Source organism: Camarhynchus parvulus, chromosome 17, assembly GCF_901933205.1.
Source record: "Camarhynchus parvulus chromosome 17, STF_HiC, whole genome shotgun sequence".
Taxonomy (NCBI): Eukaryota; Metazoa; Chordata; class Aves; order Passeriformes; family Thraupidae; genus Camarhynchus; species Camarhynchus parvulus.
This window is the reverse complement of record NC_044587.1, coordinates 1,096,286-1,605,064: the sequence shown is the minus strand read 5'-3', so window position 1 is coordinate 1,605,064 and position 508,779 is coordinate 1,096,286. Positions and strand designations below refer to the sequence as shown.

The window sequence follows — 508,779 nt, the reverse complement described above, 5'->3', positions numbered from 1 at the left end:
CTCTGCACTCCTTAAATAAACAACTCCCCAAAAGTTAGTTTGTGTGCCACGGGGAGGGGGAGGAGGATGAAGGATTTGCTCTGCTAGGGCCCCACATGTCAACAATTTCTCTGCTTTGTGTATTTTGGCCAAAGCCCTTACCATGATAAATGAATAAAGGAAGATGGTGAGCCCAGGGCGGTTCCACTGCTCGGGAAATTGCTTTCAGCCATTACTGGATTTCTTCTGACATTTATCAACTGGGCTTTTTTTTTGCCATTGTTGCAGCCTCAGCATCCCCACAGCAGCCTGGGCTGGAAGGGTTTCCCTGATACCTGCCCAGGAGCAGCAGCAGCTGGGCTGGGAGCTCCACAGAGCCAGGGCAGGTGGAGATCTGCTGCTGCTGCTGCTGGAGAGCCTCTCCTCCAGCCTCTCCCCTTTCTCCAAGCCCCTGGGGCGGTGGCAGTGGGCTGGTGGAGGCAGGCAGTGGAGCTACAGCAGGCCATGCACATGGGAATTCCCCAAATATTTACCACTACACAAGGAATAAAACCTGTGCTAAAACAGCCCTGGTGCTGGGCTGGGGATGGAGGTGCCTGCATGCTCGGGGAGCCCATTTCCCTGTGTCCCCCTCTCACCCCTGTGCCCTGCATCAGCCAGGAGCAGCCACAGGGCCCACAGAAACTGCTCTCAGCTCTGGTGCCACCAAAGCAGGGCAGACAGGACATGAACCTGGGCAGCTGCGCCCCATCCTGCTCCCTGTGGGACAAGCAGAAAAAAAACCCCACAGCCCCAGCACCTCCCAGTCACACAGAACCCCCCAGGAAAGAGAGGATGGGCACTCACCACTGGCTGGCTCACAGGGTGGCCCTGGAGAGGTCCCACTTTCCCTTTGCAGCACAAATCACCTGCTGCTCCACATCAGGAGCTGCAGCACGAGGTCTGCCTGCTCCAAACACTCCTCCCCTGGCACCAGCAGGAGCCTCTCACTTGGTTCCAGCCTGGATTGCACCCAGAGCTGATAAGAAGCTGCAGCTGATGCTGTTGGCGGGTGGGAAAGGAGCTCCAGCTGTGCCAAAGAACCCAGGAGGGGAAGGGACACGGGCCAGAACGCAGCTGGGCTGCTCCAATGTGGGTCGGTGTCAGTGATGCCGCATCAGCCCCAAATGGTTTGGCCTTGGCAGGGCAGAGGGTGAGGGAGGGCCATGGCTGGACTCCCTGCTGTGCCCTGGGCTGCCCACAGCCTGCTGCCCTGGCAGGGACCCCTCTGCCAACAGACCCTGCCAGCCTGGGGCACTGCTGTGGCCTGGAGGGGTGGGGGTCCCCTGGGGGTCACAGTCCCAACATCCCTGTGCCCATCCCTGTGCCCATCCCTGCTCAGGACACACCTGTGCCCATCCCTGTGCCCTTCCCAGGCTGCCCAAAGCCACTCTCAGCTCCACCAGGATGCTCCAGTGCTCCAGGCTGGACACAGCAGCACAGGCCCCAGGCTCCTGGCAGCTCTGGCCCAGCCCCGCAGCCACAGGGACACGAGCAACTGAGGCACAGGGAAGGAAAAACTCCAAGGAAGCTGGAAGCTCTCGACATAGTTAAAAAACAACATTGCTCTTGAAAATAGAAGTGATTGCGCTCCTTGTGAGTCACGGAGCAGAGACACGGAGATTGCTTTGTGCCAGGGACGTGCGGGCGCTGATTGTGCCGCCCGGATTTGTATCCACAGCCTGGATGGCATGTCAGAGTTTACAGCGAGCATGCATTTTCAACAGTGAGCTTTGCAAAATGTATCAATGTAATCTCTGCCTCCTATATTCCGTGTTGATTAGACACGATTTCTGGCTGGATTTTCAGAAAGCTCAAGTGCTTTTTTAATCACTACAGAAGCTCATTATTGCTTTCCAGTGACTCTTATGTCCTTCACTTCTCCTTTCAGATTAGAGTCTATAGTCAGATGAATATTGGATGATTTCATTACATACAAATGCAATCAACAGTTTTGCATAAATTTCTCCTCTTTTCTTGAGTTTCAATTGACCTCAGCACCCGTGGAGGCAGGCGCAATACACATGTAAATGAGCTGGCGTTGCTGCAAAGACACGGATCCGAGAAACAAGATAAACTGTCAGATAATATTCAGGATTTTTAACAGATCAAAAAATACTTCCTCGTTCAACCCAGCCATAAAAATGGCACCTTCAGCTGCTGGGGAATTTGGTTTTGTTTTGCTCGTGTCTGGCTGTGGACAAAGAGCAGGAGTGGCGAGAGGGGCTGAGCAGAGCCGGGCTGGGAGTGGGGTGTCCGTGGGGTGTCCCTGGGGAGCAGCGGTGGTGGCACAGCTCTCCAGCCACGGAGAAGCCTCTGCTGGAGTCGGTGCCCCCGGCACGCTGGGGAGGTGCCCGTGCAGCCCAGTGCCTGCTGCAGAGCTGGGTTTGGTGCTACATGTGGTGGTGCCAATGGTGATGCTGCCATGCCCATCCCTGCCCTGGTGGGACCATCTCAGCGGGATGCTGAGTTCAGACCCCTCGGAGCAATCCCGAGCAGCAGCCCAGCAGAGGGGGCACACGGGGAGCAGGGCTGGGCCAGGGGCCGCCCTCCTCACCCTGTGCTGCCACACACAGGGGAACCACGCGTTCCAAATATATTTAAGCTAACACTCCACACGAACAATCAGGGCTAATTTTAAAAAAACTGTAATTAAAAATAAAGGACCTCTTGGTAGAGAAGTCGGGGTAAACTGTCAGCAGTCACTTTGGATGTGAAGCCCTTACCTTTAAAAGAATCATTTTTGTGCTAATGCAAGCAATCCAGCACTCCCACACTCGCCTTCGGGGGGCCTGTGGGGAAAGAAACTCGTGGGTTTCTTTTGATACCTTTACGTGCTAATCTTCTTAACAGATTTTTAATTAATGGGAACAGAGCACTTTGCAGCCGTGAAATCTATTGGTGTAATTGCCTGGTGGATTAGTCCCATTAACCACACAAATTACCTGTCTCCAGGCCGCCAGCCCCACCGGGGAGCTCCCTGTGCTGGACACACTGAGCAGCCCCATTCTGAAGCAATTTTGATAAAATAAACTCTCTAATCAGGTAAATAATTCCATAAGGGAAATTGCTGCCTTCCCGCAGCCCCCCTCCAGCGGGACCTGGCTACTTTCAGGGGAATGCAACACGCCTCCAATTACAGACAAATCTCCAGCTCCGAGCCCGTTTGGGAGAAGCCCACGGCACACGGGACCCCCTCAAGCCACAGCGGCTGAGGAATTAGGGCATTTAAGCTGTCAGCTGGAATCTGGCCCGGCCCCTGATTACCTGGGGGGACGTGCAGCGTGTTTAGGTTCGTGTCCGTTGTAATTTCCTGGCCCCCAGCGTTGATCCCGAGTGACTCCTGTCCGTGTCAGGTTCCTGCCCGCAGTCCCTCCGACACGTGGCCCCGGGCTCGGGGACACCGACCTTTGGGCAATTAAGGACATCCAGGCCAGCCCGAGCCTGGAGAATTGGGAACGTGCAGCTGTCCCCAAGAGCCACCTGTGCCCATTTCCCCACCGTGCCTGGCGAGGCTGCGTGGCTGTGCTGGCTGCCATCACCCCTCGGGGTGGGCACCTGGACCCTCCGCAGCCCTGCCCGTGGGTTTCCATGTCCCATTGTGATTTTGGACCTGAATCTGGCAAGACTCCCCAAGCTGTCCTCTGCTCGGGGCCTGAGGTGGGGGTGAGCCGCCCCAGGGATCCCATGGGACGCACACCCGGCAGGCACAGAGGGGTGTGGGGCACCCACGTGCTGTCACAGGCCATGCACAGCGCCAGCTACCCCTGCTTGGTGAGGGCTGCCCAGTGCTCGGGGCTCTGCCAGCCCCTCGGCCAGGACGCCTCCAAACCTGCTGTACCAGCTGGGACCCGGCCGGGGAGCAGCGAGGAGAGTGCCTGTTGTGTGTGGGGACAGCCTGAGAGGGAGTGGCAGCAGTGACAGCTGGTGGGGACAGCCGCATGCTCAGGTGGCCTTCGACCATGCTCTGAAGCGCTGGGACGATCAGTCCCAGTGCCGGGCCCCGATCCGGGATGGAGGAGCCCAAAGCACGGGGCACAGGGCGGTTCTTCCCCTGGGGCAGAAGGCTGGAGCTCTCCCCTCGCTTGTCCCCGTCGCTGCGGGCACTGGCAGCAGAGGGTGACCCGTGGGGCCACCCCGCACGGGAGGGGAGGTGTCCGGGCGGGAGGGCCGGGGCACAGGGGCTGCCCGGGAACCCTACACCGCGCCTAATTGGCATCAGATGCTCCCTGACCTGCCGCATCCACCGGGAAGCTGGAAGCATTTATTTGTCTGAGCCGGCGGCTCTATCTGCGTGCGGGAGGCGTTGGCGGTGGCGGGGCTGGGCTCCGGAGCCTAATGAGCCTGAGCTGAAGATGATGAATATGATTGCTGAAAGCGCTTTCCTGAGTCCTCCTTTCCTGGGGCTCAGGTTACGAGTTCCCAGACAGCCTGTCCAGCCCCGGCTTTTCAATTCTGATTTGTAGCCCCCCAAACTGTCTGTCAGCTCCCCGGGCCGGAGGAAACGCCGGGTCCTCCTCTGCTGTGCCCGGCGGAGCTGGGAAAGGGGCCGCCAGCCCTGTGCAGCCATCGGGGAGGGTTTGGCCCCCCGGGCTGCCCCACTTGGCCCTGTGCCCCCACAGCCCCTGAGGCAGAGGGAAATAGCCCTGAGCACTGTCCCCTGAGGTCTCTCCAGCCACCCGCATCTTCTGTGCCCTTGTTTCTGTGGCTATTGGGGACCTTCCCCACAGGGACTTGCCACTGGTCACCTCTTAACCTCACAGCAGAGAAATGTGGGGTTCAGCTTCTGTGCTCTCTGCCCATCCCCTGCAGCCCACGGCCAATGTTCCCCCACTGAACCACATCCCACAGAGAAGCTGCTCAGGGATGGACAAGGATGGGTCAGCCCGGAGATGCTCCACAGCCATGCAGATCCCCTGGATCAGAGGGACACAGTCCTGACAGGCCTGGGGTGGGGAGCTGTGGGGTGCCCCTGCCTGGCTGCCCCACAGCTCTGCTCCCTGCATGGGGCTCCGAGTGGGTGGTGTCCCTGAGCTGCTCCTTTGCCCCTTGTCTCACGGGGCACAGCACCAGGTGTCCCCATGGCTGGGGTGTCCCCATGGCTCCAGCATCCTCGGGCAAATGGGGAGAAGGATTTTATGAGGGGAAGGATCTTGGGTGCTGACCCGCCACAGGTTCTTGTGTCCTGCTCTCCTGTTCCAGTCACGTTTCGAATTCCGGGGGCAGCACCACCCCAAACACGGGAATGAGGGGCTCAGGGGACCGGAGGGGAGATGCGGGGCGGCCCAAGGCAGAGCAGCAAAGGAGCAACGATGCTTCGCGCCTCCCAGCACCTTCCAGTGCCTCACAGCGGCTCCCGGCCCTGCCGCCGCCGCCGCCGCGCTGCCATCGGCGGTGTTCTGCTGCCTCCCTACGGAGGACGCGCCGGCAGCACCGGGGCCCCGCCGGGACAGACGCGCGGTGCCGTGACCGGGGCGGTGACCGCTCACCGGTGCCTCGGGCGGGGCTCTGGTGCGTCCCAGCATGGCTCCGAACCTGCCTTCTCCGTCCTGTCCTGCACCGCAGCCCGAGGGTCATTCCCGCACCATCCCGGGGCTCTGGGGCCGGCACATCCCCGGGGCAGCCCCGGCAGCCCCGGAGCAGCCGGGGCCCCAGTGGGGTCTGTTCGTCTCCTGCTGTCCCCCAGGACACGGCAGCGAGGCACACGTGGGATTTGGCAGCACTGCACTGGAGATCCCCTCTCTACTCCAGAGTGGTGTCAGGGCATTTGCTGGCCAGCCCCAGCGCCCAGGTTGCCTGTGGCAAATCCCCAGATGTGCCCTCAGTGCCTCAGGTGGCCCTGGCCTTGCTCCAAGGCTATGAGAGCACAGCCTCACACAGCCCCCGAGCAGCACCACCCTCCCCTGCCCTGGCTGGGGACAGGAGCTGCTCTGGGCACCCAGGGCTGGCTGCCACCCTGGGACTCGAGGTCAGCACCGTGGGCCGCAGCTCAGACAGAGCCACGGGAGGTCTGCTGGCAGCCGGGCTGGCACCAGGGAGTGCAGCGGCTGCTGCTTTAGAGCTGAGCACTGGGCGCTGGAGTGAGGGGTCTGCCTGCTCGAGAGACACCAGGAGTGGTGGGGGTCTGCAGGACACCCTGAGCCGGCAGCAGAGCCCCCTCCCTCCCCAGCCGAGCCGGGGCAGCCCCTCCATGGCAGCCCCGGCCAGACAGCGGCCCCGGGCTGTGCAGCCGTTTCCGGCATTGTGCAAGAGAGTGGTTATTGAAAGCCGGTGACAGGGAAAGGAGGGGCAGCGAGAGCGGAGCGCGGCTGGAGCGGGACATCCCCGAGGGCTGCGGGGCTGCCCCGCTGCGGGAGGGGGTCAGGCTGGGCCGGGTCACGCGTGCTGCGGTCACCAGGGTCAGCATCGGGTGCGGGACAGGAGGGGGACCGGCCGGAGCGGGAGCTGGTGGCGCTGCAAGAGGGAATGGAGGTGAAATACACAGCCGCAGCATGAACCACTGCCTTCCTTGGGGCTGTGACACCCTGGGGAGGCTGGCAGGGGGCAGGAGCAGCCGTGACTGCACCGACTGCACACATGCAGCAAAACGCGCCCCAATTCCCGGTGTGAGCTCGCCAGTGGGAGCAGAGGCAGTGTCCCCACCCTGCGTGAGCGCATCCAGAGCCTGCTGAGCTCATGTTTATGTCATGGCTGGTGCATTTGCCTGCTGAAGCTAGATCTGAGGCCCTTGTGCATTTCTGGACACCTGTGAAAGCCACTTGCTCTGTGAGGGCACTACTTCCCTGCTGCTGAAAGCCGCGCAGAGGAATCAAGCGGGATCCAGGCAGGAACCGCGCTCCCCCAGCCTGCCAGGGCTTCCTGCAGCTCAGCAAAACCCGCGATAATCCTCTCACACAGCCGGGCGTCCGCTGGGGTCTCTGCCGCTGAGAGGCTCAGCAGGCTCCGAGCTCTGGGTTCCACCAGTCTGGGGACATCCCAGCCAGGTCTGCGGCCCACCGTGCTCTCGCCCACCCCAGAGCCATGCAGAGCCTCTCCCAGCCCCACTCGATTCCTGTGCGGTGGCTGCTGTCTGCCCGGGCCGGGCTGGCTGAGTTCTGTCCGGCTCCAGCGGCTGGTGCTGGGAACAAAGCATCCGGGAGGAAACACCCAGCGATGGTTTCACCGATAAACTCAGCTTTTCTTGCCGCTGGCGGTTGTGGGCAGCCGGGCTCCGGGCACAGCCGGACAGCGCTGCCAGGGCAGCCTCTTGCTGCCACTCGGAGGAGCTTAGCCAGGCCAAGGAGTTCGGGGGGGACATGGAGTCCTGGGGGACCGGGGATGTGGAATTGGGATGTAGGGAGACGTGGGAACAAGGGCGTGGGCGTGGGCATGCAGCGGGATGTGGGCACCAGGAGCTGGGTACGGAGATGTTCGGGTAGGTGGGGACGGGGAGGGAAACGAGGGAACGTGGGGTTCCTGGGAGAGACACGGACCGGGGCAGGGCTGGGATGCAGGGGTGGCCAAGCGAAGCAGAGGAGGGGAGCGCAGCCGGGGCAGTCCCCCGGCGGGCCGGGCTGTCGGAGGCGGCCCCGTCCCGTCCCGTCCCGTCCCGTCGGGGGCGGGAGGCAGCGCGGCGGGGGCGGGGGCGGCGGGGCCGCGCCGGGTGCGACGCGGGACGCGGCGGAGCTGCCTCTCGCCATGGGCGGTGGGTGCCGGGCCCGGGCCCCGCCGGCCGCGGGGCTTAGGCTGCTGCTCGCCCACGCTGTGCTGCTCTGCGCCGCCGGGAGCGCCGCCGGCACCGGCTCCGGTACGCGGGGCGGGACCGCACCGGGAAGGAGGGAGGGAGACGCGGGGGAGTCGGTACCGCTGGAACGGCGACATCCTGAACAGGGGACATGCGGCACCGGGGGGGCGAGGGGACCTGGTCCCGCAGGGTCCAGTACCGGGAGTCCCGGGGAAGCGGGGAGCGCTGCGGGGCGGGCGCTGCGGGACCGGGCCGCGGTCCGGCGGGTCCCGGAGGGATCGCACTCGCCGCCCCCGGCTCGGCCTCGCCCGCCGGTGCCCTCCGTGTCCGGGGCGGACGGCAGGCAGGGTGGGCAGGGGGCTGGCAGGAGCCCCACGACCACCGCCCGGGTCAGGGGGCCCGCAGGTTCCGGCCCGTCACGCCCGGCTGGGAGCAGAAGCGCCCGGGTGGAACAAACTTCCCCGTCCGCCTCCCGCGGGGACCACACGCAGGGCCCGGGGGAGACATCGCTGGCCCGAGGCGGCCGGGGACGCACGACAGGGCTGGATCCCCGCCAAGAGCGCGGCCACCCCGGGCTGAGGGGCAGTGCCCGGCTGCTTCCTGCAGCCTCCCGGCCGGGACGGGGCTTCTCCAAGGAGAGGGGGACAATGGCCGTGCGTGCCGGCAGCCGGGGCCCCTGCCGCTGTCCCCAAACACACGGCTGGTGACACTGCAGCTGGGAGCCAGGTTGGAGGGCTGGGAGCAGCAGGGGTGGCTCTGGTGGCCTCAGCCATCGTTTCCTTCCCAGCACCACGTGCTGCCCAACCACAGGCACACCAGGAGATGGTGAGAAATAGTGCTGACTATGGCAGGCACCCATGGAGTGTGTGGTTAAATAAAACCCTTTCTCAAACCCATGGCCAGCTTGCAGGGGACTCCAGGAGCTGGGCTGTGACCCAGCAGGGTGGACAGCTCCAGCCACCAGAAACAGTGGGGCTGGGTGACCCCAATGCTCAGTGACACCAGTGTGGCTGGGGAGGTGGCAGGCACCCCACTGCAGGGCACATCAAGCACATCTGCTGAAAGGAGAGCCCCCAGGGGATGGACCTGGCTGTCACTGGCTGGGCTGGACCACAGCTGGTGGGGACAGGCAAGGGACAGCCTCTGCTCTGCTCCTTCTCCACCTTGGCCATCTCTTTACATGTGTTTTATCTTCCTGAAAAGTTCCTCCGGGAGCTGAGGACAGCTGGGCCAGCATCTGTGTGTCCTGCTGACCACAGGACAGGGCCTGGGGACATGCTGAGGACCCACATGCCTGAAGCAGCTGGGACAGATGCAGCGCTGGAATGGTGCAGCCCTGGAGCTGACTGCTGCACAGCACGATCAAAGCAGATTTCATTATGTGGGGGGAAAATAAATACCTGCAATACATGATGTACAGGAAAAGACGGCTTTTTTCCAAGCCTTAATTAGGGAGGGAGATATCTGATTGAGAAATTAGGGAACTGTGCTGTGCCCTGAGGTGCTGTCAGCAGAGTGTCTGGGCTCTGCTACTCCCCAGTGTTGCACCAGGAGGACCACAGCCCTAATCTAGTCCTCGGATCTGCTCTTGAACACCAAATAACAGGATGTTGGGCTGAGGCTGGGATCTCCTGCTCGCTTTATATTTGCTGCTCAGAGCACTTTACTTGACTCCTCACTGGCTGCACCTTGGCTCTCAGCCATGGTGTTTGTTCTCTGTAGACTTTTCCTCTGGCTGTGAGCAGAGCCAGGCTGGTCCCAAGGTGTTTCTCAGTTTTCCCTGCAGATATTGCCCTTGGCTGCTGACTTGCCTTCAGGGGTGTAGTTTTGTTCAAGCGTTCTTGCAAAGTAAACCTGAGAAGCCATTGCACAACTCAGGCTGCCAGGCAGGAGCAGTGGCAGCACCCCAACATCACCGTGTGCCCGAGCCCCAGCCATGGGGCAGGTGGGGCACAGACCCCACTGCGTGGAGGCAGAGGGCGCCTCTGGCAGAGCTGCTTTGCATTCATGGCTGTTTCCATTGCCTGTGGTCTGCATCTCCTCTGAGCACATCCCCTCTGCAGTGGGGCTCACAGAGAGCCAACCTGGGCTGCAGAGTGAAGCCAGAGAGCCCTGGAGCTGTGTCACCCCTCCAGCCCATCCCGGGCAGGCAGCCTGGCTCAGGTGCAGGGGCAGGATCGTGGAGCCCACGTGGAACACAGCTGTGGGCCTGGCACGCTGCTCCTGCTCCTGGTGCTGCCAGAAGTGGTTGCAGATGACAATCTGGCTGTGGTGTGTGTGCTGTGAATAGTTCGTGGGCCCGAGAAACCTTCCAGGATCAGACAAACAAGTGCGTAAGCGTTCCATGGCCTCCAAAGCCTGCGGCAGCGCAGCCACGTCCCATGGAGCGAGCCCGGCTCCGTCCCGGCCATGATTCACCCCAGGTTGCTTTGGCTGCGGTCTGTGGAACGGATGTTGTCCCCAAATCTGGCATTTTTCAGCGGTGATGGAGCGAGCGCACCGGCCCTGCCGGCACGGAGGGGCCGCGCTCCCGCTGCAGCGCCTTTCCCCATACCTGGAGCCGTCCTGGCACGGCCAGCGCAGGATTCCTGGCCGGGGTGGGGAGAGGCACGGAGCTGCTGCAGAGGGAGGGAGGCTCCGTCAGGATGTGATGGGGCTGGTGTCGCGGGCCAGGACACGCTCCAGCCCCTTCCCACCCTTTTGGCTGGAACACGCTGCTCCCACCCCGCCTCGGGGACCCGGCACTGACACTGCAGTGAACCGTGGGAGGCGCGGCCCGGCCCGGCCCGGCACGGCACGGCACGGCACGGCACGCCGCCAAACCCGCCTCGGAGGAGGGCTCGGCACGACTGCACTGCCACCGAGCCCCGCACCGGGGAGGGCCCCGGCCGAGCGAACTTCTGACTCCCCTTATCAGCTGGAGAGACGGGGCAGGACTCGACGTGCTGCACTGGAGCATCCTCCCAGCCCACCAGAGCCCGGCTTCCCCCGGGCTGCAGCGGGCACGGGGCTGCTCGTCGGGGCTTTCACCGGCTCTGCAGCAGAGCCAAGTGTGGAATTACCGGCGTGGGAATAGCCCAGAGGATGCTCCAGCTGCGCTGCAACACCTCCCCCTTCCCAAAAATTCCCATCTTGCAAAAATCTGAACGGGTGGTCTGACCTTAATTTGTCTGAGATAAATAAGATCCTGCCTGCTGCCTCCCGTCTGGAGACATGAAAAGATCCAAGATGAAAGGGAACCTGATGGAAGTGCTGGGAGCTGAGCATGTCTTTGCAAGTCGGGCCCTGTGCTGGGAGGGATTTGGGACCACAGGGCTGAGCACAGCCCAGCAGAGCTGCAGGCAGAGCCCCGGGCTCCCTGCCCTGCCCCGAGCATGTGCCTGCTGGGACACTGAGCAACTTCACAAAATTACATTTATTTTCCAAAGATGTTAATTTTTAGCTGCAATTTCCTATGGAAAAAATGTGGTTTCTGTTCTGCATGCCCATCCCACCACCCCAGCAATGGAACTTGTTCCCAAATTCCAGAAGAACCTGAAGCAGGCCCGGCAGGGATCTGGCGAGCTCACGAGCCACATGGAGCAGCTGATGGGCTCAGGAGACCATCCTCCACCAGCTGTGGCACTGGGCACACTGGCAGTGGCTGTCGGTCTCTTCAGCAGTCGGGGTGTGCTGCCTGTCCCCCATTCCTGCAGCCAGCAGCTCCAGAGCTGGGCACTGTGTTGGTGGCACCTGGTCCATGAGTGCTGTGTGCCCTGGTGGGGCTGGTGGCCTCCAGTGTGCTCTGACAAAGCCAGGTGTGCAGCCCGCTCTGGGCTTTAGGCACTTCCCTCCTGGCACAAAGGCTCTGTCCAGACCTGGCCTGGTGAGTTGAGAATGCCACTGGTGAGGATTTCAGGAGGCAGCAGTGACAGAGAACATCCCAATTTCCAGAGCACTCCTTTGGCTGATGGAAGGCAGAGGAATCTCTGGCCATCCTGGACTGTGTTTCTACATCTCCTGAGGTTTCCGCTCTTGGAGGGGCTGCGGATGGTGGAGTTACAAGGATCTTCCTGCTCCAGGACAGCCCAGAGAGGCTTGGTGGGGATGGAGCTGCTCAGCGTGGGAGCTGCTCTGTGCCAGGGGGTCTCCCTGTCCCACGTCATCCCACCGCCCTGGGAAGGGCTGCAAGGGGCCTTATCTCGGCCCTGCAGGCTGGGCACGAAGGTGGTGGAGGAAGGGGCCGGGCAGGAGCCGGGAGTGAGCCATGAGAGGCCCTTTCCATCCGCTGGGGGCAGCGGGGCCAGGGGGCCCTGCCAAAGCAAACGGCCCTGACAATGGCTGTTGTTATTAACACGGTGGCTGTTGGCACGGCTTTAGCTCGGGCTGGGGCTCCGGGGGCACAGCAGCCCCCCAGGCACGGGGGAGACACCCCAGCAGGGCAGTGCTCGGCTCCTGCAGCACTGCAGCTCCTCTCCTGAGCTGGACCCGCTGGGCTGGGTCCGAGGCACTGTCCCCCCTTGAGGAGCCGGGAGCCAGTGGATGCAGAGATGTGCTGGCTGGATGGTGATGCCTCTCTCTCTCTCTCTCTCCCTGCAGTGAATCCCTGTTGCTATTTCCCCTGCCAGAACCAAGGAGTGTGTGTGAGGGTCGGCCTGAGAGGATACGAGTGCGACTGCACCCGGACCGGCTACTACGGGCTCAACTGCACCTCCCGTGAGTCCCTGCCCCAGGATCTGCCACCCGTGGGTGCCAGGGCAGCACTGTGCCCTCAGCACTCACTGCTCTGGGTGGGCTGGCTCCTCAGCAGGGAGAGTGACTGCTCTGTTTCCCCCAGCTGAGTTCTGGACACGTCTCCACAACTTACTGAAGCCCAGTCCTGCTTTCTACCACTTCATCCTGACCCACTTCAAGTGGGTTTGGGACATTATCAACAGCACCTTCATCAGGGACACGCTCATGAGGCTCGTGCTGACAGGTGAGGGGTCGGGGAGGGTCTTGGGGTTCAGCAGGGCTCGAGGACCCCCTGGCATGCACAGATGTGTGGGTGTGGATAGCAGGGCTGCAGCAATGCTGAGCAGCTCCTCTGAGCAGGGTGGGCATTGGGCTTGAGTCAGCTCAGCAGGAGACCCAGAAGGTTGTCACCCTGCCCTTCCATCACCCTATCACACTGTCACTGTGCCCAGGGCAGCTGCCCAGCCAGGCTGCAGTGGGGTGTAGAGGGTCCCCAGCACTGTGCCAAGCTGCCAGCTGGCTGGAAAACACGAGCAGTCCTTGGCATGCTGCACTCCCCAGGCCAAGGAGCTGCTTCACAGCTGCACAGAAAGCAGCCCATGGAAATATGGCCCTTGTTACTCATGTCCCCATATTCATCACTTTGCATAAATATTTAGGTTCCAGCTCTTGGAGCCGTAGCGACACGCTTGCAAGGCTCCGGCTGTTGGCTTCATCATTTCTAAGGGTTTGTCATCTCATCCATCATCCAAGGATCCACTTAGCACATTAGCACGAGCCCTCCTTTCCTGCAGGGAATTGCAGCCTTTAAAAGGCTCGGAGCAAAGCCCAGGACACCCACATGCCTCCACTGCGGGTACCTTTCTGCTTTTTGGGGTGCCAGGGGCCGTCTGGCAGCTCAGAGCAGGCGGGCAGGGACCAGGGGCAGAGCCTGTGTGTTGCTGCCTCAAGCCCCACAGTGGTGACCCCCCTCTCTCCTTTCAGTTCGTGCCAATCTCATCCCCAGCCCCCCCACTTTCAACTCTGACTATGGCTACATCAGCTGGGAGGCCTATGCCAACGTCAGCTACTACACGCGCGTCCTGCCGCCCGTGCCGGACGACTGCCCCACGCCCATGGGCACCAAAGGTATGTGGCTGCTCCAGGCACGCACACCCTGAGTGCTTCCCACCCAGCCACGGCCAGGCTTTGGCTGCCATGGACACTTCTGCAAAGCACCACTGGCAGTGCCACGTGCTGCCCCTGTCCTGCCCAGACTGGCTCTGCTGCAGGAGGAGATTGATGGCATCTGGATTGCTGTTGGGACAGCTCAGGCTGAGCTGCTGGGACATGTCACAGCCTGTGTGAGAGGGCTGCAAGGTCTCTGTGCAGATGAGTCTGGGCCTGATGCTGCAGCAGACACCACCAGCAGCCCTGCACACAGCAGCAGTACCTGGCTGGGTTGGCACTGGGCATCTTCCCTGAGCCTCCATCCTTTGCAGGGAAGCTGCAGCTCCCTGACCCCCAGCTCCTGGCAGAGAGGTTCCTGCTGCGGCACAAGTTTGAGGCTGATCCCCGAGGCACCAACATGATGTTTGCCTTCTTCGCCCAGCATTTCACCCACCAGTTCTTCAAGACATCTGGGAAGATGGGACGTGGCTTCACCAAGGCTCTGGGACATGGGGTGAGGATGTGAGGGCAGCAGGAGTGAGGGGGTGCTGGGGTCCCTGTGCCTCTCAGGGCAGCCTTGATGCCCTGCTCTCTCCACAGGTGGACCTGGGACATTTGTACGGGGACAACCTTCAGCGGCAGCACCAGCTGCGACTCTTCCGAGATGGGAAGCTGAAATTCCAGGTACCACCCAGCACAACTGAAACATCCCAGCCCTGTGAGCCAGGGCTGTTTGACACCCATGTTCCTCTGGCACCTCCTGGCAGGCCGCAGCCCTGATGCCCTGCGTGGCTGCTGGCCGGGGGACAATCTTTGGGGTGCAGCTGCTCAGATGGCAGCAGGCATTTGGGGCTTTATGAGGGAAGTGTTTCCATTCCACTCACCTCTTGCGGGGGAGCTGATGTGGTGCCCTTAGGGAGGAAGCTTGTGGCTGGGCAGGTTTTACTGGGATGTTTTTGTCCCCTCTGCCCCTTCTGCCCTGTCGCTGCCGTGTCCCCAGGTGGTGGATGGCGAGGTGTACCCGCCCACGGTCAGCGAGGCCCCGGTGCACATGGTGTACCCGTCGGGCGTGCCCCAGGAGCAGCAGCTGGCCGTGGGGCAGGAGGTGTTCGGGCTGCTGCCGGGGCTCTGCGTCTACGCCACGCTCTGGCTGCGCGAGCACAACCGCGTCTGCGACCTGCTCAAGCGGGAGCACCCCACCTGGAGCGACGAGCAGCTCTTCCAGACAGCGCGGCTCATCCTCATCGGTGAGGAACTGCCCCCGCCCTGTCCCACCCCCTGGGCGGCCCCCAAGGACCCCCACGCTGGCCAGCCTCTTCTGGGGGTAATGGCCAAACTGCCTTTGAGGCAGTTCCTCTGGCATCCTTCTGGGAATCGCTTGTTTTGGTCCATATAGCAAAAAAATTGGCTTTGGTCCATCCAGAATGGTCAGGAGGAGGTGGATGGCTGCTGTGGTAGATGTGGGTGACATCTCAGGTGCAGAGCTGGTGGCTCCTGCTGCTGCCAGCTGCTTCTTTTCTGCTGCCCAGGGGAGACCATTAAGATCGTTGTTGAGGACTACGTGCAGCACCTCAGTGGGTACTACCTGAGCCTCAAGTTCGACCCCGAGCTGTTGTTTGGGTCCCAGTTCCAGTACCGGAACCGCATCGCCGTGGAGTTCAACCAGCTCTATCACTGGCACGGGCTGATGCCCGACTCCTTCATCATCCAGGGACAAGAGTACAGCTACAAGCAGTTCCTCTACAACACCTCCATGCTCATGGACTATGGCGTGGAGGCGCTGGTGGAGTCCTTTTCCAAGCAGGTAGCAGGAAGGGTAAGGTCCCGCTCTGCGCTCCCCAGGAGGGACACGCGTGCAGTGGTGCCCATGTCACACCGAGTCTGCCCAGGGCAGCACCCCATGGGCACATCAGGAGCCCTCCCCCCAGCACCGTGGCGAGGCTGGCCCTGGCAGCCCCAGCTGCTTGCCCTCGCTGCTCTGCAGTAAACATTCCACCGATGCCAGAGCCTGTGGAAGCCGGGATGTCCCCGTGGAGCCGCGGGGCCTGGAGCAGCGCCTGGCACTGTTCTCTGCTGCCATCGCATGGATGTTTTCTTCCAAGCGACTGCAGCTCCATTCCTCAGCCTCTTTGTGCCAAGCAGCCCAGCTGAGGCTGAGCCTGAGGCCCTTTGGGCATTTGGGTTCTCCCAGTGAGCCTGAAATCTCTCTCATCTCCTCACTGGGTCACTGTCCATTGGAGACTTCTCCTGCCCTGTGCCCTGCCCTGGGAGCAGGGCTGGCCTGACCAAGCTGCTCCACAGTTGGTTTTTGCACTGCTCACCCTCCTCTTGCTGCTGCAGTGAGGTGCTGGGGTCACAACGCGAGCCCAGGATGCTTTAGTGTGGTGGCCCTCTGGAGCTGGTGCTGGTGCTGCCCTGTGCCTGATGTGTGCTCCTCCTTGTCTCTGCCCTCCAGATCGGTGGGGGACAGACCATCAATGCCAATGTCCTGCACGTGGCCGTTGGGGTCATCAAGGAGTCCCGGCAGCTGAGGCTGCAGCCCTTCAACGAGTACCGGAAAAGGTTTGGCATGAAGCCCTACAAGTCCTTCCAGGAGCTGACAGGTAGGGCTGCAGAGCTGCTCCTGGGGCTTTGCTGGGCCAGGGCAGGGGCTCTGTGCCTGTGGGTGAGTACCAGGCCATGAGCTGCCCCTCTGCCCCTGGGCTTGGAGAGCTGCTCCTGCCCATCCCAGCCCTGCCTGCTCATGGTCCCACAGTGGGGCAGGCTGGGCTGATGCAGGGGTGTCAGGGGATGCAGGGGTCTTTCCTCCTAGGGTCCCTGGCCTGGAAGTCAGGCTTGCCACTGCCTGCGAGGGAGCCACCCTCCCTTTGCTCACTGCCAGGCCAGTCCTTGCCAGGCGTGATTCTCTTGCTAAAGCACTCTGATGTTCACTTGGTGCAGGAGAGGAAGAGAAGGCAGCAGAGCTGGAAGAGCTGTATGGAGACATTGATGCTCTGGAGTTTTACCCAGGCTTGCTGCTGGAGAAACCCCAACCCAATGGCATTTTTGGGGAAAGCATGGTGGAGATCGGAGCTCCATTTTCCCTGAAGGGGCTTTTTGGAAATCCCATCTGCTCCCCAGAGTACTGGAAACCCAGTACATTTGGTGGAGCAACTGGCTTTGAGATCGTGAAGACGGCATCCCTGGAGAAGCTCGTGTGCCTCAACGTGAAGAAGTGCCCGTACGTGGCGTTCCACGTGCCTGACACCGCGGAGCACGGCAGCCCCAGGGCTGCTGGATCCTCTACAGAGCTCTAGCAGGGCTGACCTGCCCAGGTAGGGACTGTCCTTGCCCTGCTGCAGGCTGAGCTGAGCTCCCAGCCTGGTGCTGAGGATGCTGTTCCTTCCTGCAGCGAATGGTGGGGATGCAGGAAGCTGCTGCCCCTGTGCCTGCCCAGCACACGTGCACAGCTGGGACAAGGAACCACAGCAGTCTCTCCTGGAGGAGACCAGAGAGAAGCATGAGGTCAGATCTCCAGACCTCCTGTGTCATGCTGGCTTGGACCCTGACACGTGCCACTGGCTGCCAGCCTGGGGCTGCTCAGAGTGAGATGCTACCTCTGTGCATACAAAGGGATGGAGTCTCTTCCATCCCAAAATCATCAGCCTTCTCTGCACTAACAGCTCAGCAAACACATCCTCTCAGCACACAGAGCCTGCTTCTGTCCTCCTCAAACAGAGCTCAGCCCTTGCCCAGCCCAGCCATGTGGTAGCTGGCAGCCACTGTCACTGGCCTTGATCCCCATCAGATCCTGGTTAAGCTCCAGAAAAAAGGACTTTAAAATAATAAATGATTTTAAAAACTCCTCTATTTGTGGCTGTGCCCACCAGCGCTGTGCTGGGCCATTGCTGACTGTACCTGAAGCAAGAAATGGAGCAACTTCTCCCTTAGAAGCTTCCACGGGGGTCTCTGGGTGTCCTGAGGCAGTTTTGAACTTTGCTCCCCTCTGGCCACTCCCCAGCCCTGTGCTGCTCAAATGCCACAATTCAGTGTTTGGACACTGCTCTCAGGCACAGGGTGGGATTGTTGGGGTTGTCCTGGCCAGGGCCAGGAGTTGGACTGTGATGATGTTTGTGGGTCCCTTCCAGGTCAGGATATTCTGTAATCCCATGGTGACACTGCTTAGACCAACATTGTGTATTTCTCTCACATAAAAACTATCCACACACCAATCTGGCTGCCTGGGTGTTTTGTAGACATGAAATAGCCTCAGTCTGTAAGAGAGCATGCAGCTGCAGCTCCTTCCTCTGCTGTCCTGGAGGAGGGCAGCACTTCTGAGCCTCTGCTCCATCCCAGCAGCATTCCCAGGGAGGTGTTACAGGAATTTTAAACTAGGGAGGTTTAAAGGGCTGGTGCCTTGGCAGGGATGTGGTAGGAGAAGTCATAGCAAGGGAGAACATGTGCAAGCAGAGACTCCCAAGGCATGAGCCTTCTCACTCACTCTCTTTAACCCTTCAGAAATGGGACAGCATTACCGGGATAGCATCTGGATTTTAGTTTCCTAGGGGATGTGGGGAGCCAGAGAGGCCAGCAAGACCCCAGAGGCACAGCAGGCAGCTTCACCTGCCCTGTGCTCCCAGTCGCACTGTGCCGTGCAGAAGTGCTGAGCAGCGACGCGAGAGGAGCACTCGGTCCTTCCCCGGGCACGCCCCCAGCCAGCCGAGCACGAGCAGCTTCCAGCTGTGCTTCCAGCTGTGCTCGTGACCGCCTGCCCCGGCAGGGAGCTGCTCCAGCCCCCAGCATCCTTTCCTTCCATCTGGCGACAGGCACAAGCTCGGCTCGCTTCAGTTAAACCACAAACATCCTGCGTTTGCTCGTGGCTATCGGGGCTGCCAGCGCTGCCTCGGGACAGCTGATAACGGCACGAGAGCCGGCAATGGCCAGGCTGCTCTCTGCCACCAAGGAGGAATGTTCCACTGGGATAGCTCGGCTGAGCCACCACTGGCAAGCCTGGCACCTCTTCCAACCAGTCCAGGACAGCAAAGCATCTCCCTCCTGCTAGCAGGAAAAGCTTTGAAATCGTTTCTTTGAAGGCCCAACATGTACCAGCCCCAGGCACAGCATCCAGCACACAATTGAAACCTCCCCCAGGAGCCCAGGCACCCACGGCCCTGCACACAGAGCTCCCCCCAGCCCAGCACTGCCGAGCTCTTCTGTTGTCTGTGCTGGTTTTCCAGCCATGGCAGTTGCAGAAATCACTCCCACAGTCACCAGTTTGTCCAGCACAAGGTACAGCCACATCCAAGGCAGTGTTTGCACCCACACATGGCGGTGTTTGGTGAGGCCACCAGCACCACCGACCATGGCAGGGGCTCCCTGCTGTGCTCTGGAGAGGAGAGTGCTGCCAGAAGTGCCCTCTGTTTGAGCTCTTGGTAAACACAGCTCGTAGGACAAGCTCTGTGTTTTTAAACAAGCCTCTGGGGAGCCCAGCTGTGGCTTGCCTGCGGTGGGGATGGACAGGGACAGGAGGATGGGGCTGCCTGGGTTCCTGCAGCAACAATGAAAACATGCATCTGGGGTTGTGTGGCCTCAGAGGCAATGATTCACGGAGCAGGAGGAGAAAAGCAATCCCTCCTTGGAGGGAGTCTCCAGACTCTCCCAGCCCTCCCCAGCAGCCCCCCTGCCACAGGATCAGGCCAGTGACTGCACAGGAAACCTTGTTTGAATTTTCAGCAAAGGCATATTTTGAACATTTTACAAAGAAGAGGCAGATGTGTAATCTTTGCTAAATTTTGTTCTGCACTGCCTGGCAGCCATGCTGGCCCCACAATTATATGTCTATGTTGAGCTCATCCTGGGATTTCATTCCTGCCTTGCCAAGCAACCGTCCATGCTTCCTTGTGCCCTCACATTCTGTGCCCAAGCTCTGCTGTTTGTATTGGAACATCATGAACTGTGAGCAAAGCCAGGTGAGGGCCTGCAACACCCACCATTCCTGGCTGCTTCCCTGCACTGCACCGCTCCTTCCAAAACAGAACATTTCCCAGAGGCTGCACACCTACATGACAAGTGCTTTTTCAACTCCTATTTATAGAACTCCTTGAAAATTCAGCTTCAAGAAAGGGCAAAAGCAGCAGCAGCAGCTTTTTCCCAGCCCAGCCTCCTCTCCCTGCTCACAGCTGTGCATGAGGCCTGTGCATGGACGAGCAGCAGGGTTAGGGCACAGCTTCTCTCCTCTCACTCCCCTGTGCTTCTTATATTCTTCCAGATCAATGATTCATTGCATTCACACCTTTTCTCTTCTTTTTGCTACTGGCACTGCAAACAGCCTCTCCCCTACCCGAGCACAGGAGGTTCCTCACCAGGAGTCACCTTGCTCCAGGCCACTGGACACAGAGCAGCAGGGGAGGGTTTGATCCTGTTACAGTTTTGCTGCCATAAGGGGCCAAAAAAATGCACTTTATAAAAATAAAAACTTCAAAGCAACTCAAGCAGACAGCTCTGCCTTGATCCCCTTGCCAAGACAGGTTTTGTGATGATGCTAAAATGCACCCTGTCTGCACAACAGACTTCACTGAATCTCACTCTGGATATGAGTTACAGTTACTTTGATATTTTCCTTAAATGTGCTGATATCCACACTCAGTGATTTAATTCCATATAACTTACACAGGGTTTTTTTCTGCAATTCTCAGATGAAAAGAAATAATCTCTCACCAAATTTGAAAATCTGGATTTCTGCCAGTTTCCTTAAAACAGCTACAATCTGTGCCAACTCAGTCACTTTAAACTACAGATTATTTATTTTTCTGCTCATACTACTTTTTAAAACACAGTTCAAATAGATACAGTTAGAAATTCTTCTTTTTCTAGCCCAAGATCCATTCTTATTAAGATCCTATTAGGATCCACAGACACATTTGCAATTCTTCCTGGTGTTCCAAAGTGCTTTACATAAAAATTGCAATTAAATGTAATCATTAAACATGGCATTACATTGGGTCATGTATTTAGGTAATGATAGTCTACTTCTACTACTGAAGGCAGACAGAAAAGAACTTTACCACTGTTTTAGTAATTTTAGCATGGGATGAAATTCTGAGGTTATTCAAGTCCTAATTCTGCATTTTGCCAACAAGATTCTCCTTGCTGCTGTTCAGCACACACATTGCAACTCTTTGTAGCAGGCAGTTTCTCTCAAGAGGCAGAGCTCATTTTCTGATCAAGTGACTACTAGGAACTCCAAAGATGGGTTTTAGAATCCAAGAATGTATTAAGAGCTGTAACTGCATTTATGTCTCAGGAAAGGTTAAGGGAAGAAGAACTCTCTCCAGCTGAAAAGCAATTTTCAGGATGAAGCTAGGGGTTGTCGTTATTTGTAACTGAGAAAGGAACAAAAATTTAAGGCCATTGTTAGATACTCCCAGGAAGGAGACTGCAAACTGTGGAATGGGACATGGAACCTCACACTTCTAACTGGTGCAGTTCAGCAGCAGATTAGTAAGTCTTGAATGTTAAAAACTCTTTTATTTGCAGTCTCAGTTCTTATCTTAGGGAGTTGGTGGCCACATCTCAATTGAAACATGCAAGGACGCTGAGACATTGCCACAGACAATTTCCTAAACTGACTGAATCATGTTAGAACTTTGTGTTAAGTAAAACACATTTGAATTGCACAGAAATGAGACTGTTTTAGTTGTAGCTATGGAATTAATTTGAGAAAATGTTAGGAATTTGCTGTTATTTTTAATGAGCAAAAGTCAAAGCGCATGAAGGGGAGGAATACATACCCACACGATGGAGGAGAGAGAACAATCCCTAGCACAAGAACATCCCACAGCACAACTACACCTACGGGCCCTTGGCATAAAAGGCTCAGTCTATTTCCAGATCACTGTCTTCACTGTAACATGCAGATGGATTATGTATAGAAGTCAGCAGCAGTAGGTCTTTTTCTGGCAGCAAACCACACTCCTGCAGAAAAGCCTCCAGGTCTACAGCAAAAAAATCTTCTCCCAGCTGGTCGGTGATGCGCACAAAGTTGCCAATGAGCTCCCCTGCCTTGTAGACCAGCAGGGCTGGCAGGGCATTGTTAGTGAAGCGAGTGCTGGCACCAATGAGTGAACTCTTCACTCTGCAGAATTTCACTGTTGGGTACTCAGCAGCCAGGCAGATCATGCAGCCATTCAGGGATTCAGTGCCAGGGATATCATCTTCATAAATATGGATCATGATCAGTGTGCTCTTATGCTCTTTGTCCACGGTGTCCAGAAATGCTTCCCCACTGGCGATCTCAAACACCTGCTTGAATTGCTGCCCACTGTACAACTGCTGCCTCATCTCCTCCATCCGCTGCTTCCTGTAGCGCTGCAAGAATTCCTCATCATCCTCATCATTGTGGATCATGCTGTATTCCTGTAAAGTCATCTAAAAAACACACAGAGATTCCTGAAAAACATCTGCACCACTATATGGGTCACTTACATAATGAGAAGATAAATCAAGAGGATTAATGTGGGTTGTTCATCTTTAATAACAGTAAAGTGCAACCCATGAAGGCTCAAGCACCCTGTGTATTACACTCCATTCTGATCTAATTAGAAACCATGTCCAGGGGGAACAGCGATTTCAGCCCCGGGTATTCCAGTTTCCACAAGCTGCACTAATAACACAAGTGGCTGCTCCATGCTCCCACTTTAATCCAGGTTAATGGTGGCCATGTGCTTTCACTGAGCTGGGAGCGCTGATTTGGAAACTGTGCCTGACCTCAGATGAGCTTCTTTCTCATCAGCTTCTCATTTAGTTTTTCAGTTAACATTTGTGTCACCATTGTGCCTGTAGAATTGAAATTAACAGGATTTTATGTATTTTATACCTGTTCACTTGCCTGCATCACTCAAAATACAGGAGAGCACAGCCAACTTTCACCATCTGAAGCCACAGACATGTCTGCAAATTAGTAACTTCTCTGACTACAACCGAGGGCTAGTTAACAGCCCAGCAGATTAAAACCATTCACTACATCCAATATCTGCAATTTCTGGAGCTCAGAATTCTCAACACCCACTTACTAAATACTAAATTAATAACTAAATTAATAAGGGTTCCTAGTTTCAGGCAGGGGAGGCAGCATTCACAGTTTTGCTGTACGAGTCTTCATATTAATCCCCTGAAGTTGACTTGATCAACAGATAAGAAATCTGGAAAAAGCTTTTGGACTTCCTTGGTATTGCAGCTAAATCACTTACTTGTTATCACAGGCAAACGAAACTGTTTAATACTTAAGTGGCATTTTAATTCCTTTGTGCCATCCTACCTTTCCATTGATTTTTTCCTGAAGCTCTTTCTGCTTCTGCTGCTCAGCCTCGTCATCCAGGTGAGACCTGCAGGTCATGGAGAGCTTCTTGATGAGCCTCTCCATCTCCCTGCGCTGCTCCTGCCGCTGCTCCGTCTCCAGCTGCTTAAACCTCCGCCAGTCATTGATCACTCCCTTGGGACCTGCAATCAGGTGTGGAGCCATTTCGTGTAAAAAAGACAATACAATTTTACCCAGCAGTTAATATCAAGGAATAATTTGTAAATCAGTAAAACGGTGACCTGGTCATAAATGTTTTTGTAACTATGCAAAACATTGAAATAAGTAATTTGCCATTTGCATGTCCTTGAGTTTCTATCTGTTTTTTTAACAAGAAGGCTACAATTTACTTAACTAGGCTACTTTTGTAATTGTCCCAAAGATTAATATCTGTGCTCTTGAAATAGAACCACCAGCCCACAAGAGTTCTCCTGTTGTTAGCATGGCTTTCATCAGAACAAAAATAATGATATATTATTATCTGAATTGTACAAATCAGCCTTGTCTCAGCTTTATAGCCAAAACCTGACTGCTTCAGATATGATGCTGAATTTGAATTCTCTCATAGGAGAAGTCAAACATTAAAAAAAACAGCTATTCAAAATAAAGTTAGACGACAGCCAGAACCGGATCACCCTCTGACTCGAGTATGCATAAACCCAGGAATTTCATTTGAATAAAAGAGTTTTAGAAGAACATACAAAATTTCCAATCAACAAGGGATTTACAAAAGAAGTACACTGATGATGATACCTGTGTTGACAGCGCTGCCATCACTGCTGAGCTCCACCTCGCCCACACTTTCAGGAATGCTGCTCTCCCCTTCTTTATCCTCCTTCTCACTGTCTTCATCCTCACCTTCACTGCTGCTGTAATAATACTGCAGCTTCTCGCCAAGCAGTTTATCATCCGCAGTAGTCATTATGCTCTAAAAATAAAGTAACAAAAGAAAGGATGCATTTCTGATCAAACACGCATCACGATGGTCCTTTATTTCCTCAGGGCAGTTTTTAACCCCGGGAGAACACAGCCCACTCTCAAACAGCCCTCGATGCTGTCAGTCACCTGGGTTAATTCTTAAGCCACAATTTAAAACTCAGTTTAAAACCTCAGAGCCTCACTGGACAGCTCCATCAGGCTGATTCCCAGCTACTGAGTATTACTTGCATTATTTAACAACAATTTATCTGAGCTGAAAAACTATCAATATAATTAAGCAATTTAAAGCGTTCCGACCTGTATTCCTTTCCAGTCTTTCAGAGACAAGCTTCTGCCAAGACCTGGAAGAAGAAATTTTAATCAGATCAGTTGCTGTGGGCTTATGCTCGATGGTGCAGGGGTCTCCCAGCCAGCCCAGGCCGTGTGTGTGTGACACAGCCCGGCTTCCCGGTTCTCCTCCCCATGGAGTCAACCCGGCTCCCGGTTTTCCTGCCGGACGCCGCAGGCTCCGCGGGAGCTAACCCCAGATTCAGCCGATTACAGCGCCAGATGGCCCGGGATTACCGGGACCGCCCCGCAGCGGGGCCGGGCCTGGGGCGGGACCTGGGGTGGGTTGGTTGGGGCCGGGGATGCCCGCGGGCCTCGAGCGAACCGGCTCGGCTCCCCGCGCCCGTCCCGGCCGAGCCCCCGCCCCACGCCCTCCCCGGGGAGCCGCGCCCCGCCCGGGATTCTGCGGGGCCCGGGAGCACCGGCCCGAGCGGCGCTGCCCGAGCGGAGAGAAGCAAAGCGGCCCGACTGCCCCGGCCCGGCTGCCGCCGCCTCACCGCTCCCGCCGCCTTCCGGGGCCGCTGCGCGGGGCACGGCGGGAAGGAGGCGGCCGGGGGAGGAGCCGGGCCCGGCCCCGCTGCCCCCGCCCCGCGACGGGAACGGGAACGGCACCGGCACAGAGGGACCGCCCGCCCAGGGAACGGCACCGGGCCCCCGGCCTCGCTCCCCCCAGCCCGGAGTGGCTCCGGTCCCTCCGCCCCCCGGACCTCCCCAGCCCCCCGCTGACGACACACAGCCCGTTAAGGTGGACAAATAATTTTTATTCGTGCATGCAAATACATGTCAATACTGCAAACTTCTTCCATCGAGTCTCTCAAACACCGAACCGGGATGCTCTATCCGTGCCCAGCCAAAGCTACAACCTCTGCACGTCAGTGCTACAGCGACACACGGGCCCCGCCGGGACCCCCCTACTCTAACACGAAGGGAAACATTACCATTGGGAATCAAAACCGAAATAAACGGAATAGAATTTACTCCCCCATATATCCCCATTTCATTTTACAGATTTTTTTTTTCTTTAAATTATAGTTTTAAATAGAAGCTGAGAATGCGCCATAAAAATGAGCATTAAATCCATCGTAGCGATGGTGCCTGCTTTATACATGATGGGTGTACACCATCTTTTATTTCATTTACATTTCAATCGAACAATAGATTTGCAAAGAAAATGTCTAATACAGACGTAAAAATATTCACACTAGAGCTTCACAATCGGTTGTACAATTGACAAACAGGCCTCTTTTCCCAAACTTTCCAGCTAAGCAAATTTATAAAATGTAATCAATGCAACAAGAAAAAAAAATTTTCTTTAAAACTTCCAGGGAAAAGAATACGCAGTAAACAGTATCAATGCGACAGCAGATGCTGCAAGCTAACCACAATACTTCGGAGTGGCTGTACAGTGGGTATGTGCAGTACAAATCAAAGCCACGTGTGTTGTATCACAACTACTGTATAATGTACTTGTTTGCCCAGCTAAGAAAACGCATGCATTCCCATGCCTTGGGTAACGGAGATCTACTCTGGAGAAATCCATGGGCTATGTGCAAATGACCTTGGCTTTTGGCAGTAAGAAACGCAGCCAGGCTCTGCTTTATTTCAGCTTTTACAGCAGAATCTTGAGTGATTAAAAGCTTCCACAAGCATCCTTAAATAAATGGGGTGTGGAATTATGTTTGGGCATTGGGCACTTAGATTATTCAGATTTGTTTCATTTCACCAGTGACAGTTTTGCGGTTTTTTCCCGCCCTTGTCCTGCTCCCTTGCCAGCAAAGAGATGCAGGGGGATGACTACTGTCAAAGTCAGATGTTCATTTATACTGGGAAATTGGGTCATTTAAAAAAGCACATTTATTGCGTTCTGCTTGCAGAAGAGGTCCCTCAATAAGAGGGAACTTCCTAACAAAGGGATTAAACTACAACATAAAAATGGACTTTTACATCCTATAGATCATCTGATCATTTCTCTTTTGTTACACTCTCAAATTCAACACCTTCCTTTAATACCAGTCTAATAATGAAAAGTCTGTTCACAAATATGATCAAGGAGCTGCTGGCATACAGTGTTTATGTACAGCAACAGGTACAACTTGACAACTTGTGCTTTAAAAAAGCAAACAAAACCAATGTTTGGAACTATTCTGAGTTTAGATTGAGTTATTTTAAGCGTTCTTTCCTCAGCTGTTTCTGACCACTGTGCATTATTTTGTACCTCATCCAGCCTAGTACACTATTATACAAGAACAGCATTCAGCTCTTGAGTACAGGAGAAATTAAAATTTCAATTGAGTTATCAAAGCACTAAAACCTTCCAAATTAGACTTCTACAAAGAGCTTAATTAAGAAGTTATTTAACATAATCAGCTGTGTGCAACTGTTTTCTTTTTCCTAAATCAAATGCCAAACTTTAGTGTCCCTGTACTAGACTACCAAGAACCAACGCCAGTTTGCTTTGCAAAGAGTCTAACCTTGCCTTTGAAGGGTCTAGTATACATTCTACAATGCAAAATCTGCATAAACACTAAGATTCATTTCTTGTCACCTGTTTACAGGAACAAAATATCAGTAGCAGGGCAATCACTCTGCTCTAAGTATATGTTAAGAATGTACAGATAGTTACTTTCTCACACAAGCATTCTCCCAGCACAAGCATTAGTCTCTTTTAAGACCTATGTGGGAAATGAGGCAAACCAAGGAATGAATCCAGGTAGTGAGGCAACACAATTAACTTAGATACTAATAATTCCTGTCTCTCTTGCATGTGAAATCCCTGCTGTACCCCTAATGGGGAAATAAAAAAATTAACCAAATCAAACCAACCCAAAATGCTTGTCCAAGCAAAGCAAAAGAGCCAATCTCTTTCCCCGATCTGCTCCGGGCCTTCTTTTCTGACAGCACAGTAAAATTAGGCCAAAACCTAAATGGGCATCACTGCTATTGACACACAAAGGTAAGTCACTCTCTCAGTGTCAGAAAATAAGCCCTTCCATAGCCCAAAGGCACCTGATTTACAATTAACAAATGAATACATACTCGTTTGTAAAGGGTCACGGGCTGAAATTTCAACAAAGAAGGAAGCCAGAGCCAGGTGCTCCCACCTGCAGCTTCTTCTCCCTGTCAGGGCACTGGAGGGCATCAGTTTGGTGGCAAAAACCACACAGTCAGTGTTAAAACCCTAAGACAAAGCCGACATGCTGTTAAACCCTCAAATAATTCTTTTGCCTGTCATTATAGGTTAAAAATTGAACTAGAAAACTCTAGCCTCAGTTGAGAGCCAACTTTCCACATGAAGTATGGTCATCCTAGAGAACTGCTCTATCACAGGACCTCCTGCTGCAGACAAGAGTCTAGAGATACACTTGTTCTTAAATATGCCAAGACCTTGGCAGGAATATGTCAGGCTTATTTCACTGGACAAACAGGCAAATGTGTGTAAGCAGCTTATCCCAACCCCCTCCAGCAGAGCACAACCAAGTTTTTAAAATTGCCATTTTAAAATTAAAAAGTTAAGGTAAATACACAATCAATTTATGTAGTATATATTCACCCTCAGATCATGCTGAAGATGTTCTGTGGAGTTCTGGTGCACAGAGGGCTCTTTCCCTGAGGGCAAATAAGGACTTCTCAAACCTTTATATTTTCTCTATTTTTGTAACAAAATAGCAATTTAAAATTTAAAAATCTTTTAAAAAAATTACATCACCTTCAACATGGAAGATCTCACTGTTTAAATATCCATGAAAGAGACATACTTGTTTGCATATCTGTTTTGGAATTACATTGTACAGCAAATAATAGTATCTCAGAAGCATTTCAAAAGTAATATAAATTCATATTTACAGAATGGTCTTGGTATAAAATATACAACAATCATATTTATGTCTAACATTCTAAGTTAAAGTTAACATCAATAGGAAATAAGTTAAGGTGACAAAGGTGGTCTGGTTCTTGTATCCATTCACTTCACGTAGCGAGTGAAAGAAGCATCAGTCTAACCCTAGAGTGAGGTGGCACTGGCTGGAGAAGGTACAGCAACAGCCAAAGGAAACTAAGAAAAGACTACTTGACTGTTCTTCTACATACATTCCTTGACATTGGAGTATTAAATAGATGTGTAAGATCTTCCATACTGACACCAGAATATCAAAACTAACCCTTGGATTTGCAGGTATATTTACAACATAATTATTTCATGGACAGGTTCGTTAGGAGAGATATCAAACACCAATATTTACTTAGTCTAATCAGTAACCCTCAGGGAAATGCCAACCCCCACCCCCCAGAAGCGTGCACAAAACAGTTATCAAAATCTTACCCGACCACATAGCTGTGATTTTGTAAAATAACAACTCAGACGACCAGTAACATGATCCTCTTTAAGCATTTTGCTAGCAGGAAAAGCCCTTACATGCAGTACACCTGGTGAAAGATCAGCTTGGCTTAAAATATTCCAGTACAATTTTCAGAGTAAACAACTTCACAGAAGTTAATAAAAACATAAAAAAAAATGTAAAACTTGTCACAAAGAAAAGTAAGAGGACAAACAAGAAGATAGTAATCATCAGGAAGGAGAGTTCTGCTTTCTTAAAAGAAAAAGTGGATTTTTAAGCTTTTAAAAAAAAATATGCCCAGGGCTCTAGTTCATGTGTATTTAAGAAAACCAATTTTCAGTTGACATGTCTAACATGATTCTCAGTCACCTCTTAACAGGGCATAAATTCATACAGTTTTCAGCACTCTGAAGGTCAGATAATGCTATCTCATTGTATTTTCAAGGTCTTTGAAAATAAGTTGCCACTGAATAAACAAAAATTAAACCTGAATACAAGATTATGATTAACAACATTTAACAAAGGTAATTACAACCACCTTAAATTCCCAATATTTAGTTTAAATTAAAACAAAACAGTACAAAAAACAGCAATACCATCTTGTTAGTCAGTGCAAACACTAGATACAGGGTTTTCAAAGGAAAGCCAAGAGCACCTGATACTTTTTGCCAAGTCATCTGGATCCTATAATCTCCAAGTTGAGAACTATTAACGAAAAAAAAAGAAAAATAGGAAAAAAAACCCAAAATTGCTGTTACATTAGTGCATAACCTCTCAAAATCGTTGAAAATTGTTTCATGTGTAACTTGGGGAAACCAATACCTAGTACATTAGCTGGAGGACTTAGGCACTTGATTTACTTCTGATAACTTTACTTGGACAAGTAGCCTGTGTACGTGTATCTACAGTACTAAAGCATAAACTGGGGGAATGGAAACCAAAAGCTGCAGCAAAGCACTGCCCCACTGACCTGCAAATAACACAGCAGTGCAAAGCTAATGGTGTGTTAACCCTGTAAAAGCCTCAAGTCCAAATCTCCACCTCTCAGTCTTCCAACAGGAAACAAGACTCCATGCAAAGTTCCACAACTAAAGAAAAAGCAGCTGCAACAAGACAAAAGTTCTTCTCTTGTGAAACAAAATAGAGACAAATAAGTTAGTCTTCCTTTCACTAGATGTATCATCGTAGGATCCTGCTAGTTTAAATAACTGAGTTGTTAGTTTTCTACAGAAGCCATTTTCAACAAGAATGGCTCAGATACCGCACCGGATTGCTACAAACTCATAAAAAGCTGCTTTAAGCTTAAGTAAAACAATGTCCAAATTCCATTCATTTGTGGAAAGTGAACGCCTTACCCTACTAAAGTAAGTTTTTTTTCTTCAGAATGCTAATGCGAGAGGGGCTTGAAGTATCAAAGAGTCCACAGGAAATGCATGACCCCAATATTATTTTTTTTAAAAAAAATATACATTATATAATATATATTATATATATAAAAAGCTAGTGTAAATGCTTCCATGGTGTGGTCACAAGCTGGAAAGATGAATGCCTTTCAGCTGTTAACCATCCTGCCATTTGCAACAGGCTTTAAAAAGTCATTTTTATCCTCAGACATAATGTGAGCAGTTTTCAAAATGAGGCTGCCAACACTGACTGATGTGCTGATGGGCAGGCAGCTTGCATTGCTAACAGATGTTGTGATCGGCTGACTGAAGCAAGAAGTTACGGGCAGGATTGTTTTCTGCTCCTCCCTGAGGAGAAAAATAAGTTACACAAATATTAAACAAGGACATGCACAAGTATCCGGAACTGAATTGTGTGCATTAAATAAATACTGACAAACTCATTTTTAGCAACAGGCTAAACATCTTCCTCTGGAATGGTACGCTCGAGATGTTAAAGTAGTCTGCCTCATTTTCAAAGGCTGCTTTACTCATTAAAGACTACAGAACACAGAAACCTAAAATAGTGTATTTCAAAATCTACCTCTCCATGGAGATTTGTGCAAACAGTCCGCCATTTAACCTTTTGAAGTTTTTCTTAATTTCTGTTAACTATAAAAATATTCTGCATTTTTTGCTTACTGACTGTGAAAGGTATTTTGAACAGCTGTGACACGTTTCAGTGTGTACAATTACAACGATGCATACGAACAATGGTACCAGCCTGGGACATTCAGCTTTGTGGCCTAATTCTATTTCTTAACAGGTTCTTCTCACTCCACCATGTACAAACAATGCAGATGTCTAATCCAAGTCTGAACAGGTACGTAGTTCATCCTTACACAACCATGCTTCCACTATTCTGATGCTTCTGTTTGTCTAACACTGGCAGACACTGCTGTTCTGTCTAACACTCACAGAATCACAAGGTCTTCACCTAAACTTTGTCTCTTCTGTTCCATAGATTCTTTCTGGTGCTGCTTTAGCAGATGCCCATTCTCTACAGTTGTTCCATTGAGCAGCTGATCCTCTTGGGAGCTAATCCCCAGCTGTATGTCCAGAATCTCCTACAAGAGAGAAAGAGAAATGCCCATCAACCCTGTCCCTACCAGCTTTACATTTTCCTATTAAGTTCCACTATGTTATCCTTATAGAAACAGGAGCCTGGTCATAAAACTCCTTCATTTTATGTCATGCTATTAGAATGTCTACCACATTTCACTAAAGGAAAAGCCAGTTGTTCAAAGATGACTGTGAATGACAAGAGCAGTATAAACTGTGAGCTGTTTTTAACTTCACTAGTATTAACTGCCAGATATAGGAGTGAGAAGTACAAGACCCCAAGTGCTAAATAAGGGAAATTGAATGTCATTACTAGGACTGAAACCAAAAGGCTTTGCTATCAACATCTATAAAGCCTAATGAAAAGACCCAATTGTTACTCACTTCTATCTGTTCCCCTTGTCCATCAGGTTCATCTGTATCGAGGGCTGACAGCTCCAATTCAATGTCTCGGTCTGGCTTTGTGTCTGCACAGTCTTCAGGATAATCAGTCTAAAAAAGAATGAGTATGTTCTCTAAATACCAAGTTGGCTTTTCACTGGCTTCACACAACACTGGAGAATTCAAGTGAAAACAGAAGATGCATTTCTGGCACACAACATTTCTACAGTACAAGAGAGCTAGTCAGATAAAAATGAACTTCAGGCATGGACAATACAGGATACAAGGCTAAATCAAATCACAATAAAGTACTGAAACAGATAAAATGAATATTAAAGAAATTTGAGTCCACTGATAAAATGTTTAGATTTATGACATGTACAAATAGACAAAAAGTAATAATTGCATGAAAATGACTGTCACATTCTTCCCACTCTGTAAATGCATGTTTGGAGCAGCAGCATAGCAGGTGCACCTGCCTAATCTCAGGGAAATAACTGAGTGCAATAACAGCAACTTAGCTTGCAAACTATGTGCTATAAATATTTGGGAGTGTTAAAACCAAGTTTCAACTCTTAGTTAAAATTCATGCAATTCTATATATATATAAACACTCTCCAAGATTTGTTTCATCCCAATTACCCCTTTCTTTACCTCACCATTCCTCAAATCAATTTCCTTGCTTAAAAGGTTTAAGGTAAGACGACTGCCTTCATCTAGAGAATTCCACTTCTGCTGCATGGCAAGTGCATTTGCCTCTCTCTGAAGGAGTAAGGAGTTGCTTTTGGCCTATGGAAAGAAACAGCTCAGTTACCAAACACTACACCTAAACCATGTTCAGTCACACAGTGACACTAAGAAAATTTATTTGAAACACTTCACGAAACAATTTCTTTTAAATTAAAAAACCCTCATTGTATAATAACTGGTCTTACCTGCTGTAATTCAATACTCAGTAGATCTCCAGTGCTGGAATGCTTTCTGTGACCAGATAAATCTGTAACTATGAACCTGTCCCTTTAAAAGAAAGAAGGCAAAACTAGGAATTAAAAGAAGTTCTCTAAATCAAACACCCCATAACTTCAGTAGTGTATCAATGTTAGATTTTTGGACAGAAACTAGATGTGATTTAGATAATGTGTTCTTCATCTTCACTGTGGCTCATAATACTTCAAGGCATTGTATGAAACAAACATCCTTATTTTACACAACTAAGATGTAGCAAGAAAACCTGAAACTATTAAAGATTTTGACATGACAACTTGGCAGTGCCTGACTCCAGTTCTTTGACAGATTTCTCAAGGGATACACTGCTAGTAATGGTGCACTATTAACTGCATTAAGTATTAAAAACTACACAAGCTTTAACCTAGTTTTTTCCAAGGCTTTATGCTGGATAGGTAAAAAAGTATTTTACTTTAAAATTAAGAATGTCTATTAATAGACATTCCAGATTCCCCACACACAGAGAGGACTCTGAAGAAATGCAAGCTAGAGGAAAAGCTGTGAACAGAGCTCGGGAAGGAGTCCATACCGTTCCGCATAACGTGCTGAGGAGGCAGAATCCGAGCCATAGGCACTCCATCTCGAGTCCACAGCATTGACATAAGGGACATAATCTGCAAAAGAATTAAGACAGCATTCACTATCTTCTCTGCTCTTCAGTGGGACATACACGTTCTTTAGCTCTTTGCATTTCATAGCTGCAGCAAGCACAAAGAGGATGAAATGCTCATGGTGTGCATAAATGATGAATTCTTGTCACACAAGCCTGAAGCTGTACCTGACACACTGATGGGCTTAGTAGCACTTCCTTGGGAAGCAGTGGCCTGGATTGGATCTGTTGTGTGATAGCCTGTGCGGGATGACCTGGAGATTGCACCCCACTTGGAGATGATGGGTCCATCGCTGAACGGGATTATAGGATCTTCCTCCTTTGCCCTTCTCTGTGTTTCAAATAAATGCACTCTCCTTTTAACGTCCCCACTGTCCAAATCCTACATATTCAGGAGACAGGAGACACATGAACTCATTTGAGGTTATGCACATTCTTTAGGTGGCCAGTTAACTTCTCATTATAGTTGCCTATTTACAAAACTGGGAAAGGATATTCCAAACAACTTCAAATGAGCAGAACTACTTTAAAATACTACTAATGGAAGCTATGACCTTTTTTTTTTTAAAAAGGCTGGTTTAACCAAAGAGAAGACACTTCAGCATGTAAGGATCATCACACTAATGAGAGAACATGCAGAAAACCCCTACCATTAACACGGCATTGGAATTGGCAATCACATCCTTGGGCTCTGAGTCGATAGCATTTATACAAGAGCCAATAGTGCCACAAGACCACGGTGAATAGTGAGAGAGATGGTCTTCCTCAAATTTAGTTCCACTCAAATCACTGACACTCTCTGAGAACTACAGAAAAGGGAATAAATAAGCAGTGAATAATAAAAACAGGGAATTCAGTTTTAAAATGAGAAGATAATTTAATGAAATAGCAGTAAATGTATCCCGAAAGTCAATCAAAGAGTTCCAGCCATATTCAAGACTTGACTTGGGGACAACATAAGCTGTTTTGTCAAATTTTAAAACAGTGCCCCTGGCAGCTGTCAGAGGGTAAGCTTTGCCATACAAACAACTGCCTGGCCCACCAAGATGAGAGACTGAAATCTGTGTTAGTGTCAGGTTTCTTTAGGCAAACATCTACAGTAACTTAACTGAGAGGAAGCCGTGCATTTTCCTTTAACGTATTAGCCAGTGCTAATGTGAGTTCCCCTTCTTTACAGGACTTACCACAGAAGTACACAATGGCCTACCAATGCTTTCTGCCACTTTTAAAGGAATGCATTCTTTGGGACTTGATAAGCACTTGAAGATTGATTCAGGCTAGTCAAGTCAAGCCATTTGGACTATCAAAGGCAATGTAGTTAATGTACTTTTTAATAGAAAACAGCTGCTGTTCCCTACACAAAAACCTGGAAGTTCAGAGTTCAATAAAATTATATTTCATTTAGTGAAGCTGAATTGAATCACTTCACTTCCTGACCTTTTTTCTGCAGTCATGTTACACATCACCTTAATACCAAATTGAATTGCATCATTATTAGATATCACTTTCCTTTTGCTAGAAAATAACCTTAATTTTATGAACAATAAATGGCAGGTAGAAAATATTTCCTAGAAGTATTAAATGGCATCTTACAGAAACAGGAAGAGAAAATAAAGAGGTTCTTTGGCTTCCCACCTCTGTGCTGAAATCTACACTGAAGAGAGGAGAAGGTGGTGTTGGAGATGGTGTTGCCATAGGAAGGGTTGACGATACCAGAGGAGTTTTCTGTGTGTGGTACTGTGCCCATTGCTCCGGCTTCCGTCTCAGCTGCTCATCATAACCAGTCTTCAAATGACCACAAGGCTCCTAGAAAGAATAAATACAGGATTGGATATCCCATCACACTCTAATCAGAAGGCAAATACTTGCATGGGACACACTTGGGTCCCCAAATTTCCTTGGGTCTGTAACCCTCCACTGATATCACTTGAAGAATTTCACAAGAACTTGTAGGTCCATGTATGGCAAGTCAAATCTTAGATATGCAATTAATTCAAGCAACACACATGGGCATTAAAGAGGCAAAAGGGGCTCTGGTCCTGATGCAGATCGACAGTGGTCTGTTTTGCAAGCCCATTTTAAGGTTAAAAACAAAACAAGAACTTTGTCCAAGTCACGCGTCTCAATCACTGTAATAAACAGGTCTATGCTAATTATTTACCAACTTTCCAGTAATGACCTTCAGAACCAAGTGTGCATAGAGCCTTCCCCTCCTGGCCCTCACTTACCCTTGGTAAAGGCACAGTCCTCTGCTCGCTGGGAGGTTGACAAGCCACAGAGTAATACCCATCCAGAGAGTTGTACCTCTCCCTCAACGATGTCTGATAGACAGATGAGTGCATCACATCCATGGGAGGCAAGGAATTGCTCCTGATGATATCGTCTCGGGGGTACATCTGCGGGCGCCAGATGCGCCGGCTGTCGTAGACTGGAGCGTACATTCCAGAGGGGACAGGAGGGACTGGTCCGTAGGGCTGCGGAGGAGGAGGCTGGTAGGGAGAATTCAGCCGGTCTCGAGGGGGAAATGTGCTGTAATGATCGGCATATGGCACGGAAGCAGGTGGGAGGGAGGATTCTGGAACGTTATTGGACCTCACAAAGCGAGGAACACAGGGAGCCACACCAGCTGGTACTGTTGGAGGTGCTGGATAATACCCTTAAAAATTGGAAAAAGGCATATTTAATGCAACCACAAATGACCCACAAATTTTACACCTTCTAAAACTGTAAATAGCATTGGTAAGTACCTTTAGAGAATGAGGAGTCACGCTTTACAAACCTCTTACTGACCCTACCATGTTTCTGTTAAATATAATTTCATGTATGACAACCACATTTGCAGATGCAGTGCTGGCCCTTCACCAGCTGGACCCAGTTGGGAAAATATTGCTCCTATGTACTGTGGTGTAACTAAGTAACTGAAAACACAGAATCTTCAGCAAGTCTTTATATAGGAAGTTAAAAGAGTTCTCTCTAAAATAAAAATCTGTATTAATAAAAAATAAAATGTCTATAAATAACCATTTCACACTTGATTTATTGCTCTTTCTTTGGAGAGGATTGCCTGAACATCTCTACCTTTTGAGAGCTTGGGAATGACTCAGTGCTAAAAACCACAACTATTTGCCTGACTATAAACATGCATAGTGCAACCTAAAAAGATAACTGGAACCTTTCAAAAACATCCCAGCAAGCACAGAGACGTGTAAGCCTCCCAGCAGAAGCGTGCTATGCCTCTGAATCCTGCCCAGGGATACTCTCATGGATGGGCCATGGCAAGAGCAAGACTAAATAAAAACAATTAAATGCTAACAAAGGAAAAAGTGGATGAAAGACCTTGAGGTTCAAGTTCTTCTGGAGGCTGAAGTATAAGCTGTATAACATACAGCATACAAAGGCAAGAACCACCAACACTGGGAGCAAACCGCAAGTCCCTCACATACTCAGCAATTAACAAGATTGGTATTCCATTAAGAGAACATTCAGCTGACATTAAATAAAAATAAAATAAAATAGACATTGACAAAACAGACATAAAATTTATTTCTCATAAAAGATATTTTTCCAGAGAAAAGTTCAGAGCTATTTTTTAATCAGTGCAGATCTCACTCACCTGTCTGTGGGTACTGTGGAACTTCATACGGCAGCTGAGTCCTGGGGTCTTGGAAATATTGAACATTATCAGAATGTGGAGGGTAGACAGGTACTCTGGGAACAAATGGGCTGGATTTTGGAGGCACAGAATTAACTTCTGTTCCAATATTAGGAGGACCAGCTGAGGTAGCTGCTGCCTGGCTTACAGGAGTCTTGGGTGGAGAACCGATTTTACTGAAAAGGATTACCAAGAAATCGTTAAGCAGATCTTCACTTATTTCAGTCAGTCATCTCTTCATGTACACTCCCACGTAACATGGAAATTTGGGCCTTGACATTTCCTCTGGAATTTTCCCTGAACTGATGATATATTTTAGACTTTCTCCTAGGAGAACTCAAAAGTGGACATAAATGTTTTGATACCCTTTGTAAGTGTATTCTGGTAAAGACAAAGGTTTTGAAAAGCTGTGCTTCCTGCAGAATTATCTAAGATTTTTAAGTGAAAATCCCGGAACTAGAAGGTTTCAAGGAAGTGCACACTCTGTGCACTTCCTGGTTTTAGGAAATGTCAAATTCTGAATACAATTTATCGCAAGTAGTAACATACTTGGATGTAATAACCCAATGGTATGCAATATGTATATAATTTATTTGTTTGCCACAACTTTTTATTTTTATGTAACAACCTAACAGCAATTAAGATACCAGGCTGAGAACAATTGGGTAAGAGATAAAGGGAGAGATTTGCCATTTTGTCTACACTGCACATGAATATTGAACAGCTAAAACAATGCACTGCAGTGCAAGACCTTACACAGCTCTGCAGCCACTGAGCACCAGCAATTACTGCAAGCCAGGACCACACTTCAGTATATGTTGGCCACCCACCAACCCCATTTATTATTTTAGATAATCTAAAAGCAGAATGTTCTGTTGAATTGTCTTGATGTAAAAAAGCCACCTACTTTTCAGGAAGTGATTCTGTGGGGGAGCCAGAAGTGTTCTGGCCATTGGCCCCGGCCTTTCCTCCCTTCTTGGTGTTGTCCAGAGCTCTCAGGGAGGTGTCTGCACAGCGGGGGATCAGCTGGGGAACCCCAGTTTCTAGATTAGCTATTCCATTAGTACTTGGCACCATCTTGCCCGTTGCCTCAGGGCTTCCTATGACAGAGATCACGTTTCCTGTGGTGGTTGAGACGGTGCTGTTTACGCCAACTTTGTTCAGAAGGGGGAACGTTCTCACTGTTGCGCTGATTTTTTTGTTCCTCAAGCGATATCTACAAACAAACGTGCAAAACCACAGAAGACAAGATGGTATAGAAAGTGCTTATTGTGAATTTTAATGGATTTGCAAAACTAGCAAAAAGAAGGGATTGACATGGAACGTGACATCAAAAATTACAAACTTATTTTCAACAACTGGAACCCAAAATCATCTCTCCTCTTATATAACCCATTCTGCAGTTCTTTGAAAATGCATTTGGGTGAAAACAACTTCAAGAATGCAGAGCTGCATATTGTTCAATAATGCAGTTCACTCCTTAAATAATTAAAATGTAATTAACATTCTCTCTTGTATGTAATATAACCAATCCTTGAAAGACACTGAGCTTGCACTCCATTGCAGGAAAGGAAATGTTACCTCATATGAGGTAAAATAAAAAATGAAACTGGAATGAGTCTGTAGACATTGCTCTGCTGTATCTTTAATTTCATATAAAGAATTGTCATGTCAAGAGTCCCTCCAAAAAAATGAATATACGGAAGAGAAGATTTTCTAAAATCTCTGTAGATTGCTTGGATTTAAATTAAAAGGAGGAAAAAAAAGGAAAAAGTCTCCCACACTCACTTTTCAAGCTCTTCCTGAGAATGAGCAAATGTACAGTTTGTTCCTCTTGGACACCCCCCTTGCTGTCGAAGGTCTCGGCACATACTTGTTTTGTACTTGCTATTTGGTTGTGGCTTAAAAAAGAACAACAAACAAAAACCACAAGACATTCCTCTTACCATCTATCAGACATTAACATAAAAGTAGGCTTAAAATACAGAAAATACATCCATGACATGTTTTTACATTTTGCATTTTTAATCAGAAAAACAAGGACACTCCTTGTTGAGAGGCTAAGTTGTCCTTGTATGGATTTCTCTACGGCCAGCTCTGCTGCATTCCATATTCACAAATGTTAGGTTCTCAAAATCTGAATGCAGTAAATAACAGTATCATCAATTATCCCACAAGAAAGGCCATAAATATTTCATATCAACAATAATTCTTCAAAGTTGCATCTCCCAGTAAATGGGAGAGGAAGCTGAAGACATGATGCAATATTCAAGTCTGGTTACCTGTGGAGTTTCATGGCCTTTTCTACTGTAATTCTGAATGAAATCCACCAGCCCATGGACCACAGTCTTCACAGCCACCATGGCATTTTCCAGCTGCTCCCATGTTGGAGATGCTGCATCTAAAATGATGAAAAGCAGGGCTGTCACTTTGTCAGTAATTCCAGTATCATAAATAAGAGGCACACCTTGTATCGCTTTACAACATCAAGTACTAGGACCGAACTCGGAGAGCCCCAAAGAAGAGTTTATTACGCTCATTAATGGGAATTTCAAAACCAGGAATGGAGGTTATCATCTTAATTTACTTCGCTAGAGATGAAGAATACCAAGAAAAGTTTAAAAAGCTTGATTTGCATACCTGGATTTGGATCTATGTTTGCCAGGAGCTCTAAATGAGGCCTCAGCCTGTTTAAGTTTGCAGGATCCCCCGTGCGCTGCAAGACAATTGTCAATTCTTGTACACTCTTAGCAAAAGATTCTGGAGATTGGAGCTGAAAATAAAGGGAGCATTAGTGTGCTGCATCTTACAAATGTCAATTACTGATCTTAAAAAGATATTAATGACGTTAGTTCCTAAATGCAACATATAGTGTCTTCAGATGGCATATAGAGAGGATCAGTGGAGAGAAATTTTATTTCTCAACTCAGAATCTGCCCTATGAAGCTTCATCATAAGACACCAAAAAGTTAATTAAACTACTTCATATGATGAATATGCTACATCAGGGGAAAAAAATTCAATCTAGTTTTAATTAATATTTGATAGGACTATGAACAAAAAGTTAATTCATGGAGTTCTTTGTTTTTTCTTGTAACATTTAGTAGTCAAAACTAATCTTACAAATCATCCCTTTGACAAACCTTGTCAATAATGGATTGCATGTGTGATTTATGTGCGAGGTCTCCATAAAGAAGGGAAGACCACTGTTCTGGTGATATTCTAAGTCCTGCTTCCATGGCAATGTGAACAATTTGGGCATCGTGCTCTCTCCGCAAAGCCTCGTAACTCCGGAACTCTTCTTTCAGTTGCATCAGAGAAGAATCTTCATCCCTTTTAGTGACCTAATAAACAGTAACAGTTAAACATTCCTTCTTTAACCAAAAATCCCCATGTTCATCATAAAAACCAGCTGCACAGCACAAACTACAATGGTGGTGTATTACCTTAAAGCATGATGCTCTATACAGCAGCTGCACAACATGACCAATGCTTGTTTTAGAGGCCTGGGGAAATCTTGGTTCCAGCCTTTGCACAACAAAAAGTACCAGAACTTTTCTTGAGAGTGCAGAGCCATCTTCCAGTGCCAGTAATACAAGTTTCAGTGCCTCCTCTTGCATAGCTTTAACACACAAAAATGAAAGTTAAATATATTCCAGAAAACAGCAAGGCTACTGTATTTGAACAGGTAAGCAGGAACATCTAAATAATCTTGAATGTAATTCCTTATTGCTTTTTATTTTACTAAAAGAAAAAACCAAAACCAAAAAAAACCCCAACCCCCCCCCAAAAAAACCGAACAAAAACCAAAAAACCAAACAAAAACAAACAAAAACCAAACAAACAAAACTAAAAAACCCAAAAAACAAAAAACCAACAAAAAACCAAAACCAAACAAAAAACAAAAAAACAAAAAAACAAAAAAAACCCCAAACAAAACCAAACAAAAAACAAACAAAACTATGAATTTGTTTTCTATCAGAGATATAAACCACTATAAATTTCAGAAGTATGCTGCAGCTGAGGTTAGGCTGATTGTATTGACAGCTATTTAATCCCAATAACAGGCAGCAGTACAGCCAGACTGCTACACTCCATTACAAACTGCACAGTGCGTGCTTATTGACTCCTCTTTGCCAGGATTTTTTAAATACTTCCTCCCAATTTCAAACAACATTTAATGGACCAGTAGGGGAAACAACCAAAAAACTTTATGTCAGAAGATTTTACTATTATTTGGGGCTTTTTTCCCCTTTTCCTTTCTTTCTGGCAGAACATCTTCAACTGAACAGAAGAAATTTCAAAACATTTTTGTAAAGAAAAGGTACAGCTAAAAATATTCTGTTGCAGATGTACAGATCCCTTACCTGGTCCTAGAAACTGGCACCCTCGTGCCCTGACAGCAGCCCAAAGATTGGCAGAAAGCTGCTGAGGATTTTGGTGCTGCAGGATGAGTTCTGTGACAGTTCTCTCTCCCAGTGACCGAGCTGCTCTCATGGCTCTGACCCGACCCTCCTCCTCCACCAGCTGACAATTCACCAGTGTCACAAGCTTCCTCTGCATGGGACGGCTCAGTGCACTCTGATTCAAGCTTGCAACACCTTCAGAGAAAGGGAGAAAAGGCAGGGCAGTGCTCATCATCAAATTCATCTGAGTGAGACAAAAAAAATGTCTAACAGTGTATGTCTCTCTCTAGGACTTGTATACCAGTCACAGGTACCTTCCCTTCTCATAAGCAACTCTGTGTAATTCTTTATCAAAAAGAACTTTAATTAAAATCGTAAACCGACATCAAAGCCATCCTTTGGGTAAAGTTCAGTTTCAGCAGAAAGTTAGCCCCAAGGCAGTATTATTAAACAGAGCATTTTGTAAACTTAAAAATAAGAAAACCACAAACAAGTGTCACAAGTGTGAATAAGCTTTGAAAGACACAAGGCAATTTTATTAGAAAAATGAGAGTATTATCTCACTGACATTTACAATCAGTGCTGAAAACACAACACTGTTAAAAGCAAGCTACGTCAAAATTCCACTGCTCAGCAGAGACTCACCTTTTCCTCCACTTAATGGCTTTAAGTAGAGTGCCAAATCCTCAACACATTTCTTTGCTACTTCATAATGTTTGTTCTCTCCTACATTACTCAACTTTACTGTCTGATGATCAGGTACCTAAAAAAATGCAAGGGGGAGGAAGGGGGAGCAGAATTACATACACCTGGCTGACCTCCCCGATGGTACCCACATCACCATTAATTACATAACACTGCAGATGTGCACTGCTCTGAGAGCAGGGAAACAGGACCCACCCAGGGCATGTACACGGCATAAGGAACAGCAAAAAGGGCCCAAGATGAAGATCAGCATGATGAAAGATGGTTTTTGTTATTATTCAACGCCTTAAAAACAGAAGTAGGGTAGAAAACAATAACCAATGTCAAAAAGATGAAGCACATGAGATCTGAGAAGGTGATCAGTATACCAGATCAGCATGATTTACTACAAAAAAAAGCTACAGGACAAAATGAACTAGCAAGAATACAATAAAGCAAAGCTTAAAAATTATTTAGGCATCATTTGGGCATGCTGAAATCTTCCAAGAGAAGAAGCAGGAAACTTAGCTCGCTGGAAAAAAACTTGAAATAGAATAACAAGGTCAGATAAGGAAAACAGAGGGAGTGTTAGTCATAATAAATTAATTGTTTGGAATACATTGCAAGAAGTTAGGAGACCATGAAAATAAATGTTGTAAGATCACAACAATGATCTGACACATTAAAAAAAAAAGGATCACGTGAACCTGAGAAACAAAAACACTCTGACATAATGTCATTACCAATAGCTGTGGCAAGGCATGTGACAGGACATTAAAAAGCGAAGTAAATAACATCATCTTACTGCCTCACCAAGGTGTTAGAGAGAGAGTAACATGAAAAAGCACATGAATCAGCATAAGGGGAACCGACTTATTTAGTCTCCATAAAGTGCAGTACTGATTATATAATCACTGTTTTGCCACTGCTACGAGACAGCACAGGGAACATTCCTGGCCTGATTAGCCAGTGTCTGTAAACGCAACTGAAAAGCCATCATCAAGCATATTTAAAAAAAAATTATACACACACACTTCTGGAACTTGGTTAAACAGCCACTTCCAAACATGTGGCATTTAGGAACGAGATTTCTCACAAGGCTAAGATGAACGAGTGCAGTCTGCAGGTTCACTCATTCTACTGACAACTGGGACAGACAACTGTCTGCTTCCCAATGGGAATTCTTCTCCAGTCACAGTTCAAGAGCCTTTTAAAATCAGAATTCAGGTTACAATTAGAACACGCTTTCATTTTATGAGAAGATGGCCCTGAAATGGTGAAGCTGCTTTTAGAGTATGTATAGACTCCTAGAGAGTCCAGAGTTAAGCCTTACCATTTATTTGGGCTAAAATAAGGAAGAATGAGCAGCACACATATTGCAGCTGGCACGAGAAGGCAACAACACAAAGGGGCAAAACAAAGAGCTGCTTCAGTCATACCTGGGCTCCAACCAGCTGGAGGAGTGCAAAGTTCACAGGGAGCACGTCGATGTCGGTGTTGATGGCAGTCTGGTCAAAGGGACACGCCTTGCGATGGAGCTTGTTCAGGCAGGTCTTGCACACGGTGTGAGAGCAACCTAAGCTGATGGGTTTGTGCACATTCTCATCAAACTCATTGTAGCAGATTGGGCAGGACAGAAATTCTGTCCACTGAGCTGCCTGCACAGGCATTGTGGAAGCTGGACACTTGTTTAGCAGGCTAGCAGACCATTATTTCACTGTACTATGTTTTGGCAGCTGTAAGTGAATAACAGAGTATTTAAAACATGCTTTCTGGCAATTTAGAATAACTTTTAATTAAAAAACCAGACCACAATTTCAATATTACCAAGAACAAAACCAAATCCTTATGCCGAAGTACTCAAAAACCCCAACTTTGAGTTAGTTTAACAACTGCACCACAAAGGCTCATGAATTAAATTAACGCAGACTACCCTAAGTTTAACACATTCACAATAAATGGCATTAATTTTTTGGGGGGAAGGGGTGTGGTTTAGAATGTTATTTTCATTTGAAATTAAGTAAAACAACACCTTCCTTCTGCAGATTTTATTCAGACTTAATCAGACACCAAACTAAACTGAGCTTTACTTTTTTAAAAACACATTTTCTCTTTCTCTAAAATACAAATCAACTAACAAATATCAAGAGCCATAAGAAAACACTAAAAGAATGAGAGACCAGTTTTTAGTTTTATGATTCTTGTGTTATTTCTACCTTTTCTTGTAAGAACTGGAGCACTCAAGGGTAGAGATTGCTGTGTGCAATCTTGCTTTTCATGTTTCTACCTTACATAAAACTATGTCCATGAACTCACAGCAAGAAAATCTTTGATGTATGTAAAATCCAGCTATTAAGGACCTATGATAAGGCAAGCAATAACTTCAGATGGCTTCCTTGTCTCTTGAAACGTCTCACTCTGTGCAGTAGTACCAAATAAATTGTTTACATAAGCGTATTTCAAAGAAAATATGGCTTTATGGAGATTGTTGCTGTATCTTACATAAGGCACATTCCTGAAAAAGGTACCAGGCCTAAGAAGTTCATTGAAACCCTTCTCATCCAAGCTTCCATCATCAGGATTTACATTCAGAGCTCCACCCCTGTGGGAGCAGCCCCACCCTGGGCTGTGATGTGCACCGTGTTTGCTCTCTAGGCAACCTACAGACCAGTTGGGTCACTTCAAGGCTATGAACAAGCTTGTTACAAATGCAAATACACAAATGTTTTAATTACAAGTTTAGCATTCTATTTTTTTTACTCTGATGACAGAAAAAAGGTAATTGTTCTGAGGAAGCTAAGATCTCCTCTCTGTGTTCAAATTCAGAAACTCCTTACTGCAGTTCCATTGTCGGCTGTGCTATGGTTTAATTAATGCTAAAGTACCCGACCATTGAAAGAATTACTAGAAGACCAAATAGACTCTTATCTGTGGATGCATTTTATGTTAATTATGACCATCTGTTCAGAAATCCTATTTAGTACTATGAACATTCAGTGCCCTTTAAGTAACAGGATACTTGTACAAGATGTCCTTATCTCAGCGAGCTTTTCAATGTTATGCAGCAATTTTTGCCTCAAATGAATTCCCACAGTAAAACACACCAAACTGGAAGTTGAACCTCTCAAAACCAAACTGCTGAGGTTATACTTCCAACATAAGCCAGAAAATTCCCATGTACCGGACAAATCAGATTTTCCTCCAGCTTCTGTGAAAGCACAGTCAAAGCTCTAGCAGGGATGAACAAACCCAGTCATCTTCAACATGCTATTGCCACATGTGTCTTTTAACCAAGGAAATTTAAAAGCAAAACAAATAAGAATAAAGCCAAACACTGAGCCAAAAGGCCCAGAAAGATTTCTGATTCCTCTGTTAAGAATCCCACCATTTCCTTTAGCACATCTGCTTCCCTTCTGAGACAGCCGGACAAGGGATGCACGGAGCAGCAAAGCCAGTCTGTGAACACTTTCCTTAAAACGTTCTGCAGCACCACCAGAAACATTAAAACATCAACATTACTGCTGACCTAGGGCTGATAGTGGTGCTTTTTCACTCAACTGCAAGACAGAGGAACAGCACAAACCAGACCACTCTGGGAAGTGTGTGACTGCCATGACTCGCACGGGGAAAAGTTTAAGAGGCTGGCACACAGAGAGCTCCACTGCCGGTATGTCACTAACGAGCTCCTAATAAACAGTCCCTGTGTCCACACTGCTCATTAATTATCTCAGACACAGGGATCTCTGCTCTGAGACAATACCCACGTTTGGTTTCCACAGGTGCTCCAGAGACTTGCAAGAAACCACCTCTCTGTTTACGAGCTTTTAAAATACAGTTGTTTTCCTGACCAGCATAGAAATGAACACAGCAGATTCCTCAAGTGTGCACCACTGGTTTTTAAAGATCTATCTCTGGGTGTTTAATCATCCCAAATGACAGACTCTACTAAGCATGTGTTGACCTTCAGATTTCTTGACAGGAAAAAAAATCTAATTAAGCCAGCAAACAGCTGGGAAAAGCTCTCAACTCCCAAAACTTCAAGCAGTCATACAGGGAGGAATCTCCATACTTTATTGAGCCTGCCAGCTCTCCTGCCACTCGTACACCCCAGTGTGTAGGAAAACAATCTCACATCTCCTAATTACCATGTCAGCTCCTACAAAAAGCATAAGCCAAATGTTTAATAGATTCTTGCTCCTTGTCAGAAACAATGTATTTCAGGGATGTCCTCTTGAAGAACAAATTGCTCCAGCACTCTAAACTGAGCAAACACAAGGAGAAGAGCAAAAAAAAGAAGGTAAACTAGAAATCCTTTGGATTCTGTTTTTTAACAGGCAGCACACTCCATTAGAACAGCTATCCTTGGTCTGTTCATTCTGGCAGATGTGTTATCTACCTCTACAGTACACAGGGCTCCTCTTCTCTGTCAAAGTAGAAGCACCCTACCAAAAAAAATCCCAAAGAAATGGCTGATACAGAAACTGGCCAGACATACAAGGAAGCAGCCTGAAAAGCCATGGCAGTTGCTATTTAAAAGATCATTACATAGTGAAGTTACAATAGTTTTGTAGTACTACTACCAGAAGCACTACTTCAGATGACAAACTGAGAAACATACAAGCTTAAGTTCAGAAGTTATGTAATAATAAAAACCAGTACAGCTGAGTAATGTTGTGTTTTTAAAACAGTAGTATTTTCCTATTGCAGTAATGGCTGCAATGGATCAGAGTAACAATAACTGACTGATTTTCTCATTTTAGACTAGAATATCTGATTAAGTTGGAATGAGAGATGGAAGGGGAGATAAGTGAAACCTCAAGACCTTCCTCAAACAGCTGTACCACTTACAAATCATGGAAATTGTAATACTTAGATGTCTTTAATAATTTTATATTAACTCTTAGCTACCTAATCCCAAGACATTCTCTACAACCAATCTCTACAAACAAATCATTATGCTTACTCAATAACCTCTGGACATGATAAACAGAATTCAATTCTGATTTCCTGAAGAAACCAAGCTCAGGTGTTCATGCTGTTCTGTTAGCCTGTTCCTCTCCCACACTGCTCAGTCAGGGCATTTGCCAAAATGCAGACAGGCAAGTTTCACCCCTTATCACAGAAAGGGCTGAAGGCTTAACTCAGTTCCCCCACAGCATCAGCTCTGCTGGGCTCAGGCTGCCTCCATCAGGTCCCTTGTGGGCCGTGGCAAAGACAAATAAGCAGAGCTTGGGTGAGAATGGGACATGGAGTAATTCTGTCAGGGCTCAACAAAGGGAAGTCTTCTCCACAGATGAAGGAAACGCTTGGAAAACTTGTGAAATTATATGGCATTTTCACAACTGAGGCTCAATTACAATCTTACTGTGTATTTAAGCCTAAATCTTAGAATTGAATTGATTTTGAATTGCTAAATTAAAGAGTCCTTGATATTGACTTGGTCTTAATGCTGACTGCAGAGATCACAGCATTTTCTTTTCTTTTTTAAAGTGATCTCCATTAAAACTTTTCATTTATGCAGATGAATGGTTGGTTTGCACTACAAGGAGGCAGCTTTTTCCACCTTTCCTTCCTAAGTTATGCAGCTCCTGAAAGCATTCTGACTGAATCAAAAACTCACATATCACAATATAATCATCAGTATTAACGTATTCTCTGGAATACATTATTAATTTCTTTTATTGATTTCTCTTCAACGGCCATCATCCACAGATCTAAAAAACTGGCTTCATTAAAGGCTTAGGAAAGGGCCATCCCCGTAACAGCTTTGCATCATTTAGCTACAATGGCTTGAAATTGAAATAAATCCTCTTTACTGAGGTGCCTTGCTTATTTCTACACTCCGTAATATCTGTCACATGCAAATCTCTTTACATCATGTGAAAATTCTACATGTAAAGTCTTTAATGACCATTAAATATAGTATTTCAATGCAATTATTTCACTGAACAATAATGCTCTTGTGAGTATCTGCAGCCCAATTCAAGTTCCAGAAAAGTCACCAATAGAAATCCTGCTGGGAAGGGACCCATCGTGTCCAACTCTGCTTCTTGCAGGAGTACCTGACACTACAGCACGTGTCCAGGGGCATCATCCACACATTCCCAGAGCTCTGGCACACTTGGTGCCACAACCACTTCCCTGGGGAGCTGTTCCAGTGCCTGGCCACCCTCTGGGGGAAGAGCCTTTTACCTGAACTTTCCTGAGAGCTTCACTCCAATGTCCAACCTGAGCTTCCCTGAGAGCTTCACTCCATTTCCTCGTGCCCCAAATGCAGATCTGCACATCTACACGTACCCAGACTACGTTTAGCCGAAACACCTACGGGATTCTCCTGTTAACAGGTTAAAAAATCAAAGCTTCAATCTCCTCTGCCTCCTTAAAACGTGTGGCTGAAGAGTAGTTCCTATCAACAGGGGTACAATATAAATGTACGCTCGTGGTTGCTCAGTGACTGCCAAAGTTCATTCAATTCAGGGTTAACTGCCCCCAAAGCAACACCAGAGTCAGTGCACCCTCAGCAGCTCTTACCTGCTCCTCCCGGCTCAACCCTTCCACCACAAACCATGTTAGGAGATTTTAAAAGTTTCCTAAACACTTATGCAATGCCACTGTGGGCTTTTCCTTGTGTTTCCTAGGTGTCCCTGAAAGGAGAGCCTGTCCTTGCCACCAGCCTGACACCAACTCAGCTTCTCTAACAGTATTGACTGTTCAGGACTAACTGAAGGGCAGATACATGAAAATTTTTTCTGCCACCCAAATCAGTTGAACTCTCTCTGAATACAGAGAAAGCGAATCCATTTCTAAGCAGATCTACCTTGACACAGTTACTCCAAGAAGAGGTACAGTGTAGAACTCCTAACTTTTTGGTAATATTTTTTTAGTATTTTCAGTGAATAAGAACTCCCATGTATGGTTTAGTTTTCCAAGCTTTTTTTTTTACATGACCTCGATGTTTAAACTATATTTTTTTAGATGAGAAATTCTGTATTTTAGTATTTTTTAAACCATTTCAATGAAATACCATTTCTATTCTGAGATGTAGGCAAGAAAGCACAGGGCTCCAAGGGAGCTGGAAAGCCTTTTTAAAGGCTGTACAGAATGACTTTAGATGCCTTGGACAAATATTTTTTTCCTTTCCTTAGGGTTGTCCAGAATAGTATTTTGATTCGAAAATTTACAGCTGTACTGGTTACTTCTCATTTAAAATTAGATATTTTCTGCCACAATTGCAAATTTACACCCTTGTAATCCAAGGGACTGTTTTTAATTTTAGTTTCATTATTATGATGTACCTATAATGGCCATGAGAGAACAATCGCAAGAGAAGCTACAGGAACTACAATTAAACACAAACAAAATTCTAAGTTTGCATGGAAATTAAAGAGGCCTAGATCAGAAAATCTCCTGGTTGCCTGTCTAAACTTTGTCATTATTTTCTCTCGTTACAGATCCATGCCATTCCCTTCTGAACCCTGGATGAACTGAACACTCATCACCCTCCCACCACTCTGCTGCCCTTGTGTGCTTTGTGCTGACTCCTACACTTAACTGGAAACCCTCCGTGCACCTCGAGCATCAGCAGAACCGGGACACGCTTTTCCTGCTCAGTCGTTGTGTTTTTCTGTTTAAGACACTTCAAACATGACACGGTGGGCGCAGTCCCAGGGCCTGTCTCCCACCACGGCTCTCCTCCACCATTACCCTAACGCACAGCTCCATGAGTGCTCCACACTGGGAATAGTCATGGCTCCGGTGCGACTCTCCCCGGGGCCGGGGGCACCTCAGCGCGGACTGCCCGCTGCTGCGGCTCCCAGGGAGGGCACCGGGAGCTGCTGCCTCCGTTCGCCGGTGCCGGGAACGCCAGGCGGCCCCGCGAGTGCCCCCGCGGCTTGGCCCGGTCCGCAGGCCGCTGTCAGCCGCACCCGAGCCCGGCCCCGCTCCCGCACCAGGCCCGGCTGCCGCTCCAGGGCCCGGGCCCGGCTCCCGCAGCCGGGCCGGCTCCAGCTCCTGGGCCCGGGCCTGGCTTCCCGCTCCCGCACCCGCTGCCCGGCCCTGCTCCCGCCGTCATTTCGGAGCCGCCACCAAATGGCTGCCCGGGTCCCCGGGCCGGCCCCGCGGCCTGGCGGGGCCCGCCGGGCGCCGACACCCCAGCGGCCCCCGACGGGCCGCACCGGCACCGGGCTCAGCCCGACGCCGCTCCCGCCCGGCTCCCGCAGCGCCGGGAGGCAGAGGAAGGGCCGGGGTGGGTGATGGGGGTGGGGGGGCGGGCGGGGCCCCGGCGGGTCAGCGCGTCCCCGCGGCGGCCGCCCCCGCGCAGCTCGGTCCGACCCGTGCGGTGCGGTCCGTACCTGCTGGGCGGGGGCGGCGGCCGGAGCGCGGTCGGGCGGTGCCGGCCTCACGCGCCATGGGGCGGGCGCGCGGCCCGGCGGAGGCAGCGGCGGGAGCCCCGGCGGCGCCGCCTCATCGCGCTGACAGCGGCACCGCCGCCACGCCCCGCGACGCCGCTCTCGCGAGACCTGCGCGCCGCCCGCCGCACGTGACCGCGCGGAGGGCGGGAGGGAGTTACCATAGAGACGGCGGTGCAGATGCGCCCGCCTCACGGGCCCCGCCGCCAGGGGCAAGCGGGGGTCATAGAGACGGTGTGACAGAGCGGCGGCCGGCGCCGCCAGCGCCCCCTGGCGGCGCGCCTCGGGCAGAGCCGCCTCAGCGGTTTCTCGGTGCGCAACGTCCGCCTCTGACGTCGATTATTTATTGTCCTTTTAAAATTTAATCGGTAACTTTCGCCGCTAGCGTCGATTATTAATTGTCGTTCTAAAGTGCAATTGATGACTTTATTATTGCTGGCGCTGAGGAGGAAGAGGAGACCGGAGGCGCCCCCTGACCCACGTCGGTTGTCCCCGAGCCGCCTCAGGCCGGCGGGGCCCGCGGAGCTGCGGGAGCGCTGGCGCTGCTGCCCCAGCACGGCAGCCCCGGAGCCACACCCGGGAGCCGCAGCTGCTTCTCCGGTCACGCAGAGATAACACAGCCTTAGCCAAGGTCACGGCGGTGCAGAGCTGTGACTCCTGAGGGGGAAGAGTTAATGGCACAAGTGGGTCAGACAGACCCCTCTGAAGGACAGAAAAACGTGTTACTAAATGACCGCCACTGGAACACCGTGTTTTGTTTACTACATCTTGTTTACTCAACACAGCAAGCCAAAATACTAACTTAAGGTATGCACAGCATTATTCACTGTGATCAGAAAATCGAGATGTATTTCTGACACAACGCCTTGTTTGCATTTCATTTATTGTGTCATGACAAGACATGGTTACATGTAGGGGCAGGGGAGAGGAAACTCCTCTAACGTGAACATGTGCACAAGACCAGGGTTTGTCCACAAAGCTTACTGAGACACTGCAGCCACTGAACAGAACATGCTGGTGGCCTGTCACACAACACAACTCCCTCTCATGTTTACATGCACGACCAAAATAACTCGGAACCTGCTCCCACAGAAAATACACTTCAAAAGATCAGTCTGTTTCCCCTTTGGCACACAGGGAAGTGCTCATGAGGGAAATACCCACGCATACACCTGACCATGCCTGTAACAAGTAGTAACAGGAAAGTGCACGGTAGACGTTGTACACACCCAACCCCTCACGTAGCTGATCAATAAAACCCAAACAGGCTGGTGCACTCACAGACACAGGGAAGGAAAGTGAACTGACATTAAAAACTATTGTCTTAGATTTTAGAGCCAGCCAGATTCTGAAGCATTTGGGCCAGACTTCTGGACTCTGAGCAAGAACTTGGAACAGCACTTCTGAAACTTGAAGGAAAGCGTGGTACAGACTGGAAAGAGTAAGAACTACTGCTTTTTGCTAGTTGTAAGTACCATTATCTCATATTAACAACTGAAATAACTCTTTATTTATATTACATTAAGTGGAAGAAACATGTACCAGCCAAAGACACAGACTGCATCACAGGGCTCTCAATGCTCATGATGAAACTAAAATAACATTTGGAAAGCACAAACACACTTCTGCAAACACACATCATTACTGTGTTACTGTGTCACAGAATCAGGGTAGTCGAGACCTCTATGGCTAAGCCATTGCTAGTCAGACAGAAATGCCTGTTTTGCAAAATTAGCATTGAAACTATGATTACCCAACAGCACACAGCTGAATTTCACACAAGTGCATATAGCTAAGATCTGTAAAAAAATGAAGGCAGATGTTATGATGCAACAAGCAGGACTAAACTTATCAAATACCGGTGCAAAACACTTGTATGACAGAAAAACCCCCACTATTAGAAGAAATAAGTTTATAAAAATTCAGAACTTGATAAAACTAAAAGCAAGTCCTTTTCATAGGACTGTCCAGTTACAAATAAACTGCAAGGCAATACTGTTTTTTTCTTTCTCTTTTACAAATTCTCTATTTGCAAGAGACAAATTGAAAAGTTCCTTGATTAGTTTTTCTTTGTTGTGTGTCCTTAAACGTCACAGACTTGAGTATGAGAACACACCTTCTTTCTGGAAGATCTACCAAAGTTTGGGCAAGGAAGATGATTGAGATGATTTCACCATGAATGATCCAGGAACTGGATGGGAACAACTGACTTGCTGAATAAATACAAACACCCCCTTCCCTCAGCTGTTCTCACCAACACCATGGCTCAGGCTTCAGCTTATTGCAGTATCAGTAATAGTCTGAAAGTCAGCAGTGCCTGCCCTTTAAACAAGGAATATAAAACATCATTGGGGGACCAAGATATGCTCAGTATAATAGAAGAGAAGCATGAAATAATCTCCCATATTTTGCAGTTTACTTTCAACTAGGAAACACCTTTTTTCACTGACAGCAATAGCAACCTTAATGGAGCAGGCAGGTTTCCTGCTCCAAGGCCTGTCTTGGATCACCAGCCACCTGTTTGTGCTTCTCTCCCTTAGCAGGGGATCTGGAACTGGAATTGCATCTAGAATTTCACTAGCCAGGAGCTTTTTGTGGAGTCTGACTCCACAATTGCCTAGCTATCAATCATAGTCTATTTTAACTTTTGTAATAGTGTTCAGGTTAGGCTTTTCACTGCTGCTCCTGCCATGAACAGAAGTCAAATGCTTTTTAAGAGCAGACTTGTGTTTGAAGTCCATGTCGCAGCAGTGGCACTTGTAGGGCCTGTCCCCGCTGTGGATGTTGAGGTGATCCTGCAGCGTGCTCTTGGCCGTGAAGGTCTTCAAGCACACCATGCACTGGAAGGGCCGGATCCCCATGTGCCCCCGGATGTGCCTGTTGAGATTCTTTTTTTGCGTAAATGTTTTGCCACATTGCAAGCACAGGAAGAGTTTGTGCATTTTCAGATGTCTGAGATAGTTCTCGAGGTGCAGAAAGCCCCTGGGACACTTTGGACACTGGTGCCGCCATGAGCTGCCAGAATCCTCCAGGCTCTGGAACCCATTCGCCCCACTGGAAGTTCCTTCTGGATTGTCACCAACAAAAGCCTGGAAGTGATTTCCTGGCATTTCTGTATTCCTGCTTTCAACTGTGGAGTTTATCAAGGAGTGCTGGGTTTCTGGGAAATACAGATTTGTTTTAGAGGAAGTGCAAGGCTGAGGAAAATGATCATTCTCTGCATTCGCCACACCCATGGAATCCATTCTGAAGATGCAGATTTCATCATCTTTATAGCCGATTTCCACTGTTGATATTTCTGGGGATTTTGTGTCCTTCCTTTCCGACACCAAGCTCTGCGCTGCAGGGTGTGGGCCATCCCCATCCCCATCTCCATCCCCATCCTCCTGTTTCACAGGGTATTCTTTGTTCTCTGGGCTGTCTTCAGAGATCTCGATTATTTCACAATCTTTATCTAAAACCTCATCCCCGCTCCTTAGTTCAGCATCCGAGGAGTGGCACCCCTCAGCAGCCTGGGTACCGCTCTCCATGGAAGCGTCGATCTCCAAGTACTTGGACAAAGCCTCGGTGCACTTCTCCACAATATGAACCATCTGCAGGTAACTCGCGGCCGTCAGGTACTTCAGCAGCTCCTTTCTCTTGACTTCCAGCGCGCCCGTGTAGCAGGACAGCAGCAGCTTCCTGCCCACCTCGGCGCTCTGCAGGATGGTGATCCGCACCTGCCTGGACTGGTTGAGCAGGAACTGATCCCGCATGAAGGTGGAGCAGGCGGCGAAGATCACCTTGTGCCCCTGGAACTCGGTGTCGTTGATGTAGATGGACACGTCGCAGAAGAGATTCTGCTGCCGCAGGAGGTTCATCTTTTGCAGCACGGCATCGCCCTGCTGCTCGAACTGGAAGTGCAGCACCTCCGAGTCCGCCGCCATGGCGGGGCCCGCGGGCACCGCCGGAGCGTCTGGCCGGGCTCAGCCCACCCCCGCCTCGGGCAGGACCCGCTGTCCCGGGGCTCCCGGGCCGCCCGCCGCCGGCCGCGATCCCGCTCCGCCCCGCTCCCCGCCGCTCCCCGCAGCCGGTGCCGCTCCGCCGCCGGTGCCGCAGCGCCCCGGAACAGCTTCCCCGCCCGCCCCTTCCGCCCGCCCGCCCCCGGTGCGCCGTGACCGCGGTGGAAATGAGAGGCGGCGGCAGACAGAGTTAGCAGCACGTTTATTAGAAGACTTGGCACTGCTACAGCGGCTGCCGCTGGGGGAAACCGCACCGGCACCGGGGCGCGCCTCGCCCACCGTTCGGTAGAGGTAGCGACGTGTCCGCCCCCGTAAGGCATCCCGGGGAGCGGCTACCGGGGCTCCTCCTCGCCATCAGCCGGGACGCGCCGGGGGAACGGCGAACCGCCGGCCCGAACGCCGCCGGGACGAGCTGCTGGCTTCTTCACGGCCACGGGACAACGCCCGGCAGCCGCCGACCCGCCTGCTTTGGTTATCATCACACGTAGTGTAAGACTTTTGCCCAGTCAGTGAAGAGGTAGCTAATGCTCAGTCCATCGATTATACAATCTCAAAGGAAAGGCGTCCGTCCTGCCTTCTCACCCCTTACCAAGTCGGGAGGCACGACTATGTCCCCCTCTTTGTTTATAAAAATTAACATTTAACGTGACTTTAGAGTTCTCTCAACAGTTTCAGTTTGTATCACATTTTGATTCTCCCTCCTCACTTTTATTCTTGCCAGTGACTCCAAAACCATAATCAGCCCCACACAATTAATTTCTACGTTATTTCAACAAAAGTTCAGCGGCAGCTAAGTTTTGCCAAAAACCTAGGGGAGAGAAAGACTGACACTTCAAATTCATCAGTTACTAACTTGCAAAACATGTCTTCTAAAAGAAAAATAAATTAAGGAAAGACTCATCCCTGATCTATGCAGGAGGCTGTGCAGTTGCAGCACGTGCTGCAGAAACACATGCTACACAAGCTACCATCACTCAGAGAAGTGGTGAGCCCAAACCTCTGGCAAACCTAAATTCTAAAAATTCCTTCTTCTATATAATATAAATAAATAAAATGCCAACTTAAAAAAAATCCTAATATACTGAGGAGTTATTAAAATACTTTTGTAATAGACTTGAGTTATTTTTAGGATATGCAGGAAGTTGTACAGCACATTAAGTTGTGAGACTATCCACTTACCAGCAAATGGTATTCTACACAGTAACACACAGATTATGATAACTGCCATAGTCCTCATCTGAATATGCAGCATCAGTAGCAACAACCAACAGATCTAATCTTTCACTACTCGGGACATTGCAATGAAGACAACATTTTACATACATGGACAATTAAGTTCATCTTACTCTATAATTGAGCTGCCTCTGCATATTCCATTTATCATAATTCTCACTCCATCTTAATCTGTAATTCAGAGAAGCAGCATTAGCCAGATTTTGCTTTCCTATTACCTCTTCTATACTCTTCACTTGTCTTCCCATATAGGGGCAAATTCTAGATGAACTCTACCACCAGTGCACTTTGCATTGGGGTATTGCCCTCCGAGCTCCAGCGTTTCTGGAGTCACACAGCCATCTCCTGCATAAATCTTTTGGTCTGCACCCTTTTGCCAGGCCAAAAGCAGACATTAGTAAAAGTCACTTTTCATCCAACAGATGTGTCCATTTTCAGTGAAGAAAGTCTTCTGCATTTCTGCTTTTTCCTATTTATTTATGCTGTGCTCTTGCGAAACACCACAGCAGCCTTTAATTGAGCAGCCCAGCAGTCTTGGCCTCCTCAGCCGTCCAAATCACCACAGCACAGGGTGGACTGAATACCTGTGCATCTTGACCAAATGATTTCTTTTGTTTCTTAGGAAACTCCTTGTCTCTTCATATCAGCTTCAAGTCACCCACAGCTACTTCAACAAGCTGTATTCTCCTTACAGTAACATTACATCTTCATAATTTCACAAAAACCAAAACTTTCCAGATAGACAAAACTTTAAATACTGTCCATTTTGCTGCCACGTTTTCTAACACTTGTGCAGTTGTATTCCTTTCTGTGGCAGAAGACCATTTTCTTTTTTGTGTCCATATTCATATTGCCTTGGCTTGTTCACTAGTACCTTACAGCATGCTGACCTGGCTCTCCAAGCTCTTGTTCTCCATGTCTATCTTCATTTTGGCATAGCACTATAACTTATTTCCATTTAGTGAATAATAGATTATCAAAATGTTTGAACAATACAGAAGATTTTGCCTGAAGACAGAATGCAAGTGTCAGACTCAACTGTCACGGACAAATTTAGTTCAAAACAACTCTGAAAGTGGGTGGCTTCAAGAGGAAAACAGTTCTTCCCATGCAAACCTATCTTCTACCCCAGCAACCTGAACAATAATTTAAAAAGTCTCAAATAGTTAGACTTTAGGCCTAAATATATTTGCTACAACTTGAAAGATGAATGCCCTGATGTAATTTCCTTTGCTTACTTCATAGCTGTCCATGTAAGAGTTCGTGTAACAGTCAAGTGCAGTAGTTCAAGAACTCAATTGCAAAAACTGATTCACAGAATCACCTTCTTTTTCTACTTCAAAGTATGTGGATTTCTGAAAACGTTCTGCAACATTCACATGTTTTAACGTCCATCAGTGTAATATCTGCATAAGGAAATCCTGACTTCTACACACACAGAACTGAAGAGCAAGACCAACTTTTGATAATGACATACACAACACTTTTTGCTCTACACACCTTTGGTCATACCTGTTTACATTTTTAACCATACAATAGCAGCCTTTCACCCCCACCCCTCATTCAAACACACCAACAGTACTATGTTTAGGTAGGAAGCATAATCTCAGCCTCACGGCAAACCTTGTGGAAAAGAGCTGCACTGGAAGAAATCCTTATTCCAAACACAAACAGCAGTTCTCTGCCGAGGATCAGCCATTTGATTATTAGTCTATGCTACACTTCAGTACTAACAGTGCTGTACTACTGGGAATGGTGTGCCTCAGATAAATTAAGCTTCTTTCAGCCTGCCTGGGATGCAGATAATTCCACAGCACTTCTGAGAAGCAGTATGGGGTAATCCCAGAATCCCAATTAGCATGCCATTCCCGCTACATTTGATGTTTAAGGCGCTATACAAGAGGTATTGCTGAGTACAGTCAACAGCTGATATATTAACCTATAGAAATTGTGCTACCTATACCTCATCCTAGGATCTGTAAAACACTAATGGTCACTTCAAAAAAGTTCAAGAAATCAAAAAAATTTATGTTAAGTTCTTATAGCAGGTATTTTTGTTTAAAGTTAAGTGACACGTGGCCCTTATTAGACATCAAGGAGAGACATACAAGAACTAAGGAAGGAAAAAAAGCAAAAAAAAAATCGTGGAGTTGTTACACATTGCAGCTTTAAAAAGATTCTTTTCACAGTGTCAAAAAGCAGTATTTCTCCACTCCAGCTTTGCTCTAAACCCAACAGCTGTTGTGGTTCGTGATGCAAAACTTAGGGAAGATGGAGGATAACTTTTAGCTTTGAAGTGTTTAGCTTGTCTCAGTACATGCACTGGCGAGTGCCCTTTAAAAATCCCAGGTATGCCAGCATAAGAACAGGTCACATTTGCACTCCAGGCACCAGCATCTCACATTCCAGAGCTGCAATTTATCCTCAGTTTGAACAGCTCTGTGCAATGATCAGCTAACCCTGCCAAATCATTTAGGGTTTCATCTTTTCATAATGCATGTTGAGGTTAAAAACCCTGAGAGTTTTTAAGAGAGCATTGATTGGCAGCAGAAGTTTCTTGAAATAGGTTTAGAAAGGGCAAAAAAGTGACACAAAAATACTTCATTTCAACTGCAGGAGTCTAGGGGTAAGATCAGAGAAAGGTAATTTTAAGAGGTAAGTTTAAATTTGAGTATATGGAGTGTTTTCAGTTATCCAGTGCCTTTAAAAAAGGGTTATCTCATACACTTGTCCTCTTTGCTTTCCTCCATCTGCCCAGCCACAGAGAGGCCTCTAACTGCATAGCAGATGGTTTACTTGCAGCCCACAGCAACAGTCTTTCAAAAGGTGTTAGTCTTGAGTCTCCTAATCAGAGAGAAATGAAACAATTAACCCCTTAATCCACAGTAGAGACATAGAGAGAAACCTGAAGGAGGATTGCTATTCACAGAAAATATCAAGTAAGACTAAGAGCGATGGCTGAAGACCTGCCAGGTTTCCCAATCCAGCCATCTGTAGCCTTTCAGAGCACACCACTAGTTTAGGGAAGAAGCCAAACCAATGGTTGGCTCCTCTCAGTCACGATCCCTACACAGGGCGAGTTTTAATTGCTTAATTGACGCAGGTACTATCGTTTCTTAAACCGAGCACGGCCTGAGGCAGCTTCCCTGCATCCAGTACCTGGCTGGCATCAGCCTGCTGACAGACCTTACTGTCTGTAGCAGCGCTACACGTGAATGAATCGAAGTCCACTGTTATGTCTTGCACGTTTCTTTCATTGGCATTGTCAAAGCTGTTTTTACCATGCAGCTGTTTGAGGTGTTTCCTCAGAACGGGCTTATGGGCAAAGACCATGTCACAGTAGTTACACTTGTGGGGCTTGTCCCCACTGTGCAGGTTGAGGTGGTCCTGTAAGGAACATTTCTGAGAGAATGTTTTCCCACAGATCTTACATTGGAATGGTTTGATGCCTGCGTGCACTCTCATGTGCCGGTGGAGATTGCCCTTCTGAGTGAACGTCTTGCCACAGAGCAGACACATAAATAGTTTATGCATCTTTAAGTGGTTAGCATAGTTTTCCAGATGCCGAAATACTCTTGTGCACTTTGGACACTGATGGTGCCACTGGAGGCCTTTGTCTATCCCTCGGTTGTTAGGCCCAAACATATCTTTAGAGGCCAGGATGATGTTATCGCTGCCGGCGTACGAAAGGGCGTAGTTGTGGAGGTGGTTTTGCTCTATTTCATTTGCTCTGTTCTCAACAGTGGAGTTGATAAGAAAGTGTTGAGGCTCTGAGGAATGCAGTGCAGTTTGTTCAGAAGAAATAAACTGATTCTGATCCTTCTTATTCCTAACTTCTGTTACCTCCCCAATGGACTCCACCTTGATGATCTGGATATCACTATCCTCCATGTCCATGCTGTCTTCTGAAGGCTGAATACAAGGCGAGTCCTGCTGCAGAGAGTCATCGTCACCCTGATGCTCCTTCAGCTCAGAAGAGTCGCTTTGCTGTTCGCACTCTTTGCTCTCCAGCGGCTGCTTGGGTTTGATGAACTTCCACAGGGCCTGAGTGCACCGTTCCACGATGTGGCTCATCTGCAGAAAGCTCGCAGCAGTCAGGTAGTTCACCAGCTCCATTTCAGGGAACTCCAGAGTGCCACTGTAGCAAGAGAGAAGCAGCTGCCTCCCCACTTCTGAACTCTGCAGGATGGAGATTTTTACATCTCTGGAGTCGTTCAGTAAGAACTGATCTCTTAAAAAAGGAGAGCCAGCGGCAAAGACAATTTTATGCCCGTGAACTTCAACATCATCTATATGGACGACGACATCACAAAACTTGTTTTCTTCCCTCAGTTTGTTCATTTTCTGTAACATTGAATCTCCATAGTTGTCAAACTTGAAATGAAGAATATCTGATCTTTCTGACATTTTGGCACACCTAAGGAAAAGCAGCAGAGAAAAAAACAAACAATGAGTACTTTTTGTTTTCTAAAAGGTAAGTTAGAAAGATTTAAAGTAATAATATAGGTACACACTGAAGTCCATTACAAGTAAGAAAAAATTCAAGTTTACATCTCACATACAATAACTTTTACCTTTTTTAAATGTAATGAAGCCTGAATATGAAGTGGAGGTGCTATGACAAAAATCCTCCTGAAGCAATATCCTAAAGAGTTAGGATATACAGGGAAACTGTATTTTTAGCAAGCTTTGGGTTTTGCAGCACTGGGTTGAACACATTAGATTGTCTTTAGAGTTCTCCTGCAGGATTTGGTTTGTTGTGTGTTGTTTTGGCTTTTCCTAAGATTACAGTAAAAAATCTTCACAATGGCCTCCGCTAGGCTCCCTGTTTTGAATATCTGGGGAGTAAAGGAAGCCTTGTGCCTAATCCTGTTCTTTGGAAGATCACTCCTCTAGGAAGTTTGTTCTTGTTTTGATAGGACTTGGAATGAAGAACAGCAGATCTTCCATAAACCAAATACTGTTCTTTCAACAGTTGCTTTAAGACTTTATAAGACTACACTGATTCTGGATGCAATACTGCTCACACAATCCTGCCAAAGCACTAGGATTGCAGGAAGTGAAGAAATAACAGGAGACTAAATGATGCAAGATTTGGTTAGATAAAATTACAAAACAAAGCAAAACTTACACCTCCCAACTATTACAAACACCACATAAAGCTCGAAAGGAAGCTTTGAAGTTTACAGATAAAAGCAGATAGTGCTCTCTTGGGGCATGAAGTGTCAGCTGAATGTACACACAAGAATGGCACTGTGCCCACATGAGACAACTATTCAAAGAATATTTTTGGAAGCATCTGTCAATAATCAGGGCTTTTTCAGTTTGCAGCTCATACAGCATTTGGAGACATGACCTCCTCATTGATCACACCCATCAAGTGTATGGCATGCAAAAATTAGGGGAGGATTTCAGAAGACTTCAAAAGCCAGGAACCAGGGAAAGTTTGGAAGCAGGGGGGCATCGTTCTGCACTACAACCAGTTCTGCTGAACCTGCAGAACCCAGTCTCTGTCACCTTCAGCGCTGCCTGACTGACTCCGTTTCTAGGGCTGAAAGTTTAATTTTAAGAGGCAACAGCCTTTGGCAAATATAAACGACAGGAACAGATCATCCTGATATATCATCAGTGAATTTTATGCATTATCAAACTGGTTCTTTTTGTGTTTTCTCTGGACAGTGAGGAGGGAATTCCAGTTGTGAGTCTGTTTTTTCCACCTTGGAAATTGATACAATATGAATGCAGTTAAAGCACCCACGCTAAAGTTACACTGTGCTGTTAACCACAGCTATTCCAGCCATTCAGCCAGTCTCTGGCAGACTGCAAGAGCCGCATCGTGAAAAACTATATCGGAAAGTTGTGACTTGCCTTAGCACACCTTCAGTTTCAACTACTACTGATCTCCAAGAGAAAAGAGCATGAAATGAATCCCAAACCCGTTATCTCGGGAGGGTGGCAGACCGAGGCAAGCTCCCGTCGGACGCGCAGGGCTCCCCGTTGGAAGCACGTGCTTCCTCGGCCTTTACCGACCGCGGATCGCCCCGGCCCCCCGCATCTACTTCCCGGGGTCCGGGAAAAGAATATTCCAGCCCAGCTCAGCCGGGAGCCCGCGCAGCATCCCCTAACAATGTGAACACGATGCCCTTTGCGAGAGCGGGGGAAGCCGCTGTCCGCGCCAGGCCCGGCCCGGCGGGAGGAACGGAGGGAACGGGCAGGTACCTGTAGCGTCGGGCCGCGTCCCCGCGCTGGCACCCGCGGCCGCTCCTGCCTCCGGCTACGGACCTAGAGAGGGGAGGAGACCCGCCGTGAGCCGCCGCCCCAGCGCCGGGCCGGGCCCGGCCGCCCGCCGCGCCCCCGGGCGGCCCCGCGCCCCGCCGCGCCCCCGGCCGGGCCGGGCCGCCCTCCGAGCGCGGCCTGCGGGGGCAGCGGGAGCCGCGGGCCGCTCCGCGCCGCGCTCCGGGGCCGCCGCCCGCGCCCCGCCGGCCCGCCGGGACCTACAGGCGCCACCGCAGCCCAGCACCGCGACTCGGAACCGCATTGTCCGCCCGCCGGAAGAGCCGCGCCCGGAAGGACCGGCGGGGCCGCCCCTCCGCCCGGTCACGTGGGGCGGCGGCGGCCCAGGCCCGGCACCGGGGCGGCGGCGGCGGCGGTGGCCGGGGTAGGTGCGGTTCGCGCTGTCCGCCCCGTCCCCGCCGCGCTCCCGCGGCGCTGCCCCTGCCGCCGCTCCTTCCCGGTGTGCGGGAACTGGGGGCTGTCCTGCGCTCCGCTGCCGCCGGGTCCCTCCCTCGCCCCCGGGGCCGTGTCCCCCAGCCGGCGCGGTGCCTCCCCGTCCCCTCTGCCCGCAAGGGCCGCGGCCTCGGCGGCAGCGGGGCCGTGAGACCGCCCCGGGTCCCGCAGGGCCGGGCCGAGTCCTGGGGCAGGCGGGGGGCGCCGGGCCCGGCCCGTCCTCCCCAGCCGCGGGTGTTGGGGACAGGGACCTCCCGCTTCGGAGCGCGTCCCGGGGCCACCGGCTTCCCCCCGCCTCCCATCCCGGGCGGCGCGGGACTGACGCGGAGGGACCGGCCGGGCACCGCTTTCCCTCTCCGTGTCGCGGCGTGTCGGTGTTGCCTGTCGCTTCCAGGTGGATCCTAAAATGTGGCATTTCCTTGCGTGCAGGCATCTTTATTTGGTTGATGTACCATAACTTCTGTGTTTTTTGCGGGTTTTATCCCTCTTGTTGTTAAGGAAGTGTTTCTTTCCGTTAAAATGTCCCCAGTAGATAATTTTTAAGGGCTCGTTGTGTCAGTTAGGAATGAAATTTAAGTATAAACAGATTGTGTGAAGTTGGTTAAAAACACTTATCAGCAAAAATTAAGTGGAAATCGAACTGCTGGAAGTAAAGCGGGTGGTTTATCTCTGTGTAGATTTGCCTGATCATTTTGGGGGAGAGAAGAAGAAGTAGAAAAAGTATTCAGGAGAGGTTTGGAGAGAAGGAAAAAATCATGTGAGAGGTTTGCAGAGGAAAAATATTGTGTTTATTTCTTGAATACAGGCTGGAGAGCAGGTAGGGCATAGAGGTATGGCTTGATCTGCGTTTCAGAATTTGTTTTACTTGCAGGTTCTGTTAAAGCCCAACTCAATAGGATTTCTGAGACTTTTGGCTACTTAGAAAACATGTTATTGCAGGAGCTGCCCACTGCTGTTTGACTTGCAGAAATATTGTATTCTTTTTAAAGGCCTCTACTTAAAAGGTCAAGGACCTGAGCAAACTTATTTTTGTGTACACAGTAAACAAATTAACCAGTGGAGCTTTGCATAGGTGTTTCCTTCCAATTTCCAGCCCTAAGTGCAGGCAGTGTTTAGTAGCACACACCAAATGTAAATCCTTTTTTCTTGGTTCTTCCACAGCGTATTTTTAAAGCGCTCTGGTTGTCTGGTGAGCGTAACTCCCCGTTAGTGTTTGAATCCTAATGAGAGCAGCTCCAGCAGTACATGGAGCATCATCCCCAGAGTTTATTTAGCTGCTGGCTGCGCTGGCTTCCTCCCAGCCTCCAGCCCGTGCTGTGTCCTGGCTGCACAGCTCTGAGACGGGGCTGGTGCTGGGGAGCGTCAGCTGCGGCGCGTGGATGTACCAGCTGCTCACAGTTAATTCATTCCAGCAGCATTCCTGTGCTGGGCTGGCTAAGGCAGTGTCAGCATTTCTTTTATAAACTGCAGTTTCCCAGGACAGGCTGCTTGTTTCTGGGATGGGGAATTTACTGATTACAAGAGCCTAAAATTAGGGTTTTGTTCTCTGGCAGATAGTTCAAATTCGGATTGAAAGCAAAATCATGTTGGCAATAGCTATCAACCTGTTAAAGATTGTTAACAGAGATTGCATTAGTTTAACTCTTGTGTTTTATCTGATGCGTGGTTTTGCATACAGTGTCTAGTGATTGACTCTTCTTCCTGAGATCTGTGAGGAGAGGGGTGGAATTAGAGACACCATTATCTCCAAATAATGATGTATTTTTTCTTTCTGGCTCTTGAAATTAGTGGGAACATCTGTGGCTGTCAGTGTCTTGTAAAATGAAAGGAAAAGTTAGACTTGTAGTTGTTATTTTTTATTAATTACTCTTTAGTCATCCTAAATCTGTATTTTCACATGCAATATTCCTCTGGCTTTCCTGCTTCATTTTGAGTGCCAAGGACTTCTTGTTGCATTTGAGAGTATGTGTTGCACAGGGAAGGTGGGTAAAGATCTGACATGATTAAGCAGACTAATCATGTGATATGTGAGAAGAAAAAAGATTGCTACTCATTGCTTCTATACTGTTTGTTTTTGTCCCCAGAGCTGTGATAAAACACAGGCATTGACCTGGAGTGTTCTCCAGGCTTTTTTCAGGACTTGCAATGTATTTTAAAACAACAGGTGTGCACTAGGTGAATTGTACAGGTAGAAAAACCCACAGCTGTGCAAGGCTGTAGGAGCTCAGAGTCTTACAGAATGCTGGGTTCTCTGTCATAACACAGCTCTGCAAAGTGCATTGTCGAGCTTCTGAACTCTGCCACAAATTCCGCTGTTCACCCACACTAAGATGCTAATGATGAACACTTGCAAAGCAGAACTTTGTATCTTTAAACTGAACCATACTGGATTTGTTGTTAAACTACACATAGAGCCAGAGGAATAGAAACAGAAAATACATTATATTTAGGTATTTCAGCCACCTCAGTATCTTTTCTGCATGTCACCTTCTCATTTTCCATGGTTTTTAACACTATACTTGGTGGTTTCATATTTTGGAGGATAGAGGATATAAATTTGTTTTGCATGCCAAGCTTTCTGGCTTTGTTTTTCAAGGCAAATGAATTACTGTTCTTCAGTAATTTAGTTAATATTGCTGTATTGTTCTTTATCTAGTGCATTCTGCATCAGATATATTGGAACTTTGTGGAATCACTTAAGGAACTGCAGCTGAGGTGCAAAAGCTGAGAAAGATATGAATGGGGAAAAAACCTTTTCCTCTCTGGTTTGCATACCTGTTCTCATGCTTATTCTCTTTTCTGCCCTGGAAACCCAGAACTTATTTTTGTGTTGCATTTCCCTGTAAATTCTGTGCTAAGGATACTACATCTGCTGTTGACTCTCAGGTTGAAGAAGTTCATGCCAGAAATATTGATTTTTCCATTCACCCTCTGTCTTTTTGTGTGGTCATGGATGTTCTAAGCACCAGACATTATTATGGGTATTCCTTGGAAATTCAGTGAGCCCAGCTATAGTTACAGGTGCTGCGATTCACTTGTTGCATGTGTCTCAAGGTGGCATTCAAGCCTCAGCCTCTTCCTGTAATGTAAAATTGAAGGTTTTCTTTTTTTCTATATACTGTTTGCTTTAAGCTCTTTTAAATTCATTCTGGCAGAACTTTGAAGGAAAACTTTGATCACAAATCAAAGTCAGGTGTCAAATATTTGGGAAAGGGAGGGAAAGTAAAGATAAATGTTTTATAAGTGTGTGTAACTAATCTGAACTTTTGATAGGCTTGCTTTCCAGTTGTTTAAGATTTTAATCATGGTGAATGGGGTCTCTGCTGTTCCTCTGCATATTGTCTTGAGTAGAGAGTAAGGTGTAGCAGCAGTGAAGGGGAATTTCACAGAGAACCAGAATTTTAAGTAAAATTGCAAACAGTGACCCAAGAGCCAACTGTGTTGACTTTCTCATTTTGCAACTTTCTCCAATAGTTTGTTGTGTGAGGAGAGGCCAGAACACCCATTTTATTACACAGATGAGCAAGGAAAGAGGTTGGTAGAAGTTTGCCTCTCCGTTCATGTTTTACCCAGACACTCTGTCTCCCGTGGAGCTGTAAAGACACCTTCAGGCAAACTCTACCTTATTGTGGTGTAGTTTTGTGTCAGGAGCTAAACTGTGCTGAATTCAAAAGCTCCTATTTTATTTATGCTTAAACAAACCAAAGTCTCTTTCTGTGATAGGGATGAGACACTGGCTTTCTGAGCGACGTCAAAACTTGAGCTCTGTGCTTGGCTGAGGTCTTTGGTGCTAAGCTGAGAGCAGAAAGCTTTGGGTCTGAGAGCAATTGCAGGTATTGCTAAAGAGCACTGTCACTGCTGCTGTTTGTTCTTGGGGTTTGATTCCTGAGCCAAACATAATTGCTCTGCTGGTCTTTGATGTGTGCCCTTCTAGGCTGGCCCTTATTTTAATGGGCTTGGAGGCTTTCTGGTGGGGGTTCTGCCACCATGAGCTTTCTGATTCATATAAAATGATCCATGTGGGAACCTCTATGGAACAAAGTGATAGCCAGGAATGGAGGAAATGAAATCCATGCAAAGCAAAGTGTGAGGATATAGGAATTTTGGTTAACTTCAGGCAATATTTTAATATTTGAAGACTACTTTTGCACTTTGAGTGTTTGAGCATTAATCCAATGATCCCTGTGGCTGATTCCAGCACAGCTGGGTATCTGAGCTTTGCTTGCTGCTACCTCAAAAGCTTCTCTCAGTTGCCTGCTCCACTGTCCCCTTTCCTGTGCTCTCCCATCTTGTGTAATTTCATGAGACTTCACTGTTAGACTGGCAGAGTTAGGCTGGCTGGGACGTCCTGGTGTTGCAATTGTGTTGTGACACTGCTGTGGGGTTGGCGGGGCTGGCTGTGCCCCAGGATCCACGTGGGGTTTGTTTACACCTCCCTACGCCAGACAGGAGCTGGTAAAGCCCAGGAAGCTTTTTATTGAATTGAAGGTGATGTTGGGGAAAGCTGTCACATTGAAACACTTGGGAAACAGGAGAAATTAGCACTTCAAGATAGACAGACTATACCAAAATAAAGTGCTAAAGTGATCCTTGCCTGGATGATCTTTAGAGCTGGTTATGATCAAAGCCTGCTCCTCTACTCCTGCTGTCAGTGTGGAAGATGAGTTTGCTCTGTTTGAATGAAAACAGTAAAGCCAAAGGGGCATTTAGTGTTTGATGCTTATTTTTAGTCTGTGTTTCAAGATCTTTGATTTAGGTATTTTCAGAGATCTGTGTCTTATATAGATGTGCAATACAGAACTTCTATAGAAATGTTTTAATATGAATTCTTAAAACAAAAGCATCTTTAACAATAAGAACTCTGCCCAACCTTTGAGATTCTTGTGAGTAATACCAGATAGACACACACAGTGTGTAGAACTTCTCAAAATGCCTACATTTCTCAGCCAGTAATTCCAACTGGAAGTCAGTGGATCTTAAAATGGTTTTGAAAAGGATATCTAAGTACCACACATGATTTTGAAAATAAATCAGATAATCACAGGTGTGTTGTCATTCATGAACAAACCACATCCATTCTTCCTCTTACACTCTGCTTCAGTTCTCTGAAACATGTTCCAGGATCACTAAGTGATTAGATTGATAATTGGTTAGAAGTTGTCCTCCTGGCAGACTTTGTGTTGTATTGGTGGTTGTGGGAAGGGCATTGATAGGAATACAAGCAGGCTTTGCTATTTCTGGTGCATTGTTCCTGGTTCAGGCTGGAATGCTGTGGGCTGTGCCAGCTCTCCGTTGTTTGGCTGCACTGTTGGAAGCCAGGTTGGGATGGTGCTTCCAGGTTGGAAGGCAAAACTGGAGGCTGAAAAAGCATTTGAGTTTGGTTAGTTTGGGAGTTTGTAAAGGCCCGAACCTTTGAGATAAGGGTATATTTGGGTTTCTGAGAAATTTAAACACCCATTTTTATCACAGCAGTCTGTTTTGAGCCATGGATTCTGGGAATCTGTGCTGTAGAGTTCAAGGTGTGCAGCTGAACTTCACCTTTTGTTCCTTTCTTCAAATGCCTCTCAGTGCCAGTTTCAGCTTTTTAAAATCCTCTATTGGCTCTGCTTCTCAGTACTGAGCCAGCCTACGCTGTTCTTCCTGATTCTTGGAAATCTTTGCTTTTATTGCTCCTTATAGTACAGAAGATTCAGCATAGATTCATAAGATGCTCTATGTCCCAAGGAGTTAGGTCAAACTCTTGCTTGGGGGAAAAGAATGTGACTGCAGCATACAGTGAGCTCTGATAAATAAAAGTAATTTTTGCATGAGCATAGATGAAGGCAGGTATTAATTGAAGGAAGTAAATGGACTTTATTGTGCTGGCCTTAATTGTCAGCAAGTGGAGTGTATGTTCCAGGGCCTTATTTTGTGTGATGTATAGAAAGTGGTGACTGACATAACCATGAAATACTGCAAAGAGTTTTATTAACTTCCCTTTTGTGAGCAGTGGAAAGCAGTGCTGTAATAGCACGTGCTGCTTAGCAAGATGAGGGCAGGACTTTGAGTGTGTGCTGAGAGAGGAGTTGGAACTTGGTTGTGCTGACAGATGAGTTAGTTTTTATAATTAGTCAGCAGGTTTCTGAAAAGAAACATTTGAGCATTTAGCATGAAATTTTATATAAGTATTTTTATGATTTTTGTTTTTCAGGAGTTTATAACATATTTAATCTCATTCATGAATCGAACTTCCTTTTTAAGTCATGGATGACAAGGCTTCTGTTGGAAAAATCAGTGTCTCTTCAGACTCGGTATCCACTCTTAACAGTGAAGATTTTGTCTTGGTTTCCAGGCAAGGGGATGAAACACCATCTACAAATAATGGTAGTGATGATGAAAAAACAGGACTGAAGGTAAGAACCAATAACCTGAGTTTGTTCCCTGTTCTTCTAAATCAAACTAACCATAGAGAGCTTAAAGAGGGACTTCTTTGTTGTGGAAAACTTGACAGAAGGGAGAACATACTCAAGAACCAGTTTTGTCAGTAATTTCTTCACTGCTGATGTCAGAGGTGGTAATTAGGTTTTGAGTAAGAGCTCTCTCCATCGCTAGCTGTGGGTTTTTTTCCACTTTGCAGAATTCTTCCTAAAGTGCTTGGGATGAAACAGACTGATTGTCAAGAACGTGGAACTGTGATTTTATCACAGCTTCCAGGTGGAAAGCAATATTAGCATACATGGATTTGACTGTATCTGTTAATTCAAGGATACACTGAAGTTTTCCCCAATGTGAAATGTTCTCTTTAAGAAATTTAGAAGAGTAGTTATAACTAACTAACAACTTGGCATGAATCAGAGAACACGAGCTCTCTGTGAAAGGCTTGAGAGAGCTGGAAGGGCACTGGCATCTTCTCACTTGTAAAAGTGCTGTTCTGAAAAGAGACCCTTGTCACCCTCTTTTTTTTTTTTTTTTTTGCTACTTAGAGCAACATTCATCCCAATTTGTGTTTCAGCAGTTTTTAAGAAAAGTGGCACAAGTAAGGTAATCACTCCAAATTCCATCACTTCAATGTGTTGAAAACCGGATCTTCCCTAGAGTGAGTCAAGTTAATGTGTTCTTTTGGGAGATGGAAAGAGATATTCAACCGTTGGAAGAAACTGATATCTGTCTACAGCTGCATCTATGTCTTCAAAGATGATAAGAAATCCTGTGTTCTGCCTGTTGGACTGGTGCTCCTCTTTTCCCTTGCAGTAGTTGTAACAGAGACTTTATCAAACATTTCTTGATGCTTTTGCTCTTCTTGCTTTTACCTCCCAACTGCTTTGTTTGTTTTTCTTGTGTTCCTTTGAGTCCAGGGCAAGACATGCTGTTATAGTGGCTCTTTTCTTTTGCTTAAGACTTCAAATAAATTCTATCAGTTAAGATTCTCAAATCTGATCTTTTGCTTAATCTGGCAAAAAGTTCACGTATGTTTTATGGTGGTTGTAGAAGATGTCACTTCGCATCATAGAATAGTCTAAAACATATGAACATTTCTTAAGCATGGAGCCTGGTGATCTGTGAAACCTGCTGAAAGGCTGTAGCCTCATGCTTGTCTTTCTTAATGCTGCAAATACCAGCGGCATCAAGATCAGGATCCACATCAATACTTAGGAATTCAGAGTAGTCTCATAGTGGTACTTACCTTGAGAATGCTTCTGTGGCAGTGTCTGTAATCAGCTCCTGAAGCATCGTTTGAGAGCCCAGGAGACAGACATGCTCATGTCAACCAGCTTCTCTGTTCCATCCTGTTATCCCCAACAAAAATTTGGAGGCATGAAATGTCATAGTCTGCAACGCTTCTTGCTCCACATGGGAACTATTTGTATCACTGCTTGCCTCCAAAGTGGTTTATGAAGTGCTGGCTGCAGGTGTGCTGCTTCTCTTGATGAGGAAGGAAAAACATGAACTCTGCTGCCTCCTGATCATCAGTTGTAAAATAAAGTTCTCTAGTTTGGCACTGAATGCCACAGAGCTTTGCAGGTCTTAAACTTCTTTATGAATGTGGAGCCTGGACTGAGCATAAACCTTGAACAAAGCAATTCACCTTGAGCTTTTCAGTATTCCAGTGTGGAAAGCATGTGCTGTTGGTTATTGGCTGCAATCTGAGTGATTAATGGCAATTTTCTATCTTAAACAGGAAATACAGTTTGCCTGCTGTCTCTGCTTTCCAGTGTTGTTCCTGTGTCTGCTCGTGCCCACTGGCAGTGGGATTGGGCTGGATTTAGGAAAGCTTTGCTGCTGGAGCCCAGTGTGGAGCAGGAGTTCTGAGCTCCCTGGCACTGCGAGACCTCTCCCAGCAGAGGTGGCAGCACATACGTCAGGAGAGGGGAATAAATCACAGTTCTGATAAATCCCCTGGTGTCCTAAAGGAAGTTTGCTGCCTCCTAGTTAAAGGTTAAGTAAAATCAGTTTTGAGTTTAGTGAGAAGTGGACAAAGCCATGATTAGGGTAGTGGTTTCTTTGCTCAGCCTCAAGCACTGCTCAGGTGCAGCTGTTACTGTTCCCTCCTGCCCTTGGTTCTGCCAGGCTGGCTCTGGTTTTGGGGCTGCAGTTGGGGTTGGGTTTCAGGCACATTTACACCTTCATGTGCCCTGTTCCCGTGATGTGGGGAATCCAAACGGGTGCATAAGAAACTTTGGTTGATGTGAAGTTAACCTTGGTTTGTGTTTTAGGTCTCGGTGTGCAGGCAGCTGGTTTGTTGCACTTGATTTTTGGGGCCATGAGAACAGCAGGGCTTCTCTAGTACAGAAGTGTGGTTACTGTGCCTTTTAAAATTCTTTTTGAGAGTAGTCTGAGAAGGAAAGCTTTCTTGGAGAAATTAGTTAAAATTGCTTTTTAAATGGGGTTTGGATAATGATGTTTTAGAATATATATAAGATGGGTTTGTTTTCTTTTTACATGCCTATTTTCTGTAAACAATTTGAATTTGTGTTTTACCTGTCACTACTATTTTTGGGAAATTTTATTTTCAAGATCATGTTTTATAGATGTAACATCTAGATATGTTATTCATACTGATTATTTTACCAAATAGAGTAGATCACAGTTCAGATTTTTTGGCTTTTAATCTTGATAGAATAGAACATTACCAAAGTCTGTTCACTGTGAGGAAAGGTGTATCAGATGCAGTTTTTTACCAGAATGAATTTTAACTTCAGGTTTCATAGAGAACAGGTTCTGTAAACTAGAAGTTACTCTAGGTTTTTTGATATATAGCCTTTGAAGGGACTGACAGGACACTATAATTAATTAATTCTATTTTGTTGCAAAACATATAAACTCCATACAGTAAAGGAGCATGGTGCATCTTCCATCATCATCATCATCATCCATCATCATCTTTCTGATGATTGCCTACAAAGACCTGAATAATAAACATGATACTTGAAAGCCTTCTGCCTTTGATGACCCCATGCTGGTGCAGGATTTTTCCACAATGTGTCACACAAATTAATACTAAAATTGTTGGGAGGAAAATGGCAATATGTGAATTTCTGTAACTAGTTGCAGGTTACAGATGCCTCCCCCTGTGGGTGTACAGCTGAGTAAGGCAGTTACCCTGTCCTGCTCCTGGCAGGTGATCACAGCACAGGAGTGTATTTTAATCTGTACAAAAAGTGACATTCTGTTTGCGACAATTCCAAGAGCATAAATGTCTCTTGTTGTTATTGTTTGGATTGTGTAGCAAAACAGTCACTAGATTATTACTTTTTGGGCTAGTTGAATAATTTGGTTTCTAGTAGCTGGTCAGTGAGTTTACAGAGAGGTGAGAATACGGAAGCACTCCTAGGGTTGAGTTTTGGTGTCAGCAGGAATAACCAGCAGCTGCAGAAGTGTTAGAAGCAAGTGTCTTTTGCTGATGGCATCTGGTCAATACTCTGCAAACTTGGTTACTTCCCTATTAACTGCAGAGGAATGGACAAAGAGTTTCCTTAGAAGCAGTATCTGAGGGCTTCCTGAAATGAATGCCTTCATTCCTTCTCCACTTCAGGACTTTATTTCACACTGTTGAGGTGGCTTCATGCTTTCATGTTGACTTCAATGAGCTCAAAGTCAGGCTGCAGCTGAGCGTTAGGAAACAAAGCAATGCTGTTGCTTCTCCTCAGCATGATGGCATGATCTTGTTCCAGATGCTTCTCTTCCTGTGAAACCTTTCTGTCTTGCCCATAAAGCGCATAACATATTTACTGATATTTGTCCCAATCTGAGAATTGTTGTAGCCCATACTGTGGGCATCTGTAAGTTTCTCCTTCAAAGGTAGTCTTTGTAGTTAGTGATTAAAGACTGGTTTGAAAGTAATAATCTCCCTGCTTTTTCTAGTGCTAGAAAATTCCTGCTTTGAGCTTGTAGATTTGTTAGAGCGGGGAGGATATAATCCATGCTGGTGAGCACTTGCACCCTGCAGTTTGTGTTTGTGGTTGTAACTGGGTTAAATTTGTTGACTGCTGCTTTGACTGTTAAATAAAAAGCAATATGAATGATCCTGTGCCTGAGGGGTATTTTTTGTTGTTTGAACAGTCTTTTCTTCTTTTTTGTGTCCCAACTCTGTGGCTCTCAGATTGTGGGGAATGGAAGTGAGCAGCAGCTGCAGCGGGAGCTGGAAGACGTGCTGATGGATCCACCCATGGAGGATCAGGGCAGTGACCGGGACCATGGAGAAGTCAGAACTGATGGAGATGGGGAAGAACCTGTTGTCCTTGAAGCGTCAGCATCCTCTACCATTAACCCAGTGTCAGTGGCAGGACTCCAGAAACCAGAAATGAGCTTGCCAGTGAAACCATCTCAAGGAGGTTAGAAAAAAAAAAGGGGAGGAATGCCTGGTAGTATCTTATGAACTTGGTTTCTGTGGGGAAAGTGAAGAGAATTTAGGTACACATGTGGCCAGTAGTCTTTCCCCATCCATCACATTATAATCACTTAGTGCAGTAAGTTCCAGGTTATGTATGTGATGCAAGAGTTAATATCTGCTGAACTGTCCTGTATTCTGAAAACACTGCTATACCAGCCCTGAGATGTGTGCACAAATATTGAGCTTACTTGCCTGGCTGTATAAAATATAAATACAGGGCTTTCCTATAGTGTTTTGACCTGGCCTGGCTTTTCTGTTCTTAGCCTCTCTTGTCTCCTATTCAGTGGGCAGGCAGTGTCTGACACTTCCCGTGCGGGTGCCTTGCCTTGTTTCTGACGTTCCCCCTCGTGTGCTGCCCTAGACTGTGAGGATTTGAGCCCCTTCACGCCGGTGACAGACGAGGACAGCGTGGTGTTCAGCAAGCTGACCTACCTGGGCTGTGCCTCGGTGAACGCCCCGCGCAGCGAGGTGGAGGCGCTGCGCATGATGTCCATCCTGCGGGGCCAGTGCCAGATCTCCCTGGACGTCACCCTGTCCGTGCCCAACGTCTCCGAGGGGACCGTGAGGTACAGGGTTTGCTGTTCTGGGGCTCTGCCTTCATCTGGACTCCTTTGGAAAGCAAATATCTGATGGTTTGCCTGGCAGGAGACTTGAGCAACTTGGATTTTCTTTAGTGGGAGAAGTGGGTTTTACAGACATCTGTGAAAAGGGATCCTTTGAATTTGTTTACCAAACACTCTACCAAAATGTGCTGTGATGATCCAAGCTATCCCCAAAGCCATGGTGGTGTTGGTTATTGATGAGCACTTTGGAAATAGCCTGGAAAGTAGTTTGGAAAATGTCTGATACACGAGGTCTGACAGAGGTGGGTCTGTCCACAGCCAAATACTAGTGTAACTTTTGGAAGACTAATCCCTGACAACCATGGGGAAATTATTGGTGGAAACATTTGTGGCATTGTATTTTTTTGTGGTGTTCAATTTAAACATCATTATGGTGGTCATGCTTTGCAGTAAATGACAGGATCTAGTTTTTGTGGTGTACTTTCTCTAGGAGGTATGAGATTGTTAAAGCTTGCAAGTTATGTCTGGCTGAAATAATTCTTCTAAAGGTGCAAGCTCGCTTTTTTTTCCCCCTCTCTTTATTTTAACAGACTTTTAGATCCTCAGACAAACACAGAAATAGCAAATTATCCAATCTATAAAATCCTTTTCTGTGTACGAGGGCACGATGGGACCCCTGAAAGTGATTGCTTTGCTTTCACTGAAAGCCACTACAATGCAGAACTCTTCAGGATTCATGTCTTCCGATGTGAAATCCAAGAGGCTGTAAGTGCAAGCTTTTTGTCAAATGATAATTACGTACATGTAAATGTTAGTATGAAATTTAAAGGAAGTTTTTCAGGCACTTTAAGTAATGTTACTCATCCATCAACAAACCTTAGTTATGGGATAAGAATGCACAGTTAACAGTTTATCCTAGCAGTTAATTAGATGCTAAAATTGAATTATTTTCATACAATTTGTTGTGAATTAGTGAAAGTGCAGGTCGGTTTCAGCTGATGTTTGTGCACTCTGGCTGCAGGTGAGCCGAATCCTGTACAGCTTTGCCACTGCCTTCCGGCGCTCTGCCAAACAGACCCCGCTCTCAGCCACTGCCACCCCCCAGACTCCTGACAGCGACATCTTCACCTTCTCTGTGTCTCTGGAAATCAAAGAAGATGATGGGAAAGGTTATTTCAGGTAGAGATTCTTCTTCTGTGCAGTATATGGGTCTGTTGGAAAGTGAGTGAATAGAGAGTGTGAGGCTGAGGAGGTCCCTAAATTCCCTTTTTGAGAGTTTCCTATTCTAGTTTAAATGAATCCCAGGTGTAAGGACCTGCACCAGTGTCTGATGTTGGGTTTGGTATATGCAAAGAATGCAGCAAAATTGAGAATTCTTTTTTTCTTTCCTGATGAATAACAGTGCAGTTCCCAAAGACAAGGACAGGCAATGCTTCAAACTCCGCCAAGGGATTGATAAGAAGATTGTGATTTATGTGCAACAGACAACGAATAAAGAACTTGCTATTGAAAGGTAATGTCATCAACTTTTAAAAGATTCTTTATCTGTATGTTGCCTCTGAGGGAGCAGGTTAGTAATTACTCTGATTTAGTGCCACACTTCTCTTGAGGATGAGTGGGACATACCTGTGTGGGCCAAAAGTCCTTGTGAAAAGGCCAAAATGAAATCATAAAAGAGGTCCTTGTGTTTCATCTGATCCTTGTCCCTCCTGAAGGGTAAATTCTATGCAAATATGTCTAAAAAACAAAAAAAACAAAAGCCACCAAAGGAAGGGTAGAAGACTGCAGGCCAAGTGTTGTTGTGGTATAAGGAACCCTTGTTAGCAGTGACTTTATTAGACTGTTCTTTAAAATGAAGGTAATGGAACAATTTTCAGGGCTGTAAACAGGGTAAAACGATCTTGTAAATATGACTCTGAAATCTTACTCGACGTTTTTGATGTTGGCTTGACATTGTTTTGCTAGATGTGCTTGATGCTGCTTTCAAATGTCAAGGTTTGTTGATGTTTGTCAGTGGATTCATGGGCTGTTTGTGATGTATGACAGCAAATACTTAGATAAGAAATGTCAATGGTTTGTTTATGAGCATGTCTAAGTTTTGCAGTTACATTTTTTGCTTGGCTTTGCAGATGTTTTGGCCTTCTCCTTAGCCGTGGGAAAGACGTTCGGAGTGGCGACATGCATCTTCTGGATTTGGTAAGGATCTTTCTTAACAAAACTCAGTAAGAATTTGGGTTATGATTGTGCATGATGTCAGGATGGACAGAGAACATTTCTGCAGTTGTTGATGGAAATTGATGGTGTAGATTCCACTGCTGAGGGTGAGGCTCTGGGCAGTTGAGTTCAATCCCTGCCTCTGCTGCTCAGTTAGAACATGACCTGGTGCTCAGTCAGGGGACTTGCCCAGTTTTACAGTCAATCATGACTGTTCTCATTCAGGGGCCAGAAATAAGAAACATGGAACCCTATTTTTAGGCATGCTGAATATTAAAGAGCCATGCTTTGAACATGGAAAGTTTTACAGCATAATTATCAGTGTGAGAATCGAGGCCTGAGAGGCTTCCAATGTAACACAGAACTAGTGGGTGCTTTGTTCTTATGACTCACTTTTCTCTATAAAGTAATGATAGGGATCATTTGACTTCACAAGGGTGAAGTGACAACAAATTTGCTAGTATTTATGCAGTACATAGTGACTTACTCAAAAGGGTTTAATACTACGTGAATAATTTTGTTTTCTACCAGGCTTTGGATTGCCCAGAAAATAAGGTTGTTGGGAAGACAGACAAGCTGAACATTAGCTAAAATATTGGTTTGGTTCTTAGTGACTGAATAACATGTGTTGTGTTCTCATCCACACTTCTGTAAACTGAAAGTTGCTGCTCGATGGCCACCTCCAAAACAACTGGTCATGCCGTGTACTAATAGAATAATTAGTATTAATTGGCCTTTCTGTATTATCAGCATGGACACCAAGCATTGCAGGGGAGCTCTGATATTTCCTTCAGAGATGATCTCTGCTGCAGACACTCTCATATGGACTTGCCCTTTCCTTGCCAGTGCAGTAGCTCTTTCACAGGGCTGGTGCTACATAGTGTAGAAACCTCTTTAATTTAAAAAAACAAACATAAACTTACCTTGTTTCCAGGAGTCCATGGGTAAAAGTTCTGATGGGAAATCATACGTGATCACTGGGAGCTGGAATCAAAAGTCTCCACACTTCCAATTTGTAAATGAAGAAACACCAAAAGGTATGAATGTTGCCAGGTGTTTTCCCTAGGCAGGGAAATTACTTCCATAGTGGGCATTGGATCAATTATCTTTTCAGAAGAATCCCACAGAAGACTTTCACAGGATAGGATATATTCTCAGAGTGTAGGGTGCTAAATGCCACATGAAATTAAAAAAAAAAAAATAAGTAAAAGCAAGCTATGTTCAGTAATATGTTGTAGGAGCTATGTCCTAGTAGGAGGCTCTGCAGGTTGTGGGGCGGGATGCAGGTGCTCTGTGCACCACTGGAGCTTTTCAAGAATCCCATTGGGAATTGCACTAAATTACTTTTGCAGGCACTTGCTTTGCTCAGTGTCTTGTGGTCAGTTCAATTTTTTCCAAACCCAAGTTTTTAATTAAACAGAAGGATTCCCATACCTGTGAAAATGAAAGCAAACCACTCCAAGTGTCATCCAAAAATAGCTGATGTTGCATTGCTCTCTCGAGTCCTGAAAGAGAATGTCATTACTTCTTTGAAGATGTCAGCTGAATTATCATCTTCTCAATCTCTTGTCACTGTTGTGTGCCAGAGGTTGGGAAGTTAATGGGAATTGACTGGGCAAAGTCATGAAGTCAGCTGCTGGGCACAATCTGGTGCTGGAGTGGATGCCATCCTGCCTGAAGGACACAATTTATCATTCCCTGCCAGAGACATCTCATAGGTCACTGAGCCCTGTTGCCTCCTGTTGGAGCATCAGAGTGTGTAATCAATTTTTGGAACTTCACAGCTGAGGTGGTCTTAAATGCCTTCAATATCATGGTATTAAACACTTAAGTAACTTCTAAAACCAAAAAAGAATTGAAGTGTAATTAGGCTGGATGGCAAGAGGTCTGCACTATGCAGTTAAGTGCACAGATCCTCTATAATGTTTAATGAAGGTTTTGGATACAATTTCAGTGGGATTTGAAAAAGCAGAATTTTTACTCTCTTTAACAAGATCATTTTCTTGGCTTGAAGGCTGCAGTTTCCTTACTCTCTGCTGAATAGTGCATAGTGATCCAGTTTTCCTATTTTGAAACTTGTAGAGTTTTGAGATGTTAAATTAGGGGGAAAATCGATTCTGAAAAGGAAAGTTTCCTTTGTTCTTCCATGTTACTGAGAAAGGGGTTATGGAACATTTTATTTGAAATGTTTCTTTTCACATTGTGGCTTCATTTTCTCTCCCTAGATAAAGTGTTGTTCATGACCACTGCTGTGGATTTGGTCATAACTGAGGTGCAGGAGCCCGTTCGATTCATTCTGGAGACCAAAGTCAGAGTTTGCTCACCTAATGAGAGGCTGTTCTGGCCCTTCAGCAAACGGAGCTCAACTGAAAATTTTTTCTTAAAATTGAAACAGGTAATGTGTTAAAAAATAAAGAAATAAAATTGACAATTAATAGGCTGTTTCTCCCTATGATTGCTAAAACCTTTACTAATATAATGTTCATAATGCAACATTTTCCTCCTGATTCAAAGAGGTAAAATAAATGCACTTCACTTTGAGGAAAGCTACCCTTTATTGTGCTGATTGTTGCTGGCTATCTGCAGTTCCCATAAAGAGCCTGAAATAGCTTTTTTGATAGCTTTGATGAGTCTGCGAGGTTACAGAGAGGCTTATGGATTTTCCAGCCAAACCACAGCCAGAAAAGGAAGAAAGGATTTATCTGCAAACTGGGGCTATGCTGAGACTTGCTGCCATAAGGGTGTGGAGGAATAATCGTGTTAAATTAAGGGTTAAGAGAAAAAAAAAAGTCTTTGCTGTAATCCTGGTGACATGGGATCTGATAGATCACTAAACTTCTTTTATCATGCAAATTGAACAATTATTTTGAAGTGTTTTTAGATGAGCAAACATCCACATGAAATTCCAAAGGAAATTATTTTTTGTCAAAGTCTATTTTCCCCTTCTGCATGGTTGGAAACAGAGATTTCACACATACCCCAAGTTTGCCCTGGGGAAAAAAAATCCAAGCAACCACAAAAAATCCCCAGAACTTGTTAAAAAATTTTACTGTTTTTTCCAACTTACTTTTTTACCCATCTCCTAAAAATGGAAGCATTATTTCTGTCTAGGATATTCCTAATAACAGTACAAGGCAATAATTTAGCCTCAAAATAAGGCTGGTAATTTGAAGGTCCAAGTCACTGAAGAGATCATGTACTTGAAATAGCTGCTATTCTTCTGCTCTAGAAACTATTGTTCTGAAATGAAAGTCTTGTTTAAAGAACTGGAAATATATAAAAGCAAATAATGTGGATATACGTGCTCTCTCAAGGCTTAGCAATTCTGGGTGCAGCCCGAAAAGAAAGCAGTGTTGGCGTCCTAATTTCTTGATAAGTGTTCTTATTTAAAGAGGTTTTGAGTTAAGCAAGAGGCTTTTCTTCATTCTTTTTACACTTGCCTTTAAGTGCTAACAAAGAATGGCATCTGGGTAGTAACAAAGATGAAGTTCACCAAGGATTCTTTTTCTTTGTAAAGAAAAAAAACCCCTTTCCTTCAAAGTTTAAGGTGGAAAAATTCTACATGGATGAGCTCAGCCTTTTTATTTAGAATATTTTTGAGGTGGAGCATGTAGAGGCTGTTGGGCTATAAATATTCTACAGCCTCCAAAGGTGCCTTTTCTGTTTGGCAGTTTAAAGGAAGCTTATCTTACTGAGCTAATTCTGGATCTTTTGTCTTACCAAATTCACAGGCATTGTGACTTATCTTGGCCAATTCTCTTTTTCCACAGACACTGTCAGGTTATCCAACTTGCAGTGTTTACTAATGGAAGATTATCAAAACTCGTAGTGGAAGCAACAAATATAGAATGTACTGCCTGATAAGCCTGGAAGGGAAACCTGTTTCTGTGGAGTCATGATTAGCCTATTAAAAGTACAGCTGTGTAGAATTGGCTTATCTTACTTTGGCAGTGTTTCTTTATTCGGAAATGGTGAAAGCAGAGGGATTTTATTTGCTCCGATTGCATTTAGTGATTTAGTCATTTTTAGTTTTGATGTATTTCTTTTCATTTTTAATGCTCCAAAGAATAAAATTGAACACTGGGAGCTTAGTGTGGAGCATAATTATAAATCTTATTTCACTCTTTTCTTCACCTTCTCTTTTCTGCTTTCTATTTTTATTCATTTAGGAAAAAAAATTCCAAGTCCTTATAATGTATTAAAATTTTAGAACTGCTTCATAAAGAAAAATCCTTCTTTAAAGGAAAGGAAGGTACCAAAGCATTGAAAATTATGGAGTAACAGGGTCACAGGGTAGGCTTTGGAACTCAGTAATTTGTGTTCCTGCAGTAATGTATACTCAGAGTTGGAAGCTTTGCTAAAGACCATTACCGTGGGAAAATCATGGAATCCCAGACTGGTTTGGTTTGGAAGGGACCTTAAAGCTCACCTCATCTTGTTCAAATAAATATGAACAAATGTTTAAGACTACTTTTGCCACCATCAATACCCCCAGAAACCTTTTCTATTTTAACTCATTTTATAAATTCTCTTTGAAGAAGAATTTGACATAATTTTTAAGTTTTTGCTTTCAATTTTTTACCAGTGTTTAAATAAAGGCAAAGTTGCTGCATATTGAGGAACCTTCATCTCTTAGACCACAGATGCATTTATAACTTTAAAAATCAGTGCATCTGTGTCCAGTTCATTGATGGTTGGAAAGATGAGCTCCCTGTGGATGGCAGATTGTGCCTGTGGCAGACACTGTGTGCCTGTGGGTGCAGGATGCTCCCAGCAGGTTTCAGGGAGCACTGACAGCCAGCCCCTGGCATTAAGTGTGTCCCAGGTGTGAACATTCCTCACTGTAGAATGGGATGGAAGTTGTTCCTCAGCTCTCCTGGTCTGGAAAGAGAAGGCAGAGCCTTAGGAAGTGATGTGGCATTCGTGTAGGTTCTTCAGTGAAATGAACCTTGTTTCCTAGATAAAGCAGAAGGACAGGAAGAACAACTCAGACACTCTGTATGAGGTTGTGTGCCTGGAAAGTGAATCTGAGAGGGAGAGGAGGAAAACCACAGCCAGCCCCTCCCTGCGCCTGCCCCAGTCGGGCTCGCAGGGCTCCATGATCCCATCGCCTCCAGAGGATGATGAGGAGGAAGGTAAGAGGCTCCTGTGCTTTGTGGACTTTGAGAAAGGGCAGTTGGTGAATAATGTGGTTATAAAAGATGTAGGATCCTTTCCAGTCAGAATCTGCCTGACTGAGGGGTTTTCTTGCTGGAATACTGCAAGATTCCATAACCAGTGTCCTGGCATTCCTGGTCAGCCTCTCCCTCGTCTGGCACTTCAGTGTCCCTGCTTTTCTCAGCCCAGGCCTCCTGTGGTGTATTTGGGACAATGTGAAAAAGGGCTCCTAAAAACTGGGGATTATCATGTGGCTTCTGCCCCTCCCTGAGCAGCTGTGAGCAGGTTTGGGAGCAGAAGGAGAAGCTGGTGTTATTTGGAAGTGTCAGCAGGCAGTGTTTAGTGGAGAGTCAGACATCTGGGAGAGATGAAACTACCAGGACCTGCCCAGCTTGGAACTTAATGAATTTTCAAGAACTTCTACTTTAAAAAAAAAAAATTAAAGCAAACCACGACCACTTCTGAGTATAGAAAGATCTGGCATTACAAAGATGAAATGGAGATAACTTGGGTTTCTGCTTTTCCACTTTTCCTGCTGGCCTTCCATGTGGCCTTGGCTGAAGTGTCTCTTCTGTTCTCTTGGCAGACAATGATGAACCACTCTTAAGTGGTTCTGGAGATGTTTCCAAAGAGTGTGCAGAAAAAATTCTTGAAACGTGGGGAGAGCTGCTGTCCAAGTGGTAAGTGGCAAAATCACATTCTGAAAATTACAGTTCTGAATATTCTCATTCTGTTGGCTCCTTCTGCTTGGAGTTTTTATTTCCAGAGGCCGTTTGATGTAAGATTAGTTTGGATTTAGTTCTCTGTCTATCCCTACAACACCCTTTATTCTCTGGCTTGATGTTTTCTGATTTCTTTAGAGGGTGTTATAAATATTTTAATTTTTGAGTGCATGCTCAATGTATAGAAATTCACTTATGCTATGTCTTTAGTTGGTTCTGCCTTAAAATTCTACTTATCTTCAGGTTCCTTGGGATTTTGTTAAAGGAAAATCTAAACTAAGTAGTGTAGAGAAAATGCAGCTCTTGCTTTGTCTATTCTGCACAGATCACTTCCATTCCTCTTTGTAATTCTGACTGGGTTCACAGCCAATTTTTCCTGCAGCTGTCATATCTTAGTGAATGTAGCTTAAGAAATGGGAGATTTGGACTTGGATAGAGAAGATGTTTTTCCTCCCTTATCTAAAGGAAGGCTCCAGAGCCTGCCAAGAAGGAAGTACATGAGCTCTGCTGTTTTTCCCTGGAAAATGTCAGTGTACAAGAAGAGTGTTTCTTGACAGTCCAATTGCTAATGCAACACAATCCTCCTTTGGTGAGGGATTGTTTTAGTCATCTTGAAGTAGCCTGAGCAGTTCCAAAGTAATGCTGACTGTTGTAAAATTCAGGGGTTTTGTTAGGTTTTATTTTTTCCCCATAAAGGGGGTGATGGGCAGCATGAGACTGAGCTCAAACAGGCTTCATTTTGACTCTGGCTTTAATTGTGGCCTTTTGCTTCCTGAAATCAATGAGAGCAGGGCAAGGGCTGGACAGCAAGTCAAAGGTTGAGTGGGTATTGGATCTAAGGAGTAGGACAGCAGAGATTGGAGTCAGTCATGCAGCTTAGATGAGAAAAAGTATTGATGTGACCACTTAAACCGGAATCTCTTTAAATTAAGATTATAACTGTTTAGTATTTTCTGCAGTTATTGCTTATTTGAATGAGTCGTTTTCCTTCCACTTTGGTTTTGCACTAAGTGGACACATTTGTAAGAGGGGAAGGCTGTGGTAAAATGATACATGATCCATTTCCCTCTCCTAGATTTGGAGAAACATCTTTCCCAGATGAGCTCTCTGCATCTGCTGCTGTGAGAAAGTTTCAACTTGCATTTTTTTTGTAATTCTTCCAAGGGCTCGGAGATAATTAAGCCACCTGACTCCCATTGGAAATGTTTTGGCAGCTCTAAGAGGATATGAAATGCTTCTGTGCTAATGCTGGCAATAGCTTTAATATGTGTTAAAGGGCTTTCCTTCTTAACTAAAAACGTGTATTTGGAAGCAATGATCCCCCAGCTTTTAGCATAAGAGGATTGCAAACCATAAAAATCAGACTTCAGGTGGTTTCATGCTAGTTTTTTAGAATTGTGTAATTAGATTTATATAGTAATTAAATATTTGGTATTTTGTGATACGAAAGAGTATTTGGCTGATGTTTCACAACTGCTGAGTCACACAATTTTCTCATTTCAAACATAGTTGGGAAGAATCCAGTAGTGTGTAGCCTTTAGTCTACAGCCTTCATGACTGTATTGATTGGAACTACTATTGTACTTCCTCTGATGTGAGATTGAGGCAAAGCAGTTTTATAGGCCTTTACAGAAATACTGAGTGTTTTGTATGTAGGAAGTATTTTATGTAAATATAATTACATATTATAAAAGCATAATAAATACTCTATAAAGATATGTCTATAGTGACATTGATATAAATGTAACTACTTTATAAATATTATTTTTATTTTAGTTGATTTCTTTTAGAGAAAGCACAGTGAAGGAGGACATGATGGTCCTGGGTTCTGCACAATAAATACTGATTTAAATGTCTGCCTTGTTAGTCTCTAGATTATTGTGTCAGAACACTGTAGACTTCTAGACAAAGGCTATAGGGAATCCCAGTCTGTGTGAAATTATTATCCACATATCTGTTAGACTGTCACAAACATTAATAAATGCCACTTTATTAAGAACATAATGCAGTTGATGTGACACGAGTTCATCTTTCTGCCTGGCTTTGTCTGTCAGCTCTCTTGATCATTTTATCCAGAAGTTTTTTTTTTAGTAACTGCTGAAAAATAGTAATTTCTATGATTTAAGACGTGTGTCTTTTGGGGATTTTTATATGTAAGCCACAAATGAGCTGTTCAGCTTAACGTGCTGTAAGTGCATAAATTATATGTAGGTTTAGTTTTTACAGTGTGCAGTGCTGGAATTTATGAGCTGTCAGTGGTCTCGCTGGAAGGAGCTGTTCAGCTGGGGCTGGCTGGTGCAGTGAGGCTGCCCTAATGCAGGGCTGCAGTTAGAGAACCATGAGAGGTGATTCTCAGAGCTCTGACTCCTCTGTCCCTCCTTCCCTGAGAAGGTCATCTCCTGCTAGGAGGCTTCTGCAAACTGCTCATTTTGGGGTAGTTTGAACTTGGAATTTACAGGTGACCTCTGTCCTCTAGCATTTAATGGAGTGTTTTGGCTTGTTGGGTGTTATATATATATAAATTTAATGGGAGTCAAGAAAATAGTTTGGGAAGTAGTTCTCCAAATTGTATTTATTTTACACAACTTGAATTTCACGTAGAGATCTGGAGTGCCTGGCAGGGGCGCTGTGTGTGCTGTTCCAGCCGGGTTTCTGTGCTGGTTGGGGCAGTAACTGAGCCCTCCCTGCAGGCACCTGAACCTGAGCGTGCGGCCCAAGACGCTGTCGGCGCTGGTGCGGAGCGGCGTCCCCGAGGCGCTGCCGGGCGAGGTGTGGCAGCTGCTGGCAGGGTGTCACAACAACGACCACCTGGTGGAGAAGTACAGGATCCTCATCACAAAGGTACTGTGGCTTTTTTCAGCTCTTTTCCCCCCATTTTTGAAAGAGCGGGAACGCAGTGGCTTCAGGCATACTCCTGCCTGAGGGTCCCTGAGTGTACCTGGATCTATCAACGAGTGACTGTGATTCAATCTTCCAACAAAAACCCTACAGAGCTGCTGGTGGCATTACACTGCTTTCCTTTTATAGTCCTGTTTCACTCAGCTGAGCTCTGAGTTTGTAAAAAATAAATATCCTATTTATTGCTTTCATAATGGACAGATTAATTTTCTTTGCCTGTTTGGCTTTTCTGAATGGAAGCTGAGTTTTGTTGTGTTGTCTCAGTGTTTATGCTAAAAATCCAACACTAGTAGAAATTGCAGCCTTTTTTGGTAGAAAGAAAACAGAACAATGTGGATGTTTTTGCATTGGACAGCAGTTTTGTGATTTCTCATCTTGAATGCTGACCCCAGTAAGGTAGGAAAAGGATATAAGAATTGTATGTACAGACATCATTCAGTGGTTCTCAAAGTTCAAGTAACAAATGGGTCACAAAATGAAATGTCACCTTCTTATCCAGAAAACTGATGTGTTAATTTGGATTTGACCATTATCTGTATAGCTACATTGGATTTTATTGCTTTCATCAAACATGCAAGTCTAGAAGGACTGTATTAGAAATTATTAATGATACAGCTTTAGTACAAATATTACAGAAATTAATTATTCACCAGTTAAAAAGCAACACAAGTGAATCAGCCTTTGTATCTCTATATTTTGATGGCACGGATTCACAAGGAGCAATTAAAGACCTTAGTCCGAGGGCAGCAGGGCTTCTGAAATTAAACTCAGTTTCTGCTGGAGTCATGCAGGAAGGATCCTACATAATGTGAATGAATCATGTTAAATCAGCTAAAAGTGTTCTGTATATGAAAATAAGTATTTTCATATAATTGATGAATATAGAAAAAACTTGATCCAAATTCCTTAATGCTGGTTTATGCATTGTAGAGCTGTAACATGGATTTTATGGTGAATAAATCATATAAGTAATGTGGAGGTTGAGTGCTCTGGCAAGGAGTGATCACAGCTATCCTGTTGTGTTATTTTAATTGCCTGGTGAGTAGTTGTCAGCCTCACTTGTTTCTCTGTTTCAGTGTTTTGGTATCAGAATGCAAAAGATGATGTCTTTGTGGCACAGTTGGTGACACGTTCTGCTACTATCTTTGTCAGCTGGAAGGGGATAGTGTAACATTTCATTTTTAAACCTGTGAAACCTTTCCACTTCTTGTCATTTGGCTGAGACAAAGAAAGTAACCTGCATCTCTTGTTTGAAGCATCTCTGGAGTGCAAGTGTAAGGGAGAGTGGGCTGGCCCTGCCCTGTGTTCTTCTGAAAAGCACTGGCTATGCCTGCAGTGCTCGTTCAGCACAGAAACTAATTAAGGAATTAGAGAGAATGGGTCCTGGGTGACTGTTTTCAGGCCCTGCTGTAGTCTCATGAGGTCTGTGGTATATCAGCAGCACACCAGCTCCAGCGAATGAAAATTATGTTGACCTCCCTAATCTGGAGGTGCCATATTAGCCCAGTGCCATCCATGGCTGTTTGTTTTGTTGTGACTTAAATACGGAAACAGGCTGGGACTGTTCCTGTAGGAGGGACAGAGGTTGGTGTTTGAGCACAGAAATGTGTGCTTGGTTCACAGGGGAATTGGGATTTCTTCAGTCTGCAGGCAGTGGAAGAAGTGCAAGGTTTTAAACAGGGTTATCTTTCAGTGCCTGTGTGGAGGTACTGAAGAGGAGAACAGGCAAAAAATGCAAGGATTGTTTGGGAGGCTGAGGAGAACATGAATTCTGGGCCCAGCAATACAATGTTTGCAGACCCTTTGGACATAGTCTATGCCAAGAGTATAATAAAGCTGGGCTGCACTTCAGCCTTACTTTTTTTTCCATGCTTTTCTTAGGCATGAAATGTGATAATTTTGGAGTTCCAATGTGACTAATTCTTACTGCTCTTAAAATAGCAGCTCCGTTACAGTCAGTATGCAGCAATGTATAGGAGTAAATGTTCCTGGGAAAAAAATTGCTAATTATATGAAGACAAGGGTCCATTATATTACATTGCTTTCCCATCTTTGTAATGCTTTGCCATGTTTTGCATGTCACTAATGCCAATTCTTCTCTGGCAAGCCTGCAGTTATTTGCATTACCATGCCTTGAAGGGAGTTTATGTGAGAATAACTGCTGTGGTGTAATGCAGGAGCACAAGGAGTCCATGTAAAACCTGTGCCCTGGAATGTGAGCCGGAGATGCAGGAAACCCGTGCTCATAATGCAGTGCCCCTTCTCTCTTCATGTTGCCCTCTATTCCTGTAGCTGCATTTGATTTCTGCCAGGCTTTTCCTGACCCCATGCAGCAGCACAGTCCCAAATTAATAAGGATCTGTGTTGACAGCTGCTTCATATCCTTCTGGCCTGTTTCAGGGATTTTCTCCCCTTGTGCACAGGATGTCGGATGCAGCACCCCAGTATTTCTTCTGGTGGTTGCTTTCCTGGGAAGGCTCAGGTAATCTCTGATTTTTTTCTTTCCCTTGCAAATTAATTGCTGAGAGAACAGTTTTTTGTTCACTGTTGAGTAGTGGCTACTGAAGGATTGAAAAGGAAATGTCTCCTGTTGTGTTCTACCATTCAGGAGAGCTGCGGCTAGCTCTCTTCTTGAATATGACTTAAAAATAGCATTGAAATTGTGTTTCAAGGTGTGCTCTTTGTGTTCCAATCATCATGACAGCATATATTAATTATTTGCTCTGGTTTTCTTTGCCACACACTGGCTGGGGTTTGTTCTCTGCGCTTTTGTTATTGCAGGAAGGTTGAAGTTTCACCATCATGGCGCTTCCACAAATTACTTTTGAGAATTTGCACACCATCTGTGTGCAATAATAAAGCTTTTAGCAGCTCCAGATTGCCATGCTGGTGGTGGGGAGTGTGGATGAAAGCCAGCCCAGTGAATTAAGGTCATGTCCCCACTGGGGACAGAAAGCAAGCTCTAGGTGAAACAATCTAGACAATCCCTGGAAGAGGCATCTGGTCCTGGTAGCACTTTGGCAATCACAGTTAGGGCTGTTAATCTTCAGGCTTCCAGCCACTGAAAGGTAGCAGAAGACACATAGGGACTCACTCCAGGTGTTAACAGACACCTGCAGGAGCAATATTGCATGTTCTGGACAGGCATAGGTGGATGGAAAATGTTACTGAGTAGAAAACACGTAAAGCAAGCCACAGGCTAAAAAAGATAAATAAGCATGATACAAAGTGAAGGAGACAACAGCCACAACAGACAAATTTTAGAAAGGATTAATACAACTACTAAATCTGTCAGTGGAGAAGTTCTTCATAATATCAACATTAAAAACTTGACATTTACAATATTGAGGAGAAAATAAAAAGCTTTTGGATATAGGTCTGTGTGGGAGGAAGTAATGTTGAAAGGAAAAAGCCATGATCTGTTGTACCAGATAAATATACTATATTAAGAAAATTACAACGTGAGAGGGACATCTTGTGGCACAAATAAAATAAAAAGTAATAGTCCAGTGTCAGGAGGAGTGTCCTGGAATGTTACTCCGGGGTCACCATTTCTGGGAAAAATCCCAGGTTTGGTAGGAGATTAATTTGTTCCAGTCTTTCTTACAGCAGGACTCCTACTACCCACTTTCTCATCTTCCCACCTTTTTGTCTCCATGAGACGAGGATTATAGAACACAGACATTCTACCAAATATACTTGTCTGTCTTGCTGCAAACGATGCTGGTTTTTAATGAAGAAATAGATTAAAATGTCACTACCGTTGTTTGACTGAATGTGTTGTCATCAGCAGCATAAAATGTGACAGAACCTTAGCTGTGGGTGGCTAACACTTATTTTCTACTTGTATCACAATCATATTTCCATATGTTCCTATAAATTAAAAAGAATGCATTGAATTTTCAGGAGGACAGAGGGCCATGACTATGTACAATGAACTGAAATGGAACCTACCATGCATCTGTGCATCACACTGTACGATGACGTAGCCTTGTCACTGTGCCTGAACCTTGAGATTCCTCGTTTGATTAGTTTTGATCACATGGTGATAAAAGTTTAATTATCTTTTACAAGCAGCAGTTTTCCCAGGAGTTGTCATTACAACTTTGAATAATTTCTGGAGTACTTTTCATTGCTGTAGACGACGTGGTGCTGTGTGGTGTAGAGTGGGAGAAGTCTGTACACCACAACGGTATTTTTGGTCTCACGGAGCTCAGCCACCTCAGCCACGCATTTGGGTGTCTTTAGGAGAGGTTCTGGTGCTGGGCTGGTGGTGCACCCAACCAGAGAGCTGGGGAGCAGGCCCTGTACCCCTTTACCTTCCAGCTGCAGTTTGCTTCAACTGCTGGGCTGGGTGCAGGGGCAGGAGGAGGTGGAGCTGTTGCTGGTTTGGGTGTTTTAAGCAAGCAGGAGTGAGCTGGCAAGAGCACTGAGTGGAGTCATTACTCTCAGCTTCGGAGAAACAATAGAATGTCAGTTAAAGGAAAAAACAGACCTGGCTCTTTTACAGAAATACCTCGGCTCTAAGGGCATTGAGCTTTTCATAAAAACCTGAACACTGGGGAGTTTTTGATTTCATGGTGCATTTTCTGTTTAGAAATTTCATCAAATAGATGTGGTTTTGGTTGGGCTCAGTATTTCCATTGCTACCTTGTTTTTATGTATCTGACATAGGAAGTTCAGTGTATCAATGTGCATTTTCTTGGGGCTGTTTAGAAAGTGTCTATTCGTGCCCAAGGATCCAGAAATACTATTTGAATCAATCGGTATGTAAATCATTCTCTGCTTTGGAAAGATAGGAGATCATTTCTCCAGCAGTAATTCAATCATAGCTTGTTTTTTGTAAATCCACAATACCCTGGCCTAAATTTATTTCAAAGTTTATGTTTCCTAGCTACAGTTCTAGTACTTCAGTTGCCATGAGTAGAAACACCGTAAATTAAAAAAAAAGGTGGACAATAGTAAAGAGATCTTTTTTGGTTAAAGATAGGGCAGAACCCCCAAGTTTTTGTTTTCAGGCATTTGTATGAGACTAACTAAAAATCTGCCAAGTCATGCTGTTGCCCAGCACAGATTTTTGGCCAACACAAGTGTATCATAAAATGCTTTTTGTACTTACTGGTCAGCTGAAAACCTGAGAGTTGTGGCTCAATTGCTTTGACATCTATTCCTTTGGCCACAATTAATTTCCCATTAGGTATTCTGCAAAATGACCAATGTTTAGCTTAGGTTAACCAAACCCTTGGGTTTGTTGGTATTGGTTGTCAGAGTATGGACTTAAGCTTGTAAGGATGCCAATTGCACACTTTGATGTCTGACTAAATGATTTTGATTGTCGAAGAACTTCAGTTTTTTACTGGTTTGATCCATTCAAATACAAATTCCTGTAGCAAGGGCTTGCCCTAAGTGGTGGCAGTGGAGCAGTCTGGTGACACGGTCAGAGAATGAGCTCCCGCATACCTGGGAACGTGTTTTCCAGCCTGTCAGTTGAAGCTCTTGACAGACAATAAACAAGAGCTGTACCTTGTTATGCCTCTCTGCCTTCAAAGAGGTTTTTCTGGTTAAATAGTGAGATGGTATTAACTTAGGGTGTGAATACAGGTTTAAGTGCTGTGCTGTGAATCTCTCTCGTGTTTGCTGGCTGGAATGTCGCTGGGTTTTCTGCTTTGGTGTCCGATGTCAGGGACAGCGGTGCCTTTGCGTTCTGTGTGTGTGTCTGTGTATGGAGGGAGGTGCCTGCCTACTTGGAGCAGCATCTGGATTAATGGTGGGACATCGTTCTCAGCTTTGCCCTTGCTTTCAGGTGTCTCCTGCGAGGAGCACACAGTACACCTAGGAAAGGCACGTTTATTCCAGAATAGGTATTTCGCCAAAAGGGCTGGGATAGAAAAGCCTCTAAGTGACGACGAAGCGCGTGAATTCAGGGCGGTGATGGACGGCTGGCGCTCGCCGTGCAGGGTGCGGGAGGAGGAGCGGGCTGCGCTGGGTGTGTGTCCCTGCGGCACCGGCGGCGCGGGGACGGCAGGGCCGGGACCCGCGTGCGCTGCCGGCCCGGCGGGGTCGCGCCGGGTGAGGCTCCCTCCGCCACCGGCCGCGCGTGGGTCCGCCCCGCCGAGCGCCCCCGGAGCGCCAGCCCGCCTTCCCGGGGCTGCGGCCGGCGCTGCCCGGCTCCCTGCGCGCTGGGGCGGGCGGATGGGGGCCGGGGCTGCGTCCCCGCTCCCCGCCGGGTCCCCGCCGCGCCGCGCCCTCCCCCGCGCTCCCGCCGCCTCCCTCCCCTTCCTCCCGCCTCCCCGCCCCCGGCTCCGCATCGCCGCGGCCGGAGCGCACGCCGCCCGCCCGAGGATGCTCCGCGCTTTTGTTCCCCCGCCGCAGGTAGGGCCGGGGCGGCGGGGCCGGGCTGGCCCCGGGCCGGGCGGGGGGGTGTCGGGGCGGCGGCGGGGCCGGGGCGGCGGCGGCGGGGCCGGGAGAGGCGGCGAACAAAAGCGCCGTGCAAAATGGAGCCAGCGGAGAAGGGCTGGACCCCCGCCCTCCCCGCCGCGCATCCCCCCGCCCGGCTGCCGGGGCTCCGGGGAGGCGGCATCGCCTCCGCTGCCGCCGGCGGGGCGTGGGGAGGGAGCGGGGCTGGAGCCGGGGCCGACGGGGAGCGCTGAGCAGGGCGTGGGGAAGGAGGGGAGCGGCGGAGGTGGCAGTGCGGGGGAGAGGCGGTTCTGTAAAACACTTTCCCCTTCTCTCTGTCAGCCTTTGGGAGGACTCGCGTCCTGACTCGGTGGAGGTTCCTCTCCCTCTTCCCCCAGCCCCTCATCCCTCCTCGGCGCGGCAGCCCACCCAGGAGGGCATCGGTATCAGCCCTCTCCGCTGCGCCGGGGAAGTTGCTGACATGCCTGCCGCTGGGTCCCGGTGCAGCGGCAGCGGCGGGGAGCCGGATTTAAAGGGGAATTGTGCTGCAGACAATGCACAGCAGCAGCATCTGGAGCAGCCCTGGGGACCGGAGCTCCGGTTTTGACATTGCTGCACACACAGCACCAGCCGCAATGACAGCAGCTGCCTGGAGTGGCTGCAGGCAGCAGGCAGGAGCATGAAGTAGAGAGATCACTGCAGTGCTCAAGATGAACTCCTCTTTGGTTGGCAACCAGAGTGGCCGACCCTTCTGCCTCCTGGCCATTAGCTATTTGGAGACCATCAATTTTTGCCTCCTGGAAGTGGTTATTATTGTGTTCCTCATGGTGCTGATTATTTCGGGCAACATTATTGTGATATTTGTCTTTCACTGTGCACCTCTGCTGAACCACCACACCACCAGCTACTTCATCCAGACTATGGCGTATGCTGACCTCCTGGTGGGCGTGAGCTGTCTGGTGCCTTCTTTGTCTCTGCTGCACTATCCTATTGTTTTAAGTGAGTCCTTGGTTTGCCAAATCTTTGGTTATGTGGTATCAGTGCTGAAGAGCGTCTCCATGGCCTCCCTGGCCTGCATCAGCATCGACAGATACATCGCCATCACGAAGCCCCTGACCTACAACACTCTGGTTACCCCATGGAGGCTGCGGATCTGCATCTTGACCATTTGGCTCTACTCCTGCCTGGTCTTCTTGCCCTCCTTTCACTGGGGAAAGCCTGGATATCACGGGGATGTGTTCCAGTGGTGCGCCAACTCCTGGAACACCGACCCCTATTTCACCCTCTTCATTGTGGTGATGCTCTATGCCCCGGCCGCTTTCATCGTCTGCTTCACCTACTTCAACATCTTCCGCATCTGCCAGCAGCACACCAAGGAGATCAACGAGCGGCGCGTGCGCTTCAGCTCGCAGGACGGGGAGGCTGGCGAGGCCCAGCCCTGCCCGGACAAGCGCTATGCCATGGTCCTCTTCCGCATCACCAGTGTCTTCTACATCCTCTGGTTGCCCTACATCATCTATTTCCTGCTGGAGAGCTCCAACGTCTACAGTAACCGCGTCGCGTCCTTCTTGACCACTTGGCTTGCCATTAGCAACAGTTTCTGCAACTGTGTCATTTACAGTCTCTCCAACAGTGTCTTTCAGAAGGGGCTGAAGCGTCTCTCGGGGGCCATCTGTGCCTCCTGTGCTAGACAGAGGGTAGCTAAGGACTCCTCTACCTCTAGGAGCAAAAGATCTTCCAATGGATGTCATGTCTAGGACGCCCATCAGCTGGACTGGGAAGTGCAGGGACAATTGCATAGATTGCAAAATAACTTAGATCCGATTTTAAGATACCCAGATTTGCAAAAAGGTTTCTGAGAAATGCTGCTGACATAGAAGGATCCGGAGCACATAGCGTTGTGGTTTCGCTTTAAAAAATGATTGCTGTGGAGGAGGCTGTGGAGTTTCACCTCCACATTCATTTTAAAGAATAAAGCTGTATCTTGACACTTACCTCTCCAGCTGGTGTGACTGAATGGAGTGGGTGTCTGAGAGCTTCGGCAAAATGTAGTCTTTCTTACAGCTTTACTGGGTTCTTTGGAGATTCGTGCTTCACATGTAAATGATAGATCTGAAGTGGAAATGTCACAGTCTATGGTATATTACAGGGATTTTTTTAATATATGCCAAAGTATATTGACACAATGTTCCAGCGTCAGAACAGAAGGGGCCAAACAATTTGTTTTTCAGTGCTACCTAGACAGGACTTGTAGAACAGGAGTGAACAATGTGAACATTTCAGTGTGAACTCTGTTAATGAGCCGTGGGTGCAGCGATGTGGTCTGGGCAGTCTCACTCCTAGGGCTGATCTGGCTCCCGTGCCCCGTTTCCCTGGTAGGATGCATGTTTGGATCTGAGTGCGGCATCTGCGTTTTCCTGTTTGTTGTGAAGTAAGAAGAAAAACTTGGATCAGACCAAATTTAGCAGTTAAATAAAATGTGTTTTGATAAGCTAAGAGAAAATACGTGTTGCTTTATGATACCAGAATTGTGGCAGCCACTCAAGGATGATGCCAACATGTGAAAATTGTTCTCAAACCAGTGGAGAAATGCCACGGGTTTGTATGTGGAAATTTTCTCAAGAACAACTTTAAAAATAACATGTCCCCTTTTTTTTTTTTTTAATCTAAATTCTTCTGATATTTTACATACTGGAACTTAAGGGGAAAGGAAAGAAAACAATTGTCTTCTAAACAGCTAAGGGAACTATGTTGTAAATTTAACTGTAGTATTTGAGTTATTCATAAGTGCACAGAGCTAAATCAGAGACATTTTTCTTTAGCCTTCATGGGATTAAAGATGGTTCAAATATAGCAGGAGCTAAATCCTGCTGGCAAAAGCATATCTAACTGGTCAGACAAAGGCAATATCTGAGGAACCAAATCTCATTGACCACAGCTTGTTCAAGCTAGCCTAGATTAAATGTTTTGAGTACTGTCATGCTGTTAAGAAGGCAGAACGGCCCTCAAATTGTTGAGTTTTTCCTAAAGAATATCCTTGTCTTTTTACTATGCCATTTTGGAAATGAAAGTGAAGCAAGTATTCCTGTAGTGGTGGATTGCAGTGTCCCTGGTGCAGGGCTGTCCCTCTGTCTCTCCTGCTCTGAGAGGAGGTTGTGCCCCCAACCATCTGCCCTCTGTGCCTCTCCTTGTGCTTCCCGTCACTGCCTTGGGCTGCTGAGTGGGGAATTCCCTGAGCTCCTCTGGTACAGCTGGTGTGCTCTTAGTCACAGTGGGAATGAAAAAAAGGGAAAATAATGTGATATTTTTAGAATTGGGGTAATTCTCTTGGCCAAAAGGAAGGCTTTGTTTTTGTTAAATCGTTTCAAGTCTGTGTTGTTCTAGATCAAGATCGTATTTTTAATACTCTGCCCTGTCCCTCCTGCAAACTCCCCCCTCCTCTCTGGTGTGCTGTGAGCCCTGGCCTCTCCTCTCTCTGCCTTGCCCTGGGGGATAGCAGCTTGTCTCTGCCCCATCACATGCCACGATTGCTACAGCCCGGCCCTGCTGCCCATCCACATTTGCTCCAGTACAGTCTCGTGGGGCTGCCAGTGAGGAAATGGGGAAGGAGAGAGAGAGCAGCAGGATGAAGCATTCCTGGCATGGCATGTATTTGTCAGCACTCAGTGCTGGTACACTTGAGTTCCTCTCCTGGATGTGTGTGTACCTGTTCAGGGGGGAATGGGGCAGAGCCCCCTGCTACTGCTGCCTCCTTCTGTTGGAGGGCCCTGGGGCAAAGCACTTAAGTGGCATCTTGATCAGCTTCCAGCTATTTCATCCATAGTCAGTCCAAAGCTCTCAAGATAAACATCCTCTTCAGTTCATCTGAAATTTTAAGAGCACAGGTTGTCTAAACCCTGCTGCCTTCACGCCACCATTTCTTGCAGTCTGTAGTGAGGAGCAGAGGGGCTGTGCTGGCTCCTGGCAGACGCACCTGGGGCTTTGCTGGGCAGAGCCCTGCAGTGGGAATTTGGGTTAGACACAGACAGCCATGGTGGGGAGCACAGACCTGCAGTGGGGAAAGAAGTGGGATAATAAGCTCCTGCACCTCCTGGCTGATTGTCTCGAGTGCTCTGTGGGTGTGATGGCAAAGGTGGGCTTTGGGGAGCAACTCAAGGGCTTTAGTCACTAATATCAAAGTGTGTGTGTGGTATTTTTGGAACAGCCTCTCAGGTAAACTCCCCGTAGCCTTTCTCTGACTCTTCACCTTATCTAACATTTCCAAGTCTTTGAAATGATGCAGTGTATCACTGAAATAGCATTTGATTGAGCTTAATAGAAGAGAAGAATCTGCTGGGGCCTAAAACCCTCGAAATGGCAGTTTTGGGTTTAAGGGGAAGCTGCAAAGCAAAGATTGTTGCTTTTAGAGTTTTTAATGGCTAAATAGAGGGTTTAAATAGGAGCATTGTGTGCTAGTTTTTGAAAAGTTTGAAAGTTTTTGAAAGCGGTGAGGGGTCTAAATCATGGCATAGAGATTTAACTGGAGCTGAAGCAGTTGCTCCTTCAGCCCTGAGCCTGGAATTGCACTTGGAGCACGGTGGCTGATCCAGATGCAGATGCATTCTTGCAGCTGTTGCTGCTTTGCAGCAAAGGTTCAGTTCTAACATTCCTGACAGCCAGGCTGTTTTCAGTTGCCTTACTCATCTCCAAGTCTTCCTCAGCTCAGACATTTCCTCTAAGAGGTGAAAATCAGAATCTGGAAGTCTCCAAGAGATAAGGATGAAGAGGAGTTGCAGCCAATTGATGCATTCAAGTTTCATCTACTGTACAGACACTTTTAGTGTTGCCTCATTAGCTTGGTTTTAGTGTCAAATATTTCTCTTTTTGTCTCTGTTAATTTATTGATATTTTAAAAATTTAAATTACCTTTTTTGCCTCTTAATTTAACATTGATGTAGTATGTGTAGTATGTGTTTAGGTGTTTTAAATATTTATAGCATTTGGGTCTGTTGTCTTCAGTGAAATTGCAGGGGATGAATTCTGTTCACTGTGCCAATGGTGGGAAAAATAATTTTGACAAACATGACTTTGTTTCTCAGCAGAGCATTGAACACCTTTTGTCATGCACCCAACATAGGCACAGGGGTCCTTGCTAGGAATGGTCAGGCAGCAAATTTTCCAGCTGTATCATTTTCATCCTCCACATCTGAAATGAATCCACCTCTGGCTCTGTTTGTGTCTGGGTGCTTTGGAAATCAGTGGTGAGAGCATTGCACAGATGAATGCCACACTGAGGAGAGGACAGAAATCAAATTGCATCTTCATAAAAATGGGGCTGTGATGTGATTAAATGAACTAATTTTGAACTTCCATCTCAGACTATAAATTTATTTTTTATTAGAGTTATCTGCCTCACTTTCAAATTAAGCTGCTGGAAGGTTCAATTTGCAAGATGCAATTCAGTGGCTTTTTTTAGTGCCATGGGAAGGATTTCTATACTCACAGCTTCTCAGAAGATGGTAATTTGCTTCATGTAGAAGTCCTTTTTTATTTTTTTTTAAGATTACTGGAAGTTTAGGTTGTGATTATGTTGTCATTTTCCAAATATACTGGGAAAATAGCTGTGAAATATTATTTTTTTATTATCTCAATCAAGGGATAGTATTTTTAAACTCAGCAGAAATCTTCTGTGTCAAACAAAAGTTTTGCTATTATCTACTGTTAATTTTTTTATTAAATGTTACCAGTTTCTACAGTCTTTATTTGTTTTTGGGGAGTTTGTTTTTAGGCTTTTTATCACTCAGAAATACGTTTCTACTACTTGGAATTCTGACATGGCTCAGTGTCAGAGTGCCAAGGGGCAGTTTTGGATATTTGTCACCAGTCTTTGACAGGAAGAAGGGTACAAAGTACTGAGGCACAGAGAATTGCAGGAGACAGAGAATTCCCAATGGCATTGTTCCCTCCCTCTCATATAAACACTTTATGTGTGAGAACCCTAAATTTCAGTTTGTCTCTTCTGAAAAAAGACACTTCCAAGGCCTGGATGTGATATGAGAGGGAAACATTCATTGTGCAAATTTAACATGGAGATTTTTTGCTATTTATCATGGTGTTCCCAAGTGCTGTGATTATCAAGGCAGTAACTCCATGAGTCAGGAAGTCTGAAATTTCAGTCTGATCTTACTTCACATCAGGGTCTGAAGTTGACAGAACTTCTAAGTGAGGTTGGTGCTTTAAAAAATATTTCTTAGGAACCAGTGTGTGAGCACATGAATCTGCCTTCAGACTGTACAAACAAAAGACCCTTCTAAAAATTTTCCAATTAATCTATTTTAGATGATTTAATAATAGGAGGTGGAGGTTTTGGAAGGCTTTTTTGTTGTTGTTTTAGCACATGTTTGGTTCTGAGTTTTTGAAGCACCTGCTGAAACTTTTGCCTGACTTGGCCCTTATTTTGTTGTTTGGTTTAGAAAAGCTTCTTCTTCCCTTCCATAACTTTGTGGAATACAGCACATCCTTCCCCTGGTGTCATTCAAGATAAAACTCAGATTTTAATCCAAGTTTATCCAAATGTTATCTTTAGTATTCCCTATACAGTGAGTGCTGTTGTGTGTATGGGGCTGTGGTCAGGCCAGAGCTGGGGTGGCTGCAGCTGGTCAGGTTTTACAAATGTCTCCATCAAAGCAAACAGCCCCTCTTGGGGTGGTGGGAGAATGTCCCACCCATTTTCACTGCAGAGAAATGTGTTCTCCTGCCTTCTGAGCTGATGTCTTACTTCCAGTTGGTATTTCCATTATTGTCTGTGCTTTGCAGAGGTACTGCTTCGAAAGAAGTTTCTGCACATAAGCAAAGACATTTAATAAAGTTATGGTTTTGGGAGGGGATAGGTCTTCAGATTTTAAATTTAGCAAGTGTAGGACCAGGTGCTGTTGTGTTCAGAGAAAGAAACTGAAAGTCTGAAAGTTGTGGCTGATGGGAACAAAGAGAGGAAACGTGCTGGAGATGGGTCAGAACAATGGGGTATTTAATGTGAGTCATTTTCTTTACAATGCACACTTTTAAATATGGAGTTCAACCTTCTTGCTTTGGCTTTGCTGCTCCCTGGAGGCAGCTCCTCTGAGCCTGAGGTCCCCCACACCCAGCCCAAAGGATTCCCTGCAGACCTGAGGTGATGATCAGCTCCTCATTTGAGCTCAGGTCATGTCAGTCCCTGTCACTGTTGCCTGTCTGAGGTGTTCCAGGACAGGGAGTTAATCTGATGGGATATACTTTGTTTGGTCAGCTTGTCAGTTTTTTTCCCTGTGACATTGCTTTCTAGACAGGTGAAATGTTTGTTTATGGAGGCAGCTTCCCTGAGCTGATCACAGGATGTGCAGGCTCTGCTCCAGGAGAGCCCAAGAGGCAGCAGGTCCCTGTGGGACAGACCTGTTGGTGGGTTGGTAACCAGCAGCTTTATTGTCTGAGAGGTTGTAGGAAGTGCTGAGTGGATGCACATTGCATTAGATGATGTTTAGAGTAGGGCTTTAGAGAGACACCCATGTTTGGAAGGAGGGGATTGGGGAAGGCTCCCCCTGCCTGGGTGTGAGGCCTGAGCTGCAGCCCAGGGGGCTGGGACAGAGCAGTCCTGACTCTCTGTTCTGACTTCCATTTATGAATTTGTAAGATGAGGACAGCAATTTTGTAATTCAAAGCTTTGGCTTCTTTCTGATGGTCATTACTGGAGATCCTTCCATTAAAAGGTGAAATAAATTCAAGTGGCTCCTCATAAAGATGAACTCAAATCTTGCTGTGCATATGCGAGTCATTTTCAGTGTCACACAGACCACGTGAACCAAGCAATCAAATGCTTAATAAACCAAGTCATTACTTTTATGGTAAATTGAAAAAAGTTCTTCTGGGATTTCAGCTGTAAATGAATCCTTGAAAATCAATAATTAGATTAGTAAAGGATGACGTTTTAATATGCTGGCAGGAATATAGAGGGATTTGTCAGGGGAAGCAAAACCAGACTTTGCACTAAAGTGGCTTAAGTATATTTATAGTGCTAGTGATTCTGTGTGTGTGTGGGATCTTTGGACTATTTTAATATAATGTAAGGCTTTGAGCTTTAGCGAACTCAAGTTGCTTGTTTTATGAAGTTACATTAGTACCACACTGTGAAGTATTTTTAAATATTAGCATTACTGAATATGAGAAGTATTTCATAAAAACATTTTTTAAAACGTTTTCTGTAGATGCTGTCGAATGAATTGATGTTTAGTGTACAAAGAAATAAAACCTGAGGGCTGTAAGGTACCTGTATGTTTCTGATCAACTCGGTTTTTGAGGGGTTAGGTATTTCTTGAGGTTAAATTGTCATTAAAACCTACTAAAAATACTGGTGCAGTTAATCCTTTCAGAGAACAGAAAGCAGCATTACCTCCAGCCACGCTTTTGAACTGTCTGAAAGGATTTGCAATCGTTGTATTGTCTTGACAGACTCATGTCTTTAGAAATGCCGTACAGCACAGTCTTTTGCAAGTTCCTATGCTGATACATTTCTCTCCATATGTAACCTTTGAAATCTAGTTTCTATTGTAATTCTAGCATGTAAACACTAGATTCAATTTTGTATTCCTCTAATGAATGCAACAGGATGGAAACACGTTTGCAATTGCTAATGATGAGCTTTTTTACTGTTCTTAATACTCGTGGGTATGTCTTTTCTTCAGGGATTTCAGAATTGTATTCGTACCTTTTTAAATTGTTTTTTTCACATGCTGTTTACAATTAAACCACGAGCATGGGAGGCTGTGCGTGCATGTGCTTTTAGGTTGCTTTGCTGAATGAAATGCAGTGGAGTGATCTTACTTTAAAGCCTCTCTGTTGTCCAGAGAGGTTGTGGCTGCCCCTGGATCCCTGGCAGTGCCCAAGGCCAGGCTGGACAGGGCTTGGAGCAGCCTGGGAGAGTGGAAGGTGTCCCTGCCATGGCAGGGGTGGCATTGGATGGACTTTAAGGTCCATTCCAACCCAAACCATTCCATGGCTCTGTGATGCTCGTTTTTCCCTGTGTCCCTCCTGTCTCCTTGCACCTTTCACAGTACCTGGTACAGCAGAAGCCACCAGTGGGCTTATTCTGGTGTGTCCTGTGGAGATCTGACATTGTCAGAGGTTGTTTTAAGGAGTTTTGTTTGGGAGACAATCCAGCTCCTTACACAAGCAGTGTTCCAACTGATAGTTTTTTCCTGAATATCAGTGAAAAGGTCAAGAGTAGATGAAATCATAGGTGAGAATGTGTATGTGTGTGTTTGTAAGAACTTTGTGCACCTTTTAATGCTGGAAATCGTTTTGTATTAAAAGATGAGAAAGAGCTGTGAGTGTGGAGGCCCCGGTAGGAAGAGCTGTGGGGAAGGCTGCCCCAAAGCAGATTAGAAAAGCAGACAGGTGAATCAGAGGCAGGCTGACCCTCGAGACTCTGATTCTGATTTAGTTCTGACACAGTGGGGACTGTCTGGGGGGGTTCCTCGATGCTCCTTGGCTCTGCTGGGTCTGCTCTGCCTCAGACAAGGGAAGGGTGTTCTCATGCACGAGGCAGCTGAGGGAGAGTTATGCTGGGGCTCCAGAATTACCTGTTTTGTGCCAACTCAGAGCTGTTGTTGAAGTACAGGGGAGAGGGGTTCTTCTGCCCCATGGTTTTGATAGACATTTCTGTAGCTGATTTTTCAACTAAGACTAATAATAAGAAAAACTACAGTTGAGCCAAAAATGACAAATGTTACTGACTTAAAATAATACTTGGATATTTTTAATTATTAAATGGAATTAGATAAATCGGAAGCATGTAAATATCTGATTCTGAATCTTTGCATTGTTATTTCCGAGAGGTAATTTTGCTAAGAGCTATTAAAACTCCAAGAAATGTATTATTCCCTTTTGAGATGGTGTGTACCCCAGCTGTGTCATACATCTCTTGGCTTGTTTCCTTTTTGCTGTAGATGTACATACATATATATATTTGTGTGCTGTGCAGTTGTACAGTCACTGACCTGCTAAATTGATTGCTTTCCAATGAGTATATCTGTGTGTTTTACATGTGTGTGTATGTATCCCCAAACAAGCAGTTTAACAGGGCAGTGGTTGTACACTCACAGAGTTTAGGGCTTTGTACAATATGTAATTTTAAGAATGTCAATGTGGTTCTTAGCGGATTTTATAAACACTTTTCTGAATCTGTTATCAGCACTTCCCATCCTACCAGAAACTGCACATTTTTCAATGATTGTTCCACTGGTTACATTTTTGTCTGCCATTTGTTCTGGATTGATGTAATCTTGATACTACTAAAATTTCAAGGGCTGTTGACGCATTTCACATAGCCTGGGATTGCCTGTTCTCCAAATATATGGATCATGCATCAACAGTACTAAGTAGCCTTACTGTTTTGCCTAAAAGCCTAGCTAATTTATTTAATATTCTCTCTTTAAAGAGAGGTCTCTGGAAGGGGTGGCATATTTTAGGGTGCTCCTTCTCTTTAAAGGGAAACTCGGAATTAACTAGCAGTACTTGTTGATCAGTGATATTATTGTAGCCAAAGGATGCATGGGTGGTTTAATAGGAAGTTTTTGCTTCAAGTTTCTTGATGAAATGTAGTGTTCTACAGAGCTGTGTGAAGAGTGTAGTTTTTTATTCTGAAATGCACTTGTACACTTTATTTGAAAGGTCTGAATGGATCATAAATACATTTAAGAAATAAATGATAATGTCACATGTTTTCACGGCTTGTCTCAGGTGACTTTTCTGTTCCTGTGCTGCTAAAGGTGTGTTCCTTGGCACTGGGTGGGGCTTTTCCCCTTATCTCCATTGCTCTAAATAGTCTTGGAGGGAGTGCAGGGGCAGGAGAAGCTTCCAGCCTGCTTGGTGTTTGTGCTTTATCCATACATGCTGCAGGGCACCGGAGCCAAACTCCTCGCTTTGATTTTCCTGTGGGAAACTTGAGCCCTAAAAGGAAACGAACAGAGCGAAAGGGCTGGATATCACAAGGGATTCACTTTTATTTTTAGAATTGCACTATATTGCCATATTTGGCCTGAAACTATGCTGTATCAATGCACTATTGTATCCAATTGCAGTGTCTAACCAGTCCAAATTTGTCTAAATTATTCAGGTTTTTTCTACAAATACTTTTGATCTGTGAATGTTCTGGGCGATGCTGACTCCAGGTAACACCTTCTGCAGGCAGCATTCCTTGTGGGAAGTTAACAAGTACATTACTCTGAAACTGTGGTTTGTGTCACTTCCTTGAGGTCTCAGTAACAGGTGTAATTCCTCCTACCAAAACCTTCTCCAGTGGTTTGGACAAAAACAAATGTAGGAAGTGCACTCTGTGTAAAAATGAATGTAAATATTGCTTAATAAAAGTAATTTGGGAATGCCATGAGCCTGCAAGATAGACCTGGTGGCACAGGATCCTGCTAACTGAAAATAGCTTCAAAAGACCATTTAATGTATTTGAATGTACTTAAAATGTACAGATCTGCTCAAAATAACTTATCCTCATCGTGTAATATTACCCCTGCTGCTGCCCATGAAAGCTGCACAGAATTTTGGCTCTCTCTGCGTGTTGGATCTGCTGGAATCTGTCCCTGGCTTGGTGCACTCCAGGGTGGCTTGTCCATGCCTTGCAGCAACACACCACGTGCTGCTCCCACCCTGGCAGAGCAAGGAAAATTCCAGCGGTGGCCTGAGACTCCAGACCCTTCCCACAGTAATCTCTGACCATGTGGCAGAATTCTTGCAGTCACTGGGACCCTCCTAAGGAGTAACTGGAATGTGGAAATGGATGTGGCAAGAGTGAGAGTCAGGCACAGTTTGGGCTGGTGGTGGGTGTGTCAGATAACTCAGCAGTGAGCAAAATTCCACAGTTGGAATCATTCTGGGGTTGGGGCAGGGGGAATTCGAAGTTTGGTCCCCTTGAATTTCTCCGTTTTGGTAGTGGTTCTGAAGCCAGCCTGGGTCCAGGTCAGGGCTGTTTTATACCCCAGGGGATTTTCTCCAGGAGTCTGGTGTGACAGAGCTGATCTTTGGGTGATGAGCTATTCCCAGCAGGCAGCTTCCTCCCTTCTCTGGAGGTTTCTTGTTTCATTTTTTTCATTACAAATCTTGTCCTTTAGCAATTCCTTGCTGCAGCTTCTTCATCCTCTTGGGTTTATGTAGTGGATTAGGAGGAATAAACCGGAGCTGCTGAAAACTGCAAGTAGATCAGTCCCAGGAAGAGGGAACTCCAGCTTTTCCATGTCTTTAATTGTGCTTTAAGCTACAGAAAAAACTTCTAAAGTAACACAGTCTCAGTCTGAATATGTTGATCAAGGCTGTAACTGCATGACACGGTTTGCAGATCCTAGGATGCTCCCTGCAAGATCATGAAAATGCATGGAAAATATCTTTTAAATATATCAGGTTTAAGAGATGGGAACCAATATGCTTTTATATGCAGCCTGACAGAATAAATGGGTTTTTCCCAGCTGGACTGTATCCTGGTTTCCATAATTACTCACGTAGTTTCTGTTTAAATTTTGGAGAGGAAGGTTTCAATGTAAGTCCATTAATATTTTAAAGTGTATAAAAGAGGGGAAGAAGGGCATATTCTGAGTCTGAGCATCTACATTTTCCTGCTTTCCTTCAGAGCAGCAAACTGTTATGAGAATTTTAATCTTTACTACACTTGCCTCAGTTCTCATGGCTGGTTTCCACTCTGTTTTCTTTATTACTTTCTTTTTCTTCCTGTCATTCTTAGCTTTCTATTTTTCAATCCCAGTTTGTGAAGGGTGTGGGTTCAGAAGGGTTTCCTTCAGTTCCCAGTCCCCTGAAAGCATGAGAAATTGCCCATTGAGCCAATTCTCACAGCAAGGTATAAAAATAGGAGTAAAGAAAAGGTTACACAATGCTTGGATTGCAGCAGTTTGTACTAATGGGGAGATTTCAAAGCCATGGTTTGAAAAACATTTTTTAAATCTTATCATTTCCGTTGATTTTTCTCTTCCCAAGCTGTGTTTCAGCTGCAGGAACTCACATTGGATTGCTTGAGGAATTGTGCTGAGGCACAGGAGTCAAGAGCTGAGCAAGTCACGCAAAGCCAGAGAGGCCACTAATTAGTTCTCTTTAGCCATAATGAGTGATTCCTTTGAGAATCCTCTCCTAAGAGTTTCCAACCAGATGCTTTTGTCTCTGCTGTTAAATAAGTGGATTAGAAGGCAAGTGGATTAGAGATGATTTTGCCATTGCAGCAGAACACAGGTGACTCTCAGGAAAGGCACTTGTGTAGGACCACAGATGCTGCTGGCAGTGGCCACAACCTGTGCTCCTGGGAGTACTTCACTGGAATTCAGTCTTGCAAACTTGTAAGAAACTTATCACTAAGTCTGTGTTCACACGTTGAAAGTTTGCAGAATGGTTTCTGAGCTTTGTCTTTCCCTGCTTGCAAACAGCCAGCCATTAGTATAATTGTCTTTGACTTAAAAGGTTTATTTATATAAAATTTATTGAGCATTGGATTTTGCTTGTTTCTAATTTCCTTATAATGAGATAGACCTCTTTACCAGTTAATTATTTTCAAATTGGAATGCTGAACAGTACTTTTGATATAATTTGCAAAACAATCTGCTCTTGATTCTAATAGCAGCATAATGCTTTCTTTCCTAATGAAATGTCTGTGTTAAGCCCCAGAGAGGAGCATTAACCTTGGATTAAAATCAGAAGAGAAATGAAGCACACTGAAAATGAAGCACACTGTGGTAATTTTGTTGTTGTTGTTGTTGTTTGAAAAATAATTTTGTGAAGAAAACTACAAGCTGTATTGAATGTTCCTTACACTGATTACATTGTGTGCTTTTTTACCATCTTTTACTTCTAACCTTTTTCCATTTGTCAAGCAGAAACATGGGGTTTTTTGATAGATTAAACCCCTTTTTTTTTTACTGTTCAGCTTTCCAAATGTCCAAGGCATCTGAAACTGATGGTGTTGGGGTGATGTAGAGAACAAAGTTCCATCTTCCTCATGCTGAAATCCCAGCTCGTACAGGACCTGTCCCTGCATTCCCTCGTGTTTTCCTGTATGACACTCCTCAGGGCTCATACTATCTGTTTTCTCTAATGGAGTTCTGAGGGGATGAGGAGTGGTTCCTCAAGCTGAACCTCAGGGACAGCATTTTGGACAGCTGCTGCTTACTCCTGCAGTTGTGAGATTCCAGGAGTGTGCCTGGGCAGTGCTGGCATGCAGGAATCTCTGAGGGATGGCTGCATCTGCACTGCCCTGGCCTGGAGCACAAATGGGGTGGGTGTGTGTGTGTGAGCTCCTTCTGCCACCTCCCCAGATGTGCTGAGGTACCCAAATCTATCCCAGCTCTGATCTGCAGCTGCCAGCTCTGCTGGGGTACACTGGGTCTTGTTAAATTTAGAACAGTGCACAGAACCCAGTGCTAATCTCCCAAGCCTCAATCCTAGCATATTGTAGTTTATGTTCGTTTGATGTGTGTTAATTTGCATGTTATTTTCTTTTTCTGATAGGAGTCTCCACAAGACAGTGCCATCACCCGAGACATCAATCGAACGTTCCCTGCTCATGATTATTTTAAAGACACTGGGGGAGATGGCCAGGACTCCCTGTACAAAATATGCAAGGTATTCTTTCAGTTCTTCTGGGCTGGTTTTGGTAACTTGTATTCAGCATCACCAGCAGTGTGACTGCTGGCTGAGAAGAAGGGGATGTGTTGGCATTGTCTGTCATGCAGACAGCCTCTGGCACCAGGCTCAGGCTCCTCTCCATGGTAGCTGTTGGGCTGAGTCTGGTTATTCACACAGGAGACCGAAAGCCCTCCCAGATTTCTCTGCACTGAAGTGTTCAGTGCAAAGACTTCACATCATTCCTGACCTGTCAGCCTGGATCAAGCTGGACAAATTATGTAACTGGAGATGACTGTGTACCTCCATAGAGGTTATAAAGCCATAGGCATGCACTGAAGCTGATTATTAAAAGGAGAAAATAAGCAAAAATGGACAGCTCAGTGCATTCAGGTATCTCAGCTGGAATGGTTTAAGCTTCCAGCACTTTCTTTTGAATTCCTAGGCCTTCTCCCTCTTCCTAATGTCCCTGTGGGACCTGTTTAGAGATAAAAGCACTCAGATAAGTGCTTGCAGCAACGTTGGTGCATTACTGGAACCAGCCACTGCCTCTGTGTATCCCAGTTTGGTTGTCATACAGATTTTCCCTTTGTTAGAATGACAATGGCTGCACTCCATCCACGGGAATTGTATGGAGCTGTGTTCAATGAATTGTTCTGTTTTATTTGTTTTTGTTATCTTGAGACAGGTACCAGTAAAGTCTTGATTCCTTTTTTAGGCCTACTCTGTGTATGATGAAGAGATTGGCTACTGCCAAGGCCAGTCATTCCTGGCTGCTGTGCTGCTGTTACATGTAAGTGCTGCCTTTACCCTCAGCTGCTTTAGAATTAAGAATAAATGCTGCTCCACTTGTCTAGAACAGACTTCTGAGCTAATGGGGTTGCAGGGCACACATCCACTTCTATGTTGGTCAGTAATACAGTGATTTTAGGCAGGGAGGAGTACATTGTTTCAAACGTGCTGTGGTGTTTGTAAGGACTCAGCGTCCGTGCCCTTGTGTTCCTGTACTGGGACCCCTTCCATTCAGGCTTGCACTCAGGAGCAGTAGTAGGCATGGAATTTGTGGGTAAGACAACACTGTAAATGTTTTTGTTACATGGTTTCAAGGTCAGATTTTAGCTTTTTATAAGATGTTTTTATTGGAATCAGTCAGAAATACAGATGGTGTTTGCCTTGTCCTGTATACACAGAGGAGGATTTAGGACATTGAAGGGATGTCAGTTCTTTGGGTCTCAGTGCAGGCTGTGCAGCCTGTGGGCTCTTGTCCTGGAGCTCTTTGTGCTTCTTGGTTTGAGAGGTTAGGGAAGGATACAATAATACCTTCATATTTTTAAAAGAAACTCTATTATGCTTTTTTAAACTTAATTGCTGTTGATAGAAGTGATCTCATCAGTGTAATATCCTTTAATTGCTGGTGTGTTCAGAAGCTAGAGAGAGATTTGTGGTTCTCAGGAGCAAAAGTTTTAGATTCACTCACGCTTGGGAAATACAAGAGCATTACAAATGTGTATTTGTGTATTTATAGACCGTTCTGTTTCAAAGTAACGTCTGCTTTTTGTCAGTGTTTCTGTTGCAAGGGTAGTTGGAAGTGCAGAGTTCCTGAGCCCAGCAGTGCTTTGAGGTTTCTTTTCCCCAGCTGTTCTGCCATGGAGGGCTGAGCATGAAGAGCTCTCTGCAGGTTTTGGTGGAAGAGGAAGTCTGGCCTTCAGGGGAGGATTTTCCATACTGTTGTAAAGTCAGGGGAGGATACAGAGGAGATTGTAAACTCCATTCTTGGGAAACAAAAGCCAAGTGATTAATGATAAGAACCTTTTAGTTCTATGTAACTGTAATCTGAAATATTTCCTAGATGAGCAATTAATTCTTTATTTCCTCACTGAATGAGATAGGGAAGGGCACCTCTTCCTGCTATGAGAACTGAACACCTTCACTGGAACAGATGTGCTTGCTTGTAGATCCTCATTGTCATGGGTCCCTTGCCCTAGAGAGATTCACTCTCATGACTGAGCCCTGTGTTATTCCAGAGTTCTCTCTTTGACAGTGCTTGTAGCTTCTGGGAATAATGTATGCATGTAAGGAAAAGCTAAATTTCAAATAAGTTTCGTTTCTTTTCTTTTCAAAGATTCTCTTTGAAGTCAGCCTTTGGAGTGTGGCTGCTAGGGAAAATAAATAATAAAAACAAATGTTGCAGAAAAGGAAATTAAGTTTCTGTGAGTCCTTCACTACCAGTTTGGAATGTTTCAGCAAAGTTTTCTGTTTTAATAAACTCCATCTGCAGATTAATAATAGAATACTTGAGATGGATGTTCTGTTCTTTATAGAAACCAGCAATTGACCTGAAGTCAGACTTTTCTACAGAAATATTAAAACTGAATTTTAAGGGCAGGGGAAAATGTCAAAACACTGATGAGCTTTGAGTTTTCCTTCAGTTTTTGGCAGAAAAGGGAGATTGAACTTCCCAAACTGGTGCTGAGTTGTGAGGTGTGGAACTTCTGTTAGCAATTACTGGTCTCTCTTATTCATGTCATCTAATAAACATCAAATGTAATAATGTCATTGAAAAAGGGAAATATATATAGTTAAGAATAAGGGAAAGATCCCGTTTAACATCCTTTAGTAATACTGCTTCTGCCTTTTTTATGTGGGTGACAAAGGGTTAGGCTGCTCAAAATCTGTAAGATTCAGACTCTGATGAGTTCTGGAGCAAAGACGCAGGGGAACTGCTTTGATCTTCATGTCTGGAAGATGTATTTCTAGTTGAGTGATTGAGAGGTGGTTTATTCCACTGAAATGCCATTTGCAACAGTAAACCTCATTTTGTGTGATACTCTTGCTTGCATTTAAACCGGATAAGAAAGTAGTGGCAGTTCAGCCTTTCGCTCAGAGGGGAGGGACGTTCAGGCAGATGACCTGATATGAAAGGTTTTAATGCTGGCTGCTAAATCCACTTTCCTGTCTCACAGATGCCTGAGGAGCAAGCTTTCAGTGTTCTGGTCAAAATCATGTTTGATTATGGACTCAGGGAACTTTTCAAACAGAACTTTGAAGATTTGCACTGCAAGTTCTATCAGCTGGAGCGCCTCATGCAGGTGGGGGCTCACCTGGGGGTGAACAGAGCCGAGCCTGCAGTTCAGCCCTGGCTTTTCCTGTGGCATGAATGGTGTTTGTGAGCTGTGAGTAAGGGTGAATGGTGTTTGTGAGCTGTGAGTAAGGGTGAATGGTGTTTGTAAGCTGTGAGGAAGGGTGAGTGGTGTTTGTAAGCTGTGAGTAAGCTGTGAGGAGGGTGAATGGTGTTTGCAAGCTGTGAGGAAGGGTGGAGAGCCAGGACCATGCCAGGTGTTGTAGCAGGGGTCTCAGGAGCAGGGTGGTGCTGCTGAAGGCAGATGTTCCTGACTTTTGGAGTGGCTCTGGTGTCAGCACAGCCACTCCTGGGCCCTGCTGAGGCAGATCCCAGGCTCCTGCTGGGCATCCAGCCCAGGACAAGCCTTTGGCATCCTTAGGAGGCCCCCAGGCCCGTTCCTGTCACACCTGCTGGATGCAGGACCCTGCACTGATGGTCACTCTACCCAGCTTCCTTCTGTAGCTTGGGGTTTCAGCTACAATTCCAAAATAGCCTAAATTAACTTTCAGTGCTTCTGTGTGTTTTACTTTTAGGAATACATTCCTGATCTGTATAACCACTTTCTGGACATCAGCCTTGAAGCACACATGTATGCTTCCCAGTGGTTCCTGACCCTGTTCACTGCAAAATTCCCTCTCTACATGGTCTTCCATATTATTGACTTACTCCTGTGTGAGGTATGTGCTCTAACTGGAGACTTGCACAGCTCCCAGCTTTTGACAGTTTGTCACTATCTTGGTTCATGCCCTTGTTACTATCTGTTCTCTCAGAGCAAGGCATGTGATATTTTTATGTGGAAGTGTTACATTTCTGCAATGATAAAGATTCCCAGCATTTTAAAGAAACAAATTAAGAATCAATAGCTATATAAAAGGTTATAATCTCCTATTCCCTAGCACTGGTGAATCTATGTGAGAAGACTCTGTACAGTCTGGTGAGAGCTGATTTACAGATATGTGGGCTCCTCTCTTCTGAAGTCATGTAATACACAATGATGACTTTATTTTCCTATCATATTATTGCATGGAGGCCATTGTGTATAAAATGACCCAGCTGACTCTCATGCTGGTAATCTAACAAGCTTGAAGCTCTTTCTCCTGGAAAACTTGAAGTCTCTCTATATTTCACAACTTATATTTAGAGAGCAAAATTCTTTGTATTGAGACGTTGTCTGTAATCCTGTATAGAACAGTGCATGTAGTGATGTGTGGGTAAGCAGTGTAATTACAGCCAACACTTATTGCCATCAGTGAACAAATCCCATTTTGTACTGAAGCATCCTTGAGTTATTTAATGATTTGCTGGGTAACTTCATGCATCCATTCTTCTTGGATCTGCACTTGTTCCTGTGAAGTGGCTGATTTCCTGCCTTTACTGAAGCTTTCAGCATTCACAAACCTCCTGGTCAGTGTTTTTGCCCTTTCCCTGTGTCTGCTGCTTGCTTTGTCCATGTGCCAGTGGAATAGAAAGCAGCAGATGGTATGGAGAAAATCAATTCTGTTTGTTTAGAAACACATTTTCATTTCATAAACAGTAAATGTGCTCACAGAGAAGTTTTAAGGGGTTTTTCGTAATTTTAAAATAATGGTGAAAGAATAACTTGGTGGGAAGAAGAAAAGAAGGATCTTGAAATAAGATGAGCAATGTGTCATGGTTATGAGTGGGACCCCTGAAGAAGGTGTGAGCTAGTCCTGACTACAGAACTGTTTGTATTTAATTTAATTGGACAGTAAGAATAGAGCTCTTCTAAGGAGCAGAGGCAGAATAGATGCCGTGGGACTCTGTCCTAAAGTGAGTCACTTTCTTTTTCATTGCATGAATTATCCCAGTTTGTGAAGACCAGAATTTAATACATTGATGTATACATTACTGCATTTAAATCACTGATTTTAGAAGTTGCTGTACGAAAATTAAATTATCTGGAACTGACCAACCACTCATTAAGAAATGAAATAAAGTGCACAACATAATTTTAGAGTTTCAGACTGCTAAGGAGGCAGTAAAACCAGTGTTGATTGTTTTGCTCTCTATAATGACTCTCCAGTAAAGATATTTTGCCAGTTGTTTGCAAAGGTGTTCTTGTGTCTTTGATTTATATAGCACCTGGTTACACATGTATCCTGGTTCTCCTTTTCACAGAAACTAAACAACAAAACCCACCAAATAAATTCCTATCCAAGCTTGTAAATACTGAAAAATTAAATTATTTTGTCATTATTTTTTCTTTCCAGGGAATAAGTGTTATCTTCAACGTTGCACTGGGATTGTTAAAAGTGAGTATACAGTGTTACACTGTGGTTTATGCATCTTCATGCACCATAGAAAAAATAAGATGCCTGTTACAAAAATATGTTGTGTTTTTGAGAAGCTAACAACTGCCTGTGGCACATGTGCTGTAATCTGGCATGTCCTGTGCAGCACAGTGCTTTTTTTGGGGGGTGGAATAGAAGGTTGCAGAAATAGAAACAAACACTCTTTGCTGAAGGTAAGAAGCAGCAACGTTACTGCAGCTTTCCAAAGCTGTTGTGGCTTTATCCTTCCTGGTATTCAATAACTGTAAAAAATTGGCTTTTCCTGGTGTTTCTTCCCTTGTCTCCAGACTACCAAGGATGATTTGTTGCTGACTGACTTTGAGGGGGCTCTGAAGTTCTTCCGAGTGCAGCTGCCCAAGCGGTACCGCTCCGAGGAGAACGCCAAGAAGCTGATGGAGCTGGCCTGCAACATGAAGGTGAGCTGGGAGGGGCTGCTGCAGCCCCACCTGGGAGCAGCTCCTGCCTCCAGCTCCAAGGGCAAGTGCAGCTTAATTGGCTGTGGTCATGGAGATTAATTTTGAGCCAAATACACTGATATGGTTCAAAGTGTCCTTTTTCCTTAAATTCCCTAGAGGAATTCTTTGTAGTGTCAGTGTGGAAGTACACAGCTTCCCTGGTGTGTTAACATTCCAGGCATTTTGTGATCCAGGTGTAGTAGCAGTGTGGATACCAGTATTCTGCACAGAATTCAAGCTCATCTTGTGTAAAACTAATGTAGAAATAACAGAATAATCACGAATAAAGCTATTTTATCTCTCTAATCATTTAGCATTAGCCACAGATTAAATGTTCCACATGCATCTGGTTCACATCATCCTAATTGAGTGCATTTGTCTTTTATGTTTCCAAATAACAACTTGTTCTTCTTCCCACTCTGCCAAAATTCCCAGTGTTCCCAGTGCTGTGTGCAGTGGCACAGGCAGGCTCTGAGGGGACCTGGCAAGGCTGCCTGTGGTGTCCTGGGGTGCTTTGGGGGCATTAAAGGGGGGGTTGTAGAGGAAGCACTGCTGGGCTCGGCTCAGAACACTTCTGTTATCACCTCCTTGATGGGAGTGCTGCATGTAATTGCTTTCCTTGACCTAAAATACAAGTCCTTTGCTGTCAGTAGAGATCTCCAGCTCTGTATTTGGAAGTGTTTCTCTGAGCAGAAAAGGGCCTGATATCAAAATAAATAATGTATAGGAAGGGAGAAGTAGCCTAGCTAAGGCATTGTGATTAGAACAGCATTCTGCTGGAAAAGAGGTCAGGAAGTCATCAGCTGGAGACAGCACCAGATTCTTAAAGTCACTCCTCAGTGTTGCCATCAAGTCATAGAATCACAGAATGGTTTGGGTTGGAAGGGACCTTAAAGCCCATCTCATTCCACCCCTGCCATGGGCAGGAACACCTTCCACATCCCAGGTTGCTCCAAGCCACGTCCAGCCTGGCCTTGGGCACTTCCAGGGATGGGGAGTTCACCTCTCTGGGCAACAGATGTTAGCAGAGCTGCTGCTGCTGCCTCCTGAAAAAATGTGGTGGGACATCAGTGTTCATTTCTGCAAACCCAGAATCCTTGCTGACTTCCCCAGGCCTCCTGTGCCCAGAATTTATGACAATGACAAATCTGCTCAAGATCACCTAAAATAGGCAAAACTGGCTTAATGCACTTGAAAAGTAGAAGATGAAAATACAGTGGTAGTGATGTGCCTGCCTTCTTTTCCTCTGGCAGGGTGGATGCCTCATTTGTCAGGATCTAACTTTACATTGTGGGACGTTTGGGGTGTGAAACCCCCAAATTTGGGCAGTGTTTGAGCAGGGGCAGAGCAGTGAAATAATCTCCTCAAGTTACAGGCTCCATTGTGAGTGAAGGGTTAATTCTCTAGGTGGGTGTCTGGGGTGCAGGAATACCTCCTGCAGCTGTGTGTGGTTGGACCGACCCCAGGTAATGGTTGGCATCTCCGCAGAAATGTTCCCGAGTGCAGAGGGGCGTTTCGGGTCTGCTCTCACTAGAGGGAGCTTGGCCACCGCGTTCTGCAGCTCCTGCTCGGGAAGGTTTCATGAGGAAAGCAGACTGCAGGGAAACCAAACACGTTTTCCATTCTGCCTGTCATTTATGCATGTAAAATTCAACCTGTTTCTCAGAAAGGGGTTTTTAAAGAAGAAATCCTAGCTATAGCTTTTAAATTTATTTAGTTTACTGAGATAAAAATAAATGTTTAGGTGCAACTTTATTGCTAGAGATTTTATTTAGATGCATAATATCTTGCATGTGAAATGCTCACAGTGATCTTGGTGTGGTGTTGCTAAACCATTCTGGCACAGGTGACACCAGGAAAATGCTGGTCAGGATCTGTTAGAGCTTCCCTTGTGTTCCCTGTCCCTGCAGCACTTGAACTCTGGGCACAAAATACTGAATTCAGCATCACCTTTCTGTCCCTTCTCACAGAAGGGGAATCTGGGGGCCTGTGAGAGGGCTCTGCTGGTGCTGTGTGGGTCAGAGCAGGGACACAGCACTTGTGCTCTGAGGTGCTGCTGCTTGCCCAGACACCTCGGCACCTCGGGCAGGGCTGTTTTCTGCTGGGCTTGAGTGACACTGGCAGAAATGTCAGCTGAGCCTGCACTTGCCCTTTCAGCATTTACAGTCTCATGTAAAGTAAACCAAATGCTTCTGTGTGATGATAAATGTTACAGCTGAGAAAGCAGCTGAAGAAGGCTCAGCATCAGGCCAGTCCCAAAATGAACCCCATCTCGTGGGGTTCTGTTGTGCTGAAGCTCTGCAGTGTGTGAAGCACCAAGGAGCTGTGCAGCACCAAGGGGGAGCTCGGGCAGGATGCTCTGGGTGCCTTTTGAAACTTTCCCTGCATCCCACAGGAGGAGGCTGCTGTTATTCTATTGAATGGGACTGTTTCTGACCACACCTGAGGGTTTGGCCCTCAGAACTGGGTGAAGCCAGGAGCTGTGCTTTGTGGGAGGCAGGAGTTGCCTGAACCTTGTTCCATAACCCTGTGTGTGTTGTGTTCTTTTATAAATGTCCTGGGCAGGAACTAATGGGCTGCTTTAATTTAGATTAGCCAGAAGAAGCTGAAGAAATATGAAAAGGAATATCATACCATGAGAGAGCAGCAGGCTCAACAGGAGGATCCTATAGAAAGATTTGAGGTAATGCTTTACCTTCTCCAGTCTGGTTTAACAAACAGAAAGTTGCTACTTTTGACTCTTTTTTGAGCTGGTTTTGTTTTCTGACCAATTTGGATGCAACAGGGGAATCAGCTCCATGAACGTGAAGGGAATGTCTCTCTATTGGCAATGCTGATCAGGATGGGGTTGTTGTGAGCCCAGCTGTGCAAGAAAAGGAATAGTATGAATTTTTATTTGGGCTTATAGAACTGGTTCAGTAGAGCCTGTTTAACGTGCTGATTGCACCACAAGCCATGAACAGAAAGGAAATGCCTGACTGATTCTAACTCTGCCTTCCATGTTTATAGTCCCCCTTTTACTCCTCTTGCTTATTTCAAATGATGTATACTGCAGTAAGCATATAATTTTATAAATAGTTTATTTATCAAATAAACATAATACAGGGATAAATTACCCATGTCAAGTTATGTATGCATACACATACCACAATAATACTCACAGAGACATCGATACAATAAATTCATGCATTTTAATCAGAGAAGTAAACTTTCTTTAGTATCCATCTGTGTGCTGGGAGTTGTAACAGGAGAGAGAAAATAGAGTATTTTTTCCAGCATTCTCCTCTCTTACCTGATCCTAGCATGCAAATTTCATTTTGAACCAAGAAAAGCAATACTTGGTAGGAAACTCCTGGCAAGGTATTGATGGCACAATGATACCCCTACTATTGCAGGCCTCAAAAACATTTCTGTCCCTCAACAAGTAATGGCTGAGCAGAGTTATTTATACCTGGTGTCTCCTCTAGGCTAATCCTGTATTTATTTTACATTTGCACGATGGCTGTAGTTTTGTCCCGGGGAATTTCATGCAGGCAGAGCTGTCTGTGCAGACTGGAGGTGCATTAGTGTGTGGGCACAGGGGGCTGTGTGTGGCACTCCTGGCAGCCCCTGTCCCTGACAGCCGCTCTGTGTCCCCCAGCGCGAGAACCGGCGCCTGCAGGAGGCCAACATGAGACTGGAGCAGGAGAACGACGACCTGGCCCACGAGCTGGTCACCAGCAAGATTGCACTGAGGAAGGACTTGGACAATGTAAGTCATGTCCTGGGCTGTCTAGGGCAGACAAGGGCTAACTCCTTGTTCCTTCTCTCCCTGGAGAGGAGAGACATGGAGTGCTTTTTCTGTGTGGGACAGGATTCCTTCATCCACATCCCCGTTGCACCCTGCCAATGTACAGGCCTGTGACAGAGGTCCATAGGAAACAGGAGTGCTGGCTGAAATACTCATTATTCTAAAAGCATTCAGAGTGACTGCAGGGAAAGGAGAGTCTGTACTTGAGTAGTTACTTTCTTTTCTCTAAGGAAGTCTGGCAGGACTGTGGCAAGTCTTTGAACCATCACAGAAATCATAACATGGATGCTAGCTTGTGTTTTCCTGGGATTTTTATGAATACAATTTCACAGCAGACAGGCTTTGCAAAGTGCCTGATAAACTTGAAAGTCTTAGTCTGTCTGGCTCTGCATGGATCAAGTTCTCAGGTACCTCAGGCAACTCTGAAAATGTTGTTGTGGTTTCCATTTGGCTTGTTGGAATCTGCCTGTGTGAACTCCTCATCCTGGGCTGTTTCCAGATCAGTAGAGCTCTCAGGAGGAAGATTCAGGTTTGCTTTGTGTTACAGCAGTTTTTTTCAGCTTGCTGTCCCATTCCCTTCTTTACATATTCAATTGTGGGAGATTTTATTAGGATAAGCTTTTTCTTTTTTTCCAGGACATGCAGAGACAGAAAGGTGCTGGCATTTCTAGCACAGGGGAGGCTGCACCACATTTATCTGTCTGCTTGGGGAGGTGAGGGGAAGAGTTCAAGTGCTCATGTTTTGCCATTCTTGTTCTCTACCAAGATAAGTGCATTTCTGAAATCTCAAAGGAAAATGGCTTCTGAAAGTTGCCCAGTGCAGGAGCTGACAGGCTTTCAAATGTTTCATTGCATCTGCCTCAGACAATTTAAGGTTTCCCACGGTCTCCTGGAAACTTGCTCTTGGAAAACTATTCATAGTAAATGTTGATGCCACTGGGTGAATGTTGCTTTAATGAGGTTTGGTTCAGGACTTTTGGGTTTATTACATCTCCTGTTCTTAGGTGTTAAAATGGGGATCATAGAAGAATGTTCTAGAAGCAGGGTTTCCCCACATATTGGTACATTCACTTCCTCTTACCTGGGCTTTTTCCCTTCATTAGTGAAGCTTCCAGAAGCTTCACACTGGTGATAGCCCAGCAGTGGCACTCAGGAGGTGGACTTCAGCAAAAATTGTCCTGAAGAAGCTTTTTCTATCAGTTTTTAACTGTTGTTTGTGGCTGCTTGAGCCTGTATGAGACGCTGTTATATTTTTACATTGGTTTTTTTTTTTAATGGAGGGCTGGGAGAGGAACAAAATTAGGCAAAATGTTTGATATATAATAGTCTTGTACTCAAAGATGGCAAATGATGTTGGCAGCATTTGGGTATCCCCTGGGAGGAGATGGGTAGGTTTGATCCTACTTCAGGACATGATTAATTCTTCTAATTGGATCCTGAAGTGATAAGTTTCATTCTGCCAGCCTGAGGTCCTGAAAGGAAAGTACCAAAGGACATTGTTTAGCACACCTTTTCTGATACCTACATGGCATGTCTGAAATCTGCAACCCAAAAGATCAAAACAAAGCATTTGGAAATACAAGAATTTCCTTAATATCCTTTCACTAGGCCAGAAAATAGGCTTCGTTTTTCTACTGTTGTTGGGCTCCTACATCCCAGTGTTCTTTAACTTTCAAACAGCTGAAACCCCATCTGTAATGAAAAGATGTTCTCTTTGCCTTTGCCGTCTGTTTTAAAAGATCAGCAGGACTTTAAGGGACTAAAATTCACTTTTTGATTTTCTTCCTTTGAAGGGAATTGGTACAGCTACTTCCTGAAGATTTTATATATCAGTTGAGTTATTGATCTATTTTTATGTAGAATCCATACACCTATTGGGAAGTGCTGTGTTGTGTGCATGAGACAGGAAAAGATGTCTTAACTTTGCAGAGTTGTAGTGGTTTATAAAGAGCTTGAAATTTTTCAACAAGATATTTTTATGCTTTAAAAACTGCAATAAAAAGGGGTTGTTGGTTTCTGGTGGGACATTTCTTTCCCTTAAGGAGGAAGGAGAGAGGGGCCTGACTTATGTTTGCTTTGGTAGCTCAGTTTTTTCATGCAGTATTTTCTGGGATGCTATTACATCCATTGAGATGTTTCATAGAGTTCTGGGGGCTTTTTAAATGTTCTAGAGGCATTTTTCATTAATTCTGTTTTCATTGCAAGGTTGAATGTTTGCAAATTAAACTTAGGTCTGAGCTGGTTATAGTCTTTTATTGATGTTGCACATTGTGAGCTGTTCTGTGCCTTTGTCTTCAGAATGTATTGGTCAACTTCCAGACTGGACAAGAAAATGAAACTTATTTCTGGTATTGGCTTTCTTTGGAGCAATCCCTACTCCAGTTTTGCTAGAATTAATCACTGAATTCAAGAGGCATTTTAGAGGGCTGGAGTATAGTGGAACATGCCATTAATTTTGATGTTTTGCTGCTTTGCTATTGCAGATGGGAAGTTTTAGAAAAATAATTTTCAGAATAAAGTTTTATTGTTTTTAATAGCAATGAACCAAACCTTAATAAGACTGGAATGGCTGCACTCTTGGCTCTGTCCTGGTGGAGGCACAGCAGGGAAGCCTCTGCTCAGGCTCCACTCTGTGTTTCAGGCAGAGGAGAAGGCAGATGCCCTCAATAAGGAGCTGCTAATGACCAAACAGAAGCTGATTGATGCAGAAGAAGAAAAGAGGCGCCTGGAGGAAGAATCAGCTCAGGTTGGGGCATTTCTGTCGTTGTCGCTGTTCTCTACAGTACAGAAATGATAAAAATAAGAAGTGACAAGTGTGGGAAGGGCTTAATGTTCTAAGTCATGTTTGTCCCTCTTCTGTGCTGTAAAGGACGTCAGCAAAGCAGAATTTGGCACTTTCCTGCCAGGTGCTTCATAGGGTGGGGAATTTTTAGCTTGAAATCACAGTGTCACAGCCTGTGCCAGATGCTGCACAGGGAGGCAGTGCAGGACTTTAGGTGTCAGCACTTTTTGAATCCCTCCTTTGCTTGGCTAGCCCACTGCTCTGTCAGTGATGGCCACCAAAGCCTGGCTTCACCCTGCCTGCGTGGAGCTGAGCTGGACTCTGGGTCTCTGGGTAGAGCAGAGCAGTGAGGTTAAGGAGAAGGAAGAAATAGCACCTGGGTATTTTTCAGACTACACCGATATAAACCCTGTATTTTCTTTTTTTTTCCCCCTACAGCTGAAGGAAATGTGTCGTAGGGAACTAGATAAGGCAGAGTCAGAGATCAAAAAGAACAGCTCTATTATTGGTGACTACAAACAGGTGAGTACAACTTCATGATGATGTGGTTTGCTATCAAAGTGCAAGACTTTTGGGTAATTTAGGAGATTTCTGGAAATCAATGTTATCTATGCCATGTATTTGAGGACACAATTTAGCTGTTCTAAATGGGAAGCCTGTGGCTGGTTTTGCATTTTCTTTGGCCAAGAACCTGAAGTGGTCAGTCCTCTTTGCCCTGATGTGGGGATTTGTAGATCAGAAGTCACCACAGCCTCAGTTACAGACAAACCTTGTTCAGATGGGTTCTTGGATATCAAAGGTTCACTTCATGCCAAGAAAAGCTTCTCTCTCATCTTTGCTTTGTCAATCAAATGCACCTCAGAAATAAAAAAAAAGATGCCTTTTTCCTTTCAAGGCTTTGCTTTGGCATTCAAGCTCCTGATCAGAAGGTATCAAGGGAGCAAATTCATGTGTCTCTTTAGTAGGCCCATATCAGGTCTCAGGGAATGAATTAGGGTTTTTTTACTACTCTGTCTTGCCTGTTCTTTTTTCCCAAAGACAACAAAAGGGTCATGCTATTCCTAACCTTTTCTGGCTCCTTTAGCAAGGCCAAGCTGTTAATAACTTGTGTTGGAACTGCACCTTTTCCTGTGGGGATAGAAGAATATGTAGAGAATGGGAAAATGTCCAATGAGACAGCTTAATGCAGCATCCCAATTTTTCTAGCTTTCTAAGGGTCCTTAGACTATCCATGTTAATATTGCAGCAGCATTTATTTGTGCTTTAGCATTCATTTGGGAGCAAATTTACATTTATAAATGGTTTGGTAACATAATTTTGCTTGTCAGATTTGTTCCCAGCTGAGTGAGCGACTGGAAAAGCAACAAACAGCAAATAAAGCTGAAATTGAGAAAATACGGGTAAGAGACCAGATAGATCCACAGTCTACAATGTTTCAATCTCTTAGCAAAACCATAGCAGCAAACACACAATTTATTTCATTACTAAAATGGTGGCTGAGAGTCCCCATAGATGAAAGAGAAGATTGTAAGGGGGAGATCTGGGAGAAAAGGTGAGTCCTCTCATGCCCTAGTGGTTACATGCTAATGTTGATCCTGGGTAGGTTTTTGAGGGGTCTTTTTTTTCTGGAAGAGATTCTCTGACTGTCTTTTACCATAAAGTAACAGCGGGAGGGACAGAGCCCATTATTGTAGCAAAACAGCACAGCAGTGTTTCCAAAGCCCTGAGTGTGGGGCTGGCAGGAGCTCCTGCCTGGCTGTGCCTCCCCAGAAGTTCCCATCAGTGGTGCCTGTGGTGCTGAGCTGCTCTCCCTGAGCAGAGGCAGGAACAGGCTTTGCTCACAGCCAGGTGTTTGCTTAGCAAAAGGTGGATGACTGCGAGCACTGCCGCGAGTTCTTCAATAAGGAAGGCCGTGTGAAGGTGGCCAGCACTGCCAAGGATGGTTCAGATGAGGACACGGATGAGGAGAAGGAAACACTGAAGAACCAGCTGAGGGAAATGGAGCTTGAGCTGGCCCAGACCAAGCTGCAGCTTGTGGAGGCGGAATGTAAAATACAGGTAATGCTCTGGGAGTTTGTTTTGTAGTCTGTACAGCATGTCTGCATTCCTAGAAAAATGTGTGTGTGAGCTGTAGAGGGATTGGAACAGATCCTGTTGGTTGAAACCATAACCTGCTATTTCCTGCACAGTTATTTAACCAAACACTGTGTCTGAAACTTGCTGTATGCAGACGATATAATTGAAATTGCATGAACTGTATTTAGCAGCCACTACAGCTTCCAGACATCTGCCTGTCTGCAGTGCAGTGCTGGCTGGCTGATCTCCTGCAACTGCTTGGAAGGAGCCCAAGCTCTGACAGAGTACTGAATCATGCATGTCTTTATCTCACAATCAGTGCTAAATGAAGAAGTAACATTGACAAATGTTAGACATGTTTCTTAAAACACGATTGCAAAGCACTCCAGGTACCTGAAGTATTTCTGTAAAATATGACAACATTGTGCTTTTAGCCTAAAACTGATATGCCAGTGTGGCTTGTTCACAGAAAGGTAAAAATTAGTTTGTAGAAAGTCCACTTCCTGTGGGAACAGCTCCTCCTCAGATGGAAGACAATTGAAGAATTTGAATGTACTGAAGAAAGTGGAATGTTTCACTAAGGGCAATGGCACAAGTCTCGTTTTGCTTTTCAAAGCTTTTTTTTTCCGCTTTGTTAGCTTATTGTTCTGCTTTTAATTTATGTAAGACTTGTTTAACTTCTGAAGTGGCCAAGAGATTGTAGATATTCTAGAGCCTTCTAGCTTTAACTCCTATAACCTTGTGCTATGAATATGTAACAAATTAAGGAAATTACTCTTCTGTTTGCAGGATTTGGAGCACCATTTGGGTCTGGCCCTGAATGAAGTACAAGCTGCAAAGAAAACGTGGTTCAACAGAACAATAAGCTCTATAAAAACAGTGACTGGAGTCCAAGGAAAAGAGACTTGTTGAAAAGCAGTTCTGTCAAACACACCTTCTTAACACCTTTTGTTGCCTTCCTTGGCCAGATGTTTAATTCTGTGACATGAGAGGACCAGAATGTAAATATAATAGAAACACAGCATGTCAGGATTTCAATAGGTCAATGATAAAGAGGATGGAAACACAAGAGAGGTTTTATTGCTAGACATGGGATGTTCATACTACTGATATTTAACAGGTGATGTAGCTAGATTGAAGCTCTTCCGAGAAACACTCCATTCTGCGTCTGGCTGGAGGCTTTTCACAGACTAGGTACGAGAACTTACCAAACCCTAATTGTTAAGTTTACATATGATAGGTTTTTTTACAGTTATAACCTTTTTTAATATTTTATTTGAAAGGAAAAGTGTCACTAACAAAGTTAAAAAAGAAAAAAAGGAAAAAAAACTGAAAAAAATGCAACAAAAAAATACAAGTTTATCAAGAACTACATCAGTGCCAGAAAGCAGTCCCCAGAGGTAGGAAATGGAGAGTAGGAGGTGACATGTTTTGCTTTATGAATGGGGATGATTTCAGCATTCCTGTCGAGCAACCCCACTTTGTTTTAGTAGATGCAGCATCCATCTCTCTGTGTTTGGCATTTCTTTCTGTTACTAATCAATTCTATGCAACTCTGGGCTTTTTTGGCATGGGCTGCCAAACCAATTTGCCACCGGAGGCTGGGAGACTTGTCCAAGTGCTAGACAAGAACAATCGGAATTGTGGGCAAATTCCCGTTTCACTTGTGTCATATTGTTTGATCCACATATCAACAGCACCAGGACTGCTGATAATATGAATTATGTGGATGGTCTGACATTCAATGGAGTCTGTCTGGGTTTTGTCAGGTTTCTGTTTTGTTTTTGTTTGTTTGTTTTTACCCGGCTGTAGCAGGCCTTCTGCGGAGCTCCGACAGAGCTCCCAGGTTTTAGTTTTGCACATAGGTATGAATGGGACAAAGAAACAATAAACTGAGATATATATGAGGCAAAAATCACAGCGTGAGTGTAGCCGCGAGCATCTCTAGCTGTAACTCGCTTCCTGGTGGCGTTCTGAGGTGGTGTAGGTCATTGTTCACGCTCGATGCAGTTGCACTGGTAGGTGCTAAACGTGCTTGGAGTTCTCATTCCTTGGATTGTATTGAGTTCTCACCAGAAAGCTGTAGAATGGAGTTTTGCACCTTGTAATTTTTTTAATTTATAATGGTTTGTGTTATGCTGAAGTATCTATTGCATCAGTGGATAAATTTTGTGTGCAGTGTGAGTATAAGCTGGTAACAATATGAGGCACTGGTTTGTATATAAAGATATTTGGTTTATTTTGTATTTCTAACTTTTTCTTGTTTACTGTACTAATGCTAGCTAATGTACTCTGTAACTACAGGATAGAACATGCTATGTCCAAGCTTTTTTCCTTAACTGCATACATTATCTCTATTGTTTAATACCAAAAAAAAAATTACTGTAACTCCCATCAATATTAGATGCGTGGACATTGTGGTAGCATAGTTGCAGTGTGTATACTTTATGAATTGAAATATAAACTAGTAAAATTGTATAACTATTTTGTTGTTTCATTTCATTTGAACTGAAAATTATTAAATATTTTGCAATATACAGCTAATTCTCTTCTTAAAGTAGAAGCAGTAGCATCTGCAGGCTTCTCCAAGACTGAAACCACAGTCATGCTGCAAAGGGCTTTGCTAAAAAAGACTGCATGTCTGAGTGCTGCCAACACTGGGTTTATATAATAAAATCTAGGGTTTGCTTTGAAAAAGGAAACTGCAAAAGTGACCTTGTGCAGCTTGAAACTTGTGACTCAGTATTTCTCAAACATGTCCAATTTAGAACATTTTTTTTCCCATGGCCCTCCAAATTCTGCTTGAATCTGCAAAATAAATGTAGGCTATCTCTGCTTATCACCATCAGCAACAAATTCTGTGGGGTCAAGCGTGGTTCATGTCATCTTCAGCAGGGTTTTGTAGCCGTGGCTGAGCCTGCACGACTTCAGGGCTGCAGTAATTGGGTCACAGCAGCTCTGCTCCCCAGCCCTGTGCTCTGCAGAGATAACCAGGAGAACAAATGGATTCTTGTCACCAAAACCACCAGAGGTGGCTCGGAAAGCAGCCCTGCTCTAGGAGGCTGCTGTGATGTCACTTTCCCGGCCATGTTTTGCTTTAAGAGAGTGGCATCATGTGGTTGTGTGTGGTCTCTGCTGCTTGGTCCTCCCAGAGGTGCATCCCTTGGTAAGGTCAGCTCTGCAGTTTCTCAATAATTGCAACCTTTAGAGAAAGTTTAAAGGTAAGTAGGGGACAGGAGGAAGCCACCCAAGAACCCTTCATCCACTTGTCTTTCTCAAAGGGACTGGGAAATAGTGTAATAGTGCATTTTCCTCCAAAACGGGGTACTTAAAGGAAGAGAAAAAGCTGCTTTGTTGTTCAGATGTCTTCCACTCTCTAAATAAACATTATCTTCAAATTGCATGCAGCATATACTCGTCTTTTAGTATGGATGCAGAACATGCATAATTGTTTCACAGCATTTCATCCAAAACACTTTATAGTCAGTTTCCAGTCATGGATTATTTTGGATGCCTACCTGAAGGTTTTTGGTGCTCAGAAATAAATATTAACAATGTATTTCACATCCAATTCCATCTAAAATATCCACAGCTAACTAAAAAAAAAAGATCCAGTGCTGAGGTGTGCATCTTTGGAAGCATAATTACATGTGAAAGACAAGCAGGTCAGTTTTAAGATGAGGAAACGGAATTTGAAGATGTTCAAAACTATAAATAAGGAAGGTAGAAAACCACATAGAGTGAGCATAAGTATTTTACAGCCCTGTAAGAGAAAAGGAATGAGTGTGTTTGGTAGCATTTGGGGCATTAATGAGATGGTTATTTTCTGGTAGTCAATCACCTTTCTGTTCACATGTGCCTCAGCTGGGTTTGAGTACTGAACTCCAGCTCAGTGCCAGTCTGCTGATGCTGGGATTAATCTCCTGTGCCCCAGGCTCCAGCTTCCAAATGCTTTGCGTGTTTGTGCTGTATCATTACGTTCCAATGGTCTCAGTGTGGGAGCTCGAGTGTCACAATCTCATTTGTGTTGCAGAACTTCTTGGCAGCTCAGGGTCTGCAGCTGGAAGTGGATATTCAGGATGTATCGGAAAGTTTTACCTTTAAGCATTGCTGGTAAGCTGTCTTGAAATTTATGTAACTACCTCCCTGACTTTTTTTAGCTGCCCTTCTTATCTGTGGCAGTGATACAAAGTTCCTGTTATCTAGAGGAGGATTTCACTCCATCTGTTCAACAGCTTGGCTCACATTCATCCAGCCTAACTTTAGACACTTCGGAGGTGCCTACCATAAGAGTTTAATCCAGGGAGGTTTTCCAGCCCTTGGCGGTGCGGGGGCAGCACTGCAGGCGGGCGGCTCACCCAGCCTCATGCCCGGAGCCCTGATGGATCAGGGGAGCTCCTGTGAGCCCTCAAACTGAACTGAGAGTCCTTCCTAAATTAAAAAAAATACTGGAAATGAGCCATCAGTGGACACTCAGGGGGTTGCTTTCTGTTTTAATTTTTCCTCCTTTTCCCATCACTTTATTGTGCAATATTTTTCTTTCTGTATTGCCAAAGAGCATCAAGGTCTCTTCATACAGAGATTTTGCTGGAATTTACCACTGCACATCCAAATGCACTTGAGCAACACAGACTTGGTTTTGCTGCACTTTCTGCATACCAACAAGCACGACAGTGTAATCTGGGACTGAGGGCATTTCCTCGGGATAATCTGGCCACAGGCACGGTAGGAAACTCGGGCTGTGAGGTGAGGAGAGCTTTGCTCAGGAGCCATGTTTGTTGAGTTTAACATTGAAGTCAAGTGTTTCCTCATGGTGGTGTAAGTTCCTGCTGGATGGGGGATGAGTGGAACCGAGCTAACTGAAGTAGAACCGGGCTGTTTGAGGTGCATTTAGCCGAGGAGGGGCTCGAAGACCACCCCACACTCTCGGGCTCCTCAAGCCCGCCGGGCGCCTCCTCAGCGCCCTCACGGTTTCCCGCGCTTTTCGCGGGAGCGGAGCCCTCGGGGCCCGCGGGGAGCTCTGATTGGCTGGCGGGTGATTGGCAGCAGGAGCTGCCTTGGGCGCGGAGGCGGCAGCGGCGCCATTTTGTTTGCCGTGTGGGCCGGGGAAGCTGAGGCGGAGTGCTGGGGGAAGGAGTCTTGGAGCGGGGCCCGGGCAGGGGCTGTCCGGCGGGAAGAAGGTGCGGAGTGCGGGCACACCGCTGAGCTGCTGGGCTGGAGGGGAGCAGCGGCCTTCGGGCGGGGCGGTGCTTCCTGAGGGAACATGCAGACCCTCCCAGAGCTCTTCCAGTGTCTGTGGGTGTTAGAAGAGCATCAGGGCCGCGGAGGACAGCAAAGCTTTAGATCCAAACAATAACCGCTGGAGATGAGTGATACTTTGGGGAAAACCTGTACAGAACTTGTAGTGCATTAATGGCCCTTGTGGAGGTATAAAATTTTCGCCTTAATTTGCACGGGGTTTAAATGGCCTCGTCTATTGTTTTCCCCTTGCAGACACCCCCCAGGCCCCTCAGGCTGAGGCAGGCAATGAGTTCTTCCCAAGCAGCAGTAGCAGCCTTTCAGCAGGAGGTGGGTGATGTTCATGGCAGCCTGTCACAGGCAGGTCTGAGCTGAGGCCTCCTGAAGTGGAAACCTTTGAAACAGGCTGTGAGAGCTAATAAAGTGGAGCTGTTTGATCTTTAATGTGATGAGTGCCTGCCGTGGGCTGTTCTGCCCGTGGAGAATCTGCATGAGAAGTCAGTCACACCACTGACTGCTGGTTAAGTAATTCATGGGTTCCTCCTACAAATCTGATTAGAAAGTTGTATTATGTCCTTATACAAAAATGATCTCCTAGGAGGAAGTGTAGTAAAATTGAAGTGTCTTGGAAGTAAATCTATGGGATGTGTTTCTAATACACCGTGAACTTACAGGTAAATAATTTTGATCCTCTGTTTATTAATAATGGTTGAGATAGGAGATGTAGCAAACTTTATAGCAAAAGTCTATTACAGAAGCTTTTCAGAATACAAAAAACATCACATGTTGGTTAAAATGTTAAAGTAAAAGTATGTTTTAATCAGCTTTAGTGGCTTGAGTTACAGCTGAAGGTGACGTGAGTTGGTCTCTTGAGAGCTCACCGTATGGGCCCTTGATGTGTGGCTTAACATGGTGGTCACTGGAGGGGATCAGGAGTCCAAGTGCAGGTTGTTTTATGGCAGTGAGCAGGCTGGTTCAATTACGGAGTTGCAGAGGTCCATCTTAATCAACAGCTTGTGTGGCAAAAGTGATGGTTTTTAGGAAAGTGCTGCAGTGTTTAAGATGGAATCGCAGCCGCACTGGGCTCTAAGGCTCCAGAAGGTGCAGAAGAGATGAGACTTGCAGGCTGCCAGCTCTGAGCAGCAGCCCTCCTTGTGCTGAGCACAGTTAGCGTGTGCCGTGAAAACATCCAAGCTGTGTGTCTAAACTCCCTGCTGTGAGCGTCTGTTCATGCACAGAGCTGGTGGTGTGATGGGGAAAGGGGGCCTTGGAGCCACATTCGTAAATGTCATTTGGGAGGGGACACTGGAGTGACTCCTGATGGAGTTTTCTGATGTTGCTGGTCAGTTTATGCCACACAAGGAAAAGAAAACTGCTGTGCAGATTTTATTCAATTACTGTGCCTGAGAAAGGCTAGTAAAGGACTCACTGAGATGGCAGTGCTGTGTCAGTGTCAGCTGTCATGTGCAAGCAAAAGGGGTTTATCAGTTCTTTTAAGAACACCACAGCAAACCACTGTGGTTTTGGCACAAGTCTTGGCTGCTCAGAAAACAGGGGAGTGATCTAATGCCTTCTGTGTCCCGGAGGCTTGGCTAGCTTACAGAAGTGGTTTGATGGTAATTAATACTGGTGCACCAGACAGAATGGATGGGAAAGAGGAGGAGGATGAAGGCTGGTTGCTTGCAGAGCAATGTATATCTGAGCTTGCCACCTACTCAGGGCATGGCAGAACTGCTGCATAATACCACAGGGAAACACTTGAGGAACAAGATCTCATCGGGAAGGGAGGGGAAGGTGTTTACCACGAGGGTGGTTGTGCGTCTCCCTGAGGTGGTTTATGTCCCACAGAGGGGCTGTGGGAGCCTGTGCCAGACTGCTGTGAATGGTAGGTGACATGGCTGCTGCTTGTAGACACAAACAGCAAACTAGAGCTCCTGGGTGCCCCCAGCTTCAGCATTACAGGAGTAACCTGAACTCCAAATGTCTTTAGAAGTTACAGGTGCTGCACATTCCCATAGTTAGGACAGAGTGAGGAGACCAGTAATTACTGTCACTGGAAAGTTCTAAATTCCATTCAAGATTTTATTCATTTGATCCCAAAGAGAATAGTTTATTGTACAGACAGAAGTTACATGTCTTCTACATGTAATAGCATCTTTCTCAAAACTGCATAGTTCTTTAAACCCAGGATAACTGATCTGAGCAGCTCAAACCCTGTCCATGTGCTTGCTTTGTGCTGGATGCAGGAGTCCTGTGGCTACCTCAAGACTTGCAGTATTGGCAGTATAGGAGTTTGTGTGGAACTGCTTTGCAGGGCAACATAATTGGATTTACTGAGCTGTATTTTGTCATCTTGCTCTGGTTTAGCCTTCCCCCTTCTACTGTAATCCAAAGGTACCCAGATACTTTTTTTAAAAAAAGTCCCTTTGAATGAATGAGAACCAGCAGAGCACTGAGCCTGCCTTGACTGCAGGCAGGAAATCCCACCTTTGGTGTGTGCCAGCACCTAAGCAGAGGAGAAGAGGGAAGTGTTATTTGTGCAGCGTATGTGGCCCTTTTTTGGGTTCTAAAGGCCTTTTTAGGATTTTGCCTCATGTTCATGCCTGGAGCAAGAAAGGGCCTTTTGTTGTAACTTTAACAAGAGTACACACAGGCTTTTTACAGCATTGCAAATAAATGTGCTGGAATATATAGCCCAAAGTGAAGATGAATTCAGGGTCCTGAAAGCAGTGGCAGCTCCAGTTTCTTTCAGTTGGTTCTACCAAGGATTGGGGTCACAAAAGAGAAGGATAATTTACAGCTTAGCAAATGGGAAAAACTCTTTATAGCTGACTTGCTGGAACTCAACCCTGCAGCAAACCACCAAAGTCAGCATTATGTCATGAGCAATTAAGTGAGGTGACACTATTGCAGAAAGAGGGATGCTCTTTTGGGCAGGTTTATAGATGCAGCAGTTCTTTGCACATGGAAGTTACAGGATGGCTTGTTAGTTGCTTAACATCAAACTTGGACATCAGTCAATCAGTATTTTTTTCCTGCTTCCTCTGCAATCAAATACACTTTTCCAAGGTGATGCTGATTGCAGCAAGGTAAACTGGACATCTTGCTTGTTAAGCAGATGGTTCCTTCTGCATGGATCCCTTCAGTGCTGTGCCAGCAGGGGATGGGGCAGTCAAGCAGTGTTGGGGAGGGCCTGAAATGAAGGAGCTTTCTGCACAGATTTCACTGTGTGCATTCAGCTGCAGATTCATAGTGAGAGGCACTGCAGGTTGCCGAGGAAAAGTAGATGGACTTGGTATTTCTTGGTTTGCAGGGGTGGGGGAGGACGGGGGTCACAAATCACAGCTCCCTGTTCTTCCAAGCAAGATACTCTGTAACTGCCTGGGCAAAGTTAGCTTAGCTACAGCCGGACAGGAGTAAAACTGAGTAGGAGATGCCAGGTGCTTTCTCAGTGAGGAAAGAAGGATGTGCTAACCTCCTTTGCCAGTGCAGGCCTAGTGGTGTGTGGCTTCTCCCATGTCCCACTGCCATATGTGCCCCTCTCCCATTCCTGTGAGGCCACAGAATGCCCGCCAGCTCCTGGAGTGGGCCCAGCTCGCTTGGAGCTGTCACCAGCAGTTGCCAGGCTGCTGCCGAAGAGCTGACAGCTTCTCAGCACCTCAGAGATGATAATCCCAAGGGAGCTTTTGGAATGACCTCTTAGTGAGCCAGCTAACATCAGGCATGAGCACAGACAGGCGTTATGCTAATACAGTAGGTAAGACTGACTTCAGTTTGAGTTAAGTGTTAATGATGTTTTCTTAGTGACTCTCTTCAGTTCTTTGTGGATCTTACTTGCTAAATATTTGATACAGCTCTAAATTTTAAGTGATGCATGGTTTCGTTGTGTTTGGTACGCTTGTCCCTGAGTAGCTCTTTGTGCATTACTGACTTGTTTGCAGTATGCCAGCAGACTGGGCTGGCTGCACACTGGCCTGTCGAGGGCAAAAGTCTCACACCAAGTCCTGGTCCAGTTATCATACATTCTAAGCTGTGGGATTTCATATATCTCATTTCATTAAGAGCAATCTCAATTATAGTCAGCTCATAACAGTTTCTAATCCCTTCTCAAGTCTGATCTCCTCTGAATTTGATTAATGACCTCTGCACTCAGACTTCAATTTAGCATTTCAAGACCAGAAAAACACTTCTAAGAAAAGTAAGACTCTATGTTCACTGACTTCTCTTCTAGAGTACAGCTGGGTTCTGTAACTCCTGTCTGGACATATGTGCGTATTCCAGTAAATCTTACCATGAGTTGCACCCTTAGGCAAACAACACCAGCCACACAATTGTCATGGTATCCCCAACTCCTGCCCTTAATGGCTCCGGACAAGGAAATTGCTTGGATTTGCTTTGGACCTCAGAGGACAAACTGGGACCACAGGAATTTAAGTAACACAGTGAAATGAGAGGGGTGGAGAGAACTTTGAAAGAACCTTACTTGTTCTTTATGTGTATAATTTATCTTTTAAGAAAATTAACATCCAGTTTTTCTAATTAGCTAAATACTAGGAATTGTCCCGATTTCTTTTTGGAGTGAAACTTGCCTTCCTGGCTGATCACGGCTATTACAGCCTTTTGGGCTTTTTGGTACTGCTTCCAAGGCAAGCCCCCAGAGGTACTTGTGTGCAGCAGCCCTCGTAAGTTGAAATCCAGTAATGCTCTGTTCACTTTCACCTCTGTGAAGGAATGCATTCTGCTTGTTTCAGCATAAATGTGCTTTATGTTTGCACCTCCAAGTCATCTCTGCTACCTCTGCAGCCTTCGGGAGCCCGTCTCTCCTTTCTGCTGAGCCTGCTACCTGACTCGGCACAATGGACCTCTGTGGTTTGGCTCCCAGGCTTCAGCACCCCCTTGGAGGCAGTTTGCTCACTGTAACCAACCCTCCCAAGCAGTCATTAGGCCATAATTCCTGTTTACAGAGATAAATCTTTATTGGAGCTATTGGAAGCAAATGGGACATGGTTCCAGTTTTATATACAGAGAAGTCTGTAGTGTTGGGTTACAACCAGTGGAAATGACCCGAGATTACAGTGCAGATCGTGTTGTGTACAGTCAGTAACAGTGGCTGGCGTACAAACCACAGCACAGAAGCCAAATGAAGCCAAGTGTACGGGTACAGCAGCACGGTAGGAAGCAACTGAAGGTACAAAGAGCGTTCCCTTTACATCTGTACGCTTTTTTTGGCTAGTGAGTAGATACAGCTCAATTTAAAATTCATTGTGCAGTTATTTTTCTTCCCACTCAACTGCTACCAAATTAAGAAAATTTGAATGTTCAAATTGCATTTTTAGTGCTATAAATAGCCGTGGTTGTTGCCAAATTACTTTATTTGAAATAGCTTTATTTATAGTTGGGAATAGTTCAGTCATCATTGTTCTCTAGTGATTACAAATTGGGAGAAAACAGAAGTATTTTGAAAGTAGTCTGTAATTAGACCACAAGGATCTCTTGTACTTCATTTGGAAGTTTAATTCTGGGTAACTTCTTTGAGAGAGATTTATTGGGAAGAAAGATGGTATCGTCCACCATATTACTCATTTGTGGAATGCTTTCATAGTATTTAAGGTTTAGATAGTTTATAGGTCATACTTCTTTTTATTCAATGCCATATCCAATCTTAGTTCAAAAATAAACACTCCATCCTCTGTGGATAAATAAATCCATGTCTTGGCTGCAGGTCAGACCTCTATTGGTGAAAGAGATTTAGAAAAATAGACCTTTTCTTTAACATTTAATATGCTGACTCACAAAGGAAAAGTGAAATTCATTCAAGTCTAGAAACAAATACAGTACAAGTGATTTATAGAAATGCATTCCTTCCCTCTACAAACTTGCTGAGCATGAAACACTGCCCCAAAGCACTGCCTCTGTCTTTGCCTTGTCTCGGAGAAGTAATTATCATCAGAAAAGTCACATCAGACTGCACTGCCAGGTTTCCTGTCAGAAGGGCTCTGCCTCCTGAGGAGTCTTTGCTTAGGAATTCTTTAGATGCATGGATGGTGGTGGTTTGGGTTACACAAAGGATATTTTAGCCCAAAGTAGCAGCAATTTTAATTGATTTGGTTGACGGTGATTTTTGGTGGGTGGAAATTCAGCCATGAAAAAAAAGCCTGTGAGTTGGCCTTGGAAAGCACCAGCCTTTCTTCAAAATCTCCACTTCTGAGGCTGCTGCCCATTGATGCCTTTCTCAGCAAGGGGCTGATAGATTTGGCAGTACAGGTTTCATGCTCAACTTTGTCACTAAGAACTGGACAGGACTTTAAAAGCATACAGCCCACTGGGACTTGCTCTGCTGTTGTACTTCAGTGCTTTGGAGAGCCCCCACCCCCAGCAGTGCTGCTCTCTGAGAAGTGCAGTGTCCCAGGCTGGCTCTGGGGCAGCTGGAGCACGGTGACATTCTGGAGTGGAAGCAGTAGTTAAGCACCAGTTACTGGCCCCTGCAGAGGCTCAAGAGAGAATTGCTTCGTAGAGAGCTGGTCGGCCTAAAAAGCTTAGTCAGTTTGATCAATAAATATTGACTTAGGGTTAGGATGAGAAATAAGACACTGCACCTTGGAACTGGAAGACAGAGTCAACTTCCTGCTTTTTCTGTCCAAAAGGAGACTGGCTCCAAAACATTTGTCCTTAAGGACCTCTGTGATGCCTGACAGATAACTCATTATGCGTGTATGAATGTACCTGTCTCCGTTTGCAGAGAGGGGTAAATGTGTGACTGGACAAAGCTTGGAGGCTTTTTTCTGTGATTTTTTTTTCAACCATCTGCTCTGTTTCATGTTGTCCCTGAAGGCATGGTTACCCACTCCTAAATTATGCAGCATTGCCCAGAGAATGGCTCTGTAGTTGAATATGCTCTCTGCAGTACAGCCTCCCTTTTCTTCCAGTGTATGTGGATTTCCACACAATAGATGTTATCAGAAAACTACACTTGTCTTTATCCTGTTATTTTGAGCAGGGAAACAGTGATAGGAGTTTAAAAACACAGGAAAGAATCTGTACTGCAAATCAGAATTTTTGTAATTAAATTCATAGGATCATGAACTTTTCAAAAGCTGTACTGCTCTGAATGCTGTTCTCTAGCCCACCGTTATTCTCCTTTGAGCAGAATGACTTTCCATCTGCTTAGAAAGAGTTCTTTGTGAAAATAATGACAGAAGAATAAATACTGTCTCACTTGCCCTGACTTTGATACTCTACAGGACACCCTTACAAGACTCACATTCTGTTGGGAGTGAGTGCAGCAATACACACATTTCAGTATGCATAGATCATTAAATTGTAGCAGTGCCAGTAATAAAGCAAAACTTGCCAAGATGCCCTGTTCCTCTTAATTAAGCTTGATTTATGTGTGCCTGTTGACTTAAGATGCAGTTAGTGTCCACTGCTGAGATGATGCAGTACCCTGAGTAACTCTGTATTGATTACGCTTCCACAAGCTTGTGCTTTTGCAAGAACACAGAAATGAAACTCCAAGAAAATAAAGAAGTACATCAGGTTGTTTCCATGGAACACTGTTAATCTATTCATAGCAGCTTCAAAGTATGAAGTTAAAACTTACCTTCTGGTCTGCTCCCATCGAAACAGATGAGTGCTATGATTAACTCCCCTTTAGCTTAAAAAATAGAAGTGGATAGAATGTCAAAATACACTTTGCTGGTAAGATGAACCTACTTTGTCATAAGGAGTTACACCAATATTGGTGACCTAAAGTGTGTACACACAGGTCACTGTGGGAGCAGTATCTGCTTTCCCTTGTTGCCATGCTCCTCTGTGTAAAGGCAGCTTGTCTAGAATACTGTGGGCATTGCCGAAATAACTAACTACTGTTCCTTCTGAGGAAATGACTCTTATTCCTTTTCCTCCAAAAATTCAATTGCATGCTCTGCACACTGCCTGGAACTATCTACCTGTTTTGGGTAGGACTGCATCAAAAAACAAATTTTGTCCATTGGATTTCTCACATTCCTCCCGTGGAAAACCAGCAATCCTGGACTTGTTTACTGAACAGAAAAAATAATTTCATCTCCTTTAGCAACATTATTAGCAGCTTTTAGCCTGCTGCATGGAGAGCTTAAACCTCTTACCTAATTTCTCAGTAACTATTGAAAAAGCAATCCCAGCTCCCCCTGCTCATAGTACACAAGGTTGCTGGCTTTCCCCAGCACACATAAACCTCCTGGTTTTACCACAGACTGTCTTAATGGACTTGGAAGAGGCAGTGCAACTTTCCCTCCAGCTTCTATCTGTGATGCTCTAACCTCTAAAACTGGAGAAGGACATTTTCTTCTGTTCTTATGTTTTCTCTCTCTTGCCAGAACCAGATGCATTCAGAAATCCTGTGTTCAAGCTGATGCTGCACTACACCTCATGAACTGCAAAGCAGCATAAGGCAGCTGGAGCTTCTAGATCCTGGTTAGAGGTATGAATGAGGCTTAAGTTTAATCAATTAAAAATTAACTGCAGCTTTTACTCATTCCAACTCTCTTGTGCTAACCAGTGGAGGATAGCCAGTTACATTCAATTAATGCCTTTTAAAATTAAGTGTTATTTATTCTACTAGTGATAGCAGTCCAGAGGTTTTCACAAACCTGCAGTTCTGGCTGGTGAGAAAACATTTTGAAGTTGTTTACTTACACAGCATAGAAGAGACTGCAGCTTTAATTATCTTACTGCCCCAAACCTTTGAAGTTAGAAATCAGATAAATTCAGTCTCTACAGTTAAAAATTTTAAATGTTCTTTACATTCTTGTAATTCTCACTTCTTGGTGGATTATTAATTAAACATGGAAGAGTACTCCCCCTGAGAAGGCCTCAGTCTGTAAAAGTTTCTATAGACTAGGCTTGATGGGTTCTTTTCAAGTACACAACTACTAAACTACCTGTGGTACAGTATATATGACTTTAAATTGTACAGAGTTAAGGCACCAAATTCAAGATAAAACAACATCCAAATTAAGAGATATGCTTTAGAACTGCACATCTCCACACACCACTTTTGGACATTCAGCTCCTCAGAAACATCAAGGTAAACAATGTGGTCTGAATGTTTCATGCAATCTCAGGAACTGGAGAAAAAAACCCACTTTACTGAATTTAAACCTTACTGTCTGATGAACTTTTCTCTTACCTAACTCACAGCACTCCCAGTAAAGCACTGCCTTGCTTACACAGCATCAGAGCGGTGTGGGAGGAAGAGTCCCCTTTCTCCTGGGAAACCCCAGAGAGAGGAGTAGACAGAGGAACAGGCAGATATGTCCTACTTGTGCTTTTGTATTATCTCACATATCAGTCACAAACCAACAAGTGAATCCCATATCTATGAGCAGAAAAGACAAGCACCACAAATACCTGGACATAAATAGGTGTGGATTCAGATGACACAAATAAAGCTAAGAAGGCATCGCTCTGGGGTTAAGCAATAAAACAGTTTAGTGGTGACAATTCTCTTAATGACAACTACTTAACCACTAGCTTAAATGGTTTATGTTCAAAAGAAAGTGCACATGAAACTGCTGCTGTGGTCCATAGGCACAGGACTTCAGTGCTGGGTTTCTCTGGTGAAGTGCTCTAAAATGACTTTAGCAGAATTTCCACTTCCAGTGGAATGAAACCAACAAGCTGTTAGACAAGCTGTCTCCTGTACTAAGACAGCAGATTCAGCTACCCTGTCTCTTTGCTCTGCTTTAAACAAGTCAATAAAATATCTCATTTTTCACTGGATTATTCAGCAGGAAGCCCAAGAGGGTCTGTGTGCTGAACATTCGAGCTGAGCTACTGTTTATGAGACAGAACAGCCGTTCCTAACAGAGCTCCTCGGTGTGCCCAGCACAGAGCTCATTTTCATTCTTTTGATGCCAGAGAGGCAAGGTCTTAGTCAGCCTTATGACTGAGAACAACAATCTGAATTTCATGTTTACACATCTCATCATGTATCCAAAGGAATCCACAGCAGCAGAGCTCCTGTGCTGTTTCCCAGAGCCACCGGAAATAGGAGCTGTTTTTGTAAGCTGCTTTGTGACTTGGAACTCAGTGAGGCTGGGACATAGTTTTTCCTTCATTAAGTAAGAGGCAACTGTCTTAGAATTTACCTAAAGGCAAGAAGTTCTAATACTGAGTGAGCATATCTTGGTATACCAAGCACAAGAAGCAGAAGGAAACTTGTAATTTTGTCTGAGTAAAGACTGAAATACTGTCTTGTCGTTTATAGGGATTAGGAGAGATGTTCAGCTACCCCACCTCTAGACTGGCTCAAAAGTACAGATGCAGAATTACAAATGAAGCAAGGGACTTTACATCAGGGAGTTGGTGGCAGAAAAAACAGGGAGTGCCACTCTCATTCTCCAAGGGACATTGCCAGGCCTGGATCAGAGGTGGTACGTTAAAGCTGCTCACATTTATTGCTGTCTTGGAGAAAAATAAGTGACAAGAGTTGCATAGCTGAACAGCCAACAAACAGAAGATTTTTTTCTCAGACTACTTGAGAAATCTTCATGCCCCTCCTCCTGCATTTTCTACATCCTAATAATCTGAGGAACTTCTTGTCAGGGAAATTGTTCTCAATAGCTCAGTGAGAGCAAAAGGCCTCAAATAATTTTAGATTTGTGCACTTTTCCCCAGTTAAGTTCTTTCAGGGGCTTGAGGGCACAGTCTTTTATTAAGACACACTTTAAATCTTTTTTCCTAGCAGAAGGCAAGTGTTCTCAAAGAAAGAATCCTTTTCTCCAGAGATGAGAGGTACTGGAGCACTTTTCAGATCTTTGTTAATGAGTAGAAATAGTCCTCTGGCACATTAATAAGTTGAAATATTTGTAGGAAAACTGGTTTCTCTGAAGTGCTTCACAGTCTAATTAAAAGTTTTTAAGAATCTAGATACTTATATGTAACAATTTCATGATTTGAGAGAATCAGTTCTTTACTAGGATTCTAGAAGATGATCAGAAAAGGCAGGGCAGGAAGACAGACTTCACAGAAGCAAAGGTATTTAACAGCAGTGAAAGTCATGGCAGCAGCATTTACAGCACATTAAGTGGGGAGCCATGACAATTGCTGAATCATCTAATTAGCTCACACTGGCTACAGGACAACAAATTAGACAGATTAGGAACCACCTACCCAGGCACTAAATTGCCTTTGTGAGGGTTGGATTGTGCACTGTGTCCAACAGAAATTGCTTGGGCAACCAAGGCCTCGTGTTACACGTTCCCTTCAGGAGCACAGGCTGGCCTCCCTCCATCCAACTGGCCAAACGCCCAGGAATAAGGTCACTGTGTTCCAGCTCCTGAATGTGTGCTTAAGGAAGACAGCAAGCACTGGCAGAGAGAGAACACGATGGCAGGAAGCACCACACACCATGCTTTGAGCTAGCCAAGCCCTCCAAACCTGGCTGCTTACTCTAAACCCTTCTCTAGGAAGAGCCTGCCTGGAGGAATCTCTTTATGGCTGGCAAAGTAGGACGGAAGCAGACCCCTAAAGCTCATGGGTATTTTTGCAAAGTCAATGGTGATACCATTCATTTCCAGTATAGAGAACACATTAAACAGTTCAGTTCTTCATTGTAAATCTCTGGCTTTTAATCCCTTAAGTGCCAGACACCATCTCCCAAAATACACACGATCATCTGGTTAGCTAAAACTAGCATTAAGGTGGGTAGTGTATAGGCACAGACTTTCCCTGGTCTCCTATTTATAAATGTACTAATTGAAAGGAACTTTTCAGATTTCTTTTCCATGAACCAGAAATTCAAACTGTAAAATACCATTTCTGCTCCACTGAAAAGGTACTCCAGAATTGGTAATGCTACTGGCAGCTGCACAGAGCATACACAACCAGATGTATGCGTTTGGCTCTTGGGTACATGCAGAAATGCAAAGCCCAATAGCTGTAACACAGACCTCCAACCTCACAGAAAAGGCAGTTCAGACCAAGATCCTGTGAGGAGGCTTTTAAAAGGAAACCTAAAAGTTATATGCAGAAGAAATGAGTTTCTACTTCTGCTTTAGCAAAGCCATACTTGATGCAACACTGATGAAGCAAATGTTATCCAGATTACTAATCAGATAATAGCCTGATATTAGGCTAAAATTTACTGATGGAATTGGCTGCTCTCTCAAACCTCAATGCATCAGGCACTTCAGAGCCTACTCTGTGACCCTTCAGTACATGGGGCTATTTTGCTCAAATTCCACATGAATGAGAGGGGTTCCCAGGCAGTCATGCCCCTTAGGATCTTATCTCTGATTGCAGGAGGCTGCAGAACCCAGATTTAGGAGTCTTAGTGTGTTTCACATATCAGAAAATGGTTCTCTCCTACTGAAAAGGGAGGCAGCAAAGGCAAGGGGCCATCTCAGACATAAATACTGCAATGCTTTACTGCATTACAAACAGCAGGGTATTAGAGAAATCTAGAGAAAAAAAGATGGAGAAAGTTGAGATCATTTAAAAAAAACCAGCCGGAGAGTGGAAAGCTTAAGATTTTAAGAGTTAAAAAGAGTGATAACAGAAAAATACAGAAATTCACAGTTAAAGCAATTCTGCTGGAAAGAAATACATATGGATTAAGCTGCCAAGCACAGTCCACAAAGAAGCAGATCAAATGAGAGTCAGCAAGATGTTTATTATCAGTCCTTGAAGTGGACAGTGCTTGTCAGGCTGACAGCAGTTAAGCTTAGGAAAGGAATATTCAGGAGAAGTTCATTATAATGCACCTTGATGCATATAATATCCTATCTGAAGGAGCAGAGCAGCCTGCTGCTCCAGGATCAGCACTGCTGGGCCTGCCAGGCTTAAAAAGGGACTGAACTGTAGGTGAGCTGCAGATGCAGCCCTGAGTTTGCACCTTGAAGATAACAGCAGATAGAAACCTGCCCCCTGAACAGGAAGGATGTTCTGATGGCTCATCAGTTGTCCTGCAGATGTCATGGAAGGATTATGTGCTTCCAGGGCCAGCCCCTGGAACAGTTCCTCAGTTCATTTCCCAGGTGCAAGTTCAGGAGCAAAGCTGACACTATTGAACAGCTCTTTTTCCCTTACCAGCCTATGCATTATATCCAGAAATATCCTGAGGAATGGATGTACATGCAGCTACTTTGTGAATTTGATGATTCAATATTAAAATCAAATATAGTTTATATTTGCTGTTAGTGTTTTGATGCAGACCTTTGGGCTTGATACACCACTACATACTCTGTACCAAGTGGTTTTCTGTTTGACACCAGTGTCAACTGTTACCAGTCAGGGGTTGTTCCTGTTTTCATCTCTGAATTGAGACCCTAAAATGCTAATACATCATCATCAGCTTGCTCCCTTTTGCTTTTTTATTTTTTAGCCATTTTTATATAAAAAGAGTTGTTTCCAGCAACTTCAAGTACTGCAAGTACTGCACTTCTGGAGTACTGTACTTATGCAACTTTGCATAACGCAAGGTTTAAAAGACAAATAAAAAAATAGTATTTTAAAACTACACATATCATGTGCACCAATAGGTCATAATCCAAACCCATTTTAATCTAAGTAAAATATTGTTAAAACATTTACTACAGAACTGAAAAGAATTATTTATGGATGGCTGTATCCTAATTTCCAGCTGTAGAAAAGCACAGCTAAGCAAAGGATTCACGCAGAGATAAATCCCTGCCTGCCTGCCCTCCTGTCCTGCACTGCACCCACAGGAGGGAAGCAAACCTGGCTGCTTCCTGAATTAATTTGACCTAATGTAATTTGATCTCTGCAGATTTTAACTGCAGTATCATCAAAGTTGTTCATTCTTCATTTGGAGTTTAGCTTTAATAGTTTAGGGAAATAGTTTCTCTCATTATTAGTGTCACCCATTGCACTTAGCCAGAACCAAGGTGTGCATTATTCAGAGCAGGCCATGGCCTGGCTTTGGTACCTACCCAAACGTGTCCACAGGGATGCAAGGAATGCAGTGCCTGACACAGCGGTATCAACACAGCTTTTTATGCTACACAGGAGAAAAATATTTGAAGGAGAACAGTCTGTTGATAAAACCAAACAATTTCTTAAGTGTTAGGTAATATTTTTTAACTGAAACTGGAGTATTTGAATTGGCCTTGAGAAATACAAAGTTGGGATTCAGACCCCTATGTATTACCTCTTTAAACACTGAGTTATCAAGACATAATAAAAACGTGCCATATACAAGATTGTCACAGGTATACGAGATTTTTAGAAAAAAAGCAATAAAAATATTCTTTAAGCTGAAAATAAAATCTCTTACCTTTTATATCACGATCTCAGCTTACAGTCACTACATTTCTGCTTATTTTATACAAGTGCATATGGCTATGAAGGTCCGGAGAGAATGAGAATAAAGTGGAATTAACCTGCTGAAAACTGCTTAGAAGTCTTAAGCTGCAACATATAGATGTTCCAATACCATTTTAAAAAACATTCACCTTTCAGTTATTGCTGATTGACAGTCTCAAAATATCAACATACAAATACTCAAGAGGGAAATATCTCAGTAAATTTAGAGCAGCAAAGGTTTTTGAACTGGATGTTTCCCAAATATTGTGTTTTCCTATCATTTAGTGATGATTTTAAGAGACACAAAAGCAATCCATTTAATTTTCAAGTTCAGGCCTACCATTTTTGTGTCTCATATCAATGATGTGGGAAAGAGAGAGAATATATCATTCAGTTACATTTTGGGAAAAAATATTATGTTCTATTTTTTTTCTTCTGCCGTTTTGCTACATTTCATGTCTGCTGACATGCACAATGGTACAAAGCACTGCTGCTTCAGGAGTGACCATTGCACAGCTCTGTAGCAACTTTTATAGGAAACATGCAAATACAGTATAGTATCAAAATTCTGAAGGACTTCAGTAGTCAAAGTAAAGGCAGATTTCAGTGCTCGAAACAGCACTCGACCCAGGTTGTGCCTTGGTTTGGCATTTGGTTTTCCCCCCTCAACACAGCAGTCCTTCCCCTTCTAGTGTAAAGAAATAACCAGGAGTATATACACATCTATTGCTATGTACCCAAAGAGAGGACTTGTGGCTTGGACTAAGTATTGCTTTTCATTACATGGAGCAAAGTTCAAGAAGTGAGAAAAACACTTAAAAGAAGGAAAAAAGCTCAGATCCCATGTCTGAAGTTGAGAAACCTCAAAACGAGCCACGTTTTTCTTGCTTTTAAGACATGTACAAAATGCCATTTGGAGCCACACAACCTGATGGTTCTAGAAGTCAGAGAAGAAATCTTGAGGGCCCAAGTGAATAATAAAAGGTGCGATGCTGAGAGGCTGGCAATAGGGACTGTCAATGAAAAAACCACCTACAGTGGGAGAAGAGCAGAGAAGCAAAAACCTCACGTTAATTTCTGAGACTGGCTGAAGCTAAAGCTCCATTTAAATTTCTCTGCTCTTTCAGCTGCAAGTGGAATTTTCATTGTAAAATGGGCACTTTGAATTCTTTGAAGGTATTGAAACATCTAACACTTCCAAGGTTACCACTTTCTAAACAAAGAACTGACAGCTCATTCATATTTTCAGTAAAGCAGAGAAATGTAAAATATGCAGCAAGGGGGCAAGTTTACAATGTGGTTAGTAACTCCCAACAAATGACAAAAAATAAAAAATGACTTCTATAAATCATCTGAAATGACTGCCATCATGTTGGAAAAGAGCATAGCGCCCTTCTTGTCTTTGAAATAAGAAGCTGTTTTTGGCTTACTAACGTTCATTGTATAGAATTGGTTCACGGAATATTTTGTTTAGAATTTTACAAAACTGGGGATTCAGGAAAAAAAAAAAGAAAACTACAAACAGTTGCCAATCAGGGGAACTCCAAAAGAGAGGGGGGGAAAAATGTGCACAGAGGAAAGATTTCTTTAATGAATATTTGATTAACAAAAATGGGCTCTGATCAGCCATGCTTTTTCTGCTCCGTGATGGCTTCCTTTCATCCATAGGCCAGCAAAACAGGTCAGTGATTTCTGAGCACCTCTCAATTTGGCTCCATCCCCGGCCCTGCTCTGTGTTCTGTGAGTGACACCAGGCTCACCCTCCCGGGCCATCCTCTACGTTTTATTAAAGTACCACCGACAGCAAACGGAAGCGAGAGCTACGGCAGGAGGAGAACCATGGAAATGGAAACACATTCCTAAGCACAAATACTCAGCTTAAGAATAACAGCTGCAGTTAATTCCAGGGAAAGCAGCTTGTTCTATAAGCCACCCCTTATTCAGCTTTTCTAATACTTCTCTCCCTCTAAGGGGGCTATGGGGAGGAGGAACTTTACATTGCTTTAAGCACCGCTCTTACAACACCCTCAGCACAGACACAGCTCCCCTCGCCTCAGCAGCAGCGTCTGTTAGAGAACAGGGGGTAAAGGCAAATCTTCGGAAGAGCAGGAACTAAAGCCAGCCTATGGAAAAGCAACGGGCGGGGGCTGAGGAGAGAGTGCAACCAACAATGCTGCTTATTTGTGGGGTGATACCTTAATAAAGACCACTGGAATCCCTTGTTAGAACCCACAGCAGTCCACAATCCATGGAGACTCCAGTTGTGGAGCTGGGGCCTATCCTGGAATTTCAGACAGGTGCACACACTCCTCATCAAAAAGAGGACTCTGGGTTTGAGCACCAACTCATAAAAAAGTACTGGCCTATGGCTGAAGTGTGTCACTTTTCACAGCAGCACTCAACAAGAACTGGGACAATTAAATAGCAAGTTTTCATGGGGACCTTGTTGCTGCTTTAGATTCTTATAAATGTAAGGGGGAAAGGAGAACCTTTGGTTTAATATACAATTGACAAATAAAATGCTTTCTGTAGAAATGGTGGATGGAAAATCAAGGGTGGGCAGACAATCTTAAAAGTGAAGAAGGCCACAAGAACAAGTGGAATTTTTTTCTCTCTTTTTTTTCTCTTTTTGTAAAAACAGAAAAGAAAGGAAAACATGTAGTTTTTGAGCTTTAAAGAACCTGATTGTAACATTATTGTTGTCCTTTCTCTGGGCAATACAGGTGTAAGGTGTATCCCTGGAATTGCATCCTTCTGTGGGAACTTCCTTTAATACTTGTTTAATACTTGTTTCACAGAATGCAGCCTTATACAGAGACAGACTAATTCCCTTTGTTTCATTTGTTTTTCAGCACTTTGTGTATGAGTGAAAAGTCTTCTTGGATAATTAAGACTGTGTCTAAAATCACAGTTACAGTATGCTGATCTATAAGGAAACTCAGGTACTGATGCTTAACTATAAAAAATAAGATAAAACAATATTTTAACCCATATCTTACTAAGTTTATTACACACCATAATATTTACAAAGTTAAATGTTAACTGTAAAGTTTCTATCGTGTTTTTTTATTATTATTCTTTTTATTTTTGTTTTTTAAAGAACTATGCCCTGCATTTAATAACCCTACAGCAAATACAGGTCATTAACTGAGTCTGTGTGACTGCATTAGGAAACAGGCAGTACTCTTGTGTTACAACAAAACAGTTTATTTGTGATCAGTGTTTTATATTCTATACATCCTTCACAAATTTAATTTTACATAATCGGATACTTCATTTAAAACGTAAGATTTAAGCTTCTAGTTCTTCCCTATAACAGAAGGCTGGTATAAGTTATTTGAAAATGAGGTAACATTTCACAGAACATTTTTTCAAGTTTTAGAGAACTAAATTTGCATTTTGTTAAAATCAAAAAGTAGGAAAAAGATGTTTCTTTACAAATGACTTTGCTCAAGTATGTGTTCAAAGAAAACAGGATAAAAAGGCTTTTTTCTTCTAACATTCTGTACTGTACTGTGTTGTTCAATCAATAAGAATTAGCTTCTGCCATTTGCTAAAAGAATGAGTAGTGGGGAACGGGGTAAGTTGGGAATTTCATAACTGGTAACAGAACCATTCTCTTGGGTAAACCTACAGAGAGAAGAAAGGGAGAGGACTCCAAATAAGTTCAGCAATCCAAGAAAGTCAGATAAGAGCTTACAGTAGTGTTCTCATTAACCTTTTCCAGATCAGTGAGTCAATGTGCTGTCAGGGTGCAGAGTCCCATAAACAGTAATGCTTCACCACTTTGCACTGTTTCAGACAGATGGTTATAGCTTAAAGTCTGCTTTATTTTTGTCCTGGTGTTTGGTAAAATTAAGGAAGTAATAGTCTCAAAAGCAGAGTGTGTATTTGGATTTGAAGCTCTATTTCATAATCTTTATGGTAATTAATCTCTACGAGTTTGTTCTACATTGAGGTAATTTCACAGGCCAGTGGCAATTGCAGATATTCTAGACAGGCACTGCTGTGCATAAAATACAACTCATAGGGAAACTGTTCAGCAGTTTTGATCAGCATCCAGGTAGGTCAGCCAAAAATCAAGCACCTACAGTAAATTCTACATCTGCTTCCTTATTCTGCACTTCCTCTCCTGATCTGAAGTAGTAAATCTGGAAAGATTGACATCTGCCTGATTTCATTATTATTTTAGAGTTCTTGTGGCCTCACAAACTTCTGCACAATTAAACGTTTGTTTGGTTTTTTAATCTTGCCTATTTAAATTCTAGTATTTAACCTATGTATCCATTTAGAAATCACAAAGCAGCAACAGCAGGTATTTCAGAGCACCGGATGATCAAAGTGAAGTTTCCCAACATGCAACAGCTTACAAAGGCAAAGAGACATGTTTACCTTACAGCCAAAAAGCATTATCCCAGAACTTTGCATCACAATCATAAGACATTAAGAACAGAAACTCTTTATGTGAAGAATGGGGGCATCCAATTCCACAATGCTTTGAAGTCAGTGATATGTCACATATATACACCTAAGTGCTTAAAATCCAGCTCCCAAAATAGGCATAATGAGAAAAAAAATCCCAAACGGGAAGGAATGAATGAAAAAAGCAAGAAAAGCTGCAGGGAAACTTGATAACAGTTGTATTCCTGCCTTCAGTAGGGAAAGGATTCCTCATGTCACAGTGTGTCACTGCTTGTAAAAACACAGATATGCAGGTACCAGTAATCCTACTTAGAGACTGTTGCTTGAAAAGAACCAAGGGGGTTCTTAAAAAATCCATACCCCAAACTAAATTCCCTTTCATTTTTCTCTGAGAAAACATGTTGCTGTTCCTTGTGTGATGCACCACAAAGGACAGCACTCCATGGGACAGCCCTGCTGCCAGCTGCCCTTCTGTCAGAGGACAGGGCCAGTCAGCAGGTGTAAAACTACAGAGGTTTGCTCCAAATCTGGGGGAGAATTCCACACTGAACACAGACCGTAGGCCCATTCTCCCTCTCAGTACAGAACTGGACCAACTGGTCCCAGTCAGGCAAAGCAAATATTTTCCATAAAGCAGCACCATTTTTGCCCTGTTAGAGCTCATACCTCTAGAAAAGTCATGTAATTGACATTTCAAAATATTTTTAACTTTTATAATGATATCAGGGGAGTTCGTATTGCCCAAGTTAGACAGATTTGGAAGGAACAACTTACTACAAATGCTAAAAAGCAGAAGCAGAGGTTTCCCATATGAAAAATTCCGGGCCTTGAAGCATGCCAGTCATTTGAGCAGCAGACTGTGACCAGTCCCTGCCACAGGAGAGGCTGCTGGGACTGGTCCTGGTGGGCTCACATTGTGTGTGCCAGGACATATCACTGACTCCAAACTGCCCTGCTCCCATTGCCACATAAACCTCATTCAAAGTAACCAAAAGGGCCGGTTAGAGGAATGCATTGTTAGTCCAGCATAAAACAAGCCAGTGGGGAGGGAGAAGCCGAGTTAAGGAAAACCCTTCCATCACAGCTCTCTGGTTATCAGCTCATTTTACAATCTCCATGAAACCAGTGCTTTGCCAGCCTAATAGAACATGTTTCATAGTGAAAAGCATTGTGGCAAATGACTGTGTCCTGGCTGCCTCACAGACTGATTGCTACCAGTACCAACTACCCAAAAGCCATCCTGGTGTCCCAAGCAGTGGTGTTTTAGCCTGCAGGGGTGGGGGGGGTATTTGCCCATAGACTTCAAAGACAGCATTAAGGGAGCTTTGTCCACAAGTCACTTACACTTGGGAGCAAACATTTCACCAATGTTACTGTAATGCCATTTAGCTAAATCTGAGTCAGAGATGCTGAAATAGGCCCTTCGGTAGTCTTTGAATGGAGCACAGACTGGCTGTAAAAAGTAAGGGAACTACTTTGACTGGGTTCCAGTATGAAGGGAACAGGCAATTAGAACAAGCAGTCCTTCCACAGACCAGGCAAAGCAGAGGCAAAAAGCTACTCCAACCAAAAAAGAACCACAAGGTTATGGCATAAAAGTGGTGTTGTTGTCATGGTTTAAGAGCTTAAATCTCTTTGAATTTCTCCTTGGACTGCCACATTTGGATTGCCACAACAGTTTCTGCATAATTTCTAAGGTGTTAATTACAGGGCTGTACGTACCGTAGGCTGGTGCCGCTGTGCTGTATCCGTACGGTGCTCCATAGCCTGCAGGGAAACACAGGAGAGAGAGGGGTCATTCCCTGCCCTGCCTGTCAGTGTTGGCACACCTGCACATGAGCAGGGACGCTGTGCCTGAAGCAGGAGCACAGCAAAACCAAACTCACATCAATACATACAAATATTGCTGAAAACACCGAAATGTTCCTACATGGTGGCCAGAAGGACAAGCTGCCAGGGACTTTCTCAAGCCTCAGCATCAGAGAGTTAAAATTCCCTATTTCATTTCCTCAGCATTTTCTTTTCCACTCAATCCCTCAAGTCTGCACTGTCAGAGCATGGAGTTGGCATGACAGACATCTCATTTGCTTATGTTCTTCTTAAAACACAAATGCAGTCTATGCAGAGAACAGTCACTTTCCTAAATTTCCTTTAAAAAGAAAACGCTTTATGCCTGTGGTAGATGTCACGTCCCCCTTAGTAAAGCTCCTGACTTTCTCTGCCATTTCTAACAGAGTTCCACAGAAGACATGTGAACACCTCCACACAAACAGATCATTTTCCCCCAGAGAGCAGAGTGTGACTCTGAAGTATTTGAGAGAAAAAGCAACACAGGTAACACCAGCATTGGTTTCTACATGTCAGTAGTTCATGAAGGCTTTACAGGGTTTCTTTTTCTGGTGAGACTGCTGGTGTCACTCCAAAAAAGTAAGAGATTTCTGAGAAGAATAGGTGATAGAGAGAAATAATCTGTGAAGGCCAAGGCCAATAAAAGCTTAACTACAGCAACTGGGAAATGAAACTTACTTCTGGAATAATTCCACACTGGCAAGAAGCATGCCCCTTGGCAGGTTAAAGTGTCTCTTAAATGACTCCTCAGGCAGACAGACAGTTCCAAAAACAATGTTAACAGCCATTAAAAATGAATTACTGGGTTTTAATATTTAAAATGACATGACCATACAGGAACAATGAAGATGACATGCTGCCAATGGTGCCAGGCAGGAAGGCTCCCAAACAACAGGGCTGTGCTATTAGCACATGCGAGCTGCTGGAGGGTCTAATTGGAGCTCATGCTGTAATCTGAAATCCTGAGCATGAGGACTAGAAGTGTTATTTTTTGGAAGCTACTACTGGATTTGCTTTGACTAAGGCATCTTCAGCATCTCATCCTTACAAATCTGTGGTTCTTAGAACAAGTGAAAACAATGTCTGTATTCCTTTCACATGTCACCCACAAACCTCAGACATGCTATAAAGTCACAAAGAAAATGCACTTTGAAAAGAAATTTGAGGATGGAGAAAGTGATCATTTCATGAACATTTTCTTGTGAAAATGTGAAATGGGAACCAGAAGCCCTTGAACTTCAGAAGCTGTTTCTGCTAATCAGAACAATGCAGTGCGGATGATGATTCCCCATCAGCCAGAGTATGAAAAGAAATTCTTTTATTTCTGGCCACCACAGAAGCTACTATTAGATGCTTCCAGGTGGAATTCACGTAGAGGATTTTTGGGAGCTCAGGGACTCTTGAGCCTGCTGACTTCATGTTCACAAAGGATTCTTGGAAAAGGCACTCCTATTGCTAAACCAGTACATGATCCAGAAGGTTCTTAGGCAGGAAGAGAGTGTTGGGAATTGTGCCATGGCAATGAACTATGAGGACAAATCATAAAATAATAAAGCCAAGACAGCCATTATGCCCATAACTGTGTGCTCTGTGCACACAGAGCTTTGAGCTGCACACTCATAAAGGATACAGTCTGCCAGTTTTCCAGCTCTTTGATTTATTTAAACCCCCATGAAGCCTTCTGCTCCATGTCGGATGGTTAAAGGAATCACTTGCACAGGTGAATAACACATATGAAAAAGAACACCCAGCAGACAAATCCTAAACTGTCAGCTACAAGCGTGGTGCCTTACCTGGTGTTATGTATCCAGTAGCAGCAGCTGCCCCAACGAACGCCCCTCGTGTTAGAGCACCTCGTCCTCTGCCTCGAACAGCCTGGACTGCTGCAGAAACAGCTGTATTGACAACCCCTTTAGTCTGCCCAGAGTGACAAAAAATAGCAGTTTAGAGAGTGAGTGTTGCAGGAATACAAGGCCACCTGCATTAAATCATCCCCTTTGAGAGGGCTCTGTAAACATGCCTGATGTGCCAGGCTGGCTGAGCAGAGACTGGAGAGTGCTGTGCCAAAGGATGTGAGTGACAGGGACACAGCGGGTCCCTGGCCCTGTCACTGCCTGCAGAGCCCAGCACGTTCCCCGTGCTCAGCCCTGGCAGTCCCTTCCCTCAGACTGTGCCTTATTTACCTCAGATTTGGGCATAACTGAACACTGCTGGCTTCTGAGCCTCTCTGCTGCTCCTCCATGCTGTCTTTCCTATCTCCTTACAACTTTCCTCAACCTACCGCACTGGTTTTACATCTCCCTTACCCTCCTGAATCCACATAACTGCAGCAGGGCCAAGATCTCACCCCCAAACAGCCAGCTCACAACACCACCAGCCTGTGTTAACCTCACTTTACTAAAATGCTGCCTTCTGTATCAAAAACCAACCCAGACCTGGGATAATGGTCCAAAAAGCAAGTTACAGTTCTTACCTGAGGAAGAATCTTCTTTTTCTTGTTATTTGCTGCATTAGGCCCAGAAAACAGTTTTTCAAGTGCTGCTAATGCAGCACTTGCTTTTGCTACTTTCTTGTTTGGGCCTGCACCTCTGAACTTCTGCCCATCTACTTCTACCTGAAAATTAAGACATGAGTTTATGCCTAGTATTGATGCACAGGAACACCATGCTGCACCCACTCAGCTGATGTGCCACCCATAAAGAACTTCAGTAGGAAAAAACATCCTTAGTGCTTTATGTGACAAATTTCTCTTGGTTCTAGATCTGCAACTGCTAAAGGATACCAAGGTTATCCTGGGAAGCAGTGTGTCAGAGATACTGGGAATCTGGAAACTACAACTGCAATTCAAAGAGGACCAGCATATCTGTTGCATACTGGATTTAACCCATACCCTGGAGTCTTCTTTGTCATGAAGTTTTGGTCAGAATCCAGTTTGAATTCTCACTGTATTTTCCTAAAGTAGAAAGGCTATTCCTTTCCCCAGCTGAATCATCACAGCAACAAAGAGATACATAACCTGAGAAATCACCACCACGGCTGTGCATTGCAAAAGGCAAAATAGCAAAAATGTGAGCTGCAGCAGCAAGTGACTCTGCTGCACCATTAATGACCAGGTGCACCCTCCCCAGCTGCACCTCTGCCCCTCTCACCTCCATCACAAAGCGCTTGTCATGGCTTCCCCCTGTTTCGGAGATGAGCTCGTACTTCAGACCTCTTCTCTTTTCATTGAGCTCCATCACCGGGTTTTTACCACTTGCTGTGAGTATGGGACCCTGAGTTCTTACCTAGAGAGACATGCAGGGTGTTACTTCAGAGCCTTTCTCTCTTCAAAATGCAGCCAAACCTCTGCACAGCTGTATCACAGGTAACAGTGCCCTGGCTGCAGCAACCAGCGATGCCGGCACAGCAAAGGGCAAGTCTCTGAAGAAGGGCATGAGGACCAGCAATGGTGTCACAGAAGTCACACCCATTTATTTCTGTTAGTGAGGGCTGCTGTCCTCATGGCCTGATCTGGTGCCTGCACAAACTAAACATGACACCAGCTGCACTTGGAATTGCAACCCTGAGAGAATCTGAAGCTGAAGGTGGGGCCACGGTGTCAAGTTCCTTGAAATTGAAGGCTTTCACACTGAAAGGAGAGAGACTGGCCTTCCCAGCCCTGCACACATCTCTGCTCTTCCACCTCATTATGTCCTGGCACTACCCAGCTCAGACTGAGTCACGTGTCTTAGTAGAAATGTCTGTAAACTGTTTGGAAAGCAAGGTAAAGCTGAGATCTCAGCACACGAGATCAGTCTACAATAGAATTTTCTCAGCTATGGATAAAAACAGGGCAGTTCCATTAAAAATACTCCATTTCCATTCCCCTGGAAATTTCTCAGTGGACTAAACATGTATGTGGTTTGAGTCATCCATGATTACACACTGGAAATTGTTTCCCAACTGAAGAATTTTACGTTTTACCATTCTGACAAGTAGAGCAGAAAAAAAACCCAATGAAAAGTGAAACCCCAAACCCCACACCTCCATCTTTTGTACTTTCAATGCAATCCTTACCTCTAGGGTAGCGGAGGTGTCAGCTGTGGAATTGCCAGTATTATTATTGCTTGAGATTGAAGATGTTGTTTCATTTTTACCTTCAGTATCTGATTTTTCATCAGAACTTACACACTCCACATCTGCATCAAAACCTGTTGGATACCCCATTGCTTGTAAAACCTACAACAAAGCCCCATGAAGAGAACTGTGACAGAGGTAGCAGAACAGGAGCAAATACAAAGTTGATCACAACACAAGAAACAATACACCATACACCATAAAAAGGCAGATTCCTTAGAATATTATTTTTTTCCTATTTGAAATAGAGATATCCATTTCAGTGGTTATCAGTAGGGAATACAATATCAGTGGGGAAAATAATTTCAGGTTTCCAAAAGTGGAATCAACACAAAGCAGAATTTTAGTCTCAAAGATACTCATGAGCATCATTCATCATCTCAAGAATTCCTTGTAAAGTAAGAAATTAAAGACACTGTTTAATGGCCTTATAAGGAAATAGTTTCATGCATGATTTCCCCCCTGTGTCTATGGACATATCAAGAGACAGACTGTGGGGCAAATGTGAGAAAACAGTCTTGTGAGAATTCAAGCCTTGTACAAGATGGTACTTCTGGAGCTCAGTTCCTTCAAAAACATCCTCCATGAGCAAGGCCAGCCTCTCCCTTAACCAGCTTCCTGATCCAGCTGCACAGAGCTACCACACATAGGGCAACGGAAACTGAAAGGAACCTGAAACTCTGCTGAAAATCTGGGGCCAAGAACAAAGTCTGCAGAAATGACTGTGTTCAAACCCTGTGCTGAGACCTGCCTGGGTAAACCCGTGGCTCAGCTGCCATGCAGTTGGGGTACATCTGGCTGCGTTCTCGGGGCTTCTACATTTTAAAAACGTCAGATTAGAAAGTGAAATCTCACATTATTCCCTCTTATAAGGCTGGAAGGCAGGATCTGGGTCTGCTGAGAAGGGAAAGAAAGAAAGAAGGAGAGAAAAAAAAAGCAACTCTGACCACACCACCCATTTCCTCTTGGCTTGAATCGCGGATGTTTTGATGTGTAAATTTAGAGAAAACAGAGCTGGGTCGGCACCAGCACAGATCTGGCTGACGCAGAGAGGTTCAAGGGCAGAGCAGTCACAGTTTTTCAGGGCAAGAGGGTTTTTTGCGCTTTTTTTTTTTGTTTTTTAAACTGCAGGGAGGTAGGAAAAATAAAAGAATGAGGCAAAAGGTCTGGAAGTACACACATGCAGGGAGCTACTTTTCCTGAAGGAATAACACATGCCCTCAGATGCTTCTGGACACTTTGAACTTGAAAGCACATAGGACAATGGGATTTTCAAAACTGCAATCAAAGGAAAGCAGAAAGTTGCCAGATGAAGATTCTAAAAAGGAAATTCTTGTTCAAAACAAAATGAGGCACAGAATGACAGATGGGCCTGTTCCTATCAGAAAAGCAGTTCCATTAACAGATGTTCTTTTGTAGACTCGTTTAGGCTGGGAAAGACCATTAAGATCATTGAGTCCAACCATCCATTACCCCAGCCCTGCCATGCCCACCACTGAGCCATCTCCCCAAGCACCACATCTGGTGGATGCTCACATTGGGCATTCCAGTCTGTCCTGCTGTCATGTAGAGCACCTGCAGGAAGCAACAGCAGCTTGACCAGTCTCTGAATGACACCAGTGTCCTACTGGAAATTTAACTGGATAAATCATGGTTTACCCAATACACAGAGGTACTCTTCAGGCACCGAGGACAGAACTCTATTTCCAGGAGCTCACAAGCCAGGAATAGACACAGAGAAGGAGGGGGAGAAAGAAGCAGCCACCAATATGCCACTTCGAAACCAACAGGAGGAAGGAGTAGAACAGAACAGAACTAAACCCCTCCCATCCAGAATTTCACCACCACATTCAGTCCACTGCAACATGAGCTGACCTGTACAGCCCCAGGAAATTCTTCCCCCCACCGCTAGCACAAAACCAGTGATGCTCTTTGAACCAGCTGTCTTTAGAGCACACAGTGAGCAGCTCAGCTTAATGTTTTGGGTTTTTTTAATTTTGAGCTTGCATATCACTAGTTTTAAGTACATTTCATACTCCATCCCAAGATGTGGGGTTAGCAGATTATTTCAGGCTGCCTTACCTTCACTGCCACATGGAGCTTGGCTGTTTTCTTAGAAGGTCCTGATGCTTCATAAGTCGTACCATCAACATCTACAGACATTGTGAAGACTGGGGCATGGACTGGACCAGACTGTGACAGCAGCTTATACTGAAGCCCTGGCCTGATTTGGTTCAGCCTCATCAGAGCATTCATGAGATCTATTGCTTTACTATCTAGTACTAGTACAAGATAGTAGAAGGGGTGGGGGAAGGAGGGGAAAGGAAAATGAACAAAACAAGATGAACAGAAAAATGAAACAGTTTGCATTTCAGTGCCTTCTGTCTGTATCAAGGAGCAAAACCATCCCTCAGCTTCTCAAGAGGGCGAGGAGAGCCATAACACTGTTAAGTCCTTAATAAGCCATTCTAATTCGGGGTAACAACTATTGTGACCTCGTTTTATATTAACAACATTAATATGTTGTGCAGCTAGCTGTATTCCTCCTGCCTGCTGTAAAAGGAGTAACAAGTTTTATAGCTAATGGGGAACAAGATCCAGAACTGGCATCCAAGTAGCACAATGAAAGTAGCCACCAGAATGACTGGATCCCAGCAATGCCAAGAGACTTCTAGTCTGTGCATATGTGCAACATCAATGTTTTGCAGATTACACATTTTATTTTCCTTGTGGGAGATCTTGAGAGACCAGCATCTAACTCAGGAAGGGGAAGAGTGAAGAGAGTGCAATCTTCACTCACAAAAGTCACTGCAGTACTTTAAAAAGACCCCACAATACAGGGATGTTACCAATAAAGTACCTCAGCTGCTTGGGCAACTTCAGTTCTGGTGTAACTTGAGGGTAATCCCATTTACAAATGCAAATCATTCAGTTAGTAAAGCATGTCAGGGGAAATTCAGATGCACAGAGATGTGTTTGACATTCCAAATGTAGGGTGATATAGACAACAATTTTGTTCCAAAGACTTTTTCACATGCTCTACCACGCCAACACAGAGAGGCTTTTAAAGCAGCTCCCCCTGTACAATAGATCTTTGAAAACAGAGTGGAGAAGTGCTGCACTTACTTTTCCTCAGATTACGCTTCATCTTTTTATTTGGATCTTTATCATCCCCAACACTGTCTTCAAACGGTCTCTTCAGAGCAGATGAGCCTGTACCTAGGGTATAAAGTTCCTTGTAATATGGATATGCCATTAGGAAAACACGACCCCACAGCAGGAGTCTGATTAGTCCCACACTGTTTCTTGCTTGTTTATAGAGAAGAGAACTCATCCATCAGTCACAGCTTTCTTATTGCTACATGAAAGCCAATACTGGTTTATTGCTCACTCTGCCAGGCCAGGCAGGATCTCTGTGTCCAGTACCAGGTGTGGGATAAGGACTGCAAACCTGCAGTGCTGTTTTCCACATTTAGTCTAAGCAAGACTTCCAACAGTATTGTTTTTACAAAAAAATACAAATGGAAATTTTTAAAATTAGATATATATTGTTTTCTAGGAATAATTTTTGAGTAATTCTTATTATGGACACTCATTATATGCTTTTTAACACGTCTGCAGTCTCTCCTTGCCAGCATAAGAATCTAACACTACTTCTGCTCATTGCATGCCAAGGGACTTTGTGCTTAAAGATAATCATCAGCTATATTATGGCTGTTGTGCCTCTTGTCTCTTGGTATTTCTAGAGACCAGAACTTCCAGATTTTATTCTCACAATGAAATATTGAAAAAACAAAAATCACCCCACATATAACAAAGAATAGCTTCTACTTGACATTCACAGCACATAATTCAGAACTTCACCCATTCTAAATTAACTCCTAGTTTACTGCTCAAGTAGTGACTTTTGGAACAAATAATACCTACCTTCTTTGTCAGTTACTGACCAGGAGTATTTCTGAAACGACTTATTTGATGGGAGGGGATCCATTTCCAAAACTTTATAGATCTGCCCAAAGGCTGATAATCTGAGCGCGTGCTGAAAGGGACAGTAGACACACATTAATCACAGCAGGATTTCACCTCAGTTGCTCAAGTTTTTTAGTAAGTCTTTAGACACAAAACTACTTCTGTGGTTTTGACAGACAAGAAGACAGCTTTTACAGCTGGCCTCTGCAATAGCTGTGGGAAATACTAATGTCTGAAAACATAAAACTCCTGAACTTCTGAATCACAGAATGCAGGGCACACTGACAGGGAGCCCACCCAGGGGCTCTGTGCTGGGAGCCAAGGTGGGTGCACAGGCACCTCGCTGCCTCTGCCAGGATAAGATTTCACACACATTTAACTCCTGCACTCCTGATCTATGGTTTAACCTTTCCAGGATAGTGCAGCCCAAGAACTGTCAGGACTGCCATGAAAACAAGCCATCCTGGCAGAGAATAAATGGTGCTAATGAGCTGAATTCCTCACTGTTGCACACACACAGAGTTCCCTACCTGAGCACTGTGTGTAATGGCTTCTTTTTGCTGAACTGTCATGTAAGACAAAGCGTCCGTGGGCTCGCGCTCGCAGGGGTCGTGCAGCCCCGGGCCCCCTGGCAGGGAGAGGAACGGGGATTACTGAGGGAACGAGCAGCAGGGTGCAAACAGGGACTGACAGAGCAGCTGAGCCCAGCTGCTGCACACAGGGCAGCAGCCCTTCTCCAGCAGGGACTCAGGCCTCACGCAATGCAAACTGACCCAGGGTTTTACCCTTGCAGTGGCCACAGACCTTATCAAAGTAAACACTGCACGTGGGTGATAACATTAACTGAAATCAGTAGGTCTGGAAGAAAACACATAATTTGGACAGATATGTAGATTTCAAGGAATCTGTAGAAACCAGATAATCATTAAGTCTATTTACCTGCAACCCCTTAATGAGGTAGGGGTTAATTTATAACAAATCTAACATTCCCCGGTAACTTCTCCTGCAGTGGCAATATCATTCACACAGTTACCACTATGCAAAATCCTTTCTTTTAATTTTATATTTTAAAGAAAAAAACATTAATTTCACTCCATAGCAGGTTCAGAGTTCACAGCAGGCATTTTTCATGTAATCCTACAGCAACAGCTAAATATTTAGGTGGGCTGAGCATCCCTTTGTGTTCCTGGAGTTAATTTAGCCCCTTACCAGGAAGCAGAATTCCAGATGCCAAACACTCCATCACTCGTCGCAACGCTTCCCCAGCACCCAAAGGTCTATTACAAGTACCTATAGATTTTTCACATATAAGCTCGAGTGGCTAGAAGACATTAAATTACAATTAGTATGGACACAAGGGTAACTGTGACTGAAAGTTAAAAATGGGGGGGGCGGGGGACAGAGGGGATGAACATCCACATCAGGACACTCTGTAATCCACTACAGGTCTAAGGGACAGAGACCTGCCCCAGATGAGGCCATGTCCTTGTGCAGGGCACATCTCTGTCCCCCTGGTCTGAGTCACCTTTTGGAGAGCAGCTGGTGTCCTCACTGTCTGCGCAAAAAGTCAAAAAGGAGAGGTCTCTAAAGTCAAGCCAGGTGAATGTTCTCCTTTCAGAGGGCTTTCAGTTCCACACAAGAGAAACACCACCTCTGTGCCCTACAGAGTGTTCCTCTCCAGACACGCAGAGCAAACCTGCCCACGAAAGGGTGACAGCCACTGGCAGGAGTGGCATTGTCAAGGGAGCAGGATAGTTTTACAATACTAAACAAGAGGGATGGAAGGCAACAAGTGGGAGTCTGTTGCCAATCCCCTGGGATGTGCGAGGCCCACAAAAGCGTGTCCCTTTCCATGGGATCAGTGTGTCCCTTTCCATGGGATCAGTGCATCACAGACTCGAGGACTACTTGCCTTCCCTCCTCTGCACAGGGAGCAGTTAATGGGGAGCAAAGGAACAGGGGTAGAAGGAGGAATCTCATACAAGACTCTGCTTTCTCCAGTCCAGACACTGCTGCAACTCTCAGGAGATCTGAGACATGACCCTGTGGCCTTCAGCTCATTCTGTACTTACCCAGCCTTTCAACGGTGCCCATGTGGGGACTCTGTTGCACAAATCCCGCAGAATACGAAGGACAATTACACATGATTTTAGTCCATTTGCCCTGGCCTAAAACAAACAAAATGATTCCAATACACCTGCAAAAGCCTGGTCTTCAATTCTGCTTTTCTTTTTAAATGCACAGAGTCCTGGGATAGATTTTAAATTATTATTACTTAATACTTAATCAGCTTCATGCAAAATAAAAACACTTATATAAAAGTACACTTGAATTTAGAGAGATGTATAAAAAAGGCAGCAAAATGTCAAGATTGCTTTTGTAGCCTCATGACAACTCTGGACCAGCTGACTGTCTCCCTGTCAAATTGCCCTCGCACGGTACAGCACTGGGTTGGAATTCTAGACCTTTGCTCTAGGAGGGACTAGTCAGAAATTAAAGAGGCATTAAAATTAAAACTGTCTCAAATAAAACCTCGCAAGGCTACAATAACAACAAGGTAAGAACAAAGAGCCAACCTGAAACCATTTGGCGTGCCGCAGAGACGCCAAGGCCTCCAGGCATTTCTGCCTGTCCAATAAGTCCGGAGGATCTTTCATCGCAACATTATCTACTGGTAAAAATGGGATAAAAAGAGACAGATACAATTTGACCAAGGGGTTTCTGTCACAATACAAAAAGAGCGGCAGCATCTCAATGAGATAATAAGACTCCCAGAATTTAAGTGCACTGTGTTATTTAATTTAAAGAAGCCATTAAAGGTAGTAAATGTGCACGTGTGCAACAGAAGCAAAGGCATTCACTCCTTGTAAAATAATAGTAATAATAAAGATGGCCACTGCTACAGACAATCTGGGATCTTATTAAAAATGTAGAACACATTTCAGGGCAGAAAATAGCTCTATAGCACTTTTCCTTTTTTTTTCTGTTGGGATGTACTGGGCTTTTTTTCCCTCTTATTCTTTGTGACTTTTATTCCACAAAGGTGGCACAGAATTTCAAAGCTTCTTTGGACAAGAGGAAGATATTCTCAGAGGGTAATAAGAAAAATGTAATAGGTAGAAAGTGAAATTACATCCATGCAATTGTTGAGAATTCCAAAGAAAAACATTGAATATATTTGAAATATTACTGCATTAACAGTACTAGCCAGTATAACTCAATGGAAGAAATATACAGAAATGCTAGTACAATACTTTAGTTTGATTAGTCTTTCATATAACCAGAGCATATGAAAGAATGGGTTTGGTAACTTCCAGGTCATTAATGTATTTGAGAGGAAGTGCCCTCATGTAAAAGCTTCCCAACAGCAACTGAAACCAACAGAGGAAATTCGAAGATGGATTTGAGAGACAAGACACTGATATTTTCTGTCCAGGTTTACACTTTTTTGCCTTCCCCCCCTTTATCAACCAACTTGTAACAAACTGCTTTTAGCAGCCACATCCCATTCTACATTAAGGGGAAATCTCTATCAGTCCTTCTGTATTTATTTTATTTTAATCCAAAGGAGTTTGTGACATCCAGATTCTCTGGAAACTCTTTATAAATGACAGATTCTACATTTCTGTGAAATCACATTACAAAGATACTAGTTTTAGCTGATGTTGAGAACAACTGGAATAACAAAATTAATCCATGGCTTAACTAAAACCTTGAATATGACATTTTTCTATGAATACATAGTTACTCTTGACTTAAAAATAAATAATTTGGAAACACACTCTTTTCATTATTCATAGTGATTAATTCTCCAGGTCTTTAGAGACCTTTGCAGAGGTGAATGAAATACTAAATCCACTCCAAACGGAAAACTCTGCTAGATGAGCAAAATCCAGTAAGACATCTAAAATACCAGGACAGGTTATGAGGAAAAAGTACCATCAGTGTGTTAGTGCCATCTCCAAGGACATTTCCATGGGTTCCTTTGAATGGGACTGGCTGCACAAGCAATTGCATCTTTAATGTTAAGGCTGCCTCTCCTAAACCATTTCCTGGGAAAGTTGCTCTGGTCAAAGCACTTGATGTTATGATGAATAAAAGAGCCCAAAGCAAAAAAACCCCACCAGTGTAAAACTGAACAGAACCAGTATCTTGTCTGACAGGTGATGGTTGCAGTTCACAGCTGCTGACTCAAGTGCTATAAGCTTATTTTCTAACCCCTGTGAACTTCACAGCAGATATTTGCATTGTTTTTTTGCCCTCATCAACAGTATTCCAGGATTGGGATTAAATCACTCCTCTTGTCTGCTTTGCAAATCAGTGTCCAAATGAAAGCTGCAAAGTCTCAAAGCTCTGGCTTTCTTTGAGCACAAAAGGTCACTTTGGAACACAAGATTTGCTTCTAAATTTCCTTCACAGTTTCGTTGTTTTCTGGAGTGACATTTGTGGCACAGGATTACTCAACATCCATCTGGGTAGTTCTCTGAGAAAACTTCACTGCAGACAATATAAACATCTGCTTAAAGCTCAAGTATTATATCAAACAAGTACTGTCAATGAATGATCAGAATCTTCTTTTAAAACGTTAGAAATGGCAAAGGTGACTGACTGCAAAATCATGATTTTTTTGCAATGAACTGGGGCTCAGTGTTATATGAGGCTTTGCTAAAGAGTGCTGCAGCCATTGATAAAGTAAATTAATTTTTCATTTAAACTACAAACCAAACAGAATACATGTCACCTGTCATTCAGGTGAACCAAAACCCTCCTAAGATGTGTTTCAACAATTTAGAACTATACATTTTCTTACAGGATTAAGACCATTTCCCAAGGCCTAATTTACAAATATCTTGGAGAATTTTGCCAATTGCTTGTTCAGCCCCAGTGTCCTGATGTTGCAGTCTGCCATCTTTGGGGTGCAAGATTCTATTAAACAGAAAGATGAGGAGAACAGGCAGTGAAGAGGGCGAGTGGCTTGCAGCGGGCTCCCTTCAGACCCCTCGGGAGAATGGCATGTTTCTTCATGCTCTGCCAGTCAGGAAAGTGAGACCAAATCAAAATTTTCAAATGGGATTGCAAAGCTTTCCTTTTTTCCTTGTAGTTTTAACAAGGGCAGCGATCCAAGGAGTTTAGTAAAGAGTAAATTCTAAAGCCCTGACGTTAGCTCACACTATGCAACGCAGAACCAATCCCTCAGGAATTCTCTCCCCACTGCTGTAGCATTCTCTTCACACAGGAGCTGCCAACTCCATTCATCTGAGCCCTACGAGGAGCCTTGTGTTCTCCAGAGAGGGGAGGGCAGGCTGGGGCTTGCTGCCCCTGCAGAGGCACTTGGCCCCTTGGGAGCATCACTGGCCATGTCCTGCTCCAGGAGTAACGGGACTTCAGCCCCACTTTGGTGAGCCAGCTTGTTTGTAATTACATTATTTGTTTTTACTGTATGCTCAGTAACAACAACTGGTTTCAGGATACAAGGTTCTGGTCTGCAAAGCCCAATTTGATGCTGTGACTAAAAATTCAGTTTCTTAGGAAGTTTAAAATTTAAACGGCTGCAAAATGCAGGCAAATTTAGGTGCTTGACTTCTCAACATGAGAAAGCAGAGCTTTATGGGTAGCTGTTTGTGAGAAACACCAAAATGCACACACACACTGAGCCACTATTTATTTTTGCTAAGGAGCAGCAAAAACAAATAGGACATACACCACATCTTAAACATGAACACTTTTCCAAAGAGGTGGGGACTGAAGAGAAATCCAGGAATGTTTTTCGATACATTCTGACATCAGGGCATGAAGGCACACACAGCATTCCTACAGAACAATGGGAGCACTGGGAACAAGGGCTGTTGGCCTGACCTGGGTTGTTAGAGGACAGATTAGTGCTAATCCCACCACAGAAACCTTGGTCAGTTTTCCACAGGCTCCAGGCAGTCTGGGCCTATCTTACATGGAAGATGAAAGGCAAGTTCAGCAGCACTTTGAGCTCCTTCAGTCAAAAGAATGCATGGAGCCAACTGACAGGTTTTTAAAACTGCATAGGAAGTCTACTTACTTTTGGTTGACACTGTTCAGTGGTAGTGAAAAAATATGGCAGTGCTTTGGAGATCAAGGTGTTTTCACCAGTTTTCTCCAATTATTCTCCCTATTCAGATGAAATTTTTTTGGTCTGATTCTAAGTGATTCCAATCTAAATGGTTGGAAAGATTACCAAAAACAATGTATCCCTCCCAACTTACTTAGTGAGATCTGCATAATTAATGCTCCATATACCTTGGAAAGGAATATGATAAATGTCTCTGTTCTTAGTGATGAATCAATGCCAAGGAACCTGGGCTTTAAAATGAGATCCATGACCCTATTCCCTGTTCTCAGCAGCTGCACAGAATGACAGTGTATAACCACTTCAGGAGAGGTGGTAAAACCATTTTAAATTTCAAAAATATAGTAGAGACCTTTGAAAATATTTTAAGATACTGAAAAAAAACCAGACCACCTACGTTTTAAGCATGAGAAAGCATAAAATTCCAACTCTCCTTTAGTCTGAGATTAATTCAGAAATTCCTGGACTTCGCTGGCATTACAGCATCAATTTTTACAAGAAAATACTTGGGCAGAAGCCTTTGTGTAAAACCGTATCCCCCGGTGGGAATCTCACAAATCCTTCACCATCGGAATTCGTCCTACACTTCGGGCTCTCTCATGAACATGGATGAGCTGCAGCAGCTCCAGGGCTGGTCTCAGCATCTTGTGGGAAGCTGAACAACTAAAGCAATATGCAGTTTATTTTTAATGGTCTTGGAAACAGCATTGTTGCTAATTTCAGAATAAACAGCCAGTGTAATTAAGGGATCTTTGCCATTCATCTGTTCTGTAAGATTTTTCTACATTCAACTGCTGCCAAAGTGTTACATGTCACTTGGAAAGGGATCCTTCCTGCCATCGCCTCCAACAAAATGAGGAGAAACTGACCAACATTTCTCACCCCGTAGGTTTTCCATGTGGGAGAGGGAGGAAGCAAAGGACTTGTGGCAAGTCTAGAAATGGGAAGAGAGCAACAGGGAGTTCCCTAGCCCACATGGGCCCAGCTGCCTCAGTTGTCATGACAGAGAGTGGCCAGTTGGTCAAAGGTCTGACATCATCCAGTGGCAAAGTTTCTAGGGATAGCTTTGGGAAGCGGAAGCAGAAATTACTGAAAAGATTTTAAAAATACAACAAAGTATGGCTACATTTGCTCTTCTCTATTGCTCACAGTCTGTTTCCAGACTCACTGGTACTACAGGCCCCACTCCTGCAGCACAGAACTGTGTGACACCGCGGCGAGGGAGAAGGAACGGAAAGGACTAAGTGACAGTTTTCTAGAACTATTTTACTCTAAGGACATGAGGTACAACGTTCAATTCAGAAGCAAAAGTGCTGTGTCACAGCACCGTAACTTCAATTGTATCCCAATTAGGAAATTCTTAAAGCCAGAAACATACACATCATCAATCAATAAAAACTGAGGGCCAGGACAACACACTGGCGAGCTTTGCAGGAGAGGGCTTTTACATAAAGAGAAACATTTTTATGAGTTTTTCAAGAAACTGTGAACCAATCCCACTTGACTGACTTAATTTGCAAACAAGACTGTGCAGCGCCAGGTGCTCAAGAATTAAATAGCAAGTCTGAAAGAAAGGAGAACTAAGATGTCAGAGTTAACACTGTAGGAATATTGCTTGAAAGGAAAACTACACATATTTACATGAAATTTAAGTGACTGCTGTCTTTTCAAGGCACAAATAATGTAAGTCATGGTGGTGATAACCAGTCTAGTCAATACATGATGCACAATTAAAAACCTACTTGCCAATTAACCCTGTGCTGCACAGTCAGGACATTTAGCTAGAACAGTCTTAAAACCAAGTTAAAACGCTCTGTGTACCTCCTTCCTTCTTCTCTGCTTCATCTCGGATGAGAGGGGATGTGAGTATCACCTTCAAAGTGAGCTTGGGCTCCTTTGTGTTATGGATAACAATAGCTGCCTCATTTACATGCTCCTCCACCAGATACTTCTCTTCTGTAAGTTTCTGAAAGTCACCAAGAAAGATTTCAAGACTCTCCCAAATCGACTGAAAAAGTGAAGAATCTGTGTATGTGTCTCAGCTAATGAGAAAGCTACAGGGCATTGCAGTAACAAAGGCAGCCTTGCCTCCCTCATTAAAAACAATTTAAAACATTTCTTTTGTAGCCAGTGCTACAACTGCCTTACAGTTCGCTCCATTAACATGCACTGTATCAGAGTTGTCTGCAGTGGTCTCTCTGCAGGTCTTTCAGCAACCCTTTGGGACCTCTCTCACCCTCCAGAAGGACAAGGGCAGCCACAGATGGCTCAGAGGCCTCCAGCCACCCCTTCTGTGCAGAGCCTGGTTCAGCACACCAGTAGGTAGGTGCTCTGACCCCTTCGCTGCTGCAATCTGCTCTGCAGCTCCCTTATTGTTGGGATGAAAATGGCTGAGCATCTGCTCACCATGAGCCTTCAAAACAGCAAAGCAGCAGCTCCTGAGTCTCTGAGCCTCACTTGTTCCTTTTGTCCACTAATGGGCCTAAACCCTCCTTCACCTACAGCATCTGATCCCCCTGCAGAACCTCTCCTTGTCTGCCATGCCTACAACAGTTGGAGCATTTAATGAGTCAGAGTCCTCTTCTCTCATCTTTTCTGTAATCACTCACAGTCCTTCCCCACAGGATCTTACCTGCCTGTCTCTTGAATTTATTCAGTCTTCACAGATTTTAATTATGTCTATTTTTTCATTTTATCTCACTTTTTTTGAAGCACATACTAACTTCTCACTTTCAGCCCTCCTCATTTCATGCTTCACTACAAGGTTTATTCTTTAATACTCAATACGTGCCTATCATTTTCAAACAAGTAAAATTTACTCTTTACTACTCAAAAGATCCTTTGTATTTTTAGCTATGGATAAGGCCACATCTCTAGGAACAACATTAGCCCATTAAAACAAGCCCTTTGTGTGACAAAATAAATGGTGAGAACTTACAGCTGTCAAAAATGGTAAAATGGGGAGAAAAGCAGATCAGAAGAAAAGCAGATTGAGTTTGGTTGTGGTTTGCAGAGGGGCACTTGCAGTGGAACATTTGAAGGCAGATCCTTGGCACCAGTGTTGGTGAGCCTGGAAGCTGAACTGATTCCTCAGCCTCAGAAGTATCCCTAAACAAGCTGCAACTGCTGCCCACTGGATGCCAGCATCAGAATTAAGTAGCCATAAATAAAAAAATGTGAGGTCATGATTAACATGAGCCCAAATGAGTGACCACCTAAAGTGACATGTTCTCACCTTGGCAGCACAGAGGGGTTTATGTGGGAACAGCCCAAGCAAAGCAGCTGCAATGGGGAACTGCAGGTTCAGGCAGGGGACAACAACAGGGACTGAGTGACACACTTGAGCAGGAAAGATTTCTGCAGTTCAGCTGATGTTGGGTGGACCAGAGACCCAAACCCACCCTGGGTTAGTTGCACACAGAGGTCAGCTGCCCTCGGGGAACTGACAGCACAAACAGGGGCAGGGCAACAACAGCAAGAAGAGGTTACATTTTGTGAGTAAGGACTTCATGTCACCACATTAAGCATGTCACACGCTCCAGATGCCATCTTAGATTCAGAGCATATTCCTTTATATCACTTGTCTTTCTTGTTGGAACAAATTCCAGCCTTTCCCCAAATAGTCCTTGCAGTGCTAACAGCTATTGTGGGAAGACTGCTGCAAACGAACTCACCTGAATTTGAGCTGGGAGATTGTCTTTAACAATACATAACAAGGTCTTTGTGGGTTTTTCTTTGCACATGAGAACCAGCTCCAGGTCCATGTCATCTTTGATCAGCAAGCCCTTTGCAACCAAGCCAATTCTCATAACGCCACATAACGTCCGACCACCTTGATCCCTGGAAATGAAACAATTGAGGGTAATTAAAGGGGATTTTACTCTCCAGCTACAGTTTAGGGGAACCTTTAAGAGTCACAGTAAAGATTTTTCAAAGCAACATAGGGACACTTAATTTTTGAGTGCCGAGAAAAAAGACTGCGACAAAAGCCAGTTTTGTAGACTCGGATTGGTTAAAAGCGTGGAGTAAAATGCAAGAAATGCTTCTTTGACAGGCCAGCACCAGCTCTTGTCTCTTCCAGTTGTCTCCAAAGCATTTACTGCCCACTTGGACTATTTTTTTATAAAAAATCAGCACCTATGCTGATTGGGGCTGATATGCTCAGTGGGGCTGAGTTACCAGCAGGGGTTAAACTATGGCAATAATGGAAAGTAACGGAGGCTTAGGAAACTTTGCTGGATTATAAAAACTTCTTTTTTGTATCAGACTGCAGGAGCCCCCAAGCACATGGCTGTCGATTAGCACTGGTGTGTTCCAGGGAATTGTATTTGCTTAAAAGTACTGAAAGGTTTGTCTGCTAAATGCAACTTCACAACATCACAGTAAAATAAGCAAAGAAATAGAGAGCAACTGCTGCCCACACTGGGCTTATTGCCATTCCCTGCGCTCCCCCCACGTGCTCTCACATCAAAAAGTCCAAATATATCCCCCTCCTATGAACATCCATCTGCAGCAGAGCCAGGTAACACTACGACTCTTATTTGGAGGAAAGGAGCCATTGAGAGCAGCACAGGGACACGTTGTGAGCCGAGGCTTCACTCACTTGGCAGTGCCTTCTGCAGCTTCCTCCTTGGCTTCCACATCACCCTCGCTCTTTGCAGACTTGTTCTTTTCATCCATCCAGTCAGAGACATGCTTAAGGGCACATTCTACTGTTGAGACCATGTTCTGGACAGCTTCAAGCTCCTCTGGAGATGGATAAATGGTTGAATGTTTCACCATTACGTGGCGGTCATCGTTAGCAAAAGATCGGATCGATCTCTGTTGTGGAGTGGGAAACAGGAAGAAAAGAGGACAAACTTATTGGAGCATTGAATGGGAATCCTGCCTGGCAGGGAGCGTGCAGACTGGGCATAGCATGTGGAAACAAGAGCAGGCAACGAGAGATGACTCCTGCTTTGTAGAAGTTATTGATACTGTGCAAATACAATTTTGCATATTCTGGAAGTGCTGAGTGCAGCCACCTCTCCTGTGTTTATGCCAGGGACCAGAGCAGCACAGCTTGGAGCAGGCAGCCAAAGAGCCAGTCCCTCACAGGCAGCACAGAACTGTGAGAGGCTCAGCCACTGCGCAGGGATTTGCAAAGGCATGAATGAAGATGAGAATAAAGATAAATGGTAAGAGACCGAAATTTCTTTTTAAAAAACATTCAAATGAATAGGAAGACATTAGAGTGCTAATTTAAAAAGCCTGCAGTGAAACTCAGAGTCCTGAGTGATACTGCTGAGGGAGGTAAACTTCACTTGTGCTAGGAAGTTTTGGGTTTGCTGCAGACTATTCAGGTGACACTTTTTGGATCTAAACAGTGCCCCAGACCAGCTGTGATCACAGCACAGACCTGTGGCAAGGGTAGCAGTAAGTCTTGGTCTCTACAGACACATCAGTCACTGCTGAAAGCCTCCCAGAACAGAATCACCAGCCAAACCCCTCTGTTCCTCCTACACATTAAGCACCTTAATTAGGTGTCATTTTCACCCCTTTTTCATGGGTTTGTAGCTGTACCCACTCCTAAGGACACAAAGGGCCTTTCAACAACCTCACAGGCCTCTAGGCTGAATCCTTATTAAGGAACTGTCCATGATTTCCTGGTTTATTGCACTCCCTGTGTCTCTTCCATTGAAGGTCATGACATCATTCCCTTCCTAATTTTTGTGTTCCTACCCAGATGGATAATTTGGGCAGTAACAATTCATCTGTCAGGGGCTGGTTTTATCCCCTGCAGTTTGATAGGCTGCAGAATGCTTCCAGGAGGTCCCTCTTGTGGTTATCCACGACATGGATACAGCCGGGCTGCAGGGAAACGGCCGAGCTGCATTTACCCACTCACCCACCATCTTCTACCTTACAAAATGTCAGTTACAGCAGTGGATCAGAAACAAACTGCTAATTCCTAATTGGGAGACACATTTTCTTTTCTAATGAAGAGGGGCTAACAAGATCAACTTGTCATTACAATTCAGGCAAAAAAGAATGACACAATGGGACACTATTTAAAATATATTAACAACTCTGCTTTGCAAAGTGTTCTTTCTCCCTTTCCCTCTGTAACTGCTAAAAGTCTTGGTTTAGGTCTTTTTTTTTTTTTTAATACAAATATAAACACACAGCCTATCTGCAGCAACCAGGCACACAAATGTTAGCAACTGTATTTAAAATTTATTGCATTTATTCTCATTTCCACTCTCTCAATAAAAACCCTAGAGGGCTTAAAAATATATATGTTTAAACTGCTCTCCACTCATTGTTCAGCAACTAAATAGGTCTATTGCATTTTTGTGAACACGTTTCAAAATCTCACCATGACAATACTTCATACTTGCACATCTTTACAAATCCCACATCTCAGGGATTTCTATTTGCAGCCAAACCCAGGCAGATGAGGAGTGACTCCTCACTTAAACCATGCACACCAGCTATATTTGGTACACACATTTCATCTACACTGCCACGAAGTGTGCACAGAGGCACCTTCAGTCACACACACATGGATGTGAATAATCAAAACTTGCTTTTGTCAGGTAGAGGTGGAAGGGGAATGTGAGCATTTGGTAATGAAATCTGTGAGTTCAAGGTCACTGATGCTGTTTGCTACAGCCTGCTAATGCTGGTTTTATTAGAAAACCTTATGAGCATCCCCTTCGTTGGTATTTAATAATTCATGTACTGCAGGCTCACAAGAACACTCTTTGGCTTTAAGAGGCTGACAGTACATCAAACCTCACTTGCTCTGCTCAAAGCATACAGTACCATCCCTCAGTTAGTGCAAGGTCAGAAAAGCCCCTCTCTCGGGTTTGATCAGGCCCCATGCAGGCCTGGCAGCAGAAAACACTTCTAATGCACGCCTGTGAAAGACAACAAATACCTACCATGGTTTGTTAGTGTTTCAGCTCTCTCTCCCTCCCTTTCTCCTTTTCCCTCCTCCTTGGTGTCTTTGCTAAGCACTGTTTTGCCTGACAGAACCTCTTCATAAGCCTCTCAGTCCCTTGACAGCTCAAGAGTTCATACAGCCAAGGTGCTCTGGGAGTCACTTTCTCTAATTCACCTGCAAAAAGAGAGAAACAACTTGAAATCAGCAGTGATGGCGTGTTGATTCCAGAAGTGGTGGATGCAGCACATGAGGCAAACCACTGATCAAAGCACCCCAGCTTCCAGATGGGCCAGTCACTGATCCATTTATATCTGAGCAAACAGATGTCACTGTGGAAAACAACTTTTTTGTGATGTGCCCACACACATGTAACGACTTTCCCATGCCAGTTAGAGCTGATCCCAGGGAGGTTTGTCAGCCACCTGGCAATCCCAGCTTCTGGGATGAGGAAGACAGGAAATCCAACATGGCAAACATGCTCCGTGTGAAACCAGCTCACAAAGTCTCTATTTTTATGTCGCATGCACGCTAGCAATCAAACAACTGCATTTAATTATCAGAAGGTAATTCTCTCTGGAAATCCTCAGTGCAGCCCTCAGTCGTGTGTCAGATACTGCACAAGAACCAAGGCTTCAGGTTGCAATAACTGCAAGTTGTTATTTAAAGGCAGACAAGCACATTCTAACAAACTGCAGACGTCAGACTTGCGAGGAGCTGAAATCACCCGCACCGCCTGTGCTGCCCATGCAGCACAGCATGGAAAGGATCCTGCAGGAGCAGCCTTCTTGTACTAAACTGGGAAACAACACCAGCACTGGCACCATAAAACTGCAAAGAAATGCTCTGTGAGAGAGAAGAGCAGAAGAACAGAGCAGGTAATGGGAGAGAGTGAAGCATAAACTCACTGCACAGCAAGACGCTCCAGTCCTTGCAGAAAATTCCTGTTTTCCTTTCTCTACACATATTGTTGCATCAGCTCTTCAGCAACATTTTGAAGCTACTGGAAACCCAGTCAGTAAATTTCTGCAGATTGACACACACACAAAGTTTCCTTTTCTCCTGTATGCTGAACCCCTTCTCCAGCAACACTTTGCATATTGTGTGTCAGAGAAGCCTGACATTGTTAGAAATTAAAAGCATGTTTGGCAACAGCAGAGGGATAGGTGAGATGACTTGAAAGCTGAGGAGATACTTAAACCTGTGATGTGACAGGGAATAATTAAAATGTTGCATCCCACAGAGATTTGAATGTGACAGGGGAAAAAGTAACAGCAGATCCTGCTTCCCTATTTCCCTGGTAAGGAACAAATTAAGCAGGTTTACAGCACCAGTAGCCTTAGCAGCAAGGGCCTGATAGTTGTTCGTAAGTCTCACCACTAAACTGAGGATGTAGAATTGGGTAAAACAAAAAGCCAGACAAGAACACTGTGCAGGGACCTGTCTGCTCCAGCAGCTGAAAATTGCCAAGGAAGAAACCCCAAGAGAGTTAAGTGCAGTGATACTAAAAATACTTGGGAAAAGCAAGCTAATGAAAATGCTGACTGACCCCACTTCTCATCACAGAGGCTCTGTGCCCACCAAGGTGTATTAACACTCCACCACACTGCTTCCCAGAAGCAATGAACAAAGGGGATGTTCTTTCTCTTCAGAGATCCTGGAAGTCAGACAGGGGCAGCTGGGAGGAAAACTAAGCAAAGATCACTGCTTTGGCAGTATTTATTTTGTGAACTGGTCATAAGCTCCTCCACACTCAACAGCCTTTCACCATCTCCAGAACCAGCCAGACTCTTTACAAGGTCGTTTTGCTTTTTAGTAATATTAACTTGAGTCAGCAAATAGCAAACTAGAGAGACTTTTATGAGACACATTTCTAGATAATCTAGTTCAAATTATTTCTCTCTGCAAACTGAATTCCAGCTATCTTCACCTACTCTTCTTCCCTGTCACTCCCACATTTCACATTTTTGGTTTGTTATCTTCTGTGGTAGCTGTAACTTGGCAATTCCAGGCAGAGAGAAGGGCACTGGAATGTGTTGCTGACTTCAGCATATGCCCAGTACAATGTCTCCAGACTCCAGCAACACTCCAGGCCAGCCTCCCTCCCAAGACTACTGCAAGCTGTTGCTTATCAGCTCACCCAGGCTGTGGCAAGCAGATGGCCAGAGATAGGTGGCTGAGCAAGTTCTGGTGCTCCCTGAGTGCTGAGCAGGCTGCTGGCCAGAGGAGTCTGCAGACACTCACTGCTTGGGGGCAGCCCTGTCTGGGCCAGGTGCTTCTCAGCTTCTTGAAAAATCCAAAACAGGCTGGAAATGAATGTGTCACAGCCACAACAGGGGTTAATCTCTGCTGGGCTGATGAAGTGAAAACACCAGCACCTCTCCATACTCTGCCCTAGCAGTGTATGGAGCAGTGACCTGCTTTCTTGTTTTCAAGACAAGTAAAGGTTGTTGGATGAAGGTATTTATGCGCTCTTTACCTGCCCTTTTTTTCAGCAGTGCGTGGCTGCAGGCAGGGCACAGACAGATTAATTACAAAGGGATCTTTATTATAAAATTCAGAAAGCTGGAAGAAAATCCCAAAAATGGAGTCGAAGCTGATACACGATGTCTTCCAAGTCATTAACATCCTACGAATATTTCAGAAACACGCATAGGAGTGAAACCCTAATTTAGTTCAGGCTTTGAAAATATTTTCAACAAAAGCACTAAACAGGAGGGAGTTTACTATAAAAGTACAGACACAATATACAGAATAAAGTACATTTGACAGCACACAGAATTAAATTAAGGAAAACCAAAATCAAATCTGCTCCAACCATATGGACTAAGGCAGCATAACATAGCTCAGCACCAAATACATCAGAAAGCATTATGTGAACTGAGCAGCAATTCCATAAATCCAACAGCCTCATTCCACTACTAGACTATAGCAGGATATTTGCTCCTGCATCCTCAGGGAAGGAACAGTTGATGCTCAGACTAAAAAGCACAATATTTAAATGTGTGGCTGTCTTACCTAGGGGCAGCCACCCACACTTGCAAGGAAACTTGTACAGGAAGCTCCTTGCATTACTGAGACCTTGGTGACCTTGAAAAAGTCACTTCTGCTCTGCATCATGTGCCCCTAAAGTGTAAAACCAGGGTAAATAATCTCTGTCTCCAAACCAGGTCACAGTGGAGCTGCGCAGAGTCTGCAGTGTGGTTTAAAATCACTGGGGATTTGACACATTAGAAATGTTATTAAAACGCCATGACAGTGTAGCAACGTTTCCATTAAACATCCCATCCTTCACAGAGGAAGTTTATGCTTTGGCTCAAGACAAGCAAAAAGAATTTCAGATGAGGCTTTTGTAGTAGGAGATATTCCTGCATCTGCAGCTGCATTCCCAGGGGACAGACAGTTAAACAGCCAGGGGTGATGAATATGCTCAGCTACCTCCAAGTGCCTGTGAACAGGGAAGTGAAAAGGCAGGAAAAACAGGTATTTGCATTCCATGGAAACTGAAATACCAGAATTAGGGTGCTCTGAGCCTCTAGAAAGGAGACATGAACTGTGTCTGGCACCCCAGTATCCCCTTGCAGCAGCACCTTGCACAGAAGCATTACTGGTGCAACAGAGAAGAGGAAATTGGGGTCACTGGACACCAGAGCTCCAAACCCCTCACTTCAGCGAGCTGCTCTCCAGGCTCCTGGCCAGGCCGAGTAGAACACCATGAAAATTGGTTTCAAATGCTCCATCAAGAAGGCACATGCTAACAATATTCAGCTGAAGCATTAAAACACCCTCCACCTTCTGAATCTACCCCGACCAGTATCTACCATGGGAAACTGCAGTGTGCAGAGTTTATACTGACAGGGTAGCAAGAACAACAGAGGTTGCTAATAACAAAGCAACGAGTATCTAACACAGCCTGAGGTGTATCACACACAATAATAGAAAGTAACTGGAATTTATACCGGTTTTTGTTACCTTCAAAAGTCAGAGTGAGAGGCTTGCAACTTCAAATTGGAAGTTTATTTTAGCCTCTGCTTTGCATTCAGGAGACAGGTAATTTTTCATCACACCACACAAAATGCTGCTGAAAATATGTTGTGTTTTTCTGCAGTATAATTTTATTGCTGGCCTTCTGCCAAGAGTCTTTCTGGCAGCATCTCCCACAGTTGGAAACTGTGTATCTGGGTCAGAAAAGACAAGCCGCTTTTCAGAACAGCTCAATACATTTGGCAGAGATGCTGATATTGTAATTGAACTCTTTCAGCAACTCTCTTTATGATGTACCCAGACACCAAACAAAACAAGATCTGCAGTGTTGATTAATGTCAAAATAACTGACAGAGAAATATCAAAATAGTTTTCCTTCATGTTAAAAGTATCAACAAACCGGGGGGGAACAGATAAGAAATGCAATTCATGAGGATTCAGAGAGGAGCACAGGGCAGAGAAATCTGCAAAATACCACTGACCTGTGCCTTGTGCAGATATTCGCTATTTAAAAACCCAGCTCCTTGTATGGAACTTCCCCTTCCCCACACAAAGAGAAATCCTGGCCACTCAGAGCCCCAGCAGCATTGTGGAGAGTAGTGTCCTGTAACACTGGGACACATATTGAACAAGGCTCAGACTGCTTCCAGCAGTATGCTCAGCATCCAGTTTCACCTGGAGACCGTGTATTCATAGGAGTTTTATTATTTTCCATGTAATGCATTTCCTGGCAAAGTTGCATCTGGGATAACCTTTAGAAGGCTGGAATTTTCCATCCAAATGAATAATTACAAAGCAATGCTATAGTTAGAAGCTGAAAAGGTACTTCCTCTGGCAAACTTACACTTCATACAACAAATACTGGAGTCTGGGATTACTCCTGCCTGTTCAGTTCTCATAATGTTTCAGTCAAAGGCTCCTGTGCTCGGAGATCTCTTGGGAGCAGCCCCTGCCAGGCAGCCCCCACACCCAGCTCTAAGTGCCCAAGACAGGGTAGGCACAAACTTGATAACCAGATCTGGAACCACAGCACATGTAACCATCAGAACAGAGAAACCAAAGTCACCTTCCGGGCTCCAGAGCTCTGAGAAGGCTCCCAGTGCAAGGAGCACAGCTGCCCACTTGTCAGCTGCAGGAAGCTGCTGGAGAGCTCCTGGAGAGAATCCATCTGTGCCAGGGCGGGACCCTCGGGTCAGAGATGCAACTGAAAATCACTGAACACATGGAGGCCCCTCCACTGTGCAGTAAGGAATGAAAAAAGAGCCAAAAGAAATCACACTGGAACAGTAATTAAAGAAGTTGAAGAATCAAAGGCAAGCAATTGCTTAATCTAAATTAATGCATTAAGGCAAAGGAAACAGAGATGTGTGGAGTGTAGCTCATATTTTTAGCTCCTGGAAAGAAGGTGAAAAGATGGTCTAAGGGGAAATCATTACCAGCTTAACAGGAAGGTTAGAAAAGGAACAACAGAGGCACTGTGTGAGCACATACGCAATCATTTGAGGAAAAAAATGCTCTATTTCAGATAGAATCACACCATCCAGTCTCAGAAAGAAACAGACATTAGTGGACATAACTGCAGCTATTGAATTGTAATGTATAAGAAAGATAAGAGTTTTGGAAAGAATATAAATCCTCCTGGGATTGAACCTACTACAGACTGCTGAGGCCAGGAAGGTATTCCCCACACTCACCACACTCACCAGGTGGCCTTCAGAGCAGCACACCAGCTGCAGACCTCAAGGTATTTTTTACATCTCCCTCTAGATTTTTATCTGGCTTCACATTCCCTGAAACCTGTACAACCCCCAGCAGAGCCAGGGCTACAGAGGGTCTATAATGAAATAATTCTGAAATTGCCTTCACCTCCTGCTATGGGTGTCAAGATGCAAGACTGAGTAGAGACAGACCAAGTGCAAAAAGTTTTACAAACTGGCTTCTGACACTTAAATAACAAATTGACACATGAACAGTTTAATGTTTTTCGTGTTCAAACAGTAAGAAATATGCAAAACTGAATTGCCTGTAAAATTGAGCACTGCAGAAGACAAAATATCTTAAAGGGTGCATTTCTTGGCAGGTGTCTTAAATAAAAATTTACAGATTAGATAGTACATAAATAATGAATAGCAAAGTATTCATTTGAGACAAGGCAGAAACCACCACTGGATTCTCAATGTCTGTGAAACACTGAACTGATTTGTGACTTGAGACACCCTATTGTTGCATTCCTGCTTTCCTGGCTAAACTGGTCAAAGAAAACATGAAGGTACTTTGCAGTCATAATGTGACATCCACGCTCAAAATCATCTGAAATTCTTAACTCAGACTGCATTCATTTACAGTTGAAATATTAACTAAATTAATAACAGAATTACATTACACTGAAATGACACTCACCATCTGCAATGTCATTTTCCCAGAGACAGAGCTGGTTTAAGCAAAATTCTGGATCTATGCCTGAAATGACATCACATTCTCCAAAAGAGAATCACAGTTCTACCTCCTCCACCCAGTTAGTGCCATGCTGGGTCCTCACCATGCCAGCCCTGTCCTGCACCACAGCCCAGCACCAAAGCCTTGCACATCTCCAGACTCCCAGAGACTCCCCACATCCCTGGATTTGTGAGCACTACCTTTACCTGCTCAGCTTTCACTGGTCCAGAAACCACCCCAGGAAACAGCCACGCTGTTGAGGAGATTCAGAACAGGGACATTCCTTCCCCAGCACCCTTCAGCTTCACTGAAATAGCTGCAGTGCCCCAGTTTCTTCGCTGCTGTGATTCATATCCCATAGAATATGGGATTCTGCAGGTGCACCCGAGCTGCAGCCCCGCAGCCAGGATGGGGGAACTGCTGCCAAGGAGGCAAAGGCACACTCATGGAAAGGGCTGGAAAGCATGGCATTCCCTCTGTGTTGGCAATAAATAAAATACCATTTTAACAAAAAGAAGGAGGCTGGGGCCCAAACTGTCCTACAGTAACACTGGATCTGCTTGTATTGATGGTTTGCACTTTTCGTGAGTTCCATGAGGCAACAGCCAAACACTCTGGCTCTACAGTCTGTCCCCTGCTCTGCTGCCCAGGCTAATGCATACCCTGGGAATTAGTAAGAGGAAGGAGAAAAGCAACATTGATTCTAAAGCTCTGGCTATAAACAATGCAAATTTAGTAATTCTTACAAATAACACAATGCAAATACGTATTTGAGAGTTGTGTTTTCCCAGTGTTTACATGAAGTGTCAAAGCACTAAGAGGTTTTTAAGAATAAATGTTCTCCTTCTGACTGAAATTTCAGTAACCCTCAGCGGTGCAGTTTAAGGAAGCTTCTCCCCAGAATTCCTTCCCTGATGTCAATTACACAGACCCTGTGTTTGCAGTGTTGCAAACCCCCTTGGTTTGCCTTTCAGCCAGTTTAAACATTCATGACTCTACCCTGAAATGCATTTTCTAGTATGTCAGTCTTGCTGCCTCAGTGGCTTTTTTTTTTTTTTAATTAAAGAGAGAAGATTTAAAAGGATTTGGAATGGAAGATCACTAGACTCTGTGAGTATTGTGTAAAAAGCTCTTGTGCTCCAAGCCAGTGCACATCCTCCATCAGACTTTTCCCATGTTTTAGTTCCACTCTGACTCCTGAACAAGTTCAGGATAATTTTTTACGTCCTGACTAATTGGCTGTTTTGTCAAAGGACACATTGTCAAAGTTTCTGGGTTACTAAAAACTTAAGGTTTTAAGTGTTTTCACTTGCCATCTCTTGCCCATCCAATCACATTATTTTAAGTTGGATTCAATGTCACAACGTGCCATGCCACAGAAAGGTCTGAAACAGAATTTGTAACAAAAATCTTGGGCTGTTTAGGGAACAAATTTGGCTCTTTTGAAACCCTTGAGAACCCAGCACCTGTTCAAAAGAGAGCACTGGGGTTTGTCTCTGGGGAACAGTACCCTGGCATCCATTTTCAGCCTCAGAACACAATTATTTGCTTCAAATGCATTGTAACCCTACCAAAAGATTTGAATTAGGTTACTTGGACATGAAAGCTAGCAACAATATCCATCAAAGTAAAACACCACACCAGCCTGAGATGGCAGAGAAAGAACTGTCATTTGTGACCCAAGTGCACCATTTGCCTTGGACAAGATCTGTAGTAGGAAGTCCCAGCTTGGCTACGAGAAAGAAAAAGACCCACAAACATATTTAGAGATGTACAGAATTAGTAAATAAAAACAAAACTCCTATTTCCCTGCAAAACCATGAGTCTAAAAATATTTTAGATGGGCTCAGTCCAGCATCCTCTTGCCTCAGCAGACCTCCACTGCACGCATGTGCTGTCAGCTCTGCCAACTTCACTTGCAAAACTCATCTATTATTCCCCTCTCCAGTTCACATGGCACAGTACAGCCATGGAAATGCAAAAAAGGATGACTTTAGCATGGAGCATCACTGGTGGAAATGCTCAGTTTGCAGACCACAAAATTAATTTCTCAGCCTAAGTTCTATATATTAGTATTATCCTTAGGAACATCCTGAGATGAGTAATGAATTCCACGGCTTTTTTTTGTTTGCTTATTTTTAATAGGCCACTGAAATTTAAAAAGTTAAATTAGGTGTCTGTAATGCTGTATTCTCCAGTATCTTTGGAGAACAGAACTGTATTAAGTAATTGATCTCAAACCTGAGAAGCTACAGTTAATCATTTTTTATCTTTTGAAATTCAAATAAAATCTGGGGGGCAGAAGAAGGAGCTCCCAGGATAAACGCACCAGTCCCAGGTGGATGATGTTTTTAAACCACAGACACAACTCAGCTGGTTTGGCCTCTTTCTTTACATTTCCTACAGGGCTATGAATTAGTTTAATTTCTCTTTATAGATAGTGATGTCATCTCTATCATGCTACTCACAGGAGCACTAAAGACACTTCCAGCTCTTCATTTGCTAAAGAAACTTCCTCAGCCTTTGCTTTATTCTCCAGCAGACAACACACCCTGTCCTACCACCAGCATCAGACAACCAATCTCTGAGCAGCAAAACAGGATCAACATCTTGGGAGGCACCACACTTGCCAGGAGCCCCAGGAAGCCCCTTGGGCAGGGCAGTTACCCCTTGGGCAGGGCAGTTACCCCTTGGGCAGGTTGGCACGCACACCAGGGTGTGGCACAGCAGCTGCAGCTCCTGGGGCAAGGGCAAACCCCACTTTCTCTGGGAGGAGCAAACAGCCTGGCCAATCAATACCAGCATTCCAAGTACTCTCAGCCTTGCAGGGACATCAGCTCTCAGCAACAGAACACTCTCTCCCCAAAGCTCCTTTAATACACTAGAGCTGCTAAAAGTAACACTTGGAATTACTGTCCAGGGAAAGACTAGAGAAAAACAATCACAGTTAGTTTATTTTGGGCCATTAGCTGCAATTTGTGTCTGGCCACTTCAGTTCCCCCAACAACAGGAAACCTGCTGTGCCTAAATGCAACACTGATGGGGTTTATTTTATTTCTCAAAAGGAGTTGCACTTGGGAAGCCACAACCTGTCAGGGTAGGAGAGCACACGGTTCCGGATGCAGAGGCAGGATCAAAAGCAGGATTAGAAACCAGCTGCCACAGACTGAGGGTGTTCTCCTCAGGTGGGCAGAGACATAGAAACCCTTTCATTCCTCAGTCCAGATTAGAGTATAAATGTTTTTATTGCCTGCTTAGCTACCTGAGGAAATCTGTGTCCATGTCAACACCATCATTATATTGAACTCTGCTCTTGTCAGCACAGAAAACCTGCCTGCTTTTCAGTCCAAAACTATACTTATAGGGATATAAGAATGGCAGATTATAATGCCATCAATCCATCCTATTCCACAGTTAAGCAGAATTCATCTCTATAACCTGATGCTTCTGTGTTAGTGAAAATAATCCTTAAAAAAAAAAGTACATAAATACTTTGTGCACTGAAAGAGCACTTGGTTCTGCTGGTTTATGAGGTCTTCACTTTGCACAGTTCCTGTGTTGTGGAAACAAAAGTCCTTGTATTGGGCTTTCTCAGTGATATTTGCAAACTCCTACACTTGCTATAAGAGGGTGTTCAGAAACAGTTCTTACTGGCCTGGGAAAGTTAGGTCATTATTTATTAACTGCAGAAATACATTGAAGAAAACAATAACAAGGTAAAAGAACATTCTTGCAAAGGCTCATTGCTTGTTTTGACAGAAACAGAAAGTAATTAAACCTAGCTAACACCTTTTCACTGAGCATTTTGCTCCAAAGCATTTATAATTCACATTCTGCAGGACCAGGAACACAACAGCAGAACCACCAGTGCAACACTGTCAACAGAAGGAAAGGCTGTCCCTGAAATTCAGTGGACAAATACTACCAGGCAACACAAAATCCAGAAGTTAAATTTAGAAGCATGATTTTTGCAGACATTCAGATGTTTCTGTTCTAAATTTTCCAGAAATTGCAGATTAAAACTTGGCAGACCCTAAAGTAACCCAGCACGTGTCTTGTGCAATCCAAATCATGGTCGGTCCTATTACTCTGCAGAACTGTTAGGGAAAAAAATCATGCCTCTCACCACATGGTTTCAGACAAATGACAGAGACATTCAATTTATCTCTGTGCTAAGAACAAAACTTAAGCACTGTTTTTTCCTCTTGGAATATTGCCATGAGAGCTAAAAGCTAACAGAGGGACCAACGTTCTGCCCACTGAAGGATAAGTTTGGTGAATAACACCACTTACAGAACGGCGTCCAAGTGGTTGTGGCCAATTTTTCCCATTTGCCATGGCGAGAATATACTGCATTTCTAGACTGATCTCATTCCTGAATACAGCAAATGAGATTTCAAAGCATGCAGGTGTCACCAAGGTGCTTTGTGAACTGTCAAACCCTGCCAAGTTTCTGCAGCCACTCGAGATAAAGTGTGTTTTTCAACACCACAAAGAGTAAATTGAATGAAACAGCTCAGAGGTAACAAACCAAAGAAATCTTGGAAATTACTTCTCTGTCTCCCAGAAACCAGACAGGACTGCCCACCCTCCTCTTGCTAACCTGGGGGAGATGGCAACCTCCATGCTGGACTTTAAAGGAGACTGAAAAAACATTACTCAGTCTTTTCTATTTTGATTGCAGTTACCAAGTTTCAATCTACTTCTATTAGCAAAAAAGCCAAAGTCAGATCTTAGATACTCAAGAATTTCACAGCTCTTCAAACATCACTTCTCTAATTGCTGTGATAGGTGTAAATGTTGTGTTGTTTGCACGGGGAAGAGACCCCACTGCCCAAAAATTCAAGTGACTTGCCCAGGGCCACAGTAACTCAGTGGTAGCATTGGAACAGTGTGAGTTTTTCATTCACAACACACACCAAGCATGGAGCATCCTCTTCCCTTTCTAGCATTCCACCTCCTTAGGCTTCATTAGTTTAATTTGAACAGACACTGCATTCCTGGCTGCTTTTTTTACTCAGTCTCTCTTGCAGGATTGTGGGTTCCTCACAGGTCAGCTTGGCAAACTGTCCCAGGAAACGCTTGACAACAATTACCTGTCCATTCAGGAGAGTCAAATTAGCAATTCAATATCTGAATATGGTATGATTAAACTCAGGAACCCAATTCACAGTGTGTCCTACTTTCAGGCATCAAATTTTTTGAGCACTGTGCTCTTTTGAAAGTCAAACTGACGAGGACTCAGGAACCTTGTGTCTTTTCCAAAAGAGACCAGTGGAGCCCCTCTTTTGTCAGGTAGCAGGACACACGCAGTCTGTTCTCAGGAAGAACAGAAGCCAAAAAACAAGAACACTTCAGAACACTATGGAGGGACCTGAGCCATTGTGCAAGATAAGGGGAAGCTTTGCAGGCAGCTCCTCAGCACTCTGCACAGCACATTCTAGCACATCGTTGGCTTTGAAGAAGGACCCAAAGGCTCTCTTTGCCACTTGATTTTTCTAAAGCTCCAACTGACAGAGGAGCAGGCTGTGAAGGAGAAGGGAGTTTCTTCTTCTCTCTCTCAACAAAACAACGAAATAACCAGACAAAACCCAGCTTTCACATTAGATACTGAGTGAGCATCTAAAACACCCAAAGTCAGATGTGAAGGATGGAGAGGGTCTGAGAGCATCTCTCTTACAAACCAGGAAAACCACTGGGAACCCCCAGCTGACCAGGAGTGCATGGCTTCCCCTGCCTGCACCCAAACCACACCCCTCAAACAAGACCCCTTTGGACTGCTCCAGATTGAGCTCCAGCCGTCCAACAGCAGTTTATAACTCCTGTAGTTCTTTCAGGATAGCTACTTTGATCTTTTCAGGAGATATTTCAAACTTTGTTAGAATATTATCAGCTACATCGATCACCTAGTCCAGCTGTAACAAGAGGAGCACAAATAATGAAAGCAGAGCAAGGGAAAGAAAGGAGAGGGGAAGTACAGTAAATGCTGAACTCCTCAGCTCTCTGCCAAAATTCAGTCTTCTATAGACTGTGCATGAGACTTGCTACTGTGCTGTGTGATGAGGGCAAAGAGAACTCATTGAGACAAGGTGCACCTGCTAAAACTGGCACTAAAACCAGGCAGCTACTGCAAATCAGTGGTGCCCAGCACCAGCAGAAAGCAAGTCTTTGTTCTTCTGGCACAAGAGGACTCCTTTACTGCGAGCACCACATACAGATCAAACATTTATAAGCAAGAGAAAAGCTAGCCAAGGGATTTGTATTAAAATAAAGATTGCAGATCGCAGTGTGAAAGAAACAGGGAATGTACCAGTGAGTCCCATGCCCAGCCAAGCTCTCCCTGAGCAGTCCTTCCTCTGAAGGAGGGCTGCAAGGAGACAGCCTGAGCCAACAGTTTCTACAGCAACTGCAGAAGCACCAGTTCAATGATATTCAAACCCTGCAGTAACTGCAGAAGCATCCGTAAATGGATACTCCAGAAGAAATATTTGACAGCTTCTCCTGGACTCCCTCTGCCTCCCTGGGCAATCCATTGATCCCAATCAGGTCAGTTCAACTGTGGAGTTGCCCATTTCTCTGCAAATGCTTCTGAATCCTCTTTACCATTAACAGTCTTTCAGCACACTTGCTTCCCTTCAAAACTTCATGGAACAGCCACCAGAGAAAGTTTTGTAGACAGAGTGCTGGAAGGATGAGTGTCCTCATCCTGCAAGGGAGAGACCAATGCATCCACATGTGCTGCTGCTGCAACTCCTCACCGAGGGTGGAATGCTGTTATGACAGTGGCACTGGGCTGCTGCTGCACCACTAAAAGCACACTTGGAAGCATCTCAAGGGGAACCAAAACAGAGGCCAGTTACCACCCAACTGCACAGAAAGAGCAGATCCATTTATAACGTGGCTATTTTAACACCAGTGTAGAAACCATATTAAGGAACACAAAATATTTCAGCTATACACTTGGTAAGTTCTAAGAATGGTAATTTACTGAAGGATGTAAGGGCAGGACATCTCTTATTCCCCTTCTAAGAATCTACTGTAATAAATCACAGCACATCAACAGTCACAGCTTCATCAGTTCCATATTGCAGGAAGTTTTCCATAAGTCTGCAGTGTTACTTTGGATCACACTGAAACTTGGCATGAACCTCAGGCTCCTGACCCGCAGCAGAAAGTTAAATAAAATTGCTCATTTGTTTTTAAAAGGGTCAGGAGGTTTCCAGTTTCAGGCTCCTCAGTGTTTGGGGTGGAAGGGAACAGTATCTACAGTCACAACTCAGGGACATTCAGTATTCAACCCCTCTGCAAAGAATGGGCTTGATCAGAGACCTGTCAAAGATGCACTTTGTAAGCTGCTCTCTTCTGTTAGTTTATTACGTAAGGCCACATCCACAAAACCACATTTTTGGTCAAGAGATCACTACTTATATAGTGCTGACTCCCAACTACCTGCTTTAAAAAATATCCTTTATCTCCTGAGCTAACAAAAGGAAAATTACTGAATTCCCTGAAAGATAAAGCAGACCATATGAATATATTCAGTGTAAAAGACAATCTCATTCCCACACTAATGGTAGGAGAAAAGAAACATGAAAGCAAAAATATTTTAGTTCTATCTTCATGCCTTTTATCATGATTTATCCAAACAACACCATCATTGTGACTGTGACAGTTGTTATTTCTAAATATGAAGAACTATGAAATCTTAAGTGGAAAAGCATTTTATAAGTTGCTAAAGGATAAGCATGCAAAGATGACTTCTGGATCAAATACATTCCTTAGCAGGCCAGTTTTGAAGGAATAAAGACCACTGTTCCAGACAACAATCTTTAAACACAAATTAAAATTTTAGAAGTTATTTATTTTGCAACTATGAACAGTGTCAGGTTCCACAAAATTTGCTAAGACTGAAAATTCAACCAAATTTTTAAAATTGTTGAAAACCCCCCAGTTACAGGAGGTTCTTATGTGCCTCCAAGGTGGGAGTCATGATTCTTTTCTCTTACACAAATTTAGACAACTGTGTTCTCTCTTCAGCCTTCTGGCCATCTGTAGAGATGAGGAGGTGTGTACAGATGTGGGCTCAGAGCAGAACAAGCTACTTCTCTGAGCTCATATTTTTGGCAGTCACCAATTTCACCCTCACCCACCAGAAGCAAAGAAGTTATCAGTTTTGTCTCCCCGCCCCTTTTCCCAGTATTTGCCTTTCTTCCTGGCTTTTCTAGAACATTTGTCACCATATTTACCAGAGTACATTTATTACTGGTTTTAAAATAACAGTTTTTGTGAGACAGGAAAACATTTCAGATCGTCACAGGGGGAGCTTCAGACACGAAGAAATGAAATTGTGTGGTAAGTCTGCAGCAGAACCTGAAAAGGGGCCAAATGCTGCCCTAATCAATACTTGCAGGTTAATTGCTAGGCGTTCTTCACTGGAACACAGTGTTGCTCAGTGCCTGCTGTTGAAGAGTTTTACCCATTTCCAGTTTTGGAAGCAGTGCTCCCAGTTCTCCTACGCCCCATCCCCGCGTACCACACTGCAGTTCAGCCCCGGTGATGCTCTTTAAGGTCACCCAAATGGCACAGCTGAGCACTTTAAAGGAACAGATTAAGTCTCTGCATGATTGAAGACTTGGAGAGCATGACTGGGTAACCAAAGAAGCCCTAATCTATTTGCCAAGTCCAATTACCTAGCCATCAAATCAAGAGATCATGAAGCATTAGGACACGGAGTAACTGCTCACCAAACAGTTTTAGCTCTTTGAAAAGATGACACTCACTGAGAGCCTGTGACATGGAAAAGGCATCCTTCAAAGCACAGGTGGGGAGAAATCAGTTCTTGGACATTTATGTTTTCCCTTTATCTTCTGTTGAGCTATACCAGCTATCAGAGTAAAGGGGAAGAGATTGGGACTGGAAGAGCAGTCCCAGTCAGAGTAGGAATCCAAATGTTTTGAGTCTCTGTGTCTGTTTCCTTGAAATCCCATCAAGTGTCCTACTTACAACCCCATGTTTGCTGTTTGTTCCATCATACCACAGCCCTCAGCTTTCCAGTGGCTGTGCCTGTTCTCCTGTACTCCACTCCCTGGAGTCACAGGCTGTACACCTACAGCTTCCCCTTCTATCCCAGAGTCTTTTTCATTAAAGCAAATCCCCCCACGTCAGACATACAGCAATCAGGCAGAGCAGAGAAGGAAAAGTAGAAGAGCATCAGGAGTGTCACAGAGCAAACTCAGCCCCCATAGTTGGAGAAAAAGAACAAGTTTCCATATGCAAAGAGCTGCCCCTTTCAGCACAGCTGTATCAAAAATAGGAATAAATTACTAATTTATCTCCTTGTCTTCATACTGGAAAATGGCTGTCTTCAGCCAGCCCCAGCATCAGTCACACCTGTCAGAACATCACACAGCTTCCTCAGCTGGGAAAACCAGCCACACAGGTTGGGCCACTGCCACCACTGCCATGGAAGGAACAACACATAAATGGCTGTCATGTGCATTCAGCTTCAAAACTGATCAAACCTTAGCACACATTAGTCAGCACTTCCACATCACTGCTGTGATTTGTTTTATGGTTAACAGAGACACCTCCAGCCCAGTCCCAGGGACCTTCCCTACACAAGGTGCCACCACTGGACCCTTGATGATCATGTTCCTGCTCTGTCAGAAACGCAGCACCAGCTGACTGCCATGGGGCAGCTAACTCAAATGCTTTTAATTTTCTTTGTTAATACAAGTTGCAATTTGTTTGTTGAATGGATCTGTTCATACTCTCCTACATCATGTGTTTGGTCCAACTGGTCAGTGTCTTGCTAAGCAGGCTGTAAAAAGACCTTGTCAATCAAACACCTTTACTCAGGTATATACCAGCTGGCAATTTTAAAACATCACCTAGTTCAACAATGGCAACTAAATTCAGTGGATGCAGCTTGTTTCCTTGCTGAATTTTGTACAGTTTCTTTAGTGAGCAAGATACCATGTTTATGATTTCATGTTAGTTCATGTTATGAAGAAGATACCATGTTTATGGAGAGGGCTAAATTGGGACCCATGCTTTGGCTGCTACTTCCTAAAGAAAAAAAACCACAAAACAGCCCTGCAACAAGTGAAAAAAACTTTATGCCTCCTTCAAGATCAACCACGACTTACCACAAGCCTGTTATGGGACCCACCCCCTGCAAAATACAGACTAAAAGAGAGACATTAATTTCACAATGGAACTATGGTAAACAATTTTTTGGCAAAATCTTGCTGAAAGGATTCAGCTGCTGTGTGCCCAAAAACCCCTGCCACAGCCTCAGGCCTCCTTAGTCTCTCAAGGGAGAGTTTTGCCAAAGCTCATTTCTGGAAGCACAAAGCAGCTGCACAGAGGTTGTGGGGCTGTGCTGGCCTTTCCACAAGGCAGATCCTGCCAGCTGAGAGCTGGGATTAGGGAACATTTGCTTTAGGGTCATCATCAACTGAGCCCAACAGCTCCAGAGGAACATTCCCCCATGGAACATCATCCCCGTGTCTCAGGAACACCAAAGACTCTTGAGGGCCCAACACTTTAAGACGCTGTGCCAACACTCCAATCTGCTGTGCTGCAAGTAAAACAAGAAATGTGTTCAAAGTGTCTTCCCCCACAAGAATCAGAGGAAAAAGAGAAAAGTACAAGGCCCTAAACTCAACCTGCCCTTTTCTGCTCCTACCAGGGGGCAATTTCTATGGGGCAACACCCATTTCTCACCACTGAGTTCATTTACTGCCAAGCCAAATGCCAAGGTTTTTAAAATCTAAATGAATTCTGGTTCATAAGATTTCTTCAGGTTTGTGACATCTCACAGCTACCCACGAGTAAGAGTGTTTTTCCCAACCAGATACTCAAACATAAAATTTTTCAATAAAGACAATTTAAACTAAATGCACAAAAAGAACAAGAAGCAGCAAAATTTAATTTACTGGCATAGCCATACACACCCCAATTTTATTTTCTTTTTAAGCATACAATTAAGGGTAATTTAATTCCCCTGTGTAGGCATTACATGAAAGAGAAACATTATTGTAAGAAGAGCTCAGTACTGTTGGTACACAAACCTTACGACAGATAAATTAGACCTTAGGAAAACAGCATATAATTTACATTTTGTTATGTCAATCACCAGGAGCATCTTAGGGCTCTGAAATAGCACACCAAACCACAACATAAGGGAACTAATGCAAATCAACACATGTGGCAGGATCACTCAAGTTTCCACAATCCAAAAGATCCCTAAAATGGATTTCATAAGATTATTCCTCTTTAACATCCACTTACACCTTTAAGTTACCAAGAAGTTATGACAATATTTTACTACAGAAGAGTTACAAAGTTTTGCATAGTTACAGAAAAATCAACGACAGAAGACCACAAGGGCATGGGGTTTGGTAACTAATCCCTGTTCTTTATTACTGGAGAAGCCAATGAGCAGATGTGCAAGTGGCCCAGAGAAACAGCCTGGCTCAGCTGCACACCAAACCCAGCCTTGGGTTAGTCCCACAGTTCTTGAGTTCAGCAGCAAAGGAGGGACAGAGCAGCCCAGGGCTGTGCTTCACAACCAGCAGAACAAATGACATACCCTGATTTTGTTCTGGGACTTCCCCTATAGCCAGCACCTCATCCACATTCTGACACCACACAGGAAATTATAGAGAGGTCAGGATGTGCATTGCACAGCAGAGCTAGGAGCACAACACAACAGACCAACGTGGGCTGGGCTCCAAGAACTCTGTCCCCTCCTATTCCATGATGACCAGAGTAAGAGGACAGAAACATAAGGTAATTTAGCTACTAAATAAAGTCTAAAAAAACCAGAGTGCAAGATGTTTACTGGCTCATATCATTCGTAAGAATTGCTCTGCAGGTTTTTTGTTAAGGGACATGAATTGAGGTTTTCAAAGAAGCTAAATAGGAACACTGTCCCTCTGTGAGCTGACACTGACACGAACTGTGACACTGTTCTCTGTCATCCGTGCTCAGTGAAAAACTTGCACGTAAGAAGGAAAAACTACACAACTGCCAAGAATTTCAGAAGTACAACTGGAAAAAACACTGTCTTTGGCCTTGCAGCTTATATAAATTACTGCTTTTAACAAAAGATACCAGCAATGCTTTTCAGGTAAGGCTTCTCCTTCCAAAAATATCAAGTACAAAGTTTCTGTTTGTCAAATCACACCACAATCACAACAAACATAGTCAAACTATGGTTTCTACAAAAGGGTTTGTATTTTTCTGTTCTTTAAATCTCTTAACAGTTTTTTCATATTGCTTTAAACAGGAATTTTCCTTTTGATTTCCTCACTGCAGCATATTCAGCAGCAAAGCAATCTTCACTTTCCAATACTGCTGGGCTACAGCAAATCCAGGACACCACACCAGCCAAATGCTCCTCATGTGGCCATTCAGAAAAGTCCTCGCTCTCTAGCACAGTACAAGGTAAGGCACAGACCCCAAAATGCTCAAGTCTGCTGTTGGCATGGTGAGAGACACCATAAACCTGAACTCATCAGGAGCTGGAGGTGAGCCCAGAGAGGTGCAGACTGACCCTGTGCATCCTCACCCCCCAGCATCTCCCTCAGATCTGATCATCCCAGCACCTCCCTCCACCAGCCCTGAGCATCCCCTCACCCAGCCCAGTCTGTAAATACACAAAGTGTTCTGCTCTTTCCATAGTGATACTTGGGCACATTGGCCACTCCACGTGTATGTCCCTCACCCCAGGACAGAGTTCTATGCTTTAACAGACACTTCACCAAGCATGTTCACGGTGGCTTTTCACACACTCAGAAGCTTGTTAACCAGTCAGATCCTTTCCCACTCCTCCTTTCCAGCCATGGATATGCTCTTCAAAGAGCTCTATTTACATGCCAGGCTACAAAGCAACGTGGAAAAACTGCAGCTTTTATGATTCTACAGTGAGGTTTTTCACAACATGAAGCAGCTTCTTAGACTACTTTTTTTTTACTTTTTTTTAATTTCCAAACAAGATTTCACAGTTCAAAAAAAAAAAAATCTCAGTCCACCCACAGGCTTTTGAGGAACATTAACAGAGGGGCTTCAAAAGAAGAGAGCTCTGCAACCTTAACCATTGCATTCTGAATGAACATCCATGGAAAAACTGCGTACAAGGCAGAAAAAAAAAGTCACCAAAACCCACATATCCACACAGTTTAAACTACTTCTCCCATCTTTAGGTCTGTCATGGCTTGCCTTATGCCATCTTCTGTTGTACCTTTCCAACTGCTTACTGTCTTCTCATTTACTCCTGAGCCTTTGTTTTGAAACCGGCTGTGTCTGAAATTCCTTCTCGGGCAAGCCACAGAGCTGCGTTTGGTCACTTCCTCAGCAACATTGACACCAGTTACCCCTGGGGCTCCCCCAGCCCCCAACACACAGGTATTTCTATGTAGAATCTTTCTCCAGTTCCCCAAGAAATCAAGTCCTAGTCCATTTCCAAACCAAGTCCTAGTCTTTCTCCAGTTCCCCAAGAAATCAAGTCCTAGTCCATTTCCAAACCAAGTCCTAGTCTTTCTCCAGTTCCCCAAGAAATCAAGTCCTAGTCCATTTCCACCTCGTATTTAAAGCCTGTCAACCACACAGAGCTAGAACTGGCACTTTATCAGCATCTTCTTTGTGCAGAGATGAAAAATGCTGCCAATAGTTCAGCAGAAACAACGAGTCTGGATGAACAGCCCATGCAAAGAAAGCCCTTTATAAAACCAGGACTAACCAAACCTGCAAGACTAAAGATTCTCTTTGAACTACACATGCCAAAGCAGCACCAGACTGGCACCATCAATGATGAGATTCTGAGGAACAGGGCACTGAAAACATTAAACCCTCACTGTTAGCAATCCTACCCTCTCTTCTCCACATCTCTCCCTGCGTTCTACACAACATGAAGCAAAAGGAAAATGGTTGGAAGGCTCCAGACAGAAGAAAGTTATACATCCCAAGAATTTCCAGAGACAAGTCTAACTTCCTGAAAATGACCAGGAATTTAGTAGAAGCTACAGCCAGCTGCAGTCTGCTGACACAGATTTCTCCTTCCTCTCTACATTGGCAGGAAATAACCACAGCCCAGCATGCACACCTTCCATGGAAGAGGTGGGCTCCTTCAATTCTTGGAAAACACTTCTGCTTTTCAGAGAGAGAACAATGACCTTGAGCAAACACAGGTGTACAGCAGTGCAACCTCTCCAGAGACACTGCCAGGCCTTCCTCACTTCCCATTCCAAAAGTTTTGTTCTAAGGCCTCCCCTCCAAGTAGCCAGCACTGCTCCATACTCCTTCCTTCCTTCCTCTCGGCCACCGCGGCTGCTTCCTATAAGTCTCAAAAAATGGTTACCATGTCTTTAAAAATCAAAGAAGGCTAGACCAAGTTTGCAAATAGTCCTTTCTTCTCCATTCTTTTTAAAGATGTTAAAGTATTCTGCATGAATGGAGGAAATTATTTTAATTTTCTGTCTTCACCCTAGAAGGCCAGGCTTCAAATGTTTGCTAGAACACAAGTATTTTAATTTAAATTAAACAGCCCAGCTATTTTAATTAACTTACAGTCTCATAAACATTTTTTGGAATGGGACATCTGAAATATGTGATATTCTGCACAATAATGCCCAATTAAGTCTGTCTTTGCTTTAACCACATTTAGCCTTTCTGAGTGGTCACGACAAAGTACAATAAAACTTTTAAAAACTGTTAACAAACTAGAGGACATGGATACAGAAAATAATTAATTCTAATGTATCTAGGACCCCCTACATTACAAATTTTCTCTTCTGCCATACCCTGTACAGGAGCTGCTTGGAATGCTCACTCCCTTCTTTCTGTAAATCACAAGGCAGCATTTTCAGAGCCACGTAAATAAATAATAAGACATTTAGGCAGATAATGCATATTTCCACTTTGACTCAAAACTCAAGTTTTGCTCTACTCAGTGGCAGGCATGTGACTCTCCGGTTATCCCTTCCACGCTCTCACCTCCAGAAGGGATAGCGGGTTAATGATTACAAAATCCAGTGCAAAGCAAATACAGAATGGAAGAGGAGGAAAAACCCAAACAAACCGTGGACCGTAGCACTGATGAGTGTGCTCGGAGCCAGGAGCCTGCCCGGGGCCCGGCGGGACTCGGCTGCCCCGCGGGGCCGGGGCGCGGAGGGCGCTGCACCGACCGCGCCGGAGCGAACTTCGGGCCGAGCCCCGAGCCCGGCGGGAGCCGCCCAGCGCGCACCTGGCCGGGACCGCCCGGGGACACCGCGAGCAGCGGCCCGGCTGCGCCCCGGCCCCGCCGCACCTGCGCGCCCCGCCGACAGGTAACGCGCCCCGCGGACAGGTGCGCGCCCCACGAGCAGGTAACGCGGCCGGCGGAGGGGCGGCCCTCGCGCACGGCGCCGCCGAGCCCCGCACCCCTCCCCGCCGCCCCCGCCCGCGGCCCCGCGGAGCCCCCCGCCCCACCGCGCCCCTCCGCGCGCGCAGCAGCGCCCCCGCCCCGCGCCGCCCCCGCGCCGTGTCCTGCCCTTGCCTCCTGCCCGCAGTGCCCGGTGCAGTGGGAGGAGCGGTGCCCCGGGAACGGGCCGCCCGCCACCCCGACCCCTCCCCGCCGCCCGCCCAGCCTCACCCCGCTCGGCGCCGGCCCCGGCGCTGCCCCGCGGCCCCGTCCCGGCTCCGCGGCCCCGTCCGGCTCCTCCGGCTCCGCAGCGCCGAGCGGGGCTGCGCACGTGACCGCGCCCCGCGCCCCCATAGGCTGCGGCTGCCGGGCAACGCGCGCCCGCCCCTTCCCTGCACCTGAGAGCGCCCTACGCCAACTGCGTACGGGGCGCCGCGCCGCCCTGCGCCGGCTCCGTAGCGCCGCGGACCCGGCCGTTTCCTGCAGGCCGGCGCAGCCTTACGGAATCGGCGTAGGGCGGCTCGGCCCGCCCGGCTCCCCACCTGCGGCCGCTGCTCCCCGCGCAGCCCGCGCGGTCCCGCCCGCCGCCTGGGGAGCGGCGCTGCCGCTCGGAGCGCTCCGTGGCCGCGCGGTGCGGGAGCGGTTGAGCCGCACCTGGAAACGCCGCTTGCGTAGAGCCCCTCCGAGAGGTCGGTGTGTGTTACGGACTCTCCGTAATGTCGTCAGCGCGGGCGCCGCACCTGAGGGCTCCCGCCGCGCTAACGGCGTAGGCGCGAGCGTGCCGGGCGCAGAGTGCGCAGCGCTGAGGGCACGGGCTGGGCAGGTGTGTGAGGGCAGGGCCGGCCCGGCCCCGGCCGCGCTCGGGGCTCCGAGGCGGGCACCGCTAATGCGGCGGCACCGGCTCTACAGCGACCCCGGCCGCGAGCGGGAATAGCTCCGGCAGCCCCGGCCCCGCCGGCTGAGGGGGGCGCCGGGCGGGCCCGAGGGCAGCGCTGAGGTGAGGGGGCCGGGCAGGGGTGCGGCGGGGCCTCGGCCCCTCACGCAGCGCCCGACCTTGGAGGGTTTAACATCCCGCTGCCAAATCCAAAGCAGTGCACAAAGAGCAGGTGCCCAAACTGAGTTGAGGAATAGGGTTTCCATGTGAGGAATTGAGCTCCTTGTGGCATCCTCAGTGACTGAGGACAAATCAAGGCACTTTCGTGTTGTGTTTGGGCAGGTTGGGCTGCACAAGCAGTGTGGTGGTCAATGATTTCCATCTCTCTTCTAGAGATCAAGACAAATGGGTTTAAGTTAGTTTTCAGCTCCCTGCAATAGTTCTTCCCAATCCCAGACAGGTGGCTGTTCTAGAGCACATGGGCCCTGCAGTGGAGGTGGAGAGAGCTCCCAGAGCTGATGATCATCGCGCTCCAGAGCAGCCCTGACCAGCAGAACCTTTAGATATGAGGAGAGAGTTGAGTCCGATGGATTTTCTATGTTCTTTGTATGTGTGTTACGTAGAACAGTTATAGAACTTCAAAATCCTTCAGCATTCTGTGTGCTTCAACACTCAAATGGCCAATATAGTCACTTGAGTGCTTCAGAATTTCTGCCAGATTTTCTAGGTTAAGTGCCTTTTTGAACTCAGCTTCTAGCATACGTGTGCATGGCAATCATATTCAATATCACTTTTTATACTTTTCAAAACTGATTTTATACAGGCTGTGAAGATGAAAGACTGGGGAGCTCTATTCCAAAATAATCAGTACACAACGTGCTGTGCTGAAGCAGCCCCCGAGGGAACTTTGGCCAAAGATTGTAGGATCAGGAGATTTGTGGTGCTAAAGTGAAACAGTAACTTTCATTCAAAAGAGTGATTTCAGCATTAGAGTGGAAGTGGAAAGCACGTGTGCGTTAATAACTTTCCGTGCAGGGAGAGGTCCACCTTGTTCCAATTAGACTTACATTTTGTGTACTCCTTTGCAAGACTGTGGCTGAAATGTCACCCTGATTCTGAACAGTCAGACATTGCTCTGCCTTTGTAATAGACTTTTATCTTGTCATGTTTGAGGATTGAAAGGAGAAACAAATATGAAGAATCTCAGTTACTGCTTTCATGTCTTGAATCGAGAGATTTCAAAGCGATGAATGAATTTAGCCAAATCTCCTGTGTGACCTTAAAATATTAGTGTGGGCCTTGAAAAGAGGCAGAAAATAATAGCTGGAAATCAAGGACTGGTCCAAGGACTTAACATAAGAACAGTTTTATTTGAAATTGATTGCATCAAATAGAGACACAGCATAAATACGGCGAGGAGAAAGGCTGCTGGGTGGATGGTGGGATGGGAAGGGGCAGCTGTGAAATGAGTGGCTGTGCAGTGCAGCTGGAAATGTAGTGAGGAGGGGAAAATCTGCAAGAGATGGCACCTCAGGTAGTGAAGTTATTGCAGAGGTGCAAGAAAGATGTTTTCAGCTATGGTCTGAGTGAAATCTTGAATTTTTCTGTTGAGTTCTCCCTTGGGCTAATGATTTGCCAAGGGCAAAAACACAGAGGAAAGGGGATTGATGGATTAATTTAGAATACAGGGGATTGGAAGAGCTTTGGCGCTGCAGTACAAGGATATACATTTAACAAGGAAAAGAACATCTGAGGCTTGGAAAAAAGTTAACATCTGTCTTTAGGCTTCATGGAATGAAAAGAAAGAAAATTGAATTCATAGCTCTAAGTATAGTCAATAAAAGACAGGGATTGAATTGTACCAAAGGCAACATGGAATTAAGAGTTACCTTGGTGAAAGTTGAAGTAATTAACAATAATTATGCTCTTTCTTGGGACAAAATACTGGCATAGAAAGAATTATTCTTTAAAATATGTAACTACAATGGAAATAATGTGTTTCCTACAGATTTTTCCATAGAAATAATTAAGGCATTGTCATGTGTGCTTGAATGTCACCTGCACCCTCAGACAAACGAGGGGCCCTCTGCAAGGCGTTGCTGGCTGGTGCCAGTGTGAAGGTTGGAGAGAGGCAGGCCAGGGCCTGTGCACCAGGGATGGGCTCTGGGGGCTGCAGTTCTGCCCCAAATGCTGCACTGAGCACTAAGTGGCCATTAGCTACAGGACAGGGGAAACCCCTAAGTGAGCAAGGATGAAATGCAGCCTGTCAGATTTCAAGTGTTTGGTATTGTTTACAGACAAATGGGAATGCTCCTGTAGTGCCCGAGGGAAGAGGGATTTCTTTCTTTCTGTTATAACTCAGAAATCTCTGTTTGAGACCTACTATTGTCCAGTGACCCAGTTCTTTATGGGTTTCAAATTCTGCCTTTAGACATACACTAAAGTTAATGGGGTTTGTGCAAAGATAGCTGAGGACAGAATTTGAATTGCAAAAAATAACTTTGTGTGCATGTCTTTTAAAAATCTTCATAGAAAAAGCTGTCTTTACATGGGAAATTAGCCTCATAAGATTGATACAGCAAAGAGTTTTATTTTGAAAAATCCTTACAAGATCTGTATTCATTTTTATTTTAAAGTGTATCTCAGGCATGGAAGGAAGAGAATCAAGCAGGTAAGTGTCCAGTGTAGAGGATACTTAAAAACTGAGAATTTGTGCTACAAAACAAAAGATGATATGATTTATGCTGGCAGTCATTTGTGTACCTAACTCTTCACCAAGTTTTACACAGTGCTTGCTACTATCTGTTGCAACCCTGAATTCTCTGACTTTGAGCTAGAGCAAAGGAGATAAAATGGTACTGGAGGAAAATTAGACACTGGGGGAGGAGGAGTCACACCACAAAATGTTGCACAGGGCTCCTCAAGTCCCAGAGCAGGCTCTGCAGGGTAACCTTTCAGAGATCTTTTAAGCAATAGTGATGAGGATCACCTTGAAGAGCAAGCAAAACTGGAACTAAGGAAATGGGAAATACTTTCAGGTTATGACTAATGCAATTATTAGAGCGGCTACTGAAGGCACTGTGGTGGATTTAGCCTCAAATAAGAACAGAAGTTATGCCATGTGTGATTGATTCCAGGTTGGGTTACAATTTAGAAGTGCAATTAGTGAGTCATCTGTTACTTTATATCAATTATTAAAACCAACAAAGGTCTAGGTTAAAAAAAAGAGTGCATGTCTCAATATGTGCTGCTCTAGTTGTTAATTTCTGATTTCACTTTCTTGTTTGAATGTCTCAGCTTTGTGGAGTTGCGGTACAGAGTGTTCCTCAAACCAGCTCTTGAGTGAAGCAGTGCTCCCCTGCCAGCCCCTGGGCTGTGGCCCTGTCACACCATCCCACACTCACCTGCTTTGGCCAGAGCCAGCCCAAGGCAGTGGCTGTGCTCACCTGCAGGCCAGCAGCTTCCTGGAACATTTGTAAACACGAGTGCTTTAATCTTGTTTCTATAGGTGCTGTTTAGGACAGAGGGCAGCGCAGCTCGGCATTCCTGACAGCTCAGTTGTTGTGGAGACTGTGCTGCCCTCAGTGCTCTGGCTGTGTTCTCACCCCATCTGGCAACTGCTGAATGTGTAAAACTTTTCTTCTGGTGGCCATGACAAAACTCATAGCAGTAAACACAGCTTTGAGGGACAGTACCAGACTCCACGGGAGAATTGATCTGACCCAACAGAGCATTCCTCGTGAAATAAGAAGGCCTGGAAGCAAGTGATACTACCAACCTTCAGTGGGCATTTAATTACAGTTTCTAATTAAGGTGATGTCCTAAATGGTCATGTGAATTCTCCTGATCTGTAACATGGTGTAACATGACATACCAACATGGGGCGTTGGTACTTCCTCTGCACTTCAGCATTTTGGTGTGAATGAAGGTGCATGTGCCTGTTGTGCCCATGGGAATGGAGGCTGCAGCTGGTTGCAGGGTATCTCTGCTGTATGGGCTGTGAGGGAAAAGGGGCAGAAAGAAGGTTCTAGGGTCCTGTTGTCACTGAGCCTGTGGGGTTGGCAGTATCGTGTGTAACAAGTTGCACACTGCAATTGAAGGGTGTGAAGTTGCAAGGACTGAGCACTGGTCTGTAACTCTGCTCTCTAGAAATACCTGGACCATGTGAACAGACATCCAAAGCAGGACTGAATTTCACAGAGCTTCACAATTTTCAGTCTTGATACTTTGTAATACACATTTGAGATGTGATTCTGTGATCACTGAGCCTTCATAATGACTGTGGTTTATGTGGTTTGCACTTCTGGGCTACTGGGCTTGTAGACATGCTGAACCAATCTGGAAATCAGCTGCCTTTTCTATTTGTGGGTAGGACATGATATGTGTTTATCTCATATCAATATGAGATAAGTATTTTCATTTATATCAGTGGCCAATAGATAAATATTTGGGGGTATATGTACATCCTTTCTAGAAAAACAGAGATACAGTTGCAAGGATTGTTGTTTTAGGGGAGAGTGTGATTGGACCAGATAAGGCATGACAGGAGTTTGGTGCAGGTCCTTAGACAGATATATTAGGGTAGGTTTTTTCCTTTTCCTTTGAAGTTTAAGATTGAAAACCTGCCATCATTCCAAAGCAGAAACAACTTGGGTGGCCTTTTTATCACTAATAGTCAGAGCAGCTAGGCAGGACTGACTCCACTGAAAAGAGGCTCTGTCATACAAGAGGTTTCCTAGGTCAAGATTAAAAGCAAAACAGCTCTGATCACATGAGCCTTTGTACTGCACCCATATTTTCTAAATGCTGTTGGCTTATCTTTAATGTTTATGCTGCTATCAAAAATAAACCCAGCTTCTGTCTCCCCGGGTGTTGTATTCAACATCAACAGTGAATAGGCTTTTTCATTCCTAAATGCTAATTTCCTTTCTGTTTTCAATCTGTTTCTGGTACAAAAATTTTTTGTTTTCAGTGGGTTTGGTTTCTTCCCTCTTTGGTTTTTTAGCTTCATGTTTTCTCCTTCCTGTATCTGTTTCTGTCTTGGAAATTAGTATTTTTTTGGTGGAAGCGGTAGCTGAGTATCTATCCATGACCCTGAAGCCTAGAACTTGAATCAGAGTTTGTTTGAGTGCAGCTGGCAGCACAGTCATAATAATTTAAAGGAAAAAAAAAAGCTTTACCAAGATTAATTTTTCATCAGCAGACTGAGGTACTCTTAGGAATAATTGTAATTGTCTCACTTTGAACTGTGGTCAGAAATATGGTCTAAAAAATCTTGCTATAATGAGAATTTTGGTTCTAATGAAGTAGTGTTATAACTTCATCAAAAATGTTGTGATACTAGAGCCAGAATTCAATGGCATTTGGAAACTGCTCCCAGGCTGTACCCTTGGGGTAAAGCACTGACCTTGCTGAAGCTGGTGTGGGTGTTTCCTGAAGGCACCAATACCCAAACCCAGCACAGGACATGGCTCAGAGCAGATTGTCAGCCTCATGTTGGTTATCTCCAAGTGGCTGAGGCTCCAGAGCAAACGGAGCAGGTCCAGCATGCTGAAGCCTGCAGGTGACAAATGGGTGTTGACCAGCACCAAGGACTCTTTGCAGGCTGCTTTGTCTCCTCTCTGATGATGTGCTGTCCCCTCACACTGCACAAACTAGAAGTAACCTTTCCATATTTGAGACTCTTCACTCCATGTACCCATGAAGCTGCTGCTGTGCTGACTGGTTTTGTCACATAATGTGATAAATGGAAAACAGATCTGCAACAGATACAAGTCATATTCCAGACTTTAGGCATGTACCTCAAAATTTCATCAACTTTGATATGCCAAATGTTATCTAAATGTGGATATTCAGTAGCTGGAGATGTCAGGGAGCTGTGACTAGCAAATGAGCTGTGTGTCTGCTGAAACACTGAGAAAGATTTGGATGCCTGTGTCGTAGGAGGTATGGAGACTGCAATGCTGACTATCAGTTTTGAAGTGTATCACATTTCTCTCAAAGGGAGAATTGAGCCCAGGCTGTAAAGAGGGTGGACAGCCCAAATGTTTGGACAAATAGTTATCCTTGTGATGAGCATTTACAGTAAAGGATCTCCCAGGGTTTTCTCACTCCAGTGCAAGTCCAAAATGGTCAGATTAGGCATTTGAACAGAAATGTACCTGTATTTTGGGGAGAGTATATTTTACATGTACTTCCCCGTGATGATCTAAGTTTACTTGTGTTGAGAGTGGGAAGTTGAGCGCTGCTGGTGTATCTTGTATCCTGGTTGTTCTTTTTATTTTAATTAATATGCCAAATAATTTTAATATATGCATGTAGTGCTATCCTATTTGGCCTTCCTGTTACAGATGCTGTGCAGCAGTTCTGCCTCATGCTCTGGTATTCAGCCTTTCTATCAGTTAACTCAAATAAATGTAAAAATTCTATTACATGCAAGTGTCCACAGCGCTATAACTTCTTATTTATCCTGCTTGTTCTTTGATGACCTAAATTATTTCAGCTGTTCTAATTACTTATTTAAGAACTATTGATCTCTCAGGGTTTTTTGTGGAGGACTTAAGGAATAGTGTGTCTCACAAGCAGCATTATAGTTGCCTGCAAATTAAGGCAAGCAGACAGACTGTAGTAATGCTGTAAACCAGCTTATTTTAGGTGGCTTATTTTAGGCTAAGTTTTATGTGAAATATTTATGTACTCATTTAAATGCTAAAGAGCTGGGGTTCCTGCAGTCCTGAGAGCACAGCTGTATGGCAGGCAGCAGTTGTGTCCTTAGTGGAAAGCCCCCAGTTGTGTTCTGAAGGCATTCAGCAGCTGGGGCCCTTCACTAGAAACCTGGAAGCTCAGGTGCTGGGGCTTTTAGCCTTCTCTCACTGTGGTTTGTAGAATGTAGCACTAAAATCTCTAAATTCTGCTGTGCTTTAGGTCATCCTGGCTGTGGAATGGGAGATAGTGGGGATTTCCTTAGGGTTTAGAGAGCTTGCTTCATAATTTGTGTTTGAAGCCAGCACAGTGTGTTTGTTGTAGATATTGTTTAGTGTAACAAGGTTTTGTTATGTGCAAAATTAAAGTATTTCTGAATTATAGGGAAATGTAAAATGCGAAAGCCAAAGGAAAAAAGAGATTCTGCCGCTTCCTTTTGGTTTTGCTGCATTGTGCATCTTGCAGTTGGTCCCAACCTGTGTTAGCACTCCTGCTGGATAACGATCTGCCCTCCTCCCAAGGGACAGCACAACGCAGGCAAAGCTGCTCCTCTCCTCTGTGCTCACTAATTGATCTCTGGCTTGGCCACTTCCAGCAAGGTCACAGAGCTGGCAGCTACAAAAACCGTGCTCTGTGGAAAATTTAAAGGGGAAGAGTAGAAGTACCTAGGATGGGATTATATTTTTTTTTTAAATTCATAAACAATTTATTGGATCTTCTATTTTGTGTCTGCAGAAGTCTGAAACTTGGAAAGGACTGAGAGCAGATTATCCATTGTGACCTGTTCCTGCAATTTGTGAGTGAGCCCGATCTTGCAAATTGCTCTTTTCTCACTTTGTAATTCCATTATTATTAGAAGACAGCATGAATATTCCTATTCAGATCCTGTAAAGGCAAAATGATTCCTAAGCAAGTATAGTGTGATCTTCTCCAATTTTTTTCTTTGCAGAAGGTTTGTCATGCTGGCCTTGAAAGGCAGTCATGTGTTAGGGTTTTGTTTTCTTTTTGCAAAAGTGCTTGCAATCATTTATGCTGCTTTCTCAGAGCTGACTCTTGATTAGTTCAGGTGCTTTACCATTAGAAAGGTGATGGAAATTTGGAGTTAAAAAGCCTGGACAAGCAGCAGCCCCAGGCTGTTAGTGTGGCAGTGCCGTGTCACTCACTGAGCACTGTGCCAGTCCCTGTCATTGTCACAGCAGGGCCTTTCTGGGGCTCTCAGTGCCGGGGCTGTGCTGCCAGGGACGGCTCCATGCGCAGGGAGAGCTCCCACAGCCCTGGCCAGGCCACTGCATGGCTGGCCTAAAGTGGGTGCCATGCTGCAGGGAGCAAACCAGGGGGAGCTGCAAATAAAAACATGCATTAGCGCGGCTTCTTGAAAAGCAGAAGACTGTACAGGGTTCGAATCAAGGAAATGGGCCAAACTCTGTGAAGGCAAGGCTGGAACACTGAGGGCAGAATGAAGCTGTGCTGCCTTATTAGGGGATTCATGAATGGTGTGTCAGAGAGGGGGAAAGGGGCTTGGTTGACCTGGTGTGATCTAAAAATACATAGAATGTGCTATACAGAGCCATAGCTGTTGTAGCATCTTTAAAGGGTAAAATATGCAGCTTCCTCTGAAGTGGGAGGATGGCAGGGTCTCACAAAGCAGGCATTCAGAAGCACCTTGTGTGGAATACTGTTCATTCACATGATCCAAATCACAGTCAGTAGCATACACTGTCTTTGTAGTTGCTCTCAATAAGCTGGTAATTGAATTATCAGCTAAATGTTGAAAGATTAGACACCCTGTCTTTGGGAGAGGGGTGTAGAAGCAAGCCTAACTTGATTATTGCGTCAAATCAATTTTCTCTTCATTGTGAGTTGAAGCAAGTAGTTGATGGTTCAGAACTCCTTATGCTCCTTCTGTTACAAAGAACTCTGCCAGTGTTTAGTGTTTTAACTCTTGTGTGAGACATGATACTGCAGAGAAGAGCAGAAAAAATTAAATTGTATTAAATTGTCATAAGCCCCTAAGCTGATGAACTGGTTTGATACTGTTTGTTCCACTAGAACTCGAAGCGATTAATTGAATAAATGTTTGTTTGAGTCTTTAATTTGTCTATAAATATGTATAGTAACTAATGAGGAGGCAAGAAATCATTTTGAGAGTCACCTTGAGCAGAGGATAAGCATTCCTGGTGCATTCCTGGGAAGCAGCGCTGTGGTGACGGTGCCCAACCTCTGCCACCGCGTGGCAGCTGCAGCTCAGTGCCGGCCCAGGCTGGCTGCAGAGCTGCTCCCGCTCAAGGGAAGGTCATTGTGCCTCAGGGAAAGACAAAAGCACAAATATTCCTTCTGCAAAATCACACCTGGAGTTTCAGAAGTTCTCCCTGCACAAACCAAATGTCAGCCTGTGTGTGGGGCTGTATCTGAAGTTGACAGTGTCTGTTTTCTGCACAAAACTTGCTTCAGGGAGCAGAGCTTAGTGTTTCACCCTGTGTGAGGCACAATCTGAGGAGGAGGTGGAGAGATATTCTTTGTTGGTGTCTGGCTATGGAAATGCATAAGGACAGACCAGCCTGTAAAACTTTCTCAGAGGAGAGAGTTTTTGTACTCCTGCATGATTTGTGTATGTGTACATTTATGATAGATCCACTATAAGTAGCAATGGCAGAACTTGGGATAATGGTTAGTGTTGACTAATGATATAATGATTAAAGTTGACTTTTGTTTCCAAGGGACCTTACAGACAGATTATATGGCATTACAAGAGGTGATTAACGTCTGTGCCTCACAAAAATGGTGAAGGTGTAAATATTGACTTAGAGTAGCAAAAACAGTTATTACAGTCCACAGAATGGTAAAACTGCAGATTAGACAAATGCCATACATTATTACAAAGCACTGACTGATATGAAAGGCATGATCTGTATTTAAACACTTGACATTAAGTTCGTAGGGTTTTATAGGTTTAAAGTACCTATGGGTTACATTATTCTTGAAGAGTACTTGGGCTAAATAAGAGCACAGCAGGATCTAGGGAAAGTAATTGCTCTCCAGCAATGGAAATGTGCTCCTCTGAGGGGGCAGCAGGGATTGCTGAGCAGGATGAGACAGCTCCTTCCATGAGAATGGGTGTGCAGGTTGTCTGGGAATGGCAGGTTCCATTAGACTGGAGAGAGCCTGGTGCAGAGCACAATCTTGTCTTATCCTGGGAGGAAGTGCCAGAGCACAGTGCTGCTTCCTTCCACCAGAATTCCTGCGTGCCCTCGGCTCCATACATAATTCAGATGCAATGCATAATTAAAGGACTATAAAGCCACACTTACTTTCATATATTTAAATTCCTTGATGAGCCATAGATGGGTTTTGCCTGGTCTGTGCTTTTGCTTTGCCTGTTTCTGTAGTTTGTTGGATCAGTGAGGACCACAGCCCAGTGAGTCAGCAGCTCCTGAGAACCACTTCCAAAATACTAATCAGTGCTAACTGTCAGGATTAATATTCTGTTAGAAATAAAAGTAGAACTATATAACAAAGAATAATTAATTTGAAGTATCATAGATTTGCTTCCTCTGTTAGCAACATCTTTGTAAAGCACAGCTTTTCAAAGTAAAAAAGCCCAAGTTTTGAAGGGTACAGATCTAACAGTAGCAGCAAAAAGCTCTGCCGTCAACGGCCTAGGCTGTGATCCTTCCTAGGCATAGTGTCTGTGTGGCAGCTGGGTGTGTACAACATCTGTTTCCTCATACAGGTCTGCAATAAAGACTGGCTTACACAAAAGGGAAAACATCAATCGTATATCTTGAACTTTCTCCTGTTCCTTTCTGTTCTGGATTCCTTCTCTTTAGATCAGTAGTTTGTGACTAGATCACATGATGGTATTTCCAGTACTTCCAGTGCTGTAATTGCTCTGTGTGGAAAGCATTGCCGAGGTGCCCTGGGCCTTTGCATTTCAAACATTGGATGTGTAACATTTTATATATTTAATCACCATCAAGTAGAGTGTTTGGATCCAAGCTATTTAGAGCAACTGTCTGTACTATTGCAACCCACTCAGGGCCCTGAGGGAGACCTATGAACAGAGAGAAGGCTCAGATTTATTTGAGTAGCTCAGTATTGCCAAATACTTTGGTTTGCTACAGCTGCTGGAGAAGTATTGGGAAGATCTAACCAGAGAACATGGTGTTAGAAAAGATCTGTTTAAAGATTCAGGAGACTCAGGAAAATGCCCCTGCTTTCTCCTCTGAGCACCAGAACTGTGAAGAAAACCTAACTTATGTTAAGTATGAGGTAGAAATCAATATCTGAAACATTCTTCAAAAACAGAATTGAAGGCTTACATCCTTTTAAGCTCGTGGCAGGAAGAGCCTCTTCTTTGCTTGAACAAGTTACTGTTTACAGCAATTTTTTCTTTGCTTGAATGAGTTACTGTTTACAGCAATTTTAATAAAGTATCTCCTGGCAAAAAGACTAAGTTGTAACATCTCCAAACCTTTTATAGATGAAACAGTGTCCTTCAAAATGCACACGGCTCAGTTAAACCTTGGTAGCATGTGTTGTGACAGGGATACCTAGTCTTTGATAGACTGCATTAAGCCTTTTCCATTTTATCTTGATAACATTTATTTCCTTCCACTTTTGGGATGTTTCTCTTCTGTACTTTCCCATTTTTTTTCTCCTCCTGGAAACAAACAACCCAAAACATTATTCTGTCACTTGGCACCTCTCAGGAGCTCCACTACTCAGAATTTGCATGAATACTCATGCAAGCAGTTTAATTCCAGGGCTGCTTCCAACACCAGGCTATGGGTCTGCTGTAGCCCTCCCCCTGCCCAGTGCCAGGAGCTGCCCTGCTCCATGGTGTGGATCCCCAGCCCATCCTTGGGGGATGTCAGACCCTCTGTCTCTGAGGTGAGGTACCTGTGCTTATCTCAGCCTGTAGAAATTGAGGCACTTTTCTGACAGGTCACTACAAACACGATTTCACAGCATGAGGATCTCCAACAGAGGGACTCTATTCTTTTTTCTATTTCACACTTTGCTATGGCATGTCCATCTGTAACCTCCTGACCCTGTGGAAATGCGATCCCAACAGCAGCCCTGGTCAGATACTCGTGAGAGTGAGGCTGTGCCATGAGTGAAGGTTTGTGGTGAGGGCCAGGCATGTCTGTCATGTTTAGCACAGTGTAGTCTTCTTCCTTCTCTTCAACACTTTGTCTGCAAAAAACGGCGAGTTTTTCTCATTGTAATGGTTTTGTGCCTTATTAGCTGTTAGTCTCTGTGCCAACATACATCATGGCTGGGCTCTGTTGTGCTCACCACTGTGTTTATTGTGGCTTGGTTTTCAGGATGTGAGTTTATTTTCTTTCCCACCCGATGGCGGCGTAGTGGGCAGCAGTGGGGAGGGATTGTTAAGGCTGAGTCAGTAGATCCTGGTGCATCATTTGGTGCTCAGCTGCAATGCTGCACTGCCTGTCCATCCCATAGGCTGCTCCTGCAGCGGGACCTTCTGCAGAGGCCCTGCCTCAGGAAAGGACGTGCCATGGTTCCAGTCTGTACTGCCGCGAGAGGAGCACATTGCTCTTGCTTTGCATCGAGCAGAGTAATTCAGAGCATTCTCTGAAAAGTGAAGTGGCCGGAGCAGACACAATAACAGCTCCATCAAATATTGATGAAGTAGGATTATTAATTAGAATAGGGGTGTAGGATTAAAATGTCCCTTGAGTTGCATTCCCCATTTGATGTGAGAGTGCGGTTTTGTGGTCAGAGAGTGGGAAACTCAGGATAACTGGAATCTTTTCTCATCTCTTCAATGTGTTTGCTTAATGTCCTTAGTGGTTCAGGGGATATATAATACTATTGACCAGAGCTGCTAGAATTCTGATATGCTCCTATGGTGGCACTGCTGGGAGTGAACTTTACAAGGATATCTCTGTTAGTGTATTTTGTTCTGGTTTGTACCTCATATAGCTCATAAAAAAGAAAATCTCCTCTGACCAAGCTGGTAATTTGCAGTCCTGTTGTCCTGGAGTCTTGTCCTCCCTCAAAGAGCTGCATGTCTTTGTGAGAGGGTGAATCAGTTCCATGGAGCATATGACACTGGGCCACTTGGCCCTCAGGTGCAGTGAAGGATAACATTTTGCTTCTGACAGTGTGTGTAGTGCTGAACTAAATAGATATCAAAGCAAAGAGAATGAATTGAATTTCCCAGTTAGACAGCCCTGGTGCAAAAAGGAGCTTTCAATGTCTCCCACTTGAAAAAGACACTACAGGTTAGCTATGAGATTTCTTTTTAGAACAAAGCCCTGATCTGCATCACTAATAACAGGTGAGGTCATTAAAATTGAAAGAATTTCCCTTTTAATTTCTTTTGAACAGTATCTGCATTCTCTGTGTCACTGGTGTTAGCTTTTCTTTTCCCATAGTACTGGTCCATCAGGACAGTGCAGTAAGGATTTGGTTTCCTCTTAAGGTTCTTCCTGGTTCTAATATTCCACCTAGAAGAAGTGGTTTAGACCTGTTATAATGATACAAGTTCTGTAAATTCATTCTTCCTTTCCTGTGCACTAACTGTGTGTTCTTGGGTCCCTCAGAATGTGTCTGTGCAGCAGCAGTTTAACATCCCTGTGTGCCCCAAGGCTCTTTTAGCTGATAGAACTCTCTAATCTGAAGCATCTTCTCTTTTTTTTTCCTTCTGAGTGTTTCCCTGCTCTCTCTAGAGCCATTAGGTGCTCTGACTATGCACTTCAGGAGATCAATATGCTTTTGGCATTCGCAGGCATTATTATTCTGAGACTGTACAACTGCTATGTATTCATCCTATTAACATCTGCTCAAAATTCCCAACATCCCAGCGCAGCTAACAGAGAGTGACCGTGTTGTCCTTGGTCAGGCTCTCTGCAATGGATGTTGACACCTGGTTTATTGTTGGACACATTCCACTTCCCCTTTTACTTTGTTTTGGCCTCATTTCACCCCAGGAAGCTCCATTTTAGCTGGAGATGGATGAATGAACTGGGAAGCATTGTGTCCACTGCTGCTGTGGCAATTCCTCTGTGTCACTGCCCAAATAAGTTTAGTTCCTACGTTGTAGGGGCCAGTTCTGACCTAGCAGCAAGGTTCCAGCAGCCCTCGAGGATGTGCCTGTAATGGAAGCACCATCTCTGCAAAGCAATAGAAAAAGACAAGAGTCTGCTGGGCAGATTGAACAAATCACTGTCTTTGTGGCTGATGTAACAGAGGATTATGAGCTTTAAAGTCATGGAAAGAGGATGAACTGTGGCTTTGACTGCAGTGATAACTCTGTGGATATTGAGTGGTGGGAATACAATGTCAGCTTTCTGATTGTAACAGATTGTGCAATAGGGTTAAATTAGGAGGGGAAAGAAACAAGGAAATTAGAGCTAAGTGTGTCTCAGTGTGGAAGTTAATAGCCAGGAATGAGATTCACTGTTTTAAAATCCTGTCTGAAGTATGTAACCTCTTATGAATGGGAAGAAACTGTGTCAAGGGGAAACACAATGTGTTGACATTGCTGGCGTTCCCTCCTGCATTTTGGTTGCTTTAATTTTCTCATTGCTGTTCTCCCAAAAGTTGGTTGCTATAATAAGAGGTTGGTTCAGATTGTAATGTGCACAAGATTACTTAGGGTTAACTCTGACAGACAGAATAAAATTAAAAGTAATCATTTGCTCATCCAACATTTCAGGGAAGTGCCTGTATGATTCTCCAAGTTAAAAGAGGAAATCTTATAACAGCCTATAAAAGTTGACTTTTTACCTTCCTAAGTGAAAGGAAGCTGTAAAATCTCAGAAATACTGGGCACTGATTAATCTCCATTGTCTGGCCTGAATCAAGGGAATGCAAAAGCCAAGGGAACCTGTATTTTAGCAAGCTTTACAGGAGGCAGAAATGGAATTGAAGAAATCTCCACTTAGTCTCATATATTACAAGTGGGCAGTGGTTTGTCATTTTCTCAGAACACACACAGACACACGCACACATACCCCAAATAGATTTTCTTGCTTCTTGGATTCTATTTTTTCCAGCATGCTTGCCATAGTGACCTCCTGCAAAGGGAGACTGGCAGAAATATTCAAAGTGCCCTGGTGCAGAGTCATGCACTAAAAAGGGGTTTGGATCAAATGGAGTTTAAACCTTCAGCCCAAGGTTTCCTTTGAAAATCACTGATGGGCCCTCGTGACCTTCCAGTGCCTGGCTAGAGGTTCGGACACCACGGAGCAAAGCTGAGCTGCTGCTGCTCTCTGTCCTTCTGGGAGGCTCAGCTGTCTGTACTTTGGCTTCCCTTCTGCTCCCAGAGACAGCACAGGAAATTTTGCTGAAGTCCTGTAGTAGATGGGCACCTAAAGCTGAACTGGAAGCAAAAACATTCATAATTTGCCCAGAGAGTGCGGGCTGGCATATGGAGTCACTCCCAAAGCTAATGAGAGTTAAATTGTCAGGTTTGTGACTTCTGTCTCATAAAGCATTCAAGTATAACAAATGGTGCTGACACACTGGCCTTGGCATGGAAAACTTCTTTAAATATACAAGATGCTGCTTCTCACTGGGGTATATATAAAGTTGGCTTAGATGCAGTGAAGTTTCTTGGGGATAAAATGGATAGTGTTCCAATAAGCTGTCAATTATGTTTCTTTCCAGAAATAATACATATAATTGGTGAATTGCAAGGCTGGATTGGCATTAAATAGTTGATTTGAAGTATTATAATTATTTTTATGTTTTCCCCATAGTTCTTGGGAGGATTCTAGATCCATCCACTCCAATATTTTGTAGACAGCCTCATAGGAAGCCTTATGTGTGCCTCATCAGAGAAATGCTTAGGTGCTTATTCTTGCTCTTACTGAAATGGTTGTAAACCAGATGAAGTGGTGCTTCATGGTGCTTTTACCAGTTCTTGGAAAGTTTCTAGATCCATCCACTTGAATATTTGTATACAACCTCATGAGAAACCGCAGTTTTTCTTTTTTTTTCCAAAAGCCATTGAGCAGATTTTGTTTCAGACATATTGATGAGCTCCTGTGCACATTCAGCACACCAGTTAGCAGGGCAAGAGTTTCAAGCATTTGTGCTGCAGATCAATATCTCCTCTGACAGAAGCCCAGCAGGAGCTTGGTTTGCCTGCTGTTGTGAGACATGAAGTAGAAAATGTGCATAAACCATGCTGGCTAAGAGGAGTGGAACAGAGCTTCCCTCAGGGCAGAGGCAAGAGCTGAAGCCCTTGTCTCTGGTCCAGTTCTGCAAGTAGAAGCAAACAAAAATACTCATTTGGAGACCATGAGAGTAAGCTTGAATGCTGTTAACACTTCTGTGAAGATCTATATTGGTCATTCTTAGAGGTTTGTTAAGCAATCTGACAAATGGCTGGTGATGGAGACACCAGGGTTTAGCATCCCATTAAAATGGCAGTGTGTGCTGTGTAATCCCTGCCAAGGCCTCTCAGCCAAGCGAGAGCAGATCCAGCCACTTGTGCACACCCACTTTAGGTAGGGCCGTTGTTCTGGGGCATTTGTGAAGTAGAAACAATTGCTTCACATGGGAGATTTGGTCTGTAAGGTAATAATGCTAATACTGGTGTGAAACAGTACTTTCAGTATTTTTCTAATTTTTCTAGTATTTCCTAGTAAGGCAGGAGTGTGCAAGCCCAGAATACCGAAAGTATCGGACAATATCCCCACCTATGAGTCAGGAAACTGAATGTGGGACTATTTCTTTCTAGTTGTCCCCCCCTCCCCCTCGCCTTCATACTGAAAAATCTGTCTTTAGTTGACTGGATTAGATGTGGAGATAATAGAGGTGTTTGGTGCTCATTAAGGTGCCAATACACAAAAGTGAGCCCCACATCTTTGACATCTTGGAGAACATTACTCATTCCTCAACATTCGGCACATTTGTGATCTGCATCCATTTTAGTTCCTGCCACCTACTCTGGTGACAATGTCCAGTTTTCCCAGAGGCCTTATTACTGAGCAGGCTGTGTGTGAAGCCTGTGAGGAAAAGCAGAGATTGCAGCTGGAAGGAAAATGAGGCAGAGTTGCCGATTTTATGCAGAATCCAAAGGTGTAATTTCCATGGCAAAGATAGATGTCAGACAGGATTTTGAGGCTACACTCATCTTCAGAGCTCACACGGTGCAGCTGGATGTGTTTGTTTTTCAGGTCCAAAATTCCCTGTTCTCCCACTCCCGTGTTTGGCCTTCCTGGAATACAAACTTCAGCAGGAGGAGGTTCCTTCAGCCGGGCTGTGCTGCAGGGCAGCCTCCTCCCTCTGGCTCGAGTGTCGGTCCTTTCGGTTTTCCCCTGAAGCCCAGCCTGGCTCCGGGGCTCTGGCGATGCGGAGCTCTGCAGCAAATGCTGCTAATCCAACCTCTGCAGGCTGCTTTGGGGCTGGGAGCACAGACCTGCCCTCCAGTGGCGCCACAGCCTCTCTGAGCCCCGCTGGGAAGCGGCTATTTACAAACGCCTTGGATCGTTTGTGACACAAACAGCAGCAAAAAGGCCTCTCAAAACACCCTCGGATCCTGGCAATGTGTTGGGCACATCCTTCCTGCTATAACATTTTACTGCAGAGCATCTTGCCTGAGACCCTTTTTACACTGTTTTGGCTGCCTCCCGTTAGATGATCAACATTCCCATCCTCCCATCTGCCAGAGAGGCCCCTTGGAAGGGATTCACCTCCACCAGGCAGCTGTAAGCAGGGAAGGGGATCAAAGGGCATGACGCTGACCTGCAGCAGTCCAGCAGGGTCTCTGTAGATCAAAGGGTGCATCCATGGTCAGAGCCTGACTTCTGTGACTTCCTCGAGAGCTGGGCAGGAGTGTGGCCCTGTCTCTACCACAGCCTCATCTGTGTGTGTGTGAATGGTTTATGTGCACGTGCTGGATATCTTTGTTATGGTCCTTACAATTAGCTCCTTTTTGGAATGAGGAGTGTCATAAAGATCTCTGAACAAGCAGCCAGTGCTGCAAGGCAGAGGAGGTGATTTCAGACCTCAGGCAAACATGTTCATTCTGCCCTTGTCCTCTGGACTGCCCTCCTCCTCTTCCTCAGCACTGCAGTTTTATCTGAAGTTGATGATCATGCTGCAGGAAAGTGAGGCTGTGCCAGACCTCTGCACACCCGTGCCAGTGCCCAGACAAGGATCCTCTTGCTGTGCCTTGTGAGCCCACTTTTCCACTGCCATTGCCCAGGACTGACCGATCTCACAGGCTCAGGACTCTGGCGTTTGCTTGCCAGCAGTTCTGATTGGTAGTGATAGGAAACTAAATTTATTGTGTCTAAAAAACGTAATCAGGATGTCTCAAGACTGGACATTTTGTGTGATTTTGCCAGGTTTTAATAGCAACTTTAAAGTTTTGGCTCACAGCCCAAACTCTGCCTTGGCTGCTGCGCTGTGGGATGTTGCAATAGGTCTTGCAGTGTCCAGGGTGCTGCTGGCACAGTTCTGCAGCACTGCAGGATGTGTCCAGTTGCTCTAGTTCTCCAGTGCTGCTGGAACGTTCATTTCTTTCCCACAGGGGCCTTTGGCGACTTTGGCAGTGCAGAAGGGACATCTAGTGGGCTGATGGGAGAGTGGGGACAGTGCCTGTTCAGGGCAGCAGGACAGAGCCAATTTCCAGTTAGAGTCTGGACTCTGGGAAACCCTTGAGCATTACACCACCAAGTTGTATTTAAATATTTCAGTGTACAGAATTGGCCTGTGAGTCTGGAGGCTTGAAATTCCAAAACTTATGGAGTTTTAAAAAATATTCCTGACACTTTTCAGCAGCGTCAGAAAACAGGAGAGTATATGGAAGCAGTCAGATCTGGCACAGTTTTTTAGTGGAACTGGAAGATTTTTTTCTTTATTTACTCAACTTCCCAAGTCTGCAGCCACCGTTAGTATGGACTGCTTAGTGTAATGTTGTGCCTAATGGCCCTTAGAGGATAAAGCTGGGGAAAAATAATGACTGATGCTGTTGGTTTCCATTGTTCAATTCAGTAAAATAGATTTGTGCCCAGTGGTTCCAGGACGGTGAGGAGGGAAGGTGAGGCTCTGTCCTCTGTGGCAGTCACAGCGTGCACGTGACAGGAGAGAGGAATGGCTTTATTTGTACCACTGATATTTGCCGGCTGTCACACGTCCCCAGTATCCAATCTGCAGTATTAGGATTATTTTAAGCCCTGTGTGAGGAAAGATTGTGAAACTCCTGCGAGTGTACATTGTTCTTCGAGTGAAAAGCAGACTTTTGCTGAGGTACTTTGCTATATGATTCTCTCTGAACTTTCGTACAAAGATGTATGATTGGTTTATGACAAATGTACAGAAAGGTATAGAACAAGTGGACAGGAAGGTTCTGCTGAGTACCCCAATGTACTTTCTCCTTTTTCCTCTAATCCAGCTTGCCCACTGCTGCCCCATTTCCATGGCATGCATTTCCGGCTTGCCAAGGTTCCTGCTTCAGGCTGAGAATAGAAGCCTTGCTGTTATGCTGTCCTTAAATCTCCCATAATGAGTGTTACAGCAAGGAAAGCAGCTGTGTCCTTTGGCTCTGGTTTTAATGCTATGTTAAAGAGCAGATTATGGTGACGTTGGATGGCAGCGATGCGGGGGTAGCCCAAACCATGACCAGTTTGGGCAAGGCTTTAGCAAGGATGACTAAGGGCTTGGAGCTTATGCTTTAGATAACAAATCCACCCAATTGTGCTCTTTTGGAAATGTAGTCAAGCCTAACAAATCAAGGCCTTAACAGAGTTGCATTAGGGTCCTTTAATTGGACTAAGCTGGTTAATACCCACATTGGCTTTTGTATGCCCAGGGGTGCAGCACAGGAATGGTTTGCTGTTTATGCTGACAAAATCTCATAAAATTGCAACCATGAACATTGATAAAATTAAATTCTAATGTCCCCACAGGTAGACAATGGATTAAGGTATTTTGATTATTATGAGGAAGCTGGATGTTATCTTTTCCTCTTCCCTCAGTCTGGCTAGTGTGACAGACTCTGTCATGGCTCTCTCCAGGGTTTGGGGTGTGACAGGCCACACAGCACAGCAGGAACAGCAGAGCTGCACAAGACCTCAGCCTCTGTGGGACAGCCTCCACTTTCTGTGTGTGGGGGTTTGCCATACTCATTCTGTTTCATGAAAGCTGAGCAGGTCCTTCAGGTAGTCCTAGAATTACCATGGATTAGGTGTGTTTTCCAGGTGTTGTGAAGTGTGGCACTACTGGACTTACAGCAGTGCCTGGCTAAGAATGGTGCTTTGTTACCGTGTTAATTGTGCAATGATTCATAGGTATTTGCTGGGATTTGGAAAAGGTGGATTGTTGAGAGCATAATTCACACAGGTGAGGCAAAAATTCTCTGAGCAGAAAGATTCTGCACACGTCAGTGTTTGGTTACATCCCCTGACAGCCAAACCAGAGTCTAAGGAGACAGAAATGAGTTCCAGATGGTTGTGGTAACTGGCAAGAAACTAATACTGAGGCTGATCTTGAGAAAACAGACTGAGGACACCAGAGATGAAAGAGGGGGCAGGGTGGTCCAGATAAGGTTGATAACACATGATATATCATCTTTGGAGCATTCCAAGGCAGGACAGTGAGATGAACCATTTGTTCCTGAACTGCAGAGTCTGGGTGGTGGAAAGGCTCTTGCTGTGGCTGTTCTGCTTCTGCACTGAAGGTAAAACCCCTGCAGTAACTATCCCATTTCCCTGCACAAATCCCACCAGCCTCTGCTGCCCTGCAAGGGTGCTGGGATCATGCAGATTACTCACTGGAATTTTGGTCCTGATTTCTTCATGTGCAGCCTAGGTGTGTCTGCACCATTTGCATTGCTATCTTGCATATTTCTTGTTTGAACTAGGAATTTGTCTGGCATCTTACCTGTGTTCTATTTTTAGTCGTTAGTGAAGGGTGAGGCAATGTACTTAATTCTCATTACAGTTAGTTTAATCCAATTGTGATGTGGATTTAGAGAGACTTAGTAGGTCTCGGCTGAGTGCGGGCTGTCTTTTTCCAGCTACTGTCATTAAACAATGCACACTGATAACTTTTTCCACTTCTAAAACTGAACCCATGTATCTAAAGGTGGTGTGATTTGGTGCCTGGGTTTTGCACCTCTGTTGATCTCTGTAACTGTTCCTCAGTTGGGAAGAGGGTTCCTGTACATTTTGTGAGTTTACTTGACCTGTGGTATCACACAGCCTTGGTGAGACAGTAGTAAAGATTAATATGGACTAACTCTGCTTTTTGGAGTAAGCAGAGTGCTTTTGTCTTATTTCTCTTAGAACAAAGCAGCTTCTCTCAGAAAGCTCTGTTCGATCCTACTGTGGAGTTGGTCAATAAGAGCCGATACAGAACTCGGCATCCTCCGAAGAGCCTCGGTCCCGAAGCAGTTCCGAGCCCTGTCCCGGCTGTGGGGAACAGCCCAGGTGTGTCCTGGCGTTCCGGAGGGGCAGAGGGAGCCCCGCTACAGCAGCCCGAGGCGCGGGCAGGGCGCGGGCAGGGCTCAGTCCGCTCCGCGCGATCCAGGCAGGCTTTGCCGGCGCTCCCGGCGCGGCTGCGGGCTCTGTCCGCGGGCTCGGTGCTGCTGTGGGCCCGGCAGCGCGGGGCGAGCCCGCCCCGCACCGTGATGTGGCCACAGGAGGGGCTTGCTGGGCTCCGGCTCCTGGCTCTCCCCGGAGGGCTTTAGAACGGCCACTCTTGCACTTGTCATGGAATTAAAGAAAACTACCTCCAGGCCGTACAATGCTGCTCTCCTGCTGCCACTTTTCCTCTTGTTTTGGGGTAAGTTTTTGTCTTCTGTGCCTGATTCTTACCCAGCTACTATGCAGTAACTTTGATCAAATCTGTGACCTGCCCTTATATTGAACAAATTGTCATCTTACAGTTAGATTTGTAGCCTGAAAACTTTTGTCGGGGAGATAAATAGGCATTTCATTCTAGACGTGTTATTCCTTCTATTTATTTCTTGTCTCTTTTCATCTTTCTCCCTGTGCACATGTATGTTTGCATTTATTCACAAGAACTAAAAGTAATTAAGTATTCATATAATTAAGTATTCACCTATTATAGTAACCATTTTCTCCATTGGAAAGGTCTGAATATTTTGGTTGTGCCCACACAGAAGAAACACAGACCTTTATTTCCATCCTGTATGCTCAAGAAATACATCTGAGCACAAGAGGATGGTACCCAGGGGAGTGTAGTGCCAGATCCATCTGGTACAAAACGTGGAGGGAGATCACAGGACAGGAGTGTCTCCACTTAGAAATTTTGAAAAAAGCAGATCCGTCCCCAAAGTGCAAGAAGCAATGAGGTAATAAAAGAGTCTATGGGGAATTGTTTTGTTTTGTGTTTCTTCCCACACTGAAAACTTATTTTATAGCCGAAGAATCTGCTTGAGTACACTGAGATTCTCCAAATTCCCAAGGCTATCTTTGGGATCCATTGACATCCTTGTTTACAATATCTTATGTTCCCTGAAAAATGGGTGTCTCTGTTTCTTCTGGAATAGGTGCCTAGAGATCTGCTGGGCCTAGACATCTGTTTTAGTCATCTAGGGATTATAAGGTCATGTCAGGAACACGGCCAGCCTTTTACTGGAAAGTATGATTGGGATTGAACTGGTCTCCTTCTCCTGCCCTCAGCACTGCCAGGCCAGTTACCTGTAGGTGCAAGTCAGGCTTGGTTTCCTCTGAGCAAGTAAAGTATGATCCACGACATGAGGAAATGGATGTGAAATAGGAGAACATTGAGAAGATACAGTCAGAGCCTTTTCTCTGCTTGTGCCTGTTGAACGTGGCACTTGGCATTTTCTTGCATTAATAGGTAATGTTTATGTTATTTTTGAGATTTGGAGAAAGTTTTCAGCTTTTCCTCTGATTCCCCCACAGTCTCTTTTTTTCCTTCTGAAGCCTCCCAAGATTTCTGTTGCTCTGACCACCTCAGACCATGAATGTGAAAGTCAAAATATGTTGTGATTTTGTCTTTTTTTTTTCTTCCTCTTCCTTCTACCAGTTTCTTTGTCTGGTGTGTTTGCTCCAAGTGCCTGGAATTCCTCTGGCCACAGGGAAGCAGCAGGACTGTCTTTTGTATCCAGTAACCATAGCTACTGGTTTGGAGTGTGAGGCAATTAGGGTGGCTTTGTGCTGGGCAGAGGCGAGGCCGGGGGCATGGAGGATCCCCGGGTGTGGCTGCCAGGCCAGGCCGTGCCTCGGAGGGTTTGTGCTCTTTGCCCGCTGCACTTGTGGCTTTTCACTCCTGGACAAAGCTCCTCTCTGGAGCACTGGTTTAGGGAGGACTTGGTGCTCTTTTGAGTGCAGGTGGATGACTCTTCTTGCTGGAGCCAGCCGAGCTCAAGGGAAGTGCTGGTTTTCATAGTCTTATCACCTACTCCTATTTTGCAAGGGATATTCTCCCAGATTTTAACTGGAGTAAATGGTGCTCTTTAGGTAGCACTTGCAGGGTTTTAAGGCCATAAAGAAATGTCTTTTCTTGCCCTTAGAAACCATATCACTACTTCTTTTATTTCTAATTGACTGAGTCTAAATGTCATTGAAGCTGAGAGTGCCTAAGCTACTTGTTCAAAATTTTTGTGGAAATTCTGAGAATGCCGTTGGCCTGGTGCAATCTGTACCCATCAGAGCATCCTGCAGGCAGAGCCTCACAATCTCCCGTTGTTTAAAAGAAACCCCGGAGGGGCAACGGTGCAGGCTCTGCCTGTGACTCCCCTTTTACTGCTGCTGCCTGTGTAATGGGAACTCAATAGAATAGCTCCCAGCTAATTCCTTGTCTTTAAAAGAGATTCTGGAGGGCAGAAGGAGTGTCTTCTCACTTCTGTTCCCACAGCCCCAGCCATCAGCAGGCACAGGAATTCACATACCTTTTGCCTGGAAGATGCTTTGGACGCCTGCTGAGGGAGAGCATGTGCAAGACAAGCCTTTTTTGCTATCAGCTCTAATGCCAGCTCTTGAGATTAGCTCGGACACAGGGACACTTTAAGGCTTACTTCAAAACTGGGGAACAAACAGAACCAGTCTCCCCAGCTGTTTTGTTCATTGTCGGTATATTTAAATAAGAATTGGAAATTAAAGCCTGTGACTCACTCTGGTGAACTGAATACACAGGAAAGTCCCTGTCCCAGTGTTTGATCTGTGGAAATGGCTGAGAGATCAGAGAATATGTGAAACATGAAGGTCAGCTTGGAGGAATGTTCATTAAAGGAAAATACTGGGCTGTCCTGGGCACAGGACATCCAGGAGTTACAGTGGCAATATATTCAATGCTGTCATAAACCAGGGATTCACAGCTCCTGTCTTCTTCCCAGTTCTAGAAGAATGATAATAGGAGTTACACCTTCAAATCTGCAGTAAAACAGTGAGCAGATAATGAACATAAGCTAGCTGTGGTAAGAATGAGTTCAATTCCCTGAAGTGGTATTTCTGACTAATGCTGTTAATGCCTTGGGCCATGATGTTGGCACTGCTGGGCCCCGTGGATTGGTGCCCACTGTTTGGCACCTTTTAGCAATTCACTGGGCAAGCTGGGGGGCAGAGAGCCAGCAATCACCATCCTCCTTCTTTGAGGGGGTAAATATTCTGCATATTTCACAGGAAGAACCTGAGCCACACTTCTGGTGCCTGAATGAATGAAAGTCTAGGTCTAGGCCTTCATAAATTCTATATAAATATTTTACAGCAGTAGACTATGTACATATATCTGGCATTAAAAGCTCTGTCACACCAAAAATTTCGTGCAAATGTGATGTGGAATTTGTTTTTCTCAAGTAATGAAGAGAAACAATGTCAGAAGCAGCCTGAGAAGTGATGGGCACACCATAGCTGGGTACAACTGTAATCTGGCCTGTGTGCAGGGATGTGAGGAGATGCCTTGAGCTTGGTATCCAAGGTGGTATTTGGCTGAGACACTGGGCTCGTGTGTTTAACCTACCAAAACTCTCCAAGAGACATCAAAGTCATGAATAGTGAGGCTCTTTTTAAAACTGACTTTTCCAAAAGGCACTCTTGGCATTGCTGGGATCCCTGGCATTTTGTCAGGCCGTTTATTCAGTATTGTCTTAGAAGTCCTGCCTGCTGATTGCCAGCACTACTTTTGGATTAACTAATCTTTATTTTCAGGTTTTGTGGTTTTTGGTCATAGTGCCATGTCCTGCTTCACATAAATTATCAGATCTGATAAGATGATAACCTGAGACAGTAACAATGATGATTAGTTTCAGCAGATATATCTCAGAATCCTTTCTGCCATTTAAAAAATGGGGAGGAAGATCTTGACTCCGGGCCCCTGAAGCACCTGAAGAGGTCTTGTACCCTGAGCAGGTACATGGAAGGTGCTTCCTGAAGAAGAATTTGGTTTTATCCTGCCATTCTCTTCCAGAGCTGTCCTTCCAAAGTGGGCAGGGGTGGGGAAGAGAGAGGGTGGATATGAAAGCCCCTTTTCAAGCCTGTCCATTTCCCTTTCTGGTTGTGTGGATCCTGGGAACAGGCCAAAGTGTGTCCCCTTTCACTAATCCTTTACACTGACCAGGATAGGGAAAGATCAGCAGAGGTCAGCAGGGATTTACTAACATAAGCACATGCCTTCCTGTTGTCATGGAGACCTAGCTCTCCATTCCTTTATTCAGAGTTAATTTTGTAGTTGTGTTGCTCTGGGTTCCTTCTGGTGGAAGGGTTCCCTTTCTACCCTTGGCCTCAGGATCATTCTCCAGTGGGAGGTTTGCTGGGATGAGCAGCAGGAGCACAGCCTGACTGGTGAGAATTGCCCCAGGCTGGGGTTTGACCAGTCCTGGTTTTGGAAATTGGATATCCCTCAAGCTCTGTGATTGTTGTGGTGCTGCTGGGACCTGTGGTGCTCTGGGAATCCTGCTGTTCTCACCTCTTGGTTGTAAATTGGGGTTTTTCAGTTGCTGTAGTGAGTAGGACAGGTGAAAAACATCTGAAGGAAGCTTCTTTCCACTTGAGGTGGATCTGGCTTGTCCAAGCCCATACTCAGTTTTTGCTAGGCCAGGAAATAACATCCTGGCAGCCTGACTCTTGTGGGAGCTGTGTCTGTGGTTGTGACCATTTTGCACAAGTTGTGCACAGGTGAAGGTAGATTTTTATTTTTACCCAGTGCAGGGCATGTGCATGGACAGGGGTTCAGGGGTGGGGATTTCCAGTAGGTACCACTACCTCTGCTCAGAAAAAAAATCTGTCCTTCAGTACAAAGGAAACTGAGCTGAGAACCCCAGTGCTGCCTCTTCCCTGCTGGAATTTTAAGAGATCAGTAAGACACCTTTAAGGTAGTTATCAGTGCAGCACTGAGCAGCTTCCACAAGGTCAGGGGTGTCTGTAGATTGACAACATCCATCCTCTATCAGTTACCCAAGACAAACTTGTGAAAAGCAAATCCCCAAAATAGAAGCCAGTGAGTAATGCTAAAGCAGCATCTCCAATCACAGAGGTAATTGCCTAACTTCTCAATAATTTCTGATCTTTCGTGGTCAAAAAACTTTGCAACTTTGACAAGATCACATAGTTCAGGTATAAAGTATAAGATTATTAAAGTCAATTATTAAAACAGAGCCTGGTAATGCAGCTTGTTTGCCTTAAAGTGTTACAAAAGGTCACAAACTTCATTGGGGAAAATCTTGTCAGCTACCTTTAAAGTGTAAAACCAGCCCTGTCCTGACAGAGCTCAATGAATGCTTTATATGGGACTCTGGTAGCCTTTGAAGTTGCTCCTAATCCACCCCTAAATGCCTGGAACTGTTCTTCAAAGGAGCTGTGGTCTCCTCCAGTTTCAATTCAGCATAGGCTTGCAGGATGGTATCATTATAATACACTTCTGGTAGGTTTTTTTTTTCCTTACAAATATCACTAATTTGTATTTTTCTTGTGAAATGTAAAGGAAAACTTCTGAATGTCATTGTTAATCCAGCAACAACTACTTTGATGAAAAACTATAAACTCTTGTCATTCAGTGATTTCCTTGACCTGATTTTCATGGTTGTTATATTGTGCAGCAGGAAAAGCTAATTTATTCATTTTTCTTATTAGTGTTTGGTGCATATTCATGTGCTATTCACATTCATATATTAATCTATTCCAAAACTGAGAGCAGTAAGTGTATGCCCTAGGACTGATGGTTGGAAAGAATAAAAACATCAGATGTGCTCTTTGTCAAGCCAGATGTTCAGCACTGCCATGGAAGGAGTGTTAGGGTTGGAATACATTCACACAGGGCCATGTTTTGTCCTTGGGAAATATTCCACATTAGTACAGCCATGCTGGATACAGGGACTGTGTGATACAGTTTGGGGTTTGTGCTGTTAGTGTGCCTGAAGCCTCCACTGAGTCAGTCAGACACGTGGGGGATTTGCTGCCAGCTGCAGTTCACAGAATAATTTGCAGTTATTTAGATAAATTGCATTTCTTGTGATGTACACTGCATTGTCCTCAGCCTGCTCCGTGCATGCCCTGTGAGCAGCGCTGTGTTACTTCAGGATATCTGTTCCAGAAAAGGAACACTTTCCTCCAAAATGCTGTCCTGCTGAAGTACATATATTAACTATATATTAACCAGTGCTATTGTTCATGGTCACAGTGAGTTTTGAGCAGACCAGAGTTCTCCCTGTTCCTTCACTGCTGTCTTTGGTAGCCAGGAAGGCCTTTGCACTTATTAGGGAAGCTTTGTGTTTGTGGTTGAGCTATATGATGGACCAAACCAGAAAAGGTACAAAAAGGTGTGTCTGTTGTGAAAGAACTTTGGGAAAGGCAGGAAATAGCAAAGGGCTTTGATGTTTAGCTTTATTTGCAAAAAAGCATTTTGCCTGTGTTCTTCTCATGGAAGCAGAAAGCCACACATGAGCCTTGGCAGTGACTCAGCCTGGCTATGCCAGCAGTGCCTGGGGATTCTGTGGAAATGGGAATTTCTTTGCAGATGGAGTGTGCTGCAGCTCCTTCCCAACATGCACCAGACTCCTTTTTTGTCCCAGTCTGTGCTTCTGGCCTCTGGAAAGTGCAGGCAGGGGCCGGTTACTCATTAAGCCTACAAAGGCTCATATCTCCTGCCTAGTAAAGCTCTTTTGCAAATAGTTTCCTGGGCTTCCACTCTAATTGCCACAGAGATTCCAGGCAGATTCCGTCATCCTTGTTTTCTGCCTGACTGGGAATCTGAGAATAAAAGGGTTGATGGCAGAATAATGGGATTGCTGGACAGTGCAGGGCTCAGCAGCTCTCCCTGCATCACATGAGAGGGGAAGGGAGGGGTGGGCCATGGAGAAGATGCTGGGAAGAGAAAGGGCTGCCTAAATCCCTGAGTACCCTCCCTCCCCCTGCAGCACTGCCTCTTAAAAGAAGACTTAGAAAGACTACAGTCTTTGGTGGGAGGAATTCGGGGGAGGTCAGGGCAGGGGCAGGCTTTTGTAAACCAAAGTTTCCTATAAATCCCTTTCAGGCCCTGAAGTCGGTGCTTCCACCTTCAGGTACAAAGAGCCTGAGGAGCTGATGGGGCAGAGTTGATAGAGCACCAGTGACACAGATTAACTAGCAGGGGTGGGTAAGGAGCACCAGAGCAAGGCAAACGTGCCCAAAACTGGGCCAGGATAATGCTGGCACCAGTGAGAGGGCAGCTGGGGAGCGGTGCCAAGGTGTGTGATCCTGGCCACTCCTTAGCATGGAGCATGGCAGGGTAAAGCAGCATTCCTCATGGAGCAGCGGGGGCTGAGGGAGCTGCAGGGATTTGGGATCCTGCCCTCTCTCCACCTGCAGCTTTGTGGCCTGTCACCACCTGGGCCACGGCTACACAGGGCAGCAGAAAGGGTGAAGAGCTGCTTGGCCAAAGGCTTCCAGTGATGGCTTGACTTCCAGCACCAGGGAAGTCTGGATTGTCTCACCAGTAGCAATTTCTCAGGAGCATTTGCTTTATCAGGAGCATGAGCTTTATCTCTGCTTTGAGACCATTTTTCATAGACATTTTCCAAACATCTGCTATATAGTTGTTTGCAGAGTTACTTCCAAGTTTGGATGTTTTATAACACACAGGAGTCAGGCTGGGATATCTCTACCACACAGCTTCTCTCTTATTTATCTTGGAGTTGAACGGAATGAAAAGCTCTGATCTGAGAAGGCCAGAATGGGATGAGGTGCTAATGGCTGCTGCCTTTGTGGAAGGCAAAGTTCTTTATTTCCACTTTGTCCCTTTATTTAATTTTTGGTTGGTTTATGTCTTTTGGAAAGTGCTTAATTGTGGCATTGAATCCAGGACATATATCCTAATTCTAACATAAAGGCTGTTATCTCCTGTCCCCTGGGCTGCCCTGCCCTTTGGCCAATCTGCCCCTTGTTTTACAGAGTAAATTTAAAATTTCTTTTGGAAAAGAAATGAGGATTCTTCCTTTTGTTCCATTCTGCTCCATTTGAAATAACTATGTTGAACTTTTTTTTTTTTTAATATCATGAATCCTACTTAATCTCATTTATATGAACTAAATTTGCAGTTCAGTGGGCACGTCCCATCACATTTCCGATGGTGGAGTTGCTTAATGGGGCAAGAGCCTTTTAAACATTGCCTTTGAGGGGACAGCAAGGCATTGTGGCTCAGTGTGAATTAACTGATCACAGCCATGCTCCCAGATTTAGGGGAATCTGGTCTCAACATTAGTTCCTGGTTATCTGGCTGTTAGACTGGTGTTGTGGCTCAGCAGGTACTGATCCAAAATGCCATCAGCACGGTGATCTCAGCAGTCTCTGCTCTTCCTTGCTAAAAATGTCCTGCTGTGTAAATTTACATGTCTAACAGGAGGAGAGGGTGAGGGTCAGTGGTTATCAACCTGAGCTGCCTCATGTAATCAGAGACTCTGTGAAATGTGCCTGTTTGAGTTTGCCTTGGGTTATTTATGGGAGCATCTTCAAATCACTTCTGGATTAGCTGAGAAAAAATTGTATCCCCGGAAGGAGCAGCTGGGACATACAGAGCTGCAACCAATACCTGAACTCACCCTGCCTCTCTGGATTTCCAGGCACAAATGCTGTGCCCTGCCAGTGAAAGGGGTCATGGAATTTTACACTAAGTTAATCTTGTGAATGGATTTAAGGTGATATGTGTCACTGCTCTCAAAGTGACTCATGGATGAATAAGCACAAGTAAAATAGTTGGTTTGTGAGTGTCTCCTAAAAAATCAGGGAATTGGTTACCCGAATTGGCAAGAGATTCTTGATTGTCACCAAATGAAGGGCTGTTGTCTTCTTTATAGTAAATGTTTAATTCTCCAGTATCATCCTCATCTCCTGGCTAGTGCAGCCCTGTGGAGTGTGGAATTTAGGTGGGCAGTCTCCAAGCTGTTTGTGGGGATTGGCAGAACTCTTTTCTTTAGAGCTACAAACACTGACTAACAAAAAGTCTCTTTTCTCATCAGGAACTTCATACTCTGAAAATGACAGTGGCTGTTCCTCATCCCCATGTGAGAATGGGGGGAGCTGTAAGGATTTGGAGGTGGGTTACCAGTGCACGTGCCCTGTGGAGCCTGTAGCCTACGTGGGCATAAACTGTGAACTCCTGTATGATGCTTGCACTGAACATGGCTGTCCTGCCCACATGACCTGCAGCCGGACTCCAGGAGTGCTGGAATATGACTGTGTGTGCCCGGCTGGCCCTGCAGGTGCTGCCTGTGGCAGCGTTGATGAGTGTGAGAGCAGCCCTTGCACAGACCCTCGGTTGGAATGTGTGGATAGCCCAGCTGGATACTCCTGTAGGTGCCGGCCGGGCCCCTCTGGAGGAGGCTGCCAGGCAGAGAGCTCCGTGTGCTCCAGCCAGCCCTGCCTGAACAACGGCACGTGTGTGGCAGCTCCGGGCGGCTTCCGCTGCCTCTGCCCGCCCGGCTTCAGCGGGGCCACCTGCGGGGACGACATCGACGAGTGCGCCTCGGGGCCGTGCCGGAACGGGGCCATCTGCAGGGACAGCGCGGGCGAGTACAGCTGCTTCTGTGTGCCCGGCTTCCAGGGCTCCCACTGCGAGATCGACATCGACGAGTGCGCGTCCCGGCCCTGCCGCAACCACGGCACCTGCCTCAACCACATGGACCGCTACGAGTGCCAGTGCGCGCCCGGCTATGCAGGTACGGCCGGCCCGCCCTGCGCCGAGGGGCTCCGGGGCTCAGCACCTGCCTCGCTGCCTCACCAGGGCTCTGCATTCCCGCAGCGGCTGGGGATGGCAGTGAGCAATGCCCTAGGGCTGCTGGCAGCAGCTCCCAGGCAGTGCTTGAGACCCTGAATTCCAAGTGTGGTGTAGGTGTTGAGAGACAGGGATCCAGGAGTGGACTGAGACTGGACACAGGTACAGGCACAAGGTAGCTGTGATTAGTTCTCAGCATAAAATTAAGGGAGATTGCATAAAAAGATATTTATCATCAGGAAATGGATACTTAGTGTTTCCAGGTATAACAGCTCTGCTGACCTGGCCTGTAATTCTTTGTCCTGTCCAGCAGGATTTTTCCAAGGGAAGTACTTGTCTTTTGGGAAAAAAGTGTCTTTTAGCTGGAGCTTTCCAATTCTTTCATGCCTGGCGAATGTTTATTTGGCATATGATTTAAGTGTTTCTCTTTTGTGCATCTGTGCCAATGGTGACTCAGAGAGGAATCCACACCTGTGAGTTATCTGTGAGGGAGGCAGTGGGGGCCTGTCCTTCCCCCAGCTCTGCTTATCGGAGTGGAATGGGGTGGAATGTGTCCATGTCTGCCTGGTACCACCTCGCACATGAACTTTCTCAGCCTTCCTCCTGTTCACAGAGGGAAGTGTTTAAGGAGTTGAGTTGCTGTGAAGGAATGCTGCTGATTACCACTGGAATGAGGAGAAGTTACAACATTAGGAATGTAGTCCCTGATGCTGACTCACTCTCTGATAAAAATGAAGAGAGATGAAGGAGAAACAAGACAGATTTTTTTAATGTGGGCCCTAAGGTTACTGGTGATTTTGAGTATCAAGCATAATTCTGTCTTTGCAAATCAGTTTCTTTTTTTATCTTTGTGCTGAATCCTCAATTCAGGATTGTGGGATTCCCTGCCAAAGGAGTGATAAAGTGACCCAGGCAGCTGGAGGAGTTTGTTGTGCTTCAGGTTATTCTGATGTCAATCATGAGGCTTAGCCTTGGGATTTAGTTCTTCATCCAGAAGTTTGAGCACCATTGGCTGGCAAGGCCAGGTCGTTTCCCAGTGTTTGCAGCTGGAATTTGGGTAAAGGAGTTTTGTATGGGTATTGAGGGGTTTGAACCAGATTAGGGGGCCCACATTCCACCAGGATTAGGATGGCCATGCCCACTCTGTGGGGAGCCTTTGCCAAGGAGGGCAGATTAGATGGATTGATAGGTGCCACTGTAATGAGTGAGGTTTGGAGGTGATGCCAGGCCACAGGCAGCTCAAAGAGGTGCAATATAGATAAGATAATTGCATAGAAATTTTCATGAGGTCTTGTTCTATCAGAGAGATCGGGATTTTGTACCAAACAGGCGCTACTTGCTGTAACCAATAGTGGAGCTAACACTGTATTTTTAATAGCATTTCCCAATAAAATTACTTCCTAACATCAGGTATCACTGTACCCAGTGTTTTGCACTACTTTAGTGCTTTTTTCCTGGGTATCACAAAGGAAGATACAAACAATTGAAATAAATGGAATTTATTTTCAGAGAAGCAGGTAGAGAGCACTCTGGTAGCCATCTGCGGTTGATAACTGATGATAAAACAAGATAACTCTTGTGATTTAATCTCAGAATTCCGGGCAGTGCATATACACTTCTGTGGATTTGTAACACAGATATTTTTCTGTTTTTTTAACAAAGGTGTGAACTGTGATACTGAAATAGATGAATGTGCTTCAGACCCTTGCCAGAATGGGGCCCTGTGCAATGATCATGTTGGGTTCTACACCTGCACCTGTGCACCAGGTTATGAAGGAACCCAGTGCGAGGTGGACATCAATGAATGTGAGAGCCAGCCATGCCAGAGCAATGGGACATGTCATGACCTCATTAACAGGTGAGAAACCAGTGCTGGGGGGCAGTTAGACACCAGGACAGATCTAAAGGTCTCCTCAGTGCAGCCTGTGAAAATCAGAGTAGAAAGCTGTGGGGGGAATGGATTTAGTGTTTTGTACATTGAGTGGCAGAAACAATGATTTGTGGCAATAAGGGAGAAGCCCCCTCCCAGCAGCAGAACTCCAGGGGTGCTTAAAGGAAGGGAGGAACAAACACAGAGGAGTGGTTTGCAGAGCATGAATAGCACAGGCAACTGCTGAGAACATACCTGTGTGTCTGAATTTACCTTTCCACGGGTAAGGTGTGAACACGAGTGGTGTGAGCATTGACAGCTGAGCTCTTTTGCCCATTCCTCACCTGGGGCTCTGCTGTCCAAGGCTGAGCTGATGCCTTGCTCTGTTTGGTGTCCCACAGCTACCATTGTGACTGCAGTGACACTGGCTTCGAGGGGACCCACTGCGAGCTGGACATCCTGGAGTGTGCCTCTGACCCCTGCCACAACAGTGCCACGTGCCTGGAGGGAATCAAGGGCTACAGCTGTGCCTGCTGGCCAGGTGGGCTGGGGCCTCTCTGCCCGTGTGGTGTGTGGGCACACAGCCATGGACAGCATGTGCTTGATTGCTGTGTTGGGGAAGTAGAGAATTAATGACCATTCTGCATGGCCCCTTGTGAGTTTTCATTGTCTGGAACAGTCATGCTGCACTGCTGCCCTTTACAGGTCATCCCAAAATCCAGCTGACCTGCAAAAATCACCCTGATTCCCAGCCATAAAATTTTCTTTCTGTTTTCTGACATTTTCCACCATGAGTTCCTCTATCATGAGGTGATGCTTTCCTGTAAATTGAGGATTTTTGTTCCTGCATTTGACATAGTGAAGAAATTAAAGGGCCCAGGGGCTCTCTGCTAGATGAGATTTGGGGGTCATATTCCCTCCTTTGAGTGAGGCACAGCATTTGGGAGCTGAGCTGCAGTGAAGTGGTGCAAATGCTGACAGCAGTGTCTCGTGGCAGGTTACACCGGGCAGCACTGTGAGGAGGATGTGGATGAGTGTGTGACAGAGCCCTGTCACAATGGTGGCCTGTGCCTGCAGCGCTCCAACCCAGCCCACTACGGGACACAGCCCCACTTCCCCAGCAACTTCAGCTACAGCCAAGCAGCTGGGTTCCTGTGCCAGTGCCAGCCAGGCTTTACAGGTGAGCTGCACAGCAAATGTTCATCCTGTCTGCACGGGGTGGGGCTGCTGTTTGAGGAGATGGGCAATGTTATCTCTGCGACAGAAATCTCTTAAGGACTGGTACTTCAGAGGGGCTGATGCATCAGGAATGTGCTTCTGCTCCCATTACAGACAGCTGAATGTCATTCCATGTCCAAAACTGTCTCCAGGCTGAGGCAGCAGCCTGTGCACTTCCCCATGCTGCCATTAGTGCCCTCTGGCTATGCAGGTGCCAGGGTGTTTTCCCTTTGTCAGTCTCTCATGCATATGGCAGGATTCTTCCCTAGGGGTATCTCTGAAATCCCTCATCAGAGGAAGCTAACTCCCTGGAGTCACAGATTACTGTTCTAGGTGTTTTCTTGGTGAGACTGCTCTCGTGGCAGCAACTGTATAATCAAAGTGGGACAAAAGGAGTTTCTTGGTATGGAGCTCTTGGAACTAGAAGCTCTGTGGATGTTCCACTGAAATATCACCCTTTCCATGGATTGGAGATATGTGTAAAATGCTGAATTTAATAGCTAGGGAAATTCCCTAGTGGGAAGGCATAAACAATAATATTTTATTATTTTATGAGAGAAATATGAGTGTTTGGTCCACTGTTGCTTAGATGAGAATGGTTCAGAAGTTCTGATCTTGCCAGTGTTTGAGACTGGAAAATAATTTCATACTTAATTTTTCCCCATTGTTCTGTGCTGGTGTTTGTGTGCCAGTGCCTGCAGGGACATGCTAGACTTCGAGGAATTCTTTTCCATTTTTAGGTGAAAGAAAAGAAGTGCAAAACTTAAGACTGCAGTTGTAATTTTTGTTTCAGTGCTGCACAAGTGCACTTCGGAGCTGTGTTTGTGTTTTCACTTTCCAGGGGACACCTGCTCTACCAACATCAACGAGTGTGAGTCCCAGCCCTGCCAGAACGGAGGGCGCTGCCAGGACCTGGTGAATGGCTTCCTCTGTCACTGCCCACCTGGTTATTCAGGTAACCTGGGGGAGGGGTGCCTGGCATCAGAGCCTCTTGCTTGGCTAATGCTGAACTGCTGCAGCATTCCAGGATGAGAGGGCAGTAGCGAGCTGCTCTGGCTGTGTGCAGCAAGGATGTCTGCACTTCAGGGCTCAAAGCTGGGTGAATGTAGGCAAGTAACGTGATAGGCCATGAACTAGATTTGGAGACATAAGATCAACTGCATAAAGTCTAAGATCAGAGTACCCAGGGCATCTCTATCCTGGAGTGAAAGTTATCTGGGAGAACTGTGGGGGTTTCTATACATGCAGGAAATATATAGAAAACCAGCCTTTAAATAAAAGAAGGGATGTTTAATGTTCTAAGTGTCACAGATTGTACTGGCTGTAACAGATTGGCTCACCAGCACATAAGCATCTGTAAAACATCGCCATTCACTAACACCCTGGGATGATAAGAGCCAGCCATCTTTGGCTGATCTGCTATGTTAGGAGGTCAAAAGGTCTTTGTGATGTGAGCAAAGGAAGCCTTCTCTGTTTACAAGGGAATGAGGAGTCTGGATTCTTCCCCACATGCCCTGCCTGACCCTACGGGTTCAGTTTGTGGTTGAGAATCTGTGAGATGGTGAATGTTAGCCCTGTTGGGAAGGTCCTCTGCCAACTGGTACTAAACCTCATCTTTCTTTAAAATATTCATTCTCAGTCTTCTTCATCTTTAAATTCCACATGTGTTGGGCAATTTAACACCAGAGTAGTTTATAAGAAACGTGATCCCAGCACAGTCCTAGATTTCTGGATTTTAGATGAGGGTAACTTCTCCACAGTGTTACCAGGCTGCCATCTCGTGGGAGAAAGGAACACTTGAAGCCAGAAGAAAACCCTGTGCCTTAAGTTGCAACAGCAGGTAACAACATTCCAGAGGCCTCTCAGGCCTTTATGGCATGGGAAAATTTTCTGTTTTCCTTCTGTGGTTGCAGTGGTTGAGCTGTGTTGGTTTAATTCTGCCCAGCTCTTTCATGGGAAGACCTATTACTTTCATTCCCAGAATGTAAAATCAGCTTCTAGTTAACACCTTCTGTAACTGGGCTGAATAGTTTCTGTGACCTATCTCATTTGCTAATTTAGGCCAGATCAAGAAAAATTTGCTTTTGTAGATGCCTTTGAAAATGAGCTTTTATCTAAGCTTGTTATCACTGCTTTCTCAGACAGTTACAATGCTGTACTCTGAACTGAGATCTTGTCCAAAGAGATGGTTTAAAGTTTATCCTTCTTGTCAGAATTCCCACTCAGATCTGTGCCCTGTTCTCTTTTCCTCCTGCAGTGCCCCAGCACCCACACAGAGCTCAGAATTTCATTGTACTTTGCCAAACTGCAGATCTGTTTAATCCTTTCCAATTCTTAGTGTGCTCATGGGCAGAAAAGCTGACAGAAACATGGGCTGATGGGCAAAGGAGTGGTAGAGTTCATTCTGTTGCATCAAATTTGGGTTCATTAGTACTTGAAGAGGATTAGAAGCAGGTTGCTCTTCTGGATATGACTTTTGGTAAAGGACTTTGTCTCAGCTGAGGTAGTTCTGACACATCAACCCAGCAAAAGGCTGGGAGCAGTCTGTGAGATCACTGAGTGCGTGTGGAGGAGTGAAGCTGACAGGGAAATAATAGCAATTAATCTCCCCTCCTTTGTCAATTAATCCCAGTACAGTCATGCTGGGTAAACAGCTTATTACTTCGTATTAGGATCACAGAACAACTTTGTGAAGCTTCCCATAATGTTTCTCTTCAAAACCCATTTCTGTGGCAGCTTAGATCTGCCATGAACTTGGGTTTAAGCTGCCTTTGCTGATTAAAGTGAACTTGCTACTCTGATGAAGAATGCTTTCTTGGGGCGGCAGGGGTTCCTTCTGTGTGTTTGCTTCTTCAGTCTGAGGAATTTGGGGAGTGTTGGGATAACAATGCAAGTCAGGAGAAATTCCTTCTTTGCAAATTAACTGCTTCAGTGCTCTCTCAGTGTAATGCAGGCAGATGAACCTTCTCTCTGAAACGTAGTTGTTGCAAAAGTGGTGCCTGATTCCTGAGAGAACAACATCACAGGTCCTGAAGAGTCTGTTCAGCACATGGTTTGTGCTTTAGCAGAGGATATAGGTACCCTGAGAGGATACAAGAAGTACAAATCAAAAGATTGCATGGGTACTAAATGAGGTGCAAAGGAGAGGGAATCTTGCATGCTCTTGGAAGTGATGGCAACTGTGGTCAAGAGACAAAGCATATTAGGAAAAGTCTGTCTTTTAGGGGGAAAAGAAATCCAACAAAATGAATTCTGATTTTTTTTTTCAGAAATGGTTTCAGTCCATCAGGTATTTATTAGGCAATAGGTTAGGCCAGGATGAGAAAAAGACAGGTACCTCCATTTGACATGGACACTGATTTTTAACCTGCAAAAATGTTATCACTGAAGTTTGGATCATTCACTCTTTAAAAACTTGTAAATGTCCTAAGTGCCCCCACTGGAGCTAAAGCTGAGGCAGAAGAGGCTGTGTCCTGCAGCAGGCACTGTGGCACTGGGCAGCCCCTGCCATCGCAGCCATCCAGCCCCGAGCACTGGCATCTTGTGATCATGGGAACATTCTGAGCTCTTCTGCACATGGCTGAGGAACACTTCTACTTTCATGACATATCAGAAGGTGATATGGTGTGAATGTGTCCCAGTATAATTGGAGAGCTTATTGACCATCACACTTTGTTCAGCCAAAATGTCTTTGTCTCCTTAAAGAAGTAGAAACCTTCTGTGCAGCAGCTATAAATGGTGACTCTGTAAGGGCGCCAGCCCAGATCAAATGGGCTTGAATTCCTGGGTCATGGGTCAGGAAATAAATGGGAGATGCTTCTTCCTTCTAACCACCTTTGGATAGATGTAATTTTTTTGTGCAGGTATTTCTTAAGTCAGATTTGTTTTAGAGACGGCGCCTCTAGAGCAAGGGCAGCTAAAAGGTTAAGATAGTAAAGAGATTAGAGGCCTGTTCCACCTTCAACCAAATCCCTTTTGGTAAATATAGCTGAAGGGAGCTAGGCAGCACTTGGTGAGGCTCCCCCCCTTCCCTTCCGCTCCACGTTTCTTCTCCCTGCTGGATCACAGCTCCATGTTAATCAGACCTTTTGACTTCCCTGTCATCTGATCAGAAGGCTGTGAGTGCTGCAGTCCAGAGCCTGCTTGTGCCTGGTGCCAGGTGAGAGCAGAATCTGTGCTGGGTGCATTGGGATGTGATGGATTTCCAGGCAGTAGTGTCCAGGTAGACTCTGTGTGTGTATGTGGAGATAAATGTGTGGGTGCATAAACCAAAATAGACATATTTTTGAAGACATTGAATGTTCTGCAGTCTCCACAGTTGTTACACTTTATTGTTGCTGTAGTGGCTGAATGTGCACAACTGCCTGTTTGTTTTCTCCTGAACAATAACAGAAGGGTCAGAGTAGCTAACAGAGATAATGTTCCAAATCTGTGCTGGGATAGGTCTGTGTGTGCACAGGTCTGTGGCTATCTGAGAGGTTTTGACTCCAAACAAACACTCACCATATCCCTCCCACTTCAAGTATCTGTAAAAGTCACTGGCATCTTTGGATTGAGTAAAATTACAAAAGCGAAATGGCAAGGGGAGTTGTTGGAACGCTTTTTAAATATCTTAGTGATACTGCTAATGGAGATTCCAGACAGTGACATGTGGGAGGTTTTGTTTGCTTGGACCTGACATTGATACAAACAGAGACTCCAAGTTTGGGGAAAGGCTCTCAAGATAACATTTCTTCACAGAAATAAGAAAATTCTCTGGGTCTTTACAACACAAAAATACAACTCTGCCTCCAGAAATTTTGTAATACGAAAGTAGCTATATTAAAAAACAAAATAAAAACTAACCCCAGAACCATAGAGGAAAAAGGAGACTGCAACAGCTAATTTAGTAAAGTGGCTAATGAGGAAAGAGAGAGTTTTGATTGTGTACTGCTGTGTCTGAACCATACATTCAGCATAATGCAAGGAATTTCTTTCCATCCAGTTTGACTTCAGGGGAACAGACCATGGTCATTAAAACCTGAGACTTTTCTTAGTGAATACAGCAGAGTGGAAATGTCTGTGCTCACAGATCACTGGAACAGGGAACAGGGAGAAGGAAAACTGCCTGATGGACCCTGATTCCCTCACTAGTGAATGTGCAGCAGGGCCTGGGTTCACTCTGCATTTGGAACTCCCCTTGTTCCTATGGTTTAAATATTGCACAATGGTGGAAACGCAGCTTTTTGGCTTAGCCTATGAAAAGAACATTTTGGCCTCATTCACGGATTTTGGCAGTTCACCTGGAGCACAGCAAGGGCAGGAGATTGTCTCCTGGCTTTGCCCTGCTGAGCTGAGGCTGTGGGCGCTGCTGGGCACTGCAGGAGGCAGGCAGCAGGAATATGCTGGAGCACACATTCCTGGTGTCAGCACGGACAGGGGCCAGCTGGGAGGGTCAGAGCCGGGCTGGATTAGACCTGGGCAGGGCAGGGCTCTGCTCCCCCGCTCCAATCCCTTCTCGTGGGACTGGCACCAGCGAGCGCCTGCACACACGGCCCTGCCAGCCCGGCCTTTTTTGTCATCCCTCCCCCCCTTCACCCCCATTTTTTTCCCTTTACTGTCACCAATGTCCACAAGGAGTCGGCCATGAAATCTGTGCTGATTGGCGTGATCCTGAGGGGAATTGTTCTGCTGGCAGGTAATGAGATGTGTACAGTGCTTGCAGCGTGTCCTGCTGGTGTGCGTGCCTGCCCAGCGCAGGGGGCTGGGTGTGTGGTGAGTGCTGGCTGGAGGCATCAGGAGGAACCAGAATTGATTAGAAAGGAAGAATGTTTTTATTTTGAAGAGACCTAAAGTTTTCTTTTGGAAACTTTAAGGCGAGGAATTTCCTTGTTGCACGGCTGTGGCTGGCAGCTCCACAGTCACCGTGCTGCAGTTGTGCCTTGTGGGGCAGCGTCAGAGCCTCCCAGGCACCGGCTCTGTGCCCCTCGCCTCCAGGTGAGCTCTGCAGACACACAGGTGCCTCCTGGCTACTTCTGGGAAACGTTAGTTTTGCTTTTTACTGCTGTTTTTGCAGTTTTCATTTTTCCTGTATTAATTGAAAGCTGCCTTGCTGAGAAGTAGGTTTTGTGGCTGTGGCTCAGGACAAGCCCTTCGGTGGTCAGTGCCTTCCCCAGCTCCTCCCGCTCCCTCGCCCCGAGCGGCAGCGCGGTGGGAGAGCGGCAGAGCAGGGGTTGCCATGGAAATGGCAGTAATTGTGCAAATATAATTGTGTCGGGGTCCGTTTGTGGCGGCTAATTCTCTGCCTACCCCCTCTCCCTCCTCTCCTTTTTCCTTTTGATAATCATAATACAATCCCTAATTAGGATGCAGCAGGGAAAGGTCGTTAGGAATTCAGCTGCCTTAAGGAGAGGGCAAGGCGGTGCTGGCCAGGCAGCCCTGCTGAACTCCCGTGTTTCAAGGAATAGACCTTGTCCTTCAAGGTTTTTTTGATATCTGACAGCTAAATTAGAATATTTCACTTCATTTGTGCTTATTCTTTTAACATTTTATGTATCTGTTGAAGTATATGATTCTTACACTGTATACAATGAATCTTTGTTTATTAATAGCATCCAGTAAATCATTCCTTCCATTCAGGCAGTGGTGAGCTGTGTGGATTTAATCACACTTGCATCTGCAAAACAGGACTGTTCCCACCGCAGCAGTAACACCCTGAATGTGGGGAAGGATTTGTATTTGAATATACTGGAGGCTGTGAAAATTCAGCCACTTCTGAGCATTTCTGTCCCTGTGGGTTGGTGGCTTGGGGCTGTTACCTCAGACACTGCTGGATTAGGGGAATGTTTGAAATCCTTGACTCCAGATAGCAGCCTTTTAGATACCACTTGTCTGATTTTCAGATAACAAGTTCCACTGCTTTGCTATTGTTAGTCTTTAACTAGATAAGGAACTCATTAAACCTTTGAAAGTCTCCTAATGGTGTAATGAATGAGATTGGTTGCTTTTACTATTGATGGCTCAAATAAAAGTAAACATTTCAGCTATGAAATTGAGAGCAAACAGAGGAGAGTACTACTTGTTTACAAGGAGAATAACTTGGTTTTGTTACTTGTTTTTGTTGAACAGTCACGTCCCCCAGTTTATTTTTTTTTTTATAAACCTGAAAAGGGATGCCTATGCTGCTCTTAGAAAAAACAATTAGTGTTGAACAACTTCTTAATATCTACTTCCCAGTGGGTCTGCAAAGACACAACTGTCCATGTCTTGGAGAAGATTGGAATAAGAGATATCCAAGAAATGATCTGTACTTTTGGAAACTGCAGTGATGTAGCTCCAGATATCTGCTTAGTAAGTCTTCCAGGAAAAAAATTGTCATTAGCCAGATTTTTAGAACTCTTGTGCAATCTACTTTTCACCCATTTCAAACAAATAATCTAAGAAATCAAACCAGCTGCATTCCTTGGGAAAGCCTGGTGTTTAATCAGCCCCAGCCTGGGGCTGTGCACCCACCCTGGGGACTCCCATCCCACCTGGTGTCAGGCACTGGGGGCTGGGGGCAGGAAGCAGCCCAGGCAGGAGTTCCTGCTGCGTGAGAGAGCTGAGACCTGCTCAGGCTGGGAATGTGGAATGGGAAAATGGGCCTCTCCTGCCTCCCAGCCTTCTCAGAAATGCAAAAATTCACGGCATCTCTCCTTTTGTTATCCAAACCAATGTTATCTTCCCCTCATTGTCTTGGTAAATATCAGCAACTCTAATCTGAAACAGCAGCATCTCTAGGATTTGGGACTGTACCAAACCTCTTTCCTTATTCAACAGCCTCTCCCCTTAAATCTGACTGCACATTTGTCTCCTGCAGCTTGGAGGGCCCTCCAAGAAAACCCACCCCATCTTCTCCCAAACTGGGATTCTCCAGGCACAGTGATGTCCCTTATACTCTATTTATTCCAACACATTTCCTTCATAGCTTTGTGCTACAATCTTAATTCTGTCCCTGTTGTTCCTCTGCTGAGCAAGCCCAAGAGTAAGAGGAAGAGGGCTGTGCTGAAGATGCTGTTGCTTACAGAACAGCTCTGGCACACCTGGAAAGTGCAGAACTAGAGCCTTGCATTTCTCTTTCAGTGCTTCCCAGAACTCTGTCCCTACACTGGCACAATCAGTTTGGAGCTGGAAGCTGCTGCTCATCTCTCTGCAGAGCTCAGGGGACAAACCATCACTGCAAATATTCAAGAACCTGTATCTTTGCTAAGTTTTTATTTTTAATCACACATCAAGTCCAGCTCCAATGCTCCTAGTGCCCCATCTCCCCTCATCTCTCTGCTCCAGGCAGCTCTCTAATCTCTTTGACATGCACATTCTGTCTAGTGGCTTTTCTTTACAAATGTCCTTTGTGTTTTGATTCCCCTCCTTTGTGTGTGAATTCCTTCTTTTTCTTCCCGCTGCCCTCGTTGTGCTTGCTGGCTGGATCGGGTGTAATGCTATTAGATTGGGATAATCCATGCTTGGTTTATCTGCGGGACTGTCTCTGAAGATTAGTGAAAACCGATGTTATAGGCTAGATAAAGTGAACTGGTTCAGGGCTCTTCTGTCAGTCTGGGATGCTCAGGAAAATGACAGCAGATTTTCATTAGCCAGATTTGGTAATTTACTTGAGCCCCATTGGGATCCATGTGCTGCCAGGAGACAGAACGGCAGTGCAGGACCTCACCCAGTTCATTTCTGCAGGACTGGGCAGAACTGAAATCAGCTTAGTGCCAGCATGGCAGAGTGCCTGTGGAGCATGTTGTGTTTGCTGTTTGGTAATGAATTGGGTTTTGTGAGTTTTACAACTGGTGGGTCATCTTGGAATTGGATTTTTTTAACTGAGGCTTTCCAGTAACTTCCCGTTTTACTGCTGTCTGCAACACTGGTGCCTGGAACATGCTCCAGTCAGATCTATAGACCTACCTGGCCTTTCAACATACCAAATCTACTAAGAAAAAAACATAAATTCCTTGTCTGTGCTGTTTTGGTCCTTCCATAGCTTCTGCATGTTGAGCTTGGGCCAGGACAGCAGTTGGTGGGGAGATTTGGGCTGACAGGCCAAAGCTCTTTAAATAGCACCTGGGAGGACACAAAAGTTTGGTTTTCTTGGTCTTGCATCATGATCAGGAGCCTGTGAGTGAGTGTGGGGCTCCTTGCTGGCAGCTGCTCCCTGGAGAGAACGGGGGAGGGCTGTGCCTGGCAGGCTCTGGGAGGGTGTCCCAGTCCCAGGTGAGATCCCATCTCTAAATCTCTTTCACAGGTGTGGAATGTGCTGTTAACATCAATGAGTGTGAGGAGGGTCCCTGCAAGAATGGAGCTGTCTGTGAGGATGGCATTGCTGACTATTCCTGCCACTGTGCCCCTGGCCAGGATGGCATTACGTGGGGAGGGAAGAACTGCTCTGTCCAGCTCACTGGGTGCCAGACTCACGACTGCCAGAACGAGGCCTTGTGCATCCCAACCTACCAAGCTGAGAGCCACGGCCACCTGTGCCAGTGCCAGCCTGGTTTCTACGATACCACGTGCTCCACACCAACAACGTTTTCCTTTGCTTCCAGAGGGTATCTCCTCATTGAGCTGCCCGAGGACAGTGAGAGCAGGAGGGGCATGGGAGGGGCCAGCGTGTCCCTCCGCTTCCGAACCACTTTGCCCAGCGCTGTCCTTTTTTACCGAGGCCGTGAAGCTGAGTACTTGTTCCTGGAGCTCTTGGATGGTGTCCTGCATGCAGAGCTGAAGAGGGAGGATGTTGGGTACCCGCTGCTCCTGAAGGGGCTCAGAGTGGACGATGGCCAGTGGCACAAAGTGGAAGTTGTTGTGCACAGCACGGTGCAGCTGAAGCTCTGGCACAGCTCTTGTGAGGCCGGGGTCTGCCTGCAGAGCTCTCCTGTCCCACCGGGCACTGCTGTGATCCCACAAGCCTTCCTGAATCTGTATATTGGAGGTGCTGAGGATCCAATGGCCAACAACACACGGAGCCAGCAAGGCTTTGTGGGCTGTCTGGAGGACCTGCAGGTGGACGCTGAGGCTGTGCTGCCTGCGGATCTGGCACTGGGGGAGTCGTCCCTGGCGAGGCCGGGCTGTGACCGCACCGAGTGGTGCCTCTCCCAGCCCTGCTTCCACGGAGGGATCTGTGTGGACCTTTGGGCCACCTTCAGGTGCGACTGTGCCAGGCCCTATGGAGGCCCAGCTTGCTCCTATGGTAAGTGCCATGGGATTGACACCTGCCAGCTCCACAGGTACTGGAGGAGCTTGGATGTTAGCTCTGGAAACAGGACTTTCTATTTGACCAGGGGTAAAAATAAAGCAAAAGCCTCTGTGAATAAAATTCTCATTGATCCTTTTCCTGTTGTTTGCTCCTGCAGGAATGGCTGTCAGTTTTGTGGTGCAGGTATTCCTGGTAGAGCCAGAGGCTCTGACATCACCTTTTAACAGATCTCTGTGAATGCAGGGGAGCAGGGAAGTTGTTTTACTGTGAAAAGTTGATCTTGAGCTTCTGAGTTGAGGACAAATAGGAATATATTGCTTTGTTGAAGGAAGCTCTTTGACAATTTTGAGTTTAAATCTTATCTATTTGCATTTTTTGTTCCTGTAAGGCTTGTATTAGTATCGCGGTTTTTTTCAATTCTTCTGAGCCCTAAATAAGACATGTACTGCTGTTGCCAAATTTACAAATTTTAAAAGCAACTCTGTATCTCGAAAGTCCTTGAGTAAATCTGCTGGATTGGCAAGGGCTCTGCTAGACCTGTATTTCACTCTCATGCTACTTGGATACTTGAATTTGTGTCCTCCAGAGGAAGCAAGGACACATTCACCTACTTCTTAGTGTCACACACCTGTGGGGAGGAGCATCATTACCCTGGCACATGTGGAAAACATTGAGAAGAGACCTTTGCCCCATTCCTAAGGAGCTGCATCCCCATGCCAGCTGTATTCCCTTTATCTCTGAGCTGAAGTTTGTTTCTTTTCTCTTCCAGAGCGCCCAGCAGCAACATTTGGCCTAGAGAATTCCACCAGCTTTGCCTCTTTCACCCTTTCTGACAGCCTTGGGGCAGACTTCAACCTCTCGTTTTTCCTGCGGAGCCGGAAGCCCGATGGTTTGTTACTGCAGGCCTGCAATGGGACAGGCCCCTGCCTCACCCTGTACCTGAGGGATGGCCAGCTGAGCATAGAGACGTCCCCTATGGACACTGTGACCTTTCCAGGGAATGTGGTTGATGGGAGAAGACATTTGATAGCTCTGTCCTTCCAGGGAGGCTCTGTTGGTGCTCTGCAGTCAGACACGGTGGTGGAGCTGGGGCAGCTGCCAGCACAAGCCCTGGGAGCTGGCTCTGAGGTGTTCATTGGGGGGCACCCGAACCCCAACAGTGCTGAGCTGTGGGGGGGCTATTTCAAGGGCTGTTTGCAGGACATCCAACTCAACAGCCACCAGATAGAGTTTTTGCAGGTGGAGAATGACAGTGTGCCACAGGAACTGAATAGGACTCAAACTGGAAACCTTGTGAATGGCTGCATCTCTGATGACACCTGCCAGGTATGTGCTGTGTCCTGTTTGTCTCTGTGTGTGCAGGGGTTCACTGTAGTTCTGTTATTACACAGAAGTCTGACTGTTGCTGATGCCAGAAAGAGGAGGTTTCTGATGTATTGAAGAACACATGGTTCTCTGTGCTCCCACCTCACTCAATATGCTACATATGATTTAAACACTGAGTTTTCTCAAGCTCCTCTGTAGTTTTTGTGCTTTTAGAACTTGGGCAGTGGCTTTTGTGCTGCCCATCTCCACTTTGCTGAGCCCACATGGGTTCCAGACTCCCCTCCCTAACCTGCAATCTTGCCAGCCCCTCCCTTCATCCCGTTCCAGTTGCACATCAACCTCTTCCCCAGGAATCTGCTATTTCAACAACAGAGGCTGAAGGAGCTGTCTCCATGTGCCCTTGGATCAGAGCCTGGCTCTCTTTTGTGCCACCCCTGCTGATGGGGAGGCCATACCCCCCAATCTTGCCCTTCTTGCTTCTGGTGCTCTGAAGTGTTGTCACAGCTGTGGTGTTAGAGGTGTCCTTCTGGGGACAGAACTTTGGGAGCCTCTTGGGAGCATCACAGTTTGTTTCATCCATTCCTCATCTGTGCTTTTGTGCCTTGTTCTTTGCCAAATTGCTGGAGTTCCTGTTGGTCAGTGCTGTGCACAGCAGGGAGCAGGGCCTCAGGAGTTTCTTGTACAGAGACCCTTGTGCTTCCCTCAGTGCTCTTGAGTCATTGTTCCATTTCCCTCGTCTCTTGATTCAAATGCTGCTTGTGCTCATCTTCACAATTCTACCAAAGTCTCTTAGACCTCGAGATGAATTACTCTGCCCCTAAATTTCCCTGTTTTGTTTTTCAGTCTGAGCCATGTCAGAATGGTGGCAGATGCATTGTCACTTGGAATGATTTCCATTGCAGCTGTCCAGCAAATTTCACTGGGAAATTTTGTGAAGAGAAAGTCTGGTGTGAAAGTGACCCATGTCCTAAAGGCACCACCTGCACAGACGTTGTGGCCGGATATGTGTGTAAGTTCTGTTCTCCTGCTTGTGTAGAATCCCCCCCATTCCCTGTCTATAATCAATGTTCCCAGTTTGTGCTGTTGAAAACAATACAAACACATGCTGCAGGGAGGACACAGAGTGGTGCCCAGGTACATGGGCCCAGGCAGCATGGGCTCTGTGGGCTTGCCCTGTGAGTGACAGAGCACAGCTGAGGAGTAAAAATTGCTGCCTAAGAGCTGGATGTTACTACAGGAGGTGCAGTTGTAAACAGGAAGAGCTTTAAGGCTGCCAGCAGCTCGCCTGTAATCCTGCTCACACTAAGCTTAGGGGTTCTTAGGGAGAGAACCTGCCAGGGGTGTGCCATTGGTCTGGCTCAAACAGGACACCAACTGTCTTTGAAATCCCTCGTGCTCTTCCCCTTTATTTATAGGTCTGGCTAATGCAACATTCAATAGTTATGCTGCCATCGAATTTACCACCAACACATCAGTGACCAGAACTCTGAGCAGCCTCCACGTGGACTTCAGAACCAGAGATGAAGATGCTGTTTTGCTTTGGGCTGTGGAAGAGGTGGATTCCCTCCAGGTAGCCATTAAGAATTCCTCCCTGCTTGTTGACATCAGGAGTGGGAACAGCATCGAGGGTGTGAGCTTTGTGAGCCCGCAGCCCGTCACAGACGGGGCCTGGCACAGCGTCTCCGTGTCCATGGAGGAGCCGGCTGCGCTCTCTTCGCGGTGGCTGCTCCGCTGGGACGGCTCGGTGAACGTGACCCTGCAGGGAAGCGCCGGCAACCTCGACTTCCTCAAGAACAATGCCTCGGTCGTTCTGGCCGAGAATTTCACCGGCTGCCTGGGCCGGGTGCAGATCGGGGGGATCTTCCTGCCCTTCCCGCCCCAGCAGCCGTACCCGCAGGCCGAGCAGTTCCTGCAGGCCGGCCCGGGCAGCGTCCGGCTGGGCTGCTCCGGGGCCGACGTGTGTGCCTCCAGCCCCTGCCTCAACGGCGGCACCTGCCAGGACCTGTTCGACGCCTTCCGCTGTGGCTGCAGCGCGGGCTGGGCGGGGCCGCGCTGCGAGGCCAACATCGATGACTGCCAGCCCAGCCCCTGCGTCCACGGGGACTGCGTGGATGCCGTGGCAGATTTCCAGTGCGAGTGCTTCCGCGGCTTCATCGGGAAGAGGTGCGACATCAACGTGGACGACTGCGTGAGGCACCAGTGCCTGAACGGAGCCACCTGCGTGGACGGCATTTACGGGTACTCCTGCAGGTGCCCCCCGCAGTACTCCGGACCTCGCTGCGAGTAAGTGCTGGGGCTGCTTTGATACAGGGGGCAGGGGAGCCTCCAGATAAACTGGAATTTTACTTTGGGACACTTTGGGAAAATTTTTCATTGCAAGCATCTCGTAGGTAAAGAACCTAAATTCTGCTGTGACTTGGAAGGTGCTGTCCAGGTCCAAACCCTCACTGACAGGGGTTCAGCCTCGTACAGGATAAGGATCCTTCCTTTTGATGTGGTTTTTCCCTGTGCTACCTTTCAGAGCTGGTTGAAGGGCACATACTCTGGCCTGTTGTCATTTCCCTCTAGCACTCCCCAAGATGTCCATCTTCTCTGTGACTTGATTCTCCTCTGCCATATTCCTATGCTGATTTAAAACAAAACATCTTGTGCCAGTTCAAATGGAACACGAAGTTAAATACTGACATGGCTGCATTTCAGTTATCTGATCTATCCAGGATGATTTTCCTGTTGTTCCTGCTGCATGCTGGGACAGTTACCTGGTACTGGCATTATCCTTCCTGGAGCCTGGCTGTACTGTTCCAGCAGTGTCCTGTCCCTGCCTATATTTTCATTAGCAAGAACAGGCCTGTCTGAGTACTGATAGAGCTCCTGTCTGTTCCCAGGGCATGATCCAAGGAATATTCTGATGTTATAGATGATTTCTGAGACTATTCCCTTTTTCACTTATGTCAAACTCCTTCCTAGAAATACCAAGCACTGTGTTTATGACCCCATTCCCCCTGAGCCCCAGAACACTCTGCCCTTCCCCAGAACCAGAGTGCTTTAAGGCTGTCCCTTGCTCTCCCCAGGTGGCCGTTCCCCCCTCAGCAGTGTGGCAAGAACTTCACCTGCTTGAACGGTGGCAGATGCATCACCGAGAGCTGGGGAGCCAACTGCTCCTGCAGGCCTGGCTTCACTGGAAGGAAGTAAGTGCTGCTTTACCCTCCTCCATGTCCGTGTGCCAGTCAAACACCTGCTCCTAATGGGAACACGAGCTGTTGCTTGGGGGAAGCTTCAGTCCATCCAGCTGCCAACACCAGATTTTGCAGTGAGAACTGCTTCCAAGGTTTTTCAAGCACACTGGGCTGTGCTGGAGACCTGTGCTGGCCTCAGTCCCATAGAAACCACAACAGGAGGGTTGGTGTGAACAGGGGAGAATTTCAAGTTGGTTGACTCCAGAGAAAGCACCTGGAGAAGCTGCAATGGATGCTTTTCAAACAAAAGAGGCTTTTTTAGACAGGATGATCTTGTGTTCTATGGCACAGGAATATATATGACAATTCTAATACATTCTTCTCTTCCAGCTGTCAAATCAACATAAACGAGTGTGACCCGAACCCGTGCCAGAACGGGGGCACGTGCCAGGACTCGGAGAACAGATACGAGTGCGTGTGCAGCGCCAGCTTCACCGGCGAGCGCTGCGACATCAACGTAAGCACTGCCCGTCCCTGTGCTCTGCTCCACCCTGCCTAAAGCACAGCTGGGCAATCCTCAGTGGGCTTTTTTCTCTGCAGTGCTGCTGCTTATTGGTCTCCAGCACATAAATAATTACAGTAAATGCTCCTCAGTATCTGGATGTGCTGCCATATGGCTTTTGGGGCTGTCTCTGCACATCTCCATAGATTTCACAACTCTTTGGACAGAAATCCAACTCCTGCAGTTGACCCAGGTTCCTGGAGAGTGGAATTTCATTTGGTGTTTTATCTTGGATAAGAGTTACTAAACACCTTCTGTCTCCAAAGATCATCTGAGCAGAAATGGATGTTTGGAGAAGGGAAGGTGGATAAAGGCAGGCCAAGAGTGGTTCAGTCTGTGTGAAAAGCTGAGTCCTGTCCCTGAGTTGCTGCTGCCCTGGCCCAGCTGAGCCCTCCTGTGTGCATAATCCAAGTGTTCGGGGTGGGGCTGCGATCCTTCCTGGGGGGAGGTGGGATCCCCATCCCTGCTTTCTCTGTGAAGCTCTTGCATGGACAGGCAGCTTTTTGGGTAACCTGGGAATGTACTAACCCATCCTGCATGGAAAGGGCTCTGTGCCGGGGGGGGTTGCTGCTGTTGCTGTTACCCAGGGCTCTAATGCACGTGCCAAGGTCACCCTGACATTTCCAGTTTGCATGCACAGACTCCTTCAGGCATCTCTATCTCCTCTGTCCCAGGACATTTCTGTGGATTCCTTGTATTCATTTTCATCACCCTCCCCTTGTTTTTCTTCACTCTTTCCTTTCCCTCCCTCCCCCAGTGGTGGGGCAGGGAGGGGCTGGGGATGGTGCTCGTTGCCACCAGGGACAGCTGGAGCTCAGCTGAGCTCCCTTTGCTCTCTGCTCCCACAGCAGCAGCTCCGGGGGCCCCTGCTGGCCCCTCGTGGTGCAGGACTAACCCGCATGGTCTGGAACTAACCCTGCACAGCACTCAGCTTGGGACAGGCTTGGGGAATCCCCCTGCACTTCAGGCATTTGAAAAGGGCAGAAGGGCTTCCAGATCCCCTGGGAATGTTCCTTTTTGCTCTGTGACATGAGCACAGACTGAATGGCATCAAAAAACTAAATAATCCAGTTTGAATTATTTTGGTTTTAGCTGTAAGGTGGCTGATACCATTGATAGCAATATCTTATTTTTAAGCTTACTGTAATTTTAAAACTTTGTTTCATGACAAAAATTCCACAGTTGTTTTAGTTATGTTGTCTTCCATGCCATCCTTGATTCCACCAGAATCTCGGGAATTCTCGTTTCTCTCCTTGGTACTTGGGCTTCTTATCATCTTCATCTCCCATCCATGTCCTGACCTCTTCAACATCTTCCCCTTCCTGCTGCAAGTTCTGCAGTTCTGTTTCACAGTTTAACAGCTTAATCAATTCTCTGCTTTGCCATTACAGGCACTAAGGCATCATTGAACTTTTTTTTAGTATAATTCCCCTGCTTGGAGAATTTTTTTGGGGTTACTGAAAATTCACATTACTCTGCATTAACTTTAAAGTTTTTGGGGGATTTTTGTTTGTTTGTTGGTTTGGTTTTTTGTTTTTTTTTTGTTGTGTGTTTTTTTGTTCTTGTTTTGCAACACTGGTCACAACTTTGGCAGTGCCACCTGTGTGTTTTAGTCTGATATTGATAAGAAGGCACCTTTAAAGACTCCCACTGTAGATGCTGAGTAAACTGGCATTTACATCTTAAGGGGCTGTCTTGCTGTGAAAAAGTGCTGGTTTTTTGCTTTTCTGAAAACCTTTTTCTCTCTAATCCGACCATTTTGGTCAGTTATTGCAGTTATTGTAACCGCTGGGGTTTCATTGTTTCTCCATTAATTTCTTTTACAGAAAGGGACTCCAGGTGCTCTCTTCCCCTCCCCACTAATTGAAGTAGCTGTCCCTGTAGCCTGTGGCTCTGTGCTGCTCCTCAGTATTGCTCTCATATTCATGGTTCTCACGGCAAGGAAGAGGCGCCAGTCCGAGGGGACCTACAGCCCGAGCCAGCAGGAGGTGGCAGGAGCTCGGCTGGAGATGGACAGTGTCCTAAAGGTGCCACCCGAAGAGCGCCTAATCTAGGCCCTGCCGTGCCCAGGACCTGCACCTGCAAGGTCTGCCTGCACCTGGAGCTCTTCCAGCCCTGGCAGCAGCAGATCCACCCCCTCCCCGTTCCCCTAAGGCCGCTCACCAAGAACGGACATTGTGGCTGGCTGGGCTGGCACTGCTGCACAGCAGCGGCTCCAAGGGAGCCTCTGCCCTCCCTCTGCCCTGCCCCGGGCTGTCCATCGCTCATCTCAGCAGGAGCTGAAGTGGCTCTGGCTCCTGTCCCCTCCCAGGCAGGAGAGGCACATTAAATCTGCTTTCCAAGGCAGGGTGACCCGAGGCACCTGTGCAGGTTCAGCTCCCCAAGTCCCACTCAGGAGCTGGGAAGGTCGGGGCTGGTTTGTGTATTCTGCTCTGGTTTGTGAAAAACATTCAAACTCTCTCAGTTCAGGTGTGTGAGGTTTTCAGAGTCTTCAACAGCAACAGCAGCTGTGACCTCCCTGTGACAGCCCTGTGTTACAGGGAATTGTCAGGAATGATCAAAATCCTTGTATATAAATCAGTGCTGCATGCCCTGGTGCTGTTAGACATTCCCATGGGTACCGTGCAGGGAAGGGGACAGGCAGGACTCCGGGGGTTTGGGCTAGTGCTGGAGCTGCCAGATGCTGGACTTTGGGTGTGCATGGAGGGGAGAGGGGAGCAGGAAAGGTCACCAGCCTCCTGTGCATTCCCTGGGCTCCGTGGGACAGGGGAAGGGGGAGCTCCTGCCCGGCACCGCTCTCAGCACAGCGCAGCTGAGGGAGGCACTGGGGGCTGAGGGGTGCGAAGTGCAGCTGCGTCCTGGTGGAAGCTCTGAGTAACTCCCTGTTCTACCACAGCAGCGAGTGTGGGCGCACCTCAGCCACTCCTCCGTGGTGGGAGCGGTCGGGGCTGCGGGGGCTGCCCTGCTCCTCGCACTGGCTGTAGCCACGGCGATTGCCATGAAGAGGAGGAGAGCGACTCAGGGAACCTACAGCCCGAGCCGGCAGGAGAAGGACGGGGCCCGAGTGGAAATGTGGAACGTGATCAAGATGCCCCCGACCGAGCGGCTGATCTGAGCTGGGGTCACGCTGGGGGGACAGCTCTGCACGGCCTCGGGCACTGCCCGCTGGCACTGCCTGCTGGCACTGCCCCACGGGCTGCTCGCTGCAGCTCAGCCCACAAAGCATTCCTAGCAAACTGCTCTGGCTGTGAAGGGCAGTGCTGGGGAGCAAAAACCCCACTGCTGAGGGCCGGGAGAGGGAGCAGTGCCTGTGGCACAGTGGGGACATGGAACCAGACAGAAGATGGGGCTGTGGCACAGCCAGAGCCGGCTGGGCCCCTGCTCCTGCAGGCTGCAGAAAAACCTCCCTGAGGCAGGTCCAGTGAACGGGAATGAAACCACTGCATTCAGAAATAATGTGAATAATAAGGTTTTTTCAAAAAGGCACATGCCTGTGACTCCTCTGCAAAGCTAAGCCAGGTGAGTGAGGGCTGGGAAATCCTCCCTAGAGCTGCTGCTGCCCTTCCAGCTGGGCCAGGACTTGGCACAGCAGCAAGTCCCACTGGGCGGTGCTGGACATGGCTGCTGGAGCTTTCTCTGAGACCAGACCAAACCACAGGGATATGTGAAGTGCCTTTCTGATCCTGAGGTGCCAGTTACAGTTTAACCTTTGTGAAAGGAGGACATTTTCATGTTGTTGGATCCGGCTCCACCACTCCCGAGCAGCTTGGACCATGGAACTGACCCTTGCGAGAGCAGCAGGTGGTACCTGCTGGGGTGAGGAGGGAAGAAAGAAAGAGTTCTGGAGGTGACCTCTCTGGACTGACAGGTTTGGGCTTGCTGGTACAGGAGAGTGGAACTTAGTTAGCCAATCTTTTTAACCCAAACAAGGGTTGGTGTAAGTGACACAGCATCTGCTTTCCACTGCACTAACAGGGGTTTGATTTTGTGGCTTCTCCTGTGTTACTGTTTTAGCTGTTGAATGTGCTGTTTCTTCTTTAGCATAATGTGGCAGAGGCTGTGGAAGGAAATGCAGCACAGCAGGCCAGGTAAGGCCTAAAGTCATTAGTGTTTCAGGATAATCACAACAACTATCAATAAGGAATATTTTAGAACAGTGTCTGCTTTTTAATGTCCAAAATACTATTAAAAATCAGGGTGGGAACCTGCCTGCTGAAGCTTATTGCCACAAGAAAATGCTGTTTATTCTGGTCTGCTTTTGGATTTTTTTTTCTACTGTAGCTGTAAATGTTTCTGTAATTCCAAGCAAAGGGAGGGGCATGGAAGTACTGCTCACATGTGTTTGTTTAAGAGCAGGTGTGTCTGTGTAAGAACAGGTCTCTGCAACAGGCAGCTGCTGACAGAAAAATGAAAATTTTAGAAAACAGAAAAAACCAGGAGTGGGAGACAGACAATATTTTGTCAGTAAGATCACCTTCCCTCTAGTAGTGGAGAGGAGTCAAAGGTGAGATCCCAGCTGTGTCTGGCAGTGACAGAGATGCCCTGGCTGCAGGTGGGAGCCTGTGGCTGCTTTCCTGTGTTCATCAGCAGTGACTCTGCTGGCTCTGTTCTGTCACTGCTTTGCTCTGGGCATTCTCCAGCTGCTCTTTCGGGAGCTCCAGCACACTTTGGGAACAGGTGAGGGGGGTGTTCCTGCGCCTTTGTGCACAGGAGGCTCCAGGGCACACAGCTGTGCCAGGACAGTGGGGAACTCCTCCCTGGGCTGAGGGAAGGGGAGCAGGGGTGGGCACAGCCCTGGGGCCCCTGTGCTGCCAGGCAAAGGCCTGCAATAACCTCAGGGGGGCTCGGGGGGTCTGGGGTCTCTGCCACCTCTGCCCCAGCACCCCAGGGCAGGTCCTGCTTCTGCTTTTTTGCTCCACTCCACATCTGGTGTTTGTACAGAAACGAGGCAGCAGCAGGATGGAGAAGAGCCCCAGTTCCTCCAGGCTGTGTCCCAGAGCTCCCCCAGCCCCTGCCACTCCCTGCAAGGCACAAACCCCTGGAGCCCCGGCAGGTCCGGCCGTGCCCACAGCAGCTCCTCAGGGCTGCACCCCAAGCACCCAAAGCCAGTATTAGCAAAGGTGTTCAAATACTCTGTCAGTGTCTTGAGCATTTCTGCAAAATAATTTATGGAAGGTGGTTTTGTTTTTTTCAATAATGAACTTAACTTCCTTTTGATATTTAATTTTTGAATATATTTTTTCACAAAACTGGATTTGCTGTAGTTAATGATTATGATCCTGATTTGTTTTTTAATTGTAAATTGTATAATTTGTAAATAATTAGAATGTCCTTCAAAAGAAATTTACAATAAAATTTGGTTAAAACCAGACCTGGTTGTTGACTTGTGACTGGTTTTTCCCCAAAGAACACCTTTCTGTCTGGATGGCTGATCGTGGTCTGTGCCACACCCCCTGCACAGCTGCAAACTCTGATGGTTCTTCACGGTTAAAGGATTCATTTTGTGATGATTTGTCACAGCCCAGAGCCCTGAGCACAGGCCAGGGTGCAGAGCTTTGCCCAGCAGCAGGACAGAGCTGCTGAACACCAAGGGAGGGAGCTGGGGAAACCTCGGCTCTCTGCTCACCTCACTGAGCTGCAGTTTACCATTAATCCCTGACTTTAGGGGCAATAAAGGGGAATAATAAAGGAATGGGGGAAAAAGGGACTGTGAAGCCTCCACCCAGAGTGAACAAGATACAGAAATGGTTTCACCTCTTGTGCAGCAGCAGATGCACCACAAACTTCGAAGAGGTTTGTCTTGTCTGTTTGTTTGTTTTTAAAATAAACTTATTTCTTATGGCAGGAAGCAGCTGTAAATAAGCAAAGTGCTACCAAACACAGGGCAAGTACAGGAACATGAAAAAGTCAAGTATAAAGTCATTGATGAGTAAGACCAAGGAACACTTTTTATACTGGATTAATAAAAACGTCCAAATTCCTTCTAGGGCTGAACCAGAACTGGTTCAGATAAGCAAACTCTTTATACCTGGCACTATCAGGAATGAATCACGTTAGGCATTCCTGAGTTTAAATAAGACAAAAAATCCCTAAATGCTGTCCTAGGGATAGTTCAATTCCTATGTTACAAGAAACCCCTAAAAAAGTCTCCCACTTGCAAACCCTGCTCCAGAAATGAGGGAAGTCACAAACCCCTTGTCCTCCTGGATCTCAGAGGTGCTAAATAAAGTGGAGGGTGAATAAATGGGTGTTAATACTCTTCAGTGCCCCAAAATTGACTTAGCAAATGATCCATAATATGAGCAAAGTAACCAGAGATGGAAATGAACTGCAGTGGGACAGAATTTCCTGAGAGGTTTAAGGCATCTGTGCTGGGCTCCTCAGTGTGTGATCAGTGTGTGATCAGTGTGTGATATTACTGAGTTTAAACGGGGCCTGTGGAGCCCTGCTTGCACAGGCAGGATTGTCCAGTGCCCCTTCACATCCACCATAATCCAGAAAGTTTTATCATCCAGCTCATGGCAAAGGAGTTATATATAACATTCTTACTCTGAACTCTATCCTTTATCCAAATAAAATGGAACTCTTAGACTTTAAATATTTTACTATTCAATACTAAACCCATCTGTCTGTCAACACAAAAAGAAAATACAAATCCAAGTGAATGGCTTGTCAGAGGAACAGCACTGTACAGAAACAGAATATTCCTGGAATACTGTGGTCTTCCCAAAACCGGCAGCATTTCAGATATTATTTTTCTTTTGTACAGCCCAGACTCGAACACAGAGACAGCCATTCCCATTCCCCAGAGTAAGAAAACTTCCAAGATAACATGAATAAAATAGATACATTGGAAATCAGATAAAGCTTTACAAGAATCTCCCCATGTGCCCAAGATGATTTCCTTTATCAAAGGCTCAATGGTGATGTGATTCCCTCTGTGAGAGTGACAGGTTTTACACCAGAGTGTGCCCAGATACAAAACAAACCAAAAAAGCACCACTGAAGTGAAACAGAAATGGTCAGAGACAGCACCTTTCCTGGGGATGCTGAGCCTGTGTGAAATGTCTGGAGAACCCAGAGAGGGGCTCAGAACACCCAGCAGAGCGTCGCCTGCGCTCGGTGCCTCGAGGGGCCAGCCCGAGGCCCCACGGGCCCCAGAGCCCAGATCCCCCCTCCTGGACACACCCTGCCCTCAGCCCCCAGCACACCGGCCTTCCCCTGCACTCAGGAGCTGGGAACCTCAATACCCCCCACTTTTTCTCTTCTTTGTAATAATCAAGTAAGATACTGTTACATTCCATTCATATACTGCAATTTATAATATTGATAGATAATATTAAGATACACATATATAAGAACTAGGATACTCTTTATGGCCTCTATTTTCTGATGTATTTAACAAAAACAAAGTCAAAAAAATGAAAACAATTGCTGGTGTTTCCAGTTTCCCAACAGAGATGCAGGACCAATCCCTGAGCAGCTGCTCTGTGCTGTGGTTTCCAGGCCTGTGACAACTCTGCCCTGGCTGTTGGTGTTCGGGGTGGGGGGGGAGTCAAAAGTGCAACCAAAGTCCATCTGACAGCACAGCTCCAGGAGTGGCTGGGGTTCAACGAGCACAGACAGAAACCAAGGGAGCAGTTCAGTGACTTGTGGGCTGGTTTGCTGCACTTTGCATGTGGGAACAAAATGTTTTATCTTTGTGTAATGCCAGAAAAACTGACGCCCATTCCCAGAGGCAGGAATGAACCCCAGCAGAGTGGGCTGTGTCAAGCTCCAGGTGTACCAAGGACTGAAAATACAGGGAGGAAATAACTTGTGCATCAGTAGTGCTGCCTGAAAAGCTGTGTGTGGAAATCCCAACCCAACCCAACCCTCAGGCTTTGGTCAGTGCAGGGATCCCAGGGTTCAGTGGCAGGGAGTGAGAGCAGGGACTGGGACTGGGGGACTCTGACCTGTGGGCAAAAAGCGCTCGTGTTGAGTTGCAGCTCAGCGATGGTCCTGCAGCAGTCCTGGCTCAGCCTTCCTTAAAAGAAATGCTTGGTTTTATGCTGGCTCAAAAAAACCAAAAAATCCCTCTGTCACTTCCAAAAGGACACCAAGGCCATGGGGTGCATCACTCAAAGGTTTCCCATCGCTTTCTGAGCTGCTCCACCTTACCTGGTGTGGGTGACACGTCCTGCTTGGTCTTTTTTAACAGATCTTCAAATGGATCTTTTGTCTCCTCAGATTTTGAGGACAGTAACACTGACTCCAAGCCCTTGGCTGGCCTGGCAGGGACCAGAGGGGATTCACTGGCCAGAAGTGAACTGGCCAGGGTTTGTTTGGGATCTACCTTTGTGCTGGGCTGGGCCACCTGTAACGTTCGGGGTTTGGAGGGAGCACCCAGACACGCTGGCTGGAGGGAGCTGGTGGGAGAAGGGCTGTGGCTCTGCAGGAGCAAGGAGCCAGCTGCTGGCACAGCTGGAGCCTGGCTGAACAGGTTTGGCATGGAGAGCGTGGCCATGGGGGGCTGAGGTCTCTGTGCTGGGTAGAAGGCGGCAGTGGGGGTTATGAAGCTGGAGCTGTACGCGTGACCTAAGGAGGGGGTAAAGGAGCCCCTCGGGGCTCTGACCAGGGACACTGGAAGGGCTCCTGGCAGTGTCTGGGTGAACGGATTGGGGGAGGGCTGTAGAAAAGGTGGTGGAGCTGGGGCAGGATAGCCCAGGGGCTGGGCAAACGCTGCAGCTGCAGGAGGTACAAAGTCACTGGGCAGGGCCCCGAAGGCGGGCGCGGGAGCCGAGCCCTGCGGGGCCCTGCCTGGCCAGGCCGTGGTTCTCAGCGGGTCCAGCAGGCTCAGCAGGAGCTCGCTCTCGTTGCCGGCGCCCTCTGCCTTCACCCGCTCAGGCTGCAGCATCCCAGCGCTGCCGGCAGAGCCGCACAGCAGCTGCGATGGGCGGGACGAGCAACTCACAGACTGCTGCACCTCGGGCTTTAGGGACACGGCCCCAAAGGGCTCTGGGATAAGATCTGGAACCAAGTGGCTGCGCCCCTGAGGGGTGAGGATTTCCGCTGACCCGGCTGGAGCCTGGTGCTTGGAAGCCCTGGGTGCTGGTGGTGGTGGCACAATCCCCAGTTCTGGAGTCTTTCTTCCCTGGGGCCTAGGAATGGTGATGTTCCCTTGAATGGCAGGATTGGATTCATCCTTTTCTGCAGGAGCCAGACCACTGTCTCTGCTCTGGGGTCTCCTGGTGATGGGGGGCATGTTACCCAGGGCAGCCAAGGGTCTTTCAGGTGAGCTTTGGGAATATTTGGTGGGAATAGCCATATCATCATGGCCCATACTCCACAGCTTGTTGTAAGGGTGGGACAGCTTCATGCTTGGCACAATCCTGCTCCTCTCAGACACACCAAGATCCATTCTCTGCAAGAGAACAGAACAAACATTAACTCTGATGTCCTCACACGACAGAGCAGGAAGTGAATTCAGGCTGCTGTGAGGGAAGAGGATCAGTCCCCAGGCTGATCAGTGCAGAGGAACAACAGCGTGTGGCCAGGAAGGACAGCCAGGACTCTGCAGCTCCAATTCCAGCTCTGCTGCCACGGGGTTGTTCAGCTGGGCCATGTTGTGCATCTGTCACAGCCCAGTAAGGAGCACACAACCTGTGTCCAAGGCACAGAAGCTGAGAAGCCTTAACTGCTGCATAGAATAAGTTGACGAATGAATTATCTGAATGTAACACTAAAATTAATATTATTATAAAGTAGAAATGACATTTGCTTCTCTAATGTCAGATGAAGATCTTGGAGTCTGCTTTAGTTTAACACTTTCTGAGCAATGTTCCTTCACAAACAATCCCGTTTCTTCAGAGGGGGATTGTTCAAATGATGTTGAGACCAAAATAGACAGATTAAAAGAAAAAAAGTTTGGAGGGGACCTGAAAATTACCAACTATTCATTCTCACTGCCGACCATCAACTTCAACGATAACTCTGTGTGATGGCCACTGGACAAACAGATTCTGAGAAACAAGGCAAATATCCTCTCCTTTAGAAGCAAAGGCTTCAGAGGAAACACTTACTTATCACTGAGTCCCCTTTAAGCCATTTCTTAATTCAGAAATTAATTTTGAAACACATAAGCAAATCCCTGGAAAACAGATGATGATGATGACAATGATAATTATTATTAGGATCTACCCAATAATATAAAAAAGATCCTCAGAATGAGCTCTGTGCCACCCCCAGGGCACAGGAAGCCCCCGACCTGGTATTCAAAGGAGCAGCGCTGCTCTGCCTCCTCCTTGGGTGTCCGCAGGTCCTCCAGGCTCTTGGCCTGGCTCAGGGGCTGGGGCTGGGCTTCTACTTCCAAGCTGGGGAAGATGTCCTCCAGGAGGTTGACTTCTGAGGCCTTGCTGGAGAGCAGAGGGCTCGGGGGCAGCGGCTCTCTGGCTCTTTCCGGGCTGCCCACGTCCTCCCCATCGGCACTGTCCGACTCCTTCAGCGCCCGGTACGGCTGAGGCCTGCCACACAACCAAAAATCACATTGCAAATCACCACATTTCTAATTCTTTGTTTTGGACACAATTTCCTAAGGAGCTGGATGAGTTACAAAGAGCTCCCCAATGGCAAATATAGCTCAGAGAGCTCCCCATGCAGAGCAGGCTGTGAGCAGTGCCTGAGGGCAGGGGGACGTGCAGAAGGGGACCTGGCACCCGAGGGTGCTCGAAAGGGCAAGAGCCGAGTGGGAGGTGCTCAGAGGGAAGCTGTGGTCATGCAGGCACAGCCAGGCTGAGGAGGGAGTTCTCAGACCAGTGGGATACCAGCTCCCCATGCTCACTGTCTGTGCTCCCCTCGGGCTGGGCACGGCCTCTGCACCCTGTGTTTGCATCCTTGGGTTTCGAGCTAACTCAGCACACAACATAACTCAGTGTTTTCCTGCAATAATTGGGAGCACTGTGCAGGTTCCAATGATTTCATTGGTGTCATCTTATCAAGAAACACTACAATCCATTATGGAGACACCTCCTTTACATTACCAGCCAAGGCTGAGTTAGCAGGATGCTTCTCTTGCACATACCTCAGCAAAAAATGGAACCAGCACATTTGCATTTTGGTGTGTGTACAGAGAACAGCAGCACAATGTGCATCCAATTAATAACAAGTGCCACACATGGCTGTGGGGATTGGCACTTGACTGGCAGCCAGTTGTACTGTGGCATTTAAACAAGCTTTCAATTAAAAGAAAATATTTGTGAGACCTGCAAAAACACATCCTATGGAAGAACCCTTCTCCCCTTTCCATATTTTATCATAATACATCTATATCATGCAAATTCAGAGAGCCCAGCCTGCTTCCCTCCCCAGCACACACAGAGCAGGCACTGAGCCTGCAGCAGGACAGGGACACTGCAGGTACAGGGCAGACAGTGACAGCACACAGCCTCAGGGCAGTCTCACATCACTCTGGATCACCCTGCAAGCCCCCAAGGGATATCTGAAAACAAAACTGGTCTCCTCCACTCCAAACAGGAGTGTGGAAACATTTTCTGGCCCTTTCCTACTGATCCTCCCCATCCCACCTGCCTGCAGTCAGATCTCTTCCCTGTCAGCCTCTGAACCTGTGTCTGCAGCACACAGTGGATTTTAGCAGCTGCAGACCTCTCTGTCCCACTGGCAGCCTCCTTCTCCAGCCTGCTCTGACCCAGCTGGGGCTGCCAGGTTTCAGCTGCTCAGCTGGGACTGGCATCGTCCATCTCCCAGTCCTGAACTGCCTGCTGCAACATATGCATTTCTGAAGCAGCAGCTCACAGTACCCTGGCCCCTCTTCCTACAGGTTCTGCTCAAATCAGTGGCTGCACTGTTAAAGGAATGAGTGCAACTCCATGCAATTTATCTACCTTTCATCCTCTAGAAATCCTCAAGCAGGCGAGGTTAGGAAATAACAAATCCTCTGCTGACATTCAGTGAGGGCTCAGCTCAGAGCTGCCTGCTGGGATTGGGATATTCAATAGGCAGCAAGAGGGATTAGGGCAGCTGAACCCACAGCTGGCAGGGCTCCCCTCACCTCACACGGGCACCCTGGGCAGGCCATGCTCCTTCCCCTGACACAGGCACCGTGGGCAGGGGCAGAACCCTCCAGCCACAGCATCAATGAGCAGTTCTGGCACAGCTGCTCTACACAGTCTTTCAAGACAGAGTTACAGAGCCTTGGGAAGGTACAAGTTACAAATCCAAAAGCTGGACACAAATAGACTGAACAAACTTCCTGCTTCTTGTATAATTGTCAGATTATACTCAATGCCCTCAGAGGACACCTGCAAGGATGTGATACCTGACAGACCACACAGGCTGGGATCAAACAGGTGACACTGGAAAAGTTTGGTAACTGCACTGGAACAAGGCTCACAGGACAACCCAAAAGCACAGTAACACCACACAAGAATGAATGGTGAAAGGTTTGGACAGGACAAGCAGCATGTTGGAACAAAGGACAAATGGAAGGGTGACATCCCACAGAGCTCGAGTCAATGGAAGCCCATAAGCTGTGTGGTGCTGCAGTGTTTCATGCAGGAGGATGCTTTTTCATGCTGCTCAACATCAAGACAAACAAGCAGGAGAAATCTTGGTCATTCATCAAGCACAGTACAGAGACCCCAGGAGCATTTCCAAAATCCCAATACAGAAGCAGGTGCCCTGAGCAATGCAAACCCCCCTGCTGGAAACTGCATGGACACAGCAAAAGAGTAAAGGATAGACCATTCGAAAGGAGCAGAGAAGAAAAAGTTTTCAGAGAAGCCAGAGACAGGATCCTCTTCCTGCTGAAATTCATCATCAGAGGAGTCCTCAGAGAGGAAGACTGTATAGTGTCGCATGGGCTTTACGAGGCTGGGGAACAGGAAGAGAAAAGGAAGTTATCGAGTCACAGTGACAGCTCCTGAGGACAGAAACCAGGGGCTCCAGAGACCCAGATCATCCTGAGCCCGACTGACTGCACAGCAGAGCTTGGCAGGGAACTGAGCTCTGCTGCCCAGGCACAGAACACAACCCTGTGCCAAGGGCAGGGCACTGTGAGGTGCCCAAGGGGAGGGACTGCAGCCAGCCCACAGTGCAGAGGACAATACAGAAACCCCCTTTCCCCACCATGTTCCCTACAGAGCTGGGCACCTCTCTGTTCTTCACACAGCTCTGCTCCTCAAGCTCTCTGAGCTCTGATAAACATCAGATCTCCCTCTCTGCTTTACAGACATTTAGTCTGATGCACAAGAGGAGCTGACTCCAGGGCACCAGTTCCTACTTGTATCTATTTTTCACATTTGAAACTGCTTCACTCTAGATTAAAACCTAAGCTGTCCAAGGATTGGTATGAAATGCAGTTTGCCAAGTAAGGTGTATATGCTCCTTTCCTCAGCATTAATCAGTTCTTAAAGATTAGGGCAGGAAAAGAGAATTTGGATGCTGCAACCAACAGCCCAAGAGGGCCCAAGCTGCCACTGCCAATGAATGTTTACTCATCACAGTCAGGTCAGAGCTAATTAATAAAAAGTCTCTAACAGGTGGCAGTGGCTGCGGCCAGTGGTGGTAAATCACAGTCTGCATTATTCCAGTTAAAACCAGTGCCTTGCTTTCTTTCCCCTCTCCTTCTTTAACAGGTGTCCAGGGGAACAAGGTGGGGCCACTGCGGCCCCCGGGGCTGCCAGCGCTGCAGCCGCTCGGTAAATCCCGGGTCAGCCCCGGCGCCGCGCGGACGGGACGCGCTCCACGGTGCCGGCTGCAGCACGGAGCGGGGGCTCCGTTTTAATGAGGAAGATCTGCATCTCGGGAGCTTTTTTCATCTGTCAGGATGCATGGACAAATCAGCAGCACATCACACTGGCCAAAAATGAAATGCTGACAAATGTAGATATTTCAAATTTAATTGACACCTAAATGTACTTGAGATAGAAAAAAAAATATAGAAAATGGGAGTGCAGGATATGGGAATTAGTAAGGAGAATTCTGTAATAATTTTAAAGGATGTTCTGGTTATAAGAAAATTAGTTTTGTTTATTTTATTGTGGTATTGCTTTTTCCTGAATATTGAGATTATGGTACAGAGGAGCGTATGGACTTGTCATTATTCTCCTAAAAAGGGCTCCGCAGATTTGAGGAAGAATTATTTTTTATTGACATTGTTTTTTAAATAACAGTTACACAAGAGCTCTAGGGAATTAAAGAGTTTGTCCCTCTTAGCCAGTAAAATGCAGAGAATGAGGGATTTGGATGCACAGGCTTTTTCTTGCCGCTGTGAGAGAGGAGGCTGGCGACTGAGGGCATTACCTGCCACCTGTGACCACAGCACAGACCCATGCTGGAATTCCTTCCTGCAGGGATTCCTCCCTGCACACTCGCTGTCAGAGCTCCTGCCCATGGAAACCCTTCACCAGCCCTGAGTGCTGTGCCTTCGGGCCTGTCCCACTCCACACTGCCCCACCCAGCTCATCCCAAATCGCGCTGCATGCAGAGCTCCTCTGCCAGCCCCCGGGCTGCTGCAGGGCCACCGTGAGCTGCCCCAGCATGGGCTGCTGCCCCTGCTCTGGCAAACACACTGGTTTAACAAGAGACCTGAGCCATGGCCTTGGGTGCTCTTTGCAGCTCCTGAGCTTTAACTGAAGACTGATTCAAAAATGAGTACAGACATCCCCAAAACAATGCATTTCTTTTACACACATAAAAAGAATTAACTCATGTAACTAAAGGCATAAATTTCCTAACCTTCCATGCTACCAGGTAAAACAAGGGAAAATGTATTTTTTGGTGTTTTCACTGTTTCTAGTGTTACCCAAGAGAGAGAACAGAGTGTAAATTTTTTAAAGAGACGACACCTCTCTTGTTTCCATTTCAGCACAGTGTTCTGAAATGAAAACAGAAAAAAGAATGTTTGTGGTAAACATCATGAAAATTCTGTATTTTGTGAAAGCTGAGCTGTAAAGACTTACTAAAACTAGCAGCAATAAACTTGTCCCTAATAAAATAATTAAAATACAATAAATTTCCAGCATTGGTACAATGTTTACCATTCCTGCTGTCTGATAGTGGCAGGAATTGAAGATACACGTTAGCAGAGAGCAACATTGGGATGTCAACAGCTTTTGAACGCAAACATGCAGAATCCTCCATAGGAACACACATAAATGTTAAATTGATTCAATTATCCTCCACCTAAATGCAGCAAGTCATCAGATTAAATATTAAAAAAATACTTTTAGTTTAAAAATCCCCACAACCTCTGTGCAGGGCCAGCATGTCTCATTGCAGGAGCTGCATCTGCTCCACAAGAGGGCAACCAAATTCCACTGTAAAATGGACAAATACTCCCGTGCAAGGGAGAAATCACCGCTCAGTTCAGGCCAAAGACAGAGTATGCCCCTACCCTGGCGTAGCTGGAAAGAGCTATCCATGCATTGACGCTCCTCCAGTATGTTTGGGCTGTGCTGACAAGTTCAGAGCATCCACAGCTCAGAATACCCACAGTTTAGAACATCCACAGCTCAGAACATCCATTCCCTGGTGAGGGTCACCCCTGAGGGCCCACTGCTACCTCCACTCAGGGACTCTCAGGAATCTGCAACACACACCCCTTGTCATCTCTGCAAAGGATCAGTGACATTAGTGAAAGTGCCTGAAAAAGCCTCCCTGAGGCAACAGAACATGCCTGTACTGGTATGCACTAGTGAGACACTGGAAACCAACACCTTTTGTCCAGGAGCAGTGGGCTGGGGCAGCACAGATGATCTGGAACATTCCCCCTTCACTGGCACAGCTAAAGGGGGGATAAATTTGCTGGTACTGTGCAAAGTGAAGCCCTACAAACCCTCACCACAGAGCTCACTCAGATATCATGGTCCTGTTAATGTACTCTAGTCAGACACAGCCCCTTCTGCCATCACTGTCAAACAAACAGTTCTGCATCCTCCAGCTACAGCCTGGCAAGAACACTGCAGCTGCAGGGTTGGAACTGACAACTTCCTTGAAAGAAAAGTGCAAACCAAAACAACAAAGAAATTAACAAACCTCCAAAACCTGAAAACTTTCACTGAAGAGGCTGATCAGAGTGCGCATAACTTGGCAAACCACAACGTTTCCATAAGCAAACTTTGGTTACTTGATTTTGCACACTTCCTCTACAATGTTCCAAAAATTTTTTTTTAAAAATCAGTTTTGTTCTTAGTTAAAATCTAACTTTGATCTGTAGTATTTTTAATGTCTCCTTTGGTGAGTCCCAGTTCTAAACACACTGTTTGATGCAAGCAGAGAGAAGCAGAGCAGCACAGTACTTACTGTTCTGGGCTGGGAACTGAGGTCCTCCGGCCCTCCACACCAATGTTGCTTTTGGGCCTCTTAACCACATGAGGTCTTGGGGGGCGAACCTGTGACATGCACAGAGACATCTCATCAAACACTGCCCCTGATCCAACAGCAGACACAGACAACACATGGAGAACCACCAGTATCCTACAGGGATCTTCCACTGGGCCTTTGTCTTTGGTGCCAACAATGTTACACATAAGTGTGGATACATCAATGGATCTAAAGGATGAATATAAACCACGCGGCCCCAGGACTTGCAAACCGAACATATAGGCTTGTCACTGTTTGCTGTTTGCCCTGTCCTGTTTGGTGCAGGCTGAATTTCAGAGAAAAGATTCCCTAAGAGTGAGCTACCCCCTGAGCAGCCAGTGGTGAGAGAAAAGCTGGGAATGTCCATGTGCCCTGGGCATTGCACTGGCAGCAGGGCTCAGCTCTGACACCATGACCCTTCTGGCCACTTGCTCCCAGGAACCCAAGCTCTCAGGTGAGGACTTCTGTGCAAGGGTGTCAGGGAAGATGTGTACTTAGGATAAATGTTTTAACATGAAAAACTCAGCTCATTCTTCACTAAAAATTTGCTTCCTTCCAGCAGCTGAACACAAACCCTCACCAGCCATATTGTCATTAGCACTCTTGGTATTAAGTCAGACTTCTGTTGTAAGTAAAATCCAAAGCTTTTCTGTGGAAGATGATGCTGCTGCCAATCCAGTCTCACATACATATCCATCACCTTCTAATGTATGGAAATTCAGCTTGATTTCTGACCAGGATCTCCACAAGGAAACAAACCTTATTTCAAGGAAAGGAATAAGCTCAAAGTTTGTGTATGTGCCAGCTTACACTGCTGAGGAATTCTGCGCTGAACTTATCCCTGTGAGTCAAATGAGGGAATTTGCAGCATCAGGGCAGACTTGTACACACCAGCTTCACGTGTTTTGTTAAGAAAGTACAACTCTACCTGAAAAAGAGTCGGATCTGTTGGCTCAGCTCAATGCTTATCTCACCAGAAATGCCCAAACACCCAAATAAAGCTGGGAATACAATTCAGCTCCTGACCTTCCAGAGCCTGTGCTCCCTTAAGAGGCCCAAGAGAAAGGAGATGTTCATGGCCTACAGCCTGAGTGCTCTGGAGGGACTACGTAAGTTTTAAAAAAATATTTGTTGGGGGAGCAGGACTTTCCAGGTTTGTTTTGGTTTTGGTTTTTTTTATTTTTCTTCCAAGTTACAAAACCCTCAAAAATTCTCCTGCCAGGAGAAAGCCACCAAATTGCGTGTAGTGCTTCTGCCCTACAGGCAGTATGCAGAAAACAGCAGCAGCATTATTGCATTGAATTTTCATTTCAAAGGAAATGGTGCACGGCAGATATGATGAAGAAATCCAGAGTTGTATTACCACTATTTCTTAGGAAAAAGGGCTTATGAAAAGGTCAGATGTTAAGGTCTTGGAGATCCATCCCCACACAAGGCTGCTCCTCTCTACAATAAAGACAGCTTAAGAATGTGAATTTATGGCAGGAATGGAAGGATTAAGTTTGTGGCAACTTCAACTGAACTTGCAATGTGGTGAAACATGGGGAAAAGAACAACAGAGCTAATTAGAGGAGCTGAGCTGTCAGAGCGCAGCAGAATGGCTCAGTGCCAACAAACAAAAGGAATGGGCTGGCAATCAGCAGGATCGATGAAGAATACTGCTTCATTAGGGCTGATAAAACACGGAGAGAGCGCAGAGAGGAGAGAGGGAGAGGGGGGCGACAGCCAGGAGGAACGGGAGAGGAGAGCGCGAAGGAGAGAGGGAAAGAGAGGAAGAAAGCAAAGCTGCTTAATTAAATGGGAGCTGGGAGCTGATGTGTAAAGCTGGCCTGTCAGCATGCTGGGAACACTTTCACCTTTCGGCTGGGTGTGCTGCCGGGGAGGGACAGAGGTGAGAGTTTGGGGTGGTTCCAGGGGCCCCCAGCCCAGTGCGCTGCAAGGTGACAAAGCTGAGCGGGATTTAGAGCATTGTTCCTGGGGAACTGCAGGGAAAAGCCAGGAATCAAGGCAATTCCTTGCTGGATTTTGAGTCTCACATAGCTACAGTGGCAAGGTTAAATGTTTATCAAATGCAAAATATCAAAGAAATCCAATTACGTGAGCACACAGCCAAAAGAAAAAAGGTAAACTTCCAGGACAGAAGGGTTGAATGTGCTTATTACTGTCCCCACCAACTTAATGCATAATTATTATATTTTAACTTTTTCTAATTGAATAACGTTTCCAAACAACCACTATTAATCCAAACAGACCTCCATTAATTAGAAGCAACAACCCTCTCTCTTTCATAATACCAGCACCACTTATTTCCAAAGCAGCAGAATGCAAAGAACATCTCTGTTCTGCTTCCTTAACCTTTCTTTGGTCTGTGTTTTTGGCTTTATTATCAGCAATTACTCATATTGCAAGCACTAGTGTCCATGTATTCCTCCTTACAGCACAAAGTATTTCTCAGGAATTTTGGTATAATGTGGCCCTGGCTGGAAGAGCAGAGGGATCTGGTCACCCCCTTTAGTGCTTGTGTACAAGGCCAGGATAAATCACTTGCTGATACCCACCTCTGTAGGAGCCGCCAAGCCCGAGAGGGAAAAAACAGCCTGCAAAAAGTATTATTTACATATACAGAAATGTGTTGGAACTACCAAAAGCCAAATAACAGTTCTGAACAACAACAAATTTATGTATATTTGATACAAGCATATTTTTGGGATTGATTATAATAATTTACATTTATCTTGAATTTCCCCTTGATGAATGAAGCCTTTCTGTTCCACTTACTGACACAGCCAGAGGAATGCAACAGGAGCTTTCATTACTACATTTCCAACCTTTTATCAATCACATTGGGAGCAAAGATAGTTGAACCAACCATGTTACAGTGAGGACTATTAATACCCTACAGCTGGGAGATTAAATAGTCTTAACAAGATCTCCACATAATAAATGACTTCATTTGAACAATACAGTTCAGCAACTTTGGTACAGAGGAATCACAACATGCCCCCTTACACCTGCCAAATGCGGAACACGAGGGCATGGGAACACTACAGGAAGCCCACAGTACATGGAAAGTCTGATCCTAGTGAAACACATCTGGGAGGGTCTCCCATGCCCACTGTATTTAAGAGAACACACATAATCATAGTCAATGCTATTTTTTAAACACAGAAAATAGAAATTTTCAGGGGAAAAAAATCCGTAAAAATTACTCTATTAAGCTAAACACCCAGAGTTAAAAAGACGTAGGAGAAACACATGCCACTGAAATGTCACACAGGAACATGCACCAGAGATCAAAAGTTAAAACACACACCCAGTTGCACTTGTTAACCAGTTACCTGCTCATCCAAAACACATTTTAACAAGTTTTAGCAAGATCAGATTTGAAAACTTGCATCTCTCTCTTTCTTATGCATGTATGTGTATGGATAAGGAAGCAAGAAGTAAGATGATCTGGGGAGGAACCATGTTCATATAGCTGAATATAATCCTGAATATACATAAATATCTTCCAATGCTGTGCCAAAAACCAACACTCCTCCTACATTGATACTTCTTGCCTTTGCTTTAAAAAAAAAATAAACATCTGGTGCAGGGTGCAGACCCAGCAGGGTGTCAAGATTTAATGCCATCCTGCACAGTCCATAGGTAGAAACTGTCCTACAGTGAGTGTTTTGGGGGGAAAACTGCTGAGATAAGGTATCCCTACCTAACACATACAGGCACTGCACTGTCAGTAATTTCTGTGCAGTTCTTCCATGGAGGAGTCCCTTTCTCTGGCCAACCTGCTGGGCCTTCTTATACACCATGGAATTACCCAGTGTATGTCAGCCGTAACATGGCCCCAGTGTTCCACTGCCAAAGATCGACCTCGCTTTCTTCAAGTCTATTCATACATGGAGAAGAATTAGGCATCCCAAATTAATTAAAAGCATAACTTGCAGAGAGTAAATATTATGTCTTCAGACTTCTGCTTCCTTTCAGATTTGAGTTCAGTGCAAGTCTTCAAAAGCTCACTGGCTAAAAACTTCCACCAGCCAGTCTAGCAGGGCTTTGTGTGTAAGAAACCACGGCAAAAGTCAAACCAGAGGTGGCCAGAGCAGCCCCAGTTACCTGCAGAGCTGCCCAGAGCTGCAGGGCTCGCCAGAGAAAAGCAGAACAACCGCGGGTCCCAGGGCTGTGCCGCAGCAGAGAGAAGGCAGTTTAGGAGCATAATTCACACATGGCTTCTGTGCAGAGCTTGACAATCCAAACTACCAGGGTTTAGTAGTGCTACAAGGAGCGTAACTCAGGCAGTGTTAAGCTGCGGCAGTGAAACAATCCCCAGCTACTCACGGGCCTGGAGGAGCGCTGGATCTTTGGGGGCGGCGGCCGCGGCGGGCGGAGTCTGTGCTGCTGCAGCAAAGTGGAGACTAAATTAAAGTCACCTGCATGGAAACACCTCTGATGTCTTGGCAAAAGCAGCATGAGCATGTGACAGCACGTGATTTACCTTCATACTCACCTCACAAAATGCCATTTTTCTTCCTTTGCTTTTCCAAAGCAGTGACAAACCCCATGGCCTGTGATGTGCCCCAGCAGCACAGGTACCCATGCCAGGCTGGACTCAGCTCCTGCCACACCACAGGCAGCAGGGACAGCACCAGACAGCCAAAATGGACTGACACAGCAAAGATCTTCAGGGTGGATTCTTGGACCTTGAGGTCCAAGTGCTCTAGGCCACATTTATGCAAATGGAAACCAGGATACTCAAAAACACTTCCACTAAAATCTTGAGTGATTTTAGTGCTTGTGAAAACTTATGGAGAAGGCCTCAAACCAGACATGTAAGAGTATGGAAAAAAACCCAATTCAGTTAAACTTTTCATGCACTTAAAGGTGAGCTTATGCTTGGATCCTGTCCTGGGTTTTACTCCTAAGTGACCAACAATTACAAATCAGGCCTTAAAGTATCATGATGGCCTAGAACCTAAAACTACTTGTGTAAATATTATCTTAGTTTGTGTAAGTGAAAATGAACACACTACAAATATTCTACATATTTATATTACAATAAACTACTCCTTTGCAGGAGCCAATTCTTTCATATCCTTATCCTGTCACTAGATTATTTTTTCCAGCTGAGATTTAAATATCACATATGATTAAGCTTTCATCTCTGATCAAAAAATAGTTCTATGTATTTCCACAATAAAGACACATACAAATGCTGCTTTGGGAAAAGATTAAAGGTGCAGAAACTTTTTTGTCTCTTGGACTTCTAACCAGGCATCTTGTTAACTCTCAGAACTGTGACCTCAGTGCTTGTAGCAACACAGGCAAAGCCAACAGTCCAATTCCAATTTCTGTTATCACTGCAGCGCTCCCAGCAATGGAGTTGGAGGTTTGTACGTGCTGCAGCACAGAGTGCCCTGCTGAGCCTCAGGAGATCTCAGAGCAGGGTAAGACAGAAGTGGCCATGGCCAGCAGCGCTCTCTGCATGGAGCAGGGACAGGGCTGTGAGCACGGGCAGGACCAGGCCGAGGGTGGAGGGGAGGCACCCCAGGGAACAGGGGCTTTGCCAGAACTGCACTGCCAGTGCTGCTGCTCCTGCCCCTCAACTGCAGTGGGATCAGCAATGTTCAAACTCTGTGTTTGCTGGGAGAGCCACTGATTTGAAGTTAATTTGTTAATGCAGCAAAACACATTGTTTCTAAAAGGTCAGCAGGTGAAGCTGTGCTGGAATATCAACTTAATTACCTGAGCTGTAGGGAAGAATGGGCACCAACCAGCACATGGCTGCAGTGCTAAAAGCTGCTAAATTGCTATTCCAGGTATGGTCCTAAATATATGTACTATAGCTTTTTCTGTGAAGGGGAGAAATGTCTAAATTAGCACTTTCTCACCAATAGCTGTTTACCAGCATATCTTTTTCCTCTGGATATTCGCTTAATCATCTTGTTCTAAATACTTTTGAAGCAACAAGACAGAAAATTTGCAGAAAGCCATTTTTATGACTGTGGATCTGGCACTGCTTTGCTAATTATCAGACAAGTGACTTAAGCTATGAGATGCTGGAGCAAGAAAAATCTTACATTCACTTTTACACTATCAAAATATTATTTAAAAATTATAGATCCCACATCTCATAAAACAGCTATTATATACCCAAGGAACTTTCACAATACAGCTATTTAGGATTTTATACCAGAGAAAACATTACAAAAGGATAATTTTTGGTCTGTGACATAACAGCTTGTGAGCAGAATATTATCTCAAACTAATTGTAGATGTCTTTTGAGGTTTTTTTAAAGTCGTATTCAAAACAGAGCCTTGTGAGTAAATCAGAGGTGCTAGTCCATGAGCAGCAACAAGGGCAACCTGAAGGAAATGCTTAAAGGAAACACCACCAGATAAGAATTGGTTTGTTAGTATGTGGAGAAAGAAGTGTTTCTCAATTAGCAGTGAGGGTGTTTCCAATAGTTTCCAAAGCAAAGTTCTTCTAGATGAATATCTTATTTCCTTCCGAAATTGAGGACTGGCTTGAAAATACTTTAAAGTCAATCAGCCATGGCAGAGAGATGCCTTGTGCACACACACACCAGGCTGCAGGAGACATGAAGAGCTGACTTTGGGAGAACATGCTGGACTCAACTGAACATTCAATTAAAAAAAAAAAAAGGGAGAAAAATAACAACACTGAAAAATGTCTGGTACCTAAAAAGATTCAGTAGAGAAAGCAGACGGAATCCATGAGGCAGCTGTTTTATTATCCAGCCAGATCCCTGCACAGCACACTCTGCTTTTTACATGCTCCCATATGTATAGCTCACAAACTGGGATGACAGGAACAGTGTATGCTTTACAGCATATATTTTTAATTTACACTCTGAAATACTTCAGTAGAAATCTGCTGGGTCCTGTGATAAAAATAATCTCCATGTTTTAAGGGATGCCTCATTCTTCAAGCCACATTTGTAGATTGGGAAGGTAGAACAAGTCTGGCAAAAATGCAGCAATGCCTAAAGCCAAAATCCCAAAACCATGAGAACACCACTGTGGACCTCTTCCTACAGCAAAGAGGTGCCTGCAGAACACAAAATATTTAATTCAGTTTAGAGTCACTCTGGTTCAAAGAAGCCTCACACACATTGTTTCCATTTTGCTCCCATGTAGTGAGGCCCTGGATAACAAAGGATCATGCTGCAGACTAACTACACAAGGCAGGAGCAGGACAGGGTTCTGCTGATCCCTTTTCCACCTGCTCTGCTCTGGTCCTGCAGAGCTTTCCCAGCCCTGATCCTCGCTGGGCCTTCCTTGGCAATTTGCTCCAGCACTCACCACTGTTTGGGCAGGGGGGTTCATTCATCATGGCTCACTACTCTAAAAACACACCAGCTTTTTGATCTGAGAAGGTATCAGAAAAAACAAAGAAATTTCTACACAAAGAATGGACTTTGAGTCCATTTCTTTGAAATACTCACTGTGACACAAAACTGTTCTCCTTGTCCTCTCAGGCAACCACTGGTGACTTTGTATAATTTCTTGTTATTTCTTTGATATTTTGGCACCACTTTGCACTTCATATTTTGCACCAGCTTTTTTTCTGGACCCAGCAGTAACAGGAAGTCCTACACTGACAATATCCACTCCTCAGTCCTAGATGGGTAACTCTGTGAACACAGGCATCTTCCTCGTGGTACACTAAGCCAGGAAGGAACACATCCCATGGACTGCACCACACAGTGGGCCTTACCCTGAAGCAGCACAACTTCATTTGTCCAGAAGGAGAATAAAACCCCAGCTCTCCATAACATTGCTGCATAATGACAGGGCCATGAAGGAAAACTCCCTTAACTCATCAAAGCAGGCCCTTTCTGGATTACAGCAAACCAGCAAGGAGGGCTTTTGTACAGCTATTCACAGAGGTAAAACTGGCAAGAGGTTGAAAGAGAATCTCACTGAGATGATCGCTTTTCCATAGGACTTCTTCCAAAATGAGGTTCATTTTGCTGTGGTTTGTTTTCATTCTGTCTATTCCTCAACATACATGGATGGACAGACATGTTGCAAAAAATCCCAGACCCCAGGAATATATCCCCATGTGTTAAAGCCTATCCATCTACTACCTCAGCAGAGTTTAAAATCACAGCTAATAGGTTAACAACTGCTTTTCTTCTGCTTCAGATGAAGAATATCAGAAAGCTGGGGGAATATTCAGCTTCCCAATTTGTACTGACTGCTCAGTGCTACTTGCAATGTCTGTTTGACAGGACTGACATTTTGTAGCACTGTGAGATGGGAGAACGTGTGACATTTTTATTCATGGTGGCGTACGCCCTTGTAATGATCAGCCCTGGTCGATGTGCTTACTGCAGCAGCCCCGAGCCCTCGGAGAACAAACAGCAGCCCGAGGTGCCAGCAGTTTGGCTGCCTTATTAAACACCACCAGGATTCTAACGAAGAGCAACTGCTGGAAAATCTCATTGTCAAATCCTCAAGGACATTGTCAACATGGAACTAACTACATATATTTTTCACTTAAAATACTAGAAAATCCAGCAATACAATATCAAATTTAAAGAAAAAAGCCACAGTGGTCTGTGTGTGCTTTTTAACTGGTCATTTTACCAGCTTTATATTGGCTTTCTGTGGTCCTGATGCTGGAATTCAAATCAAAGAGATCATGTAACCTGCATGATTTAAAATGCTGGAAAATGGACATATCCCTTATTATCTCTTAACAGCTATTTCTCTCTAGCAAGTGGAATACTTGCACAGAAAAAAAAAAGGAAAAAATAGATGGTCTCTCATTTAAAGAATTCTATAAACAGCAATGACTCTCTGCTTCACTCACCTTCATCATTCACCAAGCCAGGCTGCGTAACTGGGGGGACACTCTCTCCAACACACCCATGGAAGGGCACAGACCCTCTATCTGCAGCCTGGCACTCACAACTGTTTTATGTGGCATTCATCAGCCCAGCTCTGAAGGACAAATCTAAAAAATGCCCCGCCAAACAAACAGTCACAGTGGGGTCAGCATTTAGAAGAATTATACATTTCACATACTCTTTCTCTTTAATCTCCTGGTTAATCCACTGGCCCAGAGGTCATTTCAGACAGTTCTGGCCTAACTGCACATATCAACTTCATAAGTAATACATAAGAAGCCTCTGGATGCTGATCTACATTGATAGAGAAGCAAGTCACCCATAAGACACTGTGAGCTCTCCTCAAGTTGTCAATCCAGGTGATTTGGGTAGCCTTGCATGTACTGATATATTTATTTTCTACGTATGTATTATTTATAAAGCACAACTCTCCTTCCACATGCCAGCAGTGATGGACCAAGACCCTCCCTACGAGATATTTATGGGTTCCTCAGCAGAACAGGACTAACAAGGAGACTCTGCAGACAGGTAACAGCTGCTGTCTCTTGTCACAAGGCCTGGGAGGTCGGCTCTGCCAGCCCTCCCTTCACACATGCAGGCACTGCAGCACTGACACGCTGTACTCAGGGCAGCATAGTCATTCCCAGCATCCCTGTGTAAGGAGTGCTTCAAATAACCCAGACAGCTGGAAAACACTGAAAGCCACAGTCTGCAATGTGCTTTTTCATGGCTGAACACATACATGTGCTGGATGCAGTTTGGGGCCACAGTCTCACTGCAAAGCATGAACTCCTGCATGGCACAGCACCAGGCCCCCTGCTGCAGGGGCTGGAGAGAAGCCAGCTGTGCCTGCTCCTTGGGAGGCCCTGGGCACGCTCTGCAGGTGCTGCTCACACTTGTCCCACACTGGCACACATGGCCAGGGCAGGCATTCCCTAACTCCCAGCACATGGATTGCCATCTCTGCTAATCCTGCACACCACAAAGCACAACTTCAATCCAATGCATCATTGTCTTGTCCACTGACATTGGTTTTACTACTCTGACTAAGAACACTGTCCCCTGAGAACCTGATGGGACATTTGAGTGGTCTCAAGCAGATATTAGATGGACAAGTGCTTCTGGGCCAAGACATTTGTCTTTCTTGTGAGTCTTTGGACTTGTACTGAGCAACACTGAATTCCTTCCTGAAAGGAACAGGCAAAGAAAGGAGTGAGAATGAATGAGGGTAGAGATATGCTTTCTGAAGACAAAATCATTTTAAAGAACTTATACTTTTGCTAAATCCATAAAGAATCAAATGGAGAGAGGGAGGAAACCCCATGTGGCTCCAGAGAAAGGAAATGAGAACCCACATTTCTCATCTGTGGGGAAGAGTGGAAGGGAGGCTCGTTTTCTTAATGAAGGTCCTGCTATTGTCCAAGCAGCTCAGAGTGGCCAGAGGAGGGCTGGCTCTGCAACCAGAGCATACAGTTACATGAATATTAGCAAATGAACTTGTTTTCCCCTTTCCCCTTTGGTTTCTACCTCAGTGCCACACAATGCCTACTGTGATCCAGGGGAATCTGCTATTGTTCTGATGCACCTGGGTGTGAAGGGAGTCACAGGGTCTGGCAAAGGAGCCTTCCTCCCTTCCCTGCTTCATCCCTTTTACCCTGGAGATAATCCCTCCTCTGCTGCCTCTGGCCTCAGTGATCCAGTTCTGCATTCCTGGAATGTAGCTGGCTGGTGTTCTCCCCATCTTCCCCCTGACCTCTTAATGCCGTTTAATCTCCTGGAAGAAGAGCGCTGCCCTGCAAAGCAGAGTTGTTTGTTCTGTGTGTCCAAGTGCAGACTGACTAGGGAAAATGAACACGTTCATTTACAGCAAAAGGGTTCAAAACAGCAAATAAGATGGCAATTTCCATGCTGTGGCCTCAAGAGTTTAACAGCAGTCAGAACAAGCCAGGGAGAGAGCCCAGAGAAGCCTTTCCATAGTCAGACAAGCTGCTTCAGTACATTAATGCATTTTCCATTTGTCTCATAGCTATTTACATTAGTCCCCAGAGCACTGATTCTCTGTAGTTTGCATCAAGTGTGGAACATGACTGAACCTCTCTACTAAAGATATATGTGGAAGAATCTTTTGTATTTTTTTAAGCTTTACACCTTTTGGTGCATAAATGGAATTAAATATTCTATTTGCTGGTAAATAAAAACAAGCCACAGAAAACATAAACCCAGCTAAGCTGACAAATGACACTCTAATTATAATAGACACAATTAGAGAGCTGTACAGAACTGCCAGGATCACTCGCTTCTAATGAAATTATTCCCTTTCCCAACAAGTGATGTTTCTGGCAGCTTATCATTTGCTGGTTTATTTGTACTAAATCAGGGGTGCTACTGACTGTGGGAAAGCTCCTAAGGAGGAATGTTCCTAAGTGTAGGTTTGATTTTGAAGCCCTTGGGCTCATCCTGCGTGTTCACACCAGCTCTCCCAGACTGGTGGGAAGACTGGGCACGGGTACCAATCCTGTCTGTACTCTGTGGGTCCTGCCAAGGTAGCCCCAACAGCTGCTTGCTTGGACAAGGAACCTGCTCAAAACAGTCACCGTGACACTGTGTAGTGTCTATTCTCCAAACAGGTCAAAGACAACACAGACACATGTGTTCTACCTAAAAGGTACAAGTGTGGGCATGGAAACAAGAGCCCAAACCCCCAAGTCACAGATCACTTGCATTAGTGTCCCACTCTGCCCCAGTCAGGGCTTACTGGGCTCCCAGTGCTGCCCTGCCTGGCACACTGGGAACGATTCCAAGGACAGCTCTGGCAACTGAATATGCAGCAGGTGTTCGATGCTTTAAGGATATTTTGGTCAGCTTTTAAGACAACAAAACCAGCAGAAAGCAAGGAATAGGACATTCATAGAATCATTAAGGTTGAAAAAGTCTGGAAAGATCATCAAGTCCATCAAGCACCACAAGAGATGCTCTCTGTAGCACTGGATCTTCCATACTAATTAACCTTACTCTTCTCCCAAACTTAGAGCACTACTCAGTACTACAAACCTCCCATTTGAATCTTGGCCTTGGCTTGAAAACTGTTCCCTCTTCTCCCCACCCATTAAACCCTAAGCTGCCTGTACTGCTCCTGCTACTTGTTGAGTACAGTTGTGCTGTCCCAGAGCCCGTGGCGATAGCTCCTGTATTTGGTTGATGCAGGGATCAATAAGAAAGGTACACCCTGGGTAAAGCATGCAAAGTGCCACCCAGGAAAAGCAGTGGTCCCACCCTCCCACGGTCGTGTCTTACTAAGAACACGCCATTTAGATCTTTACTACACTGCCCCAAGCTATCTGGCTAAAAATCCTTCTTTTCACCATCAAGTGGAGCTTTCCCACAATGTCTCAGTATTGCAGAAAGCATCACTCAAACAATTCCATAATAAACAAGGCTCTCCAATGATGCCTGATCACCACTCCCAAGATGAGCCAGGACATACAGAATCTCCCCCAGTCAGCCAATTACTGCCAAATTTTGGTGAGCCATCAGCTGAGGGGCTGTGCTTCTACAGGCATTTCAAGATACTTTACTGATATTTTTTTGTAGCCGAACAACTGCAGATACACAACCGTGTTTGGAAAAGCCAGCAAGTCCCTCACTCTAGGGTGAGAGATAATGAGTTAAAATTAAAGGTTGTTGCTGGCTTGCTAGCCCATCCCCCTTTAGCTAATCTGTCATGTAATGAAGAGAAGCACCAGCGCAGGACAGCTCGCTGCCGGCTCACTTACAGCGAGCTGATTAAGAATGTTCAACCAACAGCAGACTGCAGACCTTTCCGAGGAAAATAAATAGACTGTATGCAAATGTGTTTGTCACTTTGACAGCACGTCTCAATTAAAGGCCCGCGCGGCGGCGGAGCGCTGCTGCAGCGCTGGGCCGGGCTCCCTGCACCGCCCGCCCCGAGCCGGGCCCTGACCCCAGCGCATGCATGCATTTTAAACCTCGCTGCCAGCCGCACAATGCTGCACTCCGAGAGAGCCCCTGACAATGAGAAAAAAGCCTCTTTCATCCTCTTCAGTTTGGAAGAGCTGTGAATGCACAAACAGCCCTTATTTCAGAGTTCTTGTGCCTTTTTAATTGTTCCCACCTTCTGTATTCTAGACAGAGTTAAAAGTGACATTAAAATCTCTGCCTTTAATCACGGGTTAGAAGCCATCTCCCATTTATACAGTAAATGTTGCTGCTTTTTTCCTCCCCAAAGCCTTAATCTATATTTCATAAACCTGAACATCTTCTCCTTTTGAATAAGGTATGATTTCATTTTTGTTTTGGCATTGGGCTATCAGGAGGAGCAGACCAGTGCCAGGACCAAGGCTGAGTCAGACAGCCCTACAACCGCTAAGTCAGATGAGTTTTCGGAAACCAACATTTGTAATGTGATGACAGCAATAAGCATTTAGCCTGCAAGCCTCTCCCCACAGCCAGGGGTCAGGAAAGCTGATGCGTGTTTCTTTCAACACAGAAAAGTGATCATTAAAAAATTTGAAAGTGACTGTTAAAAAACCTCTTGAATTTAAATTTGTACTTCCCAGTCAAATATATATTTCATTAATCCACCATCATGTTTGAACCATCCATCGTTCACAAAAATCGAAAGGAAAAACTGAAAATAAATTGTAATATTATCTGATTTCTGGCTGCATTCCTCCAGTAGCCCCAATTCCTCTCAACTGTAGTGGCACTGAAAGTAACAAAAAAATAAGTCTCTACTGAAAATACCTAAATGAAGAGAACGATTTTTTAAAAGTCTCCAAGAACTTACTTTTAGCACGCTGGTTAAAGTACTGAAAAAATAAATCTAATTCTGAAATGATGCAGACAACATTGCTCTGAGCACTGATCAGATCTCAGGCAGCCCCATCTCATACCTGAACAGTCAGTGCAGCCACACCAACTGGTTTCTATTCATAGATGCTTCTCTAAAACTGGTTTGCTTCACATTTTATAATGTTTTACAATTGCTTTGAATTTACACTTTGCTTCCTTAGAAGAAATCAAATATTCCCTCCTGTTTTCTGGTCAGAACAGTGTAAAGAATAGGTACAGCAAAAGAAAAGAGAACTGTGAACACAAATTATGTCATTTTTTGAATCAGCCTGTACTTAATAGGGGAACACTGGCAAATGGATAATAAACACTGGATGTTTTCCCACGAAAATCACAGCAACTACAACATTTTCTAAATAGCTAGCTCTTCAAACCCCACCCCCAAACTCTCTGTTTTGCAGACATATCAAAAGAAACATTACACGAGTAACTAACGTGAACAGCTCAGCTGTCAATACTGAATACAGAGCACGCTAACAAGCTATTAATTGATTTTTCCATCTTAGTTCATCGCATTTAATTTTCAGAGAATGTTCAAATGCTTTAATAGTTGGACATCCCATATTGACACTAATGATCTGGCTAGATAACAGTGGATGTTTTAAATTCTACACCCTCAGTCCTGAGAGCTGTAGCACCTTGCATGCTAAAACAGCTGCAAAATAATTTCTAAAATTGCTACAATATTTATGCTCCCCCCATTCACTCATCGTTTATTTTCCTCAAAATCATAGTTTGAACAAAAGGAATCTGCAACCCCAGAAAAATCAGGTTTTAGAATCCCCTTTAAACAGATAGAACAGAAATAAAACTAAAACAGCGCAGTTCAGTGATTGAAGATAATGAAGCATTTGGCATATCATGACTTTTCTCTGAACTATTCTTGCTGAGTCACATGATTGAGAACAACTTACACTAAGACCTACCTGACCAAAATGTACTGTGATTGGTCTTCTGTCCTCTCTTAATTTCGGGTCCTTCTTCTCAGGCAGTGGCGATGGTGCTGTCCTTGGCAGGGGCTCCTCTGGCACTGCCGAGCAGCCGTTCTCAGCAATATCCTGTGGGGCAGGAGAAGGTGAAAAGCATGGCCAGGAACACTCCTCAGTGAGGGGAAGGTGCACAAAGGAGACACTAGAGGATAATGCTGACTAACAGTTCGGATGTTAGGGGGAAAAAACACCAAAGTACAGAAAAGAAAATATCATTAGAATAAAACACTTCATCCATCAGAGCTTGTACATAACCCCTCTCTCCTCCCAGTACCAGTGGTACAAACAGGACATTCAACAAAATGTCTGATTTGAACACGCAAAAGCCAGGAAGTGCATGTGGAGAAAAAAACCATAGCTCAGGTTTTCTATTTTAGAAATGAACTCAACAGAAGCACAGGGACAGGGCATTCTGCTTATTGTAAAGCTAAATGAACACAGTAATTCCATTAACGTACTGCACAGAATTACCCATAGCAGAACAATTACTGGTGGAAGCAGCAAGGAGAGATGGAACTCAGAACTTAGTTAGCTCTGCATTTCATCTTGGAGTCTGTGTGCACTGAATGTCCCTCCAGGAGAGGGTACAACACCAAGGGCTGCCTGGCAGAACACTTTTTGTTTGCTTTGACTTCAGTTGTCATCTCCAGAAGAGAAGTGACCAGCCAGCCCAGGTTAGAGGACTTGGCAAGTGCAGGGTGTGGAACACAGGTTTTGAAAAAGACAAAGGCCTGCAGACACCAGGAATCAGAGAAGAAGCAAAGAGTTTGAAAGTGAGTTGAGAAACAGTCTGTAACACAGTGGGCCCCAAACCTTACATCTCTGCAACAATGCCAAGGAAATAATGCTGGGTAAATATGGAGAGAAGGCTGCAGAGGCTGGAGCTCTGCAAGGCTGACCTGAGGGTGGCTGCTGCCACCGGCAGGGCTTTGATTCCCTGACCTCTGACATGGCCCCGCGAGCCCCCGGCTCGCTCAGGTACAATAATGAGCCGTGTAAGCTGATGGCCAATTAGAAATGGTTCCTTTGGACACACACTGACCTAATGTGTTTAGGTCAAATGAAACAAAAAGATGGATGGACTTTCTAAGGGGCTTTGTCTGCTCCACAGAGAAGCTGAGACCCCTCTTTAGATCCAGCTGGTAGAGCAGTGGTTCCCCAATACGGGCATAAGGATCATGGGGAATTAACAACTTGTTAAGGTCAAACTAGAGAGAAAAACTTTTTCTTCCCCCCGCCCTTCAGCTGCACAATGCCACCTTGTCTTGAAAAGGTACAACAAAGTCCTCCGAATTAGTAACAAAGAGCCCCAAAGCAAGACATTGACAAGAAACCGAAGTGTCTGTCAAACTCCTACTCCAGCTCCAGACAGCACCAAGCCCCCAAGGGATCTCCTCAGCCTGGGACTCACACAGCCTATGGCAGCTCTGTTCCTTGCAATGAAGCCAAACACAAACCCTATTTACATATTTCTGTGGGGTGGAGCCACACTGCAGGTGCCTGGAGCTGCCAAAGCTGCAGCACTCCCAGGGCCACCCAGCCTGTGCTGAGCAGGGGCTGCTCCTGGCCCTTCAGAGCCTCTCTGGGGCTGTGCCTCCAACCAAGGCAGAACACAGCTGGGAGGCAATGGAGAGAAAAGCACCTTCCCAGGCAGATCCCCAAAGAGGCACAAGAAGGACACAAAAGTTTGGACATGAGGGGAATGGGAGAAGATGAAAGATGGAGAGAGATTAAGCCATTAAGCAAAATCCCCTCAGCTGTGTAACGATCACTGCAAATCCTTGAGCTTTTATTGCTATAGATTGCCCCTACTTCTCTGATGATATAATTGCATATAAAAGATTACATGTTCCTAAAGCCTACTTCCACTGTGTTCGGTGCACAGACTTCCAATCAAAACACAATATATTTTTTTAAAACTGCTTAATAAAAGATGAGAATTAAATTATTTGATTCCTCTCTATTTTTTCAACATCCCCAAAAGGCAAACAAATCATCAATACAGCTTCACTCATCAAAGCAAAATCTGCTTCACAAAAGTTTGTTTTCTATCTTCAATGAAAACACATTGGAGTTAAAAAAACAACGGAATCTGATCTTATTTTGTAATGCACTGCAAACACTGGCTAGAGAGGAGCAATACACATTCTGAGTGTCTTGAATGTTGTGCAGGTTGTGTTATAAAGCTCTAAATTAGTTGTTTCTAGAATACTAGGCATTAACTAGAGCCACACGGGGCTCTAGTAACTAAAATAATGTTGAATATATTAATGCCAAGTGCCCAACCATTTATATAAATTGTCTTAGCCAGAGCTTTCAGTAAGTTCCATTCTCCTGACTGAAAGTTGAGGATGGTACCATCCATATTCCTCCCTCTTCCTAATTCTATGCAGTTAAGCTTCAAATGAGCCACTAACGGAGGGACTTGACCACCACGGTCGGTGAGATGGAAAAAGGCAGCCTTTGCAAAAAAGAAAAAAAAAGGGAAATGAAAAAGAAAAAAGAGAAAAAGAAAAGAAAAAAAAGAACCGTATCAGATATAAAATAAAGCTACTAGGCTGTATCTATTAACAATTATTTGCTCTCACTCATAAGAATCCTCTGAAAACTATTTCTGTTGCTTTGAAATACTGCACCACAAATGAACAAGGGATGGAAATGGAGCACCATTCAATCTCCACTACCATATTAAAGAAGGACCTTACACACACCACAGTGACCTCTCAACAGGTCAATCCTGCATTTCTCATTTGCAATTCAAACCCAAGACTGGAGCAGACCAAGGGCAAAATGGGCTCTTGATTATATTTAAGAGGTCACCATTGCTATGCAGAGTTGGAAGAAGCAGAACCTCCAGCTTTATTGCATTTTTAAATTGTATCTTGTACAGTAGCTGTTCGGATTTGGCAGCAAAAACTGGAAAAAGGATGTTTATATTTGACTTTTCCTTACCAGGGGCCTACATACTTTCTATATTAATAATGGAAAATAGTATGTTAAAATGCAGTGGATAGTAAGTTCAGTTCAAAAATAACCTTAGGTTACTCTTAGAAGATGAAAGACTAGCATCCCAAATTTGGCAAAAAGTAAGTATTTAATGATACCAGAATGTCAGACAGTTAATACTCACACATGCTAGTGAGGAAACAGGATAATACAATGCTCTTACATAAAAACTGGGGAGGATGCATTAATAGACCTGTGCATAACAGACCCATAATGAAGCAGCACAGACATTTAGATTAAAAATGAGGGTAACCAAAGCAATGTTTGCTATTTTTACCACTTTTAACAGAGGAATCCCTAATTTTAGTTACCTTCCTACCTGCTTTCACATGGAGAAGAGGATGGGACATAGAAAAGGACAGAATAATACAGGAAGGAGAGGTTGAGCAGTGTGTGTCAACTACTCACAGCTATCTTTTAAGTTCCTGTGAAAGCTTATGTTGAACAATCATGTTTAAACATCTCACTTACAGATACACCACATAAAGAAGGTGAAACAAAATTGGGCCATTTAGTTGTAAATGTTATGTGTGTTTTTTAAAGAGTTGCTTGCTGCTTGACAGACCAGGAAGACAACAATAATAATAAAACACAGCAATGACTGAATGAGGCTTTTCTCAGCCTGGTATACAAATGTCACACAACAGCACACAATTCTCTTTGCATTTAAAATGCAGGAAAAAACCTGCTCATGTTGCACAGCTCCAACTGCTTTAGGAACACACACAGAAAGGCAGAACATTATGTCCAGAGGTGAAACACAGGCAATGACATAAAGAAATCCAGGTACAAGAAAACTGCTTCATGTTTCTATTGTTTTCAAATTATACCTACAGCAGTCATATATAATGTAGAGTAATAAATAACATAAAAGCATTTGAAGGCACTTTATCTTCCCCGAGATTCTGCAGCAATGTCTGGAGGGCTCAGAGAGGGACCAGCAGCTGGAATGCACACAGGCAAATCCTCCCTTCACAGCCTGGGGACAGGCTGAGAGCACTTCTGTCTGCCCACGAGCATTTGGAGCCCTAACTTAAGAGGATGGTCTAGAAATTTAGAGAAGAAATTTACAGAGAGAGCACAGATTAAACAAAACCCACCCGAACTCCTATGCAACAAATTTAATACAATTTCTGAATAAGAAGCTCAGTTCTCTCAGCAGGTCAGCTGCGTGGCTTCCTCCTTTCTCCGAGAGCTCTGATGCACAGAATAAAGGGAGTCTCTGCACTAACCCAGGGCAGTTGCCCAGGTACCCATGAGGTGTGTGCCAGTGTGACAGGAGCTCTGGTTTAAAAGGAGCAGCTGGGATTGGATAACACATCCCTTGAACACAGTGGAGCAGCTGGAATTGTGCTGTTTACAAACACACACGCACAGATTTGGGAAACTACAAACAGTTGGAGTATTTTTTCCTCCAATAATTCCAATTGGCAATGGACATAAACTCTAATAAATTCCTTCCTGTCTGAACTTTGCAGCAGACATTCAAGAAATGCAGAAAACCCCTTCCCAATGGCTATTTTTCCTGACTGATTACTGCAAAAATAACAACAAATTGCCATTTGCAAAAAGTTCACTGCCAGAACTGTAGGGAAGTATCCCCAATCCACATGCAGTCCCCTCACACAGCGCCCCTGCACAAAGGACAGGAGCAGGACCACTCCAAGCAGAACACTCCATTTTCTGGCTTTTGTGGGTTTAAGTCAGAGCTTTCATGTATTTGAAGACAATTTTTTTTGTCTGTGAATATTTATAAGTGTGAAAATCCAGGACAGCTGGTAATGCATTTTGAAGTGTGCTAACAGCACTGTATCAAACAGCTTCCTATTGATCACATCATGCTTTCAGTGGCTAAGGATTTCAGACGTGGTGCTTATACATTTTGAATAAGAACTTCAAGTACCTTTTGCTTCAAGCGGTTTTTCACTTCTTTTATTCCCATTTTTGCATGATCTTTTGCCTGCATGAAAAATAATTTAAGTTAAAATTCCCTTCTATTTCCAGCGGTGACTAAGTTTGTTTTCAGTTAATAAAAACGGCAATAAAAAAATGTAACAGGATACTGAAAACACATTAAAACAAACAGAAAGTTTAAAAGACCCCAAATAAACAAAAAACACCACCCCATCTTTGTTGCAAAAATTTTGTTTTCCCTGTTTTGAAGCCACAGACATCTTTCATCATTTTGCATTCCACACGCTCAGTGTTCCCTAGGAAGTATTTATCTTTGCTATAAACTTCTATTCTTCCACACTGGCCGCGAGCCTGCAAATTCTCCTCACAGTGCTCTGGGTGCCAGTCCCATTTAGTAGAGCCAATCTCATCCTACTCCTTTCTCTCAGGCTGGAAGAAGGGAGGAAAAAAACCCAAAGTTTGAACAGTTATCTCAATGCTTTTTGTAATACTATTTCCCAGAACTGAGCATATAAGAAATCCTCACTTGTTTCTGTGCTGTTTGATCTGGCAGAGTGGAGCTGGCAGCCACACACGATAGCACAGCAACACACCAGCTGTTTGTTAACAGCACTGAAAACACTTCTATTTAAAGAATAACTCAGTAAGTTGGGCTCTAAATAAGCAGGTATAAGAAATCTCTAGGGAAAATTAATTGACATTTAGAAAAGATGGAAACAATTTGGAAAATGAGAGGATTCCCTTCTTTCGATGAAGCTGCAAGCAGGGAAAGCTGAGGTAACAATGATTTCCAACAGAGCAATGATGAGATGGTAGAGCTGCCTAGCAGAGAACACAGGCACTATTTCCCAGAAAGAGTTCTGTGTAATAAATGGAATTTATCATCTGTACTTTCAAAAGAAATCACAAGTTCCCATTGTACTTTGCATTTCAATTGAGTTTAAATTTCAAAATGACTTTTTCATTTAAATTTGAAATTTGAATGAATGTACATTTTGAGTAATTTTGTGAGTCCAATAAAAATGGATTTAAGTCTTGAGTCTCATTTGAAAGGTCTAAACAGAACTGTAATTAGACTCTTATCTCAGTAGTAAGCCAGTCCTCAATACTTACAAACTTATAGACAGTCTTCATGGCGGGGTTAGCCTTGGTCTTTACTGTGTTTAAAATGGCTCCACTTCCTTTCTGTAATTATAGTAACAAGGGAAGAAATGTTATCAAAGCTCTTTAAAGCAAATAGCCATCTAAAATCCACCATTCTTAACTTAAAATAACAGAGCATTAACTATCCTTATTAGCAGAGCTGAGTATGAAAAGGTCAGATTTAAAGAAAAAGACCCAAGGAAAACCACTCTGAATGTTGCTCTGGTTTTGCCCAGTTCTATTTAATACAGCACTTGTCCAAGAGACAATGCAGGTGCCTCCCTTGTCTTACACATCTCACAGCTGTGCCCTGTGCTTCCACTCACCTCAGGGCTGTTCTGTACATCCCTCTAAAATCCTGACCAAGTTTAAGACACAAGTATCCTGAGCAACACTCAATGTCTGAGCCAGAGACTGCTTCAGGACAGTCTGTACATTCAGTCTGAGGAGGGGAGATCTGGTTTTACTTTGCTCTTTTCCCTTCCCTCATCCCACAATCCTGTTTATCACACATGGTGCCTTTTTCAGATACAAGTAGTTGATAAAGGGATAAACTGAGGGAAAATGAAATCTAACTCCAGTCACAAACAATAATTCGAGAACAGCTGAATCTTATGTGATGAATATAATCAAAGTGATGAGCCAGTGGTACATCAGCTGCAACGATCTGTTCACCTGGTTGGTGTTCTAGAACCCTGTCACACCCCACAGACTACTGCTGTACAGCACCCTACTGAGAAACACACAAGAGCAAAATCCAAGCAATTAAACCCTGGCCAATGTTGTATTTCCTATTTTCAGGGCAAAATAACATTTCCAGAGACGAAATTTGATTATATGCAACCAGATGTAAACAGCTTTAAGATTTACTGTCTCTGTCACTACATGAAAATCTTCAACAGGCCAACCCCAGTTCAGGGTGTCTGGCAGGAGCTCGTGTGCTTACCCTCACTGTGGACAGCCACTGGTGGTACAGTTTGTCGCTACCTACGGAGAACCAAACACAAAACAAACAAACTGTAACCCTCTGCTGAACAGAAAACAAGCTCAAAATGTGAAGTGTTGGCACTTAGTGGCTCTGGAGCACAGACAGAACAGGACAGCCAGCCTTTTCTTTCAGGAGAAAACATAACATTGATGAGAGATTTACACTCTCCTGTTTTCTCTGTGTTGCCTCAGATATTTGAGAACACAGATGTTTTTAAGTTCACTAAAAGAAATCTGAGGTGGTTCTGAGTAAAGCCAAGATTTTTCCTCCAATGCAAAAACTCTTTTAGTTGTACTTTATTAAAGTGGTAACGCTGAGGTTTTTAAAGACTGAACAAGCATTACTCAGACTACAATACATTATTCAAAGTTCTTGACAGACGAAAGAACAAAAATTTAAGACATTTCAGGCTGCCAAGATCACTAAGCCTGTTATCTACCTAGCAGCAATGACCAATTACATCATGATAACCCACAAATGGTAAACCAACAAAAGTCTCTGAAATTACCTTAAAATATTTCTTACCTGCATATTCCCCCATATTTATCTCCTCTTCAAACACGTCACTGAAGCCCTCCCCAGAGTTCAGCAGATCCAGACGCCCATCAATGAACTGCATCAGCATTAGAAGACAGAAACACAACAACCATCCATCTTCATCCTTTCAGAAAGACTTTATCTTTCATTAGCTGGAATAACCTCAATGTTTGCATTGGGTAGGGACTCAAAACAGAATGAAAATACCACCCAAACTGACACAGTGTTGCCCACTGCCCTAAGGTGTGTGGCTTTGCTAAATCCAGCACTCATGTTTGGCTACACATACAGGTTTTCAGCTGCCCTAAAACAGTGGTTCTATGTTCAACAGTAATATGCTTCCTGGACAAAGTTTACAGGACATATCTTGGGTCTAGGCATGCTCAGGTAAGAAAAAACCTTGAGTTCAGAGACCATTAGTGGGAAAACCCACCCACGTCTCAATATACAGAAAGCCTCAGCACCCCAGTCTGAGAGAAGCCAGCAAGCAGGAACTGAGGTGCTGCACTACAGGAGCAAGGGACACAGAAACAGCCCCCCAGCCCCCACCTGAACTGTTAGAGAATCTGCCTCCCCATGGATCACTGGAGGCAGTACCTGCTTGAAGAGCTGGAGCTGGATGGCATTCTGCAGGAACTGCCTCATCACAGACGAACGGTGGGACACGAACGCTTCTTCGCAGAAAGTGATGGGTTCACCCTGGAGAGTTCAGAGCATTAAACACTCCAACTGCCTTGACTGAGTCCCTGTGAATCCACTGCCTGCACCTGACCTTCTTCCCTTCCAAAATAAACAGGTAAGGAACACAGACCTTACCTAGCATTGGGTAAACTGCACTTTATTTGCAGGTCCCAACCACAGGATGGAAAAACAGGCTGGAAAATTGCAGATCGTCAAAACAAACCAGAGTGGCTTTACACACATTTTGCTAAAGCTGAAGAACTTTCATCATTCAAAAAGCTAATATTACTTACTCTCTCCAAAATATGACAGAGTCATCTGAATTCCTTATACTCTGCTTATTTGCCTCAGCAGAGCCAGCACAAATGGGTCAGGAATGTCCACTCTGCTCTTTCCACACCTCTGAAAAACTCATTTTGGAGGAGTGGAATTCCCCTTTTTCCCAATCTTGTCAGCAAAAGACAGAAATTGTTTTGCAGTTCTACTTTTATCTTATTTTAATGAGTTATGGTAATGCTGCAGTCTGCTGTGTATCTGCCGTAAGGGCACCAATTTCTTCCACACATCTACAAATACACAACAGAGCAAGCAAATATATTTATTGAATGAAAAACAAGTAACAAAGAAGGACTAAATTGTACTGATGTATAATTATTATGGATGCTCATACTAAGCCACATATATGCTTATGGATGCTCATATTAACCCAAAATGTATTTGGACTCTTCATCTGTTGAGTATTCAAAATTAACATTAGACAGCAAAAAGTCTTAAAGCATCCCCTTTAAAAGGATGATATCATTCTATTCCTGAAAGCTCTAAATTAGTAATCTCATATTTACCACTGGCTGCGTAAAATCAACAGGGCAGCTAAAATGACTGAGGAAAGAATCAATTGCAAGTGTCTGTTTAAGCACAGGATGGGGGTATTCTTGACAAGGGGAAAAAGTTACTTTCTTAGGAGAGTTTCTGTCACACCCCTTGCTTGAACCACTGAATTTCCATGGATTTGGAAGAAAAAGCAGGTTTCTTATGTGATAGTTACAGTTTTAGGGTAATTTATTTTAAAAATAATAACCTGGTTTTGATTTACTCTTTTTACAGGAAAAACCAAAATCACTACATGCTTTCCAGGCAAGAAGCATGAGCGTGAAAAAACTACTTTTTTCTTTTTTGCTGAGGCTTTGCTCTCATCAGAATAATTATAAGACACTTTAAAATAAACAAAGATAAAATGTTTGGGAAAATAGGTCTGGCTGGTATGTGCATGTATATAAGACACTGGTGCCAGTCTCCAGGACACACATGACAAAGGTTCTGGCTCCAAAGCCAAGGTGTGCACTGTCTGAAAGGTTTTACTGCATTTAAATGACTAACTGCTGTCATCTACTTGACCAGTGTGAAAAAGGCTTTCCCACTAACTTCAGATACTGGAACGTAACAAAGGATCCCTGAAAAATATTTTATCCATGTCAGAGAAATCTGAGAGAAAAGAGCTGGGAGGAATGGGTAAAGAGAAATGCAGACTAGCTCACTAGCACAGACGTTCACCCAAGGAAGGTTTAGCTTTTGTTTAATCCTCACTTTAAAAACCCTTCAAAGGAAACAAGCAGCCCTTCCTATCACCTACAAGAATGCCAAATTTCCCCCATGGCCAGAGCAGGGCGAGGACAGCGTGGGATGAGTTCAGCGCTGCGCAGGAGAGGCGGCTGTGCCCTGCTGCACCTCCAGCAGCTCCTGCGTCCCCAGCAACACACACCCTGCAGCTGAGGCACCAGCAGTGTTAGCACACTTCCTTCCCAAAGTACTAATGATTGAGTTTGTTCATTAGCTTGATTAGACCTTTTGACTTTTTAAGAGACATTTCAGGCTCAACGGCTGCTGGATGACAGAAAAAAACTTTAATCACGGAGGTCAAGCGTGAGCTTTGCAGCTCAGAATGCATTAGTGCCTTCCACCCTTGCTGACCTCCCTGAGGTGCACATACTGTTCCACCCCCAGCCACAGCTTCAGGACAAAAAGACAAGCTGGACAATAAGACCATTTTCCTGACAGATCTGGTTAACTGTAAATTATAAAGCTAATCAGCTCTGCTTTTACTGACAAATGACATTATACATGGGGGGACACCCGCAGAACTGCAGATCTGGTGTGAAATGAATGGTCTTGTTTGCATGTGAAACAAGTAAAATAACTTGTCCTGAAAAACTCATCAACTCCTTAACTCGCTGGTTCCAACAATTAAAATTTAGGCCATGATTCATGAACACCTTAAATATCCATTAATATCCTTTTCAACTGTAAATGCCTAACAGAGGCTGAAGTATTGCACTGCATAGGCTCTAAATGTGTGCACAACATGACTCGATGAGGAATCTGACTTGATCTGTAATGTTACAGATAAATCACATCTATTTCAAGATTGAATCACAGAATTCTTTTTATTACAAAAATGTACACATTTAATCTGCAATCTTAACACAGCAGAAAAAACCTTAAAATATGGGATTAAGATTCCCAGATGCGCTGAAAAAATAGGTGCCTTTTCTTTATGTCTTTGCAAATCTCCTTTATATGACTATTTCATATTCATGTGGCATAATGAAGTTCATCAGGGCTGTGCTGCATCTCATGACCCCTGAAAGAGCTGAAAAGTTTCAGCCCACATCTGATCTGCTGCCAGACCTATTTTTATATTGGAATTCTGATACATTCTAAAATAATACTTAAAACTACTTAAGGCAGCAAATGGAAAATAAAAGGAGTCTAGGACTTATTTCAGACTGTTCTAGAGTTTCAGGAAACCTGCTGTTTTATATTATGAAGCCATAATACAAATTAAAAGATAAAGCCCAATCTTGTTTAGTTACACTGTAAAAAATTTCATCACGATCCCTCATATTTTAAGGAAATCACTTTTCCTCAGCTCATTGATTATGGCAGGAACTTTCAGAGGGAGTATAAAGGACTAAAATATGTGGGACAGAAGACAGCTCAGATGAGAGAAGGACATGGAGGAAGGGACAGAGGCAAACACAAAGGATGTTTCTGGAAAGACACAGGAGCTCAGAGAGGCCATGGAAATCCAACTACTCCCCTCCTGCAGGAGTGTGCACCCGGATAACAGTCTTTGAAGGCAGCACTTAATTCCACCCAGAATGATAGAGCGAGGCAGGAGAATGATCTGGACATGTATGTGTCTATGTCAAGTACAGCAGCAACCAAAGGCAAGGCACTGCTCTGCAGACCTTTCCAGAACTGTGATGGCAATGTCAGGGAAAGATTAGCTTATCACAGCTGAAGAAGGATCATCAGCCAGCCAGCAGGATTCCATAAAGAAAACCTGAAATTGGTGACTGACACCTGATAGGACATTAGCTCATTCAGCTTCCAACTGCACTGACAAATAACCTCCCATAACCAGTCCATACATTCAGCACAAGAGAGTTCTTTGCATCCACCTCAGTCATAATGGGATCCAGAAAGCAGAGATCAAACTCTCTGCATTAAATGAATGATACCAGAGCTTTATTAGCATCTCAATATGCAGCTCAGGAACAAAGAAATCACATGTTCAGAGATTTGACCACACGCCTTCTAAAGAAAAGTACATTCAGGTTCTGTTCAATAAGAGACTACTACCAGTTCTGATAAATTATTATTGCCAAGTGCAATCTTGAAAAGCATTTGAAAGCAATGTATTACGAATGCAGACTGCACTGCCCAAACACTGCAGCTTCATGTAAGAGCTCAGCTCCATCACCAGCCCAATTTCAGACTTTTTTGGTTCCCCGCTACAGAATACAGCCTCTGGTAGAGACACAGCAAGAGGGCACAAAACCAACTCCAAATAAAAGATGAAACTGTCAAAAAATGTGTAACTAGAGAAAACTTCCACGGCAGAGCAATGGTTTTGCTTCTTCTTTCAAACTCTGTTAGTTCATCAGAATACCTGACACTTTCCTGTTAGACCAAGTAAAATGACATACACTCATACCCACAACTAATGAAAGTGCATTACTGTAATGGAGCCAGCCAGCTTTCCAAGTGTTTATATGGCTAATTCCAGCCATTGCCTGCCCTGATTTCATCACCTACAGCAGCCAGACACTTCCTGTCCCTACGCAACTGCTACGGCTTCCTAGATGGAACTCGAGCAACAAGCATAGCACATGAAGTGCAAAGAAGCCAGCAAGAAAGCTTTTAGGGCTGGGAGGAAAAAGAAAGGGAAAAAAAAATCACCATTTCACAGATCAAGAATAGAGGCATGAAAATAATAAGTAACTTGTACACGGTCACAAAAGTCTCTGGCAGAGCCAGGGAAAAGAACTGAAATTTCTTTAATCCCTGCTCAGTCCCTTAAATACAAGGCTATTCTTCCTCTTCCTACTTGATATTGTGTCAATGCAGGAGTGTAGGTGTTGAAAGACTAACAAAGGGAAAGTAATAGTATGGTATTATGAGCTGAGAAACCTAATCTTTATCAGATACAGCAAATCTCTATGATGCTGCCTGCACTGGGAACTCTCTCTTTGTCCTGAATATGCTTTAAATTACTGGTATAATGTGTACTGGATATTGTTCCACTCTTATATTTATTCCACAAAAACCCCTGTGGCCTGCATGCGATTTTATCATTAGCTGGCAAGGTAATTTCAGGGCCTGGTTCTGCAATCATTCCATGAGCAATGCTCCCATTGAAGCTGGGACGTTCGGCATGCAAAGCAGCTGCCAATTCAGGGTCCCTGCAATGAAAAGGGCTTTTTCTATTTTAACTATTGTGGAATATTAGTGACAATACAGAGGAGGAGAAAAATTGCAGTGCAATTCTTTAAATTAGTTATTTTATACTATGACAAAATATAAAAGTGTGCTTGGAAAAACAATCTACACAAAGTATTGCCTATCAGATAAACCACGAGCTATTTTTGCTTCACCTATTAAAACTCAATAGAATACAAAGTATTTGGTAAAATAGGAAAAAATAATCTCTGTAGAAATAACAAATCATTAGCCGAGATTTACAAATGACCAACTTGCCTCAAGACCACAAATGCTAACATTTTGCTTCTTTTGATTTCTTAGATACATGTAGAAAGTCCAAACTCATCCAAATCAATGAGGTTTCCAGAAAAATATGTTGAAAACATGTTTTTGTGCACAATGTAAATGACTCCTTTGTCTCAAGATCCCCAAAACCATATTCAATAAACAGCTATTTTGAAGAGCAGGGCATTTTACCATAAGATTTAGATGCTGATATAGATGCAGAAGGAGAACAAACTGTTTTTAACTTCACTAAAGCAATGTGAGAGAAGCCTTAGTCATAAAGAGAGGTCATGAAATCCCACTCTCTTAGCTAAGTAACAAACCTCCTGACTCTATAAATAAAATGGATCTAATGGAATGAAACTTTAATTTTGCACTGAGTCAGACACACCCAATCCCTTGTAGATCCACCGACGTACATGATGTAAGAAGATGGCCTGCAGTGCCCCCTCCTTCATAGAGTAACTGGCAAAGGAAATGCTACAGCAGAACTCACTGAGGCAGGATCTGTCCTCGTGTTATGGCATTTGACAACTTGGTGAGGAAGCCTCAACTACTGCCATGGAAAAACACAGCCAGAAAAGGCTCACCTTAGAGCAGATCTTGTCCCCTGAGAGAGGTTACCAGGGGCCTTGGATTAGGAACACTGGAAAAAGGGTCCATTACCTCATACAAATAAGAACCTTTCACTCTCTTTTTACCATTTTCTCACCCACTGTCAGAAAGAGGTACAGATTTTACCTCATGAGCAGGCAAGAGACAGAAAACACCACGTCAGTATAATCATCAAAGCTGCTGATCTTCTACCACTTTCATCAGAGCTCCTTGATAACTAGAAGACCCATCTCACAACAGGCTCAGGATCCAAACATATTAGAAAGTATCATTTTTATAGGTTAGATTTCATTTTCCCAGGCTCTCCTGTACAACATCTCACAGCTTGCAGTTCTTATTTAAATACTTTAAAAAGTAAGAAACTAGACTTAAAAAAAGAAACCTCGCCTCTGAGAGCCTGGGAATGCTGGGTCTTCCAAGCAGTTAGTGCCAGATCTGTAATCTGCCTCAGCCCCCCACGTCCACCATGGTACATTCATAAACAGGAAGTTGCATGCAGTGTGAGGACAAAAAAGGAAGCAGACTTTTCCTTTCTCTGCTCTCCGCACACGTTTTGCTGTGTCCATGAATTGCTGTGCATTCCTGCAATCACATTGGGCCACAGGGCTCCGCCCAACTCCCATCCTATCGCAACACATTCCTGACATGGAAACCATGCAAAATTCCAACTGCTTTGTGAGGGGGAAAACGCCACCTAATTAGAGCCCATGTGCAGGGAAGCATCTGGCTGGGAGCAGCGGTGTGGCGGCTCCCGGAGTTGTGGAGCCCAGGCGGGAGTGCCCGGAGCTGGCCGGGGCACAGGGCCAGCAGTATGGCTGTGGGCTCTGACAGGGAGCAGATGGGCAGGGACCGCCGGGCTCTGCTTCCCTCCAGACCCACACACCCTCAGAGATCAGCCAGAGCTTGTACAAGTCCTCCTCATCTGCCCTGGAACCTCTGGCTTCCACCAAGGAAACAGAACTGAACATGCCAACGCTTCCACCAGAAGGGTCCGCATGCAGTGCCTCCATCCCGTTTATGTAATGGTGATGCGAAGCTGCAACAACTGACAAAACATGATGCAAATATTTTAAAAATAATTCATTTTGATGCCTTATTTTGGCATTCAGTTAAAACTGCATTCTTGGAAAAATGCACAGGAATTTCTGTTATTCACACAGTGCATGATTCCATCTTGTCTGGGAAAGTTTGATGCTGTTTTAATTATTAATAAAGTAAAACAAACGTTCCCCTACACATGCAAAAGAATTTTTAATAACAATAAAAGAATTGCTAATAATGATGTCTCTTATTGTGGTGACCTGACAGCTTGGAGGCCCTATTTTCTGTTAATAATTTTCAGTTACGTGAATACATGTTTTTTGTTCCAAATTCCTTTTTTAACTCGAGGGCTTCCGTTCACATTAGCTCAGCAGCCTGCTAAAAGCATCTTCAAGGGAAAGAGAGTTGACTAAAATCCATGAAAACTCATCACTTTGGCTGGAAAGCTCATTCATTCACACAGGCACTGCCCATGCCTTGCAGGAGGCACATCATCTTCTACACATTTTAGAAGATGAATTTTCCAGGAAAACATTATTTTCTTGCCTCAACTCCCTCAGAAATATGCCCAGCTTGTGAGTGCAGCTGCCTGCAGCCTTGGAGAATCCTGCAGCCCAATATTCATATTCCACAAGGCAGCGTACTCCAGGGAAGCAACCCAAAGCCAATTCTTGCCAGTGCCAGAGAGAAGCTGTACCATGGCTGCTGGGAATGCTCACAGCAGGCACTGCCTGCAGAAGCTTCAGGAATGCTGGCTGCTGAGGAAAGAGTTCCTGAGGAACAGCAAAGCTGACTGTGGACACGGGTACAATGCTGGGACCCAAACGCACACACAAAACGTTCCGGAGCTGCCTCAGCAGCACTGCTAATAACCAACAACGTACAGCGGTCTAAATTTCCCCAAGTCTCCACTAGGTATTGACCAGGAATTGCTACGGCTCAGAATCACCCTGAACACTTCATTAGCACAGTTACTGCCTGCTCCATTGATCACTACAAGTGTATTTTTCCATGTTTCTATTTTAGCAGTACTAAATTACATTGCTTCAAACACAGAACTTGCTCATCACCAAATGGTGCTCTTAGTCCGGCTATTGCTGTGTTTGACATGTATCAGCAATTTCAGCTCATTTTTTAGTATTAAACAAAATACTCAGAAACTTTTAAAAACATTTTCGTCACATACAAACTGCCTCCCTCCCAGATCACATCCAACTTGATTAAGCATTAAATTTGCAACTGCCTGTCTTTCCACCCTCTATAAATACTGGCAAAGGTTCAAAGCAGTTCCGCTGGTGCTAAAGAGTTAAAGCGTGGTGCTGTGGTCACTGTAAATAAGCAGTTTCAGGTAAGCAATATTGCTGTCAGACACACAGCGCCTTGCAGGTGTGGGCAATAATTAAAGGTTTCAGCACATCTACCTGGGTGAAGTATTTTTTACCTCCTATTCTGAGGAGGAAGCCCTCTCTGTGGAGAGCAGAAGAGCTCATTAATGAGGCTAATTAGGTGTAAAGGGGGTAGAGTCTGGCATCAGCTGCAGCTTATAGAAGCTAATCATTAAGCTCTGTAATCTCTACCCCAGAACAGCAGATGATCATGTTCCTAGGTGACTGATGTTGCTAAGAAAATTTCCAGCACCTGAGTACCTGACCAAATAGTTTTTGGTGAGACCAAAAATTCCCTTAACCCTCTATGTGCCAGACAGCACAATTGATATAATTTCTTCACTCATCAGTTTTCTAACAATGAATATCCAATGAGATTCAGACTCAGCATGAGGCCTTTAATGTGATTTATTTCAGAATTTAAAAAATAAAAAATCAATGCCATCGACAACTCCCGGAAAGGAAGGGCGCAAAATAAAGGCTGATAGAGCAACACGTAAGAATAACAAAGATGTAATTGTAATTATTCAAGCAATAATGCTTGAAAAAGAGTGACCACATATAATCTCCTGAAGGTGAGTTCTCTGTGTAATTTCTTTGCATAGAGTACTGAGGGTAGTTACAATACCACAGGGATGAATGTCTTGTTAATAAATATGTAAAATAAGGATTTCATTGTACTCACCTAATTTGAAATGAGAAAAAGGACATAATTTCCATGGAGGGAGAATAAGAATGTAAGCAGAGCTCAATCTAGAACTTGTTTCATAAAATGAATTGCAAAACCAGCACACCATTGCAGCGCCTCAACATGAATTTTTGAATTCATCAGGTGGAACAGACCCTTTACTGGCAACCTGCTACTGGTACCTTTTTTCCTCCAACTAAGCAGCAGATTTGAATCAAAAATTTTTAAGATTCAATTCCATTTCAACAAGAAATAGAGTATTTGTTATATCCATGTTACCTGTGGACCTGGAGACGCACAGACTAAATAACGTAAGTTGCTCAGAAGTGCCACTGGCTCTCATTACCATCAGGATATGGATAAGCCACATTGGTAATCTGAGTTCTCTGAGCACAACAGAAAAAATATCTCCAACGACAACTAGCACCCTGTCTGCCAATACAGATGTCAGATGAATGAACTGGGTGATAAAATTGCTTTGTAGCCAGCATCCCATTATATTTAATAATTCTGCAGATAAACTGTAAGGACCAAATCCCATTAGGCAATAGAGGTTTTTGCAAATATTCTGAGCTAAGCACCTTGCCCAGTAGTGAATACCCTGTGCTTCACCTTCCCCTGCTCTAGAACAAAACCCAAGGAGGTTTTGGACAGGTCCAGAAGCGCTTGGTGAAGGGGGCGTTTGCATATCAAACAAATCTGAACCAAGGCTTCTCCTGAGTATCTCTCCAATTTGCCCCAAACCTATACAAGCTTCCTCAGTATCACTCGATCACGTGCTTGGCAGGATTACTGCCTATCCTACATAGAACACTACTTGTTTCTTTTAAACCTTTGCTGTTACAAACCCCACTTGACTGCCTGAGGTTTCTAGCACTGGAAGAAACAATGAGGAGTCTCTCCTCCATCTTCCTTCTTCAAACTGTCAGCAAGAGCCTTCCCTATAAATAATGCTACAAAATCGACTGACATTCTCAGTATCCCTGGTATTCATATAAGCAGACTGGACATTCTATGGGGAAAACGTGCAGTGATGTCTGTAAGCAAGAGGTAAGTGTGGTCAGCAGATGGGTAAGTATGTACAAGTGTCTGAATTAACCAGAGGGAACAGCAAACCAGAACTACACTGCATTTTCATCAACAGTAACAACCTTTGTTTCCCTGAAGTCTAACTCCCCACCATGATCAGATATGTGACAAAGCTGGTCTGCAGAGACAGCAAACTGTCCAGAGGAGTGATTCCAAGATGTGGCACTATTTCTGTGCTGCTTTCCTATTCCTGAGACATGCTCCACTGTTCCTTAGCCATGCACACCCTTCATTTCAGTAATTAGCTGTCAGCACAGCCCGACAGCAACTTGGTATTGTCTGCTCAAATTGTATTAATGAAACGCAATCCACTAAATGTCCTGGATGCACATCTGTAATTGTGTTACATGGAGAGGCTGGGGATGGGGGCAAACTGCAGCTTCTAAACGGGGCACTGTGATCAAGCACATTAATCTGTTATTTCTTAGGGATTTGACAACCAATTAATACTACAGGGCTTCCTATACAGCAATAAGAACCAGTGATCCAAGATCCAACAGTATAAGCTGTGCCTACCACTTGTGAACACAACATCCTTAAAGGCAGAGACACAGGAACTACAGGTTGTAGCATTGCAAAAGCCCTTTTTGCATTTAAAGATTCAGCATCTGTATGCTGAAACTTAAATGTACAACACTCAGTGTATACACCACACTGGAAAATCAAATAAACCCCAAGAACCTTATCAAACACGTAAGTTTTTGATGTTCTTGAAGAATACTAATTCAGTTGATAAGCCCTTGTAAACTGATCCTTGTCAGTCAAGACATTGCACCATTTTCTGTTTCATGTTCTCCATCACCAAAGACTTTTCCCAAGAACAGGGCTTGGACAAGATAAAAAAAAGAATAAAGAAAAACACATAATAAAGATATCCTGTGGGTATAATAATCTTTGGAAAACTTTCATGTCAGTTCTGACTGCAAAATTGCTATTAACATTTAATTAAAATTGAGCTCAATAAGCTATGACAAGATAATGGCTGGAAACATGGCTTTAGGGCAGAGCGTGGATATCTGGAGCTCCGGCTGGATGTGATGCTTTATTTTTGGTTACATTTGGCAACTATTGAGATTTCTGAAACACAACGTAATTATAATGATCTACAGAAATTCACAGAAGAGAAAAGAACAGCACTGCATTTCAGCTACCTCGGAGATTTTTAGGACTCTAGTACCACCTAACCCCTAATTTCATTCATGTTCACACCCACACCAAAGAACACTCTTTTTCGACTAAAAAGCCCCTGCAAGCCCCTCCTAAACAATTTAATATTTTGTTACTTATCTATAAAAAAACCTATTAATTTCCTCTCAGAGGCAGGAATTCTTTTTGTATCATTTACCTCCATAGTTGAAGGCAACAATCCCACAGACCTGAAGCAGAAACTGTCAATAGCTTTGGGAATGACCCTGACTCAGGGAAATCAATCGTCCTTTACTGGAGACAGCTTCACTGCTCACCCTGAAAACTCATTGTAAGAGAGCTGAACTGCAAGTCATTGAACATGTAAAGGAGGGCACGTGAGTGAGTGACATTTGGAAGAGAACACACAGTCCAACGTTAGCTTCAAATCCCCAAATGAGGGGGCACACATGAATGTTCTTAAATCAAGCAGTCCCCCCTATGCAGTGGAGGCCACTGCTCCAGAACAAAACCCGTTTAGAGTTTGATAGATACATTTGGGGAAAATATTGATACTTGTTACAATTAAAAAAGTTCCTTTAAGCATGAACTCCTCTGGTTAGCCTCAGTTTCAGTAAGAAATAATTTACAAGCCCCCTCCCTTTGTGATAATGCTGGTTAGGTGCTGTTAATTCCAAGTACTCCTGTGACCAAGTGCAAACAGCAGAGCCAAGCAGCACCATCCCTATCCCTCGGCACAGCCTGGATCTCCTCTGGTTTTACTGCCATTCAACACGCCTCCAGTTTTAGGCAGGAAATTCAGGTAAGTAACAGCATTCCCATTCTTGACTGCTTTCAAGTAAAATATTCTCATGTGTAAAAAGAAAGCAATTTTAGATAGAAGTATTTTTTTATTTTTTGTATATTCTTGAGACTATGTTGAGAATATGTAATAAATCATTGGTTGCCAAATGGGGGACGGGGACGAGCTTTATCCATACAAGTACAGACAGATCCTAAGGAAAGGCAAACTAATCACACATATAATCCTCACAAATTGCTTTCATTTTCACCATTAATCCTCCCTAAGAAAAAATGTTCTGGACATACAGACTTTAACTACTGCTTGGAGAGCTTCACCTAAATAATTCTTTGACATACTTTTCTTTTCACTGAGCACCAGGAATAAGCAAAGTACATATATAATCTACAGCTTTTAAAAGGCACTCAAAACAAACTCTTGGCACCTTCATTTCCACGGTACTTCCAAGAATCTTGTATTAGTTGCTAGCTCTGAGTAACACTTGATTCCAAATTAATGAAATACATCAAAATAATGCAATGTCGATAACAACTTTAACACTTTAGGAATCAACAACATATATTTATGATATACAATGAACAGGCAGTTACATGAGCTCTACTATAAAATTTCTTATTATATAAATCACTAAGCTAAATACCGCATCAGGAATTATTCAAAAGACAGCTATACTTGGACACAAGAGTAACCTTTAAGGAGTTAAAATGTCCTCAACTACAAGTCAAGTTGAAACTTATTTAATTAGGTTCTGTATTTGAAAAAATGAAATAAATTCTTTCATTAACTAAACCAAACTCCCTTAAAGGCAACAATATGTTCCCTCTCTGTCAGGACAGAGCGCAATGAAATCTTTATTTTAATTGGGGTTAGCTAAGGGGCCATTTGGCTTCAGATGCTTTGTTTATCAGCCCTAAGCTTTACAGCTTAGCCAGGACTTGAAATATTTTACTACAGAATGATTTCATTAAAAAAAAAATAGAAAAAAATTATATATATATATATACTCTTCCAAGGAGTATTTTCTAGAGATAATTTTAAATGTGCATTTTGAAAACTGAAGTCTAAGTGCAAGGTACGTTAAAGCAGCCCCTCAGCACTCCTGGGTGTGGATCTGCTGTGCACTGCCTGTTCCATGGGTTCTGCACCCGGGCTCGCAGCAGAGGAACAGCGAGGGCTGAGCCAGGCCCCTGACTGCCCTGACCAACAAAAAACTCCCTGTGGGGAGAATCTTCTAAACTTTCATCCAGAAGCCTTGGACCTGAAAAGCTTAGTTGATCACTTCAATTTTAAGACAAAGCAAATGAATTCTTAGTTGGTAGATGATACCTTTTTCCTGTAATAAACTGATTTACAAATCTCAGGCATCTCCAGTAATACAGTTACAGAAACAGCTATCAAAGGAAGGGACAGTGAACAGGAACTCTGCAAAATCACAGCCCCAGTTCGCTCCAAAGTGCAGCCAAAATATTTTAAATAATCCAGAAAAATGTCCTGTGTTATTGTGAAGATCAAGCTTAGACTGGATTTTGGACTTATTCCTTATTGAAACTCCAAGCACTAGAAGTGTTCCTAAAACCGAAATGAAATTTTAAAAAGAAGAAATAAAGAAAACTCCAGCCTAATTTCCACAAATGAAATACATCTAATGATATTTTCATATTATTTTCTCCTGGATCGCTGAAATGTGATGAGTCAGATCCCTTTTTTCCCCCCTTCAAAATTATAAACCTGATATAATTTGTAATTGTCTTCTGGAGGCCACTGGTGTTATGTTGCTGACAGTTTTATACATATCACATAACACAGCACACCACATACATTATTTTAGTTAAAAACTATGCCAACACTACGTTATTAATTCCAGTTCAAGAATTCTATTATATTTTAAAACCAAAACTTAAGTCTTTGATTTGTCATCAGAAACAAAAGCATTGCTACTGACTCTGGAAGAATAAAGCTTATTTCAAACAAAACACTGAGATTTGTGCTTCACCTTTATGATACCTGAAAGAAAAGATAGCAATTCTAACTTAAAAGTATTATTCACATATATTTTTTAATTTCTTCTCTAGACAGCTTTCTGCATACCTGCTCTGTACTGTTTTCTCATGAGAACTATAATAAATGAGCTGCTTCTGCAACTTCACAGCACGTATTTTGATTTGAGAGTAATCACAGTTTTCTCTACAATCTTTATACAATTTATGTCCTGATCATCCAACAAATAAGTAAAAGATTTAAATTGACATCAATATGTATACCTTTCTCTAACAGTGCAAACTAATTGTGTATCTCTAAATGAGAAAAATGTTTATTAAAAAAAAAAAAACCTAGTGAATATACCAACTATTGAGTTCAAAGCAAAGACACCACATGTGTCTAAATAAATATCAAGGAAGTGTCAGAGGTAAATGAGGAGAGACCAGGTGAAATGTGTGTGATGTGTTAATTGTATTCAAAAAAATAATAGAGCAAGACAGAGAAGCTGAACTTCCAATTATCATAATGGTATCTACTTCACAACACATTTTCAAACTTGAAAGAGACATTTTAAACCATAGGAATTCTGAGCAGAATACCTCCAGCTGTGCTCTGCATAAATCTTGCACGCTGTACATACACAGTTTATTTAAATACCAAGTAAAGTTATGACTTACAAAATGCATATTTCAGTCACAATAGAATATCTGTCATTGCCAGAGCTGCTACTCGCTGAATGAAAGTCTCAGAAAACAATGAATTACATTAGAAAAAGATAAGAAAGGACAGAATGTTTTCATTTGATGTTTTACCAGACTGAAGTAGTGTGTATTTTAAAGAACGACGTACTTATCAGCCCTCTGCAGAGTTTACATTTTTGTGTTCCCCAAAATAGAATAAGGAAGAAAAAAAAGTGGTCCTCAGTGTGAGACTAAGTTTTGCCTGTACAGCATTTTGGCCATGAGCCAGAATTTGTCTGTCACTAATGCCTTCCCAGAGCAGAATCACCGCTCCATGTGAAGAGCAGTTGCCCAGCTCTCTGAGGGCATGCAAGAGCCAAAGCAGAAAGGGGCCTTGGTCCCCTCTGTGTTTCCCAGGGCACACATGGGGTTCCTTGAGCCCCAGGGCAGTGTCAGAATCTCCCACACTCCACTATCAGCCCTGGCTCAGGAGAAAAGGGCTCCTTCTGCCTCCAGCCCCACTGCATTCCAGGTGCCACTGTACGAGCTCTCACCCAACTATGCAAATCCTTACAACTAATGGGATTTACTGCCTCTCCCCTGCCTCCCTTGGTACCACAGCAGGACAAACTGTACACTCCCATTCATACACAATATACACCGTGAAAGCCCAGAGTAGCGTGGCTTCTCTATTCTGTTTCTAACCCAATTAAATATTTTAATTTTTATCATAATTTCATCAATTTTATCTGCCACTGAAGTCTGCTTTATAAATCCAAATACCAAAATCTTTTCCATCATCTTCTGTCAATGGAAGTGATACTTTCTCTTCAGTTGTACAGCTGCTCACAATACTGAGAATGTTCACTCCTTGCCACCTGCCTAAAAGGTCCTTGGGGTGGGGTTTTTCATGGGTTTGTGTGTGTTGGTGGTTTTTTCCCCCTAATACGAAATACAACAGCTCATTTGAAAAAACACACAGTCACTGAGTGCCTCACACAGAAGCTGAATTCAAGGGTGATGTTATTTTCTGCTTGGTGTTTGTTTATGTGCCTCCTTGTTCCCCTCCAAGTCCCCTGCGCTTTATTAGTTCAGGAAATATCTCCAAGTTCTCCTGCACGGAGGCATTTGCACAAGGCTGTGCACTCACAATTAGAACTGAAGTATCAGGAGACAACGCAGTGAAAACACAGGCAAGAGCCAGCCTAAAACAAACAACCAAAGGCTTGAAACAAATTGAGAAGAAGCAAAAGCAAGCGCATCAAATAGCACAAACCCAGAATCAGGTGTGAGAGGCAGAGCCAAGTAAGTGAATATCCAAATCCTCGCACAGCAAAGCTGACAGAGCACAGACTGCTGCTCCCTGCACAGCCTGCCCTGGAACAGGGAGATTGAGAGGCTTTGGAACAAAGCTCCTTTTATTTCTGCAGCAGCACCACAGAAGACGCAGAGTGACCTGATCCAGGCTGACAGCTGAACACGCAGCTTGGATGGGGGCTGCAAAGTTACTCAGACAACACAGCCAAAGACAGTTCTCGGACTGCTCAAAGGTTCCACAGACTAAGTGACCACAAACCCCTAAACATCAGCATGAAGCAGGTAAACGTTAATAATCTCAAAGCAGACCTATGCACATCAGCATTCTGCACACTCAAAGGAAATTCACATTTCTGCTATTACTGCACAGTGAGATGCAGAGCACCCCATCCCTGTGGGCAAAGTTCCTACACCCAAAGCCATTCCCATGATGGATTTTAGGGGAGGTGTGTTTGCTATTTTTGCTTTGATTTGAGATTTGCTGGAGTTTAACATATGATGGACAGGGAGGTCTGCATGCACCTTTCTGGGCAGAAACACCACAATCAGCAGATGGTGATGTTAACTTTCTCAAATATAACTTTGTATTATCTTCCCCTCAGAATCCTGGGTTCCCCCTCCCTGTAGCGTGGCATACGGAATTAGATAACAGAGGATCTTATAACAGTTTGGAAATTACAAAACAATTCTATTTACTACATACCAGACTGCTGGAAGAGATTAAAGAAATGTCTTTTCAGGTTCATTAACATATGTATATCTCAACAGACTTAGATGTAGAATAATAAATGCCATTTTGAAGAACAGTAACTGTTTGTTAGAAAAAGAGCCATTTTTAAGGTTTAAAACAGCAAAAGCAGAAATTTGTCTATAGCAACAGTAAGGCTTAGAGAGGAAACAGCAACAGAATTGAAATGAAAACAAACATCACACAGAAAACAAACAAAACTGTGTTTCCCCACTAAATCTTTTCCAGTCAGTGACTGTGAATTCAGCACTTCCCATAGATGGTAAAACACAGCAATAGTTACAGGTGGCTTCTAAGGGAGAAACTGAAACCTTGGGTCTTTAAAATGTCTCAAAACACAGAATCTTCAGAGTAGGGAGAAAAAAGCCTTAAATTTCAGTTCCAGGATATACAGAAACTTAATTTATGTCCATTTTTATCACAAAAAAATCAGATTTTGCACACTGTCAGTGCCATTCTCGTTGTCTACTCCTGTCAGTAAAGTCACCAGGATGACACTTAGAAATTACTGTCATTTAGGCATTCCCAGACTGTCTCTACAAGGATGGATTTGAGGGCTCAACCACTTGAACAGGAGAAGAGTAAAGACGGGTGGGAGAAAATTCCTGGTGCTATACACCAGCACTGACTTCAAACAGAACACAACAAAACTGCAAGTAAAACAAAAAGTTCTATTTAACTAGCTTCTGCTCACCGTTTCCCCTACAACTTGGGGTTCATTTTAACAGGTCTGTGCACAAGTTATATAAGCATTAGGAATCATCCTTCTTCATATTTTCTACAGATGGACAAACACTCCTAAAGCTCTGAACTGTGGAGACAGGGATCTGGTGCTCTGGTGACAGGGAAGTATTTACTCTGCATGCAGTGTGTGCCTTTAAAATATACATGCAAGGAAAAGAAAAGCTAGGCAGAAGATGGCCATGGAGAGGAAGGAACTGGGATGTGGCAATTACTGGGAGTTGGAAATGACTATTTACTCTTCCACTGAATAACTTAAAAAAATAATTCACCATGGCAACAATCATACTTCATAGTAGATAAAGCACTGAATGCTACAAAGCCTTTGCAAAATGAATTATGCACCAGTACGTAGCATGCAGTTGGTTTACATTACTGCACACACATTCCAACAAAATTTCCTTTTGGACTCATCTGGCATTTGCTTTTTTACTGTGCACCAAATATCATATACTTTTCTGACTCTGATCTCATGAATCTGGAGCTGTTGAAGGCATTTACTGTATCTGTTCCAGAGATTCCTGTAAAATAATCAATGCATTGATTATCTCCTTAAGTTGAATTGAGCGTTATGTTGAGAAAGAAAAAAAAAATATTTCCTTCTACTTGTAATGGTTTCTTCCTCCACTATTGCTCAAATTGCATCCTATTATGAGAAAATTCATATCAAAGTTACAATTATGAAAATTGGTAGTACATTGTCTTCTCCATTTAAAATCCAAATATAAATTATCAGGCTTTGACAGGACAACAGAACTTAGGCAGCAATGTGTATAAACACATAGTGCTTTATACACATTGCTGAGTGAACTACACTCCACCAGTGTAGTTCAGCTAAAGCAGTGTGAAAACTGGAGTATATAAAACATCTGTGAGTTTCAATAAGTAGTTTCATATTAAGATCAGCAGTTCACAAATTAGAAAGTAATTTCAACAATGGAAGCACACAAAAAGCGTGGAAATAGAAAAGCACATTGACTCTGCCTCTGATTTCCTGCTTACTCTTAAGTGGATGCATCCAAGGAATATTTATGTTAAATTTAAACCAAATCAATTCAGAACAATGCAAATAACCAGAAATTATCCAGTTTACAACTAATGGTTGCTCATGCAAATAAACCTGAATAAAACTGAATAATTAACCATGAAGACAAAGAGAATTAATTGATGCTTCATTGCAGAGATTCACTTATCCTCAGTAGTTCCCACTGCACGCAAGGAGGGATCAGTAGTCATGGTCCCAGCTCCATGTGAAAGGTGTAACTCATGGAGGAGTATTTACAACACGGTAGCAGGATGTAATCCAGTGCTTTCCTACAAGTACCAGCCCTGTCAGAACCACTGCAGTGCCAGAGAACAGGCAGAACTCATCATTTGGGATGCCCGTACGTCCCAGCAGAGCCTGGAGTGCAGCTCCCATGCGAGATGGGGACAAACCCCACAGGGCTGAGGCTGCAGCAGCAGCACCGCCTGGCAGCCTCCACATCCTGCTGGGTCACACCCACCCCACTGCTCTGGGCCAGCCCAGCCGAGCTTACCTCGACCCCACAGGTGGGGGCTGCTCTCACAAACACTGCGAGAGTCCGACTGGAGCGCCTGGAACCACTAGGTGTCAGCAGAAGAAAGAGCACGGCCACGGCTCCCATCCCGAAAATCTGAGCCTGGCTTCCCCAACATCCCCAACAGCTCAGTCCTACCAAGCACCCTTACACACACCTCGTACTCACACAGATTGTTCTGGTGAACATGACCTACTTGTGTGAATTCAATATTTAGAAGAGATAAAAACATTCCCTCTGCAAACAACAAAAAAATTGGGAATTTGAGAAAGGTCATTCAAGTGAACAAAATGCTCACACTGGTGTCACTGGTAGATATTTAAGTCATATGCATCAGGATAATCTGCCTCAGTACAGCCCAGTGAACACCCAGCTGCTGCTGAGTTTGACTGGACCTAAAAGCACCAGAGCTTTGTGGGGCTGTAAGTACATCACACCCAGCAGATACTCCTCTGCATTTAAACTGGCTTAGTGCAGCTATGGGAAACACTGTAGGAAACAGCACTGCAGCAGTTGTTTTGTCAAGTAAATATTACTATTATTACTATGCTTGCCAACTGTATACGTGGATATGTTTTTTCATGCAATTTCTAGTTACCAAAGGCCTCAGAAAGTTCACGGTAACAGAAACTCACTGCCAGTGTTCTGTTTATATGTACATTACACAACTTTGTATCTCTAAAGTAAAAGCCTCTGAACAGAATAAGAGCTCTGACTATGCTAAAGTATAATAATGTGAATGTAGAGCCTGCTCCATGACACATTCTGGGTCTACACAGAATAATGAAAAATAGATTCACACCATTTATCCCAGAAAGTCAGCTCATACCAATGAGATAGTCCATGAAATATAATTTTCTTATGAGACAGAAACTATGAAAGGAGAAAAATGTATTCTGTATGTACTTCTTTGAATGTATGTTCTAATTATCAATGATTTTAAAAGAACAGTCAGGTTTCTGAGGTTATAGGACATGAAATGCAAAGAACCATCTCATGTTTGGTATTACTTATGCCCTGTACTTACTCCAAGTGAAAGTGATACATGAACATGAAACACCTGCAAATTTGCTTTATCTAAATCTTAATACTGAAAGGTATAATCACAAATCAAACTGTTGATTTACAAAAAGCCTTAGGAAAGAAAGCCCTGAAATTTTCCACTTTCTGATTATTAAAGTCAATTTTATGACATATTTGTGCAGCTATATTTACAGATTTTCTTTGATGGAATGAGAAGCAAACTAAACTATTTCTGCTACTTCCTCAGGTTAGCTGTCCCTCAAAGTTGCACTTTCTAGGGGCGTGCCACTGTCAACTCATTTCAAATGTTCATCTTTAACATTCAGCCTTCAAAATACCAGATGGTATTTCCAGAACAGCAATTTAAATTTTTATTTTCCTTCATAAATCCCTTAACTAGTTAATCTCACACACACATCCAGGCAAAGCATACACCAATATTCCCAGAGTTGCCTGGCAACTACAGGGAGGAGCACTGGAGAACAAGGAAGCCTGCAGGGATGGAGGGGAGTCAGTGTCTCCCCAGCAGGGATAAAGGAGGCTCACAGCCAGAGCGCCTTGCTGCTCCCATCTTTGTCATTTATACGCTCCCCATTTTAAATACCTCCAGGATTTCACCTGAGATGCTTTAGAAGCCCAGTTCTTACACCCAGACACACACACAAGTCAATACAATTTATTTTTTCCACACACATGGATTCCCCCAGTAAGACGTGGAAGGACTTGTGGTGACTTGAAAAGTAATTTTTGAAACCTGAATATGAACTGTTGAAATGATACTTATTTGATGGTAATAACTGGCCTGTTTAAAAGTCAGGCTGAGCTGTGTTTTCCTCCTGGCTTTAAAAATAACAAGGCAAACTACAGTACTGGAGAGACTTTAGCTACTGAAATCCTCCAGAAACACTACACCCATAGTTCAACTCTTGGCCTTGTAACCATTTAACATCACGATTAAAATTAAATTTATCGCACGTCTGCAGGCCAGACCTTTTAATTAATCTTCAAAGAGCAGGAGAATGCCAAATACACCACCTTTTAACACAAAAACACAATGAAAAAACAGGTTTTGCAGAGGAGGGAATGGTCAGCTCTGCACTAATCTCTTATGACCATTAATTTATTCTTTCTTATAATCTCTCCTCTAATTCAACTGCTTTCAAAACCAAGCAAGACCCACACATTTCCATGTGAAGGTTCTTCCCTGTGTGATGGATCATGCCTGTTGTACCTCTTTCATTTTGGAGACTTGAACGCTGTTCTCAGTACTAGTCAGCCAAACAGCCACCTTAGGAAGAGCAGGTTATGCCACACTTTGAATTGTCAGGTTTTTTCTCCACCACAGCTGCACACTTACATTTTATGCCAACTAATTGCCTACTTACAGGTTCAATTTTCAGGGCGTTTCTGTAGCTCCCAAAGAAAGCTGCTTGTGCTTTTAGAAACGCTCTTGCAACACCATCTCCAGTGGTTGTAGAGACTTTCTTCAATCTGTTCTTCAGTGCAGAAACCTGAAATCACACAGCAGGTCTAGATCACTCTCGTATCACAAACAAAGAGCAACACATTGGGGCACAGCTAAATGAAAAATGTGCTAAGCACAGCAGCAGTTATGACAAAAGGTGACATTGTGAATTCAGAGATGAATTTTTCACTTCTAAGAGTATTACTTTTCAAGCTGTTTTGCTTCTCTAAGATTTGTCTGGATTCTATTCAGAAGCCAATAGGATACTAAAAGCTTCACTGAACCTGCCCTCCTACTTAAAATCGACTGTTAACATGCTGTTGAGTACTGTTTTAAAGGTAGTCTATGAAACTGTGTCACTCTTGATTAGAATCCATGAAATAATTGCAGCTAAATTAATTCAAACATCAGATTAGTAAGAGAAACAGCTCCACACTATCAGGCCATCCATCACTACCAAGGCTAGGAACAAATCCTGAAGGTCTGGAGAATCTATTCGCCACAAATACAAGGCGTTTTTAAGGTTATATTCCCTCACATTTCAGAGCCCGAACAGGCACTGACCCCGTCAGGGCTGCGTTCCTGGCCGTGAGGGCACCCTCAGCAGGCTCCCGGCCCAGCCGCCCTCCCGCTGCCCCTCAGCAGCACTCAGGGCAAACACGCACACCAGGCTCGGGGGCTCAAGGAGATGCGTACCCATGAGCCACAGGCTCCAAGGTGGAAAATTAATTTAATGTATTGGCAGTTAAAATACAGTCAGATAGTGAGAAACAAAGACAGAAACTTAAACACCTTCCCCGGCTGCCGCCTTTCACCAGCACAACTCCCCGCCCCAGCCCCGCCTCTCCTCCTCTGATGTCGGTCCCGACAGCTCCTCCCGCCCGCCCTTACTCCTCACGCTTCTCCTCTCTGTGGTCTGGGGCTTTTTGCCTGTTCTCACACATTTTTGGAGTTGTTTGCTGAGGGCTCGGCCGTGCCCGGCATCTGCTGTGTCCTGCCCCGGCCGCCCTTCAGGATTCCCTCACAGCCCCTCCTGGCTCTCCCTCACGGCCCCTCAGGATTCCCTCACGGCCCCTCAGGATTCCCTCATGGCCCCTCACGGCCCCTCACGGCCCCTCAGGATTCCCTCACGGCCTTTGGCGCCGCAGACAGAACCGGACACGCTGAGGTTCTGACACAGATCTCACAACCCAGAGCAAGACAAACCCAGATACCCGAGGCACTGGTTCTGGAAAGGAATTCAGCTGGTGTTTTAGAGGCTACGGCCATGCCATGCTCAAAGCCTGAGTTTAGTGAGATACCTGACACAGAAAACAGGCAGGAGCCACAATTTCGGGGGAAAGCAGAACAGCAGGAAATCCCTAGTTAACCTGATTTGCAGGAGAACATGACTGACTCCATAAATATCCATATGATGAATTTAACAGAAAGAGCCAATAACTAGCAAATCTTCCTTTTCCAAATGCCATACTGGAAATCTCCATGGGGTAGCTCTGTGTATCTCATTCACACTATGCAAAAAACACTGCAGGAACATTATTGACAGAGTGAGCAGATCCTCCAGTAGTGACCATAACTAACTGTGTTCAGAGACTATGAATTACACCTCATAAAATATAAGCTGATGGTTCAAATATTCAAATTAACTTTCAAGACCTTCTTCCCATCCTCCAGCTCCCAACGAAAGCTTGCTCTGGCCTCATCCATATCTCCAAAATCCTACAGATGAGTCGAATGTCCTCAGCCTTGGGTGTTGCCCAGAGCAGCCTGATTTTCCTGAGCTGTTTGTGAGTGCCTCATTCATCCCTAACTCAGCTTCCTCCTGCAGCAGCCTTGGCTTTGGGGCTCCACGGTGACTCCCTGTCGTGCTCCAGAGGTGTTAAATACAGAATCCATGCTGGGCACTACTGGCTTTTCTTTTAGATGTTATCTTTGCACTTGTGTTTACTAAAACACTTGCAAAGACGTTTCCTTTTAAATCTTCTATAGATTCTGCTGTAAAAGGCATTTCGTTATTTAGCATAACAGAAATAACCAAGAGCGTGTCCAGCACTGTTTATAAATCTGAATGCTTATGCCAATGATCCACGCATTAATGAGCCCACAAACTCATATTAACATAACACATGATACCAGATTTAGTCTGAAGCCTGTAAAATAAGCTGACTCCTATTCAGTGAAATAACGTTCCTCAAGGAGTTCTGTAATCCTCTAAATATAAAAGCTTCACCAGATTTTCAAACCCAAACAGCATACTTCATGTTTGAAGGGGTCTAGACTTGTAAGGTTGAAATATGCTTTTATTTTCTATATTAACTTATATAAACTATTTAAAGGTAGTTCTTAAAAGTATAATAAAATATTCAGAGCTCTGAGAAGCTTTCAAATCCACCTCCAACATTGTTATAAGGGGTTTTCTGTAAACATTCACGTGAAGATACAGAACCTTCCATCTATATAAAAGGAGAAAGCTCTATGCTTTGTTTTAAAAAGCCAGGAGTTCAGAGGGCTGGGCCACAGCCTTTGTGTGCTTCAGCTCCCCTGGCTGGGACAGAAGCAGAATATTGACTGGTATTTTGTTACTTCCTCAAACACTGTAGGATGTCCATTTTATATATATGTGGGATTGCTGCAATAGGCATGGCAATTTTGTAACAAAAAAATGTTAACGACATATTTAAATATACTAACAAGTAGCAAAAAAAATCCACCCCAAAACACCCTCATGTGTACTCTGTGGTAAAAAACAGTATGTAATACAAAGTAGACAATACAAGCAGAATTAGGGTTGTTTCCTGCCTAAAGAGACAGTGATGCTTTAAAAAAACCCTCAAATTGTGACCACTGAAAATGAGGATTGTTTCTAGCCAAACAGACACATATACATGCAGTCTACCCTAAAAGTGTTTTTAAAGAAGATTTTTATACTTCTGGCAGTTGAAGTTTAAAGGTCCAATTTCAACTCTCACCATGTTTCAGAATGCAATCTGTGCAATGCAGCAGAATGAAATGGTTCAGTAAAGGTGCTAGTGGAAATTCTTTTAATTAGGTCCAAGGCTTTTCAGTTGTCAACATGAATAAAGCAAGAAATGTTCTACTGCAAACACAGCCTAAGAAATAAAAATGGATTCACCTTTAGGAAAATAGTTTGGCTACAAAGCTGCAGTTTGGCACTCCTGGCTGCCCTGGAAGCAGCTCATCCCTTCCCGGAGTGAAGAGCAGCAGCCCTGGCTCCCTCGCCAAGGTGCTCACTGCAGAGGGGCAGCAGGAGCCCCAGCTGAGCCTGGGACACCCCAGCCTTCATTCAGCAACAGCCACGAGCTGACAGAGCAAGCTTATACTTTATTCCTTCTAACGTGGGGCTCTGACTACAACTATGACTAGAAGATGACACTTATTTGGAAATACATGAAAAATCCATACGGGTTGCATAAAAAAAAATTACTACCCCCTCTTTGCTATTCGCTGCAACACAGACGGTGGTGTAGGAGACTTGTCAGCAGCAGATGCACTTATTGTAATCACAGTCCTTAATAAATCTCTTTTTTTAATATTGATTATTTTAAAAGGAAAGTTACTTCCCAGGGTGCTCTCATGCTGCCAGATTTCCAGCAATACATCAGAAGCAGAAGGTGAAGAAGGGGCAGGTTTTCACATTTCAAACAGTTAATCAGTAACACAGTAGTACAAATCTTGATTTTCAGGGACATGACCTGACCACTTCAGAAGCCTGACAGCCAGCAGGTACCGCTGAGGTAAACTGGGGCAAAGGAGCAACATGAGCTGACTCTGCTGGAACTGCCTCAATTCTGTCCAGCTCCTCTGACACAAATTCTGACTGGAAAGACCTTTGCACTGGGTCCTATATTTGTTTGGATCCTAAGAATTAAAGAATAAAGAACAGTTTATTCTTGATTTCCAAGAACCAGTTTAGTAGCAACATCACTATCATGAAACTCAAGAACAACTCACTACCTGAGGCTCTAAAATAATCATAAGACTTCATTCACTTGATTTAAAAAGCAGTTCAAGGAGAGAGAAAAAGCAGCTTTTAGAAATTTTCCACTGGATTAATTACCTGATGGTGAATGCACCACAGAGAAGATGTTTTTGCTCAGTGATGAATATAGATAGATTTAATTTAGCAAAGTAAATTTTGTCTATTCAGCAGCGCATGAATTGCTCACTGCTCACATTAAGTAGCAAAACTGGCAAAGTAGTTTGACATAACAGGCATTTATGATCAGGAAACTCTTGAAGACATTTTTAGTTTCTCGAATCATAAATGCATCTACTTAGACTAAGACCAGTGCAGAGACACACTCCCAAAATCTCCCAGGGAAGCAAAAAGGAACAAAAGAAAAGAAAAGAAAAGAAAAGAAAAGAAAGAAAAGAAAAGAAAAGAAAAGAAAAGAAAAGAAAAGAAAAGAAAAGAAAAGAAAAGAAAAGAAAAGAAAAGAAAAGAAAAGAAAAGAAAAGAAAAGAAAAGAAAAGAAAAGAAAAAGTATAATGGATTGGCTTTAGCATCTCCCTGCTGAGATGAACAACTTGATCCACTTACAGTTCCAAACACATGATGCATGAAAGAACTGACAGAAATTCAATTCTTGCACAGCAGAGCAGCTGCTCTCTAGTGGTCAAAGCCAACTCTGGAGCCGTGTGAAGGGAGAGACCTGGAGGAGGAGCTGCTTCATCCAGGTAACTGCAACAATGCTCCAGAGCTGAATCCCAATAAACCCCCAGCCCAAACATTAATTACACAACGCAACACGACTCGACTTAAAGCTTTGTTGTGAAAAATATTAATCCCAGCTGTATTTATATAGCAGTTGTGAAAAAAAATACCCCATATTTGCTACTGGTGAGCCCTGCCAGTTAATTGAATTTGCTGGCAGCACTTCCTCTGCTCTGCTCTCAACATCCTCCGAGATAAAATGGAGCTCTTAAATAGACCTGTGGAAAACTGAATCAAGAAATTTGAACTAATAAAACACAACTCTCTGCTGTTATAAAAGTGAAGTAAAAGTAAATAATGAAAGGAAGGAAGTCTCTTAAAATTTATTACATTCCAAAGCTTGAAGTTCTGCGTTTATTGGAGAAGTCTCTTCTGATGTTCTACAGTGTGCCCACAACAACTCCTTTAATGAAGTCTCATAAAATCTAATATAATACTTGATTGTTGACAAATCATATACATGTCTGAGGCCCCATGCTCCCTGTATCCAGACATTTCTTACATAATTCCATGAAATTTACAAGTCTGTCATTCCCGGGTTGTGGATAATGGCATGAGCAGTGACCAGCTGGCAGATTTGGATGCTGGGAGTGAAATCAAAATGAAAAACTATATAATGCCAGAAAAAATAATGGAATCAACTTTACAGACTAAATGTTTGACTAAAGCCAAAATGTTCACAATCAAGATGGCCCCTTCCTCCTGAGCTGCCTGTTTTTGAAGAAGGGATCCCGTGGGAATGCCAGGGTGTCACAGCAGGAGGCACTGGGCATTCACCCTCACTGCAGCTTCTCCTCACACACCAGCTTACACTGAGCTCCCTGCACATCAATTCTGTTTATCAACTGCACAGAAAAATGTTCAAATCTGACTGTCAGCACAATATTCCCAACTAGCAAAGGAAATCCAGATTTTCCCCTGCCACATTCTCCTAAACATTCACTCTCTGCGGTGAAAACAGCTCCTGACACTCTCACTCCTCTGCTCTCCCCTCTCAGCTCCTTCAGTTGAGATGGTTGCAGCGGCAAGTCGGATGTCTTTGCCTCCCATTAAATGTCAAGTATTTATACACCATTACTATCAAGTTACTAAAAACATGAAATAATTTACCAATAGAAATGGTGAATCAGAAAGAAAATGAGTTCTGAATTCTAGCAGTGATTGAAGTGAATGTGAAGGCATCCATTTCATATCATATCTCAGGATATAAAATGCATGAAATTCCTTAAAGCTCACCTGGAAGCAGTCACAGGACAAAAACCACACAGTTTCATTTGGAAACAACAGTTAACTAAAGATGCAGGATTTCTAACTCACGTGAGCATTAGCTGATTTTCACTGGGAGGTTTCAATGCACATCTATAAATGTTGAAACAAACATTCCCAAACACTCTGGGACAGCAAGAACTGAGGGAAAGCAGTTCAGTGCTGCCATGAGAGCTCCCAGTGAGACCCCTCAGTGCCAGCCAGCAGGAACTGAACCCTTGGCTAAGTCACTCCATACATACCACATCGTTGGGGAGGCTCTGAAGGTCATCAAAAGGGGTTTCCAGTGTGTTGGTGTCTACGTTAAGGATCACCACATCTTCCAGGGCCATGCTTCTTACTTTCTATAGGTGAGCAAATTCAGGAAAGGGGAAGGAAAATGTAAGTATGGGAAATTAAATTTTATGCATAAAGGACACAAGTGATGGCAGAACAACACGGCACTACAGAACCACAACCATTTTAAAAACAATCAACATACCTGACTTCCTGTCATCATTTGTTTTATTTATTCAGTTTACAATGCTAAAAAAATTAACCTTCAGCTGGCAGACAGAAGTTCTTAACAACATGGACACTGAAATTTGTCAAACCAGAGGGTCTGTGATTATTCAAGCAAAGATTTATTTCAAGGACCTCTACTAATGTTTGTCTTGGTGTCCTGTTTGCACATTTAACAGTCTCTAGTGAAGTCAGGATTTCAAGCAAATCTTTTTATATTCAGAAATTCATTTAAATAACAATAAAGAGCGGGTTTTCCAGGAATTGAGAGTTACATTAAGTCAGGGATGGGAACTGGTTTCCAAATTCCAGGTTGAATTTTGGAAGTATAATAAAGACAAGTTTGTAACTGCATTTAAGTAAACTGGATCCTATGAGAGCCTAATCAGTAAATAATTAAAATGGGGGAAAAAACCAAAGCTAAGAGAAATTTAATTCCACCATGTCCTGGTTAGCAAGTCTGAACTTTCTCTCCTGTTCCCATGAATTGAGGGAAAGTTTCTGATCTAGTCTGAAGTTCACAGCTCCTGTAACAGTACTTACCCATTGAAGAGAAAAGAAGAACCTATTTCTCAAAAGAAGGATCATCAGTACCTGTGACTCTGAGTGTCTAAAGGTATCTGTGATCTAAGCAAATTTAAACACTGCCAGACTTGATTTCCCTGGTTAATCAACAGTAAATGAGTCACTGATACCAAACAGAGCAGCATTTAAACACTTAGCACTTCTTCCACTAACAGGAGACTTGACTTTTTTTCTTGTTTTTTGACTGACTAATCACACAGGTTTAATCTCGTCAAGTAAAGCTTTGAAAATCAAAATCAGAAAAACTGGAATTATAGAATATGGTAATTGAGGAAATTTCCCAGTGATGCTGTAAAATATGTTTAAGTACCCACCTACCTACACACAGGACCAAATGAAAGTTACTGAGCAGGAAAATGAACAAAAACATACTCAATTTTTAATTAAGGTTTTGTGGGGTGAAGGGAATTGTTTCCTTTAAAAGAAAGGAACTCAAGTCCTAAAACAATGGCAAAGTTGAGCCTTAGGCAGCTAAATAATTACCCTCAGTTTTCAAGGCTCAGTCCTCTGTCTATAAAGCAAACTGCTGTGTACTTAGGGCTGAAAAAAACCCCAACAACCATAAAACCCACTTTGTAGACATTTAAGTTTAGGTCTTCACGAGACATTTCTTTAACTTAAATAGACGAATATTACATTTAATGCTTTCCATATAAAGAGCAGCAGCACTGCCTGACAAACCAGGTACTTTGCTTGCAGGAACCAAAGGTCACCCCGTTGGCTGCATCTGATAAACTCTAAAGCAATCCAGGAGCCTCACTCCTTTAGGAGTCCGGAAGCACCAGACAAACTGATTGCTCCTTCCTGTTTCAGAAAATTAAAAATCCCACTTATACTCAGAGGAGCCTGAAAACCTCCAACAAAAAGCTCTTGCAAAGTACTTAACCAAAGCCAGAAGCTTGTCAGCCTCAGCGCAGGCAGGACAAGACAGAAACCCTTCTCCTGCTTGCTGCAAAGAAGCAGCACATGATGGTGAACGTGCCAGGGGTGTTTCTGTGCCTCTGGTGCTGAATCTGCACCTCCCCTTCAGCAAAATGGGGGCTCTTCTGGAGCACAGAACAGGCTTGTGCCAAGCAGGGCTCAGCCAGGGGGGGTAAGGCAGAAGGATGCCCTCATGGTACAGGGACTGTAAATGCTGCTCTGGGTGATCACCCCACACCTGGCCCAGAAATCACTGTATCCAAAAGGAAGCTGATAAACTCTGCACCCCCAAGAGCTCAACCTCACTGTAAAGATTTGCAATATTTGTACAAAGGCAGTGGATTTCCCTTGAGACCAGCCCTCAGATTTAATAAAACACTGGAGACTGACTTGATTAATAGCATCTGTCTTGCAGTGCATTCAAAAACATATAATTTTTTGATGGTCAGATTGTGGCTCATTCTACAGACATGCAGACTGGCCAGTTCATCTTAATCCTTAGTTGGTTTTGTCATCTCTCCTGTCACTACAATCTTTGATAAAGATTTACTTTCTTGTTGGAATTTGAGTAAAAATTCCCATCATTCAGCTACAATTCTCACATTAAACACATGTGGATTCTGTGAATCACAAAAACACGTAGATAGTTTTTCCCACATACAGTTTGTGTGTTGTCATAATTTTCAGGAATGGGAAGGGACAGCCACAAGCCACACACAGCCCCAGTCCATATTTCACAACTTCCTGAAGAGTTAAACAAAACTTTACAAGTGATACCTGTGCAGCAGACTGGACTGTATTCAGTAGGTTCGTATTTTGCTGAAAAGAAATGTGGATAAGCAAGGACTAAGAGGAAATATGAACATTACAGATTCCTCATCTCATTTTCCCACTGGTCAGGGATGTACTGAGTCAAAACGAGAAATTCAGTGAAAATGTGCATCACATCTCACTCCTGCAATCCTTTCCTAACCATCCTTGCCCAATTACTTGTAGCCATAATTAATCACCTAAAATCCATCTAAATCAAACTAACATCTACACCTGCCTTTTATTTTAAATGTCTCTTTTTAAAAGAGTGGAGAGGTATGGAAAGCTGGTTTAACAAGCACACTGAACCCATTGTTTATGGCCTCTATAAACATGGCTTAGTAAGAATTACTGACTTAATCAGAGAGAACTTATCTCCTGGTGAAAAGAGCACTTTAAATTTCAGAAATGGCACCTTTACTGTGAAAATCTCTTAACTTTTCAAACAAACTCCAGGGGGCCTTAAACACCAGGTCCGTAAATAAGCGCAGTCCGGGTGCCTGCCCTGCTCACAGGCCGCCAAACTCTTGAGTCATTGAAATGTTTTATGTGGAAGTTCACAAAAACACAGAAACCATATTCTAATAGAAGAATGAAGGGGTGCTCCTCCATCCCACTCTAGAAGCAGTATTCACCCATAACAGTAACACCAGTTTACACTAAATGCTATCTTATCAGCACTGGCTACACTTGGCAGGTTCTGCATTTTCTGCCATAAAGGAATCCCAAGTTAAACTTCTTTCAGGTGAATAATTTTATTGAATAGTTTAATTTAAAACAAAAAACCCTCCATAACCATCAAACACCAGCACCCCCTGCCTTTCCTCCCACAAGCCAGGTTTGCGTAACTTCATGGCTAAATTGCTGCCAAAACATAAACCAAGCTGATCATGAGGTTTTATAACCAGATACAAACGTGATCAGCATCTTAAAAAATGTTGTAACAGTAAAAGGGTGATACCTTCCACCGATTCTCTTGGAAACGCAGAACTCCTAACAAAAACTAACATTCTAGTGAGCCTGTGCGCTAGGTCTGAAATTATTAAGAAAGTATGATGCACAACAAGTCTAAAATCCATTTGCTTAATGACTTGTCTCTACTGAATTAATAGCTTCCATTTATTTTCTTAAGGAAAACACCACAACGCTGCAGACAACAATGTGTCAATCTGGCTGCCAGAAGCAGGAAAGGCAGCGGATATAAAATTTTATTATTTCATGCCCCAAGAGCAGCCAGAAGGACTTAATGAAATCAGGGCCAGATTTACAATCTGAAATGGCTATTCAGCAGACAGCTCTGCTTTAGCGGGATGTGCCCCCTGACCCCGGGGCCCTTTGATCCGGGCACAGCAGGTGGGCTGCCCCCCCAGCCCATCTCCCACCCTTCCGCCCGGGCACCCCCACCTCTACAGGTGATTCCCCAGATCCTTATCACAAGCAGCTGTTGCCAGCTGAGTGACAAACAGCACCCGTGCTGCTGTGGCACACGAGAAGAACCTCTCTGCTTCTGAGGAAGCCTGCTTGGTACTGCAGGGCTCGCCTTCTGAAAACTCACCCTCAAACATGCCCCCAGAATCCCTGATTGAAACATGGCTCTTATTTCCATTTCCCCAATAACTAGATAAAAGGCAATTCCATAAGTAATCTGCCATATTTTAAATGCATTTTTATCAATACTCCCGAACCCACGTACAGCCATATTGGGAATATTTGTGAGTGGCTAAACTGCATTTAGGGGTTTAAGACCTGGATTTAAGTTAATCCATAACCCTTCGTTAAAATCCAATGGAAAAGCTGCACTTCCTCAGTTACAGGTAGAAAAAGCATTGATTTACTAAGTATAAATGGGTGGGAAAAGCTAATTAATGCTTCTCACCCCAATCAAAAATATAATTAACAATTAACAGTACCAGTGGCAGATGCCAGTGGTCAATGAATTCTCAGGGTGTGTTCTGGGAAGGGGACCCCCATGGCAGGGTCAGGCCTGAGCCCAAGCTCACAGAACCATGCTCAGGGCTCGTTAGCTCAGACTCAGTGCACGCTAATTGGGCTGTGGTCACACTGGATCCCAAGCAGGGCATCCTCACCCCGAACAGGAGGAGGGAATGTGCCCCAAAGTGCTCCCCAAATGCATATGGGGGTTCTGAGAGCCCCAGCTCCACTCCCCTGGCTGCACAGGAGACATTATCGACACCAGGTGAGATCAGCCTCCGTGTCCTGCCCCAGTCACACAACAGGAATTGCAATGAGCATTTCTTTCCTCACATTAACACTTTTACTGATACCAGGTTGAAGTAAAACAAAAATCTACTCATATAGCTTTTATGATATACACCGGTGTCCTCTTTCCTTAGGAAAAAGGTTAGAAGAACATTCTGAAATGCAAAGTGCAGTTTCACACACAAATTCATCCTGGATAATGTTGCAAGAATTACAGTTCTGAAATCTCAGAAAAAGTCCTTGAATAACTGGAATATTAATTTAAAAAGATACAAAATACTTTTGCAATGACAAATTCTAACTCTGAATGCTGGGTCTGTGCCCCAAACAGAGCAGGAAAGGGGGGATGTTCTCCTGGAGCCGGCTGCCAGAGCTCCCCATGTCAGAGCCCAGCACAGCCATCCCCAGCAGTCAATCACAACCACATGTGCCCCAATTCCAGCAGGGAGCTCCTAGGTCAAGGGCACTCCCCCTCCATCAGCACCATCACACTGATAACCTTCCTACACAAACAGTTGCAGAGACAATCGTTTTCTCTGACAAAATGTAAAAGGCTGCAACTAAGTTTGACACAGCTTCCAACACACAGAGCAATTGTATATAATCTGAAGACTAAACCAGCCTACAGTGCACAGGCAGAAAATAAGATCGTGAAAGGGGCGTGTTCTTTTGATAGAGTTTCATTTTCCTATCTCATTATTTATCACTACTAAGTACTTATCTTCATCTAATATGAATTCAATTAGTTCCATAAGCATGTTCCATTATTCATGTGATAGCTCCAGCCTTGTTTATCCAACAGCTTATAAACTTTTAGCCTTCTTTGAAGTCACTTTATAGATTGCTAAATGGAAATCTTATAAAGAATGACTAACTAGGTGATGATAGAAAAGCTGAAAAATAAGAGCACAAAACACAGCTCTGTATTTTCTACCAAGGTTTTCCCCCATAAATCAGTTGGAGCCCTCTGACCTATAACAGGAGATTATCTTATCTCACTGGAGAACATTTCAGTCACAGCAAATTAGATTTAACAGTCAATGGATAGGCTTGATATTTTAATCATAAGAAAAATTTGTCATTTTCCATTAAAGTAACTGTTCCTTCTACAGAGCCCCCGTGGAACACGGGAAACTGCAAACTAACTTTAAGGTACCAAACAGCTCAGGAAAGATCTGTCGAGCTGAGAGGGGCTGGATTTTGTTTAAAATCACCAACACTTCTGCTTCTTCCAGAGGCCCCATTCCAACACTGGGATAGAAAACCCACAGAAACAAGACTAGAGGTAGAAAATAATTGTTTCCTATATCCCAAATCCCATCTTCCCTTTTCTGGCAAGATGAGGCTGCCACTAGTGCTGGCACAGAGCTGCTGGGGCAGAGCCTGAGCCCAGACCCACCTGCAGCACTCCCTGGGCTCCACACCAGGGCAAGGGTCCACGTGCCCCAGGCACCGTGCAAGGCTGGCAATGAAGCCCTGATCCTGACACTCCAAGGTGTGCATTAACACAACACTTCTGAAGTCCTATTTGTGACAATTCAGCATTTAGAGAAAAAGGAATACTAACTGATGGCAGTAGTTTGTAGTTCTAGTTTATACAATTATTTTGATATGGAAAAGATAATACATTTTTAAGCAAGCACAACTGTCAGGTCACGAGAAAAAGAATTGCTGTTGCAACTATGATGTTATTCTAAACAAAAAACCCACACAACTTTCCATATGAAGGAAGGGACAAATAGAGTGAGCATTCAGCACCACAAACTAGAGGCAACCTAAGAAGTGTCCATCTCATGTGACAAATGTCACCTTCCCTTGCCCAGGGCACAAAAATTCTGCAGCACTTGCCACCAGACAGATCCAGCACCACTGTGGAATTTTACATTATTTTTCAATGGAAAAAGCAGAGTTAGCTGCAAGATGCAGTTCTGTGTGTAACTGAATTTATCCATAAGAGCAAAGAAAACAGTTTGGTTTATTTATTTAATTTATTTGATAAGGCACTTTGAATAACTGTACTTTGCCAAAGCGTGTCTGTGTTCCAGAATCTCTGGCTATTCAAAAGCCAGACTGGATTTAGTACTAAACAGATTTTTTCACAAGTTACTAAAATGGATGAAAATTGGCTTCTCCAAGAACAACTCCTTTTTTTGAGTTTTTACAGATGGAGTTTGGAAGGCCCACAGAGGCCTGCAGTCTGAAACACGGAGACAAAGGAAGAGGCAATGGATTTATGGAGAAGGCAGGAGTGAGACATCACACAAAGCAACTCCAAGGTGTAATTATTAAATTCCTTTTCTATATCCATTCCCAGGCCAACCACAGAGCTCGTTGTGAGCACAAACACCTGTGAAAGCTGCCAAGTGTGTGTATGGAGATCTCCCAGCCCCTACCAGCTCTCTTCCATCTTTTACAGATACCACAATAATCACACCAATGATTGCCTGGGATGGATGTGGGGCAGAAAGTTTCTTGATCTGAATGAAGAATACATTTCTTCCTAGATATTCCCGCTCTCCTGCCTGTGCAGTATCCAAGGGTGATTATGAGTAGCCCCTTGAACAGAAGCATATGATGTGCAAACAAATGTATATGTTGACTTTTAAACTAATTAGTTATTCACAAACACATTGTACTGCAATTCTTTACTTGGTTTAGCAGTATAAAGGGCATAAAAATCATCTGTACCCAGGATGGTAAGGAGAAGAAAAAAGAAATCCTGTACATTTAATCTGTCTTTTCATGAAAAAACTGCCTTCTAAAATTACCTCCCATTAATGCTGGAAAAAGGGGGGATATTACACAGCACACACAAACACACATTTGTCCTACTGAAAGAATATTAATCAATATTTCCAGAAATTACACATTTTTATGGACAATACAAGAACAATTCCTTCATGTGATGTAAACCCCAGCTCTCTAAACTGTTCTGTACCCTGAACAGGAAGGCTCCATTTCCACACACAGGATCTAAACCAGGAACACAGGATCTAAACCAGGCACACAGGCCAGGGGCACGTGCAGAGCCAGCTCTCCAGCCCTGCCCCAAGGAGGCCGAGCTCCCTGGGCAGGAATGACTCTTCTCACCCAGAGCTCAGGAAAGATCTGTCCTGGGGAGAGGCACAGTCAGAGCTCCACAGCCAGAGCCCCCTGGGCAGGAATGGCTCTTCTCACCCAGAGCACTGCTGGGGAGGGGCACAGCCAGGGAGGATGAGGATTTCAGAGGCATCTTAAGTCAGTACCTTCTGTTGTCCCCCAGATACTTTTGAGGAAAGCCATCCACTGTTTCACCAGTGCTGGAAGCAAAAGCAAATGTGCTATTTCCACTTTTAGAGTTTTTTAAAAAAAGTCACATGAATTACTGGGAATTGTTTATAGGAGAAGCTTTCTGTGAGGGCTGGTGCTCTGCCAGCTTTGTGTTAACATTAACTGCAAGTTCCTTCTTTTCAGATCTTTTGAACATTTAAAAAATTACAATCTGTCTGCAAAAGCCTAAAAGAGAACTGTAACTGTCAACATTGTGGTTTAATATCGACTCTGCCTTTGTGCCTGAGTCCAAGCAAGGCACTGAAGGGATTAAATGAAGCCCCAGGGTGGGGAGGGGAGCACGATGTGAGCAGGAAGTGCGCCCAAGGAGCACTGGGAGCAAACAGGGCTCCTGAACATTCCACCTTATCATGTGTGCTTCACTCAATTCCCCCAGCACTCCCAAATTAACAGCATTATTTCATTTGTCAGCATATGAATGAATGTGTAATTGCTTGCAGAATCTGGCTCTAAATCATACCTCTATATATAGTTTCAGAAACGGCGAGAGAGACTTACCTCCATCAAACTTAAGTGTATTCCAATGAGGTAGGGCATGGGGGCACTGTGGAGAGGAAAAGGAACACAGCTTTACATCCTTGTAACCCTGAATAACACACATGACTTATTAAATCAGCTACAGGAAAATACTGGGATGCTGGATTAGCTTTTGCTTAAAAAATAATAGATAACATATATACAAACAAATCACATGTAAACAGAGTATTAGTCCATATTTGAAAGATGTTTTTTAGTATGCAATAGTCTCCCACTCCTGTAAGACTTCACTTGACAACAGACTTTCTAAGTGACTAAGTTCAGGCAGGTACCTAAGGACAGCCATTAAATATATAGACCTAACACTGGGGTCTTTTGTTAGAAAACCAACAAAACGTGTTATTGCAATTTTAAAGGCATACACAGACTTTTCCAAGAGTATTCTTTCAAAAACTGGACCCTGTTGTAGTGTCAAGTGGTTAATTTACTGTATACACATCACCCAGTAGTACAAGTTTTGAATTCTTTGAATGAGTCCAAACACATTTTTAAGTAATTTACTTTTAAGTATAAACCTTGATATGTTTTCATTTGCAAAAGAAAACAAAAAATACTTTTGAAGATCCTGATAAACTCCAGAGTTCCTGGGACATCTGCTGATCCCAATACTCCCCTCAGGACACAAACTTCAATACCCCAGAGGCTCTTAGGCCAGGTTTTAGCCTGGGACACAGGCGTGACACCTTTGTTAGCCCCAGCGTTTAAGGGCAGACTGTTCTTCTCGCTGTCCCTTCCCTGATGTGAGCAGGCCCCCAGCAGGAGCAGCAGAGCCCCGGTGGAGCTGCCTCTGGTGCCCAGGGTTTCCAATGCTGAGCTGCTCTCAGCCTCCCCCTCCGAGGCAATCAGAGCCATCAGCGAGGCTGCCAGAGCTGCTAATTGCAAATATGGCACATCCTGCCTGCGAAACGCAGCGCACACAGACAGACACAACTTCTAAAATAGAGCCTCGGCTCGCTTTGGATACAGAAGCTCAAAGAGCTCATTTTCAATTTCAGATGAAAAAATGAGAGAAATGTCACTGTACTGCCTTGGATTAAAATATCTCCCATATTGCTGCTCTAAGCTGGTGCCTACTGCTCAGTAAGAGCAGTACAGTACTGAAAAAGCTCCTGAGACACCAGGCCAGCAAAAGTCCCTGCTTCTCCTTTTCCTGAGAAATACCTTAAAAATATATTTACTGATAAGCATATTAATATTTATGTTGTTTATTAATACACCCCCTCAAACTGCCACTCTGTAGGATGCTCTACCGAGGTGGAAACAGCCCCTGATGTAGAAATTCCATGTGAAACCAATTTTTTTCCTTTCTGAGACATTAAACACATACAACTTCCACAACCCCTTTGCAGTTCACTGGCAGAACATTCCAGCGCCTGTCCCACGTCACTGCAATGAGTGCACCCCCAGAGCCCCTTGGGACAGAGCCCAGAGGGGCTGTTACAGCACAGAATGATCCCCAGTGTTCTGTTTCCTGGGAGTCCCACGGGCGGCAGCTGGACACGGACCCAGGTCCCGGGCAGGAGGTGTGACACTCCCCAGGACACTCGAGGGCTGCTCAGCTGAGCCCTGCTTTATCACTGACACGTTTGACTTGTGGCAAATGCCACCTCCTCAGCTCCAGCGGCCACAGCTCAGGAGCAGAGAAGAGGCAGGATTTTATGCTGAGAGAATGGAGCAGTGCTTTGGCTCGGGCTGCCCCGGCCCCTCCGGTGCCACCACCACCAATGTGGTTCCAATTAAGGACTTCCAGCCACGCCACAGCTTCAATCCCCACCGTACAAAGTCAGAACCTCGGCAGGAAGTCTTAACCCTGCAAATGTCTCAGCTAGTGGAACCTCAGCTAATGTAATGAAAGGAAGCAGGAAGAGTGCAGTATTGCTGAAAACCAGCCATTTATTAACATCTCCAAATGCAGCAAGAAAAGAAATGGCTCAAGATACATGGATCAGCTTTGGATGCAAAGGTTCATCTTTCCAATTTTGAAGTGACAAACATTACATGTAACGGCAATACAGCACATAGAATAATTTCAGGGACTGCATAAATAACCTCAATAAAATGTAATTCTGGTAAAGAGCATAAATATTTCCAATAAAATCTACCAGAGAGATTCTATTCTTCCAACATCACTCATCAATGTGACTGAATAGGAAACACACCTAGAAGTAAATGCCCCAAGTTCATGTCAGGCTTCATAAATTGTCTTTATCACCTTTCCTCTTGACCATGAGTTAATCATAGGCCATTATTTAAGTAGATCTTTAGCATCCTGTGCAGAGGAATATGGTGTGTCCCCCCTTCCCCAGCCAGGGCACACTGAAACTGTCCCTCCTCACTGCCATTCAGGTCCCGAGACGTGGAACACTCCAGCAGTTTTTAATATTTGATCAGGGTAGATTTGTACTTGCAAGACTTCCAAGTGAAGTTCAGCAAGATGCATCCCTTGTGTAAAGGGCAGAAACACTCGGCACAACCTTTAATCCTTCTGGGAGCCCTGGCAGATTAAAGACTGCCCTTCAGAGCAGGCCTTCCCCACTGCTTGACACTTCATCAGTCCTGGGGCTTCTTACAGCCACAACTACTAATTACTCAAAGTTGTTTGCTGGCAGCCAATAGCCATTAAGTGCAAAATTAAGAAGTATCAGTTTCTACCACATGTATTTACTGCTCAAACAAAGTGCCTGCGTGAGCCTTTTGGAACAAAGAGAGGGGTCATTACTCCTCTTGTGCTATGCTGGCTCCAAGGCAATCAGCCTTATTTATAATCAAATGAGTTATATAGGTAAATATCAAATCATTAAAGTAGCAATGCATAAGCATGAATATGGATTTTGGGGACATAATGGCTATATATTGCCCATTTATTACAGTTGCATTTTTACAATTTCTTTAATTCGTTTCCTTAGGCAAACTAGAGACCTCTTAATTATGCTCCCAAGAGGTGGGCAACTACTAATTGGAAGAGAAGCAGGTGAAATAGAGGGACATTTCTTCTTAAGTGAAAAAAGCCCAGCCTTAAAAAATACTGCAATTCACCAGGAAAGTAATGTAAAAGCCCAAGGACCTCCAAAAGGTTCCTATTTACAGCTACGCAGGGATTTCAGCATTTTGCTTCATTGTTCCAAGAAAATGGATGAGAGCACATTTACCACATTCATGTCTTGCTCTGCAAACATTGACTTAACGAGTGGCTGTCTCCACACAACTTGGTACTTCCCTCTCCAGGGCAGTCTCCTGATTTCTCTTCACATTCCTCATTGAAATGCAACAGAATTCCCAAAATTTATTGGGGTAATTGATGCAAATGAGAAACTTGACTGCATAAATTGGAACAGTGCAGGGAATGCACAGCTGTCACAAGGAGAGCAGCTACAAGAGGCTTCAGTGAGTGCCCAGGTGTGCCAGGCTCAATGGCAGTGCCCACCCCGAGCTCCCTGGGCAGGAATTTTTGTTTCCCAGCAGCAGGAGGACTCCAGCTCTGCCTCCACCTACTCGAGGAGCACATTGACTACATGCAGATTCAGAAAATAGGAGAAAGGGGGCAAAAAAAACCTCCTGGAGAAAGGGCAAACTGTCCCAACAGAAGTGTTTGTTCGGCAGCTGTGCCAGGGTGCTTTCAGAATTTATTCATGTTGGCTGCTAAGCTGTCTGTCTGACAGAAAAGACTGTTTTAATCATCCTACAAAATGTACTGTTTCTTCTGGTGACAAAGCTCTGGGGCCCAGCGCACACTCAGCTGTGTCCCAGCTCAGCAAAGCCAGGCTTTTCTCAGGGCTCATTTTAAACACATTCACTGAGAGCAAGAAGGAAGCAAACAGTCACAGTGGGAGTGGTTTCATGGAAACAAGAAACAAAGTGGGAAAAGTAGTGAGGAAAACTGATACACTGCTTCCTTCACATCACCAAATGTTTGAATTCCCAATAAAATAGATGGACAAGATCTGGCCAATTCAAATAGCTGTATGTGCCTGGCTATTGATGCTTGGTGGCAGCACCTCCCTAACCAGGACTTCTGGCACCTGCTGGCATGTGCTCTAAACAAACAAAACCCAACCAAACAACCCCAAACCAGCCACCAGCACAGCAGCTGTGCTTCTGTACTTCCTCTCTTGATCTGAATTCAAAGGAACAAGCAATTGTGCATTAAGCTATGGTCTCTAGTGACAGTATTTTAGTCTCCTGCACCAAAAATGTTTCCCTGGGCTGAGGGAATACATTAAAGAGCAGTGCCTAATTAAAAGATACAAATAAAGGATAGCACTGTATCCCTTGCTTCCCCTCCTGCCCCTTGTCCTCAACAACCTACATGACAGGGATGGGGTGACTGAAGTCCTTCCAGCTCCATGGAGGATCCACCAGCAGCACTGAGTCAGCATCCCCACCACAGAGCAAGTGCATTGAGAGCAAACATCTGGGAGACACAGCCTTTCAGCATTTCCAGTTCTGAGGGAAGGTACATAGTGAGGAATGCAGGGGAACAGAATAGTAAGTTTAAGAAAACCCTTTCAAGAGGGAAATGGGAAACCAAAGGCAAATAATCACAGGTGGAATATATTTTTTTCAAAAAACTTTCAAAGATCTCGAGTGACACACTCTATCCATCCCTTCTGTGGGTTTCAAAAGAGCAGGAGAAGATTCAAAACATCACAGCACAGTCAGTAAATGAGCATGCCAACTGAATGAACAAGATATTCTGTATTCATAAGAACTGAAGAATTCTCATTGCTTCAAGTTTTGTTCCCATTTCAGCTCTCTAAAATTCTTATGTCATATTTGCAAAAGAAATAACCAGGCATTAATTAAAATTAAATGGAACTCTTCTATTTTAAATAATCTCGGGTCATTTCCCTTTAGAGGCAGACACCAGGAAGCAGAAATACTGCCTTAGAGCAGGGAACTGATTGCTCTGTCCTCCCAGGCAAAAACGACATCTCCAAGTTCATGTGGTTACAAAATAGATGGTGGACTCTGTGTTGGGAAATATTTTATGGCTCATAAATTGTTGCTAAATTGACTTACTCAAACAATGAGTGTGTAGCTACCTCTCCAATTCAGGTTCCTGGCTGGGTAAGGAAATCAGTTGTCACATTTGTGAGCTGCCTAACAGCTGTACATTTTGAAATCCTTCTTTGCACACAGCCTGGCTCTCTCCTGCCATGGCTGGGTGTTGGCCACCACAGAATCCCCTCGGTGATGCTCAGGGACTCCTGCTCAGTGACTCCTGGCTTTCTCTCCTGCCCCAGGCTTTGCTTTTTCACCCTCTGGGCGGGCCCCTGGCCCTGCCTTTGTCAGGAAGTCCATGAATAACCGATCTGAGCCCTGGAGCAGCAGGTACCTGAGGGGAGCTGGGGCAGCCTCTCCAAGTGTTAATTACACGTGAGAAGCCCATTATCCAGGGACAGGCACCTGCTGGCACTGTAAATGACTGGGACCTGCCCTTCCTGTGCAGGGAGCCAGGGAAGGCTCATTTCCACTCTTTACATTCCTGACACAGGCACACACAACATTTAAATCAGCTGCACAGGAGCAAACTTCCTTTAAAGCTGCACAATTCGGTTTCCAGGCCTTCACTCAGTGCTGATTATCCAGCTGGGTCCCCAGAGCAGCTCCACCCTCACCCTAAGCCATGTGCACAGGGCTGTGGTCTGAGGGACACACACACCCTCCAGAACACACCCCAGGGGCTGCACACACAGGGCCTTACCAGCAGTAGTCCAGGAGATGTGGGGGCAGGACAGGAATGTAAACGTGCTGCCAGAACATGGGGTAGAGCATGGCTGCAGACCCATGGATGCAGGCAGTTAACTGAAAAACACAGAGAAACCACAGCGTGAGTGAAACAAACCCCGACCTTCAAATGCTGAACTTGGAAGTAAGAAAGTAAAGAATCAATTCTGCTTTCCTATCAATGCTTTATTAGCAAATACACAGCACTGCTTTCCTTCAGGAGTTAGATCACAGAATACATATGAAATTTAACAGGAATACCTGTTTTAACATTTTGAGAAATTATCTGCATTTCCCTTTGTAGAGAAGAAGAACAAAATCCAAGCAAACAGCTATAATTTCTCCATAGGTTCAGTACATATGGTTTATAAAATAGCTAACAAACACAGCTTTCTTCAGTTACCTCTAAATCTTATTCAACTTAAGGATATAAGGATATTTAAAATCAAAATTTGAATTTGAGATCATGTATTGCGGCACAGAATTCATCCCACCATAAAAGCCTTTCTACCCAGGGTGGTTTCATTTTCTCTCTCTTACCTGGTACTAAATTCAAGCCCTGAGTCTGAAGCTAACAGACATGAACAGCAAACAGGTCCCTTCCACTTCTGTGTTACAAAGCCAAAAGCTCCAGACAAAGGCAGCAGCCCCTGAGCAGCCCCCCAGGCTGGCTGCACTCGGGGACGGGGGGTTTGGTTCCCTTCCAGGGACAAGGCCTTGGCACTGCCGAGCACAGCCTGAGAGCAGGGAACGTTCCTGGGCTGGAACGGCGAGCGGCAACCGCTGGCTCCGGCCCAGCTCCTCCAACCTGCCTCACACTGCCACTCCAATCTGCCAGCAGTTTATAGAGAAACTTGTAAGCTAAGAACACACAGTATGAATACCCCTCCCTCCCAAGAACCAGACGTGCTTTTATCTTGGACAGAGGCAAAAGGAAGAGAAATAGCAGAAAGAGAGGAAAAAAACCCATCCCCACTTGTGAACTGGCTCATTAAGGAAGGCACAGTGACAGGTAAGTAATTCCTCTTCCCAGGCTCTGTCACAAAGGGAGAGATTAAACCAACCAACCACACAACCTCTGAAATGCTTTGGGCAGCCCTTCTCTTCTTCCCTCCTCTCTGATCATTTACTGTTCTTTTCATTCTGTAGGTTGCTGAAATAAACACCTCTCCTTCATTTTATTCCATTACCAGACCTGGATGGAATTTTCCTTATTTTAGTAGTGACGACACAGAACATGTGGCAGATAGAGAAGTTAAGATTTTACAAGTTCTCTATGTTATTAAACTTTACAATACTTAAATGCTCTCAGTTAAATGTGGGATTGATTGTAAACATTATTAATAATTGTTATTAGGTGCCAGAGGCTATTATAATTCTCCTTTCACTTACTTTCAAAATGATATTGTGATAGTTATTCTGGGATTAAGTCTGAGGTCTTACTCCTCTCATTTTTCTGCCCTGTGCTGACAGACTATCGTTACAAGGGTTTATGGATGTGGCTCCAGCCTTGCCATGGAGCAGTTTGAATCTCAAGCACCAAGCAGGTCTGGTGGTACAGCCAGACACCAGTTCCAGCCCCAGGAAATGGAAATGGCAGCTGTACCTCAGCCAGGACTGCTCGAGCGCTCAGCCCACAGCACTAGAAACCAAAATTAGTTAAATCATCTTCAGCACTCACAAAGGAAAGCAATCAATAGCCATTTACAGAGCAAACACGACCACAGAGCATTTGCTTTCATAAAGAAAATCACAATCTTATTGACTGCTAAACCTTGAAATGCATAACACAAAACTTTGAACTGAATCAAGCCCTGTGCTTGTTTTGATCTCCAGCCATTTTTAGAAGAGAGTACTCTAGAATATTCAGCAGCTTTCATCTCTCAGACACTTGACGGAGCCTAAGGAGCATTAAGACTAAACCTTATCAAACACAACTGCAAAACTGTGCATTGTCAATGTACTTTAGCCCACTCCTCTGGTCCATCCAGGAGAGGTCGCTGGAATATCCATTTGACAGTGTCATTTATCTTTTTTTTTCCCTGTCAAGTAAATTCTGAATAAAGGACTTCACTATGGCAAAAGTCTTTGAACATTCGTGTACCAAACAGCCACAAAAATGCCTGTGCCCAAAAAATTCTTTTGAACATCAGGGGCCAACAGAAGTTCCACAAAATCCTCACAATAAGGCACAGAGCTGAGCTGGGGCTGTATAACTGAGGTTGAAAGATAGACCTGGAGATAATCAGTTAATTTCCTACATATGACTGTAATTAAAAGAAATTAAATATTGTGAATAGAGGAAATTCTTGTGCATTTTACTTACAGTGCTCAGCTTACTGCAGCAAATGAGGATGCGGCGCTCGTACAGCATACTGGCGTAGAGATGCAGCATGTTGTTGACATCAACTGCTACAAAATACTCTGTCAGATTTCTCTGGGGAGAGAGAAAAATCATTTTTGACTCATATATTACAAAACCAAGTGTCCTTAACAAAAAAGACCAAAAAACCAAACAAAAAAAAAACCACCCCAAACCAAAGAGATTTCATCCTTCTATTGTGCTACATCCAGTACGTGGCTTAACAAAAGAAAGCAGGATTTCATCTTATGGCAGAAGCCTTTCTAACTGCAGTATCTCTCCCCTAAGTTTTGGGAAGCTGGGTCTTGGAGTAATAAAAGTGATGATGTTTCACACACAGCTTTTTGAATACAAGATACTTCTCTGAGAAAAAAAAAGTTCTGTCGCTTCTATGGAGACTTCAAAGCTGCCTGATAAAGTACCAAAAACCCACATCCCAGAACTAAAAGCAGCTCTCAAGAGGCCAATTCTAGTACATCAAATTTGGTTGTGAGCTCAGCCTGTGCTAAAACAATTCCGACTGTTGGGAACACAGCTGGTCCTTTCACACACACAACCCCAGTTGTCTGAACTGAACCCCTCACTTGGGGCACTCGGACATCCCTGGGTGGGAGACGGGAACACTGCCCTGGGGAGGCTGAGGAAGGAGGAAGGGAATGCTCTCTGAGCACTTCACTTCTTAAAACAGAGAAATTAAAGAAAAGGGGAGAGGTGGAGGAAAAGGTAATACACAAAAATGCTGAATTAGGGAATTTGTTTCCAAATAGCTTCTTACAGACATGAAAGGGTTGCTATAGGATAAAGACAGCCTTATACAAAAAGCACATGTGAGAGAAAAATTAGATTAGTCATGAATTCAAGTGCAATCTTAATCATCCTTAAATAAAAAAGTGCAGAAAAGCAAAAAGCAAATATGATTTAGAAACTTAAAGAAGCTCAACAAAGCCTATTAGCACTTTTGACAGATCCAAGATACTTGGCCTGAGAAGTCTGCCAAGATGCTTCATACTGTGCAAAAATATGTTCCCCAGCTTGCCATCCAAACACAAAGAGCTGAAGGAAAATTAAGCATTGTATTTGGGAGACTTTGGTACCAGTATGTAGAGGGATAAAAACTGAGCTCATTATGGTTGGCTTCAAACATGTAAAATAAAACAATCATCCAGGTCTTTGTTACGGCAGAGCTGGAGCCACAGACAGGTACAGTCAAAGGAGGAAAAAAAAAAGCCAACACATTTTGCCAAAAACCTATTAAACTATCATGTACTTTTTCTGTATTTCTCATCCCATCTGTGCTGATTAACATGATATTTTTGTCTAAACATAAGCTGTCTTCTCTAGGCTCTTCTTCCCCCTCTCACCCACCCTTCCACCACGCCAAAACACAGCGCGTGACGACACAATTCCTGCTAATAGTGGGAATTAAAAGAATTTTTAAGGAGCCCTGAACTCCCTTGATGGCACCCAGCTCAGGGGCACAGCAAAAGCAGCACAAAGTCCCTGCATCCAGCCTGAGGATGCAGCCCTGCTCCACACGGATCTGTTTGTGAGGCAACAGCCTCCACTGCGAGAGGAAAAGAGACGTGGGGACTCGATTTGCAATTGTTCTTTCATCGAGTTTATTGTGATGACATGACACACAAATGTACCTTCAGATGGAAGGATTTATAAGGTTTCTGTCTTGTCTGCTCTCCGAGATTTGCCAAGGACACCTGGGAACCATGTGGGCTGCATGGAAATGTATTGGTACTGAGGAGATTCACGTGTTCCCTCGAAGTTGTATTTATAAGAAAGCTGTCAGCTCTGAAGCTGAAATTGGGACTTACACATGTATTTTGAAAGACATGTCTCGTAAGTGACAAAACCATGAATGAGTTAAATAAATACAAATGAAAGCGTTCCAGTTTGCAGGGTAATTGTTATGTATTTTGCTTCCTAGGATTTAAACCTTTCTTGGGGCAGTAAAAAGGGGGATTTTCAGAACGGGTATCCCCACTCCTCTCAAAATTCACCAAGAGCGCTACAAAGCTCCCTCACACTCCTTTGAAAGTTTATTCCCAGATCAATCATACATCTGATCATTTGCTATCGAACATCAATAAACACACGCTGACTGCACTGACGCTGGAGATTAAAAATCACTTCTTCTCTTCCACCATCGTCTGAAGAGGAAGATGGACTGAGTGATACAAAAACATACAGGACATCATCCCCAAGAAAACACCATCATTTCAGCCTGCTAACTTACCTGCTATTTCTGAAACACAACAGCTAGCACCAGGAATTTCAGTCTTGCACTGTATTTCCTGCAACCAGCCCCATTTATTTCTGAAGTCACTCTGCATTTACACACCCGTCACACAACTCACATCTCCTGAAGCAGGGAATGAGCTGCTGGTACAGAAAAGTGCCCATGCTAAATGGCTCTGTGACTCACTAAACACATTGATCTGACACAAAGTCAGATAATTCCAAGAGGTTTGTTAACATTCCCAACAGAGCTCTCTGCAGCTGTCCACTCATCATCACATCCAACTTGGAAGTTTGGCACCACTAAAACTTTTGCTAATATGTGTTTTAAATGCAATTCCTGGTAAGATGCGTGGAATTTTTAATAAATCAGGTTAATTGATTAAAATACAGCAGACTATGCCCATTTAATCTCCTTGTATTATTCCCTAATATGCTCCAGTTCCACAGGAAGGTTGCTTTAACAGGTAGATAAAAACCTCCTAAGAAATTACACAACCCTAGGATAGTAGGAGGTGTTGCTGCCCATGGCATGGTGGCACTGGATGGGCTTTAAGGTCCCTTCCAACCAAATCATTCTGGGATTTTATGATTCTATGTATTAGGACAAGATTTGATGGCTGGTTTAGACTCAGGAATTGATTCCTGAATTACACCCACCATATCATATTTGCACAAAAATAAAGCACCTCAGAAGAAAGAGCACATCTATTAAATTTCCTGTCAGAATACGTGTCAGTATGAAGAGTCTGCAACACAGAAAAAGCAGCAACAGTGTTTTGAAAGGCAAACAAAAAGCCCCGAATGCTATCTGCTATACAAATCACCCACAAATGAGATGGAATGTCTTGATGATTCCCTTTTTCCTTTCATGCCATCAGCTGAAGGATATGATGCTGAGACCGACCGCAAAATGCTCAGGAGGAAAACTGAGATGTCAGGCACAGGAGTTTGGCTGAGACAGAGCAGGAGCACATTAAAGAGTATTTAAGAGAAGCAAATGCCAGCATTGTCTCCCCACAGACTCATCATCTGGCTGGAAAGCTGAGCCAGGCTGGAACACACACGACTGTGTGAGGCTTAAAAAGTCTCCCAAAAAGTGGCTCTGAAGGGCCCAGGTGTGCTTGGCATTCTCAGGAGCCAACTAGCAAGCAGAGCATTTTCCTGCTCTCTCAGGTCATTCCTCCAGAGGGGTGGAAGTGCAGGGTGAGCAGAGCTGCTGTTTTACCCACATCAACCTGCCCATCAGTACCTTCTCCTTCACACAGTTCAGCTTTTAACCACACATGCAGATTGTCAGCTCCTGAATGCTCAGTATTTTATAGAATAAAATCTATCCCAAACAGAGCAATGTTCGTCATCTATGTAGCTGCTGACATTACATGGAAACAATAAAGTGTAGGGTCCTCCCAAATACTCACATTTTCAGGTATACTGGGAAGCTCTCTGGTGTCAGGCACAGTAAAGTAAGAGTGCTACAAAAAGAGCAAATATTGATTATTTCAATAATGTTGAAAGCAATCTAAATCTACTGCTTGGTATTGGTATCAGCAGGAACAGCAGTTGCTCAGCTAAGTAAAAATGACAGAACATTTGTTACCAACTACCAGTCTGAGCTCTCTGGACTCTGCAGGCTGGGTTCCCAGATCACAGGGGCAACAGGAAATGCACTAAGATAGAAAGTATCAAATGCTCCTGGAAAGTTGTATCCCATGTTTTTGTTCTTCAGAGCTGCTGCCACAGTCAGGCTCGCAGTGGCTGTGACAGATCCAAGGAACTGCAGGCAGGCTGTAACTCAGGCCATCCTTCCCCAGCCCACGGCAGGATGGACCTCAGGAAGCAGCAGCAGCAGCAGGCAGGGCCTCCTGTGACTCACAGCAGCAGAGAGGTTCATCCCAGCCAAGGGGGAATTATGGAAATGTCCTGGGAAATGCTTCCTAAGGCTCAATGCCTGCTTACCTGAGAAATACTGAAAACTGCTGGGTGGCTTTTATACACCCTAAAAGCACATTTTGCAAGACCATATTTCTCTCATATTTTCATAATCCATGACATTGTTCAATATTTTTCACTGTCTGCATTCCAGGAGCCCAGGTTCAGTGCAGCTCCCAGTCTGAGCACAGATGACTTGCATGATCCTTGGTCAGGGTTTTGGAAAGGAGAGAATAGGACTTGCATACAATTCATATAATCTTTAAGATTTTCACAATTTGTCTTAGGGCTACTTATTAATTACTGGCTGAAGCCTTAAAGGCTGTTCCGTCCTTGGCATAGCTCCACAATTGGCACAATTCTCTTGCACACAAATCTCAGCCATCTCAGTGCTTCCTGATCAGGCTGTAACCTGAAATAGCAGGCAGGGACCACAGCCCCACAGAATGGAGACACTAAATGAGAAACACAAGTTTTGCTTTCTGATACTTCACTGCTTTGGTTTGGTTTGGTTTGGTTTGGTTTGGTTTGGTTGCAAAGAGGCAATGCCGAGGCAGAGGAACTGCACTCAGAGCTGCACCACACAGAGGACCCTTGCTCTGACCCTGCAATGGGCTCACAAACAGCCAAAATAAAATCAGAAGGACACGGTCCCTGGGCTGCTTTTTTCTATCCTTTCCTGCTCCATTGCCCATGAAATGCCTGAGACAAGGGGAGACAGGCAGCATTCCTTGGAACCACTGGTATGAAAAACCTGGAATATCCCCAGTGCCCCTGGCCTTGGGAGACGGCTCATCCCCAAACAGAAATGCTGCTCCTCAGGAGGGGTCTTGGAGGGGCTGGGGACGTGTTCCAGGGCCAGCTGGGACCAGCAGGGCCACACAGCTGCCCCCTGGGCACTGCCAGCCTTGGGGGGAGCAAGGGGCATGAGCTGCTTCGTGCCAGAAAGTGCTTTAAGAGGAGTAAAGGAAATGCAAGAGAGACTTCCCAGGAGAGTCCACATGAACTCTCAGCTGGGAGCAGCAGCAAGGAGCATCTGCAGTGCTCAGCACAGCCTGCAGCACAAGGCTGTGCTGCTAAAATGAAGACAAAACCCCCAAAAGATTAAATTCAAAATACAATCCTATCAATAAAATCCCACATCTATACTGTCAGTGTGCTTTGCTTAATTTTCTCACAAAATATAAAAATGAAAAAAATTCTTTGTTGTGTGACGTTTTTTGAGGCAGGGGGAAGGAAGAGGAGAAGGAACCCTAAATGTGATGTGCAGTTAATAGTCCTTGTGACAGGTAAGTGCCTGTTTGCTTCCCAGCCTGCTCCCCTTCAAACTCCCAGGGCCAGGAGCTGTGCAGAGTGTGGGCAATAAATGTCCTGTTGGTGCTCCTGACCTCCTGCAGGTCACCCAGGACATGGTGAGACATTCCCAGGGGAATACACACTGCCTTCCTCCAATCCACTGCATTTCAAAGACATCTGAGGTTAGGGAGAGGGAAGCAGAGGGCCCCAGTTGTGAAAAGGGAATTTCACAGCCCCTCACAGGAAAACAACACCTGTGTACAAGCTCCAGGAGAGAGGATTGCTTTTGACATTCCTCTGGTATGGCATGGAATGAGTATTAAACACCTCAGTTTACATCTCCCCCCCACACTTACCACTCCAAGATGAACCGAGGTTCCTGGCTCAGGGATGGTGAGTTTATGAAATGTTTCTAGGAGCTCACTCCTCTGACTATCCTGAAATGAGAAAAAAAACAGGAATATTGAGCAAACACCACTGCACCAGGTAAACCCCGAGGCAGAAGGGCAGGGTAGGCCAGAGGGGTGGGTAAACATTTTGTATTTGTAAGATCAGTTCTACTTTTACTGCCCATGCCAAAGCTGGATCAGACAGCTGGCAGAGACTGATGGGACCCTGCAATATGGGAGCTGCAGAGTTACAGGAACTGTGCTGAACACAGCTCAGGGAGTCAGGAAAGCCAGCATGGGCGGCTGCAGGGACTTGGGTCAGATCCACAGCCACAGTCTTGCTCTTTATCTTTTTCAAAAAGAAAATTAAATGTGTATTTATTTTTCAGAGGCTCTTGCCAAGCTGAATATGATCTTCTGTATCACTGCATCATACAGATTAATAATTCACATGGTCATCTCTGATAGAAGCACTTCTTCAAACAGCTTCTTTCATCCTCTCACCCTCATTCATTTGATACTGGGATAGGAAAAGGAGGGTCAGTATTTAGAATAATACCTGTCCTTTTGCTGAATAATCTGCCAAGACATTGAGCAGTTTATAAAAGACTTCAAACCACGGGAGGTAACTGGAATGAAAAAGAAAAATGAAAAAAAAGAAAAGACAGTTATTTTGCTTTGAATCCTAATACAAGTGGACTTTGAAAATTGAATCATCAGTATCTCATTTTTTAATTGTTTTAAAACCTCATTCCATCACTGTATTTGGCATGGCCCTTGCTTCAGTCAAACAAAAACTTCACCTTCAGTACATGCACACAACTTCCAAAAAAGAGGAAGAAACAAAATTAAAAGGGGAATATGCAGAAAAATCACATCTTTTTCATTTACTTTACATCTCCACTCCACAAAGCAAGACAGTGAGGGTGTTCCTTTTCCCTGCAGCTTTGGTAGGATTCTGTGCCCTGTTTTCATGGCACAGTTCTATGTTTCAATCCCTTTCCCAACACCAGTCAGGAATTTCCCTTGGCTGCAGTGAATGCAAAGCCAGCCAGAGATGCACTCTCTGATGCTCTTTAATCACAGCTGCTTTCTGAAGCAAATGGATTCTATTTTGATATAGTTAGACAGGATTTAAAGTTTTTATAAAATATGACTACATCCTGACAGCTGTAAGGAATGGAGTGCCCTGTGGTCCCTGGCTGAGCAGCTCTGGTGATAAATGAGGTGAGAAGCTCTCTATGAGACAGACAAAGTGACTGGCACTCCATCATTAGCGTTTGTTTGAAGCCTGCAAATGCTACTGTAAAATGTAAGTAGCTTATCAAAATATACTGATAAGCAACTTAACTTTTCATGTTATATGACAGTATTATCGTTTAAATTAATACGCTCTAAACATCTTTACAAAGTGTGTATTCAAATGGAGTAGAAAGACAGACAATTACCACTTTAAACAGCATTTAACTTTGACATTATATTGTAAACAATCCAGAAGGATTAGGTAGAAGATAAGTTTCTTTCTTTCTGTTTAGTTAAATAAACTTCAGCAGAGTTAAAAGCCATTACAAGAGTAACAAGAAATCCTCTCCAAACATATCTGCTAAGTAGAGATTAAGAACCTGGTAAACAAATCCGTGCAAGGCATCTATCAAAAGAGTTTGAGGAGACAGAAAAGCAGGAAGGCAGAAAGCTCCCTGGCAGTGGGAAACCAAAGCTGCTTCCACAGAGGCACCATTAAAAGTTCCACCTAATCGCTCAGGGACTTGGCCAGAAAAATACATTTACAGAGTTAAAATGAGAGTCCTTAAAACCATTGCTGTGCTCCTAATGTCTGTGTGCCATGTCTTGTAAAAGAGGAAAACAAAAGCAGGTTCCCCCAGGCCTCCCCCTCCCCAGGGGAGCCAGAGCAGGGACCCGAGGGGGCAACGCTGAGCCCCCAGACAGGGGGGCTGGGTGTCCTTCAGAGCTCCCTCTGCCCTGCCCTGCCCTGCCAGGGCCTGTGCCCACTGCTGAGCCAGGGCCTGTGCCCACTGCTGAACCCACCAGGGCCTGTGCCCACTGCTGAGCCAGGGCCTGTGCCCACTGCTGAGCCCTGCCAGGGCCTGTGCCCACTGCTGAGCCAGGGCCTGTGCCCACTGCTGTGCTCTGCGAGGGCCTGTGCCCACTGCTGAGCCCTGCCCAGGCCTGTGCCCACTGCTGAGCCAGGGCCTGTGCCCACTGCTGTGCTCTGCGAGGGCCTGTGCCCACTGCTGAGCCAGGGCCTGTGCCCACTGCTGAACCCACCAGGGCCTGTGCCCACTGCTGAACCCTGCCAGGGCCTGTGCCCACTGCTGAGCCCTGCCCAGGCCTGTGCCCACTGCTGAGCCAGGGCCTGTGCCCACTGCTGAGCCAGGGCCTGTGCCCACTGCTGAACCCTGCCAGGGCCTGTGCCCACTGCTGAGCCAGGGCCTGTGCCCACTGCTGAACCCTGCCAGGGCCTGTGCCCACTGCTGAGCCCCTGCCGAGGCCTGTGCCCACTGCCGAGCAGCCAGCCCACTGCTGAGCCCTGCCGGGCCTGTGCCCACTGCTGAACCCTGCCAGGGCCTGTGCCCACTGCTGAGCCAGGGCCTGTGCCCACTGCTGAACCCTGCCAGGGCCTGTGCCCACTGCTGAGCCAGGGCCTGTGCCCACTGCTGAGCCCTGCCAGGGCCTGTGCCCATTGCTGAGCCCTGCCAGGGCCTGTGCCCACTGCTGAGCCCTGCCAGGGCCTGTGCCCACTGCTGAACCAGGGCCTGTGCCCACTGCTGAGCCCTGCCAGGGCCTGTGCCCACTGCTGAGCCCTGCCAGGGCCTGTGCCCACTGCTGAGCCAGGGCCTGTGCCCACTGCTGAACCCTGCCAGGGCCTGTGCCCACTGCTGAACCCACCAGGGCCTGTGCCCACTGCTGAGCCCTGCCCAGGCCTGTGCCCACTGCTGAACCCACCAGGGCCTGTGCCCACTGCTGAGCCCCCTGCAGCCCCAGGGGCTCCTGCATTACCAGCACACACCCAGCATGGCACAGCTGCAGGCTCCAGCCATGAGAACACTACAGCCCAAAGCAACTTCACATTTTTAGTGGGCCCTAGGAAAGAGCCTCTGTGATTCCAATAAAAACAGCCCAGATACATCACACATTCACACAATGTCAGAACACCAGCAAACCCCACACACAGCAGACACAGCCCCAGTTCTGCTACCCTTGTGACTCCCTGGCTTTCCCTTCTCTTCCCCAGTATCCTCTGATGAACCTATTGTTCTTTTTTTAACATTCACTCCTCCTTGTTTCCAAATGATGGGTTAGCATCTCATCATAACTGCTTCTTTTTCTATTTTGAGAATAACTTCCCATTTTGAGGACAGTGTCCCAGATTGGAATCTGAGGAAATGAGCAGAATTCATCCCTCCACAACACATGGGGATCTGTGTGGCTCTTGCACAAGAGAGGGGCAAGACAAAGACAAACCCACCACAAAATTGTGCAAATTATGCAGACAATCTCACTTCAGTTTTCACCTGCCTCCATTGTCACTACACAATTCAGGATCTCTCTCATCCCAAAATTTCTGGATATGTTAGAAAACTAATTTATCCTGCCATCTTCACCACTCTTACTTCATCACTTAATCCATGTGTTGACTACTCAAGAGTAAACGACTTCTGCTCTTATTAGACCAACTGCGACCAGTTAAAGTTGAAAAAAATCTTAAAAATCCCCCAAGAAATAACAATTATCTGAATTTGTTTCTAGATGTCTGCCAAAAGGAAAGAAATGTGGATTTTTTTCTTACAGAAAGCAAATCCTGAAGGCAGCCTTTAAACACTCCTCCAAAGAAACACAGGCAGAGTTTATAACCCAGAATTTTCTGTACCTTAAGTAGCACAACTGGTAGCACTACTGAAGATTTATGGCTTATGACTTGCTCATATTTAATTTGTAACCAAACACTTCCCCTTCCTCTTAGCTCCCTCAGAAGTTTTGATGAACTCTTGTTTTCCCAGGTCAGAGGTTAAGCAAAGGAAGGGAAGCTCTGCAGTGAGATTGCCCAGAGCCAGCTGAGCCGCCCCTCCAGGGCTCCAGCCCCAGCACAGCCCAGCCCCTGCAGGGCAGTGTCTGAGCACGGAAAACAGAAACAAAGGGGCCATCTGAATGGCAGCTCTTCCTTAGCTTTTGGCTTGCTCTCAGAAAGGTAAATCTGCAGTGAAGCCAACTTAAAAAAAGGAGAGACTTTCCAGTGTATATTTGTATATACAATTTGTAGCAGGCAACCGGGAAGGAGGATGCAATAGCAGGACAGGACACCCAACCTGTGAGTGCTGAACTCACCAAACCCAACTTCCAGGGAGCACTCCAGGGTTTGGGAACCTTATCAGCAAAACCTCTCCATGTTCCAGTGCAGCAGCAGCAAACCCTAGTGGCAAGGGGGGCCTTTTCAAACGATTTATGAAGATTTGCCAATTACCATAGCAACTGTTTATAAAAGTAATGTTTAACATCGCCAGCTCCAGCATTGCATTTACTGCTGTGCTGACACCATGAAAAAGCAGAGCCAACACTTGTGGAAGGGCACCTGTGGCACCTTTGGTCTCCCCTGGAGCTGTGAAGTCCCACCTTGGTTCACACTCCTGGAGCAGCAGAGCAGCTCCTGGGCCGTGCACAGGCTGAGCTGCACCCAGGCACAACTCCTGTTTGAAATTCATGTGACTCAGTAACTAGTCTGACATCAACACATATCTGCAGCATCTCCTCCTAGACTGAGTTGCAAGCACACATAACTTTTACTCCTTCCATTCACACAGATCAGAAGTGGAATTTTTAACACGTATTTATTTATAACACATACTATATATATTTTGATAACAGCATAACCAACTGCCATCTCCCTTGCAAAACAGAACAGTCATTTCCATTTTGCAGATGGGCACACTTCTCTGTGGTGACAGGCTTACAAAATCTGTCTGTATTAGCCAGGATTGGTTTCATGGAGTTCCCAAATCTTGACCTTTCTGCTCAGCACAATACAGTGACCTAGAACACAGAATACAATCCTGACCCCAGTTATTACATGAACTATAGACACATCATCACCAACTTTACTGACAAAAGTGTAAGGAAGAGGAAACTCAGGCCAAATGCATCTTCTGCCAGCACTACTCCTGCATATGCCACTGAAACACCCAGTGCCTCAGCTCATGGACTCTGAAGAACAGATAATAATAAATAATAACTCCCTGCTTTGTGCCCAGGTCCTTGGCTGTGGCACTGATGTCACCTGGGAGCCCAGCACGGTGACACTGTGCAGCAGGAGTGACCTGTGCCACTTGGGCAGCTGCTCCTCTCCCTGTCCCCTCCACACCATCACTGTAACCAACAGCAAAACTCCAGCACAGTTAGGACAGAGCTGAAAATCCCAAGGAAGATTCAGCAGATTGAAAAAACAGATTTATTATTATTATTATTATTATTATTATTATTATTATTATTATTATTATTATTATTATTGCCATTTTTCATTTCCACGTATGAACCCAGTGAAGGTTCCTGGTGAAGCAGAACACATTTTCTGACTCACAGTGCCTGTCAATTCCTGCAGGACAAACGACAGAGCCTCAGCAGGAACTCAGAAAGATCTCTGTGGATAATCCCAACACTGTGTTAAAAAAAATGCAAGGATGGAAAACATATCAAAAGTTACTCCAGTCTCCTGGTGTCTTGTTATCTTAGGACTTCTTGCATTTAAAGATAAAACTCTGCAATTTAAACTTAAACCTAATATTGATTCTTTCCATCCTCCTGTACCTGGCAAGTAATGATTCACCCCCAGCCAGCATTATTTCTAATCATGGAATCACATTCTATTTTAGGTTAGTAATGGTCCTAATGATGAACTAAGTTATGTTTGCCAAGACACAACGCTCTTCAGGGCTTCTATGCAAACATGATTTTAAATAGCAAAACCACACAATCCAGACACCTTTTCCTTCCCTTCATTAAAAGTATTATTTTCCCTTTTTAATGATTTCTAAATTTCACCTAATTTTTTACAGTTAAGATGAAGTAAAATGACATTAAACTACAGATTTTTAAAACTAATCCCATTTCTCTGCTCAGGAGAGGGATGACTCTCCACATGCTATTATTTTCCTTGCAGGAATACACTATTAAATTCTTTTTCCCACCTTCTTTTCCTTCCGTCACCCAGTGTTTGCAGCATCTTTACAAAATGCATTTGAAAGAACCAAGGCATCTCCAGGCCCATTTGGGAATTTCACAGGCTAAATTCTCAGTTCAGCTGCTTCTGTGTTCCAGTGTCTTCCCTGCACCTCATGGGCCCCAGTGCCTCGTTATTCTCTGCTCTAGACTCAGTCTACTGACACCTTCTCACACTCAGGAGATAAGCACAGACACCCCAAATCTCCATAGCAACCCCTGTGCATGTGGATGAATTACCTTCCCTTCCACGGAGCAGCCAACAGCCTCCTTTGAACATCAGCTTTTCCTTTATTTATTTGTTTGTTTGTTTAGGTTTGCACGCCCCACTGTAAGTGCCCCTGCCCGTGCACAAAGCCAGCTGCACCCTTGCCTCTCCCTGCTCCCACAGGATGTCTTTTCTTCTTGCATTTCCCCCAGTTTTGTAACAAACTTCCCTTGATTATTACCCATGAGTGATCATTCCATGATTCAGTTTAAAGTTATGCAGCTTAAGCATGACTCATGTACATATTTTAGAAGTACTACATCCCACAGAACTGGATCTCATCTTATGGAGCATCTCAATAAGTAACTGTCAACAGCAAGTGCTTACTTTGCTTCGTTTAAGACCAACACAGACACTTCAAGCATGTTTGAGAGCAAAGGACTGAAGGAGTGACAGGAAATAAAGGTACATAAGAAAAGCATTTGTTTGCATTTACAGCACACACTGACAATTATGTCTGTATGCTTTCCTTAAACCCATGGGCAAAGGGTATCCCAGAAAGCCCACTGGGTGAGAAGATGGGCATGCTGAAGGGCTTGGCACTTCATAGTGAGATATATGAAATGCAACAAGATATCCTTGGAGTAAAAAAATAACAGTTATGTGCCCTTCAACACCTTGGAACAGGAACACATTGACCAATGGCTTTACTCAGCCAGGGTGAAATGCTCTAAATAACAAATATGGAGAGGGTAAAGAACAGCCTTAAACTGGGAAGAGTTACAGATTATACTGCCTCGAAATTATCTGGACTTTAAAAAATTGGTTACGAAGGAGTTAGAGCAGTTTGGTACGCGAAGCTTGATTTTAAAAAGCAGGATGAACTAGACAGCATGAGAGCCTCAAGATCCTCACCAAAGTGACAATACAGAGAGAGGATTCCAAAGGCTTAGCTTGTCAAGGAATCTCTTCTCAAACCACGTTTAAAAGCATACATGAAAGCACTGGAAGAGAGAATTCTAGATGTGGCAGACAATCAGAGATCCCACTAGGTTTGAGACATCTGGCATCAGTTGAAATCCATCACATTTCATTTGGGGATCAAAGCCTGCTGTTAAGTCTATCACAGGTTGAAATAGTAGATCCTGAACAGCCTTTTCATCCCAATGCAAATTAACCCTTTTTCCTTGACCAGAGAAACAGCTCCTTTTCATTACTGACTCCAATCATATGTGCTTGTCAAGCTATGCCCTCTAGTACCAAGTTTCAGCTGAAATTTCAGTAGCATTATGAACTTTTTATTATAAATCAAAAGTGCTCCCTCCCAGTCACCAAGCCCCGTGCTCTGGCACGTGCGGCAGTGAGCTCCAAAGCCACTCTGGGACAGAGTTTGTGGCACCATCTGTAACGCAGATCAGTTCCTGAAGGGAAGAAAAATGTTGCATATAGGGAACACCTTATAAAATAAGGGCCTTGTTACCCTGGTAAAACCATGGCTCAGGCCTGCTACTTTGGCTAGGTAGAAGAGGGCAATGGGAAAGTGACTCAGCTGGATTGGAGAAAACAAGTTTCTATACCCATTACGTGTTCGTATTGTGGTGTTTGGTGATTGGTTGAATTATGTTTGTTATGATTTAAAACTATGCAACTGATAAAGGCCTAACTGCCTAAAAAGGCCTGGTTTTTGCACCTGCCTGGGGACTCTGCATCACTTTGCCTCATACAGAAGAACTTTACACACTTCTGTTCAAGAGCCCCACTGCACAGCAGCCAGCTGTGCTCGGCTGCTAAAGGGATTTGCCAAATATTGAAAAGTCAAAGCTGAGCATCAGGTGTGTACCTGTGATACCTGTGTGTGAGTTCTGAGACACAACAGTGAATCCTTGCATTTTGGCAAATCAGCTACGGAGGACATTGGGGTAGGAATGAGAGTATTTCAGTAACAGAGCAGAAATCAATTATGTGCACCTCTCTTCCCCAAACCACTTGTGTTCCCTACTGGCAAGAAACAAAGTTAAGTGAAGCAAGAGGTTTTACAGCTCCCTTCACAGGGAGGGAGCTTCATCACGGAAGAAATATTCACATACACAGAGGGAGCACACACAGCTCCTAATAATAAGCAAAGTTGGTAGGAAGTCATAAAAGTTAAACCACAAGCAGAGCTGAAAGAGCCAAGTGAAAAATTCATGATTATGTCGGCGCTGTGGTACTTGCAACTGATAATTTGAGAATGCAAGGAACTGGGCTAGGCATGTAAAAATCACCTTACTTACAGCAAACAAGCACTTGCAGAGCAAGATGTCAATAGGAAGGCTAAAAGATCAAGTCTGAGTTTGATATTTGAGTGCAGGTTGTTTATGACCACCCTGTACGATGGTTTAGGATTCACAGCAAACATGCAGATGTAAAAATAAACACATAAAATCACAGCACTTGATCTTCACCTGCAGAAACACCACTGATGAACCTATCCACAGAATCCCTGAAAATGTATGACACATTAATTAACAGAAAAGTCCTTCTGGCCCGTTTCCTGCCCAGCAAGCCCACTTTTTATTTATGAGACTTCTTGTCTAACCATCAGCTTAAGCAAATGATAAAACCAGGAAACTGCCCACAATTATTTTCTCTGAATATTCAAACGGTAATAAATTCTAAAACACACTGAGGAGTTAGTGCAGGTAATGCTCAGTGTGGAGGAAGATCCGTCCCTTATCAGGCATGTTCATAAACAGCCAGGGTTACAAATGAGGGGTTTTATCTGGGCTCCCTGCATAGCCCAGGGAACTCTGCCTCTAGGAAGGCACACAAAGCCTCTCTCCCATGATTACAGTGCCTGGATCAGGGTTCCTGTTGGAGCAACATGCACAAGTTACTCAAGCAGCTTCTCTCGGCAGTTCCACCTCTGGATCAGCCCCAGCGTCTCCAATTACCTCTGCATAACCCGAGGGCTCTGCCACAGCTCCAGTTTTGAAGGAGGAAGTTGCCATGTAATCTCTTTGGGAATGTTGTACACATCTGTCAGCAGGGACAGGATGCTCCTGCTCCTGACAGATGCATTTGTAAGCCTTCAGACAGCAACCCAAAAGTGATCCATTTGTGGAAGAGAGGATCTATCCATCTTGTACTTTAACTACTTCCTCCCTGCTTTTTGATGCCAGGGAGGGGGTGTTCCCCAAGGTGATGCACTAATTCAGTCTGTATTAGCTCTAAGATGAAGTTTCCAAGCCAGTCAGCCAGGGCCAAAGGTAATAAAAAGTGACATGATTTAATTACTTCTGTTACAGTTGTTCAGCAACGAAAGAAGGCGTGACATGAAGGCCTAATTAATTAAGTAAAATTGGTTTCTGGTCAGAAGGCAAGACCAGTGAAGTAGTTGGACTGAATGCAGTACTATCAGCTTTTTCCAATTCCACCAGCAGTGATACATTACTAACACTTGACATTTTTGTTGTGATTCTTCTCATTGATATTTTACTGCTGCAGGTGGGAGCTCAGAACATCCCTGACAGTGCAAGGCCCCAAACCTGTTGCTGCATGTCCTGGAGCATTTCCAAACTCACGTTCTTGCCCTGCCTGCCCCAGCCCCGCTCCAGGGTCCCTCTCTCCCCTGGCCCAGGGCCCCAGGGCAGGGTTTGGCCCTGGCAGTGTGCATAGGGGAGCGTGAGGAAGCTGAGGCTGTGGGAGCTGCACCCCCGGTTCGGGACCAACAGACAGCAAGGAGAGGCAATGGAACACACTCCCAGTTTAACTGGAGGGCACATTTCTGTGGGACAGGGCTGGAACTCAAGAGCCCCAAGGCTTTTCCTTTGCAGCAGCCTGTGGAAGGAGCCCCTGGCTGCAGCACCCATCACTGCAGGTTCTAGAGTGAGATTTGGAAGCATTTGCACAATTACGCTGCTCATAATTCAAACTCTGTTTTGTGTCTGTCGTTATAGGTCATTGTTGGCCAGATGGAAAATATTAAGGAAAAAGCATTGCAACTAAATCAATGGGCTGCAGAGTGCTGCCAAAAGGCCCCAGGCTAACTACAAGCAGATTTGCAGGCAGGCTCTGCTCCGGCACAAGGCGGGATCTGGCACATCCTCTGCCCTGCCTAACAGCAGGAGGGCACGGGGCCAGCTGAGAGCAGCTACTGTGCCAAACAGACTGTGCAGGGCTTGCTGCTTGAATGCTTCCACAGAAAGGCAGAATCCATGGGCCCCTGTAAACAACTCCCTGTACTTCTGGCTGCTACCAACCCACAAGTGGGATAACTTCATCCCACTACAACATTAATGCAATACGCAGCTCAGCCTCGGAACCAGAATCAACATGGAAATAAATAAATGAGCACCAGTGATAAAGGACAACTGCTCAACTTTCAACTAAGAATAATGATGCATATATGCACAGACATAGTGAAACTCAAAATCAGCATCTTTACTCCAATGCCAAGCACTGTATGGGCATTCTTTGCAACCCATGATTTACAAGCAGGGAGAGACTAAAGTTTGACTACTGAAAATCTGACTTTTAATATTTATTTCCAATATCAGTACTTCCCAGGTCATATAAATTTTTTTGTACAGCTTATGACTGCTCTTACCAATGAGCAGTCTGGTTTATCTAGATGTTCAGTGGGAAAAAACATCTTCCTAATATCACCCAAATAACCTCTTATGAACTCAGCATCTGAGTGCAGCCAGCCATGCCTGCAGATAAAACTTCAAACTCACTAGATGGACATAAATAATTTCTGTTTTTGGTGGACAGTAAGAGAAAAGAGTTATAGAAACAGAAGGGAGCTTCTGGTTCAAACATCATCACCAGCTGATCACACAGAGCAAAGCCTTCTTCTTCAGCAAGGACTTCAAATCCCCTACTCCAGCCATAAGGCATTATTAGCTTATTTAAATTACCACTATCTTATTTAAAGATACTTGAGCAAGAGAAGAGAAGGCCTTAGAGGCTTTCTGGAAGAAGTCTTCAGAAAATGGTTAATGGCAGAGATAAAAATGGAAGACAACAAATGTGCAGATGTAATACAAAATTCTATTCTTCTTTTCCTGGAACAGTAGTTTCAAACAGCTCATCTCTATCTTGTAAAACTTGTAAGGAGAATAACGGAAAACCACAGGAAGTTTGGAAAAGCTATACTGGAGACAGTGTATCAGGAAGAAGAAACACAAAGCAGATAGCTAAATTTAATTGATGTCAAGCTCCCTCTTCACTGGGTTCATCACTTTTCCATATATATTCTGACAAGCAACTGAAAATAAGAGCCAGTGTCTGTTTAAGCGAATCAACAGGGGTAAAAACCCTAAACTTTTGAGATGTAAACTGTTTTATAAACATGTCAAGTTAAGGCAGAATGCCTGCAGCACCCGGAGCCCCTCCGGCCCTGCACACGCCCTCGGGGCGTTCGCACATTTTCTGAGCCACTTCAGCTCAATTTCCTGTCACCCAGCACACAAAGTTGCCCTGCTCTGCTGCAGTTCCAGCTTGTAAGAAACTCCAGTTTCTGTGAAAGAAGGTCAGGCTGCAGCTCCGAGTCCTGCCTGCCCTCTCCTCTGCTCTCTGAAAGGCCCGTACAAAGGAACTGAGCAATCTCTGCTCTCCAGCTCTCACTGACAGACAGCGCAAGTGCTGAAGCCACTGATAAAAAAATAATAATGAAAAAAAATCTATGAAAGCATCAGAGACTCAACAGCAACATTTTCATTAGGTACAATTCTGTTGCAGTTTTGAATCAGAGATCCAATTGCCCATGATTTATACATGTATTTTGTGGCCTTTGCCATGTCTAACAGAAGCAGTTTGCCATTTGCTTTCATCTCCCAAGCATTTTAAGTAGAACAGGGATTCCAGGGTCGATACACCTCAAGGACCAAACAGACTGTCCAAAAAGTGTTCCAACCATTTCCAGCCATTACCAAACATCTTCTGCCAGGCTTCAAAGAATCATACAGATATGGAAGTAAAACATTGATTTTGGCCAAATCAATGAAAAGGGAAAATTCTAGAAAACAACAGGACAATTACTACAAAACAAGCCCCATCACAAACACTCCATCTCCTCCCCCAGAGTAGGCACTGTCAGGGCTGTGGGGTTGGGTTTTATCCCTCCCCAGCAGGGCTGTGGGCTGAGCCCTCTCCCCCAGCACGGCCTGGTAGGGCTGTGGGGCTGCAGGGTTGGATTCTCCCAGCAGGTCCCTGGGGCTGCAGAGCTGCACTGTCCCCAGCAGGGCTGTGGGGCTGCAGGGTTGGACTGTCCCCAGCAGGTCCCTGGGGCTGCAGGGTTGGACTGTCCCCAGCAGGTCCCTGGGGGGGCTGCACTGTCCCCAGCAGGTCCCTGGGGCTGCACTGTCCCCAGCAGGTCCCTGGGGCTGCAGGGTTGGACTGTCCCCAGGAGGTCCCTGGGGCTGTGGGCGCTGCCTGGGGCTCTGGGCAGGGCAGGGCAGCGCAGCCCCCGGCGCTGTCTGTCTGTCTGTCTGTCGCATGGCTCAGGGCCCTGCCAGTTGGCACGCCCGAGCCAGGAAGCTGTCAGTTCCAATCAGGGCCCAGTCCTGCAGCCCTATTAAAGAAGTCTTGCTGGTTAAGGGGCGGCCACTGTTTCCAAAGCATGGGAAGAAAAAAAAAAAAAAAGAAAGAAAGAAAGAAAGGAAAAAAAAAAAGGAAAAAAAAGAGCTCTGCTTTCCTTAGATTCGAGCTGGCAACTTTCACTGACTGGAGTTTTCAAGGAGCTATGAATGAGCCTAACAAAGGAGTTCTGTGGCCAGTTTCTGGCTGAAATCCATGTCAACAGTTTTTAAGGTCACAGGTCACACTAACTAACATTTATTCCCAGCAGACCCCGCTCTAAACACAAGCTGTAAGTAGTACAAATTTGGAATTTTTCTGTAATCCCTTGAGATATTCCTGATCCTTCCACATGTTTCTGCTCAATTAAAAACAATTCTCACTTTGCACCACAAGAGAGGCCCCTGCTCAGAAATCTTATTCTGTCCTAAGAATAAATGGACAAAGACTGCAATCAAAGGGAAGGAAAGGGGGGAGGAGAGGAACTCACAACAAATCACACCAAAAACCTCAAATAACTCCATACAGAATCACATTCAGTTAGTTACATTTTCTGCCATCTGTCACAAACTATTATGGATTCATTTCTTTTTATCTTAGAAAAAGAGTGGTGCAGAGCTCAGCTATTTTGGCCGAGAGGGATTTCCACACAAATGTTTCTGCATTTCACTTCAAAAGAAGGATTTCAGTTTGCGTACAAAACCTGAATAACCCAACAAAAACTCCAAATTCAGTACAACTGAAATCACATTGCAAACATGGGACCTTTGCAAACCAGTAACTTTGCCCAGAAAGTTCGTGAACCAAAGCAAAATTACACAAACTTGGGTTTTCTTTTGTTTTCTTTTTAAATAAAAGACCAGAGCTCTTCACTTAATCCAGAACTATCTACACTGTTCTCCCTAAAAAGCCCATGTGAAATCTGATGCGAAATTAGAGAGAAACAATAAAAATTCAGCCGCTTAATGTATAGCTATTAGGATTTATCCCATTGCAGCCAAAATCCTGAAATTCTTAAATAAAGTCTTAGAAAGAAAAAGCATTTGGGTGTGAAATTCCCACATTAGAACACAGAATTTGATGACTGGACATCAGCTCTTACTAGACTGTAAAGAAAATAATTCAAAAACACATTTTAAGTTTTGTAGCACATTTCATCGAAAAAGGTAGTCTGGAATTCCAATTTTTCTGGGAGATGTGGATGTGTGCGATGAGAAGTCACCTGAGCTCAGACCCCAAACCCAACCCCGGGTCTGTTCCCTCTCAACCTCGGTGTTCTCTCCTCGCCCCCCAAACCCTGCGGGGTCTGTTCCTCACCTGGCCGTACCTGCGCCCCCGCGCGCCCTCTGCTGGCGCCGCCGCCGCAGCGCAGCCGCTCAGGGTCACCCCAGCCGGGCCCGCGGCTGCGCCGGAGCGACAGAACCGGGCCAGGGAAGGGGAACCCGGAGAAGAGAGGCCGGTTCCCCACTGAATACAGTGGCTCTACATTGAAAACACCACAGAGCACCCGGAAAAGCAGGTTTCAAAGTTACCAGAGAGTTCATCAATCTGTGCGAGCTACTACAGCAGGAACAATGCTGTGGTAACTACCTCAAAAGCAGGTTTCCAAGCAGTATTGGTTAAACCAGTCCAAGCAGTTCCCTGCCAAATGGAATTGCCTCTCTGCTGGCCACAGGATAACCCCACTGCTACTGAACTCCAAGAGGCGCCTTGCTGTGCTCTGCATCCACAGGAAAAGCCTCTGGGTCACTTCAAAGCTCAAGTCCAGACCCTGACTTCTGGCCCTAGAGTACTTTGCTTCCAGGACATTGCAGAAATTTTTTCAAGCACTGAGTGAAAAGAATTTCTTTTTTCTGCTGTTTCTCTTCAATAACTAATCTAAACATGGGATGATTTTCCACCTTCAAACCATTTTACCATGGCCAGACCCATAAAATCCCGCTAAGCCTGTAGATGGATATAATCTCTAGTAATAAACACCATCACTTAGTTCTTACACTGTTGCTGAGCATAGTAAGGAATACTTGAAGCTTGCTGCCGTCCAATCTGTAATTTAAAAACAATTAAACAAACGTTCTTTTTACCCCCATTTGCTTTTATTTATCGTTCTCACATTTTTCAGCATGTTTTCCCCCACCCATTTACCATGCACCATCCTTTAGTACATAAAGGACACTGAGAAGATTCACATCAGTAATGGGAGCTGCAGTCCCGGGAATAGAGGAAGTGATTTCATGTATTGCTGATTTACACTCTTTATTATCCTCTAAAACTTGCATGAACTTGCATTAATGATGAGCTTTCTTTTTCTCCTCAGTGCACAGAAGAAGCAACAGGAAGGAAGTGAAGAGTCCCAATTCATCCACTGTGGTTGGGTTTTTTTGGTTATGAGTTGAAGCAGAAGGCATTTAACTACAACAGAACTCCTCCATTTCTTCTTGGCACTCACTCAACATAAGGGAGCTGACAGCAAAGAACTCTTATCCAGGAGGGATCAAGAAGGGACCCAGACTATTCCTCATTCAGTTTGTCTTTTTAAAACTGTGTTTCTCCTTTAATTTGACATTGATCAGGCAAAGTTACCCTCTGTAAGCAGACACTGCCCACATGAGACTGAGGGAACCAGCACCCAACTGCACAGGGGAGCAGCTCTGTGGGAAGAGCTGGGAAACACCTTCCTGCCTGCAGGATCCAGTCCCTGCTGCTGGACTGCCAGAGCTAATAATAGCTGAAATGTCTGCTACAGCACAGGCAGAATGGAAGAAGATACTGAGCAAACACCTGTCACTCTGCCTCCCACTCAATTAATTAGCAGTTTGGGTAGATCTCAGCATTTCTCCAAATATTAAGCTCCCATTCCATGGCATTGCTGTGTGCAGCCCCCTGCAAGGAGAGTGACCTTGTATTTTGCAATGTCCCCCCTGGAATGCTCAGAGGAGCACATCCAGACACACCAGGGCTGCACTCTCACGTGCCCCACATGGGACAAAGAGAAGTTCCTGTGTTCCTCTGTCCTCACCCTGGTTGTGTCCTGTGCAAATCCAGCCAGGGATGGCCCTGCCAGATGTGTCCAGCTGCTCACAGAGCAGGGTCCTCATTTGGGAGGCTTCAGCCCCAGCTGTGCTGTCACCTCCCTGGCTGTCCTCAGCCACCTCTGTGCTGGCTTTACCTGGGCTACTGTTCCTCAACTCCCAATTCCTCGTGAACATGCAAAAAGCAGAAAGTAGAGGACAGGCAATTCTTAAATGTGTTTAAAACAAGACACATGAAAATCTTCAATCCATGGAAGTTCTTAATGGAACTAAAATATTGGTAGACATCAAAATTTATTTTACTGGCATCATTTCTGGACACGGCTGTGGGAGGTTATGAAAAACTGCTCTGATAGAGCCTCTTGGCCCATTTTCTGTGAAATGCATAGTTCCAACTTTCACTGACAGTCTTTATTATGCCAAGCTTCACAAAACCCTGAACAGGACAGAGGAAAGCTCACACACACAAACTGTGGGGCTGTGGAGAGCATCAGTGACATCCTCTCAGTTACCAACAGATGTTTTGTTAATAAAACTTGCATGTACAAATGTCCACAAAATGTCTTAACAAGATCAGTTGTGACAGCTAAAGATAACAGCTGCCATCATGCAATGTCATATCAAATTACTGCAAAGAGACTTTTTTTCCACGTTGTTAACTCCAGAACGTTGACTACAAACAAATACAGTTATCTACAGAGGAACTCCAAGTGCAAGGGATTCTGCACCACTTGTGCAGAAGAACAGTGACTTTGAGGAGCAGATAGGGAAATAACTCTGACCAGCTGGAAGTGGTAATTGCAGTGTAACTGCAAAGTCAAACAGTGCTCCTGCAGTCAGGCAGAAGCCAAGCCACAGACCTACCTTAAGATACAGAAGCAGCTCTTGGCCCCCGAGGATAAGCGACAGAACCCAAACCTCTGCTTGCTGTCAATGTCTGTGAGCACAAAGGTGAAGTTCTGCCCAACTTGGTTAATGGCATGGCTGGAAGCAGAGAGCAGGAGAGAAAAATTACTGCTGAGCTAACTCTGTGTCAAGTATCACATCCAAGTCATTGAACCTATAACATTTCCTCTTTCAGCAGAGTTTTTTGAAAAATTAACTACAAAGTATGCACCCTCCAGAAGTCTAAATATGCTTGATGAGGGAGGAGTGGGGGGTCTGTGGTTTATTTTTCCCATTTCTTAAGTGTGGGAGGATACTAATAATGAGTTTATCTTTAAAAGAAAATGGTTCTGATTATCAACCAGCAACCAACCCCATGCTCTCTCTTATAACCCAAATACTTCTAATTATAGGAAATTAAGACTTATTTCAGGTCATGTTCTAGGGTTTTTATAGGTTTTCTGAGAACTGAGAAATCTGACTTGCACTGACATGTAGCTTTACAAGTCACTCCTACCAACTGCAACAAATACCCTGGTAAATCCAAAGCCATTTAAGTAACAGCCACAGGCCTTAAAATATTCTCTTCTGTGACGCCACATGCAAAAAACCAATTTTTGTGGGAGAGTACACACTCAGTGCCTAGAGGAAACAAAGGAAAAACAGACTTGCAGGAATAAAAGCTGGATCCAAATGGGAAAGATGTCACTGTCCAGCTTAGAAAGAAGAATCCTTCAGTGGATTCCAAACAGGGAAGGGAAAACATGCTGTGATGAAGATGAACAAAAAGACAGATATTTAAAGCATTCCAACAGTCTGAGAATTAGCCAGTGTGAGTACTATCATCCTCCTGAAATCTAAATGTCAGCAGAGCAACTACTTCCATAAACCACACTGAGCTGCTGGGGATACCCAAAAATCCCTCGCTGGTGGTGTGTTTTATCTGTAAAGCTTGGATGTAATGTTACTATGGTGATTTTAGTATGGTGTTTTAAAAGGGGATTATATGCTTAATTTTAACAAGGTTGAGAGCAGAGTGTGTGTGAGAAATAGCATTAGAACTGACAATTAAAATTATGGAACAGGGGGAAAAAACACGTTTCATTAGCAGCAGGGAGAAGCTTGTTTATTAAACAACTCAGACAAGCTGGTGAGTTCCTCCAGAGCAAACCTAGAGAGTCCTGCATTCATGTGACCTGGAGAAACCAAAGCTGGCAGGTCCTGCTCAAGTTCAGTGCCATTTTTTCACATGGAAGGATAAACTTCCCCACATAAAAAGTGTTCTTCCTAAGATTTTACTATCAACCCTTCAGATTCGCAGCTCTGCTTTCAAATGGGCAGAAGGTCTATTTAGAGCCTCACAGGATGGAAGCAGCATAAATCTCATCTCTAAGGGGGCAGACAGAAGTTAGGGCTGGAGGGAAGGGGAGAGGAGTGATTTCCATAGAATCCCCCCCAGCACCCACACCTGCCCAACACAGTCCTGGCAGGGAGCAGGAGCAGGGAGCAGCTCTGCACTCCTGCAGCTGGAGCAGAGCCTCTGCCTCATTCCACCACCACCACAACAGCAGCAAACTCCTGGGCCACTGCCTGAAGGAATGGCCAACCAGGCCCTGGGGTTCTGAGCAGTGCCACAACTCATGAACAGAATCAGTGTGAAAAGAACAGAGTGTCTGTGCCCCTGAGTGCCAGAACCTCCAGTGCCACCCCTGCCCGCTTGCACACCCACAAGAGAAGGAGCACAAGCATCTCCTCCAGCTGCCACAGCCTTAGTCTGGGTGTGCTCTGCCTCCTGCAGGGTGGAAATCCATTCTCCATCTGAAATTATTAGGTGTGTTCTGGGTGACAATGTCTCCTTTTCAGTCAAACTGGCTGGCTGCAGTCTTTCAGTGACAGTCTGTGATATTCAGACAAACAAGTGGATCCAGAAATGGGAATCACTTTTCATTATGTTCTCATTTGCACCCCATATGGGTTTTCAGTGTTCTATCTTTCAAAATGCTATATTGCTGAGGAAAACCAAAAACAACAAAACAAACAAAACCCCTAGGTACAATAAATCTACACACAGAAAGCATAATCATTTCTAGTAGGAACAAATACATGAGAAAAATGTATGAGTATTTCCCTGCTTCCACCCCTTAGGAAATGAAAAGGATGAGCAGTAAAACAGGGATTCCAAATTCTAAAATGAGAAAAAGACTTGCAGCAGTTTAATCACAGTAAAGGTCAATTCCCTCAACCCAAACCATTCTGTGTCTCAGCTGATGAAGATAAGGCATTCTGACCAATTAAGAGATGAGATGAGCACTGGTGCAGTCTTTCAAAATTTCAATTGTTGTTCTTTTCACAAAACCATCAAGAATAACTCACAGTAAATGCAAAACTAAAAAAGTTCTACAGTTTCTTAAATTACAGGAAGTAAATATTCTCAGATCTTCTCACATTCATTTTATAATTTCTCCCCCAAAATCAGAAGTCACCTTAAGTAGCTGTCAAGTAAAGCAGCAGCATTCCAGCAACATGAAGAGGCCTTCAAATGTAAAACATTTCATTAATTATCCCACCCAAATTTTGGCAATTAAGAAATAAAATGCACAAGCAGAAAAAACTTTGATATTAATATGCATATTGGACAATTCCTACCCAAGCATTTTCCATCCAAGCATTGTACAGAAGTGAAAAAAATGCCCTCAGAGTACTCCAACTTTTAAAATTTCTTTTTGTTTCATGGTGCCCATAAAAACCCCAGGAAAAAGTGATTCTGAGACTATAATTTGCACTCAGGTGCTTTAAGTCCCAGTCACACAGACAGAACACTATGAATGGTATGGCTTTTATTTTCTACAGGGGTTTTATTGACAAGCTTATTTTCTTGTAAAGTTTGAAAAGCTAACAATACCTGTCCACATAGAAGGGGAAACAAAACTTGGTCAGAGTCTGTAGAACTTCCTGTAGAGAGAGAGAAAAAAAAAAGATAATTTATACATCTATGGGGACCAATAAATCTAATATTAACCACATCACACAATTTCACAAGTTTGCCCTGAAGAAATAAAAGACAGATGAAGAAATATGGGCTTTATCAATTACATGGAAGTAGTACCAGGCAGTCAATCATGTGAAATAATAAACATGATCAAACTTCATTAAAAATGAAAAATTAATCAAGATTCACACATGGGCAGGCAGCAGGAGCCATCCAGCAATTCTCCCCAGAGGAGGAGGAGGTTGGGTTGTTGAGTGTTAACACCTCTCTGGGGACAGTCCCTACCCTGACCATATGGATCAGAGTGAATAACACCAAACCACATGGGCCTGGCCTGGCAGGACCACTTCTGCTGGCACAGCTTTGGACTGTTACCTAGGAACAGAGGGCTGGGGATTAGAGAATACTTCCTAACATCAGCAAGATAAATAACAAAAGATGAAGCCAATAGGTCTCATAGCAGGAATGTTTAATGTTGCCTACTGCTATTAGAAAGGAAATCTCAGAGTTAAAAGACTGATTAAAATAATGTGTATTAAAATTGATATGGATTGTTTAACCTACAGACCATTTTCTAGAAGTTGCAAAACAGCACCACAAACAGAAAAGCATTTAAGCATGAGAGCAAAGAAAAGGATGAATATGAAAAGTGAAAACATGATCAGCAGATAAATTAATCATTTTCAACTTTACAACATTAAACAAATACAGTCACTAAAGAGGCAAAACCAGAAATATGTTTGTCCCAAAATAGCTGTGTTCATAGACAAAAGCAAACCATTAGATCTTCAAAATTTGAATTCTGTAACCCACAAGACACATAAAGTTCTCTCAGTTTGCAGATATTTCCTACAGCCAATTCATTGCCCATTCTCCTTCGCACTTCAATATTTCAGGTCCTGAAGTGTAAATTCCATTTCTGCTTTCAGAACCCTGAACAAACAACAAACCCTCTGATAAAATCAACACTTTTCTGACCAATAGCAATAAGTTATCATCAATAACTAAATAGAGGCTTCTTGCTTCATTTATTTCTAAGCCAAATGCCATCATTCCCAAATAAACTCCATCAATCTAATAACCCCTCCAGTGAAGCACAAAACATATTGACTCCCTTGCAGGAACATGCTCCTCCTGCATAATTCAAACCAGCACAGCCCATCCTGAGCCGTGGTTTCAGGCTCAACACTCTTCTTTGGAGGTTTCTTGACAACTAAAATGTGGCAAGTTCTGAGGATTTCAGGCAAAAACAGATATGGAAACTTTGACTTCTTGACAGTTTATTGATAGATTATTTAACAACCTCCTGTTTTTAAAGAACAAGAAAGGATCTATTGAAGAATGCCATGTAGAGCAAAGACGTCTCCTCCTTTGAATTGCAGCAGGAAACTTGGAAAGGAGCTATGCAGATTACAGAGTAAACTCCGCAGAAATCTCAATTTTGATACAAAATAATGCCTTGATAGTAAAGGTCTCATTAATATGATCGGGTTCCCACTGGTGCAGAATCTCACTGACTTTCACAAGCTGAACAGCTCCAATTGCTCAGGCACAAAAACTGCATCTGGACAAATTCTAACTACTACACAGTGGTCCTTTGCCACAACTGAACTCTTATAGTGCAAAATGCTGGCAAAAAAAACAAAAAACAAAACCTACAAAAGAATTCTAAAATTGTGAAATTATTATATCAGGAGAACAAAGTGCCTGTATCTTTATTTGCCTGATCAATACACACTGATTTTCAGAAACAAAATCATATAGATACATAAGATTCTGAAATAAAATAGTGCAGGAACATCAAAGCCATCAGTCACCTCAAAATGGCACAATATACTCTCTCTATTATTTTGATGACTTGAATAATTCCTGTAACTGCAAGTGAAATCATTCACATAATAAAACATTCAGCATCTCATCAGCATTGTCACTGGAGAAGTGCATTACTCAGAACTTACTCTGCACTTATTCCTTGATATTTACAGCTTCCTAAACTCAGCGAAGGAAATGTTCACATAAACAGGCCATATATTGGCTCTGTACTGCTCTAAACTGCCTTCTTTTTTAAAGAAAGATTTTACAGTGATATTATTATCTGACTTTTGCAATATCATTCAACATAATTTGCTATTCATTATACACCAATTCTTATCTGCCTCGATTCACAACCAAAAAAACTGAGACTAGCACAGGTTAACTGCAGACTTATTTTTCAATGGTAACTCATAAAATAATATAAATACCATATGTAGAATTAGTTTTTAATTAGGAAAACTGCTGATCTTTTGCATGTAAGAAAACAGTTACTGGAGAACTATCCCATTTTTGCTCAAGTTGCAAGCTCGTTACTCTAAATATAATGCTGCTTTTTTTTAATTCTTTAACTACTCCTCAGTTTGAAAGATAAACAATACCTACATCATTCATATGCACATGAATACCATTCACCCAACATTCTACCCAACCTCTATAGGTTATTACTTATGACCTAGAAAATCCTTCATTTCTTTATGATTTCAGACAAAACAAAACCTACAATTGCTCCATGTCAACATCTTATAATTTTTATTTTTTTTTAACCCAACATGAAGCACAGAGGAAGTATCAAGAGTCTGTTTTCTTGTTTTATTCCCTTATGGCTATTTTCCCAAAGAAAAACCTGCATAAATGCCTGTAAAGCAAGAGCCCCTAAAAAGAAGAGCAGAGCCCCCTAGCAATGCAGGCCAGGCAGCTGATCAACGCAAATTACCCGGGAGCTGCCGCCGGCATCTCCAGGGGACCACACGCCAGTTTTCTGGATCAATCCCCAAGTTTATATTTTCAGAAATCTTTTTACATGCAGTTTGATTTTTAACATTTTAATGAGCAAAAAGTGCATCTCCAGCAGCCAGTGAGCAGAGCTAAAGTGCAGGGCATGAACCGTGTCCCGGGGGAGGCGGCGCAGCCGCAGCACCGGGGGCTGCAGCTCAGGCACCACCTGGCTCCCCGTCCCAAGGCTCCAACTCTTTTCATAATCAAAACACTGCTGACATTAGAAACCCCACATGGCTTTTCTAAAATCCTTCCCAATCAATAAAGGCAGTACATAACTTATCGGAGACAACACAGAGCTCATTGATTAAGTTTGGTTTCAGTAGCAAAGTTTTCAAAATAAATGAGGCAGGAACACCGCACTCGGCCCTACTGTGGCACAGCCACCTCTGAAGGTGAGGCAGGCTCTGCAAGGCCTTCCTACACAGGCAGGGCAGACTTGGAAAGCCAGGCTGGGAAATACACACAATACATACCGGGCTCGTGTCCCAAACCATCTCCCTGTTGCAACCAAACAGTAAAGAAAGCTCAACAATGCTGAAAAATGTGCACATTCACTTGCGATTTTAATATGCAAGCTGTAGCTGAAGTCTTTTTTATTTTTAAACCCTTCACCGTATGCTCCCACTTCCAAATCAACAGAACAACTTCAGATTCTCTTAAATACAGTGGGTTGCTTCACTTCTGCTCAAATGAACATCACTAACAAATATCCCATGTGCAGCTGCAATTAAATAAAACTGCACTGCTAAATGATGTGCAAATGGCTGGGCTAGAGAAGGGTCTGCTGCAAAGTATCTGTCTAGAAAGATGCACGAGACACCAGAGATGCAAAGGAGAGCAAGAAGTGTGGGGAGAAGTGGGACAGAAAAGAAATTAGAATACCAGGAGATCTGTGGAAAATGCTGAACAATTAAGGTATGATACCCCCATAGGAATGGGAGTCAGAGCAGGGAAACAACACACCACACAAACCAATAGGCTGGGAGCCTGGAATGGAAAACCTGAGGGAAATCCAGATGATACTGGAAGGACCACCCAGAGCAGAGACTGGACCTTCAGCTGTGGATCCTGGAGGGGAGGTGGAAGGGAAGGAACCCAAACCCCCACAAGTATATGTTACAAGAGAACAGAGCATGGCCAGTGAGAGGAGTTTTCCATGGAGAAGAGATGACTCTATGATGAAAAGCGGGATTGCTGTTTTGTTTCCTTGCCCTTACACCTGAGGCAAAGAACAGTTGAGGCTGCTGCAAATGAAACACTACAGAGAGGGTGGAAACACTTCTCACCTTACCCAGCTTGAAAGGCCACCTGAACCCAGCAAACCAGCATGAAACACTCCCTCTGCCTGGAGGGACACCAGGAGACTTCCAAGAACATCAACAGACTGAGGAAGGATGGAGGAGAAACTGGAGAACAAGGAGGGCCCAGAGGAGAAATGCCCCCAGCCTGACGGGCTCAGGGTGTGTGAGCACAGGGAGCAGCATATCCCCACTTGGCCAGTGAGCAGCTACTGGGGACTTCACTGCTCCTCAGATGCAGCATCAAATTTGAACACTACAGAAATCCTAATATTGCATTAAAAAGTGCTAAGAGATTGACTGAAGCAAAATATTATCCAACTAAATTTAGGTTGTCCATTAACGTCTCCTATACCCACAGAATTGTAAACTACTCTTATATTTAATTAATCTATTTGGAAAATTTTAAGCTAATGATTAATTAAATGATCCAATGCTAGGGAATAATAGGTCTAAGAATTCAAAAAAGCAAACAATAACCTTAAACCCAAAATTTCTCTAAGTTCTAAAGGTTTTTCTGGTTTTGAGAAAACTGGTACAACACAGATTCTTTTTAAAAAATCATTGCTTGTTTAAAATATTTATGTCACATTTCATATTGCATTGATTTTGCAATAAAATCTTTTTATGCCTTATATCCTTACTGAGCATTACTGAATTTTGCAATGTACTAAATATTTTAATAAATTATTTTCATCAGTTCTTTAAAAGAATGTTCTGTGCCCAAAAAAAAATCTGGACATAATTTGCTTAAGAGAATGACTTTAAATTGCTTGAATTTAGTTTTATCTCTACTTTTCTAATTCTACTGGTATTCCAACACAACTTTATAGCACTAGATTATCCATTTGTTCTGTGTTCCAGAAATCCACCGCTCTCTCTGAGCAATTCTAAAGCCTGAATTAGGGGAGGGCTTTTCTCCCAAAGCCGCCTGTCCCTGTCTGAGGGTCAGCAGGGGAACAGGGCCATACAAAATAACATCATTTCATTGAAGGTAACTGACTGTTCTCAGGAAAACGCTGTTTTAAACAAACAAACAAAAAAACCCCAACATGCATATCCACAATCCTGGAAACAGGAAGAGCAGGAGATAAATAACATTTCCTAAGCATATTGAGGCCTGCTAGCATTTAAATATTTTAAACGTACAAAATATGTGCACAGATGGGCAACTTTTCTCCTTGCATTACTAAAAACATATTTCAAGATAAAGCTCAAAATCCCTGAATTTTTTAAACCTAATTGTGACTCTGTTTCTTAGAATTCACACCCCAAGGCCAAAGCTTTCCTGCCACCAGTCCTTCAAATCTGATTTGGACATTACACGGGAGGAGGCTCCAAGCCTCCCTGAGGTCTCGCTCCTTTTACAACACACGCAGAAGCAGCAGATAATGGGCCTGTGCTGAATTCCGGGCTCTGCTCAGCTCCTCCTGGGACACAGGCCTAGCAGATGTGATAAAAACTGTGTCAGAGAAGTAGCTCTAGTTTTTGCCTTAATGACAACTTCAACCTCTCAACTCATAGAACAAAAGAACAGGAACGACTATTACTTTTCTCCAGTAGAAAAAAAAATCTGAAAGTAAAGCTGAACTAAATATTTAAGCAGTTTTTCAAAGAGATCTCCTCAACAAATGTCTTTAAAATCCCTTCAGTAAAAGCAGAGATTTAGTTTCATTCTAAGAGAAATAGATTTTAGCTAAAAAAAAAAAAAATCTACAGCTACTGTTGTGCTGTTGAATAATTGTTCCAGTCTTAAATCACAAATAATTGAAAAATTATACTAACAGGCATAAAAAAAACAGGTCCAATTATGTGCATAAACAGTGATCAATTGGCAAAGGTAAGAAGTGTCAATAGCAGAGAGCTGGAACGCTGATTCAATTAATTGTATTTTAAACATTTAATTACTAAAACCGAGGAATATTTTCACTTGCAGATTTAGCAGAAAGGAGCTGAGAATTATTAGCTGTGAAAAGATAATCATATCCTGCTCAGCCCATAAGTTGCACAGGTACACTGCACCAAAACCAAAGCTTTATATCTACCCTTGGGTTAGCATTTGTTAAATATTATAATTCTGGCTTAAGATGAGTGGCCTTTTCAGCCTTCGTCTCCATCGGTCTATTCAGCTCCGAGCACATACCCACTTAATCAGCAATCATTGTTCTCTGAGGCAGGACTTTGTTGTCAAGACAAGCACTGAAACCTTTAAAATATTTCAGAACTGGCGTAAGAAAAAAGTGATCTTTGTCAAACAAGGACAAATTTATGCAAATCTTTTATAAACATTCACAAACATTTATTTAGCTTTTGAAATGTTGGCCTCATTTGAGAGCATGAAAATGAGGGGGAAGTAGGAAGATGCAAAGGACAGCTTAGAGGCTGGCACACTACATAAATATTCAGAAGGAAGATTATAGGATTCATGTTAGGCTGTCTTAGGTTTCTCCAAAGTCCACATAGAATACCAAAGAACAAAACTAACGAGAAGTAGAGCAGATGTTAGACAATGCAGCAGCCCTCTTTTCCACACTCACTTGGCTATACTTCGATGCTTTCATTTTTTCATTCAATATGGTCAGGTCATTCAAGGATTCTCCTATAGACTCTGTATTGTGGCTACAGCGCTATAAGCTGGACCTCTGTCAGCTTTCCAAAAGTTCCTGATGAAAAGGCATTATGCAAATTGTACCTCTCTTACTCTCTTTTCAGGAAAAAAAGCCTGCAGTATGCAGTCATTGGAGTATTGGAAGTCCCAGCCTTCATTTCTGTATGGTTGTGTTTGCCTTAGGGCCATGCTGCTTGTTTTGACAGTGGATCCCCCCAGATAGTTGGGATTAGTCGAGCTTGTTTAGATAAACTTGAAATCAAGGCCTTCTCTAGGTAGACAGCTAGATGTAGCTACTGAGTTTCCAGCTGCCTTCTGCTTTCATCCCAAAACAACTGCAGATTCACAGCAGAGATCACAGCCACAGGCTATGTCACATACATAAGTACGAAATTAAAGGCTGCTAAAAGAAGCCTTTGTAAGTCTTAGTGCTAAAATAAGGAATCTGTACTGCATAGTTTAAACAAATTATTGAAGAAGCACCAATAAAGGTCTGCAGCAGAGAGTTAACAAGATGTGTGTGAAAGAAATGCTCTGTTTACATAACTGGGCAGGATCAGGCTTTGCTAATCACCACTGCCCCATCCACTGTGCAGCCTCCCCAAAATACAGGCAAGGAAATACCTGGAAGCACAGTCTGCTACAGCACCCAAAAAAGAGCTCTGTTCATCAAATACCAACTTTATCATCACAGGAGAGTATTGTGGCAGCACTGTTCCTGTTCCAGTATGACTGAACATCATACACACAACCAGATTTCATCTTTGCTATAGTCAGATAATGCAAGCCACAGGAGGTCGTTCTCACAAATATAATATGTTATAAGAGAAGGGCCAGAGCTCCAAACCGAAATTAAAACCTAAAATCAAACCCGCCCATGTAACTACATTACACCTTTACAAATCTGCACTGTAGTTCAGTCCCAACAGGAGATTCATTTTTCATAAGGTAGGAAAAAACCCACAAACAATTTTGTCTTCTTAAAAGACTGCAATCTCTTCTAGCTGGGTGCAAATTTTCATATACACTTCTGCCACATCCAGGCACAACAGATGGGAAACTGAATTAAAGGAAAAATTAATCCCTAGGATGTTATCAACAAACAACCCAAAAAAAAAAAAGGAAAAAGAGAAAGAGAAAAAACAAATAAACAACTTAGTTGAACAAATATTAAATATCATTAAAAATCAACTCCCATCTCTTGCTCAAGAAAAAGGATGTGCAGAAACTTGCAATGTTGGAACACTTTAAAGCCAAGAGCAGAATTTTGTGTCTAAGAGGACAAGGTAAGGAGTCACCAACCTCTGCCTCTGTGCACAGGAAGCCTCTGGAATCACATTTTTGCCATTTCCATATTAGAGAAATTCTTCCATCTCCCACTGCAAAACTAAGTAATTTCACTGAAAAGGTCTTTTGTAGAAACTCAAAGCATTAAAAACTGTGAGAGATGAACATTAGACTTCAATTTCTTCCTGCACTGGTTACCAAAGAGAATCCTGAATTCCCTTTGTCATTTCATACCATAATTCCCCATCTGCAACACCCTCAGCAGAAATGAGCTCTGGACTGGGAATCCAAACCAACAACTGAGCTCATTCCTGAGTCCTGAGGAAACCAGAACCACCAGTGCCAGTGGACTTAGAAGAAAACCGAACAACATTTTGAGAGCTGTTACCTGAAAATGAAATCTGCCTGCTAAGGATGCAGCTGTCCCAGCCCCTGGCTTCACCTCCTCACAGGTGTCCAAGTGCTGGGCCCAAGATGCTCCTCCCTGCTGAGGAATGGGTTTGAAGCTGCCACTAACAAAGTGGTTAACACCTCCCTCACCCAGGTAGTATCTGCCTGCTGCAGAGAGGAAGTGTAACAAAACTGAACAATCATCCCAAAGGGGGCAACAGCTGACTAACTTTGAAACTTCCCAAGGCCCTGTTTCTCAGGCTCGTGTTCCCATCACACCAGTCTGAGAATTCCCTAAAGAACAAAGACTAAAATCATGAGTATGATGAGGACACTCTTGCCCACAGGCCAAGAAGAACTTCTCTAACGTATTTTGCAGAGATGAGATGGAGTCAGTGATCACTTCAGACAACTGAAGGTTATAAGAGGATAAAGCTTTTTAAATTTATCAGCATTTCTACAACTTTCAGATTTTCAAATACAAGAATATGTTAGGGAGAATTGTGGTCAAAACTTGAGAGCTATAAAAACATTCTTTAGCCCTGGAAAGTGGCTTTTACTTCAAGAAAGGAGGGCTGATATGACCAAACAGAATCTGAAGTATTTCAAGTGCAAAGCAAAGAACTTTGGACTTCCCTGGTTTAGCAAGGGTCATGTCCAGCTTGTCCCTGTGACATGCCACCAGTTCCATGCTGCTGTCCAGACACAGGTGAAGGATGGAGTGTGTGAATACCAATGAGTGTCATCTACCATCACCAACAAACCCTCCTCTGCAAGGGACAGCACTCCCCACTTGTTGTCCATGCAAACACCACCAGCAGCCAGAGCAAGGAAGGGTTTTACATGCAGAGAGATGAGCTGGCTGTACCTCAACCTGCCCAAACCCCCACTGGCAGGACCTTGACTGTATTTCATATTTTTCTTAAAACAAAGCTGCTTTCTACATATTACAAGTCTCTAAAGAATAATTTTGAAATAGTTTATGAATCAATCAATAGCACCAGTATAAACCTGAATGGTTCAGGAGCCTGGTACAAGACAACTTCCAGAACTATTTTGCTACTGACTGCCTCACCAAACCCAAGTAGAATAATACTGCTGAAACATCTCTCATTTTAAAGAAACCCAGGTTTACCTGCAGTGAATATTTTATACCTTTATCAATAAATTTAAACCAAAGTGATAATGATTACTCACTCTAGGCCTGATCCCACAACCTTTACTCACACAAGCAGTCCCACAGGATTTTAATATCACCACCTCAACGAATAAGGGTTTGCAGGACAGGCTTTAAATTATTCATATATTCACAGATTTTTAAGACCAGAAGGGATCATTATGATCATTTAGTCTGACCTCTTGTATAACAAAGGCCATATGATTGTAGCCAGTAATATTTGCACTCGCTGAATCATCTGTAGTAAAATCAAATTGTGTTTAGCAAACTTCCAATATCTATTCAAATTTTTCACTAAAGAGAACTGAGATGGTTTAGAAAGTGGCTTGGCCATACTTCCTCACAGTTGAACCCAATTATTCCTCTATTTCTATTCAGAATTCTTCTGACTTCTGGACACTGGCTTTTGGTGTGGTTTTCACAGACAGACTCCAGAGTCCAACACTACCTCAGGTACTGTCAGGCCAAAATCAAGTAACCTCCTGAGCTCCTTCAAAACATTAATTGCCAGTTAATTACTATTTGCTTTCTGCACTTTTACCACTCCTGCCCTGCACCATGACTTCTGAGACAGATATCATAAGTGAAAAGACATTCAATTAATGCTATCAATGATGCACAAACAGGAAACCAAACATTTCCATCTCAGCTCTTACCCAGATAGGATCATGTGCAGCAGCTACTTCAACCACAGGCTTAAAGACAAAAACCACCAGAATCACTTTTCTACATTTTTTAAATTACTAACTGCTCAGCCTTCCCCACCCAACTTCATCTGCTCCTGAAAGGACAACTCTTTTTCTAAATTACTCTAAAGACAGGTTTTGTCATACCGTGTATGCAACCTGTAAGGTAAAAAGTTTATCCTCAGATGATGTGCAATTCAGAAATATGCAATTGGATTATAATCATCCCTGTTCAAGCAGCTCGGGCCCTTAGTGCACACAGACTTTCCAAGACAGGGGGTTTATGCTCCATTAGTGGCCAGCACTGTGCAATGACTCTCCAATCACACAACTCTCAATGACACAAAGAAAGTGCTTTTTATTTTTCCCTGTGTGCAATGTTTGCACAATGCTCATAGACTCTGTACAAGAAAGACCATTAGTTTCTATATAAAGACTGCCATAAAGTTTTATAGTTTATCTATAAATGTATAAAGATTGTTGGTCTCGTTATAAACTCAGTTTCAATGCCAGTGGAAAGAAAAATTACCAGCAGAATAGAAGCAGCAATCTGCATAAGTACCAGCTTGCAAGCACACATACCTCAGTCATTCCTGGAGTAATTAACTGAACATACAATAGTTCATCAAATTACAGACAAGCCATCATACCACTGAGAGCAGCTCACAAACAGCAACCATCACAACAGCATTTCTCCTTTCCTTTTCAGATGAGCTATAAAGATTTAAAGTCAGCAACCAAATGATGCACTACTCGAAATAAAGAAGTATTTTAAAATGTACTGCATTTTCCAAGGTTGTGTAATTCCGCCTACACCTTCCATTGATCGTTTTACTACTTTCTATTTCTATATATTTATACAACAACTTTTTGCTGTATTGTTTCTGATAGAAGTTTGTATCTTTGCTGCATTTTCTTGTCTTTAAATTAACCCAGGAGAGCTGTTCAACTTGGGATCAATCTTCAAAACAGTGGCCAACCAAAATTCATGTGGTGACCTGCCATGGATGGTATTTACAACATCCCAACAGCACAGGATTCCACCTAAAACCATTAACTTCATTACTAACTTTTTATTAGGAAGCCAAACCAGAAAATACAGTGATAGAGAAGATTTTTCTGGTTTTTGAAAGGATACTCCTATCTACAGTGACTGCATTTTATAAAGAAAAACTAAGAATTCTCATCTGGTTTAAATTCTGAGGTCATGCTGAAAATCCAGCACTAGAAAACTGTTGCTTATAATACCAACAATTACTGATTTCATGCTAGGTAAAACCACAAACACATACATACACATTTTGTTCTTAAAAACTATTATGAAACAGTCCTACAAGTTAAAACAGTCTCATATTTTAAAATGTATCTTAAGACTATTCCAGTGTCCCTCCTGTCATTCAAAAAAGCCCCATTTTACCCATTTCAAGAGGCCTGGAGCAATCATTAGCATTTTCTCCCCTCAGTAAGGCTCCTCAGTTACCTTGTCTATGACATTTTCTATAAAATATTCCCTTATACAGTTATTTAACAGATTTAAACCGTAGATGTCATTGTGGTCTGAACATGTCAAAGACAACTTGAGGGGAAAAAATCAGGACATGCAGAATTCACTTTGTCAGTAATTACAATCAAAATTCCTGCAATGTGGCTGGCCTGCTCATTACTTCCTGACTTTGTATCAAACCCCTTATTTACATTTCAGATTACATTCTTCATGAAACAGTAAGATCTATCAGAGCTGAGAGGACTGAAATAATGAGGGAGAAATATTTTAATAAAACGTGTTGGGTCTGCATTACTTCCGTGTCAGAAAGAAAGGTTTCTTCTGTAGCCATGGATCATTTATTCTGTCTCTAAATGAGAAGCAAAAGATGAAACTGATGAACTTTTACTGCCCATTTGTCTTTAGCAGACAATTAAGACAGAAGATCAAAATGGATTATCATACCACGCAGACAACTGGCCCAACAGTAATACATCTCCGGGACCACAGATTTGTAACTCTCTTTTATCCCTCCCCTTTCTTCTTACTCCTTTTTCCTCTCTAAAGGCAATGCTGGCTTTGTGGCTCAAGGGGAGCCAAAAGGCTGGTCATCATTATTCAGTCACAGATGTCAATCTAACCTCCCTTTTTTCTCAGTTTCTAAAGCAGTGAGGCACAATAATTTGTGACAGATTCTTTTACTGTAAGGTACAAAGAACACACAGAATAAAACATCTAGCAGCAGCGAGGGTCTCTGATCAGATGTGCTGGTACATGGGAAATACAGTGTATGTAAAAACAAGCACTGAGAGTTTAGATGAATAAAAAAAAACTTGAGGTGTTTTTCCTTTTTTTTTTCTTACTAGTAAGTGCTTTACCTTGTGTTGATTTAACTCAAATATTCCTTCTGGATTAAATCATAAATGTTTGATTGCTAGAAACAATTTTTGCCTGCACTAACATGCAGATCATCTCTCTCCTTTGCATACAGAATATACACAGAAAAATCAAGGGGTTTCCACCACGGATTTTCATCTGCAGTGACTTGGCACTTCCACTTTTTTTTTTCTTCCAAAGAATAATAAACCAGAAGTTTTAAGAAATAAACCTAACTTGACTGATTTACAACTTCTGTATTTTCAGAGCTCTAAATCAATAAGGACAAACATGGATGTAGCTCTTCCTCTCTGGCTTACTTGAATGTTCACAAGTAAGTGATTTTTCAAATCTAAATCTGTCAGCTCTGGACATGTTCTCCTCTTTAAGAACATCGAGCTACCAGGATCAGAAAATATTTCTTCCGTGCATCAACAGGAAAAACATCTTTGAAATCTACTCAGATTTGAGAAGCTCAGCCTCATTTCTTTTGCTTTCCCTGTAAGTTTGCATGTGCAAAATATCTGACAAAGTAAAACCCCACCCCAAAACCACACAAACACAGCTCTGTGTTTTCAGGGGGTCTGACATCAGCGATTGGAAATTCTGACTAGAACTGGGTGAACATCATACGAATTTTTATGAGCCTCTGGCTCCTCTGAGTTTCATTCAGTCTTGCATATTCATAGCAATACAACACAAGTCTAACCATTTCCAGCAGAAGAAAGGGGATTGCTAGGAATTTTATAAAGTCAATTGTATGACAAGGCTCTCCTGTAACACCTTGATCCTGGACACAAGTGACTGTCCCAGCTCTGAAGGACCATCCATTCACTCGTGATTAACCTGAGACACAGCACTGCTGAAAAGCAGCGAGTCCTCATGGAAATCCAAACTCAGAGAGCTGTTTATTAACATCCTACAGACCTACACTGGCAATAAGGATGCAGTCCTCCAAAAGCTTTAGTTCCATGCTATACTCCATGTGTACAGCAAGCCCTAACAATGAACTACAGTGAAAAGCAGTCAGGTAGTTCAATAGGTGCTTTGAAAAAAATACTATTACTACAAAACCACCCAGAAGGCCTTGTCAAGGTCCCACTGCACACAGTGATTACAGCCAAATATGAAACCATTAGTCTTGGCTGTGGTGAGCCGTCACAGCTAACAATTTGTTAAATGCTTCAGTCTAAATGCCACAAAATTTCATGTTGTGTGAAAACATAATTAGAGGGAAAGGATCTGAGCTAATATACCTGTGCTGACCCTAACCTGGTATCACCCAATATCAGAGACTCACTGAGACCAAATTCATTGTTCTATTAGCCAGCTCCACCATGGCAGAGCTTCAGCACTTCCCAGGGCTGGAGGTGCAGGAGCTCACCCACGGCAGCAGCCCAGGGCTGAGCCTGGCACCAGCACGGGACACGCAGAGCAGTCCCTGCCCGAGCCCAGGCCACTCCCCATGGCACGGGCAAGGACAAGGCAATCTGGAGGTGTTAATTCCCCAGTCAGCTAGAGACCCTGTGAAAAATTCCTAATTCAATCTGTGTTTAAGCCAAATGATAAATCCCTGTGTGTTCTACACGCACATTTGGGCTTTTCTACCATCTTTTTGAAGCAGACTAGAGACTGCATGATCAGGCAAGAATTTTAAAAATGTGCTGTAGTGCCAGGTGCCCAGTTAAACACAGCTATAAACCTCAGACAATGCAGAGAGCTCTGCCAAATGAACTGCGGCTCTGGCACCTAAAGGCAAAAAGTGAAATTTATTAATCAATTTTCCTTCTTGCTCTCATGTTCGCTTGTAAAAATGAGATTGTAAACCAATCTTATGAGATCCAAATTCTTCCGTTTTCTGCTTTATGTGTAAAAATGTTTTTATCCTTCTGCTTCTAATTACAGCTTCTTTTTCTTTCTAAGAATGCATTTATCTCTTTCAGTAAAAAGAGCAGCAATAATATGTTGAACAACCCTGAAATAAATTTTGTCATGTAAAAAATTAATTACGCATTCCAAACCTGGTCACTGTAGCCCTCTGGGAATTGCCTCCGCACCTCAGGATCTGTAAATAATTGACAGATAATATTAATTGGCTTTGGATTAGTGAGCAAGCAGAGAATCACACATTAATATTTGATCAGAAGATGATAGCAACCCTGGCAGGGGATCCAAGGAGGGCAGCTGAGGCTGCTGTGCTGATAAGAGCAGGGAAGGACTTTTCAAGGCTCTCCCTTTACCCTCCTCCAGACAGAAAAAAACTGTACATAAAACACACGCAAAACACATGAAACCAAAAATGTCTGTGTATACACACACACACATATATATAGATATATATATATAAATATAAATTACTTTTTAAAAGAAGCCCTGGTGCTAGATTGAACTTCAGGCTGGTACTTGGGCTACATCTTTCCAGCTGCAATTTGCCACCTGGGCTTATCTCCAGGAAATGGTTACCCAACGTACCTCATTTTGGTTAAAATCAGATAGCCAGTTTTGCCACCTCCAGGCACTCTGTTAATTTATCTCCATAGACAGTTTTCAGTGATACCAGTTTACAAATCCCTCAAAACTACTTTATACTTATGTTAAGGTATGCTCCCTGAAAACCCAAAAATATTTATCCAGAATTTGAAAGAGGCAATTAACACAGCTCTGGAACCTTTCTCATCAGGAAAACAAGTGTGAACACTTCAGAGTAGCAAGCATTCAAGACTGATGCAATGTCCTTACTCCTCTGGCTGTCAGAATAAATAATACGGTAGTATTCCCTGAGAAGTTATCTTAAATTTAATTAGAGATGTTCATAAACAACAGAATATCACGATTGAAATTATTTATATGACACCTATTCAAAACAGATCTCTTCAAAGCCATCCATTTTTCAAAGGAATACATCGGAGAAGGCCACATTCCATTCTACAAAGATAATTTTTTAATTACAAACACCAAACCATGTAACAATCAGGCAAGAGTTCAAAATCAAGTTCAATGCATGAACAAACGAACAGCACCGTGGCATCATCGCCCTTCAGTGCCAGGCTGGGTTTGGTGCTGCAGACACGGCCCCAGGCTGGGGCACACCCAGCTCAGCAGTGAGGGGTGGCACGGGTGGCACAGACACCTCCCCTGCTGTCCCACAGGTGCCAGCCCGGAGTCCCCAAAGCAGCGTTCCCTCGAGTGAGGAGCTGGGCCATGGTGGCTCTGCTGCCAGCAGGTGCAAACTCCTTCTCAAGGTGTACTCTGTTCACATGAGAAATCCAGCGGCCTGGGCCTTTATAAACTTTCCAGCTTTACATTTTCCAGACAATCAGATGCTTGGTTTGAACATTTCATTGTGATATATATACAATATATCAAACTGTACATGCACATATCAGCAAACCATTCTACATTACCACAGCAAACCAGAAACAGAGAGCAAGGCATCTCCTTTTAAAACCTTACTTTGAAAGTTCTTCAGCCTACACACAGGTTAAGTGAGCAAAGTGTCCAAACACACAAAAAGATGTGACCAGCTGTGCTGGCATGGGCCCCTCTGCACACAGTTAGCAATTAACAGGACAGTACAGCTTCACACTTCAGCACAGCAAGTACAGCACCAGTGGTGCAAGAAACTATGCCACACCTATTAAGATGCATATTTTTAAATTAATTAATGGAGGGCAAGATTTCAGAATTCCACCAAAAAACCACCCAAATCAATGAAAGAAACAAATTTGTAATGCTGCAGACATCTGTTATGGTGTCTGAACATGAAACCTACATTTCCCCCCTCCTTCTATTGATCCATTGCTCTCAAACTTAATATAAATATATATACACATACTGCCACACACATTTGATCATTTACCATTATCTTAGGGAAATGAGGAACTCAATTTGACATCAATCCAAAGTGTGTTTGCTCTAAACACATTTGTCCATAGATGGCAACCCACATTCTCATTCTTGAAAAATGCAACAAAATAGATTAGTCATACAAAGTAATTGTATGTGTGTGTAAACATGCATTTTTCCTGTTTTCTTAGCATCTTGAAAGCCCTTCTGTGTTCCTGGAGCTCCCTGCCATGAAGGACAGCCCAGACAAACCTGTTGGAGTGTATTTAAATGAAGGCTGAGAGCCCCATCTGAGCTCCTGGCGCAGAGGCAGAGGTCTGTGCAGGGCTTGGGGAGACTCCAGAGCTCAGGGCAGCTGAACTCACCCTGAGCAAGCACATCCCTGCTCCTGCCTCTATGGCCCCACCTGAGAGAACTGCCCTGCCTGTCACCTGCCTGTGGGACACAGGGATACAGCTTGTCCACAGGCCAAACACTGCTGTTATACTACTCAGTACAGCTATTCCCTGAAGGAATGAGCACAAGTCGCCCAAAAATCACAACAGACATGATATCCAAATTATTCTGAACAAGAGAAAACAGTCAAACAAACAGATACAGGCCAAGCCAGCACCCAGGACCCAGCTTCAGTCAGCACCACGAGTATCAGTGAAAACTGCTCCAGCACTCGTGTGAAATATTTGGCAAACACATGAACAGAACTGACTGTCAACTCCGTAAAACGAAAGTAACTTGGGGAACTTCAAACACTTTTACTCGGAGTAATTTGTTTTGCACAGTGCATGCAAACAGTTAGATGCAGCTCCATTGTAGTTGTAGACAGTAAGAAAGCCTTTGCAACTCAAAACAGGGAACGCTGTTATTCCAGGTACTTAACAGGCTTTCGAGTGAAATGATGCAAAGTAAACACATGTAAAATACTTTTTTTCAAGTTCAGGAGAGTGGAATCTATTTGCTGACATCAGAACAAGGGAAGAGCCAGGCTGAAATCCCAACCAACCTCTTGCCCAGCTGCAGCAAAGCACTGAGCTGAAGCCTTGCAGTCACATTTAACTTAACAGAGCTCTGAGAGCTCAGCTGACAGCAGGAGCAGACCTTGCAAACCAGGAACAAACACAGTGCAGGTTAACCCCCAAAAGGAAAAGTCACAGGAATCATGGAGATGCTTCTCAAACTAAACTTGTCCAAACCCCAAAACAAGAATTCAGGTTGTGCTACACGTTGAACTTTTCTGTTGTTGGTAACCTAGTATCTCTTGTTTATCTTCCATTACAACTGGTTTTGTAGTTTCAGCTCACAAAGATGACAAGACCCACACAGTTTATGCCTAAAGCAAGTGCTCACAAACTTCCCTGGAAAACAGCCATCCATGAATATAAATACATGCTGAAATACAGCACTGGAAACTGTAAGTTGCAAGTGTAAAGCAGAAAGAATACAAGCAATAACATTCCAAAATAAGGCTAAAATACACCATCCCATCTGCAAACTTCCCTTCTTGTAGGGGCAGAAGTGCAAAGAAATACACATATGTCACAAGCTTAAACTGCTGGTACCAAGAAAAAAGTCGGTTGTATTCCTAATGCTTACACTCAGGTTAAAAAAGCTTGTTAACCAATGGCACGTTGTATCAATTTCCTAAGATCCATGAGTGACTTCAGCATAGCCAGTGAGAGCTCACTTCCCAACCTGACAAGCACCATTGGAAGCTCTCTTCCCAGAGGATACAGCTCCATACAAAGCAGCTGCTGCCACAAAATCTCAGCTGGCCAAAGACCAGGAGCTCCAGCAGCCCTTGTTACTCACTAGGGACAGCCTGTCCCAGGGAGGACAGAGTTGGAAATCCCCACATGAAATAGGTTCTGTGGCTATTTCTGCAGCAGTTTCCCTCACAACTATTTTAAGAGGTGCTTTTGAGGGAACAGCCTGAATCACTTCCCAGTGGAACAACGTGGGGGTTATTTTGGAAAGGGGTGAGCAAAGCCAGTGCTCGTTCTTGGGGACAGAGAGCCAGACAGAGAGCCGGGCACTGCAGCATTTACAGACTCACCAAGGGGGAACACCCCGCACAGACTCCACACTGGGTCAGTGCAGCTCTCATGGCTAACACATCCCGATGTACCCTCTGGAAGTGGAGATTCCACATCACATCTGTGCACATTACGTAGAGCACTGCATTTATTACTCAAAGATATTCCAGCTATTATTTTAGTATTTCATTAAATATGTGAATGTTTCCAAGTTCTAAAAGCTATCCCTGCCTCTCCATATAGGATCTTGTTTAACAAAAAGCCAAGTACAGCAGAATATTGAATTAGCTGTGAACTGTATAATCCCATTGTTCAATTTCATGGCATTTAAGACAGTACCTTCCCCTCCACACAAGTCTGGATGTTAATCCATGTTGGAACCTGATTTAATTTTCCAGATGACAGGATGGGAACATGCTACAATGGCATATTAGTGTAACTATGCTGCTCTTTTACTCACAACTTTTCTTACGTCATAAAGTGAGGAGTTATGCTTTTAAAAGACACACGCCTAATTACTCCTACAAATAGCACAGCTCAAACTGGTCGGTATTTGAATTTCATGGAAATTATAAGACCACAGAAGTTTTCAAAAAATTAACAGAAAACACTTCTTAGAGTAAACCATGCAAACCCAATACAAACAAACTTGCTTTTTCTGATAAAAGTCAGCCAATTTAATCCACTATGGCTATGAATAAATAATTTCAATCCCAAATTGAAAAATATAGTGAAACTTACTTCATTTTTTCTCCTAACTAATTATTTACCTCATTCACTTCTTTAAGGTCCTTATAGCTACAATCCCTCTAAAATGAACTGGAATTCCATTCAGAGTAACTTTTAATTTCAATACCCACTACAGATTCTCACCCTTATGCAGCACAACTAAAAAGCAATGCAAACTTCTTTCCAAACCTCTGCAAACTCCTTGGTGTCCGGCACCCAGCACAGCCGAACACTCCTGCTTGCCCCTAACCTGCTGCAGCTCAGCCTGCAGATACCATCTCGGAGAGCAGGAAGCAGGGGAGGAGGGAAAAAGGCGGGGATGGGAGGAGAAAATGTGGGAAAGAAAAAACCTACACACACACCAGAAGACAGACACAAACCTCAGAATAAGTTCTGGCATAAAATACATGTGGAATAAAAATTTCCATTTTTATTTAATATGCAGCTTTAAGCCTTCAATCCTTTCTTTTTAAAGTGCACTTTATTCTAAAAGTGTGCAAGTCAGAAAACAACCAAGATGAAAAGAAAATTCTGTAAGAAAGTCTTACACCCATCCCACAGGCCACTGCCAGCAGCACAGTGTGAGACTGACGTCACCCCAAGGCATCACTGAGCACAGCGAGCACCCACAGCAGGCTCCACACCCAAACAAACACCCCAGGTGAGTTTGTAATCACCCTCTTCACCTGGCAGATCACAGTGCAGACAAACACCCCACCCCAGGATCCAGGCTGGGCCTGAGCTCATGGACACGGCCCTGCAGTGAGGGAACCAGCCAGGACCGGTGCCTCAGCTGCTGCGCACGAGGCCATGGACAGGCACGTCACAAAAAACAGACTCCTAAGTTTGCCTCTCTCTCTTTCACAGAACATTTGGAAGTCTGCCCTGCAAGTGCCAAATACCTCACTGGTAACATAAAAATGCTTTTCACAACAGTTTAATCTAGAAACATAATATCAGGTTTGTAACTCAGACACAAAATGCTGTTCAGACTTCAGTAAAGTGATGTGAAAGCAGGAACGACTGAGAGCAAAGCAGTATAAAATATACATCATAGGAAACAGGAAGGAAGGGAAAAAACCAGAACCGATTAAGCAAATTACTATGATTTCCATAATTATTTCTATATTATTAACACATCAAGAGCCAGAGGGGCAGTGAGGAACAAAACTTTCCTTGGCAGTGCTCAGCAACATTTTATATGTGTTTTTTAAAAAATCCCAAAAAAAAGCAGGTTAAATTACAGATTACCTTGCAGATTTTTACTTAAGGCAATATACAGCTCTCCAGAATGAAGAGACGCAGAGAGGTAACAGCTCTAACAACTCAAGAACTGGTGCAGGTTGTCAGAGTTATGCCCATACATGTGGGGTGCACACCAAGTTTCTGGTGATGCCCTCACACCAGGTTTCTGGTGATGCCCTCACACCAGGTTTCCAGCGCAGGCACGAAACCAGCAGCAGCTTTATGAGCCATTCAGAGTAAACATTAAATATGCGACTTTCACTGTTTCTAGCAGACAAACCAACTTTCCATCTAAAGGGGTTTTGGTTCACTTTACAATCCTGTTACATAAACAAAACCAATGCTCACTTCTCGGGTAAGAAGACAGGAAAAACACTCACTGCCTTTTACAAGCAGAAGAGTTTCCCCATCAATTATTCGGTGTCATGTCAAGCTGTTGAAGTGCCCAGCTTGCCACGTGCAGAGCATTCAGTCAGACCCTCTCGTAAGGCAACGTGTTCCACCTTAACTGCTATTATTTACTCCCTTGGACTCTTATATGGAATGGGGCCAGGTTTAATCAAAACTTTCAATTCTTTTAATGGAAGTTGGGAAACAGCTGTGGTGCAAGCAGTGTGTTCAAAATATGAAATACAATTGGGGAATTATCTGTCTATTAAATCCTTAAGTTCTTTTGTTTCATCCATACCAAGATATTGGTTTTACAAAACCCAGCTGTATAAGGGTACAGATTAATGTCTGTTGGTACCATTCTAAACTGCTAGGAGTAGGGAGACATTGGAACGCATAAGATGTCTTCAGTGATCAGCAAACTCCGAATTATTTCCTTACAAAGAAGAACAGGAAGCTTTCAGCCCAGATTAATTTTTAAACTGCTGATACTGACAGAACTAAAGTTAGAATTATAAGAAGGGGATGCACAGGATAGAGCTAAAACTAAAATAACAGAGATAAAAACCAGAAGACAAAATAAGTACTTATTTCCAGTCCTGTGTGTTACGTGTTTCTCCCATCTTCATTTGAGGTCTTCAGATCTTTTCTCTGCACTGGTTAATGACTCTGGTGATACCTCGAGCCCACATTAAAGCACGGTTGATGAATCTTTTGAGTTTGCTTTACTGTGCACTTAAGGGGATATTTCTCTTGATAACCATCTGTTCTTCAACCAACCCAGAAATGTAGTATTCCTGCAAATCGAAGCCAAACTCCAGGAGTCCTGCAAACTGCAAATTTTGAATGAATTGTATTTTAAATTATTTTTTCCCCTGTAATTTTAGTCAGCAAATTATACAGCAACTAAAACTTGCAAAAAAATATAATTAGGTAAAATCGTACTCCAATGGTCAAGAAATCCACAAAGCCTGGCTTACAAAATGAAATACGAAGTGTTTTGAAACATTTTACAGGCTGCCTGTAATAATTATACAAAAGAGTTTAAATGCAGAAGTTGAATGGGAACACCTACTTTAAGCAGGCTTTTTTTGGAGTTTAATAATTTTTAAATTTATTTGTGTTTGATCAGAGTATTTTTTCTCATAACCTTTTTGACACTCTATAAATTTAACAGAGATGTGTTTTAAGTGCTCAGGCCATGAATACTGAATTTGTTTCTCTCCTGCCTCTTTGTATTTATATTCCGAGACAGCAGAGTTGCCTGGTGACAGTCTCCCCACTTCCACAGCAGCTGGCAAGCCCTCCTTGTCCTGGGGATTTGAAAGAATCAGTTAACTAATATTTCAGGCTCTGATTTAAATGTGACAGTCTGGAAGTGCCAATACCATGCAGAGCAGGATTTACAAGCTACGGTTTTTCTAAAAGTCTCAGAAGCAATAAAGAAAGAAAACTAAAAAGACCTTTATCACATATAGCTAACATGCAGCAAAAATTAACCCTGATTAATTAAGTAATCCAAATTAGTGCATCATCTAGAGTTTAACAATACTAGACACAAGCAGTAATTGTCTAAATCTGTTAACTTCGATTCTCAGAATGCAAATTCTCAGGCTAAGTCCAAAGCAACCAGAGCTCTGACAGCTTTACAAGAAACAGTCACCTCTTTAATATTTACAGGACATGTATTTCAGATGGCTTCTGAATGCCTATCTGCAGGCACTTCTGCTGAAGGGCCAAGCACATGCACCCAAACCAATTTCTCTAAGCTCACTTTGTACAGCAGCAAAAATAAAAGTTATATTTGATAAAATTTGAGCTTATAGCCAACTGAATTAATACCCAATTGTATTAATTAGCATACTAAGCACCTTCATTTAAAATATCCTTATTCAATTAATTTTACAAGAAATTTTTATGTAATGATACGTTTTCTACTTTCCTGTGTCAACCAAATAACTTTTAACTTGGTTGTTGCGCTGAAGAAAACCAGAATTAACATTTTCATTTCATAGTGCTTTTTAGCAATAGTGTATTAAAAGGAACTTGTGTAAAACCACAATGTGGCCATGGCAATCAATCAACTGCATTACAAAACCTAAAGGAATTGCTAATGAAAACAAACAGTATTTTTCAACACACTGCCAGGCTTTTCACTACCAGAAAATACTTGGAGTTTTATAAACATTTTCCAAGCTGTTTTATTGTTGTCATTTTTGGGTTTAGCTTTAGTGAAAGTTTGACCATTTAAATTTGGTAATAATCTATATTTTCTATGTCTTAGAGAACATTTTACAATTGTTTGACTTTTTAAAAATTTCTTTCCAAACGTCACCAACCACAATAACTGGACATACTGTCAGAGATATACATAAAGCACTGCAGAAATACATTCATTGCAATATGGATTGCCAGATATCAGGTTTCATCTGAACTGACTGAAAGAGGACATGGAACAGAAGTGTTGTAGCCAGCCATAAGTTCTTGAAGTGTTGTACTAAGAAAGGAAAAACAACAACCCTTCTCTTGAGCAACTGGATAATTGCCTGAACTACAGAGAGAAACCTTCTTTGTTACACATGCAACAGTGAATACTGATTTCCAAGCCTCAAGCTATGTAACTTTCTAATTCAAACTCTGACCCCATGCTCATCCTCTCAATACTGATAGTCTCCAACTGTTCCCGGGCTCCGAGCGCCCGTGTGCTGTGGAGCACTGCTCTGCCACCAACTGCACCAACTGGGGAACCTCCAGCACAGCAACTGCACAGCTCAGAGAGCAGAGCTGCACCAGCAGCTGGGGCTTGATGGCTTCTGTTGGTGCACCTCTGCTTAGTTCAGGATGCTTTAGTGATCCGGATGGCACAAACAAAACATGCTTTAGTGGTGATGCTTTAGTTGATGCTTTAGTGAACATGCTTTAGTTCAGGATGCTTTAGAGATCCCTATGGCACTGAAACAAAACAAACAACTCCATCAAAGATGAAACGCTGAAAACCTTGCTCTCCGTTCCATTGCTCCCTGCAGTGGAGATTCCACCACAACTGCTTTTGGACATGGGCAGTAGGATACAGCTTATCTGCCACACCATAAATCTGATTCATCCATGTCCTTACCAACAAAGGACAGCCAAACCTCATGAGCATTTCTGGGGAGCTGATTTCACAGTGGTGCTCTGCTTGTAGCTTTTCTAGCATAGCCACACTTAGAGCTTCACCCTCACTGCACTGATAACCCCAGAAACCTGGGCCAAGAAACAGAACTGATCAAGAGTTTCCATGGTCACCAATGCATTCCTGAGCTTCGAGGTGTTGCAAGTTCATATATTAAAAGATCATAAACAAGAGAGAGCACGAATTATTTTATTGGGACACTTCAGACCTTGGCCTTGTACCCTTCAGTACTCAGCCTCACCTTTTTGTTTCAGCTTGAGCCATGCAACATGCCCATCTCAACTCACCACTGCTATTAGTGCTGCCCATTCTTTCAAAATGGTAAAACAGTAAAAATCTGTAAGAACAGGTAAGCTGGAATCGAGTTTAAAAAAAAAACCAAAACCAGAGATTGGTCACAGTGAGCCTCATGTAAGGCGGCAGCATCACTGAGGTCCCATGAAAGCCTTCAAGCAAAGTATTAAATGGAAGGAAAGTTTGTAAGAACAGGAAAAGCATCCAATATGCACCCCAGCAAAACATTTCTGTGGAGTCAGAAATGTTGATGACAGAAGCCGAACTTCTTGAACACCATTCAAAACTTCGTGGGGTTAGGGGAAGGAGGTCCTAACATGGAAAAATACATCTCATGCAGCTAATGACCGTGAGATGAAAGAAAAACAAAATCACTTCATGTTCAGCTGTTCAGAATGACTTCTCTCTTTCGGAGGAAAGTTCATTAACTGGACAGCATCAGGCAGCACAACAGAGCCATGGATATATCGACACTTGCAGGACTGACCTAGTTCATGGCTGCAATGCTTTCAGTTACATTAGCAAAGCTCACTATGCTGTGTGCAGTGCTGAAACAAAAGGAAGGTCTCTGAAAGTAAGTTTAGCACATTTAAAGCAGTGCTGTCGGCTTGAAGAAAAATTTGGTTCAGATAAAGAGGAGTTTGCTGATATTCAGTGCAGCTAGACAGGAAATCTATCATCTCGCTAAAAAAATGTAAAACATTTCTGCTACTGTAGAAAAGGCAAGGGTATCAAAAGGATTTTTAACCACAAAAAATGTTTTCAGACACTTGACACTTCCAAGATGTATGACAGCATACATCCAGCTATCAAAATGCTCCTGAGAGAGTGGAGTAGTCCAGTTCTGAGCAGAAACATTTCACAATCACGTCACAGCCCCGAAAATCAGGCGTATATAAACCCAGCAATTTCACTAATTTCCTTTCTCTTTCCCTTGCCCAGTTTTAAGAAACCACAAACTCCCAACTAAACTTTCAGCCCTTTTCAAAGCTCTGCAGATTCATTTCAATCTGGTCTCCCTTAGCAGCAGATTTGCTGAAAACAGTCTTTTTCCTTCACTATCAATTCCAAAGGTAATCTAAAACTGTAACTTGAATCCACTTGTACAAACTCTCTCCACAGGCTGATGAACCAGGCTGTGCTGAGGTGCAGCTGGCCACTGACTCTGGGAGTGGGATGCTGGGGGAAACACTTCTCACAAATCTGACAAACTAGCAGGAAGCTCAAGAGCTGGGCAGCTCTTATCACTCACCAGCACACCTTGAGCAGTACCTGTTCTGTTCTCATTATCTCATTCCGTGTCTAATTGGGATTCTAAGCTCTCTGCTCCCCAGCTGCTTTTTCCAGGTCTGAATTCACACTGCTCTTGTACTCTAATCAGAAGAATTTCAAGCACCAACAGGTCATTTCTAAACACTCCCCTTTTTGCTAAACTCTTATTAGCAGTACACCCAAACACCCTTTTTGAGAACAGAAATTAACGATATTTATCACAATTTACTCATTGAAAAATAAACATAAATCACTAACTCTAGTACCACAAGATCAATGCTCCATGCCATGATTGTTCCACAGAGGCTCCACAGCCTTTTCGTAAGTGACCAAACTAATGATGAAGTTCTCTCCATCTTTTTATACAAGTATATATGTTTAATTTTTAAACATGAAAGATTAAATTAGAAGTTACCCACACAAACACAACTCCTTTTAAAAAGGCTCAAAACACTGTATTTACATCTGCAAGTACTCACGTTGTTACTACAACCTTTATAACCGAGCTTAGGTTTGCTTCAAACAAAACAGGGTTCTCAGTGATAGAGGCCCAAGAAAAAGCCCCGCATACAGTTAGTCTACAAAGAATTAACTGGATTAATTAGCAAGGGATTTGAGAAGCAGCTTGGAGCTAGAAAACCAAAACACTAAATTGTTTAAATACTTTGGCATTGGATCAAGGTTTCTAGGCAGCCCTATGTTCCATTCTCTCCTTTTTTTTTTTGCTCGGTGTTTTAACACATTTAACCTGACGAGGTACTTTTTCATGAGATATGAATGACACTGTCAAAATACTAAAAAAGAAGATGTGAATTAAAAAATGCCACAAGCTGTTAGCAATTCTGCCAACATGTATGAGCCCAGGCAACATTAATTAAAAATCAATAGCTTAGGACATAAATAGCTCTTATCTCTGTTATAGTATATCTCTAACATAACTCTTTATTAAAGAAAAAAAAGGGGGGAAAAAGCCAGTGTCTATGCTATTATACTGACTGAATTGACCGCAACAAAGCAAAAGGAATAAGGCAAAAACCCTGAGCAAAGAAACCCTTATGAGAAAGGGAGGACAGGCATATGAATGATCGGAATGCTTCAGCCTTGCACTATCATTAACACATAACTGGCTGGAAACAGCCATGCTGCAAATACTTGGGGAACAAGTTACCAGGAGAACATTCCATGTTTTCAGTGCTAATATGATTCTATACAAAATCCTTCTTGCCAAGGAAATAAAAATAACATGCACATCTTTCTGTCAGCTAGAAGTCTGTAATCTGTATCTTCCTGAATTTATTAATCAGTATTTTTATTTTGCATCTCAACTAAAGATTGTCAATTCTCCGATAATTATAACATAAAGATGAGAAAAAGCATGAAATTGCACTCAAGCTTTATTTCCTTTAGCAACACCATCTTCAAATTAAAGTTACATTAGCAGGCATCAAAGCCAAAAGACTTAAGATTAACAAGGAACTTAAACCATGGCTCTCAACAGCTGTTTTCACACTTGCAAAGAGCCAAACCTTTGAAAGATTCAAATCCATTTTCTAACACAATATCACATAAAGTCCACCAAGCTGGATGTGCAGTTTGGGTCTGTCATAACTCCAGACAACCATGACAATTTAGATTTCTGAAAAGTTTCTACAGAAAATTAACATGAACTAGAAGATGTAAAATCATACTGAAATGGAAAAGCTAAGCTTAGTTTTCTTTTTGTCTAACAACTCCTGCTTTATTCAATGATTATTAATGACAGGCATATCAAATGCTTCCATCAAGACACAGCAGTCTGTAATCAATGATGAAGAATTCAAACAGACGGAAACATTTCACTGAGTCAACTGGAGTTTGAGTCCTACCTTGCACCTGTACTTCAGCACACATCCTACTTCTCCCCCTCTCCTTGTCATAATCCCAGTTCCCCAAAATTTACTGACTGAAGTGCAGCACAACAAAATCAAAGGTTCTGTTCATAAAGCACAGACACCAAGTGTCAGGACAGGGAAACAGAAGACCCCACTTTTCACAAGATCTTTTGCACTAACTTTTCATTGAGCTACAGTCAGAAATGATGTATTTCATTCTGAACTGTCCAAATTTCATTCCAGCTCTTGCCATTTCCAGGTAACTTTGTTTAAGGTGCACTCAATACAAGGTTTTGTTGCTGCATTTGATAGAACACAATTCTTCATCTATAAAGTTAATTATGCAATCTTAATTTTTAGTAGGAGAAGTACATTAGAACATAGAACTGCCTTTATCAGAGTTCCTCTAAACAGAATAAATTGAAATTCCATCAAGTTCCCTCAACAGTGCTTTTTGTCATTGGAAAATACAAGCTAGCACTTTATTAACATCTCAGCCATTGTTTCCATGGAAGGTTCAAGAAAACAAAACAATTCTGAGACTTTGTTAAATCATCTGTCTCCATTTTACTTGATCATTATAAATAAAACTGAATAGAAGATGCACAAGTAATTTGTAAACTCTTTCAAAGGATCTGATTTACATTTTTTCTACAAAGATGAAGATCTCCCCCATAACATGATCCATTTGTGTTAAATATTAAATTAAGACACTCATACTACATATATGGCAAAAATGGAATATCATTTGATATGTTTTGGAATTATTTTCAGCAGTCTAATGCTGTTTATAATACTGGTGCAAATACTGCCACCAGTAAAGAAACAAACATTAAAAAGGTGTCCTTTAAGCTTCCCTTTAAGGCATCTACCATAATCGTATAATTTGCTCTGGACATCATTAAAATGTAAAGTTAATGAGGATTCAGCTGAAAACAGAAGAAATGTAACCTATTTTCAGGCAAAACTTCTAACACTGCAATCAGAGGGAAAACCTCTTTGATGTCTCTTTGTCTCTTCTCATTAATTTTCTTTTGGTTTAAAAAAACACAAAGGCTGTTTAAACTAAAAAATGCATAGAAGTTTAAACATGGTAATTATAGTCGAGCTGCAATGAGGTCATTAGGTTTTTAAAACTTTGAGATAAACAAAATTGAGATGTATGACTATTTTAAAAACATGTCAATACTTAATTTTAATTGTCCATGTGATTGATACCCACTGTATTGTAAGGATTTAGTCTAGATACAGAATTGTTTCAAGATGATTTAGTGAAGGACAGAATTCCATGGCCGGGGTAGAGCAAAGCAATCAAGAAATACATCAAAATTATAAACTGTAATTACTGGATTACTGCTTGCCACATTTAGTACTTCTAAGTGCAACAAAACACACTTTTGCCACCCGTGCAAGAGAGATGGCAAATTGTGAGATCTTACTACTCTTTACCTCTACAGTTCATTAAGGAATAAAATACTGAACAGGTTCAATAATTCTATTTACTCACTACATCTATTCTTGTTTATGAACGGTGCCAAGGTACACACAAAGCTGCACACTTCTGCTTTAACACACTAATTCTTTCCAGCAGAAAATACCTTAAAGAGGTATCTTTAATTACACAATATTGGTGCACTGAGATATACTGTAGTGGTAGATATTTCTAGCAAATAATTTACAAGTAAATTTTCCCAAACACAAATTAAAAACAATTTTTACCACTAATGTCTACAAAATAAGATGATGGATCATCACAAACAGGCCTTAACAAATACACAGGGCAAATATAATCTGATCTTTAGTGTAGAAGGAATTTAATCACAATGAAGCAAAATAATCATATTTGTAACACTTTTCTGTCTGCCACCTCTAGATAAAATGGAATAAGATGAGATTAATATATTATTTTGTGGCAAACGTAAAAAAAAGAATGTCAATGCATTTGTGGACAGAGGTTACAGCTTTAGGAGAGGGTTATTTACCCTAATAAATCTTTTCTAGGTGTTTGATGAACTCTTCAAATTAAATTGAGTCAATGGCCAACAGACAAGTATCAGATAAAACCAGAAACTATTTTAGGTGTACATGAAGCACAACTTCAGGAGAAAATTTCATATTTACTTCAAGGAAAGTTTTGGGGACTGGGGTTTGGTTTTGAGTTTTTTTGCATTTTACCTTTCCCCTGCCATGTTTTATTAGGATTTGCTCCGCCGTTGCCCACAGAGCAGCTCTGTCCTACAGAGGTACAGCCCACCCTACAGCATGCAGCAGCTTCTGCCCCAGCAGAGCTGCTCCTCCCCTCCTGGGAGCCTGTCCTGCCTGTCTGCACTCCCTCAGTGCCAGGTTCACACAAACTCCAAGCACAGCACTGAAATTACACCGAGTCAAACATCCAGCTCACCAACAGGAAACACCAGCAACCTGACTCTGCCCACACTGCGGTGCTCAATCTGCCATTCTGTCTTCACATTTTCACACTTGGCCTGGGCCTGCTTTAAGTATTTTTGATAGGTGTTTCTCCACAGAGTAGTAATCTGGTTTTAGAACCTCTGGAACAGAAGACCTCAAGGATCTCCAAAGTATCCTACAGCTAGAAATCAGAGACATTTACTTAAGGAGTGCAACAATGTAAGGATCAGTTCATGAAGAGGTCATACTACCACTATTTATATTCTGAACTATGTGGTTTCAAAGTAAATGATTCTTCAAAGGAACCAAATATGGGATTGAGTTAGCACCTGTAGAATGCAATGGGAGTTGTGAGTCTAATTCCCTTCACCACCACTTGAAATCCCAGCACAAATTCTAATGGTAGATACTCCAGGCAGGATAGCGTTCAGAAAAAACTCTCCAGAGTATAACCAATTCCAGACAAGATATTATTAGTATCAGTTATCTCTTCCTATCCCTCTATCCAAGATTGTCATCCTCAAAATGGAAGCCCAACTTCCTTTATGTCTATTTCACTCTTCCATGAAATAAGTAATACTAAAAAGTATATAAAAAGCTGTTTCCATCTTAAAAAAACACATAAAAATCATCTTCCCAGGAGCCAAAAATCTGTCAGCATCTGGAATTTTGACAAATGGTTTACCAAAACTTGCTAACCTAAGAAGGACCAAAATGCAATTTGTCTCTGGTAGCACAGAAGGCGGAGTTTAGGATTTGTTTAGATTTGATCTTGGGTTTTGACAACTGCTGAAGTAAAACAATAGTCTTGCATTAATTTTACACTTATTTGATAATCATCTAACCTCAAATCATCTCTTTTAAACTCCATTTCAATTTATAAAAAATCTAACACCCAAACCGCAAACGAACAGAAAAAGTCAACACAAAACAAAACCAACAAAAAACCACAGGAAAACCTAACAATGTCACTTTTTGTTCATGACAAAAAATACCACACCAAAGGCAGGCAGCCCATGCCTTGGGCACTCTGACAGGCCTCTTTTTGAATTTCAGTTTACATTCTCTTCTTCAAGGAACTCCCCATAACAAAAAGAACCAGCAATACAAATAGATCTATAGTTCATCTCTTACTCCCCAAACCTGCTTTGCCTGAGTGCTGCTCCTGGAGCAGTGCTCTGCCAAGTGCTCTGTAGTGCTACAGCTACCAACCTACACAACAACAGGCTAAAGACAGACACAAATCCTAAATTCCAGTGCTTCCATTGAAAACATTCATAGGAAGCATCATCCAGCTGTGGATGGACTTAGGGGACCGTGCAAACTTCAGGGAAAGAAACCACCCAAACTCCCTGCTCTGAAATCTACAGGGAGTCTCCTTTAAAGTCATTACTACTTTGTTTCTTTTTCACCTGAATGACACTCGAATTGAAAGTCCTTTACAGCAATGTCTGCATCCAGGTTAACTAGAGATGCACTAAGCTTTGAGCAGAAGTTAACACTCATTAACAAGATTACCTGTTGTGATTGAGAAGAACCAAAAAACAAACCCCCTTGGAAATGCTTATGACTGAGAATGAACTAAAGTTTAAACTACTCCCTTAAACAAAGTCACACACACATACCCCTTTAACATCAACCTTTGGACTCTGTTCAAAGTACAAACTCTGCAGTTACTGGCACGGCAGCCCTATTCTTAAAGCTCCACAGTAAGAGAGAGTTAATTGCAACAAGTGCTTCGCCAAATTCTTAAACGCTTCAAATGCTGAAATCTTAAATGTTCCATGAATATTGGGTATCTAAATTGAGTCTCTCAAGAACCCTTTTAAAGGAACAACCACTCAAATTCATCTATAAATTCAAGGAAAAGTATTGCTAGTGAATGAAAATAATTTGTTAGAATCACTAGAAAAACCCTCCCTAAGAAAGTTTCAGTTTAGCAGTTAATTCCAACCTGCAGTTAAAAAGGCACTAGCTGTCAGTCAGTTTTCTCACCCAACTCTATCATGAAAAGAAAAACTGACAGATCACAGGAGCTTGCCTTTGTAAACCAATTCGGGAACTTTCATGCTTCTTATTTGTTAGGTTAAAGGTTAAATTGCTGACCTCTGCCCTCCTGCTTAGCAGCCTTTCCCTTTTTCTGTAAAGCTTTATTTTGGGGCTGTATTTACATGGATTAGTCTCTTTTCACGCTAAGAAGGAATCTGTTCACAGCCAAAGCCTTAGTTCTGGTTGTACAAAAAGCAGTCACAATTATTCAGCAGCAGACAATGACCATATTGTGGATTTACAAAAAAACCACCTCAGCCATGGCAAGTTCTGTCCTTGCTGCACAAAACAATAGAAGAAAAATCTTATCAAGCATTCAAGAGAAAGCAAACAAAGCAGGCCCACTGTGAACTTGATGAAGATGTCAAGCTCCTTTAAAAAAATATAAATCAACAAAAGAGTTTAAAGTCTTGTGAGTGAGACTTTCAGTGCTGAATTTTTCTGTCTAGTTAAACAGTGCCAGCATAGCAATATACTGCAGATTAGTAAATACTTGTGAAATAGGAAAGACTGTAGACAGAAGTAGTTAAAGCATGAAGCAAAAAGGCCAAAGAGCTCTCTTCCCACAAAATAGCTCACAGCAACAGAGAAACACTCAGATTTGATATTACTGGTTTGGGGGTTTATTTAATCTAGTACTATCAGATAAGAATACATCTTAAAAAGTGTTAGATAAAGTGTATGATAGCTTGCAAAATGACATTCTATTATTTTTTTCATAAGGTGAGTTTCTCTTCTCTTCTCTTCTTGAGTTCTGTATTTCATTTATACTGTAAAAACCAAACTGTAAACTGTCTTCACAAAAAACAGCTCAAACTGTGCTATTGACTTACCCTGACACTGCAGTCCCAGCAAGCTCTTTGTTAAAATCTTCCACCTTGTTTGTACTTAGAAGAAAAGCAATCAAATGGAAACAGAAAAACAAAGCAGCAGCTTAGGAGAATTAGAACTCCCAAATACCACCTACCTACTTAGCTTTGGTTACTTTTTCAATCCTGCTTTAGGAAGTTCGGGGTAGCAACACAACACTGTAAAGATGGGGTAGGAAAACTCGTGATATGGGAATTCCAGCCCCTTCAACAGAAAGCCCTTATTTAATGGAAAGAGACCTGAATTCTGCACTTCCTTTGATATTTCTAAATCTTCAACCTTTTATCTATTTCTCAATACAGAATGGACATATTAGAACCAATAAAATGCTTTCATCTTAAAAAAATAAAGGCTGCTCTGAGAGGTGCATGGGTAAGGTTTACAAACCTTTGAATGACCAACTCTTACCTTAATCCTAGTCCAGTAACTTCGCTTATGGTCAAGAAAATCCTTCATCAGTTTAGGAGGCACTGCTCTGCTATGTAACATTATAATCTGTAACAAAATATAATGGTAGGGAGCAGCAGTGTGTCTGACAGAGACAGAAAGCTGCTGGTTCTCTTTACCTGTGAAAGTCCTACCACGGAATCTACAGTGACAACTGTAGAATAATTTTAAGGCCCAAGTACATGGTGACTTCTCCCAGTAGAGTTAAGGACTTCGATTAGTTTAAGTTATACATTTGTGATCTACTGGGGAGGGGGGGAGGGAGGGAAAGAGCTATTACAACCCAAGGCTAGAACATGAAAAGTAAAGAAGGAAGTACTTAAACTACTCACAAGCTTCTAGTAGGAACAAGATTAGTAGTACATGCTACTCTAGGAGCCAATTCAAATGCAAATTTCATCCTTTCACTCAAACAATGATAAACTACCTCAGAGTTAATAGTTTCCTTCTAAGATTCATCTCCCTTTTCAACTTAGCGGTATGTTTTCCAGAAAAGAAAGAAGCACATGGAGAGTCTTACAGCAAGACCTTTTAAATTCTGTCATAAAAGAAGTAGCATAAACTACATTTCCTTTCCTAATCCAGTGAACATTTGTTAAACTCTAACATACTCACACTTTGTCCATGCGGTCGCGTTTAGGCTTCTAACTTACCATGGTTTTTTAAAAAACACTCAGAAAGAAATCCTTTAGCTGTACTAAACCATTTCAGCTTTTTCCTTGAACACACAGCAAGAATTTATGCTACACTCACAAAAAGATGAAAGATGAGGTCCTTGGAGAGAAAGGCCTTTTGGCACACTACATGGTAAAGCTACAGATTTGACATACTTTTATAATGTCTGCTTTGGCAAGAACACAAAAACCCCACACAAAAGCATGGCACATCCTCCCAGACAGGGGTGTAGAGGGTGTTTTACTCTTGTGAGCTTTTACTTTCAAATGCTCTCACTTCAGAGACTATTTTGATCGGTTACTTTAGACTAACAAATTCTCTTTTGCTATATGAACAGTTTGACAGTCAGACTACAATTCTCCTCACAGCCCTTTCTAACAAGAGAGAATCTTTGGCTGAAGTCCAGCAACAGCCTTAAATTTGTCACATCCTATTTTTGATGAATGATCTGCAGCAGTTTTAAGATCATAAAGTGCTTTGAAAGTTAAAAGAAAAATTTCACAAGTAGTAAGCTTTCACTTTCTTTATAAAGGTATTTACACTAAATTTGCTAGGAGATCCTTTCTACTTCTGCATCTCAAAAAACCCACACAAAACAATCTTCTGGCTGACATTAAAAACATGGGAAAGAGTTGCAATGCACTTCTCTACAATGTGTCAATAGCATAGAACTGGATATCTAGGAGTGCTTAAGTGAGGATAAGCAGTTATCTTCTGTAAAAGAAACAATAAAAGTTCTTTGTAATTTACTACGTCAGCTTCTGTGAAGTTTCAGTTTTATGAAATGCCGCAACAAATACAAAAATCACAATCTTATAAAATGCTTTTTTCCTTCCTTTACACAGAGATTGAAAATAGGAAAAGAAATCCAGTAAAATAGCTGCATTTCATAAAAAGCTTTTAATTATCCACATCATGTAACAATTCCAATGCATGACAGAAGATCATGCACCAGAGACACAAAACTTATCAGTTTTACTTTGAGCCAATATTTTCCCTAAAATATTTCATTTTACAACAAGACCATGGCTATTTTTCCCTCCTTTTCTGAAAGTCAATGTGTGGGAGCTGGCAAGAAGCATTAGAATTGCGAAGTTCCTAGGCTTGACATATTTATACCTGACACACACAACACAGATTTCTCACTAGACAAATTCCATCTACTGTCACTGTAAAAACACAAGTTCTGCTCTAGTTTGCAGCTTCTCACTTTTGATGAGGAGGCTCCAGGCTCTAGGGCAAAGCATCCCTACAAAGAGAAAGTCAGGGGAGAGGAGGCCTCTAAGGATGAACAAGGAGCTCCTGGACAAAGTAAACACAAACAGGCAGCTTCCAGAGGGTGGAATCAGGGAAACATAGCCTGGAAGGAATGCAGAGGAAGTGCTTGAACAGCCAGGCTGTTCAGGTTAGGAAAGCTAAAGCCCTGCCAGAAGTGAATCTGGCCAAGGACACCAAGAAAAGCTTTCATAAATACATTGGTAATAAAAGAAAGAACAGGACAAATACATGTCCTCTCAGAAAGGGGAATTACCAGCTTCCATTGAAACACCAATCATTAGGCAAAAAAATGGTTTGGTGTTGTCTTCTCCTAAGGAAATATATTTTTAATAAAAATTACTCATCTTCATGTGGCCAGTCAGAGTTGAAGCTATCCTGCTTCACAATTCTCAAAAAAAAACCATCACATTTACTTAAGTAGGAAAAATCTGTAAGTTTCTAAGTAAGACTTGTGAATTCAACAAAAAAAAGCACAAAAAACACCTTTAAATACAACCAAATGCTGGAATTGTATAATCTACCAAAGATTTCATGTACCAAAAATATACAATGCTGAGCACAGATGATTATTATTTCTAAACAATCTTGAAGGGAAAGGACAGTGAGAGCACAGGAAGCTGATCCAATGATCATTTCCAGTCTCAATTCACACATTTCACTGTGGTTTAGCAAAGTTCTGCCTGGACTGGAATAAAACAATGTTTGCTTTTTCAACTTCTTTGGTTTCAATGACATTTTTCTCTTTGTACCTTATTAAGTGGACAAAATATTCTCCAGATGATCCTGAAGCTTACACTTCTATGAATCAAATCTTGGGATCACAGGACAATTGAGGCAAGAAGGAACCTTGGGAGGGCTCTAGTCCAATCTCCTGCTCAAACACAGGCTAGCTGTGAGGTCAGACTGGGTTCTTCATGGTTTTGAAGCAGTTTGGTCTTGAAAACCTCCAAGGATGGAGATGCACAACAGCTCTTCAGTGACCTGGTGTAATACTTGACTCCTCGTGGTGAACAGGTTCCCCATATTCACTCAGAGCATCTCTTGATGCAGCCTGCCACTGCCTCTTGCCCCCCTGCCACGCATCACGTGGGAGCCTGGACACCCCCTCCCGATGGGTATGTACCTCCCAGGGAATACCCACATATATATATACCCATATATATACCCCTATATATATCCATATATAATACCCATATATATACACCCATATATAATACCCATATATATATATCTATATATAATACCCATAGCAGGGAATGCTGCTGCTCGGCTTCCCTGGAGCCTCCTCCAGGCTGCACCAGCCCTGCACTCTTGTCTCCTCACACTGAAGTGCTTCAGCTCACTCACTACCTTTGTGGCCCTCCATTGAACTTGGGCTGGTTTGTTGGTGGCTTTTGTGGAATCCAGAACAGATTTTTCTCTTCTGCAGTTCACTGTGAACTTTGAAATACATTAAAGCTTAAAATTTCAGTTGATACTTCACAGTCACATGGAAACATCCTTGGCTACTTTCTCACTTTCCCAATTTGCTCTCCCACCCCACCATGGCTGGGGGAGCGGGTGGCTGCGTGGGGCTGAGCTGCCAGCTGGGGTTAATGCATGACAGCTACACTAATTCTTGAATAACAAAATGGAGGCAAGTTTAACCATCCCACAAGCCAGACAATCCCCCACACTAGGGCAGTTACAGCTTTGGAGTAATTCTTTCTCCTCAAGACCAAGTCAGAAGACGGGTACAGAATTAAGAGCATTTTAAGCATCAACAGCACAATTATACTAGACACAAACTTCAAAAACAGCTGCCTTAGTTAATTTTGGGACCAATTAAACAGGGAGAAATAGTTTCAATCCTGCCTGACAATTTGCTTCTTACACAACTTTCATGCATTTTACTTTTCTCAACAGTAGCTGCTCCTTGCCATATAACATACATTCCCCAACTGCAAAAAAAAGAAAAGTTAATCTGTATTCTTAGGGTTTTGGCATGGAACAGACAGCCAAAAAGTGACACAGACTACAGGGAGGTTTCTAGGTGTGTATTTCTGGAATGGTGATTTGCCTGGGATACAGTACACAGCTGACACTGAACAACACAACTTTCATTCAGAACAGAAGGACAAAATATTTGGGTATACACAAATCTAAGGCTTCTGAGAATAAAGAACACCCTCAAGTATAAAAAATCAGTTGGGAAAAATCTCCTTCAAAATATATGGCTAGTAAAAACAATTATTAAAATTCTTTTTTTACTCTCTGAAAAGAATTTCTGAAGATTTTGCACCTACAAGTGCATACAACAAACCTAAAAACACAACTAAGTGAAACTCCCACAGAATCAGTCGGTTTATAGAACAAAATGTATACTAAATTCTCCAATTAAAAACCTGTAAAGTAGTTTCCGTGCTTTTTAACCCACCTTCCCACAGCAGGGAATTAATCCCTCCAGGGGGATGCAAACAAACTTCAAAGAGAAGATTATACCCAGACACTAGTACTGTACAATGTAATGTTTATGGTCAAATTTGTTCAGATTTTCTGGCACTAGAATCCAGGTCAGATGTGCAGAAACAAAGACCAGTTATTAAAAGGGCTCCTGCAGTTACATCAAATAGTTGTGATGGCACAGAGCAGTAGGACAAGCCAAAACTGTATTCCAGCTACAACTCCTATGGAGGCTTTGGCAGGCAAGGAAGGAGTTGCAGCTATTTGACTTTCGCAGACTGTAACAAATACAGATATAAAAGGAGGTAAGTGGCTTTCCAGTCAATAAAATAGAAAAATCTTTTCTATTGGTTCATTACACCATATCTACCACACACATGTGACTGTTTAATAAAAGACAAAATAAATACTACTTCAGTACATGCTGACTAATCATAATTATCTAATTTTTACGAACTTCCTTTTTGTGCCATTCTAGAGACTGAACCCTTATAACAGTACCTTGAACTAAATTTTGGCATTATGAATTTCAACCTTTGCTTTTCCTGCTTATTTGTTCAAGTTCCTCAGGTGAGATAAAAGTGCAATCAAAAATTCCCAAACATACTTACATGTTGGTTTCAGCAGTGATGGGACTTCTCTACCATAAACATAGGAATACTTATCAAAAATACTATTACAGAAAAATAGTTGTGTAATTATGACTTGATAACAATGGTAAGAACAGTTAACCAAATCATAAGCTGCATCCATGCCTAGTTTCCAGATAAAGTCATTTGATCAAAGCGAAAACTCTGGGAGCAAATAAAAATACCTCTGTAGACAAGTAAGAAAGAGGAAGTAAAAACAAATTCCAAACAAGATGTTTCAAGAGTATTTTTTGGGTTTAGAACTACCCTTTTTTACATGAGCAGCAAATACCAATCTTAAAAAGTACTTACTTTTTCAACCTAATCAAGAAAAGAGTTATTGCTATTTTAAAAGACAAAAAGAGACAAAACAGTCAAAGAAACCTGAAAATTATCCACAATCAGGTACAGAAAAATTTCTAATTTTTAGTCCTAACTGTAAAAGATTCCATAGAACCAGTAATTAAGATATTTTTAAAAGCTAGAACAGCATAATGTTAAATATATTTCATTATCTCACAATATATGGTTCTTAAGAATAGTTTTAGCCAATAAAGAGGTAGAAACAGTGCAAACAGTACCTTTCCCGATGCAACTGACTCCTGAGTGGGTCACTTCTGCATACACCTCAAAGGTAGTTTCTGGATTTTGTCTGAAACACAAGAAGGTATTTAGCACACTGAGAATTTGGTTTAAGTGCACTTGCAATGAGGCAGTCAGAAAGGGTTCTCGGCATGCACACAGTACAATAACAACTAGAGAATCTCCATTTCTTGGTTTACAGCCTTGAATGATTTCTCATCAGACCTTTGTAAGGTGCTAAATACAGGGATTTTTTTCAGGCAAAAAAAAGGATTGGGAACTTTTCACCAAACTGAAAAGTCACATTGTCCAACACTGAACAAACAGCACCCAAATTCACATTTTCATTACTGTGACCCTTGGGTTCAACTTCATGACATCTATTTGCCCAGGAAAAGCAGAAAAAAAAAAAGTAGATGCAGTCAAGAGGAGGCAAAATCACTTTCTGCACACACTACTGAAAAACTTAAGAGGCTGTATTTAAGATGAAGACAGTGCCCCTTTTTAATACCTGTCAAAATATTTCTACCTCTCTGCCAAAAAAAGGCCATGCTGGAGAATATTACAAATGCACGAGGTTTGGTCTCATGAGACTCCAATCTTAACTCCAGAAATTTGCCAGATGCATGGAAATAAGTGTGACAGTCAAAAACCATACCAAATTCAGCTAGAAGATGTAAATTATGCTTGAGGAAAGAGATTTACTTTGCTCAAGAGTTATAAATATATCAGTAGTAAAAGTAAAAAGTTAATGATATTACTACAAAACAAACAAACAATTTAGTGTATATTTCCAGTTCTTACTAATTTAACTCTCTAAGTGATGCTCTGGAATTACATCTCGTAATGAGTATGCAAAGGCAGCAGGTGATTATATCTGAAAGAATATTTTGACTTAATTCCTGACTAACAATTTTAGGTATTCCAGATATTTTTTTATGAGATTAAAAAGACTGTAATCCTGAAATAAGGATTCTGCAGGTCTGAACATGTGACACTTTATTCTTAGACTTTCTGGTTAAAATCAAGAATCAAAATTGCATAATTACTGTTCCAAATTTACAGCTGCTTGTAGAGTGATAATATTGTCTCCTATGTGTTAATGCAAACTAACATTAGAAAATTGCTGTGGTATAACTTACTTGTGAATTTTGTAACTTCCTTACAGCTAACGACAAAAATAATGGCAAAGCCCATAAATACATATACTAAAATTCCTAACTGAATGATAATTTAAAAATTAAACTCATCTTACCCAACGTTTCAAACCAAACATATAAGCATGTCGAGGAGTTCAGCTTAACTCTTCAGAGAATTTCTATTATTTTTAATCCTACTTTAACACCAAAAGGATTAAGGAAAACATTTCTAACCGTGCCACAGGCCCACTTAGCCTAACTCAAGTGGCTCTAAGCCAAACCCCACACCTATTTAAACTGACAGAAAAGCTACCACTGCTTTCAGTAGCACAGGATCACACTCCTCGGTTTTACAGAGCACCTCTCAGGAGCAACAATGGTTCACAACTCAATTAATGGTAATTTAATTTGCCACCAGTTCCCAACTGATTTGTCTTAAGTAGCTGTTTTATCAGAAAACTACACTCATAAGTTATGAGAAATCCAAAGTCAGCTGTTATTGTGCAGTATAAAAGCAAACTTGCACAATTCTCGCTGTGCTACTCAAGTTGCAGCCCATAACCTGCAAATACTGGGGTTTAGCTCCATTCCTACAGCCACGCTACGGGGTGAGGATGGAACGACACCCACAGAGCACCAGAAATGCATTTTTCCTTTCATACACATTGCTGGGCAGCCTTATCATACCCTCCTTGTTTGTGTCTTTATTTTTAGCACCCTGTTTCCTTAATTAAAAGTTTACAAACTTTATATTTTTACAGCTAATGGTTAAAACAACAAACACCTTTTTAGCATTATGTTAGAACCCAAGTTCAAATTCTTAAGTGAAAGCACTGGGTAGCACAGCTGGCAGGAGCACAGACTATATTCCAAACCTTTCAGACAAAAAGACATCACATTTTGTATTTTAATTTTCCATGACAAATGTCCATTTATTTCTATGAACAGTGAAATTAAAGTAGCCTTCCCAAGTGAGAAATTCAGTATTAAAGGCTGCATTCAACAACCAACACCTCAGTATGAGAATGAAGTCATTGTTGGATTGTGGACATTTTATAACTTTTCAGAGGCATTAAGGAAACAACTCACTATGAGACTTCATACAGTTTGCAAATACAGCATAAACAGGATCAGAAATGTGTATTCTGTAGTCCAGTGTCACCTGAGAATTGCACAGAAACCCCAGCCCCAGCAATCCTCCACAGCACAAGAGCCTTGAACACACACCAAGTTTTCCCTCCTCCCAAAAATCACTTACCAAGTGAACAATAAGATGCAATTTTAAAAAATACATAGGGCACAGGGGTACAAAGAGACATAGTACCCCACTTATTTGAGAAGTAGGTAATTTCAGAAGGAAATGCAATACTTCTCTGTAAACACTAACTTAGGAAGAAGTTGTATGAGAAAATAATACTTCTGTGATAAATGCTACTTGTATGAATTACTTCAAATCTCTGATCTAGAAATAACATCCATTTCAAAGCAATCCATATGAAATTCAATTTTACACTGAAATAAGATATTTCAAATAAGATATTTATGCACCTTTTATGATCAAAAAATGTAGTTTTTACCAAACTGTAAGAGATTTACTCAGAATAAAATTAAACCAAGCCCTTCTCCAAAGCTGGATGGCTGGAAGTACATACTTTACATATCTAGAGCCTATTTCAATTCTGTCAGGAGCATTTTTGGTACACATAGGAAAATGCAATAGCACTTATGACAGAAAGTATCATTCTGCTGAAGAACTGAGGCATAAGAGAAGAGTCTGACATTGCCTGATAATTAGTTGTCCTGTAACAAGATTTAGTTGCTCAGCTCTTGCAGAAAGTAAATTATTAGCAGAAACCTGTAATCACTAATTCAATTCAGAAACTATAACCGAAGCCTTGATTAATTTCCATATATTTAACTTTTTTGCCTGGTATTCCCTGGGTAGATAATATTTCATCTTAGTACATAACAAATGTTCTGTTAAATCTCTGAAAGCTTTCCCAGATGTACACTTGGCATCTATTGTGCCACCAGTGAAACACAGCCACCTCTGGAAAGGGACATGCCAACTGTTTTTACAGTGCAATGCCATTCTGCTGAACAGATTGATATTGACACATTATTTAAAATAAATAAATAAGAAATCCTTTCTGTCTTGTAACATGGAGTACAGAGGCTCGGGAGCAGTGACAGCAGCAGGTTAACAAGGCTCCTATGCTACCTCACCTGGCTGGCACAGAGTGCCTGGCACGTTCCCTGAGACGTGCCCCAACAGAGGATTAACCCAGCACAACACTCAATTTAGCTTTTTTTTTTGCCTGCAGCTACACAGAAGCCAAAAGCTTACAGGACTGCTGGCAATTCCTTGATTTCTTTCACTTCAGTCTGATGCAGCTACTGATACTTTTCTCTAAGCAATCTTTCACTCAAATGACTCATTATTATACACCCATCAGAAATCTAACTGACAGATACGCCCAGGCTCATGCAGAGTCTATCACAGTGCATGCACATTTAATATCCCTCATAGTTATCAATCTACTGCAGGAAGCAAGGGATCAGACTGCTGGATGTTTACTGGGGCTCCAGCACACACTGGTGACACCCCTAAAGCAGATGTGCCTCACTCACCCTACCCAGTTAACAAACAGTTCTCCCATTCACACTTCCAACCCGTCCCAATAAGGAAGTTACTTACCAACATTAAAGTCCTTGCTGGATTAAACATCCAGCTCAGAAAGGCAGACCAGAAAAGCCTCTTACTCAGACAGGCTCTCTCACTCTATATATTTTAAGACTGTTTTGAAATTTTGTCCTTACACTACTCAGGCACAGCGCTCTGTCCAAAGTGGAAAAAAAGCCGTTTATTAAGTGTTGCTCAAGGCAAAGTTGCTTAATCACTCAGTGGACAAAATGCTTTCTCACAAAGTCCAAGAAGAATGAAAAGCAATGTTTACCTGGGTTTATTACCTCTTTATTACCTCTGCTACTCTGGTGATTGGGAAAGACAAGTTCACATTGAAAGACTTAGCACAGAAAAAGTCCTTAATTCTGCTGGCTGCACCAAGTATTTCTAACAGCTACATCTCGCTGACACCAGTTCCTAGTTGGAGCATCTCACCTACCTGATGACATTCTCATTTAGCAAAGTCTACTCAAAGCCACTGAAGTCCAATCAGCAACCACAAACCCAAAGATGGCAAACACAGCCTGTGGATTCAGTGTGCACCACAAAACAAACTGCACTTAAAGTAAGCATCAACCCCCTAAAAGATTTAAGACAAGGTCATCATAACAAGTAATTTTGGATCATAATTTTGAAGTCATCCAAGCAAGGGTGACTGCTGCAGGGTCCGAAGGTGCGAGTCAGAGATACAGTCTGCTGTGCTGCCGAAATACGTACAGTTTTCAATTCTACCTGTATTTGACTGTAAGAGTTTAACCAGTTTCTCAGGCTTTCATTTCTCTGCAGCAACAGTTGAGAACACATACTCCAAAAAGGTGCAAAACTCATGCCCACAGTATGTTTAAGGAAGGAAGAAAGGTTCATTCCTTTCTGGAACCAACCAATTGCCACAGTGCTGTCATTACAAACACTCATTATCCGCTTACATTTTCCTAAAACACCTGGCTGAAGAGACATGTTTTCATCTATCCAGCCCATGGGCTTGGGAACATGAAGATGTGTCATCGCACAAATTACGTCCCCTCCAGTCTTGTATTCAAGTTAAACAAAACAACTGAAAAGTTAAAGCCCAATGTAATCCTGAAGAACACTGTGTTCAAGAAGGAAAAATAAGTGCTCAACCGCACTTGCTGAATAAAACAGGATCTGCCTGGGTCTCTCCACTCTGTAACCCTTCCACACACAGAGATGTCAGCACTCCCTGCTTGGCAATAACTTTATTACACCTCTACCTGTGTCCGAGGAACTGAATTTTCCTGGAATGGCACACGAACAAACTGAGACTTCTAAAGTGACTATACCAAACATACCAACAAGGCTTACCGATAAATCAACCACCAATTCTATGAAAATTTTAAAAAAAACCCAAGATTGAGGGCATGGATCTGCAGGCCCAGCACATCAATCACTTGCATCACTCATCTCCTTCCCCCAAACCCCTTTGCTAATGCACTTTGGCGATGTCCTAGCCAGACTGTAGTCGTTCCGTCAGCACACTCCGGGCAAAGAAATTTGCACTCTCTCGACCCCTCCACACCCCCCGAACAGGCATCGGCCGTGCTGGCAATGATGATGTTCCCAACCCAGCACCCCCACCCTCCCTCAGGCCTGCACCGATAACATTGCACTGCGCTCCCCGCCCGGCCCGGAGAACGGGAGGGGCAGCGGGCTCGGTGTGAGGCAGGGTCGGCTCTCGCCCTTCTCCTGGGGCAGGGCCGGAAGGTCCCGCCGGGGTCCTGCCCGGAGTTGAGGTCGGACGGCCCGTCCTGCCCGTCCCTCCGGCCGGCGGGGAAGGGAGCGCTCTCCCCTTCCTTCTCCCTCTCCTCGCCCAACCCGAGGCCCACGGACTCGGCCGGGGTCCCGCCCGCGCGGCCTCACACGGAGCGGAGGGAGGGCGGAGAAGTCAGTCCCCTTCTCGCTCTCCCGAGGGCCTGAAGCGGGGCTGGAGAGCTGCGGAGGGCACTCACTTGATCCTGGATCCCATGGTCTCCGGGGGTCCGCATAGACCCGGGGCGGAGCGAGACACGGGCGGGGGCCGCAGGGCCGCGCTCTGTCCGCCGCTCGCCCCTCACTCCATCCCGGCCCGCGCCGCGGCGCCCCGGCCGAGTCACGGCGCGGAGGTTGCCGGGAGCTGTAGTGCGGCGGGGCCCGGGGCTGGCGGTGTGTCCCTGTATGGGGCAACCGTCAGGGAAAGGACCGGGCTCTGGTCGTGGTGCTGAGCCACAGGAAAACCGGCAACGGGCAGGAACTGATGCACAGCAAGTTCCACCCGAAAACGAGGCAGAATTTCTTCCCTGCGCGAGAGCCCGAGCACTGGAACAGATTGTCCCGAGAGGATGTGGAGTCTCCCTCACGGGGAATATTCCAGAACCGTCAGGACACAATCTTGTACCATGTGTTCTCATCACTGTCTGGACAGGGAGGTTGGACCAGATGCCCCAAAAAGTCCCTTCCTACCCGACCTATCCTGTATCTCTGTGACTGCGGCCGGGAGCGCCGGGGCTCGGCAATGGCAATGCGGAGAGGCCCCGCTCCCCTCAGGGGGATTCAGGCGGGAACCCCGCGGCGGGACGGGCCCCGCTCCCCTCAGGAAGATTCAGGCAGGACCAGCCGCACTCCTTTCTGGCCTCCTCAGCTGCCCGTCGCGTTTAGCAGCTGAAGAGCAGCCTGGAGTGACACCGAACAGCAGGGCCAGGCCGGGACTGATGGGGGCAAACGGCGTCACGGCTTGATCCCAAGCCCTGAATATCCACTGATATCCAGGCCAGATGAGGAGCAGGACTGCCCTTCCACATCTTGGAAACCCCCGTGCAGAGGGGAGCCGTGCCCATGGGCACAGGCCGGAGTCTCAGGTATTCAGTGTCCAAGGATTGCAGAAGTCAAAGGAAAGAGGCAGAAGGAGGGGCTGGGAGAGGTGCCTGGCAGAGCTGTGACAGAACATTGTGCACTGTGGGCACGGAGACCAAAGCGGCTGAAAAGACAGTAAAACATGACTAGAGAGAATCTCAAGGCCAAGCAAGGTCATAAAGGGGTCTGGAGATTTCTCAGAAATTGAATGCAGTCTGCTGAAAACGTCTTACATTGACTCAAAAATCACAGATAGACAGCTTTTGAAACATGCTGTGTTGGAGTTGGCAAACAGGAACAAACAGGTACCCAAATATTTCATTAAACATGATTTATGAGAAGTTTTCATGAAGGTTTGGAGGATTTTAGTATAATGTAGCAATTTTTAACTTTATTTAGGGTTGAGGAGGATCTGCAGTGAGGAATGAAAGAAATGAAAATTTATCTTTAAAAGGCCTCCAAAGTGCAAATCATTGTGGACACCAAGTGCTTGGCTGAAGAACTTAGCTAGAAAGATGGGAGAGAGTATATCCCATCTGAGATCCTTTAATATCCCATTTGCTCCCCAGAGAGCCTGGGTAGGAAAAATCATACCACCCTCATTCAAGTAATAAATTTAAAACGTGCTAAACACTATGCAAAAAGTCCTGGAAGATTTATTCACAGTTACAGTAAGTCAAAGACATGTTTGGGGAGATGAGGAGGAGTGTTTCTGGTACTAATTTGAGTGCTTGAGATGAGGTGCTTCCACCACAGGTTCCACCCACAGCCTCTGCAACAGCAGCCATGTGTAAGCTCAGACCTCAGCGTTGAGCCCTGCCCTGTTCTGTGCTGTGGATGGACCTGTCCCCAGCCCTGAGTCGTTGTTTGATCTGTAGTGCTGTTCTCTGTCTCCCTCAGTCATTCCCAAATGTAACCAAAATTACTGTGCTCAGACAGGATATTCTAATCCTTTAAACAGTGCACTAAGTGTTGCACATATAACCATCACATGGTGGTGAGTTTAGAGAAATATTGTTAAAATCTGTTGCAAAAGCAAAAAAACTGTCAGTAACGAGTTAAAAAATAAGGAAGCTGGTAAACACAATGCTGATACAGTGTAAAATAACAATGTGGAAAACCCCCTGCATTTTAGGAGTGGCTAACAGAATTTCTTACATTTCATCACTGTAATATTTCATCACATCTTCCTTTTTTGGAACATGGATTGACATTAAAGAGGCAGAGCTACTCCCAAACTAATTAAAAAAAAATTAAATTTATCTTCCTACTAAAGCCTCTCTAAAAACTCTCTCTCCCAAAATTTTGCTCTAAACCAAAACAAATACAGCTTGTAAATCTGGTAATGCTAAGTCAGAGGAAACCAGAAAGGTGAGGACAGGATGAGCATGCAGAATTTCTTCTACTTAAAAGACAAAAGCAGACACTAATATGGAATTTGTACTGTGCTTTCTAACTGTGTTTTATGTATGTGAAGCAACCAAAGTCAGGTATATTCCAGAATTCACGATACAGAACATGTTTGTACTCCCCAAATGTTGATAATAAAGTGGAAGAATTCATTCAAAATCTCAATTGAATAACCACTGAATATTTAAATATTTGTTCAAATTGTGAAAACTATATTTTCTGTAGAAAAGAAAGCAGCGGGGGCGGGTGGGGGGGAAGTTAAACATAATGTAGATGTTCCTGTTCAAGTGCAGGAAATTTTTCTCTCTATCTGCCTAATAATAATTTATGTTCCGAGCTGTAGAACTTTTCTTCCCCTGCTTTACCTGGTGTATTCATGTAAATAAGCTGCTCATTAGATACCCCAAATCCCATTTTCTGCAATTGTCGATGCCCCCCCGTTTGCAGCTGGCCCAATGGTTGATGTAATTGTGTCCCAGTGACAGGCCAGCAGGGACAGCAAAGCCCCCGAGGAGAGCGAGGGGCTCCAGCAATGCCTGCTGGCCTGGCCACGGAGCCCTGGGTGTGAGTGGCTCAGAATAGATGAGCTGATTAACTGTGAATCACCCTCCCAGAAGAGATGAAGCATTAGTAGCAAACAAAAGGGAAGCAGAAGGGAAACTTCAGGCAGAAGAAAATAATCCAGGAATTAAAAGCTTGGTGAAAGCCTTAGGATGCTTCCAGATTGACCTGAGCATCTAAGTTCAGTGCCTTAGAAATAGAGGTCTGATACTCTAGGATGGATTTGGTGAATGTGGCTGAGCCTGTATTTTAATGTATACCACACTCACAGCAACAAATGTACGTGAGAACACAGTTACTGTTTCTGCTCCACCGGTGACAACCCTGCTGAAGCACAATGTAACCTGAATTTACTGGGGAGATTCTCCCTGCTACATTTCAGCCAATGAGAATGGCAAGAGAAAAAATGCTGACTTTAGAGATCAATAGTAAAGCTTCATCTAAAAGGTTATGCCTTGGAAGAGAATATCCTGCTATCCGACTAATATTGATTATAACGTTCATGTATGTTTTTCCTAATTTGTCAGTGGATGAATATTAGGATGAATATTAGAAACCAATGAAAAGCTTTTTAAAGATATTTTTTAGATGTGAAGCAGAAGTTATTTCATCAACCTTGATTTTGTAATTCTTGTTGTTATCAAACAATGAGCCTCATGAGTTATGGATCAGGTCATGGCAAACAGCCTCCAGAAGTGTTCACATATGTTACTTGAGAAAAAAGCCTGTTCTTAATGCTCCCAGACTGGGATTCATCAGGCATTGTTAGGATAGCTGGTTACCCTCAGAGACATTCACTTATGCCCTGAAACAAGAGAGATGTTTAAATCAGCCTATGTACCTGTTTGTAGGGATGGAAATAGGTTACAGTGACTAGTTTTCCATTACAAGTTAAGAAACAATAATCTGTAACTGCATGGAGTAAAACGTATCTTTAGAAAATACAGAAGAAAACATCAAAACCAAAAAAAGAGGGAAAATCCACACCAAAATTCAGTTACATGAACATAACCAAAGAGTTAAATCAAAAGCATTCTGTCTCCAGAACTGGATGCTAGGAGATGTTTAAGGAAGAGTGCAAGAATGGAGATGTTTAAGGAAGAGTGTAAGAATGTGGAAATATGGAGAAGTCTCTCACAGCCTCCAATAAATTAGTGTGTTTTCTCAGCCACAGATGCTGCTTCAAAGTAACAGCTTTTGTGGGATCAGGCACTGGGCTGCACTTGGATATCAAGCCAAGCCATTGACCACAGCTCTGTGTTGACTGTCACCAGTCATTGCCTGATTTTCCACGTGCCTCAGCAGTTTCCAAGAGGTCTGCTCCATGGTGTTGCCCAGCACAGAGGTGAGACTGATCATCCTGCCTTCCCATCAGGGGGAACATGGCTGGATTGCCCTGACTCCTGAAATCAATGGGTAGTGGCTCAGCAACATCATCCAGCAGTTCTCTCAGGACCTGTGGATGTATCTCAGTTCCATGAGCTTGTGCACCTTCAGGTTCTTTAGATGGTCTCAAACCTGATCTCCCACAGCTGGTGGTTCTTCATTCTTTCAGTCCCTGCCTTTGCCTCTGCAGTGTGGGCAGTGTGGACAGAAGATGTGCCAGTGAAGATCGAGGCAAAACCATCACTGAGTATCTCAGCCTTCTCCATGTCCTGAGTAACCAGGTCCCCCATCCCCTTCCTGAAAGCACCCACATTTTCCCTGTTCTTCCTATTATCATTGTACCTATAGATGCTTTTCTTGATGCCCCTGACATCCCTGGCCAGAACTGATTCTATCAGGGTTTAGCTTTCCTAACCTGATAGCTGGCTGTTAAGACAATTTCTCAGTATTCCTCTCAGTCTACCTGTCGTTGCTTCTACCCTCTGTAGGCTTCCTCTTAAAAGCTAAGCAAGCAGTAAAATACTTTCCCTTTCAAGTGTTTGAAGTACCATACACTGAATGACCTTTTCATTTTCCATTCACAAAGAAATAAGAAATAACTATTCTTATTTCTGATACCTGTGATTATACCAATAGCTATAACTCAGGCCTGTGAAATCCTTTAATGTAATGAGCCATGCTGGAGAGTCATTCCCTTAAAGAAAAGAGCTCAAGATGATTGACCTGAAATGGCCTCTTTATTTTTAATGAAAGGAGATCTAAATATGGCAAACATTTCCCTGTGCTACTGTCTCTCAACAGACATCTTCCTCATCAGAATCTCTTATGATTAACAGAATTGGTTATTTAATTTTAGGGGGAAACTAGCAAAAAGTCTATGAGAACTATCTGGGTTTTGTCTTTAACTGTGCAGTGATTTTTCCATCAGAAAAATGAGGGTTTTTCCCTTTACTGATTCCATTGTTTGCATAAGAGAGAAGTAGCCCATTTGGCATCAGGAAGTCAGTGCTTAGAAAAATATTATGGTAAAAGAGTGGACACCTTTCTTTGGTTGTTTCGCATTTGGTGTGTGCGGCAACCATTTTTACACTGTCTTCTGCCAGCATCTTCCCCATAATCACTTGTGTTCTCACCTGCTGGATCTGTTTGCCTGTATCATCTAACACAGCCCTTCTCTAATTTCAGAAATTCTTCCTGTTATAAACATATTAGGCTTTTACCTTTACCTTCACCTCAGAGCACTCTCTGGACAATAACAGGAGTTTTGCACCCAAAATATATCCAGTTCACCATAAACATACCTGTGTGTGTTACCAAAGATACCAGGAGGTGAAATAAAGAAAAAGCATAGGAAAGGTAAAGAAAACTGGTGAAACACTCAAATCTTTTGAAAAACATGAAATGCCCATCTTTCAAAGGAGCAGACAAAGTTCTTCAGCATTGGTCCCAAATTTTTTTTAAATGCACTTCTAACTAGATGGAATAGGCTTTACAGTGCTCATCCCCCTCTTCCTGCAGTCTAGCAGAGTTAGCAGAACTTCTGTGTTTCTGCTACCTGATACTGTCTCACACATATTTCATTCTCCAAATTTTCACCCAAGCAGCTTTAAATTAACACTAGGTAGGCAATAGCAGTATGTTGCTACTCAATGGTTTGCTTTACTCTGGGGCTTGTAAACCCATCCTTGCATGTTGCAAAAATCCTCTGGGTCTGGCTTCTTGGAACAGCTCTGCCTCCCCAGCACAAACACTGCCTGCCTGCTTCTTGCTCTGAAGCTGTTGAAGACACTATTTCATCTGCCAATAATAAAGAAGCAACTGACCTAAGTTACTCTTCTCTGTTCACCTTGCTGTGATGGCAGAGTGCTGACTGTACCGTTATTGCTCTATAAAGTGAAGTCAGATTTATGAGGCAAAATCTATGATGGTGTGATTCCAGCTAGACGAAAAAAAGCCCAGTATGAAAATAGTTATTCATATCTGTGATAGCCTTTGTCACAGAAAAGATAACCCTCCTGAGCTGAAAGGAATAAGATCACTGATGTAAATCAGACTGCTACATTCAAGTCCCTCTAAGTTACTAATGAGCCTGGAAGAACAAGGATTCTTAGGAGAAATCCAGAACAGCAAGACGTAAGTTGTAGGAGCAGAGGGAAGTACTTACTTCAGATAATACTAAACTCTTGTACAGTAGTGCCCAGCTTAAGCTGGTAGGAGCATGAAAGGGAGGGAAGGAAAAAGAAAGAGATAAAAGAAGAAGTAAGAAAGGAAGGTGTGAACAAATGAATGAATGAACAAAAGAACAAGGAATTTATAAAATGCAGTGTTTCGAACTTGGTGATGTTTATTATTTGAAACATGATGTTATATTTTGTTGCACTCATTCTAGAAATAAGAATAATAAAATCTTGGTATGAAGCATTGGTGCAGGCAGTGTTATTTTCTTTGTGTTTTCCCCATCTCACAGAGTTGATGGGATCCTAATTTCAGAGTTTTTAGTAGAAATTAAAAGAACTTTTTTATATAAAATTAAAGCATATTTTGAGCCAAGCTTCAAATGTAATCACTACAATCACCATAAATCAAAGGACCACTAGCAGTGTCAGCTTCACTGCTTTTCTAAGGCGGAATCGGTTATCCTTTCTGCCACAGGATGGGGGAACATGATAACTATTGATGGCTCACTACTTATTAAGTTGTCATCAGACAACATGTTGTCATAAGCTATTATTTTTAAATTGTTATTAAGAAAACATCAAGTGGCACTTCTGTAATGTAAGCTGGTTGTTTGAACAATGGAAAGGTATATGTTGATATATGTTCAAAATTGAACTGTATAATGTTAAAATCAAGATTTAGTTCATGTTGCTATGTAGAAAATGGGTAAAATATTTAAATTTCTACAATCTTCAAGAGCATAACAGTGATTGAATAGTAGGGGTCTGAGTCTTATGTAATTTATGCTCATTTTATATGAGTGTAATTCCATATGATTGCTGGGGCATGACATTCCAACTTACCTTTCTGGCAACAGCTAGTGCTAAGCAGGCAGTAACTGTTCTGAACTTAAATATATAAAATGGAGTTGATGGCCTACAAATTTCTTTTACTGATTTTCCTGCTTTGGTGTTCAGAAGACATCAGTAATGTTAGCTCTGGTTGATACTGGGGTAAGTAAGTTCCAGATCTGTCCATTCTTGTTTGTACTCCCATTTTGTCCAAGAAGTTCAAATAAGATGTGTCCGATGTCCTGTACCTAGTGGGGGAAGAAGCCTGCTCATATTAAGAATTCAGAGATTCTTGATACTAACCTGGGGATTGTCTTAATATTGTCATTGTTGGTGTCTGTAGTTTACTTAATTTTTTAAAACATGTGGCATTATTCTTCAGTATCACAGTACAGGATAGCTTTCTTCTGAACCTGTAGGCATTGTTCAAGAGAAAAAAAGACTGGTGCTTTATTTCTAAATGTTACTTTAATTAGTTCTTTGATGCTAATGATTCCATTATATTTGGGAGGTAAAACCCAAACACAACCCAAAGTGCACTTACCTAGACACTGATACTTACTTTATACTTCACAAAAAGTCAATTTTATTTGTGTAATTACTGCAACTATACATGATCAAGGTATAACGAGGTGATACCATGAGCTAGCAAATACCAACCTCCTCTGAATTCAATAGAGAAACTTTAAATAGGCACTACTGCAAGCCAGCAAATATGCTTCTTTTCTCTAAAATGGGGAAAACATCCTGCTGGAAATGCTCTTTTGAGTCTAGTTCTGACACTTTTGTGGTATAATTTAAAATTATAAGGTGGGGATACCAGTATGCTCCTGTCCTGCTGCCTCTAAATGGAGCCATCGTTAAATGTGGTTTGATTTGTCCTGCTCTTACAGTTAATGAAGACTGGGTGGTATTTCACCAGGGTTAATGCTCTTGGTCCTTGTTATTAATTCCCCTGTAAGTACTCACCTTTTTCTAGACTTTCCAGTTAGTCCTGTAGGATGTTAAAAAAATGTTTTGATACATATGTTCATTGTTTTAATCGTAGAGCTATAAAGAACTAAGTCAAGAAAAGCCTCTCAAGTAATACACAGGAGTTAGTTTATAAAGTAAGTAAAGCTGAACCACTAAGTAATAGTGACCACAATATAATTAACTTCAACATCCTCAGGGGAGAGATTGTACAAAAAATGAGGAAGCTAGTTAAAAAGACCCTAAAGTCAGAAGTGAGGAAATTAAAATCCTTCGACTCAGCATGGAGGCTGCTTGAGCAACCATAACAGGGTAGCAGAAGGCACGCATAATCCCAAACAAACACGGACGCTGACAAGCAAAAACAAGCCATGGGGCTGCAGGAAGGTTCTCCAAGATTGTATAGGCAAACGTGTCTTTTTCTGAAGGTAAAATTATAACTTGTGAAGTCAATAGGGATAAAACACAGTGGCTAAGATACCCAGCGGAGATTAGAAGGATGACAGAGGATTTGAGGAGCAGATAGCCTGACATGAAAATAAGATTTTCTCAAGTATTAAGAACCAGCAAGCCTGCAAGACATTTTATAAGTCCAGTGGGCTATTTGGTAGAAAAGTAAGAAAACTAATGGGAATACAGTGACACTGAAACGAAGGTAAATTACTTGTTTGCATTAGCATTTCCACGCAGAATTTAGGGTAAAATAGACATACTAAATTTTCTCATGTTATGTAATATAGAAGAGGTTTTGTCAAACACAGGAAATAAAAGATGTACTGGAACAAATTCATAAATTAATTAAAAATAGGGTCCTAAGACTGGAAAGTAAATAAATAAATAAATTCTAAGGGGATTTCAAACAGAAATTTCTGAACTAACAACAAGAACAGACAATCTGATTAAAATCAGTACACTTAGTAAAGTAGAAAGCATTTATCCTCTAAAAGGTGTGAAGGCTAATCTGGAAATGTCAACACAGAGATCCATATACATAAGAAATATAAACTTGTTAAAACAGAATTGCCCATCCCTTAAGTTAGAACAATGTGATCAGAATTCAGAGGCCTGTTCTGAAAGGACATCTTCTCCAGGCCTCCAGTATAGTGACCTCAAATCTGCAAAGCTGTTTCAGTGTTTTAAAATATACTAATTTCCATTGAAAAATGGTCTCATGAGACACCAGCAGTAGAATGGGAAGTAAATGTAAGGCACACGTGTGCTGGGGGTGTGGGGGGCCTGGCCTGACCTGGGCTGTGCAGTACCAAAGAGTCAGGGCACTCTGGGCTCACTGGCCAGCCTGTTACTAGGACAGACAGACAGCCCTCATGGCCTGGGATCCTGCCTCAAAATGGGGGGATTCGTCCCTCTCTGCAAATGCCTTTTTCTCTCTATAGGGTTGGCAGTTGTAGGATATTAACTACTGCTAACTCCTACACATGTGAGGAGAAATGATCCATGTCCCAGCTACCTGGAGCTGAGGAGGATTTTCCCTGGGAGACATTCTGAGTGTTCTGATAGGACTCATCTTTTCTGGGAACAGGCCACTGGGTCAGCTGATAGAGTGGGGCATTTTATATTCTCCTGGGTTGCTGTAGAATACACTGTTGTTCACAATTAAGAAGATTGCAGTTTGAACATTATCTAATGTTGTCCTTCTAGACTAAAATGTTTCCAGAATCAGCAAACTGGCAAAATTCTGTGGTTTGTGAGGTGAACCTTTAGGAGACTGATGTTTTTGCATTAACTTGGCTATCTATTAGATAACCAAAAACTATTGGAAAGAAACCTAAGGATGTTATACAGTGACCAGCAAAGAAACAGAAAATGGAAGAAACAGTATTAAATCTGATAGTTTAATGAAATAAAGCCTACCAAATTCTGAAAAATATTTGGGGAAATGGAACCTGCAGTGTTTTTTGAGAGAGTACATGTTGCTCAAGTCTGCATAATTTTCCATAACTGAGAGGTCCTGGGAATCAAATTAATTCTATTTCTTTGTCATGTTTATAATGTTACATTGTTATGCTCAAAATTACATTCTGATACAGTTGAATATGCTTGTATTTCTAGAGAAGCTCTTATATTTCCAACCCTTAGCTACCTTGTGTCAGAGCTGATGGAGCAGTTGTGCTGCTCTCTGAAGTCACTTGCTGCCCATCAAACTGGGGTGCTGCACACAGGCATGAACACAAGGCAGTGAGTCTGGCTGTGGGATGGGGGTTAGAGATCTAGAATGAGAATTGTGTTACATGCACACAAACCTTCTCTCTAAGAGGTGAATACCCAGGGCAGTCTGATCTGTGCACAGCACAGACTTCTCTGTTAAAGCTGAGAAATACTATTCCAATTTTGTCCGCCTTTACATTTCATCATTCAGATTTTTTGACTGAATTCCAGATTTTGACATCTTGTCTTTCTTGATTTCCCTGACCTTGTCTTTTCATGGTTCTTCAGTTGCCTCTATAATAATTTCTACACTTATCCTTCATCCTGACATCACATCTCCAACTCTCTGAAGATATTTAGCGGAATTATATTTTTTACTGCCTTCTCCTCCTTCCAATCCAGTCTTATTTTGGTGTAATCTCACAGTCAAACAGTTTCAGCTATCATCCCTATGTTCCCAATTGTCAGGTCCACTTATTTATTCTGAACCTGTCTTCTCCTGTTTGTGAAAGTGAAATCTCACTTTGTGTTCTTGAAATGTCTTCGTAGATCATCTGCTGTTCAAAATGGGACCAAACAGAATTCCTGCCCTCTTTCCTGCTCTGCAGTCTTCCCCCACTCTTTCTTTAATCGCTGTATACGTAGTGCATGCCATTCAGCTTCTTACCATGTATGGTCAATGCTTCTGGTTTGAAAATGTATTTCACTTGAAGAATGCCCAAAACACTTTACAGTAACAAACAAACAAACAAAAACAGCCCCCAAAGGGTAGTTGAAATATCGAGCAAGCAGAAGGTAATACATGGAGAAGCCTGAATATGGCAGTGCTCTCCCTACAGCAAAGGTGGAGCACCAGTGAGGGAAAGCGACCTTGTGCATCGCCCTGGGGGCTGTGGCTGTGACCCGGGGGCCGCAGCCAGACAGGAGAGGGGGTTCACTGCCAGGCAGGAGAGGGAGTTCACTGCCAGGGCCCTTCTATCCTGAGCTCCTCTGCAAGGCCTCCCAACATGGGCTCCAATTAGTGCCACTTGTATTGGGGAATATTTTTTACAGACCTGCTGAAAGCAACTGGAATAAGATTCTCAGATTAACTTTATACAGGCCATAGCTCCAAAGCCCTTGATCATTTTCATTCAAGGCAGATTTTGACTGGAGTCTCTAGGAGTTTTTGGCTAATGAAGGATCAGGTCCATCCTTTTGGTAATTTTTTATCATTACCTTGTTCCTATCCTGCTAGCCACTTTCCAGTTTATATTTTTATTACCTTTCCTAGAAATTAGGAATAGTAATGTTTACTACTTCTGTTAAGTGCTTATAGTTATATCAATAAAAACCAGGTAATATTTAATTTCTAGAATTACCCACCTGCCACTGAACTAACAAAGCCCATATAAATCATTCCAAATGAGCACCTTGAGAAATGTCAAATCCCAAGTTAAACATTATAAATGCTGGAAAAATGCAGAACAGAAACAAAAAGGTCCATCAGCTAGACTTTTTATTAAAAAAATAAAGGGTAATTATTCACAGATATCAAATCACACTACTATGAGAAAAGCAGAGGGAAAAAATTGCTTAGCAGTCATCCAACCCTGAATTTGGGGGGTTGTTGTCCATCGTTATTGTCTTTTGGTATGACTCAAATATGAACTATAGAAGTAGGAAAGAAGGAGGGAAGGAAGGAAGGGAAGGGAAAGGGAAAGGGAAAGGGAAAGTGAAAGGGACAGGGACAGAAAGGGAAAGGGAAAGGGAAAGGGAAAGGGAAAGGGAAAGGGAAAGGGAAAGGGAAAGGGAAAGAGAAAGGGAAGAAAACTGAGCTGAAATTAGCCTCCTGCTCAGAGGGCTCTGGGTTATCTTGTCCATTTCTTATCCAGAGACAGTAAAAAATAAGCTTAAAAATGTGTGTAGTTCTCGAATATACTTGAGCTAGATCATATTAACTGTTAAACTATCACTTATTTGTACTGACCACTGTTTAAAATACAGGAGAAAGCATTAGCATTGTAAAATGTTAATTGGTTATGTTGATCCCAGGAGCCAGGCAGACATCCTTTGTGCTGATCAGCATTTAAAGCTGAATTATATTGCTTAAGTAAATTTTAAGAAAAAAGCACAGTAAGATTTGTAAATAAGTAAAATGATTGATAAAATACAAGGAGGGGAAATGTAAAAATACAGAACAGTATCTTCTGTTTAGGAACTGATAACTGTTCAAGAAATAATGACTTTGCTCAGTGTGACTAAAGGCAAGGACCGCTGCCTGTATTTTATATCTGCACTGAGTTGCTGGCTCAGAGCAGACAAAGGCGTATCGCACAAAACTATTTTAAGAGAAATTGCTCCTTGCCATGTAAATTCCTGCTAACCAGTGATTAGTCACAAATACTCCATTGGGGAAACTGAAATCATTAAGTAAACAATTTAAAAGCTGAAGTAGAAAGTGCTGATTGCTCTAGCTCAGCTCACCAGGCTGCTCAGATACAGGACTCCTTGCCAGTGTAACAACATACTTGGAAATAACCGGAGTGCCCATTTTGCCCCTTGTAATGAGGTAGTGAGGCCAGAAGTGGTAACTGGTGGAAAGACAATGAGGACATGAACAGCTTCTGTTGCTAATCCAGGCATTGTCCCTACTCCGTGGGGATAGCAGAAGACTATAATCAGTATTTCGTACTACTGCAAAACATATTATTTAACATATATTGTTTAACACAATGCCAACTACATTGATCTGCTATGAAGCTAATGCTTCCAGTAAGTTTTAAACCCGAGTGCTTACTACCTCTGAGTTTCTGGGTTTCATTTCCCTTTCCCCCCTTTTCTAATCTCTGCCCTGCTGGTGGCTGAGTAAAACAAAGAATGTTTCCCTGTGGCTGGCGCGGTGCTCGCAGGAGTTCCTGCGTACCTGTGGCGTTTGCATCCTCGCCTGCTCCCAGGGCAGTGTGTGGCGCCCGCCCTGCCCTGCCGGGCTCCGGTGTCCCCGTGCCCGGCGCTGCCTCGGAGCGGCGCGGGGGCCGCGGGGCCGGGGGTGCGGCTGCCTGCAGGACCCGGGCGGACCAGGCTGGATTTAATGAGCGCGTCTTCACTGACAGATTCATTATTTGTGTTCGGTCGCTTCAAGTCAAAACTGATTAGTTACACTTACTGCAACAAAGATTTAATGATTTTATTGTTTATCTTCAATTTATTTTGATTAACATCTCCATTCTTTTCATTGCAAGTGCAATTAGGTGTAATATAACAGCGACTACTTTAATTTTGCTGAAATTAAGATGAATAAGTGACGGATTATGGCACTTTGTTTAACAAATAAATCATAGTTAAGAGGACTGTATTAGTAATAAATGAAAAAACAGGCAATCTAATTAAAATGCACGGAGCTGATTGTTCAAGTTTCCAGAAATGTAATGAATTTTCATTTTGGAAATCAGCTTGATTTCAGTGTAGTGCTTATGTATTGACAGTAAGATGACAGAAAGGCACATTATTTTGTAAATCATCTTAATTTATTTTATTATAGTGGTAGAAGGAAGTACAAGCAATGAAATGAAGACACACATTTAAATTTTTTTAGGAGCTAGGATTATTTTGTCAGAAAACACTGCAATTAAGGTATGGTAAAAAAAGAGACTGAGGGACTGAAATGAGGGGAAAACTCATTAGTTCAATTCTCACATGTTCAGACTTCAGCATTTTCTGCAACAGATGAATATTCTCCAGGTCCCAGCCACAATTTTCTTTTAAGTTCATAAGATTCAATTCACTGCCACACAGCAACAGCCTCAAGACGTAAGATGGAAGAAAGAACTAACATGAAGAAAACTGAACTCAACAAACAGTGAGCAAATCAAGATTGCTCTAGCCAAGCATCCCAAATCATGGGGCAAGTAGCAGGGCAGCAATCCCAGAGCCAACTTACTGTGGGGGTCGGATGGGCTTAACTTCTGATTGAGGAAAACCAAGAGGAAAACGAACCCTTCAGAATCAGAAACTTTATCCCTCTGATGTTTAAAAGACCTTGTATTTGACAGGACAGCTTTGAAGATAAAGACTGAAGCACTCTCCAGCTACAGGCTGTTCAGCACCCCACACTGCTGCCTGCAATGCACTTCAGTTTCACACAGTTCACTCATGGAGAGAGGAGACAGGGGAGACATTTCTGAGTATATTGTGCTATTTCTCGATGCCACTGTGTCTGCCCAGACTCTCTTTACAGAGCCTGGGAGAGCTGGGCTCCATTCTGCACATTTCCATCATCCCTCTTTCCCACCCCACTGCACGCTGGCCGGTTGCTCTCAGATGGCCAAATGTAAGTGTGGGAGTTCAGACAGGCACTGCCACCCCTGGCTGCAGCCCAGGACATTGGCACTGGGCACGAGCCAGGATGAGAAGGGACTGCTCCCTTTTCCTTAATGTGCAATATTCTTTTTTGGGGGGAGTGTAGGAGGATTTTATTCCAGAGATTAAGGTTAAAGGAGATTTAAACAGAGCAAGATATACTCTGTTAAGACCTTATTTTGATTTTTCCCCCTATGTATTAGGAATTGGGGGAAGAGGCATGGTCAGGAGAGAAGAGAGGAAACAGAGAAAGCAATTCCTACGATCACAAAATCTGCAAAAGAGTACTTTGTTCTTCCTAAACTTTTAAGCCCTCTTCTTCTATTACTGTTTCTCTTGTAACTGCTTTAAAATGCTTTTTCAGATATTCAGAAGAAAGTCAGCATTGAAAGAAGTACTTATTAGGATTTAGTAGCAATTTTTGAGGTTTTTTTCCTACCTCATTTAGACCTTTATTAGTGTACACTTCTCGAAATACAAGAATTTCAGTGGCAATGCAAATTTGTTTCAGACAGGGAGCTTCCTCATAGCTTTAAAAGGTACCTAATATCGTATTTTAACAAATGTCTGCAAAAAAATAAAACTGAAAAATAATTCCTGTCCTATGGGTATAGTAGGAAAAATCACTGAGGTTAGTTTTTATTGGTGTAAAATAAATAAAGGGAAGGAGAAAGTGAAGTGAGCATCTTGTAATGCCTCCTTTCTTTGTTCTTGATTATACTGATCAGATCAACTCATTACATTAAAATAAGTAGCTCTTCCTAAGTGTACCAAATCAAATAAAAAGATAAATCTGGATTCCTTTAGCAAGGCAGTATACCAACTTATTTGCAAATGTTTCTGGTTATCTCAATCCCTCTTCTAATATTAGTTTTCAATATTTAATAAATAAATGGATGGTAGATAAAGACAGAACAAGAGGGGGAGATAGAGAAGAAATGATGCTAATGACCAAATCAACCTGTAAAAAGCAGCCCTGCTCTGACTGGAGCCCCCGTCATCAGCTGAGTGTCATGTAGGAGAGCCCGAGGAGCCGGGGGAGGCTGTGAGGGCTCGCTGAGCTGGAGACTGGCAGCACCATTGGTTTGAAAGGGCCGTGATTGATTTGTCACCAGAGGCCCATTTGACTGGGCGAAAAGCCCTTCTGATCTCAATCGCTCTCTGCCTCCTTACCTCTGCTGTCCCCTCTCCCTTCTCCTCGTTGGGAGGCTGGCACAGCAGCTGGGCAAGGGGGCTGCAGCTGGGGCTGACACACAGCTAAAGGGTTGAAGGTCACGGCTGCTGAAACTCTGTAAGGACTGACAGGGGACATCCAGCTCATCCTACTTCTCACGTTCTGTCTTGCCTTTAGAACTCCAGAGGTTTGCAAAGCCCCCAGTACACATCCACACAAATACACCAGCACTCCATTCCCCAAGCAGAGGCACAACCAAAGCCTCTCTCTGCTTCTCTCCTTGCCTCTGCCTTTCTCGCACACACTCACACACTCACGTGCACACACACACACACACACACACACACACACACACACACACACACACACACGCACTCTGTCTCCCCACCCCTTCCACCTTCCTGTTATCTGGCTGGCAGAAACCTCTAGATCTACAAATATTAATTACAAAGGACAACGAAAGGTAAGAAGGCGTCAATTATCCAAAGGTGTCGTGATGTTATTTCAAGTCAATTGCAAATGTGTGAGGGGGAAGATTTCGCCCCAGTGATTCCTGTCTGCTTGGCTGATGGGGACCGGAGCTGATTCCCTCCCAGAACTGCTGCAGCTATGCCTTAAACCACACACTTTCCAGCAGGAGCCATCAGCATGGGCCTTTCTGAATTCTCTTTTTATTTCATTCATTAAGGGCATTAGACAAGTTGGAATTTGTATGAAAAGGATCCTATGGGAATACTGTCTCCAGGGTAGGTATTTTCATGACTTTCCACATCCTGGGGCTCTCTCTGTATCTCTTCTCTTTCTCTTTCTCTTCTGTTAGATGGAGCTTTAAAGGAGGCTGCCCTCATCTTCCACCTAATCTGGGGAAAGGAAATATTTTGAGCTGCATATATTGAGTGACAAAATATTTTATTTCTTTTATGAAGTGGAAGCTACTAAGAAATTGTGGAACCTTTCCTGCTTAATTTTGTTAATGGGCTTTGTATTACTATTATTCCTATTCCTGTGTTCAGGTTTTTCTCACACAGGAGTTTCTAATGACAATTGCCTTCATTATCCAAAAAGAAAGAGATAGCAGACTGGACAACAGCAAAATTATATTAATCAAACAAAGGCAGAGTTTAAATTAAAAGGTCGGTTGTGTTCTCATAAAAGCAGGACAATCTCAATACTCTAGCTCATTTCACTTGGCAAAAGAACGTGGCATGAGTTTTTTAACTTTAAAATAGTTTAATGAACACGAATGGAGAAATAATTTTTCTGTGTATTTAGCAGTCTATAAAGAAGAGAGAATGCTTTAACTTTGATCGCCACAATTAGTTCCCTGGGTATCTAGAGGGGAACAGGGCAGCCCTGGGAGCCTCAGTTCTTTAGATACAAAAGCATTTAGATCGCTTTAGAGCAGTTAATCCTGAGACTGGCTAGGGTCCCTTTTGTTTTCTAACTCCATTGTGGGTTTTGTTCAGTTTTTTCTATTCGCATGATTGACTGCCCAATGGATGCTAATTATCCAAATGTCGCTTCTGTCCTTTGAGTGACTTTCTATGTATTATGGGCAACTGTCATGCATTCTGTCATTCTATATCATATTACATGTATTATCATATGAAAATGGTACTCTGCATAAAGGAAGGTGTCTGAACCAGCAGATGCTGCAGATATTTAGAGGACTTGCCTAATTTTAATGGATTTTCTATAGAAAAATTAGTCAGAAAGCATATAGGGGAGAGTCAGAAATTGAAAGTTTATCAGGTAATTATTTTTGTCCTTTTGCTGTTTACATGATAATGTACAAGGCATTAACTGCCTCTGCTTCTGAAATCTGCAGCCACCTTCCTCCTCCCAAACCAGGCAACCCGTCTGTATTTATTAGAGTATGACAGCTTCAGCTAATTAAACTGATATCTGTCTAAAATAATAAGCCCAGAAAGTTAGAATAAACATTATGATTATAAGCAGAAAAGGCAGCTATACAAATGTAGCATCAGTGTTATATTTTAATGATAAACTAAAAATTCCTGTATGAAAAACACTGGATGTAGAATTATGAACAATAATAAAGTTCTGCAAAGAAATTTTTCACTGTAAATATTTTTTGCTTAGGTTTTTATCTCTTTCCATGATATTAATAAGGCTGAGGGCTAACACAGCTGCAAACGAGAATATTTTTTATTTTATACATATGTGAACATATATTTAAAAGGATATCAAGGGAAAGATTTTTGCTGCAGTTTTTCTGCTAAAATAAACTTAACACGCCTCAGTGAAATGTGCATGCCAGCACTTAAGAGGAATGCAAGATTTATAATGATAGGGCTTTTTAGGTTTGCACTCTGGGGTCCATTGAATCCATAGGCACATCCAGAGTTCCCTATCCTAAAATGTTAGGGTAGTGTTTTATATTTGCCATTCATATGAAATGCTGTGGATATATAACACTAAAATTCATGATCTTGAGCTTCATCAAATATATGTGCAATAAGTTTCCATTAATGGTGAAGCTAAATCATGGGAAATATGTGCTTTAGGAAATAACACAAAGATGCCATAGAAAGCCTTGCTCTGCTGTATCAAGGTGCTTTGAAATTTTACATGATCAAATATACATGATCAAGCTGTGCTTGTTAGGGTACGAGGGGCTCCAAATGGTCAATGGCTATTGATCAGGCTGTTAAGTATTTGTTCACCATTCTTTATATCCCAAAAGGTTCAGGGAAATGAACAGTGAAAAATTGCATCAGAGTCCACCTTTGTTTGAGATTGATGTATCAAAACAGAGTATTCATTTGCCAAATCTATTGGAAAAAATGTGTAGTAAATTATGATATAAAGACTCCATGTACAGAGTATTTCCCTTTTTTTAATTATCTTTGTAATATTTTAAGTGCTAATTAAAAATGTAAAGACAGAGCCTTTGTAGAACATGAATAGTGAATTATTGATAAGAGCAGATTTACACAGCAAAAACAGAGATACAATCATAGCTTATCAGTTGACCTTTACATTTTACTTTATATTTTGCTCATGCCAAAATTTTTTTAACTGAAGTTGCAATAACAGTGATGCAGAAGAATCCATAAACTGAAAATGGAAATTTCTGTTACTCTTAGAAAATAGCAAATATTATTGAGATCAGTAAGTTACTGTCTTTTACTATCTTTTAGTAGTTGAATACATATTACTCCTCATGAAGAGTTCAAATTAAATGTAGTGGGTTTTGAAATTATAATGTCATTTGGCAAACATCTCAAAATATTTGAATAATAATTATTCTTTCTTGAGATTTCTACAGTATGTATTTCTACAAGTTCATCATATGTATTGTTTATTTTTAAAATATCTGTAAAGTTTGTTACATCATTCAAAATATTACACATGTTGAAAGAGAATGCTAATGTATAATTCTTGCAAAATCATACAAGGCATACTTTATTTGATTTCATAATACTGTACATTACATAAATTCATAAGATCTTTCCTGAACACAGAAATCTCTGAAGAGAAACTTAATGCACACTAAAGAAAACTACTGAACACAAAGAATTATTTCTGCAGATACTTGCCTCTAAGTAATTATAACATATGTCTGTGTCTGAATCTGCAAATAGATAGATGGTTACACACACATATGTTCATCCACACACACACAGCCTCATACTGTGATATATCATACATATTTATATAAACAAATTTACATACTGTATCTTTGGAAATCTTAAAACCAGCATTACGTATTTTGTGCCTCATTTTCAGGTGGTAATTCCTTAAAATTACTTAATATTTTCCAAATGAGAATTACATTGAAAAGAATCAGCCACGCTTATATAAAAAGTTTGCAAAGTATAAAACGGGCGAAATGTCTGGGATTGGAGGGAAATGCCCTCTCACCTTCTCGTGTCTGACCTGCCACTTAATTAATCTGCTCTTGTCTGGGAGCGGGCAGTGGGAGCGAGGGCAGCACAGCAGCAGAGCCTCCAGCACTCCCAAAGTTCTCAGTGCATTCAGCTCCTAAAGAAAATCAGCTTACTCCAGTACATGTAGAAGATTTCATTGCCACTGTTTCAGTTTGCATCTTATCTAACTTCTTGCTGCCAATATTTGCACACAGGGTGCCCCGTGGGTCCCTGGCCGTGTCCCTCCTCTCTCCCCAGTGCCCAGCTCACACAAAGTTCCCTCTGTCCATACCTGCTCCTGCGCTGGGAAGGGCTGCAGAGCCCGGCGGTGGCATTCAGGTAGTCCAGAGAAGGGTTTGGAGTGACAAAATATTGACTGGATTTGGTATTCACTTATGGAGGATGACGTTAGTGCCACAAAAATCCCTGTGATGTACAGGGAATAGTTAATTAATTAAAGGACCTGCTAATTGCTACTTGAGGTACTGTGTGGAGCTGATGAAGAGTGCTTGGTGCAAGGTTAGGTTCTCGGTTTTGAGTGAACATTTTCATTTAAAAGATTTCTTTAAAGTACATTCTAATTTTTTAATGTTTTTTCAGGTTACTGTATCTAGTTCAGACTCAAGTGTTCAATTGAGCTTCAATTAATTATAATATATAGTCAGGGTTCTTTGGCTGGGATAGATTGATGGAGAAGCTTTGTTTCATTTGGTGCAGGTGGCACTGTTTAATAAGCACAGGAGAGAGTGAATAATGTAGTGTTTGCAAAGAGAAATAAATGCAAAATAGAGAGGTGCAATTAGATCAGCTCAGAGAAATAAAGGATAAATATTAAATGGTCAGGTATCTTGCAAATATCAAATCAAATAGTAATAAGTATCCAGTTGAAAACTGCCATTTTAATTTATGACTATCTAAAAGCACTGCTTTAAAATAAATCTAGTGAGCAAGTCTTCTGCCTTCATTAGGCAGGCACATTTCAATATCTGGAAAGCACCAGACTGCTAATTTTTAAATTCTACACATTGGTTTTCTGATACTGAAGTATAAACAGATTCTAAATTTAAAATACAAACACAACTACTTCAAAAATTCATTTCCAAATTGTATTATAAAATGCCTTAACCTTCAGCATTCTTTTTTTTTAATTGGAGCTATGTTATATTGGGGAAAAAAGAATCCCATAGAAAATTATTTTGGGAAAACTTGTAAATCATTATCAGTAATGCACTAGCCAATAAGGGGCTTCTTTGCATGCACTAAAGATGAAAGAAAGTTGTAGAAGATTATTGAAAAGAACAACAAAATTGTGGATTAAAAAAGTAAAAAAGCCAGCAAAAATTAGAATCTTCTAATGGCACACAAAACCCCAGTCCAAGTATATTCCCCTGAAAATAACAAATAAGAAAAAAGGGGAGAAATGTTATTTGGCCTTAAAAAAAAAAAAAAAGGATCTGGGTATCTGGTAGCTAAGAGGATAGTCCTGTAAGCTACTTAACAAAAGAATGTAAATGCATTAGGCATTTCAGCAACACTTCTGCATCTAAGAATTTCAGCTGTAGACAGATTTTCCACAGACGATTCCCCCCTACTGCTAACCTCTTAAATATACCTATAAAATACAAAATGTTCCAAATCACCTCCAATAAAGGAAGCTTCCTTACATTAAATGCATTGAATATTTGTGTTAGAAATCTGAAGTGCTTTCTGATGTGGTTAAATTCACAAAGAAATGCGGTTGTAGAACAGAAAGGAATGTATTGAGCGCATCATTCTGAATATTTGCAGATGGATACAGAGCTGGGGAAGTTTACTTATAAAGTATGGAATTAATCATATTCTTAGGCTCTGAGCATTCAAAGGAGGCAGTGCTATTGGAGTCCTTTCTGTACAAACCTTGTTTTTGTCATGCAGCCGTGTTTACCAAATCCCGGTACACCCAATCGGGGCAGGCTCCCCGAGCCGCGGATTGGTGGATGCTGAACTTGTAAAAGCTTTATGAGGGAGTGTTTGCTGCTGCTGCAGCCCGGGGTGCCCTGCTGCCAGCCTGGGGCTGCTGCACACCCAGGGGCTGCAGGGGCTGCACGGGGGGAGCGGGGCAGCCTCAGAACCCCTCTCTCAACTCCTGTGTGCGTTTGGGCAAAGCAGACTTCACCCAAAAAGATAAGCTCCCCAGCTTGTTAAAAAAATTAAAATCTGTCCATTTACATGAAAAACGTGTTCCTACAAAGGACCTTGGCACCATTATTTGAGCTCTAACAGTAGAGTAATAAGATTAGTCTGTAGTAAACAGATTTAAAATAATTAAGAAGAAGCAGCTACACTACTAGATGCAAAAAAGAGAATTTTTTGCGATCTTTGCCATGTCCTGTGCATGAATTTACTGAATTTCTAGTAATTGCCACTTCATATTTTGTAAAAGTTATTCTATTTTCATTATTTATTATAGTAGATGCTTGTCAGGCAATCAGATCTAAGCACATCACCAAAAATGTATATTCCCGAAAATAAAACTCCAAAGCTCTGGTAAATATACAGCTACTGACCTTCAGAATCGTGTTTTCTGTACCAATTCACTGTAATAAAAATGAACATTTTGTCATCACTTTGGGAAACTGTGCCAAACACCTTAAAACACATGTCACATGCCAACTTTACTTCATTTTTGTCCTCAGGGAATAGATACATCTGGAATCATAATCACAGATAAAAACCTTGACAAAATTGCACATGAGCCCAGCCCTTCTCTCCAACACCTACCTTTTCATAACATTTAATACAATATTAATATCGGTTACTAAAAAGGCTTCCAACCTTTACATTTCTGACATAACATGTTCAAACCCATATTTCACACTTCTTGTTCTGTTTTAAGTTCAGTGGATTTAACAGGACTCTGGAGAGAAGATCATGTGGTTGAAGATTTCCCTCCCTCTTTGACACCCGTAGAGGCAGTTTTGGAATTGTTTAAATAGCTGTGGCTATATAAACTGAAATATGTGAGACATTGGACATCTAATTTCTCTCTCACATCTATAGATACGTGCTTGTATTTTCCTCTGAAATCAATTGCTTGTAGCAGGGAACAACAATTTCAACGCAACATCTGGGCAAAACCTTCAGAATATTTTCCTTTTAAACTGTATTTTTTTCTCTTTCCTGCATGTGCCTGGTTTACCAGACAAATACAGTTAGCTAGTATATATAATGATAGTATTTGGTCTTTTTTGTCTGTGATTGACGGTTTTTCAAATCAAAATAAAACACATTCTTAGTCGATCATCTTCTTGAAAGTGCACTCCTGTTTTAAGCTCGGTTTGCTTCTGAAGACAGCCAGAGATCTCACTCCATCAGGGGTAAATGGTGGAATTATAGATCCAACAGATCCTATACTCTCTGAAAAATGTTTGGCTTAATATTTAATAGCTAATTCCTGAACTGATATTTTTACTGCATGTTTTTATCAAACTCTCATCTGCTGGTATTGCAAAGAAAAGGAATCAGAAAACTTCGAAAATTTCCATTTATGATTGTGTTTGTAATTAATCCCATGCTGGAAGTACCTCAGGCAGCTCACTGTATGGCTTTGTTCGTGTGAAAATAGAGAGAGCAACCTCTTTTTGTTACATATTTAACAGCTTTGAAAGACATTTTTTTAAACAGCAAATGTACTAGACAGCTTTAAAGCAGAGGACATTAAATAGGGGCCAATTATTCATTCAGCAGCTCTACGTGCATCAAAAACATGCATACCACCAAATTTTCCTGAGACAAACCACTTAATTTGCCATGACTCAGATACCATTTCTGTACTAACTAGATAAGGATAGCAATCATTTACAAAAATAAACAGATATAACAAGTTTCCTACCCTGGAATAATGTAAAAAATCTTTTAAAAGGTGTTCATTTACAATCTGGGGACGGCGTTGGTGGCAAGAAATGTCCTATTTTTAAATGGAACAGTGTTCCTGGTTAGGATAATTTCATTATTCTCTTTCATTTTAAAATGACCCAAAGTATCTAAGTCAGTACATAAGAAGTGCAGAAGGTGATCCATGAACGGAGTAATAATTTGCCTGAACCATTTCAAGTGAGACCACGGAGCTGCTGGTCTGTGTGCAGCAACCTGGGGAGAGGAAGAGCTGAGCTGAGCTCCACTTGCTGACAGGAAGCAAACTGGCTCACATTTTAAGAGAGCAACATCATTGCCTATAAAAATGAAGAAGAGACAAAATATATTAAACTGGTTAATGTTGTAGTTAACTTGCAAATCAAGTAAATCTGTTGGTACAGTATTTTAGAAATAAACCATAACAGCATCACACCAAACACACATTTCTGAACATATATGCATTCTGATTTTGATTTAATGGTATCTCAGCGTCAGCTATTGCTTCCTTTGCTGGTACACACTTCCTGATGCCTACTGTGAAGGGTGCCCATATTTACAACTGAGTAAGATGATTAATTACACCTTGTCAATCACGGTGCATGAAGACATAACACCACAGCAGACAATGAAGAAGATGCCTGAAGCTACAATTACATTTTAATTCATAGTTTATTGTATGTTCCCATATATTGCAGTCTAATAACCGTAGGGGCATCGAAAACATATGAGATATCAATCACTCTGCCCCCTGGTCTTTCATGTTTATATTATTCCACAGTCTTTAAATTACCATAAGTAGTTGCTTATTTTCTAAGCTTTCTTCTCTTCTCTCTTACCTTTTGCTTCCATTTATCTTTTATTCTTAGTATCTTTATCCAACAGCTATAAGTATTTGATGGAAGTTTGTAGCTCACTTAAAATCTGTAACAGACAACCTGAAACCCAGCAATTAGCAAAGACAGCTTAGACTTGTGTTCCTTTGTTGAAGGAGGCGTTGAATCTTTTGTTCTGATTTAGTCACGGTAGCTGGGTGGAAGCTGGTACCTCATTATGTGGTTGGTCTGTTTGTCTGGTAGGTAGCAGATGGTACTGGAGATGACGTTACCAAGAGAGGCAGGGTAGAGAAACTCAAGACCTGTGATTTGTTCACCTGTCACCTATAACAAAATACAGGTTAAAAGACTTTATTATTAGCTGCACCATTTTTTAAATGAAAAAACTCTCATTTCAAATGAGCCTGCATTTCATTCTGAAGACGATTTTGCTCCAGCAATTTTTCTGTGGCTCATTATTTGAAAGTATCCTTGATTTTATTCTGAACAATGTAAATGCCATTCATGTGTCAGTGTGTACATTAGCAGCTTTATGTTTACATTCTGTTACTCTCCTTGTGTTTTGGTAGCAAGGGTTGGATGTCTTCTTGTGTTTGTATATCCATTAGAAGATAATCAGAGATACCCTGTGAACTGGAGGCCGTGCCATACTTTTTCAGCGTGCTCTTGGTATTATTGGTTCCAGCCACTGAGGCAATTCTGTAACATAAAATCCTGTAGTTTAATTCTGTTAAATACCTAAAATCTATTTGATAATTAGCTATGTCTGATAGAGTGTACAAATCCATGACCTTTCTTGACTGCAAAAAGTACGTAATCAATTCAGTGATAGGAAATGAATCTGGTATTAGAATGTCTGAGGATAGCACGGTACACAGCTGTGAGAAGGATTTCTGCAGCAGTGCTTGAGCAAAGGTGAGCCGGTGCTGTCCCACCTCGGGGTCCGTGGTGTCTGGTGAGCAATGGTCCACAGCTGTTCCTGGAGGCAAAGCTCCCAGCACAGACAGGGCTTGAAAACCTCTCGCAACTGTACGGAGAAGGGAAAGATGATTTCATCCAGATAAATGCTATACAGAGCCACTAATGGTGCTGCAGGATTCTAATCTGAATTCAAACATGAACTTCCATTGTTTCCAAGGTCTGATTTTAGGACAGACTTTGGATAGTTCCCACAGATGCCAAATTAGCTTGCATTCTGTATGGTTTCTTGAGGGGTCTTGTGGCTATTTCATATGCATTTCTACAAGAGACACTTTGTTCTCCTCTGTGACATGCAAATGACTTTAACTACTCAGCAATCCCAACAGAAAGATGATAAAAAGCATCAATTATTGTAAGAATGGAATGTATAAACCCAGCAAAGTTGGGCTATGAACAGAAGAATTCCAGTTTTAGCAAGGGTAATCTTGACTGCACTACACCTGTAAGAGGCAAATCGCGCTGTCAGAAAACAACACCTGATGGGAATGAGCAGAGTGATGTAATAATTCATAGTCACGGATGAGGCAGCGAGTCTCATGATCTCAGATGTGCATTCAGATTTACCTTCCGTTGTGCTACCTTTGCTAACATAATTAGAAGTGCGATATTTGACATCTTTAATACTAATTAGTCCTTCCTTACTACCCACCTCCTGGATAAATATTTAGACACCATAAACAGTCTCCCTGTGCACTCTTTGTTTTTCCTGGAGAGTTTCTGAAGCTTTTCCTCAAGTTCAGAGACCTTCCTGGCCTGGTTTTCTTACAGTCTACTTGGAAATGAGAGATGCAAGAGGCCTTGGTTCGTGGAAGGCTCCACAAACTGGAGTGACTCAAGTTGTTACATTCTAACAGTGAATTTTTTTTCATAACGAAGAGTTATTGGGTGCATTCAACTGGTCGTATATGTTTGGGATATCGTGGGACATACTCTAGAACGCCTCCTTCTCGGGCGCTGGAGAAGTTGTGCCCCACAGCCTCTCCGGCGCGCCATGGCCCGACACGTCGCCGACGGTCACCGGGCGACAAACGCCGATGTCCGCGCGGGGCCGGGCCGCTCCCGAGCCCGCGGAGCGAGCGGGACGCGGCAGCGCTGGCGGTGCGCGGGCGGCCGGGCCAGCGCGGGGCCAGCGCGGGGACAGCGCGGGGACACCGCCCGGCCCCGAGCACATGCCGGCGGCCCGGGCGCGGCGCAGCCAATGGCGGCGGGGCAGGACATGATGTCAGAGGGGCTGTAGAAAAGGCGCGGAGCCCCGCGCGGTCCCCGCGCTGCAGACGCGCTGTTCGCAGCTCCGCGGCGGCTCCGCTCCGGCTGCGCTCCCGCCCCGGGCCCCGCGGGCCGCGCCGCTTTAAGGACAGAGGGGGGCCGCCAGTGCCCGTCCCATCTGGTGCCCGTCCAACTCTTCCTCCTTCCCCTTGGCTTTTTCTTTTCCCAATGAGCTCCAGCGGGCTGGGGGAGGAGCGGGGGAAGGAGCAAACTTTGCCCCTGAGCTGCCGCCGCTACCAGCCCTCTGGACTGTGAGCGCGTACGGTGGGCATCCGCCCCAGCCTCCTGCAGCACCAGCCTGCTCTCCGCCTGCTGCAGCCTCCCTCTCCCTTGCTTTCCTCCTCTAAATTTCGCACAGTAGGATGTAAGGGGCTTGTCGTAATTTTTTTTCCTAATTCTTATTTATTTCTCACCGAAGATGGTTTAATTTTTTTTATATTTCTACTATTTATTAATCCCTCCCAACCGTAAGCCTGCCCAGCCTTCTGCCAGCTGGGCCAGAGCATAAAGCCTGGGACTGCACCTGGGGCCATGAGCCCTGCACTGAAGAAACCTCCTAGAGAGATGTGCCGGGGCCGCGCAACAGACTAGATCCAAGCCCCGAAGCTTACACCACCAGTTGTCCCCTCTCCCTCATCCCCTTCGCCCGCCTTTTCTGCACCCCATCCCTTGAAAGCTCGGATCAGTGCCTGCGCCGCGCTCCGGAGATCTCTGCCGGGGAAAAACCCGGTGCCCAAGGAGAGACGGGGCGGCCGTGCTAGATGCATGGGGGAGGGCTCCGGTTAATGCGAGTTCTGGGCTCCTGCAGGGACCCCGACAACTGTCAGCAGCAACAGCAACTCGGGCCCTCCTCCTCTGCTTCCTCAGCGATGCTTTTCCACAGCCTTTCCGGCTCGGAGATGCACGGGGTCATCGACGAGATGGATCGGAGAACCAAAAGCGAAGCACCGGCCATCAGCTCGGCTATAGACAGGGGAGAGACGGAAACGGTAGGAGCCGAAGGAATGGGATAGTCATGCACCCCCCTAAACATGCCAAACCCCTCACAGATACAGCTTTTCCCCTAAAATAACAGACTGGGGGGAAGCGTATGCAAAATACTAAATCAGAAGAAAATTAAGCATAAAGGCACCCCAAAAGATAAAATGAAACCGTGGGGAAAGGCATGAAACTGTTAATTATTAATAATATGCATAGTAATAGTAACGCTTGGGTGAAATGAACGGTACTGCTCTTGTGAGAAAACAGATAGACCAGCCTTTTGGTAGCGTCCAAGAACTCCTTCCCTTCCCCCAGCCTGTCCGGCCTTCCAAAGTTTTTAGGAAGAGGCAAAGTGTGGTTTTATACCAGTAACATTTTGGCACGGCAAATTTTTTTGTCTGCAGAATGGAAACACAAACACCAAAGAATCCAATTCTGTGTTATTTTTCAGGTAGGATGCCTTCATGGAGATAGTCTTTATAGCATTTATTTAAGAAGAAAAAAAACAAACATAAGTGTCTTTAAGTTATGGGTTTTTTAAATAATTTTAATATGTGGGTTTGTAAACATGGCAAACAGAACTAGAAGATATGTCTCAGGAAGACGGATGGATGGGAATTTTTGTAACTTTACCACATTTCATCTTGTCTGCTGATGCGTAGACCTTGTATATTAATACATTTAGATAATAAAAAAGATGCATCCATCTAACTAGCATTAAGCTGGCAAAGTGGACGAAATTTTCAGAGCGTCTTAAGTGATTTAACAATTTATGTATACTAATTTTTTAAAAAGAAATTACAATTCTGAAGTGAGATTATCTCGTACGTTTATTAAATGCTGGTCTTGTAGACTGATACAGGCGAATGCAAGGAAGATCCGTTCTCAGGTTTTCAAACTTCATCAGAATGTGTTCTTTCTTGTAATTATATGAAATTTGCTTAAAGGTGACAGTGAGACTATTTAATCTTGAAACACCGTCTGGAGAACGGCCTTTGTACTAGAAGGGTGGGATGCGATTTCTAATCTAAACGGTTTTGGTTTTCTTTTAAAAAGTTGATATTTCTCCGTACAGTTACACAACATCCAATGATCTTTGCTGGAATAAATATTGTGGCATGATAGTTTTATATAACTGTATATAATCTGTATGGATACACGTGTGTATGTAACAAATAGTGGGTTGGAATGCTAGATCCTTGAATTCCATTTCTAGACCGCAGATTATTTTTGTTACTGGAAGAGCAAAGTAGAAAAAATCGTTATTTAATTTAAAGTGGATTTACAAGAAACTACTTTGGTTATAAAACGATCCCTACTCGGAGTTCAGTTAATGCCTTAAAGAAACAAGCTGCCGGTGGGTTCCTGTGACTAACACCAGTGGAGTGCCAGGGTTTTATTTGTGTGGAGTTCTCCTAGTGGGAATGATGCGGTGCAAACGGGAGCGCTCACAGAGATGGGATTTTGTGATCCCCGCAAGCACAGGATGAAAGCAACGGGTTTGGCATGTGCTGGAAAATCAGCCTCGGTTCCTTTCGATTTCCTCCGATTAGCTGTCTTTGCTTTTCTTTGCGCGAGGATTTAAGGCTCCAGAGGAGGTAAAAGCAAACAAACAACTTCTCCCCCGCCCCGAACCAAAACAAACTGCGTGTTGGGCACAGCTGTAAGGAAATGTTTCGGGTTCTCGTGCACAAGAACTGATCTGCCGTGGGCTTTTGTGCAAAGCGAGTAAGAGTAAGTTGGGACCGAAGTGGAAAGCAGCATATTGCAAGGTCTGCCCCAGACGCTGCTCCACCCGAGCCTCCTCTCCCGAATGCTGTTTTAAGGTGCCTGCTGAAATAAATAAGCATACTTAAACGGTTCCGATATTTCTCCCCCTTTCTTGTTCGGTAGAAGTTGACAGGATATATATATGAATTTGGGGTTTTTTGAGGGTTTCGACTGGATTGCGATTTGACACTAAACTATTAAATTATATAGGGCTTATATTTAGTTTTATTGCTTCCAAGTTTATCCTAGCATAATCTAATGTGCTCTCTTGGTTTTAACCCGCTCTCGTTCCTGCACATTTCCCACTATTTCGTTTTCCTGATTAAACATTCTGCACCTCGGATTTAGTAACGCTCATCTCCTCTGCAGCTTTATTTACTGATCCCTTTAGCGCTTTGGGTCACAGCAGATCGCGATCCGTGTTGTTTGGAACCAGCTTGCAGAGAGCTGTGTCTGCAGCTCTGTGACTACTGGGGGTTTGATCGTAATTCATTCGGAATTTTATAGCTAGGAAAATACACACAGAGACACGCTCCACATACACGCACTCACACAGCATTAACTATGCAGACACTCAGTATATCCGTAATTCTAAATTTTAAGATGATCTATCTGTGATTTGCCCTGCTCTATTATTATTGCGCGTGTTTATTGAACAGCGCCTTTTCTTGGTTCGAGACTGGAAAATCCACCAGAAAAAAAAAGTTCTGGGTCTGGTCTGGACGCCTCCCCTAAAAGCCAGGGTGGTTTTCTGTTTGTCTCACCCGCTTCCCCGCCTCCTCCCGCGAAGGTGGGATGCGGCGGGACCCTGGGGACCGGGCGCGGGGGCCGGGCGGGGTGGCCGGCTCGGAACCCCCGCTCCTCTGCCAGGGGAGCAGCAGCGCGACCCCGGCCGGGCAGGGGGAGGGGGGAGCACAGCCGTGCTCAAGAGTTTCTCCCTCTCGCTAACGGTCTGTAATTGTTTTCCCCCAGCAGACCATGCCTTCCATCAGCAGTGACAGGGCTGCCCTGTGCGCCGGCTGCGGGGGTAAAATCTCAGACCGTTATTACCTCTTGGCTGTGGACAAACAGTGGCACATGCGCTGCCTGAAGTGCTGTGAATGTAAACTCAACCTGGAGTCCGAGCTCACCTGCTTCAGCAAGGACGGCAGCATCTACTGCAAGGAGGACTATTACAGGTACAGCCTGCCCTGGCCGCCAGCCGGGGACGGGGACACTGCCCGCCGCTCCCCCCGCGGAGCAGACCCCGGCCTGACGGGACTGCGGAGGGAATCCGTGGGCACGCGTGGGGCAGGCTGTGAGCTCCTGAAACATCCCCCTGCGGAGAGAGACTGGTGGTGAGGATAAGTCCTACATTGCCGAGAGGGGGGCACGGCCCGGGCACGGCTTCCCCCCAGCCTGCTTTGGCTACTGGGGCCTTCTCCAGGCGTGCCCTGCTCGGCCTCCTGTGCTGGGTGCGGGGCCGGGGCCCGCAGCGGGGCCGCTCCTCGCCCGCCGCCGGTGCCTCCTGCGGCCCGGGGGTGCGGGCACATTCGCAGCCCGGGGGCCGGTGCCTTTCCTGGGGGGGTCTGGTGGGACGGGAGCTGCACTGCGAGGTGGGAAACGAGACGGAGACTCCCGCGCTTCCATTCTGGGATGCGCGCCCGACTGGGCTCCGCAAACGTCCCGGCTTTGTGCCGCTGCCCCGGCCGAGGCGGCCGCTCCGGGGCTCGCAGCCCTTTGCCGCCCTCCGGGCAGAACCGGCGGAGGACGGGGTGGGGGGGAATGCGCCTCTCACCGTCTCCTCTGGCCTTTCTGTTTTGCAGGAGATTTTCGGTGCAGAGATGTGCGAGATGTCACCTGGGGATTTCTGCCTCCGAGATGGTCATGAGGGCCAGGGATTTGGTATATCACTTAAATTGCTTCACTTGCACCACTTGCAACAAGATGCTGACCACTGGCGATCACTTTGGCATGAAGGACAATCTGGTGTACTGCCGCCTCCATTTCGAGACTCTCATCCAGGGGGAGTACCAGGTGCATTTCAATCACTCGGATGTAGCCGCTGGGAAGGGCCCGGCTTTGGGAGCGGGCTCTGCCAACACTTTGGGACTGCCTTATTACAATGGCGTGGGGACTGTCCAGAAGGGGAGACCCAGGAAAAGAAAAAGCCCGGGGCCTGGAGCAGATCTGGCAGCCTACAACGCAGGTAAGAGACCCTTCCCCCAGAACAGTTCAAATGGTCTGTTTCTGTTCACTTCCAAAGGGGGATTTCCGTTTATTTTAGCTTAAACTGTTAATAATAGTTTAGCTGCAGCATAATTATTGAGATCAAGTGCTGTCAAACTGCAATTACAGAAGCTAATATGTTAGCATTTTTCACTTCAGCTGGAAATAAAATGTTTTGAAGCAAGGTCATCTGGTTAAGGGGGGGAAGAAGGGGGAGTGCAGCCTGAAATAAAATCTGGAAACCAGAGATTTTAAGTTAGCACTTCAGAGGCCCGTGAATTTTCTTTAGTGGCTACACTCTAAAGCTGCTGACGGGTGAATTGTTCAGCCCTGGCCTGAGCTCTTGCACCCCAAAGCTTTGGAAGGAAAGAGAGAGAGGAAGTGGTCATTTCCCAGGGGCTGGAGGGAGGGCGGTCGGGGCTGCAGGGCCGGCTGTGCCCGGGCAGGGCCGCGGGCAGCAGGTGTCTGCTGGCAGCACAGATCCTGCTCACTCCGGGGCAAGTTCTGCTGGAGTTTTGTTCATGAGAGGTCACTCGGAAAAGAGTCGGGAAACTCTCAGCATCCCCTCTGCAGCCGCTGCCCCTGGACCGAGCCCAGCGGCAGGAGGAACGGGAGCGAGCCTGGCAGCAGCCAGGGCTCTCTGGATCCAGCAGCAAACTTTCCGACGTGTTTCCTCGTTTAACCTCCCCACCTCCACAGCACTGTAATTTTACAGGCAAAGGAATTCGAGCAACCTCCTGCCCCCCTCCCCCCATCCCCGCTCCCCTCCATCCCTGCTCCCCTCTGCCCCTCGCTCCACTTCTCCGTGTGGCTGCCACCAGAACGGCTGCTATCCCGAGAGCTTCCTGCGCTGCTGCTTGTATGCAACGGGAAAAAATTATTGAACAAAACAAAATTCTTGGCTGTTGGTTTTATTCGAGGACTTGGAGGCGGAGAAGGGCTTCCCCCAGTCCGGCGTTTCCCGAGCCGGGCGCTCGGGCCGTCCTGCCAGACCCTGGCACCGAACTCGTTTCCCTGCGTCGTTCTGTGCCGCGGTGCCCTCTGCGCTTCTCCGTTCGTCCCAAACTGTTTCAGACTGTTTTCTCTTCTAACCTGCCTGCTTCGGACGTGTCCCGTAGGGCACAGATTTGCCTTTACCATGTTCTTCTTTCCCGGAGAGTGCGTTCGGTAAAGGCCAAGTTTGCTGCGGTTTGTTTCGAGCCGCGTCTCTGCGCGCCCCGACAGCTGCGGGCTGCGCCGGGCGGCCGCCGCTCCGCCTGCGCGGGAGGAGGAGGAGGAACGGCGGGAAGAAGGCGCGGGGGGGCACCGAGAAGTGCAGGGGTGGCGAGGAGCTCGGGCTTCGGGCCGGGGAGGCAGCTCGAGACCGGGGGGCTGCGGCTGTTTTGCGCCCGAAGGGAATAACAATAGCGACGAAACGGGGTGGTTTGTACTGAAAATGGCAGGGAGAAAAGGCGCATCTCTAACCGCCAAACGCATCTCGGGAACGAATTTGCCAGCTATTATTGGTTGAACTAGTTGCTGAATAATTTGGAAGTAGTGCAAAAAGCAGTAGTAGTCCCAGTGGTGAAGGTTGATGAAAGGTGGATGTAGTGTTCTCGCGAGTTACAGTTCAGCTTTAAAACATGCATAAAATACACATTTTTTTCCCGTTAAAAACTCTCCTTTTCGGAGGGATTAGCTTTTAATTGTCCTTCCGCTGTCTCCCTGTGCAGAGCAGATGTTCAGATTCAAAGGACCTGTAAACCGAATCAGCGGCATCTGTCCTGGATGGGAGCACAGCCCGAGAACGTCTCACTGCTCCCTGACTTCCTAAATAAACCGCCTTTAACTGCGTTTTGAAAAATTCGTTTACAAAATAATTGCTCTCTGACTTTTAGTCGTTGTTTAGAGCGTGCAACTGAAACTTTAGAGATCTTCTTTGAGTAACCCTTGGCTTCTTCGCTTAAGCTATTTATCTGCTTAACCATTTACTAGACCTATTATCGACTAATTTATGCGGTAATAAGTGCCATTGATCTTGGAAATCAGACTGGGTTGCTCGTTGATGTAAAATTCCACAAACGAGTAAATTATTGCAAAGCCTTGGATTTTGTGCCTTTAAAAGATAAACCATCTAAAACTGTGATAGTTTCTATTTTTATTTTTAGTGGAACTTGTAATTTCCTTCTCAGAAATGCACTACAAGTGCACAATGTTGTCCTCTGAGGGGATCTGTTCCTGGTGATTTGTGTAGAATACTTTGTGTACATAAATCTACACCCAGAGGTGGTGGGAAAAGGGGGACCCATAAACTTGGCAGAGTCGAGACTGAAATAATTTTGTAAATTGCAGCAAATATTCATCTGCAACACGAATTAGACTGACTTTTTCTTTTTTCTTTTCCTACTTAAATGAGACTCCGTTTGCAGGGGGATGATGGGTTTAGATGTGGATAGAGCCTGACAAGTGGAAAATAGCTTAGAAGGATGCTGAAACTTCAAAAAGACTTCTTTTTCTTTCTTTTCTTTTCTCTCTCTTTTTTTTCTTTAAGTGTGTTCCTGTGATCATAATTTCCTCCTTCACTTGTTGGAATGGAGTTTGATGGGTTTTTTAGGTCAGTAAATCAATGGCTGAAAGCTTGCTGAACACAGAAGCACCTGTAAAGAATTCTGAATACTCCCTTTGTGAATTAGACCCCAAACCTCCCACAGTCCGCTATGTTTTATTCATTTGTATCTAGTCTGGCTTTAAGACATTAAAATATCCTGAAAAATGACAGATGTATTGCGCAAACTTGGGGCACGACGAGCTGATAAAATACCCATAATCTGTACAAACAGCCAAGATATTAAGAAACACTTCCTTCCTTGGCTAGCAGGAAGATGCCTTGTGCTTCGCTGAGAGGGTGACGGAATATCCAGGCGGGGTAGATGTCCTCGGCGGATGGGGACGGGGGCTGAGGGCGGCTTTTTGCCGGGGGAGGGGAGGCTGCGGAGGCGCCGACCCAGCTCCCGGCGGGGCTCGGGGCAGCGCCGGGGACGCCTGGAGCTGACCCTCTCGAGCGGCTGTGTCAAAAGTGGTTTGGGGTTTTTTTCCCCGACAAAAATGCGAAAAGCCTGGAAAGTTTTGAAGAGCGAATCCCTCTTTCCTCCCGGTTTCCCTTGGGACTAAAAGCTCACAAGAAGCTTCCCTGTGACTACTGTGACAGAGCGAGCAGACGGGAATCGCGGCTTAAAATCAGATGTCTTGCAGAGACTTCCTGGGAAAAATTAGGGCTTACCCCTTTCCCCCCCTCTTCTTGCTTCGCCCCCTTCTCTCCCTCCTCCCTGGCTGTGGTCACCTTTCGGGTCCCCGGGCGCATCTGGCCCCTCCCCAGGGGGCTGGGGCTGGGGTCGGGGCCGGGGCAGGCGCAGGGGCTGGGCTGGGGTCGGGGCCGGGGCAGGGCGCGGGCATCGCTCCCGCCCCGAAGGGCGAGCGGGGCCCCGGGAGCGCCCCGCGGGCGGCGGCGGGGCCGGGGTCCCTGGGCAGGCCCGGGGAGCGGAGCCCGCTGCAGCCCCGCCGCCAGCCCCGTCCCCCGGCGGGCCTGGCAGCGCGGAGCTCGGCTCGGCCGGGGCCGCCCGGGTTAATCGCGGCGCTCAGGGACTGACCGCGCACTCGCACCGGCCATTCAGCGCCATTCAGCTGGCTTAATTGAGGGGAAAAGCCCTGGCGGCGGTTCCTCCTGCGGGGCCCGGCCCGGCCGCCCCTCCCGGCCCCTTTGTTCTCCCCGCCCCGCAGCCCCGGCCCGGCCGCGCTCCCCACGGGGGCCACCGCGGCCGCGGGGCCCGGGCCTCAGGCGGCCCCGGGGGGCACCGGGACGCGCAGCCCCTTTGTCCGAGGCGCCCGGGGAAGGCCGGAGGAAGAAGGCTTCTCATCCTGCTCTCCTCCGTCCTGGCCTTGTGATGCTCGGCCTGGGCTCCTTAAGACTCACTGGCTTTATCTCCTCAGAAACACTTCTTGAAATGTCAAGGTTGAGGCAGTGCTGTTGTGTCTGTTGCTCCATGGCCTGGCAGAGACACGCTCCTTTTAGTGCTGCCAGGCACCTCAGAAGCAGCCAGGGGTACCTTGCCTGCTCCCAGTGCCACAGCTTCACCCATTCTAATGCCTGTGGTGAGAATGCCAGGAATCTGCCTTCTCTATGTGTCTTCTCCTTCCTCCAAAGAGAAAGACTATGTCTGTTCCTGTTCCAAGTACCACTCTGAGGGCTCTGTCTCACCTCTGTCCCCTTTGAGGATAAGGGTACCACAAAGTCCTCCTCTACATGCTCCGACCAAACAACAAATGCGGCTGCACCCCTGCCCGGTCTAGTTAATCACAAGTTCCCTCTCCAGGCAGCAGGAGGTTAAAACACCCCCTTGACTCCGATTACAGAAGGAAAGGGGTGTATGTTCCTGAGCCACTATTGAGAGATAATGCACACACAACGTGTCTCTTGTTTCATCACTCTTTCAGAATCAGGATTAGTTTTCTTTCTTTTGGCATAATCTAACATGTCAAGCACAAGCTACTAAGAACAAAATTTCCCCCAAAGGAAATTTCTCTTTCTCATCTTCATGTGCCATATCCTTAGCAACCTACTAACTGCTAAGCACACACTTTGCCCCGAGTCCCAAGCCATGGGGGGCTCTGGTGATCTGAGGATGAAGCAATGTTCCCAAGTTCTCCTCCTCTAACAGACTTTGTTACAAAAGCACCAGCACAGCCTGCTTTATGCTCCTGTTGTTGGGTTTAGGGAGGTGTTATGCATTAATCTGCAAAGGGTATTTTGGCAACCAATGTCAAAACAAAATGTTTTCCTCTCAGTCTGTATGGATGTAGTGATGCTGCCTGTGGACACCACCATCCTGTGACCAGGATGGGCTGTGGGTGTGTGTGCTGCCCCTGCTGCACCAGCGGAGCTGGGGAGGGCAGTGGCTTGGCTGTGGGGTCTGGGGAAAGGCACGGGGCCTTAGAAATGTTCTAGGGTCAAAAAAGAGACTTGGCGCTGCTTCAGAATTTGTTTTATCAAAAAATAGAAGTGAAACACTCATTAATTTAAGGCTCCTCTATTTGACTGGAATTCTACCAATTGTATTTCTGAAATCCCAGCAGGAGCCTGAGATACTGCAATGGAATGGAAATGTTACATATGGATAGTTCAGCAATTCCTTTGGGAGATACACAGGACACCACAAAAGAACAGGGAAGACAGTGCCTGAAAAACAGAGGGTTGTGTGAGGAGCATGTACAGTGTTAGTTTTACACCCTGATGCCTTTTGCAGAAACTCCTCAGCTCTTAAAATCCCCACTTACACCCTTGGCCCATTCTGTGTATCTGTGCCTGCAACACCCATGGACATTGCAGATTCTGTGAGAGATGCAGATAATATTAGACTGAATAAAATAGCCTGTTGGGGATGGTGCCAGGCACCACAACCAAATACAAGAGGGGAATTGGCACCAGCTAGGACTATTTATGTCATATTGGGTGATGCCTGGGAGTAGCCAAACCACTTGCACAAGACAGCGAACGGCACACGCCCTCGTGCACTTTCAAAATCTGTTCTGCAACTTCCATCGTGGACAAGCACATTTTGCCACTCTCAAGTGGCAATGCTTGCTGTCATTTTAATATTATTTTTACTTAGTAGATAATGAGGTAAAATGATGAGAAATTCCCAGAGTAAGTTGTTCCTTTTCCCATCAGGGTTTGATGAAAAGCTGACACCCTCATTCCATTCTGGGAGGGTTTAGAATCAGTTTTATATCCTTGGATTCCGAATGTATCTCATTCTCTATGGGACACATTAAAATCCAGCTCCTTGCAGCCCTAGGCTTTGTTTTGTTGCGTATTAACAGGAACCAGACCTCAGTCCTGCAGACAGATATTTTGATGCATTTCCTCCTATGTCTGTCTTGTTGTTTCTTGGAGGGTTCAAAAGCCTCTAAGACAACACACAATGGTCTTTTCCATTACTAATATCTAAAATTCTTTGGGTCCATTTTAAAAACAAGTCTGATTTGGTTTTACATTTCTGTAACAGAATTTTCTGTGAGCATTATTATGTTATTTATCCCCATGCTCTTTATATCAGGAATTGTGGCAATGAAGGAGACTGGAGCACATGCCATGACTCCAGATGGGCAACTAGGTCCCAGATCTTAAACCCAACAAGATTTGGCTACATCCCAAACAGCTCCGTTCCTACTCCATTGTTACTCTCTCCCTCGAAGTATCTTACACCTTTTAAATTCAGGTGCTTGCAGTTTTCCATGCTGCAGAAAAACAAGCAGAAATGCTTCTTATGGCCAAAATTTGGCACAAGATCCAGAGGTCTGGAAAGGATTTATACAAATGTACGCACATGCACGCACACAGGCACACAGACGCATTTCTATATACAGCACCATTTTCTTAGCTACTTTTGAAATTATAGGAGATGATAGGAAAGTTTGAGGCTTTGGACACTTTGGGCATATCTGTTAAACAAACGTACTTTTGAGCTTGGAGCTGAATTTTTGCAGGCCTTGCTCTGTATTGTGCCACAGCTTTTTAGCAGGTTTTGAAAGGCTGAGGTTTATAAAGCAGCCACTGTAGCTACTGCAAACCTGCTTAGGGAACCTGCATGCATCTTTACTTAGGAATCTGTGCATTTTATTATCCGTGTATTTTTTAAATTTGTTTCTAATCTGCCTGTCAGAATGTGTGTGTTTTCACTAGGGCTGAGACCCACTGATGGACAATGATTTCAGGCAACATATACAGATAGGTGCATGAGATGTACTCAGTTGTAATTAAACAGCAATAATGGACAATTGAAAACAAGCCTGTTCCTGTGTTTAAGAAACTTACCAACAATTCCTATTCAAAAGAATTTTTTGGTCATTTTTCTCACGCTGTGTAGAACAGAGATAGCAATTTTTCATTACTTTTAGCATAAAACTTGTAGGAAATGAAGAGGGACTTGTAGATATTTGGACAGGAAAAGCTAATTAACAACAGTTTGTCAATGCTAATTTTCAGTTATATTCCTAACTTTTTATTGGATTTAAGCTCGGTTCTTAATGTTATTTTAAGAGGGTTTCTATGGTTTGCTGTATGCACAAATAAATGAAAATCTACTTTTGGTCTACAAGATTATTTTGCTTGGCATTCAATATTTAATACTTCTTGATAATTTTTACAGTGTTCTTTTCTCACAGACCTTCTTCTTGAGCTTGATTTCTGCATGTATATCAAACACTGCCATTCCTCGATTTCAGAAGGATATGGCAGAAATGATAATTCAAACTAGTATTTGCAAACACTTTAAAAAAATTGAAAACATATAAATAATTAAAAAGATTTTTCATTTGGCATGCCAGTGAATATGTTGTATTAACTGCTTTATTTCTGTAGCTAGTCAGATTATAGTCATAATTTGCTGTCTGGTAGCCACAAACTTCATTTCCTTTATAGTGTTTCATTTAATGGTCTCCCTTGTACTCTACAGGGTTTAGTTTGATGGAGGAAATAATTATGATTTTAACTAGTCTGTTCCATTGAGATTTAACTGGAATGTGTTGTGCAGCTCTCTTTGTGTGTTCCAGTGCAATTTATGGTGATACCAAGTACAGTAAAACCCTTTACAGAGCTGAGGACAGCTACTGTCCTCCCACAGAAAGTGGAGAAGTTCTGTGGAGGTGGAGCAGAGGGGAAAGGAAACAGAGCTGACATTTTTAAAGCCACAGAGGGAAGGGCAGGGTCCTTGCAGGCTGGTTATTGTAAGGGAATGGCTGGAAGGTGCAGAAATATGATCCAGCTGTGCCCAGGTGGGCAAGAGGCCAATGGCCCCGGGCTGTGCTCACCCAGTGCTGGCACTGCTGGGGCACCTCCAGGGCTGTGGGCAGCTCTGGGCCCCTCCTGACAGGAGTGACACTGAGGGGCTGGGCATGTCCAGGGCAGGGACCGGAGCTGGGGAGGGAAGAGGGAGCTGCAGAGGGGCTCAGCCTGGAGCAAAGGAGGCTCAGGGGGGACCTTGTGGCTCTGCACAACTCCCTGACAGGAGGGGACAGCCGGGGGGGTCAGCTCTGCTCCCAGGGAACAGGGACAGGACAAGGGGAAATGGCCTCAGGCTGGGCCAGGGAAGGGTCAGGTTGGATATTAGGAAACTTCCCCAAAAGCAGAGGTGTTAAACCCATGTCCTTGGAGGGATCTCAAAGCCATGTGGATGTGGCACTTGGGGACACGGGTTAGTGGTGGCCTTGGCAGTGCTGGGTTAATGGCAGGACACAATAACCTCAGAGAGCTTTTCCAAACTAAACTGCTCTACAAATCCATGAAATGGAGCAAAGGCAGGTAGGGCTTGTGCCAGTACATGCTGTGGTGTGTCATTTTAATTGCTGCACTCGGGGAAATTGAAACAGTATTGGTTGTGGAGCAAGAGATTTACAGGTCTTTTCTTCTTGTTGCCTTAAGCTTTAAGCTGCAATGAGAACGACGGTGACCACCTGGACAGAGACCAGCAATACCCCAGCAATCAGAAAACCAAGCGCATGAGGACGTCCTTCAAACACCACCAGCTGCGGACAATGAAGTCATACTTTGCTATTAACCACAACCCCGATGCCAAGGACTTGAAACAGCTAGCTCAGAAAACTGGCCTCACCAAAAGAGTTCTTCAGGTAAGAGCCATCTTTTGCCTTGGAAAGTAATCAAAATATCAGTTTTATATTTAAAAAGCCGTGGCTTTTTCTGCTTTTCAAGATATCCTTAATAATTTGTATCTTCTCTGAGACTAAGTTAATTCCCAGAAAGTACGAGAAAAGTTATTTCTTTTCAGTTTCTCTCAAGCAGATCACTTGGGTTCTAAATTTAATGAGAATTGTGAAGGTTTGGGGCCCTGCTTGTTTTCCTGGAGTTCTTTAATTCTGGTGCATGTTTTAGCTTCCAGGCTGCTGTAGAAAAAAAGTGACTTATTTTAGTTACTGTGCTCACTGTACATAGAGAGCTTTTCCTTTAGAAATTCAGAAAACATGTCAATGCTTACCTTTGTTAGAAATTAATCAACAGTTTGAATTCATTTTATCAGGACAAGGAGGAGGGCTTTTTGTTCATAACTGAAGTGGACGTAAATTAAATGTTTCAAAAACTTACACTCATAGTTTAGTAACTTAGAATGAAACGAAACTGCATTTTAAAAGTACTTTTTCTTGCTCATGGGAACACACTCCATTTGAGCTATAGTGGGAAGGAAAGGCAACAGTATTAGTTGATGCAGCTGCATTTTAATTTATAGTTCTGACTCAAGAAGTCAATTTTAATGAGCACTTACCCCAATGCCTGTACCTGGAGATAAGCTTGGGCATATAGGAGCCATGGCATTCCAGGATTTATTGCTGAACGTTTTAAATGGGTCTTAATTGTAGAAAAAGGATTTGTGACCTTCCTAGAGACAGGTAGGGCTGCGAGCCCCATCCTGGGAAGCATCGTGGACAGCTCACAAGTCACAGGCAAGTGGAGGGCAGGAGACAACTCCTGAGGAAAACTGAATTCACTGGAGCGATCCTGGAGCTTTCAGAGCTAACACCTGCCAGAAGAAGGAACAAAGGTTTTGTAGGCTTCCCAGTAAAATGACAAACCGTACGCAATGACTTCCCATGGCTATGTCCTCACAGCTGGATTGGGTTTGTTTTCCGAGCCTGATTTGCTGTGCAGGAACAGATTCCTCTGGCAGAGGGAACATCCCAGCACCTGATGTGGTGTCTCACAGCAACTGTCCTTAAACCACACACATGGCTGAAGTAATTTACTGCATTGGTCTATCCTTAGACTGACCCTTCTCCTCTATTTTACCCTCAGAATTTAGAGACTTTGGTAATACCAATTCACACCTGAATTACCTGAGAAATGGCACATCAGTGTCTAGGAAGTGTCTTTCTCTCAATTATCTTTCTGTTCTCTCTTGTCACTCCACACCAACTTTGATTTCCATCCCTCTCTTCTCACTGAATGCGTCTTTCCTTGCATCTTTTTTCCAAGTTATTGTCTCTGTTTCTTCCTATCCAGAACATATTTCCTTGTCTCCAAAATTGGACTTCACCCCATTACTCTTCTGTTCGTCTTTCAGTTTCTCCCTTGCTTCACTGCTTCTTCATTTTGTCTAACACGTCACAATTTGCAGTTTTAAGGTGCTTTGGTGTTCTTCTTTTGTTTGTTGCAGAACTATACAATTCCACCAAAGTTTTGATATAATTTTGGTATTTGGTGTTTCACTTTACTTTCAGAGTTAAATACTTCTTTATGTCCAGACTCCTTTAGCTGCAGTAGTGGAAGACAATAGCTGGTGGTGAGGATTGTTCCCTGGGGATGATGCTGTTGGAGGCAATTCTAGAGAATGGAGTGACACTTTGTCTGGTATCACTTGAGTTTTCCCACCTCTTACGAGCACTCTCTAGTCATGGATGTTTTGTTTGAAAGTTAATTTGGGCCATGAGAACACGAACTTGTATTTTGTATGTTTCAGAACCTTTCCACCCAGTTGGTTTATCTCTACCTGTGAGTGACAATAAAGTTCACATATATGAGTTTTAGGGTTGCTCTTTGCTCGGAAAACTCATCATGATGTTGGTTACTGAGACAGTGTCACTTGTTAATTCTTTGGAGCCAGAGAGGCTGGCATCCATCTGTGTCACTGATTGAACACAAAGTGATTCACTGGCACGATTGATGGAAACCAGCACCATTAGCAACAGCCTGTCCCACATCCCAGGGCTGTTTGCTGGTGTAGGGGCACACCTGCCAGGAGCCAGAGCTCTGCCACACTCCCCAGCAGGTGTTTGTGAGCTCTGGGACCTTCTGTGTGCTCAGATCTCCATTCAGCTGGTGAGGGATCCCGGATCGGTGGACACATTTCATAGAATTTATTCTAAGAGGAAATGCAGGGAGCAGATCAGGAGAAAGGTGTACTTCCTAAACGCACAGAGCTGAGCTCCTGGTGATTTAGGGAACAGCAGCAGAGCCCTTGCTGTAGAGACAGCCCCACATGTTGTGTAATGAGGGGACTTCATAGAGGAGCAGAGAATTTGAGGATTTTGTAAATGCTCTGTGATACTGGAGTTGGAAGCCCTGACTGATGTCTTTGCTTTCTATACAATTTGTCACCAGCTGCACATGTCCAGTGGTGGATGGCCTGGAAATGTAACACTGCTTCTCAGAATGCATTTCCTTCAATGTCTTTGTAATGCACACTCGAAGTAGCCACATTCAAACATAGCAAACTTATTTATATTTTAACACCTATTTTTATTTTGTTTCCTTTCAGTTTAAGTTTACATTTGCAATTTAATTCATATATCTCTTGCACTACAGCTGGGGAACACAAGCCCTTTATTGTAAGCTATCATTAGTAATTAATGGCCCCAGCTAATTGGACTAACTAACCTAACTGGTATAAATGCTGCTCTCTGGGGAACTGACCTTTCTGTCTGTGAGTTCAGGAAAGGAAGGTGAAGGTAGGTAGCCCTGAGTAGGTGTGGTGTATTAGCTGTAGGTATGTACTTCTTTCCCCAGATGTCTGGAATAAGATCATCCACAGCCCAAGCACTTCAGGAACATAAGGCATCATTTTTCAGTGTGTGTCTTGTACACCACTTATTTTTTCTTGAATCAGTCCCCAGTAAAGTCACTACCAGAATCCTACAGAAATCACTGCATGCATTTGGACTCTGCTGGTCCAGTTTCCAGTAGTAAACAAGGTTAAAATATTTTCATCCCATGTGGGGACCTTTAGTGAAGGTTTGCTTTAGGCTACAGGCTCTTCCTGAGCCCCCATTCATTAAACATGTCTTTGAACAGTTATTAATTACAGCAGAGTCATCACAATGTGTGTGCAGTGAGTGAACATAGCCTGCTTTGTGGCGTTACTTCCTCTATGTACATCCTCCACTTACTACTTAGTGAAATTCAGAGAGCCTAAATGCCTCCAGGTAGCTGTGTGAATGAGCAAAATTGGTTTAAAAATTTGTTTTTAGCAGAAGCTGTTCACACAGTTAATATGTAACAGATGCAGCAATGGAGGTGTTACAAACCAGAAAATAAAGTTATCTAAGGTGATGATGCCATTAACTTCGGTATCCAAATCCCTCACAACACTTTGTGTGTTTATTTTCAACACTCCCTTATCTTATGGATTTGTTATTTCATTCCGATTTGACTTGGTAGAGACAAAGAATTTGCTCCACAGATCACTGAAGAGGGAGTGCAACCTTCTCCCCTCAGTAAATATAATTCTGCCTAAGTGCTGAGTGCCCAGCTCCACGCATGCAGCCCCGCTCACCGGAGTGTGGCAGCAGCAGTGGTGGGTCTTGCAGCTGCTTTTCATTTTCCACTGGCAGTTTTGGTCTGTATTTTCCCCTTTGATTTGAAATAGCTCAGCCTTGTACTGATACAGTTGGACAGAAACTCACTAAATACTTCCCAGTGATTTTGTTTATTCCTCAGTCCTGAAGGAATTGTGTAATTGATGTGAGATAAATCCTTCTGGAAGGATTCTCCCAGTTCTGCGTGTCTGGGTGGTTATTTCTGCCATGCCCTTCCAGGTGCACGGCCTGAGCTGCCCATGGGAGAGGCGGGGCAGCCCCGAGAACAGCCCTGGGAACAGCCCCGGGAACAGCCCCACAGCCCCACAGCCCAGGAACAGCCCTGGGAACAGCCCCATGGGCAGGGGAACAGCCCTGGGAACAGCCCCACAGCCCCAGGAACAGCCCCACAGCCCCAGGAACAGCCCCAGGGGCAGGGGAACAGCCCCACAGCCCTGCTCCTCTCTCACCACTCTCTAACACGAAGGCTTTGCTGAGGATGTCAGATTTAAAACACATGCCAGAATGTCATTATGGTGGAAATAATGTTATCCCTTCTATCATTAGACATGGTGTTCTCAGAATTCAAATAATTAGATGTATTTTCAGTAATTATACAAATATTTATTATTATACAATTTTAAAGAGCCTTGTAACCATTAACTGATTAACCTTGACAATATTCCAGTGGAGAGAGAAGTAAAAGCAGTCATATAATCTCTATTTTCAGATAGTACTTGCAGGATTATATGATATTTCCATGTCTAACATGAATTGCCACTAATAAAGAGACAATGAACCATGTTATATGTGCAGCTCCTGAAAGCAGTATGGGTGGTCACTGGCAAGGGCAGCTGAGCTCAGGTTTTCATATGAGTGGAAGATGAAGGGAAATCCATAAACACCAGGAATCTTTCTCACTTGATGTACTACATGTTTCCAGAGAATACCATAGAGCCTCTTGCCCTGGTAAGGTCAAGGAGCAGCTGGACATTTAGGAGAGTGTCATGTTTCCCATATTTGGGACTACTGAATATAAAAATATGAGTATTTTAATGAATAGAAATGTGAAAATATGCAGAAGTAGGTGTATCTACAGCTGGCCAACTGGTTTGTCTGTTCTGTTTTAATTATGCCATGGCTGCATGAACACACACAGCGACAGCGGCCAGCTCCAAACTCCGTTTCACAGCTCTTATCCTTTATACAGTTGCCAGAAGGTATTTTAAAGAAACCAATCACTAAATTATTTTGTGGAACAAGTAGAAATGATTTCTACCTGAAAGGTAAGAAGTCCTACGAAAGTTCCAGTTGCTGTTTTTGCTGTTCCTGAGCAGTTGGTGCTTGAGCCTTTGTGGTTTGAGTGACCAGAGCAAAGTGCTTGGCTTCACCCACAGCCCCTGCACACGAGGGGCTCTGAGCAGCCCCACGAGAGGAACTGCTTGGGAACATGTCAGGCAAAAACATCACTTTGGGCTTTGCCCCTTTTTGACCACATTGCTGGTCTGTAGCAGGGTCACTGCTATACTGGACTCTGATAAAATTGCGGGAATATTTTTACCTGTGCTGGTTTAAGAGAACTTTCGTATTTAAAACTGATAAACAGCCTTTAAATGAGGTGTTTTAACAAAGCAAATGGCAATATAAACTGATCTAAAATACTGAGCTTTCAGAAAGCAGGACCTGTAGGGATGTGATTTATGCATGGTCCTTGAATTTGTGCCTGAGGATTATTTCCTTGTGGCATTCCCTGGAGAGAGTGTGAGAGATAGGGTGTGCACATTAAAGACCTTTGGCTGGGGGAGAAAGCTTTCCAAGGAAGGAAGAGTGCTCGATAGGGGGAATTTGGAGCTGGAGCATCCCTAGACGTGAAGAAAGGAGGGGAGAGGTGAAGCAGCCGGGGCAGGTCCATCAGTGGAGACTGTAGTGGGAGCGCCGCCAGCTCCGCCCGCCTTCCTGCGACCTTCCCTCCCTCCTTCCTTCCCTCCCTCCCTCCTTCCCTCCCTCCCTCCTTCCTTCCCTGCACTCGGCTCGGAGCCCGTCCCGCGGCAGGGCCAGACACCTCCAGAGCCAGGAGCAGCATCTCTGCACGGGCTGCTGTGTCCTCAGGAGTCCCACACACTCACTTTCCCCGTCCTTCACTCAGATGAGCCAAGAATGCAAGAAGTAGAAACCTTGGGAAAAAAATTCTGTGCAGTTGCCCCTGCTACTGAAATCACAGTTTTTGATGTAATGTAGATCTTTAATACCTTTCCAGCCCCTTTCCCAACGTTATAACACTACTGAAAACATTTGATAAAGGAAACAGGCATAGGCAAAGGAAGCTGGAGCATTTGAGAAAGAATAAGAGAAGAGCAAGAAAGCAGGCCAGTCCTTTGCAAAGAGGGGAGCACTGCAGGCATGTGAGGGAGCTCCTGGGGCAGCAGGAGCCCGTGGGAAGGCAGGGTGCCCTGGGCTATGCCAGCAGCACTTTGGTGGGAGATGGATGTGAGGTACAAGGGAGGAAACTCCTGATTTTGTGCTCATCAGGTGCGTGGTGTTGGCCTCACCCTGACCAATGCTGCTGGGATCAAGGGCTCTCGAGGATTCTGCATGCTGCCAAATTTCTGAGCATCCTTTCACACACCTTGTGCAGTCAGCTCAGCCTGCCAGCCTCCATGCTCAGCCAGCTCCTGGCCCAGGCACACTGTTTGCAGGGATGGAAGGACAGGGAAGAGGGAATATTCTGCAAGCAGAGGCCGTTTCTCATGGCTAGAACTACTGTTATCTGTTACCAGTAAAAACGTCCTTCCTAGTTCCAGCATTGATGAATTTGTGAATATGCTTTTGCATTTTTCAACTCTGCAGGTCTTTAAATGCTGCCCTGTTATATTAAACTGTTTCAGGTTTGGTTTCAAAATGCTCGAGCCAAATTCAGACGGAACCTCTTACGTCAAGAAAACACAGGGGTGGATAAGACTTCAGACTCAACCCTCCAAGCAGGGACCCCATCAGGTCCTGCCTCAGAAATATCCAATGCCTCCATGAGTCCATCCAGCACTCCCACTACTTTAACAGACTTGACTAACCCCACTATGCCAACTGTGACGTCGGTCCTGACATCAGTGCCCGGGAGTCTTGAGGTTCATGAATCTCGAAGTCCTTCACAGACAACTCTTACAAATCTTTTCTGATGACTCTTTCTTAATAATTTCTTTAAAAAAGAAATTATTCTTAGCTGAAATTCCAAGTGTATTTTAATAGAGGCTTTGAGCAACTGACTAACCACAATTAGGATCTCTCCTAAAAAACAGAAGGAAATGTAGTGTTCTGGTATTATGGAGTATGGACTGAAGAATAACTTGGAAGATCTATTGCAACACAACATTTGTGTAACTGTACAGTTTTGTGGACTGAGCAAGGGAAACAGCAATTAATTTAAGTTGGCTAAAGCTTCTGTATTTTCAAAGACTGCCATGTGCCTTATATACTGTTTTATCTACATTCTTTGGATTCCATGTCCACTTCTCTCTTTTTCTCTCTGTATATTTATGACCAGGGCAAAAAATGTTAAAGAGTTTGTTACTTTGAATAGTCCTAAGCCTTTCATTGGTTGCTTTGTTGTTTTAGAATTTTAAGGTCGAAGTCTGTTCGAATACCAGAATTTGTAAAATCTAACCAGTAATAAAACCACTTATGGAAACTACTTGGTAACGGCTGCAGTTACATTTAACATTAGTGTCACAATCCAGGTAGGCTGACTGGATCCAAAAGGGTTAGAAAAATGCACTTCAAACACAGTGTCCGCCTAGGAAAACCCCTAAATATGATGTACACATTCCTCTGGTTCCCAAAGTATTTATGGGTGAGAAATCCAGCTTGTACAACAGTCTAGGTACCTTCATTGTAGAGAAATAATGTTAGTTGCAGGTAGAAGTTATCAGATAATGTTAAAACTCAAATAGAAGAACAATGGTTCATTTTGCCACGTGAAGGAAACCTGACTTCGGCCAGCATGCAGGAATGTTGCTTTTGTGCAAGGTGTGGCTTGTCCCATGTCCTGGAGGCCAGCGGGCTCCCACAGCTCTGTGGCCACAGCTGCTCCATCACCAAGGTGGACACTGGGAGAGCTTTGCCCTAGGAAAAAGGCAGAAGTATTTCAGGTTATTTTACAACATCGGTGGGCAAAGTTGAGGCAAAATTATGTTTTACAAAGTCACAGCCTTACATTTTTTGTAATTTTTTGAAGGAATAAAAAGCCAAGGAAGAACATATTATTGATACTAAAAGTGGTTATTCCTTTAATGATTATGGACCTTTCAACACAATTGAATTCCTTCTCCCCAAAAATCTCTGCAGAATGGAACTCATATTTTGAGTTTTTTCCCTATTGTTTTTAAAATTGCTTTTCTGTAATAAAAGAAATACCTCAGCAAAGTTTAAATATGTATAAGTACGAGTCTACACTATGCTGTTTGCCCAGTAGGTTTAGAGGTTTGGAGTGGTACATAAGATGCAGATGGTTGTTCCTTTTCAAACCTGTTCCAATCAGTTCTTTCAGTCAGATGTTGGGTTGTACTGGCCAGCTCTCTCAAACTAATCCCTCATTCCCATTGGATCAGAATTGCTAAAAGATTATTCTAAATAAACAGCAAGATAGATGCCAAGATTTGTGTTCTTTGCCCTTCTCAGGGCATTGAAGATGATTTTATAGGCTGGACTTTTTCTGAACAGTGTTCTGGTTTTAAAAATGCTACATTTATTCACCTTTCTGAGCTGCAAATTTGCTATTCTTGTGCAAGCCAAATTCCTATCAAGATCAGGGAGAGATTTCAGAGCATGAGGAGAATGGGACAGAAAAGCTGACATAATTGGGTCATTTATTAACCTTTTTAACACTTCAGCTTAAAAAACTCCAGAGGTGAGCTATGGGCAAAGCAGGACAGTCCTCGAAGCTGGGAACTAGCTGAGATCTGTGAGAGGGATTGGGGGCTGGTCAGCAAACCCACGGCTGCCAGGGTCTGTTGAGTTTATGCACAGTGATGAGACATTAAAAAAGGTGGTTTGTGTTGAATTTATAAATGTTACAGGTTTATCCAGGACATTTTTCCTCGTGATCCAAATGTCTGATAAGGATGTTGTGCTGGTTGGTGGACTGTAACAGGTACATATCTGCCTTTCAAAGCGGTTCTGACACGGACATTCTGCTGTTTGTAACATTTTGTTCATTGTCAATCACTTTGGAGATTTTTTTTTTCATGGTAAGCTGGATCTTTTCTTGATTTAGAAGGCAATTTTGGTCCACTGTTAAATGGTTACAGCCCATAATTAAAACCCTGTGTATTAACCTGTGAACAGTTTAAAAATACAGAATCCTGAAATCTGAAGTGTTACGGCAAATGTAGCGGAGAACAATTCCAATGGTTCTTTAAAATTGTACTGCTATTATTTGTGATCTTGTACCTTAACTACCTGAATCCATGTGGATGGAAATACCTTTCAAATCAATTCTCAATATTGCCTTTTCAAACACCTGACCTTCATGAAGGGGAATACTCTCATGTTAATCTTATCTGAAACCTATACGAGACAATTAGAGAAATTGTCTGGTCTAGTCAAATCAGGGATTTTGCATATAAATAAGAGACAATATTCTATGTAGGGTCTTTATGTAGGTGCATTAGGATTCACTCTGGCTCCGATGACCTATGTTGTCCCCATGACTGTTTCAATCCTGTGGTATTGTTTGGTTGTTTAGAGCTTGTTGGTTTTGAATGCTGTACATTTTTTTACTACTGCAATCCTAATGTTTCTTCACATTCTTGTACAGTTCCACATTTGATGTATTAGTCTGAAATTCTGTTAAAAACATGAACAAAAATGGAAATGATATTTCTTTGGAAGTGTATTTTTACTGTATATCTAATTTGAACTAGTTGAACATACTTCTTTACATTTTGCATGATAGGTGTGTAGTTCATTTTTTAAATATGAAAGAGACTTAAAAGTAACTTAGAACAAGAATATAATGAAACTATACAAATATGGAAATACATACAATGATTTGCTACTTTTTGACTCAAGAAGCTTTTTGAAGTACATTTTACCTAGTTTATTTAAGATAATGCAGATATTCTGTCTCTGAGTTCATACATAATACAGAATAAGAGGAGATTATGTACTAGAAAAACTTTCAGGTCACCTTGGTACTTACCAACACACTGGATTATTCTTGTCAAACAGACAATGGACAATGTATTTTAAGAATGCTGAATATATTTTGATCTACAGCAGAGAGGGATGGGATGGCTGCAAGTGATATGTAATCACAGCTTAAAATTTATTGACTCTATTAATGACTACATTTCATAAAACTTAGTTTTTTATTCAAATTATCTAAGTTTGGGAAGAGAAGACCAAGGATCATTATACTAATGAAGAAGCTGAATGTGTGCCCTGGAAGCAAAAGTCAATTTATCAAACAGACTATGGATGCAGAAGGGGCCTCCAAGATATTTTGGTTTTCAAGCTACCTTTTCCTCCTGACTGTTTAAAAACCCCATATAATTAGGCTGCTTTCCTATAAGTGTTTGCTCTTTTTTGTCTGTTTTGTCTTTTTTGTTGGAAGGAAGCTTAGGCACCTGTAAGAACAATCTTCATCTAAAGGAAAAGGAGAAAAAGACAAATCAAGCCAAGAACCAGGCTCTGTACTTAGGTTGAGTACTTGGGTGGAGTTTCTCCTGCTCCCACAGGGATTTACCCCTTCTGAGTAAGGAGGATTTATTCCATCCCTGGTAGCAACTAATTTGCGTCTAGCTGAAATCAGCCTGTAGATGGGGTGGCCTGTGCCTCTCTGAGGCCCCTGTCGCCTGCTCTTGCCCAGGCTGCAGGTGAAACACCTCTGCACACAGTGGGGAGCACACCCCAAACAAATTCCTGCCAGCATCAGACCTGTCCATGGCAGGGACACAGAGCCCAGCCCAAAAATCATTTCCACTGAAGCAGCAAACACTGACAGGCCTAATAGATAGGAATTTATATTACTGCCATTGCTGCTACACTTGTACTCTCTCCCCCCAACCTTTCAGACCCATTAAACACATGCTGCACACACCATTCCACCCGGGAAAACCAGAGCTGAGCTGGACCAGGGCCATGGGAGGCATTTATCAACTCAACGGTTCCTTTTCTCAAGGACTGGGTAAAAAGATACACTGGGCATTTAATGGATTTCTTCTCAGATTAGGATGAAGTTAACAGCTCTTTTTGGCCTAATAACTGGATTTTTGTAGCCAGTAAATATTTTTTGGGTTTTAATTTGAGCAAAACATAGTACTCAAAATGCACAACCTGCTATCAGTAAATTCAGACCTTGCAATATCATTCATTGTACTAATGCGTGACACTGTGCAAATTATTATTTCTGCTGAAAACCACTTCTGTGCAAATTCTTCTTTGCCCTGTAGAAGGCATGGCTCTGCACATGTATTTACACAGCTTGTTTACACGCCACTGTATCAATTTATTACATTGTAAAATTCAGCACTTAACAGGAAGTTACACTTTTGCAACAACATCTAGAAAAAAGGAAATAATTAAGCTTTTTGTTAAAGAAAGAAATCTGTTCTTTCCCCGGCATAGTTCAGCCCAGCAGCTATGGGGGGAAGAAAGCAACCAAAACAAGAGGGACACAAATATTTAGAATGCATAACTTCACTCTGTGGGGACCTGTTTTAATTGAGAAATCTCAGTGATACCTCTCTCCAGTGCACCCACATCCAGGGGTGGTTGGTGCTGGAAAGCCAATCTGGATCTGCTGCCCTGCAAACACTGAAACCACCACGTGTCCTTCTTGCAGTGACACCAAACTGCTGAGGCTGTTATCTGCCCATGGCACAGTCATTACTGTGAATATAACACTCCTTAGTTACTACTCAAAACCAGTGAGAAGATCCTCAGGCTTTGGTAATTCAGTGTTCCTAGAAAAGGGTATTGATTTTCCATGGGCATATTGGTCCAAGCCAGAGCAGCAGTGATAAGGAGCTCTAATCCATGGGCTGTTTGTGTTGGCTGAAGCCTGCAGCAGACAGCCAGAGATGAATCCTTCCCTCCACAGAGCTAACCCCACATTCTCCCAGTGGCTCTCCAGGCACAGATTATACCAGCTCTCCTTGATGACTGAAGGAAGGAACGAGTCCAGGAGACATATTCATGTTCTTATCAGAGTGCACAGGTTCCAAGTATTCTTTTCTGATTGCAACCTCCAGCCCACAGAAACTGCATTCTCACCAACCATTTCTTTTGCCTTCCCACATAATTTCCTTGTGTTTGATCAGTCATTTTTGCTGTCCTTCCTCTGGAAATGAAGACTAACAAAAGAGATACTCTGTAATATGGCTTTGCAAGCTGTGATTGAGCAAGAAGCTGATGCCAAGTCTCACCCGAGTCTGGGCAGATATTCTGGGAATGTGGGGAAGAGCAATTTCTGAGAGGCCAGTCTGTCACCCATAGACAGATAGGAGGCTAAAAAGATATCATTGCTTGGACCAAATCTACCAAGATATCTCATCTCTTGAACCCAGACCTTCTGAGAATTTGTTAGTAGTCCTATGAAACATTTTGAGGCAGAAGAACACTTTATTTACCATTGCTTGTATGATTATCCCAGACAGGCAGTTTCAGCTCATTCCCACTTTCTGCTGGAGCACAGGCTGTGTCTGGTGGATTTAACCCTGCTGACCACAGACTTGCCTTTGTTAGTTCACATGCACGGATCCCTTAGAAGTAGCTCAAAAGCTATTGTATCCACTTTTGTTCCTGTATGATCTGACCATTTCTGAGCGGCTGGCAGACAAGTGTGAGCTGCCCATGGACTGGGGAGAGGAGAGGTTTCCTAGCCAGGAGCTTGTGCTTCTCTTTAAAGGAGGCTCTTCCCCGCGGTGCTGGCTGCAGTGCTCACCTTCACCTGGCCAGGGCTCCTAGGAGAGTCCTTGGGATGGCCCCTGCCAGCTGCTGATGCATTTTGGAGCTGATGTTGTGCTTAAAAAATCAGTCATGGGTGTTCTTACCACCTTGCTCAGTCACCTCTAGCTAATGCAGACCAGACTTTCTCCATTTCATGCCCACTGGTGCTGACTCCTCACCCGGCACGCTGAATGACAGCAGAGGTGACACCACAGCCAGTGCCACTCATGCTACAGGAATAAACCCAAGCACCCCACCCTGAGAGGCTCTTTAATGTAACCAGGGCCATTTGTGGCCTTCATTTCTCTGTCTTTTCCAGCTCTGCCCCTATTGTGTGTATGGAATTCAGGAATCCATGTTAGATTAATCTAAAAGCTGTACAATGCTATTTTCTGTTATTCTTTACTCTTTAGCTCCCTGAGTGCAGACAGTTCCTACTCATGTTTTGTGTCCATACTCTCTTTTTCTATCACTCCATTTTATCCCAGAGATTATAGATTGTGCACATCAACACTCACTGGCACTGACAGGATTCTCCAGAGTCCCTTCTGGCTATTCCAGCACAAAAGAGAAGTCTCAGAAAAGACATTGGCAGCTATTTGCAGAACTCCTTTCTCCTCACAAAACAGCTCCAGCTCCTGGGGATCTGTGGTGGGAGCACAAGGTGTGTTGCAGCCACTTACATGCAGGTACCATCATTATCAGCTGCCTTGGAACAGACCAAAAGCTGGGCTGCTTTTACAAGATCTGCATAAAAATATAATCCATTTTAATTCTAGAATTATACTGGAGCTGATGCCAGGCATTAGAGGGAAGAATGTGTTTCTGGCAGGACTCCAGGTATTTCTGTTCTTTCTTTTTCTGCCTGTTGGCTGGAGCAGAGGCCAGGGCAGCACTCCTGCCTCCTGCTTCCACCACAGACGCTCTGTGGCCAGCACAGGGAGGCTGGCCAGAGGTTACTTACTGTTATTTTGAGAAAGTGCTTTGAAGTCCTTGAGTGAACAGTGCCAAACTGGAGCAAAAGGCAAAGTGGAAGTCATTACACTTCCCATGGGAGGCCATGAGAAAATGGCACTGCAGCAGATGAGTGTGACCATACGTGTGCCCCTCCAGCCTCACCTCTGAGTCCTGATTGCTGCTGACCCAGCCCTGCCGATGACAGGAGGGCCTGGGTTACATTACTTTGGAGAACAGAATCCAGAAACTGTTGCACCGCCCTTCAGGGATTTGCAAGATATGTGAGAAGGCCCAAATCAATCCCACACAACAGCCTCAGAGGAACTGGGATTGGAAGGTACTGAAGGGGATCTCTGTTTCCCAGGAAGGAGGCACTAGATCCTAAGCATGATACCTGGAGATGAGAACGCAGGGACCTGTGATGCAGGGCTGTGGGAAACTGAGCACAGCCAGCACAGGTATGCCTGAGAGCATGAGCACTCTGTCCTCTCCCTTCCCTCACAGACAGGTAAGTCCAAGGAGCTGTACAACTGAAAGAAGGCAAAGACCCAGTTCTGTCCAAAAGCCACGGAGCAGGGTTTGGGAAGAGCAGAGGGCCTGGAGGTCAGGATTCAGCATTCCTGGGATAAGGAGAAGTCACTGTGTTGGAGGTGATGCCACCTCTGGCCTCCAGGAAGGCTTTTGGTTTGAGGAACAATTTCAGATTCCTGCACAGGTCAGGAGGAAGCTGTCTCGGGTGTGTGTGACAATACCTGACCATCCCACCCTCCCCTGGGGGCTCGGGAAGGGAGGAGGTGCGGGTGTCAGAGGGCTGTGTGCTCTCTTTCACACTGCCAAGTGCTCTGGCACAAATGTGAAGGACACAAACCCAGTATTGCACGTGCTGCCTTTGTATCCCAAACTGCTCTTTGCTGTTGTAAGCTGGCTCTCTTCATTAAATGTATTTACTTAGCAGCAGATCTGTTGTTACATATGAATAATTGACAAGGAAAATGTCACTTACTGCACGGGTGCCGCACGATTCTGGCTGCTGAGTTTCCAACACTACAAAGCCTGGAACAGGAAGCTCTAAACCCAATTTCACCTTTTACAGAGTCTAATTTTGGGTATGTTTCTTATCTTGGTGTGTTACCAAACTGTTGAAAGTGACAAAACCAGATGTCATAAAATGCAGGGAAAATGCAGCTGGACTGAACCTCGAGTATTAACAAAGCCAATTCCCTTGACAGACACTAATCCTATACCTTCAAACCCAGGAAAGATTCAGTTAAACTCACAATCGTTTTATAGTCTCTGCAGAACCATAGCAGCTTAGGGATCCTTTGTTATTCCTCCATAAAGAGGAAAGTTATAGTGAAAGTGCCCTTCTGAAGTTGGGTGTTTTTAAATACTAACGTTTATTGCTCTGCAGTTTCTCTTTATGTGTGCACAGAGAACAAGAACACACCTCACTTCGCAGGCCTATTTTTGGAAACAATAAAAGAGCCCTCTGTTAATAACTGGTTACTCTTTTGCCATTTGCATGGCTGATCACTGTTAATGATCCAGCTAACGGATCCATTAGGGAGGATGCAAGGCCTGGGTTCTGCAGGATGGGCTCGGGGTCTCAGGAGTGCAGCACGTGTCTGCAGAGCTGTCACCTCTCTGGGAAAGCTCCTGTGGTGGGACACACCAAATCCCCCTGTCTGGGTCCTGTGGGTCAAACCTGTCCATCCCCACCGTTCCATTAATCTCCAAAATTGGGCTGATGGGGCCCAGCTGCAGAAATTTCTGTGGATTAACTCTAAATCTCCAGATTCTCCTGCTGCTGAACATAGTCTTTTCCAGAGCTCCTGCTTTGGGCTTACAGTTCTCTACACAGAGGCACAACACCAGGAAGCAGGCTGGTGTTCAGACTTCCTAACAGTTTCTAGGAACCTTTAGGATGCATGAAGAACAAAAGTGAATACCTAAATAACAACTCCTTTACTGTCCTTACTGCTTTTGGACACAGATCAAGACTGAAAGCAGTAGTCTGCAGCACATAATTGTGGGGGTTTATCAGGTGACCCCCTGATCATTTCTGTGGAGTAGCCAGGCCCCGTTCCCAGGTGGTGGCTGCCCCAGCAGCCCCTGGCCCACAGCCTCTAGCCCCGGGCTCGGTGGGACCCCCAAAAAGGCAGTTGGAGCTGGCTGGGAAACCCCCACATCATCTCCTGACTACTGCATTGGACAAAACATCTCTTAAAAAAAGCAGCTGTGCCTGTGCTTTCCACAAGACCATCTCTGCTGTTTTAAGGGGGCATGAATGAAAAATGAGTTTATGTGTTCTTGGCATGGCATCTGGATTGTCAAAGCGTTGCACTGTCGACCCTGAGTAAAGGTCTGAATTATGACATAAAAGGAATACCAACAGATCAGTTTGTGTTGTTGCAGAGCTCAGCCACAGATCCGTGTGTAGGGAACACGATACTTTGCTTGCAAGCTGAGCCCTGTGCATCTCACAGGACATTAATGCAAAAGTGGGAAAAATCCAATCTTAATCTTCTAGAGAGTGAAACACTGATACAACATGTCATGCCCTGTCATCACCTGTTGCTAAGGGTTGAGATATTCCCAGTGTCAGAAGGAGACTGTGAATGAGGAGTGCATTTTGATGAGTGCTGAGGAGGGGAGATTCTCAGGAACTGTTGGAAATTCTGCTGTTTTATAGTGTATAAAATATACCTGACCCGAGGCAGCGGATCAGCAGGGCAGCCTGAGGTGCACACACTGAAAACATCTCCTTTTGAGCTACTGACACATTTAGCAGCTGCCAGTCAAGGAGGAGAGCTGATCCTCTCTCAAGCAGACCTCCTCACAACCTATTGTTGCAAAGGCCTAAAACGTGGCTCCTTCTCCAGCGTTCCCTTGGCCCAGATGGAGCATCTCTTCCAGCTTCACATTCTCCTTACATTCCTCTTTTCATCTTTTGTGTGCCGCTGTCTCACTTCCACCTGCCTCCTCCCCAGTGCCACCTGCTTGCCTCTCTGCCTTAGGCTCCTTTGTTCGTGTCCCTTGTCCCTGCTCCCCGAGGAAGGCAGCACGGGGGGTGCATTGTCCCAGGCTGCTCCCCCAGGGCTTTTCTGACTCGCTTGTTATTGCAAGCGCAGCCTGGCCTTGCGTCACCAGGGCACCCGCGGCACAGACAAAGCCGGGAGCGGAGGCAGCAGCGGGGAAGGAAGGAGCCCCAGCAGGCAGGGTGCCAGCACAGCAGCGGCACAAACACACACAGCCCTGCAGGATCGCCGGCCTCCAGGGACAAGCAGGGCCACGGAGTCGGAGCAGCACAAGCCTGAAGCTGTGGCAGCTCTCTACACCTACACATGGAAACATATGGCAAAGCCAAAGAGTCACAACATCTTTATTTCATAACCAAACATCCATCTTGCCATTCAGTTCTACTGGCAGCTCGGTTGCCAGCTGCAAGAGTGGGGCTGAAGTGCTGCTTCCACCTGAATTTGGCAGTGTCCTTGGATTGTGAAGGGTTCTGTGCTGTGTGTGCCCAGGCTCCTGGCCCAGGTGTCCACCACCACAGTGCAGATCGGTAATATTTACATTAGTAGGGGTTCCATTACTGTTGTTAGTAATAGTAGCAACTTGATGCACTGTTTTCTGTGCTGTCTGGGAAACAGGGATTCCATTCCTAGGATTTTATACCTGGGATTGGGAATTACAGTCCTCAAGTGCATCCGATTGCAGTTCAAACTATAATCACAGAATGGTTTGGGTGGGAAGGGACCTCCAAGTCCACAGTTCCCATCCATGCCATGGGCAGGGACACCTCAGCAGTGAGCTGCAGCAGTCCAGCAGGGGCCACAGGGTGTGCTGGGCCAGCATGAGGCCTCTTCAGCTGAAACCACACCTCACACCAAGGCCACACGAGTGCTCCCTGCACAACCTCCGGGGAGCTGCGGGGTACAGGAATAGCACAGCCTCACTGCTGTGGCCCCTGAGCGCCATTCCTTGTTCCCCAGGGAGTTGTGAGTACAGGATGCAGCCCCTGTCTGCTCTGCAAGAACCTCCTGGGGGTGAAAATGGCCCCATTTCTCTGGAAAGTCAGGCTGAGATTGCCTCCCTCCAAACCACAGAGGCTTTTGCAGTCTCGTTGCACAAGAAAAAACACGAAGGAAGTTCTGACTGTGTCACTGCAATAGGGAGGCTCCGGGAGGCCCTGCCCACACCCGCACAGGGTGACACCTCTGTGTGCTCGGCCAGGGCTGGCCAGGGCTCTGCTAAACTCCTGCAGACTTTAACCCCCTGCAGCATGAAGGGCTGCTCAGAGGGTCCCCTGACCCGGAGAAAGGCCAGAGGCTCCCCCTTTCCCACAGCCTGCTTGAGCCTGCAGTGTGTGTAAAACCTGTACACAAGCAGTACAGCTCCTGTTTGTGGGCACTGAGCAGAGCCCAGCAGAAGGACTGAAAGGCTCTGAGAAGTGGGGGCTCAGCGAGTCTCATTTAATTATGAGAGTGGTGCTGGCTCGGCTCAGCCCCACCCACATGCCATTTCACGCCTGATTTCTTCTCTGATTTCTTTGGGGAAAGAGAGGGAATTCGAGTGCATGTAATTTGGGTTAACAAGACGCATTATATGCAGCCTCATTCTTGTAAAAACTTTCACAGGGAAATCACCCAACCCATGGAGAGAAAAAATTCTCTCCTTATTGTAATTTTTCCAAGGCTAATCAAACTCTCACCATTATCCTATTGATCACAGGGAAGGTTTGATTTTCTACCGGTTGCCTAGTTAAGGTACAGTAGCTGTTGCTTGGCTTACTCCATGCTGTGAGTACAACAGAGATCAACCCTCCATTTCTATGCTCCTTTTTGTCCCTTTCCTAGATCCCTTTTCCTTCAAAGCTCACCTGCCTTTTGCTTTTGTGGTGCTCTACCTGCATTTCGCCTTCTCCTCTATCTGTGGAGCAACAAAAGGTGAAAAGCTAGGTTTGTACAATTAAAATTGTCAGAGTAAGAATGGGGAAAAGCAAAGATCCTGAACAGGTTTGAAAACAGGAGGCAAAGAAAAAGTTAGAGATGAATGTGGCATCCCCCAACAATGCGGACAAAAAGATTCCATGTCCAGTCCCTGTGGGTGTGAGGAGCAAAAACTCCCTCCAGCTCGGAGCAGTAATGATGAGTGCGAGCCCTTGGGGGTGCTGAGCGGCCGGAGCTGGCTGTGAATGCGCAAGGTCGGACCGTGCCGTGCTTTGTGGCTGCCGCGGCCCGCGCTGCTGCGGAGGGAACGGGCCGGCTCCGTTTCAAGGTGCAGCCCCGTCCCCCCGGGAGCAGCTGCTGTGTGTCAGCGCAGCACGGAGCCCGGGCACGGCTACACAAGAGCGCCGTGCTGGGGAAAGGTGCGGGCTTTGCTTTGCCTTCCCATGTGAGGGTTTCTTTGGATGTGTTTTGTGTCCCTTCAAGTCACTTGGGAGTTTCGGAGAGCCAGAGAGAATAGCTTTTTCTGTCATTATTTGATAACCAATACAGTTCCCTTTGACCCTCTCCCCTCTTCCCAAAAAAGAAAGACCAGCTCAGCATTGTGTTATTTTTCAAAGCCTTTACAAATTAAGACAGTAACATGGAAATCCTCGTTGGGTTTCAGTTCATACTTCCTCCCATGCTGGGCTGAAATGGGGATTCTTTTGTGATGGCTGTGCTGCTTATTTTTTTAAAACCTCCTGAATTTGGCACACTGCCCTACTTTATTTTCTTTCCATTCTCTAGTGCTGCTCCCATTGGGAGGCTCATTCGCTTCTAATGCACGGTGTTATCTTTTGCAAGTTGAACTCTAAATCCCCGTGTTGTTTTTCCTTGCTTGTTATTCAGGTGTGGGGAATCTTAATGATGTCTCTTTGGCTGGTGGATGCTCTGACTATGTGGCTTTAATTACTTTTATTAATGTGTTTTATAAAGTAAATTGCAGATAAATGTAGATTTTAACTGCAGCTTAGAGGTGGCACATCTGTGAGGCCGCACAGGCTTTCATTTGGGGGTGAAAGGCACAGCAACCCCTTCCATAGTGAGAGGATGTTCCCAGGTGCGACTGAGAGAAGCTTTACTGAAGCAAAAGCTCCAAAACTACACACTGGCACCCGCTGTGCAGAGGGACAGGGAAGGGAGAGGGAAGGAGCAGGACAACCTGCCAGGCTGTGCAGGCAGTCCCAGCAGGGCAGCAGAGGCAGCAGCCCAGGCTTGGCATTTGCTGGGGATCTTTCCAAAGCCCCGGGGGCTCTGGCCATGCTCAGTGCCGGTGCTGAGGCCAGTGAGGGCAGGATAAAGGGACCTGCCCGGGGCTCCGTGGCCCCGGGGTGCATTCCTGCCCAGGGGATGGGCTCAGGGGCAGCTGGGTGGGCAGTGAGCACAGACCTGGGCAGGGAGAAGGAGAAACACGACTGGCATGGAGAGAGGCTGAATCTCTCTGAGTGCTCTGGACAACCAGGATCAGAGGATTTAGGAGAGCAAAATACGTACTGGTGTCTGTAGTTTGTCTGGTGTTCTATTGAACCAAGGGTCCCATGTGAGCTGTGCAGTAAGCAAGCAGTGAAATCATCCAACAATGCCTTGCAAACTGTTCTGTCTCTGAACACTGCACCTCTTGGGCACTGGTTGTGTTCTTCATCCCAGGAGTTCCTGTTACCTTGGACAACACACAGCCATTGCCAAAAATAAATAATTAAAGCTGGGTGGTGTCTGAGTCATCGATGTATTTAGAGGATGGAAGCTGGAAAACAGACCAATGGGTTTTACAAAGTGGCAAATCTCCAGGCTGCTCTCGCCTTCCTGAGCCCTTGCCCTTCATTTCTATGCAAGAGACATTCTCAGTTTGGGGGATTCTTACCAGGAGCTTGTGAGAGAAATGTTGAAAAGGGATTTTTCCAGGTTGCCTTTTCCGTCTTCCTGCTGCATTAGCTGCAGGAGGTGAAGCTGCTGTTTCGGCATTTCTTCTTCAAAAGCTACATCACGTAATATCGCTGAGATCACAAGGAGATGAGGAGAAAAATGGCCCTATAGGATTTTTGTTAAAAAAGGATCCATCCATAAAAGATGAAAGGTTAAATTGCTTTTAGAAATACAGCAGCGTTTAAACAGGTGAGGATCCTCGGAAACGGAGTTTGGATTCAATAAAGTAGCCATGCAGAAGGGCAGGAGAAAGCCTTTCTTTGGAGGGAAATGTCACACTTTAGTGTTAATAAAATGTCTAGTGGTATAATAATAATGATAGCAATCAGGAGCCTTTATTTTTCACCTGGCAGGGCTGGTTCATGCGTGTTTGTTCAAAGCTACCTGCAATTCAGGAAAGAACAAAAAAAGAATCAGGCATGCATTGACTGAAAAATATCAGAGTGGAAGAGAAGAGAGCCGGAGCGGCCCAAGACTCCAGAATGTTACTGGGGAGATGAAGAGTGCTGAGCCCAGGTGGCAGGACATTTTCTTCCTCAGCTTTTTAGATGTTGCCTCCTCGCAGCTGTGTTGTAAAGACATCGCAGGAGATTTACAATCCCAAAAGAACACACAATGAAAATGTCAAAAGGAAAAGGCAATTGCAAACAATAGTTTTGCTCTGGACTGGCCCCCTCTGTATGCTCCTTAGTGGTGATGTAGCACAAAGGCAATGAGCACACAGCATTAGCTACTCTTGCATCTCTTGTATATTGGTCAGGTTTGATGTGTCAGAAGTTGGTGGAACAAAATTTGTTCCCCACCTGCATAGATGTCACTTACAGCTTTCTGTGAAAAGAGAGGAAGAGCAGGAAACATTGGTCTTTTGGGGGCATACAGTGACACCAGAGGGGATAATATATAACACACCAAGAGATCTAATTATTGATTATCTGTACGCATAAAAATGTAAAAATATCACTTTTCTTACTTGACCTCTTTTCCCCACTAGCAGTTCCAGGGCATTGCTGGCTGTGCCTCTGTGGCACCTGGCTGATCTGTCACCCCAGCACGGGGCAGGGCAGGGTGGGCAGTGCAGATGCTCCCAGCAGTGTGTGACACATCTGGTGTGTGAGGAGCTGCCAGCCCTGCAGTGCTTGCTCACGTGTGGAGCTGAGCCAGGGCTCACATCTGCAAGGACCTGGCTGCTGCCTCCCACAGAACTAACAGGCTGCAGGGACTTCTCTGCTCTAAACTCTCCTCTTGGCCTCATGCAGCAGGCTGTGTTAGCTGCAGCATTCATATTTATACTTTAATATTAACATCAGCCCACATACTCCAGCCCCAGGAGCCAAGGCTCTTGAACAGTGCTTGCACGCTGCAGCCACAAGCACTCACTCCAGCGTTTTCTCTGAGAGACTCCTCGACCAGAGATTTGCTGCTCATGCTGGCCCAGAGTGTGTGTTGATGGGGAAGGTGCCAGCTCTTGTCAGTCACTAGTGTTGTCATGAATTAGCAGGGGCCACACAGGGTACAGCCATACGTGTCAGCCTTGTGAATGAGCGCTGGAGCAAGATGCAGGAATGTGAGATTCTGCTAAGACAGAGTAGCAGGGAGGAAAGGAGTTCCCGTGGCCCAGGAGCTGGTGGGTCCTGCTCATCCAGCATGTCCAAAGCACAAGCAGCCTTCCCCCACTCCCCTATCTGGTTGCTGCACTAAGACCTGATGATAGCACTGCTCCTGCAGCAGCTGGGAACATGGGGGGCGTTTTTGGTGTCAGCAAGGCTTTGTCCTTGGGTTTTGTGAAAAACAGTGGGTTTGTGTACATCGGGACATATAAAATCAAGCAACTCAGGTCAAAGAGTGTACCAGGTGCTAGTAGTGACACTGCCCCAGTTTGTTTGTGTGGTAGAGCTTCTGTCATCCAGAGCTGGAGGCTCTTGGGCATGCTTTGGCCCGGTGCCCCAGAACACACAGCCCTTGTTGGGTTTTACAGCCAGTTAAACTCTAGACATGTTTCTGTGACAGGCTGACTCACCAGTCTCTTCCACCCCTCTGGCTCTATTTCTAACAACTTGCATGGTTTTGTCACATGCCATTGGACAGTTTCTGGTTTTTGAGCCCAGCTGCTGGACTCAAGACACTGTGTGAGGAATTGCAGTTGAGACAGCAGGGAAAAAAAAATCCCAGCACTTAGTTTTAAGCTGTTGCTATTTAGTGCTTTGAGTTACTCTTTTGTGGGCTCATGAATACAAATGCATCAGTTTTTAAAGCATTTTCTTCTAACAGTAAAAGAAGTCTCACACAGTGGTAGAAGTTAGAAACATTAGGGCAAGTCTAATAAGACTAGAAACCCTCTGCAGTGTGTGCTGCTCATCTTTCAGCAGTTACACCTTTCACAGCACATGGTGGCTGCTGTGGGGTGTGGAGCAAACATCCAGCGTTTGTGGCTGTGTGTCCAGCACAGCCCAGAGCTGCCTGAGTGCTCTCACTGTGATTCAGCAGCAACACACTTGGGAGAGCTCTGGACTTATCTTTTGCCAGGGCAGTGTGTCTTTGTGACTAATCCTGACCCGGGATTTTCCTGGAAAAGAAAAATAACCCTGTGTCTGCCCAGATCTGTGTTGAGCTGCATATATAGTTATTTGTGTATGTGGGTCAAATTCCTTTGCTTCCCTGTGTCCTCTGGCAGGCACACAGTAAAGTATGTAGAATAAATTTACACCCCAAAATCAGAAGCCAGATTCCTTTTTTGAAGAACATCAGACAATTTTCATTCTGAAACTTACACGGTGTGGAAATAAAAATAAATTAGTAAAAAGAATTTATGTGTTTTGAGCAAAAGATAGTGTTGGCTAGGAAGTTTCACTGATGAGGTGTTTGCTACCGAACATCACAACTTTGTTCTGGCAGAGCTCAGGACAGCAGAGTTCAGCTTGTGCTGCAAGGCTCCTGGAGCTTTCCCCTTCATCCTCCTTGGAGTGATGTGCTGTGCACAGGTGGGGTGGGACACTGGCTGCTCCGGCATTTCTCAGCGCTCACGTTTGGCTGTAAAAATGTGGGTGCACTGCCTCTGCTCTCCCTCACTCTCACCAGCACTTTCTCTGGGAACTGGAGAGGCTGAAGCAAATAATAGATACAAATCATGACCAAAGAAGAAATGATTGTCATTGCAAAAATGTATTTATTAATGATCTTCACATAATTCTCTGGGAGTGATATTCTGCAAGACAGAATTGTGATAGATTTTCACCAAATGGGAATATTTCCCTCCAGAAATGTGTAGCATTAAAGGGAGTGAAGAAGCTGAATGTGTTTCCTCCAGTCAGGAAAATGACGGATCAGGGACAAGAGACAATACATTAGTAAACAATATAAAAAATGTACATTTTGTCATTTTGTATTCCTGAGTTATTCTAAATCTGTGAATAAATCGAGAGCTTAAAGTCTCTGGAGCTGTTTTGAAGTCTCTTGCTTTCTATAAATATTGCATTTGCCTCAAGTAAGAATTTCTGACATGTATTAAAAAAATATACATTAGTAAAGCTTATAAAATAGATATTTGGAATGCTGTTATTGTTATTTTTTATTAAAAATACAGTTTAATGGAACAATTGAGTTCTACTTCAAAGTGTCAAAATTATTTTTCATGCTTTTTTCCCTGTGTTCTTTGAACTTTCTGGTTGAAGCTCTAATTTTCTGCTTTCTGATTTTGTCCCTGCTTGAAGCAGTCGTTTCCCTGCACAGATATCGCTCTCTGCTTCCCTTACTGCTCCAGCGGGATCCTCACGCTGGGGGCTGGTGGCAGCTGGCCCTGATTAGCAGAGCTGGGAAGGTCAGGGCCAGTGTGGCCTGCGGACAGCTGGACAGTGTCACCTCTCTGGAGCAGACCTGAGGAACATCTTACAGCTGCTCCTGGGGTTCTCATGGGGAATTTCGGGGGAAATCAATGCCAACACGAGCCATGCCCTTGGTCAGCCTCACCAGAGGGGGTGAGGGCAGGTCTGTAACAAACTGACAAGTCTGGCTGCAAGGGGCGAGTCCTGAGGGTGGTGGCACAGAGGAGACAGCTCCAGATTCTCCCCTTTGTGACACGGTTTTCTTGCCCGCTGTTCAATGCAGAGGAGCTGACAGTTATCATGTGTTTGCAACATTTAGTGCAACTAAAGTCCAGAATGCTGGTTTTTTTGTGACTCTGACCATGTACTGAGCTGACCTCCAGCTCAGGTCACTGGCACCGTGTCCAATTGCACATCCCATACGGAGCTGGCATTAGGCAGCAATGCAGGATGCCCTGGCACGGAGCGGCGAGGGGCAGCGTTAGTGTGAGCTGCCATCACCTGCCCACCTTTCTGGCAGGTGGCCGTGTATTTCAGCACTCAGAGCAGGTCTCAGTAAGCCCTGGAGCAGAGGCAGCTCTGGAAGAACAGTCTGTGTTTCTGAGCTCTGCAGCCGCTTTCCCCATGGTCACACATCCCCGAGCAGCTGCTCGCAGCGCTTGGCTCTGTGCTGGAACAGCCTCCGTGCTGGAGCTGTGAGAGCCTCTGGTGAGCCTTGGCCACAGACGGAACACGTGCTGCAGCCACGGCCTTGCACGGGTCTGCACGTCTGCCACCTGCAGAATCACCTGATGATGGGAAAATACAGGAACCTTTTACAGGAAAAATCTTTGCCAGTACATGGCTAACTTCACCTGGAGCAATTTTAAGAATTTTCTGGAGAAAACAGTTAGAGCTTTAGTTCCAGAAATACACAGACTGATGCTGAAACTTGCAAGCAACTGACATGAACAGAACACTTGTAACTGACCATAAAACAAAGTCAATGAACAGAACACAACATAAATAAACAAAACACAATGTAAACGACCAGAACAGGGGAGACGCTGCAACCAACACACCGGAGGTTTTATGTGGGTGTTATTTGCACTATATGGCACCAGCCTGAACCACAGCAGTAATATCAAAGAGCTCTTCAACTTATTCATAATTAGCAGTGGGAATGCCCAGACTTCGTTTCGTGTTCACAAAGGACCAGGGGCTGTGTCGAAGGGAACTGGAACTCTTTAATTAACTCCTTTCTAGAGCTTTCCTTTGTTGAGGTTCGCAGCCCCTCGCTGATGGAGGGAGCCCTGTCCCTCCCCCGGGACTCGGTGCTGGGGCGGCCGTTCCGGGCGCCCCCGGGGCAGGGCGCGATGCGGGCCCGAGAGCGGCGGGCCCCGCTCCGCTCCCACGGCACCGCCGCGATCCCACACGCCGCTGTCCCCGGCCGGCCGTGCCCGTGAGGGCAGAGCTCCTCCACCGCCGCCGCCCCTCAGGGTTCCAGCCCTGCCCTGCAGAAGGTGCCGGAGGGTCCTGGAGCCGCAGCGGGTCCCGCTGTGAGGAGCCGGGGTGGCCGGCAGCCGTTGCCCACCACAGGCTGCCCACAGAGGCCGCAGCGGGGCTGTGGGCGCCGTTCCTGAGGGGACGCCGCGCTGCTGGGGCCGCCGTGTTCCGACAAGAGGCGTCCCGCAGAGTTCGGGACCCTGAGGGGCTGCCGGGAGGAAACCGCGGCATTGCTCGGGTGCAAGGGGCTTTGGGTGAGGCTGTGGCCTCTGCAAAGAGAGTGATTTATCCTCAAGGGGAGGAAATCCCAGAACTCGCTTGAGCACAGTGACCCCTCGCGCGGCGCAGTGGTGGGAGGCTCCGTGGGGCGCCAGCCTTGCGCTGTGCCCTGAGGCGAGCGGCCGTGCCACGGAGGGCACCGCGGGGCAGCGCAGGTGGTTCCCCGGGACCCAGCGGAGCAGCAGGCGGCCTACAGTGGGCACCCTGTGAGGGAACAGCTCCCAGAAGCCGACACCAGGTAAGGCTGGAGAGGAAACCGGCTGGAAGTGTGTGTGGGTGGATGCCCGGTGGCTCCCCAAGGTGGGCTCGGCCCTGCGCGGGGCAGGAGGAGGCCATGAGGGCCTGGGTGGGGATGCACAGGCGCCTGGAACTTGGGCTGGCAGGCTCACGGACCTTTATTATGAGGGACGTGGGGTTTGCTGTGTGTCACACCTGAGCCCTGTGGAGATCGGCGGCTGCCAGGCTGGCAGGCAACAGCGGGAGCCGGGCTGTGGGCATGGAGGGGCTTGCCGTGGAGCAGAGTTCAGCTGTACTTCAGGCTGATTTAAACAAAGGTTTGTGTAAGTCTTGTATCGGCTCTGCACTTTGGCTGTGTTTCATGGGGATGTGCTGGCGCTCCTCGTTTCTCTCCCGCTGCAAGGTGTGAGGGGCTGGCAGTGCTGAAAGGTGCCGGGTTCGGGTGCCCGAGGTGTGTGGGTGCTGTCCGAGGTGTGCGGGGTGGGTGCTGCCCGGCCGTGCCAGGGTACGGGGCAGGAACATGGCAGGCACCTGCATACCGGCTGTTAGGAAGAGCTGGGCGAGAAGCAGATGACCTCTATGTCCAGACAGGGACAGCTCAAACCAAAAAAAGCCTGTACGGAGGTTTTCTTTCTGTCTTCTAAATGCCAGAGCAGCCTGATGTGGGACAGTGCTGGAGCCAGGCCCAGCAGCGTCAGGGATGCTTAGGCTCTGGGGCTGAGCAGGTTAAGGAAAGGACTGGTGACACGTCACTCTGAAATCTGGAGAGCTGGATAGCCTGTCAGGAGACTCAGTAAACCTCATTTTGACCAGATGACTCCAGCATGCTGGATATCCACTTTTTTTCTGATGCTTTCACACAACAAATCTGCACCAGGGCATCAGAAAATGTGAGGTTAGGTGCAGAGGTGTTCTCTTTGTGCAGTTATGTGAATTGCATCATTATATTTCACTTAGTTTTTATCCACTGCCCACTTGAGTTAGTGACAAAGGATTTCAAGGCTAGGCATGCAAATTAAAGCAAGAGCTGCTATTGTTTTTTCAGATACCTGTCAGCTCTTCTTACTCAACCTAACGCAGACTGAATTTGAAAGCAGAGGAGCCAGGGCTGTGGTATTCCTGGCAGAATGATAGTTGACAGGCTCCTCACAGCTCCAGAATCAGAGTCATGTCTGACACAGAGGAACATGTGTTGGCAACCTTGCTTGAGCCACGTTTCCAGAGCTGTAAAGAAACTGGAGCATTTCCAGGGGATGACAGAAAAGCTGCTGTTTCAGGGGAGAGCCAGAGGCCATGTCATTGTCATTCTTCTCAGTTTGGCAATCTGCTCAGATTCCTTCGAAGAGTACCTGAGAGCATTTATGGGACAGGATAAGTAATAAAAGTTAAAGTGACGGCCCAGTACTAGAAGGAAACTTATTAATGCAACATTTATGGCTACAAAGGTGCTCCAACCCTGCATGGGCTTGCTGCCATTCTTTTGGGGGGCAGAGTAGTGCTGCTGGAGCACAGTCTGTGTGATGAAAACCACAGCGTGCAAGACAAGAGCACCTATTTATTTGTTCTTTGGGAATCTGGCGCTGGTAGATGCTGGTGTCCCCTCCATGAGATGCTTGTCATGCTGTGTGTACTGTGAGTGCATGGTGAGTGCTGCCAGGGGTACTGTGACAGATGGAAAGATCCTGCTTAGTACCAGTGATTCACAATGCTTTGCTTTGCTCAAGATGCATCTGGAAAGCTTCCCAGATTATACATCTGCCCCTTTGACACTGAAGCAGCAGTGCAAGTTGGAGGCCAGAAAGAACAGAAAACAGATTTAGTCTGGGCTGTTCTTTGGGGCAGGGATTGTCTGTCTCCATGCTTGGAAAGCAACTGGAGAGCTACCCCAGCCCAGAACAATTCCTACAGCAATTGCAGGAGAGCTGGGTGCCAGCAAATGTGATTGGGGAAGTTCCAGTGCTGGAACTGAAACGGTTGATTCCCCGTCCCTGCAAGTGCTCAAGTCCAGGCTGGGCGGGCCTTGGAGTGACCTGGTCCCTGCCCATGGCAGGGGTGGGGAACAAGCTGGTTTGAAGGCATTTTCCAACCCAAACCATTCTGGGATTGTTATGATTGTTTAATTCGTTTTGTTGTGATACAATTTAGCAGAATATAAATTTGTTTTAAAGCAAATACCGCGCGGGTGTGAGGGCCTTGCCTGAGCTTTGCTTCTTAGACCAGAAAAGTTCCTTGTGCTTCATTGTCCAGATTTTTGACACTGAGCAACCTGCCCCATATTAACTTTTGCATTTCTCATCAAGATGCAACAGACTTTAAATAGCATGTGCATGACTGACTCTTTTTTTTTTTTTTTTACTCCTATGGAGGCTGATATACAAAGTACCTCAAGTGGCAGCTGTCACCGGTGAGGTGGCATTTTTCTTCACTGAGGCTGACAGCAGCTGTCCAGGAGAAGTATGAATGGAATGAGAATGACATCATGTTTATTCAGGAATGACATTCCCAGCCATGGATCAGTGTCAGCAATATTTTGATAAGTTTTAGAATGAGAAAACATTTCTTGAAATGTTCCCTGATTTATCCTTTGTAAAATACACAACACAAAAAATAATTGAAGAGATTGCATGAGGACAAAGCAGGGCTTGCCTATCCTATGTTTCCACACAGTGTTTTATCCGTGCTGCAGACAGTCCATAGGCACCAGGACTCACAGCAGCTTTAACTCTCGCCAGCCCAGCTGGTTCACTCCACAAGCTTTTCCCTCTGCTGCTCCTTGCCCTGGCCCAGTTTGGAACTGGGCATTCAGTGGATTTCATCACTGTCAAAGACATCGAGTATCTGTAAGTCAGTCAGCCACAGCAAAGGAGGCCTAGACTAGTTTTTAGGATTATCTTTTAGGATGCTGGGACAGAAATAGGAACAACTTGGCTTGGTTCTTTCCAGTGCAACTAATGGGATTGGTATCTTAAATATATATAGATGGTTCAGTCAGGGTTATCATGTGATGACTGGTGAGTCTTTTTGTGGCTGACTGACCTGGATGAAATCTCTTCTGCTGCTAGAAGCTGTTCATCCTGAAGCCTAATAAAAAGTTTTAGGCATTAAGGACACAACCCAGTGGATTTGAACACCTGAGTCTCACAGGCCTGGAGATCTGGTTCTTATCTTTATTGTATTACTTCTTGTGAGCTTTCTTTGTACAATGGTACAAGTTGCCTCCTTTACTTCTATGAACACATTTTGTTGTATTTTTTTTTATGCCTGGGCTCCTTAATTACATTTTTGCTAATATGCACACACTGAATTCTGATCCTTTCTTAGGTCCAGCCACCCAAGCCACTCTCCCCAAACCACATTTTAAGCATTGTTTGAAAACTGGCTGGCAGGGCCACTCACATCAGGAGAGAGCCCAGAATAAGCCCTTGCCTGGAATTGCAGCACAGGCTGCCACAGGCTTTGTTGTTGCTCCCTGACATTAACTAAGAACTGATTGTTATTGTTGTCAGTAGGCTCCAAAATTAGTCCTGAGACACCTGCCTTTTCAGAGGTTCTGACTTGCCCTCTTGTACCTCAGTCAGTCAGACACTGCTGTAAGTGCTGACAGGTCAGGGAGACAAATGTTGGTCTGAATTTTCATTCTGTCTGTAAAATTTGAAGATTTGTGTGTGTCTGCCTAGTAAGAGCCATAAAGCAGAAGGACATATGAGGGTGACCTCACTGCAACTAATACTATAGCTGAACTGAAAAGAAACAACCCCAGTGTGCGTTGGAGTCAGATGTGCAGCCGGGTGTTAACTTCGCAGTTTTAAGTGTATTTGTTCAGTTGTGATCTCCTCCTCATTCTCTCTCTCGCCTCCACCCTTGGTTCTCTCATGGTATCAGATTCAACAGGGCTATATTTAATTCGAGTTCAGCAGAAGGGCTTATTTAAATATAAACTTTGGGAGTGACAGCGCACTGGCTCAATATGCAAGAAGATGGATGTATGGAAGCGGCTGGTGTCTGGAGAAGGGTGGGAGGAGGTCACAGCATGCCATGTGAGCAGCCAGTGCAAACAGCAGATGGGCACCTTACCCTCAGCACAGCCTGATCTCTGAGCCGGTCGGTATCTGCAGACACCAGTTCAGCACAGGTGTCACTCGGGTGAGAACTTGTCCAGTGTCTCAGACCTGAGCAGATCCTCAGAGCCACCTGATCCAGGTGTTGAGCTGGACGAGGCCACCCCGTGAGCTGCTCCCCACAGGCCCTGGGTCTGGTGTGACCTGGAGCTCATCAGGAGCACCACAGTGGGATGGGGCTCAGGTAGTGCCTTGTGCTGATGACTTGGTAAGGGATGCCTGAAGGTGTGGCTGTCTCTGGGGGAGCTGCTTTCCTTCTGATGCTGATTCTGTGCAGAGTGTCAGTTGCTGCAGTCAGGCTGGAAAGCAAACCATAAATAACCGAGTACAGGAGGAGACGTTTCAGGGAAATGTTCCACTGCAGCCTGTAGAGGATTATCATTACCAACTGAATGGATTTTGTCTTCTATTTTGTAGGTTGTTTCACACAATTTTTTTAAATCTCAGATTTATTTTTCTAAAAGGAGAAATATTTTCACACATCATCATTTGCATTAACATATGAAAAGCCTTTTCTAACCAAAACTACACCATTATCATGAACTTGCTTCTAGTTTTGACTGAAGGAGGATCTGGAATGTAGAGTACTTTTGTATCCATGACCTGATGCATAGTATGTCAGAAATTCCTGTGTTACACATACGCATGTTCTTTTTCCCATAGCAGAAAAAAGAACTATAAAGAAATATACAATGTTCTTCTAATTTACATTTCTAGATACACAGCTTGGGGAGGTGTTGGGAAAGAGCAAAAGCAGTGGCTAAAAGCTCTGGCTTTAGGATCACCATGTTTGCAGAGTGTGAAGCTGTTCCTCTGAGTGTTGAACGAGTCTTACATTAAGTACTGAGGAAGTGGCTGTTTCATCTGTGCAAACTGTCCTACTCTGGAAAACAGATCACTTGGTTGATCGCTTTACAACCACATGCTAAACAATTTATGCATTTAAACTGTATGTTTTTCTCTCTCAAAACTTGCTACTCTGCAATGTTCCACAGATCTTGTTTATAACACATTCATCTAAAATTATCTCAGTGCACACAGCACCCTCCTATAGAACAGATGCTATGTAACCTGAAGTTCTGTTTTGATCTCAAATCGACGTGTTTAAGCTACTTGTGTGAATTATAAATTGAAACTAAACTAAGAAAATGGAATTGTGGTTTTTTTTTTCCATGATGCTTCCACAGTTCAATAGTTCTACTCATTTTAGAGTGCTTTTCTGGTGTGATACTTACAGTTGCTATATAAGGTTTAACTATTTTTATATTTAAGGATCTTCTGGGTTATCTTAAAAAAAATCTCTAAAAATTAACCTTTCCCAGCAACATTATTGAACTTTTCCTGGGTATCTTCTCAGTTTGTTTTTTGCATCACTTCTGAATTTAGATGAGATTTATATACAAGAGACATTTTCCTTTGTAATTAGCCTACTTATATGTCTTCAAGCATCTTGAAAGGATGGCTAAGTATCTCAGGAGATTAGCACTTGCATCCTGGGGCCTTTTCATAGCTAAATCACTGGTTATCATCCTCACATAATTATTCATACTTATTTACTATTTATATTACAGTAATTCCTAAAGGAATCTCCCAGGTTGGGCCCTGTGTGCTAGGTGCTGTAAGTGCACAAATGAGACATGTGGGCAGCACTGACCTCCATTCTGCTCCGTGAATCTCCTTTCTGTAGGGAGATCACATTTTGCAGTCCCACTCAGCAGAGAGGGTGGACGATGGCTGCCCCTTTGCTCCTGTCCAAATTCCTGGCTTCACAGGCCTGCCAAGATGGCCTTTTTCCTGTTTAGAGACTCTGGAAAAGGTTTCTTCTACACTCTTCTGGCCTCAAAATATTTCAGTTTCTTAGGGTCTTGGGTTTCCCTAAGATGGAAATAAACTGATTTCCCCTCCCAGAACCTTCTGGCTTACAATAGAGCAGTATCTTATCACTGTCCCTCTTAAAAATGTCTTTTGGACACCCTTGTTCCTTTATAAGAGGACCTCATATTTTTATATATGAATGAAGAGCTGAAACCAGGATTGCTTTAACGCTGAAGTGTCAGATTCACTTTGGCTTCAGTATTTCACTACAGGAAACAAACACATAATCAAAACAGGGGTAGTAACAAACCTTGTACTGGGTTTCCCCTGAAACTGAGGCATTGCAAACGTTGCCTTTTCAGACCCCTGCAGGGTCCCACAAGAATTGGTTCTTTTCCAGCCTTCCCTAGGTTTATGGGAATTGTGTTTCCTGTTTCCTCATCCCTCCTGCAGTGAGTAGAGGTGGCAGCTCCTAGCTGTGATCCTGACATTGCTGGGGGCTCATGCCTGCAGGTCTTTGGGAACGAGGGGGATGAAGGTGAGTGAGAAGGAGAGAGAACACCTGCTAGCAGTGGGAAAACTACAAAAGCAAATAATGATGCTGTGGCCAGAATTTCGAGCCAGGTACAAGGAAACCCAGGAACAAGGAGGCACCTAGCAAGAGCCTGCTGCTGGTACACAGCAAACAGATGGTGCAGACAACCTGACCAGCCATGGTGTCAGCTTCCCCAGCGCTCCCTGGATCAGCCAACGTGTGCTGCAAGGCCATGGGACTTAGTGAGGTCATCAGTCACTTCCAGAGGTGAGCAGCTCTGCCTCCCCTGCACACCAGGGAGACCAGCCCAGGCTCGATCTCATGGTAGGGAGAGAGGCAAAGCGTTGGAGAGAAGAGATAGCTGCAGGCCCTGGCACTGCTAGTGAGAGCCCATTCACAGCTCTGTTCTGGGGAGGCTGAGGGACTGCATGAATGGAGAGGGCTGGTGCAGCCATGCTGAAAGGAATATAAGGAAACTGCTCTTGCATCCAGCACAACTCCAGAAGGACCATGGCTGGGTGAGCAGAATGTGCATTTTCCTGTTGGCTATTGTTTAATTAGGCTGTTGCTGATGCTGACACTGTGTATTTTCTTTGCTCTATCTCCTTTCCCTCTTTATTATTTCCTACTTTGGTTTGATGTTGTTGGTATATAAAATTTAAAGAGCTCTAAATTTTTTTAAAGGCCCCTAAAGGGAGCGGTGCTTTTTTTGTGTTAAAGTCATTACATGAACACCTGTGAACTGTTGAGTTTAATTGGGCTACAGCTGTTGGGGAGCGAGGGGGGATTTATTGGTTTGATAGGCTGTCTTCAGATTGCGGTGTGTTGTCACGCACTGCCCGTCCAACATGTCTCTTTAAACAGAAGCACATGTGCATATCAGGTACTTACGGGGACTAGGATCTTAGGGATGGGCCTGTCCGAGCAGAGTGGATGGTGTGGCCATGTGAGGACGCAAAGGCAGCCAGCAGAGAGCATGGGAAAGCTGTATCAGCTGAGGGAGCAGCAGATGGCCGGCTGGCCAGCCCGCTCCGCCGCGCTGGAGGGGCTGCCAAGCTCCCAGAGACGTTTCTGAGCAGTGACTGATTGTGCCGTGGGGTTCCTGGGCAGTGCTGGAGAGGACAGGATGCTTTCCTAGTGGGAAAGTGAAGTCCTGTCCGGAGCATCACATCTGCATGGACAGCAGCAGAGGTCACATAAGAACTGTCTCTATTCAGGAGGCAGGCAGCGGGAAAGCCGATAAACCAGGGCACCTCTGGGTCCAGAAGTCCTGCTGAGAAGAGGGATCTCACGCACAGCTAGGGCAGTCACCTGAGCTCCACAGGGAATACAGATTCTGGTTGTACACACAGATAGGGAGGAGCCATGAGGAAACTGCCAGAGTCCCACTGAGTACCACAGAGGCAGCTTGTGTTTGGTTCATTCTTTCCTACAGGGTTTGGCCTAGTGAAGAACACCCCTGCCCTCTCCCTGAGGGTGCATGGCATAGGGTGGGGAGGGTGATCCAGGGCAGCCTGAGCTCAGCTGTGCTCTGCCCCTGCAAAGGAGGCAGCTGGTGCAGTGCTCACCCAGTTGGGTGGCACCTTTGGACCCTCATGTCCTCTGGCAGAGCCCTCCAGACACTTTGTGCCCATTCCCTGCCTATGGGAGTGTGTCTGTTCTCAGCTGAAAGGTCTAATGAGCTGAGAGGATGTTCCTGCTCTCTCTACAAGTGTCCTGTCACCTGCACCTTTGTGCCAGTGTCCAGACTCTCAGGGCTCAGTAGCACCCTGGTTACCAGCTCATCCTCTGCTCTATTGTTTGAGTCAGTTCACTGTGTGTGTTTATGAAGAATATGGACAGAGATACCTCTCTATCGTGCCTCAGGGTAGGGGGAAGGGTAAAAAAATTCCTTTTGATTCCTTTTTTTCTGTTGTTTTCACACCATTAGAAAATAATTAACCTCCTTAGTGAAAGCATGTCTCCTTTTCACCTGAGTAGGAAAACCTTAAAATATACATACAATATTTTTAACACTAAGCTTAAATTATGCAGTTGCTGCATTTTGATGATAAATATGCAGATGAGAAGATTTCTGCCTCTTTTATCTTGTGGTTCTAACTCTGTCTAAAAACAGATTGTCGCAGTCACCCTAATTCTGAGAAAAACAGCCTTTTGTGCATTGAAAAGCCAAAACAAGCAAGTCTGATGATCAGATCTTCTCTTCCTAGGTGGCATATGTCTGCCATGCTAGTGAAGGAATCACTTATTTCTCATGGTGACGGCAGTTGGTGCCATCAATTCCTGTCAGCTGGGGAAAGGGATGGGAAGCCAAATTCATACACTGGTGATTAATTCTGGGAGCTCACACGAAGAAAGACTCTCTGAATACCACTGGAAAGCACTGAGATTGCCCATTCTGCTGCAATGCAGATATATTCTATACAGATGTGATTAGATAACCCTTGTCTTTCTGCATCTTGGGGAGAACCCAGAGTGGGAATCCACTCACGTGGGCTCTGGGCTGTAGATGTCCAGAGCAGACCAACACAAGATGGGATGGGTGAGTTGCAGGCATTAGGGAAGGACTACTCTGTCAGCACCAGATCTTGTTCTGCATCTGTGCTTACCTCTTTCCTTCAGTTTCGAAGGTCATTGAAGGCCACAACTGCTTGAGCAGTTTGTGGAGGGGGTGACCCATTCCTCTGTCTGTGGGAGGCAGGGCTTTGGAAAAATCGCCTGGTGCTTCCACCTGTTCTTCTCCCCTCTGTCTCACGTTTTCTCTCTTATTCTCATATATACATGCAGGCAGTCATTTTGTCTTCAAAACAGGCCTGGTGCCCTGCTTTTTGGTCTTTCTGGCCATAGTAACATCCTTTCTGGTACTACCTATCACAAGCAAGAGCGTGTTGCTGTGTTTGTCATCATCCCTTTGCCTTCTCGTGAGTGATCTCTGTGGTCACTGGCTGTCCTTGGACTGGCCACTCACACCACGAGCTGCAAGCTGGAGGCTGCAAGCTGGTGGCAGGGCTGACAGCCTTACCTCCTGCCACTGAGCACGGCCACAGCAGACAATGCCTGCCAGAGGCAGCCAGGTACATCCTCCTCCTCCCCAACCCAGGAAATGCACTGTGTGTCTCTGACATTGTAAATGAGGGTAGGGAATCTGGCAAAGCAAAAGTGAACAATACTGAGCAGATCTGGAGTTTATGGGCCCGAGCTCCTAATCCCATCCTTTGATCATGGTGTAGCCCGATGCATTTCTCTGGACACCTGTCAGATTAGTGCTGCAAACATCACTTCAGACCTTACCTCAATCAGCAGAGAGGCTGTGAAGTTGGGATGTACCTGAACTTACACAGATGATGGGCTCTGGTGAAGCCAATTGGCCTTGAGCTACTTCTACAGAAATCCCTGTAATGTCACAGTTTCCACGAAAACAGCATAAAATCAAAGTGTAAAAACCAGTATCAGTCTGCAAGGATTGTGAAACCTTGATCCCAGACAGGGTAACTTCTTATTTGACCTGTTCGTATCCCACAGTCAAACATGAAGAGCTTTGGACTCTTAACACCATCTGTGGGAATGTGATCCATTGCCTAGTTTGCAGCTGTTCAGCACTCTTTCAAGATACACTGGAATTGCTAAGTTCAATTGAAGTAGACAGTGAAAATAAGTGTGAAGGGTTTTAATATCCATCTATGAAGATTATAGTGTTCATAGGCAAATAAACACTCTTTTGTTATGTTTTTTTTGCACATAACATGCTTTTATTTTAGGCTGAGGAAGACTGTAGTGAAAAAGAACAGAAGGCAAGTCCCCATGACAGCACGGGCTGTGTGTCTGCACACACATGTCTGTCAGTCTTTTGCAAATGGTTACAGACACTGAAAACAAAGTAGTTGTACAGAGGAGAGTTCTTACAGCCATACAGATGGAAAATAATGGGCACTCGTGGTTTGGGCTGCATAATCCATTTGCACTCACACTTTCAGATACCTGAAAATACACTTTCTGATCTCCTCAGAAGACCACCCCCCCATTTTAGGCTGTTGGGTAATGAGGGTGAGTCAGCCACATTGGGGCTTCTATTCATCCTATTTCATTGTGCTTAAGCAGGCAGTAGCTACTGGAATTGTACAGGCCATCTCTGCACCAACTCAATAGCACTGCTTATTTCTCCATCTCTTTTAAAGCCTGTGCAAAAGTAAACCCGCTGGGGCTGTTCATTGGTCTTCTTTTCACTCCATAAGCTTTTCCTTTCCCAAGGAGCCCAGCACCTTGCTGCTAATCGGCTCATATACACAGTATAAAGTAGAACTGTAGGAGATTCTGTGGAGAATCTCCACCAGTTTTTAATGGGTTTTTTAGTATTTTCTTGATTAAAGAGTTCTGTCAGAAGAGCAGTGGTCCTGGGGGCATCTTTCCTCAAGAGACTGTGAACAGTAGTTCCTCTTCTTGGCACCCGGATCTGGTATCTCCTTTTCAATATCACGAGTCCTGCATGTTTAGCACATTACAAGTTCTGTTTAAATTGAACTGGTATTTCTGCAGCTGCATCATGTGATCATCCACATTAAAATGGTTGTTCTTGGATTAATAGTTCTTTCTCTACCTTTTGGACTGTAGCTTCCTTTTCCAGGAGAGGCAGGAAATCACATCCTGTGCTTTACATTGGCAGTCTTGGCTCCTTCCCAAAAAAGAGCAGAATTTAGTGCTGCTGATGCTTGCAGCTCAGTAAGATTGTTCAGAGAAATGGAGAGTGTGCTGTCCCCCAGTGGGATGCCGGGGAAGCAGGGGAAGCGACATTTTGACTGAGCTCTGCTGACTTCGGGAGTGTCTCCTGGAGCAGGGACGGTGCTCCCGAAGTTCTGCCGAGTGCAGAGTGCAGCCAGCGGGGTCACGGCCGGGGAACGGCCCTCCCACGGCCCCGTCCAGACAGAAATACACGTGCATGGGCTGCAGGTGCAGGAGTGCAGCGCTGCCACTCAAATGCTGGCCCTCCGCAGAGAGCGAGCTCCAGCAGCTGCCGGGGCCGGACTGCCGGGGGAGGAGCCCCCTCGGAGCTGAGCAGGCCTGCGGGGAGCGGGGCTGCCTGTCAGGCTGGTTATACGTAACATTAGCATCCTTCCAACATGACGCTTGGCACATCCTCATGTCTCACTGGCCTGCAAAGTGGAAACCAAGAAGAGTTAAAGCAGCTCCTCTTTGTATTCAGAGCTCAAGAGATTGTGAACGTTTCTCCAATCTCAGCATTGCTGCTACGTCGTGTTAGTGCGTCCAGGAACCCACGGAGGACACAAGCTCTCCCCTTGAGAAAGGCAAATGATGTCTATACAGCACAGCCTCTGCCTTTACAAGGGGCTGCTTCCAACCTGAAGTTCTCCCTGCTTTTCTCAAAATCCGCTCTTGACACAAGTTATGGATGAGCTGGATATTGTGTTTCTTTGGTAGCTAAATGGTGTGGTTTTCCTTTTCTGAGTATCTTTGACTTCCTGGTTTTGACCTAAGATAGCCCCACTGTAGTGCAGCCGCCCAGCACTCTCTTTGCTGTGGACTGCTTTGGATGTGGCACCTCCAGTGCTCACAGTGCTCCAGTGGAGCGGGCTGCAAGGCTCACAGAAGGGTTTGAAAACCCTAAAAACCAGAGAAGTTGAATGAGAGGCCATATGAGGATCTACATTAAAAAGCTGTGTGCTCTTTGCAAAACAGAGCAGAGCACAGAGCACCACGAACAGCCCGGCTTTAGGATGCTGGGATGTGCTTTAGTGAAACCTGATGAAATGCAACAGGATAGAGAGGAAATGAAGGAGTTTGTACAAGCTATAGGGGCAACATATGGCAGACTGGGGATGGGGAGACCTTGGAGAGCAGTTTGTGGCCACAGAGATACTCAGCTTGTTTTACAGCACAGCTGCTCAGAACAAAAGAGTCTGTCTGGATCGCTCGTGTGTTAGCTAATGCTGGTGACAGGAACTTTGGGAAATGTCTAAAATATTGCTCATTAAATGGGCAAGTGCAGTGCTCAGGTTTGCAACATACTGATCAAATATGTTGGTCATAACGGACACGTCATGAGATGGGTCAACGATTTAAAGGAGCGGATGGAAATGAGGGAAACAGCAGAATCAGGATAGCAAAAGGGAGCAATGTGTTGTTGGTTAGCACACTTTCAAGAGAAATTTTCTAGTGTAAATCCATATAATTGAAAAAGGCAAAGCAGAGAGGGTATATATGGATGAACCATATGAATGGACCTCAGAGCACCTCAGTTTGGATTCTTGGGAAGTGGATCAATGAAAATATCTTTTTCTGGAGCTGAGATTCACAGTCAAGGAGCAGATGGTTATTGTGTGTCACAACCAAAGCACACCTTTCCTGTGATGATCCCCCGACCTACTGGAGTTTCTGTAATTGAGCACTGATGATGCAAAATGTATTGATAAGTTCTGTGAAAGTGTAATCTTGGAAATTAATTCTTCTGGTGACAGACTTTGCACATTCAAAACCAGGGATCAGTAGGATCCACTATATTTCAGCTGAATTTCCTAAGGGGCATGAAATAGTATCATCAGGTGAGGAAAATATTTTCAGTAATGTTTGCAGGATTTATTCTTTTCTGACATTCTGAAAGTAATTATGGATGAAAAGAGTTTTTGAATTTGGATACACAGCACTGCTGCTACTTTGAGTGCACAAACAACCCTACTATTGGGGAGCATTAACTTGAATTGCATGAAAATGAAATTTGTTGTGATCAGCTCTGTGTTACAGTCTGTAACTGCTGCGCTACAGTATACAAGGGAAATGAACTACCTCAGTTTGTTGTGCCCTGTACAGCAGCATAGTAAAATCACAGGTTTTTTGGACACTAAATAAAAATGTATCTATTTTCTATTATTCTTGAAGCAAGGGATGTTTCCCCTTGCAGCTAAAGGAGAATTCAGAGCTTTCTGTAACATTACCATGGCATTGCTGCCTTTGTATTCCTGCAGATGCACAGCAATTTTGGCCATCCATCTCTCTGGGTGTAGGGTGGGCAGCTGCCTTCAGCATCTTGGCTGGAATTTTGGCTCAGTGTGACCCAGACATTTTGCAGACCCCCTGCACATTGCAGTGCCCATTGCTGTGATTCCAGCTCCTGGAAAGGACTTCTACTTAGAAAAATTATTGGCATGTAATGAGTGAGGAGTGTTTTACCCATTCTAGCTTAGATCTTTGCTCAAGAACTGATTCAGGATAATAACAGGCTGAGATAAAATACAAATGGCCACTTTGCTAGACAAAGACAATTGCTTGTGTAGAGCTTTGGCTACCATGCAATTAATTTCTTTTCAGAGCCACGCAGCTAATATGTAACAGTCATTTGCAAGACATTGCTGATTTACATAGTGCCCCCACGTCTCCTGCAGCCAGCACTGAGAAAACGAGATTGGCTGGAGGCTTACAGAGATGTTAGCAATGAATAATACATCATCTGCAATCTGGGCTTCTTTAGCCGTGTTATTTGCAGGCTTCAGGGTTTTTTTTCTGGCTTAAGCAATATGTTTTTAGTGGATGTGTTGGAATCTTGTTTTGTCCCTTCTGCCATAGCTGTGCCTGGGATGTTTGGACCTCCACATTAACACCAGGAGCTGGTTTACGCAGTTGGCAGCACGTTTATCGCTCATCTTTGTGCTGTTTAGTGGTGGGACGGAAACACGCGGAGGGACGGAACCCGGTGAAGGAACCAGTCGTGTTTGATGTGTGTCAGCCCCGCGTCCCCGCCCTCCCGCTGGCTTTGGGCACCCTTGATTTCAGAGCCCTGGAGGAGTCTGGCGGTCAGTGTGCGCAGTTCGGGCTGTGAGTTTGCCATCTAGTGGCTACTAGGTTTGATATTGGCGTCCGAAGCACCCCCGGTTAAACCCGCCTGGTTCAGGCGCTGCTGCCGCTCCCGCTGGACTGGCGGCAGCGCAGTGAGAGCCGCCAGCCGCTCCCCCCTTCACCCGCTGCCGTGCTGGTGCTGTTCACGGCTCCGCTCCCCTTTGCCTTAGCGGCTGTCTGACATTTGAGCTTCCCCTAAAGGTGAAACATGCTGTCAGGCCAAAAAGTCCCGGACTGGAGTCGGAATTTGGAAACATTTGTGTCAGGTTCAGCCCTCAGGGTCCGGAGCCAGCTCCATACGCAGTCCTGCTGTGCCAGGCTGACGCAGGTTCCTTCCTGGCCTCAGCAGCATCTCAGGCTGGCTGCACTTCCGTGAAGCAGAACCAAATTCTCCCCACTGTAGAGATCCAGCAGCTTATGGTTCAAGTAATTTTCCTCCTGGCTTTGTGAACGAGATCAAAGCAGTCGTGTTGCTGCCACTAAGTCTCCTGCGCTAAGGAAAGGCTTTCAGGCTGGTGATCTGGCGTGTGCTCATGTGTATGTATACACAGGTGAGAAACACTCTCTCTAGTGACATGAAATTGTTTATTTGGAGCAGCCTTTGCACCACTGATATCATCACATGGTGCAGTCTGTGTGCTTGGGTGGGAATAGGGAGGAGCACCTGTACAAAGAATAGATATGAATTTGGGTAGAAAAAAGAGCTGCACTGGAGAAATGTCCTCTGCCCCTTCCCCCATTGGTGTTTACAGGAGTTGCACTTGTTTGCTGTCCCAGGTACCAGAAGAGATGAGGTGCTGCTCTCATGCATGTCTGCTTTGTGCCTTTCTCCTCCATGATCTCATGTCTGAATCAAAGCTTGCCTACAGGTGGTGATCGAGCCCAAAAAGGCTCATCACTTACCAAACAACCGTCTGCAGCTATTTGTTTGTCCTCTGCAGCCAGCTTAGTTACTTATTGATATCAAATGTTTGTCTCACCATGTTGTAATGAAAAGGAAGAGATAAAAGCCCCGTTCTTGCTTGAAGTGCCAAATTAGCTAAGAATGGTGACATTCTGCTAGTGTTCTATTGTGTGCTCAGATAGAAAGGCATAAACCATTGCTCTTTATACACTGGGGTAGCTTGTTACCCTGGGACAAGGCTGGTTCGAATGCTTGAGCTGTGAGCCAGAAGCATTTGAAGGGTTTACTAGACAGTTAAAATACAGGAGATGCTGCCTCGTGCATTGGGCATTGCTCCAGGAGCCAGGATGAAGGAAACATTTCCTCCAGGGTAGCTGCAGTGGAGCCTAAAGCCAGCAACAAGGCCAAGGGTTTGCTTTCAGAAATCTAGTCCTAAGGCACTTGTAGAACATCCTGAAAGAACAAATCCCCATTGTCTGAGCAAGGCAGCGCAGGTTCTGTGGTGGGAGTACAGAGGCAGCGCCTGCTCTTGCCAGCAGCCTGCGTGGTGTGGTGCAGCCACTGCATCTCGGCATCTTCTGGGGGTGCAGGCAGACTGCTCCAGGCAGTCTGGTTGCACAAGTTTCTAGTTTGGGCCCTGCTGCAAGGCAGTGTTTAAAACCCCCAGGGATTTTGTGTAAATGTGCCTTGTAAAATAATGTCTGCAGACATTCTAAGCAGACCACAGCATTTTGGTGGAAGCCAGGGTTCGAATCAAAACCACCTCATTTACCCTGTCCATTTACCACCTCCAAACCCTGTCTCTCCATCAGACTCGTCTGGATCCCATTTGAAATGTGTTAATCAGAGAAAAATGACATATGCCTCTACTCTGAGGTCTGTATAAATTTAGTGTGACATTGAGAGAGACCCAGTGCTCCATTCTTCACCAGGCTTGTGCTCCTGCTGTAAATGCAGGAAGATTGGAGATTCTCTTTAAATAGCAGTACATGTAATATTGGAAATATTTTCTTACAGGTGTGAGAGAACTGTCAATCAAGAAAAGCCATGCTTGTGTTCCTCAGAGTCTTGGGTGGAGGCAGCAGTGAGAGCAGAAGGTTTGCTCTCTGACTTTGCCTAGCTGTTCCCAAGGCAGAATTGTTATTGGGAACAAGGTGCTCAGATCATGCTGGGATTGCTAGAAGAGGGCTCACTGCATCCTGTTGATAGTGTGACTAAATTCTGTAAGATTTGATGGGATTTTTTTTCTTCCAGATGCTGAAAGAAATGGCTTTTTGTGCAATTTGAGCTCTTATATTATGAAAGATATTTCTAATCTTTGTGGTTTTGTTAGAACTTTTTAAGACATGAAATGAATTCAGCGAATGGACCACAAACCAGAAGGCAAAGAAAGAGAAAACAAAGTATATCTCTTCTTTCCATCACGTGGTTGATTTGGGGAGGAAGAATGAGTCACTATTTTTTAGCACGTAAAAGTGGCTGTGATTACCCTCGTTCCAAACCTGCCAATGTGCACAGAAAAAAGGAGCTGCACTCAGCACTTGCCCGGGCTCTGTGGAACTGATCTGCCCTCCCCTGGGAGGTGAGGACGCTGGCAATTTCTTGGCAAGAGATGGGAGAAGAGCACATGCTCAGGAGCTGCTGGCTGTGGCGCTGTCCCTGGGCTGGAGTCCGACAGCCACTCCCCAGGCGTGGAGCAGCGCTGAGGCTCTGCCCCCTCCTGTGCCCGAACCACACGGGCTGCACCTCTGCTGGCTCAGGCCTCCTGCCCACCATGCCTAACCTACTTAGGAGTCGGTATATTGGAAGAAATTCAAATGTTGAGTAGTCTCTCATTTTAATTGCTTTCTGTTAGTCAAAATTATCTTGCCTTTTGAGGCAGATAAAATCAGGACAAAGACGGATACATGGGAAGAGCAAACTTTTAAAGTTAGAGCACACGTCGTTTGTTCAGTATGAGCTCCCCCTGGAACTGAGAGCTGGAAGAATCCTGCTGGGCTGGAAAACAGTAGTTCATCAGAATAACTACGGAGCTGGGGAGAAGACAGAGGTGGAGGCTTCATGTCTGCTCTGTTTACAGCCGGGGTGGGGGCAGAATGGTTTTCTCTCTCCTGGGGTTTAGTGCCTGTATAAACTTCACATACCCCTCTTTCCTGGTAAGGGGCTGTTTGTCAAGACAGAAGAAATCTTTGAAGGCCCTTTTCTTGAACTTAGAGAAAGATCCCAGCCAGCCCAGAGCTGAAGCAGCATTTTTTGGTTGTAGTTTCCAGATTCATCAAGTTCTGCTTTAATTCTTGGTGCTCACAGTTTTAATTTCTAAAATCCTGCCACTTCACGATCTCCACCTCTGAGATCCCTATTATCCCCGTTGTGCAATTACTTTGGATCAGAGTTGAATCTATTTTTACTCTCTTGTTTTCCCTTCAGTTTGTAATGCCTCTGGGAGTGAGTTCTGGGAAGAATCTGCTTTGGTTTTAAGCCGTATGGTGCTGCCTCCTCTCCTATTATCACTCTCCGGTTTCAATGGCCCCATTGTGCTGTCTGTACTGGCACTTTGTTTGCTTTGAAGTGTGGGTAAGAAGTTGCTCCGTCCCTCCAGTTTTATTCTGTGACTCGCGGCACTGACCTTCCTGCCGGGAGCTGTTTGACAGAGCGGCCATTCCTGCTGCACACCTGAGGGCCCTTCAGGGCAGGTACGAACTGCCGAGGCTTTCCCGCAGCCCCGCCGGCACCCGCGCCTGCTCCCTGCGCCGGCTTTGCCTTGCTCTGGTCCCTCGTCCTTGGATGAGAGGAGTCGGGGATCCCATGGATCCCATGTTTTTAGTACTTTGACAATAAGACTTTTTCCTTGTGAAATTTTGGCTTCTGCCATTGATCGAGAGAGACAAGAAAATAATTCCAATGAGGCAAAAAAATGCTGTAAACAGAATTGTTCTAATGTAATTTCTGACTGCATTAAACTCCTTCCACTGTGCATTTCTCAGGCTTTATTGAATCCCAGCCAATTTCCTTCAGCTTTGTCTCATTTCCCTTCAAAGTTGGCATTTCTCAGCTCCAAGATATTTGTGTTGCTGCCCTTTCTGCAGACCCTCATCTGCATTTCAAACCTGGTGAGAGATTACCATCCCTGTATCTTAGATATCTCTGTAGTCATTTAGTACACCTGGCTCACATCCAGCCCTTGGACGCAGACTTCTCTCTGATCTGGCTGACAGTGTAAAGCAGCTGCTCTCCTGTACTATCCGCAGGAACACAGGCCCTTCTGTAAGTGTCCTGTTGTTTCCCAAATGAAATAAAATCCCTCCTGGACCACACTGCTTGCCCTGTTGACAGACCTCCCAAGTCTTTTGCCTTCCCTTCCCTTCCCTTCCCTTCCCTTCCCTTCCCTTCCCTTCCCTTCCCTTCCCTTCCCTTCCCTTCCCTTCCCTTCCCTTCCCTTCCCTTCCCTTCCCTTCCCTTCCCTTCCCTTCCCTTCCCTTCCCTTCCCTTCCCTTCCCTTCCCTTCCCTTCCCTTCCCTTCCCTTCCTTTCCCAGCCACAGTCAGACTGTTTGGTGCTCTCCTCGGTGGCTGTAGCTCTGTGCCCATATGTTTGGCTGCCGCCGTGGCAGGTCCCAGGTGGTGAGTGCTCTGCTGGGGCACAGGGACAGGCCAGGGATGAGTCTTTGTGTAGGCAGGCACTTGGATGTGCTTCTGATGAATATGTAAGATCTCACCGTGAGCACTGGGCTAATGAATTGCAGTTCTAGCATTTACTGAAGAAGTGTCACAAACATAATGGGGACAAAATTTGCTTAAAATTTGTTTTGAACATCTGTGGCATTTTTCTCTCAGTTTATTCAGCTCTGCTTTTTGTGCATCTTATTTACTTTGGACTGTGAAACGACACTATTTATTTTAACATTTTTTGTTTGTTTGTTTTGAATAAACTTTCTTTTACTATTCTGGAGACAGAATGGTACCACAAACTGTTTGCCTTACTTCCAGAAGACATTATATTATTAATGCTTTCTAAAACTTTTGGTTTTATTTCTACTAAAGCTTGGACTCGAAGCCTACAGTCACTGTTCAGAAGAGAGGTATTAGCTGTGACCCACGTGTACTGTGTGGAATTCAAAGGTGGGATTAGACAGGGAGAGTTTTCAGTATACTCTGAGTGCACAAATCCTGCAAAGCTCTTGTGGTGCTGGTCTCTCCCTGGATGACTCCCTGGCAGAATTTCTCTCAGTCTGCCGCAAAGGCCCATCCCTGAGCTGGTCAGACTGTGCCCCGTGCTCGGGCTGCTGGAGGTGACAGTGTCCCATCCCCCTGAACTTGCCTCACAAAGCAGTTCTCAATTGAACAGCGTTAGCCCACGTGATGGGTGAATCCAGGTCAGAGAGCATGGTCCCTTCACATCTGCTCTGTGCTTGCTGCTGACATTTTCATTCAGCCTGCCTGTACTGGGCAGCAATGGAGGTCTGTGAAGGGGGGACAGAAACATCTTTCTGCTGGGGGAGGACAATGGCAAGACCTCCCAGTAACTGCAGCTGTGTCGGGGCTCTGAATACAACGGGCCACTCTTGGCAGTGCTACTGAGGTCTGGCTCTTGGAAAGCAGCACTGTGATTCAGCTGTCACTCACCTCCCAGCAAAGGGAGCTTTGAAAAGGCGCCTCTGCTGCTCTCCTGGAGTAGCAAATATTTCCTAGGCCTGTGCTGCTGAATGGGAGAGATTGCCATTGTCCTCCTTCCCCTCTCAGGCTTGCTGGGCTTGCTCTAAATGGGCCTTTTGCAAGGGAACAATAAGCCCAGCGAAGGGTCCAGGTTGCACATGTCTGAGCAGTGAGAACACTCCAGCACTTGTTCATTGGCTCCTGTGATGTGAAAAGCTGTGCTGCCGACAGGGCAGGGGGTTTTCCAGCCACAGCTGTGGTTTGTTTTCTCTCTCAGGTTGTGCTGCTCTGGGTGTACATCTGCATGTTTCAGTTAATTTCCTAGAAAATATTTTTGCCCCAAGACTTACACTGGTCTCAAAAATCTGTTTCCTTTTGCAGCTGGAGCTCTGTGATGAGTTTGCAGTGAAACGCACCAGGCAGGTGGGAGCTGAGCTCACATGGCTCTGCTCTGATAAACTTTAGCTTAGGTTTGGTAGAATGTCCCCAAACTTGTATTGACTCATGGTTTTGTGGTAAAACCACATGCACCTCTCTGATTCAAACCTGGCTGAAAAGCTGTGGCTTGGGCTGACATTCACAATGAGCTTCAGGGCTAGAAGACATTGCTTCTCAGGAATCTGTATGGAGACAAAGGTACAGTTTTCTTCCTGGACCATACAACATTTTCTAGTTTTCCTCTGACCTTCTCATGAAACTTTCAGTGTCACAGAATTACACACTGTTTTTCTACACAACTGAGGTTACTCCTGCCCTGTTTCCTGCTGCTGCAGCTGAAATAATGATTTTTGTGTATGCAGCATTGATTTGCAAGAATGTCTTGGTATTCTGAAGCTTTTATTTATTGGGAAGGAGGACTAGGTCCTACCCAAGGAAGAAATTGGTGGTCTCCCATTGGAAGCGTTAAGCTGTACAACAGAATAAAATAAAAACTTATCACAGGGAGACAAATATAAACATACTATATTACAATCTGGATTTCTCATCTGAAAATCAGAAATATAGCCATAATCATCTTTGGGTCATTTAAAAAAAGTCTTTTAGTTTTTAAACCCCACCAAGATCCCAAATATAGTAGAATATATTCACTTGCTCTACCTGCAATATTTCTTTTTAGGGGTCATTTAGCAATGGCTTGTCTAAGAATGCCTTAAGACTAGGAACAGCATTTGGTGGCTCAGAGTGTCCTTACTCCTCCGAAGTGTGGCTGACACGATGCACTTTGTTTCCCAACATTGCCTGTGTAGATGCCTGAGGGATTGGAGAATTTTTCAGTATATATAATCTCTACTTACATAGTCCTACAAATCAATGTCAAGTTTTATTTAAAAACACTATCAGAAAAATTAGTTCTTTCTTCTTTTCAGACATTCGATGGTCTGATTTTTCTCCTGTGCTAGTCTTGCTCTAGTGCAATTTCCGCTGGTGCTTTTCCTGATTTAGGCCTGTTGAGTGAAAGGAGAATCAATGCTTCCTTTGCAAAGTGACTTGGACTGCAGCCTGGCCACACCAGCCCATCATCAGGAAGTTTGCAGAATTGAGGTGACCGCACCCTGGCTGCGAGTCCGGGGGTTCTGCGCTGTGGCGTGTCCTCCAAATGCCAGTGAGGAAAATCTCTTTGGAAGTTTCTGCCTTGCTCATCCCATTTACTGAAACTAAATTTCAAGAAGCTAATCGGGCAGAGAGTGCAAAGGATGAAATGTTAGAAATCAAATTAATGAAGCTGAATCACCAATTTGTGACCTAGAAGACTATTAGGAGTGATCAGAATTAATTAACTGTCCTTTGCAATGCTTCAGAGGAAGCCAGCGAGCATGGAGACAGAGGACATGGATGGGATGTGACTACCTGGGCCAGGCTGGCCCCAGCTGGGCTCCAGCGGCCACTCGTGGAGCACAATTGGCAGGAGCGGGTGGGAGAGTTGCCAGGGTCCCTTCCTGTGTCCTGCTCTTCTCTGCTTGCTCAGGGACATGTGGATGAAGCTGTGAAGAAGCAGCCATCCTGTTATTTGTGGTGGAAGTGCAGGGGAATCCAAGGGACTGAGTGGGATTTTGAATTTTCTGGTAGAATGGTACTGACAATTCCTAGAAAAAGTCTCATCACTGCTCCCATTCTACGACTTTGTTTCTTTGGCTCAAGCTCTGCTTGCGGGTTGAGGCTGGAGGTATCTGATGGCAAGTGGCCATTTCACATTCCATCTTGGAAGCTTGGCAGCAACCACCAGAGGCAGAGAAACCATGGCACAAAATCTTACTGGTATTTTCCTGGTTTAATCAAAGCCGGGATTGAGTCCTAAACACTTATAGGGAAAGATGATACGTGTATTAAGTTGTAGCTTCTTTTCTTTCAAAGGTCAGAGTTTCAGACAGTCTGGCTGATAGCTGCCAAAATTAATTGGTCATTTGGGATACTCACTGATATGAAGTCAACTTCTTATTGAAGTGAATGTGAAAGGTAATATCTACTTTAGTAATATTTGGGAATTTTAAAGAAAGTGAGTATTTTCCTCACCATTCTTTTTGGGACAAATATGGAGAAAGAAGATATGTAATCATAATTATTTTCACTAACCAGAACTGCAGTGTTTCTTCTTGCATCAATAAATTCTTTTCATATTCTAAACTGCCCATGGGAGGAAGAATTGGTGAAGAGATGGCTCCAGTTTCTTGAATAATGCATTGTTTAGTAAATGGACTGTCCGATCAGGAAATAGTCCTCTGGATATGATCAACATCGACATTGCTGGCTGGACAACTTACAAAGGAGCATTTTGAAATTAATTTGATGATTATGAAAATGTCTTGGATCCTTTGCTGAAGGCTAAATAAACACAATTAAAATATTCTTAGTTTTCAATGTGCTTTGTTCAGTTCATTAAGTGCAACTAGAGCTTCCAGTTATCTGCATTTAGTTTTTCAAAAAATTGGAGGGTATTTTTAGAGCAATGTAAAGCTTATTGCTAATTACACCTGGGGGGAAATCTCATTAGATATTCATTTGCTCTCAGAGCTTAAAACAATTCTAATGAGCTGCATTAGTTGTGATAACACTAACTGACTCTCTCTTGTCTGCTCCCCCTGGCTTGTCTGAAACAAACAGATCTGTGGAGCCTGGAGCTCAGCAAATTTGACCTTGGCTATCTTTTGGGCCAAGGGGAAAGAGGTGCAGTCCAGAGGACAGGGAGAGTCTGCTGCGGTCACAGCTTGGAGCTGAAGTGGCAGATGAGCTCACAGCCAGGACACCAGAGCAGGGGAGATGCCTTGTCCTGGCCCTGCTGCAGCCCTGGCTGTGCTGGGGAGGGCCAGTCCCCCTTTCCAGCCTTTCCTGCCCCCTCTGCTGAACTGATGGTTTAAGATCTCGTCGAGGCCCTAAGAGGCAGCCTGGAAAGTACCTGTGAGAGGCCTGACTTGCCTTCTTCCCTACAGAATGAACCATCCCTAGGCCATGCCTGGCCAGGTGGGTGCAGCTGGGCCTGGGGAGCCCTTGGACTCAGAAGTCAGGAAAACCCAGAGGAGCACCTGTTTTTCCACTTCACATGGCTGCTGCTCAGAGTAGCGCACAGTGTAAAGCTTTGTCAGCCAGGTTGTCTGCCTGGAGCAAGGCTGTGAAGGGCGACAAGCTTGGTTCTCAGTCCTCTGCTCCACCAGCTGCCAGAAGAATTGCTGCTTTGTTTTGCCTGGAGATTGGAAGGGTTTCTGGCAAGGAGCCATCTCTGCCTTGGATGACCTAAACACAGGACAGTGAAAGAGAAGCTGAAGGGAAGAGTTGCCTTGCCTTGCCTTGCCTTGCCTTGGTGGGAAGAACGTGGAAGTCAGGCAGGCACAGCAGAACCATTTTTACTTCTCCCTGTGCCAGTACATTGTGGATGAACTGGGAAGCCTGTGAAGAGTTCAGTCCTTGCTGGACTTAGAAATTATTTACAGCTGGTCCTTCTGTTGCTTCACACTAAGCACCAACAATGACTCAAACTCAAAAACAACTGCCTAAATTAAGTGTTGATGTTGCTCCTTTCCATTTTATAAATGTAGCATCTTTGTCCCGGGCAATGAGAACACACAGAGAAAACTGCAGCCACTCCCCATGATGGACTGTAACAGGCCCGTGAAACTGTGGGAATGTGTTTAAATCAGCTCTTTCTAATCATGCAGAACAACCTATTGACCTGGGAAAAAGCCTGTTTATGTAGCTCTGTGAGCAACTCTCCTCATGTGGCGTGTGAGGAAGCTGCTTGTGCACACAGGTATCTCAATAAGTGGCATGGCAGAAAAGTGGCTGTGAGTTGAGACACTCCTTGGAGGCCAGGGAGACTCAATGTGGGTGCAAAGTGTGGGCACACTGAGATGGGTTTACTGCTGCTTCTGGGAGAGGCAGGTAATGGTGTAGGAATGATCACACACAGAGCAGGATATATGGGATTCTTTGGTAATTGGGGACATTTTGGCATTGGAGCTGAGCAGGTGAGAACAAGCTGCCAGAGTCTGCTCGTCAGCAGGAAGAAAAGGGCTGGCTGCAAAGATAGAAACTAATTTTGTTCTAATCTATTGGTTGTAGAGTAGGGAAAAGGCAAGTAGAAATATCAGGCTTGGCTACTGGCAGAGAGAATACACCTGAGTCAGAGAGAAGCTGTCTGGACCAAAGTTGTAAGTAGAAAGGTGGAAACCAGACTTTATTCCTCAAAGGCTAAGAGAGCACAGAAAATGAAGCTTTCAGGGAGCTGAAGGGTGTGAAGTGGATGGTTGGTACCAAACCCCCTACTCCATGGCTCTCTTATTAAAGAGGTTAAAGGAACTGTGGGTCTAAATTGGAAAGGTTTTCACAGGCACTTCACAGAGCTGAAGTGTTTTGCAGGAGATTCCTCAAAGGTGGAAGGCGGACAGCCTCCCACCATTATTTAAGGAACGACCCAGATGTGCACCAGGGTCTTGCAGGGAAGTTCGTTTCCCTTCAGGTGAAGACAAGTCTTAGAAAATGTTTTAATAGATGAAAGGTGGCCTGTTGAGAAACGCACAGCTTGACCAAAGATAGCCAGTATGGTTTCCGGAAAGGACCTTTTCTGCCTCGCTAACTTTTGGAAATTTCTTTTTTTAGAACATACACTCCTGTCGGCATAGACAAGAGGCTAAGCAGGAGTCAGGAGAGGCTTGGATCTTCAGACGGTGTTTGACAGGGTCCCACGTCGGAGGTTAATGTCTAAAGGTGGGGAGTTGGAAAGGGGAAGAATTGGCTCACTGATTGAAAATTGGCCAGAGGACAGGAGCAGAGTGGGGAAAGGAGGCATAAATAGAAGCCTTTCAAGATGAAAGACAAGTTAATAAAGGAGCGTGTACTGTAGGAGACTGCGCTGGCAGATCCTGGTCTTTCTGATAGTTACAGTGTATGAAAGACTTGGCTGAGGACATAGAAAGCAAGATTTCCTAGTTTGCAGATCACATCAGATTTGGGAGGAGTGGTGAATAATGAAGAATTCCAACACAGGCAAAGTGGAGACCACTTCTAGGCTTTGATATGATGACAAACACAGACCTAGACAGAGCAAGACATTTTACAGCCACATATTGGGTTACTGGTATCTAACTTCTTTTTAAAGAGTCTGGGATGGTCATTGGTTTTAATACTTCCCAGTAGGTGTTATTTCTTGCCAAGCTGCTGGAAGAGGCTCACTGAGAGTCTGCCTGTGTACATAGTAAATTTTATTTTCTGTTTTGGCTGGTAGAACTCATGATAGAACAACTGCACATGTTTGAAAGGGCAAAGGCATCTTGAATTGAAAAGGGCAGAAAGTAAGACTGAATGGACTGGTTTAGAAGGAATATACAGAGGATCCTTTCAGGTTCAGCCCAAAGGTCAGAATAGCTCAATGACCTTGGAGAACAAACCAAACCCACCAAACCCACACATATAGTAAAACCCATCTGCCTCAAAATTGAAGTGGCATCTTTCCAGTATGTCTCGTTCCTGGAGTGGTGAACAATACTAGCCAAGATGAAGCCTTTTAGGAGTAATATGATTATTCTTCAGTCACACTGCACAGCTGGGGAGGTAATTCACATGTCTATGTGTAACCTAGAGGAGCCTGGTGACGGTGGGGGAGCAGATCTGTGAACTGGTCTGTCTTGGCTGTCTTGAATTCAAAGGATCAATGACGTTTTCCACTGTCTCAGGGTGAATACTGCGGTGGTGGAAGGAAGGGGTGTCTGTACTAATGCTTAAGTCAAGTTTCTCTAAGTCAGCTTCAGGTGTTTGGAAAGGACTGGTGAAAGAAGGGGCTTCTTGGAAGCCAAGAGCTTAAATGAGAGTCAGCCCCCTGCAGCCAGGCTGAACGTCACCTCAGTGCCTCTGCCAAGGCAATGGACAGCAGGACCCCCAGTCTGGGCTGGGACCTGTTTGGAGATTGCTGACATCAGCCACATAAAAGCACTGAGCTTGTGGAATGAGATGGAGTTCAACTGTCTGATTATAGCACAGAGACTCTCCTTGAGATCCATCAGAGCTTCTCCCAAAATGTCTGTTTTGAAAGTTAAACCTCTGAGTGTTTTACATCAATAGTGAAAGTGTCCTCACTGGGGACTCTCCTCAGTGATTTATTTCTTGTCCTCCAACTAGGCTTGTGTAAATTCCTTAGGTTATTTTTTTGGGTACTAATTAACTGTGCAGTAGAAATCATATTATACAACTGGTAATGAGCAAAATCTCAGACACACTCATACACCAACCAAACCTTGGCAAATAGTAATTAGCTCAGGACTTGATACTCCCTGATTCTGCATTTCATTTTTTTTTCCTGAGGAAAAAAAACCCTACATAATGAGCTCTTTGAACCTAAATCAAACAACATTTTCAGTGGGGACAGGTAATGAAATGTTAGTCAAACCCATTGCAATGGGCAGATCAATCACTGCCTTGTAAGATCTGAAAGGAACTCTGAGATAATGGTGGCAGAATGGCTCCCATTGCAAATCTTCCGGGCCCAGCCTCTGTGGGTCACGCAGGTATGGAGCAGGGAGCTCTTTCTTTCAATCCCAGCACTCAGAAAAGCGAGTTGCCACTTTGCTGAAAGCAACAGGATTGAGACAAGAAAGGAGGCTTTCACTTTTGGATCAAGCCAGCAAATTCTCTGTGCCAAGAGGGAACCTGGAATGGGTATTAAGTCTAGCAGGAATGTTGAGGGAACTGAATATGTGTTCTTGGCCTCATGGCAACAACAAGGGAGCGTATAAAGCAAACAGTTGTGAGCTACTGAGCTCAGCTGTTCACCAGGGAGATGAACGGTTTGCTGGAGCTCCAGTTTCCACATTAGCATCATACAACAGCCTCATCTATTAGTACAGTGTGCTCTCGTGTCAGAGATGCTGTTGCAGCACTGAATCACTTCCCAAGGCACTAACTTTTTAGTTTCTCCTCAGCAATAAGGCTTTTTGGATAACAAAATATTGGTCCCTCAAGAAATTCTAGCATTTCAGATTTTTTTTTTGGTCCTAAATTGTGATTAAAATCAAAATGTTGAAATGTTATATTAGTCACAATAGCTGAAATATTTCAGTTGGGAAAAAGCCTGCAAAGTAACATTATCAAACCATTACAAATCTCTTATATGGAAGCATTTCTTTGCAATAATTTCCAAGTGTCAGAGATGATATATAGCAGTAAAGTATATAGGGATATAGAGTTCAGAATGTAGGAACAAATTGTTCAGAAGTATTCCTATTTCAAGCTTTGCTGAGCTGCCCACGTTCCCAGGGAGCACTTCTGTTCTTGATGAAATAGCATTTCCTGTTTTTTGACATTTGGTCAGAAGCACTTGGAGCATCTCTGCTCAGCCAAAGTGCCTGTGGTGAGGGCAGGCACAGCTCTGGTCACCCAATTTGTTTAATGTTTGTTTTTGTTTCAGCTGTAACCCTGAAAGTCTCTTACTCTTGCTCTACCTTTAGCATTATCTCTCTCTGCATTATTACTGCATGATTTGGAAATTAAATCCAGGCTGTGACATTTTGTCATGCATGTTGGAGGATTTGCTTCTGGAGCAGACAGTGGCACTGATGGGATCGATGGCTGTTTCAGTGAGTGTCCTGGTCCTCTTTACTGACAGGCACTCCTCACGTGTCAGTGTGCTACTTACTCTCCTCCAAGTCCAAGGGACACTTTATCTGTCTATCTGTCTGTCTATCTGTCTGTCTATCTGTCTATCCATAGTCCTCTAACAGGGCTGCTGAGCCTTGGTGCCTGAGAGCACACACCTTAGGTGACACCATTAATCACCTGCCTGATGAGCTGTGCTTAGAATTACTTGAAATACATAAAAGTGCTGCTGGTAATTTGCTTTTTCAGAGTGTTTCCGTGGGATTCAGATCATTGTGGCTGAAGGTGCCTGTTCCCTAGAGGTGGAAGAGGGAGCTCCACCCCAAAGCAACCTCTGAGGAGGGGTTGTATTTCTGTTTTCCTCCTTTCTTGGAAAGAGAGGCTGGTGCAGGTCAATCCTTGAGCTGGGCACCTCCACCCTTTGTGTTTTATTGTCTGGCATGCGTTTTGCAAGCCAAATTGATTAGTGTTCACCAAGGAGAGAGCCCAGGTCTCTTGGCCTCTGCAACAGGCCTTCCCTGACATTCAGACAGCCTCGGGGCCTTTACTATCTTTCTAAACACTTTCCTTCTCTCCTGTAGAGCTGCCTTATTACAGCAATAAAAATAACAAGGTCCCTGCAGACCTCTTTATAAAGAACAATTTAGAGCCAGGAGTAAGTGTGAGGATTGGGATGAAAATAGGCTATCACAGTGCTAATGTGATATACAGGTACGATCTGTGTATTATACTGGCACAGGGAAGTTGTGTGTCTTGGGAAGCAGGGACTCCGTGTGTGACTGGTTAAGGGGGCTGCAGACAGACAGAAACAGTGGGTTTGACACCCGCCCTGTGGGAAGGGCCTGGGACAGCCTGGAGTGACCATGACAGGTTTGGAATGGTTCAAATGTAGGAAATGCAAACACCAAAAATCATGTAAATCTATCCAAGGACAATATTAATGTTTAGATATGTTAGACTGGAACAACAAATACGATATGAAGTCCTGGATCTCATGTTATTTCCTTATTTCTGTGGGCATTTTCATGTCCTTTTCACAGCCTCCATCAGAAGCAGCTGGGTTGAAGAGAGATGTATGAAACAAAGGCAAAAAGGTGAAACCACTCCAGATCCCACCTCCTACCTCAAGTTTTGCTGTGTGTCTGCCCCTCTGATCTGTGTTGCTTCAGATAGCTGAGGAGACACAGGTACAAAGCAATGACAGATTAGTTACTGAGCTTGCCCAGGGCAAAGCAGAGGGTTAAATGGCTTGCAGGGGTGGCAAAAAAAGGTAATTGAAGCTTTTGCTGGTGGTCTGGGGGAAGAGGAAAGGAGAATGGAGTGGTGTCCCTTATGGAAGAAGTATTTCTGAACTGAGAACCTGCTGGTGGTGGAACTGCTATTTTCTTCCAAAGGTCAAAAATCCCAACTGGTACACGGAGCAAAAGAATGGGCTCAGCTGCAGCAGGGGCAAGGGCAGCCACACCATGGAGACAAAAGGCAAGAACTGCAGAAAATGAAAGGATTTTACTCCCCTCTCCTGCTTCATTTCAAATGGAGGGTGAAGACGAAACAGACTAGGATTCCTAAGGAGGATTTCAGGCACGTACATTGCATGCACTTCTGTCAGGAGGGGAGCAGTTTGAAGGATGACTTGTGATACTGGCACTAGCACAATATTACTGCATTATCTTTATTTTTTTTTTAAAGACCCTGTATGCATTGCAAGACATGTGAAAACACAGCAGCTGCACACATCAGTGAGGTGGAACAGATAAGAAATATAAAGGCTTATTAACAAAAGGTTGATGTATGAATCACAGCCACATGTTTTTCTCCTCCTGCTCTACACACAATTTTTTTTTATTTTATGTTGTTTTTCAGAGGAAGTGAGGCGTTCCTCTGCTTACATAGAAATTTTGAGTACCTGCTGCAGAGCTGTTTTATTCTGTGATCCTTTCTTCCAGAGTGGTTGCCCTCCAATACCTCTCCATCTGAAAGGCTCCTGCTCTGCCTGGCAGCTGGAGGAGAAAGTGCTCCAAGCACGGGAGCCCCGACAAGGGGGCTCTTCTACTGACTTCCACTGAGGTGTGCTAGATTCCAGTGTTTGCTCTGAGCTCAGGAGAGCAGGCTCTGCTGGGCAGGAGGAGCTGCCCAGCGCTGGGATTTCCTGTGCGACATCTGCCCTGCCGGCAGTTTGAAACACAGCAAGATGAAGGTCCTGGAAAACCCACAATGGCTTTACCTGGAAACCTCATTAAAGGGAAATGAAATTGCTTTTGCTCTAACCACACTCAGTGATAGCTGTAGCAGCTTGGCCTGTCACTTCCTGTTGCTGCCCTGCTCCTAGGGCTTGGCTGAAGAGCTTGCAATGCTGTGAGACTGCACCCAGAACCTTGGACACTTACTTGTCCTGCATCTTCCAGATCCAGGTGATTCAAAGCCCATTCTAGTGTTGCAGCTGCATGGACATGAGAGCGGATTGAAGTCTGTTGCTTTCATTTTTAAAGTGTAATGGGAAATTGCAATCCAAACTAAGGAATTCAGAGCTGAAACTACACTTTTCAAGGGGTGCTGTAACTCCTGGTGATGACAGCAGCAACTCTTGCCCCAGCACAACAGCCAGAGTCTCAGACAGACCCTGGAGGCATTGCACAACTTTATAATAAAAAAAAAGATTGATGTGAAAAAGTGTTTTTGTCACTCAGTATAGCTAAGGGAGAAAAATCAGATGACAGAGGAGGTGCAGTTTGCCATTGTCTGGTGCAATTCACAGAGCCACATGCTTGGTGAACATCTGGCCTCAAGGCTGTCGTGGGGATGGAGGAGGGAGCAGGAGAGGAGTGAAATGAGGCAGCAGGATAAGGCTTTGTCTGAAGACTTTGAAATACAGGTGTACATAATGCTGAAAAAGCAGAATGAATGGTAACCTATTTTGTGGCTTTTTGATGTCTAACTTAGCTGCCAGTTGTGGTAACAGGTAACAGCTTTGTTGGTAGCTGCCTTAGAACAGAAGGTGTGTTGTTCTTGCTGTCCTGCTCGTGCTGTTGTTGGGAAGAGGGTTTCCTCAGACCATTCTGGCTCAAAAGCAGAGGCCCCTCTCTCACCTAGTGACCCCCAGCACCAGCCTCAGAAGCCAGGACTGAGTTAGAGCCTTTCTTTCAGCAGCAGACTTCATGTCTCACAAACCTGCTTAGAAGTGCCCCAAAGGGCTGAACTTCAGCTGGATGGCCAGAGGGACATTTTAGCTGTGGGCTTGCCAGTGTTTGCCAGGGGAACAGCTCTGCTGGCACTGAGCTCCACTGTGGCAACAGGCTCTGCCCTGCTGACCTGGCAAGTGGGATGGGCACAGCTTTCGCAGGCCCCGTTCTCCTGGTCCCATCAGTGGCTACGTACCTGGGCAGCTGAGGCCAGGGGGAACAGAGTCCTGATTTTGTTTGGCTCAGTACTACTCCATTCCATCCTCTTGTTTTTGTCCTGGCTCATTCCTTGGCTCCTCTAAGATGTAACTTGGCAGGAGCACAATGCCCAGTGCACACACTTGGCAGCCCAGCTCTTGCTCCATGGCTTGAGTGTTGCTAAATGAATGATGCAACTGACTTCTGAATCCAGGCCTCTCTTGCATATTAAGTTACTGTTGCCTCCTCAATATGTTTTTCTGTACTACAGGCAAGTCCCTCTGGTGTTTCTTTGTGCTTTAGTGAGGATTATCTGCCCCATATAAAAAGCCTACCAGAGCTGTCCAACATTTGGGCTGGTCCCAAAGAAACTTAAGGACCCGCAGGGCACTGTTTAAAAAATATAAAACAATGTCTTTCTGTGCTATCCTCCACAAAACCTCCTGCTGACCAGCTGACTTGTACTCCAGGCAGTCACCCTACAGCCCCCAGCTCTCCCACTCCTCCTCAGCAGGACATGTAACACGCCAGGCTGTGGCCAGCAACACCTCATTTGTCCGTGGCTGGAGGCGAGCGTGCAGCTCTGCTCTGTGCCTGCCCTGCGAAGGGGCGGGTGCCGGGAGCCCCCTGGCAGAGTCTCCTCCTCGACTCGTTCGAGGCTTGTGAGCACGAGATTGCTGTAATATTGAGCAAGGTTTTCCAACACATGCTTTTCTCTGGCAAATCGCCACCCACAGTGCCGTGTGCCAACATAACACTTTGACTTAAAGAGGGAAAACTGCCAGATAAATGTTTTAGTTGCAGGCCTGTTTCATTGTTGAATTCTAAAATCTTGGCGAAAGCCTTTGCCAGTGGATGGGGAAGCAGCCTTGCTGTCGATGCTGGTGAATAGGGACCAAAGCAAATGTGTTCAGGGATGACATTTGGTGGACATCACCCGCCAGCTAATTACGTTCTGTTCCCTGCTTCTGCACCAAAGGCATGCAGAGTGGATCCGGGACAATGGAGTGAGGGACCCTTTAATTGTCCAGTGACCAGCAAGCAACAAGATTTCTTGTGATTTTGGGGAATATAGCAGTGATTTAGGGGCACTTTCTGAGTCTGCAGATTGCTTGCTCAGTGAGATGCTGGTCTTTCATGGTTAGGAGAATATGTTCCTGGGATCAAGCAGTGCTTCACTAGGGCAGAACAGTAAAAGAACTAAAGGAAAATTTTCATTGCACTTGAGTGCCTGTAACGGGGAGGAACACATCTCTGCTCTCTCTGTTCCGCGCTGGAGCCCACCTGCTGGGGTGTTGCCATCCCTGGGCTCTGTTAGCCACATGCAGCCTCTCCAGCTGCCCTGGACACAGAGAAAATGGGGGCTGGGTGCACAGTCCAGGCACAATGTCATCAGCAGATCCTTCTGAAACAAGGATTAATACTACTTTGCTTCCCTCTACCTGGATCTGCAAGCACAGAGGTGTCAGAAGAATCTGTGCTCTTCTACCCCAGACCCAGAGAACCAGACATTAGCAAAATATCAGAGAGTTAAGCAATAGGAAGGAAAATGCTGAACTTCCCTGTGAAAGCACTACTTGCAATAGAAAAATCTACAGTAATTGTTGTTTTCTAAAGAAACCCTTGTTTGCATGGCCTATGTCTTCCAGGGTAGCCACCTACACAGCTTTTCTTCATCAGGGATCATTTATTTTGTTTTCAGATCATTGTCTACACTAATTGTCTTAAACAAGAGTAACTTCCTTTCTCTTTATTCCCTAGTGGTCTTGATAGGTTTTAATTACCTTTAGGTGGTTCCCCGTATAATTGCACATCAAGTTCATTAATGATCACAATATGTTCACCTAATAGGTTTCCATTAAAATCCAATGGGTTCCCATCAAAATGAGTTATGGGAACTGACAGAAAACTCACTAAAATCCCAGTGTCCTTAGTTACAGTGAATTAAACATTGTGTCTATTAAGAAAGATAAAAAACAAATGTCAAGACAAAAAAAAATCATCTCACAAATTGATAAATTTTCATGTATGCAGTTCTGCAGAAACTAGCAAAAGGCTCTTACTGCTTTAGGTCCAGTTAAGCAGTGAAGTTTTGCTACCTTAACCATATCACTGAAGTTCAGCTAAATGAGCAGGAAAGAAAAGCTAACTTCATTCCAATGCACTGCAGTTTTGGAGGAACGGAGAAGTCTGGATCCCTTGCTGATCTCAGTTCAATCCTTGTCACAGCTGCTCCCCATGGCTGCTGGGGAGGACAGAGAGCACAGGGCTGGGTGTGCTGGAAGTGAGGACCGAGTGCAGGCAAGAGCCAGCTGGGGTGAGAGAATGAAGGGCAAGGCCAGAGTGCGTGAATGGAGCCATTCTGGGCCCTCCTGCCCCTGCACCTTCCACTACAAGCAGGTCCTGCCTCTCTCATTTGCTCCATCCCCTCTCACTTTCCCTCACTCCCAGCTGCTGTAACCTTCTGAGGCCCTGCAGCAAAATGGAGGAGCTATTTTTCCATTCTGCTCTCTTGACCCTTGATCTCTTCAGTGACTGGCAACGCAGGTGCTTTCCAGGGATGGTTGGAAAGGAGAGGTCATTCCTGCATTTTAACTAGGAATGTCTCGAGGCTGGGAGGTGATGTCAGCCCTGGGGCTGTTTGTATCCTCTCATTCCATCTGGATCTTGTAGGCTAAGAGCATCTTTGAGCTGACAAAGTGCCCAGGACAAACCTTTTCATCTGTACCTGAGCTGCCCCTGCAGTGTTGAGCTCCACTGAGTGGTTCTGCTGCTACATATGGGCTTCTGCTACTTCTGCTACAGCAAGCAGGACTTTGGAGAAAAAAATGAAACTGCTCTAAATTCCAGTAAGCAAATCTGTGACTCTTCATGGCAACTTCACATTATTCCCAGGTTGTTTGCTATTTTCTCTGTTCTTCCTTCCCTGCTGCCTTCATTATCACGCTGAATATCACCAGGGCAGCATGACAAGAATCTAGAGAGACACATTATTAGGACAGCCGTGTTCATACCTCTGAACTGCAGCGTTTGTTAACAATTCTGAGCTTGAAGAGGGGGAGGATAGCAAAATCTGCTTTTCCAAATTAGAAAGATGTATTTTAACAGTGTGTCTAAGTGAGATACGTACTCCAGTGGCTAATAAGTGACACTCAGGGACCTCTATTGCTCTGGCACATAGAAGGCCCCTTGGAGTGGCACAGACCTGGCAGGGGAGTGTCAGATGTGCCCCTCCAGGTGTCCCACGTAGAGAATCTGCAGTGTTACCTGGCCTCCTCTTTGCCCTGTAGGTCCTGTTTCCTGTGCCCAGGCAGCCTGGCCCCACACAGCAGTGACAGGGCATTGTAGAGCTCTGTGTACTCAGAGCCAGGACTGTGACTGGCAGAAGAACCTCAGCAGCACTGACCAACAGGCTTCTTAAAACCAGGGGCAAACTTGCAGCCCCTGCTCTGAGCCTGCAGCTGGGCCACGCTGGCAGACCAGGGGCAGGATGGCAACTGGAGTGGCTGGAACCTCAGGCAGGCATGTCTAAGGCTGGGATGGGAACACTTCAGTGGGACCTTATGTGACATGCCAAAGGACTTGATTTGTGATGAGTTCAGCTTTCATTTTGTTGCCACAAGGGTTGTTTGCCTTTTAACGTTTGCAAGAATGCTGCCACGAATGCAGAGGGCAGTACCTGTCTGTGTCCATGGACAGCTTCAGTCTGGGCTCAGACTGCCTCACTCTGGTCCTCCAGGGAGATTGGCTGCATCGCCTTGAGAAACAGAGCTTGGGAGAGGAAATCTGGGCATTACTTTTCCTCTTTTAATTCCCTTGTGTGTCTGAGTTAGGAATGCAGAGCTGCTGGACACAGACCTGTGCTTTCCTGTTCCAGCCAAGTGCCAGCAGCCTTTCAGGGGCTCCCAATGCCCTCAGCAGGAGACAGAAAGTGAGCGGAACTGGCTTCCTGCCACAGAAAGGCTTTTGTGCCTGTTTCAGGCAGCTTCCTATAGTTCCCTTGGTGCCAAGAGGGGAACCAGAGGAAGTTCCTACAGACAGAAATGTGTTATTACTATTTCCTGTTATGAAAAGCTACCAACGCAACAAATCTTAGGGGTTTCATTTGTTTATTTCAAAATGAACTAAGAAACTTAAAATTTTTTTGTCATGTGTAATTAACTTATTTTTCTCTGCAGTTGCTGGAGGTAATTTAGCATTTTAATTAGCTCTAAGCTACAAACACGTGTGACCTTAGAAAGAAACAAAAACCTGTTTTCTGGCACTTACAAGTAAATAAAATAGTCCTCTTCTCCTCTTGCCATCATCTTTTATTTAGTGCTCCTAAAAGGTACCAGAATGTCAACTTTGGAGACTGATTCTCCTTCCTAGCCTGGAGACTGTGTCTGTTCCTGAGGAGCTGAGTGCTCTTGCTGAAGTGCAGTGGGTTCCTGTGCCATGCTGACCCTATCTGCTTGTTACGCTCAGTCACAGCTAAATAAGCATCTGCAAGAGAGTGCAGCGAGGGCACGACATGGAGGGCAGCCTGAACTTTGCAGAACTGCCTTCCCTCCTCCTCATTCCTTCTTTTTCTGTGCCCTTCCCTCATTCTTTGGCTGCAGATGTTTTCAAGCCATCCTGATTGCACTGGTCTCCAGTTGGTCACATTTTTTGTTGACTGACTTTTTTTTCTTTCCAGGAACACATGTGCTTTGCTTTCTCTCCAACTCTGTCACTTTTTATTAACTCAAACAAAATGTAGGGAAGCAAACACCTCTTTGAAAATACTTTCAGTCATTTGATATGATACTGTCTGAGAAATGCTGAAACCATTCCAGGGCTCCAAGAGAGCAGACTGTGGTGGTGTCAAGGAGAGCTTTCCAGCACGTGCAGCTGGGGGCACAGCTCCTGTTACAGCCTGTCAGGGCTGGTGCGTGCAGCCCCGCTCTGCTGCCGCTGGGTGTTCCAGCAGGGATCGCAGAGCAGCGCCTACTGCTGCCTTTCAGGCCATGGACACGGCGTGCACATCATGCAATCACTTGCCCAGCCTGGCTTCCTGATAATCCCTATCCCATTCAAGCCATCTCATCTCAGCTTGCATGCAGTATTTTATGCATTTGGAACACTAATATGGGCCAGACAGTGGACAGCTCCATGGTGCCCTTGCCAAAGCTGGATCAGAGCACCAGTGCCAGTCTGTGGGTCCAGCTGACCTCAGTGCAGTCCGGCTCATTTACGTCAGCTGAGTGTCTGGAGTACTTGGGAATACAGTGGGCTTGGCTTCAGAGCTGAGGAATGGGGACATGGAGATCTGGACTTGCAGGGTTTGTGCTTTCAGTCAACATAAGGCACCTCCTGGCTGTGACAGGAGTTGTGAGTGCTCAGCACTTCTTAAAACCAGACCTAGTATCTGACTTAACACACCCAGTTACACAGTAGTGTATCCTCCTCTGAGGGAAACTGCACTTAACTTAGGCATGGCTGAAGAGAGACAAAATATTTAACATTAGGAAGAATATTGATTTGTCAAGAGATACTGCTTAGCAGCGCAGGTCAAAGTATGTAGGTGTGAAAGCCACACACAGGAAGACTGAGCTGTGCTGCAGTGCCTGGCTTCTCCTGATGCTGCATGAGAAGGGAAAGCTGTACAACATGTGTGTGGAGCCCCAGGTCTGCTCCATTTTTTATGGAAAAGCTCAGGTGTTGTCCAAGATCAGATGTGAGATGTTGTTTGACACATATGACTGCCAGACCAGAGAGGAAAGATTACATTTTCATATTAACAGTTCTTGGCAAGCTACAGATATTTCAGCTTTTCATAGTTTGCAGAAGTGCCAAGAATGGAGGCAAACAAAGGGTGAAAAATATTTCATTCATCCTGTGAACAGTGAGTTCAGGGACACCCGTTATTAATTGAGTCAAGTGCAGAGCTCTGGATCCAACCCTGGGCAGGAATGCTCTCTTTTGAGACCTGCCTTCTTTGGATCTTTGAAAAGAAGAAGAATGCTTTCTGCATGTGAAAGCAGTAAGTGGGATGGAGCAAATGCAGGGACAATTTAGTGAAACTCTGCTTTCTTGTCAAATTGAGCAGAAGATGTAAGTTTGTACATACCAGAACTGAAAGGCACTTGCACTCCAGAAAACAGTTCATAAATCTCCTTGTGCTCCACACCCTCTCCGTAAGGTCCACAGCTGAGAACCCCTTTTTATTGCCAAGGGAGACATATGCCCCAGGAAGGCTTTAAGGAATCATAGCTACCTCCTGAATCTTCATTAACCTCCCCCCATTTCAGTACTGGGGCAGTTTCCACTACTATGAAAAGTCTTGCAGAGACAATGTTCTGCAAAGCAGGAGTCTTAAGATAACAAAAAAAGAGAGTCTTCTTTATTCAAATTATCCTTTGAATTTAGCAAAGTTATCGTATGGGTCAAAAACTTATCGGGGCAAAAAAAATATTTGTCAGCTCTGTCTGGATTGTCTCATGACTCCTGTAGAATAGTGAGTTTAAAGACACTGGTGGTTCTGGGCCCGGTACCCAAACCCGGCTGCTCAGAATTGCCCCAAGCTGAAGGGTCAGGGGAACTCGTGCCATGGGCGGCACCCTGGGCAGCACCACGGGCCCTTCTCTCCCCAGCAGCTGTGGGCACAGCACCCTGGGCAGCACCACTGGCCCTTCTCTCCCCAACAGCTGTGGGCACAGCACGCTGGGCAGCACCACTGGCCCTTCTCTCCCTGGCAGCTGTGGGCACAGCACCCTGGGCAGCACCACTGGCCCTTCTCTCCCCAACAGCTGTGGGCACAGCACGCTGGGCAGCACCACTGGCCCTTCTCTCCCCAACAGCTGTGGGCACAGCACGCTGGGCAGCACCACTGGCCCTTCTCTCCCTGGCAGCTGTGGGCACAGCACGCTGGGCAGCACCACTGGCCCTTCTCTCCCCAACAGCTGTGGGCACAGCACGCTGGGCAGCACCACTGGCCCTTCTCTCCCTGGCAGCTGTGGGCACAGCACGCTGGGCACCACCACTGGCTCTTCTCTCCCCAACAGCTGTGGGCACAGCACGCTGGGCAGCACCACTGGCCCTTCTCTCCTGGCAGCGTGGGCTGTGGGCACAGCACGCTGGGCACCACCACTGGCTCTTCTCTCCCCAACAGCTGTGGGCAGCACCCTGGGCAGCACCACTGGCCCTTCTCTCCCTGGCAGCTGTGGGCACAGCACCCTGGGCAGCACCACTGGCTCTTCTCTCCCCAACAGCTGTGGGCACAGCACGCTGGGCAGCACCACTGGCTCTTCTCTCCCAGCAGCTGTGGGCACAGCACCCGGGCAGCACCGGGCCCTTCTCTCCCCCAAACAGCTGGGCAGCACCACTGGCCCTTTTCTCCCTGGCAGCTGTGGGCACAGCACCCTGGGCAGCACCACTGGCCCTTCTCTCTGGCAGCTGTGGGCACAGCACGGGGCGCACCAAACTTGGGCAGCACTGGCGCACCCTGCCCTCTCCCCAACAGCTGTGGGACAGCACCCTGGGCAGCACCACTGGCCCTTCTCTCCCTGGCAGCTGTGGCCGCACGCTGGGCAGCACCACTGGCTCTTTCTCACCCCAGAATGGCTCTTCTCTCCCCGGCAGCTGTGGGCACAGCACGCTGGGCAGCACCACTGGCTCTTCTCTCCCCAGCAGCTGCCGCTGGCCATGTGGGAGCTCCAACCCGCCTGCTGGGGAATTCGGGCAAGGGCACCACGGGCTTAAGCAACACCTTTCATTGTTGTGGTAACATCCAGCAGTACAAGAGCTTTGTTTGGCTTGAAAGGCACAGGTGCAAACTGATGGGGATTTCAAACCTTTGTGAGCAAAATGCTGCTTCCTCTTCCAGCCTTGATATATCAGAGGAGTTCCAGCTTTCAAAAGCAAAAGGTATCAACAAGCATGAACTGCAGCCAGGCACAGGAGAAGTGGCTTTGCTGAGCAGTGTGTTTCAGTGGAGTGATTTAGGGAATCTCTCTGTGTACAACTTGTGAACTCTGGCTGAGGTTACAGAACTGCTACATGAATGTTTCAAAGTATGTTGTTCCACATGTCACATATCTTTCAGATCAAGCATAATGGAGGTCCCTTATGTGTGAATAGGTCCTACTAATATGACAAAAAGGAGGGCTGCAGCCTAGGAAATGCCTCAGATGATTCTGTCTGAGAGCTGGAAGAACTGGAGAGCCAAATAGGGTGTAATGCTGGTCTTAAACACAGCAGAATCTGAGAAGTTAAGGAAGAATTCAGACTGCCTCCTGCACAGAGGAAGCATGATTAGGAACACAGTGAAGAGATTATGCTTTCATCTGATGGAGCATGTTGTGTCCTTTATGATCCTTGGACCAGCCACATTAAAGGATAACATTTGCATAGGAGAGGAAGAAAGAACTAAAGATTTTTTGCTGTCCTTTGGAATGAAGAGCTATTTTCTGCTGTCTCCATACACCATTTCTCAAGCATGCTTCCTGATGGCTTTCAACAAGCCACTGAGTTACTTTACACACTTAAAAAGCATTCCTGATAGCCACTTTTCAGTTGCCACATCATTTTTGAGTTAATTTAGCTTCTGCAGACTCATGATAGGCTGCCATGGGCACAGAGAGCTTCACGTAGCAAGGTGTTGAAGAAGCAGACTGGTTTCTCTGAAGGAAACACAGTGCTTGAAGTACTTCAGTTCTGAAAGCCTCTCTTATCCAGTGGTAAGTACTGCTGGGAGTAATCAGCAGAGCTAATAGCATGTGCACAGGGAAAGATTTTGCCTGAGTTTCCCTATACTCATGTAAATCCAGGTCCAGCTGATAACAGAAGATGAACACACTATATGGAATGAGCTTCCCAGGTACAAATGGCAAAATGGATGTTCCCAGCATAGGCAGCACAAAGTGAAGGGAGCACAGACATTCAGGGCTCTTTGGAGAGCCCCTCTCCAGAAAACAGACCGATCTGATTTCCATTAGGGGAAGGAAACCGGGGGGCAAAAGCTCAGCTGGTCACTAGAGAATGACCAGTATGCACAGGCAGCATGTCTTAGAAGTGTGCAGGAATGCAGCCAGGACATTCAGTTTGGGATGCCAGCTCTGGGAATGGGCACTTCCCAGGGAGCAGCAGCCAGGGCAGAGTGGTGCGAGGCTGTGCAGTGCAGAGCCATCTCTGAGTGTGTTCACATGGGAGCTGCACTCCCAGTCAGTAGAACCTGTGCTTTGTGCCCTGCTGGGGCTCAGCCAGGGCAGACCCCAGCCGAGGAGCTGGGTAAACACAAGGGGCTGAGCACCACCACGCTCTGAGTGCAGCAGCAGCACAGAGCTGGGCTGCTTAAATCCTGCCTAGCACTCCTGCCTCTGAGCCCACTTAGTCACTGCAGTGACTGCAGTGTAGGCAAGCCCCATTAGAAATAATGCATAAAGGTTAATGAAATACTTGTAGCTGTTTTAATAAGTGATTAATCTTTTATTACATACTGTTACACAGTCCAGCAGAGCAATAGATTGCTTTTAATTGTAGCTTATCATTATCTATGGTAACTTGCTCTGATGTGCTGGTAACTATTTTGAACACATGCTGCTTATATATATAACAGGCCAACCACTCCAATTCATTATTTATTAATGCCTTTTGAGCAGTGTAAAACTGGGACTGTAACATGAAGCATAATCGGGGCAGGTTTGTAAAGTGTCTGTGGTATTGCAGGACTGGCTGGGAATGCTTGGAAAGATAGCAGTGTTTGGTAGGGACACACACAGGTGGCTGCAGGAGAGTGTGAGCAGTGGGGCTGGGGGTGCTGTAGCACTTTGGGAAATCAGGAATGCTGCCATGCGTATGAGGGAAATTCCAGCTCAACCCCTTGTGTCCTTTCTTGCATGAGCCCCTAAGTGAACTGCTGACCTGGGTCAGCCCTAACAGGCAGTGGCCTAACTTTAAACCCTGCTGTAGGCATCTGTCTTTGGCTACTGCTGGAGATGAACCTCTGCTGTGGCCACACAGAGCTCTGTACCTCTACCAAAACCTGCCAGTGCAATACATGAGCGTCTGTTGAGGCTCCTGCAAGCATCATGCTGGGTCTCTGTCATGGTTTGCTGCGTATTTCCAACTGCAGTGGCAGTTCAAGGATATGTGACACAGAAGGAGCCCATCTGGCAGTGAGATAAGGGACTCTCCCTTATGCTCGTGGTTAAATGCAGGCTCCCACTCTTCTGCTTTCAGTGGTGCCTGAAATTTGCCTAGCAGCCCCTTTAGTTTTAAAATGTAGATCAGTGATTTGGATTTACACACTGCCTGGGGTTTATGTGGCTGTTCTTGCAGTGTGAAGATGAGTGTTCAGTTTTTAGGTCTCTGTGCACAGAGAGCAGTTCTTCTCATTGTTAGCTCTGCTTAAATAAAAGCTAGTAAAGAAACCTCTGAGCATGAGTCACTATCTCACTCTCTGGGTCTTGAAGTCACTTCTTAGAAAATGAAATGGGGAGATACTGTTGCATCCCTCTGATAATTGTCAGCAAAGGGGGTGATGTGAGTAATGATCTAATTTTAGCACGTTGTGGTTTGAAGAGGCATCAGGCTGGTTGCAGGTCTGCAGTTAGAATCAGCTGGCACAGGGTATCTGACACAGTCCTCACCAGGACTGAGGCAAGGTGGAAAACAGAGCACGAAGGGGACACTGAGCTCAGGGTGCTTTTTGATCCCTCAGGGAAATGCTGGGTGTTCCAGGACCTAGCAGTCTGGTTACTCTGATCTCACTGGGCTTCAATAAACACCAAAGTGGTCATTAGCTCTTAGGAAAACTCCCTGTTTTCAAAGCAGTGTTGCTCTGAGTGGTCCCTTTCCCTGTGTGACCCTGTGGATACATGGACAGCTGTCTCACACTGATTCCCCTTCCCAGTTATTCTCCAGCTTTGGTATTGTACCTGGCTGGATGGGCTGGAATTTGCCACATGATCCGTAAAAGCATCAAAGAAATGAGACAAAGGGCAGGATTCATGCCAGTTTATCCATCAGGATTACTTCCATGGGTTTGTTCTGAGCCCAGTTTCTGCTACTTCGCAAATCGCAGGGGGTTGTGGCGATGAAGATTCCTGTGGAGTGGGTAGTCCTCACCCTGTTGAAGAGTCTGTTTGGACAGCAAAAATTTTCTTGAAATAGCAACATCAGTGGGCAGAAAAATGTACAAGAGGTTTGGTTTGCCACAGCTTTCCTGAGGAACAAGGATGTGAGTCAGCTGTAAATAAAGCATTTATAGGGACGCTCACCTTGGGGCAAATGTCCTGCCTAAGGATGCTGAGTTGGGACAGGTGGGGACAGCAGAGGGAGGAACAAAGACACTGGAACCTGGAAAACCAAATTACAGCTCTGCCTTAAGAGCGGCATTGCTAACACATTCCTTTTCCTTCAGACTGACTCCAGGTCACACGACCCTTCTGCTTCTGCAGCAGTTTGATGAGTGTGTTTGTTAGTAATCCCATCTCAATGTGTTCTTTTTCCTTATGTCATCCTGCAATTTCCTGCTTTTGAGAAACCACAGACTGATGTGGTGCTAAAAACAAGGGCAACACCTTGGATGACAAGAGTGTGCCAAGAAAAGGGTTTCCTTTTTTCTGGAGATGGAGAGAAGGCAGCTGCAGTTCAGCAGGCAAAGAACACTTTAGATCTAGGAGAATAAAATGCAAACCAATTTTTGTTATTTCAGGATCATGGACCCAGTTCTAGACCTTGTCTGAACATCTACTGAGTCCTGAAATTATCCTAGGAAGCCTTTCCTGTTGATCCTGGGTCCCATCTGGCAGTCCTCACAGTTAACCCAAACATCTTTGTTTAACGTTTCATTCAGTATCTGTAGATAGGTCTCATTTTCATGCTGGAAGGTGCCACATGGAGGACAAAAGATGGAAGCATACACAGAGAAAATGACCTCTCAAACATGCCCCCACCACTCTTCTCAGCTGGGCCTTAGGGTTTAGGTGCAAATGAGAAGCACCAGGGTCTCACTACCCCCTCCAAGTAACATTAAGTATCAATAATGGAAGTGCTTACAGATACCCAGTACAATTCAACCCTTATCTTTTATTTATAGCTGACAAAGCTCAGAGAAGGAAAAAATATCATCATACTTTAAATAATAGAAGGTAGAGGTATTAAAACTACCCAGGCAGTTACAGTAGTTGCAGAAATGTCTCCCAGCAGACCTGAGTGTGTGTACACCGACTGCATTTTTAATTTTTAAAACATATTTCTTTCAAAATTATTCAGCAATACAAGAAAGCCACTTTTATGGGGTGATAAATTACTGTAATAAAGTGTCTTTTGTCCAAGCATACAGACAGAAAGCCATTGCAGGCAGCAGAGACAGGCGTTAGCCCCCAGAGAGCCCAGACCCATAAGCAGAGGAGCATGTTGATTTGTCTCACGTTTTTAATTACTTTTAGAGCATCCTCTCTGTTTTTTAACTGCAATTTTGCTCTCAGTTAACATTTATATGAAGGTTTGATTTCTCTGTGAGTTTTGAATGCAGTATTAGATCTTTGCACGGGTTCTGGAGGGCTCTGCTGCCCCTTCCCTGCAGCCCAAGATAAATGACTCGGTACCTGTCATTTACGTGCAATTAGAAATACTTTGATAAGATTTCTATTCCTTTGAAACTTTAGAAACTTCTTGCAAGCATTAACTGAAAAAGGAATCACGAGTGATAATTAGGGGTCTGGTGGAGCTCCCTTCAGGGCCAGTGTGTTTTTATCACAGCTCCTTCCATCACTGCAGCAGGCTGCTGGGTATTGCAGGTGCACATGGAGTCACTCGGCTCTCAGTGGACTTAGTGCCATTGGACACAGGACTTTTCCTTGTCCCTCTGGATAGGAGTGTCAATCTTGTACCCTTTGCATCTCGATTAATCACCAGCATTGTTACTTGGCAAACCCAAGCAGAGTATCTTTAACCCCAGTCCTATATATACCTTATCCATGTTCTGCACGTAATTCTTGCCCCCAAAGCTATGGCGTTTGAACTTCACAGAATAAAGTACATTTAATTGGACCTATTATTTTCTTGCAGAGGCAAAGCCTTTCAGATCAGGCTTCAGCCTCTCTGTGCCAATGAAAATACACACGCCTAATTATTTCCATTTTTCAAAGAACCTCAAAGGCAGCTGATGAAAGGAACCTTTTGCAAAAGCTCACAGCAAACAGAGTGAAGTCACCTAATGTGCAGCGAGAGGAAGCAGTGATCTCCTCCTGTGTGCACAGGGCCAGCGACTCTCTGCAGTGCCTTGAAAGAGGGTGTCTCGCTGTTGCTTTGGAAAAGAAGATTGCTGGCAAATCGCTGAATTCATGTCACCATAAAGGGTTTTTTTGGAGTTTAGAGCTTTTAGGGCATCAAGTCTTTTGAGATAGGACGAAATGTTTTACCATGCTGCTGACACCTGCACTCACAAGAGGCACAGTCCACTGCCCAGATTATTCAGGTGTGTTTCTTCCTCAATTTGAGAACAATTCTCTTCAATTATAATTTTTATCCTAAGGTCTTTGCCTTCACTGGCAATGTATTTTCCTTCTCTAGGTGCTGCGTACATAGTGAGTAAGAATTTGCTGTTGCTCTGGAAGGCTCATGGTTTAATGAGCAGCTCTGTTGATATCAGCAGAGGGTTGGTGTGATCAGTGGTTCTGTGCAGTTCCTCCCTTTTGTCCCAGTATTGCCCACTGCAGCCCAGCAGCCCCTGACCACCCTCCCCAGGCAGTCCAAGGGTCTCTTACTCTCAGCTGGCATCTGTTGGCCTTGGCACGTGTGTGAGTTGAGACTCTATCCTTTTCTCTTTGGGAGCCAGGTGCTGTAACTTAAAATGTAACACAAGTTTCCTCCACTTACCAGAGGCTGAAAACCATTCCCTATCATTTTTATCCTACTCAGCTTTTAACATACCCCTGTCTCTTCAAGCATAGCAGTTACTGGGCTGTGGTCTTACCCAGGCAAGTCCCCAAGCCCTTCCTTGTTTCCATGGGGAGGTGGGTCAGACAGACAGACAGACAGACAGACAGACAGACAGACACACACACACACACACACACACACACACACGCACACACGGTGATGGACGGGCAGGGAGGAGCCCTCTCAGCTCTCTCCCCCTCCTGAGCCGTGGATTCAGTGCCCTGATGGTCCATAACGCGCTGTCACTGATCAGTGAGCTGGGAAATCTGGGAGCAGCCTGACAAGGCCCTGCCGGCTCTCTGAGGACTCTGGCAGCTCAGGGATCCCTGTGTGTGCTGCCCAGCGTCTGCCCATGGCATCCCCTCTTGCAAAAGGAGCGACTTCCCCGGCGTGGGGGGGAGGGACACGGCGATCTCCTGCCCTTCCTCCCGTGGGGGACCTGGAGGCCTTTCTCCACCCCTCTCAGCAACGGGAGTGTGCCCCAGCTAGGAGGATGGGCCGGGAGTGGGATCCCAGAGAGCGCTGGACTGCAGCCCAGCTCAGGAGGGAGAAGGGAGCAGGTGGGAGCTCAGGCCCTTCTGCATTTTTTCATACAAAGCAGAGGAAGAGCAGCTCCTGTTCAGTTCTCTACGGACGCGTTTGCTCCACTTGACTTCTGCTGGTGTTACTTGTAACTGCTCTCTCTCTCTTTGGCAGTCTTTGGAAAATTGAAAGCTTTTGTCCCCCATCCTTCAAGGAGAGTGTTTATTATGAATTTATTAGAGAGAGCTTTGTATAGGCCCAGACAAAGAGTTTTGTAACAGCACGACTTACTTGAAACAAAGACTGAACTTAAATTAAAACTATTATGGGTTTTTTGCTCAGTCTGCAATAATTTGCTCAACTTTTACTGACTTTCCCTTGTCTATCAGAGGACATTTTTTCATCTGGACTTAAGCCCAGCTGTACTTAAGCACATGCTCAAAGCTAAATATGAGTTAAATTACTGTGCTGAATCAGGCCTTTTCTTCTTTCTCAGTTATTTTGCTGTGAATGCATTTTTGGCGCACATGAATATCAACTGTAGCTGTTATGCTAATAAAGTAGAACCTCCTGATTTTAATATTCTATATTTCTTTTCATTCTACATGGAGACGGTGATGACTTCTTTTGTATCTGAGATTTACATGCAGTCCCATATTTTAACAGTGACACATAATTTACATGTGATTAGATCAAAGTATTTACTTCCACAAGTTTTAAAACAACAAAATCTGATATTGAATATGCCTATTTTCCACACCTTTTAAGTGAATACAGAATGGAAATAGCAGCTTGAAGCAGCAGAAATTTCAAGAGATCTGAATTTAAGAGAGAAATTTCACTGCACTCTCCTCCTTTCAACTGCTGCTGTCATGGCTGGGGAGTGAAAGTGGCAATGTTTTTAGAAATGTTTCATGAAATATTTTATAAGTGCAGTTTAAATTATTTTTAAGTTGGGTAATCTGCCAAAGCTTTACATTGTTAACAGAGAAGGAGAAATTGCTGCAGAACTGACTGGTGCGCTCGGGAAATGGAAACGCAGTTCCTGGCTGGAACACACTGTGCTTCCCAGAGTGTGCTCCAGCATCTCTTAGCTGTGTCCAGAAGCAGCCCTACCTGGAAGAGGTAAGCATGTTTTCTGAGCAGCACAGAAAATCAAAGTACATCTCCAAGGAGATTAACCCAGACCATGTGCCCTCCCAAACGGGGTCCACATTCCTTTGGCAGAATTACTGCTGAGCAATGGGTGTCTTGTACTGCCCATTTCCTATCAAATTCAACTGCAGAAATTCAGCATTCCTGAACCTGCTTTTTCTGAAACTCTGTACTTGAGCCCTCTTTCTGCCAGGTGGGTGAATTCTCGCAGTGGTTTGTATCAAGTCCTCTGTGCACCTATTGTTCAACGCCGGCTGAGCGAGTCCGGCAGGGATCCCGACAGGGTGCCCTGGGGCTGCCCCGTCATCCCTGAGCTGGGCACGCACAGCTCCACCTCGTACCAGCTGCGGGGCTGCAGAGGTCACCGGCTGCATTGCAGCTCCTTGCTCCTTTTTGGTTAGGACGGGACTGAGCAGAGCTCAGGCACTGCCTCCTGCTTCCCGAGGTCTGTCCGTGCAGGGAGCTGTGGAAGCGGCACCTTCACCGTGGAGCTGTCAGCCCGTCGGGCACTCGCTGCCGGTGCCGGGGCTGCAGAGCACGGCCAGGGGCCCGGGGGCTGTCCTGCAGACTCAGCTGGTCGGTAGGATTGGTCTGAGCGGTGTCAGGCCCTTACAGGAGCGACCCTTTCTTGTTTCAGCACGGCTCGGGGGTGTGGACACGTTCAGGACTCTGCACACCTTGTGCAAACCTGAGCCGTGCTGGACTGGGCCGGGATTGACTTCAAACACTGAGCGAGCCCTAATTCGTCTTAGAATTCCTCTCCTAACACGAGGGAATCGTCTCTCTCCACTCTCTGCCCGGGCAGAAAAAGCAGATAATTAATTCTCTAGGGCAGGGATGAGGCTCTGGGGAGGCTCCAGACGCAGAGTCCTGCCCTTGGAGAAGCAGGAACAGCTGCACTGGCCCTCCTGGTTGGGGATTTTTTTTCAGCTTACCCAGATAATAAGATCCTTTCTCCTCTTAACCTCTTACCTAGAGTGCAATTAGGGGTAAACTGAGCCGGCTGCTCTGTAAAGAAAGATGTGTCCTTAACCTGGTAAGAACAACTCCTTAATTATTAAGCCAGCAGTGGGAAGAGTAGTCTGAGTCTGTCTGAGCCAGGTGAGCAGGGGAGCCTGTGAGACTCACCTGGCTCAGTGTGAATGCCACACAGTGCTTTGATGAGATTTCATCTGCTCAACAGGCTCTGTGAAGGAACAAGCTCAGCGAAACGAGTCCTGGCCAGAGCACAGAGCCCACCCCTCCCTGCAGACCTACTCCCAGAGCCCATTAGCACAGTCCATGTGGGTGTTCAGCAAGGCCACACGTCCTGTCCTGCCAGCAGGGCCACACATCCTGTCCTGGCCTGCCTAGGGCTGCTGGTGTGAGCGTGTCCCACCCTGTGCGTGTGCACGGTCATGCTGGTTAACCAAATCCAGCAGTCTCTGTGGTGTTCCTGTGGGAGCAGGCACAGTTAAATGGATCACAGGACACTTCCCACCTCTATTATCTGATTTCCCCTGAATGCATTTGTTCAGGCTCTGCTGCTGTTGTTTGGTGACAGCTGTGCTCACCCAACCATTTTCTAAAAGCAGAGTGCATCCAGTTAACCACTTCACCTGGTACAGCAGCGCTCAGGCTTGGGCTGGGGAGCTCCCTGGGAGCTGCCTCTGTGGGAATTACTGAGGGAGCACGGGGTGAGGCTGGTGCTGAGGGATCAGATGGACCTTGCAGCACCATCATTCCAGTGCTGTGGTTCTGGCGCTTTTCTGTGCAGGCCTTTTGTGAGTTTTCTTTTTTTTTCTCCCACAGGCAAGTAGCAGACAAGATAAGCTGCTACTGCAGCAGATGACTTACATAAATGTTAATGAGCATCTAATGTGTACATAATTTTCCTGCAAAAGGTGATCAAAGGTAGGAGAGTTTTGACAGGCCTCATTCCACGGAGCAAAGTGAGGCAATCTCAGCCCAGCGGCCAGAGCTCAGCACTGGAAATGGTGCCTCCAAATGCAGCTGCATTCCAGCTCCATTTGCCTCTTTCGGGCTCCCTTTTTAATCTCTGCTTCAGCTGCCTTTCAAGTGAGCAGGGATTTTTTTTCCCCATGAAAGAAATACTACTCTCTGAGGCTC

At 44.6% G+C, this 508,779-nt stretch overlaps 11 protein-coding genes and 1 non-coding gene across 31 annotated transcripts; 5 read left to right on the top strand and 7 right to left on the bottom strand.

Moving 5' to 3' along the window:
• The first annotated feature begins 7,668 nt into the window (after nt 1-7,668).
• PTGS1 (prostaglandin-endoperoxide synthase 1) lies at nt 7,669-17,810 on the top strand. The gene is made up of 11 exons (XM_030961326.1): nt 7,669-7,804; nt 12,320-12,436; nt 12,558-12,698; nt 13,439-13,582; nt 13,936-14,117; nt 14,204-14,287; nt 14,604-14,850; nt 15,133-15,419; nt 16,059-16,206; nt 16,544-16,917; nt 16,995-17,810. Exons 1-10 carry the CDS (start codon nt 7,696-7,698, stop codon nt 16,897-16,899), a joined length of 1,815 nt encoding a protein of 604 aa, XP_030817186.1. The 5' UTR covers nt 7,669-7,695; the 3' UTR covers nt 16,900-16,917; nt 16,995-17,810.
• Nucleotides 17,811-20,362: 2,552 nt separating this feature from the next.
• PDCL (phosducin like) lies at nt 20,363-24,782 on the bottom strand. The gene is made up of 5 exons (XM_030961315.1): nt 24,701-24,782; nt 24,174-24,217; nt 23,691-23,865; nt 22,899-23,080; nt 20,363-22,009 (listed from the first exon to the last, which is right to left on the bottom strand). The coding sequence occupies exons 3-5, from the start codon at nt 23,857-23,859 to the stop codon at nt 21,458-21,460; spliced, it is 903 nt and encodes a 300-aa protein (XP_030817175.1). The 5' UTR covers nt 23,860-23,865; nt 24,174-24,217; nt 24,701-24,782; the 3' UTR covers nt 20,363-21,457.
• Nucleotides 24,783-24,943: 161 nt separating this feature from the next.
• Nucleotides 24,944-50,188, bottom strand: RC3H2 (ring finger and CCCH-type domains 2). 2 transcript variants are annotated; one of them, XM_030961290.1, is made up of 21 exons: nt 50,131-50,188; nt 43,219-43,515; nt 41,741-41,858; nt 41,057-41,290; nt 40,136-40,311; nt 39,833-40,033; nt 39,330-39,462; nt 38,972-39,090; nt 38,478-38,590; nt 37,597-37,905; nt 36,651-36,865; nt 35,266-35,693; nt 34,673-34,843; nt 33,688-33,843; nt 33,206-33,419; nt 32,957-33,041; nt 32,358-32,439; nt 32,077-32,211; nt 31,426-31,533; nt 30,898-31,046; nt 24,944-30,288 (listed from the first exon to the last, which is right to left on the bottom strand). In XM_030961290.1, exons 2-21 carry the CDS (start codon nt 43,447-43,449, stop codon nt 30,090-30,092), a joined length of 3,576 nt encoding a protein of 1,191 aa, XP_030817150.1. In that variant the 5' UTR covers nt 43,450-43,515; nt 50,131-50,188; the 3' UTR covers nt 24,944-30,089. The 2 variants fall into 2 exon arrangements, with proteins under 2 accessions (XP_030817150.1, XP_030817151.1); XM_030961291.1 differs by having other exon boundaries at nt 30,117-30,288; nt 30,917-31,046.
• On the bottom strand, nt 39,553-39,664 carry LOC115911090. The gene has a single exon (XR_004061237.1). It is a non-coding gene; the product is annotated as a small nucleolar RNA SNORD90 (small nucleolar RNA).
• Nucleotides 50,189-51,053: 865 nt separating the features above from the next.
• On the bottom strand, nt 51,054-54,225 carry ZBTB6 (zinc finger and BTB domain containing 6). The gene has a single exon (XM_030961389.1). It carries the CDS (start codon nt 54,111-54,113, stop codon nt 52,812-52,814), a length of 1,302 nt encoding a protein of 433 aa, XP_030817249.1. The 5' UTR covers nt 54,114-54,225; the 3' UTR covers nt 51,054-52,811.
• Nucleotides 54,226-54,373: 148 nt separating this feature from the next.
• ZBTB26 (zinc finger and BTB domain containing 26) lies at nt 54,374-61,981 on the bottom strand. Its single transcript, XM_030961655.1, has 3 exons — nt 61,920-61,981; nt 61,641-61,703; nt 54,374-59,838 (listed from the first exon to the last, which is right to left on the bottom strand). Exon 3 carries the CDS (start codon nt 59,826-59,828, stop codon nt 58,512-58,514), a length of 1,317 nt encoding a protein of 438 aa, XP_030817515.1. The 5' UTR covers nt 59,829-59,838; nt 61,641-61,703; nt 61,920-61,981; the 3' UTR covers nt 54,374-58,511.
• Nucleotides 61,982-62,030: 49 nt separating this feature from the next.
• Nucleotides 62,031-122,624, top strand: RABGAP1 (RAB GTPase activating protein 1). The gene is made up of 26 exons (XM_030961207.1): nt 62,031-62,079; nt 68,338-68,539; nt 72,727-72,958; nt 73,379-73,583; nt 74,171-74,345; nt 74,602-74,759; nt 74,983-75,093; nt 75,710-75,776; nt 76,729-76,831; nt 78,020-78,189; nt 80,755-80,929; nt 81,538-81,631; nt 84,364-84,514; nt 105,491-105,604; nt 106,323-106,397; nt 108,568-108,693; nt 109,259-109,402; nt 110,957-110,998; nt 111,325-111,453; nt 114,083-114,175; nt 115,133-115,243; nt 117,924-118,028; nt 118,503-118,586; nt 119,393-119,464; nt 119,925-120,122; nt 120,930-122,624. Exons 2-26 carry the CDS (start codon nt 68,390-68,392, stop codon nt 121,050-121,052), a joined length of 3,207 nt encoding a protein of 1,068 aa, XP_030817067.1. The 5' UTR covers nt 62,031-62,079; nt 68,338-68,389; the 3' UTR covers nt 121,053-122,624.
• GPR21 (G protein-coupled receptor 21) lies at nt 90,857-101,723 on the top strand. Its single transcript, XM_030961208.1, has 2 exons — nt 90,857-90,943; nt 91,310-101,723. Exon 2 carries the CDS (start codon nt 91,678-91,680, stop codon nt 92,722-92,724), a length of 1,047 nt encoding a protein of 348 aa, XP_030817068.1. The 5' UTR covers nt 90,857-90,943; nt 91,310-91,677; the 3' UTR covers nt 92,725-101,723.
• A 7,705-nt stretch (nt 122,625-130,329) lies between the features above and the next one.
• STRBP (spermatid perinuclear RNA binding protein) lies at nt 130,330-189,759 on the bottom strand. Of its 7 annotated transcripts, XR_004061214.1 has the most exons (19): nt 189,123-189,179; nt 167,067-167,242; nt 164,744-164,961; nt 163,815-163,980; nt 161,962-162,106; nt 156,617-156,711; nt 156,113-156,208; nt 155,250-155,361; nt 154,571-154,668; nt 153,999-154,110; nt 153,198-153,290; nt 152,154-152,353; nt 150,012-150,173; nt 149,105-149,239; nt 148,429-148,569; nt 147,749-147,872; nt 145,830-145,874; nt 132,979-143,315; nt 130,330-131,821 (listed from the first exon to the last, which is right to left on the bottom strand). XR_004061214.1 is itself a non-coding variant. In XM_030961196.1 (18 exons), the coding sequence occupies exons 2-18, from the start codon at nt 167,067-167,069 to the stop codon at nt 143,239-143,241; spliced, it is 2,022 nt and encodes a 673-aa protein (XP_030817056.1). In that variant the 5' UTR covers nt 167,070-167,242; nt 189,123-189,179; the 3' UTR covers nt 130,330-143,238. The 7 variants fall into 7 exon arrangements, 6 of the variants coding, with proteins under 6 accessions (XP_030817056.1, XP_030817057.1, XP_030817051.1 ...); XM_030961196.1 differs by having other exon boundaries at nt 130,330-143,315; XM_030961197.1 differs by having other exon boundaries at nt 130,330-143,315; nt 156,617-156,708.
• CRB2 (crumbs cell polarity complex component 2) lies at nt 189,456-244,353 on the top strand. Of its 4 annotated transcripts, none has more exons than XM_030961190.1 (13): nt 189,456-189,580; nt 219,869-220,567; nt 222,286-222,481; nt 222,895-223,034; nt 223,491-223,673; nt 224,553-224,666; nt 232,974-233,912; nt 234,688-235,244; nt 236,088-236,253; nt 236,660-237,527; nt 238,316-238,432; nt 238,811-238,937; nt 240,809-242,019. In XM_030961190.1, exons 2-13 carry the CDS (start codon nt 220,048-220,050, stop codon nt 241,034-241,036), a joined length of 4,155 nt encoding a protein of 1,384 aa, XP_030817050.1. In that variant the 5' UTR covers nt 189,456-189,580; nt 219,869-220,047; the 3' UTR covers nt 241,037-242,019. The 4 variants fall into 4 exon arrangements, with proteins under 4 accessions (XP_030817050.1, XP_030817049.1, XP_030817048.1 ...); XM_030961189.1 differs by lacking the exon at nt 189,456-189,580 and adding an exon at nt 211,042-211,236 and having other exon boundaries at nt 241,882-244,353; XM_030961188.1 differs by lacking the exon at nt 189,456-189,580 and adding an exon at nt 211,042-211,236 and having other exon boundaries at nt 241,879-244,353.
• A 1,215-nt stretch (nt 244,354-245,568) lies between these two features.
• Nucleotides 245,569-393,219, bottom strand: DENND1A (DENN domain containing 1A). 6 transcript variants are annotated; one of them, XM_030961780.1, is made up of 26 exons: nt 393,078-393,219; nt 387,285-387,355; nt 363,077-363,120; nt 348,350-348,399; nt 345,427-345,546; nt 329,093-329,162; nt 328,501-328,581; nt 326,338-326,391; nt 322,631-322,741; nt 320,282-320,382; nt 314,539-314,584; nt 305,916-306,017; nt 299,593-299,718; nt 278,261-278,362; nt 277,652-277,739; nt 277,085-277,125; nt 276,109-276,180; nt 274,985-275,041; nt 270,013-270,144; nt 263,767-263,840; nt 261,422-261,428; nt 259,677-259,736; nt 255,282-255,370; nt 251,721-251,849; nt 249,229-249,484; nt 245,569-248,385 (listed from the first exon to the last, which is right to left on the bottom strand). In XM_030961780.1, the coding sequence occupies exons 1-26, from the start codon at nt 393,092-393,094 to the stop codon at nt 247,099-247,101; spliced, it is 3,387 nt and encodes a 1,128-aa protein (XP_030817640.1). In that variant the 5' UTR covers nt 393,095-393,219; the 3' UTR covers nt 245,569-247,098. The 6 variants fall into 6 exon arrangements, with proteins under 6 accessions (XP_030817640.1, XP_030817641.1, XP_030817635.1 ...); XM_030961781.1 differs by lacking the exons at nt 261,422-261,428; nt 263,767-263,840; XM_030961775.1 differs by lacking the exons at nt 251,721-251,849; nt 261,422-261,428; nt 263,767-263,840.
• Nucleotides 393,220-409,324: 16,105 nt separating this feature from the next.
• On the top strand, nt 409,325-443,003 carry LHX2 (LIM homeobox 2). Of its 5 annotated transcripts, none has more exons than XM_030961447.1 (5): nt 409,325-409,435; nt 423,563-423,768; nt 424,396-424,778; nt 433,254-433,459; nt 440,020-443,003. In XM_030961447.1, the coding sequence occupies exons 2-5, from the start codon at nt 423,569-423,571 to the stop codon at nt 440,305-440,307; spliced, it is 1,077 nt and encodes a 358-aa protein (XP_030817307.1). In that variant the 5' UTR covers nt 409,325-409,435; nt 423,563-423,568; the 3' UTR covers nt 440,308-443,003. The 5 variants fall into 5 exon arrangements, with proteins under 5 accessions (XP_030817307.1, XP_030817309.1, XP_030817306.1 ...); XM_030961449.1 differs by lacking the exon at nt 409,325-409,435 and adding an exon at nt 409,535-409,718; XM_030961446.1 differs by lacking the exon at nt 409,325-409,435 and adding an exon at nt 419,853-420,828 and having other exon boundaries at nt 423,566-423,768.
• The last annotated feature ends 65,776 nt before the right edge of the window (nt 443,004-508,779 follow it).

Coding starts and splice junctions, on each gene's coding strand:
- LHX2 (XM_030961445.1), top strand. CDS start 420,601: ATGCATGGGGGAGGGCTCCGGTTAATGCGAGTTCTGGGCTCCTGCAGG. Junction 420,829..423,562: donor ACAGGGGAGAGACGGAAACG/GTAGGAGCCGAA, acceptor GTTTTCCCCCAG/CAGACCATGCCTTCCATCAG. Junction 423,769..424,395: donor TGCAAGGAGGACTATTACAG/GTACAGCCTGCC, acceptor TCTGTTTTGCAG/GAGATTTTCGGTGCAGAGAT.
- PTGS1 (XM_030961326.1), top strand. CDS start 7,696: ATGGGCGGTGGGTGCCGGGCCCGGGCCCCGCCGGCCGCGGGGCTTAGG. Junction 12,699..13,438: donor CATGAGGCTCGTGCTGACAG/GTGAGGGGTCGG, acceptor CTCTCCTTTCAG/TTCGTGCCAATCTCATCCCC. Junction 16,207..16,543: donor GTCCTTCCAGGAGCTGACAG/GTAGGGCTGCAG, acceptor CACTTGGTGCAG/GAGAGGAAGAGAAGGCAGCA.
- PDCL (XM_030961315.1), bottom strand. CDS start 23,859: ATGACTACTGCGGATGATAAACTGCTTGGCGAGAAGCTGCAGTATTAT. Junction 23,081..23,690: donor TGGCAGCGCTGTCAACACAG/GTATCATCATCA, acceptor ACCTGATTGCAG/GTCCCAAGGGAGTGATCAAT. Junction 22,010..22,898: donor AGGAAAAAATCAATGGAAAG/GTAGGATGGCAC, acceptor TGTGTTTTTTAG/ATGACTTTACAGGAATACAG.
- RABGAP1 (XM_030961207.1), top strand. CDS start 68,390: ATGGATGACAAGGCTTCTGTTGGAAAAATCAGTGTCTCTTCAGACTCG. Junction 73,584..74,170: donor GTCTCCGAGGGGACCGTGAG/GTACAGGGTTTG, acceptor TTATTTTAACAG/ACTTTTAGATCCTCAGACAA. Junction 111,454..114,082: donor AGCTGGCCTGCAACATGAAG/GTGAGCTGGGAG, acceptor GCTTTAATTTAG/ATTAGCCAGAAGAAGCTGAA.
- ZBTB26 (XM_030961655.1), bottom strand. CDS start 59,828: ATGTCAGAAAGATCAGATATTCTTCATTTCAAGTTTGACAACTATGGA.
- DENND1A (XM_030961780.1), bottom strand. Junction 348,400..363,076: donor CAGAGGGCTACAGTGACCAG/GTTTGGAATGCG, acceptor CTCTCTCTACAG/GAAGTTCTACAGACTCTGAC. Junction 329,163..345,426: donor AGCTGCTTCTGTATCTTAAG/GTAGGTCTGTGG, acceptor TTTTCATTCCAG/TTACCTCCCGTGGTTTGAAG.
- ZBTB6 (XM_030961389.1), bottom strand. CDS start 54,113: ATGGCGGCGGACTCGGAGGTGCTGCACTTCCAGTTCGAGCAGCAGGGC.
- STRBP (XM_030961193.1), bottom strand. Junction 162,107..163,814: donor ATCTCCCAGCTCAAATTCAG/GTGAGTTCGTTT, acceptor GGTGACTTTCAG/AAACTTACAGAAGAGAAGTA. Junction 155,362..156,112: donor GGGCACCGTTGAAAGGCTGG/GTAAGTACAGAA, acceptor AATGTCTTCTAG/CCACTCGAGCTTATATGTGA.
- GPR21 (XM_030961208.1), top strand. CDS start 91,678: ATGAACTCCTCTTTGGTTGGCAACCAGAGTGGCCGACCCTTCTGCCTC.
- CRB2 (XM_030961187.1), top strand. CDS start 211,164: ATGGAATTAAAGAAAACTACCTCCAGGCCGTACAATGCTGCTCTCCTG. Junction 211,237..219,868: donor ACTTTTCCTCTTGTTTTGGG/GTAAGTTTTTGT, acceptor TTTTCTCATCAG/GAACTTCATACTCTGAAAAT. Junction 223,035..223,490: donor CAGCTGTGCCTGCTGGCCAG/GTGGGCTGGGGC, acceptor GTCTCGTGGCAG/GTTACACCGGGCAGCACTGT.
- RC3H2 (XM_030961290.1), bottom strand. CDS start 43,449: ATGCCTGTGCAGGCAGCTCAGTGGACAGAATTTCTGTCCTGCCCAATC. Junction 41,859..43,218: donor TCCAGCTGGTTGGAGCCCAG/GTATGACTGAAG, acceptor GCATTTTTTTAG/GTACCTGATCATCAGACAGT. Junction 33,042..33,205: donor TAAGCCCATCAGTGTGTCAG/GTACAGCTTCAG, acceptor ATTCTTTTGCAG/ATTATGTCCCTTATGTCAAT.